The sequence below is a fragment of the Haemorhous mexicanus genome, chromosome 5 (assembly GCF_027477595.1).
Source record: "Haemorhous mexicanus isolate bHaeMex1 chromosome 5, bHaeMex1.pri, whole genome shotgun sequence".
NCBI lineage: Eukaryota > Metazoa > Chordata > Aves > Passeriformes > Fringillidae > Haemorhous > Haemorhous mexicanus.
In genome coordinates this window covers 27,834,558-28,239,515 of record NC_082345.1, presented here as the reverse complement: position 1 = coordinate 28,239,515, position 404,958 = coordinate 27,834,558, and the positions used below count along the sequence as shown (strand labels likewise).

The 404,958-nt window shown below is 40.4% G+C and overlaps 13 protein-coding genes, 1 long non-coding RNA gene and 2 other non-coding genes across 39 annotated transcripts; 9 read left to right on the top strand and 7 right to left on the bottom strand.

Annotated features, from left to right (window-relative positions):
- Window positions 1-12,447: 12,447 nt before the first annotated feature.
- On the top strand, window positions 12,448-91,648 carry ATF7IP (activating transcription factor 7 interacting protein). Of its 13 annotated transcripts, none has more exons than XM_059846610.1 (15): window positions 12,807-12,944; window positions 49,076-50,118; window positions 54,460-54,543; window positions 56,575-56,720; window positions 57,878-58,015; window positions 59,127-59,192; window positions 59,711-59,784; window positions 60,291-60,379; window positions 61,685-62,323; window positions 63,862-63,929; window positions 79,734-79,812; window positions 85,442-85,618; window positions 86,501-86,686; window positions 88,882-88,994; window positions 90,392-91,648. In XM_059846610.1, the coding sequence occupies exons 2-15, from the start codon at window positions 49,083-49,085 to the stop codon at window positions 90,806-90,808; spliced, it is 3,312 nt and encodes a 1,103-aa protein (XP_059702593.1). In that variant the 5' UTR covers window positions 12,807-12,944; window positions 49,076-49,082; the 3' UTR covers window positions 90,809-91,648. The 13 variants fall into 13 exon arrangements, with proteins under 13 accessions (XP_059702586.1, XP_059702585.1, XP_059702590.1 ...); XM_059846609.1 differs by having other exon boundaries at window positions 12,808-12,944; window positions 54,457-54,543; XM_059846608.1 differs by having other exon boundaries at window positions 12,808-12,944; window positions 54,457-54,543; window positions 85,439-85,618.
- Window positions 91,649-98,490: 6,842 nt separating this feature from the next.
- PLBD1 (phospholipase B domain containing 1) lies at window positions 98,491-136,427 on the bottom strand. The gene is made up of 11 exons (XM_059846612.1): window positions 136,274-136,427; window positions 129,545-129,764; window positions 123,077-123,160; window positions 121,057-121,195; window positions 114,472-114,636; window positions 113,162-113,306; window positions 106,229-106,429; window positions 105,972-106,112; window positions 102,021-102,206; window positions 100,236-100,342; window positions 98,491-98,742 (listed from the first exon to the last, which is right to left on the bottom strand). Exons 1-11 carry the CDS (start codon window positions 136,353-136,355, stop codon window positions 98,575-98,577), a joined length of 1,638 nt encoding a protein of 545 aa, XP_059702595.1. The 5' UTR covers window positions 136,356-136,427; the 3' UTR covers window positions 98,491-98,574.
- Window positions 136,428-138,885: 2,458 nt separating this feature from the next.
- On the bottom strand, window positions 138,886-188,992 carry GUCY2C (guanylate cyclase 2C). The gene is made up of 28 exons (XM_059846596.1): window positions 188,751-188,992; window positions 181,993-182,295; window positions 180,953-181,065; window positions 179,694-179,761; window positions 178,291-178,506; window positions 175,812-175,933; window positions 174,851-174,947; window positions 171,962-172,091; window positions 170,603-170,738; window positions 168,787-168,872; window positions 168,253-168,364; window positions 164,845-164,926; window positions 162,459-162,564; window positions 161,867-161,929; window positions 161,237-161,308; window positions 160,196-160,300; window positions 159,235-159,321; window positions 155,003-155,135; window positions 153,025-153,162; window positions 148,734-148,822; window positions 147,917-148,008; window positions 145,995-146,153; window positions 144,421-144,613; window positions 143,848-144,022; window positions 142,826-142,924; window positions 141,959-142,053; window positions 141,265-141,341; window positions 138,886-139,467 (listed from the first exon to the last, which is right to left on the bottom strand). Exons 2-28 carry the CDS (start codon window positions 182,204-182,206, stop codon window positions 139,293-139,295), a joined length of 3,234 nt encoding a protein of 1,077 aa, XP_059702579.1. The 5' UTR covers window positions 182,207-182,295; window positions 188,751-188,992; the 3' UTR covers window positions 138,886-139,292.
- A 2,747-nt stretch (window positions 188,993-191,739) lies between these two features.
- On the top strand, window positions 191,740-239,051 carry IFT56 (intraflagellar transport 56). Of its 6 annotated transcripts, XM_059846590.1 has the most exons (18): window positions 191,795-192,174; window positions 192,554-192,691; window positions 193,028-193,120; window positions 198,993-199,107; window positions 207,858-207,907; window positions 209,514-209,659; window positions 210,888-211,059; window positions 211,460-211,534; window positions 212,557-212,659; window positions 215,701-215,756; window positions 217,535-217,588; window positions 218,012-218,075; window positions 225,073-225,161; window positions 228,982-229,065; window positions 231,267-231,336; window positions 233,717-233,823; window positions 236,001-236,134; window positions 237,505-239,051. In XM_059846590.1, exons 1-18 carry the CDS (start codon window positions 191,920-191,922, stop codon window positions 237,614-237,616), a joined length of 1,917 nt encoding a protein of 638 aa, XP_059702573.1. In that variant the 5' UTR covers window positions 191,795-191,919; the 3' UTR covers window positions 237,617-239,051. The 6 variants fall into 6 exon arrangements, 5 of the variants coding, with proteins under 5 accessions (XP_059702576.1, XP_059702573.1, XP_059702577.1 ...); XM_059846594.1 differs by lacking the exons at window positions 191,795-192,174; window positions 192,554-192,691 and adding an exon at window positions 192,707-192,936; XM_059846595.1 differs by lacking the exons at window positions 191,795-192,174; window positions 192,554-192,691; window positions 193,028-193,120 and having other exon boundaries at window positions 199,059-199,107; window positions 209,519-209,659.
- Window positions 236,217-251,957, bottom strand: LOC132327411 (uncharacterized). The gene is made up of 2 exons (XR_009486528.1): window positions 242,920-251,957; window positions 236,217-237,764 (listed from the first exon to the last, which is right to left on the bottom strand). It is a non-coding gene; the product is annotated as an uncharacterized LOC132327411 (long non-coding RNA).
- A 339-nt stretch (window positions 251,958-252,296) lies between these two features.
- On the top strand, window positions 252,297-304,120 carry UBN2 (ubinuclein 2). 2 transcript variants are annotated; one of them, XM_059846589.1, is made up of 17 exons: window positions 252,297-252,731; window positions 256,833-256,922; window positions 262,647-262,748; window positions 271,478-271,615; window positions 272,727-272,839; window positions 273,811-274,309; window positions 277,532-277,602; window positions 278,288-278,417; window positions 279,749-279,867; window positions 280,507-280,620; window positions 281,797-281,940; window positions 285,238-285,288; window positions 286,646-286,688; window positions 287,370-288,902; window positions 292,829-293,075; window positions 293,810-293,899; window positions 294,854-304,120. In XM_059846589.1, exons 1-17 carry the CDS (start codon window positions 252,312-252,314, stop codon window positions 294,901-294,903), a joined length of 3,954 nt encoding a protein of 1,317 aa, XP_059702572.1. In that variant the 5' UTR covers window positions 252,297-252,311; the 3' UTR covers window positions 294,904-304,120. The 2 variants fall into 2 exon arrangements, with proteins under 2 accessions (XP_059702572.1, XP_059702571.1); XM_059846588.1 differs by having other exon boundaries at window positions 256,830-256,922.
- Window positions 304,121-304,532: 412 nt separating this feature from the next.
- On the top strand, window positions 304,533-304,605 carry TRNAR-CCU (transfer RNA arginine (anticodon CCU)). The gene has a single exon. It is a non-coding gene; the product is annotated as a tRNA-Arg (tRNA).
- A 424-nt stretch (window positions 304,606-305,029) lies between these two features.
- FMC1 (formation of mitochondrial complex V assembly factor 1 homolog) lies at window positions 305,030-305,543 on the top strand. The gene is made up of 2 exons (XM_059846587.1): window positions 305,030-305,196; window positions 305,288-305,543. The coding sequence occupies exons 1-2, from the start codon at window positions 305,068-305,070 to the stop codon at window positions 305,480-305,482; spliced, it is 324 nt and encodes a 107-aa protein (XP_059702570.1). The 5' UTR covers window positions 305,030-305,067; the 3' UTR covers window positions 305,483-305,543.
- A 2,312-nt stretch (window positions 305,544-307,855) lies between these two features.
- On the top strand, window positions 307,856-338,049 carry LUC7L2 (LUC7 like 2, pre-mRNA splicing factor). Of its 3 annotated transcripts, XM_059846582.1 has the most exons (11): window positions 308,144-308,216; window positions 316,958-317,028; window positions 318,700-318,794; window positions 327,787-327,885; window positions 328,731-328,841; window positions 329,517-329,660; window positions 330,704-330,880; window positions 332,910-333,001; window positions 333,867-333,896; window positions 334,827-335,021; window positions 336,997-338,049. In XM_059846582.1, exons 4-11 carry the CDS (start codon window positions 327,790-327,792, stop codon window positions 337,187-337,189), a joined length of 1,038 nt encoding a protein of 345 aa, XP_059702565.1. In that variant the 5' UTR covers window positions 308,144-308,216; window positions 316,958-317,028; window positions 318,700-318,794; window positions 327,787-327,789; the 3' UTR covers window positions 337,190-338,049. The 3 variants fall into 3 exon arrangements, with proteins under 3 accessions (XP_059702563.1, XP_059702564.1, XP_059702565.1); XM_059846580.1 differs by lacking the exon at window positions 316,958-317,028 and having other exon boundaries at window positions 307,856-308,216; XM_059846581.1 differs by lacking the exons at window positions 316,958-317,028; window positions 333,867-333,896 and having other exon boundaries at window positions 307,858-308,216.
- A 4,846-nt stretch (window positions 338,050-342,895) lies between these two features.
- On the bottom strand, window positions 342,896-351,376 carry LOC132327406 (cytoglobin-1-like). Of its 2 annotated transcripts, XM_059846586.1 has the most exons (4): window positions 347,346-351,376; window positions 345,194-345,425; window positions 343,943-344,014; window positions 342,896-343,653 (listed from the first exon to the last, which is right to left on the bottom strand). In XM_059846586.1, the coding sequence occupies exons 1-4, from the start codon at window positions 347,438-347,440 to the stop codon at window positions 343,603-343,605; spliced, it is 450 nt and encodes a 149-aa protein (XP_059702569.1). In that variant the 5' UTR covers window positions 347,441-351,376; the 3' UTR covers window positions 342,896-343,602. The 2 variants fall into 2 exon arrangements, with proteins under 2 accessions (XP_059702569.1, XP_059702568.1); XM_059846585.1 differs by having other exon boundaries at window positions 342,896-344,014.
- A 122-nt stretch (window positions 351,377-351,498) lies between these two features.
- LOC132327403 (heat shock 70 kDa protein 12A-like) lies at window positions 351,499-357,024 on the bottom strand. The gene is made up of 4 exons (XM_059846579.1): window positions 356,659-357,024; window positions 355,248-355,472; window positions 354,718-354,889; window positions 351,499-353,826 (listed from the first exon to the last, which is right to left on the bottom strand). Exons 1-4 carry the CDS (start codon window positions 356,938-356,940, stop codon window positions 352,766-352,768), a joined length of 1,740 nt encoding a protein of 579 aa, XP_059702562.1. The 5' UTR covers window positions 356,941-357,024; the 3' UTR covers window positions 351,499-352,765.
- A 145-nt stretch (window positions 357,025-357,169) lies between these two features.
- Window positions 357,170-363,480, top strand: LOC132327405 (uncharacterized). Its single transcript, XM_059846584.1, has 8 exons — window positions 357,170-357,658; window positions 358,914-359,060; window positions 359,515-359,568; window positions 359,860-359,949; window positions 360,427-360,607; window positions 361,236-361,319; window positions 361,876-361,953; window positions 362,986-363,480. The coding sequence occupies exons 1-8, from the start codon at window positions 357,393-357,395 to the stop codon at window positions 363,265-363,267; spliced, it is 1,182 nt and encodes a 393-aa protein (XP_059702567.1). The 5' UTR covers window positions 357,170-357,392; the 3' UTR covers window positions 363,268-363,480.
- A 4,503-nt stretch (window positions 363,481-367,983) lies between these two features.
- Window positions 367,984-368,132, bottom strand: LOC132328263 (U12 minor spliceosomal RNA). Its single transcript, XR_009486725.1, has one exon. It is a non-coding gene; the product is annotated as a U12 minor spliceosomal RNA (small nuclear RNA).
- Window positions 368,133-368,397: 265 nt separating this feature from the next.
- Window positions 368,398-382,121, top strand: POLDIP3 (DNA polymerase delta interacting protein 3). 3 transcript variants are annotated; one of them, XM_059846575.1, is made up of 9 exons: window positions 368,398-368,544; window positions 371,807-372,194; window positions 374,534-374,608; window positions 376,454-376,549; window positions 378,316-378,498; window positions 379,346-379,423; window positions 379,996-380,125; window positions 381,220-381,286; window positions 381,632-382,121. In XM_059846575.1, the coding sequence occupies exons 1-9, from the start codon at window positions 368,486-368,488 to the stop codon at window positions 381,804-381,806; spliced, it is 1,251 nt and encodes a 416-aa protein (XP_059702558.1). In that variant the 5' UTR covers window positions 368,398-368,485; the 3' UTR covers window positions 381,807-382,121. The 3 variants fall into 3 exon arrangements, with proteins under 3 accessions (XP_059702558.1, XP_059702556.1, XP_059702559.1); XM_059846573.1 differs by having other exon boundaries at window positions 374,531-374,608; XM_059846576.1 differs by lacking the exon at window positions 368,398-368,544 and adding an exon at window positions 368,810-369,269 and having other exon boundaries at window positions 374,531-374,608.
- Window positions 382,122-385,057: 2,936 nt separating this feature from the next.
- Window positions 385,058-388,560, top strand: RRP7A (ribosomal RNA processing 7 homolog A). Its single transcript, XM_059846578.1, has 7 exons — window positions 385,058-385,217; window positions 385,451-385,593; window positions 385,782-385,907; window positions 386,188-386,311; window positions 386,918-387,015; window positions 387,426-387,624; window positions 388,088-388,560. Exons 1-7 carry the CDS (start codon window positions 385,166-385,168, stop codon window positions 388,171-388,173), a joined length of 828 nt encoding a protein of 275 aa, XP_059702561.1. The 5' UTR covers window positions 385,058-385,165; the 3' UTR covers window positions 388,174-388,560.
- Window positions 388,561-389,097: 537 nt separating this feature from the next.
- SERHL2 (serine hydrolase like 2) lies at window positions 389,098-398,461 on the bottom strand. The gene is made up of 12 exons (XM_059846577.1): window positions 398,391-398,461; window positions 396,761-396,985; window positions 396,576-396,689; window positions 395,574-395,615; window positions 394,826-394,845; window positions 394,560-394,634; window positions 393,685-393,794; window positions 393,330-393,409; window positions 392,965-392,999; window positions 392,135-392,211; window positions 390,583-390,676; window positions 389,098-390,242 (listed from the first exon to the last, which is right to left on the bottom strand). Exons 2-12 carry the CDS (start codon window positions 396,906-396,908, stop codon window positions 390,126-390,128), a joined length of 912 nt encoding a protein of 303 aa, XP_059702560.1. The 5' UTR covers window positions 396,909-396,985; window positions 398,391-398,461; the 3' UTR covers window positions 389,098-390,125.
- Between the last annotated feature and the right edge of the window lie 6,497 nt (window positions 398,462-404,958).

The following is a 404,958-nucleotide window of genomic DNA, read 5'->3' as shown; positions in this document are numbered from 1 at the left end:
CTGTGCTTCCTTCCTTCCTTTCTTCCTTCCTTCCGCCACTTCCACCACTTCGGCCACTTCATCCACTTCCTTCCTTCCGCCACTTCCTTCCTTCCGTCCCTTCTTTCCTTCCGCCCCTTTCTTCCGCCACTTCCTTCCTTCCGCCACTTCCACCACTTCCGCCACTTCCTTCCCTCCGCCACTCCCTTCCTTCCACCTATTCCTTCCGCCACTTCCTTCCGCCACTTCCTTCCTTCCGCCACTTCCTTCCTTCCACCCCTTTCTTCCTTCCTTCCGCCACTTCAGCCCATTTCCGCCACTTTCTTCCGCCACTTCCTTCCGCCACTTTTGCCACTTCCACCACTTCCTTCCTTCACTTCCTTCCACCCACCACTTCCTTCCATCTTTCTGCCACATCCTTCCTTCCTTCTGCCACTTCCTTGCGACACTTCATTCCGCCACTTCCTTCAGACACTTTATTCCTTCCACCACTTCTTTCTTTCCTTCCTTCCTTCCTTCCTTCCTTCCTTCCTTCCTTCCTTCCTTCCTTCCTTCCTTCCTTCCTTCCTTCCTTCCTTCCTTCCTTCCTTCCTTCCTTCCTTCCTTCCTTCCTTCCTTCCTTCCTTCCTTCCTTCCTTCCTTCCTTCCTTCCGCCACTTCCTTCAGCCACTTCCTTCCGCCACTTCCTTCCGCCACTTCCTTCCTTCCTTCCTTCCTTCCTTCCTTTCCTTCCTTCCTTCCTTCTGCCACTTTCTTCCGCCTCTTCCTTCTGCCACTTCCTTCCTTCTACCCCTTCCTTCTGCCACTTCCTTCCTTCCGCCACTTCCTTCAGCCACTTCCTTCCTCTCTTCCTTCCTTTCCTCCTTCCTTCCTTCCTTCTTTCCTTCCTTCCATCCTTCCTTTCTTCCTTCCTTCCTTCCATCCATCCGCCACTTCTGCCATTTCCGCCACTTCCGCCACTTCCTTCCTTCACTTCCTTCCACCACTTCCTTCCTTCCACCACTTCCTTCCTCCCTTCCTTCCTTTCTTCCTTCCACCACTTCCTTCCGCCACTTCATTCCCCCACTTCCTTCCGCCACTTCCTTCTGCCACTTCCATCCATCTGCCACATCCTTCCTTCCGCCACTTCCTTCCGCCACTTCCTTCCGCCACTTCCTTCCTTCCTTCCTTCCTTCCTTCCTTTCCTTCCTTCCTTCCTTCTGCCACTTCCTTCCGCCTCTTCCTTCTGCCACTTCCTTCCTTCTACCCCTTCCTTCTGCCACTTCCTTCCTTCCGCCACTTCCTTCAGCCACTTCCTTCCTCTCTTCCTTCCTTTCCTCCTTCCTTCCTTCCTTCTTTCCTTCCTTCCATCCTTCCTTTCTTCCTTCCATCCATCCGCCACTTCTGCCATTTCCGCCACTTCCGCCACTTCCTTCCTTCACTTCCTTCCGCCACTTCCTTCCTTCCACCACTTCCTTCCTTCCTTCCTTCCTTCCTTCCTTCCTTCCTTCCTTCCTTCCTTCCTTCCTTCCTTCCTTCCTTCCTTCCTTCCTTCCTTCCTTCCTTCCTTCCTTCCTTCCTTCCTTCCTTCCTTCCTTCCTTCCTTCCTTCCTTCCTTCCTTCTTTCCACCCCTTCCTTCCTTCCTTCCTTCCTTACTTCCGCCCCTTCCTTCCTCCCTTCCTTCCGCCACTCCCTTCCTTCCTTCCGCCACTTCCTTCCTTCTACCACTTTCTTCTTTCCTTCCGCCACTTCAGCACCTTTCCGCCACTTTCTTCCGCCTCTTCCTTCCGCCACTTTTGCCACTTCCTTCCTTCCTTCCTTCTGTGCTTCCTTCCTTCCTTTCTTCCTTCCTTCCGCCACTTCCACCACTTCGGCCACTTCATCCACTTCCTTCCTTCCGCCACTTCCTTCCTTCCGCCACTTCCACCACTTCCGCCACTTCCTTCCCTCCGCCACTCCCTTCCTTCCACCTATTCCTTCCGCCACTTCCTTCTGCCACTTCCTTCCTTCCGCCACTTCCTACCTTCCACCCCTTTCTTCGTTCCTTCCGCCACTTCAGCCCATTTCCGCCACTTTCTTCCGCCACTTCCTTCCGCCACTTCCTTCCGCCACTTTTGCCACTTCCACCACTTCCTTCCTTCACTTCCTTCCACCCACCACTTCCTTCCATCTTTCTGCCACATCCTTCCTTCCTTCTGCCACTTCCTTGCGACACTTCATTCCGCCACTTCCTTCAGACACTTCATTCCTTCCACCACTTCTTTCCTTCCTTCCTTCCTTCCTTCCTTCCTTCCTTCCTTCCTTCCTTCCTTCCTTCCTTCCTTCCTTCCTTCCTTCCTTCCTTCCTTCCTTCCTTCCTTCTGCTACTTCCTTCTTTCTGCCACTTCCTTCCTTCCTTCCTTCCTTCCTTCCTTCCTTCCTTCCTTCCTTCCTTCCTTCCTTCCTTCCTTCCTTCCTTCCTTCCTTCCTTCCTTCCTTCCTTCCTTCCTTCCTTCCTTCCTTCCTTCCTTCCGCCACTTCCTTCCTTCCTTCCTTCCTTCCTTCCTTCCTTCCTTTCCTTCCTTCCTTCCTTCTGCCACTTCCTTCCGCCTCTTCCTTCTGCCACTTCCTTCCTTCTACCCCTTCCTTCTGCCACTTCCTTCCTTCCGCCACTTCCTTCAGCCACTTCCTTCCTCTCTTCCTTCCTTTCCTCCTTCCTTCCTTCCTTCTTTCCTTCCTTCCATCCTTCCTTTCTTCCTTCCTTCCTTCCATCCATCCGCCACTTCTGCCATTTCCGCCACTTCCGCCACTTCCTTCCTTCACTTCCTTCCACCACTTCCTTCCTTCCACCACTTCCTTCCTCCCTTCCTTCCTTTCTTCCTTCCACCACTTCCTTCCGCCACTTCATTCCCCCACTTCCTTCCGCCACTTCCTTCTGCCACTTCCATCCATCTGCCACATCCTTCCTTCCGCCACTTCCTTCCGCCACTTCCTTCCGCCACTTCCTTCCGCCTCTTCCTTCCGTCCGCCACTTCCTTCCTTCCACCACTTCCTTCCTTCTGCCACTTCCTTCCTTCTGCCACTTCCTTCCTTCCGCAAATTCGTTCCTTCCAATACTTCCCGTCTTCAGCAACTTCCTTCCTTCCTTCCTTCCTTCCTTCCTTCCTTCCTTCCTTCCTTCCTTCCTTCCTTCCTTCCTTCCTTCCTTCCTTCCTTCCTTCCTTCCTTCCTTCCTTCCTTCCTTCCTTCCTTCCTTCCTCCCTTCCTCCCTTCCTCCCTTCCTCCCTTCCTCCCTTCCTTCCTTCCTTCCTTCCTCCCCTTCCTTCCTTCCTTCCTTCCTTCCTTCTTTCCACCCCTTCCTTCCTTCCTTCCTTCCTTACTTTCGCCCCTTCCTTCCTCCCTTCCTTCCGCCACTCCCTTCCTTCCTTCCGCCACTTCCTTCCGCCACTTCCTTCCGCCACTTCCTTCCTTCTACCACTTTCTTCTTTCCTTCCGCCACTTCAGCACCTTTCCGCCACTTTCTTCCGCCTCTTCCTTCCGCCACTTTTGCCACTTCCTTCCTTCCTTCCTTCCTTCTGTGCTTCCTTCCTTCCTTTCTTCCTTCCTTCCGCCACTTCCTTCCTTCCGTCCCTTCTTTCCTTCCGCCCCTTTCTTCCGCCACTTCCTTCCTTCCGCCACTTCCACCACTTCCGCCACTTCCTTCCCTCCGCCACTCCCTTCCTTCCACCTATTCCTTCCGCCACTTCCTTCCGCCACTTCCTTCCTTCCGCCACTTCCTTCCTTCCACCCCTTTCTTCCTTCCTTCCGCCACTTCAGCCCATTTCCGCCACTTTCTTCCGCCACTTCCTTCCGCCACTTTTGCCACTTCCACCACTTCCTTCCTTCACTTCCTTCCACCCACCACTTCCTTCCATCTTTCTGCCACATCCTTCCTTCCTTCTGCCACTTCCTTGCGACACTTCATTCCGCCACTTCCTTCAGACACTTCATTCCTTCCACCACTTCTTTCCTTCCTTCCTTCCTTCCTTCCTTCCTTCCTTCCTTCCTTCCTTCCTTCCTTCCTTCCTTCCTTCCTTCCTTCCTTCCTTCCTTCCTTCCTTCCTTCCTTCCTTCCTTCCGCCACTTCCTTCAGCCACTTCCTTCCGCCACTTCCTTCCGCCACTTCCTTCCTTCCTTCCTTCCTTCCTTCCTTTCCTTCCTTCCTTCCTTCTGCCACTTTCTTCCGCCTCTTCCTTCTGCCACTTCCTTCCTTCTACCCCTTCCTTCTGCCACTTCCTTCCTTCCGCCACTTCCTTCAGCCACTTCCTTCCTCTCTTCCTTCCTTTCCTCCTTCCTTCCTTCCTTCTTTCCTTCCTTCCATCCTTCCTTTCTTCCTTCCTTCCTTCCATCCATCCGCCACTTCTGCCATTTCCGCCACTTCCGCCACTTCCTTCCTTCACTTCCTTCCACCACTTCCTTCCTTCCACCACTTCCTTCCTCCCTTCCTTCCTTTCTTCCTTCCACCACTTCCTTCCGCCACTTCATTCCCCCACTTCCTTCCGCCACTTCCTTCTGCCACTTCCATCCATCTGCCACATCCTTCCTTCCGCCACTTCCTTCCGCCACTTCCTTCCGCCACTTCCTTCCTTCCTTCCTTCCTTCCTTCCTTTCCTTCCTTCCTTCCTTCTGCCACTTTCTTCCGCCTCTTCCTTCTGCCACTTCCTTCCTTCTACCCCTTCCTTCTGCCACTTCCTTCCTTCCGCCACTTCCTTCCTTCCTTCCTTCCTTCCTTCCTTCCTTCCTTCCTTCCTTCCTTCCTTCCTTCCTTCCTTCCTTCCTTCCTTCCTTCCTTCCTTCCGCCACTTCCTTCCTTCCGCCACTTCCTTCCTTCCGCCACTTCCTTCCTTCCGCCACTTCCTTCCTTCCGCCACTTCCTTCCTTCCTTCCTTCCTTCCTTCCTTCCTTCCTTCCTTCCTTCCTTCCTTCCTTCCTTCCTTCCTTCCTTCCTTCCTTCCTTCCTTCCTTCCTTCCTTCCTTCCTTCCTTCCTTCCTTCCTTCATCCTTCCCTCCTTCCTTCCCTCCCTCCCTCCCTTCCCTCCCTCCCTCCCTCCTTCCTTCCTTCCTTCCTTCCTTCCTTCCTTCCTTCCTTCCTTCCTTCCTTCCGCCACTTCCTTCCTTCCTTCCGCCACTTCCTTCCTTCCTTCCTTCCTTCCTTCCTTTCCTTCCTTCCTTCCTTCCTTCCTTCCTTCCTTCCTTCCTTCCTTCCTTCCTTCCTTCCTTCCTTCCTTCCTTCCTTCCTTCCTTCCTTCCGCCACTTCCTTCCGCCACTTCCTTCCTTCCTTCCTTCCTTCCGCCACTTCCTTCAGCCACTTCCTTCAGCCACTTCCTTCCGCCACTTCCTTCCTCCACTTCCTTCCGCCACTTCCTTCCTTCCACCACTTCCTTCCTTACACCACTTTCTTCCTTCCTTCCGCCACTTCCCCCACTTATGCATCTTTCTGCCACTTTCTTCCGCCTCTTCTTTCCGCCACTTCTGCCACTTCTGCCCTTTCCTTCCTTTACTTCCTTCCTTCCTTCCACCACTTCCTTCCTTCTTTCTGCAACTTCCTTCCTTCCTTCCGCCACTTTCTTCCGACACTTCCTTCCTTCCTTCCTTCCTTCCTTCCTTCCTTCCTTCCTTCCTTCCTTCCTTCCTTCCTTCCTTCCTTCCTTCCTTCCTTCTGACACTTCCTTCCTTCCGCCCCTTCCTTCCTTCCTTCCTTACTTCAGTCCCTTCCTTCCTCCCTTCCTTCCTTCCTCCCTTCCTTCCTTCCGCCACTTCCTTCCGCCACTTCCTTCCGCCACTTCCTTCCTTCCGCCACTTCCTTCCTTCTACCACTTTCTTCCTTCCTTCCGCCACTTCCTTCTGCCACTTCCTTCCGCCACTTCCTTCCTTCCAATTCCTTCCTTCCTTCTGCCACTTCCTTCCTTCTGCCACTTCCCCACTTCCGCCCCTTCCGCCACTTTCTTCAGCCACTTCCTTCTGCCACTTCCTTCTGCCACTTCCGCCATTTCTGCCACTTCCTTCCGTTACTTCCTTCCTTCCACCACTTTCTTCCTTCTTTCCGCCATTTCCTTCCTTCCTTCCGCCACTTCCTTCCTTCTGCCACTTCCTTCCACCACTTCCTTCCGCCACCTTCTTCCACCGCTTCCTTTCTTTCTCACTTCCCCAGGTACACCAATGTTCTGGAGAAATCATCTAAACTTATTCTACTAAGTCATGGAAATTAAATGCACGGTTTAGTAACAGCATGGTAATTTCCAATAGGCAGTACTGACTCCTCCATTTGTTGATGACTTTTTTCAGTACCAGTGAGTATCATGTGTTTTGGTTAATTGCATGCCTCAGTATTGGAAGAACGGTTGGATATTATCTAAGCTATATTTATACAATAAATATTCATCTTTGTTTACCGCATAACAAAACTCTACAGGAGGAAGCAATGACAAAGTACTCAGAATATGGCCAAAAAATACCAGATGACAACTTTAATTAGGAAAAGGCTTTAAAGAAAGACAATGACTTCTAGCAAAAACAATGGCCAACTTAATACAGACAAAACTCAAAACTTGATGGGTTTTTTTTAGAAATATGATTGCTGTTTTAGGTTTGTACAAATACAGCAACTTTTTAGTTATCCTTCATTTCTACTTTAGCCATCATGGAGAAAATTCAATGCAAGCTGGAAATACAGAAGTAACAAGACTTATAATTATAATTAAATAAATCTAAACAAGCTCTTTCTTACATTCCACCCTTCATATGATAGCCAATTTTTTATTTAAAAAGTCTCTAGCAAGTCTATAGAAGGTTGATCATACTGAGATTGAAGAAAAAAACAAAGACCTTTTAAAATACAATTGAGATCATCAGATACCCTAAGTCCCAGTTATTATGTAATCAACATCATCTTGAAAAGTTCACTGCTGCTAAGCCCAAGTATTTTACCTTTCAAAGCTGTTAGTAAATCACTCTGCATCTGATTCTTCACTGGCAATTTCCTCCAGATACACATCATTTTTTGAGACATACCGCTGTAATTAATTAACCCATGAGTCTTCCACTTTCTAGAAGGATCTAAAGCAGGTATGACATTGAAAAAAGCCTAAGGCTTTTTTCTGAGCTGAGAATAAGAAAACTGAGAGAAGAATGATTCACCCTGAGGGTAAGCCTTTTTACCAGTATATTTCTGTTGCTCAACATTCAAGGTCAGTGTTTTTTCATTTATTTTTCATTTATTTAGACTAAGTTAGGATAGACAAAAATCAGCCCACACATTTCAGATGATTTGCAGATGAGATGATCAGTTTATTTACTGAAAACATCCAGTATGCATCCAGTATGTCTGAACATTCCAGACATGTTCAGACAGATTCCTTCTAACAGGTGAAAACGTATTCCCAAGAAGGAATCATATAAAATATTCTTTACATTTCTTTACCCAATTTTAAAAATACTGATATTGGACAAAACTTAATGAGACACATATTCAGAAAACTGTGTAGTTTAACAATAAAGCATCCTGTATCTAAGAAGTGTAATGGGAGCTAAAACTGAGTACTAATTTCACAACTTCTACTGCAATAATAATGTTCCTTTACCCACTACTTTTTATTACTTAGCATTTTTAGAGGGAGAAAGACATCTTCCAAAGCAAGCTACTCCTAGAGCACTTTTCCTGAAGTCATGGAAAGAGAACTGTGTTCAGGAGCTAAGTTTCAGTCAACACAATGGCAACCAGCTTATTTCATGGCCAAATGAATACTTTTAGTGATTATATCCTGTATATTAGGTACCGGTCTTACAACCGGGTTTCCCAAGTTTCTCATATCAAATGAGACAATATGAGACAAGCGATTCCTTCCAAAAAACATTCCTGATTGGTGCTCAGAATTGACTTTATTTTTAGATTCTATTGGAAAGGATGTTCATTTAATAGATTCCAGTTGTCAATCACATCACATTTTGTAAAAATCACTTTTTCTTTCAAAGTCTGGTAGACTTTTTACTAGATGTTAAGCACAAAAATTGACAGATACTTGCCTGCATCTCAAAATACCGATAATTTAGTAGAACAAATTTTAAAAGCTGTAAAAACATGGTTTTGTCACTAATTGGACTTTGCACTTACCACTGAACTATACAAATATCATTGCTACAGAATAAAATTTTCTTCTTGAAACCAGAAATTAAGTTAGATATAATTTGTTAAGGTGGAGGCAGAAGGTAGCAAAGTGAGAGAGAACAATTCCGTTGGAAAAATGACTGGTAGGTGTTTAAACTAAATATGTCTGCTTAGCAAATAAATTAGTTAGTTACTACACCAAAGTCACAATAAAGTAAGTTTGATCAAAAACAGCTGAGCAAGAGAACATTTATTTCATAATTAGTAATATATATTTTTAAAAACTAACATAAAATCAGAGAGGAATAGAGAAGACTTAGGAATTTCCCCCAAATCCTCTTATTAGCCTTAAAGAGAATAGATAATAACAGCATATTTTACAAAATTCACATTACAGGAAGGTATTTAATCTACTGTGAAAAGTAACCTAAGTGCATATGCCTTAACTAGCTTTAATTCATTACAGGAAAATTTCTTAAATTATTTTGGTTATATTCTCCATGTTCCTGCTTTTTGTTCTTATACTGTAAAGTTAATATATTTAAAAGATTTATAAAATGTCTTAACATAAATTCATAGATGTACTTAAAGTTTTGTATTAAAAAAAAAGTGCCCTTTTATGAAAAAGGAATTTTAAAAGCTTTCTGGTTTTCTTCACCAGAAAGTTAACATGCAATTACTTTATCAGTGACATTTTAAGCCACCACAGTGAAATTCTTGAAGACTGAAATGAGAGAAATGTTAATGTTGGAAAAGACCTCTATGATCAGCAAGTTGAACCATTAACGTAACAGTGCCAAATCACAGATCGGGTTGTCTGATAAGGATTTATGTTTTCTTACCAAAAATGTATCTGTTAGTGAAATTATTTTCTGGTATTATGGTGTTTGTTTTGACCTGTGTAGGAATTGTTTATAATCAGGTAAGTTTTAATCATTCCGTCCTATAAGGCAATTAATATGTAAGAAATACTGCTTTACCAAAAACCAAATAATGTAAATCTTACTGGCTCAAAAGTGTCATCCATTTAGCAAAGTGAGGTCTTTAAATACACGTTCTCCAGTAATTATTTAAAATTATTGGAAATAAAATTACTTTTTCTCTCTTGCTAAGTATTTCTTACTATCATATTTTGTTTTTATTAAAAGTCAGCAGTTATCTTTATATAAAAACTATATTTTCATATTGAGAATTGTACCTTTTTTCACGCATCACTTTCCTTTCTTCCTTTTAGCATTCCCACTGTGACCCTGCAATGTCTCCATTAGCAATTACTAAATCATATGGGGAGAATTAATATTTTGAAAATATTCATGGTGTTAATATCACACTTCTACTACAATCTGACATACAGAGAGAAGGATTGTGCAATCAGATTTCTCGTGATATTTGTATTTTGGAAGCTGTCCTATAACACTACCTGGAAATAAGAAAATTAAATAGTGTATGCAGATTTTAAGCCTCAAGTTCATTGGAGAATTGGAAATAAAGAAGAAATTCTCTGTTGCACATAAGATGCCCAATTTTTAACTTTTTTTTTTTTAAGTCCATTGGGATTTATTTTTTCTCTGTTTATCATTACAATGCTTGAACACATTGACAGAATAATCAGACAGGAAACTAGATGGATATCTACTTTCTCATGATGTTAAAATTTTGTATCTTGTAATTTAATTCCAGTGCACTGTTTGCTTTGTACATTCCTTTTACAGCAAAACCTTCACATCTTGCAAATAGAGACAAGTTGATGAAGCTGTGGTTTTCTAAAAGTTTTATTTTAACCTTCTTGCAAAGATGCCAAGCAGTATAAACTGATACTATTGCTTTTCAAATTTATGACCAGTCATATGAAGAGTGATTGACAAAAATCCGGACTTTGATTTCCCCAAATTCCTAATCTTGTAATTCAAATATTATCTTTACTTCAAATTTAAGGATACAGTCCTACTACCACTGCTGGTACCTGAAATGCCATAGCAGGATATTAACTTGCTATAACTCTACATTAATACAACTCCCCTGACTCCTCTTCATGCCATTCCCTGTGGTCCTGTCACTGGTTGTCAGAGAGAAGAGATTGGTCCCAGCTCTTGTTCTTAACTCTCTCTTTACTACTGAATTGTACTGCATTGAACAAAACTACATTGCTGTAATGGCTTCTGCACTAAATTCAGTTTGGAATAACACGAGTCATTATTCAAAGAGATTATAGAGATTGAAGAGATTCACAGCCTTCTGGAAACTCACCTTTTAGCCAGAAAGCATTCAATCCTGATTGACTCCCAAAGGATTTATATGCAAGGACCCTGCAAAAGTGCTCACCAGAAGTGAATTTACAAGTTAAACAATAGGCATGGCTAGGAATTGCCCACTTCTGAGTAGTTCTGGCATCTTCTTTCTGAAAAACCTTGTTCTCTGACTGTACACAAAAGCTCAAAAGACTCAACTTCAAATTCATGTATCCCTTTTTCAAGACAAAACATTTCACCATGGCACTGTAGCTCAACAATGAAAGTTTAAGACATTATGATACAGGTTTCTGTCACACTTCATCTTAGAAACTGTTGTAAAGAGAGCAGAGGAAGATGCATGTTCCCATTTCAGCAGTTCAAGTTCCAGGCTAGTACTCCTTCTTAAAGCCCTGTTGCACATGTGTTTGCAAATTTACCTGCACGTGTACATTTCCTTGTTTCATCTTGGCTGTGTAATGGAAACATGTAGCATGGAGATCAGGCAAATCACTGGGAACAGAGGAACCCTAAACTACTGCCCCTCAATCTGTTGAGGAATATTTTCAGCACAGGTAGCTCAGTGTGTAGCTGCAGTGCAGCTGCAGATTGAGCTCTGGGGGACAGGAGCCCCAGAGGAGCAAAAGGCTGTGAACTGGTGGCAACCCTTTGTACAACAATGGAAGCAAAAGGCCTGTGGCATTGGCCATGTGATCGAGACACTCAGAGACATGGCAGGAGCCAAGGACTCAGCTAGAATACCTCAGACTATAGCACACATAGAATGGGAGGGTATAAAAGCCCAGGGCTTCCTTTGTCCAGGATCCCTCCACCAAGGCACCAGCTCCAGCTCTGATTCTGTTGTTGCACTGTGAAACCTGGTCTGACTGTGAGAGTGTGGGGAGGGTAGGGAGTCAAGGGGAGCACCCATTGGTTGCTGGAGCCACGAGTGCGAGGCAGCTTCAGTCCCAGCTTTGGTGGTGCAAGTGTGACCGCCAGAGTGGTTCCTGGACAGTCACACAGAAAAGTTTCTTTAGCCCATCCACCAAGCACACCTGACAGGACTCTTACAAGGGCTGTGTCATAGATACTGTTTCACAACATACGTGCACAGAGAAACCTATTGGCCAGCCTGGTCCATATATGACAGACAGAAATTTTATCCATATTTAGCTTAATTTTCAAGAAAAAAAATAAAAATGCTGTTTTTCACACCTTCAGTTCAAGAAGAATGTGACCTTTCTTTGCCTTAACAGAGAGAGAACAGGATTTGCTACTACCACTGTAGCAGGTGACTGGTACTTCTGCCGAGAAGTCTACACATGCCCTTCCATGGGCACAGGCATGGGTTTCTCTCCTAGACCTGACCCATGCCTCATGGCACAGACCACCTGTGCTCAGTTCTGCCTTTGGCTGTGATACAAAGAACACCAAGTTCTAGCTCATGTCAAAGCAGGCCGTGTGTCTTTCTCCCCCGTGCCTCAGGCAGAAATGGAGGGTGGATGGGGAATGGCCACTTGTGGTTTTGACCTGAAGCTCACCCAAGATAACCCATGTGCTTCAGGTTTGCCTAAAAGCAGAGCCAACAGGCACCCTTTGGTTTCTTGGCACTCTTGAACCTCAATGCGCGTTATCAAATGACTCCAAACCTCTGGGCTTTGGTCAGGCACAGCCCTAGCTCAGAAACGGGACACAAGGTGTGATAAGGGACGAGCAGTGAGCATTGCAGGGCACTGATAAAGCAGGCTGGCGGATTGCAGGCGGGCTTTCGAAGGTGTCAGAGAGGCTGCAGGGCCACGTAGCCTGCAGCTCCTGAGGCGGGAAGCTGCGAGAGGGAAGGGAGGGAAGGAGGAAGGAAGGGAGGGAGGTTGGGCCGGCTGCTCCCGGCACCGCCCTTCGGTGCGCCACAGCGCCCCCTAGCGGCAGCGGCTGCAGCGCGCCCCGGCGCTTAATGCGCCTACGTTTGCCTACAGCTGCCCGCCAAGGGGCGGGGCCACTGCTCATTTAAATATCACGGAGGCCTATTTGCATGCCACCAAGCTGGCCGGCCCTGCGATTGGCCGGTTCCGGAGCAGCCCCCCACTGCCGGCCCCTGTGCCCACGGAGGAGGAGGGGCCAACTGAGAGAGGGGAGGAGACACGGGGTTCATTTGCATAGCGGCCCGGCGTGTGTGACGGGGGGAGGCGGTGTTGGCGCCCGGAGCGCGTTGCGAGTTTGAATCGGCGGCGGCGGCGGCGGCGGCGGCAGTGCCGGCGGCTGCTCGGGCGGGAGCTGCCGAGGGACGCGAGGGTGCAGGTACCGCGGGGCGCGCTCGGGGCGCGGGGGCCGGGCGGGCAGGGCACGGCACAGCGGCGGCTGTGCTCGCTGCTCCGCGCGGCGGCGGCGGCTGCAGCGGCTGCATCAACAGTGCGCGTGCGCCGGGAAGCTGCAGCGCTGTACACGCGCATGCATGGGAGCACGTGACCCGGCTCCAGTGCAGCGGCGGTGGCGCGCGTGCGCGTCCCCGTTGCTTTCGCGCGTTGGCGGCGGCTGTGGCGGCGCGGGCACAGGTGGGTCTGACGGGGGCGCGCAGCGGGAGCAGCGGGCACCCGCCTGGCGCGACTCGACTCATGCGGCCTGGGCGAGGCGAGCGAGGTGAGGCGCGTGTTTGGGTGGGACAGGGGCGCGTCCGGCGCCTCGAGAGCGTTTCCTCGCTCCGTGCCGGAAGTGGGGTGGCGTGACCTGGCCTGGGTGGTGCTGGGCGCCGCTGGGAAGGGCCGCACCGGCACGGCGGGCGTGGGACGTCGCAGCGCCTGGACTGTGGCTGCAACGAGGGGAAAGTGGTGGTGTTCCTACACTGGCAGGAACCAGGGCACCATATTTGTACTCTACGGATATGCTTGTTTCTTGGAAGCCAAACAGTTTCTCTATGGGAACCGTGAAGGCCGAGTTGTGCTTACTCGTGCGATGCCACCAGTAAACAAGGCCCCAGTGGCTCCTCGAGGTGTCATGGCCGCCCCCATCAGGCAACATGGCGAAAGAATCTAAGCCATGTGCTAAGTTAAAGAAGCTACGTTCTAATCTCTTCCATAAGCTGAAATATTTTAAATAGCAACACTTGCCACAGTTAAGTGCTTTTTTTCTTTAATTCTGAGCCCTGGTGTAGCTCTGCCCTTGAGTAGTTTGTTTTTCTAGCAAATCCGTCTTTCTGGATTTTGCAGTCGCTGGCAGATATTCAGTAGAAGTGCTGATAGTAGGATACTTTGTTGCTTAACAGTAATCTTGAAATCATTCTAACTAGTGTCACATGACTGCAAGCCTTACCATAGATAGACTTACTGGAAAAGTTGGGAGGAAATGTTAATGGAAAATTACCTGTTTAAAATAAGGGGGTGAGCAGCTCTGCTATTCTAGGAAGCAGTCAGTGAGCTTAAAAATGCAAGCTTCAGCCACAGAAAAACGTCACTTAACGCATCTAGATATTTGCGATGCTAACCAGTGGAAGTAAGAGCATGTTAATAAGTATGTTTGTTTACTATCCCAAACTATACAAGGAAATGCAACATTATTATGCATAGGTTTATTAGAACTTAATTATGCAAGATGAGAATATTTTACAAGCATGCTCTTTGTCTCTCTTTTGCAAGTTAAAATATAGGCTTGCGTTTGTTACAGTTCATAATGCTTACGTTCATATTTTCATAAGCAGAAGAGTGAAGAATGTTCTTAATCTCTGCTTAAATGTGAAATGAATAAGTTAAATATGAAATCTCTACACACTCATCAGCTATCAATGTAAAAAATAAGTGGCTTTCTAATTAGGTGAAGAATTTCTTGGAGGGGAAGACACCAAACACAAAAACCAGTGCTGTTTGATACATGATCTTGGGTAGGTAATTTCTCAGTTTCAAATGTATGAGATGGAGCTAATGATTGTTATCAGGCCAGTTGTAAAATAAATTTGCTGATAACTGCATGAGGATTTATGCAATCCTCATGAATCGTGGTAACTGCACCCACTATTTATTCTTGACGTATGGCAATTACTATTTTATATGCTTGAGAAGTACCAAGTTAAATTTCTATGTATATATAACCTAGGGAGCATTATATTAATATTTTTGGATTCTTGTTATGATTTTAGTTTAGAGAACTTAGTATGTTGCTTGGAGTAAACGTTTTTATCAGCTGCAACCTTTCTACCAACTGTAGCAGTGCTGAGCTGGTGCTTTCTGTGATTATATGGAACAGTGTTGTATTTCTTTGTATGAAATAATTTAGCAAAAGTGTCTTAAAACTTACCACGGCACCATTCATTAAATGATACAACAATAATTATATGCATCAATTGTTATTTTGCTGACTTTTTTTGTGAGACCATTTATCTTCTACTCCATTGGAAGTCTGTTTCCAAGAAGATGCTGATTCTAATAGATACGTAGATAAGTTTTGCCACATTTCCTGTACCTTTATAAGCTGTAGCCTGTATTATTATGCTCATTTCACAAACTTACATAATCAACATTTACTATAGTACATGAATTTCTCTATAAAAGCTCCTTTAGTAATGCTTTCCTTGGGGACATAAAACACATAAGCATATGCTTTCCTACCATCATGGAAGGTGATTTTGCCAGCCAAGAAAGAGCCTGAACAACTCAATAAAAGTCACTAGTTAATAATTAAATACTGATTTTACAGAATTAAGTGCAAATAGAAATGTTGTACATGTTCAGTGAATTCTAAAATAGTGATTTGTCATTAGTAACTCCATTTTCATTTTCCTTGTATTTGCGTGTGTTTCCTGTTACAAACTAGAAATATTTTTGCCATGAAAAGGAGCTGACTAAGCCAAATACTGTATTTTGTTTTCAAAATAAGGGGAAAAAATCTCTTTTCTCTGTATGTAGATGTTTTAATGGTGTAACTATTTATTAGTTTATCTCAACTTAATTGTCCAAAACTATACATATGGCGAAAATGTCAAGTTCATTCATGGAATGTAAGCAGTAAGGCCAAAAGATCTTTTAAAACAGTTTGTTCTTTTTACTTAATAGTTTGCACATTAATGTTTTGGGGTTTTTTTTCTGTTCTACTCTGAATGGTTTTTTCTGTATTATGGGTTAGTTCTGTCTTTACATTATGATTTTATTTTGGGAGTTACAGCAATGACACGTGTTCATTACAATTTTCATAAGGGGTAATAAATGAAGAAAGTAAGTTGCAAGTTACAAAACTGTTATGTGAATATGGGAAGTTGGGATTTTTTTTCCCCTCCCTGATGTGTTTTTATTTAATATTTCTCTTAAATACAATGAAATGTAATATTATTTTTGAGAAACATCTCATTGGTGTCCTTGGTTTTCTCTAGTACATGACATTCCTCTGAGAGATTGGCCTATTCACATAAAATAAGTGGGAGTTAGTAAACTGGTCAACAAAAACACTGCTCTCATGATGTGTATTTGTAGTCCTGGTGTTTCAGTTCTATTCACTGCCCTGTGTGTACTGCCTGAAAAAGTTCTGCTAGTTCCACTGTACTGTAAGAAGCTGTTTATCAAGCAGCACTGACTTATCCAAATACAGGATGGGGTGTAAGATAGGGCTGTTGTGTGTGGCAAGTTTTTTTTGTTTTTTTTTTTTTTTTGACAGTTCATTAAAGGCAGAAACTTAGGTTGTTTCCTGAAGTTATATTTTTCTTGTCAAGTCAGATAGCTGTAGAATATCTTGATCTCTGAATATGGTTTAGATATGAGTTGTGTAATACCTAACATTCAATATTTCTCTACTTTGGCTTTGGTTTAGATACTAAGGCCTACTGGATGATGCCAAAGGAAGTAACTTAAAATATTTTTAATTCTTGGTTAGGGGGATCTTGTGTCAACTTTTGAGTTCTGGTTATCCTCTTAAGAGAATAATTTTACATGGTATTGTGGGAATCTTAGTTTTTATTTGTCTGAAAACAATTTGTGTATTGTTAGTAGCATTTTTAGATTTTTTCATTTTTTGTTCAGGTTTTTCTAATTTTTTTCTCCATTTTGTATTTTTATAGTAATGGCAGTCAAATTCTTCATTTTGTATGTATAATGTGTAAGTCTGAAAACTTTTAACTGCAGTACAGTCTCAGTCTACAAATTAGACTGTAAAAGTTGGCATCATCTGTTGTAGATATAAAGTACTGATATTCATTATCTAAAAACTGGATCTTCAGAACGCATTAATATTTTACTGTGGTGAACAATGGAAGTGTGAAAGAAGAGTCTGCTTTGTTATTTTGGATGGGGTTTTTTTTAATCTTAAAATGCATATTTTGGTTTTAATGAATGCTCTAGTTCTTAGTGCTGTTCTTCCTTGACTGTTTGTCTGGAGATATGTATCGGCCAAAAAGCGTTCCAAAGTTGAAAGTCAATTGCTCAGTTGCATGTGACTTCTACGTAGCTTTGTATTTCATGCTCTCATCTGGTGTTTTATTAGATAGTGTTAAAAAAGCCAGAATATTTTAAGTGAAAAATAAGTCATAATCGTAGAATGGTTTGGGTTGGAAGGGACCTTAAAATTCATCTATTCCCAGCTGCCCTGCAATGTGCACGGAAACCTTCCACTAGACCTGGTTGCTCAGAGCCCCATCCAACCTGACCTTGAAAACTTAACATGGGTGAAGCATTCCCAGTTTAACCATCTCACAGTACAGTGCCTCACCACTCTCACACAAAGGGATTTTTTTCCTAATATCTAATGTAAACCTACTGGTTTTCAGCTTGGATCCGTTACTTTTGTTCTATAACTACCTGACCTTGTAAAAAGTTTCTTTCCAGCTCTTTTGTAGATTCCTTTTATAAGCACTGGAAGGTCCCTTAAGGTATCTACAGAGACTCTTCCAGACTGAACAACCCCTGTTCTCTCAGCATTTTTTCTGGGGAGAGGTGATCCATCTCTCTAATCATCTTGGTTGCCCAACTTTGGACTCACTGGTTCTGTCCTTTTCATGCTGAGGACTCCAGAGCCATGCAGGTGGGGTCTCAGCAGAGCAGAGGGGCAGAATCCCTTTCCTTACTGTGCTGCCCATGCTGCTCTGGGTGCAGCCCAGGATACAATTGGCTTTCTGGGCTGCAAGCGCACATTGCTGGGTCATATCCAGCCCCGATCCACCTGCACCCCCCCAAGACCTTCTCAGCAGGGCTGTTCACCATCTGTTTATCCCCCAGCCTGTACCAATACCAGGGATTGTGTTTACATGCAACTTTAGCATTACATGGAGGCATAAGTTTCAGGCTTGCATAAAACTTTTACGAGCAGATAAGGTTATTAAAGTGACGCAAATTCTGCTAGGAGGATAAATGAGTCTAACAAGTTTATTTTTCTAGTTAAGCAGAAAAATTGCAATGCAGATATGTGGCAAAAATTTCAAATTGTACCACAGTCCTAAAAAATTTTAAAAAACCCTGCTCATTTCTAGTGCAGTAGTCCAGTTTTATGTGAACATGGATTGCCAGTTGTTCGTAGTAGTTATTGGAAGACTTGTTGGTTTTCAATAAACCTAAAGCATAGTAAACATCAAATATGATTATTAATAATCACTAGTTATTAGTAATTAATACCTGCAATGTTTGTGAAAACAGCTGGAGTGAAGAGAGGCTGCCAGTGTTGGCAGTGATGGAGCTTTGAAATTATGTGGTGTTTTGGGGGAGTAACTTGCTGTCAGTCAGTACATAGACCAGTGTCCAGTGTTCACTTGCTTGGTGGTAAGGCACCAGTGATAACCTGAATAAAAAGTAATACGACAGTGTTTACATTACATTTCTATAGGAAATGTAGATTCGCTAGTTCATTGCTCACTCCTTGTTTAGTACTGCTGTTGTATATTTTTTTAATTGCCTGTATATTTCACAGCAGGTCTGCCCTCCCATTTCCATTCCTCCCCCCAAGGGGGTTTTTGAAAGTAAAAACTCCCTTGTAGGTGTAGCTGACAGCATGGTACTAGCTATATGGTATTAAATAATTGCTTGATTTTCAGTTGTATGTCAGTTTCCATCCCATCATAGTGGAAGAATTCGCAACATTGTGTAAGTGTATGTGTGTTGTATAAATACCTTTCATGTTTCTCTGGGAAAGTTTTTGTTTGGGATACAAACGTAAACTATGCCTTTTGTTATATTTTGAGCTGTGCTTGTTACAAATGATTAAAAACTGTACATAGGAATTAATAGCACTTCTTTCATTAACAAATGTCAAATCATTTGAGAACTTAAGGAATTAGGTGGCTGGGTGCAAAGTACTTTTTTTGGATGTATTTTAAGTATTTATCTCAACTAATAGAGGTACTTTGCTATGGGTAACATGAATTTTTGCAATACAGGAAAAATGTTTTCTTCTTGATGTGGTTTCTGAAAATGCTTTCAAGTAAACTCCCATAGTCAATGCACAGATTTTATTAATTATATGGCTGTGGATATGGGAAAATAAATACACAGATTATTTTAACAACTGTCATTTTGTGCTGTCTCAAGCATTATCTTTCATTTCACAGTTGTGTAAAGAAATGTTATGGTAAAAAAACCCCAAACAATTTCCCAAACAAAAACACATCCCTCTTGTCTCCTCCCCCAGAAGAAAAACAATTGAAACAATCCAAAAGCTCCATGTTACTTCTAGCTTTACTTCCAACATGCTGCAGTTTCCGTAAGATCATTTTTAAAAGAAGCTGCATTCAAATTTTTTGTTTTCTTTCAGAAATGTGTTTAAACACATTAATATAAATGCTTGCTGACTTCAGTCAATGCACTGAAAATTTCCCTCTTTGGTCCTACCATCAAGCAGCTTGGAATAATGAAGTGTCCTTAAATATTGTGCAGACCTTTGTTTTTCTTAATTTTAGTACTCCTTGTCGCATGATTATGAGCTCTTTTCTTTCCCCCAGCAGTTTAGGTAGTGTTTATTTGTGAAGTCCTAATGAGAGCCAAGACATTTCTTGAAGTCAGTCTACTGGTCTGTGTAAAAGTAGGAATAAAAAATGGTTTCAGTGGATTGTGTTTAGAGACTTAAGTTGAAATGCATACAAATGGTAGTTTCTCCTGAATTTTGTCAATAAAAATAAGAGTTGTTGTGTCTACTTAAAGTTAACTAACATATAAAACCCCACACCACAAAACAAAAAAGATCAATAAGGGAAGAGGGTAAATGAGAAAAGTGGATAGGATGTGGTTTGGACACAAGGATTTGTGGATGATATGTCGCTAACTGGTTTCTAAGCATCTAATTTGAGCAAAAGAAAGTATTCATGCTTTGGCTGTTCTCTCCTGCCCTTGTTATGTTTAAATGCACAAAATCTTGTCTGAATGGGCAGAAATTTCTGCCTATCCTTGAATCTTAAGGGAAGGAGCCCTGGTATGAACTGTGGCTCTCTGTAATGGTATTTAAGAGGTGTGTGCAAAGGTGATGTTACTTACACAGGACAATACCTAGAGAAACAACAGGGTGCTGTTCTCCTGCGGTTCTTGTTTGATGTTCATGAGAAATTGGGAAAATGGAAGCCCTGTTTTAATTTATGGCTACAGTAATTGAACTTACTGAGATGTCATTGGAGTGTTTTGGCATAATATCAAAAGAGGGCAGGATTAAAGGTTGTTTGAAGTTCTTATCATAACTTCCATTGTCTAGTCTTATAAAAATGCTTTATTTTCTTGGGATTTGGACTTGAGAATCTTTATGAATGCCGAATCTGTATGAATGCCGTGCTAGATAGCAATGAAAAAACTGTAATCCTGTACTAGTATAGAATTACACATTCGTGTAGGTTCAGTCTAACATTTCCTGGGCCAAAGTAGTCTCAGAGGACTTTCTCCACTCATAAATCTGTGTTTACTTAAACATCAGGTTCTATTTTAAAATTAGTTTGATTAATAACTTTTTACACACTTTTTAACATGCTTTTGTGTGGTAACGGAGGTATATTGAACTGGACATTGAAGCTAATGCATGTGATTTCTTTCTATTCAGTAAGATTTTTTGCATCCATGTGTCTGTGTTAATGTATTAGTGCTTCTGCATGTTCCTGAAGCTTTCTGACAAGGCAAGATGTTTGTAGCAACAGGACTGTCATGGACTCTGTTTTCTCTGGCTCAGGGAGAGTGTTCTGTGAATTTTTTTTGTGAACTTGTTTCGCTTGTTCAAACCTACTCAAGTCATTGTCATCCATACGTCAAACTCCAAGACTCAGTGTTACATAAAACACAGTGTTGTACAAATGCAACTTTTGGATTCTGGGTTAGAATATCCCTATGTTTTTGCTGATATTCTTGAAATTGTGAGACCTGGAGTCAGAATTCACCTTTTGATGTACAAATTTTGTAGATATACTCAACACAGAATTTTATTTAAAACATTGTTACTGGGGAAATCAAAGTACAAGTATATTCATTATACAAATGGAGTATTTAAGTTTGAATTTTGGAGTCTTACAAGTTACTTTAAATTTCCACAAGCTAATGGTGTGGTATATATGGTGTTCAGATTAAGCAACGTGGGGTATATAATCAGATAATATAAAATTTTTGTTCTGAATTGGTTGTAGACTTGATTTTTACTTGAATACTCAGTGTTGGTGAAAAAAAGCTTCTTTGTAATGGATAGTTTTAGATTATCTGTAATGACTTTGTTCTTCTGTGTTCACGCGTTTGTTTTTTGAGAACTACGTCTTTTGAACTTCAAGTATATTTTAATTTAGTTTTCTAAATCTGTACTGTACTATCAGAGACAATCAGTGGAGCTCTCTTCCATGTGGCATGTGCCCTTTCTTGTACTGCAGGTCATGGTAATACAAGGACAAAAGGAAAAGCCAGATGGTGTATTTCACCATTTTTAAAGTTAGAAATACTGACTGTAGTGCTGATGAGTGCATCAGACAACTACTGCTGGCATGATTAATCAATCCTGAAATAACTAGCTACAGCTGGCAACAGACATGCACAGTTACATGAGTCTAGACCTTTTCATAATTGGAGTGGGTGGGGGGGGGGGGCATGTTCTTCTACTTTTTGGGGAGGTGACTTACTATGTTGGGCTAATTTTGGATCACAAAGACTATTTTTTGTTAGAAGGTTAGGTATAATTCCACAGTAATTTTCTTTAGAATTGCCCCATGGACTCTTGCAAGTATTTTGTTTTAAAATAGACAAATTTTGTTGATATAGAAGAGAAGTGAGGCAGGTATAGAGAAGCTCCTTCCAGAACTGACCCAGCATTGCATCTATGAGAGTGTGTGATTGGTTATTATTTGTGATATTATTATAATTAATATTGTTATTATTACTATTATATTACCAAAACCAGATAGTAGAGTGGAACCTGTATTGGATTTAATTTTGTGTTAAGCTTGTGTCTTTGGTTAAAAACCCCATTCCCCCCACCACAGGTTCTCAAACCAGTTCTTCAGGAACTGCTGTGTTACAAGATTCCGTCAAAATTCCTTAAGTTATTCCAAATACAGCTCTTCCTTGAAAAACTTAGCCAACAAGCTACATTGCAATCATAAAGAGTTAGATACTTGATTTCTGCAAGCGCTGAAGTTCTGGAATGTTCTTGGGATTTTTGCTAGCTTTCTTTTAAAGTGAACATCCTTTTTTCCTCCCAAGTAAAATTTCTATTGGGCAATTAATGCTACAGACTATTTCAAAGTGGATGCAGCAGTATAAAGCTACAGATTAATTTCTTAAGTGGGTTGTTTTGGGTTTGTTTTTTTTTTTTAGAAGCATTGAAGTGAGCCTGCTGTTGAAAAGCATTCCCTAATGTTTGTCAGCTCTGTGCGTGATCCGGCTCTGTATCCGTGTCTGTTAATATGTGACATGAATTCATGAGTTCTGGACTGCCTTGCAGTTGTGAGAGATTTGAAGCATGTGATACAAATCCTGGATCACAGGCCTAGAAGGGCTGCCTCTTGCTCCTTTTTGGTTTATTTTGATTTCCTCTTTAACAATGGTGCTAGGAAGCTGCAGTGCTGCAGCTGTGCATTAACCACTTCCTGCCTGTCAAAGAAACCACTCTGCTGGTCACATGTACCCAGCCCTTCCACCTCTGCAGTTTGTTGCAGTGTAGTAAAGCCAGAGGTGCTTTGCTGTGTAAATGTTTTACTTCCTGCTGAGTCGTCACTGATTGGCTTGAGTGAACACTGCAGCCATCTTACTCTTATTTTCAGTACAGCTGAGACAGAAGAGTTTCAGAATGGCTGAGAAAGTGCTCCTCAGTGTAGCAGTTCAGCTTGGCTGTGTGCAAATGAACAGAGCTGTTATCATCACGTGCTCCAGACCTTAGAGGTGAGCACCAGCTCTACTCTGCTGCGAAGCAATTTAAAACCTTGGTTAGGTGCAGTTAAAACGAATTCTAAGCTATATAAAATATGTTGAAATGCTGTTGGGGTTTTTTTTGGTCAGCGGTAGTGGGTTTTTGGTTTTTGTTGTTTTTTTGTTAGTGGTTTCGTTTGATTTTTGGAGTTCAGTTTTTGGCGGGTTTTTTTGTTTGTTTGTTGGTATTTGGGATTTTTTTTCTTTGTGCTTTTTGTTTTCTCTTTGCTTTCACACTGAATTAATTCACAGACCTCTATCTTGTCTCAGTTACAGGATAGATTAGATGGGACAGGTCAAATATCATATCTGTCTTGCTAAGACAATTACTTTGTTTTGCCTTACCTTCTTAGCAGGCCAGAAGAGCACTCTTTCTGTGCTGTCCCTTTCTCAAATGCTTTCCTCATACTTTAACTGAAAAATGAAATAAACTCTTTACAAACTTCATTAAACTTTTGAAACCAAGCAATTAGATTTATCATGTTTTCAATGTGTAACTTCTCCAATGGTAGATAATTACAAAGCCTGTATGAATACATTAGAAAAACAGTGATTATATAAATGTTAACTGTTCTGCAGGTAGCACTTGTTTGCTACTCAAGAATAAGACTTACAGATTTTATGGAATTACTGCAAATGAGAAGATGGAATTTTGAGGTTTATTGTTATTTCTTTTGTATAACTTAACTGAACTCTGAGTTTCAAAGTGTTAGGGGTTTCACATGGCCTCGTATTCTGCTGTGTGGTACTGGTTGGTGACCTAGCTGTCATCCTTAAATCTCTTCAGAAGGTACTGTTTGTGTCCAGGGAGATGAAGAAAAGTAATGCTCAGCTTTTTTTCACTGGGGAGTTGGACAACAGAAGAGAAGAAAGAAGGCATTTTTGTTCATGACTCTCTGTATTGTTTTGTGTCTTATACCTAGTTCAGGTCTTCATGGGTTCTCTAAGCTGCACATAAGTTAAACCAAGAGTAAGTAAACAGGAAGCTTCTTGAAGTTCTCCAGAAATATCAGGAGCAGCAGATGAGCTGGGTAACTCATCAGTGGGTAGGTCTGTATTTTTAGTATTTAGTATTTTAGTATGTATAATAGTATTTTCCTGGCTGAAGCTGAATTAAGTGCTAGGGCTGTGAAAGCTAGTCTAAATGCTGACACGTTTAGTCCTTCCTCAGAATTTCTGCATGTTAATTTGGTGCTTTCAGTATTATCCATAACAAAGCACTTAGTGGTTAAATTAGTACTAAACATCTCTTCTGATATATTATCTTACACAGTTAATGGCAACACAGTATTTATAAAGACACTGAGTATTCTGTGCAAACATTGCATGTCAGATTCTCAGGAGACAGTATTTCTTCATGTTTATTTTGTTCATTTGATAAAAAGAAATAAAGTCAATAAAATCCAGAATTTTTAAGGCAAGATGGTTTGGTGACTTCAGTTAACAGTAATTTTCTAAGTAATTAGTCAAAGAATTTTGCTGCTTTAGGATAAGAGATAAGAGTATGTGCAAGTATGTGGTTAGAGAAGGTGATGAAAAGCAGCTAGTTTTATTTTTTTTTATTGCTAGTGGAAATTTGTTCAGTGACTTTGATTTACAGCATATTTTAGTTCATAGTGGCTTCTTTTGATTGGGTAAGATCCTGGGAACATTTGGGTCCTTTAAAATGTCTGAAAATTCAAACCACAAATTCCAATTAAACACATTTATCTTGATAAAATTTGACATTTTGCCATAGATTTACCTCATCTAATGAATGTAGATTAATAATAATTTAACAAAATAATAAATTAACAATAATTTTTCTGGTTTTCTGCAAGATACTGAGTTATCCTTACCCCAGTCTTACAAATGATTACTGACGTTTGTGTCTGTGTGTTTTTTAGTCAGTTATTGTTTATTAGTTCCAGATGTTAGTGACTTGTATTGTTCAAAGGAAGCAGAAACATTTCATTCTTTGAGATCACCAAACTCCTACTTTATAATCTCTGAAGGGGATGAAATTTTATGTCTAAAACATGCTTTACCATACACATCCTGAGGTGGTTTGTTGGTTTTTTGGGAGTTGGGTTTTTGATTGGTTGGGGTTTTTTTAAAGAAAACAGCAGGCATATAAATATTGCCAGGTGCTCTTTGTTTTGTTGATTTAAGATTTCTCTGGTAAACTCTTGCTTTAATGGAAGTGTGAAAAGTAGAGTATTTTGGACAATCACTAAAAGGAGTGGTTTTTTATATGTATTACATTTGAATAAAATACTGTATTTTCAGACCAGGTCTTTTATATAGTCCTTCTAGTTGACTTTTTGTTGGCCATGGGTTTTTTCTGTGAGCTTAGAAAGCTTACTCCCATTTTGCAGAAAATGAGTGGAGCAATTGCCAGAGCTCAGAGAAAAGCTCTTGACTGTGTGTCCTGTTCCCTTTGGTTTTGGTTTCCTTTGCTTTTTAACAGGCCATTTTGAACATGGATACATTTTTGGAAGTGCTGTACAAAATATGAGCAGGGAGCTGTAGTGTTTTGTTCCATGAACTGCATGGGTGGTGTGGTTTGGTTTGGGATTTTGTTGGTTGGTTTTCATTCTTCTTTCCTAAAGTAGGTGGTGGAATGCTAAAAGTATGGCAGGTTTTGCATATGGAGTACCATTTTCAGAAATCCGAGTACATTCTAATGCTTTTTTAATGATTGTACTAGTAGCTGAAAGCATAATCTCTTCCCTCTTCACTCCCATGGTGCTAATAGTTTGGGTCTTACTAATTAAAAAGAAAATGAAAACCAGCAATTTATGTGCGAAGGAACAGGGTACTCGAGTGGATGCTAAAACACCCCCGTCCCCCCACTGCCTTTATTAAATACCTAAATTAGATGTTCATGCTTTGAATTAGAAATAGATGCGTGCAATGAAGCAATGACTTCAGCCGCATTGATTGCTATACAGTTTTAATGCAAGATGCGTTGTCAGACTGCAGTCAGTATTGTTGTGTCTGTGTACTCCAAAAAAAATAGCTTTGTACTGCTGGCAGGTAAACTTGAAGGATAGACTATCAGGAGTTAGATAAATTTCTAACAGGGTAGTAGTCTTAAATCTACTTGATTTTTCCAAGGGAAATAAAATTTCCAAAAGAAAACCAGTAGTTAACTCTGAAAAAAATTATAGACTCCGTTTTTTTCCCCTTGCAAATCCTGTACTTTAAAAGAATTTTCCTGTAATGACTTTATTTTTTCATTTATGCACTAACTTATTTGGATAGTTTTTCATGACTAATTCATAGCTGCTTAGAACCATTGTAACATGGCTTGATTACTTTATGTTCCTCTTAAAGTTCTGAATTGTCTGGATTTGTACAGCTGCATCTTCTATTTTGATAGAAATTTGGTAGCAAACAATTTCAGGCAGCATTTGCAATGGACTGGAACAGACTGCTGAATGAATTCAATGCTGTTTAATATATGGAAATCAATTTAAAACAGCTGACTTCTTTGGTTCTTTAGGTGGAAGTAAATGGTTACCAAGTTCTTAGAACTGTCTGGAATCTTAAATTCTTAATCATGTTATGACTGTTATTGAGCAGTTGAATTAGACCTTTATTTTTTAGTTTTAAAATTTAGTAGATTTTTTAAGCATGTACTGTTTTTGAAGGAATTATGAGTAAGCCGAATTATTTACTGTCTTCCATCATCTTGATTTTCAGATTGAGATCAGTCAGCTGTTTAGTAAATAACAAAATTCTGCATGTAAATTTAAGTGAGCAAAATGTGGGAGTTTTGAAGTTGATGAGAATACTCATACTGAGGGTTTTCCATTTCTAGAAGAAAGGGAGTGCAACATATTAGACTATTACAGCCTGGAATTTACCCAGTTTAGACACTTTGTTATCCCTTTTCTACAACAGAAAAGCGGATAGAATTATTTTCAGTCCTCCCTCCCCCATTTCCTGCCCTTCCTGTTCTTTCTGCTGATATAGGCTTCTGCTGTAGAATATCTTCAGATAAAACACAGCAACTAAGATAATGATTTGATAGATGGTTTTCTGCTTCAGAAATGTACATCATTTTCTGTGTCTTTCAAACACTAATGTGAGAAAATTTTGGGAATTACTAAACTTTTAGTTGATTCTTAAGTGAAAAGTAATTTGATCTCTTTTGGTTTGGGGAAGAAAAGTCAGGGAAGGGAATAAGACAGTCTTGGACTAGTGTCAGAATTTCATTTTCATTTGCTCTGTGGTGGGTGTTTGTTTAAGGTTTGTTGTTTTGGTTTGGTTTGGGTTTTTTAGGTCAAGGTACTAGTGATAGATTTCATAATGGTTGGATTTATGGGGTTTTTTTCCTTTATTTTAAACAAACTTTGTCAATTAAATGCTTCAATATTTAAAATTCTCTGGATTGGGGAAATCATTTTGCGTGACTTTTTCTCTACCTATTTGAGAGAAGTGAGCTGGTAATTTAAGATGTTGTCTTTGGTTAGTACCTAGTGAATCCATACAGTTAATAGTAGTTATTTTGAAGGTCTTACTACTTTTGACTGCAACATCTGCTCTTTAAGGTCACTTCTCATGGGGGAGTAGGAAGTGGTTTGCATGTTGGAGGAAGAGAACTGGCTCTGAGAATGTAAAAGCCTTTAGGCGTTTCCACCGACAAGGGCAAAACGTGCAAAAGGCAGGCAGACATTTTGGCTTTTTCTGTAGCGGCAGTCACCGGAGAATTATCATTGAGTACATTATGATTTTATGGTTTGTTGTTTCAGAGTCTCCTATTAAAAACAAACAAAACAAACTACAAAACAAACCATGCTCCCCTCCCCCCCCCCCCAAAGGGTGGAGGGGGGGGAAGCCCAAGCTGGAAAGAAAAGAATCCCGCCCAGATCCAGTACTTGGGAGGCTGCTGAAGGGTCCCTGTACTTAATTTGGGGTCGGGTGCGAGCCCTGTGCGCGGCAGACAGAGGCTGCCGCTGGTCAGGGGCTCAGCCCCTCTGCCCTGCGCGACCGAGTTCGTGCGTTTCTGACTCCCAGATCAATGGCTCCTCCTCTCCGTGAAAACGTTTTCTGTTTGAAACTGAGCTTTGTCATAGCCAGTGGTGTGAGAGGGAGGAAGGCGCAGCCGGGGGGTGCGGGTGACTCTGCCCGAACGTTCTGGAAGCGGGGTGGTGCTTCCCGCAGACTGCAGATGCAGCGCTCGCCCGCGGGGGCTGCCGGCAAGTTCGGGCGTGGACTTCCCATAGCGGACTGGAGCCTGGAACAGAAAATGCTCCAAGGCTCTTACAGTATGTGTTTTAATGTATTAAGAACCATGGTGTTATTCAGGTATTTGTGCATAACGCAGTAGAGCTGTGGGAAGGGCAGGAACATGGCCATATGTGGGAAATCTAAGGGGTTTAGTTGTTTGGGTTTTTCTTAAAGCAGCACTGGTGCCCTTTTTTTTTAGGCTCAGAAGCTGTTAATCCGATGATTCATTCTGCAAATGACAGCAGAATCACTGAAAGATGTATTCTGCATGCACTTAGATGTGCTAGCATACATATATCAGTCTGAAAGTAAGGCAAATCAAAAGATATAGGTAACATAAAAGGGATGTTAGTGATTGTCACTTTAATGTGATAGGCATTCTGGGAAATTAATTAGCTTCCCTTACAAACCACTCTGGTGTTTTGGATGCAAAAGGTGAGGATAAATTATAACAACAAGTTAGGGGTACTTCACATTGCTAAATATTTTCAGATACAAAAATAATACCTTTTTGACATTACAGATGAGCATATTGTGTTATGCTCAAATAACCTAGAACCAGCCATAATGAATAAATTATGCTTGCAGCAGAAAATGGGACATACGATTTGACTGTATATAGCCTTGACACTGTTGGCATTCTAAAGAGGAACAATGCAGGGAACTAGAAGAGGCCAGGGGTGTAAAGCAGACTCTTTTGGTCCTGAGATGCTCTGCTGTGTTCAGATTAATAAGCATCCCTGTCTCCATTACTTCGCTTTTTCACTAAATGGTGCCAGGCTACAGCTACATATTGCTAAATGTGTAGCTAGCCAAACTTGATTTTATTTAAGGTTTCACAAATTTGTGTTTATAGCTAGTATAATAATGTACCTATTTGCATTGTTCTTTCATACCCTAAGAGTTCTTGCAAGGTGGCAGGTGAGGAGGGATGAGGTATTGGCGAATTAATCCTTTACACACACACTCACTCTTCCTGGCTTCTCCAAAAAGAAGTACAGTGACTTTTAGAACACACATTTGTCAAATGTAACCTATTCATTTACATAATTGGACTTTGACTGGAAGAAAAAAGATAAGAATTTTTAAATTAGGTATTAAAAGTCAAAGTGAGGCTGAAACCCAAGCTTCTGCTGCTACTTGTCACTCTGCCTTAGAGGTACTTGAAAAAATAATGATGGTTGAGAGATTTTTTTTCTTTCCCTCCTACACCTAACTAATTAACAAAAGTTAAATGTGAAGTAGAGACAACATATTAAATGGCCAGACATGTTACTTGTCAGTATTAGGTTAAAAATAAATTTGTCTTACTTGGAACTAGTATTTATTTCTTATTGGAAATCTGCAAAATAGTAGGTTAAGAATACGTGGTTGCTGAGCGTAGTGTAATTTTTCTGGTGTTATTTCTATTACTACACAATGATTGTGAACAGTGTGTAGCATCCTCCTTGAAACAGGCTGCAAGGTGAAATTTATTTTGCAGTCACTATAGTCAATTTTTATTTATGCGAACGAGAGCAGCACTTGACTTCTGACACGGATCTGGATTATTAGTAAGCAAATACCTAGAAAGGTATATTCTAGAACCCGTGGGAGGGGCAAGGCTTTGCTCAGCAATATCCTGCTGCAATTTAGTCTTGAAATCAGGCCCCTTTATGTAAATTTTACTGGCGCCAGCTAGCTGTCACTGCAGTCTGGCTCCCTGTCGGCAGCAGCGAACATGTGTCATGGACTTCTCCTTCACACGGGCTGCAGGAGCACTCTGGCTTCCGGACAGAAAAAGCAGCACTGATGAATGTGAAAAGATGTACAAAGGAATCTAGGTGTAATTAGATCACTATTAAGTGAAAATACTGAGAGAATTTCAGCTTTCTTGGTTTTTTTTCAGTGTGCTGTCTTGCGCTGTGCTGTAATAAATCTTTGCCTGTTGGTACTACCGTGTGGTGTGTGGGAGGTACTTCACTGCACATAGTTGCTGCAGCACTAATAGTTGGCAGCACAGAAGGCAGTACAAAGAGTACAACTGGAGGCACTTGCAGTTGCAACAGTTTCCTTAGAGGCTGTGGCATGCTCAGTGAGCTGCCGGGGCACTCTGACGCAGTCAGCTACTATGTGGAGAAGTAGGAATTCCAGCAGGCTTTAACAAACAGATGTAGGCTACTAGCTGAGAGGTGTAACAGCATAGCTCAGGCTGGCTGGAAACCAGTACTTATGCTGCTGTGTAAACAAAACAAGATCTTACGATCAAGATGGCCGACCTGGAAGTCTACTTGTAGCTCATAATACTTATGCAAATGAGCTGCATGTCAGTGGCTTACTCAGAGGAGGAAGCTCATTTTGCACGTGCCATCTTCTCATCAGGTAAGAGAATCAACTCATTTTCTGCATTCATGTTTTAGAGGACTTTGAAGTTAATGTTTCATATAGGTCCCACCCCCTCTCTTTGGCACAATGCCAGGAATTAAATTTCAATGTAAGTGGCATTTTCTGGGAAACTCAAAAGTCATTTGTTCTGGTTGTAATCATATTTTGGCTGCTGTTTTTAGGGGGAATGTTACCTAGAAATTATTGTAGACTATTCACTTTAGTAAAACTAAGTAGTTAAAAAATATTCAAAATTTCAGTATGTAGTTTTTGTTGGTAATGCTATTGCTTTTGTTTGATTCAAATCTCTACTGTTTTGCTAGTGTGTTATTTTTGTCTCTATAGTGACACTGGTTGATGCACATGGAGGCTTAGCAATAGTGAGAGCTTACCCTGGAGGGGGTGCAGGGTTGACAAAGTTGAATCCACCAATTGTGTTTTGGCTTCATGGTGTTATGAAAGATCTTTGTTATCCTGGTTGTAGTTTGAATATTCTTCTTGTTGAGATTACAAAGCTATTAAAGCAATTAGATACTGAACTGTTGACCATGAATCTTTTAGTATATATACCTTCTTAAATGCTTATATGTACATTTAAAAAAGCTGGTTTTGTAAGAAGGGAACTAGATCAGAATAGGGTGTTTTGTGATCCCTCCCCCTGAGAAGACAATAACCTTGCCTTAAAGCGGGAAATTTTAACAGAATTGAAGTATTGCTAATTACATAATATGCTCTATTGTGGTTATGCATGTAGTGCATGAAATGGCTGCATGGGGCAGATGTGCTGGTTCTGCACAAATACATTTGTGTTCTTTCTATTTTACAAGTCGAAGTAATGACAGCATGGAAGACTGGAAAGGAAAGATGATAGGAGAAAATTATTTGAAAGGATGGTCACTGACCTAGAGAAAAGAGATAATTGGAGATTCATTAACAAGCCAACAAAACATGGCCACTTAAAGGCAGACATCAGCTCAAGATACACATGTGGAACTGGAAGTAGACAGGCCTGTTCTGGTTGAAGGAAAAATAAGATTAGTTGAAGAGAATGACACTAAAGAGGTGGAAGGACAAAGTAAACAGAGAAATTATTACAGCTTAAAATGGCAGTGATAGATACTGAAAGTATTGGAGGCATTTTGAAATGGCCTGGGAATTAAGCCTGATAGAGTAAATGTACTAGGAAGGAGAACCATAACTGGTTGATATTGTGGAAGAGAGAATTTAGTGGTAATAGAGAAAGGTAAACTTTCACATTCATATGGCAGAGAAAAATGCTGCATGCCTACAATATGGGCCAAATGAGTTGCAGTTTGTAGATAGCTCATACTCTTTGAAACCTTCGATAACTTTTTAGTGCTAAATTAAGATTTTATATGGACAGAATTTTGCTTGTCTGCTTATATGCGTGTGCAGACTACAAAAAGTAGAAAAACAGTTATGTGTGTGTGAGAGTACAAACACAGGTGTATGGTAGATTTCCCCACATAAATTACACTAGAAACATTTAACGCCTATCAAGTCTTCCATAAATGCCAAATTCCATTAGAACCAGTCTTGCTTTCATTGCTATATGAAGGAAGTTTAGGGCCCCTCCCTCTTTTCTGTGAAGTGTGAGTGTTAGTATGGTAGAGGAGAAATGGCATTGAGTGGGGCATGAAAAATGTAGAAAACTGATTAAAATAAAATGTTCCTGAGAGGAAAACCTTGACTGGTAAAGCAAACAATAACAAATGTGATATTTGTTAAGAACTGAGGGTTCTAACAGTAATGTAGGTGATGATAACAAAATCATAGTGAAAGAAAAAAGATATATCACAGATATATCTGTAAGATACATCTAAGAGATACATATATCTATAAGATGTATAAGATATATCTAAGATATATTTATATCTAAGATGTATTTAATATATAAATATTTTGTCATTATTTTAGATGAAAGTGAGATTATATTATGAGGTCATGTAGACAATGTAAGTTTTTGAAGCGTTGAAGTTACAAGGAAGATACTAAAGATTCCATGATAGATATTTCTTAGCAAAAGTTATAAGGAGGTCTTTGTAATCTGCATCCAGGAGTTTTAAAAGAATTGGCTGAGAATTCTGAGATATCCCTCCCAGTAACTCAGTATAAAGTTGGAATTGTGGAAAACCCTGAAGACTTTTTGAAAAGGTCTGGAGAAAAATCATGGAGGATTAACAGTTCGTCAGTAAATGTGAAAGAATATTATTTCAGTCAATGTGGAGGTGATTTAATTGCTGAAACACTATTATAAAAAGAATATACTAATTAATTTGTTTTAGAAGAAAATTATTCGGTGCAAATACCGAGTATCTGTAATGCACTTACTCCTTGATACTCCTTAAATAACAACTTCCCCTCCCCAAATCCTGCATCAATAAAACATTAAATCGATTTTTAAAGCTTTTGAAGGGGAGAGGGTAGCAGTCATGCTCCAAGTAGTTTATGGTTAGTATTGTAAAATAGTTACTTTTTGTTAACTTAGAGAGTCATCAGAATAATTTGCTTAGTGAGACCCAAACACCATTTATTAGATTTATTAAATTGTATGTGTTACCCTTGCACACCAAAATCTGATTTATACATCTATAGACAATCCAGCATAAAACATATTTGCTTGACAGGACACTCTGCCCTGGAAATAAGTGGGGATCACACAGACAAAATAGATAGGTAAAGCCCAAAATAGACAGGTAATGCAGAGGGACTGAGATTCTATAGCATACAGAGAAAGAGTAAGGAAGTCGTATTCTTTATGAGATTTTGTTTCTGAATGATACTAAATACTGATGATGTGAATTGTGCCCCAATACAGCTTGCAGTCCTGTTGTCTGTATTGGTATTTTATTATGCTGAAAAATTAGGAGGGGTCCTGGCAAAAAGCACAAGAATGATTATGACCTGGTCATATTCACCTTGGAGTTTTATAAATAAAATAGTTTTATGGTTGCAAATGCAAGCCTGGGAGAGGTGGTCATGCATACAAATTCATCAGGAGAATCAGTAGTTAGTCTGGAAAATTACCAGGAAATAGTTCAGCAATGCTATGTGCCAGCACATGAAGAAAGGATGTATAATGATTCTTCACTCATTCAAAGAAAAATCTAGCTTTTGATTTTTTTGGGTGAGGTGAAACTGCAGCCTGTCTTTTCCAGGAAGTAAGCAACCATGTTGGCTTGCTGGGTCACCAGGCAAGAGGCAGACTGTGGACAAGTGTTCCTTTTGATGTTAAAGGTTTCTGGGCAGAACCTTTCTGGAGGTTGACTTACAGCAAACCTTAAATGGTCAAAATTAAAGATGCTTTCCTTTGTGTCTTTTATAAATTTTATCAATTGAGGCATTTTTAAATATAATTCTTACTGTCTGCTTCTGGCATCTAACTCTGGGTCGTATTTGGGAAACTTCCAGGCAAGAAAAATGAAGTTTCTTGTAAATTGTCACCCTGAGTGACTGTGCAGATGCGTTTTTCTCCATATGATTTTTTATGAAATTTGGGAAGGCAAGCAGTCTAAAATAGCTGTATAAATTTCTTATGTACTTCTGTGTCTCTGAAATGGTATTACTGGATTGCTGCTTCATCAGCTGCTTTTCTGCCACATAAAACAGTAAAATAAAGAATTTATTTTTTAATATAACTGCATTGAGCTCTTCATTGAAGAAGTCTTTTGCACAGCAAGTAGTACCAACTCATGAATGCATTGGACAGTATCACTGCAGCCTGGCCACTGTTTTTTGGGACCAGGCTCAAAAAATTTTACATACTGTTCTGGCAAAATCATTGCCAAATAATGTATCAGTAGACGTAAACTTGCAGCTCCTTTTTTTGGTAATATATTATACTGTGAATCCTAGTTTGGTGTTCTGTGCAGACTATCAATGCTTCATGAATTTGTAATATTTTTTTCTTTATTTTTGAGAATTTCCATTAGCAAGCAAAACAATGACCTCGTTACTGGAAAAAGCGTGTTCTGCTTTTGATCACTTCCATCCTTTCCACTTAGGAATGCAACACTGGAGTTGGAGGCGGCTCTAGGCCTGGTTTTTCTGGTGTCCTAAACAGATCATATATCTAGGTGCATTTCATTAGTTCGCTGAGTTAGTGTCTATGATGTCACCAGTCAGCATGAACAAAATGTTGCTGGCTGACTTCAGTCCACACATCTGCTGCCAGCAGCCATGCAGAGGTGATGGTATTGAGTAACTGCAAACTGGGGCTTATGGTGGCTTTGAAAAGAATTTATCAGGAAAAAGAAATAAACCCTGTCATCCTAGATGTGAAGTTTAAGCCCGCAAAGCCTTCCAGAATTACTTGTGCGTTTTGCTTAATAGCAGGTCTCATTGAGGTCATTAATAAACAGGCATAAGAAATACTTTGGGAAGTGTAAGTTGATCTCATTTGAGGCCTGTAGGTTCTTAATCTAAAAGACAAAGGTCTTTTATTGACTAGATGGATCATATCTTCAATCTTCCTTTTTATTTTGCTTTTGTGTCCTCTAAGAAGCAAAGCATGAGAACTTGCTGACCGCTGTGGACAAAGAACTCTTAGTGTTCTTTTTCCTGCTTTCTTCTTCAGCGATCTTAGACTGAGAAACCAAGGAAACACAAAGATTAATTCTTCCATTGTTATGGAAAAGAAATGCCTTCAGACTACAGATTTTAATTTCAGTTTCTTATGTTTAGAAGTCCATATTCCTCTGTAATATTAACAACAAGCTGAAATTCACAGAAAATACTTCACACTCCTTCTACTAGGATTTTGCTACAGATATGGCTGACATTTGTTCATCTCATAGCACAAAAAATAAATAGTACTTAGCAGCTAAAGTGATACAGCACTTGCTAATTGACTCCCTTTTATTAAGATTCATACTGCAAGATGAGAAAGTCCAATAGCTGAGTTGCTTTTAGTTAATTGGTTTTTTACTCTACATCTTTGAGACTTCTGTGTAACATTAGGTTTGTCATCTCCTATTTCAAATGGGTAATTAAGCGCTTGCTTTTTCCCCTGATCATTTTAAGGTAATGATTTGAAGAACTGCTGCCTGAAGTACATGCATGATTCCACTTAGTATTTCATAAAAACATAGCTATTTGCAGTTCTTATCACAAGAGTCTACACCTAATTATTAGCATTTCATCCTCTCCCCTTTCTTCCTCAATCATTACTTAATCTAAAGGGAGATGTCACAGTATTTAGTTAATGTAACAGAACCCTTTTAAGAAGACACTGAAGAGTACTTCTTAATGCTTAAGTGCTAGGTAATAAAGACCGGAGAGAATGGGACCCTGTGTATGGATATTGACTGAACTATTTAAGATGGTACTGCATAGCAGTGGTGGTGCTTATTCTGCTAGAGTTCTGAAAAGCTTGTTGCCTCTTTTGAATATTATTACTGAATGCAAAGTGTGCAGAGTAGCTGTCCAGGACATAGGATGCTGTCTTGTTGCATAGGAAACCCCTCTGGATTAGATGACAGTCAGTGTGGGCAGTCTCTCAAGGAGCAGTAACCTCATAGCAATATTATCTACAGAAATGTTGACTGCATGGATTTTTGCCATCTTTTTTCATTTCCTGCCACTGTGAAATCTACTTGATGTCTGTGTATTGGTAGAGTCACTCAAAGTCATTTATATTGGCTCTTTTTTTGTAAGGTAGAAAGAGAACATGCATGGGCTCATGTCACATTCTTTAACTGAGGAGGCTCAATCTCATGTATCAGAGTAGTATTTTACTCCATTGTAGAATAAATCTAGATAATATGCTAATTGCTATGTGGCATGATATTTTTTTTAATATTCCTGTTGGTATGAAATTCTCTACTTCCTGATCTTGCTTAACTTAGGTGAAGAAACCAGAAATCGGAAAAGGTAAGATGATTGCTGAATGTCTGTGGGGTTTCTGTAGCAATTCTTGTCACATGCAGATATTCTAAGATATTTTATCTACACATAGATACTTAGAAAAGTATAGGAAAAAGGAAGCTTCCCCCGCACCCCCTTTTCCCCTCTGAAAAATCTATTTTATTGCCTTTCATAAAACAGTTCTGAAAGGAGTGGAATGAAATGAGGTTATTTAAAGAATAAGTAGGTTTCCAGTGCATATGCCAAAATGGCAAATATCAAAATTGAGATGAAACTAAGATGTTGCTTAGCAACTGTGATAGTCTCTGGTAGCCACAGATGAATACACTGCTGCTGTAAAGTGAGTCTGTCTGAAGCAGGATTTCTAAAGAAATTACTTCATGAAATTTTATCCCGATTTATTCCTCATTTTGGTAAAACTTTTAAGTGCCTTTGTCAGGGTTGGGAAACAAAACCCTGGCAATAAAACTTATTTTGCAAATTTATGTTTTTCTAGAGATAAGCAAGTCTTTCTACCATATATTTTGGTTTTACGTTTTATATTATCTTAGCAATAAACTCCTGCTTTCCTGTTCCTTGACTTGTCTTCACAATTGATGTGGGATTATACTGGATTAGTCATGCACGGGCTGCAGTTGCAGAACGGGGAGAAAAAAGTATTTCATTATATCTGCATAATACAAATTGCTTTCAATATTTTTCCTCATTGCACCATATTTTGAAATCTAACTTCTTAGTTGTTTTGAGCTGTTTGAAACATTCTTCTGAAATGAAATTTTGCAGGTGGAAGATGGGTTATAATGGTTGAAACCTATGTATGAAAACAGTTTAAATTTGTGGGAATTTTAAGAGTGCTCATTTTAACCAAGTTTTGTAAGTATGAGGAGCTTATAGGAAAAATGTGTTATATTGCATTGCACTTCAAATTTATCCTGTTTTTTTTTTTTCCATGAGAATTCTTAGAATTAAAGAACCCACCAAAAAAGGCGTTATGTTTTTGACAGGCACTTAAAGAATTTGTCCATTGCTTGGTGTTCCCTAGTCTGGACTTCCAAAAAAACCTTTCCCATGTAAAATCAGATTCTTGGGCCTTGCAGTATACCTTGCCCTAAAAACAAAGACATTCATAGCAGTTTTTATGTGACATCCTGTTTGTCTACGTTGTTATTATGTATATTCATTAAAAAAAATTGAAAATAACTTTGTATGAGCCTGGTGAACTTGATACTCTTTGCAGTGTCTTTAAATCTACTTCTCTGTATTTTTAGCAGCAGTATTTACTCAGTGAATAGTTTATATTGCGACGTCGGAAGACTAAGGAGTCAAAAAAAATGAGTTGAAGAAAAAGATGCAAAATGAGCCACTCATTCGATTGGTTGACCAAAGAACAGGAAGTGAAGTGCTTGGAGTTCATATCTCAGGTGTGATAAAAGTCAATGTCTTATGAGTTAGAAATTAAGTTTCAGAAACAATCTTACTCTAGCTGTACAAAATTTTTTTCATATCTGACCAGAGACAGGAAACAAGATGAATTTGTTTTTCTGGGAGAAAATTGCATTAAGGATAAGGTCACTTATGCTTATTTCAGCCTGATGGTCTATTGTTTCCATATATTTTTTAGCTTCCATATACAAGAATTACATTTAAAACCCTATACAAATAAAAGTAGATCCTGAAGTTCACAACCTAATTACCATTTTAGGCTTCTCTTACTGTAAACTGGATCATGTTTTCCTCAACCATATGTATCTATATAAATACAAAATGCATGAAGTATATAAAATGTCTATGCACATAATATATTCAAAGAAGAGGGGTGTTGTTTTTTTTTTAATGACTTAGCTTATTAGTAGAAGATGGCCTGTCTTGAAAGGTACCTTCTCAGTTGTGCAATTACTGCTCTCTTGCTGAAGATGTAACAGTCCTTCAGAAGACTGGTGGACTAGTCATCTGACCACCTTTAAAAGTCCCATTTTAGAGGGGTTTTAATATCTGACAGTTAATACGGATCTTCTGGTGATTAAATCAGTTGTACAGCTTAGTTCATAGAATATCTTAGATTGGAAACAACCTTAAAAGACCATGTGATCTGGTCTTTCTTGGGAAAGAGAGCCTAGATGACATTATCGGGCATCCTCTCCAATTTCATCTTGAAAACTTCCAGTGATGGGGATTTTGCCACATCCTTGGGGAGGTTGTTTCAGTAAATCATGTTCTCCTTGTTAAAAAAAAAAGAAAAAAAGAAAAAAGCATCTGTCTTACATTGACACGCAAGTCTTGTGTTTTCCCGATTCTTTACCTACCAACTGATTTCAGCCAAACTTTAGCCCCACCCAGGTAAACAAAAAGGATTTTCCCATCAACTGTGTAACAACTTTCAGGACACTACTCTCATCTTCCTTTGTTTTTGTTTATATAGCTTTGTTTTTCAGAGTGTGAGTTGACAAGAATTGTTAGCATTAGGTGTAAGCATTTCAGAAATGAACATACTGTGCTTCGTTGCTTAAGGTGCTGCTGATATAGGTCAATACAACTGTGCCATTTAAAACTAGAGTGGCATCATTTCTAAACTTATTCCTACTGATATTGAATTTAAAAGTCTGGCCACAAGATGATAATGAGAAAAGAGTGTCTCTTATATGGTAACAATTAAATCTAGAATATTGCATTTGGTCTCCTAATGAGCCAGGTAAATGGTATACAGTGAGATCATATGTCTGCTGTCTATGCAGTAAGTATGGTGAGTAGGTGGGTGTGTCACAGGTTCTAGACAGGAAGAATACAGTAAGAACTGGTACCCTTTCAGGCTACTTTTTTCATTAAAGCCCCTTTCAAAGCTAGTTTTGTTTTTCTTATTTATTTCTAATTGGAGCTACATTAAGAAATCATAGGTTTGTTTACTTACCGCTTCCTGTTCCTTGGGCAGCTTAGCAAAGAATTATATCTGGCAATCTGTGACTCTAGAGCTTGTTCCAGACATGCTGAAGTTAAAGAATCATCCATGCAATGGTTGTTAACATATTAGCTTATTAAACATTTAAAGGACCTTTTGGGTGACATCTCAGGTAATTCTTGTTGCAAGTCTTTACAAATGTGAGATGTGACAAATCTTTGCCCAAGAGCAAATACAGAAAAATAATTGTCCACCCTCTGACTCAAGATAATTTAATCTGCCATTATAGACTTTTACTAGAATAAGTAAGTCTTACTCTGGTTGCATGCTTTGTACTGTGAAAAATTGACTGCCATAGAACTTTATTAGCTGGGGTCCTTAGCATATTAATACAATGTGTTACCAGTACTAAAAATGTGCCTTTTTTTTCTTCTTCTGTATCTAGTAATGAATAGAATATTAGGTTGACATTTTCTTCCCTAGTTACCATCATTTCACAACATTAGTTTCCTTTGGAAAACATTTAGCCTCTGCTAATTGAAAAAAATGTCTTCTGGTAGGAGACAGTTTCTAGTAAAATGCCTTAGGACTAGCTAAGTAACATCTATGCAGTAAGCTACCTTTCCCTGAAGAATGCTTGTGACAAACAGTCCTAACACTAGGTACAGGTAATAAAGTTTGGGTAAACTGCAGTTTTCACAAGAAAAGGTGTGTGTTTTGGTATGTTTGGTGGTGGTGATGGTGGGAATTTCCCCCTGATTTTATTTTCAGGCTTTTTTATATGCAAATTTTTGTCTAATTTCATTTACTTTGTGTTGGTATTTGTTTAATTTTTATGATTCTGTTTTGTTGAGTTATTCAGAAGATACCGTTTTCAGTGATCTCTGTAACCAACCACCTGCTTTGGCCACTTTTTTCCTGGTCTCCTTATTGAATTGCGAGAGAAAATACCGTGTTTTTGTTCTAGCAGTGCTTGTGAGTACCCCGTGTATCAGGTGGCACATTTCAGGCTGCCCAAGAGCTAAGTTAACTGTACATGTCCTGTGTGCACTGGCTGCTTCGTTCACCTTACAGTGTTGGCTTTCACCTGCCTTTACCCGTTCCATGAAACAGAAACCTGGGGCAGATGTGTTGAATAGAAAGGTATGGGAACCTCTTTACTTTCTTCTGCTGCAGTCAGAAGAGTTTATGCTATCAGTTTCAGTGAAAATGAAACTTCTGTAGATGATTCCTGTTTTGTAGGTTGAAGTCATAAAATTATGTACATGTAGATTATTGCTGGAGTTACTATCATAGAACATGTACGTACATAGTATTTTTAAGATATCATATTTTACAGGCTTCATTTTGTATCTGAATTTTATTCTTAAAATGCCTTCTCTGTTTACAGAGTTTTTTTTTTTCTTAGTTCATCCTGCTTGCCCTTCCAAATCCCACACAGTGTTTAGTTTCAGGTGGAGGAATGGTACAAGTGTTTTTGGTGAGGTGTGATTAACAAGGGGTAACTCTGGAGCCAAGAACTTTGTGTGGGAGTCCCCATCTAGTGAGGATTAGGTGGCATTTGTTGCAGATGTTGTGGATTACTCCATTGCCATCTCACCAAACCGACATGGGGTATTACAGTCAGAAAGATGGTTTCTGTTCCAGCTTGCCTGGAAACGAAAGTGAGAAAGAAGATAGTACACAGATTATAACAGTTTGTTTTGATTTGAAAAGAGAATTACTTCAGAATTTATTGTTGTCACTCAGAAAGCCCCACCGAAACCCTGAGGGAGTTGAGCGCGCCGTGCCCGCCCGTACCGTCACGGTAGGGTGGCGGCGCGTGCCTTGGCCCCTCGCGTTGGCCGCGCCGCGGTCCCGCCCCGCTGCGCTGCCCCTCCCAGCAGCAGCGCGGGCTATTTTTAGCCTGTTGCCAGGCAGATTTAGTTTATGCAAAGCAGCTCTGCGGCAGCCAATCCCGAGCGGGTATGCAAATCTCCCGTAGTCGCCGCCATCGGGTAGGGAGCCGACGAGAGGACAAGATGGCTGCCGAAGTGCTGCCTTGGCCTGCCTCAGACACTCCCTGAAAGAAAACTCATCCTTTCATGTGGGAAACGGGGAATAGCCTCCCTGCCCCGAACAGCTCAGAGTCCCCACCAGGCTTCAGTTTCTGGAAGAGCTGGTTTCCTCGCGCCCTGGCAGCGTGCTCCTTCCATCCTGCGTGCTGCACCAGTGCGGGGCAGGCCTGGTGCGGGCCAGGCAGGGTGTCTTCCCCGGGGGAAACCCTCCCAACACCCAGCTTGCCAACTGCTGGTTCAGTTCCACATTTAACTTGCTTTTTAAACGTAATCTTTGCAAAAAAAAAACCTCATAAAAGGCGCTTATGTGTGTGGCAAACGCTTACTAATTTTCAATGCAGCATCGCCTCTTTTGTTGAAAGTTTTCCCTTCTGCTGCTGCTGGCATTCGAGAAGTGACTCTTGGGATCACTGTTAGCATCAGGTAGCTCACCTCTGAATTCTGATGTCACTGAGCAGCCAGTTGGAAATCTGAGGTTACATTGCTACAGCTATAGTTGTGTATGTGATACGGGAACTAATCTAGACAATAGAACGTTCTGGGTAAATATGTCTGGTATTTCATTATAATAGTTATTCTATATTTTATGTAACAGAATACAAGGGATGAAAATGTGCATATTTTAGTGATACCGTGTCAAAGTTGTAGCCTGTTGAATTACTGAAAGTTACACATTTAAAATTTATAAAGAATTTCCTTATGAAAGAAAAAATAATGTATTTTTATAATGCCTAGAAAAGCTTAAGCATGATCTGAACATCTTGCCTTTTTTTTGAGATTGTTCTTTTTCCACAGAATGTCCCATATTTTTTGATCTCCCTGTGCATGAACAATTAATTTAGATTGTTCAGGTTTAAAGTTTGGAATATCAGAAGTTGAGTAAGTTTTTTGTTGTAGATGTGTTTTGGCAGTTGCTGACCATATCTATGGAATTATTAGTTCCTACTCATATTCAAGGATAAGGGAAAGGAAATTCAAGCTGTTTATCCTATGCCAGAGATCAAAATGTAATCTAACATTGAGACTGTGTATAATAATATTCATCAAATGTATCTTTAAATGCACAAATTCAACTTCATACTCCATAAATCCTTTTTTTTAATTAAAAAAAAACCCCAACTTCTTTAGTGTTTGAGCTTGTGCTAAAAAAATCTTTCTATAAGAAAGTGGAATTTTGCTGTTACCACTGTTTAAAACAGCAGGATTTGTTTAGTGTTTGGAGATGTCACAGCTGAATTGAAAGCTGATGTTTTGAGTTGTTGATAAAAGCTGGAATCTCTAACACTTGTGGGAAGTAAGAAAACACATTATCACAGCCTTGTTGCTCTGGCTGAGTTCCAGTCATGCAGTTTTACTAGTTTAATAATCTTAAGTAGTTATTAAAATTCAGTATACAGAAAAATAAGAAGTTTTTCTTGAAGAATCAGCCTAAGCTCCATGTGCTAAATAGTGGGTGTTTCTAAGGGAGTTAGTTGCTTGTAAAAGTTACGTAGGAAAGACTCTTCACTTGTTTTCCATTTTTCCATGTTCCAAAGAATGCAGTTATCTAGGCATAAAGTGATGAACATGTAAGAAAAACTCTGCAAAACCACCAGCAGATGAAATGTCTTAGCCAGGTAAATAGACCTGTCAGTCATTTTTGTCCCATGAGGAATTAATTTTTCCCACAAGGCATCAAAGCATCATGGAGGAAAAAACCTCACAAGTTTAGCACGAGAAATAGATTAATAAGCCAGTGTCAGAGGAGGTATTATCCTCTTGAGGTAGAGGAGACACAAGAGAAGTGCTTAACTTACTGTGATGTCAACCTGATGAGAGCATAGTTCGAGTTAGTACATAACGCTATCACATATACAATAAACAAGACCAACCTCTTTGAAATTGTACTGTGAGTTTACTCTGGTTTAAGAAGGCTTTAACCATATAGGTGCCTGGTATTTTTAGGCAGAGGTACATATGTGGCCTTAATATTTTGCTGAATTTGAGAAGGCAGTTTTTTGCAACAGCAGGGGAGATTGGCTTTTCCTTTCAAGGCAGGAGTCACCGCAGTCATGACAAAACATCAGTTTTGTGTTGGAATACTAAAAAAGCAGTGGTACTGCATAGGATCTGAAGAAAGGAAGGTTTTCCAGATGCCATACTTAAACCCAGGTTGGATCTCAAGAGGTTTTTCTGATTCAGCATTCAACATCGCAGGAATTCAAGGATCGCCTAACAAGGCTCACTCGCATTAAACACCCGTTTCATATCGCCCCTGTACACCCGCACTCGTGGGTCAGCGCTGTTGTGCAAGTCCAGGACTCACATGGAAACCCCTTTGGAAAATCCCGCTCCTTTAACGCGCGCCCCCGCGCTCGTGCCCGCGCCCGACGTCTGCCGCGTGGGGCTTGTTGTTGCTGGGTGGAATTTAAGGCACTCCCGTCTGATTGGCTGTCGCGCGGCCGCTCCGTTCAGCCAATGGGAAGCGGGCCTGCCAGTCCATCCCGTCGCCGCGCGGGCTGCGGCCGGCGGGGCCCTGCGGGCGCCCTCTGGGGATCGCCCGCGCCACTGTAGGTCTCCGCCGCAGGGGAACGTGCCTCTCGCTGCGAGCCGCAGCGCTTCGGGATGTGGCGGGAGCAAATGAGCCGAAGGGGGGTTTAATTACAGTTCACCTTGTTCTGCTGTGTGTGCACTAGGTGAAATAGGGCAGGATGGTGACGTGATTTTTTTTTTTTCCTTAGAAAATGGTATATTTTTCTCCCTACTCTTAGCTAACACAAACATAATTTCAGCCTAAAAGGGACAAAAACTAAAATCTTTTGTGGTGTGCTGTGCTAGAAGAGCTATTATTTGCACATACAATAATAATGTGATTCTATTTTGTTTATTACATTTAAAAACAAAGGCACAGTTGTATGTGGAGCTCAGTAAGCTGGTGGTCTGTATTCCATTCAGCCAGATCAGTGGACTTGTATTGGTAGAAAACCAAATTATTGGTGTATTATTTAATTACGTCTTTTATAAGAATAGGTCTCAAACAAGATTTTTTTTCTTCTCTGAAAATAGTTCATAAATTTCTGAACACTTGTACCAAAATTGCGATGGAGGATTTCAACTGACAACTGCTTTTTATGAACCACTACTTAAAAGGTAGGTTTTATTCACCACTTTCATTCTCTGGAAGTCTCTAGAACACAATACTCATGACCATTTGCTGCTTCACTTTCTTTGATTTGGCTATGCTACATTTTAAGTAGGCTTGCACATTTGAATGCTGATGTTCATTATCAGTGAATTTTACTTCTTCCCTGTAGTTCTCGTGCTTTGACAAATGTTTTATGGTTGTGGCACATTTGGCTGGTGCTGCATGCCCTCGAGGAGCCCTTTGCTGGTGCTGTTCTAGACCCGTGATGTTATGCAAACCCCATTACACACTATTGTTCAGATTGCAGCTTCTCCCTCTCCCCCCCCTCATTTTTCCATGACCTTCCCTTTGTCTGCTGCCTGTCACTAGGCAGGATTCAGGCAGCTCCATGCTGATTGGCTTCTCTTTTTGAGCAGCTCATGGGCTGCTTACTTGAGCACATGATCATAGGCTGATGTATACCAGCTAATACAATCATTTCTTGCTTTAGAACTGTGGTCTCTTTATAGAGTAAGAATAATAAAAAAATAAGGAAATAGAGGGGAAATGGCTCAGAAGAGAGACCATCCCACATTCCTAGCTGCACGGGCATGTTTTGTGCCATGTAGCACACATTTCATCATGAGAAGAATTTCTAAATTTTGGAGGGAGGTGCCTGTTGATGTGCTCATGTCTCACATGACTAATTATGTATGACTTTAAAGCTTAAAATGAAAAAGGGAGTTTTTGTATCTAAACAAATGAACTCAGAGTGTATGTTGGCCTGTCAAAATTGTTGACTTTATAAAACAAAAAAAAATCAGCCCAAAGCCTACATCCTTATTTACGGCATTTAATCCTTACACAGGGTGGCTGTACATGCCAGAGTCATTTGGTGCTAATGCATACAAAAGCCATTCTTTGAAATAAAAGGTGCTACTCGGTAGGATTGGTGCCTAGGCCGTTGGTTTCCTCCTTGTGGCTTGGTCACAGGATGAGTAAAAAAGGAAAACACCCAAGCATCAGATAAGGGAGGTGCTTAACAAACATAGCTGAACTTCATGTTGTTAACTATAAAGGGAGACTACCAAAATGCATTTATTTAGAATAGTAGTAGCTTGATAAGTTTTATTTGAAGATAAAATGACTGAATCCATGTAATTTGCTCTGTTGCTCCCTGAAGGGGTGCACCTTGCCCCTTTGAAAGACTGGCAACCAGTATTTATCAAATGGTGGCTGACTGGCTTACACTGGTGTGACCAAGTCTGTCTGGACTGGCTACCAGTTGATTTATTTCTTTACACTCAGCTGTCACATGAGTCTGTTCTTTGGCTGCACTGTGCTCCCTTGTGGGTATGGCTGGAAATGCTTAAAGACTGGTCTGCCCTTAGAAGATATTTTAAAACATCATTTTCAAAGATAAACCCAAAGCACTGGTTCATCTCATCTATGCTTATAATTTTGTCACAGTAGTTTTTATGGAGTATTTTTTGGTAGCTTTAATAAAATACTCTTTATTGCAAAAGACTGTGGAATTGAGCAGGAAAATATGTGTGAGTTACTCTCATAACCATTTAACCATGGAATTTTGAGAAGCCTGTATTTCCTACAGGTTCTTTCTAGAACTGTGTTCGTGCTTTGTTTTTATCCAGATTTTGGATAATATCTGAAGATAAAGGGTGAACACAATTTAAAAATATATAAGCAACTCAAGTTTGTTTATCCATTTTTTTTTCAATAAAAAGTAAGGATGCATCAATATAAAGGGATTCTGATGTCTGAATTTTTTTAAGACTGTTCTTCTTGGCAGATGTAAAAAGAAGTGTCCTTTATTTTCTTTGTATTTACTCTGTATTAAAAATGTTAATGAAAACTGCTTGGATGACTTAAGGAAATTAGAACAGCAAATATTAGTTTAAATTATGGTTATTCGAGTGATGCACTTACAGATTTGATTTTAAGACATCTGTAAATGTTATATTAACCTGTTAGTGTATTTTCTGGTCATAGGAAAAGTAAGACTGTGAATTTTGTAATATATTTTGCAAATTCTGGGTAATGCCTATAAAAGAGCACACTGTAGTCTGGGAGATCGAACTATCCTGTTGTAACTTTGATGCATAGGCCCTGTTCTTGTACTCTGCTACCAGGGGGTTCTCACTAGTGGCTCAGCTACTAGGAGTTCTGGGACTTGTTCAATGTTAGCCAAGCCTGATTTCTTTCTCCAAATTGCCTTTACAAGCTAAAAATCTGTAACAGCATGTGTGTTGGTTGTAGGGGTTTATATGAATGAAGGGATTTATATGATGTGAATATGTCTGCCTTCTATTCTGAGTTTTTGGGAAGACAGAAGGGATGTGCTTCCCAAAACTGTACTTGAACTTCCAGAATACTACAGATCTTTACATGCTTTTTGTACTCTCAGGTCTAAAGGTCTTGCTTTAAATGTATTCTCTTCTGAAGGAATATGAAGAAGTTGTATTTAGTATGTAGACAGCTCTGGAAAGGCATTAACAGCTCACCTGGAGTTCATAAGTCATCTGACTGAAAATGGTTGTGATGAGAACCTTTTTTCAACTCATGTAAACTGGTGTTTCAGATCAGTGTTTCTGTAGGTGTTCTATTTTGCTCCCACTAGTGGCAATGCACTAGTAGACAGTCCAGTTCAGAAAATTTAGGTCAGAATGGCAAAAAAATCATCGTAATGGTATTATTGCGAGTTCATAAATAGACCTGATACAACTTTTTGTCAAAATTTGTTCATCTGTTCTTGAGGTGTGAGTCAAACTGTTAAGTACTACCAGTAACACAAATCTGAGGATTCTAGATTGTTTTGTGGAAAAGAACTCAAAAAAAGGGTAAGGGAAGGTCAGTGCTAATTTACAAGGAAATAGAAAAAATTGCTTTGTGCTTTGTCCCTGTTTTTGTCAGGTCGTGTTAAAAAAAGCCTTAGAATTGTGTGGGGTTTACAGTAGCGTTCATATTGTACTTTAGAATGTATATTCTTACCTTACAATATAGAATATTGTAGTTAGGGATAAATGTTAAATCAATTTCTTCACAAAAAGTTATTCCACATAAAGTAGGAAAGATCCAGCAAACCAAAATGTTTGGAGCTAAAGCATGTGACCCATGATGAGGTACTGAGGGAGCTCAACAGTTTCAGTCTGCTGAAGAGAAGGCTGTAGGGCAATCTTAGCATTGCCTAGATGAAACTTGTAGATGAGGTCGGCTACAAAATGGAGTGGAGCCATTGTTATTTAGAGGCTGTGGCATCTGTGTTCTGAATTTTGCAGCTAGGTTTGTAGAATTGTCAAATATCCTGAGTTGTAAGGGAGCCACAGGGATTGAGTCCAGCTCCCTGCCTGGCACAGGACACCCCCAAGAATCATTCCACCTGCTCAAGAGGGTTGTTAAAACACTCTTGAATTTGTGGTTACATAAAACTGTCATTGATCTGAGCTGGTGTTGGCAGTAGTCCTGCTTTCATTTACCAAAAAAATACAAAATAATTTATATCCCACCTGAATAGACAAAATGCAATCTATTTATTAATTTCTTAGCTCTGTAAATGAAAATTAATTGGGAGCTGACACAAAATGAATCATACTAAGTATTTAAAGTGCATCCTTTCCCTAATAATTCTCTTGTGTCAGTGTTATAAACATTTGTCTCTCTGGTTCTTGTGGCCAAAAAAGTCACATTGAGATAACTGTCTGATGATTTTTTTCTTTTAATTACTGTTAATACAGTTTTTGCATGTTTTTGAAAAACTTAATAAAGCTGTATTCTTGATGGGAGTAACTTTATGGTGGTTTGTAGCTTCACCAGACCTAAATTGGTTAGCATCAACTGATTCAAGATCTTAGTTGTTGAGTTACACTTAAGATATAGGAGCTTTCTTAGCTGCCTTCTGCTTCTGAACATTATCTTATGTAATCCTTTAAAACTGGACCATTAAGCAAGACCATGTGGGGAATAAATATATTTTTAAAATCCCTATGGAATTGTTTTGTTTAATGGAAACAAATGAAATCAGATTTTTGTGTATTTCAACAAAATCATTATAGCTTCCTCGGTAATGCTGGATTGAACTCCATGTTTTGATTTGGTAAAATATTTTTTCTAACATTTTTCTTATACTTTTTATAAATATTTGTATTTTTCTTAATACTTGTGTGGGTGGATGGAATGAATATATCTGTTGATGGCAAACCCACCACTTTTCCTTGGAAGAGGGAGTTTTTCCACAAGGTGTTCCAATAGCTGTAGTTTTTAAATCTGCAAACAGTCTTAGTAAAATGTTACTGCAAACTGAATGAAAGTGGTCTAAAAAACCCAAGTTCATTTAACCATTGTATAGATGTGGAGGATGAAAGTCTATTGTATTTATGGAAAAAAAGTATCTTACTGATATATTAAGAAATTCTTTGTATATAATGAAGTTTTCTTAAAAGTGATTTGATATAAAAATACTGTCATTTACCCCAGTTATTAATTCTGTTTGTAACTTCTGAAATTAACTATATTTGGAAGGATGGAAATATTCTTGATCCATCAGTTTCCATTTATTTTTACCTTTTGATTAGAAGAGAGGCTGCTGGCTCTTACCTTAGTATAACATCTATTTTTAATAGAATACTATGAGACAAGTGGTCTAAAATGTGTAGTTAGAATATTACTGCTTGATGTCTTAGTGTGACCTCTGTGACCTTTGCATAAATGTGTTTGTGCAGCATATTGAGAAACTTGGATTCACTTTTTGGGAAGTCACATAAAATTTAAGTGTTGACAGGTGTTTCTTGTTTTTGTCAGCACCATTTCAAATGGTTTACTTTAAAATGTGCTAGATGTTATTGTCTTTCTTAGTAGCAGTGTAATATGACAGTGATAAATCTTTATCCTCACAGTTCTTTCTGAATTTTTTTAAGGGCTAAGATGGATAGCACAGAGGAACCTCAGAAAAAAGTCTTTAAAGCACGAAAAACAATGAGAGTAAGTGATCGGCAACAACTTGAAGCTGTCTATAAGGTTAAAGAGGAGCTGCTGAAGACAACTGAAGTGAAACTGTTAAATGGAAAACACGAGAATGGAGACTCTGATATAAATCCCCTTTTAAGCAATACAGATTGTATGGAAGTCAAGAAAGAAATTAATGGCGTGGTTGACTTGTGTGTTAATTCTGAAGAGGGAAGAACAGCTTGTGATGAAATTAGTGAGACTAAAAGACCTGAAAGTAGGGCAGGAAACATAGTCAATGACATAGAATCTAAACCTCCAGTGCTGTCTTCAGAAAATGTTACTCCCGAACAAGCTAAAGATACTGACATTGCAGTAAAATGTGAGGCTGAAAATGGAGTTGGTAGCAGTAAAGATAACTTCCATGAAGAAAATGACAGAAAAGATCATTTGGACCAAAGAAAGAATGATATCCCATTGGATGGTGAAAGTAAACCAGTCTGTGGTATTAGTGACTCTTCTGAAGAAAAGGGAGAAACAAATTTACCTGTTAATTCCAGTTCATCTGGTGAGGAAAAGAGGACTGAAGTAACTGTTGAAGAGGTTGTTGGAGAAGCAGCCATCTCTAGCAGTATGGAAGCTGACCAGGAAAAACAAGAAGGCAGTGCAGGACCTGCAGAAATCACTGTTTCGAAGGCAATAGATGAGCCAAGTGAAAGTATCTTGGACAATACGGACTGTATGGAAACAGATGACATTATTCCAATTCTGGAAAAACTAGCCCCTGCTGAAGATGATCTGAGCTGTTTTTCTAAAAGTTCTCTTCTTCCAGTGGATGACACAGTCCCAGATTTAGAAGAGAAAATAGACAATTGTTTGGGTTCACCATCTAAGCAGGAAAGCAATGAAAGTCTGCCAAAAGAGGCTTTCTTAGTACTGTCCGATGAAGACGATCCCTGTGATGAGAAGGAGGAACTCGTTGAAGGGATATTGCCAAACAAGTCAAGTCTTCCAGGTAAGAATTTTCTAAGTCATTAATTTCCATTCAAGTTTGGGATTTTGTTCATTTCTTAGAATGACACACTTGTGTCAGATTTCAAGACCAAAGAGGTAGTCTTACCCATCAGTATTGTTATGGAGTCTCAGTTTTCAAAGGTGGTATTTGAGGCACAGGAAAAAACCTTTGCACTGAAAAATGGTCATCTTCCAGATTTGGGTTGTTTTGATTTTTTTTAATTTGTTTTGGACTTAGGTTTTAGTGTTTGTTTGTTGTTTTCTTGTTGGTTTGCTTTGGGTTTTTTTCATACTCTATAAATTTGGGTGCCAGCTTGGGTGAGGTAGTGGGTAGAAAAAGAGGAAAGATGAGTAATTGTCAGAGAAGGAACAGAATGTTCTGGGGGAAGAGGAACTGCATTCATTTACAGCTTTCACAGGGAAGAAAGTATTTCAGCTTTCTTTAGCTTGCAAATAAATGATAAGGAAAACACATATAATCCAGGTGTGCCTCATCTTCTCTTTTAGCTGTCTTTTTTCCCACTGAAAGACAGTATTGGAAAAGTTTAATGAAAAATGCATGTCATGTATTGTTTTTAAATCATACAGCTTTTATTCATTTAACTCAGTGGTTTTTATCTAAGTTTTCTTTGGTGACTATGGCAACTGATTGATACTTTTAAATGTTAAGTGTGGAATCTGTTCATGTAGTTAGCAGAACATTTTTCTAAGCTAAACTCAATGTATGTCCTTTGTAGTGTACTGTTTAATAGAGTTTTGTAAGCTTTTTTTCTTTTCGACAATGGACAGTCATTGTTATACTATCGCACTTCTGAAAATTAAGCAGATTAATAATTTACAAATAAGTTGACAATGTTCTTTTATCTGTAATTAAGAACAATGTTTCAGATTATCTTAGGGATGGAATTATTTTGTTGGGTTTTTTTCATCCCCCTCTTCTCCCTACCCCACCCCCCCTGTATAGCTTTTATTAAATTATACCCATATTAACCCAAGTGTGTTTAAATGTGGCTGACTGTAGAAATTTCATAGCTTAAATAAGATTCAGGTTTTAGTCTCTGGGAGGTTAGTGATTGTAGTTTCTTGAATCTTGTTTTACTAATACCAGACTGTGGCATTCTGAGTCTTCAGTCTCTAAGACAACTAGAGAAACAGAGATAAGAACATCTCTTCAGTCCTGTTTTAGACTCCTCCTTTTCTAGTATTTACCTTTAATAATGCTAGTTAAATGGAGATAAGGTAGGTTCCATAGTTTCTGCTAAGGATCTTATTTAGGCATTAGCTGTTGTCAGCAAGATTGAAAAAGTGATACCATTGTTCTGCACTGAAAATCTTCCAGAAACTATTGGAGGTGGGGGAAGCAGGGGGAAAGAAGGTTGTTTGTAGTTGTGTCAAAATTGTAGTGTTACGAGTTCCTTTTATGAAATAAACAGTACAAATAAATTGGTTATCTTTGTTCTTACTGCAGTTTAAGAGTTCTCTCATTGAAGCCATTAAGTTTACTTTTTTCATCTTACCAATGAGAAAACACTCTGAGATCACAGAGGAATTTGCTATGGAGCAAAAAGATTGAAGTGAATATTAAATACTGAACTACAGTTTGCAGAAGCTTAAAATTAATGTATCCAGCAATAGATTTTTAAGATTCTAAATTTTGGTGACCAGACAAATTCTTTTGACTAGTTGTTTTATTTATTGGCTAATAACAGTTTATGATTCCAACAGTCGTGTGGCTGTAAACTGACGCTGTTCATGAAATGAAAATTGGTCACTGTGATGTTCTGCCTTAACCAGCAACAAAGATAGTAGCAGACAGGGTGCATAGGCAGGAAACAGTTGTATGAGAAAACAGGTAGAGTTACCTTATAAAGAGTAACTTTTGGAGAGGGTCTGGGAAAATTAAAACTGTGGAGACCATATGTAGATCATTTCAAGATGCTATATTGGAGATACACTAGCAAACTGCTCAGTTAAGAAGCAAGATTTCAACAAGTCCAGATAAAAACCAACATGGCTAAACAACAGTGAAAAAATGGTACTAGAAGACTTAATTCAGATGGATAGATTAATAGAATGTCTTTCCCAAGTGGAATTAGTAACTATAATAGTTGTGTTGTCACAGATTTTTGTAATGAAAGATCATACATCAGAAAGCCTTGGAGCTTTTTGTGTAAGCAAACAAGCATGTGACAAGGAAGTCCTGATGTGAATTCTCTTGGATATCCAAACAGAAGTGATTTCTTAGCAAGAAATTTTGGAAATGAAACAGTAAAATGGAAAGTCCTCGTGGAGGAAATAATCAGCTGAAGAATAAAAAATAAATTCAGAGTTCCAGAGACTGTGCTCTATGACAGAATTAATAAATTGCCTAAAACGAATGGTAACTAGTGATGTCACAGTTTGCTGATACGAAGAACTGAGGAAGAATTTTACAATGCTGATTGACTGAGAAACAAACATGGCAGGTGAAATTCATAGTGGTGATCTACAAAGCGGTGCACATGAGTACAAAACTCATAACTGGGTCAGAAGGTAGAACTGACCACTCAAAAATATTTCAGAATTATAGTAGGTGGTTTTGAGGAAACCTTGATAAAATGGCAGCTAAAGAAATCAAGTGAAAAATGATTGGAATAAATTAGGAAACAGGAAAACTTTACTATGACACACCAAGCTCATGGGGGGCAGACAAGGTTGCATTCATTGCTTCTGCTTGTCTAGCATCAAGATAATGAGATCACAGCTTAGCAGTGGAAACTGAGCTGATAGCCAGTTGCAAAATCTTCTCCTTAACTGGAGAGTTCAGCTGTGCATCATGCTGAAACCACTTTTAGTTAAATGACTTAGATTTGTTCATAGTAATGGAAGTTAGTAAGGAAGAGGTCTTCTCATCCCTGAAATTACTTGTCCTATATATAAAGGTTTTTTTGGGGGAAAAAAAAAGAAATATTTTTTAAAAAAACTTTATATATATATATATAAAAGACCTTAGCTTTGAAGCTTGTAACATGTTTTAAATACATTCTAGGTATGTGTATCTTTCCATGGAATATTTGTGTCTTTCAGCTGAATATTAAAATCTCTGAATTGTGGGAAAAGTTGTCTTAAACTTAGCGATTCTCCTTTAGATTTATCGGTAAATGAGTCCTATTTTATTCATAGCAATTAAATACATGAAGCTTATCTATAAGTCTTAAAAAGCAGGTGGCATAGGCATTATGCTAATTTATTACCTTAAAAGTAAATCATATTTGGATTGAAGATTTTGTATTATGAATATTATTTTTACATTTATAAGAAAAATGAAAATTTCATAGAGCCAGGTTATTGGGTTTTGACTCCTTCCTTTTTCTGATGTATTAGGTATCTTGTTCTAAGGAATTTTAAATGTTCTTCATAATAGAAGGGAGACTTAATGTTAAGAGAGCATGAAGAATACCTTTGCAACCGGAACTTTCCTTAGAAAAGCTAGTAGACTCTGCTGTAATAACAAAATGAATACAGGCAAATGAAGATGTGTACAGATCAAGATGTGCATAACAGTGCTTACTTGCTCTCTCATATTCTGGATAGAATTTGCTGTAAGCTTAAAAGAAATAGTTATGTGTTGTATCTAGCAAGCACAGAAACACTTAATGGAAGCTTGTTTCATTCGCATATGTTCAAAACACATAATGGAAGCTCATGGAATATATAATAAAATTTTTCAGGAAGTGCTACCATTTTTATCTTTGTGTATTTGGTGGCTTCAGAATTTTCTTCTTTTATGCCTTTCCTAAACTGAATATTTTTAAATGGCTAGTCCTAAATTGTGATACTTTGTATTAGCAAGAAACTTCAAATTAAAATTCATATTTGTTAACCTAAATCTAGGCCTTTCCCACCATTAAGATTATGGTTGAAGCTGCCAATTGTAAATAGAGAAACATATTAGTATTTTAGTATTTTGTTACTGAAATTTTTATGCTTTGTCCCTAAGTGGAAAAGTAAGCTAAAATAAATTGTTGAGAGCTTCAGCTGCATTAAAAATATATCATTTTGTTTCAGAAGTAACTGAAAAACTTGTTTCCCTTATAATTGCAGTTCAGTAATTCTGGTTAAAAAGTTAAGCAAACTCAAAATTGAGTCTTAATGTGTTGCATGATAGTTCAAATTTTTTTGAGGGTATTCCCTTATTTTTTTCATATCTGCATTCCCTCTTTGACATACTTACTTCTCTTGCCTTCCCTCACGTGGTTTTTTTTTCATATGTTTTTTAAATTCATTAGTCAAAATAGGACTGTTACAAAACTTGTAGATCTGAGAAAGTGTCACATGGATTTTTTTCTTCTGTTTATAGAAGAGGTGGAGGGGGAGAAAAAAAAGGAGTGTGAAGATAAAGAAGTAGAAGAGACCCACAAAGAAGAAGAGAAACAAATAGAGAAAAGTATGTAATGTTAAAACCATTGTGTTTCACTGTGTTGTACGTGTTAGAAGCCCAGAATCATTAGGTTTGGAAGGGACCTTTGATGATTATCTAGTCCAATGCCCCTGTTAAAAACCAGGGCAACTAGAAAGCAGTTTGCCCAGAACTATATCCTGACAGGTTTTGAGTACTTCCACAGGCTAAGATTCCACAAATTTCCCGTGTTCTGATCCCAGTGTTTGACCCTCACAGTAAAAAAAGTTTTAAAATGTTTGAGTGGAAATTCCTGTATTTCAATTTACATCCATTTCTCTTGTCCTGTCACTTCTACTCACTAAGAATCTGTTAATTCTCCACCTGTCAGGTAATTCACACAACATGATAAAATCTCCCCTAATGGCCTTCTCCAGTTGAACAATTCCAGCTCTTGATGAATGCTTCTATCTCTAAAACATCTTGGTGACTCTACACTGCCCTCTGAGTATGCTCACATATTTTTTTGTATTTAGGAACCCAGGACTGGACAAAAGACTCAAGGTCAGGCTCACATTTCCTGGTTAGAGGGGAATAAATACCTACTTCAACCTGCTGTCAGTACTCATTCTCAGGCAGCCAAGAATGTTGTTGGCCTTCTTTGCCAGCAGGGCACATTGCTGGCCCATGTTCAACTTCATGTATGTGGAGACCACCAGGGCCTTTTCTGAAAAGGGGTTTTCCAACCAGTGAATTCCCAACCTGTACTAATGCATGATTTTATTGCTATCCAAGTGTGCCCAAGCACTTGGGCATCTCCTTTTCTTAAACTTCATGAGGTTCTTGTTTGCCCATTTCTCCAGTTTATCAGTGTTACTCCAAATGGCAGCGTAACCACTTAGGAGTATACAAATCACTTATTCCAGTTTTCTATCACCTGCAAGTTGCTGCAGATATCTTGTTGCCCCATTATCTAGGTCATGAATGAAGGTGGTAGTGTTGGTACCAGTAGCATCTGCTGGTGTACATTACTGAGCTCCAGCTGGACTAGGTACCAATAATCACAGCTCCTGGAGCCCAGCAATTGAGCCAGTGCAATTATCTAGGCCATACATCAAGAATTTGAGTATGGTTTGGGTGTCAGAAGCATTATTAAAGATCCTCTCCTCTCATCCACCAAGCCTGGGATCTCACTGTAGAAGGCTGTCAGGCTGATGGTTCCTGATTTCCCCTTGATAAATCCATTCTATTCCCCATCACTGCCTTCTTGATAGGTGTTGAGATGATTTCTATCTTGATTTGCTTGCTCCATCATGTTCCCAGGGATTGAGGTAAAGCTGATAATCCTGTAGTTCCCTGGGTCCTTATTGTGTAATCTGAAGATTATTTAAAAGCAGATGTCCCTCTTGTCCTCAAGAACATTCTGGACACACTGCGGAGCTGGAGGAGTGAATGAGGTCTCTTTGGTTCTTTTGTGCTTCATCACTGTTATTAAAAAGGCTTTTTATAATCTAGTTCTGTTTTGAGCCTGTTCTTTTGTTAGATTTTTACTTTCCATTTTAACCAAAAAGTGGAAAAAAGTTTGAATGGTTTTTCAGTCAGGTGTTGGAGGTACAAGTTAAAACTTCATGGCAGGTAAATACAGTTAATTGCTGGCATATTTAAATGAGATGTAGTTTTATTTGGCTGGAATTCTGAGAAGGGGATTCCTTTTTCAGAAGGAGGTTTTCATTTGCTTCTCAGAAGCCATTTTTCATTACGGGATGGTGCTCATAGGAGTAGGAAGAAGGGGAGGAAGGTTCTGGAGAGAGGACTGGTGGTAGTAGTAGAGCCATTTTGCATTTGGGGCAGCGACTGGGTGAAACACAAAGGAAAGTTCACTGACAGGGCAGTAATGTACAGATACCAGAAGGACTGGTTTTGTACTTTGATGTCATCAAGCATGTTTTTCCAAAGGCATTCCTACTGGTTTAGCATGAAAAAGCTTAAACTGAGAACAACTTTATGGTAATTATGGCATTCTGAAGATACCTGTTTTTTCAGGAGTTCCTCATGAGGAATTGTATCTAATTGTTCCAGGTGAAGCATCAAAGAGAAAGCGTTCCAAATCTGAGGACATGGACAATGTTCATTCTAAACATCGTCGGTACATGGGAGAAGATTATGAAGCAGAGCTCCAAGTCAAAATTACAGCCAGAAAGGATGTTGACCTAAAATTACAAAAGGTAAAACAGAGGTGCACAGCAAAGAACATACATACACATCTGTCACTTGTGTTACCATCTTTGAATTAGCAGTCCTTCTGCACACCCTCTTTGTCTCCAAACATTTTATCTTTTTTGTGGTTGAACATTGGATGTAATTCAAATAACAAAGTGCTTAATTCATGTAAAGTTCTACATAGCCCTCCTTTTAAGAAGAGACCAAATACCATTTGAAAACTATGCTGCAGGAGTTACATTAGAAACGTATAAAATACTTGAAGTCTCATGTGACTCTGGATGGAAAATATTAGTGAAGGATGTATTTCACCATGATGGTTTATATGTGATGCACTTTATTCTGTGCCTAGCTTTTCAAAAAAGGCGGTCTCCAAAGAAGAGTGTAATCCACCTGGCATTTTGCAGATTTTTGTAGAGCTGTTAATAGCCTGATTGTACCATTGCTGTATAAGGAACCTGTGGTCTTGAAGAAAAGAAAATTGTGCTGTTCTTCTGTTAGTTTGTTAGCTAGCATGTGTTGTAATTTCATTAATTTAAGATGGCAAAAACTGAACCACATTAGCAGCTTATTTATTTTTATTTCCTGTGAAAACTATTTACAGTGCAGTAGATATAGATGGGAGAAAAACATTAAATAATAACTTCTGTCAAGTAAACTTTGTGAAAAGCAGTCTTCTTATTTTTTTAGCTTCTACAAGAAAGGCAACACTGAATTTTTGCTAGGAGAAAATTTATCTCAGAAAAAAGTTTTTGTTGAATGTCTTAAATTTCTGTTCTTTGAATGCCAATGTCCCTCTCAAAAATAGAAAAGTAAGAAGAACAATTAACTTGTGTATGCCCTGCACTTTAAAAGAATACCTTCTGTTGTTAAGGTTCTTTTTATATATAGTAAGATTTTATACCCTTATTATACTGCAAAGAAATTAATTTGTTGAATTAATGGCAAACCATTTCTATTTTGACATCTAAAATGATGTCAAAACTTAGCTATGCAACCTCATGCTTATTGCTGACTCTAGATTTATTTGATTGACAAGGTACAACAGTTGTCATTGTTCTGTTTATAGCAAGATATTTATTAAGAGTTGCGAATATTCTTATTGGTGGTCCCCCAGATTTTGGGATTGAATTGTTGTATTTTTTATATAACAATTTTGCAGATTATCCAGAGACTGTTAGAAGAAAAGCTTACCACTTTACAGTGTGCGGTATTTGACAAGACTCTGGCAGACTTGAAAAACCGAATGGAGAAAGTAGATTGCAACAAGAGGCATAAAACTGTGCTTACTGAAATGCAGGTGGGTGTTTGTGTGCTCAGCTCCATACTAGGGTCAAATTCAAAAATAACTTCCTCAATGTTTAGTAGTAAGGTTCCCACAGTTGCCAGTAGGGAAACCGTTTTGACACTGCAAGGGGAGGAGGTGGGGGGAGCAGCAAATACTATTGTTCCTTTTGAGTTGTAAAACTATTTTCCTACTTAGAAGGAGGGAAGCAACCATTTAATCATACAGAAACCCCAAAGTGGATCTTCCATCTGGCAAACTGATTCATTAGCTGTTAGTAGACTGCTTTTCCACTCTTCTGTTCCATTTAGGCATTTTCCAAAAAAAAATCCAAGTATGAAAATATCTAAGGTCTTTATGAAGCTGGAAATTTGCTTACAAATGGGAACATGCAGAAGGGAGAGGACAGTTGCGCTGGACTTTGAACATCCTACATCACATGTTTCCCCAGAGTGTAAATAGTTGATGTTCTAGCAAGGAGGCAAATAGATAGGGTTGAATGCAGCATGCTTTCCTGCATTTTTTATAGAAAATATGTACATAGCGGTGACATGAAGAACATCACAAAAAATAATTTTGAACTGACAAGACAATTAAAGAGCTTATCTCATAACAAATCGAACCAGAAGGCCATTTTACTTTTTTCATTAAAAGAAATATGGACTTTGCCAGATCAGTTCCACTATACAACTCTTTCCTCTTGTTGCCACAGACATTTTATGTTGACTTTTTAAGTGCTTTCTAAAATGCTTTCAATATACTTGTTTACCAGTGTCTTTAGCTATCAGCCAGAGTGTCAAAGTAATAACATCATAAAAGGGTTTCATTTATATAGTTTTGTGTGAACGTGTCAGATGGATTCAGTTTGTGCAGTTGTGAATAGAAAGGAAAATAATTTAACTTGTCTGTCAGATGCCTTGACTGTGATGCATACGTTTGTCTTTCTGCTATAATATAGCTAAAAAAAACATAGTTGTACTGGATTTCAAGGAAGTATAATTTCTCTAATATGAAAATAGCCTTTGACTTAACAATGTCTTAGTTATATATCTTTTAGTTTATAACATTTCTTTGATGGTTCTTGGGGATTTATGGTTTTGTTTGTTTTCATCTTCTTCCTGTTTAGGCTAAAATTGCAAGATTGACAAAGCGGGTTGGAGCAGCCAAGGAGGACTTAAAGAAGAGACAGGAAGTAAGAACTAGATTTGTTTGGGGTCTGGGGGTTTTTTCTGAGTTAGTCTAAACCATGTGTTGGAAAACAAAGAAAATTTATATGCAGAAAGATGTGACTTGTTTATTCAATTGCATTGACAAATCGGGTTTTTCTGGTTTGGTTAAAGAAGTCTTAACATCTGTTAGGTAATTCTGAAGCTTCTTTAGCTGTTTTTAATGTGAAAACACCTTAAACTGTATATAAGTGAATCTAATTTATTTCAGTATGAAGAGTGCCATGTAAATAAAAGTGCATCCCACTACTGTGATTCTGAGGGATGAGAGGGGGAAAAGGAAAGAGAGGATATAGGAGAGGGAGGCAGTAGGACCAAGGAGATTTTGTGTAGTTGTAAAATATGTCCAATTCTCCTGCAATGTTGACTTCAGAAAATGAATCTCTCACACAGCAGTGAATGAATATGAAATAGAAAGAAAGCATAAGTTTGCAAGCTGATTAAGAGTTGTTCTGTTATGGCCTCTCTCTCTCATTCTGTATAGAATGTGGCAAATGCACCTGTATCTCCAGGGAAAGCAGCACCCGACACTGCAAATGTAAACAATGCCACGTATCGGTAAGCAAAGCACATCACTGGGACCGTGTTAAAATGTACAACAGGACACTTCAGATAATCTCTGTACTTCCTTTTTTTAAATTAAAGTGTTTTCCTTTTCCTTCATTGCTCTTCACTTGTAAAATTTGATTTGCTTTTACAGAAGTCATAAATTGACAGAATTGAACCCATTCTTGGTTAAATCTAGATGGTATTCAGCATCAGTTTCAGTGTTTAAAAAAATTATAGATAATAGTGGAAGTTTAATTTCAAGAACATGAAAATTCTCATGGTGCAAGACAATCTTGGTGCAAGGGCTTGAAAATTTATAAATAATTCCATACTTCTTTTTATTTGGGAAATAGCCAAATTTAATTTGCCTGAGAAACAAAAGTGGGTTTTGAAAAAATAAATCTTAAAGAAAAGAAGAGCTGTAAAATTAGGGATTTTTTTCACCATTGCACTGTTCATAAATACATCTTATGTGGCTTTTTGAGAAAAATGCCAACTCAGACTTTGTTCCTTAGAAATGCTGGCACAGTAAGGCAGATGCTGGAGTCAAAGAGGAATGTAGGAGAGAGCACACCAGCAACTTTTCAAGCCCCTGTGAATCCAGGTAAGAAACTCCCTATGTACTATAAACACATTTCTTAAAAGTTCTATTGCTTTCCATTAAAGAAGTAATAACCAAACAGAGAAAAACTGATTTTACTCCTTTTTTTCTGACCTAAAAAATCATTATTTTTAGTTCTCTAGTGCATTCCCTCTTTATATTTGTGTAGTATGCTTACCAGGTATGGGAAAAAATGTGTTGATTTGGCTAAGCTGAACTTGTGGTAAATTAGATGTTTCAGTAGACTGCATGCTGGGTATGGCAGCAAAACTGGCTGTCAAGAACTGAGACATGTCTCAGGCTTCTAATTGTACTTGGTCATAATAGGATGCTGATGATAGCCTTCTCTCTACCTAATGGCTATAGAAATCGAGTGGAAAACTAAGCAGCAATTATAAACCACATTTCTTAGAGGAGTCATGTTGAAAAATGGAATTTCTAGATTAAAATTTTATAGGGAATATAGACTCAAACTCACCATTAATTTATTCATTATAGTCTTCCTGTCCTTGGTTATAAAAATAGTTTAATATCAAATGCTGAATCTTTCACACAGGATTATCTTACAGTTTGTATGTACTGGCTTTCAGTAGTGTATTTTGCTCCCGATCTTTAGAATTACTCCTGAAATTTTGTTGCAGGATAAAAGTCAATATCTTCTCTGACATATTAATACTTGGTTTCGGTAGAACCTTCTGGATACAATGTCCTACCTATGCAAGACAAGTTAGTCATAACTGAAATAGTTTTTCTTTTCTTGTGTTTTGTGAAGCACCAGTTGCTTTGCCATTTCTATAATGGGTGCTTAAAATGCTGTATTTTATGTTTTCAGCAGTTAAATCTTGGAGCTTTCTTCAAGCCTGTGTCATAATTCTTTATATATCTTTTTTCCTGACATTTCTTACAAACAGAAATGCAGTGTTGATTGTATCTTTAACCAGACCATTGAACATGAGAGTGTACAACAGAAAAATAGTACCTATCGCCTTTATTTGCAAAAAGAAGTAATTATACACTACTTTTTTTCATAAAATCGTAGAAGTATTTGGGTTGGAAGGGACCTTTAAAGATGATCTAGGCCAACCTTCCCACCATGGGCCAGGCCATCTTATACAAGATCAAGTTGCTCAAAGCCCTGTCCAGCCTGACACCGAACACTTAAAATGATAGGGCGTTCACAGTCACTATGGACAACCAGTTCCAGTGACTCACTGCCCTCATCATAAATGGTTTCCATTAGTTTTCGTTGCAGTGAAACTTCCCACTTGATTCAAATGCTTAATTTTTTTATTTATTTTTTGTGTGTAGTGCCTGCTTCCAGTCTTGCTGCTTCTCCAGCAGTTGTCAGTGGACATCCTAAGCTTCAGACTCCAGTGTCCTCCACCAGCTCTTTGACAACAGCAGTGCTTCCCACAGCTAACACGGCTACAGTTGTAGGCACTAACCCAGTGCCCACTGGCAGCACTCAGTCAGTGTCTGTCTCATTGCAGTCTTTGCCTGTAATCCTGCATGTACCTGTGGCAGTGTCGTCCCAGACTCAGCTTCTGCAAGGCCACACAGGGACTTTGGTCTCTAACCAGCCGTCAGGCAACGTTGAATTTATATCTGTACAAAACTCCTCTACAGTTGGTAGCCTTACCAAAACGACAGTGTCTTTGGCATCAACTAACACAACTAAACCAAATAACATCCCACTTGTGCCCAGTCCTGGTATTCTAAGGAACTCTACAGCCAGTGCTGGGTCAATAGGCACAACGTTGGCAGTACAGGCTGTTCCTGCTACACATCCTGTTGCCCAGACCACAAGGACTTCTTTGCCTGCAGTGGGTACTCCAGGACTTTATAATGCGACTGCCAGTCGAGCGCCCCTACAGATGAAGCTTCCTCTCCCTGCATTTAGTAGTACAGCTCCTACTGAACCACCCACCAGTGCACCACCCAAGATTGGTAAGTTATGCTTGAATGTTGGCACTGGCAGAGGAAGATAGTGGTCACAGGGAAACATAAAATTGCACTCTATGGAAAGTTGTTTCTTAGTGTTTTACAGAGATGGTTCTTCTAGGTTGCATTTCTATTGAAATTTTCAAGATCAAAATAATCTCTATGACAGATCTGTTTCAGACATTGTTGAAAATAAACTCCCCTTGGAGTCAGCAGGGTGGCTTTGTAAGCTTTGTTTTATTTAGAGTTTGATTCATATAATTCCTAGCGTGAAGTAAGAAACTCCTGTCATTAAGGACTTGGTATTTAATTTTAACACAGCCTCTCAGAATAATATGAACTACCTTTTTAAGCAAAGGCATACTGAAAGGAAAGTATAACTGTAACTTAATTTTCACAACACCTAAAAGTAAACAAATTGGTAGGAAAAAACAACTGAATATTAACCTAGTTCCAAAAGAGTACACTTACAGTATGTAAAAAATGTCTCTAAATACAAAAAATGCTCAAATAACAATAATTAGATTAATTATTTTAAATACTTTTTCTCAGTCTTTGGTCCTGCCCTGATGGTTGTCTGCACTTCGGATTTTACGTACCTTAAATTTGTTTTATAATAGGTGGGATTTAGGATTTTTTATACTAGGTGGGATTTTGGGATTTATAAGTGTTGGAGTTATAGTGAGTGCCTCATTGGCACAATATAAGCTAGAAGGATCTCAGGCAGAACTTGACATCAGAACTAGTTTCATTTCATATTTTTTGTATCTAAGTTACCTATGCTAAAATACGTCCTCTGTAGAGTTAGACATTTATGTTTTATATTGGCTCTTAGCTCTAAAGCAAAAAGAATTGATTTAAGACAACATAAAATGGGTTGTAGCTGATGAGATACAGTGAAAAAAGGGAGGACCTATGTGTCCAAAGAATGTCTCATTTTATGCAGTTTCCATGGATTTACTTTATACCCTAGCAGTTTTCTCACCAGAACTGAAACGCTGATTTGGGCCAGCACTGTTGCTGATGAGCTCTCGTTAAAATGAAAAGGAATGAGAACCGAATTTGAATTTATCTATTTGCATGAAATATTAAAGCAGCTTCTTAAATTGCTAGTTTAATGTTGGATGAGCTACTAAAGATACTTAGTCTCCCTGCCTCAGTTATAAATTTTGCAGTCTGTTTAAGCATCCTTTTTTCAGTCAGGTCTTTTTTTGTATGGAAATATTTAACAATTGTATTAATTTTTAGTTGAATAGCTTATCAATATGCATACAGGGGGAGGAGAGGTTGGAGTTATACTTTGTGCTCAGGCAAGGAAATTGCTCATAAAATGCTTTTTAATATACTGTCAAACTTACAAGGAAAGGAACACGTTAATCAAATTTGAATACTTATAATTGAAAACTGGGGCTAAATATAAAATATGTCACATATTGAATGTTTAGTGTCAAACGGTTTTGAATATTGCCTTCAAATATGGCTAGTGGGTAGCAGTAATTAGTACTGAGTAGATACTGCAAATGAACAATTTTTTGACCCCTCAGAAAACCAGACAAGCAGGCCACCAACAGATACTTCGGCAAACAAGCGACCTGCTGAGGGAAAAACACAGGTAGGCTGTTGATTGTTTCTGTGTAAAATTCTATATAAAGTTACAATCCACAGGAGATTATCTTTATTGATTATAATTGAACAATTTTAGTTTCTTTTGTGCCATCCTTTCTAGTTTCTCTTGTTTATATTATTATTCTTTTGATTCACTGTTACTTACAGCATGAGCTTCTGATAATTTTTTCAGAAGTGTTCTGATGGGATTTTTGTAGGTAGACGAGTTGGTAAATTAGGAGCAGACTAAAAGTTGTCTGCTAAAACAGAGCTAGCATACAAAGAAAAGACTGCCCAATCTTTGTCTAAATGGCTTGAACTTAATTAGCTACAAATATTTGATAAATTATCGCAGTGCTCTCATTCCTACACTAATCCAGAAGTTAAAATTGGAATTCTAATGTTTGATTGCCATATATCATGGGAGAAAACAACCTTCTTCAGGAGTAGCTACTTCATTATATGGGATAGCTTGCAATACTTCTGGATTTCTTGTCTAAAATTTGTTGAACTTGCTTTGAAATGTAAAGTTTGAACTTAAGCTATTTAAAATTCTTCATAAATAATTTTCTTTTTGTCTATAGATGTTTCAAAAAGCACCTCATACTTAACTCTTCCTATTAACTACAAGTCCTGTTATTAAGAGGAATAAAATTTCTTCTAGACAACATTTCCAAATTCATTACTGTTTCAAGGTACAGTTAATCTAAATTGTATTTAAAAGCAAGAAGAAAATATACTGGACAGTATACTTGTTTTCACCTGCTGAAAGTAGTCTGGCAAAGGTAGTCAGTATTTTAGAGTATTAACTATGCCTCACTCTGTCTTTCAATTAAGATAAAGAAAGGTTGTTTGGAACTTCATTTTTCAAAGATACCTGTGGATTATAGCTATTCAAAACCCTTGTCAGTACTTGATACATAGTAAATCCAGTACCATAATGGATGACAGTAGTACAGTTTTACAGTTTAATTTTCAGTATAAGATGCATATTTTGGAATTTTTCTTCAGTTAGAGCCTGAAACCTGGAAAAAAAATTTGAAAAACAGATTGTGTATGATAATGGTATTTAGCAGTGGAAGATGAGCTAGAAGGAGGGAAATAAGACGTAGGATGTTTTGTGGTTTTCAGTCTTCTGTTGTGTAGTGTATGTTCTAGGTTTGCTTTCTGTGAAATCAGTTAAAGCATGTGTAATGCCATGGTTAAAAAAGAAGAACCTGATGCATTTTAATTGGCTAGTGAGGTATGGAATTGATGTGCCGTTCATTTGAAAACCCAGTTAATGCCACCTGCTTTTTGTTACGTAAAATCCAAAATATTATGTATTACTCCGCACTTCACAGCTCTCAGATCATAAAGTAGTTCACTGTGTGCCGTATACCTGTGGCATATTTGATGGTACAACTTTGATCAATTGTTTCGAAAAGCAGTTGAAACAGGAAGAGACTCCATCAGAAAATAAAGAAGCAGTAGAAGCAGCACAGACGAATTTTAACTTCCCTGAGGATGTCCTCTTTGGCTTGGAGGAAGAGGAAGAGGATGCTAAGAGCATCAAAAACACCCACAAACAGACTGGCTGGGCAGCTAACCTATTAAAACAGTGGCTGGCCAAAAATGGCAAGGATCCTAGCTTTGAATTGGTCCCAGTAAGTGAACTCAATGATATCTTAAGAGAGTTTTATTACACAATACGAAATCACGATGGAAATACCTACAGTGTGGCAAGCTACAAGTCGATGCGCGCTGGTTTAAACCGGCATCTCAAAATGCCGCCTTATAATCGTCAGATTTGCTTAATGAAGGACAAAGAGTTTGCCAGTGCAAACATGGTGTTTGTGAGCGTGCTGAAGATGCTGCGCATGCAGGGGAAGGATGAGACTCACCACCATCCTCCTATTGCTGCCGAGGACTTGCGTAAGATTAAGCAATCTGGTGTGCTGGGTTTGCACAGTCCCCTGGCACTCGTCAACAAGGTGTGGTTTGATTTGCAGTTGCATTTTGCCAAGCGAGGGAGGGAAATTCTAAGAGATCTGGCTCCAGATGCATTTGTGGTTGAGAAGGACAAGAACGGGCGTCGATATGCTATGTTTAGATATCCTGGCAAAGGCAAAAATGGCGAAGATCCTCATAAAATGGGTAAAATGTATGATATGCCTGGGGACCCAAACTGTCCTGTATTTTCCTTGGAACTTTATTTGTCCAAGTTGCCTCCAGAGCCCCCTGCCTTTTACCTGCACCCTCTAAAGCTAACATCAGAGCAAATGCAAGAACAGCCTGTCTGGTACAAAAGAGAACCAATGGGTGTGAACTACCTGGGTACCATGATGCCCAGGATAAGTGTGGCAGCCAGGCTCTCTCAGCGGTACACCAATCATTCTCTCCGAACTACCACCATCCAGCTACTCAGTGAAGCAGGACTGGGGCCTAGGGAAATAATGGCAGTGACAGGCCATCGCTCCGAGTCTGCTATTAGGCACTACTGGGGATCTGCAGAGGTTCGCTACAGGGCCTGGTCAGATATAATGGAAAACAATGGCCCCAGTTATCGATATAGCAAGATCCCAAATGAAGTGATAAAAGAGTCAGTATCTGGTGCATCCACCTCCTCTGTAAAACGTACTGTTCTAGAACAAAACAAAATTTTATTCCCTACAAAATCTGTGGTGCCACCTGGCACTAAGTCTGTGGCTTTAGTCCCTGTGGGACATCCAGCTCTGAATTACAAAAGCCCAGTCCTGTTGAAGCGCAGTTCATCCAAGGTGTTTCTCCCCAAGAGCATGACCAGTGGGAACCTAACTGCCGGTCCCCTTCAAGGCTCTTGTAGCAAACCTGTCTTTATAAAGCGTGTGATAAAACAAGAACCTATGACTTGATACTTCTGTAATAGAACTGACTTGAGATGAATTGCTAAAATGGAAAAATTATCAGATTTGTTTTTTTATTTGGTCTATGAAGGAAATTCCTTATGGTCTAATTCAGCAAGAAGTATCCTGTTTGCACTCAAGATGTCAGCTATGGAGCAGAAATTTAAACTGAGGAAGGCTTGGAGTTTCTATGACTTTTTGTGGCAGCTGGGACTCTTCCAAGTGGCTGAGCAGAGTTATTTAAAAAACATTAAAGGGAGATACTGATTTCCACTTAGCTGAAGATATGCTTTCTTCACTAAGAATGTGGCTTTTTTATTTTGTGAAGAGTGTTATTTATCATACCATTTTGTGAGTGCTGGCACTAATGTAGCATCTTACAAATCAAATACTTGATTACTGAAGAGCACCAAGAAAGTAGAAGCTGAATGAAATAGACACAGATGCACTACAAATATATACATACGCATGAAAACACCTGGAATTGCTTAACCACTGTCACCCTCTGTTCAAATTCTTATCAGACCTACCAGAGGACTGTGCCTTTGTTTCCTTTTTTTTTTTTTAACCTTCTTCTAAATTGATTTTCTCTGTGAGCTGCAGATTTGCATTGGAGGTCTTTCCTATTTAATATTTTTGGCTTTAGATTCCAGTCATTCTGTTCTCTGAGGGCACTATTGATACGTGTGGTATTAAAATTGGGTTCTCTTTGGCTGTGCATGAAATGGGGAAAACATTCCCAAAAGAGCTGAAAACAATTTCTTGCTTAAATGCCAGGTAATTAGTGTTTGTGTTGTCTCTGTGCCTAACTTGTGAGAGGGTTGTTTTTTTTTTAATTTCCTCTCACCAACCCCCTTCATTACGTGTCACATCATCTTTGCACTCTAGTCTTTATAATAGTATATACAGTATATATAATTCAATAAGAAGTACATCTTGTTCTTCCCCACTGAACCCTGTCCAAATATTTTTGGTTTTAACTTCTTCAGGTCAGTAAACTGGTCCTGTCATTATCTTTTCCCTAGATTTTTACAGATTAGAAATTCTCAGCATAGTGGATGCGAATAATTCTCATCATGGATTCTGACAAGAGATCTTCCAGTAAATAAAAATAGAAAACTGGTTATAGAATGACAGGTTATGGTTGCTCCACTTTGGAAGAAGAAGCACTGTAGCATTTAAAACTGTTTTCCATATATTAACAATGAAATAGAAATTGCTTTGTCCTTTTCAAATGTCTGTACACAGATGCACTTCACATAGTTTATCATACTAAGGACTTCACTTGAAGTGTTGATGTTGCTCAGCAGTGGACAAAATAGGGAAAAGTCCCAACTGAAATGACAAAGTTACCATGCTAAACTCTTAATTCTGCAGAGAACTTCCTTGCTGGGGTAAGCTTTCAAATTTTGAATGAGATTTATCACTCTGCTATAGTGAGTATACTCAATATAGACACTGCTATAGCCTGTACAGAGGACTTGATGCCTGAATGTTGGAGTTTTTATCTTGGCTGATAATATTTACCTTTGTGACCTTGTGTCAGTTATTCATACTTACTGCATCAATTTTCCAAAGTGTAAGACCAGTGCAGTGCTCTGTTTTCTAATGGATCGTGATAACGGTTAAAAGGTTTTAAAAGTTCTTTAGTGATCTTATACTCATCTGTGGTTGAGATAGTTGATCAGATGTAATTGTTAATATAGAAATTATTTCTACACAGTCCTGCTTCCTTAGTAGGAGCATTAATTCATGACATAAATGACTAGAGGAAAGAAAGCATGGGTCATTTTGTCAAGCCTAAAGTAAATCAATTAGAGATGGTCAAGAAAGTGATCCTTTCTAATGGCAAGGAAAAAAAAAAGGGAAAAAACAAAGGGCAAACAGTTCTCAAAATATAGGAAAAATGTGCAGTAATTTATTCCAGGATATTTTAGGGTAACATAGATTGCAAAATTTTAGGGATTAATAGAATTAATAACTCAGCAAAACTGGCAAAATGAATCTCTAATCTAAACTTCCACCAGGATGGGTATGTATTACTGTCCCCCCCCAGAAAAAGTTCCCATCTTTGTCTCAGGTATTTGCTTCTTCCAGTATATTGGCACTGAACATTTCTCCTCCAGGAACAAGAAAAGTGTGTTGCCAGATGAGTCTGTGTTCCCTCTTGTTGCATACTCTGGTCATACTGACCACACACCCTGCTCTGGTTCTAACTGCATCTGGGTGAATTGGGGCAACAGCAAATTGCTGATGGCTTCATTCTTCAACACAAATCTAGTTGGTGATTAAAATAGAAAAAAGGACTCTCTAGGCCACTCTTGGCATGTCTCTCATTCTTTTTGATTATCATTTGGCTTCTAACTTGACTTCCATTTTGTTGGCTTATAATTGGGTATTTTTGGATTCTCATTTGTTAAATTCGAATCCTGTTGGCACCAATTATATAGTGTCCTCTTACTACCTTCAGTTTGAACCTGATACTTCAAAGCTATTGACTGCAATATTACTACCTTCCGGATTTTTGTATGGGAAAATTTTTTTATTTTTTGTTTTTTAATAAGAAAGTATTCCTCATTTGGGCTGAAAGTATTGTTGCTTCATGAGACCTGACATCATTATTTACTAAGTTTACTGGTAAACTTTGATTTCTAATTAGTAGAATATCTTTCTAACTTTCCAGAACTGAAAAAATCTTTCTACTGTTTCCCCTCCCACCTAAAGTGTTAAATAACTCTTTCCTACGTGTATTTTATTTCTAGAAGAAATGAACCAAATGCATATTTTGCAGCTTTTGTAAAGTCAATTTTGGGTTTGAGTACAGTGATACAGGAAGCAGAGAGTCAAGTTTCAAGTCAGTGCTGTTCATGGCAGTACAGGTTATGTATGCTGTGTTGAACATAATGAATTCTGTCAAAATGGACATGAATTGTACTCCTCAGTTGCAGTATCAGCAGAGAACCTCAAAATAGCAAGATAACAGTTTTTGGGTCTTTTCCCATTATTTTTTTGCTATAAGTGAACCTGTTTGGTGAACCCACAGGTTAAATATTGTTTGTTGTCTAAATTTAGATTTAGACAAATCTAAATTTAGAAAACAAATTTAAATGCAAATGTAATGCAAAATGACCAATAATCACTTAAAATTCATTTTAAAACTCTGAATATAAGAAGTATTCTTTGAAAGAAGTTTATCTCCTATGATTCTTGAGTTTTCTAATTAGATCTTCTCTGAAAATAAGACTGTTTCAGGTTTTTTTGCAACTGTTTCATTTCAGTTGCAAAAAAAATCCCTAAAAAGCAAAACCAACCAACCAACCAAAAACCCCTAACAAAAAAAAAAACAAAAAAACAAAAAACAAAAAAAAAAAAAACAAGAAAAACCCAAACAACAACAACAACAAAAACCCCCAGCACTTAGTCTAAGTCAACTAGATTAATAGTGACTGTTATGGTATTGATTACATTCCATTTTCTTTGATGGAGATGACCCTGAAAACAGTGGAGAATAATTGGTTCCTTATAAAATGCTTCCATAAATTTATTTTGCATCTCATTGTCATGATTCAGCTTTGGTACTAGTGTTATGAATATAGGACTTGTTTTCCCTGTGCTTTCCTGTTAAGTTTGGAAATCTCAGCTGTTACTTTAAGGGGTAATCTAATTACTTCTTGTTTATATGAAACTGGCATGGTATCTTAAAGTATGTTACATTTTCTTTGCTTCTATGCACCTTCTCTGTACCCTGTGAAGTGCTCCACTGTGCAGTGTTGAATACCTGAAGGCATTGGAAGGATGCTTTGAAATGGAATTTGTTCTTGGGTTTGTTGTGGTTTTAGTCTAGTACCTCTGGTTATCCTGAACTTCTCAGTAGTTGATAAAGTTGTCCATATGCAGCTCGGATGTATGATTTTGCTGTATGACTCTTTTCTTCTTTTCAGCCTTTCTCTCTGCTTCTTGCTCCAAAAGGAGTGGCTGCAGGGGTGTGGAAGGGGACATCTTACTACTTGTATTAGTCTTTCATCTTCAGCTTTTTCCTGTGTACACAGAAATTTAAGGGTTGCTGTTTGGTCCCAGTCAGTTTATCCATGGCCATTCCAGTGCCTCAGGCCCTTGAGCTGCATTGCTGAAGACATGGCAAACACTTTCACTGCATTGGGGCAAATGTTATTGTTACAGAGGCAGAGGCATTTTTAATTATATAGCAGATCTTTAGAATGGTTTGAAAGTATTTTAGTACAAATCCCGGTTATAGATACAGGATTTATATATATTATATATAATATATAAATATAGCTATGGTATACTGAGAGAATCTATGAAAGCAGTTTTATTACACTGTAACATAAAGTAACAGTGAACAAATCTTAACAGGGTTTGATGTGTTGAAAATGTCTGGCATAAGTCAATCTTCAAGAATTGTTTGCATTATATTTATTAAATTACCAGGTCAGGTGAATAGTCTTTTTTTTCCTGTTCCTACTTTGTGTGCAGTTTATCTTCTTGAGGAGTAAATCTGGTTTTTAGTCTAAATTTCATCTGTGCATTTCACTTTACAGCTACTATTAGTTTATTAAATAAAAGTCCACCGGTGTCCTACCCATTTCCAATTGTTTCTGACAGACCTTGATTTCTTTGGTTGAACTACAGTATAATTTAATCTGTTTTGCTGACTATTGGAAATTGATCTCGTAAAACATTAATAAAGTATATTTATAACTCCTATCAAATTTCTCTGCAATGTGCAACAAACTTTGTGAATGTCTCCTAGGAAATAATGTGAGCAAAGTGGATATGTCAGCATACAATTTATAAGCACCTATTAATTCTATGTTGTTGAAGCATTATTGATGGATATGTTTCCTTGCATTTCATGGTTTTATCACTCAAAATAAACGTATATAGTTATGTATGTAAAATGGGCTGCTTGACTTTTGTCTCTGACCATGGGGTTATGTTTGGGCTGTTTAAAATGTCACTGGCTCTCATCTGTGAGGTGGAACCTTTGCCTGAGACTAATTAGAAAACTAAATTGTCAAGTTGTTAGCAGGACATCATGTGGCTGAATTGGATGGCTGTTTTAAGGAACACTGTTAGAGTGAATCCTTTCTCATGTGACTTTTAAAGTGATTGTCTTTCCCTGCGACTGTGTCTGTGTTACTTAAACTACCCCAACTACTGAGAGCAGTTTTTAATGAGTAAATATACTTGTATATTGTAGGCTCAGATTTGTCATTTGAGGCCAAAGAATTTTGGGGAGATTGTTTTAATATCTCACTGATTATGCCATTGCTCCAGGCTTGGATAATAGCTTTTAAAAGCTGCAGCAAACTAATCTGAAAAGTATTATAAATATATTTACTGTTCAGTAAGATGGCCAATATCTGCTCTTTGCCCAAAGAAATGAGAGGGTCTGTAATACATAGGGGTTACTATAACTGATTATTCATGTTTTCCATGCTTGCATGGTTCTTGTTTGGTAGGAAGTGTAGCACAGTACCTGTTAAGGGTAAGGGGGATGGAGCAATTGTGTGAATGCAATACATAAAGTGTCTGTTAAAAGTATTTTTGAGTATTACACAAATATGCAACCACACACTATCAAAACATGTATTGCAGCACTGTGAAATTTTGTTTGTGTGAACTTTGATCTTGGTAAACTGCTTCCTTTAATACATTATCCTTTTCCTTTTATCTTGGTAAGAGATGACAAATATGTTTGGTACCTGGTTGAGTAGATTATCATGACATCTTTGGAAGGCTGGAATAATTACTTCAGTTTTGTGGGAGTTACTGTATTGGAAAAAAATAACAGTTGAGGAGTGATAAATCTGACACTGAAACAGTCTGTGGCTGAAATATGCTCAAAAATGTATAAAAAAGTAATTTTCACAACTGCTTAAACTGTGCTTGAAGTCTGTAATTTTGTATACAGATGACTCAAAATGAAATATTGACCTTATAATTATGCATACAAACTCAGTATTGCCACCCTCTCTACATGCATTCCATTCCCAAGACATATTTTTAACATCACTCCCCATAATTTAAGATTGATTTTGCTATTATATAACGCCTTGGTGCGTCATGTATTATTGTGGTGGTGTGATGCTTCATTAATTGTCTGGTTTACAACTTCCAGATTTTTTTCTAGTTTGTTATAGTAGAAACTATTAATAAAATTGTCTGCATTGTGTCAATGTGCCACACATAATCTTCAGAATTTCAATCTTTACTACCCTGAAACTAATTTTTTACTTTGCAATGTATTTTTTGTTGTTGCGTTTTTTTCCCCTTAATTTTTCACTCTTACATACTGAAATGTTCCTTTATGAAAAGCAGGTGGCATTACAATCAATAACCTTGTGATGAACTGAACTGTGGCGTTATATAATACCAAAACTTTTAGAATCATTTATATCATATGGGAATAGAGAAATGCATATTCAGAACTTTCTTCAAAATACCAAGTTGTAACTTTTGGTTTTTCATTTGGTACAATACCATGTGCATGTTGTTGAGCTGTTCCATTTGCACTTTAGAAGTTTCTTTCCCAGTTTTCTACAGTAGTTTGCCATTGGCCTATATGTGCTTTGGTGTTGTAACTTTTTCTGTGGTAAATTTCCCAACTGCAGTTATAGTGGGAGATAACGTCTTTTCTCAATATCATGTCTACCAATATGTGCTTTGGTCCTTAAATTGTCTCCTTCCTTACCTGTGTTTTCCTTGTGATATCAGAATAGAAAAAAATCGTGGGGATGGGTGTCTGTAAAAAAGCTTTCTCTTTCTTTTCAAAATTGCAAATAAATCAACCTAACTTGCAGCAGTAATGATCTGAAAAAGTTGTTGGATAGCAAAGCTAAGGTAATATTCTTTCCCCTACTCCATTGTATTTTACAACACTGTAAAATGCTCTCTGCAAGTAGAAAAACACATATAATGCTACTAGGCTGTCTGAATGTCCCTGCTTTTCTAGAGGCAGATGAGGAAACTGCTTCAGAACCACTTGAATGCCAGAGACAGCCCTTCATTTATTGCAAGGCTGATGCCCTTCTGATTTCCCTTTGTTAATATCTTGTTTTCTTGTGTGTGGATTAATTATTTGATATTGCAGTCAATGACATGTGGGATATTATGACAGTCTTCCAATAGCAGGGAGAAAGTTCCTAATTATAAAACATTTACATTGGTTTTATTGCAAATCTTAATTGGAACATCAAGTTCAGGTGACCCTGTATTTATCCATTTTTGACAAGTTCCATGATTTTTATTACCTCTAAGAACCCCTATCTGTTATACTTACTGTTTAAATTTCTTTAATATCCATATGATATCCACTGGTTTTAGAAAGTCAATGTATAATCACTTTCTTTTTCAAGGAAACTGTATCATTGCTGCTTTTTTCTAGCAATTATCCCCACAAGTTTAGCTTACTTGTCAGTCCATTTATTTCTCAGTACTTTCTTCCATTCTTAAAAAGACTTAAGTGGCTGGGATTGGAAGAAAGCAATTATGTTGTCTATGCATACACAGTAGAAAATGCATGAAATTGTGAGCATAGGTAATTTTTACTGATTCTTTTTAGAAAACCCTGAAGTGTAATTACTAAAATATGAATAGAGATTTTGTGTAATTAAATAAAGTTTTGTTCCTAGTAGTTTTCATGGTCAAGAAAATATGAAAATGTTAGTTTTAAGTGAAAGTTTTGCAATTAGTAGAACACTTGAAGTACCAATTTTTAATATGAAGTAGGAAAAAATGTACAAATTTGAGTAGCTGCATTCATTTTATGCATACTTTCCATTGTTTTCACTTCCATATGCACTATAAAGCAGTTTCCATGTAACTGATAAAGAGAAATTTAGAAGAGGTTATGATGTCTATTTCAGGACTTGACAGGTTTCACTCAGATACTTCAAAGAGAAGAGTGTTTACACTTGCAGTTCTGCCCTTTCTTCTAAGGTCTTTCAGCTGCTGCTTTCACAAGTTCTGTGCTTGCCATTAAAATACTTTTCTTTCACACTTGCCAAGTTGATGCTGCCTGGGGCATCTGACACAAACAGATCATTTCATGTTGGTAATTGCAATAGGTGTGGACATGACTTTGCAGACTAAAGCAGCTGGGGCAGAGGGCCTGCAATTTGACAAGCTTTTCTTTAAAGAACACACTTTTCAAAACAGATCAAGACTGTAAATGCCAAGGGCCTTCTCCTCAGTGGGCTGTTTCAGGGAAGATACACAACGCTGGGATAGCGAAGTTACTTTGCAGTACACTTGCCCCATCTTCCGATGTTTGTGGTAGTGCAGGCTCAGTTGCTGCCTGGCTCGTTATTTTCTTTTCCCCTACCACCTTTCTTCTTCCTCCTGCTTCGTTTTTTCACCTTTGTTTCTGCTCTTAGCTGTATCTTGCAGTCCTCTCCCCCCTACTTCACCTTGTGTTTTGCCTTTCATCTCCAAGTTGTTATGTGTGTTGTCTTGGGCTGGAGCTACATGAGATTTCAGTATGAAATGTTCAATTACAGGACGCATTGTTTTTATGCAAAACATTTTAATTGCAATTTGAAGTGCACCTACCAGCTGAAGACTAAACATGTGGCCATATTAAAACTGGGAAGTCAGGAAAAGATGAAGTCTTGTATTTTTCTTGCTTTCGTCCTAATTTTTTTTTTTTACATATGCGTTTAAAACTCTGGCATTTCAGAGTGGGATTTGTTATGTTGAATTTTTAATTCCATTTTTAATTCACTTTTCTCATTCCACTGTTGTGTGTTAAGACTGTTACACTGCTGACAGCCATATGAAAGAAGAGATTCTTAAACTAAGGCAGCTCAGATACAGTTGTGATTAACTGGATGGTTCAGTCCGTGATGTTGCAACTTCCAGGCTATACAAGCTTTGCTCACCTGCTGAGATAACACAGGTCCAAATTGGCAGTGTAAATGACAGTATTTTGGAGGATTTCTACTTACTTGGAATTTAAAGGCACATACATTAAGATACATGAGCTGTAAAGTATGGAAAAGGGGGTTTGGTAGTTTACATCTCTTTTAAATCTCAGTGTAAACTTTTTTTTACTAGATTTCTAGAAATGACCCAGATGCTGTGTTAAACAATCAGTTTTAAGCGCAGCTTCTCTTTGGTCTGCAGACAGGTGCACCGGTTCTGACAAAGGATGACAGGTTGGCTTGTGGGGTTGTGATTTTGTTCGCTTTGCTTGGGCTTGTTTGGCTTTGTGTTTGTTATTTGTAACTGTGACATTTTAAATATATGTAGATCACTTTATGATGCCATGGTTGTTTTGTTTCTGTTTCAGCTTATTTGTATTCTAAGGTGTGTGAATCCTTTGTTACTAAGACTTGCTGGGCAGTATATAAACCAAACCATCAGGCAAGCAAATGTTTGAGGTCCTCCTTAATGGTTTTCATTATTTCAATGATATGGCTGCACTGATGGAAAGGTGTTAAAATGGCATCATGTGTTCTTCTGCAGAGATCAGCTGAAGCAGTTTCATGTTGTTGGCTTCCTGTGTGTGGAAGCAGAGAGCAGACCAGAATGCTTTGACTAGACTTTTCTGCTTTACCAGTTTCTACCTAAATGCTTGCTGAAATCTAATATTAGGAGCTGAAAGACTTATTCTCTTGTTTCAGTTTTTGACACAAATGGAAGTGTTGTTCATATATGACTGAAAGTCCAGTGCCAGGCTTCTTCTTGACTTCCTCAGGGCTGCAAGCATTCTGAAGTTGTCTTCTAATTTTGATCAGAGCAGCACATCTGAATCTCCATTTCTTACGTATAACATGGCAGTCTTGTCCAAAGAATGCAATTCCCTCCTTTTCATGGAAGAAAAGAGCAGTTGTTTCTCTGTAGTTTTTCCTCAGACATAGTTCTGTTGTAAACTGGAGTTTTCACAAGTCCTTGTACTACAAAAAGTTTCCCTGAGAGAATTTCTGGGTGAAATAGTCATGATGCTAAAAAAGGATGGTTTTATTTTGTTGTTTGGTTGGGCACAGGGTTTTCTGAAAACTCTTTATTTCTTGCATTACAGAGAGATGATGGTTAAATTTGTAGGTCTTAACCATTGGAGTCAGTATTCCAGAAACATCTGGATAAGGTGATAAAGTTGCTCTCTCAGATCATGGTGATGCTTAATTTCACCATGGGGAAGTAGTGTGGACCAGTCCTCTTACACCAGATTGCCAGTTCTTCCTGGATTTTCTTTTCGTTCTCAAATGAAATCTTGAATTTGAGAAATCTACAAGTATCTGAAAACTATGTGTGCCAGCACAACGGGATATGGAAATGGATACTCCTCCTCCTCCTTAGGAGTGTAGGTGGATGCTGCAAATAGTCAAAATCCTGACCTTTATGACAGGCATAATGAGCAGTCTGTTCTGTTTGGGGATGCCCTGCCTACACCATGCTCTTCTAGGTAGGAAACACGATGTTCAGCCTTTTTGGTTTTTCAAGTTTCCTTAAGATTTTCCTGTACCCCTAAATTTCATTTGAGGGAAATGCATGGTTGGTGAAGTAGGGGGGAATCTGGCTGGGGACTTCATGGTGTGCTGTGTATTGAGTACAGCATCTGCTGGGGGTAGCTGGAATGTGTCTTGGAACCAGGACTGGTGGTGTTCCTCAGAGCTCTGCTCAAAGGCTGTCCTGCAGATCTGCAGCTTCTGGGGATCTGGGGTGGGCTGCAGAAAGAGCCTAACTGCTTCTGGATAGCTCCTGTTGAGGAGATTGCTGTCCAGGGTCATTTAATAAAAAACATGGAATAGTGTGGCTGGCCAAGAGAAGGTCTTTCTTCCTGAGAATTGTATGTATGAGACCTTGTTGGCTGAGTTGATTTAATAAGCCTGTTTAACTAAGGCTTATTCAGGATTTTGGCCTTCCAGACGTATCAAAATAAAGAAGTGCATGCTGTGACATTTGCTGACTTGGAAATTCAAAGAACTTTCTCAACTGGCACAGTCAAGCAGGGCTTCAGAACAGTTAGCTGTCATACAGAGTATTTTTCTAAGGATTTTGATTTCCTTGCAGAGGAAGAATTGAAAGGAAATTACTTCAGACTAATGTATTTTTTAGTGGGAAGAAATTAATAGCTTGATATTCAGTTTTCTTCCTTCTGTAGTTCCTTTTAAATCTCCCTCTCCATTTATCATCTGCTTTCTCCTGGCAGAGAGAGCCATGGTTCAAAATACACCTTGTTGGCTGGGAAGATCATCCAGTTGGAATGAAATTCCTCTTGACTTTATGCTAATCAATTTATCATTGATTATTTTAATGTGCCTTTTTCTTAAGCTTCACATAGTTAAATCAGCTTATCATAATAAGAAACCTGAAGCTAGAAATTCTTTTAAATAGAAACCACTCAACAGAAGAATTCTGTGGTTAATAATTCTGAAATATGTTTCTCTGTGTATTGGAAAGATGAATCCCTATAGAGATCTCTTCTCTCACCTGTGAATATAAGTAGTTAGATATTTTGTACTTAAATTTGGTATTGTATTTTATTAGCAGAATTTCATCAGTGGCAGCATCAGTAAGGCAAAGGCAAAAAGAAATCAGGTTGTAATAATGACTAATGAAGAGAACTGTCATGTCAGGCACTCCAAATTCAGTGACTGATAATTCAAGCAGCTTCTACTTGCATTTAGTAATCATAAGATGCCTCTTTTTGCCTCTCCTCAGAGCCTTGCCTGTGTGAGGATTGCCTTTAGGCCTTCCTTAAAGGCTTAGTTTTTCCCAAATGAAAGATCATAGAGCAGATAATCTCTGCTTAGGCTTTGTGCATCTGTCACCATCTGCACAAAAAAATCTCTAATATTCCTAGGGTGTATCATGTCAGCATTTGTACAGACCATGTGGGTCTGATAACTTACACTTTTTCCCATGTTAATTGCTCAGAGATATTTGATAATTATGGTGTTTTTGTTACTCTTTGTCTGTCTTAAGGAAACTTGTTGACTCTAATCCATAAATCTGTAGCAGTGCAGTCCAACAATCAGTGATAATCTCTCCCCAAAACAACAACAAAAAGAAGAAACCTCAACTACTTTTTGTAGCAAGTTTAAGGAAGTAGAAACTCCTATAATCATGATTGTTTTCTAGAAAGTGTCTTTAAAATCATGGAAATATATAAGACCTCCCCCATATTTTTCTCATCACCTAAGGGAAAATGTTATGATCTCTGCAGTCTGACCAACCATGGGACAGCAGTTGATCTAGAAGATAAATCTTGTTTGGTGGTCTTCTAGGGTTTTTTGTTAAAACATATAGCCTGGGCGATAGCTTGAAAGATCCCTTTATGCTCTCTAAGGGAAAGGTTAAAAATAAGTTTGTATGTAGAATAATCAATGCTAAAATTTGTCATTATGGATGAGAATACAGTAATGAAATCACTGAATACAGTTGGAGTTTTCTGATGGTTTTTGATGTATTTTGTAAGCATACAAGTTCCAGTGTAGCTTTTCCTTTTTCTTAATGTCAAGTCAGTGTCTTCATAAGTACAGAGGCAAAAGCAAAGCTGTCTCAAAATAAGTAATGCATTGTCTGATGACTGCTCTGTCAGAAAGTAATGCCACTACAGAGGAAAGGACAGATTAAAACCAGATTAAAATGTTAGGAGTCATAGTTGAAATATACTTTATACCAGCAAATTGTTATGCATTTACCTGAGAAACAGCAATGTGCTGCTATTCATCAGGGGTTTTTACTCCTTACAAAGCTGAAAATACTTTAATACTTGTTTTCTGCAATACAGTCGTTTGGTTATGGCCCATTTTTCAAGTCCTGGGATATTCATCTGAAATTACCTTCTCTTGATCATTTCATCAGTTCCTTTCTAATAAGTGTCAATTCTGAGACCTCTCCTGAATGTTCAATGTGTCCCTTTTCCACCTGTGTTCCCTGGATCTGCTTTTGCAAAACAAAGGAGTTTTGTCTTTCAGAGCGGGAAGTTCACAGGAAGTGAATCGGGAGGTGTCATTGATCTTACACTGGATGAAGAGGATGACAGCTGCTCTCAAGGTAGGTGAAAATACTTTCCTAGCTGCAGGGAGAGTTGAGCTACTAGTGTTATTTCATCCTGTGAATGCCAGAAAGGAATAAACTTCTGTTTCTGCTTAGTGTATTTTTTTCCTTTGGTGTTTCAGTTAGGTAGGACTCTTGTTAAAAAAATTATGTTAGGTATTAAAGAAAAGGAATTTTGCTTACAGTCTTAAAGATTTTTACTATTACTTTACTTTAAGCATTAGTGCTATCTGTGCATAAATACTTCAGGCTTGGGGAGTAATTTGAGATGTTTGAGTTCTTGATGATCTTTTCAAAAGCTCTTCTGGATGTATTTATTTTTTCTGTTTACTGATTATAATTAAAGGCCTTTTAATTCTACTGTTGATATTTAGGCATTAGAGTATTACAGCTTCTAATCTTTTGTTTAACTAACACTTCGTGTGCAAGAGTTTAAAGACTGAATGCAAACTTGTTTGCTTTAGGACTGTATGCCAAGAGCAGAGTAAATATAGTCGTGCTCTTATGTACTTTGGCAGTTTGGATGCACTTCATCATTTAAAAGAACACATTTCTTTTTATATAAATCTTGTGTAAATGTAGGCCAGTCTAATTATAGTTAGCATTGGATTAGTGAAGAATGGTGGTACTTCACAGAAGTAATGAGTCTCTACTTAAGGCCATGTATTGTGCTGTCATTTCCATTGGAAAAAAATTGTGTTTCTACTACTGGAGGTAAAATTTTCATTCTGTTTGGTCTCTAAATGCATGTCCCTGTGCTACATTCTGAAGTCCAGCCACCAAGAAGTTTGATTAGTCTGGACAACCTTGGTAGTTATTTCTCTAGCTTGTGCATTCAAGTTCTACATAAACATTCCTAATAGCTTGACTTGCTTTGCATTTGTATGACACAAATATAGAAAATCATTTTGGCATGTGGTAGCATTTCTTCAGTGAGAAAGAAATCGCAGAGTTTATAGAATGGTTCAGGTTGGAAATGATCTTTAAGGTGATCTCATTCCAGCCTCCCACTAAACCATGTTGCTCAAAGCCCCATCCAGCTGGTCCTTGAACAGTTCTATGTGATGTTATCACCAAAAGGGAGTGTGTGAGGTACACAAGTGTTAGGGAAGCATGATGCAATTCAGATAGCTGATTGTCTGCTTTTCTTATCAGTAGAGGATATGGGGTGAACTGAGTATGAGCCAACAGTGTGTTCTCATTTCAATTTAAGTATTCCCCCAAACTGACACTGGTGGAACCACAGCTGAAATAGGGTGTCCAGTTCTGGCTCCCTTTTCTTCAAGCTCGGAAGAGCTGTGGTAGCCCTGGAGAGGCCCCACTGATGGTGTCAGGATGGTGAAGGCCTGGAGTGCCTGACCTCTCAGAAGAGATCAGACCAGGGCATGTTTGGCAAGGAGCTAAACAAGAGACAGTGTAAGGGCAGCCTACAGCTCCTTGGAGGATAGTTACAAAAATGACAGAGCACAACTCTCTTCATCAGTGCCAAGTGATGCATTAAGGGGCTGTGGCCATGAACTACAAGTTCAGGAATGAGGAGGAAAGAAATCGGCATACTGCTGCACAGAGGGATGGTAGAAGCTGTCCTCTTGAATGTTTTTGAGATTTAGTAGGGCAAAACCACAGATAATCTGAATAAGTTGCTATTGACAGTCCAGCTTCAACAAGAAATTGGACTAACAGCCACCAGAGGTCCTTTTCAGCCAGAATTTTGACTTGACAAGCTGAGTGGCAGAATAGCTGAGGCAAACAAGGTTTTATCACTGTCATCTTTTCTCAGGGTTAGTTCTCAAAAAGATAAAAAGGTGGTTGCCTTGAGACTGTGCTAGCCTGTCAGACAAGGTTAACCTCCCCAGTCCTATTTAATATTTTGTAAAAGACACCCAGCAGATAGAAAAATATTAGCTGAAATATATTACAATACTGTGACATGGTACTTTAAAATATACCTAGAACTTTAAAATATACCACAAATCCATTTTAATCTATCTTAAAAGTTTCTGAAAATAACATTTTCCAGAGAGCTTTTTTCCTTCCTAATTGCATTAAGTAGATGCTCACTTCACAATTGCCATAAAAGATCAATACCACAGTTGCACATAGAATTGTAAGACTGCTTTTGTAGGTAGGAGTGTGTGAGTTGTAGCTCCATTGCAGCTTAATTCTTCCTCAGTTTCTTTGTTGGGGCTTGAGCCAGTATCTTAAAAATTTATGCAGTGGGATAGTCTGAGATTCTTTTCCCTTAGTTGTCAGGTCTTAGAATACTGTTCTTCCATTAGGAGGAAGGTTAGTGGAGTACTTTTGTGTTGGGTTAGCTCCCGTGTGTCTCTTCCCTGCAAAGCAGAAGCTGATAGTCTGAAGCCAATGCAGATTAGTTCATGTTTAGAATTTGTGTGAGAAGTCAGTGGTTTTTTATATATGCTGTGGAAACATAGGAAACCCTAATAAAAGCTTGACTTTCACCCTGCAGTGAGAACACAGCACTAGGATTTTGGAGCAAGGTTCTCAGGAACGTGTTCTGATAAAAACTTCAAGGTTAAACAGAGGAAGAGAACACTTGTAACAGCTTTTGCATGATTATAAGCATCTATATACCTTTGGCCAAGTGTTTTTTCCACTGAAGTTTGTGTACAGCAAATGTGGAGCAGGTTTTATTTTCTCCCAGTTTTACACAACCTCAGGATAGAAAGTACTTTCAGCATTATGGTGTTTCCTGCAGAAATATTAGCTCAATACTAATTCAAATTGAAGATCAACACTTATATAGTGTTGTTGGGAACACTCAGTTCCTGATTATGTTTTTTACAGCATTGTCACCCACATAAAAAGTAAGCCTTATTCTGCTACTTGTAAAAGGTATGTAAATAGATCTTAATATCTGCTAATATCTAATAACATCTTCTGATTTGTGTAAAAATTATGAATGAAAAGGGTGTGTAATTTTTGAGAAGCCATGTTAAGAGTAATCTAGATACTTTCTTGTCTGCAAGTATATTGCAATACTTGCACTTTGGACCTTGCTGGCCTTTTATAAAAGGATCATCAAATTATTTTGTATTAATATTGAAACAATTAATAGATTTAGTCTAAAGTGGGCCTGTAGTCTAAGAAAGATATTTAAATGTACTCTTAAATTAAAACAGCTATGTTCTGCTTTTTTATTATTTTGTAAGAAAAATTATTAAATACATAATCAGGTTTTTTATTTTATAAGGTGTTTTATCTGGTTAACAAATCTGTAGATCTCTGGATTATTTCTTTCTTATTCTTGAACATGCCTGTGGCATGCTTGGTGTTCTGTAATCCACCTATACCAGTTATGAACTAGAACACTGTTCAAAACTCCTTTGTGCTGTAACTCCAGTGTTGTAGACTGTTTCTGGCATGGGAATTAGTCCCCCTTTTGTTTTGTGGATCAGAGTAGGAGTTTTGCTTACACTTCCAGTAGTAACAATTTCCATTTTATGCTTATTTCCACAAATCATACTCTTCTGTCTCCTTTAGGTCCACATTGTTGTGAATATGATACTGTTGTCAGTTAGTTTTGGAAACTGTTCCTTAATGACCTCTAACCTTAGTCCTGGGCTTACTATGTACCCAGTCTTCCTCACTTTTTTTTTTTTTTTTTTTTTTGCTTAAATAGCCTTTGCCTCTTATTTCCATTTATTTAATGAAGTCTAGTTATTTATCTGTCATCATTTCCTGTGGGTGGTGCAATGCTGACCTAGTTTCCAGTCACTGGAATGTCAGCTGGGCTCTTCTTGATTTGTCAAGGGTCAATGACCTTGCTCTGTGTGAAATCAAAAACAAAAGCAAAACTGGAAAAGCCCTGTTGTTTGTTCAGACTGTCATCTTTCCTTGAACCACATTTACAGCAGTAGGCTGTGAAGGTTTTTACTTGTTGGATTGTAAGTGCCTCTCCTAAGTCATGACCAAGAAGGCACTCACGTCACTGAAATTATTCAGTGGTAGTTGAGATGTACATCAGTCTAAATATTTGAAGTAAACAGATGTGTATACATGTCTGCAGGAATCTCTTTGGAGTCAAGTAGTTTATTGAACACTGGGAAATCTCTCATAATTGTGGACAATAAAAGAAGCTTGAACCAATCACAAGGCCCATTAGTTGATCAAAGAGCAGGAAGGATCTCACCTTTTGTTTTCAAAATAAGCATCCCTTCACTGCTCCTTTTATAGACTTTGGAAAAAACAAACAAACAAACAAACACAGTATATTTTCATCCAGTGGCTTCAGTGAAGTAGCTTGGCTGTTGGGTCTACAGAAAGACAATATGGGCTGCAATTCATACTATGTTTTATTCTTGAGGTCTTGAATTTGGGGGTATGGTCTGGGGGTTATTATGCTGGTGCTGGGTTGATGGTTGGACTAGATGATCTTTAAGGCCTCTTCCAACCTTGGTGATTCTGTGATTCTGTTATCGTGTCTCATAGAATCATACAGCAGTTTGTGAAGGGTACTGCTACTTCCAGCTGTTGGCAGCTAGTGTCAAACACAGCTCAGTGAGACCATCAAAATAGTCTCAAACTGCCAGAAACCCCAACACTTTGAGCTGTGCTGGCTTTAACCCTGTTCTTAATGCTTTGAAATCTAGTTGGTATACTTAATTGAACATTTTAAATGTGGTCTTCCCTATATTGTTTTATTTTCTCAAGAGTAAAATGAGTATTTACATATTGTCATCTTTATATTCTATGCTCTTTTACTAAATTTGTGGCTGATGTATGTACAGTTTTATTAGGGGAGAATCCTTCTGAGTGTCAGTCCTTAAAATCTACTCCTTTATCTTGTGGTGTTTAGTTCTTCAGGGGTGCCTCCTCTGCCCATTACTGCTTTAATGTCCAGATGAAAGCTTCTCAATTTTCCTTTATTCAACTTGTACAAAGTCTTGATTAGATACAGACTTGCACTCGAATGAATATTTTATGTAGCCACAAATAAACTTAAGCAGGAAAAAGTATTGCAGTAGTAAGCTACAGATACAGGCAATATTTGTCAGTATCACAAGTCAGTAAGTCATGCTGAGGAGGGTGTCAATGTGATAAAACAAATTTTCTTTTTAAAATGTTCTATAAATAATAAAGCAGTTTTCCCCTTTTTAAGTAAATACTGTGAAAATTCAAAATAGCAGCAAGAAGACTAACAGATTGAACAAAGGAAAGAGCAAATAAAAAGATGTAAACATCAAAGGTAGACAAGACTTATTTAGGGAACAAAATTTGAGTATTGCAGTGCTCAGGCCTTTAAAGGTTTCAGGATTTCTTTTTAATAACAACTTTTAAAGACTTTGGCACAGTGTTCCCTTGAATTCAGATTTCCAAATTGCTCTGAAATATGCAGACTTCATGATAATAGAATAAAACACTGTGGAGTGTGTCTGGGTCAGGGAAATTGCAGTGATGAAAGTGAGGAGAATTAAATGAGTTTTCTGCAGATTTGTTTGCGTAAGCAAAAAAGATGTGAGAAATGTCATGCTTTGAATATCCTCACCAGTCTGTAAATGGGAGAGGGAGGAAAGGACTGTAAAACTGTGATGCTTGGAACTGTGATTCAGAAATTAAAATTTCTGTTTGCTATTGCCTATATCTTTTGTTTCTTTTAAAGCAGATGGCAAGAAGCAGAAGCAGAACCAGAGCCAGGCACCTGTGACAGGACTGAGCATACCCACCCAGCCCTTGACTCGACCCCTGCAGCCTTTGCCACCTTTGCAGCCAAGCCCTGTGCAGCAGCCAGGTGTGCCAACAAGTGGCCCTTCCCAGACCACCATCCATGTATTACCAACAGGTAACTTCACTTGACATCACTGTGTGAGTGCAGTGGCTGCTTTTTTCCTTGAATTAGACTGCTGTGTGCTCTACATTTTGCTAATCTTTCAAAGTGAATATGCAGAATGTTTGAGTCACTTCATAATCTTTCATTCTAGTCAGTTTCCCATAACATTTTTTCTTTTAAACTGATAAAGCGGAAGGGTAATACTATTAATTTGAAAATAATTCAGGATCAATTTTATTTATGGAGAGGAAGAAATCCTGCTAAGGATAGTCATGGAAGTTATTAAATATACTATTGTTGATAAAAGTGAAGGAGAAGAAACCTGTACCTTTTTTAAGTAATGGGGGAAAAACATTATCAGCATCACTGCTGTGTCCCTTGGCAGTTAATTCTTTTGGCAGAGGGAATGGGAAGGCTGACAATAAAGTTCTAGCCCTAGTTAAATATTACTTTGCAGTGTGATTGTTTTCCCCTTTCTAAAGAAACGTAGATCCTCTTTTTTTCTTTCTATTCTTTTTCTGTATGTGATTGCTGAAGATTAGTTGGCATTGGAATTCCCTTATGATTACTGTGTTCTGAAGACTCCTTGGTAGATTTTATATTCTTCCACTGTCCTTACATGCAAGACCTTCCACTGTCCTTTCATGCAAGGGAGTGGGTGAGATATTATATTTATCTTTTCTGTTAGGAAGCTGTATATATATTGACTTTAATATTTCAGTAAAATACCATTTAGGCTGTTTTCACTTTTCTTGAAGTACCCAAAGCAGACAGAGACAGTTTTTATTTTACATGGCTCAGATGAGTCAGTCCTTTCCAAAGGAGATGTGTACTCTGGAATAGGCATATGAGTCAGGGAGTTCAGGTTTAGGGTGTGCTCTGTCTTTTTTTCAGCTTCGACAGCAGTGAATGTAACTCATCGGCCCATGGCTCCAGCTAATCCCAAGCTTCCTATTCCAAGAACCCCTGCTAACCATCAGGTGGTCTATACCACTATTCCTGCACCACCAGCTCAGAATCCTGTAAGAGGAGCTGTCATGACCAGCCCAGGCTTAAGGCCAGTCACCCCACAGACTGGAGGTAAGGGATGGTTCCTTCCATGTGCTTCTTACCGTGACACAGCTTGGCACGTCCTGCCTCATGGATGTGGCATTTAGGTTTTTTATTTAGGTGTGATGTTTGGTCTTTTTACAGTACTGGTACTAGTTAGAGAGTTTAGGGTTTTTTTCCCAGTTTATAGAATTTAGAAAATTCTTAGGCTACTAAGAAATTCTACTTGGAGCTATGTGCATGAGGAGAAATTGGAGTTAAGTCATCCCAGGCACTAGCTCTGCCAATTAAGCATCCGTGGTTGACATGCCCCATACTTTACAAGGCAGTGGCAGGTAATATGACAAGCATCACCACAGAAAATCATGTTTGATTTCCTGTCTAAATGTTATATTTCTATCAGGCATCCTAGTGTAATTCCTTAGCAATCTCTGATGTCCTGTGCTCAGCAAATTTCTTTCCTTTCTCAAGGCCTCAAGAGATGAAATTTCTTACCGGATGTATCAGAAATTGATACATGCTTGAGTTTCCTTGAGATATTGGCACGTTCCCCTTGACTTGGCAAATGCATAACTGATACCTTCTCCTAGCAATAAACTCATTTTCAATGAGTAATAGATGTCAAAAATAAAGAACTTAAATGATATTTTGTTACAAGGTGGTGGATTTTAACTGGTGGTGGGGTTTTTTTGGTGGTTTTTTTTTTTTTGCTCCCCACAATTTCTACACTATGGTTCTTTTAACACCTTTATGTTTAACATAAATTTCCCTGTTTTATGAGTATGTGCCTACTTTTGTGATGTCCTGGTAGTAATGCTGCTACTGATGTATATTGATTTATGTTATCATTGCAACAGCCTTTAGTGCCAGTAGCTGATGCTTCTTGAGTAAGAGTGCTGCTGCACTTTGTCTTTGAAAAATTGATTGTGAGAACCCATCCAAAGTGTTTTGCAAATTGCAGTTTTGTACTTCTGCCTCAAGTGAGTAGTATCCCTACCTAGAAGTGATGCTGTGTTTGTATCTTATATCTTATTAAGGCATTTCTGACCATCTTCAAATGGTTGTAGTTTCCTGAGACAGAACTACAGTCATATAAACCAGTGTATCTTACCAGGTTCTCATAGAGGAAAAATAGCCAGCTCAGGTGACAGTTTAAACCACAGGAGTTCACACAGCTTCATCAGCTTCTTAGAGAGACTCCAATAAGAAAAAAAGATATAAAGCACCTGCCCTGTGTTTAGCTTTATAATTAAAGCATTGAGATTTAGCACTCTGAGCTCCCTGCCTTGCACTCACAGATTACACAGACTTCTGACCCTCATTCCCTATGGATTGTAGCTTGATGTGTGTTTATCAAGAAAAGAAATTTCCATACAATAACTGTAGTTTCCTGATAATGTGTTGCTTTGTGAGCTTGTCTTCTGGAGTATAAGAATGCTTCAGTCTTACACAAGTGTAGAACTAGGGTATTGTAGAGATTGCCTCAAATCCTGTATTTCCAGACAGAAATGGAGGGATAACCTAGGCAATCCATAACAATGAGCAAAGGCTTTGAGTTCACAGAACATAAATGTTCAAACAGTGAATAGATGAAGTGTTACTTAAGATAATGAGATGTGGTATAAAATGAATGAAAACTTGGTAGCTTGCAAGAGTTTTGCCTATTATTTACAAGGCTGTAAAACTGTCTAGTTATTCCTGCCAGGCAGGTCAGTTTGCTTGGGAATGACTGAAATGGTGATGCCTGTGAGTAGTGTCCATCATGGAGTCTGTTCTGGGAGAGAGGACAGGCTTTTTGGTCAGTGACTTAGCTTTTTTGCTGTCAGTGTCATCCACAGCACAGCCTTCTGAGTGGTTAACATTGTGCTGCAGCAGCATTTCTCTTTTCCTTTCTGAATCCCAAAATTATGTAATTGTTCTTTTCATACTTAAGCTCCCTGTATCTCCCACGCTTTTCCTCCTCACCCCTTTCTTTCATGTTACAGAGTGCTAAAACAACATTCTGTCCCCTCTGCAAACACAAGCGCTCGCTCTCTCGCTTTTACTGCTTCAGGGGATGGGAGGTGATTTTGTTGTTACACAGAGCTTCATCAGTCTGCTGGCAGCTGGAGGAGTCTGTCTGAAATTTGGCTTCTTGCAGCTGAACCAAGGAGTTGGTCTTCCAATGTTCTGTTTAGCTGCCCGTGAGTATTGAATACTCAGAGTGTTCGTTGTGCTCCTGGCAGGTGTGACCGTGCGGATGCCTCAGACAACCTACGTGGTGAACAACGGGCTGGCCCTGGGCTCGGGAGCGCCTCAGCTCACGGTGCACCATCGACCGCCGCCGCAAGTGCACACTGTGAGTGGGGCTTCCCAACCACCTCATCCAATGTGCAGCCTTGTCTCTGCCCTGGGACTCAGGCTGCTGTTAGTGTGAGCTGCAGAGCAGTCAAATGCCTTGTTGACACTTCACAGTCAGTTCTGCGCATGGCACCACCCAGTCACCTACAGCAGCTCCTGCCCAGAATGGTAAAAGCTGTGCAATCTGTTAGCACACCACCTGGCCTTCTCCAAATTACCAGGACAACATACTGAAAATTAGTGTATGAGTTGTCTGCAGGTGACTCGTGGAGTCAAGCATACAGAAAAGCTGCCAGTAAAATGTTTTGTCATGGTTTGGCTATGAATTGGGTGGCCACTTTTTAGTACAGCTCTTTGCAAAACTGAGGTAGGGGAACAAGGTACAGACCAAATCTCCAAGGTTGCCAACTCCCAAACTCCAGAGGTTTTTAGTCAGTGTTGAGAGTGATCACTTCCGCATCACCTAAAACCCCTTTTGGTGAGAATTTGAGAATTTTCTCTGACACATTTAATTTCATTTCAGCTATGTTGCCTGTACACTCACTGTTGGGCAGTCATATTACTTACAGTGTCCTGAAATGGTAAATATATTGTCAGGAAGGTGGCTTACCATCCTTTCAGTCTAGACATAATCAACTCAATGCACTCTTCCATGATAAATAATGAGAATAAATGAAGCAAATATCACACAGAACACTTAAGATGCCAAAAACTACCCCAAATTCCAACCTGAAAGATCTCAGGCTTGAGGCATGGTAACCACATTCCTAAATTCATCTTAACTAATACAAATGAGAGACCTAGGACTGTTTTTGCAGTATAAAAAAGAAGTATCACTGGAAAGACACATTGTGCCCCCATTTCAAAATTTTACGGAAAGTGAGGCTGAGCTTTTGTGATCAATTTAAAGTGATAGAATCTATGTGGCATCATTACCCTGTCTTCCTTTTGTGACTGAATACCTGTCTGTAGAAGGGATGATGAGTTGTCAGCTTAATGCCCTGTCTGGAGTGTCAGGTAACGTGGGAACAGCAGCTCAAACATAGATTGGTTCAAAGTCATTGTGAACCTGCTTGCCCAGTCCTAGTAAAGTTCACAGTGTTGAGTTCATCCCCTCCTGGCTGGGAAGCAAAGAAGATACAGGGAAATTACTGTGGCAGTGATCATTTGCACAACTAGGGATGTAAAAATGACGTAAGAATTTATGGCATTCTTGCTCCCACCCCTTCTCATCATTTGCAGCTGCTGCCTTGCCTGTGCACACAGGACTGAGAGTTCTGACGGCTGGGTGATTGCAGGCTCATCTGCTTCCACTTACCCGGGGAATGATGAATTAAAGCCTCCTTCCATTGCTGTAGATTCTGACCTCTCCCTTATTGCTCTTGTGCTGCTTAGGAGGCACCACGCCCCATACATCCCGCTCCACTTCCAGAGGCACCACAGCCACCACGTCTGCCCCCCGAAGCTGCCAACACTTCCCCACCTCAAAAGCCACAGCTGAAGCTGGCCCGGGTACAGAGCCAGAATGGGATTGTGCTGTCGTGGAGCGTGATGGAGGTGGACCGGAGCTGTGCCACTGTGGACAGTTACCACCTGTATGCCTACCACGAGGACCCCAGTGCCACCATGGCCTCGCAGTGGAAGAAGATCGGGGAGGTGAAGGCGCTGCCGCTGCCCATGGCGTGCACTCTGACACAGTTCGTGTCTGGCAGCAAATACTACTTTGCAGTCCGGGCTAAGGATGTCTACGGACGCTTTGGACCCTTCTGTGACCCCCAGTCCACAGACGTGATCTCTTCCCAGAGCAGTTAAACTAGAGATCTTTGGACCCTTTAAACCTGTCCTGCTAGCAAGAATTACCCCAGATTTGGGAGGAGTTGATCCGATGCATGTAATTCACCTTGAAATCCACTCTGCAGGATTATTTTAGACAGTTGTGTGATACACTACATACACTCAGAACCAAAAGAAAAATAAAGTCTGACCTGCAGCAAGAGAGCCTGTTTTTTCTAAATAGTTCATGCCATTGGCCATTTGAAAATTTTGTTTTTCCTTCCGTGACAGGTGTTCCACCTAGATACCTACTATCCTTTATCCAAGAGCATCCTGAATGCCTGGGGTTCTGCTTCAGAGTGAAAACAGAATAGTAAATTGCAGTTTGCCTGAAGTAAAACATACACATCTGTAATGTCTATTGAGACACCAACACAAGGGCAAAAACAATCTGCCTCTTGCCCCCCCAGCATTCTGTGAGCAGACATGCCATGAAGGGTGATCCAAGGTCTCACTTATTGTAGTGGAGGCTTGAGTGGTCTGGTCTTACCTTACAAACTCTAGTAAGCTCTCTGAGGGGAGGGAAGGGAACTTGAGTCTGGCCAGGAACCCATGTAAATTTGGAGGTGGTGGAGAAAAAAAAAATAATCACCCCATAACCTCCTACCTCTTCTAAGTAAGAATGCTCCTCTATTTTCACTATCCTGCCCTACTCACCCTGGGAGCATTTCCAGATTCTGAAACTGGATTGTAAAGTCTCCATTCACACCTTGATAGTTCCAGCAATTTCTCTGTCCCTCCCCTCATACATCCAGCCCTATTTTTTAGATTTATTTTGTGCCTTAAAGAATAATTTCAGAAATAAAATGTAGCCAGATACCTTGTGGTGTTCTTTTATTTGCTTGGAGTTATTTTTCCTTTTACCCTTCTGGTCTTTTATCAGTGCTTCTCATTTCCAGGCCTGCAGTAGCTGCTATTTATGTAAAGCCAAGAAAGTGTAACATCTGCTGATTTTGAATTTGTTCTTATCTGCAATATCACTCAACCCTTTCCTTACTGTAAGTCCTGAATAGTTTTTGTCCTGTCAAGAATATGAACTAGACAGACATTATTTTCCACCAGAGTTTTTCCTGGTTCTTTTGGGAAAGCTGTGATTCAGCCAAAGAAGAAACCCCTGTGGTGCGGTGCCATGAAAGCTTCTGCCTGTTTGCACTCATTTGGATGCTCAGTGAGTACGAAAGGAGGAGCTGCTTCCCAGTGCGCTACTCTCTCCCATCACCTGCCTGCCTCTGCAGAAATCAGACGTAGCCAAGGGAGTTTTAGAAATTGTTTTAGACACTGGCTTAAACCTTGTGAGCGACTGCAAATGTTAATAGATGCTTTCATGATGCTTCTGAGCTGAGAAATTGGTGCATCTCCCCCAGCGTCATTGACATGTTAAACTTGCTTTTTGCAGAACAAAATTGTAACGCACCTGGACAAGGAAGTAGATGCAAGGGTTGAATTTTGGCAATTTTCAGTTGCATTCCTACCCAGTAGAACCAAACAGTGGGTTTAGAGGGGAAAGATTTTTTTTAATCCACTTCACCATATAGCAAAGCTGCAGACTGTGACATTTTTTCATTTCAGTGCTCTCTTTCTCAAAACCAACATGCTGAAGTGTGAAGCAAGATTGAAGTATCAGAAAAGTTAAATCCCCAAACCGGGCTGATGAAATATGCTAAGAGATTATGGGTTCTGTAGCTGTTGTTCCTTTGTTTAGAACCTTTACAATTAAAGAAATGACACTGTAGACCACTGTCTGATTTACTGCACTACTTCATGTAACTGGGAGTGTCACTTCTCTCAGGTGAGTTATACAAGGCTCTGTATGGCAACTTGCATTTAAAAGTTGACTTTGGCAAGCAAAAGTTCTGGCTAAATCCAAGCATCCTCACAGAAGGTTCACACTGTGGATGAACAATGTGTAACCTTTCCTTTGAACTGCAGTTGTCCCTGTATTTCTGGTGCTATTATCAAAAATTCCTTGAATTTTTCTGTGTTTAAGTAAATGTTCTGTTTGCTTATTTTAAGGAATAATTAATAATGCATTTAGTTTGTTTGTGGAAATAGACTAAATTATGATTCTTATAAAGACAGTTCTGTAATAGAGATTAGAACAGTTATTTCCAGTTGATGGCTGTCAAGTCCTTGGGCAATTTTTTGTTAATGTGTCTTTGAGGTGGTACCAAAGAGCCTTTGGCTATATCAGCAGTATGAAATTTTACAGTTTGAAAGTTGAAATAAACATGAGAATACAACCTAGAACTTCATTTATTTAGTTGTGATTCCAGCCCAAACTATAAGTGAGCTTTGTTATAGTTAGAGCTTCCATTTAGATATCCCTTGTTAGGTTTGCCTCATTTGGGATAGGCAGGGGGTGCAAGTCCTGCATTAGAGTATTTTCTTTCCTCCAGTGGAGGTATTAATAGGGATGGTGCATCATTCCATTTGGAGGTTTTGTGGGCTGCATCATTAGAGAAAGAAGACTCATACTTACTTACTAAAGATTCAGTTCTTCACTGAACTGACAGTAAAAACTGGCTTCTGTCTTACCAGATCCATTTCTGGTCTGTATGGCAGCAGCTGAGTTTTTGGCAGGATTTTGTGAGACACCTCTGTTGACCAAAGACATCACAGTTCTGGGGTAAATGATCACTTCCCTGTTGTTTCATCCCAGCAGGGCTGTTAAAGGTTGGATTTCAGTATCTTGAGCAAGTACTGGTGGAGAGGTGTGTGATAAAGCATGGCGTGACTTTGAGATGTCTGGTGTGGAGACCTCCAAGGGAGCTGGTCCTAAATCACTGATGCCCAAAGAGAAAACTATGCCAGTTTTGTGCAGTCACTGTCACTGTGGAGCAGATCTCTGCAGTGAGTTTGCTAACAAACACAAGTAGTGCTTAACTCCTTACCTCATGGCAGTTTTTCCCATGTAGTTGAATGGGTGATGGTTTTATTATCCTTTACCTCCCAGAATGATTAAAACTATTGAGAAGCTTTCTGCTAGCAACAATCAACCAGAAACAATTTGTTTCTTTATAGACTTTATTTGAAAGTATTACCAAAATATTTGGCAACGTTCAGTACAGGTCTGTTAATACTCTACTTCTAGACTTCTTTAATGAAAAGTATCAATCGCTGAAGCCTTCCAATAATCCACTTTTAAATACGTTAAAAATTTCTATATGGTTTTTAAGTGGAAGTGTTGAGTTTGGTTTCTTCTCTGCACTTAATGCAAAATTTTCCATCTTTCAATAGCTTGGTATAATGGTGTTCCTGACTCTGTGTCTGAATTTTGTGATTCTGTGTTTTGCTGCTGCCTCTGGGCACGTGACATTTCAGCAGCACTGCCTTGGACTGAGTTGCACGTATTTTAGCAAACACTGTAGCACTGACTACAGCTGTGTTTTCCATTCTCATTTACTTTCCGGTGTGTTTTAGGTTTGAATTGTTTTCTCTGTGTGTGATACAAGGGCATCTGGATGTCCAGGTTGAAAGTAATTTGAGTTAGTTCATCTACTTGGAGAGGAGCCCTGCTGTGGAGTGTTGATGGCAAAATGGCATTCTGCATTTCTCCTAGTCACAGCTTCTCTGGCCTGTTTTATTGCAGTATGGCTAAAAACTATTGGATACAAAAACATAAATGCTAGGAGGGGACAGACTGCAGCTGTGGCATCAGTACTGTCTCTGGTGACAGCTTCAGAAAACAAAAGGATGCAGATGTCTCAGCCTGTAATTATTTCCAGCTTCCCTATGCATTGATCTGACGTTGCTCCTCGGAATTGCCTGTGCTGCCCTTGGCCATCTTAGATCACTGAGCACAAGCACTGTGACACCCATTCCCAAGGTTTTAGCACAAGGCTGGAAACACTCATGGTGTTCTCCCTGTAAAATTAAGGGGTCTTACCCTGCTTCCTTTGAAAACAAAGGCAAAACCCCTCAGTCTTCACTGGGAAAACAACTCAGCTCAGTAGTAGGATCTGAACATCATTTTGTACTGTAACAAAAATAACCACTTCAGCTGTTCCTTGATGCTGTTAGTCTTAAATGTACAGTAAATAAAACCAATATTATATAAAGGGATGGGTCACATCTGTTCTGCTCCCAAGACAGCCATTCCCCAGGATGAGTATTGCATACACTGTACAAAATCAAGCTGTGATTCTGCCTTCTTACACACCCTCTGAGTATTCTCCTTTTGTCAAAAATATCTATGCAGATATTTTAAATAGAAGCTTGATATATTAAATATATATTTTTTAATTTGTTGATTTGGGTAGGGGTGGGCATTGTATGAAAACACTGGAGGGAGAAGAGATTAAATGACACTACGGCAGCCCTGCCATGCAAATCTATTCCCTTCCAAACACCTCTGAGAGGAGAAGGAAAAAATTAAGGATAGCTAGGAGAAAACAAATCAATGAATTTTCCTTTTCATCCTTTTTAAGTTAAAAAGGCATCTTTCTTTCTCATAGTCATGATGCAGGCTGAGCATTCTTTTCTTCTTTTATATACATATGCCTATATATATATGTATAGATATGTGTATATATACATATATATACACACACATATATATTTGTACTGCTGTCTTAAACTAATAGGGTGTAGCTGTAAATAAGATAGCTGAGTAGTAGTTGTTCAGGGATTCCTGTTCAGCTTTAATAATTTATTGGTTATCAGAAATCAAATGTGCAAAATTCTTTGTTGGAAAATTTCAAATCTGATTTCTTGTTTTGTTTTGCAGTTGGAATTGTAAATACAAAAGAAAAAAATGTAGGACTGATTTAATGTCCACTTTAAACTGGGCAGTTGCCAGCTTTCCCCATTTTTGTATGTACTGTAGATTAGTGTGTGTCTGTGTTAACTGTTAGTGGGGTCTGACAAGCCTGGAATTTATACTTTGAAATAAAACTACTGAGTTTTTAACATTTTGAGTCATCTGTGCTTAGTTCATGACACTGCAGGAGGCAACTCTCAAAAAAGAGCCCAAAGCCTGCTCCTCCTCTCCAGAGGTGTTGCCACCTTGCTCAACCAACACTGAGCAGCAATGCTTGGGCTCTTGGTCATTCCTAGGAAGTCAACTGCACGGTGCTGCCCTCACAGAAGCAAAAAACCAAAGCAATGCTGTAACCTCTGGGAAGTTGCCTTCCATGCATTTCTGCAAGGCATGGACAGAGAGACGAAATTGACCTGCACCCCAAAGTTGCCCCAGATGAATTCAGGAATGGAAATCCAGTTGCTGGTGCTGCTCTCCTTGCCCTCCAAGATGCCAGGTTTGACCTCCAAAGCAATGGTCATTCTTTCATCAAGAGGCTTTGGACAAAGTACTGGAGTTTTTCAGAGCACCCTTCAAGCATGAAGGCCCACTCACCTGGCCAGGAAGCAGCTGCTGTGCACAGCACAAAGTGCATCACTCAGGGATAATTAAACCAGGATTAATAAATAATAAATAAATAATTAATAAAAACATGTTTCAGTGCAGGCACCATGAAGGGCTCTGCCCCCCCACCCACCTGCTTCAGGGGTAGAAGCCAGGAACAGCACCATGACAGATGTTGTGCAACTCATTTGGGATCAATAAACAGCTGGACTAGAAGGCAGTCTGGGAAAATCTGCCTCTTGGACCCAACTCTGCTGGCAAATTGTAGAGAACTCAGAGTACTTAGAACACGGAGTTACCGACGTGCCGACCCTGCGTTAGTGCTGAGCCTGTATTTTGAGGGCATATAATTAATTTGTGATGCTAATAATTAGTTTCCATGCACTTACTAAAATTTGCTTCAAGTCACTGACCAGAAGATGATGGACTCCTGTGAAGTAATGCCTCAGCACAATCAGACTTGAAAGTCCTGAGTTTCTCAAACTGCCTATTTAAACTACAAGTATATGTACTGCACATGGTGCAGAACCTATGTTTTATCATCAAATACAGCATAACTACTCTGCTCAACCACTGCTTTAATTGTAGTTCCTGCTGAAGTAGAGCAAAGTGGGAGTGTGAGCGTGCAGAACACTCAATGTTTGCTGCAGAGTAGCTCTGGCACACACTCCATGATAGGTCTGGAAAGTGCTACAGCCCCAGAGCAAAGTCCATTTCTGCACACGAAACTGAAAAAACCCCAGCAGTCAGCTGAGAAGCAAATCTGAGCCAGCAGCACAGCACCAGGACACTGCCAAAGGAGTGCTGCTGGTTTCTCCCTGAAGTGCTGTGCAGCCTGACCTGGGCAGGCACTGGTAAGACCTTGCCCAGGTGTCTCCTGCCGTGACAGGCTGTGGCCCCTGTTAGAGCTGAGGCTGTGCAGGGTATGACCACTAGAACCAGAAGGGGCGAGTTTGCTACTGAACTTCAGAAAAGGGGGATGGTAAAGCATATGAAAGCTGGTGTTCAAGGTGACAATTTTGATGGTCCTGTTGAGAGGAGTAATTTCCTCTAGGCAGTGACTGAAGAGTATTTTTTCATTATGGCAAGAGAGATTAATCACTACCACCTCCCAGTTCCATCTCCCCACCAACTAAGTCCCTCTTCAGCCAGACCTGGAAACCTGAAGTTAAAAGAGTCAGAAGCCACAGGACTTGGAAAAACCTGAAAGCAGGGTATGGAAAAGGTGGCAACTTCTGCCACACATCCTCTGCTTAGAGCATACCTTCCTTTTTTTTATTCCAAGTGTCATCTGCAGGAGGAAATAAGATACTCAAAGAGACCTTTAAACTTCCTTTAGCTATCTGTCAGTTCTTTTGCATCTGCCTACAGGGCCATGCAATGCTATCAAAGCCTCCTCTGGTCACTGATGCAGCTATGCAGGGAAGAGGAGCTGGACCCAGCTGCTGTGGTCAGGACTGGCAGATCAGCCCTGGCTGGCCTGGCAACAAAGAAAGCACAAAGGACAGCACAGCAAGAGGAATGCAGTGGCCTTTAGCAGCACAACCAAAGGCAAAAAGTAGCCACAGTCACACGAATTGGAGTCCTAAGGCTCACAAGCTCCCATTGGTGTAAATACTTACTTACAGAAAGGCACTCTCAAAAGAAGAGCTCTGATTTCCCAAACTCTGGGTTGGAGCACAAAACAGGTCATACCTCAGGGTAGAAGGCTCAAGGTTGAGAGAAAGGCAGAGCTGCCATCTCCAGGCATATTGTAAGAGATCCATTGCATCACATTTCTGTCCCTGCAGCCTGGGGCAGAGGCATTTCCAAAGGATCAGGCCACTTCCCTTCACCATCTTTCCAAGCCTGACATTGCCAGCTGCTCTGGCCACACAAAGGAAGTCTTGACAGTGCCACTTGAAGTCACATCCTGTACATAACAGACTGATCTGCCACGGAGAACACACACTTGATGGGAAGCAACTTGCAACACACGACTCAGACAAAAGGCAGACATCAAGCCAGCATTGAGGTAAGGCCATCACGGCCCAAAGCAGCCACCTAGTTTGGCCCAGCTACTACCCAGAAACAGATCACTCTCACTGGTGGCATTGCTCCTCACTCCTGCTCTGGGAACAGCTGTGATGATGGCTCAGATCAACACAAAGCTTTGCCACCTCATCAATCCTAGTCAGAGAAAGGGCCACCCAAACAGCTCAGAAGAAAGGAACATGCTTTGGGCTGCAGAGAAGCAGCCAATATCAGTACCAAGTCCTTAGCAGGCAGGACGTGGGAAGGCAGGTATAAGGCACAGGGATGTGGACATCCAGGTCGATTTATTACACAAGAAATAAAATTTCCATTAAAAAAAAAAATCCGCTTGTGGATACTGTCGCTGGTTTTACAAGATGGGCCTCATGGTGACAAAACCGAAGTTGTATGACTCGGGCAGGCCCTGGTGCCGCGTGCGGTTGAAGCGTCTCCAGCTGAAGACCGGGAGACCGCCCTGCACCGGAGGGCCATTGATGGCGGAGGCTGTGAACGCTGCAGCCAGGCGGAAATCCGACACCTGGAACAAAGGACAGGAACCCGGGGCAAAAGGGCAGCGTGAGGCTTGACACATCCCCACCCCAGACAGCAGGAACAGCTCCGGGAGATTTGATTATAAGGTGAGGGAAGAGAGCAGAGGGAAATACGCACAGGCAGCAATTCCTCCCCTGCGCAGAGGCATCTCCAGTCACGCAGCAGCCAGTGCTGAAGGGCACCAGGAAACCACAATCCCACGCTTGCCCTTGCCAGGCTGAAAGAGCCAGAGCATCTGCCCTCAGGACAACCCTCCCTGATTTTATGGGGCTGCAGCAGGTGGATGAGGGGGTCTGCCCTAAGCTCTGCTGCATGTTGAGCACTTGGTCCATCCCCTGGGGCATGTCAGGGTAATTCGGGAATGGAGAAAGGCAGCAGAGTCAATATTGCTACCCAGGCTCTGCCCTGCTCCTTCACTGTCTCCAAAGAGGTCCCAAGCCTGCTCCATCTTTCCAAACTCAGACACTAAATGTGTCAAGTAGGGTTTATAACTAGAACAGGCTTGGCCTGTGCTCTGGGTTATTTCTTTCAATGCCCCTTTTAGGCCCCCCATTCCACCTCCAGCCCAGCTCATTCCCCTTGCCTAACTGTGCTGAGGCACTGTAGCATGCATTGACCACTCCCTTACCAGACCCCTCTACAAAGCCATTTTCTGCATTCCTCTTGTATTAACCAGCACTGGGAGTCTCCCACTACTGTCCACTGCAACACACAGCTGACTTGACACAGTACTGGGGACACCAAAATAGCCTCCCCAGTTGCATCTTAGCAACCAAACTCAATCCAGAAATGCAGCAGGCTGGACCCCACAGGATAAAACACTGTGCAACTTTTCAGCACAGCTGCGTACTTGGGCATTGCTCTTCAGGGTGAAAATATCATATAACCTGCCTAAAAGAAATGCTGTATTTTCCAGGACAGTGAGTCTAAGGATTTTCCCACACAGCCCTAAAATGCAAAGTGATCTTCACCAAACTTTTCAAAAAGCAGTTTTGCAGAGAGGTGGAGCCCCAGAGCAGGGTGGCTTACTAGTGAGCCAGGCTTTTGTAAATGTAAACCTAAAGTGAGACTGCAACCCCTTTCCTGTGGGCTCTGGGAGGCACCCACAGAGTCCTAATGAACAGCAGGCTGAAGTTGTACAACAGTCTCCTTCCCTGAGTGAGCTGAAGACTCATTTCCTGCGGTAAGGCTTTGGGGTTTAACCCCTGAACACCACAAGCTCCCATGGATGTAGCTGTTTCATACACCTCCCCCTGTATCCTGTAACACTATGTCAGGACTGTTGTCAGGGACAGGAAATGAGGCTCTGCAGAGAATTCCCATCGGAGGAGGTGCCCAAGCACTGGGACAGCATGAAAAGAGGGAACAGACATGCCTGGCCATGCTTGGCCTGGTACAGGGAAGCAGGCTACAGGTCTGACAGGAGCACAAACAGGCTGCAGCCAACATTCAGCAGATACTGAAATTGAGGTAATTTACCTTGGAGTCATAGCAGCCTGCAGGCACTGGTAAAGAAGGATTCAGGTCTTCCCGGCAGCAAATGGTGTTGCAAGGATTGTGTTCAGCATAAGGATCATGCTGATAGTCTGGGGTGAAATGTGGTGGGAAGAGCAGAAGAAAAGAAAAAAAGTTAGCCCCCTCAAAAAAAGCTGATGCCAAGTACTGGAGCCACTAAAAACTGGGTAACTGCACTCTGTCACATTGTTTTTGTGCTTCTCCCTAGGTACCAGCTACAGGTCAGCACTCAACACAGGACATTAAGTAGACAAGCTCCTAATGCAAGACCATACAGCTACTTCTGCATCCCAGGGGCACCACTGCCAACCTCTAACCACAAATATCTGCAATTCCACCTGATGAAATTCCACATGACAGAAGGTTGTAGAAACTTTGTCAGGAGAGAAAAGCAGAAGAGAAAGGGAAGTGGCAGGTTTGGGGGGGGGGGAGGGGGCAGGAGAGGGGGAAATGCAGCAATGAGAACCTTTGTTTTCCTGTTCTGGATTAAAATAAGTGTAAAGAAGCAAAACCTTTGAACACCCACTGCAGTAACTGCAAGCCAGGAGGGGAAGGTGGTGAGCTCAGCGTCTACAAGCATGCTGCTACTCACAGCCCAGACAGGAATGACACCCCACCCTGGGAGAGGCCTCCCAAACCTCAAGTCCAGTAATCAGCAAGCTCCCTATAATTGGGAATAAAAATAAAGCATCTAAAGCTATCAGTACTTTGAGATGGGCTTAGCCAGAAGTTAATTAAACTGGATTTAATCCAGTTAAGGAGAGCCCTGTCAGGAAAAAACAGAGCATTACCTACTGTCCTGGTTCAACCCCTGCTGCCAACTAAGTACCACACAACCACTCACCCACATGCCCCCAAGCCCCACCCCTCATGGGATGGAGAGAAGAATTGGAAAAAGGTAAAAACCATAGCTTGAGATAACAACAATTTCAATAACTGAATTGTTAATAATAAAAATTAAAAAGGAGAGGGGAGGGCAAGAGGAAAAACCCTTAAAGAAACAAGTGATTAACAATACAATTGCCCACCACCTGCTGACCAATGCAATGCCCATCCCTGAGCACGGATCAGCCCCTTCCAGCCAATTCCCACAGTTTACACAATAAGCATGAGGTTCAAGGATATGGAATATCCTTTTGGCCACTTCAGGTCAGATGTCTTGGCCTTGCTCTGCCAGCTTCTTGTGCACCTGCTTGATGGCAGAGCATGGGACACTGAAAAGTCCTTGATTGATCAGCAACTAAAACACCTGAGTTTAAGTAATATTTAAACAATCAACATTATTCTCATACTAAATCCAAAACACAGTACTGTATTAACCACTATGAAAATTAACTCTATCCCACCTGCAAAAGACCATTTGCCTGAACATGGAAAAAGACCTTAAGTTTTACACTAAATTCTCTTGTCTGATCACATCTAACTGTTGCTTAGGGTTTAAGGCTTTCAAGACTGACAGGCTGTAGATGTATTAGGTGATAGCAGTCCATGAGGTCTCTTGGAGTCAGAAGCTTTCTGGAAAAGTCAAATAACAAGCCCAAGGGGCCTTGCTCTTGTTAGAGCAACTTTATCCCAGTTTCCTACCTCCAAAGTAAGCTTGTGTTACCTTTTTGCCTTGTGTGTATTCTGCATTTAGGACAATATAACTGATCTGTATGTGAGGCTCGCTGCAGCTTCCCACTATAATCCAAGAAATAAAAGTAATTCTGCTTATTAAGATCAGCTCCACAGCACTCAAACATGTCTTACTGTTGTATCTCATGATGTACTTCATGCTTTCCAAGTTGGTCACCTTGCCCTGGTCTCGACGGAAGATTTTGGCTCTTGGAGCAAGCTCATAAGAGAAATCCATGCCGTACTTGACAACGTATGATGCATACCCACTGAGATTGTAAATCTTTTCATGGAAAGGGATATTGTATGAAGGCCAGTAACCTGCCAGAGACAAACCCCAATCTGTTAATCATTTGGAAAAGCTGGATGTTCTTGCTTGTCTCAGAAAAGAAAAGAAGTAATTTTCCATGTTGCGTTGCCTCAGCAGCCTGTCGAGGAACAACACAGAAAACTGGTTTGAACACAATAAGGCAACAGCCACTGGCATGACCAGGGCTGACTCCCAGTGTAACACCACTGGAGACTGCGTACCCAGGCAACCCGCCCCCAGACTTCCAGCCTCAGGACTCATCCTGCAAAACAGCTGACATCAGACTTGCAGGAGCCTGAACATGCAGCATGGCCACAGCCCTCTGGCAGAGGTTTCCCTGCTGAACCTTAAATGACTGCAAAATCATTTACCTCCACCCAACTTCACAGTGAATGGCCTGAAGTCATTCTGGTTTTGCCCCCTTCCCATCTCACCAAAGCAGAACAACACACCATGCTGAGATTGTCCAGTCAGGGAGGGACTGACACACACAAACACAAGGAGACCACAGGGCTACTTGGAGCAAACAGAAGGCAGGCCAGCACACACACACTTTGTGCAGTGGGGGTTGCACACAGCCATAAAGAAAGATGGGGATTGCTGCACATTTTGCCAATAGCTGCCTTTGAAGGTTAAGAAGTGATCAGCAGAGCAGAGCCTTGATCTAACTTTTCCAAAAGCAATCCTGCACAAAACTGCCTGAAAGAAGACCACTGTGCAAAGCTCTTGTAAAGAACCAGGAGACCTTCCAGGTCAGAATCTGGGTACAGGAAGTCCAAGAATATATAAGAATACATAACCATACCTTAACATTTAATTTTTTCTATTTTTAAGCAACAAGTATATAACATGAGCTAGGCCCAAGAGTAGCACACTTTCAAGTTGTCTCCAAAGCACTAACATTCCCTGTTCATTCTCAAATCACACACATCAGGATTTGGCTTAAAGATTTACCATCTAGGCACTGGTAAATGCAGGCCTCCACATATTAAGATCAGCTCAGCACAGTGTGAGGAGTCTGGTGTAAGATGCTCAAGAAAATCAACTGGAATTCACTGGGAGCAATACACACAAATACAAAACAAACTTCCTGAGGGATATGCAGACGGCATAAGCAGTGGAGCACTGTCTGAGTGGAGGCTCACCAGCTTGGGTCCTGCCTAGGATAGGGAAGACAGGGTATTCCTGTCTGCTGGCATTTGCTTACGTGACCTAGAGCCTACCTGAAGGAAAGCTGTGTACAGGCTGTGTTGTAATACAGGTGTCCTGCAGAAATGAGCAACTTGCCAGCCTGTAACGACGCAGGCCGGAGGACACGGATACATCAGCTTCCAAACCAGTAAGGTTTAGCTGTGATTCAAAAAGGTGCTGTTGTCTCACATGAGCGCAGTGTGTACAGATGACCCCTTTCTCCCAGCTGGAAAAACTAGTTAAAATTGCTAAAACAGAGGAAGCTATTAAAGTTTTCCTCCAGCAAGAGCTCTTCTGTGTCTCAGGCTCAGCAAGACTGCAAATCCCATGCAAAGAGTGCAGCAGTCAACCTAAGCCAGGCTTTACCCAAGGGCTGCTATAGTCAGTGAAACCTGGCAGGGTGCACAGTGACAAAAAACAAGTCAAGAGAGACTGTGAAGTTGAAAGGAAGGGATGACATGAAGGCAGCAAAAAATCCCTGAATCAAAATGCTTTCCTCCTCTGCACTTAGAGAGCAAAAGGTATCAGCAATATGGAGACACAGAGCAATAAGAATATTGCACATATGGTGGAAGACTCTCAGATCCCAGGCTTTGCTCTGATGTGTTGCTTTTGATATATTACTCATTTGTCGTCAAGAAACATGAACTGCAGCCTATTTGGGTGACCTATTCCTTCACCTGAGACAGTGCTGCCCTCCCTCACCTCCTCTAAAGGATTTCTGAGCTTTCTTTGTCAATATACAGAAAGCACCCAGACATCTTAGCCTGGAAAGGGCAATGTAAGAGATTCCTGGTATTGAGAACTCATCTGCACTGCCCTACAAAAACTACAGAAGCCATAAAGAAAAAAACCCTTCCATTTTCAAGCCTGCATAAGGAAATGCTTCATTTTTCCTCAGTATAAGGTTTACTACAGCAATACCTGCTTTTGTTCACCTGAGATTACAATTCTCATTCTCTGCTGTGTCTAGGTTTATACTTCAAAGAGACTTAAAAAGCAGATGCTGGTGGCAAACTCACTCTCACCAAACTAGCATGCCCAAAGTGCATTATCTTGGGACACCTGCTACATGGCAATGATGGAGCTTGCCAGGGTCAGCTATTCTACAAAGATTTTAAGCCAGCATTGCTCTTGAGAAAGATAAACCTCCTTCACCTGAGCTGCTCCAACCACCTAGGAACAGGGCAGGGGCCTTGATGGGACTTGTCTGGTGTCCTGCATGGCATGGAGGAGTTCAGATCTGCTGCTTACATCAGCTGAGGTCTCAAACACTGCACTTTGGAGGGCTTAGCTCACCCTGTGTGTTGAAGGCTGTCCTCCTAATGTTTAAACTCCCAGAGACTGACTACTCTGTTATCCAGTATGCACAAGATACACTTAGATATCTGGGAAAAGACATACTGTAGGTATGAAGTAATGTGTAACCTCTAAAACATGCTGCCACCTTTGAGAATAGAGCAGCTACATCTCAGAGGGAAGAAGTGGTCACTGTGTGCCCAAGCCCAGGAGCTGGGCTCAGTCCTACAGAGAATGCCCCACAGCTGCTCCAAAATCATTGCTGAAAAGGAACTCAAGGTACCTGCCAAGCCTGGCCTCTCTGCACAGGTATAGCACTGCCATGCTGGGGCTGCAATGCTTCCAGTGCCAGAGCTAGAGGGTCTCTATCAGCTTCTTTGTCTGCATCCCACGCACAACACAGCATTGAGAAGCCCAAGGCAAAGGAAGCCAAAAGAGACTGACAATGTGGCAATGCCTGGAATAAGCCAGAACTTTCCAAGAAGCTAGACACAAGGAAAAATTTCAAAGACAACCAACCCCAGCTGCTAACATAAACAAGTTTCCCATCATTTTGATATGAGCAATTCATCAATTTATCCCCTCAGCATGTGATCAGGGGAAGGAGCACAAAGCACCAGACACACTTAAGGCTCAGGCTTTTTTGTTGATGATCTAAGTGTCTAGCAAACACTTGCGAATTAAACCTGACAGTGAGCGTTCTGCTTGACCAAGATATTTGTTTGTTTTCCATCAAGTTCTTGCTAGTCTTGCTAGGGAATTAAAGAACCTTTTAAAAAGCAAATATTTATCATAAAACAGAGATCCAGAGAAGTTCAGGACATGAATTTAACCTAGAACTTCTTTGGTATTCAAAATTTCATCTTCTTGCAGGGTGAACCACTCAACAATCACTTCGAGTAGCCCACAGCATCACAGTTATTTAGTACTGCCCCAAACAGATCTCACGTTTTCCCTCATTGGTCTCTACAACAGGGCAAAATAGTACCAGAAAAAAGACAAGGATGCAGATAAGCAAAGAGACAAAGTCTATTTTCCCTCCTCTGCTTCTAGGAGACACAGATGGTCACTGCATTGCTGCCACAGCATTCCAGATAAATGAACACATTGCAATTGACCCAGATACAGAGGGATGCTCACACAAAGCTGAGGGTTGCTCACACAAGGCTTCCTTACTTTAAACTCGGGACTAGTGTTCAACAAACCCTCCTCTGTACAAAACACAATTCTCAGCTGACATAAAGAGATGCTTTTCCTAAGCCAGTAACTACTGTAGGAGCTATTACCTTTCCGGAGAACATTTGTTTGATCAGAATACTCCACAAGGGTTGGGATCTGCTCAACAATGTACAATGCACCATCGTCAAGGCTCCTCTGCAGCTTGACCTTCTTCAGGTCTAGAACCATGTACTGATTGTTGTAGGTTCCTGGGTATGAGAAGAGAGAGAGTTACATGTCCTGCCAAGGGAAGGAAACAAGCACAAGAGGTAGAGGGAACACATCTTTTTTCCTAAGATACATATGAAGGTGCATATGTACTTACCAGAGTTGCACTTCGAGAAGGTCTCTGCCCAAGTTTCGCCATCATTTGCCATCATGTTGGCAATGCGGACCCTCTGCCAAGCTAGCAAGGATTCAGGCACCACTTGCTTAATGAGGGTTTCATTGAAAACACTGTTGGTAGTCTGCAACATTACCAAGCCACTGCCCAGTATGTAAAAGTCATCCAGGGACACCAAAAAGCCTGAAACAGCAATAACACAAAACTGGTTATCTTTGTGAACCTTTGATATACTGATAAAACAAAACAGAGATAAGTCATGAGGATATGGATGAGTCCATGCATGTGTGTGGGTGAACTCACACTGTACAAAGATTAAAGATGAGGTAGTAACTTCTGCAAGGACTTTGGGCCCACCTGTCAGCACAGTTTGAAATGAGAAGCTGTCACGCTTTCAAGACACCTAATTCTTTGTCTAAAGCATTTGCTGTGTTCCTATGCCGAGCCTGGAAGCTTCTCCATAAGTCAACCTATGTCTTATGCTAAGGATTACATACCCTAAATGCCTGTCAAGTGTTTGTTTCTAACAAAGAAGTGAACTAAAAAAATATAAAAATTCAACAATGAAAACCAAAGCAAAGTACAAACTCCACAAAAACACTTTCATCAACTAGTATCAGTTTTAGATTTTTACTCTATAAAGACAACATAATTTAATTAATCTGAATTAATCCCCTTAATTAACTCCTTCTGTATTAAATCAAGCAGAAAAATCTTCCTTCTAGTTTAATCTTTTCCTGTCTAAAGTATCTTAAAAGCATCTCCAAGACACAAGCATCTCTTAAATCATAAACCACATCCTGTATATGAGAAGTTCTACCTATTCCTCTTCCTGACATGTTGTCATAGGGGTTTTTTATGCCTGCCAGCTCTGCAAAGTCAATACAGTGATGGATCTGAGGGCAGGATTCCCTTCCAGGTTACATGCCAACAGAAGTGCTAGGTCCAGTTGCAAACCCTTTGCCAGGAGGTGGCATACAGAGCTGCAAAGGTCAGCCATATGCCTTGGATAGTATGGGGACTACTTGTACAGCAGAAATAACTTGGCCCTTAAATAACTTTACTCAGGAGATACGTGGCTGCCAGGCTGGGGAAGAAAGGTTGTTAACCGAGCTGGTCATGGGGAAGTCATACAGAACCTAAACTCTTGTTAAGAAGTTTTTGATAGTATCAGTCTTCAAAGAGTACAAAATCTAAAATGCTGTGTTACACCTTAATAGTTGAGCTCCTCTATGAAATCTCCCACAGCAAATTTTATTAACACAATCTGCAAAGGTCACCAACCTACAACAGCAAGAAAGACAACCCAGCTCTACCTCCTATTCCTGGGCTTTTATCAAAAGGCAGACCACCTTCAAGCAAAAGTAATATTTAAGGGCTCTAGTTCAGCAAAATTTCTTTAAAGAAGTAAGTTCTCAAATTAGAACAGATCCAGGAAAATACACTGTGTGGACATCCATTCTCTAAAAAAATATCAGTATAGAATAGACTGAGCACCCTGGCATCTGGTTTTACTCATGGGGAGAGAGGCAATACATTATATACATTATCAGCAGAGATCTCCCTCAAATAAGTAAGGACAAGAGAAACATCCTAAACTTGGCTCTGCCAGTCTATTTTACACAAGGACTTGGGATACTCTAGCAATAATCTGCTGCATAACAAGTCAAGTGGTGCTTGCCCAAACACAGGCAATAATTGAAATTGTTGAAACAATTGTGATGTGAATTGAGCATCAATTCCTGTGGGTGACAATGCCAAGTGTCCTACTTCAAAACAAACCAAGTAATTTCTCTCTTCAATTTCAATCAACAGCTGAGATAGAACAGAAAACCTTGACTCAAAACAAGTGCTAACACAAGGAATGATGCTGAATTAACTGAAGGTTGGACTTTGTAATTCAAATAAACTGCAAAGCTCAGCTAAGTTGAAAAGAAGGGGATTTCCTTCTGGGCCTTAGTATTTACCAAGTTTTATCCTGCAATGTTTTATAACACAACATGCCCTCCATGATACACCATTACTAATTTAATAATTCCAAGATGGCATTTTGATTTAAGGCATAGGCAACTCTGAAACAAATGGAAGCTAAAACACAAGCAACAAGTTATCCATGGTAAAGACATCCAGAAAAATAAAACCTAGTAGAGAAGTCTAGAGATAACACCAGATGTTTGATGTCCCCTTGAGCCATTCTTCTAAGTGTGTATGAGAATCTGTTGTAATAGAAGGTGTTATCTCACTGTACACTTCTTCTATGTTTTTCCTGTAAAACCATCTCTGCAAACCCACCTCCCATTTTTGTTAGGAACACTCAGTCAAATTTGTTTTGTTTTATTGGTTTTTTGGGGTTTTTTAAATCCCTCTCTCCAGTGAACCTGACAACTCTACAGAGAAACAAGCAGAAGTACTTCTGATTGCGTTTTCTGGATCTGATCCATTTAGATTCAATTTCCAAACGCCACTGGAAAACGGAAGTTTCCAGAACATGGGGTTTCACTCACCATGACATTAATCAGCCAAGCAAAGTAAAGCATTTTTTGCAATCTGAGCCACAGTGTTTTCCAGAAAGTCAGCACATCAAAGAGCATGTGGGTGGCAGCACATTCTGGGGTACTATTGTTCTGAAAGAGGTAGACTGCTGCTTTCTGAACCAGACAGCATCAGCTTTTTTGGTGCTTTAAAAGGTCACTGTGCTCTTTCAAGTGCAGCAAGGGTCAGCTTTACAGGTTGGAAGTCAAAGCTATGAGGTCTAGCCCACCTCTCAGGGATGGGAGTAGCTCCTGGCTGAGATGCCCAATGTGTATAAACACATTTGAATATTGGAAAATAAAGGTATTCTAAGGATTAGCAGAGAATCAGCAGCTGCTTCTCATGTCAAAACTGAACCCATCAGCTGCCTCCCTTGCACATCTCTCCTAGGCACTAAGAAATAGCACATACCACACTCTGGTCTAATCTCCAACGTTCACGAGACACTTTCCTTTGCTTCCCTCCAAGTTTTAAAGAGATGCTGGAGGAAGCAGGGAAGCAGGAAACGGTCTGGCAATACCTCATGAGCAAGGTATTCCTGAGAACAATGGCTAGACCTTTTCCATGGTTTGTTCCTCCCAGCTCTTCCTCAAACTGTGGGGAAGGATTATGCTGCATTAACACCAGATTACTTCAAAGCAAGGGACACAAACTACCTCTCTCTCCTGCTTTAGCAGGGATGGATGGATGGATGGATGGATGGATGGATGGATGGATGGATGGATGGATGGATGGATGGATGGATGGATGGATGGATGTGTATATGACATGTGTAGTCACCCATCAATACAACCTATGGCATCTTACTCCCACATCACCACCTAGCTCAACCCAGAAGGATCCCAATAACAGACCAGAGGAGAAAAGGTGGAAGTCTTCAACTGTTCTTCTTCAGCTGTTTTGTTTAAGCTGCTAAAATCAAACTAACATACTTTAAAAGACCGTGGCTCAGCACAGAGAAGGTAGTTCACTATCCAAACCAGAGTGTTAGTCAAAATGGTACATTCCTGTTCTTAAATGGAGTTCAAAAGAGCTCCATCCAAATGGATGGAAATCCTGGAAGCTGCAACCCCTCTGCTATTCAAAGAAAATCCTAAATTTTACCAGTTAGTTTGGCTCATTTCTCTGAATGCCTCAGTGGGCAGTGTAGAGAATTGATTGGAGGTGGGGAGGGAAAGGGGCACAGAGAGAGGAGAGATGCAGGTTTCATCTGATCCACCGCTAGGTATGTGGCACAAAACATAGAACCTATCTTGTCTCTATCATCACTTCCTTACTCCCTCAAATGAGCACAGCTTCATTCAGCATTTGTGAGGAACAGTAACATTCTCTGCATAATTCCAGTTCTCTCTGCTATGCATTGATTCACAAGCCACAGGAAGTACTCATGTCCAGAGCTTGAAGAAGACAATAAAGCTCAAGCTTTCTGTTCAGAGACATTCCTCCTTTCCAAAGGTTCACAGAACTGTCCTACATGCAGCCCTGCAGACAAAGACTATGAGCAGAATTCAAGTGAGAATTAAGGTGAGTTAGTGTGGAAATGAGCAGCAAGTAAAGAAATCATTCTGCAAAAACAGAGATTACAACTCCCAATAATTCCCACTTGACTGTGCCTCTGCAGTACTACTGCTGCTCTGAAGGGGAGAAAGCAGCAGAGAAGATATGCTGTTAACAATGGACATTTGAACTTGGTGGCAGAACACTGATAACTGCTGGGGAAGCTGGGATGGTCTCTAACTCCTGCCTGTCCTCCTACCTGCTCACTCACAACATGAGCAAAGAAGTGCAAGGCCCTCCAGCCCTCCACAATGCACACTCTAACACAAATCATGGGTAGTCAATAGCCTCAGAACTTCTAAACTGAGTCACAGCAAATACTAATTTTTGCAATCTAGTAGCCTGTCTTTTGAAATTCAGTAAATAAAGAAATAATATGGATAATTTTACTCTGTGACCCCAGGAGAAATCACGGATTTGGCATATCCCTTCTCAGAAGACAAATGACCCCTTAACATTTTCTGACACACCTTTTGGACAGCAGCATAGTTTTATTTTATATCCTATCTTACTGGATGACAACAGTCTTTGAATAACTCAGTTAAGTGTCACTGAAGACCTAGAAGGGCACCTGCCTTTTAGTGCTCTCTGTTTCCTCCAGAAGTTAATAGTTCTATGTCCATAGGATTATGTTACTGTTCAGGAGAGATTACTAGGTTGGCCTTTCTTACTGGTTCTTATGTCTATCAGAACAGAGACTAAAAGCAGGAACATTTATGCAAGGAGACATTACAATTGTCAGGTTGAACCATGGCCAGGAACTGCAGATTCCAGAGTCAGATGCTCTGAAAATATCTCCCATCATAACATGGAGCAGAGGAATTTGGCAGTTGCCTCCTTCCTACGTGATGTCCCTGGAGCATTACTAGGCCAGTGCTTACTCATGCCATGGAAAACTGCAAGTCTGTGAACTACACCCATAGCTAATGCAATTTGCTGCAGTCAATGGCCCATGCTTGTCTAGTGCTTGTGATAGCACCCTGTAATCAGTGAGCACCCTCTGCACACCACAGACCTCTCAAACTTCACTGTAGCCATGGGAACCATGCTTTGCAACAGTTCTCACTCATTTTGTTGGTAAAAGTACACCTTCCCACGTCACTATGTCAGAGCTCACATGGCAATAGGAGGCTTTAAAATAAGCCACATCTGCAGACATCAGCATTCTCAGGGAAGCACACTGGGATTTTGTATACCAATGAACAGACACAAATAATTTCAGCAAAGCAGTAGCTGATTTTCAGGTATCCTGCCACACACTATGCTTTACCAGTCTCATAAAACCATAATATTTTTATTTCCTTATACAAAGAATCCACAAAAGAGGACAACTGAAAGGCATCACCACAGACATCCACTAAAAATAAAATAATAAATGCTCTGTGTGGCTGATCATGATCCCCAGTTTTGAGTCTGTAGCACAATGCAGCATACAACAGTTGCTAAACAGAGCCACATTCTTGTCAAGGGTAGTGCTATCATCAGTATTTCAGCTGAGAGATATGAGAGCAAGAATAACCTCATGAACATTCACATGATGAACAGAGCTCAGAGACCTTTGCTTTGGACCAAATTATACAGGCCTGGCAAAATTCCTTGCAACAAGCAAGTGAAATTCCTCCAAGGCAATCATAAATAACCCAAGCTTTTGAAAGGCTGTACACTCAAGAGACATTCAGACTACCTCTACCCCCTTCCTCAAATTAAAAATCTCAGTTGTCAGAAAATGCTGCATTCCTGAGGAGGGTCAGACCCCCACAGAAAAAGGCTTGTTTTCAATGTGAAATGAATGCAACTGCTTTTCAAAACATTCTCCCAGTCAAGTCTCAGGAGCCCCTGCCATGAAGAACCCTTGCCCTTACTGGTAAGGCTTTATGGTAAGACATCATAACTCAACAAAGCACATTTTGAAATCAACAACTAACAAAATTTCATGAGAATGAGATAGTCTCCTATGGTACTTACTTCATTTAAAATGTTTTATGAAGATTCTTGACTGTTTAGGTATTTTTGAACTTGAAATTTCACCTCTAAAAACGTATGCAATGTCAGCTCTAAGAGGGAGTTACAGATTTCCTTTGGTTTTTCACGTTCCCATTTCTTGGTGCTATTCTGTACCAAGAGCACATATTTTGCTACTCAAACATTACTTGCCAAAAATTTCTAACATTTGGCCTAATATTCCCAAAAGAATATTTTTCTAAATATTTTGGCTGACTATATTACTAACACACCAAATAAGCATTAAAACATACTTTCCTCTGCAACAGCTTATAGAGAAGCTGGAAAAGGAAGATGTAGGGGGAAAGAAAATAAAACCCAAAAAACAACAAAACAACTGAAGGCTCCTGAACCCAACATCAAAGAAGCCGATACACTTTCAAACACAGCAAGTGTTTGATACTCAGTAATAATCCCATTACAGCACCAGTCACGTCACAGCGGTAAACAGAAGCGCTCAAAATTGCTGTTACCAAACACATGAATGCTACAGGCATGGTGAGGAGTTCAGCACTTGAGATGACTGCAGACTACACAAGCAGAATTCAAAGCAGCATGCTTGTTCCAGAGGTAAAATATTTAACCAGTACTATTCAAAGCACTGAAGGTGATTAATCAACAACAAAAGACAACAACAACAATATCATGTTCAAGACAGAAAATTCAAGCTGGCATTTTATCTTCTTGGTGGCTAAAAGTTCTAAGGTAGATTGAAGCCAGTGCTTGTTGAGTTACCATCCTTTTCACAGCCAGGACAGCTACAAGACAGTAAGGTGGTCCATGCCAAATTGAATATCTACATAGTTTTGGTTTTCTTGAGTTTACCTGGGTAACTACTGAATGAGACACGGCCGGTGCTGGTGTATGGATCAACTATATTGAAGTTCCAATGCTTATATATTCTCAGTGTGGCTGCATAAGTAAACCAGCTGGAATGGGCAAAATATATATTCTCATATCCAGGTAGAACCTGGAAAACAGAAGCAGAAAGATTAATAATTTCAAACCCCATGATATTCTGCATGTTTTCTCCTTGATAGAAACTGGGAGAACTACTTGTTATAAGTAGTTTGATTAATTGCCTTATTGAAGAAAGAGCAGATTCTTGTGCTTTTAGCTGTGTACTAAATGAATTTCTGAAACCTCTAGAAACAATTCTTGCCCGTGTTTTAAAATAAAAGATCGTGGGGTTATTTGGGATACCTACATCACATGGTATAGGTTTTCCCCCAGTTTCATTTGGAATTTTGCTGTTCACACATTCAAATCAGATCTTTTCAAACATATCCAATATCAATTTAAAACATGCTGTTTCTGTGAGAATTGCTCTGGTTCATTTTGAAGTGAAGCACAGAAGCAAATGCAAGTAAATTTAATTTGAAAAGGTAAATATATATATTGATGGTACATCTCTTCAAAGTATTTCCCTGGTTCTACAATTAGTTGTTAGCTCAGAAACCTCTTACTGTAGGCAAATGGTTCAGTTAATGTTTCTCAAATTAAGGTGAATATTGTTGCTCTGCGATACATTGAGTCTCTGGATGCTGATTAAATCTTCCTTAATAATTTTAACTGAAAAATGTAATTGCCAACATTATGCATCAGTCACTTCTCTTAAAACTGTGTTTTTTTCTGTCATCACTCCAACTGAAAAGCCATTCAAAGGTATCACTATTAACAGAAAACATCAGCCACTTGCATCCATTTGTTTTTATGTTAGCACTGTCCTTTATTTTAAATACTCCTTTTCCTTTTTTCCCCTGCCTATTTACCCAATGTATTTGTAGTCACTCACAACACCCCTTTTCAGACTTCACTTCTCTGGGTGAATGAGTTATTCTCATCCAGTCTCCTCTCCCTGGTAGTTCCTCATTCCCTAGAAGTTCTAGCAGCTTTTCAACACCCATCTCTGTGGTTTTGGTTTGGCTTGGTCTTTTCCCTCCTCTTGAACACAAGTGAGAAAAACTGGACTCAAAAATCCTATAGAGGCACAAATTACAACTGCACACATGCATCTTGATCGTTGGCAGAAGTCTCTTTATGCACACACAACATAAACAGGGAAGACTCCAGAAATGTAGACTCAAGACGCTGCAAATTAACAGAGTCACTGGAGATTAAGTTCTGGTGCTCACCTTGATCAGTGCAGAGCAGTGTCCCATGTCCCACTGGTATCTCCCATGGCCTCCTGAATCCACATTGCATTGGCCACCCCGTGCAGAATAATCAAATAATGCAGGAATAAGGTCCAACAGGTCTCCAACTGCATTCAGAAACTGGATATCAAAGTTGCTCAGTGGCTGAATAAAGGAGAAGATGACAAAAAACACTTTGAGACAGAAAAATATCAAGACAGCCTCAGTGGTTAGAATTTTTCTTTTGCTCCAGAAGGAAGCTCTTGCATGGTCTATGAAATGCCTGCTGACAAGGCCCAGATACTCACACTCGGTATGGCACCAGACACTGAGGAAACTTTCAGGATCTGGCCCTTGTAGTGGTATTACCAATGCTACAATTTCTGAGGCAAAAAGGAAGATGTAACTGTAACTCAAGAAACCTTAGTGTGCGTTTGCAAGCAGCATGCCAATCAGTCTGTTGTTAGGGATTAACTGAGATACAATTTAATTTTTTTGTTTTTCTAGATGTCTTTGGAGCATCTTCCACTAATGCTCTTGGGAGGTCTCAGATTTTTATAAACACTGCAATTAAAGACATCCTCAGAACTGAGGAGGAAGAAACAACTGAGGAAAAAAATGATAATAAATACCAATCAAATAGCTGAATAAGGAAAGTCAGTCAAAAGGCACTCTGCTATGTGCTTTAGAAAACTCCTTATGGTTGGAGGCAGCCAGGGTTAACTACACACAGCTGGTTGTGCAACATCCTCTTTAGAACCTTCTCTTACTTTGCCTCTTCAAAAATAAGAGTTTAATAGTGGTTTAACCTCAACCTTCAAATACCGTGTTCTAAATCTTTCCTGTTCTTGCTTTCACCATGCCTTTTGTTAAGGCAAGGCTTAAGAAAAAAGTCAGAACACACATCACTGTGGTGCTGTGAACAGTAATTTTATAATGCCACAAAATCATTTAGCAAAGAAACACATTACTTGCAATATAAATCACTGTTACTAAACCATACAGCTGACCTCTCTACAAACCCCAGTAAAGAGGGACAAGGAAAAAGGAAACAGTGTCAAATCCATTTACTTTTTATTCAGAGCAAAAGTAATTCTGAATGTTTTTTATATTGAATATATTAAATATAAAAATATTGAATTCTGAATTCTGCGTTATCCATCTGCTGCTTTGGGTGAAAGAATAATCAACAGAAAAACCAGAAACCATGTAAACTCCAGTCCATGTATCCCATAGGAAGGAATTAGACCTTCCCACAACGTTTACAGAAAAGAGAAATAAGCCATTCTGACAATTAAAACCATTCATGGCAGAAGGCCCCAAGAGCAGCTATAGTTTAAGGGAGAAATCCAAAACAAACTTTCATGTGTTACATTGTTTTAGTTCACCATGTTTTTGCTGTAAGGATCCAAACAGTGAGCAACATCAAGACACGTGTCTTTGGACAGTTTTAAGCAACTTAGAGGTATGAATCAGTTACAAAAGAGTCATAACTTCTATTTCATTGGAATCCATGCAGAGAGATTGGCACCATTTAAGCACCATTTTCCCCTATCCAGCTGCACTAAAAACCTACCACATAATAAGAAAAGTCCATTTTCCAATGTCTGATTCACACAGGCATCACTGTACAGTCCACCTGGAAGGGAGCAAACTGGCTTGCAAGAGATTGCTCCAGCAATCAAGATATTTTAATTGTACTTGACATCCATTTGCTACCACTCCATATTCTGCTTCATAAAACCTGCTTTCACTGTAATATCTACAGGTAGCTACATTGATACTGCTACAGCAATGGCCAGAATTGCCCATGTATTTTGAAAAAGTTTCACATTTCTGTGCTTTCTTATCGGTACTCCAAATCAAAACTTCTGTAACTATTCGTAAGTCCATTCAAATTAGAACAAAAGTGCCAAGCAATGAAGCTTTCAGAACAATAGGCACAGAAAAGTGCCCAGAGAGCAGGAGGAAAGACCCACTCAAAGCACAGGTTATGCAAATTCCTAAGGCACTGGGTGACATTAGGCTGCCAGATTTCAAAGCCAGCCAAAATATCAGAGATGCAAAAGATGGACTAAGTTGTTAAGCACCCCCTAGAGTTCTGATTTCATCCCCTTTTTGAGGGCCAAGCAAATTTTTTTCCAGTTTATTTCCAAAAATTCATTACTCTCCAGGTTTATTACCTGGTTTTGTGTTTAAGACTGTCTGATGTGACATCGCATAAGCACTGTGCTCCTCTGGAGTCTCAGTAAAACAATGCATTCAAACAGAAGACATAGGAATCTGCACCGCAGGCCCAATCTGGGAATTTCAGGAGTGGTCTGAAGCATCTGCCACAACACAGCTGAGAGCCCCAGTTATGGAAAAACTACAGCTGATTTCCAGGATATATGGGGAAATCTTCTCTATGAGGAGTTAATTCTTGTCCACTAGTAAGAATTAGACCCAAAAAACTGTATCATAACAATGTATGATATAGGGCATATTACAATTTTTTGTAATCACCTTTTCCCCATCTCACACAGCAACATCAGAAAAATTCCTTATATAAGTCATTTAGATCCTGAAGAATGAATGAACTAAACTGACAAGCAGAGAGGTGGTAAAGCCACATCTAAAGCCCTTTTGCTAGAATGTGTGCCGCCTTTAGGGTGCTGTCCTGAACAGCAAAACAAAAAAATCAATTTGAGTTTGAGTTACATCGAAGGAAGGGAGAAATAAACTTACAAAGGGCAGCAGAAAGGAGAGAACCAGCCCTAAAGGCTTGCCTACATGGGACATTAAAATAGGCAAGTTATTCTATAACAATTATTTTCTAGTAACTTCTGCAAGCCTGAGCACTCTGAGTACAAAATAAGGAAGTACAAATAGAGAACTATCCTGGAGTCATTCTAGTATTTAAAACTCTGACACCTCCTTATTCAAGAGTAATATCCCTGTGTAGACAAGCCCAAGATTAATCACAGTGTTGGAAGAGCATTAGGCAAATGAAAAGGCTTTATGTTCTTTGAGTGCCCCTCCCTCAGAAATTGTCTTGACAAAAGGGTTGGGTTTGTTTACTGGATATAAAATGTTGCTAAACCTGATGGAATGATGTCACATTTTAACACAAAAATTTATTCAAATTTTGACATCACTCTTAATGATACCTGTAAATATCAAATTCAAAATACGGAAGTTTACAATGTACATTGCCTTCATGCAGATCTTAATGGAAGAATCTACCTAAAACAGTCCTCAGGGCGACAGACTCCATGCAATAAAAACCCAAATACAAAGCATGTCCTTCAGAAAGAATAAAAACTACATATACTAGTGCTACTATCAAACCATTCAAAGCCCAAATTTCCTTTCTGCAGTAAGGCTCAGTTACTTGTGGTAGACACAATGGTTCTACAGTATTCAAGTAAAGCAATCTGAATTTTAGGAGAGAGCAGAAAAACAGAACATTTCAGAGTTACGTGCGTGCACATAACCCAGGCTCTCACTTAAGAAGTACCTGGCTCTGGTTTCAACTACCATGCTTAGTACTGGAAAATAGAATTAAAAACTTAAAAGCAGATTAGCGATGAAACAGCTTGTTTTTCATTCTCCTGAAAAGGAAATAGCTCTATACAACTTTGTCAGTTTCTCACTGTTACAATTCACAGACTTCGTAAACACAGTTACTTTTCTTCATCCGCTTTATCTCTCTTAGCGTATCCATGTCAACCAAACACCTTCTCAGGGTTCAGGAGAGCATCTTGTCTATGCATGATCATTCATGCTGCAGGCAAACATAAAAACCTTGAGACTCATCTCCTCTTCCCCTTCTCTTTCTCATGTCTCTGGTATTTTGGGAGTTAAGGGGAAAACCTTCCTAGCCTTTCTTCTACAGCATTTGCTCTTATTTTAAACTTAAGACAGTGGGAACAATTCTCTTCTACATATACAGAATAATATGTTGAATTTAGAAGTACACATAGCTTTCCCAACAGCAAGTAGAACATCAGGCAACAAAATACAGACTGTCACATGTTGAGTTTTGGCTTGGTTTTGTTTAGGGTTTTCTTTTGTTTTGTTTGAGCACAGGCAAAAAAAAAAAGGAAAATAAAAATGCCCCAACTCATACAAGAGGTATTTTTAATATTTCTGATGTTCATTACCACCACAAATTCAAACTATTGAACTACTAGAGATCAAAAGATAGACTTGTTCCTGAGGATGATAATCCAAAGACAATAAAAACATGGAAAGGATTCTTTTATTAATGAAACAAAATAGTATCTACTAAAGGAAAGAGGTAAGAAGAGACTTTCAAAGCACTGAGGAAAACGTGCAATAGAAATGATATTTGCTTTCAAAGCATACAGAATTTGTTACAGACACTTTCAGTATGAAATTTCTTTGATTGTTTTATTATGCAAATTGACTAACAGAAAAGTATTTGTTACTGGAGTTGCTGTCCAAAAAAAAAAAAAAAAAATCAGAACAATTCTGTTAATAGAACCAAAGTACAATACTTAAAAATAAGAAAAAAGTCATCTACTAGGTAAATTTATTTGCATTTTGGATGGTAGATTTCTTTAATCACAAGGAATAAGGAAGATACTGGTGGTGGTTTTGCTCATTTGGTTGGTTTGTGAGTTTAGTTGGGGCTTTTAAGTGCCAACAGTGTACAGAAGCAGAGTTGATTCTCAGATAAATGGATGTGTCAAAGCTAGAATACTAGCCAGAAGCTTTGCAGCTGCACCTGTTTTTATTGCCCATGTAAGCTCACAGCAACAGCCTTCAAGCTCTATTTCCTGAAGGAGATCCTAACAGCAATAAATATGCACGCACAGTGGTAGCCTAATCTCTCAAAAGTTACTTGAAAAGTATAATGGTATCCAACAAAATGAACTCCCTGTACTTTTACAGAACATTTTACAGAATGCCAGGTATCATTCTGATGCCAAGAAAAACTAAGGACCTAGCTGCAAGAGCAGCTGTCCAAAATGTACTCAAAGATAAGGACTGATGTTAACTTAGTGGCTGTGGCAAAGAGAGGAAACAGCCACACCATTTCCAGTAAGAAATACAAACACAGTGAACATTTTTGCTTTGAATAAAAGTATATGCATCTCAACATAGGAGATACTGTCCAAAGCTAAAATTGTGCCTGGCATGGAAAAGAGTCAAAATAAATCCCACCAACTGCTGTACGTACGTCCAGGAAAAGAAAAAAAATATTTCATGCATATAATTCAAGAACGGAGGACACATACATTTTAGCCTGAACCACACATCTGAACTTTCACCAAATGCACCGTTCTTATATAGACATACTAGTGAGATCCCTAAAGAGAGGATAAAAATTATTCAAATACTTCAGAGGTCAGTGCTTTTTATTATCAAATGCATAGTTAAATAAGCAAGCATCAGGGAACACACTTTGCAGGCAGGACATGCCTGTTACAAAGAACTAACTCAGACACAAACCACCACTTTTCCCTACATGAATCTAAAAGATTCTGAAGCAGCAAAAAAACCAAAAACCTGATGAGCTTGACAGGGCTCTTCAGATACGGGAGTTACAAAAGGATATTAGTGTGTTCTTTTCCTAGAAAGTCAAGGTTTCTAGTGTTTTCCCTTACAAACTTAGGTCCCTCAGGATGGATTATTATTACAAACAGTTGGGTTTTTTTCCAGTTTGATGGCTTCCCATTCATGAGAGCCCCAGAGTGACTTCCATGCAAGAAAGATGTACATTTTACTAAAATGCTACTGTTTACAATTCAGAACTCCCAACTTCTCAAAATTCTTGGTATGATTAACCTAGGTAAGAAGGTCAATGACAATTACTCAAGTCCTTCTTCTCACACTGAAAAAACTATTATATATTAGACTTTAGGACAGCATTGTAACTGCCATATCTCTACCAGAGTTAAAGGAGTTCTGCTATTACATACAAGCTGATCATCTGGAATACAATTCTAATTGAAATTAAAGAAAAACAAATGATGAAAAAACACAAAATAAAAAAAGCAACTAAACCATCCCCCAACAAAACCCCAAAGTCTATCCCATCTGACCTGACACAACATAGACCACATCTTTTGTAACCATATATTTTTGGGACTTAAAAAACAGAAAAGGAGAAGTAATTTAATAAAGTAAAACATACTCTAGGATAGAAGGGCTTTTAGGATTTGAAATCTAATGCTTGGAAAAAAGAATGAAAGCTTTAATTCATCCTGTTGCAGGTACTCTTTATTTCTAAAGGGTCATTTCCTTAATAACAATTGCAAAGTGACAGCAACAAGCACTTTAGAAGTGTCTGTCCTTCCAACATGGACACAAAAGCCACTCCCAACTTAATCACACATGAGTGCCCAGGGTTCCAAGCCCCTTGTGAAGAATCTCTGGTTACATGGGCCAAGCGCTCAGTCACATTATCTACACTGAACAGCCACTAAAGATTTTGCAGAATGGCATGGAGAATGCATACTTGCCACTAAGTATCCTATTTCTGGTTTTGATTTTTAAAAAGTGGATCCCCTTCTCTCATGTTTGTCCACTGACATCCCAGCCCCAGCTACTAAAGAAGAGGTGCAGTAGTCTTACTGATAGTTTGTGTAGTTTAGCCCACTCGAGGGCTCCCATGTACAGACCATCCAACTGTGCAATAATATAGCCAGCATGCCTCCAAAATGGGTCATCCTTATTATTTCTGATTTGTTGTCTTGTCCATTGATCTTGCTTCCTGCAGAAGAACAAACAAGTTGGGGTTTTCTTGGGTTTTCTTAAGAGTATAACTGATAATGCAGGGAAGGGACAAATACACTATGACCCAGATGGTCCAGTCTTACTAAAGATTTGAGGCAAATCACTTTGGAAAATCTTTGGAAATCCTGCAGATATAAGCATTATGTCCTCCAAGTGTAAATGTTCAGACTTAAGCAAAATACCCTACAATCATGTGCCTCTACCAGATTTTAGTGTCAAAGAAGGAACTGGACTTCATGTTTGGGGAGGATTTTGCTATAGCAGATTTAGTCAGTAAAGGGAAACAAGTATTTGACAGGTCGGATGAAACATTCCCTTTTAAATGTCTAAGAATAAAAACAGACTGACATTTGAAGAGCCTCCTTCTCTCCCCCAGGTTCAAGTGCAATGAATGCTTTTTGCTGGTGGTGCTCAAACATTGCCTGAGAACCACATCTTTGTTCCTCTGAGTAACAGGTGGGAGGCCAAACAACTGTATCCTGTGCCAGATCCAGTCAAGTGCCAAACTGCCCAGGTTTAGGGCATGAGGCAACACAAGTTAAACAGACCTTAGGGAAAGGGCCACCAACATTGTAAGGATCTCTCAGAATTCTCTCTTTTACTGTGCACAAAGAGCCACAAAAGAACCACAGGAAATGAGAATTGGATGCTGGCCTCTTCCATCCTCCTGTATCTATCCATCCAGCACTATGTAAAGTAGCAAAATAGAGAGGACAAACCTGTGAAGGAAGCAAACTCTTCCAGCAGCATATGGGTAAGAAAACCAACCAGAGTTAGCTTTCTAGAAACAACAAAATGCAAGAAGCATGTCCAAGGAAATAGGGATATGGTTGGAGCATTTAGGGCTAAGGACTTCCAAGACAACACAGCAATCCATATTGCCAAACTGCTATAAATTAAAGCAGTGATGCAGGAGTTGAGGATAGAGGCAATAGAAAAGCAACACAAGGCCACCTAGTATTGCCCCTCTTCATCCAGCAATGCATCTTGGGGAATACATCTGCTATGCCATGTCATTCTAGGAAAAAAAACATTGATACGGCAGCTATCCCATTTTTCTCATAAGGAGGAGCATAGCAATACTGAAAAATTATAGCAAGGGAGCACTACAATTCTTTGTTCTATGTTTTGGATAAAACCAATTAACTTTATATATGCACACCAGTAACAGTCAGATATTCAACCCCTTATGGAAAGGGCAAGATAAGGCAAAGATGGAAAAAAATAGTCCCCAATTTCACTTGAGTATTTGTAATGGAATAAAAACACAAGCCAAGGAGATTAAAATAATTGGTAATCACAGCTGAGTTTCCCACTACCTGGACTGGTTCTTCTCCTATTATAGTTTCCCCACCAGTGTAGCTGCATTATTCAAGCAGCTACACTTTTTTTTACTTTTGATTTTTACAGCTCAAGTGAAAAGTGAATCACAACATTTGTGATTAGAATCGAATTTACATTGGTGGTAGAATAAAATACTAACCTAACAGAAGAAGAAAAGGATACACAATGCTAACAAGATTAAGGTGCCAGGAGACCACTGTCCAGTGAAACATTGAAAATATCAACTTTTCAAAAAAGAATTTTATTACAATGACCTTCAGAATTCATTGCCATTTTCCCCACCCTTTGGCAGCAGTGGTTTTAAACATTTCTTGGAAAGAATCAGAATTAGGGAAGGGTATATGCACTTCTTCATGTATATTTAGAATTTCTTTTAATAATAATGCCATTCAATCAGAGGGAAAGGAAGCATGTTTCCCTCAGCCCACAAGGAAGAGAATAAAAAAGGCTGAAAATTCTGTCATCCTCCAACTCCAAGTCTTGATTGATTTATTTTTAGCAAATAAATACATACGCCATAAAATTCTGAACTCCTCTTCGAATGGTAGGAGTCTTAATTAGCTGTGGATACATATTTGCAGCATGGTCATACATTTGCCTGCAAGAACAAGAGTAACAGGAGTTATTCTTTTGCATCTTCTGTTTACCAACAAGTTAATTAACATGCCTTGACAGACAAGCAACACAGTCCACAAATAAGTTTTTCCTACTCACAGAAAACACTCCAATGCATGACAAATAGCAAAAGTAACACAAAAAGATTGCTAAAATGTGATTTAAAATAAATTACTTTGCCAATGTCTGCTCAAATTGCTGCACAATGGAAAAAAGATAAGCAAGAATGAGATTGAACTACATCATATAAACAACTGCATATTCAGGGAATATTCAAAGGCCAGAAGCATCTTGAAAGCATTATCACATTAATTTAAGCACAACAAAAATAGTTTTCTGGAGACCTATGCTATTTGGAATCAAAAGAACCACAGAGGCAAAGGTAAAATAATTTGCTGATTCAGTTCATTTCATTCTTCAGAGAGAGAATTTCAGCATGATATCTAGCATGTTTTACTTGCCAGTAACCATGTTCCTTTCTGTTTAAGCTAAGTATCTCCATTTTTAAGTGTGTATAAGATGATCCTACATGTTACCACAGAAACTCCCACTCATGGCAGCCCTAAATAGATTCAGCTTCATAGAGACCAAAATTCTTCTGGTTTTTTCTGTTGTTGAATTCAGTTGGCTGTTTTATACACATTAAGTATTAAAAACAAAAGTTGAAAGAGCTTTGTTGCTTGTTGGTTAGGGCTTTTTTGTTTGTTTTCTTGAAGTACTTCAAGATGAAATCAACCATTTAAAAAAATGCTCAGGAACCCAGAATGAAAGTCTCCCTTCCTTTTTAGCTGAAATGTAATTGTCTGATCCAAGCCAAAATAAAATTTCAACATTTCTCTTAATGTGAGTCAAACTTAACCAACATTTTTTTCAGTCACTGATTAAATTGGGGGAAAAAAAAGGGACATCAGCAGAGAATAATTTCACTGAAGTCTGGAGTTGATAGAGATAGAATTACATCCATCATCAGTACATTTATCTCCTACCAAGTGCTGAGAGAAAGAAAACAGCACCGAGAAACAGATACCAGCCTCAAGGAAAGCACATGCCAGCAGGGTAAAATTCCTGTAATAAAACTCATGAGAGCAGCTTTCTCTGGGAGGGATGCAAACAGGAGCTCTTCCCAGTTTCCCTCAGGGCATAATTAAAGAATACAGACAGAGATATTAAAATGGTTTGCTGATGACTAAAGAATCATCTATTGACCTTCTCCCCTCTTTCTGTCCCTTGCCCCATTCCCAGACAATTGAATGAACTTGATAGCATGATCCTGCTGCCTCTTATCTCAGCTCTGGTACCATTCTGACAATCAAATCTAATTGTCTCACACGTTCAGGCAAAACAGTAATCCAGCAAAAACGTGATTTGTTTTTATTTGTAGTTTGAATTAGGTTGTGGAAGGGAGATACTGGGACAAGAGGGGAGCGTTCAACAGCTTTGCACTATTACGTTTCTCACAAAACTGAAGCTCCAGAGACAATTTTAGTTCTAGAGTTTTCTGTCTCCCATGTACATAAAATATCATAATCTACTTCCAGAAGACTGCAAGAAAATTGGAGAAACAGATCAATATTCTCCACCCCTGCATATTGACAGAGAATTTGGCAGATAAAAATCCCAAGTAATTTTAGGAAGGGAACTAAAAACATACTCTATACTAGAAATCAGAGCTCTCATGTCACTAAAGAGGAGCAAATAGCACAGGTTGGTCCATCTGGCAGATGATAATTTAGGGATTAGAGCCAGATGAGGAAGATAAAATCCAGCTAGGATACTGGCCTAAAAACTGCCTAAGCCGGGACAAATGATCAGGCTTCCAACTCAACCATCAGCTCTACTCTCTGTTTTGCACTCAGGGGTTATGCAGATTCTACAGCAGTAGTATCTTTAAGCTGTCATGACTGATGTGGAGACTAGGTTAGGTTAGAAATGTGACTGAAAACACCTTCTTTAATGGTTTCACTCTTATTTGCTAACAGAGGACAAACAATTCCTGGAACTGATGGTTTTTTTAATGACCAAATTTATCAAGAATTTTTCCCCAAGTTGCTCTCTTCAGTTTTTTTTTTTTTTTTGCTTTAGCAAAACTTCTACATGCATGGCTTGTGTGTTTTGCAAGGCCATTATTCTCTGAATTAAACTGGATCACTACAGTAAGGCTTTGCAACTACATCTAAGGCCAAACACAAGGCAATTGTAAATCTGGGACAAGAATTCCAAAGCTAAAACCAGAAAAGCACAGTCCTCCTTCTTTAAATTAGCAAGGAAGATGACAGGACTCCGGTCAGCTGAGGCTATATGAGGAAAGAGTAAAATTAATGTTGCTTCAAATTTAAATACTGTTTTTAGGCACCTGGCATGTCCTATCTGGAACTGATTTAAAATAATGTCACAGATTCAGATGTGTTCTACTACTAAGTAAAGTCAGGCCTCTTTAACACTTCTCAGTTAGAAATGGGGAAAGGAAATTCATACCTAAGAAGGCCAGAGCAAGTACCTTGGCTAGATGATATGACTGGACTTTGCAGAAAGGTGAGAGATTTGGGATTAAAACAAGGGCTTGGATCCCCAGACACTACAGACACTAGGATTCAACTTATACAATGTCTAACTAGGCATTTTAAAAACACAAGGATACTCTCACACTCTGAATCAGGTGTCAACACTAGGAAGATGAAGCATGCTCTAGAGAAGACTTCCATTTCTGCCATCACTGGAAAACTGGTCTAACTATTGCTTTTTCTACCACTGACCTATACAGTTAGAGCTGAAATTAATTATGCCCCAGTAATCCAAGGTAAAACAGTTCCAGCATGTTTCATATTTTGATTTTTTAAAAAAATCTCATTATTTTGCAGACTGTTTACGTTCCTACTATAGGCAAGACATATACTTTTAAGAGAGATACTTTGTCACTCTTTTGCTTACATGTTAAAGGCCTAGCTGGGTCTGGAAACTCTCCTTTATGCCCCAAGAGTAATGTGAGGTCTGAGCTAGCTGAGAATTCCTGAAGGTCTCCAAGTTGCAGGTCAAGTTGGACCTCCTGCTCACCCAACAACTTCTGCAGGAAGCTGTACTTCAACATGGGTTCAGGCACCAACATTTCCATCCTATCAATGCACCACATCAGAGCTCTTCCTAGTAGGACTTCTAGGATTTCTGCAAAGAGCCACCCTGGGTCTGCTTCATGGAGTCTCTACCACATATGGATACAAGACAGCTGGAGACCATGGAGTTGTTCAGACTACAGGCAATCACGTACTAAAAAGCTCTTCAATTACCAAGCACACCCAATGTTTTCACATTGGAAGGCTGTGCCTGAACCATCTGAGGTGCTTGTACATATAAGTCACGTAAGGGTCTTCACTCCAGCAGCTAAGTGGCTGACAATGCAAATAAAGCCTTCCTCAAAGCTAAAAACACACCTACACTCTCCCTTCTTCTTACCAAGAACTTAAAGGGGAAGCGGAGCTGTGGACACCAACGTGCGCAAAAGTAGAACAAGAGCGTTTAGAGACACCTTAAAGTTGTGATGGTGCTAGAGTTTCCCTAAAACACGCTAAATGGGCCAAGCAGTCTGATGGGAATAGAGGAACTGACTGAGAAAGGCTGTTTCCCAGTTTTACTTCAAAAAACTTGTTTAACTGTCCCACAGATAGAACATCTGCCTGCCTGTTAATTAGGATTCTCTAAATTTCTAGGCAAGATGAAGGAGAAATGGAGTCCTGAGTGCAATCTTTACATCTGCAGACTTAGGCAGTTCTCATTTCTCCTGAAATTTAGGAAACTGCAAACACAGTCTATAAAAGGATTCATTAGTTGCAGTTTGGCAAATGAAAACCCACCAAGGTCATGCAGCTAAAACCTGAAGTAGTAGGTTCTCTGTCTTATCAAGGGTCAAGAGAGTATACCACTACTTAATCTCTATTCCTTACCTGAAACATTTTCAAAAGGTATTAGCTTCTGGAGAAGCATTCTTTATCCAAAATAGCTTCATCCAAACTGACAGAAAAAACTTGTTCGTAACACCCAGTGAGAAATACACTTGTACTGCAGGTACACATGGACAATGGGGCAAAGAAATGGCCAAAAAAATTAAATTCAGACAGTATGTATAATATTTGATACTTATTTTATTGATAGCAAGCATTTTCAGGTTTTGCACTTGCCAGGAGATTTCTTGGTGGATTTTCTCAAAAAGTATCCCCAGAAAAGGCAGACTTTGGCTACTTCTGGTTTTGGATCTTAAACCTACTCTTGCACTTAAACTCCTTTCAAACAGCTAAATTTCCCTTGTTGCTTAAAAGCCTAAGTCTCAAACCATACTTTTCCATATTAATACAAACCCTCAGCTTCACTTCTGTTCATTACTAGTTTGCTATATCCACTTCTTTACAAAGGGGCACTCAGTGCTGGAGCTGTTAGCCCTAGAGTAACAGCAGCCAGGGCTAGGAACCAACCTCAGTAAGCACATGACCTGCAGAAGGCAAAAGCCTTGAGCAGAACAACTTGGATAATTAATTTCTGTGAATCTTCACTTAGCATATATGGGGAAAAAAAAAAAAAGGGAGAAAACCTCCTTCCTCTAAAACTTAGCCTAGAATAAGACAGCAGATAAATCCCTGCAGTGCAGACACTGTTTCACCTTCAAACCACCTAAAAAGGAACAGACACACACTTAAGTTTCTTTCAAACCCAGGAAGACACATAAATCTACTGTGGAGGCAGAAGAGGAAAGGCTGTGAGTTGTTCCTACTACAGCACTACTTGCCATCTAATTGAGCTTAGCATGGACTGGGCTGCCTGTAGTATGACAAAAGTTTAATCACCTATTGATTAACACACCTAGGTAAAGCCTTAGGAAAAAAACCTGCTAGCATTCCCCAGATTCAGGGATAGTTTACATAAACTGGCCAAATAGTGCAAGGCAGTAATCTCTCATGCCAAATAATCCAACAACAGATGTCTCATGAGCTTAATTTCCTTTTCTGTCTGGAGTACAGGTTGTGTACGATGAACTTTAGGACTCCTTCACTCTCTCAGAAGTGTTTTGTTACTGACAAATATTACTTTATTGCATTTCCTTTATACACTTCCAGAGACCTAGGTGCCCCACCAGTAAAACCTACTAGAGAATCACATTATCATATGCCCAGAGAACTATCCATAAATATTAACTGATCTTAAAATATCTTACTAATTAAATGAATATAATCTTGTCCAGCAGCTATATCTGACAAATGTTCAGCAGACAACCTTCCCTTGCTGGCTTGTGCAACACAGCCTATGGATATTTATTTCAGTGTTCTGAAAGCAAAGCTGGTGAAGCCAAAATGTCAAGTCACAGCAGCCACCGCAAACTTCTCCCAGCATCAGAATTTTGGAATTTTTCTTTTCCTATGACTATGTTGATACAGCAAAAGATGGAGCTTGTTCAACAACAACCCACATGTCATGTTCTTAGCTGTATCACTAGCTATAGAGAATCATGGAATCTCTTAGAAGATTGGAAAAGATCCTTAAGATCATCAAGTCCAACCTAGCACCGTCATCTGATACGAGGGAGTACTTCATAGTATCATTCTGCCTTCCAATTTAGCCATGCAAAGAACAAAGTTTGGTTAATTTTTTTGGTTGGCTATTTTTTGGGGTTATAGATTTTTCTATTTGCTTTATTTTAGGAAAAAAACCCCTGCACTAGATTTGTAACAAGTACAAAATTCTCTCACTTTTCATAAAACTGTGCACTGTGGGGAAGGCTCAGTCCCTCGGGGCTTTCAGGAGAACATTAACCCTTCTAAACACACCCCAGTCTGCCTTCAGACCTATAGCGTAGATTTTATTTTTTTTTAAGTTGGCCAAAACAACTCCACATGCTGTGAAGTTTCAGTATCTGCTCTCCAGCAGTTTCAGTTTCTTGACAATATTTGCTAAAAACATCCTTAAGGAAGCCCAGCAGACCTTGCTAGCTACATTTCTCCCTGCCTGAGCTGCTCTCAGCTGCCTGATCAGCCACCAAACTACAAGCTGGGGAAATAACCACACCTTTTGCTACTCCTTATGCAGTTCCTTACACTTAGATTATTGTGTGATTACATTACTTAAGCAGTAATACAGATACAAACCCATCTATCCTACCAAGGTGTTGGGAGATCCTGCAGGATGAGACAGGGAGGGCACATCCTGATCCCATAATGAAGAAGCTGTACTTCATACCTGCTACTAATTAAAAGAATAGCACACAGATGGAAAATTTATCCTTAGTTTAAATGGAAAGGAATTAGGACAATGAAAGCAAACAAAAACCTCAGAAGTACAGAAATCCACTGGAAGTGCCATGAATTGAGCTGCTTCTTGAGGTACTTACGGAGCTGTGAGATAGCCTTCCAAGAAGCCAGCAACATACATAATATCTTCATTGCTTAAGGTCTGAGAGCCATAGCCTGCTCTGATCTCCAGGACTCCCCAGCCTGTTGTCTGTAGACTGTTGTTGTAGAAGCCATAAGCATCTCCACTCCTGTCCAGTGTATTCCTGACCTGAAGTATTTTTTCAGCTTTATTCCAGTACACAGTTGCATAGCGGAGTTCTGTGGTGGAGAAGAAAGGAGACAAGGGAAACAAATATCAGTAGGTGTTTCCTATGCAATACTGAAATGTCAAGACAGTATTTTGGCAATTTAATAAAGTTAATATCATAGCTTTCCATCGGGTTTAGTTCTACAGAGATCAACACTAATGCTAATGTACTAAAAGGGGGCATGAGGACTAACAAGAGTTTTACAAAACCTCACATCTAAACATTCTCATGTTATTCTTCTGGAAGTTATCTACAACTCTCTCAGTGTACAGCTCCAGCATAGCAGTTTGTCGACATAAAACTCGGAGAAGTATTTCCTTACTTGGCTCAAGAGACAATCTACACAAATCTTACTGAAAGCAGCTTTAGAAGACAGCAGGCCTTAACAACTGCAAAGGATTATAAACTACTGTTGACTTAATTTTCCACCTAAAGATTCAAAAACTTCCAAGAGCTTTCTACACAGACCATCTGGGAAACCAATCCCTAAGACGGCATAACAGAAGCACTAGGACTCAGTGGATCACAAACTTAAAGACAAAAGCACAGCAGGTATGCAATCCTTTACAAGGTACACAGCATCTGTCATTCATCTGAAATAGAATTGATCCCAAGCATGATACAAACAGGAGGGAAGGGCAAAAGACTTCTCAGAGTTTCATCTGGACTGCTGTTTTAGAAAACATTCTTGATTACTTGTGTTTTAATCCTGCAAAGCTGAAGAACAAAGAGGAAGGTAAACTGCTTTCTAAAAAAAAAAAAAAAAACAAAAACAAAAACACCAAACTACCAAACAAACAACATCAAAAAAATCCCACGCCCTACAATTCTAATTGACTCCTCTCTAAGAGGGGCTGTGATTACATCAGCTCTCTATGCATGACTGATCAAATCACTACTACATCACTGTGAAAAGAGTTAAAAAATTTTGTCAGAGGTCCAATAATCATTTGAAAAGTATAAAGGGATAAATTCATAAACAGCCTTTCTGAATGACTGCACAGCCCTCTGGAATATTATCAGCAAACCTGCTGAGGGAACACTGCCCCATCACCGAGGCCATCAAGGAAGATGCTGACCAATATCAACCCCGGGCATAGACCACTTGTTACCAGCCTCCAGCTAGGCTTTGTAGCACTGTGCACTAGGTCAGCCTTCATGACGTACTAGAGACACTTCTCATGGGAACAGCAAATGCATTGGCAGAACCAGAATTTTAGTAGTGAAAGAACTTTGCTTTTTCCACATTCTATGAAAAGAAGTTGTTACATGAGTCTATTCTGAGATGAAGTAATTCGGACTTGGAACACAGTGTTTAAAAACATGTTTTTCATCTGCCAGGTACTGAGACTATTTCAAGGACAGACATGACAGACTTTCAGTAACTCTTTGAGCAGCTATGAGCTTAGTCTTCTGTTGTCTCCTTAACTATCTTCTAGTAATAGAAGCAGTAATTTCTGCTTTAGATTAAAAGTAAACATGGGAATCACTCAGATGGAAAAATCTGTACACAGAAGAGCAGGCTGATAAGGGTCATCACTGATGAAAGCCAAAGACCACTTACAAAGCTAAAGCTTACATATCAAAAAAGTCAGGGAAAAGGAAGTTCTGTGAGGAGGTGATGCAAGGGGTCAGAGCAGAACACAACTTGCCTGTCCAGCAGCAAATGGAGGGCTGATTCCAACCAAGAAACCCATTGCAGGGCAGAGGAGAGACTGCTTGCACAGTAAAAAAAGATGTTGAGGAACAGATAAAAAGAGAAAGAACGAAGTAAGGCAAAACCATGACCATCTTTCCATCTCTTCAGGAGGCTGTGGAGAGGTGGCTGGAATTCAACAGGAATCAGGGCAGCTGGGTATTGCTATTAGTGCCTGCCAACTAAATAGTGATGTCAGAATACCTATTACACTTATACAGAAGCTGTGTCTGCCTAAAGCAAAAGAGCTGTTGGTTTCCTTTGGAAAAGAAAGTTGATGCCAAAGCCAGACAGACCCATCTGACACAGGTGCTCTTACACACCAGGCTGGGTTCCTTTGTTTTATACTCTGCCAGAGCATGAACATGCAGAGCTATTTTCAAAAGACCAATCAAACTTTTGAATTACTAATGGATTCTGCCCTGTCCCAGCTTCCCTACGTGACAAATTTAACCTGAAGAAAACCAGGACTCAAAGAAGATGGGAGGGAAGGGGAAACATCAAATTACAGGATAGTTTGCAACAAACCTTGAGAGGCCTTTAAAGGAATAGCATCAAGGTAGCTGTTATGGTTTAACAACAATGCTGGAAACCACTATTTCCCATTACAGCTTTTTCTTTTGATTGACTCATCATCTCATTTCACCTCGCAGCTGGAGTTAAAACTACAAGCTTAAAAACCTGTCTACACTACAATGTAATCAAAGCATTTAGTACCACCTAATCTGTTACAATTTTATTCTGTATTCATCTGAACAAGCAGGACTGCCTTTACTAAGAAAACCATCCAGAAGGATAATACAGACTATAGATATACAAAAAGAATGTGCACATTTTCAAACAGTCCTGTTTGAGTTCTGAAGAAAACAGAAGCCTTCCTATTGAATAACATTTATATTTTAATATTACATTTATTTTTGGAGGGTGAGACAGAAGCCCTAGCACCTCTTATCCCAGCAGTCATATTGGTCAATTTTTGCATATAAAGCAATTGCAATGTCTCCATGAACCTACAAATTCTTTCATCATCAGAGTTAAGACCTCCAAGTGTTCAGCCTGCTATAACTCCGACGAATCAGAGACTGTAATTCCACAACAGTGTTGCTTAGAATAACCTCGAAAACACACCAAAGCACACACTATCTACTGCAATGAACAAGTCAAAATCCTGGGGGAAAGGGTGGGCCAGTGGAATCACCCTTCCTGTCCATGAGCCAGCCAGGAGAACAGCACAGCATCAGCAAAGCAGAGTTTCATCACACACACCAGTGGGGTGGGAGAGAGACATGCAGAAGGGCAATGACAGAACAAAACTGGAAAAAAAAGAGTTTCTTCTCCTTTCTGGGACTGGGTGGAACTCTCCTTCAAGCTGCCTGCTTTTAATGATACGTAACCCTTCTCCCAAAGATAGATCCAGAAACAGGGACAATAGCTGGGACAGTGCTGGAATTTCTACAGCAAGTGAGAAATATCTGCTTTCTGTCAAAATTATTCCCTAAATAATGGGAAAAAGATATTCAGCCAGGAATATAGGAGGTGGTAGTGGTCCCTTTGGGTTTTAAGCTGAAACACCAAATCTGTTCTCTGCCTTTTGGGCTCAGTACAGGCATTTTGAAAGTTATGTTAAAACTGGACCTTGTCTTTTACTTGGTGGCAGCTGGAGAGTAGAAATACATACATGTGCATTAGAATATGAAACAAGCAATTAAAGGAAATACTAAGATAGAGGACTGACATGAGATGAAGCACAAGGAAAGCAGATGGTGAAGAAGACATGAAGGAATGGCAGCAATTTGCAATAAAAGAACAGAATTAACAGAGAAGATGAAAAATGAAAGAAAAGCAGTATGGATATGGCCCAAGATAACCTAAGCACACTATTACTAATATTTATTAAATAAATTAGAGCTACAAAAATAACAACTGGCATGCATTAAGAACACCAGTAAGATTTATTTGGCAATATGCAACAGCTGCTTTTCCTTAGGCTTTCCCAGCTATAAGTTGTTTTTAAAACCTATGTATATCAAGTTAGGTTACTGGACTTTATAATTAGAGAAATGAGTAGAGCTCTTTTCCTTGCAGATGAAAGAACTACAAGGTCTGGGGGTGAGAAATAATATTCATATTTTTCCTTAGTCTGCCAAGCAAGCCAACTCACAAGCAATGGAACACTGGTTAGTTCACACGTAAGAAGCTAAATTAACAATTGTGAGCCTCTCCTACTAATATGAAAACTACTGGTTTCCTTAACTACTAATTTTTATCTGTGGCTTTCCAAATGTGAAGCTATTTTGTTGTAGAGGTGTTTCTTCACAGATTCTGACCATAAACTTTCTACTAAATAGGGAAGATATCACTCTCCTGTTTCACCAAAAACTAGTTTTGCATCACTTCAAAATACAAAAATCAAAATATATTTGATTTCAGTATACCCTCCCCTACAACTAATGTTCAGTAGTAAAGATTATATTATCACAGTATAACATTTAAATATTTCAGGTCAACCATAATAAGGGTGCTTCTATTCAATGTTTTAATTTGAAAGAGCTTGACCTATTTTTCCATTAAAAATTTTATAGAATTATAGAATGTTAAGGTTTGGATGTGACCTTAAAAATCATCCAGTTCCAACCTCCCTGCCACAGGCCTGGTCACCTTTCACTAGTCCAGGTTGCTCAGGGCCCTATCCAACCTGCCCTTGAACATTTCCAGGGATGAGGCATCAACAACTTACTTGGACAACCTGTGCCAGTGCCTCACCACCCTCACAGAAAAGAATTTCCTCCTGTATCTAATCTCAATCTGCCCTCCTTCAGTCTAAAACCACTACCCCTTGTTCTGTCACTACCTGCTCATATAAAAAGTCCATCTTTCTCCTTTCTATAATCCCCCTCTGGGTACTGGAAGGCTGCAGTCGGGTCTCTCCAGGCTGAACAACCCCAGTTCCCTCAGTCTGCAGGAGGGGTGCTCCATCCCTCTGACCATCTTTGTGGCACTACTCTGATCCTGCCTATCCACGTGTTTATTTTTTTTAGAAACATCCTTTTAACTATTTTTAAAAGGTCATGTAACTCTAAGGAACAAGGGAGATTTCAATATATGGTTATGATTGGAATCTATTACAAAACAAAAGTGTTTCAGGGCTTCTTTAGAGATTAGCTTAAACCGCACAAGAAATTAACTCAAAGCCCAGTAATTTTCAAATAAAGGAGTAAATGCTTTCTTGATCTGCCTGAATATAAGCTATTTGTGTTTTCTGTTCTACTGGCCTTAATTAATCCTACTTCCTCATGCATTTCAGGTCTAAGTAATTTTTCAATTTGCTTCCAACAGGCCTGTCAATGGAAGCCTAATGGCCTGATATGAGCTTACATCAGTGAAAAGTAATATTCAAATGTGACTTATCAATTAAGAGTTTCAGTTTTGTATGGTTTTCATGGTCACAAGGATACTTACTAGAAAAGCTTAGCAAATGAGGCAAATTTGCCAAAACAGTTACAGGTACCTAGTATACGTCACCCAGAGGAAACAAAAATAGCCATTCAGCAAGTAGCTTCACTAATCTCAGAACACCTCAATTTAAGTCATATTAAAGAACATTCTCTAGAAACATTTTCCAAAGTGTATGATGAATAATCTTCAAGGCACTCAAAGCGCTAAAGAACAATGAACCAATTTAAAAAAACCTCAAACAACGGAATTTAGACAATTCACAATGCTGAAAGCCATTTACGCTATTAAATAGCCTAAAGGCATTTCTATTTGCTCCATTGTAGCTTTCCTAGTAACTCAATTATGATGTTAGAAATCAGTTGCGCAGTTGGTGAAACTACTTCTTCCTTTCATTTCCTCTAGATAATTTACAGCTGACCCTTCCTTCCCTCCTCCTAACTGAAGATTTTGCCAAGCCAGGTAAAGTTTTGAAAGTGTCTCCAAGATGAGATAGGACTGCCCACAAAATGATACACTTATAACATTTTGCAGACGTTAAAACAACCGTTCCATTAATTTCTCCTTGGTTTGTGGCACTTCATACATTAACTGGGAAATTCCTGGAAGCACCGAATCCAGCCTTTAAAACCTTCAGAACGTATTGAAAGCAGCACATGAGCGAGATACTGTGTCCCTCCCTGCCCGAGGCAGCGTGGTTGGAACAAGATGATCCTTAAGGTCCCTTCCAACTCGAACCATTCTGGGATTCCGTATGAGCTCTGAAGCGCAGACCGTGACCTATACCCCACAAGGCAGCACTAAAACTCTGCTAGTCACAAGTTGCAGCACGCTGTAGGCCACAGCACCACAACGAAGTCCTCATCCTGAACGATTCCCGTGCCTGCATATGACATTAAAAACCAGCTTGACTGGGAGCACAAGGCAATTTCCCACCTGCTGGGTCCTCAGTTTAAATCCCCACGCCCCTTCTGGGAACGGGGAGGATGTTTAGAAAGCGCTGGCACCGAACACCCACGAGGCAGCACGGCCGCGCCGGCCCGGCCGCCGGGCACGAGGTGCTCGCGGAGCAGCCCCTGAGGGGCCGGAGCCGGCCCGGCCTGCGGGTCCCGCCGTGGGGAGCGGGGCCCGGCGGCCTCGCACCCGCGTCCCAGGCAGCACGGGGCGGAGGCGCGGCTGCCACGGGCGGGGCGCGGAGCCCGGCGGTACCCCAGGAGAGCTGCAGCCTCCGCCGCAGCCGAGCCTGGGCCGGGCTACCCCTCCCGACCGCCTGACAACACTCGCGGGACAGCCCCTGTGACTCCTGTCGTCCCCCCAACCACGGCGAGGGGGCTTCGGCCGGCCATCCCCCGCGCCCCCGCTCGCCTCACCTGCGCGGCCGCCCGCCGCCGCCCACAGGAGAACGAGCGCCCAGCAGCAGCAGCGGCACACACCGCCGCCCGCCCGGACCATGCCGCCGCTCCCCCGCGACTCCTCGGAGCGCCAGGAGGCGGCGGGACTTTAAGAAGTTCCCTCGCTCAGGGCAGGTCTCGCCGCTGCCCCCGCCTCCTCCGGCGCCCGCCCCGGCCGCGGCGGCCCGTGCGGGAGGTGGCCCTGCCGGGGACGGTTGTTCCCCGCGCCAGCCGCCGGGATGTGCCCCGGGAGCGGCGGCATCTTTCCTGCCCCGATACGGGTTTGGGGACTCCAAGGCCTGGCCGAGGTGTGGGAATCACTCCTGGCCGAGGTCCGGCCTCGCAGGGTAGTGAAGGCGGGTCCCCAGGCAGGTGCCTGTGGCGCCCCTGGACTTCCCGAGGGTGATTAACCTTGAAGGGACGAAAGTTTACCAAGAACGGCTGCGAAAAGACACGAGAGGAGTTGGGCGATGCCTTATCAAAATATGCGTTTTTCATCACAGTGTGAAAAACGACAGCGAAGGGCAGCTTTCAGCCCTGTTAGAACAGTAACTGCTGTGTGTGTCCCAGCAGAAGAAATGAGGGACAGAACTTTGCCTAGGGTTTACAGATGATAGAGACAACTTTCCTTGGGGTTTTCCTTTGCACCCGTGATTCAGACAATTTTGAGGCACTGCGTTTTTTCTCACCCAGTGTTGGATATTCTGCCATTATCTGAAAAGGGCCATTATTTGGACGTTCTGTTTCAGTAATTGTTTAAGACAGTTTGAATTTGATACTGGTGCCTGTTATAGCCTCATATAACAAGATCACATGCCAACCAGTTCAGGCCAAGTAGCAAGCCTTGGCCCAAAGCCCTGGGTAAGAGCACTGTGTCTCCAGGCTATCCTTCCATACCTATCACAGCTTTGTTCTGGGCTACTTTTCACTTAGGGAGAAGGAAAAAACATTCAAACCAGAAACCAGAATTTTTTAAAAGAGTAGTCAACGTTGATTTTATTGTGGTGTGTAGGTAACAGATACTGCAGGGACAGAACCATGTGAAAAAGAAATCTTCCAGAAGATGGGTCCATCAACTCATTGCTAAGGTATTTCTCTTCACAAAATTATACAAAATTTATTATCTGAAGAACACTGGAAAGAGTAGGGCTGCTGAAAACTAAGCACTTTTTTTAAAGTGATTTTCTCAATCAGTGTCAGCAGAGGTGCTCTAAAATAATTTGTATCTCAGGGGTGTCAAGGAACCTATAAAACTCTTCTTTAAAAAGAGTTAGGTCACTTGTATCACTTCAAAGATCAGAACCGTGCTGCTTGGGGTTATCATAGGGGTCATCTTCGGGCTTGACAAGTCCAGCACTTGTCACTACATTACAGCTACACTTGCTGAGTGTTTCAGCCACAGCAACCAGAACAGCCCAGCAGTGCCCAGGAGCCCAGCAGTCACACCCAAAAACACAGACATAGAGGCAAAGCTTGTGGATTGGCACCATGAAGTAGGAAATAGCAGACTTTATATTTTTATTGTACTCATACTCTTTTTAATACATACCAGTTTTAGCACATCAGGGTTTGTTTTTTGGTCTCTTATCCTCATCCCAATGAGTGTTTCCATTAGGACACAGAGGATGGTATGGTATTAATGCCAGTTTGAGTTTCAGATTGGTTATATATCATGTGAAAGCTGTGGCTGTTGGGTACACACTTTCTGCTATTTGTCTGTATGGTGTTCCTGAGTGTAGGAATATACATTTATTAGATAAAAGTATAAGCCCTACAGAACCTCATTATTGAATTTTTCCAGTAATCTTTGCACTTCAGATCTATTTACATCTACATTGTTCTTTTAATATGTGTGTGTGTTCTTAAGAGGCAGCTTCTCTTAAAAAGAAAAACGAGAGGCAACTGGATTGATCTCTTTTAATTCTTTTTATGTTGTTTAGTTGAGCAAAAATGCTGTTCAAAACAAAATAATGATTTTGTACCAGTTTTATTGTTGAATACTGAAAAATATTTGACAATGGTGGAAGTAGTTCTGCTTTGAAAGCCAACAATGCACAAAAGGCCCTTGCAAAAGCAGATGTTCTTCACTCACTAGATGTTATTTTTTCATGTGAATGCTGATTTTCTTTTACATGTGACCCCTGTGCTTTTGTTGCTTTTAAAGCTGTTTATTAATACCAGTGCCATGGTGTCAGTTGAAGAATGAGTCATCTGAGTAAAACCTGCTTGACTGTAAAACTTCTTCCAAAAGTTGAATTGAAAAGGTCTGAGGTGAAGAAATCCAGATAATTTTATTTCCTTAATTTCTATTTCACTTCTGGTTTGGGGCAGAAGCAGAAGTGGTGAAAAGATATGAAAGTGTCTTGTTTTGCATGAATGAGTTTCATTTTTCAGGCCCAGGAGATTCAGCTAAACTTTACAAACCTTACTTCTGGAATAATCTCCCAATGTAAATAACAGAAGTGTTGTCTCTTGAACAAAGTCAGCTTGATTCAAGAAACCATTTGAAATACAGAAGAAAACAGCAGAAGAAACAAAATAGCAACATATCCAGGTTTTACATATGATATATTTAATTATATTTTCAAATATATTACAACAAATCTTTCTTCACATAAAAATTACAAATTAAATACAACATCTAAAGATCATTGCAAATTAAGGTTTTGCTGTGAATATTTTCAGAAGTAGATTAATGAACAGGCTATCACAGTTAAAAAAAACTAACTAAAACAAAAACCCCCACTATTCTCCAGACTCAAGTGCAAACATTTTCATTTACCTCAAATCATGCTGCTTGTGTCCTAACAAAGTCATCCAACAATTTCAATGTTACAGGGAAGAGAGGTTTGATTTACTGATAGCAGGTTGGATGGTAAAAAGGACGCTTGAAAAGGTCTTTTCTTTTTCCTCTAATTGCGTCTACAAGCCTCCAGCCTCCACATGAAGTTGTCCAGAGAGTTGATGCAGCTTTTTGAGTCATGCTAGACATCCAGTTTTAAACATAAGTGGTAAAATTCTCTGTGCTGACCAGTTGCAGGTATTCCAGGGTACCTGATCGGTGGCTACCTACTCGCGAAAGCTCCTGTGCCTTGGATCCTTCATTTTCCCTTTTCTGAAGACTATTGGTTATCATCTCTGCTAAGTCATCGTGTAATCGCTGCTGATTCTCCCTAAAATCAACAGGATGGGGAAAAAATTCAGTGATTCACATGTTTCTGGTGATCCTCAGGTCCCCAGAGATTTTTAAACATTTCTATTCCCACGTTTATCTTAGTGACATTCACACACTACTGATAAAAATTGGGGCCAGGACCAAATTTGGGTTCTGAATTTAGGAACAGAAGAAGATTTTCATGTGAGTTTTCCAGATAGTATGGATCAGTGTCTTTGCACAAGAGGTCTATAGCTGTGTCATTATTGACCTTAAAAAGTCACAATCACTTGCACGAAAAGGAAGACAGATTCAATCCTAATCAAAATAGTTTGTAGCTCTCAATATCATTACTTTATGGCACCAGGACTTCAACTATTCAACTTCAGGTGGCCTTCAGTAATAGAGTTGCCATTGTTTCAGAAACTTCTTCAGTGTATTTGGCTTTTGCTGGAGTACCCCACATATGACAATTTTTAAGGGGCAATCATATATGAAGAAGTGAAAACAAAAGCATCACTGTAATCCAGCTCAAGAGGTACTTTCAATTGTTGAATTCCAGAAGATTGCCAGTTCAATAATTCTGATAGTCTCAACAGATCATATTAATCTTTAAAAAGGAGTTCTGAGTTTAGAAAAGAGATGTATCAAGGTAGCCTTGACAGTATTTCCTGCTCAGCCCAAACTCTTTTACTTTCCATAAAAAAAAATAACAAAGCTCATGAGATTCTGTAGCAGATTAAAAATTTGATTATTTCTGTTTTGCAAATGCCCTGAGAAAACCTTCATATTCCACTTAATCTTCTCTTTTCTCTTAAGGAATAAATGGACAGAGAATTTTATTTGTGCAAAGGACACACTGTAAGACTCAAAATTTATAGTAGAAGCAAGCTGTAACATTTACTTATGCATTTCAGGACAAAGGATCCCCATGTATCTGGCAAACACCAATTTGCAATTGCATCAATTTGTAATGAAACGCTGTCATTTCAAAGCAGATGGCAACAAATTCCCACTTAGTGAAGAGCAACTGTACCCAGGTGTTTAGAGCAGAAAGTGAGGAACTTCCACATTTAGTGAGTTTGCAGGAAATAAAGAGGTACTTATATGCAAAATACACACTAAAAAAATGCAACAAGTTTTCCTGACTTCAATTTTGCATAGTTGCTCAAAAACATCACTTCCACTATTGCTATATTTTATTCAATTTTAATGCAAAATGATGGCTCATCTCCAGAACATCAACCTCATTTGTTTTTTAACTGATAACTTCTCTAAATGTTAGCAAGTAAGCTCTTGTTTAATTTTTAAAGGCTTCATTCCTGTGCAGTACTACAGTAACTTTGTCCACCTCTTGTAGCAGAAAAGCGCTTGAAATCCTGCAAGTTTCATCCCTCTTACAAATTCCTCCACAAGAGTTCACAGGCACAACAGAGCTGTACACTCAATTGTGGTTATCCTCTTCCTGTAGTGTGACACACAGGTGCCACTAGGACTAAACTTGTGGGAATATAAATGTTTTTCGTTTTCCTGTCCATCTCTTGCTCTTATCACATCAGCAACTTGTCCTGTAAGTCTTACAATCTTTCCTAGGCAAAGAACCTGCTAAACATTTATATAGACAACCTTCAGCACACACACAGTCCCATGTAATTAATATTTACATGTTTATATGCATATACACTATCAAGCCTCTAACAACTGAAGGCAAATTCAATGGTATAAAAAATCCACAAGTGCCAAGGAGGAACAATAAAGGCTAAAGTGCAAAGAATGGGAATTTCTCCTCCCTTTTCACATAAAAAAACCATCTTACACAGAAGGAGGTGTTGGGAGATTGTATTTCTTGTCCTCAGTACCCGTCAACCAGTAGGTAATTTCTGTTCCTCTGCCCTAAAAAAGAGAAAGCACAATTTTGGGACTAGAATGCAATTTCCTGTAGTTAATTTACTTAAACTATAATCTCTTGCACATTGCCATGTTTGCCTTTGCTTATTTTCTGTAACTGATGCTGATAGCAAAGGATTACAAATTAGATGTGAGAAGAAGGAGAATGAGGCAGATGCGGCTGCTCACTCACTTCCTTGTTCCATGACCTGAGACACAAGTCGTGGGAGAGGTGAGGAGCTGTGCTGCCTGCCATCAACTCCTAAGGACAGACAAGTAGAATAGATTGAAATAAATGGATTGGTAGATATTGGAGATTAACAAATTAACACTAGATTCATCTTCCCTTTCAGCAGATGACTTCACTCTACAATCTTCTTCCGCATGGTATGTTTCATTTATTCTCCACATCTTTATGTTGCTTTAATGTATGAGTTAGGGAGCTCTTCATTGCCTGCATTGTTTTTATAGAAGTGTCTTCAACCACTAGAGACTGTGATACCAATTTTGATCAGTAATCCTTGTTCCCCAGCTGTTAATTAAGTTCCGGGGTACTCTCAGCTATACAATGCTTTTTACAATTCCTCTTCTCTGTGTTCATGGTTGCACATGGTAAAGGTTACCTTTAAATATGTTTCTCCTCTCTCTTCGTACTGGAATTGGCAGTCTGTTCTTTTCAGGATGTTAATTGTGGAACCGCTTACATGAATCCTTAAAGCTAAAAAAAAAAAAAAAGAGACAATGAAAGCTCAGGCTGGAAGCATCTCACATACATTAAGCATATGTGAAAACTGGTGCTATAACAGAAGCTCCTTCAATTGTTATCGTCATAAATTCTGAGAGCCAAATTAAATGAGAAGCAATTACGCTGCTGTATGAAAACTCTGTCTGCACTACAGAGCATATCCAGACAGGAATAGCTGGTACAGCCCTTGATCTGAAATACAGGTGACAATGGTATCTGTAGTAGTTAGATGTCAAAAGGGAAAATAGTAATTGTGAGTGACCTATATAGAGAATGCTCATGTGAAGACACTGGGCAGAAAGAGGAAAAACTGGCTTTTGCCACTAGTTCCCTAATGGTGAAGCTGATGACATAATTGCTTCAACTTAAAATACAGAGTCAATATATTTACACAACAAAGCCATAATACAATTCTAGGTCAAACTAAAATCTGTGGTTCATAGAGTAAAATTAAATTCCAGACACATAAGTGTCATATCTTCCAGAGGAACTCAGGCAGCGAACCAGCCTACAAACTCCCTGTTACCAGCACCGAAGCATGAACAGGGAACAACTCTTCATTGCCCAGTGAAGTGCCCACTGTCACTTTGGACAATTAAATAATTGGTAGTCAAAACAAATATGGCTTTTTTATCTTTAAAACTCCTGCAAGCTGACAATATATTGCTGAAAACAGACACTCCAGTCACAAACTAACCAATAGCCTTTGCTCCTGTTACACTGACAGCTAAAATTAAATGCTTACGCAAGCCTGTGGATTCCATCCGTGAAGCTGTGTTTACTGTATCTCCAAACAAACAGTAACGAGGCATTTTTATTCCAACCACACCAGCCGCACATGGACCTGCAAATGGGATGCAGAGAGGTAAAAAGGGTGAATCAAGAGACTTGATTTATTTGGCAGGTGTCTCATTGCTGCAAAGCAGTGCAGTGCCTGGGGGAACTCTGCATTCCTTACCAATGGCAATACTTTCTACCTCATTTCCCACAGTATCTTGTGGTCTCCCACTAAAAACCAAGCCTAGCTCTGTTATTCTTGCATAATGCAATAATATAATAAAAAGGACACAGCTGCACAGTATTAATTGTATTTAAGTGGAATTTCTGTGCAGAAAAAAAGAAGTACATTTATTAACTGTCACGTTTTGAAGCAAGAGAAAAATAGAATAAGCTTGATTATGCAAGGGTGAGTAGTAGTGCTTCAAGAGGCTTCCTAGTGCCTCAGTCACTTTCTCTGATGTGCTCCTCCCCTGGCAGTTGGTGTTGAAGTGGTTGAGGAACTTCCCAAAGTCGTTGCACTATCTGGAGTTCCCCTTTGACAAAAAGTATTTTTATAGATAAATTAAAACATTAAATCCCACACAGACTCAAAGAAAGTTTTGCTTCCAAAAGTACAAAATACAGGCTTGCATTTTTTGCCTAGATAAACATAGCTGGCCATGGCTGATCTCTACTTCCATCAGAGAGAAACAATCCGTGAAGGCTTATTTGATAAAACTGGTTTAATCACACCAGGAACAGTGGCTGTTGCTCATGCTAGCTACTGACTTAGGCTGTCAGTTAATGGGTATGGGCTATTTCACTGCAGCAGAGGCAAAACAGTGACTTATTTACTTCTGTTACTCTTCCTCTATGAACATTTTTTTCAACCTGATCTTCATGAGGAGTGCTGTTGTATATGGTGTATTACCAGATCTTGTATGGGTGTTAATTCTATGCAAAACCAGGCAACAACATTGTCACTGTTGATCTAGCATTACTGTGTACCAGAGTGAATTCCAATGCGAATCCAAACAGGCAGCCCTGGTAGATGTCTCAGTTCAAAAGATCCCATGAAGCTGAGGATGTCCAGAGCCATCATGGAGATGTCCACTGCATGCCGGTTGCCATTCCTCTTTGGTAAACCACTCACCACCATGTATGCATCACCAATGGTCTCCACCTGTGGAAATAAAATCAGAACTCACTATTTCTAGACATGGAAAAGTACATGTTTAGTTAAAAGCAGAAGGATTTTATCAGATCCTCTTGTTCATGACTAAACATGTCTTCCCCTGAGAACAGGATTTTTTTAGTTTAAGGTGGCTGACATCATTTGGGTATATGAGTGTTTATAACTATAGCCAGCATTCCAATTAATGAATGTCTGACCACCTGCTGTAGGAAATTTGGTATAAGTAGGCCCACTGCAAGCGTATTTAAATGAAGTAATCATTTAAATATGACCTGTTTTTCTCTCTTTTGCTTTGCTTAGAAGGCATATTCCCAAATCCACCACATCATGCAATTTGATTTGTGTGTCCACTGGATGTAAATGAGCAGAAGTACAGAGCTAATCACCTTGTAAACATCATGATGGTCAAGAATGTGGTCAAAGTTCTTGTAGATATCGTTGAGCATATCTACCACCTCCATAGGGGTGCTGTATTTGCAGAGCGTGGTGAAGCCAACAATGTCACTGAAGTAGATAGTGACTTCTTCAAACAGCTCTGGCTCTACCCGGCCAGTCTCCTTCAAAGACTTTACTACTGGCCTGTGGAAATAGAGAAGGTAGGAACACAGAGGACTAGGGTTTACTATTAAAGGTATTTTTTCATGCAACCCAATTGCAGTATTGCTTTCGGTGTAGGAAACATTAAATAGTTTGCTGAAAACTGCCATTGTAATCACATTTTAGATGCCCAGGACGCCTTTCAGCGAGGGACCTCAAAGCACTTACTAATGGTAATTAATGCACAGACTTTCAAAATCCAAGTGTGTGAATAGCCATGAGGAAACTGACACACAGGCAACTGAGCTTCTTGGTTAAGGTCAGAAACAGGGATATTGAGTCAAATTTAAAAGTGAAATTCTGAACTTCCTGATATGTAGACCTACATTCTACCCATACAATAAGTAAGAACAGACATATTTTTCTGTTTTCCCAGCACAGAAGTAATTTCATTATAATAATTACATCAACTCATCCTGATTTCAGATGAGGTATCTTAGTCTGGTAATTTATGGAAGAAAAATTAAATACCATGATAGTCAATGTCTATTCAAGAAGGACCTTCTTTTTCTTGCAATTCTAAATCCAGGGAAATATCTGTTCCTAGTGGTGGTACTAGAAGAGAAGAACTGAAACTGACCCAGAAAATTATAGGCTTTGCACAATGCTGTGTTCCATATACAATTCAATGGTAACAGACTGGTAGGAACAACAAAAGGTGGAAGAAGACATGAATTCCTTGTTGCACTATGTATACAGCCAGATCATTCCTGACTTCCCCCAAAACTGTATTCAACGCACTTTTTTTTTACTTTTTTTTTTTTTGGCTGATGAGTCATAAAATCAATAACTGAAATACCCTTTAAACAAGTACTGACATACCAGGATAGTTTTACAATTCCAAATGTGTGCAATACAAAAAATTATTGGTATTGCCAATATTAGAATATCAGTAATACTTATCCTATGGCATACTCTGAAGAATCCATCTAACCCAGTAAAGCCCAGGCAACCTCAGCCTCTCTCTTGCATTGCTAAACCCCAGCCTAAAGTTGGACTCCACTCCTGCTTTTCAGCTGAAGACATTCCTAACCAGCAAGGTGCTAGAGCAGAGCAGAACTCTGTGATGTAGGATCACTGCAGATCTGTGTTCCCTAGAAGGTAGTGAAAAAGAGGCTTGTGCTGGAAAGGGGGATCCTGTGCATGAAGAATCGTTGAGAAAGATAATAGGTCCCAATACAATCTTGGCATGAAGCTCTACCATAGGGTGGAGAGCTCAGGGACAGCTGTTTCTTCTTTCTTTTCTCGCAGGATTAGATTAGATGGGAAGAAAATAGAACATAAACATTAATTCTGTCCCCTACTCTGCAATAATCAGGTGTGTATAAATAAAATGCCAGCAAAATTCCTCCTGTCCAGTTACCTTGGAAGTAACATGAAATTAAGCCTGTCTGCTCTGTCTCTCTCTGCTTTGTACAGCTCTGTCCTCTCCTCCACCAGGTGTTCCAGGTTCCGGGAGTACAGCTGTAGACGCCGGATCAGGGTATCCATGTAGCTTTCATTGGTCTGGCCATGGAAATTACTGCAAGTAACAGAATTACACAGGAGTCAAGAAGAAAGCACTTGTTAGTCAGAGCTGGCAATTCTTAAAGCACCCTTCAATCACCTAACCCTGCTAATATTGTGTATTCCAGATTACCTTAGGTAACCCAGGAACATTCATTTATAAGAAGTAACTGAGAAGCTCAGATTCTAAGAGGAAGCTAAAAATAGTAGGTAGAAAATTGCACATAATGTTTAGATGGGGACTTCAGCAGAAGAATTAAGACAACTTGGGGCTGTCTGTTTAGAAGACCAAAGAATACAGTGGAACAATGAACAGCCCCAGGGCTAATTTTACTCACAAAATCTTCCAGACTCAAGCCTACTAACCCCTGGAAGCAGAAGTGTGGTAACATGAGCTACTCAAACCTCTCTTTGTCTGGGCAGCCTGCACCAAAGCAGTCTGAAAGTAATTGGAACCAGGCTGACTGGAAGAGTCAGATTAGTATTGTATCCAACAGGACTTCAAAATCACTCTTACTTTAAACAAATTTTGTATCAGGGATTCATCATCTTAGACCCACCCATATTGCATGTGACAGGAGGCAACCTCTTTGCTTTTGTAGGATGGATGTCACCAACATGTTCTATGAAAAATCCTTTCCTTAGGATTTTTCCCTCCTGAGAAGCTGAGAGGCCTCAAGAACAAAATGCAATTATTATCTGCTGCTGTGGAATGCAACAGGTGGATCTGTGATTGGTCTTATCTGGTTGTTTCTAATTAATGGCCAATCACGGTCCAGCTGTCCAGACTGTCTTGGTCAGAGACAAGCCTTTGTTATTCATTCCTTTTCTATTCTTAGCTAAGCCTTCTGATGAAATCTTTTCTTCTATTCTTTTAGTATAGTTTTTAACATAATATATATCATAAAATAATAAACCAAGCCTTCTGAACATGGAGTCAACTTTCTCATCTCTTCCCTTATCCTAAGACCCCTGCAAACAATGCATCAGATGGAGGCTTAGGAGCTGAACCAAGAGGCCTTTATATTCAGCTGCAGAAAGTTTATTCAGCTGATACACTGTTGTGCATAGTGCAGCTGTCCTGCCCATGTAAAATGGTGCTGTTGGGGTTTGTTGATTGGGAGAGGCTTAAAAACTGGGAGAGCAATGTCCCAGGAGAAGTGATTAAAAGCTCACGGTTTGGTCATTGGAATAATTAATTCAGACCAAATTCTGCAGGAACAATGCAGCATTGTCCAGGTGAAAGGCCTGTGTAACCCCACAGGGTTTATCCAGCTATGACCCTTATTATTTCCCCACAACTTTGTACCACCAAAGCCCTGTAATTAATACTTGTGAGTTAAAACTCAACATTTCTAGTCAGCTTAATTTGGGACCATCCAGACTTTCAAATCATCATTCAAACATCTATGTGCATTCATTTACCAAAACTTAAATGACATGAGTCACTATCCAACACTTGACTAGAGACAGGGAGGGAATTACTTGATTGGTAAAAATCCCTAATTATCTAACTTGCTCCTTTCATAATGTACCAATCTGAAGTATGGTGATCATCTCACCCTCACTCAGGTGGGAAATTGTACATAGGTGTATGTATACGTAACATATGCACATGCTTATCTACTTTTCTACCAAAGAATAAAAGAGGACCTAAGTGAAGACACTAAGGTTTTCCACTGACTGAATCATAATCATATCAATTTACACACTTAAAAATATGAGCTTTCTAATAGAGGAGGAGTTTGGAGCATCTTACAAAAAGCGCCTGCTACTCACCTGAATATTTTAGCCAGAGTATTCTCAATTTTCTTAAAGTCAGGCCTTTTCTCTGGATCTTCCTCCCAGCAATTCTTCACTAGTGTATATACCTTCAAACAAAAATGTAAGGAAAAGTCTGCCTGAGTAATGGATATTGACAGAGAGTAGTGCTAAACAGCACTAGTTCATTAGGGAATTTCTGGTTATTCTTGACTAGCAACATATTAAATTGTGTGACTAACTGTCTTGAACCTATGGTTAGGACATTCATTGCAGGCATCTCAACTCTGTGATGACTGATCATGTGTGACATGATCTTAACTTGAATTTGCAATATACAAATGAAAGGCAAGTAATTGGATCCAGTCTTGCAGACTGGTGTCAGACACAGTTACTGACATGGTGGTAAAAGCTGTGGTAATTTCCAATATCCCATGTTTGGGGTTTTTCTGAAACTGGTGATTCAGCCAAAGAGAATGGGGTTGATTGCTGAGTATGTGAATATCTACAATACAGACACTTTCACCCACGCAAGAAGCCATAGGGGCTATGCCAGTGAAGAGAGGTATACTTGAGGAATAATTCAACCCATCCCAAGGATACTTAAAATAGGTCAGAAGAGTGGCACCATAAATGTTTATTTCTTTCCAGTTAAATAAATTCCATGACTCGTATTCCACATTGCTGCTAACAACTATAGAATGCAATTTCTTCCCACAAGTTAGGGCATTTGGCATAAAATGCATAGCTTTCACCTTCCCATGCTCATAGGCTTTAGTTTAGCCAGGACTTCCACTCTTCACCCAGAAAATGGCTTCATTAATTATTAGCTTACTTCCACCTGTCTTTCTCCCACTGTTTCCAAGGTCAGGTCTGGTCGGAAAGGCTTTACTCCTTTGCCATTCTCCACTCTGTAAAGTTTCTCTAGTACACGAAAAAGATCAAAGTTTTAACAAAAAAGTGTAAGAAGGACATTCCATGTCTATAGCAGTCTATGATGTACTGTACAAACAGAACTCTTGACCACAGTTCCCTCATTTTGATGTAAATTTCAACTTTGGAGCTTTTCTAAATATATGGCACAAGACCAAAAAAGGTTGGCTTGAAGGTCCCTGAAAGCAAAACAAATAGAACTGAACATGAGTATTTACTGGTCACAGTAGACACCGTGGTTATAGCATCTTCCCAAATGAATGTTGGGCATTTATTAGTGTGCCTCTCAGCATGAAGTAGAATTATAGTAAAAAACAATGTGAAAAGCCCATTGCAACTTGATTAAAAGTGTGGAGACATATGCTGCTCATTAGAGCAGTTCAAATCATCCTGCAGATGCTTAACTTCCTTAAAACTAAGCTATTAATACAAATGGGTTAAAAGCATTGCATTTGTTAACTCATTTGTACTCCTAGTCATTAAACCCATTCTGTGAAAGTTATTTGGACTCTGAAGACATCAAAATCAGGCAGCATTTGCACAACTCAATTTAAGTAAGATAAGAGAGAGCTAAAGCAAAAACATCTTCCTTTGTCTTTTTCCTGCAGACTTCAAGAATTCCAGGGAAAGGGAGGTGTTTAAAAAAGAGAAGTAATTTTTTACCTCTGAAGTAAAGGGAAATTGAAAGGGATTTGTGAATAAGAAAGATTATTTGTATTAATAATGTCTGATTATATTTTGGATAGAATTTTACTGAAGGAAGCATATAATGACATGAGGAAGATCTATAATCGCACTGGTCTAGGGCAGCTACAGGTGCCCAAACATGCCATTGTGCATGATCACCCTAAAATGATACAGCAACTTCCAACTTTTTGGTACAGAAATTACAGACTAGAGAAGGAGCAGGAAACTTGAGTCTCCCAAATGCTACAGAGTGGAGAAACTGCTGAGAAGTCTTCTGTGGGCTAAGAGACAAGAAAGTCTGTGTGGGGCTCCTGAATGCAGGAGGAATGTGCTTTCCATGCTTGGACACACACCTGAGAGAGGAAGTAACAGCACCTATTAGCAATACTGCAATTAGTCAGTGACAGAAAGCAGTGGAACAAGAAGGCAGCTTGAATTGAGCATTGGTATGTGGCAAGATTTCACAGTCTTGAGCAGTGAATGAGGTGTTTCTGCAGAAGAGTGGAGTAACCAGATGGGGAACAGCTTCTTGCAGAGATGTTAGTGAAGAGGACTATGACCTACTTCTACACATTAGAAATCCAGTTCTGTATACCTGTCATGGGACTTCTTCTCTCTCATTAGCAGCAATATTATTGTACATTAAGTTGATTGATACATATTTTCATGTTGAGAAAATTGGCTCACAGAGTAACTGAAAGTAGAGTTTAATTTTGCTAAGTTGGTGGATGGAACTCAGGTATGGGGTTTTTTAAAATAAGTCTTTTAAAGTCTGAACACAGTCTTTGCTACTGTCATTTAAGCCTGGAGAAGCAGTTATATCAGTTATCCTGAAATATCAATATCATGTCTTCTAATTTGCAGAGACTAACTTCTGAAGCCTAGCCACTGAATGAGTTTCTCTCCTGACTTAAAAACCAAATGAATCTAACATACAACAGGGACATTTCTTTGTCCACTACCACTGACTCTAATTTGGTACTTTTCCCCCTCTTTTTATCTTGGACATTTGTAAATTAATGGTCACCCCAAGTTTAAGCTACTGTCTTCCAAAGTTAGATGATGCTACAAGCAAAATGCAGAAGTGTTTGAATAAGTGTGGTTCACTGTCTTGCTCATCTTGGCTAATGAATGAATCAGGCATTTAAATGAGGAGCCACTTCAGGAATATGTAATAAAACTACTGTTACATGAAATTTGATGAACTGATGAACACATTTTACTCAACTTGCATAAACAAAAGTCAAGAATAACACCAGAAGCCATTAGACCAACAATCTTAGACATCTAATAATGCTTTTATGGAAAAAAGATTTTGTGGAGATAACAATCTCCTTGGTGAATGGAAAATGTAAAATTTGATCTGAAATTTACAAAGCAGATAATTTTTTAAGTTACAGTGGACCCAGGCTTAGCAAAGAGATTTCAGGCCTAGTAAATTTATTGTTGTCTTACCTCACATGTTAATATGTAACCATCCCCAGCAACATCACTTAGGTGCTGTTAGGTACCTAGCTTAAGTGCTACAAAATCTTTAAATTCCATGGATTGCCCTCTTGCTCTTTGAAAAGGACAGTCTTTCCAAAAAGACATAATACAGCAACAGGTCAAAGATAAAACAAGGAACCAGGTTCTGGCTGTGACAGCCAGGGTCAAAGACAGAGCAGTGAGGATGACACCACATCTCAGAAAAGCAAAGAAACACTATGTCTGAGGCTAATACCATAACACAACACAGAAAGCCTGAAAATGCTTAACAAGCCATTAAAAGAATGTTGTTTGCTATGGATTTGCTTTACAAGTCAAAATGAGCAAGGTAGGGCATTGCACTTTCCTTTCTCCATGTTGGCAATATTTGTAAAATTCTTGCATTCATAAGGATTGTGCCTGCCTCTTCCCAAGAAACAGGAATAGAAAGGCTTTATTTTCTCAACCTTTTATTAAGCATGGAATCCTGAACAGTTTGGTTTAAGGAGAACAGCCATTTCTCATCTCCATTAGATCTACAATTATATTATAGAGTTGGTGATGTCAAAAACTGTGTTTCCCCAAATATGAACACAGATTTGTGATAATATAGGATGATGAACATGCCCAGAAATTACTCTCAAATGTGACTCAGTATAAGGGCTATTAGGCTGTCGAGCTGCTGCTCTAGATGTTTTAACAAATGTGAGGCGGATCTAACAGAATGACTCAGAGGTAAAGGCTATGTCTAAATTTGTTGTTAGTAACTGTTGTTAGTCACTAGGAAAATCCCAAACCCACACATGTTTCTCTGTCAATTTTAGTACATAATAATGCCTGGATTCTGGGAATTGGGATTGACTGGGCTGGATTGGGGTGGATATTGTCCCAGTTTTAGCTAGGCCAGTTAATTTCTTCTCAGAAACTGTTAGCAGGTTGTGTTTTGATTTTGGAATAAGAATGGTAAACACACTGATGTTTTGGTATTTTGCTAAGCTGTATTTATCCTAAATCAAGGACTTTTTTTTTTTAACTTGTTTCAGGTCCCCTGCCAGTGAGGGGGTACACTAAAGAAACTAGGGGACAGCATAGCTGGGACAGGTGACCCAGAATAACCAAAGGGATATTCCACACCAAAGAACATCATGCCTGGCATATAAACTGGGGGAAGTTACCTGGATGGGAGGATTATCTGTGTTCAGGAAAGGGAGTCTGGTATCAGTCAGCAGGTACTGAGCAATTTCATTGTTCATTACTTGTTTTTCCCTTTTTATTATCATTAGTACTATAATTTATCATTAATATTGTATTTTACTTTATTTTCAATTATTTAACTGTTCTTATCTCAACGTATAAGTTTTACTTTGATTCTCCTCCTCATTCCACCAGGGGAAAGGATGGGGGGGGGGGGCTTGGACAAGTGGCTGCATGATGCTTAGTTTCCAGCTGGGCTTAAAACCACAACAGCTACTCAAAAACAATGTCACAAAATGCACAATACAGGGTTTAATAGATGCACTACAGGAGGAGATGATTTTTCTGACAGAAGTTAAATTGCTAAAGTTAATTATAACCAGCTTGAATGAAGCCTGAATAGCCAGTTTTTAAATGCCAACTGTTCTTGTGTCATGCAGCTGAGTTTTTGTTTTTCTGTGTTGACAATGCTGATTTATGCGGCCTAAAATAAATGGTATATTACATGTTGTTTCCAAGTCAAAATAGAAAAATCTTTGAGGCCTTTAAAGGTTACGGTAAGTCTGGACAGTGTTGTATAATGTTAACTTCCGTATGCTGTGCTCCAGGTGAGAAGGGAAGGGAAAGGGCAAGAAAACTCAATGCAAACTTTATTTACAGAAGAAATTGGGACACTTGTCCCCAAAGTGAGATCCTTCAAACAGGTTCTTCATTTACCACAGAGAAAGGAGCAGCTGTTCAAGCAGTTATCAGAGACAGTGCCTTTCAGAAAACATGGAGAATGGGCCAGTTACAGCTACAACCATCGCAGAAGGCTGCAAGAGAGGAGAGATGGGTGGAATTACCTCTGTTGTCCCAGCAGTGTTCGGTGTAGAACGTCTCTCTGCGCAGGATGATTTCCTGGGCAATGATCCCATAGCTGTATACATCACCCTTCTGAGATACATCAGCATGCCGGAGATGCTCAGGAGCTGTCCACAGGTCTGAAGATACAGATGGCAATGCAGAATGATGTAAAGGGGAAAGGAGAGAAGTAATTGCAAAAAAGGGTGATCCTTCTCAGACCATCCACTGGCTATAATGATATTTCCTTTTACTCTTTTCATATCCAATCCAGAACACTACTATTGTGTATTTCCTACTTTAGCATTTTTCTTGAGAAGCTGACATCAATATAGGTTAGATAAACCTCCGATGTAGTTTTCAATTTTTTGGGATTTGCTGACCCTGCTACTTTCCACTGTAGCTGCAGACTCTTATACTTTCAGAAAAGTTATGTTTATTGGCAATGAACTTGCTTTTCTTAGCTATGTTTCAAAGGTTTCTTAGAAATAGTCTATGTATCTGGATAAGACCAAGGAGTGCCAGTACTATAATAAAAATACCATGAGCCACAAATTATTGAGCTAGGAGATGCAAGGAGTTTTTATACACAGTGTCTGATAAAAAGACTGCAATATTTCCCAATGACCTTGATACCATGAAGCTATTGAAATAATTTTCAAGTGATTTTGAGTCTGACATATTACCTGCTCATAACTACTTGCCTTCTACAGAAATTATTAATCTGTATTTCTAGTGCAATGAGCACTGTTGTACCTCAAAACCAGAATGCTGCCATGGTACAACAGTGACATGCTGGTGACATATCATAACAGAGACGTGAACACAGTGACCCTCAAGACAGTGTTATGATATTAGGCTGTAACATCCAGCCACAATGAATCTGTAGAGCTCTTGTGAAACATCGAGTTTTCATCAAGGACATAGACTAAGTAGCCAGAAATTTTGAGTCTGCTCACAAGCAATAAAAGAAGATAAATATATTGCAATGTAGTAAAAGTAGTAGTAGTAGTAGTTGTTGTAGTAATAATAATAATAATAATAATAATAATAATAATAATAATAATAATAATAAATTTTTAAAATGTAAAATGAAGAATTAATACAATATTTATGTTCAGTGAACTTTTCTTAGTCCTCTTTAATGTTCTTATTGCTACTCTATGTATGTTTGTGTCTTAATGTAAAAATTTTCTCCAAACTTGTTGCAACCAGTTTCATTTCAGGTCATATGCTTCAGTTACAGCACAGTGCTGTGCTTATTATACCTCAAGCTCTACTCTACATATTCATATGACATAATTTCAGATGGGCTCATCTTTTCACTCCAGATCAAGTAAGAAGGAAAAGATGAGTAGAAAGGAGTGCTCTATTTTACAGAAATATTCTATGAATGTGAGGTGAATAGAAAATGTAGAGAAAAGCTATTAATATTATTTCAACCCGGTTGAGCATGTATTACAAGATTCCTAACTAAGGAATAAGAAACAGTTATCATTGCATATCAATACAGATTTTTTCAAGGATTACCAGAGTCATGTCTGTTACTGTTTAAATGATATCACAGAGCACTGTGGTACTACGTATCTAATCAATTACAAGATTTATGGTAAATTAACTCTTTTTTTTCTTCACACAGTTTCAGTACTACTGCTGAAAACAAAGTCTTTGCAAACATACTGTTTGCATGAAAGACTTGGATACTGAAAATGTTTCTTACATCTCAATCACAGGGGAAATTTCTGTTTTCTAAACTAAAAGCTGAATATTCATCTTTCCTTCGTTCTCACACTGTCTGCTAGTAATTCTTCCATTGTGCTATTTCAGTTAAAAGGATATAATGGCTGCTACAATATGAATCAAAGTTGCATTGTTTTCTACTGTGTACAAGATGTAATTAGACCCTACTGGTCTATGAAGATAAGAAAATTCCACTGGGTTGGAAACCGTGAAGGAGAGTCCAGTTGGGCATTTTTTTACCTTTCCTTGGAGGCAGAATTGAATTACAGCCAAAATCAGTGATCTTCACTACCATGCGATTGTCTACTACACAGTTTGTGGATTTGAGTCGACCATGGACTTCAGTTTTGCTTGAGTGCAGGTAAGACATCCCCTGTGGTTGAGAATAAAAAAGAAAGAAAGCACAACTACATGTGAGACACTCAGATGTTACCAGACTCAACAAGAATGTGAATATTAGCATAATATCTGTGCAAGTAATTAAATGGACTTCATCTGCAATGGATATGCATTAATCACAATTCTTTTTCATATTATTGTTTTACAAAGGAGACTTTCCAAGGTTGTAGGAGCAGTCAATATTGAGAAATGAGGAAGTGGGTCATGTCATGGGAGGCCATTCTTACTCTTAGTTAACAGCAATCTGACATAGCATCTTGGTTTTGTCAACATTAGAGCACAAGTAATTAAGGAAATGTATTTCCTCCCACAAAAGTTTTAATTTCACTTTCAATAAATGTTTTTTGGTGAATTTAATATAAATTTCTTGGAATATCACACAAAAAATGCTTCCAACTACACGTTCATCCAACAGACACAAGAAGTGTGAGAGGAATTGCTCCTTATGTCTGTATTGTCTTTGAAGATCACCATACACCACAAATGTTTTCTGAAACATTGCAGCAGATCCTCTAACTGCAAAGCAGAGGGCTCCAGAGCAGTCAATGCAGAGAGTGTCAGATGATGCACTAGGGCTTAGATCAGACAGAGGATCAGACTAGACAGACATAAAGGTCTCTGCTGACCTGACTGTTTATGGTTTTCTCTGTACAAGGCAATACACAGCAGCTATCCATGAGCTAAACCTGAAGCAAGCATGAGGCCTGGCCAATACAGTTTCATCTTTATCTCCTGAGATTCAGACTCCTGACTCACAACTCACAGAGGCATACAGAGATGTGTAGCTGCCCCTTTTTATTCACTGCCTCTAAATTATCTGATCTAGTCTAAGACACTCAAATACGGTGCAATACATGAGAAGGGGCTAGCACTGAGGCACAGCAGGAAAAGAACATTATTAAGTGGGTGTCAACTGAAGAAGGGAATAGATATGCTAATTTGTACCCTCCTGCTATTATTTATTCTGTTTCATCTCACTCTTCTGTACTACTTAAATTCACACCTACTTATAACCTACTGCTGGTTGTTCTTCTTCCTATAGTCCTCTTTTCTTCGTGCTCAGTATATGAAGTGCAATCTCTATCCTGTGGAAGCTAGAACAGGTATGTCTTATCTGTTCAGTTTCTTCTCTGAATGATCTTCCACTTAGGCTCCTACATGCATAGCTCATCCTTTTCTATAACTGGTAGATAGAATCTCATGAGGGTTACATGGCTCATGTGGTCATGATACACTGTATGACATGCTGGGTTTTCTTTTCAAATATTGGGTTGCTCATAATTGGGAATGGATCAGCAAATGCTACAAGAGATCACTGAGATAGGAGCTGAATTTTGGGCAGAGCAGATGTATGTCTGAGACACAAGCAGCCTGCAAAAGATGCAATCTCTGGAGAATGTTGTTGGACTGGTTATCCTGGACCTATCTAAACCATGCCAAATTTACAGAGATTGTGTGCACACTATACCCAAGGAACACATTTCTTGATTAAGCAGCTTTTAGCATGCAGCCCTGATGACACTACCCAGGATGTTTTGCCTGCTTTAGGCCCTTTTTCCTCCAGCAACGCCTTCTTCCAGCTCCTGCTTTCATTAGCCACAAAATATTCCCATGACTGCAGCAAAATTCCCAATTTGTATCAGCATCAAGTGACAGGCAAAGGCAATTTAGATTTCCTTACCCCAAGGCTTTGTTGTTAACAGCTTCTGGAGGCAAAGGTCTTGTAAATGTACCTGATAAAATTTTCCTCTTTCCTCCCCACTATCCTATGCACCTACCTGAAAACACAGAACCTATTAAAAACCCACAATGTGATTTTCAAAATTTATAATGACTTTCAGTACAATAGTTCCAAATATTTGAGCATTCTTGTAACCTTTGCTCTGGAGCTCTGAAGCTTTAGTTCTGACTGACAAACCTTTTCCTGGCACAATGCAAGAATATTACAACCCCTTGCACAATATCCTGCAGCAGCCACTTATTTAATAAACAGCATTGCAACGACAGTGTATACACTAATAACTACAAGGCTTGATTACTGCAATTCCTTCTCAGCAGACCTTTCATCAGAGCTCTTTGGTCACATGGCCAAATCCATGTAGTTACAAGGTGGTCCCATTAATCCAAGAGGCAGCTATGATAGCAAAAGAGAGAGAAAAGAGAGGGGGGGGGAAGTAAACAGAGTAGTTTAAGGGCTTCCTCTTTGGCCACCCCACCTTTTCTATTGAACTAGAGACTGCTCCAAGAATAGTCATCACTTGGCTGTTTGCTCCAGGGAATACAAGAGACCCAACCTTTGTTCAGAAACAGAGGCAGCAGGTTGTCATGCAAGCATAGTATGAGGACTGTTTGGGCCATGGTAAAAGCAGAGTGTATGAAAGTGGTGGTGTGGAGAGGGAAAAGCATCTCAAAAGGAAGGCAAAGGAACTGCTACACCAGGTCATAAGTATTCTAATAGCCTGGAGAGCTGCAACTAGACCTGAAAAGGACAGATACTGAGATGAGAGGAACTGGAGTTGAGAGGCCATGAAATTACTTCTTTAAAAAGAGAACCCATTCAAGTAAATTTAGACAGGATGCTTGGAGGTTTAGAAGATTTGGTTTGGAAAAAGCAATACTAGAATTTCATGGAAATGTGTAGATCCCAGAAGCTTCACCACACTATGAAGTTAAGGAATAGGAGAGGTTGGCAGATCATCCAAACAACAGTAATTTTCCTGATATTCCTAGGTACATACAAGTTTTCATGAAGAGTTTGTGAACCATCTCTCCTAATATAGCTAATAATGCTCAGGAGCCATTCCACATAACAGATGCTATGTGCCAATCCATCCTCAGGTGCCATGTCCCCTTTACCAATGGTGCAGCAAGTGGCTGTGCAGTCTCAGTATGAATGCAGTCATTGGGCATTTGGTCACTTCCTTCAGAGGGACTGGGATTTCTCTTTCCTCATAAACGGCAATAGTACTAATCATTATTTTCTAAGGAAACATCTGAAGGTGATCTGAAGGTGCAAAGGGTTAAAAAATACCCTGGGTTTTGAGGAGGAAGGGAAACTCCTCTGCTGCTACTTAAAATGAAACTTTAACTGAACGTTAACTGAACTTGAAAGTCATTAACAAGGCCAACAAACTGTGACAATTTGGATTAAGTGGGCTTTAATAAAGCACAAGATTTTCAATATCTCTTTAGAACAGACACAGTGGAGTCATTCATCGTGGAGACCAAATCTGAACTGGTGCATGTAGGGAAACAGGGGGACTGTCCAACTGAAACCAGCAATATGAAGAGGAGAGCAGCTGAGCCCTAGCAAAAAGACTCAGATTGTAGAGAGGATTCTCTACATTATCTGTAGAGGTATAATGAATTATTACACCAGTGAATCACAAAGGGTCCTTACCTACTAGCCAAACAGTTACAAGTATCTAATGTAGAACAGAATTTCCTTTACTGTGCATATTGATTTTTCCTACCACAAGGACCTAAAAAGCAAAGATCTGTTGAAAGCTACTGAAAACCAGCCTTGGTTTCTGTACATGATTAATTTTTTCCCTCTCCAACTGCCTGAAATGGATAGCTGTAGTGAGAAACTAGAGTGTCTCACTCTAGTGAGAAAATCAGGATGGTACATAAACAGTTTGTTTAGAAAAAGTTGATCCCGTCTCTGGATAGATATTAGAATAAATCTGTGATTTGAAAAAATACAGTTTTGCTCTGTATGCTTTACCTGAGGCCACAAAACAGTGTGTTTTGCAGAGCTTGTGACTGCATAAGCCCTACTTATCAGAGCCACTGGTCAGCAGACTAACCCTCTGATCTCTGGGCCACATTTCTTTGGGGTATACTTCATTTGCTAATTTATAAATAGCCCCAGGTCAGTTCTGGGCCCTATTTCTTCCTTCAGTCTGAAAGCCACTGGCTTCTCCTGCCTCGGATACCTGTCCCCAGAGGAGAACAGTCTGGAAGGGCATACAGCTCTAGGAAAGAAGACTTTGAGAGCTACACTCCTCAGAGGATCAGTTCTGCAAGACAGGGCAGGTTGATTTACATTGCACTGTCAGCAGTCCACTTACCTTGGCAATATCATACATGACAGAGATTTTAAATTCCCAGTCCATGAATGTGCCATCAGGATAGGATATTTTATCATTTAAAACATCCTGTCAAGAGAAGTTTTTCAGGGAAAAATCAGAAGATGAGATATGGGTATACAAATTGCATGCCTTTCAACAAACAACTTTGTTTTATATAGAGAGTACATGCACTAGAACAGAAGTTGACTCAAAAAATAGGGAATATTAAATACATATAAAGGTAAATTTCCATGAGTATGCCAGTTTACCGAAAATAACTTAGAGAACAATTATTTTGCTGCCTTGAGTTTGTTCCAGAGACCACTGCTACTGATGACAGTCTTTGTATGATCACAGAAGCAGAGACAATATATACCCTCAGAAGAGCTGATGATTATCACTTCATGATTAGCACTGAAATAATATTGGTAGTAATAAGCCATAAGTCTTTCCATACTTTTGCCAGCATCAATTTACCATTTCTTTTTATAAATAAAAATTAAGGGTTGCTTTCCCTTATAATGCAGAACTTGCCATTTTTCTCCCTTACTAATATTGAATATATTCTTTTTTCTGTTCTTGCGTACTCTGTGGTACACAAGCACATCAGCAGAGACAACAGCTACAGATTGGAAAATGAAGAACAAGTTATATCCTATATGCTTCCAACAGGGAACACAGTACATATACTGGCTGTTCCTGTGGCCTGGGCCTGTACTTTTCCTTCGCCCCCCCTCACCTCATCCTGTTGCTGCTGAGAACCATCAAAGGGACACAGAAGAACCTGGGGAGGGATGGAGAGGGCCAAGCAAGGGAGAGGAAACTTAGAATGAGAAACCTGCCACCTCTTGCTCAGTCCATGGTTGCTGCATGAGGGTCAAAGACACAGAGATGGGGATTTCTTTTCTTACTTTGAAATTTGATAATTTGGGGGTAGAAGGAGACCCTTAAAATTCTTTACCCGCAGAGAACCTCTTTCGCAGTATTCAATCACCCCAAAGATCATGGTGTCTATCTTCACCGTGCCATAGAACTTGGTCAGGTTGTAATAATCAATCTGTAGGAGCTGGAGCAGAGACATTTAATCTGTTTTTAAAAGCAATCATTTTTAGTACAGAAACATAGGACATGGGTATTTGTGTGACATGGCTTTTTCTCTGAGGCCCTGATAAGATGTATGAGTTTCCCTTAAACCAGAGTGTACTAAGGTACTGAGTGAAGTACTTGAAGACATTTGTCATTCCAGAATCTGCTGGATTAGGGAGATAAGAGTGGCTGCTGTTGGATACTCCAAGTTAATTCCAGAGCCCACTGTAGTATCTATTATTGCCTCTCTATCAAACCTCCCAGCTGACCAGAATAGCCATTATGAGTGACAGAATGGTGTGAATCAGTCAGTAAATGAGCAAGTAATAAAAATTTAATGATGCTGCATGATATTATGGAGTTTGTCCATTTAAACAGACAACTGTAGTTTACTTTGAGGCATTTTTAGAGTTTATTGAATTCACAATATGTGTAATACGAAAACCATTCAAAAAAATATGCAGTACTGCAGCCAAATTAATCTCTCACATTGAAAGAGTCTGTATGCAGAAGTCAGCAGAGAGTAACTTATATTTAAAGAGCTGCACTTGGCATTCAGTAATAAGATTTAACTACAACATTCCACTATTGATGAACTAGTATGATATGAGCCAAAAGAGTGCAGTGCCTTTTAGCATCAGCTATAAAAACTGATTAAGTAAGGCCATATGACAGCACATTAATTACTTCATTCATCCTCAGCTTGACTGGCACACAATTCAGACTCTAAAGTGGTGATGAGATCACATAACAAAGATAAAGTTCATCAAGCAATATCCTTTGAGGAACTCATTACCTGTCCACCTCACAAACATGCACAAGCATATGGCTGTTGGAGTTGACAGTGGAAAGCAATGACTTCAATCATAGACTCTATCCCACCCTGCTGTGTCCAGTCCCTATGTGCAACAGTTACCTTGTTCAGTTCTATTTTTTGCTTCTCTGAGAAATTACCATCACTGTTTTTGAGATCTTTTAGGATCACCACCTGAAGGAAAAATACCGGGGGTGGGGTGGGAAATCATAGGTTTAGTACAACAGCAATTCATCTTTCTTTTCCAAGAAATGTCCATACAAAGAAATACTTCAGAAACACCTGCCTACTGCTTCACTGTCAGAGTTTCAGTTAATCAGCTAATAAGTACTGGAGCTATATTTTCTTCAAAAGATTTAGATCTATCAGTTGTGCAGATTTTAACTCAACAAGAATATACCCCAATAAGGCAGATAGCTCTACTGAATGCACAAGAATTGCCATGTAAATGGCCTGTCCTCCACTAACCTATTCACCTCTTCAGTACCAAAATGTATCAGATTTCTGGTCCCTGTTTTTATGCTTCTGTACTCCTGGGCTATGGGTTCATGGAGTCTAATATTTAGCCTTCTGTCAGTAAACAAAATACATAGCAGAAGATAGGGAACAAATGGCTTACTCCCTCCATGAGAACTAATCATTCTGCAAGGTCAGGGGAGGTGGAATGACCTCCTCCCAAAAAGTGCCCTCCTAAAGGTGAGGAAGGGAGCATGGACTCTGCAGTCAGGTTACCTTCTTGTCATACTTGCCCTGGCGCAGTCTCTGGGTGGTGTCACGTCTCTTATCTTCATCAATCTGAGAACAAAGAAGAATAATTAACTTGCAATTATCACCTACTCCTCACTTGACAGGTCCAGAGGGATTAGTAATGTCGGTGTGTGCCACACAGAGAAGCATAAGCCTCTCTCTCTCTAGGGAGGGTCACTAAATGCCGCAGAAATTGTGGGACATCCATGCCACTCCCAGGCCCTCCACCTGCTGTTTTCATGCTCTTTGGCATTACAGAGGCATAACAATGTCAGGAAATCATTTGTAACAGAGACTGGAGGTCCATACCCAGCCCATCCCCCCATCATAAAATGAGCTTTACTGTTGGGAACAGGTATATTCTATTAGGGAGCAATAGATGGGGAATAATCTCTATTTCTTCAAAACAACAAGTGTGGGTTATTAAAAAAAAAAAAAAAAAAAAAAAAAAAGTGAACAGATCTTAGTCCTACCAGAGCCATAGGGTGCTGTAGTCAGAACATGTCAAAACCCCAACACTGATTGTCTTTAGGAGACAGAATCCAAGATCCAGCTTTGGACACTGTGCTTTGCTTACCTTTAAACTAACATAACTTGTCTCACTGGTCTCTAGAGGCAGGATTTCCTCAGGTGGTATATGGGACCATTTCTTCCACCGGCGCTCATTATCTCTCCTGTACTTCCTGAAGAACAAGAGAAACCTTCTGGGACATCCTCCCAGGGAACCAAAACCCACAACAGGAGATTAGGACAGGGAAGCATCTAGTGTCAGGATGACACAAGGATGGTGTGACAGGTTGATGAGACTTCAGCAGAAGCCCTGTGGCTCTCATCCAGTTTTCCAGTTTGAGGAAACTCTTTAATTCTCCCAGCTTTGGGAAAGCCTAAATGCTCATTCATTCTGTAGCAGAACAGAACAGATTTAGCAGAACAACTGCTAGGCAATTGCCAGAGTCTTGGGGGTGGTCAGAAGAATTTAAAGCATAAAGGCCCATCTGTATTTTATATCATTTTCTCCTCCATGTTACTAAAAGTACTTGGAAGAGAGGTCCCACAAACAAATGCAAGCCAAAGGAAGTCCTGCCATCCACAGTGGATAGTAAGAACTGCTGTGAATACAATGCCAGGAGAGGAGGTGCTGAGTGATGAAGTGCCTTTTTGTGGGTGTCCCTTGTATTCTGCACATTTTGTAAAATTGAGGGAAGAGTCCTTGGAAATGGGAGATAGAAACTGCTGTCTCCCCTGCAGAAATTCAGAGCAAGCCCTGTCTTAGAGAAAAGCTACAAGACAGCTAGTGATCATCAAATTATCTCCTTACTTGTTGCAAGTCCTTCCTCTACTAAAAAACTCCACAGGACTGACTGGAGAGTTTGCAGGAGAATCCTAACACACTGATAACTGCTGGCAAATGCTCCAAATGGCAGAACCCAAACTACTGACTAATAACACATATATTCCCCTGTTCACTACATTTTTTTAGTATATATTTGCTTAAGAAAATGAAGACCAACAATTGCAGTAAGAACTGCTTTTCTCTGCTTTACCTTGTAGGGTATGTCTGCATGTCATTAGGATGCACTACAGTTCAAACTGGTATCAGCTGGTGATTAAGAACATATCAAACTGAATTAAAATCTACTAGGTCTAATATTTAGATACAAGTTTTTCAGGACTTGGACTTTTTACTTTGCAGTCAGAACTTCACAGGTAGCTGTGGAATAGTTCAAGTGCCTAGAAACTTAGGTGATAAAGAACAAATAATGAGGCATTTTGTTGATTTTCGTAGGAATTTCTCTTCTTTGCTTGTTAGGGGACAATCTCTGGTAGCAATTATATTTGAGAAGTTTCCAATTGTTTTGACACTAAAAGTGCAAGTTTTATTCTAAAAATTCTCAGAAATCTCCCCTATATTTGATGCTTGGGAATATCACAATGATATGTATACAATAATCTAATCATCTAAACAAAATATTTAGATTTATGCATCTGCAAATATGGAGAAGTATAGAATATTTTAAAAGTCCATGCTTTTGTTTATTAATTTTGATAGGCATTGCAAACTTTATTGCCTGTTTGTCAGTGCTTAGATGTGACAATGATTAGCTCCTACGTATCCTGAGTACAACTGGATGTATAAGAGTTGTGTATCTTTATCTTTGATTTTTCCCTTGTTTTAGTTAGCAAGGCAGACTGGTCTACTCAAAATAAGAGAGCCTGAATAGCATCTGTTTCTAATAAACTTTTCTTAAGATCTGATTTTCTTGCTTTTTCTGAAGTTCTCTGATATATAACAAAGATATAGACTGAAAATGGAGGCAGGTAAGACAATTTTTTTAAAGATTAAAGAAAATCCTATACTTTGGAACTGTGGTGGGATTTCTTCCATCAAAAGGAGTCATCAATGATTTCTATTTCTGCTTTTTGCATAATGATAAAGCTGGACTTGAAATGCTGCATGAAATTCCAAGCTGTTAGAAAATTTTTTATGTAGGGTGTTGGACTAAGTTAAGGGAATGGATCCATGCAATGAAAACACAAAACCTCATGATGTTTTGACTCCTACAGTGTCTCAGGAGAAATACCATCTTCTAGAATGAGCTTTTATGTCACCAATACATTAAAGAAATATAAGTGAATCCCAAGAAAGCCAAAGTTGGGTAATAAAGTGGAAAAATTCTGAAGATTGGTGTGAGGCATATTTCTGTATATGTATAGGAATCAGAGCTTTTTAACAGATGTAAGAACACTGAGCCTTGCTGCATCTTCTCCCTTGATTATTAACCTGTCATAACAACACCATGGATGCAAACACTACTTGGCAGATACCAGAGTTCACTCTAGGGACAACCACACAGTTCTGTAAGGTAAGCTAATGAATGGCTCTTCAAGGAGGGATCAAAGACATTGTCCTGGTGGGAAAACTGTTCAAGGACAAACAAACAGAAAGCCAAAGGGGTTGGTACCTTAGAATCAGCAAAGAGATGATCAGAACTAGAATCACAATTCCTGTGAGCGTAAAGACAGCAATAGTCAAGACCTGTGGGCCTGCAGAAAAGAAAAAATGAAAGATAAACAACTTCATGGACGATGCTGAAAAACAACATTGTGTTTAAGAAATTACCCTCACACACATGTGGAAATCACAGTAGCTGACCAAGGATACTTTTTTGGTCACATCCAAATTGAGAGGCTTTGGTAAAGTCTGGCACTGCCTTGGGATGACACTTGCCTCTTTCAAAGTGGGATGAAGCATGACCCAGAGCAGTGTAGTCTTACATCCCCACCTGAGGCATGGACAATCTCTGGGGACACCCAGGCAATGGTGCTACTGTGTGGCCTGTACTCTTCAGTAAGAAATTAATATCCTATAGAGGAAATTAATCTGGTGGCAGCACAAAGCCAGTAAAGTGTCCTTGGAAGCAGCCAGAAGCCAAACAGTTTGGAAATCATGTTGTTCAGGCATCTGAGGATTTAGACCCAAAACCTACAGGGCACACAAAGGTTCTAATCCTGACCAGGTAGACAGGATGAACAAGGCTGGGAGCTGACTAAGGTTTTCATGTTGATTGTCTTACTGTGGAAAAGCAAACTGAAGCCTCTCTTGTGTCTGTTCTTGGAGCTTGGGGGTACTGGGAAGGAAAGTTGGCAGCCACCACCTTCCTTTGAAGAATAACAAGCCATTATCACAAAGCTTCAGCTGGTGGTCACATGTCTAGAGTGAACCTACTTTACTGAGCAAGTGTCTCAGGCAAAGAAGGCAGAGGAGAATCCAGTTTGCAGATTGCCATGTTGATTAAGTACAGTAAAAGAGCTGAATTATTCAACCTTACTGAGGCTAATATGCTTCTGTCTGTGCTCAGGAACAGAAATGAAGGGACACAGAAAAAAGATCAAAATTAGTAAATAAATAAAACCCAAATGTACACACACTAGCTGCCTTCAGAATCAAGCAGCAATTGAGGAAGGATTTTCAACACACCAATTTTTGTGCCTGTATCTGACATAGGATTCAGTTTATTAACTCCTCTGGATTTTGGAGCCAGACTTCTGCTTTGATTTTTCTTGTTCTGGGTATCACATCTCCCCATCTTCTTTCAGTATGTTCATCAGGGCCTCTTTCAATATGTCTAAGGGACTCACAGTAATTTAGTATTAGTCTGATGCTCTCTGATGAAAACAATCTGTACTATCATTCTCCTCCACAATTTAAGTCACCACTATAAAATGAGAGATAAAAGAGAATGGGCAAAAACATTTTGCATGAAAATTGTCTGAAACTTCAGGTTTGTGAATTGTGGCACGCAGCTTCAATTAACAGATTACATACAGGGTCCCATGGAAGTGCTGTGGGACCGTAATTTCCCTTTCCTGAGGTTCTGCTGCCACCTTCTGGCTCTAAGTTTTACAACAGGCAGAGGGAGACATTACCTGGTCCTCTGGAACCAGAAACGTTCGTCTACTGAAGAATGATCTTATCCATGTTTAGAATGGGGGTTAAAACTTTCTGAATAAGGGGAACATATGGATGAGCCCCCGTTTTTTTCACAGACTACTAGGAGGAAGGTAGGCAGCAGAACTGGGTCAGCTGTTCTCAGCTACAGCTAGGAAGAAGCAGGGCCCTCTGGTTGTCTGTGCTGTTCACCTACCTGGAGAAAAAGATATTCCAGGATGGAAAGTTTTGACTGGCTTTAGCAAGACACAGTGATTACTTAAACTTTGACCATTCTCCTTTTTGCGGGGGAGGGGATATATTTATTTAGAATCACAGTGAAGGAAGGTTTATTTTTTTAAATGTGCAAACAAAATAATCAAGTGCCTTTGGGTGGCAGTTTCACTGTAGTTTAGTATGGCTTGGCCACAGTGTCAGGCTTCAGTTAAGCACTAGATGTTAAGCTACTGACATTTGTAGACATTGGCTTTCTGCAATTCTCTTTTTCCCTTGTGCAGCAGCTTCGAACAAGGACTTACTGAAGGGAATATTTGAAGGGTATTTCAGATCCACTCACAATACAGCATGGTATGGGGCCTGAGGGATGGAAGAGAATGGGACTAGAGCAACATCAAGACAGGAGCCAGAAAGCACAAAGCTCATGGAGCTGGTACAGGGAGACCTTGTGGCTGATGTGTGCAGTGCTGCTGTCTCTGCACAGATGGCACTCGTGGTCAAACCAAGGGAGACCAGAGATTTGACCAGAGATGAAAAATGAAAGCTCCACTGAAATCCCTCTGCTCTTCCCAGACCTAACTTGAGTCTTATCAAAGCTGCTGCCTCCCTCCTCCTGGTAACTCCCATGGGTCCCTGGCAATAAACCACTCCTCCTGCCTCTCTTATGAGGGATAAAGCCTAATTTTAGGGCATCTGATTTACTTTACTGAGGAATAAAAATGTTTGAATTTTACCACCTTACTGTGACTGGACTCTTAGTTAGAAGAAGATGTTTATCTCTCTAGTTATGCTTTGCCTATTCCCTAATGGAGGCAAGCAATACAGCAAATTAATGGGACAACTTTAGCAGAGACTTTTAACAGCAGCATCCCTGGATTCTCACTGATGGAATGACTCAGGTGAACAATAACCCACTGTGCACTAACCCTTGCAATTACTGCCACTGCAACAACCCTGAAGCATATGCCCTTCCATTGCCAATCATGCTGTGGCAGCAGTCTTAAAGGGGGAAACAATCTCAGTCTGATCAGACTGCCAAGGCTGTACTCTGCTATGCTGAATAACAAGGGACTTCATCCATTCTATCCAGAAGTCACCAGAAACTCAAAAGGAAAGAAGGTGGTGATATTTGAGATTTCAAATTTAAAGTTTGGGTGTAAATAGAGCCATAACCTAGTTTCCCATGGTCTTTCTTCAAAGAGTCAGCTCTTCTCAGAGCCCCCTGAATCTGCACAGTGCTGCGTTCTCTCCCCAGTTCCCTACAACAAGGATAAAGCAGCAAGCAGAAGACACTATGCTCCATCAGATACAGAAATGCAGAGTCAGATAACTCATCATAACCTTAATTCTGCTGCCTTTCCTGAACAGTCTTTCAAGTCTTTCAATCTAGTGAAGATTATTCATTTGGGGATGACTTCTTCTGAAATACCCCGTGGTATTCTCCATAATCACTGGTACAGTATTGAGTTTTCAAGAGACTTAGTATCAGCACCAAAACAGAAATAAAGGTTTTGAACTAGACTGGAGACAGAGAACATGGTGGGGATGAGGCAGGAGAAGGAAAGATGCTGTTCTGCACCCAGCTCCTAGCATCACTGGCTGGGGGCAGTGTGAAGGTAGCATGCTGGATCACACAGCAGGTGGATCTCAGGACTGTGTGACTTGTCTTCAAAGAGGTAGGTGGTATGTTTAATGGGTATCTCACCAGTGCCTGGAGTATCACTGGGCAGCTTGTGGTTCTTCCAAATAAAATCCGGACTGTTAGTCGCCTTGCATGTGTCATTGCTTTGAGTGTTGAAATACAGGAGAGGTTTGAACTATGGATGGGAGGAGGGAAGAAATGCAGTCAGCAGCTGTGTTCTCCCTCTTTTGTCCCTTGCTCCAGACTACCCTTAATGAATGTATTGCCCAAACTCAATCTTCGTGCTGCAGTGGTGCATTTCTCAGTGTAGCCATATGTTTGGCTGCCATATTCTTTCTCACTCCTCCCCTCTTTCTGAAAATAAATTTACCAATCCCACAAAATACCAGCTGCACTTCACTTACTGAATCACCAGATTACATCAATCCTGTCAGTCTCCAGCACACCTCACATGACCCCCTTCTGGCACACACAGAATGCCTTGGCACTCCACCACGCTTGCTGCAGTTATTTTAATCATTCTTATGCAACAGTACAGGGCATTCTGTTTCTCCTTTCATATATAAAGCTGAACAGTTGCACCCTGCACATACGTACATAATTTGCAGTCTGTGATGTGTACAGCACGGTCAGATTGGTATCGATGTCTCCAAATTCATCTAGAGTCACAGGACCCACTACACCTGCAGACACAAGGAATTAGTTAAAGGGCTTGCATTTTCAGAAACACAAATATGGGGCAAGAAGGATGGGATAAATAAAAGGATTTCTGATACTTAGGGTATGTTTCTTCTTCAGGTACATGCTAGATATGTGGTGCTCAGCATGGTGCTTTTAACTTTTCTTTCCTTTTAATACCACACCACACTTTCTCTACAAAATCCAATAAAAAGTGTTGAGCTGACAGCACTGAAGAGGAAAGTCTCCCTCTAGCTACAACAAAATATATTTGTCAGATTTCTTCAGCATACCAAGAATGTCAGAGTCGCCTCCCTTGAAGAGACCATTTTGGAAGTGACAAGCAAAACAGTCTGTTTCCATCTGCAGTTTGAACCTATCAGCAGTAAAGGAAATACAAGGACACTTTCATACCCTTTATTCTTTTGAAAGCTCTAATAATAATGTTTTTACCACGTTCTTTTTGCCTTTAGCCTCCTCCCTCTGTACGTCAGCAAAGGTGCACATTGAGAAATTGCCTGTGTAGCACATTACAAGGATTTTAAGGTGGAACTTCCCAAATCCCTCAGCACAGCTTGACTTTGCTTCCATGAAGTCAGTTGCCTCAACATGAGCACAAGCTTAGCCAATATGCACTACTCCTGAAAAGTCTCACCTTCGTTTTCCCCTTTTTTTATAAGAGGATTTTTTTATCAGCTTCAGATTGTCCTTTTGCTGCTGTTGATGATGACTTGTTTTATTTCTCCTATGTTCAGTATCAGCATTATTTTAGTTCAGCAATTACCTTCTCCCTTTTCACCTCAAAAACTGATGCTAACTTTTTCATGGTCTACCTTCTTAATATCAAAATAATTATTGTATGAAATCCCTACTGTACCAGATTCCATCACAAGAAAGAATGAAGGTGGTTCAACACCTATGACTTTCAGAATTTTTTTTAAACTAAACCTATAAATTATGATGAGCATTACAGTGCTGTATTTGGGATGGGTAAAAACCTTTGTGCAACTTAACTTTCAAACTTAAACAGAAGAGATGAGTTTACTGACATTCAGAAAGGGATGCTGTCTCCAGAAGGAATTAGTAAACTATATTTTACTAGGTATTAGAAACCATGGTTAAAGCAAAGATAAGCCTGCAACTTTTCCTAACTTACAAAAATCTGGGAAACTTCTACACACATATTTGCTGAATGTAGGTGGGGCATATACACAAAACTTTGAGTCATCATTTTGGTACAGATCTCTGATATGAAACAACTGGGACTATACTCCCAGAGAGGTAATGTTTTACTTCTTCACGTAAGTTTTGCCTCTGTCTTTTCCTAATGATTGAATTCTGATATTTTAAGCCCATGGCCTACAAAACAAATGCCCACCAATGCTAGACAACCTGTGAGAGGAACAAGAAAGTTGACTAAGAAGAGCCAACCCACTGTCAGCTGGCCTACACCCACACTGCAGGCACCCAGGCCTACATGGCTTTGTAAACTGGAAAAGGTTGAAGCTACTTCATTAAAGCTCAGCCAAGTGACTTCAGAGTCATTTTGAACAGCAAATACTGAAAATAACATCCTTGTAAAAATTTATAAAAAGAAAAAAGTCTGTGAATAAAACTCATTAAAAGGCTTGGACTTGTTTAGGGTAGAAGTGATTTGTCCTACGAGAGTTTAAAATGAAATTTTTTCCCCTCATCAATTTAGTGAACCCTGCAAAGGGCAGTACTTTTTTTTTACCTTCAAAAGTGGTATTTCGGAATTCATGGATTAAATTGAAAGGTGACATTGGGCTCTGTGAGATGACAAATTTCTTGACACCATGTCCAAACAGCAACACTGCATTAAAATAGCCAGCAAGAAAGTCATCTTCCATCTAGAACAAAAGAAAATAAAAATGACTCTTTGAGAGTTCCTGTTTCTGCCATAAAGCTGTAATAACCTTGATTGGCTCCATTTGGCAGAAGCTCCAGCATAGAAGACCAGAATCTGCTGAACACTGAGTGAGTAGATGGCCAATGCCACATGAGTGTTCTCATTCCAAAAAAGAAAGGCAAACAAAATATATTATTGATGTATGAAGACAGGAAGGTGCTGAAAACTTAAAAAAGGCCAATGTAAAGGTCTGGCATGCTGATCCTGGTGCAAAGGATTCAAGAAATCCTCCACCATAGGTTCTTGGCAGTTTTGCTTTGCTAAGCGTGTCCCAAAGACCCTGGCTTTGGATTACAGTTTCTGTGCAGATAATTCAGTGTGGTGTCAACAAGTTTGGGCTTCCCAGTGGTCACAGCTCAGGGGCAAGGAGCTGTGTCAGAATTTCCAGCAGCCTGCCATAGAGCTGGCACCCAAAAAGCATTGAGCCCAAGATGGGGGATCTAGAAGCTCTACAAATCCAGCCAGAAGCTTCAGGCTGCCTGCTGGAGAGCTGGAGCTCAACGCCACAAATCCTGGGAGAAACTCCACATGAAGGACCTGGTTCCTAGGCAGATGGCAGGAGTATCAGTTTCACTAAACAAATACAGCATTTTCATAGGTTCTGCTTTTCTGGAAATTAAAAAAAACCACCTTATTTCCTATGGGGGAAAAAAAAAAAAGGTTCCTGCTTTTGAAGCTTATCTGGAAAGCCACTGGAAAGAAACTGCAACAGTTGTCATCTCTTAGCCATATCTGCACAAATTAGTCAACAATTATTAGTTCTGAACTTTCCATGCTCACATCTCAATTACATGTATAGATCTTTCTTGAGTGATGCCTTGCAGCTACGTGTCTGTCCGATTGTCAGTCACTCAGATGTGGAGTGGTAAAAGCATGTGCCTGTAAGTATCCCTCATGCCCCGTGAACAGGACACTTTCAGAACAAATTAGAAGTTTGAGTTGAACTTCACAAAGCAGGAATATGACATCCTGCAGATTTGCCTTATGATACTATATTTTGACATCATTACATCAGGACAAAATACCATCCTGCAATAATAGAAAGAAGTATCAGCTTAGAAGCATGACAGGGGATGATTACAGCTGCATTTTTAGTTTTCATTTCCTCATATATGAACAGGATTGAACCAAATGCAATAATCAGATATAAAATAGTGTTCTTACCAGGACGTTGTCCTCCATCTCTATGTAGTCTCTAATTACAGTATTGTAGCTGTAATTAGCTGGTGGTAGAGTCAGAACAAGTACATTGTTCATGTAATCAGCTGAGATGTTCTTCTTGAAGTACACATTACTGCAAAGCAAAGAACAAGAACCCCATGAACACTGAACAATAGGGTCAGTAGTACCCATGATAACCAGTCACCTGTTCCCAACAGCTCTGTTATTTAACAGGTTAAAACAGGAGTTCCAAAAATAAAATTTCATCATGCACACAACTCTTTATATCATTCATTCCCTGATGCTAGCTTTTGTGCCTAAATATATCAAAAGGTAATATCACGGCGATCTGCCAATCTGACACTCAAAGGTTGTGAACTATGGTTATTATTGTAACTGTTTGCTTTCTATCCTGTTTATTTCCTCTTTTTTTTTTTCAAGTGGAGTTTATATTTATTAAAACTCAGTTTCTTTTTGGAATCCACGATACTGCAATCATAGTTTCTTCATGTTATTGTGCCTGTCTCTGAGCTCTTCTGCACTTGTTCCTCTAATTTTGAGATTTCCTGCTAGAATTGAGCACAGCAGGAGTTGCACTAAAAGGATTTAACAGGAGGGAATGAAACAATCACAGAGGTGCAGAAAGAAGATTATTGATTCATTTGTTTAATTCAGTGAGATGGGAAAATCAGAGGAAATTCTGTCAACTTGAAAATTCTGCTAAAACAAGCAGAAGTTGTAGCTTTCAGGTATCTTTGGTTTCATCACCCTGACAGGCCATCTGGAAGTGCTTCACAGACTGGCCACCACCAGATTCACATGTTAAAGAAGAATTTAGGAATAGATATTAGTGTCAACTGGCAGCATCTGTCATTGCTATGGCTAGACTGAGAGAAATAAAATAATTGTGTGAGGCTTCTCTCATTATTCATGTTTCATCATCCTTTTATTTTGTCAGTCATTACTGATTGGCCATCTGATTGGATTCTTACACCAGAGCCCTGTACCTGCCTTTCCCTGAACCTTCTGACTTTCATAATGCACTTTTCACCCTAAGGAATTTCAAAATGTTTTTCATCCAGGCTTGGACTGAACTAGCCAGTTGAAAAGGAAACCTCATTAATCCCCACCAGTCTGGATAATCCTCCAGCATCCCACCTCTCTTGAGGGAGACTTAAAGACTGTGTTTGTGTCCTGCTTGCCAGACAGCTCAGAGCTGAAGAAAATTTAAATCTATCACTTTTTCAGAGGCACTTCATTCCTGGAGAAGCATGGGACTTTGCCTATTCTCCCTCCTACAGCTTCAGTTTTCATCTAATACATCAGTCTGTATTTTGTTGGGTTTTATTAAAGAAGAATAATGTGATTTGAGATACTCAGCAAAATAAGGGGTCTGTAGGAAGTTTAAGAAGGGCAGCATATTAAAAAGCCTGAGGCAGCTGGGTATATCAGAAGGATGCATAAATTGGATGCATAAATCACAGCAAAGGATCCCCTAATCAACTTCACCTATTGTAATGCAACATTTATACCTACAACACCAGTGTTAGAGGACTCACATACACTGTTCCCATTGTGCATTTGCAAAGAAAAAGAGTTGAGGCCAGTTGCCTCGGGAAGAGCAAATGGGAATTCCTAATGCCTGGATAAAATTGTGGAATGCAAAAGCTCTTAAAGGCACTTCTGAAAAATAGACACGGTGAACCTGAAAGTATGTATACAAGATAGAGAAGACCCTGTTAAAACCTGAACAGGATCCACTTAGGAACCAAAGGTTAAATCTCTGAAATCATTAACCCAGAGTGTCTCAGAACTGACCTGTTATGGTCACCTTTAGACACAAGAGCTGGGAAGTCCCACTGGCCCTAGAAGTTCATGGAATCTTTTTGCTACACCGAAAGTGAAGTAACATCAAGGCATGAGCACACACATTTACCTTGCAATCATCCATCCATCCATCCATCCATCCATCCATCCATCCATCCATCCATCCATCCCAACAGCACTGCCCCAGGCAAGTAACTTTCTCCCAGACTGTGACTTGCTATGGCAACTGGGAAATACCCAAAAACCACCTGGTTTAGGTATCTACAATTAGTTGTACTGATGTAATCTCTGCTGTGTCACTTAGGTTTAGGGCCAGAGATCAGCTCTCAGTCCTCGTATATAGCCAAGGCTTTTGAGGATACCATTGGTAAAGCCAATTTATGTCAGATCTATTTATCTATTTATCCTCTTTTGAGGATACCATTGGTAAAGCCAATTTATGTCTTCTATAAAGAGTTTTGTAATTAGCAATGTTAAGAGAAAATTAAGCAATAGAAAACCTAGGTTGTATGCTAAGAAGCTTCTCTGAGAAGTTATGTTTCTGTGGTTATAAAGATGTTGAAGAGATGGTTATGAAGTGCGAGAGTCGAGAGTTATAAACTGGGAGAACAGTTATATCAGTTATTTATTATCATAAATAATTTTAAAATTGAAAAAATGGAGTCTAGAAAAATATACTGTAATCCTATTTACATAACTGTCTGGTTGAGCAGAGTGTATGAAAAATGGATCTCAAATGGACCATATCTCATGGCCATTCTGACTCTGGACTCTGTGCTTTCATGGTTTCCTGCACTGAGAAGCCCACAGGAAGGCATTAAACCTACCTGCTCTGTCGCTGCCTTAGAAAAATATTATATGAACCAAAAGGGAATTTGTAGAGGATATGCCATGAATTAAACACTACACGTTATATAAATGGCAAGACATGAGGAAAGATGGCAATGGAAAACATTTTGTGAAGGAGCATTTTTTCAACAAAACAGTTCCACTCAGACTATTTCCATGACCTATATCCATCAGCAAATTGCAGAGAAAAGAAGAAAAACAAAGGTGATACTTTACTTGAAGAGATCTATCAGGATGATAACGATGTCATTATCCACCTTCTCTGTCCCTAGGTCTGAGCTGACGTCCGCTGGAGAGCCACACATGATGATCACTACAGAATGGGCAAAAATGGAAAGAGATTGGTGAGATTTACAGACAAGAAGAGGATGTTTGCCTGCTCCCCCAAGTCTGAGTATCAGGCAGTAGAGCAACTCTGGGCTAAGGCACATTATCTGTGCTGTACTGGGGCCCAGGCACAGAGCTCCAGCATTTCTGCAGTAAAACCACAGTATCTGAGGGGAAGTGGTAAAAGGTGCTTCAACACCTGCATCATTTTCTGTCTGATTGCACCAGAGCACCACTATTATCCCACTCAAATAAGCATTAGGAGTTGTGGTGCCATAACAGCTACTCAGTATGAACATTTCTAGGTTAAATGGCCTTCAAGTAATGATTCCATCAGCTTGCTTACTCTCACAGTCACTTGGCCTGCTGATGCCAGGTGCTTAGTCTTAGGAGAAGATGAGGTATTTATTCATTCATTTTTCTAGTTTAGATTAGTCATTTCCAGAAGTGCCCCTTGATAGCAAAATTAGGTCTATAAATGTACCAGGGCTGCAAACACGAGTGATAGAGAGCTTGCAGTATCTATATTCTTGTAGTATTTAAAACCCTTCTTAGAGAAATTGTGATCCCTGGATTTCTGAATCTCTCACAAAAAAGAGCTTGTGCTTAGATGGGATAATTTACCCCAAAAGCTCTCTGAAACCAGGATATTGCCCCATATTTTATGAGGATGAAAAGAGGAATCTAGGAACTTTGTGCCATTTTATATTTACATCCATGTAGAATGGTATATCTTTGTTTCCACCATTGCTGGTGAAAGGCTTTCCCTATAACCTAACTAAGGGGTGGGTTTGAGTTCCTTGGAAAAGGAACTCACTTGCTGGGACAGTGCAGCCTCAACCCCCCTTACCATTGCTCTTCCGGTTTGGATTTTTCACAGTTTTTCTAAGCAGCTCTGGAGTTCTCAAAATATCCTTGAATTTGAGTTTTTCAGAGAACTCTGTGATTCCAGCATCTAAAGCATTCATGTACCTGGCACAAGGGAGCAAAGATATCATCAGGAAATTGCTAACCCCTCACATTTTCCTGAATCAACCATAGTGCAAGATAGGCTGTTCAGAGCACACGAAAGTGTTTATAAGCTGGTATGAAAGCTTTTCTGCAGCAACAAAAGTGAAAGAATCAATGCATGGCATGAAAGATGCAGAAATCCTTGGAAAGTCAACCAGAGATATTTGAGCATGGTTATAGAAAGGGCGAATTTGGAAAATGCAATAATCTAGTAAGACATTAACAATTAAGAAAAAATCAATCAGGGATATGAGGAAACTGCAGGAGGTGAGACTAACAGGGAGGCAGAGCCAGGACACTCTGCTATTTAAGACATCAGTGGTAATGTAAGAAGGCACATGTGAAGGTCCAAAGGACTAAACAGGAACTACAGAAAGAATTGAGATAAAAACCACACATGTACCCTGACTGTGAGAGAAGCAAAAGAAGAAAAGCAGCAACAAAAAACCTATACAGAACCACTTAAAACTTGAAGGGAAAAATGAGCTTAGCAAAAGAAGCAGGCAAGTAAAGTTTGCTAAAAGATTAAGGAAAAACAGTCAGCTCCTGAATTTTACTCTTGCTTCAATATGTTATTTCTGAGAAGAGTTATTCTATCTGAAATAAAGTTAATGCAGAGGGGAAAACAAAAGAACTCTCTTTGTTTTTAAACTACATAACCTTTGATATACCAGCACTTAGATCTCAGTCCTATAAGCTACTAAATAACTTTTGCTTCCTTTTTTTCTTCAGGAACAGAATCATTAACTGCTAACATATGCATAGTTGAAACCTGATTTTGCTATCACTGTGGGTGTTCATTTATTTTTATATGTATATGGGGAAAAAACAATTAGCTCATACAGTAATACTTGTGCTTTAGAGAAAATGGATCTTTTTAAATTAGACTTCAAAAACCTTCACATTGACAGTTTCTATTAAGGCAGGATGAGATGCATGGTTACAACTAAATTAGGATGAAAAGTGGGCAGAGATACAAAATTAATTTTTTTGTTGTTAATTCAGCAATAAACGGACTTGAACAATTCTGAAGTCATAAAGAAGGTCCTGGTCAGAAGCATTAAGAAAAGTGAAATAAGAAATGCTTGGAAAGGTCAGAAATAACTTCCAGGCAATTATTTCACTGAAAGGTATGAAACCTGCAGAATTAAAGGGATTTAGCTAAAGTGTGTGTGGTGCATTGGCAATTACAGCTGCAAATGTGGAAGAGTACGGACTGTAGTAAGAGGTGAATGAAGTGCACTGATATTTCAAAGCATCAAAGAGAGCTAATCATAGCAGTTATATCATATGATCAAGTTGCTATCTATACTAAGAAAGAAGAAGGAAAAAATAAAAGTCCATAAATACCTACAGAAGAGTTAAATGGAGATAGGGTTTTAGGTCTCCTAATTCAGGAAAAACTCTTTTAATTCTGTATCCAAAATATTCCATAAGTATATGCTTCTATCAATCTGAAGCAAACACAGTCATAAATTTTGCTTAGAATTCTGCAAGTCTCTCAGGTTCTTAATTAGAAATACATATAATAGTTATTTCCATGAACTCTTTGCTACCTCTCAGCTACATTTATAAAATTAGTAGGAGAAATGAGTTTTTTTTTTAATTAATCAGCTTTTTATATTCCAAAATTGAAAAAAAAAATCAAAGTAGCATAGACTCACTCACATGAGCTGAAAGCTAAATCAGACTCAATAACAGAAAAGTAATTATAAATACTGGTATATTAAAGAGTCTATTTGTCTAAACGCAGCCTTTGTTTTCAGGCAAGGAGAAAACCCAGCATTTCTGAGAACCAAGCACAGCCTGATGTTTCAGGTCACAAAATGAGAGCTGTCTCCTTTGCTCTGAATATAGCTTAAACTCTGCAATCACTGGGGTAATTTTGCTTGAAGAAATGTAAAGTTTGAATTTTGGAAATAGCGTCTATGGATTGAAGCTATTAATGTGGAGAAATATTTTAAGAGCTTAGTAAGACTCCTGACCTAAAAAGGCACCTATGGGGAGCCTGTGGAGGAGCCTCTCATGTCACACTATTTATATTAGGAAGCTGTGAACAAGTATTTTCATCACAGACAACATGTGGGTTATGTTGTCCAAAGGAAAAGCAAAGGCTTGCAAATATTTAAAATAGACTGAGAGAAACATTCAGGTAAGTGCTACAGCTAAAAGCTACAATCCATCTTTTCTTTCTCTCACTTGGTACTAGTAAGGCACCTTCCAAAGTGTAGGACTAAGAGAACACTTTGCAGAAACCATGTCTGAGGGTGGAGACAGCATTTATCAACAGCTGGGTCAGAGGTGGATCCAGATCTTACCAGAGGCATGCCTCTGAGGTTTCAGTTCTCTTGTAAATGTAGACAGATTCCCAGGTCGTGGTTTTGAATGGCAGTTTAGAATGTCTCCAAAAATGAAAGAAGAATTGGTTCAGTTTCCTGGCTGGGGTCAGAAGGCGGGTTAGGTTTTCTTTGTAGTCACAGGACAGTCCAAAACTCCCTACAGAGATCAGAGGCAGCCTCAGTATTGTTTCAAGTCTGAAGGAAGAGATAAAAGGACAAGTCTGAACAGATTGCTGTTGCACCAAGGAAGCTACCGATTTCCATCCTCACCTCCCCCTCCTCTTGTGCCCTGAGTTAGTTTAACACAATTTAAACCTAAACCAGAAGGTTTTTGGTTTTGTTTTTTTTTTTCTGTCAGACTTAGAATAGAAGAGAATAGATTATTTCAGTTAAAAGGGACCTACAAAAATCATACAGTCGTGATTATTTCAGGACTGACCAAAAGGTACAGCATGTTATTCATAGAAACACAGAATGGTTTGGGTTGGAAGAGTCCTTAAAGATCTTCTAGTTCCAAACGCCCTGCCATGGACAGGGACACCTTCCACTAGAGCACTTACTAACTGCATTGTCCAAATGCCTTTTAAACTTGACAAGCTTAAGGTATGATCCATCTCTCTAGGAAGCCTGTTCCAGTGTTCAGCCATGCTCCTGCTACAAACATGCTTCCTAATGTCCAACCTATACACACAGCTTTGAATCATTCCCACTTGTCCTGTTGCTGAATCCTAGGAAGAAGAGATCAGTACCTCCCTCTGTACTTGTCCTTCTCAGGAAGCTGTAGAAAGCAACAGGGTCTTCCCTCAGCCTCCTTTTCTCCAAACCAGACAAACCCAGTGCCCTCAGCTCTTCACAGGATATGCCTTCCAGCCCTTTCACCAGTTTTGTAAGCATTCAAAGACCTTCACATCTTTCTGAATTTTTGTGGGGCCCAGAACTAAACACAATGCTCAAGATGAGGCCACACCACTGCTGAGTACAGCTGGATAATCACCTCTCCTGACCAGATGGTGATGCTGTGTCTGATGCACCCCAGGGTAGGCTTTGCCCTCTGTGCTGTCTGGTCTGACTCTGGGGGTGTCAGCCAGCACCCCCAGATCCCTTTCTGCAGGGCTGCTCTCCAGCTGCTCCTCAATCAATCACTCAACTTCCTGACAGGAATTAGCAGTTTCCCTACTAAAGTTGGGCTTTGGAACTGGATTTTTTTCCACCTACCAAATAAAATGGCTATGCATAAAAGTCTTACTGCCTTGACTGTAGACTTCAAGGTGTCTGATGTACTCTAAACACCAATGTCTCTGCAGGTTTGTTGCTCACAAAACAACTTTGTTGCAGCTGACATCTTTAACATCACAATATAAGGGGGAAGAATTGGTACTTACGAGACCATTTGGAAGGTGGCATAAGTGCAAGCGGGTCCTATGACAGCACAGCCAAGTGTGCCAGAATCCTGCAAGAAATCAAAAAGGGTCATTTGGGATAAAGCAAAGGACTGGCAGAGAGAGGAAGATAGGAGAATGAAGAAATTTGTAGGATATGAGGGGTCAAAGAATTTACCTAGCAAAAGCATGAGAAGAGAGGAGCTACAGAAATTTAAAAGAACAAACATAAAGAGGAGGAGCAAAGAAATCACTGAAAGCCAAAAAAAGAGTATGACATTTGTTAAGACACAGACAGCAAGTAAGGATTAAAATATTGTTATAGGTGCACATTTGAAATTAAACACCCCAGAAGAGTTTGCATTTGCACCACCTGAAGACAGGGTGGTTGGTATTACAAGGTCCTGTGTATCAGAAAAATTATTACATAAGTGTATATGAAACTAGTATTTTAAAAAATCCTTCCATGACCATCAAATGAGGCCTGACCTGTATCTTTGTGTGTCATGAGGGACAATTTCTTACAAAGACTAGAGTATGGTCATAGATCAGTAGACTTAAAAATTCTCATTGGATTGACCTAGTTTCACTCAGAGGTGTGAAAATCTTCAGAAACTCAGCTTCTTGTAATGCACCAATTTTAACTGAAGCTTTTCCTCATATTAAAGTATTCACATAGTTTCTCTCACGTGACTTCTGTGATTTCTAATGAGAAGCAAGCACTTCATCTTTGCCCTTTGGGCATAGTTCCATAACCACTTCATTGGTAACAGTGCCAGCCTAAGGATTTCTCTGCCCACGTCCCCATCCTCACCACAGCTCTCTTGTGTATTGTATAAACTGATGGTGAACCAGATCAGGATCTGATCCAGTTAGAAACTGACCTTTTTGCTCTGCTTGGGCTGTTTTGAGTGTTTGAGTTGCTGGTTTGATTTTTTTAGTTAATTGTTATTTGGGGTTTTTTTTTAATGGATTGCTTTGGCTGTCTGGCCACACAAAGAGTTGTGTAGATATAAAAAGGAGGTAACTTAAGCACAGGAAAAGGAGCCAAAAGCTGAAGGCAGTCTCTGGAAAGTATTCATAGAATCTCTCTTCACTATTTGCCAACTTATTTTCACAAAATATACAGGAACATCTTCTCTTTAAAAACTTCACTTCCCTGTCAAATTTCTTTGGAACTGAATAGCAGGATCAAAAGTTAAGAAGGAAAGACAGAGACACACACGCATACTCAGGCAGAAGGAAAGAAGTCTGCTACTCACATAAATGGTTTTGATGAGCTCCACACCTTCACAGGTGCTAGTACGGCAGGCTTGGGAGACATAGAATGATGAAGTAAAAGGGTGGAAGATGGCATCCACTGTAACATTTTCTCCTGTAACACAAATGGAAAAGCAAACAGCATCATGAACTGCAGGCAACCACTAATACACTATTATCCCTCTCCTTCTGACACAGGTCTGAGCAGACTTATACTCTGAGGTCTCCCTGCTTCTGCAAAGTCTACCTACAATCTAACCCCCTCTACTATGGATGTGACTGTGAAGTCTGCTCCAAGGTGGACTCCTGACTTCTGTTGAGTGTTAGTACTTTTAGTAAAAAGTACTGCTAGTGTTGACCTTTACTAGACAAATTTTTAAGGTTCTGTTAGAAGTAAGTGAGACACCACTTTCCAATAAAATTGGACAAAATCTCTTAAACTAGAGGGCAGGTAGGGAATAGATACTATTTTTTTTATTATTTCCTTGGAATCTCTTTTTCCCATGATATTCTAGAGAGTGACAGTAGATTGGTGATGTTGAAAGGAGAGGTAAAATAACAAAATAAATAAAAGTAATATGATTCTAAATGAAGGAAAATATGGACTGCAGATTCTTCATACTTCAGGTTGTGATGTGATCAACAGATAGGGTCAAGAGGAAAATTATTTTCAGAAAGCAGAGGCTAATCCAGTCAGGAGAGGAAGCAAGGGCAACCCAATTACTGCACAAGATGGATCACTGGTCTTGTCTGATCCAGTTTAATAATTTCCACATTACCAAACCCAGCTGAACATCTGCAGAGAAGCATGCAGGAAGAGTCTGCCCAAACACCATGAAAATATATATGGTTCTGCCCATTTGTAGAGCACTTCAATTTATACAAAGAGAGGTCATTATTTCCATAAGATCTACATAAGATGGGCAAGCAAGGAGTCTGTCTGAGAAGCACCTTGCTGAAGGTCAGATGAGTAGGAAACTGTGACACAAAGTGTGACAAGAAATCACAGGAACAGAGGGGTAACCAACACCCATTGGCTTACCTGTCATCTGGAATTCCTTTTGTACCCTTTCCAAGGCTTGTTTCACAGCTAACTTCACACTATCAGTACTTGATGGGAAATCCGAGTAATTCATGAGCATCACATTGAGCACATAACTGTTGTTGCTACACCGATTTGAACCCACTTGCTTCAGCAGCTGCAATGAGGAAAACAAAGGCCAAATGGCCAGCACCAATACCAGTTTCTTCATCATTGCTCAGTTTAGACCCATTGTGTGTGCTCTCCCACTTCTTTTTGTCTTCTAACTCTCTTTCTTTCAGATACTCTACATTGATTTTGTTCCTGGATAGAAAGAAAGAAAGAGATTTCCACTCTGTAGATTCAAAGACAGGCTCTGCGATCCTTCTCTCCTGCACTTCCCTATCCCCTTCCCTGCCTTCACCTCTGCCCGTCCCTCCAGTGTACTAGGTGGCACTTCAAGGTGAAAAAGTAGCAGCAGCAAAACTCAGGAAAAGAGAGAGGCTAAAGGTTGCTGAGAATGTTTGCTCATGGAAAGGCTGAGGCTATAAACTGAAACATTACCAGAAACCTTGCATGATAAGTGCACTAACTCTTCATCACATGCATAAGCTGAGAGAAGAAAGAGGAGGGGAAAAATGAACCATAAAGACAACTCTTCAAAATGGAAATAAAATATAAAGTCTGTTAAAGCCTAGAGGAAAACAGATGGTTACTTCATGTTTGCATTGCCCTACATCTCTTGATTACATTGCCACACCATCTCTGCTGATTGAGCTCATAAATTGAGGGTATATTTTCTTCTGAGATACGTCACCAATTTCATTCCTTTAGTTTATATCAGTGAAGTACTTTTTGCGTTGGCAAAAATGTCTCACTTGCAGACCTTCAGACCAAAGCCTTTCTTTCTTTTTACAGACTCAGTACAAGGCTTGTCCACTCATACTCACCCAGCACTGTGCACCAAAGTGCCTGGGTCTGCCCCAGACACGTCTGCTCTCATCACCCTTTCCCACCCCCTCAAATGGGGGCCCCAGATATTCATACTTTATGGGATGAACCTCTTGCATAAGGTAAGGATTAGCAAAGCTGAAGGTCTCTCAGACCTGCAGGACCAAAGCTAAATTTTAAATGACATCACTAAAAAAAACCCACAAAACAATAACAAACAACAAAAAACCCCACCAACCCACAAGCCTTACGGAAAATTCTAGGCATTCTAAGCACAAAGGAGACAAATTTAAATAAAGTATAGAGTTTGCTTTTGCTGAATATGGGGTATTTATGCACACATACAACAGGTTCTGTTTTTCTACTGAAAGCTACACTGAGGCTGTCAGATAACAAATCAGTTAACTTTTATTGTCTTCCTGAAATAATTTTAAGACAAATACTGAAAATAATCAGAAACAATGTAAGTAACAGGGCATGTGGTATAAAACAAGACTGCAATTTCATGGCTTCTTTTGAAGCTTATATTTAGAAGGTGTTGAATACACCTCAGATATATTTGCAGAGACCTTTAAATGTGCTTCTATTTTAATACTAAATTACTATTGCTTGAATCTAATACCCAGAGAAGACCACGACCCAGCATTTAAAAGTAGTTCATAAACATCTCTGCATATTTAATCTAGCATTTGTAATTAATAATACAGTAGTTCTAAATTAACAGTCTGTCATATAAACGTGGACTAGTATGGTTGGCTAGAGCCATAGATTGGGAATGGAACAAGGCATTTCATGTGGAGATCATCTGCTCATCACTGGCTCATTTTATAGGTATTTTCAATGTCCTTGAAACTTATCCCATATAAGTCAATAAGAGATTTATCATTAACTTCAGCAGAGCAGGATTTGCATTTTTATACTCTTCTTAGCCTATCTGGGAGAAACAGACAGCATGAATAATGCAACTAGAACTGAGTATTTTGCACAGCTGGACACACAGGGAGTATGCAATGGCACCGAAGTCTCCCTGGCTTTGTATCTATTAATGTATTTATTTGGTTTTTTAGCAGGTTGAAACTGTCCTTTAAAAACAAAAGTAAAATCAACGATAGCCTTATCACAGCATTTGTTTTCACTCCCTCCCTAGTCCTACACCATCACAATGCCACAGACCCAGCCAAAATATGACATAAATTTAACTGTTGACTTATCAACTTTTTAATTGCCTCGCGTGCGTGTAGTCTCTCAATGAATTCCCATGACAGAAGAATCTGGTGACATGGAGCAGCAGGGAGTGTGGCAGGAGGCAGCAGCTAGGATGAAACAGGCTCTCCATGAAACCTGCCAAACAGCACACTTTCCTTTGTACCTTGGGGGTTTGGACATCAAACACAGTTGCCTGGCAGAGTGATCAGCAACATCTGCCTCATGGCATAAGAGAGACAAAGAAAAGCTGTGTCATTGCACTGTAAACATGACAGTTACTGATACTATAGATGTTCAGGAGGGTGGAGAGAAGAAAGAGTAAATAAATGAGTCAGATGTGTAAAGCACAAAATGTGATAGGCTTGCCACGAGGAAAAAAAAGCTTCTGTAAGTTTGTCCTTGTTGCTGCCTCTGCTTAAGGCATTGTTAGCCCTGAGGAACAGAAGAGATGAGACACAAATGCCAGTCCATTCATAGTACCCTGGCTGCAGAACACAGTTAAGCTCCCAAGGAGCCAAACTCATCTAATTCCTTCATGATGTCCAATCTAGCAGTTTATAAACCCAAGAAGTTAACAGTGATACAAATCAGACAGCTACTCAAAGAAACCTTCTATATCTCTCTAGAGCACTCTCTCCACCATCTCAGTAACCTTTCTCCAACCATGAGCCAGCTCTCACACTTCCAAGATTAGTCAGGGAAGGATAAGTTCAGAAGCTCAGAAGACAAATAATGTGTTGGAGGCAAAAAGAAAGCTTTTTGACTCCTGAAAGTGACTGCAGCTTTAACTAGAAATACTGACTTACAAGAGAACTAGAGGTAATGGGAGCACCCTGAAAGCACATGCAAATAACTCTGCCTTCCTCTGAAAGAGTCTCTCTCATGGGTGGAGAAACAGAGCAAGAAATTCAAACACCAGCAGTATCCTGCCTAAGGTAACCTCTCCTGACAATCCACAAAACATTTTTAAAGCACATCTTCTAGAACTATTTATTCTCCCTTAAAAATTCTGAGATTAAATCACTGTCTAAGGAATAAGGTGCTAAAAACCAGCATCTGACATCCCCTGTGCAATTCTTTTTAGCTGTTACTTCTAGGCATCAGCTACTGCTATAATCTTGGCAGAAAGGTAAAAAAGATCCTCAATGTTACATATCTTCACTATGTGTAAGTGTCTATCCAAGAAGTCAGTTCTTAGGTGAACATCAGCTTAAGACCCTCATCTTTGTAATCAGCATGATTAACAGCTCATGGAGGTCTCCCCTTGAATCACTGTAGTTTATAATTTATTTTGGCTTCAGCAGCACAGTGATCATTCAGATTCAGATAGGCAGGCCCTGTATTTATTTGTCTGAAGAAAAAAATTCAGTTCCTCACCAACATTATCTTCTCATATATTGTACAGCTACAAAACAGCATAATAGTTCTCTTTAGGTAATCTTCTAGTCAGTGTTAGATTAGAAATACCACCTCAAATTAACTCACCAGAGAACTGTATCATTGGTTTTAGTGAAAAGTGACTTTCAGCGCCTGGTTCTACAGCACTCAAGCACTCTATTTCTTCTGCCCTAGGATTTACTGAATAATGAACAACTAGATATTACAGGGTGTATTTGCAACTGATAATCAGCACTGACTTCCTAATCTAAAACTACTCTGAGAAGTTCTGTCTTCTGGAAAATTAAAGGACAGTCAGAGAAAAAGAAGAGCTAAAAATTCCAAAGACTTGTTCCTCTTTCAGCCAATGAAAGACTATGGTCTAGAGAACATTTCCCACTCCTTTTTTAATGCTGCAATTCATGGGGTTTTCCTCATTTCAGTGGCTTCTCTTTTTTTGTGCAGAGTCTGAAAGTCCTGAATGAATGGCCAGCCTGGGCACCACAGAGTCCCTTTGCCTATCAGCTCATAATGTATTGCAACTGAATGATGCACTGTCTATCTCCAACACCTTTACCACATTCATTTTTAGGATCTTATTCTGGCACTCAGCCTAATTTATTTTTTACTTGGTTAAAAATCATTACTTTCCACTTGACCACTCATAGAGGATAAAACAGAGAAAATACATGGAATGAAAATTCCAGAAATCTCAGAAGAGCCAAAGACTTATGTGAAGGTATCGAGTACCTGCAGTCAAACTGCTACTTGTGGTACTTAGTAACAATAGTCCTAATAAGTCTGAAAATAACACAAACATATTGTCAGCTTGTCTTCAATTTCTCTGGTACCAAAGACAACCAAAGTAGCATTTTTCAAGCCACTAGTTTGTAAAGAAGCATGCATTGTGATACAATCATCTTATTTTGCAGAATAACATATTTGGATAGTGTCCTTTAGAATGGACTTTTTCCCTGAATATTTCCTACAACTATTTCTCAATGTCATTTAATGACAATTGTTGCGATCAGCTTATGTTTTTCACAGTTGCATGTTATTTTTTATTTTCTCCAGAGCCAGGAACTTTGACAGTACACAAGAATATGAGGTTCCATTAAAATAAAAGAGATGCTTCAAGTCTCCAGCATTGTAGAACTGAGAAATGTGAAAAAGGGAGAGACAAAAAAAATCTGAAAAGATTATAAATAAAAATAACAGTAGATGCACTTATGTTCTTAATTCTCACTAACTCTGAAAACAAATTTCCTTGATTTCAGTGGCATGAAATCTATCATGTCTATGTTTTTGAATAAGCAAGGCTGTCAACATTGTTTGTATAAAATACAGAATTTTTAATAATAAATATGCATGAGACATTATATGTTGTATAGTTGATCATATTTAGCCAACAGGATAAATGCTGAAAAACATCAGTGTTGTTTTCAAGTTCTACCCACTATTACTAAGTCTGATCACAAATTATATTGATTGTCTGGGACTTTAACAGCTTCTACCCTGTCTCCAAAAAGATTTCAAAAATCAGATTGAAGAAAAATAAAATAGAAATGTTTCAGTTTCCCTTTTCTCAGTTTTGTTAGAAGCTGGAATCACAAATAGGGTTACCAACAGAAAAAAAAAAAAAAAATACAGCACTGTAACATCTGGGTTTATTTAATGTCAGTAACTTACTGGTGTCAACTGGAGAATATAAACTTTCAATTTTAGAGAGGAGACCAGGGATATGAAATAATGTTTTCCCATATTTTAAATTATTTTTACAATACTATCTAGGCTTAGAGGACAATAATGTAAATTATTATGAATTTAGCTGTATAGTATACATATACAGCAGCTGTATACCTACAGTATACATATACATATACATGTATAGCATAGCAGCTATATTGACTTTTCAGAACTGATATTTTTTTCTTTTTCATTTACTACAAAAGAACATAAAGAAAGATTTTGCAAACACTATCCTTTGGAACCAGCAACTGATTAGCAACAAGCCTGTAAACCAACATAAAAACATTTGGGTCATGTGATACATGATCCTGATAGTACAGCATGATAATATAGCTATTCCCATGGGTTATTGAGAGTTCAGGTTCCTGCCATAACTTAGCTGCTGACACAGATTAGAATGAAATTACACTGCAAAGCACTGACTATTACCAACAGCTTGGGTGGTGGCCCCATCCTCCTATTGATCTCTTATGTTGCCACTACCAGAAGAAGCAGCTAAATATGTGATGTGTTATTAAACATCTAGCTCAATTAAGAAAGTCTTCTTCCTGTTAACTCTTTCCCAACACAGATACATTTTGATGTGAATATTATTTATCCACCTTACTTGTATACTACAAAAATAAATAGTAGGAAGTCTTTCCTCTTAACTACTGTTTTCTTTCTCTAAAGGACTTTGCTTCCAGAGTGACAGGACACATTGACCTTTTCAGCATACCAGTTTGCCTCTTTTATACACTCAGCAGGATACATCTCTGTCAAGAGACAAATGTAAGCTATCCTTAATGGGCAAACATCTGTTCTGTTTATCTTTACAAAGGTAAATGGTTTAAATGTGTAATAATTTACGTCCTGAACATATATTTCAGTTTCCTTAACCTCTTTCTATTAAACATTACACATGTTTATACTATGTGCTGGGATGGAGTTATGAGATATTCAAGCTAGTGCACACTTGATCCTGTAAATCCAGATGGCAGTGGAACACTGCAAATATATCAGCATATCTCCTGAGCCAGAACAACTGCATTCTTTGGGAAATAGCACCTGCAGTGATGTGGCTTTCTGGCTTGGATAAGTTTGTGCAGACACAGCTCACCATGCATTCCATTTTCAGTTCTATCACTGACTCCTACTGGACCAGTGGATTGTCTTGCCCCCCCTCCTTTGGTTCTACATATATAAACTTCTAAAAACTTACCTAAAATCAAATACAAGAATGGCTTTTTTTATTAGCTCGACTGAATCTTGATGACAAGTACATGCTGGAAATATCTGAAAAATTCTGAAGGTGCATTTCCCACAGACCCATAAAAATAACAGACATAAACATGAGTGAAAACTAGAGTTTCCCCTTTCCAAATAAAGATTAAAATGATTAATTTTCCTGTCACCATTTGGAGGTCTTTAACTGACAGGACTGCTGTTTGCCTTCCTGAGCTGGGTAATAGAGACAGAAGAAAAACATAAAGGGTACACATGATCCATCAACTTACGTGTATCAGCTTCTCTCATCATGGGTAGTCTATCCAGGGTAGATCAAGACTCAGAAGTTGCTGACACCATAAAAAAAAAAGACGCAAGTATTGTTCAAGTTCCTTGCTTTTAAAGGGATCATTTCCATTTTCTCATCAAAGGGATTGCCTTTGTAGCAGGGGAGCATTCCATTGCTCTCACTTTTGTGCATCATTTATCTTGAGATGTCAGATGCTGTCAGGTGCATTTTCAAAGGTATGAGACACAGAACATGGTGAACCATCATTACTGAAAGAACATGATCTTACCCAGATATTGTGGAAATTGAAACACATGATTGTTGCTGATGCAAAGGTCATGTCCTAACCTCTTGCTTTAGTTTATACTACAGTGAGGTTTTTTCCACTTCTTGCTTTTGCTTTCTTTCTTTTTTTAAAATTTCCTTCTGCTCCTTCCTCTCTCTTTTTTAGACCTCACTTTCCAGTCTCTGATTTTTTATTTACATATTCATTGCACTCTCTTATTGTTATCTTGGTGTTTGGTTACGGGTGCATGATTTCCCTTTTGCTGCCATTAATGTAAGTAAATTCCCATTCTCCCAACAATTCTGTGTGGAAATAAACATGATCATTAATAATTTTACAGCTTGCAGACTCAGGATAATGGCACTGGTGAAAAGAATAGTGGAGGTAAGAACTGCAGCAGTTTTCTAGTATTACTCCAGAGTAGACAAACTTATTGACTTGTCTTTAATTTATGAATCGTCATCTTAGTGTTTCATATGAGGAAAAAATTATAACATCCCCACCTACTTTGTATTGCATCTTAGTAAAAATTTCTACACCAGACATGCTAAAAATATTTCAGTCAATTTGAGGCTGCTATCACTTTTTATCATAGTTGACACTGTCATTCTTGTGCCCACAGCTAACCCACTGGCACTGTGCATCTGCTAGCTCTTGTGCATTCCCCAGCTTTGGATCCACCACATACAAATTCAGGAGCCACTTGGAAATGGGAGAAACCAGGGGAGCAGCTGAGAGCTTGCTTTCATTTGAGTCAATATTTTAGCTGTATTTATCTTGATCCTTAGAACAACGGGGTCTTCTGAAAGAATCTGTTAAAAAACAGAAGAAAGCAATTTAGTAAAATTGAATTTTCAGTTACTTTTACTTAAAAAAACCCAAAAGAATCCTACCTATTTTACTATCTGCTTGACCACATGAAATCAAATCTCTGAAAGGGCAAATAATTTCAGAATTATTTATGGAAATTAATTTTCTCCTGACAGGAATAATACCTTACATAATAGAGAAGAGCTATAAAAGCAGACTAAATCACTAGCAAATATTCTTTATCACTTTGACCAAGTAATTAAAAATTAATTTCTTGCAGAGAAATCCTTTGTGGGAGAGTGGATTATCTGCCTTCCTTCTTTGTGGCCTGTGGTGTGGAAGCCCATTCATCAACAAGGGACACTATCACAGCGCTGTTGTGCTCCAGTGGTTTCTGGTTGCAGAGCAATCTCTCAGAGCTCCAAGCTGGGTGTGTCATTCCTAGGTCAAGCCATCTTGAAGTGATTGGGACACAGCGAATATGGAACCCATACTCTGAAGGGGCAGCACACAGTTCTTTACTGCTGTTCTACATCACAGACGATTGGAATATGACAGGATATATTTATTCATATCAACAAAACAAAAAAAAAAGGTTTTTTTCCCTGATAAAGGTAGAAATACAGCTACTTCATTATTCCTGTCCATGAATATGTGTTTTTTGGTTAGTTGAGTTGTCAGCAGTAGTGTAATGTTTTAGTCCTCTGCACTGACATTTCTAATCATAGAAGGCTGGAAAGATCTTTATGGTCATTGAGTCCAGGTATCAACCTAACACTGCAGGTCTGTCAGCTCCCCATGTCCCTAAGTGCCACATCTCCTTGTCTTCTGAACACTCCAGGGATGGTGATTCCACCACTTCCCTGGGGAACCTGTTCCAATGCTTGACCATCCTTTCAGCGAAGAATTTTTTCCTAATGCCAAATCAAAACTTCCAACAACATAACTTGAGGCTGTTTCCCTTGTCACTTGGGAGAAGAGACCAACCCTCACCTTGCTAAAACCCCCATTCAGGTGACTGTAAAAAGCAGTAAGATCTCACCTGAGCCTCCTTTTCTCCAGGCTAAACAACTCCAGCTCCTTCAGCCACTCATCATTATGTTATTAACCTCAAGAAAATACATTCTTTGATTTTTATCTTTCAAGACTAATCAAAAAGAGATTTAATCAGTGAAACAGGGAGCAGCTAACAAGCAAGCTCTAAGTGATGTCCAGGTGTTAGAAAGACAAATTAGTTGTTGGTAGAACTGCCTTGTTAAGGTTTAGGGCTTGACATGTTTCAATGATCTCAGACCCACATGGAGGTGAACAAAGCTTGGGAATAAGGATGTACCACTGATAGTGGACACAAGGAACGTAGAGTTTACAGGCCACAAGGACATTTGGCATAACCCCCAACACAAGGAAGAAACTAATAAAGACAGCTCAGAGACCATGCTGAATCAGCCCCAGCTGGGTAAAAGGTAATTGGCAGTGGGTAAATGGTGACCACTGACCCAAAAGATTGAGTATGTGGACTGATCAGCATGAAAAGTGAGAGAATCGTTAACCAATAGTAGACAGAACACTGATTATTAAGGGAACTATGTAATTTGCAGGTAACGGACCTTAATGCCTTTGTTTGCTAAAATGGATAAACAATGAAAAGTTTTGGTAGTTGTCACGCTGGCTTCGTGCGTTTGCCACCCAGCACCCCCTTCTGTGCAGAACTGTAAATGCAACAAAGACCTTGACTCTGTGTGGATTGGCCTCTTGAACACCGGGTGAAAAAAAAACTACTTTGGGACAATTAGACTTTTGTTCCAGACGGCTCAGCAGCTTCGCTGCCCTCCTTTGGACAAGCTCCAGCCCGTCAAAGTCCTTCTTGTCGTTTGGGGCTCAAAACTGGACACAGGGTTCGAGGTGTGGCCACACGAGTGTACAGGGGCTGGCCACGTTTTATCTGACACGATGCCATGGGCCTTCTTGGCCACCGGGACACGTTCAACCGCTGTCAAACAGCACCCCTGGGTCCTTTTCGACCGGCCGCTTTCCAGCCACTCTGTCCCAACTCCGTGGCGTAGCGGCGACCCAAATGCGGGACCCGGATGTTCAGGCCAGGGAGCAAAGGCGAGGAGAGGAAGAGTCACGCGGTTTGGGGGAGGAACCAGCGCGCTTCTCACTGAGGCGGCCGCCGCGGAGACCGCCGTCCGCCGCAGGGGAGGCGGAACCCTGGGGACGGCGCCGGTCGTCAGCCGGCGCCCTTTCGCCGAGGCCTTCCGCCGTCCCGCCGTTACCCCGGCAACGGCGCCGCCGGCGTAACGCGAAGCCCGGGCCCGGCCGCAGGATGGTGAGGAGCGGCGGGGTAGTGAGGGATGGCAGGATGGTGAGGGGCGGCGGGGCGGTGAGGGATGGTAGGATGGTGAGGGGCGGCGGGGCTGCCAGGGATGGTAGGATGGTGAGGGGCGGCGGGGCTGCCAGGGATGGTAGGATGGTGAGGGGCGGCGGGGCTGTGAGGGATCGCAGGATGGTGAGGGCCGGCGGGGCTGCCAGGGATGGTAGGATGGTGAGGGGCGGCGGGGCTGTGAGGGATCGCAGGATGGTGAGGGCCGGCGGGGCGGTCAGGGATCGCAGGATGGTGAGGGGCGGCAGGGCAGTCACGGGCGGCGGGGGAGGCACCGCCGAGGGAGGGCCCGCTCTGACCCGGTTCGCCTTTGCTCTCTGCCCAGATGCTCTCGAGGGCCAAGCCGGCCGTGGGGGGTACCCCGCCGCCGGGAGACAGGCGGAGGAAGAAAGGGAAGGAGGTGCCACAGTTGGAAGAACTCTTGGCTCACAGGGACTTCACCGGCGCGATCGCCTTGCTGGAGGTGACGGGCTCCCCTCGGGAGAGCGGTATCGTCGCTGCCAGCCCTGTGCCCCCGGGGCTGCGGGGCGAGAGCACCCCTTCCCCTGCCTTGTGACCCTCTCGCCCCCTTGGGGCCCTGCAGCGGCATCTGTTGCTCCCGGCTTCACAGAGCCGGCTTTGGCCTGTGAGGGCTGCCTGCTGCTGCCCTTGGAAATGTGAAAGCAGCTCCACCCCAGCAGCATCCACAGCTGTCAAACCATCCGCAATGTATGATAGCCTAGTATTGCTTTGGTTATCTGTGGGGCTTTAGAAACTGTGGCAGCTGACAAAATTCTTACATTCTTTATTCTCTGCAAAGTTTAAACAGCACGTGGGTGAGGAGGAGGAGGATGGCAACCTTTGGATCGGATACTGTGCGTTTCATTTGGGTGACTACAAGAGAGCTCTGGAGGTAAGGTGGGAAAATCCTGCTTCCCGAGGTTGGAAATTGGGATGTTGTGATAAAAGGAGGAAGATGATCAGTAATAGAGAGCAGCTCTGCTAGCCAGTTAAGGTACAAATGTACCATAAGGCAGATGCTCTGGGAAGCAGTTTGGATTGGGGGAAAAATGGTATTTTGCCTATGAAAATAGAACTTGTTAAATGTTATGTACTGACTTATTTCATACTAGGCTCAGTAGCTTAATTTGTTCTGTTGAATGTCATTGTTCACGTCCTAAATCCATCATTCTCTTTTTGCAGCTCGGTTTCCACAGGTTCATTTTTCAGGTTTAATAATATTTCTGTCTTCATTGTGTAGCTTATCTGTGATAGGTATGAAAAAATTCTTTCTTTAGAGGTTGATGCCCCTGACTATTTAATGTACTTTATTGGTCTTCTTTGCATTTTCTTGTATTAGGTAATTCAATTAAATGAGGTGGTCTTCTTTTCTAAAAGCTTTAAGTCACTAAAATATATATGGTAATTGTTCAAATATGTACATTTTTATGTTTGCCTCTTACAGTTCTGTTGTGTCGCTTCACTGTGAAGTGTAACTGAAGTATAGCTGGTTTTGCAGTCTTTGAACTTGCTTTCCCCAGAATCAATATTAAAATCAGACATTAGTTTAAAGTATTAACAAAAGATAATAAAAAGAAAATAAATATTCTAGAACAATGATGATATTTTCTCTCTTAGATAAATGGTCACATGTACAAGATGCATACATGAGGTGAAAACTCTAAAGCTTCTAAGTAAGAGAGGCACAAGGCACTCTGCCCTTTAAAAAAATTGAAGAGAAAAACATCTATTGGAGATACTAGAAATGCTCAGTGAATCAAATGCATTGCAAACACAGTATAGAAGTAATACAGGACATCACAGTAAATTAATATTCATGTTTAGACTTGTGGAATTTAGATATTAGGAATACAACAATCAGTTGCGGTTTTTAATTTACATCTAGGTATTAGGTGTTAATAGGGAGTGAAAGTTAAAAAAAAGAAAAATGTTTCTATTCAAATTAAAAACAATTTGCAATTTCTTTGAAATAAGAAATAATATGAAAACAAATTTGAAATAAATTCTGGTTTTTGAAGTACCCAGTAGATGCTTTTATAGCCAGAGGAGATTTTACATGTTTCCTTCAACGAAAAGGCAATGGCTTTTAAAAAATTTTCCTAATTAGTTTTTGCATGTGGTGTTTGATTCACCACTAGGTGATGCTCTTGATTCAGGCTTTTAAACACTGCAACATAGCCTTCTTTTTCCTGGTTATCTGCCCAAGAGGGAAAATAAAAGGTTTGTATGAGCGATTTGTAGTTTGATTGATTGTGTATGTTTTAAGTGAGAGATTACAGGGCTTGTCTTCCCGGATTTAATACTGGTTTTTTTTGCGCAGTGATAAGTCCTGATAGCTTTGTCATTTTGTGGTGACGTGGGAAATGAGCCTGTGCATCTCAACCTAGTTTCTTTGGGGACAGAACACTCTAGTTTTAATTTCTAAGACTGTAGGTCTCATTCCACCGTGGAGGCTGAACTGCCTTTTAGTTGTCAAATTCCATGTTGAAGTGTAAAATGCTGTTATCTGCTATGTTACAAAGGTGTTGTTGCTGTATTCTCAAGGACAAATTCCTTGATAAACCATACCCTTGAGATCTTGTAGCATTCTTTGGGGAATGCCAAAAGCACTGTAAAAAAAATACTCTGGGTCAAAGATTCTGCTGAATTATCCAGAATGACATTGCACGTAACCTAAATGATTCACACTGTTATATGTTCCTGCCAGTGACAACACATAGTCTGTGTCACTGTATTAACAGTGCATGGTCCATGTTCCTGATGAGGGTCTGCAGAAATCACACTGTTCCATGCTTTTATTAATGATGATACAGTCGTAGTGAGCCAGGCGTGTTGGTTGCGTAGCAATTTTGGAGAAGCTTGCGAATTGTGGTGAGGTAGCCATCGTGCACCACCAGGAGAAACAGGGAAGAAGTGAAAAACACACAGATGTCCATTCCAGCTCCAGGAATATCTTCAGAGAGAATGACAGCAAAATCTCTGTCACATTCATGTGAGAGAATTCACATTCTCTTATCACAGGCACACCAATAACAGTTACGTGTCTTCTAGGTAGAGCACTAACCTCAGCCTCACTGTGGTCATGCTTTCCCCTTCTTAACAGCAGATGCCTTTCTCAAAGGCTTTGTCACTGCCACTGCTCTGGTGGGATCATCCCTACTGCTGTACCCCAGTTTACAAATGCTATTGCAATGGGCTTGACTCTTCCAGCAGTGATGGTGCAGTTCTTCCTGGGGGACTGACTAGCTTCCTTCATGGATAAACTTATTTTAACTGAGTAGCTCATGCCTTCCTGGCATCATGTGGCAACCAGAGCTTCCCTAGTATATGGTGACATCTAATTAGTTTTCTGGAATCTTCCACATCTAGTGTCCATAATGGTAAAAAACCCATCTGTCTTTCTGTAGCAGCTGCCACATGTTCATGGCTCTAATCTTATATATTCTGAAAAATTTCCCAGTGTCACCCAAGTACCAGAACTAGAGCATCAGGGCAATTATTCTGTTTCTGAGCTGCCTGGTCTTATAAATTGAATCAGCTGGCGCCTCACGAAAGTGATGATTTATTATATTTTTTAATATCTGTATCTACATCTATATCCATACGTATATTTTTAAAAACATATGAGACAAATTGGCATGGGCAGGTGCACTTCTTGGTTGGATTCAAGAACAAGTTTCACACTTGCAGTCTGTACCCTCTGCTTCCAGGCATACATGGTGCAGCTGCTGGACATGCTAATGTGATTTTGGCTCATCAACTGCACACGTGAGAAGAAAGAATAATCCCTGGGCCAGAGCTTTCAATGCATTGTTTCTGTCAAAATCCTACAACCAGCCAGCAACAGTCTCTACAACCTGCCACCTCCCTCCTGGCAGAGAAGTAGGAGCCATTCCACCATTTCACTGACCAGGACCTCCTGCCTTCTTGGCTCAGGATAATTTTAGTTGAATCATAAGTCATGGAAGGAGCAGGGCTGTACTAGGGTAATTGTTCATCCATGGGCAGTATCTGGTCTTGCTTGAGTAATTCTGTGAGAAGTGTGAGAATACAGGTACACTCCAGTTCCTGATAGCTGAAGACAGAAAGTCAAATGTGGATTTTTTAGCTCTGGGAGTTCTCTTGGCCTCTCTATGATGTCCATAGCCAGGTTACAATAAGTATCTCATTTGAGCACATGTCGAGCAGCCATATTTGTTGGCTTGTTTATTGGCTCTTCGCATCTGTGTTTATGGGCTTGGAGAATCCAGACATGTAATAAGGGCATTGTCCTGGGCCTCCACATGGTCAGTACACGTGCATACTTGTGGGCAATTGACTTGGCAGACTGCTTTTGAGGAAAACTGCATGTGTCTAGTGATAGAGGCATGAGGAGGAGGACAGTAAAATAACAAGGAGTTGTTAATGCTGCTGGATGGAAAAAGCATGACACAGGTTGACTCTTAGGACAGGTTTGAGAGTATTTCATTTGTTTGGGTTTGTTGGTTTATTTAGAAAGGAGAGGGGAAAGTTCTTGTGAAGTAGTCTTTGAGAGACTGATGTTGAATGGCTTTCAGTGAGGAAAAGGGCAACAGCACATAGTCCAGACACATGGCCCAGAACTACAGGATAAGGAGCACTAATAGTCCTAATTTTTATTTAATGTTTCCATAGATTCACATTGGTACTGCTAGAACACTCTTTATATATTGCTTACTTTGAATGGCCAGGCCAGAACATAACCTGTGTTTATGCACTTTGTCTTTTCTAATTAATCTGCCTGAAGCCCTAGTCAAGAGAGACCTTTGGGTGCATTTAATCTGAATGAATTTTGAAAGATTCCAGATGGTCCCAATAAACAGCAGTGGCCTATATCTCAGAGCTCCCTGACAGGCCTACGTCAAGATTAAACTGGCCTCAGTATGAAAGGTTGGCCACTATGTAAATGTTTTATTTTTTAAATTATTAATCATTATTATTATGATATTTATTTATTTATTGTAAATACTGTTGGACAGCTAGTCCCTGAAATACTAGCAAAACTGAGCTGGCTTTTAAGGTGCTCCTTAAGAGTATCTTCTCAGTTTGAGAGTGCAGTTTACTTTTATTTGGCAACAAAAAAAAATTTCTTTATGCTTGCAAACTCTAACTTTATTGTTGTCAGCATATTTGTGTTCCTGGGATTTGCTGTCCTTTCGGTATGGCTTATTTTATCTCATTCTGTGTGTATATATCTATATCTATATCTATCTGCCCTTCTCCCCAGTGGTAAGAAGTCTCCCACCCACAGAGGCTCAATCTGATAAACTGTCCCTAGGTAGAGGGGACTTCCAATTCATGTTTGAGTACAAGTACAGAGTCAAGGGGTTGTTTTGCAGGGAGGGATGAGAGGCCTGCAGTGATCTGGAGTACATGGATGACATTCCTTCAGCAGATCTTGTTTGTGAGAACCTTGCATTACCCTGCCTGCCTTGCGTTATGCTTCCTGCCTCCATGGCTGGATGAAGAGCAGGAGAACCAGCAGCAGGCACTTCCATTGGGATGGTCCTTCTGAGGAATCTATCAGAACTGTGACACAGGAAAAAAATGGCATTTAGAGATCTCCATGGCCCTGTTTTTAGTACCTGTTGTTACTCTGAGAAAAGATGCTTATCTTCAGGAATATAATTGTTTAGTGGCTGCAAAGTTTTTTTGTTTGAAAGAAGTATATTGAAAGATTGATCTGTTAAGTTTTTGCTGTTTCACAAATAACAAGAAATTAAGCAGTTTGTGTGGCAGAATTAAAGGATGTGTAGTCAATGTGGATGTGTAAGAAATATCAGAATACGCTATCTAGAGCCTTTCTATAGCTGTTGGCTGTAAATCTTAAAATGGGAAATGGTAAAGTTAGGAACAGGTTATTAATATTTACTACAAATTACTAATCTTCATCTACAAGGAGATCTTGAATTTGCCCAATACCAATTTATAGGTTTGCATTTTAATGCAGTGGTCTGCAGACAATTTTGCTGTACCCCTATTAGTAAAAAAATTTTGAGTACATGCCCCCAATGTATATACACACATCTATACATTTATAAATTATGTGCATGTACCACTGTACTAAGATGAAATTATAAAACATATACAAAAATATGAACTAAAAAAAGGATTTGATAAAATGAAACACAATTTTAAAATACTTATTTTACTTATTAGTAATACAAAAAGCATTTTCTTCCTGCACTTAATGTTATTATATTGCATAACCTCAGACTTAGCACGCACTTCCACAGGTTTAGTATACACTAAAACACTACCTACAGGTTTACAAAAACACATTTAACACTTGCTCCGGTACGTATTCACAACAAGATTTCCCTGGTGATTACGACTCCCAGGCTTTGACTGGAGGAGAACTTAGGAAAGCCACAGAAGTTGGATATATTGATGCTTTTACAGCTTATGTATATTGGGGCTTATATATGTAAATAATACTTTTGTAATAATGTATTTACAAGATAAATATGTTTTATATCTCTGTAACTTCAATATTGAGTCTTGCTTATGTGTGATGATTTATGGCACTGCTTGTCCCTGTGGTCTGTTATATTGTTGTAAACAAAAAAGTAGGGACATAGCTTAAAATAACAGCTATGTTGTAAAGACTGCAGTGAACTTCAGAATAAATTGTTTGATCTCAGTAATTCACTGATACATTGTAAAGTCATGGAAGAAAGAAATATATTCAATACAAGTATGTGCTATTACGCATTTTTTTAAATCAATCCTCTCTTCTCTTACAGGAATATGAGGCTTTAACCAAGCAAGCAACTTGCAAACCAGATGTTTGGGTGAACCTTGCCTGTACCTACTTCTTTCTGGGGATGTACACGCAAGCAGAACAAGCAGCTTTGAAAGGTGAGATGTATGGCTCTGTTGGAAAAGACTGCTTATTGATTTGAGCACTTAAAGTAATTTCCAGACAAAGTATGCAATCAAAGATACTTTAGAGTGAAGTTTTTGGGGTTTGGGGTTTTGTTTGGGGGTTAGTTAATTTTAACTTTCATTTAACGGCAGAATTATGATGCAGTTTCCTTCCTAAAAATACCTTGGGCATGTGGAGCAGCTGGAACTAAAAAAAGCATCTGGAAAATTATTTCTCTTATTAATTTCTAAATACAAAACCCAGCATATGCCACCCAGCAACAAAAGGTTACTTTTCTTTTGACTGATTCTGTGTCCCTGAGCCAGCGCAGATGAAGCAAATTAAGACAGTGAAATTATAAAAAACGAAGCATCTGAGAGAACTAAGCATTCTCCCCGGTGAAGACAAGAGCTCTGTTTATGTAGTTTGAGTGACTTAGTAGGTGGTCTCGTTGCCTTATAAGTCTGATGTTAGGAATCTGATTCTTCAAGGCATGGAGTTCAATAGTCACCTTATTACAGTTCTACTTAAATCTGAACATGCATGGGTTCATTTAAAGAGGAGGAATGAAATTTCCAGGGCAATTTTTACTGGTTAAAAATGTTTCTGTAGTTTAATTTTGTTGCCCATCACTTTTTATGTATCTTAGTGATTTATATTGTTTTCTATAACCATAGTCTCTCAGTGCTTTTTAAGTAGAATTAATAGCAGCAATATCCCACTCAACTTCTGACTCTTGCCTTCCTAGGATAACACTCTTATTGAAGGATGTATTTTCTTCTTTCTTTCATTAATTTTCTTGTCTTGGGCTGCAAAATAGCGTAGGAAGAAAATAATGGTGTACTTTCTTCTGCTGTGTAAGAGTGCCTTCCAAAAGGACAGCTTTGTAGCATTTAAAAAAAAAAACTAGGTTCTCATATCCCTTTAAAATCCTCTGAAAGATCATGTTGAGCTTGAATTCCACAACTAGAAATGTTTTTTTAAATTTTCTATTGTAAAAAAATCTCTTGCAGAGCTTTGTGATTTGTATTGTTCAAGAGATGTGTAAATTTCTAATATTCACAAATAATTTAATCTTTAATGTGCCAAAAATTTGAGCTTTGGAGAATGCAACCTAGAACTTGAAGTGAATCTAAAAGTAAATGGGCAATAGAGCTTTGAAGTGTCACAGTGACCTAAAGCACGGACAAAGCAAGCAGCTGCATCCTGTACCAGTTGGAGCCATTGTCATCAGCTTCACATCTTGTGAGTTACAGTATTCCATTCTAGAGATGATATATACACAGCTGGCATGCACATTTATTAACTGTGAGCTGGAGGGGAGGGAAGGTTGGTGTTTTTCATGCCTCTTCAGATTAGTTAGTAATAATATGGTGAGTGGCAGAGCAAGGGGTGCAGTTAGTGGTACTTGGGTACTGGACGCAAGGATGGGAATATTAAGAAAGCAAGAGCAGGAAGGAGTGTGGCTGTGGGAGGGAACAGAAAGTTATGGCGTGGTCACATTAGTTCAGTTCCTGATCAGTTCTTGATTTTACATAACTGTTTAAGAACGACAGCATGCCAGTTCTTATAATGAGGTGCTAAACCTTTGTTGGGAGTACTGTAATCCTGGTGACTGCTGGCTACTTAAGCTTGGTGGGGAGGCAGTCACAGCTGAGGATTTGTAATGCTTGTCCTTTCTCCACTGAAAGCTTGCAATTGTGGTATATTCCCCTTTTAGTCTTTCTTATATTGAGTTTAAACCTTTTTATTTTTACTTAAGTCAGATCCTCTTTTAGGTTTTTTTAAACAATTTGGGATTTTATCAATGGTGGCTATTTGCAATAAAGTGTTGACAGCTGAGACCATATCATCTTGTGCTCTCTTCTATGGTTTTGCAAAGACCTTGAAGAAAAATAAGAATACAAAATACTTCCTTTGAAGAGGAAAAGTCTTTAGAAGAACACCATTTATCTAATACTGCTTTGAATACCAGTGAAAAAATGATAGGTAGTGTTAATATTAGGCTCTTTACCATTGCTATTTTGGGATTATTTTGCCTGAATTCTTGTATAGTGCATGCTGTTTATTGCTGCAGTTGTGCTAAACCCCTGAAAGTGGCATACTGCTAAAACAAATTAAGGAGAACTAATTTAGTTTCAGCTATAGTTCTAAATTTCTACAGTGACAGAATCTCTGTGTGAAAGGGAGTGCTAGCTTTCTGGAATAGGTTTTCCACATAAACATGTAAATATCTTGAAATCAAATTGAGGTCTTTCTTGCCATATACTGTTGTTGCTTGAGGAAATTGTTGTTAACCATTATTCCATTACAGAGGAAAAATTTGAAGGATACTTAAAATTTAGGGAACTATCATTAAAAGCCATGAAGTAATTAATGTATTAATACAGATACATAATCTACAATCTCTTGTGGAGCAAGGTTTTATCTTTATTTTATAATAGACGTGAATTGATCTCTTAGCTTGTTGTTTAATTCAAACTTCACGGAATAGAGGGGATGGGGAGGTCATTAAGGACTGCCAGCACAGCTTCACCAAGGGCAAGTTCTGCCTGACCAACTTAGTGTCTTATCTGTGATGGAGTGACTCCATCAGTGGGCAAGGGAAGGGCTATTGATGTCATTTATCTGGACTTCTGTAAAGCTTTTGACACAGTTCTTCACAACATTCTTCTCTCACAATTGTATAGATATGGATTTGATGGGTAGACTGTTAGGTGGATTAGAAACTGGTCAGACAGCAGATCCAGAGGGTAGTGATCAACAGCTCAGAGTCCCAGTGGGCATCAGTGACCAGTGGTGTCCCTCAGGGGTCTGTATGGGGACCAGAGTTATTTAATGTCTTCATTAATGACACAGGTAAAGGGATCAAGTGACCCTCAGAAAGCTTGCAGATAACACCAAACTGATTGGTGCTCTTCACTCACCTGAAGGATGGGATGCCAGCCATAGGGATCTGAACAGGCTTGAGAAGGTCATTCTGTGAGAATGTCAAGAAGTTCAGCACGACTGAGTGCAAGGTGCTGCACCTGGGCTGGGGCAACCCCTGGTATCAACACCAGCTTGGGGATGAAGGGATCAAGGGCAGCCTTGCCAAGAAGGACTTGGGAGTGCAGGTGGACAAGAGGCTGGACACAACCCAGCAATGTGCACTCAGCCCAGAAAGCCAATTGTATCCTGGGCTGCATCCAAGGAGCGTGGGCAGTAAGGATGAAGGAGGTGATTCTGCTCCTTTGCTCTGCTCTGGTGAGACTCCACCTGCAGTGCTGCATCCAGCTCTGGGGTCCCCAGCATAGGAAGGACCTTCCTGCGAGTCCAGAGTAGGCCACCAAAATGATGAGAGAGATGGAGAACCTTTCCTACAAGGAAAGGCAAAGAGAATTGGATTTTTCAGCTTGGAGTGCAAGAGGGTTCTGGGAGACCTCATTGAGGCTTTCCAGTACCTAGACAGGACTTAAAAGAGAGCTGAACAAGGACCATTAACACAAGCATGTTGTGATAGGAGAAGGAGGAATGGAGGAATTTTATGAAATGAATGAAAGAGTGTAAATTTAGATTAGATACAAGGAAGAAATTCTTTACTGTGAAGGTGGTGAGGGGTTGCCCAGAGAACTTCTGTCCCTGGAAATGTTTAAAGCCAGGCTGAGCAGGGCCTTGAGCAACCTGGTCTACTGGAAGGTGTTCATGGCTACAGCAGGGGAGTTGGAATTAGATATCTTTAAGGTCCCTTCTCAATCTAAGCCATTCTATGATCCTCTCAGGAAAAAATAAGACTGAATATCAAAAGTCATATAAAAAAGAATTACTGCAAATATAACCTAAGCAGAGCAAAAAGGCAATAAAGAAAAATCCCTCCTTTAAGGTTTTTCATTACAATTGTATTTTACCTCCTCCAGGCTTTCTTCCAAAATCCTTTCAGGTATTTCTGGCTTCTACTTTTTCCCCTGTTGTCTGCTCACATTGCAGTTACTAATGTTCCTGGTTCTGAGGTGAAGGTAGAGTTACTTCCAAGTCAGCTACTGTTGTTTTGTAGTCATCCCATAGTGAAGCTGTCAAGTGATGCTTTGCTGACTCCTTTTGCATCTGTGTTCTCGTGCATTGGCTGAACATATGTTTTCTGTGCTGTGAGTAGCCAGTCTTGTCTTGAGAGAATGAGACTTAAACTATTGATCTTTGTTAAGTATATAATAATAACAACAAATCATTATTTTTTTATTATTAAAACAATACTCTTATGTTGCATTTACAGTTCTTTGCTTTGCAAAGGCCCAAGAACAGAAACTCAGCCTGGCACACTTGGACTGTCATCCTGACAACTGATCCAAGTGTTTAGAAGCCAGCATAGTGCTTTCAGAAACTATTGGCTTGTGCTAAGAGAGAAACTAAGAACTAAAGCATAAGAACTAAAATTGTTCTTTTAAACCACAAAATGTGCACATAAGTGGGGCTACAGTTAAGTCTGTTATGAAAAACAGTCTTTTCAGGATAAATGGAATCTTAGAATAATTTTAAGATTCATGCATAGACAGGGTTGTATTGCTGAACCATTCATTAAAGTTGGGGGTTTGTTTCATCCCTTCCAATTTTTGATGGGAAAAAGCTTTGTAATTTTTGATGGGAAAAGCTTTGTAATTACTTTGCTTCTTCACATCTATGTCTGTGTCAGATGTGAACGTGGTTTAACTGAACAGAGAACTCATTTTACAGCCTATATTGAAACGAGCAATATTGTACAAAAGCAGAACAGAGATGGGTTAGTAAGAGCAATGACCTTTTCCAACCAGTTTTTCTTATTTGTGAAATAATGTTTTTCAGGTGTGAAATAGTTGTCACCAGTGAAAATGTTGAGTTACAAGCAGGCACAGAACAGTTACTGGGTTTTTCTTTTCTTATGATTGCATGTTCAGCTACATGATTTTTATCTGATTTGTTGCTTGTACTCTGTCTTGAGAACAGTAGTTATTTTTGGTGCATTTTAGCTGAGGTTTTGAACCAGCTGTTACATATATGGAACTTTCAAAGTGCACAAGTGAAAATATCACATGTTTAGACTCTAAAAGCTACTAACCTTATTTTCTTGTTTTGTTTTTTTTAAGTATAGTGGAAGCTACAGCCCAGGAGTAATTAATTTGATGATCTTTAATTTACTTTGTACTTAGTATGACTGAAATGAAATGTGTGTGTATTGCAAGTAACTGAACATAACTAAACTGCCATTTAAGTTTTGTAGGAATGGGAAAATTTCAGTGAATATCCTCTGTAAATTTTATTCAGGAAAATTCTGAACAGTTGAGCTGTTCACATGGGTGTAAGTGTAAACCTTACTGCTGGCCCATGGGTTTTTTGAACATTTTTCCCATTCCCTTTCATTTTCCCCTCCACCAGTGAAACTTTGGTTTTGAGACAGAGAGGGCTTCATTCAGCTACTGTGTTCAGATGAGCAGAGTGTTGTTTCACAGGGACAAGGAGAATAAGGTTTCCTCTGGTTGTATTTTCTGCTGTCAGGATGGAGCCTTCTAAGCCCTGCTTCCTTTCTACCAGCTCCTGCTCGGCGTGTTTAACATGTGTTCTATGCCTGTCGATGTGTGAAAGGCTGCTCTAGAATATGCATTGTGTGCTAGATGGGATTTGTTAATGCTGGATGCATGACCAGCAGTGCCTTGCACTCTTATGAGAGGGCACAAATTCCAGATTGTCTGTGACTCTATTTCATCATCTTTTTACTGCCTGAGACAGCAATATGGAACCCATCTGAGCTGCCATTTCTAGTGAGTTTGACATTTTGTTTAATAACTAGTGAAGACGTCTTCAACAATGTCTTCATTCTTACTGTAATTGCTTATTATATTTTAACAAATACTTCAGTAGGTGCGTGTCAGTGTCAGCACATAAAAATATACAGAACACTTTTCAGTTCTATGACAGCTGTGATGCAAGTGCCTGGAAAAACAGCACTGATCATGACAAAAATTCTGAAAAAGGAATATCAATGCTTTTCCTAGGTGGAAAGAGATAAATCTCATCCAGCTACTGTGCTTGAGTGCAAGACCAATACTAGACCTGAAGTGGGGTCCAGTTTGTTGCCATGCAGCATTATCATCATGTATGTTATGATCCTAAGATTTCTTAGTGCTGATTTTAAAAAAATAAAAAAGAGCCATTGTCTTGAAAAAGTAGAACAGGAAAAGGAGATTGTGCTTCCTTGTAGTATTAACAGATCATTAACAATGAGATTCAGTAGCAGCAGAGAATAATAAATAAAGAAACTAATGTCCTTTAAATGTCCCTTAAAAATCATTGTCTCTGATGAGGCAGTTGTATCACTTCCTGTTCCAGTGATTGACAGCGTCTTTATCCAATATTCATGACCCCATTCTTTCTGAAAACTAATCTGACCTTGTTCAAATGTTGCCTTGTCTTCCTTAAAGAATGCATTTGACGCTGAGAGAAAAGAAACTGCTGATGTTGAATGTTTCCATATTTCTGCTTACTGTATTGACAGGGCTATATTTGCATGGGGTTTTAAGCAACTTATTTTCAAGACTATCAGATAGCTAGTATCATATAATATCTTATGAAGCAGGACACTTTTCCACCCTCCATATATCCATGCACACCATCAAAACTAGGATTTCATCTTTCGCCTGTTTTTAAGTGTTAAATAATGTGGGCTAACGTTCCAGCTCTTGCCAAGAAGTAAATAACAATTTTCATGTTAGATCAGATGCCAGGTTTGCAAGGGTAGCCTGTACTCACTGGTTGACCAGTGAAACAAAAATTCCTTGGTTTAGATTCTTGACAGTATTGCTTGCAAGTCACAATTTGCACAGTGAAATTAATGCTAAAACACACTCAAAAGGGGGGAAAAAAAGGAAAACCTACTCTAAAGAGGAACATTGGTGTCTTTACCCATGGTGCTGTGATTATACAATATGTTATTTTCAGTATAAATCCCACAATCTGTCCTGCTTGTATTTTTGGAGTCTTTGATGACCAAATGTTTTGAATTGTGAAGGATGGTTGTGGTTGAAGTTTCTCACAAAAGCACATGTAGGGTCCATGTGCAACCCTTCTAAACTTTGATATTAAAACCTATCAATTAATGCTGGGGAACATGTAGAGTGAAGAGCATGCATTTAAATCAAGGTACTCTCACTTTCTAACTCACTGGGTGAAATACACATACTGTCGTGGCAGTTATACTACTACAGCTGACTATGCAGTATTTGTTGTAAATCAGAAACTTTCTGTAATTTAATAAATAGCCTAATTCCCACATATATCCTAGGCTGAAGACAATTAGCTTCTTCAAGCAACAACTTGATGCTCTGTTAGAACTGTTACAAGATGTTGTGAGAGTGCTTTCATGCCACCTTTGTATTTTGGTCTTCTATTCTAGTAGTTTGTTAAAGATACAATTAACTGTCCTAATTTTTCTAGAAACGTGGTTGAATAACATAGCTTGCTAAGGAAAAAAGGGGAGAAATAATTGCTGTACTTATAGAAGTAGGTGGGCAGCCTTGTGCTGCCAATCTTATCAGAATGGCCCGGGCTTTGGCACTGTCCACTGTGTTACAAAGTTTACTTACTATGTGGAGAAAGAATAAGAAACCTGGAAATCTGTCCCTAAATTGCTTAAAAAAATAAATTCCATCTTCGGGGGTGGTGGGGAAGAGGGATTGGTGGTTTGATCCCTCTTTTATGGTTTAAGATGTCAGAAGAATTACAGCCTTGTGTTACAGGCTATTGCTGTGCTAACTCTGCAGTTTTGTGGCCTTATAAACACAGTAAGTAATTCTGCTTTTTGTAAAGATTCCATGTACACCCCTTCTGTGGAACATGCTTTGCCAGCTGGTTGGTCTGAGCAAGAATGAGAGTGCTCATTAGGCTAGGAAAAGTACAGGAAACAAGGGAAGGCTTTTTGGAAGATTGCTTGCAAAACAAATGAATAGCTCTGTTTGACCAGGACATGTGTCACTCTTGGTGAAGCAAAAGTGACTTAAAACTCTGCAGTTTACAATTTGTGTCATATGGAGGGAAATCAATGGAATTCCTAATCCTGCTGGAGCAAGAAATTTCATTTACTTTACTGGCTCTAGTAAGAAAATATCCCTCTTCAATCTCTTGCCATATCTTAGTTTGAATCTTATCTGCTCTGTCCCTAGAATTCTTTTGTGTGCCTTTCATTCCTAATTACAGAAGAAATATTAGTGGTATAATGTAATGTGCATACCTAACAAAGTGGTAGCAGCCCTGGATTTTCAATACACTAGAAGTTATTGAGATTCCTGGAATTATAAATCAAAACTTACTTCGAACATGACACATATAGAAGGAGCCTTGAGTTTATCTGTTGCTGCTTTTTATTTTGAAACAGTGCTATACTTATGTGTCACAAAAAAAACCTCAGAGAATTATTGAGAAATCGCTGTAGGGAAATGATAATGCAATTCATAGAAGTTTTAAGGCTCATTGAAGGTAGAGGCCAATGAAAAATTATTTTCAACAGGGATTTAAAAAGAAATAGTCAGGAAGTTTAGAAAGGAATGAGGAAGACCTCTAAAATTGGTAGAACCTCCCCCAAGGCATGACCTGCAAAGGGCTCTCAGTGAAGATCTGTACTTGGGCTAGTTATTGAAAGAGTAGGGGTGCATTCATGTCTATTGAGAAAGAAAGTTAAAAATAGAAAGAGATACACTGTGATTAGTTCATTATAATAATACTTACTGAATTTCCCTTTCAGCACCTAAGAGTGGTCTCCAGAACCGTTTACTCTTTCACCTGGCACATAAGGTATGATTCCTTCACTCCTGCTTTGTTTGTTTTCTTTTCAATTTACTAATGTGTAATTTATGCTGGCAACCTGGCAGAATAATTAAAATGCCTGTGGTGGGAGAAGAGCAAGCATTTTTCATAACCACCCTACTGTATTAAAATGTAGAGGAGAAAGCAAGTAAGAAAACGTGATCTCAGAATAGATGCTCTCAGCATGTTTTTAAGGAAAGTATTACCAATACACTTCACATAATGGTATTTTTGATCATGAGGAGCCTGAAACCATAATAGAATCAGAAATATAGAAGCCACTATTTTGCTTTTTTTTCTAAATGTACCAAGTTTTCCTAATGTGCAGCTCTCTTACATGTAGCAATTTGACCAAAATGGTGTATATGCTGTTACTGGTCCTCTTAAGTAGTTCAGTATCCAGGAAATCATATTGTTAATAGCATGAAATTTAATTTAATTTCAACAACAATTAAATGCTTATTTCACTTATTACACATAGCTGTCTTCCCTTAAATTAGGTTTTGTACCATCCTGTACCAGAATATGTGAGAAGCATTCTGCTACTAATGATACTGACTTAAAAGGAAGTATAAATCTTGAATGTTAGCTTCGATGGTAGATTCTCTTTACTTAGATATCTGTTAGTTTTAAGAGAGAAATCTTAAAGCCTTTTTTCAGTGGCACTGCCACTTGCATATGTCTATGATGAACTAGGAATTATGCAACTTCTCTTTATCTAGTTAGTCGCTGGAAAGAAACGGTTTTACCAAAACGACGAAGCCCATTGCCTTTAGTTCTGTTAAGCAACTTATCTTGCCTTTCAACTTTGTGAATGGCTCAAAGAGGGAGGAGAAGGATTTGAAGTAAATTAGCAGATAGGTGGAAAAACAAATGTATAATATTACAATTTGTGACAAAGAAAAATTCATACTTACTATTGAATCAACAAAACCAGCAAAGGGAAGCAGTGGAATAAGTGATTTGAGCAGCCCGATTGGTAAATAGCCTCAACTTCACTATTGTAATACAAATATAATGGGTATGTTTAGCTCTGTTCTTTGTTTTTAGCCTTCTGTGTGTGTGTTATATGTGCAATTCAGCAATGCTTTTAAAAATAATCATTTACTTAAAGAAACTAGAAATGAGAGGCTGGTGAAAGTGAACTTGTTAGTGCTGTTAAGACTAGTAAAATTAGGGCTTGTGTGTTTGCAAGTCTTGTGTTTTTCTGCTATGCATGAGACATTAGATTGGGATCTACAAACAGCAAAATTTTTGCTGGCTTGAATAATTACAATGAAATTTTGTGTTGCGAAATTCTGTTTGTGGAATAATTAATCCAGCTCTTTCCCTCTTATCCATCAAAGCACATGACATGTAATTATATCTAAATCACACCTTAAAGGAAAATATGTGCTTAGTTTTAGCCTAACATGTATTCAGTTTGAATTCATCTGCCTCTTTTTTTGTCTTTCTCCACTGGTCAAATTAACTTTAAAGTAACAGCAGTTTTCCAGATATTTAATGGTGTTTACCAGCAAGGACAAAACTAACCTGTTTAATTTAAAAGCTTGTTTTGTTGAACTCTTCTGAGGAGGTGTCCCACTCTTTTTAGTTCAGTGATGAAAAGAAACTGATGAGCTCTCACCAGAACTTGCAAGATGTTACAGAAGATCAGCTTAGCCTGGCGTCTATCCACTACATGCGGTCCCACTACCAAGAAGCTATTGATATCTACAAGCGCATTCTGCTGGACAATCGGTGCGCATCTCTAAACCCTATTGCAGCATCTGTGTTACTGGTGGTTTTTAAATTACACATGGTTGCTTGGTTTCTGAAAGTAGACATTTTCCGCAACTGCTATATCCCTTTCTCATCACAGAATGTGCACCAGTTGCAGCTCCTTAATTTTGTTCATTCAAAGTATCATTGAAAACCCCACATTTAAAAATAAGCCTGCTCTCTCTTGTTTTTCTTTTTGTGAAATTGTTGGTTAATTCATTCTGATATCTTTTTTATTTTGTTACTTTTTTCTTCTGAAATGATATATGGTTATGTACCTGCTTTGTCTTTTTATTTTTTCTCCTCTGATGGCGAGTCTTGGGACTTTCCTTGAATTATTGACTTCTCCTTCACATCTTAGCCTTCCTTAGAAGGGTTCAGTTCTTGGATTTATGGAGAGTTCCTTGCATTCCTTTAAGTCTGTAATTCTTTCTTTCTCTGTTTATCTTCTGTGATACTTGTTGAAGGGCTTTTCTGTCATTTTCTGCAAATTTTTAGTTCAGACTTTAACGAGGAACAAATTGAATTCCTAAGTGGCTGGAAGTATTTTTAAGACAATAGAAACTGCTGTCCCAGAATACTGCTATCTTTTGATCTATCTCCTCTTGAATGCTTCAGAGAAATCCATCATAATGCATGTATCATGTAAAGCTTGGGAAAGAGATTTTAACCTCCAAGTCCTGCAGAAATAATCGCTCAAAGATAATGAGTAACCTTCATAACAATTATCCTTTTACTTAGAGTTTTCACAAGTGCTTGTCTTTTTTCTGTCCAGTTCTTCTGGCTTGACTGCTTGTAATGACAAGGATTTTTTTAAATAATTGTACTTGGTACAAACTTATATGTGCACATTAAATATCTTTGAGTTTATTGCTTAGAAAATCACGTTCTGCCAGGCCAGTTATGATGCTCATGTTTTGCACGTTTCCTTGGTGTGAAGTTGCCACAATTTCTTTTGCAAAACAAAAGTTTTGTTGGTAATTTTTAAAAGCTGTAGTAGCTGCTGTGAAAAAAAATACTGTGAATGTGTCCTAGCTGACAAACTAGAGAAGCCCTAAGCATTTCTCAGAAGCCCCAGTTTTGATTTGTAAAAAACGAATATGTGTGAGAACTTTCTTTTTATTTACTGATTTTAATGCACTGTAGTGAGGAAATGTTAAACTATCTAGTGGGATTTAAAGGTTCTCTTTAATCCTCTTTTCTGCAGGGAATACCTGGCTCTGAATGTATATGTGGCCCTGTGCTATTACAAACTGGATTACTATGATGTATCCCAGGAAGTGCTAGCTGTTTATCTTCAGCAAGTTCCTGACAGCACCATTGCTCTTAACCTTAAGGCTTGTAACCATTTCCGACTTTACAACGGAAAGGCTGCAGAGGTATCTATTGGACAGTCCTTCAACTCACCTTTATTTTAGTTTAAGATTCCATACGTGTTTCTTTTCCTTTGTCTTAATCAGTAATGTGGATAATGGCCTTTACCTTGTCACTATGTTCTTATAGGAATGTCACCTATTTCAGTTTCCCTGGCATTAACCCATCATGTCCACATATGTGCACAGTGGTCTTACCATTTTCCCAGTATCCTTTTAGTCTTGTGTTTGTATGTATTACCCAATTGCTAAAATAATTAGATAGAAGTGGAAAGGCAAAATCTTCTAGTCATCCAACACCAATGGAGATGTTTTGGTGTCAGCTTTGAAGCTCATTTGAAGTTCCACTTAGGCTTCTGCGCTTTTTTGGTTTTATGTTAAAATTTTGGAATGTATGTAATTCCAGGCAGAGCTCAAAAACTTGACAGACAGTGCCTCATCATCTTTTGAGTTTGGCAAGGAGCTCATTAAGCACAATCTGGTAAGTAATGCATTTCTGGGATTTAATATGAACTGCACTCACTTGTGGAGCTTTTCATGATGATTCATAAAATGGAGTATTTTGAAAAATTGCAGACTTAATTGAGTCTCTGCTGCCATATAAGTCCCATTCCAGGAATCCTACCAGTATAATGAATGTGCTTTCAAGTGTATTTGCTTTTTTTCCTGGAATTTTTCCCTGACATTTTGAGACTGTGTCAAGAAAATAATAATGCTGTTGCTTTTAGTCTTGAAGGCATATTAAAATAATATCTGTTGTGTAAGAGTACCTATGCAAGATACTTTGTGGACCCTGCTCAATAAAGATACTGTAGAAAAAAGTCAGGATGACCCTGAACTCTATTTAGTACCAGAACAATTGACTGGAATAAAGGTAGCTCATGAAAATGGCCTTCATCCCAAAAGTGCTAAAGAGGGAGTTCTAGGAAAAAAGATGCTTGTAAAACCAAAATACTTTTGTGTTCTGCAGTAAAAGAGTCACTAAGAGTAACTAATGGTTAATTTTCCATTCAGTGTTATTATTATTTTGCTGAACAACTGGTAACAGTAGATTGCTCATGTTTAATGACAGGCAGTTACTTGCCTTGCGACTGCTCCTGATTATTTTAGGATCCTGTGTCATTCTAAATAAATGTGGAGTTGTTAGCCTAATTTTTTTTCATATGAAAACTTCATAAGCAGTTTATAGTTTTGTATGTGTTCTCTTCACTGAGACTGTATTATTCTTTTAAATCTTTGATATATAATATATCACTCTTTTGAGCTGCTAAAAGCTGAAATAAGTTAATCTTTATGTATGGATTAAATACTTATATTCTTCAGAGTAAAGATTGTCACACTGTATAATTCTACAGCTATATTAAAGCAGGAATTAAACTAGTGCCACAGCCACTGACCTTTTCATACTGTTTACACAGGAATTTAAGGATTAATTTCCTTGAATTAATTTATCATAGAAAAGATTCTGATACATGATTATCAATATGCTGCTTTTCTCTGCAGGTGGTTTTCCGAGGAGGAGAAGGGGCTTTGCAAGTCCTGCCTCCTCTGGTTGATGTTATTCCTGAGGCAAGACTGAATCTTGTGATTTACTATCTCCAGCAAGGTAAATACACCTTCCTCTGGCTCATTCATAGCTTCAGGCATGACATTAATTCATCTTATCTCAACTTATTAAATGTTTTTTTTTTTCTTTGCAGTAAAATGTAATTTATTTCACTTTCTGTTCCTCTGTAAAATAGCGAGGTAAAAGTTCCCATGGTTTGCAGAGAAGGACTTTAATACTGTGCACTCAAAAAAAGCCTACTTCATCAGAGTTTTGGAGTTTTTGGGTTGCAGGAGATGGCTTTGGGAATGGTAGTGTTTATTTGTTTCTAATGAGAGGACCTCTCCTCTGCCTGAATATGTGAGAATGGTAGCCATATGTTCTGTAAAGGCAAGGACAACCATTTCTGTATATGCAGCACAAACAAAATATGAACCAAAGTGACTGTGAACGAGATATTTCATTAAAGTCTACTCTAAATTCTTAAAGAATGCAGGTAGGTAGCCAGAATCAGTTGGTAAGGATTTTCTACTTGTATCACTCCTGTGTTTGCTGGTTCTTTGAATTATATCTCAGATTTTCAGAGCTATTCCTATTTTCCCATTGTGTTCTTTTATTCAACAGTGGGTTGACTGGCTGTGTGATTCAAGGCAGGTCCAATTAGAACAGGTTGCTTAAAGCCTTTTAGAGACAACGATCCAGTTAGAACTTTCTCTGCTCTACCTTGAGTCCACTGCCTTTCTCTCACTCTGTGGAACCTGTTTCCATCTACTCTATACCCTCCTATCAATTAATTGTACACAGTGGTAACATCTCCCCTGAGATCCTTTGTTCCAAAGGCTAAGCAAACTCAGTTCTCTTGGTTTCTCCTCAGCCCTCTTCCTGCCATGGGAGCCCTCAGGTGGGCTCACTCCAGTGTTTCAATGTCTGTCTGGATCGTCAGATCCCAAACCTGGACACAGTACTCCTGTGTAACCTCACAAGTGCCAAATAAAGAATTCCTTCCCTTGCCGTTGTGGCTTCATTCATGCTAATATGATCCAGTGTGCCTCCTTTGCTGCAAGGCTGCACTGTCTGCCAGATTGTCTTTTAGCTGGTTCACTTGCTCAGGCATGTTTCAAACCAAGCAAGATGCAAGACTTGCATTTTTCCTCCACTGAACTTCATCAGATTTCTTTCAGCCCATTTTTTCAGCCTACTGAGCTGCTTCTCCATATCTGGGAGCATTCTTCACAATGTTTCATCATTTTCAGACTTTCTCAGAGTAGTCTATGCTATCTGGATCATTAATAAAAATAAGTTATTCAACAGTATCAGTCAGTGGGGCATTTGACTAGTGATGAGCCACCTGTTGGGTTTTGTACAACTGGTCACTGTCCTTAGGTAGTCCAGCCAGTTTTCCGTTCCTTATAGTTTTACTTAGCCAGTCCTCTCTTTCAAGTTTGTATGAGAGATCATTTCAAAGACATTGCTAAAGGCAAGGTATACAGCATCAGTGTTTATCTCCTTATTCACACAACCGGTCACACCTTGAGTACATTTTGGCATTGGTAAATCCATGTCTGCTGTCCCCAGCCACCTTTCTGTCCAGTATTATTGTTGCCAGTATCACTATAGGCAGTATTGGTACAATTACCAATTATCTTGCACAACAGTATTGTTGATAATAACATATGTGTCAAATTAAGTTCTACTTACATGGAAACGAAGTGCATCTCATGCATCAGTCTTGTTTACTCATATGCTGTTTACCTTGCAGTAATTTTCATTAGTTAGGTTCTTCTCTTTACTGTGATATACAAATTATGTGTACTGACAAAGAGCAAGGGGAATTTGGACTAAAACCTCTTTTCTGGTTTGGCTAAGTTTCCATTTTTAAGTCTTGCTAGGGTAGCAACATTGGTTAGGAAAGTGAGAAATTCTTACTTCTAATGACTACAGATGTCTCTCCAAAACTGAAAAGGTCTCTGATAAACGTAGCGTTGTGCTGATATATGCTCTAGACTGGAGTGACTGAAGCACAAACATGCATTCTGTTTTTCCAACTCTTTAGCATAGTGACTTCTAAAAGGGTTTGAGGTCAGCTGGTATCCTGCTGTAATCTGCTGCCGTGAGATTTGCTAGTCACTTCTGTTGGAGCCTGAAGAGCATAGTTCTGTGTTGATGGTCTACACTGTGTGATAAAAAAAAGGGTTACAGTCTTTTTTTTGTCTTTTTTTTTTTTTTTTGTGGTGATGTGCTAGCCAAAAAATATTTAAAAAAAAAAAGGAAAAAAGAAAAGCAAAGGTAATGCTGCCTTACTATGTGACTAGTCAAGGGAGTAGGTAAGAAAGCAGAGGTTATGCATGGGAGCCTGGCAGCTCCAGTGCATATTGCCTTAAGTGGCTGCCTGGGATTGTATGGTCTAGTGAAAAAAATTTTTGTTTGATAAGGCTTATTTGTGTGGGCAGTTGGTGTAATGCTGTATTAACAAAATTTTGCCAGTAGCAGAGGATCTTCACTAGGTTGATTTACAAAGCCAACCATAGTGCCAACATATTTTTTAATTCAGGGAAAGTTTATGATCTATTCAGTTTATATAATTCTTGTGTGGAAATGAAGTAATTTATAGATTTCAAACTTCACATTTGAACTTCAATACTAGTAGTGCTTTTTCCTTTTTAATTAGGATCTGCTGGACAGATGCTGAAATATTGCTAAGGAAAAGATGAAGTTTTCCTACAGCATCATGTTACCCTGTTCTCTTTGTGGGCTAAATAAATATGAGAAAACAAAATATAGGAAGATGATGGATTTATTATTTTGACCTTGTGCTGATGAGAAGGCAGCCACTGGATTATGAGCAAAGGGGCCAAACCATCTCTGCTAGGAAAACTATAGTAATAAAGGAGCTATTACTCACTCTGTGTTTGTTATTTGAGTTCTAGAAAACTATCACCATTGTGATAGAAATTCACAATGATTTACAGTTACCTTTCTCCTCCTGTCTAAATGGTTTACTTCTTAGTCTATGACTATTGGGGAATGTTGTAGAGGGTGAGTGACTTGTTCTAATACGGTGTCCTATGAGTTGTCATACATTCTAATGTCTGGCATTTCAGATGATGTGCAGGAGGCTTATAACCTGATTAAGGACCTGGAACCTACAGCTCCACAGGTAATTGGAAAATGATGTCATGACACATAGAGGTTATAAACTGATACAAAATCTGCCACATACAAAACTGGTATCCTGAGGACAGCTTGCCCCATTTCCACTCTTAAAACTCTTGTGTTTTCAGCCCTTCATCAACAACAAATTTAATGTGCATGCATAAAGTATTATATATGTGCCAATATGAGTACTTTTGCCTGTTTATTACTGTACCACCTGGGTTCAGCTAGGAATACAGCTCTGTTGAGTGCAACCTTGATTTTGGGAAATGGACCATTACTGCATAGGTAAAAGCCCCCTTACAACTATAGCTGGTTGTCTGCCTGGTGTGGCTTTCATCCCTCAGATTTGCTAGCTCAGATGCTTATACAGTCTGTCCTGAAGCTGTTTCAATTAAAATGAGCTAGATTAGATTAAACAGTCTTAATAAATGGTATGTTCTAATCCCATCACACTTCGGCTGCCATGAGTGAAAACTACAGTGTCCCTTGGCTGCTACTGTAATTTTCTTCTGTGGCTGTTCCAGCATCTTTAGTCTCTGATTTATTCATCTTTGCTGTTTATTTTCCAAAGGTCACACAGCTGGGCATAAAAGGGACCTTTCATGAATCTATATAAGGAATTAGATGGAGAGAGGGAGGGAAGGAGGGAGGGAGGGAAAAGGAAAACCTCAAAAACACAGATCTGGTGATTCTGTGCTGAGGAGTGAGGAGTGTCTTCTGATGTCGCTTTACACTTTTCAGTACAGCAAAACTTACTTGAATGGTTTTCTGCAGCTATTGTTCCTATTGTAGGATATTGTCCCGATATACTTGGCTTATAATTCTTGATCACATTTTGAAATGAGAATCTTTGTGCTTTTTTTTTTTCCATTTCTCACTCACACTTTTAAAGAACTCCCTGCTAATACTTGCAAAACTACTCATAAAACCTACTTGAGTATTTCTCAAATTTCTTCTTTATCACAATGCCTGGAGGATAATAATTTGGCATCTCTAAGACAGTTGGTGTGCTAAAATAATTACTTACTATCATGGCTAATACTCTCAGGATATTTCTTTACATTCTGTCATTGGTCCCTTGGTCTCTTGAAAGATGGCTCTCTTCTTCTGTGTTTACCTCTGTAGCAAGGCCATCCTGGTTTATCAGGAGTATCTACTAAAACAGGTTTATAGATCTAACTCTTAATTATAAGGTTTGGGTAAGACAAAAGAGTCTGTTACACTCTGAGAAAAATTTGTTCAGAGAAGAATTAAACTATCATTGTCTCTCCTACTAGAGGTTACAGCGTATTCAACTTCTGTTGCTAATTTCACTGGAGTAACATGGTCACAGAGCACAAACCTCTCAGCATATTTGTCCTGATAAGAAACACTATGAATTTTGCAGCAAGGATGTCAGTGGCTATGGTTAACCAATGTGCATATTTGAAAGGGGATCTGTGCTTTAGTATAACAATTGTGCACTTCTTGGTGATATGATGGTGAAGAGGGCATGAAAGGATGTTACCTGGTGCATTGTCTTTGACCATAAAACTTACCAGAAAACACAGTACCCCTTTGCATCTAACATATTAGTAGAGGGGACTACCTAGCAAGTAGAATGTATTTTGGGGGACTAAATTAGTACAGTGCTTAAGCACTACCACACTAACCAGCTGCCTACTAAACTGAGTTGTGATAGAGTTGAATTAATGAAGAATAATGCACACGTAGGCTTTTATGTGTCTTCTGAAATCTTCACCATGTCTTCTCTGATCCCTTTTAACTTTTTTTTTCCAGGAGTACATCCTCAAAGGGGTGGTAAATGCAGCACTTGGACAAGAAATGGGCTCGGTGAGTAAAGCCCATGAGATTCTCCAGCTTCTCCAGCAACGCAGTGTGAACAGATCTGTAGAAACTGGAATGGAGTGAAAGAGGCAGTCATTTCTTATTTAGATTGCAGGATCTCTGAGTGTCATAACCTCCTGTACAATAATCAGTCCAGAATGAGTGAAATGCAAATTTCTGTTCCTGGTCTTGATAGTAAATCAAGACGAATTTGATTTCTCTATCCTGTTTCCAAAATCCCCGTTTGCTTTGTATGGTGTTCTTCTTTATCTAGACACATAGAATGTCACATTTACCTTTTCTGTTTTTGCTTCAGCCCTGGTTTATTTGTTACTTGCCCCCTAAGTGTTCCTAAGAGCATATTTTCACTGTATATTATAGCTTCAACCCTGTAACTCATCTTGGATTTCTTTTTTATTCTTCTTCCAGAGAGATCATCTGAAAATTGCTCAACAGTTCTTCCAGTTGGTGGGGGAATCAGCCAGTGAATGTGGTATGTTTGAAATGTTCTTTTTCCATTAAGTAAGCAATCTTAAAATATCCAAGTATATATCATCATATCTGTGTCTAACTGCTGACTGTTAGCAGGAATAATGCTAGGCTTCTGCTTCTATCAGATGAGTTTCGAAAGGTCTAAAACAAATTTGAAAGTTTAAATTAGAAATCTTGATTCCAAATCTTACTGTATGGCTTCCTCTGGAGAAGAGGCTGTACTGCAAACTGCAAGTCTTTGTGAGACTGTGGCAGCTTGCCTTTGCCTAATAATCCCATTAGAGAAACAGAAGACTTCAGCCTAATTAATTAGATGAAGTGAGCAGCTGAAACCTCACAGGCAGAGATATACAGGTACAAATCTAAGATCACTAATGAAAGCCTGTCGAGTACATAGAGTCCTAGCATGCAGTGTGCTCTGAAACTGAGGGTCATAAAAATGTAAAGAGGACTTTGGCTACGGGGATAAATGGAAGCTCTGGGACTTAACTTCTTGCTTAAAAAAGAGAGAAAAAAAAGGCTTTATAACCCACCCACCACCATGCCCCAAAATCAGTATAGGTTTCAATATTTAGTTTTACTTACTCAATAATAGACCAAACCAAGTTCTTCTTTTCACTTCTCTTTGCCAAAACCAAAATTCCCAAAAGAAGTCAGTAGTTGTAACATAAAAATTCAGACTAAATGGGGCTTGCCAGTTTTCTCTGTAGGCATTGTCACTTTGTATTGTTTCTTTAGGTGGGTAACTTGTGCATGTTTATGGTGCAGACAGCTCATGGTCCTCAGAGAGTGAATGCTGTCTCCAGTGTCCATGGTGACTAAAGAGAAGGAGCTCCAGAGACAGAGTGGCATCACTGATGAAAGAAACACTTAGAAATACTGTTGAGCCATTCTATTCTGTTCCCCTTGCAGCCCTGGTTCTATTGAGGTTATGCATCAGAGAATTTCATGTTGGAAGGCTGGAAGTGGTTCCATAGATGAGATTTCCCTAACTCATTCCTTTTGCATAGAAGCTATCTCTTTAGAGTTGGGATCCCAGAAAACAGAAGAAACAATATGAACTATAGCAGTGGAGGACTTGGTTAGTGGGAACATCTTAATGCCTGTAACAGTCGTGCAGTGTGATGAGTGACCAGAGCACAAATGGATAAAAATGAAACAGAGACATTCAGGGAAAAGATAGTCAGGAAAGGATTTCTTGTGAAAATGTAGCCCAAAATTGAAATTGCTAGGAAGCCAAAAGTCTGAATTTTACGGGAAATGTTTTAAAACTCATATGCAAAATAAAAATAGAGAGGCTGAGACTTCAACCTTGCAATGGCAGGGGGAACGGCAGTAGAAATGTAGTGCACTTAGGGAGGTGGATTACTTGAAAAAAAACAAACCCATGAGAAGGATTGGTTCCAGTCAGAGGTAAAAGGAAGCATCAGTACTGCGAGCATCTTACCCTCGTGGTACTTGCATGTAAGAACTGTTTTTGCATCTTCTTAAAAGTTTGTGGGAGGAAACTGCCATAGAGAAAAGCACACAGTTCATGGCAGTTCCTTTAAAGGTAAAATGGTGTGAGGGGTTTTGTTTAACCTCAGATGAATAACAGATGGAGGTCATCAAACTGTACATAGGAAATAGAAGAGGCAAACAGTTCTGTTTAGGTAGGACATAACAAAAAAACCAAGCACATGAAGCCCTAGTATGTAAGTGTTTTTATACAAATATTATATGTTTTTAAAGAAGTTGGATAAAGTAGAATGCCTGATTTTAGAAGAGGAAGCTAAAAACTAAAATAATTTTTTTATGTGATAGGAGGAAGGTAACATGTAGGATATTAATGTATTTAACATCTATGGGATGGGATTTAATGTACAATAGGGATTGTACATTAAATAAACATCGTTTGTACATAAATAAACAAACATAAATGTAGATAAATAGGTTGTGCTAATGGAAAAATTGTTCTAAATATTATAGAAAACTTCTCTCAAAATGAATAAATTTTCTTTATCTGTGAGTAATATAATATTATTTTCAATTATATGTTTAGATAGGCTACTTATCATATTGAAGCCAAATTATTCACCAGCCATCCTTGATAGGAACAGTGAGTGGCATATTAAACAGATTACAGATTTTATGTGGAAAGATTAATAATTGGAGACTTTTGTTCTGCCCATATTGACCTAATAAATGCAATTACATTGCATAATAAACAGCATGAAATTTTTGTTTCTATCTTTCTTAGAGAAAGCACAAGTGAACAGGTAACTCTGGACCAATATTGAATTACATAGTACCTCAGCTGAAATTTTATTATGAAATTACAACTGTACTACAGTCATTTGAGTATAATCAAATTCAAAATCTGCATGTTAGCAAATACCTCAAAAAATGTCCACAGTACTAATCCTAAGAAGAGAAGCTACATAATAACCTTTCTCATTTCTAGCAGAAAATTAGAAAATTTATAGGGAAGTAGCAGTGAAAAGGATAAAATGCACCTGATTTGAGCACTTGAAAGAACCTTTTGTTTCTCTAAAGAAAGGGCTTGTATTCATAATTAATGAGCTATAGGAGACAAATAATGACATGACTAGGTTTGCCAATGGTACAAAATTACCCATAGTAGTACAAATAAAAGCTTCCACAATGATGAAAGATGTGAAAGACTATATAAGACTGGGTAATAATATGCAAATTAAATTTAGCAAAATTATTGGAAAAGTTGAAGAGGATCTTAAGAATCGATGAGGAAAGAGAAAACAAAAATAATTACTGCCATTGTAGACAGATGTGATTCTTTTCCTCAAATACTTTCTACAGTTCTGGTTCTTACATTTCTTTTAAAAAATGGTAGATAAAGTATACAATAAATACAGCAAGGATGATCAAAGAAAGGGTATGGATTCTTGAAGTAGGAGAAAAGGAGAGATTAAGTAAAGCAGAATACATGGGCTGAAAAATGATGTACATTTGATGATGTACATTATAAATGACAAGGAAAATCGGAATAGAGGAATATTATTTACTGTACAATACAAAAATCAAAGAGCATTGACATAAATTGTCACTTAAGACAATTAAAATAAACAGCATTAATTGCTTTTTCACATAACACAACTTATTTGATAGAGAAACTTGTGAGAACCAGAGTGTATAAAAAAAGTTGTAGATGAAAAGGCCATTGGCTCTTTAACACAAATTTTTCAGCAGTGATTAAGAAGTCCTCAGTGTAGATTGTTGGAAGCTGGGATAAACTTCAGCAGAAGTGCCATTACATACCAGTGTGTATTATATTAGAAATAGAAGGAAATTAGAGTATCTTCTTTCTATAGCTGCATATTCTCACTCAGCAAACTCTGAAGTAGACAAACCTTGGATCCAATATAATAGGTTTTATGTTTTTAGGTAGCTTAGCATATGAGCCACTATGTTGAATACTTGTGGTCATTTGTCTTGCTGGATTTAGAGCAGAGAACAGAATTCTCACTGTTTTTATTCTTGGGCTTTTCCTAAGCAGCCAGTCATGCTGTTCAAGTGTGTACATCATGCTTCAGCACTTCCCATCCAGCTAGTCCTTCCAAGGACCTTTAAGGTCTTTACCAAGTTGCTTAGCTGCTTTGCAGATTTATAATACAGAAGCAGGTTGTTTTTAGCTAGAGTGAGGAAATCCTTTGCTGTGTCTTTGCTTACAACTGGGCCTATGTTCCAGTTAAACCTGGGACAGAGTTAAATTTCTTCTTAGAGAATGGTACAGGGCTGCATTTTGAATGGAGCATGTGAATAATGTTAATAACACAGTGAGGTTTTAGTTGTTGCCAAGTCAAGGACTTTCCAGTTTCCCATGCTCTGCCAGAGAGGAGCTGCATGAGAAGTTGGGAGGGAGCATGGCCAGGATATCTGATCTGAATGAGCAGAAGGGTTATTTCATACCATAGAACACCATGGCCAGTACATGAACCAGGGGGAGTTGACTGGGAGGCCCTTACTGTGCTCTGGGGAGGGCCTGGGTTGGTGGTGAGCAATTGTATTGTGGGTTATTTGTTTCTCCTGAGTTTTATTCCTCTCTCTCTCTCTCTCTGTCCCCTTTTAATTACTATTATTACTATTATTATTAATAATAATATTTTATTTCAATTATCAAACCATTCTTGTCTCTACCCACAAGCTTTAATTTTTTTTAGTGGGGGGAGGATGGAGTGAACAAGCAGCTGAGTGGTACTTAGTGTTGCCAGCTGGGGTTAAACTGCAACAGTCTACAAGGCTTCTTCTTTTAATGTGGGTTATCAAGAAATAATGGATTAAAATGAAGATGTGGAATATTTTTTCTGACTTGCATTTGTTAACTGTAGAAATCCCAATGACTGCATTAAGAAAAGCAGCAACAGGAGTTTAGGAAGAACACAGTGCCATTTATTTATAAAGTCATTTGTAGTCATCAATTAAGCCCTTTGCTTTTTTAAATTAGATCTCTGCCTTGGAGGTTCAAGGAACATGGAGTAAACTGAGTTAACGTGCAAGTCATTTCCATTAAATGTACACGTTTTATCTCATGTTGGATGTTGTGCACTTTAATAGGGGACAGACAAAACAAAAACTAAAAAGCATCCAAGCAGCACTTAGAGTGTAGGAGTCAATATTCATTCTCTACCAGCAGATATAACACCCAAACAGCAGCTTGGGGTCTTTTTAAGCTTGATAAAAATTCTTAATTCTAATTACGTGAAATGACATTATGAAGGAGGATATAAGTAGATTTTTATAGCTAGTTCTCATTCTCTTCTACTAGGGTCTCAACTGGATGAGAAATTAAACAGATCCAGTTTTTTTTTAAGGAGGAAATGGGGCAAGAGGAACATCAGTGAAAACAAATTAACATTCCCAATAAATGCAGTGTTTCTGGTGCTTAGCATAAGTCTTACAAACTATCCAAAACCACTGCAAGTATAATGAAAAAGAGCACCCCATTTTTTTTCAGTGGTCTTCTTTTAGGACCAACTCAGGCATATTTGATGTTGGGTGAGAGGAATGAAACATTTCTTCTGAACTTCATGCAGTTTTTTCTTTAAGGTTCTCTTAGGTCACCCGAAGTAATTTTTTCAAGGGACAAATTTTTCCTCTTTCTGCATGAGCCACATGGTGTGAATTAGAAAATTCTAGTTTTTCTGTCACTAGGTAGTATTCATTGCTGAGTTATATGAGATACACAGATGTTTTACTTGTTTGATTTTTTTTAATGGAATCTTTCAGTAAAATATATGGGGGATGATGTGCTGGGATAATAAAACTTTCTGCCAAAATGTGGACGTAAGAATAATTACTAAAATTTAGAAACACTTGAATCATTTATTGGAATATTGTTTCTAATATTTTATTACTGTGACTGATTTTTACTAAAAATGCATCCTCAGTTTAAAGTCTTCTTTGCATGTTTTGCATTTTCAAAATTTTGATCAAAATAAATTGTGATTTTATGAATTTCAGAAATCAAATTTCAGAGAAAAGGGGCATTTTTGACTTATCTCTAGTCTTGTTAATCAATGTTTCTTGGCTCTTTTTTATAAAACTGTTTCTGTTATTGTCCAGAAAAGACATATATTTGTCATGAAAACTATACCTGCATGTAAAAAAGGACAAATAAATATTCAGGCCAGTTTCTGCTCCCAAGTGAACACTTCATAAATAACCAAATAATCTTCCGAGGCTGGAGAACTGAATGATATGGTTCAGACATAGATAAGGATTGATTGTCTCTATATGGAAATGACAGGACATCCAAGCTCAGTATATCCTAATGCTAAAAGATAAAAAATGAGAATATTTTGCTTTTCTTTGAAATGTATTTTGACATCTTATATAGTGCTTTCCAGGAATAATTACTACGTTCCATGTTTAAGGGAGAATATACAGTTTTCCAGTTGAATGCTCAATTTTGTGTGGTGGTATGCAATCAAAATATTAGTCTTTTGATACATGAAATTTCTTTATGCAGAGAAGGTATTTTAGTTTTTTGATGTCGATGGATTGATGGTAACCCACAGTCAGGAGCAGATTACCTCAGGGATGTTGGTAGCCTTAGGATCTTATCTCTTGTCACCTTTCCAAGCTGCACAGAGCAGCATTCTCTCTAACGATCGTTTGATGTAGTGGAATAGTAGTGATTTGACATCTCTTCCATTTAGGCCTTCCCAGCTGCTACCTGAGGTCATCCATGTCTGCTAGCTGGGTCTTATAAAAATTAGTCTGAGTAAGCTTACTTCAGAATCTTTAAAAAAGCTTTGAGATAGTTTTCAGGGACACAGCTTGCAATGTCAGAGTAGGTGACAGCATCATATGGTTGCAGCAGAATTTATGATGACATAGATAGCAGCAAAGTTGAGTGACGCTTGTTCCAGCTGACATATCTAACTTATTTATGGCTTTACCTCTTGTGAGCAGTGTGGTAATCCACATGCATGGACATTTATTTCCATACTGTCTGATATCACTTAGTATTTTACCTGTTCCTGTATTAATTATTTTTTATAACAATATTTTCAGTATAGCAAGTTTACTCTCTAACTCAAACTCAAATTAAAATATGTAGAGTTTCTTTGTCCAGAATAACCAAAAAGCATAATTTTAAAGAAAGAAGGCTAATGGTGTAAGAATAACAAACTCAGGCTTTGTATAAAGGGTAATTTCCTACAGGTAAAAATAATTCATGGTAAAATTATACTATGTAAATTGTATCACAAAAAAGGCCTGTTAGGTAAAGTTGTTACTTGTCTCTGTAGAGTTTGCTGTTTAACAGTCTTGCAAAAGTTATTGGATGCTGTAGAGAGAGTTGACAAGATGAACAAATGTTTTTTTCTTAACCTCCAGTATGGTCCTTTGCCTGAAAAGGCAAGCTACACTATTTATAGAAACTAGCTGCTTTCAGAGGTGCCAGCAATCTTGGCAGTGATTTCCATTACCATGTGTTTTTAAATTCTACAAATTTGCATTTCTCTTTTGAATTTTAGATACCATTCCAGGGAGACAATGCATGTCCTCCTGCTTCTTTCTTCTTAGACAATTTCCTAATGTCCTAATTTACCTCAACTCAATCAAGGTTAGTATTATGATTTAGTATTGATAGTACTGTAATGTATGGAATCACTACTTTTAGACTGTACTATGTGAGAAACAATGGAAACATAAAAAGATACAGAAACAAATCAGTAAAAATAAAACACAGGGGTGATAGTGGGACATAAGTGGTCAGTACAGTAAATGGATTAAAATGTAAAGAAGCAATTTAGAAAATATACCACGCAGCATGGTGGGCATGATGGACTCATCACACTTGTAATCTAATCATTATCAGGCTTTCTGGGGGCATCACAGAAGGTAAGAAATATAATTAAAGGAAGATAATGGGAAAAAAAGTGTATATTTATAGGGTAGGCAGCATGGAGGAAAAAACCCCAAATATTTTCTTAAGACTTATCAAGTGAGTGATGGAGATTATTGTCATTGGTTAATAACTGGGGACAACATTTTAGTGAACAAGAGTGTGTAAGGAAGATAAGACGTGAAGGACTCTGAAAGGAATAACATTTACATTTTACAGAGAAATCAGTCACTGAAGGGCTAAAATAGAGCAGTATTACCAAAGCAGTAAGTTAGGAATGTTATTTTTGTGGAAGTTATCTGAGTACCCTGCAGGCAATATTGCATTTTTCAAAATAAGAGAAGCTTGAAGTCAACATGCAGTATTAACAGATCAGTGAATAGAATGGGAATAACTTACAGATACACAGTTAAAGTCAGATGTGAGGAAAGAGGGAGGCTGAAGTGTGATTATGGATTAAATGATTGCAGTCTTGTTCCAGTGGTTTGAAAGCAGACTTGAAACAACTCTGTGTTTGGTAGGAAGACGAATGAGTATCTTAAAAGAAAATATTAAAATAATTGAGAGATACAAAAGATGAACATAACTACAATGTTATAAGGAATATGAGATCTAAAGAAAAACATGTGGTTGTAATGGTGCCCAAAAGCAGCTGGTGAGTGAAAAATGGTGAATGTGTAGTGTTCTTAAACTTCAAAAGGAGACTTTTGAAGAAATCCCAGTGGCTTCAGCCACTGGAATGGCTCCATTGTAGTGGAATGAAGAGATACATGACCACCACTCCAAACTGGAGTATGTGTGTAATTGAAGAAAAGGAAATTAACAGTAAGAATTGCTTTGCCTTACTTGAGCCATCTAAAAGTTGGATTTCTAGTTAGAGCCAGTCATCTGGTCTCAGTTTATTGCCAATGGGTATAGAGGGTAATTTCCAGAGAATTAATTCTGTGTATTTCTTACATTTATAATGCAGTTAACTGTTCCACAGATAAATTCAGCTCTTTCCATTTCCTTGAAAAGGTTCTTAAACAACTAGTATTAAACTGAAAAGGTCAAAGTTTAATGTGATTACGAACCACCTCCAAGGTATATGGGACAAAAATTTACTGCCTACTACAACTTTTCTTTCTTGTTTCTTTTGAAGTAATTGATCATTCTCATAATTTTGCAGCTGCAACTAGCCATGCTGAGATTAACTTAAGTCATTTCCCTTCTCTATAGGTCACAGGAATGCAAAAATTATTATTTCTGTACCATGGTATAGGCAAGGTGTACATGGATTTACTTTTGTGTTTCATTCACAGGAATAAACTTCAGTTGAATCTCTGCAGCTCTTAAAATAGCGCTGCCCTCTATGAAGATTATTTGCTTGGTATTCTCTCAAGAAACACCACTTTCATCCATGATCAATTAAAACTGCTTTAGGCATAAGAAAGCCTCAGAGGACATAAATATATTGCCAGCTGCCCCAAGGGTGACATTATAACACTGTCAGGGATTAACTGAGTAAAAAACAACCTGATTCAGGCTCTCCTGAGTTGTGGCCACAATGGGAATTCTTCATTTTTAAGCTGGGTATCTGAGTATGTTATTGAAATGGATGTCACTCAGAGGACAGTTGGTTTTATGAAAACATTGAAGATCTCTAAAAAGACCACAAAAGGGTAAAGTCCAGTATATACAATATGGTTAAAAAAAAGAAAAGAAAAAAGAAATTAGCTGCTGTGAATGTGTTGTATTATCAGCAGCACTTGTTAATTTCTCCTGGTTTTGGTTTTGCAGTAGATCTGGTCTCTAACACTTATATGGCCAGGACAGAATGACACATTTTTTGAGTTTGGTTGTTGACAAAGGTTCTTCTCCATTTTAATTAAAAAATACAATGGGGTCTACTTGACCAGAAGAAATCATTCATGCAGTAAAACTAGCATCTGGCTCACCAGCTTTGCTTAACCTGGGACTTGCGCTGATTCACATGAAACTACTGTTGAGAAAGGATGCAGTAAAATGTCATAATCCTCATATGTGAAACCCACAGTTAGTTCACCATAAGGGCACTGAAATATTTTTACAAACTGAGCTTAAGGTTCTCCCCAGTGGTTCATCCTCATGCTGTCACACAGCTTGCTGTATTTGCTGGCTTGTGCATGCTGCCATAGACTGTTTGGGTGAAACCTGGACATCTGGCAAATAGTGGCAATCCCTCACCTTTCCTTTCAAGGCACTAGTTTGATGTGTGTGGTGAACTAAATCAGTACCCTTTGCAGACTCCCTGTGGCAGTGAAAGGGAGATGTTCCTCTGTGTCCCTGCATCGTGAAAGAAGATATTACTGGGAAAGGGATTGGTGCCTTGCTTTATTTACCTTTTATACAGTCTCAACTATGCTTTTTTCCTCCTCCTCACTCTAAAGAGGGGAAAAAAACAACATTTAATCTTCCTAAACAAGTTCCTTTATAAATATTGTAGAAGGAAAAACATTTCCCTACATCTTGCTGTTATGCACACAGAGATGCTTTCTTGCAGTAACTATATTGGATAAACCACCTATTTCTCCATGCTCTCTCATAAGCACTGCACTGCTGCTGGGCAGGGATCCTCAATCCCATTCATGCTTGCATCTGGTATTGCGTTCTATCTTACCTCTGCCAGCTTTACTGGTCCAGCAGTGTGGGACAGTGCTGAATGTAGAACGCAGCTGAGTTTTGATCATCTGAGTTATACTTCAGACTGACTGTGATCAGGTCAACCCCAAATACCAGCCTTACCTGTACCTTGAGTTACATTTCTTGCTTTGACCCATGTAGCTTTTCAGAGAAGATAAAGCTAGTTGAATCTGATGTGTCCTAAACCAGATGTTTCATATCTAGTGTTATGGGAGGGCAAAACTCAGTGTTGCTCTTCACCTAGAGAGAAGGATACCTTTAAGCAAGGTTTGCCTAAAGAAGTGCTATTACCTGGTGTGCTGCCTGCTACAGCCCAGTACTGTGGCTTCACCTGCATCATGAGACCCATTTTGTCAGATTAGCATCCATCACATAACCAGATGCACAGGATCTCTTGATAAACCTTAACAAGTCTTGGAAGAACAAACTGTTTTGTTTGTCTTAAACTGCCTTTAAGACTCAAGGAAGCCAACTGCCTATTTACCCACCCTAGTGGTGAAAAAAGTGCTTGGGAAGTGAAAGAGGCCATAGCAGCATAGCATGTCTTCACATGCCCCAAGTGAAAATTATACCCACAAAAGCTGCCACTGCAATTTTAAGCTTGGAACATTTTCCAGATCTCTCATAGTTAATATTGTGGAATGTTTCAGCAGTGTTTGTAGTCATGAATGTAGGATGGAAAAGCTAGTCCATAATTTTTCTGCCCGCTGTTTATAAATACCGTATGTTCCTAATGTGGGATTTTCTTTTCCTTCCCATTGTCTCCTTTATATGGTCTGACTCAGACTGAAGCGGGGGGGATGTATTTTTAATGTTGTTTTATCATGGGAGGAGGTGTTTTTGTTGTATTTATTTGGGGTTTGTCCATATTTTTCAGAGTTACTTCTACAACAATGACACTTTTAACTTCAATTATGCCCAAGCTAAAGCTGCAATGGGCAATTTTAGTGAAGCTGAAGAGGTATGTATTTATTTTCTTTGAAAAAAAAAGCAATGGAAACATTTCCCCGATATTCCCCTCTTTCCTTCCTTTTCTTCACCCAGATCTTCATGTCAGTTGAAAATAAGCAGGTTCTGTGGAACATCTTCTTCCCCTTCTTAGTGGAACTGAAACTCTCAGTGAGCACCATTCAGAAAAGATTATCTTGCTAATCTTGTAATGTGAGGTATACAGGGAGTCATGCTGCTGGTGGTGCATCACAAGAGCGCTTGCAGCTACCTCTAATTGATCAAAGAATGGCCTCTTAATCAGATTTTCTATGCTTTGTCTGGGATCCCAGGCACTCTTTTTGTTCAGTCTGAGTAGGGCATGCTAAGTAAAAGACACTGAATAGTTAAGAGCTTCTAAGTGTCCCTAGAAATTTGTGTTTTAAAAAAAAAAATCTTCCTCTGGGATATGTGGGAGGAAAAGAGGAAGTGCTCACTATCTTATTCAGCAGCATTCATATGCAGCTGGAAGAGATTAACTTCTACACGCAGTACTTTTTTTATGTCTGTGTGCAGCAGAAACTTAATTACAACTAAAATATGCAAAAGCAAATAGCTATTATGAAGGTGGAAGCAACATTTTCCACAAGACTAGAAAAGAAGACAAGCCACAAAAAAAAATCCCACACCACATAGTCTAAAGTGAATCATATAGGTTTGGTTGGTTTGGGGTTTACATTTTGTTTTGTTTTTCCAGTCTATCTAACTTTTTAACTATCCAGGTTTGTCAGTAATAGATCCCCCCTGGCTTTACAAGTTGTCTCTCCCCCCCATCCCTACCCTTCCATCCAGCACCCTCACTCCTTCATTTCTGTGACCCAGAATTGCATCTCTCTTTAAGAAAAGCATCCAAGACTCTAATGAAGATGGATATGTATTTCAATTCAACAAGCTTTCAATTCACTTAGCCTCATGAAAATCTTTCAGAACTATGCTAGCAGGCTATGCCGATTCCTGAAACTCCATAAAAATGATAATGCTATAAGTAAGTTTTAGCAGCAGCTGGGCAACAAAGAAACACAAAGTTGTAAACTCCTGTTAATCTACATTTTTCCTCTTATGTTTTTTAGAAGCTGTTTTATAGAAACTTGTGTTATATAGGTGATGCATTTAAATACCAGAATTATATAATGCATTTAAATACCAGAATTATATAATTACATTGATTCATATGGCCTCATGTCTGATCTTGGGTCTGGATGACAGTTCCATATAAAGCTCAGCCTTCCCCAGTGTCTCATAAACTTGTAAAACATCTACATATAGCACTTACTAAGTTATTTATAAGCATGCCTCCCTGGACATAATAAAATAAAACATGTAATATAATAAAGTGCTACTTACAGTGATAATGCTGCTTTCTTTTTATTTCTTCCCTATTACTCCTTCTCCTCCCCCTCTAAATTAGGGGATCAGCAGTGTTTAAGCAATACAAATGTCAGTAATTTGTATAACTCACTGTTCCAGTACATGCATCTATTCCTATAAAGGTATTTTGATTTTTGCCAGTAGCATCTAGTATAGTTACAAATATACTTGAGAGAGGCATAAATAGCTTTCTTTTTCCTTTGAGCAAAGCCAGAGTATGTTTTAAAATGTATAACTTCCCCCATACATCCCTTTTTATGCAGAATGTAACAAACCTATATTTGTTCAGTAAGGTATAAAAGATGAATGCTTTGCCTGCGAATCTTACTGAAACCAAAATGGTTAGAAACAGCTTACTGCAGACCTGGAATGGTCTGACATGTATGGAAAGAAAGTCTCATCTACATGTGAAACTTGTAATATTTCAAGAAGATGCTAATACAATTGCTTGCATTGCTTTCTAAACAAACACATTCTGAATAGCTTTTCCCACAGGCCCAGTGTTCCTTTGTGCTGTTTGTGTTGCATGGCCGCCCACTGGCGCTAGTTCAGGGCAGGCCGCACCCTCTGCACAGCTTGGTGTTCTGAAGCTACACAAGCCCTTGACAAACAGGGCACTGTGTGAATCCTCCACCTACTCCACACAGAGGGATGCCCCCTACACTGCAATTGCATACCCAAACTCTTCTCATCAGCGGTTGTTTGTGTGACTTAAACCTTATCTGTGTGTTGAAATGAGGAAGGTTTGCCATCTGTTTGTTTAAAAGTATATGCATGTATAATCTTTCATTTTCCTTCTTCCTGCAGGTGTTCCTTTTGATCCAGAGTGAGAAGATAAAAAGCGATTTTGTTTACCTTAGCTGGCTGGCTCGCTGCTGTGAGTCACTTCACTTTCAGCATTGCAGAATACAGATCCTCCTCTATTGCGTCAGTCCTGGCAATCCACTCTCCTAATTGAATTTAATGTTGTAGGAGGATTCAGGACTATGAAAGTGAAAAGCTGATTGCATTAGTTATAGTGTGGGTGGTTATTGCACCTTTCATACCTCTGGCTTTTATAAGCAATTACTGCTTCAGTGCAGTGGTGTTATACTGTCAGTGCAGCTTTGTCCTGACCAGTGACCCTTTTTCTTCTCAATTGTCTACTCAATTGCTTGAGTGAAGACTTTCTGTCTTTAAAGACTGAGTTACAGCTCTAAAATGTTGAATAAAACACAAAATAGAAGCATTCATACTGGGTCAGGCTCAAGGATCTGTCTGCCTTCAAGGTTAGCCACTGTCAGATGCCTAGGGAAGAGAAGAATCAGGCAAGCATACACGGTATTTTTCTTCCTACCATGTTACTCTACATGTTGTCCAAACTCCTGTGCCTGAGGGATATCCTCATAATCTCCAGCATGTGTTTTTCTTCCAAAAACTCTTAGAAGAGTTCTTTCCTTGAATTTCCTTGAATTCAGGAAACTTTTGCTGTGTTTAATATTCTATAGCAAATCTTATTTACTTTTATTTACCAGTTTTTAAAACACTGCAGAGTACAGCTCAGTACAGAGACTGTGGCTGCAGTGCCACATACAAAATAGTATAGAAGTGGGCTTTTCTAAGGACTCAAGTCTGAGACTCCCTGGGCTAATTCGTTTTCCTTACAGGGCCTCAATACAAAAATGTTTTCTTATCAAACCATTTTCAGCAGTTATATCTGGAATGTAAATATGTATGTTTTGGGATGTTATACCATATTGCAGATGTAGTAAACATCTCCTAACATGATCTTTCCAGGCATGCACATCACACATAGGGATGCCTATCTATGACTCAGTTTTAGGATTGCCAGTTTATTTCCTTTTTAATTAAGCTGCAGTACCAGATTGTGTTTGAGTGTTCTATATATGAATGTTTTGTTTGAATTTTTTATGGGAATTATGAATATAGTTATATTTTTGTGTCAAGTATGTAAATTACTAACAGATCACATTATAATACATTAATGTCAGAGTATGATTAGGGATTGAGTAGTAAACAATTCAATGCTGAAATATTTCCAAGGAGCAAAAAGTACCAGAGATGCATCCTTTTGCATGACAGAATGTAATATTTGTTTAGTATGATAGTACTTTTTATACCTGATTCTTCTTGAAGAGAAGGTTAAAAACATTGGATTAGTGCAGAACTGCATTGCTCTAGGTAGATTGATGGTGGAAATTGAGAATTGGCTTTATCACTGTATATGGTATTTGAAGCTGATGAGAGATAAATCCAATCTGATGTCTTGCTGCCTCCTAAATGAGAAGAATCAGTAAATTCTGTGATTTGGTGTTATATGTTTATCGTTGATTACCACCCATTCTACCTCCAATATAAGGATAGACACAGTGGAGATAGACAGACAAGCACAAGAGTGATCCTTATGTGAAAAGCCAGGTACTCTCAGAGCAGCTGTTAAGCCTGAAAAATCAAGGAAAACTTACTTTAATTTTCTTTTCTCCCAGTGTTTGAATGAACCTGGAATTATGAATACCAACCATAGATTCAAGAGAATGGCTTCTTATCACCAAGAAATAGAACCTTTGTGTTTAAACACCCTAGTAGAATTTCTGTTCATCGAGATAGAAGATTCAGATTAATTTATTTCTAACTGTGATGTTTAAAGACCAATGGAAAATTCTAGTCATATACACAAATTTAAAACCAGCATGGGATCTCAGGAATTTAGAAACATTTTTTTCTAGTAATGACAAGTTTTGTTATGCTTGGAGGGGCTTCAATCTCTGCCCTTTCCTTTTGATTTGTTATAAATCATGAGATTTGAATGTTTAGACTGACATGGGCACCAAGTATTAAAGACCTCAGTTTGGTGCCAATTAAATTTTTTTTGTGTGTAAGGACACACAATTCTAAATCTTACCGTATAAATGGATTGCCATAGTTCATTGTCCTGCATAAAAAACTTCTCTGATGCTTTCCGTTCTGTTCCTTAATCACATCTGAAATCATGAGAGTTGTTCTTGGTGCTTATCTGTGAAATATAAATTAAGATGTAAACACTATAATTGTTCCTTTTGACACTGGTGTTCTCTGCTGAATTGGCTATTATCACTAGTAAGGCAGAAGATAAGGACAAGTTCCCCTTCCTAGCCTCATGCTTATGGCTGAGGCATTTACATTAAACAAAGAAATACAGGAATATCTGTTCCACCTGCCACTGTATAATGTGCATAGCATATTCTTTTCACAATTCCAGCTTTTTCTTGCTATTGCAGATATTATGAATAAGAAACCACAGCTAGCCTGGAAGCTCTATCTGAAGATGGAAACATCAGGGGACTCCTTTAACCTATTGCAGCTCATTGCAAATGATTGTTACAAAGTGAGTTTTCTCTTTAGAGCTTGGTGTATGACGTGTTAATTCAGTGATTGTACCAGCAGTCATTTTTTGATAGGTTTTATCATTGTCCTCACTAGTGAATTTTCTGTTATAACCGCAGGATGTCTAATAATGTGGATGAGTTGGCACGGATTAGTCAGTATTTTAACCTACAGGCCTTCTTGGTAGAGAACCCATTGATTAAACTGTTGGTAAATTACTGCATGCTTGAGCTATAAATAATGCTTCTCCTACTAGGAATTCATTGTGGGTAGAAAGGACAAAAAACTTTAAAGGAAAAAAATCTAGGATAGATTCAGTAAGTGCCTCATGCTTTTTTTTTTTGGTTTTTTTTTGGTTTTGTTTTTTGTCGGGACAGTATTGTGTTTTCCTTAAAGTTTGTAAAGGGAGATACTCCTTGTGATTTCAAAAGCAATATTCTAAACCTGAAAGAATTTTCCCCTGTACATCTTTCAAGTACTCAGTTACCATCTCATCCTAAAAGTCTAGATGCTCAAGCAAGTGACTCTGCCTCTGGTGTTTCCCAAAAATGCAATTTGTGAAAGCAGGTTGACAGTCAGACCTCATGTAAAATCTCTCTCTAGATCATTTAAAGTCTCACTTAAATCAGTTGATTGCTTTGTCTAAATTCTTTTCAAAACCTTCTTGTCTTGAAGAGGAGAAGTAACTCCACATTTTGGACTTATCTAGAGGTCTTAAAAGCTGCATGTAAAGAGCTAAATTTTTCAGCCTAGTTATATGTCTACATATGGCCATAAATGACTGCTCCAAAAGTGTTACTTTAGTAATGTAATTTGTCTTTCTACACTAGCAGCCACTGTACCTCTTGAACTAAATGGCAAGGTCCATGTTGTTTGATTTTATGTGTCATTTTTCAGTTGTTTCTGAAAAATTTCATTATATTGGAGATCCACAGACAGCACCAGAGATGTAACGTGAGAAGGAAGTTGCATTAGGCTTTGCTCAGTGGAAAATATGAATGAGCATGAATGGAACACTCAGCAATGTCCTGAGAGGTGGTGTAGCTGGATGCCTCATTGCTGTGCTGATAGAAGTTGTTCAGTGAGGAAGCTGGCATGCAGGATTTCATGCTAATTTCTTGATGCTTTTTATGCAATAGCCCATCTTGTCCATATGGGGAACAGCACATGACTTGGGGTGAAGCATTTCCTAGATTTATGTCAGATAGAAGGAGAACATTAAACCTGTACCTGCTTAGTGGAACTAGATCAGATACTAATTTGGATAGATCAGTATTCTAATTTTTCTTTTTAGCTGACACATCTGATAGTGTTCATACTCACTATCTTTAATCCCATACATTTAAGTGTTTGCCAGTCACCAGTGGTTAAAATCAACATTTATGTGAAGAAAAGAGAATTATTACTCATCCTGTAGTACCAGTGTTTCTCTGACTAAGGTTTCCAAATGTAGCTCCCACAGCCTGCACTTTTTTCTCTGCAGGCTTCCAACTACGAAAGGACAGGAAGTTGTGCTCAGTCTACCTTCTGTGATCTCTCATGGGAAGATGCTAGTCACAAACAACATTTCCCTTCAGGCTTGCTCAAGTGGAGAGCACTCATACAGCCCACATGAGATGTGCTATGCTGACTTCAAAAGCCACAGTTAATCTGGTCACTCCTTTTGCATTGACTGTTGCCAAGCAACTTGCTCCTGGTTCCCAATTACAAGTAGAGAACCTAAGGCAGAAAAGATAGGGTACACATAGGGATTTTCCTATGCTAAGGAAAATTTTGGATTTTAGAGTCACCGAATCATCTTTTGTACTGTATTGTGACAGCAAAGAAAAAAGATGAAGTTAGACCCAGAAAATAAACAAATATGTGGCCATGTCTACATGAGGAAATGTGGTTTCATTTTCAAATGTCTGCACTAGTTGGAGGTTGATATTCTGTCAAGGGTTTTGGTATAGTTGGTACGACACTAGATAAGGGCACCTCAGAAAAAGATGTTGTAATACCACCTCTTTCCCATTTCTTTAACTGCAGTGTCCCTGTTCTGTGTCACTTGCTGCCTGCAGAAAAACAGGAAAATGCACATTGCTTCTACAGCTTACTGCTGATTTCTGAAAACTGGGTTCAGTGTTTTTAATCCCCTTCTGAAAGATGATCAGGAATAATGTTTCACTTTCTGTGCAGATGCGTCAGTTTTACTATTCAGCCAAAGCCTTTGATATTCTGGAGAGACTGGACAATAATCCTGAATACTGGGAAGGCAAGAGAGGTGCTTGTGTGGGTGTATTTCAAATGATCTTAGCTGGCCGAGAAGCAAAGTGAGTATTCTGTGTTGTATCTGAATTTATTTTGCTCTTTTCCTCTTTTCAGCTAGCTGTAAGCCAGAATCATAATCTCAGCTTTAGGACTACATATCATCTTCCAATCTTTTATTGAGCTTTCAGAGAACAGACACTCCATCCAGAGGCTCCATATGCAGTCTTCAGCTGGAAGTCTATCTTCCACACCAACAGTTACAGAATATATGGTAGAGAATAATTTATGAGCAATTGCTGTGCACTACAAAATACCGAAATAGTTTAGTCATCATCATTAGGAAAAGTTAGGTTGTAATGTAGTAGTATGTTCATGAACTGGGGAAAACAACATCATGTTGATGGTGTAAGAATGGAAAACTATCACATGACGTTTTTAAAGGCATAGAACAGAGCTAAGGAAACATTTACTCAACACTGTAGGAAGGACATGATTTCTCTAAACAAAGAGTAGATGAGACTGTTCTTTCGTTAAAATTTGCCTTCTGAAGACACTGACCATGTCACACAAATATGATGAAAGCTTAAAGGAAATCATCTGTGTTACTGATAATTTTGGTTTTGGCCCATTTCACTGGATGGGGAATGAGAGAGAGTAGTGAAGCTGTATTTAAGAACTGCTCCCTTGTGAATATTCTGCTGTGATGCCAGATGGCCATTGTCTTCTGGCCAAAGTTGCTGTTTCCTACATGACTGGTAGGTGTGTATCTTGGCTTCTAGACCTTCCTTCTATTCACTTCTCTGCTGGAATAATCTCATTAACTACTATACCTTTCAAGTGTCCTTTTAACAATCACTGCAGCACGTGCAGTAAAATACACATAACTTGCCTGTTTTTCAAAGTATGCAATTAAGTTCTCATTGTCAACTAACTGGGAAACTGCAGCAGGATCTATATAGGTTTAATAGTAATAGGTTTATTCTATTAGGAATGTTGATTTCCATGTTATTTGTGTTTATGTGTATTGTGTTATGTGTAAAGTGCTTTGGCAGCATTAAGCTAGATGTTGCCATACTAAAGACTAGCAAATAACATTAAAGATTTTTTTTAAGTTTGGTTTGTTCTGGGGAACAATTTTGCAAGAGTGAGGGTATGTATACAAATATACACATATGCAGACATTAACTACATTTTGGTTATTTTATTTTTTAACTTATCATTTCTTTACAATTGTATACAAGACTTTTTCATTGGTCACTTTTTTGGTCTCTGGGATCGCATCTAGTGTGCATTTTAACCTATTCCAGCACTGCAGATGAATGGACCTTTCTGTCTCAGAGAACCTATGTTTTGTGAAATAGTTTGATGTGAGCAGTTCATTGTATCAGTTGGGTCTAACCCTCACTTAAATCTTTGCTTTTCACCTTTGTAGAGAAACTCTGCGGGAAGTTCTGCACCTTCTGAAGAGCACTGGTAATTCTCAAGTAGAGTACATTGTTCGTGTCATGAAAAAGTGGGCCAAGGAGAACAGAGTCCCTGTTTGAGTCAGTGTCACAAAATGAACCAGGTCAGTTGCTCCTGTATGCCTGGCTGCAAGACAAGGGTCTTGGTTTCTCCTGTGCATTCTGGGTATCTCCTTCCTTGCAGGACTTGAGGCATTCTAGCAGGTTCACCCAGCTGAGGAAGAATGTCCTGCAGTGAGATTCAAAACATACAGCAAATTGGTTTGGGTTTTGTTTTTTTTTTAGTTTCTATTATAAATTAAAACTTGATTGGCATTTTTTCTGATGCACCACTCTATTCCTCAAATATTTTTTTAATAGTAGTTCCAGCTGTCTGCGGTAATCCGTGTCTACAAAATCAAGGTGCTCCTCAAATGTTCCCCAGACTCCTCCACAAAGTTACTGAACTGCATGGTGGGCTTTTTCCCCAACAAGCCTTTTGGCCTCTGGAGAAGAACCATTTGTTACATGACTCAGACAAACCTACTTCAGCAAGTGACAGAATGCGGCAAATAGAGATGGTGACAGTGATACCATCAGGCACTGCTAGGGTATCAGATTGTGCAAAAGGCTTAACATAGAATCATATGATCATAAAATGGCTTGGGTTGGAAGGGACATTAAAGATCACCTAGTTCCAACCTGCCATGGGCAGGTACAGCTTTCAGTTTTTTTTTTTTTACTCAGAGCTGCTCAGGTTCCTCAATGCTTTATCCGCCCTGGCCTTGAACAGTTCAAGGGGTGGGCCATCTACAACTGCTCTGGGTAACTTGTTCCAGTGCCTCACCACCCTTATAGTAAAGAATTTCTTCCTGATACCTAAGGTAAACATAATCTCAGTTTGAAACCATTCCCTCTTGTCCTGTCACTACACGCCCTTTTGAAAAGTCTCTCTTCTTTAGGACTTTATATTATAGATTACCTGTCTGGGTATTCTGAGGAGTATCCTTTTCTGGATGAATTTCAATTACCAATACCTTAATTTGGGGGGGTTTGTCTGTAAGGATTGTTTTCTCTCTTATCATCTTTTTCAGAGCATGGAGACTTGTTTGACTGACAGTATTGTTCAATCTCACTTTGAAATTTAACACTCAGAACATTTATTCATGTTAATATAGCTCACACAAGAACTTTAGAATCTGATGGATAAAAAGATCTTTTGAATTATTTTGTTCAGCATTTACCACCATCATGAACAATATATTCATTGTACTTTTGGATTTATTATACCGTCCTGTTTTTTCAAGGAGAACAGTTCAGGAAATACATAATTCTAAGAGAAGGCAACAGTTGTAACATAAAAATGTCTTATACATTTGATAGTAAAAAACATTTGTATATTATTTGTAGAAGAAAACTTTACATTTTATAAATCTGTAAAATACTTAAGAAGTATTTTTTTATCTTTTGAGGGGAGTTGAGAATACCATATTCTCTACTGTCTGTGCATTGATTAAAGCTCTTATTTGAATCTACAGTTGAATGTCTGATTGGTCTGTGTTGCTTCATATTGCAGAAGTTGAAATAGTGTATTCATTTTGCTGTGGAAGAGGGCAGGTTTGTGGCTGATTGCTAAGTGTATGTTCATTAATCAGTTAAAGGCAAGCCAATGGCCTTGGTCCTCATTTTATAGTAGTTTGATGAAACTAAGGCAGCTGGGTGTATGTGGAACATGCACAATTTTCTGCCATATAATGTGTCTGGTTTTACTGCTTTAAGCAAATAATATGGGTATCATTGTTCAGGTGTCTAGAAGTACATTGATAGTTGTGGTTACTTGCACTTAAATCTAGAAACTGATCCATCACACTAGCAACAATGAGCCTTTCAGCAGGGGCAGTGTTACACTCATTCAAAGGAGGTGTGAAAGGAGCAGTATTTTCACTGAAAGTAGTTACAAAACACTTCACTCATGAACAGCATTTTTCTTTTCCATCTCAGTTTAATTAACTTGGAAACAGATTGGGAATACAATTATGAATCTTGGTACAAAGCTTCAAAAAATCATGTTGGTGGCTTTGTAGCAGATGTTAAATGCATCTAATTACTCCCTTTATTGAAGCTTAACCTGCAGGAGAGCTGAAGAGCATCCAAATCTGTTACAGACCATTTTACATGTTGGTTGAATCTTCTGAAATAAGTGTGATAGCTTTGCAGCATAAGGGCTTGGGGGCCAATTTTAACTTCTCTTGTCTGTGACAAGAAGTTTTAATGCAGAAGGGAAGAAGTTTTTTATTTAAACTCCCCTTTATTTACTGTAGCCATAATGTCATATTTGATATGCTAAATAACATGGGGTTTAGCACAGTGCCTTTTATTGACTGTCAATAAAGCTTTTATCATTTAAGATAAAACAGGGGACTGCAGGGCTTTGCCTTGAGCACTGATGAAATAAGGTATTTTACATACTGTCTTAGCATTTTTAGGTCTTGGTAATAGAACAGATATGTAGGTACTATTAAAATGCAGAACAAGAAAAGTACTAAAATACTGGTGTTTATTTTACCTTAGAAATACATCTAGATTGTGTCTTCCATTGTTTAATCTGAGGTCGTATTCAAAGAACAGAGATGAGAAGTTGCCTTAGCTGATACAGAAATGAAAGGTAGTAAAGAATAGAAAAATTTATCCCTGTCCATTTGCGTATTTCCCTAAACTGTGGAAATTTAAGGAGTCGAGGTACTCTAAATAGGATGGCTAGGAGTGAAGGCAGATGACCTATTGAGCAAGCAGACAGTGAAGAATGCATGTGCAGAGTCAGGGAAATGGGTAAATTTTTTGGGTCAGGAGTAAGTGAATATAAAATTGAAACAGTGGCATTTCAGATAATGTGATGAAAGGAAGACTAAAGCAGAAAGAAATTGCTGCATCATTATAATTTCAGGGAAGAATATGGAAATTAGAGTTATCCTCTGAATAAGCATCTGATTCTGGAAAAATAAGCTACAGAGAATGCACAGAAGCTGCTCTGCTAGCAATCATACCATTAATAGTCACTAGCAGAGAAAGCCAAATCCCAAACAGCATGTAACTGCTTTTAGTTGAGTGCTGACCCATTCCTGATGGATAAGAAAGTCGACCTTGAATTAAACTTGTTAATACCTGAACAACAGCTATGACAGTAACACCTAAGTGAATTAAACTGGAGGCCAGAGTTCACTGTGAAAGAAAAGTCATGTCACGTTATAGCTCTGGACTGTAGCAGGCATTTAGGTTTATGTGGTTCCCTCAGCTGCAAGCTGGCTCATTGATCTTCATAAGAAAGCTGTCTGAGTGTGAATGAGGAACTTGGCTAGTAGGTAGTCAAGCACAAAGTAAACAATTACCTAAATGGCTGTGGCTACCTGTAGCTTCACTATATGGGAGCTATACATACATTGAAGAAAACATCAAGATTTTGCCCACTGCTTTACTCTTTGACCATTTTTCCTCTGTATTATCTTCAGAAGTAACTTCCACTCCCTCTTTTTGAAGTTTCATTTCCAAATTTCCCTCCTCAGTCTCTGACAAGATGATTGAATAAGCAGACAATTGCATGAAAGTCTTACCAGTGACATTAAAATCAAGTCATTAATCAACTGATAGATAAGCTGGCCTGACAGTATGTAGTGCAAGATGGTAGATTTCACCAGTGTTAAATCCAATAACTAACTCGACTTACCATAAAATATTTGCCAGAAAAACTTAAGAGTGTTAATTTGAAGATGGATAATGAAAAATCCATTTTATTTTGAAATTTATCCAAATGGTTAAATAATATTTGCTTTTTTAGAAATTGTACCTAATTCTAAATTCAGCTTGTTTAGCCTTGTTTTCCAATATTCAGTTCTTCCAATGTTCTTCATCATTGCTGTTAACCATTAAAGCCCAGCATTCTTTGGTTTGGTTTGGTTTTTTTGTGGTTTTCTTTGGAGTTTTTTTTTTTTTTTTTTTTTTGTCTTTTAAAGTGGAGCCAGTCAATTCTTGTTTGTATGAAAGATAGATTCCCCTATAAAGGTGTTTTGCTGGCAGTCGGTTTGCCAACAGATTTTTTTTGAAAACATGGCTGCTTAGCCACTGGGCAAAATTTATCTCTGTATGTAACACTGGAATATGCTTCTCCATAGTGCTGCTTGCTATTCTTCTGCACGAGTACTCAAAGACTGCATTCACCCTTTTGGCCATATTATCACAGGGGAGCCTCGCACTAAAGTGGTTCTTGGCTGGGATGTGATAGCTAGGATGTTTCCAGAATTGGTATTTTCCAGAATACAGTCTATCCTTTGGAAGAGACAACCTAACTTTTGTTCTACAAAAATACAGTTTGTTCAAATTGGCTCCGTTTTCCAGCTTATGCAGATCACTATGCATGACTGCTTATCCCCACTAGGTACTAATTTGTTTCTCTGGAGCTATTTATTAGCACAGTTTTACAGCTATTTCTGAGTCATCAAGGGGTATGTTGGATCCTCCATACTTCCAGGATCCCCAAGGCATTGTCATTGATGGCTGATGGCTGCTTTTCATCATTTATCATTCTCAACTTATTTAACATGTACCTTTCACATATGGTATTATGCTATTCTTTAAAATTAGGTTATATGACATCAGAAATGTATGCATTGCTCTTGCAGGAACTGCAGCACTGTTATATTCAGCTAAACTTGTAAAAGATCCATGTCATAGGAGATACTTCCCATTCATTCTTTATTAAAGGAGCCTTTCAGCATCCCAGAGAGACTGAGAGAGTTGAGTGGCTCAAGTCCTTTTGCATAATTTGAAATAACTCTTTTTTTTTTGGCCCTGCAATCACATTTAGCCACACACTAAAAGGTTACCTGTGACTTTGTAGAGTTTAAGCTTTCATTTGGAACAAATAAAGCAGGCATTTCACATCTCTGGGCAAGGGACAGCTCCTAAATTCCTTGTAGGTCTTGCTTAATTGATTAATTACACTAGCATCTATTTATAGATTTAAAAATAAAAGTAATGTCTATATTTAGTAAGAGCTGTGACTTTTGAGAAGACACAGTGACACAGTGTATTCTTCAAATAAAAAGAGAACTTCTGTTTCAATTCATGCTTACATGCTTGAATTGTGCTTAGTTGTTTCACATTGTATTATTCTTAGTAATTCTTTAGAAGAATTTAAAATAATGCAGTAAAATAAATAATGGTCTTTAATATGTTTTTACAATAGACCTTCAAGACCATGGGTCTCCAGTTATTTGAACAGGAAATACGCTGTCCCATAGTTTGTAGTGATTCTCAGATACAGCTGAATCAAACTAAAAAGTGGGATACTATGTATGCTGTTCCATGAACCTAGGAATTGCATTGAGTTTTTTGCAGCCCTTAAACCATACCTTGAGCTGGTCCTTAACTGGAGATGAGTAATGAGCCTTAGACTCCGCCTTGATCACTGTAAACAAGTTCCATGTGGTCAGTTCTGTGGAAAAAACCACACACAACAGTGCAGAATTATAAAAGGTAACATTTTAAGAACATATGTAATAATGTTGACATGTTTACATCATGTAGTAAAGAACAATGCTCCAGTTCCAACAGCTGCATTGCTCATTGTAACAGCTACAATTTTCTTGGATGATTTTGTCCTTCTTAAGCATGATGGGATCATTATGCACGTCTCCTCTAAAGCTACTTGTACTCTTCTTCTTGCCTTACGTTAATGGGTGAGGCCATTATTTGGGGAGCCATTATGTAACAAAAACTCAGTATCCTATTTTGCAGAGCTGGTGAATTAACTCAGATCACATGATGTCATTGTGTCTCATGAATCCATGTGTGAAAGCTGTCTCTAAGAAAATGTTACAAAAATTAAATTACAAAACCTGATAAACCAAGTCATAAACTGCCCATACTGATGATTAAAACATATTCCCATACTGATGATTATCCTAATGTTTTCATTCTGCCAGTTTAGTCTTTTGTCTGACTTATTCATGATGTCACATGTGCTGAACTTAGTATTTACTGAACAAACTGAGAAGCTGTCTATATGAAATTGTGGTGGTTTTCCCCACTGTTTAAAGGCAGAAGAGCTATTTTCTGGTCACAGCAAAGTAATTTCTGAGGCAAGCTTTACAAGACTCCTGACTCAGTTTAGCCAGTTCTCATGCAGGTTTTATCACTTTTCATTCTGCACGTCCTCGTTCCCTACTGAGCGTTTTCCCTTCCCGTCTCCCCATTAATGTGATGGGCCTTACAGGACTACCAGATTACTGCTAAAGTACTGCTGTTTTCCACTTCTCCCTTCCTCCCCTTGCACCACCTCTGAGCATGACTTGCCTCACTCCCACTTCACAGGCATTCGAGGCAAGATATTTTCAGATTTGTAAAACGCTAAGACCTGTTGTTAAACGAGAGCAGGCTCCCGGTACTAAAGTGATTTCAGCATTTATTAGAAGAAAAAGAAAGGCCTAAAGCAAGGGGGCCCGCGGGCCGAGCAGGAGCGTTCCCGTCGAGGATGCGGCGATGCCGGCGCTGGGTCTTCTTGAGCAGCGACGTCCCCGATGTCCCAGATGGAGCGGCACGCATTCGGTGGGTCAGAAGCCCCTTTTTATCCTGTTTTTGTTTTTTTTTTTTTTTTTTTGTCCCTTTGGATTGGTTTCTTTTTGGATCCTTCATTTGCATGAAGGTTTAAGGCGCTTGATTGGCCCATTACAGTTCTGTCCAGGCTGGCTCGTTTCGCTTTGGGGTGGTGCACTTTACTTAGGTGTATTATGGTACGTTGAGTACCGTATTTCTTATAACTACCCTTTTAACCCCTTCTACCATAACCAAACTAACACTACATGCTTAACGATCTATCAACTATTTTACAACAGTTTCTAACCTGTTTTTAACACTGTGGAAGACTAAAAGTCAACATGATACTAAGAATAACTCAGTCTCTTAAAACAGTGAGGTGGTGTTCAGATAAGAGTAGACTGTACTATTACTTACCAGTGTCAGGGGTAATTCTTTTAAGGTCAGAAAAATGACATCTGAAATAGGAATGTTATACAGAAAATGTAGTTTATTTTCACAAGCATTTTGGGTATGTAGCATCCACTCTATCCTTAAAATCATCACTTCTATTGCTGCTATTCTACACTTTTTTTAATACGCTCAAAAAATTTCACAACATGTCTTCTGAAAATCCAACTTGAGGTGGAAAAAAATTAGTTTTAAAGAATTTCATTTGTCTGTTTAAATTATTCATATATGAAAAATAGTTTTTCATATGTAATTTTTCAGATGCTATTTTTAATGCTGTGGCAAATCAAAAGAAGCTTTGTGTTGAATCTGCAAGTTCGGTATATCGTTAATTCTTGGTGATAAATATGTGCTTTGCTTTTTTGAAGGCAGTTTGGCTTGGAAATAAAATCATGGAAGTATGAAAATGCTGAACTGCACATGCAAAGTATGCTTCTGACTATTCTGATCATAAGCTTGTATGAATGTTAAAAATGTGGTAATTTGTTTATGCAATCACTCTCAGCTGTCTGTGATAATGTGCACTTACCTAGGTGTGGAACTTATGTCAGTAAAAGCAGTTCCACAGTGCTGAGAGGCATTACAAAAACTTGGTTAGGAAATTGGAGTTTTGGTAAAACCAGTCTGAAAGTGAAAGGAGGAACAAAAAAGGAAAATATTTCTTCAAGGTCACAGCAAATATTATGTTGCATGTCTTAATAACTTTTAAAAGGTTGCTTTGCCATCTACATATATGTATTACATTAAATTCTCCTTTTTGGGAGTATGATCAGTGTGTGACAGGTGTTGCCTGAACAGTAACTATAATAATCTAAAATCTATTGCAGTATTTCATAAAAATAATTTTCCTATAATTATCACAATATTTATATTTCACTAAAAACTAGGAAATATCACCGTGACAAGTGACCAAGGCTCCTCTAGCCAGCAGTCTGCCTGAGTCCACTCTCAAGGACACCAAGAGTGTTTGTCTTCTCTTAGGTCAGCACCCACAAGAGGGACCTGAGAGGGCGAATCTGTGGCACATTACCTTTTGTAGTTCTGAGAATTACTTCCAGACCCTTTTACCTCATTAAACAGCATTACTACTGCTTTTAGTGTAGAAATTGCAATTCACACTGAGAACTCCTTACCTGGCTAGTCTTTCTTTCTTGTTTTACAGGTGGGTGGCAGAGCTACAGGAAATCATGACTCATATTCTTGTGTGGCTTTCATTGCTATTGGGAGAATAAAACTGGCAGACAACAATGCACAGATAAGACAAAAACCTGACTCCAAAGTTTCAGACAGCCTGGTAATCTTCGGCTGCCTCCAGGGGTGCTGGCCTGATGGAACAGGCTTTTCATCAGAGATAAGCATCCCATGCCACGAGTATCTTTAAAGAAATAGTGCAAAGGAGGAAAAAGTGGGGGACAACTTCCCAGAGCACATAATCCCTCTCAATCTCTGTAAACATCTAGGTGTTTTTACACTTTCAAATGAGCAGGTGTGAATCATAAAAGAGCTACCATTAAGGAAGTCTATTCTTTTCAAAAACAGCTCCTCTTCAGTTTTAAATTCTCCTTACAGTACAGTTTAAGTGATTGTCACAACCAACATGTAACAGGCAGATGCTCCTCAGTTTAAGTTTCTTTGTCGGTTCATTGAAGTCTGCTCCCTTTCTTGTCTTTTTGCTTGTATTTTTAAGGAAGAAAGTGTGTGTGTGTGTGTATGGCCATGCACATTACTGGTTATTCCTCTACAAAATCCAGGATTTCAACTAAAAGGTTATTTTAAAGAACTATTGAATCGTGCAGGTTGAAAAATACAACTTTAAGTTCATTGAATCCAACCATTTCCTCAGCAGTACCCTAGCCACCACTAAGCCATGTCCCTAAATGTCACATCTACATAGCCCTTAAATACCCCCAGGGAGTGTGAGTCAGCCATTTCCCTGGGTGGCCTGTTCCATTGTTTGACAACCCTTTTGATTAAGAAATTTTTCCTAATATCCAATTGAAACCCCCTTTGGTGCAATTTGAGGTCAACTTCATCTTGTCCTGTTGCTTGTTATTTTGGTAATTCAGTGGCTTTAATTTTCTTGTGATCACATAGAAGGTAACTAATTTTTTTCCCCTGTTTTTTCTTCCTTCTTAGAAAAGTAAAGATTAAACCTGCAAAGAGAAATTTCCTAGGGATTTACTGCTTGGCAGAGAAAACATCTCAAGGGCTGTCATCCCCAGATTAATGTCATTTAAGACAGAATCCACACACCACCTGGAGTCATTACTACTATAGAAGTTTACAGCTTATTTGTCAAACTCTACTGAGTTCACCCTTAGCAATAGGACAAAAGTTGTATGCTTGCTCCAGCAAGAAACCTTGACATCAGAAGCAGAAACAATTATTAACAATTAGGTAAAAAATAAGATGTAACTAGAAAAGTGTTCTTGTTAGTTACAATTGATTTTGCTACTGTTACCCAAAGGAACGACTGACCCATATTCTGCTTGGTAAATGCACCTACTTAAGAGATGATGCTTAATGTCTTAATTTTTCATCTTCTCTCCAGGCTCAAAAGTTGTTCCTACAACGACTTCTCCAAGCAGCTTGCTCTTCCTTGGCAAGGATGAAATTCTTCTTTCCTTTTTCTCTCTCTGCTTTTTCTTCCTAACTTGCAACTCCATCTAAATGGAGCTCTTGAGGCTTTGAATTTTCTCTGAAGTTCCTCTAAGTCAACAGTCTTATCCTATGTATTAGCTTAAAGAATGTTACAATGTTCTGTAGGCCATAAAAATCACCAGTCATTCAGAGCTTGTGTCAGCTTTAAATTTCTCATTGAGAAAATTCTTCTGAACAGCGGGGATGATAACACCCTCACCTTTGATTGAGGAACTCACACTACCATGACACATCCCTTCCTGTAAATCCCTTGACTTCTTTCACATGATGACGTGCCCTGATTTCTAGCTTACATGAGATAAAAGCCAACATTTTGTTTCCATCAGCTACCCCTGAGATACACAGTCATGCCATTTATGTTGTTCTGACACAAAATATGGTGTTGGAAGACCTCTCCTCATCTCAGCAAGTGAGCAAAAGATGCACCTGAATCCAGTTCTAGGGGTAAAAAGCACTTCTGGTTACAGGAGCAGTAATTACTTTTTGAATAAAAATTGTTACCATTTAAAAACTTCCTACTGCCATTGAAACCTTGCACTTTTGGCCAGCTTTGTTCAAAGCATTTCTTAAAGCTCTGGAGAGGAGTTCAGTGTCTCCTGGGCTCAAATTCTCCAGTAAGTGAGGCTTGAGCAATTCACAGGGAGCAAATAAAAACTTATGGGATGAAGTTCATTATCACAGTTCCTCTGCCTTGAAATTGTGAAAATGAATATTACTGTCCCATCAAAGGAGATCCTAATTACCTGAGCTAATGCACACAGCCTTCCTAAAATGAATTTGGTATTTCTCTACCTGCCTACAGTCCTTCCAAACAGTTAATTTCACTGAAAAGTGTACTTCAGACTTCTCAAGGCTATGGCAGAGCTGCTGATAACAGCTCCTAAATACATGTGCCTGAGGAAAGAAAGCTAGAGGTATATTCTTCAGGAAACAGTATTTTTCCTTAAAAGAACAATAGTAAAAATATGAGGGGGTGGGATCCTGCAGATAAATCAGTTTTCTAAATGGTATGAAAGGTGTTGGTGTTTCATTTTGGAAAAAAAGCAGGTGGTTTATTTCTTGATTCTGGGTCTACCAGAGAGCAGCTTAGTAAAGCTAAAAGAGAAAAGAGAAATTAAAAAAAAAAAAAAAAGTAGCACACTCGAATTCAGAAATCCTCATTAAATAGAAAACCAGCAATGCTAGCCATACTGTTGGTGCAGTGGATTCTTGTGATGCAGCAGCAGTTCTAGTAAAAGCTACATAGACACCAACCTACCTGCAGCTGTATCATCTCCTGACACAGAAATGGAAGCTGCAGCTGCTGTAGCAGCAGTTCCAGTGAAAGGACCACAAGGATCAACAAGATTTGTGGTTGGACCATAAGAAACCAAGGATATAGTGAGGAAGTAGCTGATAGTAAATGAGGATTTTCTCTCTCTGTCTTGGAGACTTTTGAGCAGCAGAGATGTGACTGCCACTGCTATGAGCTGGCTGCCACTACAGCTGTTACCTGTAATGTAGATCCCAGTGCTCACCTTAAGGAAAGGAGAGAACAAACTGCCATCCCATGCCACCTAAGCTTACTATGTAGTAATAGCCTTTGAAGCTGAAAACAAGATCCTTGGAGACAGATATAATTGATGATAAAGACATCTCTGCTTTCTGGTGGGACCCTGAGCCTGCTGCTGTGGGGTGTCCAGCCCAGAGGAAGCCAGACAATGGCTTCCATGAGGTCCAGGAGAGCAGTGACCTCTGGTCTGTAATGAAACAGGGTATAGCTCTGTACAGCTCTACCACAACCAACACAGCCCAAAAGCATGAGAGTGCTGCAGACATAGAAGCCAGTCCAAAGCAGAGCAGGAGGATCCTACCTGCACCAAAGCAGAGGCCTCTGCAGTTTGCTGGTCTGTCTCTGTTGTTTTCTGTATTTGAAACTAAGTCAGGTCAACAAGCTGCTGCTCACTGATGTGGCTGTAGCATCTGTAGTTCCAAGCATCCACTTTGTCTGATCTATTCATACTAGTTTTCACCAGTGAAATAAGAAGCTCTTACAGTATCACCTCTCTTTGTGTAGTTAAATTTTTTTAAACTCCTAATGTGCCTCTCTGTGTCCTTCATATAGCATACAAAGGGAAGGAATCTGTATTCAATGTTGGACTATTTTAACATGTCCATATCCTGAGAGAAAGCAAAGTAACTGGCAGCACATCTCTAATTACTTTTTAAAAACTATACTTGTTAAATTTGGTGTTGTATTGACAAGCGCAGCACATTACTCTATGTACAGACAGTACCTGAGATGGAGCTTAATGACAAAGAACAAAACAGGGAGGAAAACAGAATAAAAGGTATGGATAAATTACAAATCTAACTCCTACTGAATGTGTTTGAAATGGTACAAGCCTGGAACTCTTATGGTGTATTCAAAACCAAACTCCTTGTGAGGTTATGATCTAGTGAATTTGGTTGTTTTCTTTTCCAAATGGTTCTAGTATCTTAGACAAAATGTAACATTAACATATTCGAGTAACTACTATGCTTGAATCTGCTCCCAAGGTTCTTTTTGATTTAGTTCGGATACACAGAGCAGAATGTCTTTAGTGACTTCACTTTAAATGCAAAGATACAGAACTACTGTTTGTCTAGTTGCATAAACAAATACTAAGCCTTATAAAAATGGTATGTGCACTCTAAGATGCTTAGAGATTAGATAATACAGAAATACAAGGGTTTACTTGTCTAATTAAATTCCTAGGAGAAAGGAAAAGGGGGCATATGAATTACTATTTCATAGTAACCTTAGATATGAAAGACTGCATCTAATATCAAGGTCTACAATCTCAGAACAAATGGCCACCTGAAACTATTTCCAAGAACTACTTCTGGTTTTCTCTGTAACCCTACCATGGGTTGAATGATGATGGTCCCTTTCCAGCTTTTTTTTTTTCCTGCTTTAAAAGCATGTTAAAAATCTGACCAAGATGTGGTTCCAGGTGTATCTACACTACAAGACAATATGAAGCACTGGATTCAGGTACTCGTAAAACTGATTTTATTCTGGCATGCCCTACATTGATTACTTTTGAATATAGTCCCCTATATCTTAGGAGACTGAAAGACTGAATGGAGTTTTACATTAGATACTTAAAATACATAGTTTATCACTTTCCATGGATATATCCAAGTATTATCTGTCAAGAAACTACCTGTTGTATTCTTCTTGTATTTTTTTCAAGGTCTAGTCTCCCATCTGGTAATTGAAAACAGGGTTCAGCAGAGCTGCAGAAGAGCCTGTGACTTCCTCATAAGATTTCTGTTTGATATGCAATAAACTGCTCTTTTTCTGAGGAAAGGCCCCTTTTTACAATCACAGGATTTAATGGCATAGATGACACAGAAACTTTGATGAGAATCAGAATCTTACTGGCAGGATCCAAAGGTCTGGAGCTTAGGGCTGCTCACTCAGTTTGAATCCAGAAATACATTTCCTATTTTGTGCATCAGCTGAGAGCTGTATGAAATTCTCAACAGAGAACAAGTGCAGCTACCAAATTATGTTATTATGATGCTGAAAGCCAAAACATATTTGAGGAATAAATCCACCTCTACTAATCTTGTTAGTCGCACCACAACATGCAAGGCTTTAAGATAAAACAAGTCCCTTCGACTATAAAGCTCATCAAAGGTTCAAGGCTCAAAAGGAAAGTTTACATTTCTCAGATCGGGCCAGTCATTCCAGTGACCTGCTGCTGCAAGCAGTATTCTGGAATGCCCTCCATTCCCTGTCAGTGATGTTATAACTTTCAGTAACATTGTTCTAGCGTCACGGATCTTCTCTGGAGTCTACATAAAATTAAAAAGTCAAGTCAAAAGGCTTCCCATGCAATGATAGGAAAACATCAAGCACAGCGATGGATGTAGTTTGAAAAGTGGAGTAATGTGATGCCCAGAATAGTCTGTTATCATTATGCAAAATAACAGACAGATGTAAATTGCCTGCTTTGCATGAGTACATTTTTTAAAAAGAGAATAAACCCACTCCTACCTAGTATTTCTGAGACTAAAAAATGCCCCCAAAATTGTAACGTCTTTTTCTCTGCTCCAATGAAGCTAGAGGATACAATACTCATGATGTTCATAAGCTTCCCTGAAACTTCACATTGCCTTGGTGGCATACCTCCATCTGGAAATACCAGCCATCAGTCTGTCAAAGTAGGTGGTGACAGACTGAAACACTTGCAGTATTTGCAGGCAGCTCCTGCTCATGAGAGAAGTCTCGCTGCTGCTCAAACCCTGCCTTCCTCGCGTCGTCCCCTCTCTCTCTCTCTCTCGCAGCTCTTCCCAACAAGCCACAACTGCTCCCTGCAGCCACAGCTGGTGCCCTACAGACCAGGCATGGCCGCTGAACAAGCTCCGTGCCTCCGAGAGCAGACCGGCACCCCGGGCAGCGGCTGCTCTTCTGTAGGAACAAGCTGTGATCAACCCCGCCATACGGCACGGCACGGTTTTGTAAAACCCCGATGTCCTCTGCTGTTCCACTCAGCGTGGGCTGATGCTACCGAGACACGATGCGTCCGCGCCGTTCTGGCCGGGAACGGCCGCTCTCCTCGAACGGGTGGCTTTTCTCTGGTGACTGACCCGCAGCCGCAGACTTCTAGGGACCTCCCCGGACCTTTCCCTCAGCAGGCCCGCGGCCCCCGCAGCCTGCCCGCGCTGCCCCAGGAGGACGAGCGCTGCGGAGCCCCCGCGGCTGCAGGCGGCGGCGGCGGCGAGCCCGGCGTGCGCATCGCCCCGGCAACCGGGGGCGGGCCCGGCGCCCGCGGCGTGTGGGCGGCGGCGGCCGCGCTGACGTCCGGGGGAAGCTGAGCAATAACAGCAGCGACGCGGGCCCGGCTGCGCCTGCGCGGGCTGCGGGGCTGCTCTATTTATGTGGGGGGGCGCCAAGATGGCGGGGGCGGCGAGGAGAACGTAGGGGTAGCTCCGACCGGGCGGCGGAGCGGGGAGGAGGGAGAGGGAGGAGCCGGGGCCGGTGGGAGGGAGCGCGGAGAGCGGTGTCACCGAACGTGTGAGGCGGGGGCCGGCGGACGGCGGGCGGGGGGGGCGCCGGCGGCGGAGGATGGCGGAGCCGCGCCGGGTGCCGTTCATTAGCCTGTCACCCGTGCGGCGCCGCGAGGGCGAGAGCCCGGCGCTGGAGCGAGAGCCGGCGGGCCGCGACCCGGAGCCACCTCCGGCGGGCCGTGAGGCACCACCGCCGGAGCCGCCGCCGCACGAGCCGCCCAGCGACAGCGCTGCCCGCCCGGAGCCGCCCCGCGACCCCGGCCGGCCCGAGCAGCCGCCGCAGCGGGAGCCCCCACGGCCCGAGCCACCGCCGCTGCCGCCACCGCCGCGCCAGAGCGGGCGGCAGGAGCCACCGCCGCCGCGGGAGGCGCTCCCACTCCGCCAGACGGTCCGCCTGGAGGTGGTGCTGAAGGACCCCACCGAGGAGGGCTGCGTGGAATTCAGCTACCCGGAGCTGCTGCTGTGCGGGGACTCGCGGGTACGGGACCTCCCCTTCCCCTTCTTCCCTCCCCTCCCGCCGGCACGGGCCCCGCCGCGCTTCCTCCTCCTCCTCTCGGCTGCCGGCGGCCCCGGCCTTGCCGCTAGTGTTACCGGTTACCCCTTGCTGCTCGGGGGTGGTCCCGGTACGGCGGGAGGGGCGGCGTCCTGGAGGGAAGTCCGGCTGCCTTGCCGTCGCTGCGGGCTCCTCCTGGTGCTGAGGCTGCGCCTGTGCCCGTGGGGGGAAGGGGAGGCTTCCCTCTTGTCCCTGAGCTGGCCAAGGGCTCCTGGCTTCTGCTGCGGGCTGAGGCAGAGGAGCGCCACTGTCTTGTGTCCCGCTTACCCCGGCTCACCTCCCTGCCGCTCCCCTTCCCTGCCCCGAGAGGTGTTGCATCCTCCCTTCCTGGGAGCCCTTTACCGGCAGCTGAAAGAAACTCTGATCGCGCCAGTCTGTATTTCGGGTTGTACATAGGGTGTGTGCAGGTAAATAAAGAAAGCTCGGCTCTGCTATAAGCCTCGAGAAGCAGGGAAGTGGTCATTAGCAGACTTGGAGAGGAGTTTTTGTAGTCTTGGAGGAGACAGGGATAAATGAGAGTTAATATTGAACCGGTAACCACACTTTAAGTGTTGGGAACTTAATTCAAGGAAAAAAACCAAAGTGTTCTTTCTTTGCTTGTTCCTCCCAAGCAGAAAGTGTTTGATACTTGAACTACTTTGTTTTTTTAAGGATAAAGCTTCTGCAGACAACTTCAGGAAGCAAGCAGTGTTAGCCAATCAACAGGGTTCCAAGTAGGAAGGAGAGACGCATGTCCTTAAGCTGGTTACACTGAGCTGCTCATTCTTAGTTGAGTGAAGTTGAACTTGATTTAAATAGTTCTGGCTTCCATTTTATCCAGTGCGCAGTTTTAGAGAAAGCTTGTCTCTTACTGGAAAAGGCAGAGGGCGAGTAAGTAACTACTACTTAGAAGGTTGTGGTAGATCTGGTGATAAAAGCAAGTATCAAATACCAGTACAGATACTGCCATGGGATTTTTACATCCAGCACAAACTTGAATATGGTTAAGGTTTTCTTCTGAACCAAAGTGTTTCTAGGAGATGATGGTACTGTAGCTATACTTAGCGAGCTGCTCACTTTTTCTTCTGTAGGAGGGATATACACACTGGCTTGTGTTCAAATGTGGAAGGCAGAAAAATCAGTGACTGATTTTAATCCCTCAGATCTTGTCATGCAAGTTAAAAGGTTCCTTCTGTTCATCCTGTCCTACAGCTGTTGTGGGCAAACAGTGCCAGTTATGACTCCTCAGAATTAGTGCAGCATAATCACGCTGCTCTCTGAAGTGCAATATTTCTGAGCAGTTCCGTGAAGGTGAAAATTGTGTTAGTGTTTAGAAGTGGTTCAGTACTTGAAGGCTGACTTTTCCCTTTGGCAGTTCCCAGTTCCATAACTGCCTTTTATTCTGAAGGTTGCCAGTATCTTAATCACATACTCGGGGAAAACGGGCTCTTTCTGATGTAGTTCTGATGCAAATTCCATGTCTTCTGGGGGTGGGAGAGCATTGATTTAGGGGATTTTGGTACAGGTGGGATCAGAAACAGCTTTTACAGCAGAGACAGTGATAGTAATGCTTTATAAGAAACTTTGTATATTTTTCAGCTCTGCAGAGTCCAAATTAAAATGAATGGATCATAATGGCACTTCTATTACTGGGTTGGAGAATAATCAGCTGATTTACTATGTAAAACAGTGTCATGAATTAGGATCCTTTTCAAGTGATTCTGGACTTTTACTCATGTTTAAAACCTGATGTATACTTGGCCTGTCAGTTTAATTTCTTGCTTGTTATATGGTAGAACCTGGAAAAGCTACTCTAATATTAGGGAAGATTTAAAATTTTGACTTTTACTTTTTCAAAGTAGGTCGTAATGAATTGGTAGTTAATTTTGTGGTTTTAAATAGAGTTTTAGATTTCAAAATTCATTGTTATAATAATGTTTCAATTTAAAATTAACAGTTCAGATACTTTACTATGCAAATTTTTTTGTAGGAGTAAAGATTGATTTGGTTTTCTGGAAACTATTGTTGACTCCTCCCTTATAAGAAGTTGTTCAACTTTTTAATAACATTTCCCATTAAAATTTAACATTACAAAGTCAAGAGCTTGTCTTTCTATCTTGTAGTATTCTTGGAAATGTAACAACCAAGAAAAGCTCTCCGAAGAAAGGCAAGCACTGGTGCTCAGGCATAACTTCAAATATGGCTTTAATGGGCCATGATAATAGTAGTTATATAATAATGAAGTGATAGAGAATCCCAAAACTGATTTGGCAGTGCAACTTCTGTCTCTTTTTTAATTCCAAATTTAGGTTCCTATGCTGAATCAGAAGCTAGTGGAAATGTTTAGTTTAAAAACTTGTGCTGTCTTTGTCCTTTTTTGCCTTGATGAAGAGAACATTCTTTGATTGGGTTGTTTTGTAGAGTTCATCTTCTGGGAGGATTTATGTAAAGTTTTGAATGTGAGTAATAAGTTTGTGTGGTTAAAGGGTTTATTTGCCTCTTAAATGCTGGCAGAAGTGAAAGTGCGCTCCCATTTCTTTTGGGGTGACTGAGGCTTGGTGCATAAAACCCAAGTCTAAGTGGATGAGCCAGAAGCTCAAGTTGCCTTCTGTTGAACAGGCTCCAAAGGTGCTGAAGTAGTAATGTCTTAGTTCAGGAGCCATCCATCCCTTAGAAACAGCCAAAACTAAAATTTGCTTGGATTTGAGTTTTCAGTACTGCTTAACTAAACAAATAGATAGTCAGCTTTGAGTGTTTGATGGAGAGAGGCAAGTTAACACTTAAGTACTAAGTTTTATTGATCTTTAGGCTCAAACTTGTCTCCTTTCACAGTTAGAAAAAAGCCACAAATGCCTAGCAGAAGATGAGGAATACCTTTTCCCAGCTAAAAGTAGAGAAAATGATGTTTCATGAATTGAGCAGTATTTTATATTTAATTATGCCTGCAGGAAATAAGTAAGTGGCTTTAATTTATGTTTTAGGAGTAACTATAGCCTCTATTAATTTTTTTCTCCAAATACTCAGTCTGGAAAATGTATTGTAATTATGTGGTGTTTGCAGTTTTGCTTAGCTTACCTTCCTCATTACATTGGTCTTGATGCTAATGAGCTGGTTTGGTCACCATTTAGTCAATATTCTGGCTTCTTAAACTATGGAGGAAAGATCTTGCTTTTCTGAACTTAGTTTTTTTTATTCTTCATAAATCTTCATTTATTCATTGGTGAGTAGTCCATGTGCAGTAAAATCAGTTGCCATTGATAAAGTTCTGCAAAATGGAATTCCATTTCACCATATTTTAGCATCCTGGTACCTTCCCCCTTCTGGCAATTACTGTATTTATGTAAACTCCAGTTTGAAGGAGGGCAGCCCTGTTTTTCTGCCATCACCTATTAAAAAAACCAAAAGCACTATGTATACCCTATTCATTGACTTTCTCAGTGAAAACCTCTTTTCTAAAAAACACCAAAAAAGTAAGGGGCTACTCCCTCGTTGTATGTATAGCTGGATTATTAATTCACTTTTTTGGCTAACATGGCTATGATTACTGAAATTAACTCTTGCACTGTAATTTTTTTTCTTTCGATAAAAGACTTAGATTAATTAGGGTTATGATTTACTGAGCTTTTTAGAGTCTTCTGGCTGCTTCCTTCCTGGTTAACACACCATGTACATCCTGTCTGTTGTGTCTAGAAGAATCATAACAGCTCTTAGAGGGGTCAGTGAGTGGAAGCAGAGATAAAAAGGAGTTGTGATTAGAGAGAGTTTTTTCTAAAAAAAATAATCTCTCTTACACTTAGACTTTTAGTTGAGGTTGTTGTGGAATGCTTGGGAAAATACAAATCTGAGTATTTATCTTAATTCTGGTTTTGTTGTCATCAGAAGAAAAGTAGCTAGATGGTAATTCAATGATCAAAATAATTTTTAGATATTAAGTATAAATTCTGACTACTTAGTCATCAGAGTATTGTTTTTTGACATTGAATAGGTTTTGAGATGCACTCTGTGTTTCTTATGGAATGAATGTGTAACTTTTGCATTTTTCAGAAGAAATCGGTTCATTTAGAGGATCCATATAATGATGAACAACGTGAGCGACATGAAGTAGAAATGCTTGCCAAGAAGTTTGAGGCAAAATACGTGAGTTAATGCACTTTGTTAAAAAATACAAATATTTAAAAATTATAACAGATAATGTTGGTGGTTTTTTCCCTGAATAAGGTTGCTGATGTAGTGTCAAATGACTTCTGTACATTTTGGCGGTAACTGTCTGACAGTATTTCATTTAAGTACCTTGAAGCTGCCACAAGCTTATCAGACAAGTCTGCTAAATAGATTTGTCTATAGATGTTATAGCTTGTGAAGCTATTCTTGGAAGAGAATAATCTTGGTAATCTTGGTAATAGATGCGGGTCAATATTCATGCTCTAACACTGTGCTGGAGGAAAAAATTTTTATGTAATGCTGTTGTGCATTATTGAACAGGTCTTCTCTTTGGCTAAATACTGATGAATCTTGATGTCCTGACTAGTTTGGAATGTTTCCATAGGAAGTTATTTGTTAAAAAGTAAATCATTGCTCGATGAATGTCTGGTAGCTGCCAACGCCTAAAGATACTCTACTGGCTCGGGAAAGTGTAGTGTGAGTGACTTGAACAACGCTAACTAACAACATAAAGAGCCTTTCACTACTAAATGGAGGTAGAAATCAGAAAATGTTGACAAAAACCACACCCAAACAGGTCTTTAAGAATTCGTATGGGTAGGGTTGGGTGATTAAGTCTGAGCTGGCAATCAGTGCTCATCATCATGCCGAGGCATGTTGATATTCTGGATTATGAATAGAACACCTCAATAATAAAGAAGGGAAACAAGAGCAGTCATTTGTATCTTTTGCTATTAATATACATATTAAAATCTTTTTTGTCTGACTTGGATTTTTTTTTTTCCTGGCTGAGGCAGATTTTTCTAAGTGCTCAGTCTATATAGTCTGTAGAGGTAATTACTACTTCAAGGCATTTTAGCTGTGATACATAAAATCAGCTCTTAAACTGAAAAGAATCAGTCTCATCTTTTGGAGAGCTTGAGAGAATCCAGTACTAAATGAGAAGGCTGTTCCAAAATGCTGTTTGCTTTTAATTTGAATTATAAATAATTTTTTGAATGTGACAGTAAAATGTTTCATTCACACTTTTTTAGAAAACTCATTTCTGCCATTAAGGTGTTAAGGATTTTATAATGTCTGAAACAAGTTGCTTAACTACAGTTGATGAAAGTCAATGGAAGTATGTAAAGCAATATAGGTAGGAGGGAGTGGTAGTGGAAGTAATCTAATTTTACATATATGTTTATGCATCCATCAAAGCTGAACCTGTACATTTATGGACAAAACATGTTATTAGACTTAAGAAAACCACAGTTCAGTGTTCAGTAGTCACAGAAAGGGGCGAATAGATGCTTGTAACAAAAAATTACAATTTTCAACAGTTTAAATTTGTGGTGCACTTGAATCTTCATTACTACTTGCACTTCCAATTCCATGCCTTTCATTCTCTGACTTGCCTTTTGTCCCTTCCAACCCCATGAAAGGGAATGTCCTCTATATAAAGAACCACTTACTAGGTTAGAGCCACTAAGCATGAAGGATGATGAGGGATTAAGATTCCTTGTGTTAGAAATTCCCTCTCCTTTCTCTTCCAATGTAAGAGCCATCAGTCTCTACTTGCCATCCATGCTCAGAGGAATTGCATCTCTGAATGCTGATCCAGTACAATTGCTCATGTTCTGACAGCATCCAGCCATCTTCTGCTTCTTGTGGTGAGACATTCACTGCATAGCTTCAAGTGGAGCAGGGATCCCATGTAGTAGATGGCCATTCTCCTCAAGGGAATGACCAGCTGCAGAATATTCTTCCTAGCTGGAGTTACACTGTAACACTCCTTAACAGTGCTTTAGTGTAAATCTAATCAGTGATGTATGAGAAAAAAATAAAAGGTTTTTTTCAGGTTTGCAGGAAGTGCTGTACCTAATAATTAGGTATTACTTATCAAATATAGCTGTTTAAAATGGAGTCAAACATTGGTTTTAATCATAACATGTGACAGTACTTCTGGAAAATTTGATGCATGAAGAGCAGTCTGCTTTGAAGACTTTTCACTTCTTTTCAGATAAATTGCTGTACTCATAACCAAATCAGTACAGTTTGATATATTTTGCACATACTAAGAAAAGCCTATGAAAAACTGTATTTTTGTAAAACAAAATGCATAAAGTACCATTTGTTTACCTGATTATTCAGAACTCTCCTGTAATTGCTGCACATACTAAACATCAGCATGAAAAGCCTGCTGTGAAGGATTCTCATTTTCATTGTTTTGATTGCTGTTACTCTTTAGAAAAAATCAAATGCTGTTGTGAACACATGATACTGAACCTTGGACAGTACTGTACATATATCAGAGCTTTTCTTGGATCAAAATGAAGATCCATCTCATGGGTGGTAGCCTAGTCTCTGACACTAGTAGAATCTCATACTTGAAAGTATAATAGAGCAAGTGTTGATTGATATTACTTCACTGTGTCTGTCTGGCAGTCTGTGTTGTATCTTAATTTTTCTCAAAGCTAAAGGTCACATGTTTAATCTTTATAAAGCTTTCTGCCAGAAATCTACCAGACTGTGACCTTATTTGTGTGTTCCACAGCACTGGAGCATCATGGTGACTGTCATATAAAAACACACTGTGTTTAAACCTGATGAGTTCTTGTAGTGTTCCATAGTTTCTGTATTGTAAGAAACAGAGAAACACTTCCAGTTCTTCTGCACATTGCATGTGATTTTGATGTTGTCATCTAAATCCAGCCCTTTAGTTCTCCAGCTGTAGTGTCTTAACATTATTATATGGAAGTGGTGTTTTTTATCTTTAAGCATCCTTGTTGGCTTCCTGTTGTCTTTTTTGTTCTAATTGCCTTTTTTAAATTAAAGGATATTAATGGTATAATGGTATGGTGCCCTGATATTTCAGTGTTACAATGATGACTTCTAGTTTAGTTCTCTGTTCCTTTTTTTATTCTATAAGTCCCAACTCATTTTTTTGACCATTCTTGCTTAATCAAGAATGGTCAAAAAAATGAGTTGGGACCTACAGAATTCTTGACCATTCTTGATTAAGCAAATGTCTGAACTGTGCCTTACAACTCCAGTGGTTCCTGAGCAGCATAACAAATTTGCAGCATGCTATGTATTTTTTTTTTCCCCTTAGGTTGTACTTACTTTATGTGGATTACCTTGCTCTATTGATGCTGAATTTAACTGCCTATTTATCATATTAAATTTAGAGCAACTGTAAGGTCTTTATTGATTCTTCAGTTGTTTTTTTTTCCTTTACTTTCCTCAGTAAATTGTCATTGTAGACCCCTGTCCTTCTCCAAATCTTTACCTGCTGTGTTGCTTCTAAAGGTGAATGAATGCATAATCCATAATAATTTTGCTGATCACTCTTTGCCAAAATGAGATACCTATTCTTACCTTTTCTTTCTTAGCTGTAGATCAGACATCAGTTTAAGTGGACCTTCCTTATCTCATGACAATTTCTTGTTTTTAAAGATGTTTGGCACATTTTTAAAGCATTTGAAATACTTTCTTCTACCAACATTTGTTCCTGCTCTGTATGTTCTTATGTCTGCTGGTTCTGTTGTTTATAGCTTTTATTAACTTATCCACCACAAAGACCAGATTTACTGTTTTATAGATTCTTCTCTTCAAGATTCTTCAAGTATTGGCATTTTATTTGCCACCTACCTTCTAGTCCTGTTGGGCAAAGGTTGTTTAAATGCAAGGTTTAATGTAACAGTTAATATCTTCAAGTCATCTTTGGCTTTTCTGAATACTTGCATGAGTAGTATTTGCAGCTTCAGGAACCTGACACCTTAATTTGCTCTATTATTGTGACTACTTATGTTCTGGGACAAAAAGGTTGGAGGAAAGCTGCAGTTATAACAAGTTCCCTGAAGTGCTGCATGGTGGACACTGACACAGATAATCCCTTCATTCTTCTGCTGCAGTCTTGCATCCTTAACGTCTTGATCATATGAAATCTCAACACAGTTCCTTAAACAGAACTGGGTAGAGCCAGGCCTGAAGGAAAATCTCTTAATTATATACACAGTGGTTCAGATATTTTTATATGTCTGAATACAGGTAGTATTTTAGGACTGCTTTTGTTCATTCAGCTATTTTAAGACTTCTTTTTTTGTTGCTACTTTTGTTCTATATCTGGTTTTATGACTATCAGACAGTCAGAATGTATTGGAAATTTAAATTTTTTTGTACTGCCCTTTTATTATACTGAAATCATAGAATAACCATTGCTGCAAAAAGATTTTAGACTTTCAGACAAGGATATTGATGGTTACTAGCAAGATATATGTAGTACAGCGATGGATCGCATTACACATTAGTGAGTTCAGTACAGGTGAGGTATGGTTTATGAAGGATTCTTAGCCTGCTGGCATCTGAGTCAGAATCATGAATTATATAAGCTTTTGCACTGGAGTTTAATAAGAATTATTAAGTGCTGCCTTTTTCTAACTTACTTTTTCTTCTCTCATCCATCTCATACAAACTTTCTTTTTTTTAAAAATACTGCATGTTTTGGAACTGTGCAGTCATTCAGAGGTTTTTCCAGATGAGTGATTGTAGGAGATGATGGGAGTACTTAGCTTGGAATGTAGCTTGGAAATGTGAATTAAAAGCTGAATTTACTTTTCAGGTTTTTCTCCTAGGACTGTTGCATTTGTTTAAGTGAATGAGAGAGATTCCTGTTAGCTTGCAAGAGCACATGGTTTACTTTGTTGCAAACTTGCATGCTCTCAAAATGTTGTTAAAAAGGAGGTGTTGAGATGCTTACACCACTCATAAGGTGCAGGGGTGAAACCACTTTTGGACAGTGGCTACATTCTCATAGCAACCAATGGACTGTGATATTTGGATGTCGCAGCTAGAAAGAACTGACTTGCTCTAAGAATGCTTAGAGCTGTAGGGTGCAGGCAGAGAAGTTTCAGGAGCAAGTCTTAAATTAATGGAAGTTACCATTTTAATGAAGGCAGTGCTTTTTTGAGAATTTTATCTTTTAAGACTTTTATCGATGATTTTGACAATATATATGAGCTAGAAAACTATTCCTTATATCCTAAGATGTTTTTTGGGTAACCTTAAGTTTAGATTTCCTGAATATTGGAGCTAGCTGTGAGTCTTTACTTGACTTAACAATTAAATTTTCACATGAAAAGAATAATTGCAGATTAAAATTAATTTTACTGTCATCCTGGAGATAAGTTAATCCATCAATAGTTTGTGATGCAGCTTCTTGTTTTAATACTCAAGTAACATTTTATGTTTTAAAGCTCAACTCTTTATGTGCTGTAGAGAATTAATCCATCTTGTGTAGGGAAACACTTAATGGCTATCATCACTTTCCCTTGTAATGACACTGTAATATGACACTGAAAAAACTTGACACTTTCTAAATTATCCCAAGCCTTCTGTCATTAGCAGTCCAGTCACTATATACAATACACATAGGACAGGAAAACATCTCTAAATAGGAAATGTAAGGGAGATCTTGGTCTTGCAGAAGAAGGTAGCTAGTGACTGCCTTTCAGGGGTGATTCTGGTGAGGCCCGTTTGCCAGAAGGCATCTCTGTGTGGAGGTTTTCATTAGTCATCTAGACCATCTTCAGGGAAGCATTCAAGAAAGCAAAACTGCTAATTCCTTGAATGACTGTTTCACCAACGCCTTATGCTTTGTAGGCTTTAGAACGTTGCTGTCATGTTTCCTAAGTGATGTAACATTTGCTTTGTCTTCAGGGTGGCAAGCCCCACAAGCATCGGAAAGATCGCCTGCAGGATCTGATCGACATCGGTTACGGCTACGACGAGACGGACCCTTTCATTGATAACTCTGAAGCGGTAAGTAACCTTCACCACTGCAGCAAGAAAGCACGAGGCAGTGCTTTATCTTTGCAATACAGAACAAAGGTAAGGGAAACTACTTTGTACCTGTCTGTAACTGATGTGAATCCAAAGGGCATGCTGCTTTGGGAGACCAATGAATTACTGTATTTGTAGTCTTACTCAAGATATTATGCACCAAAAATTAAGAAAGATATTCCTAGCTAAAATAATTTTCCAGCTTTAGAAATAAAAATATTTTTATTTGTGTGCTTTATTTACTGTTGACTGAAATGACACTGGCTCTGTTTAGTTTCTTGTACTAGCTCTCTGGATTATTAGTGGGTTACTGGCATAACCCACTGCTTTAGATCAGGAAGCTATTCTCCTCTTAAAAACCAGTAAAAATAGGATGGTTATTCTAAACATTGAATATGTCTGAAAAAATTGAGACAAAACAGGTTAAACAGCAGGATATTGCTGCTTACTTTGTCTGAATATTTTTTAGAAATGAAAACACATCTTGAGGTAAAAGAAAAAGGTATTACTTTGGTGCAGGCAATATCAGGGATATCAGAAGCTTTGTGAGAGAGCATTTGAAGATATCTTGGAGGTGATATATGAAATTACAAAAATGAGAAAAAAGCCTGGAAAAAAAAGTGGCTTATCTTAAAGCTCAGAAGCCTCCTATAATTCTTCCTTATTAAATGTCAGAAAGAAGTATGTGTACACTTTAGTCAAGTAAAAAAAAAAAAACAAATGTAAGAGCTGTCACTTGCCAGTCTTCAATCTCCTCCAGTGCTGAGTGACACTGGACAAAACAGCAGTGATCTGCTGTGAGAAGGAGTGGGCTAGAATTGAGTGGGAGAGGAAAGATTATGAAAAGGAGTTGAGAGAAAAGAATAAGAAAAGCACATAAGTGCATTGCTTAGCATACATTATGTCAAGCCTTCATTTAAATTCTAAAACTGTACAGGAAAGAGCTGTAAACTGAGCTGTGAAGTTTCTAGTACATAGATGTTGGAATGAGTGATCCTATGACCTGTGTGAGGGACACAGAAAGCCTCTGCAGAGTTGATACCTTTTTCAGCAGAAGTTGAGCAGTAAACCACAGTGCATGGCAGGCTGAGCTTATCTGTGTGCATTGGTAGTTTTTGAAGCAGGTCTGAAGTTGTGTGGAGAGAGAGCTTGCTGTCAGATGCTTATTGTAACTTGTTAGTTTGTCATTTTTCATTGTCTAGAAACTTGAACCTGCTACTATTAAACTATTCTATCATTTTTCCAAAACTTCTGGTTGTGCTGCTGGAGCAATATTGGGATCTAAGCCTTCATATGTCTTTTCCAAAGGTCAGATTTAGCTCTCCAGCTTGGAAGGAACAGATGTGCTTCATTTCTGCTGAGAAACCACTTGAGCCTATCGGTTTGTCTGGTTTCTCACTGTTGCTTAAGTTCATCTTTGCATTTTAAAATTTAATGGTACCCAACCCAAGTTCTAGCTAGGTTTGCCTGGATTTACTGTGGCCTATCACAGATCTGATAGGAGATTTGGAACACTGGCAGTAATCATAGCACAGGTCTCTGTCAAAGTACAAGTCTGGTGTATTAGCATACTGTGCCTCCCTCCAGCACTGGTGGTGATACCAGCAGCAGATCTGGTAGATTTTCAGGAGCATTTACTTCTGTCTCTTGCCAGAGTCCTTGCAAAATGTACACAAGGCAGTTGTTGGAGGATCAGATGGTTGCATCATGTGCTAGCTGTGGAAGCTATTGGGGAGAAATGTTGGATTCTCTAAAGATTGCTCTCCTTAACAAATCATGATGCCTCATATCTGCATTACAAATACAGACTAGTGAGAAAAATCTTTTTTTTTGCTTTAATCCCCATTTTTATATAGAAAAGAAGAAAAAAAAATATAGTGGGCCACCTGCAGTCCATGTTGCTGTTGCAGAGCTTAAGGGTTCTGTAATGTAGGAGTTGAAGTTCAACAAAACCTCTAATTCCATCATTCTGCCTTGCATACAAGAGAAGTGTTCAGAAAGAAAATCTACATGTCTGGCTTGCTCATCTTCTGTATGGCCAGCTATGAAATTGCCGTGTACCCTGAGATGTGTTAGAGCCAGGCCCTGGACTACTTCTTAGAAGACTCACTTTCTTACACATAAAAAGCTATAATATCCTGGGCACAAACACTTGAAAAGTGAATATGAGTGCTTCTTTAGTTGCTCCAGGATTAGCTTGTCTCTATCCCAGAAAAAAAATTTGAAAGCTTCCTCAGAGTTTTAGTCTTTTTTCTTGTTATAGTTGTGAAAGAAATACTGAGCTCTTTGGCACTGAAACAGATTTATTCCATAGCTTTAGAGATACTTTCCTTTTAAAAACAGTTTTTGAGGTAAATGCATTTGCAGGCAAGCAGGAAATCTATACGAGCAGCTATTCTTGAGTTGAACATTTTGACTGTAGTCAGTGGATTGTGGTAATTCCAGTAAAGAAAGAAAATCACAACTGGCTTACTATTGTTTCTAACTGCTCTATAGGGGTTAGCCTGATGGCAAGTCCTAATCTTTGCTTATCTCTTAATGGACCTATATAAAATGTCCATAACCTGCGAAGAAAGCTGCCCCTCCTTAGTGTTTCCACTGCTTTGATGTTGAAAATAGGTTTTGCTGTAGTGTAAGCTGCCCAGAACTACATTCTTTGTGAAGTGGAATTCCTGTGGAATTTTTCACCTACTCTATTTTTCCTGCACACACATACATGTCCAGCCAGATCAGGCTGATTACTTGCTCTTGTGATGACCTCTGATTATTTGGTCGGTTGAATACTCTCCTGGCAATGTAAGCTTTATATAGGTAGAGACTGCAAGGGAACTCTGAGCTTTCTGTTATGCAATACAGAAGAGGGAATTTAAAGCAATACATGGTGTTAATGAAAATCTATGCTGTTTTCTCTTACTTGATGATAACAAGGCTTGGATATCCAAACCAAAGACTTGCCCCAAAGACATTTCAAGTAGATAAATATAGAAAAAGAACTGTTGACCTACAAATCTATAGCAGTGTCTCTTGAAGCAGTGATACTAGATAGCCATACTGGCAGGAATTGAACCTAAATGTGGATGCCAAGAGCAGTGGGAAGCAGGCAGTTTAGTTCTTCAGACACCCAGGCCCCTGTGTAAATATTTGATCTAGTCTGCTATATTCATAGTTCCATAGTAGCCTTCTAAACACTGCTGTAAAAAGTCCTGTGCTGGTCACTAGAGAAAACCAGTGTATCAATGGTTTCTCGTACATGGAAAGTTTCTCCAAAAAGGTACTTCACCTAAAAGGAAGATCTGACTTTTTCTTTAGCTACATCTTGCCTCAAGAGCTCAGATCATCTTTAAAGAAAACCTTTCGAAGATTTTGTGTTGGTTTTAATAATTCTGGACACACTGTTAAAAGCATTGCTCTCTTTCTATCTGGGTTCCCTAGAATACTTTCCATAATTTGAGGGCTTGGTCTCTGCAAAAATTCTGTGTCATGAAACACAGTTTTCACATGTTTCCAGGATAAATTTGTCCTCATCTTGTATTCTCCAAACTGAAAAGGTATGATAGCTTTAATATTCTCTTCTCTCCTACCTTGGCTTGCCCCTAAAACCTGAAGCTGATGGGTTATCTTGGACAAAACTCTTGAATATCTGAGAAACTTTTTCCCAGCAAGACTAGCATCTCTTCAGGGAATGGCAGCTCAGTGTGTTAATGGAAATTTTTACCATTTTTGAGAGGTTCTGGGCCAGATGTAGTTTCAGACCAACTTGGTACTGTTCTCTCATTCTTCCTACCCTAAGGAGTTTGTTTTATGCTAACTATGGAAAGAAGTGTTGTTGTTTTAAAAAGATCACTGTCTCTTGAAAAATCCTAACAAAACAAGCAAGCTATCAACCTGCAAATGTTAGAGGCATTTACAGAAAAACGCTCCATAGGTTCCACTATTAAAAATACTTTCATGGCGTATTGAGAGAAGTTGAGCACTGTGGCATTTTTCATCTGGACAAGGCTGCCTTTGTAGACCTCAGTCGCAAACCAAACCTCATCCACACTGAATACATGAGGGTGCATGAAAGCCTCTGTTTTTAAGAGGTTCACTTACCGAGTGTTTCATTGGCTCTGGATTGGTGTGTTTATATTAGTACTGTCTTCCTTGTTCATTGTCACTTTGCCCAGGTTTGGAAGTTGTGTGTTTGGGGAGTAGCGCTTGCTTTGCCGAGTGCGCGGTGTCACCTTTAATAACGCGCCGTGCACGCTTCCTGCGTGTCTTCAGGGGACGCCTGCCGGCTGGCCCCTGACGTATCCTCTGCATTCAAGTGAGTACAAGGACATGTTTCAATTTGGAGATTCTTTGCTTTTTATCCTCCTCACCCCGAAATACATCTTGGTATGAAGTGGAGTATCAAACCAGTAGATGCAGATGCAAGAACTAAGCAGGTACAAGAGCCAAAATGGCTAGAGGAACAAAGGTAGTTGAATTTGCAGAACATGTCTCATGTTTGTTAAAGCAATAGTAATGTTTTTGTGCTCCTTCTGCAAAAAGTCATGCCCTTCTTTAGGAAAGAATAAGAATAAACTGAATAAATTGAAAATTCAGCACCTGCATAGGTTCTTGAAAACACCTGAGACTTGTATCTGGCCTGTGTAGTACCACTCTTTAAATCTGTAGGAGAAGGAAATAATAATGGTTGTAGCAGCATCTGGTATTTTGCTAGATTTAATTTTTCAAAGAGCACAAAATCACTTTTCAAAGTAATCTGAGCTACTAGAGGGGTAGATCATGGCCGGGGATCGGCTATTCTTTGAGTAGATAAATTTGTTTAAGCAGTACAATGAACCTATGTGTTTCCTAAAAAATGCACAAACAATATGATTACTAATGTAATACAAAGGGAGGTTTATAGCATGCCAGAATAACATATCTTTGATAAGAGCATTTGTCTTAAGTGTCATATATGGGAAATCTGCTCTTCATGTTAAATGAGGGGGAAAGTTTAACTTCTTTTCTGCAGAATCTTCCAGTAGTTCTGTAACATTCAACCTGGAGAGATTAAGTAATATGTTACATAATTATTTAACACTGAACTAGATTTTCATTGTGGGTCAGGTCAGAGCTCAGCCTCTGAAAGAATTGAGTTGTACAGATAAAAGTGGTCACATGGCTGGTCATACATTTTGTAACTTTGGCTGAAATGTTTTCAAGGTGAGAAGAATGTAATCTCTGTGAAGTGAAGGTCACTTAAGCTAATAGCATAGCTCTGGTGGCTGGTGGAAAGATACAAAAGGTGTTGGTCAAGATGGGAACAAAACAGGAGGGTAGATGTGTATTGATACTTCTCTCGAGGTGGTCAGGTAGGCTGATGGATTATGATATCTTGACTACTAAACTGTGATTCTCCTATGAGACTACCCTGGGCTAGGTATTATATATTTTATAATCTCTTATGCTTTTTTCTACTGTGCTCTGTCAGCTGTTGTTTTCCCTAGGGTTAAAAGAAAAACAAACCAGCCTGCCAACTTACCTGTGCATTTTGGAAGAGAAACCATCTTTATCACAGGGAAGCTCTTTGTGCTTGCTTTTTGATGTCTCCTTGGATTAGCAAAGCAATGCATTGCTTCCCTTTAACCTTGTTCAAGATTTCCTCGTAGGTTCTGTTATACTGTAGTTTTTGGAAAGAGTTACGTAGTGTTTTGAATACTTAGCCTTAAAGGATGGAAAAGCAAAAGAGTGCATTTCAGCTCTGTGCATCTTGAAGCATAGAGATCAATCAATTCTCTATGTTTTAAGTATCTGAAGTGTGTAGTTTCAGGCCAGCTTGGATATTTAGTCCATTTCACTGAAGGAACTGTATTTGACATGATTTCAGTAGCTTGGCCTTTATTCAGTGGGCTGCTGATGATCAGTATCAGTGAAACAGTTCCTTCTACCCCAAGCTGGTTAGACCTACCTCAAAAATAAACTAAGCAAGGTACAAAAATTATCCTTGCTAATCTTTTTGCTAAGTATTATATGTTATACAACAAATAATAACAAGCTACATTTGTTAAACCATTTGGACATGTTTGCACCAAATCTCATTTCCAAGACTTAGTACAGAAGTATTTAAAAACTTTTTCACTTCCAAACACTTTTTTGGAAGTTATTGTCTGGAAGGGAGATGAATGAGGAGAAGGATCACAGTAGAGTATCTGAGGATTGTGGTCAAAATACCTGGACTCATATATTAATATAAGATACTGCTGTGGGTCTGGATTTCAGGACTAAATTGGTATAATCCATAAAAATTCACTGTTCTTGGTATAGTGATGAAGTTCAAGCCAGTTAACTTATTTTGTAAAAAACTAAATTATTTTTCATAGCAAAACATTTCATTAGTTAAATAGCACTAAAAGCATAGTAATGTAGCTCAAGGATAATAGTTTAAAAATAACTTACATATGAACCTGCTTTTAGATGGTCAGACACTCTGTCAGTTTTGTTTTATCTGCAGGATGATTCCATAATCAGTTGTAGAACAAACCTGTGTTCACAGGAGTCAGTCAAGTCCTGTCTCTTTGTAGGACTGAGATTTTTTGATTCTTGCCCTTGAAATGTGTAAGGAAGAGCAAAACACTGTAAAGGGCTTTAAACTTATTTTTGTGCATAAGATAAATTGTGTGATTTCATACACAGAAAAACTAGTTTAAAGCAAAGGTCTTGAAAACAATAAGATTGAGAATTTGCAAGAGCCATGTTCCTTTTAACTGAGAGCTCTGGCACCACTTCAAAATGAAGCCTAATCTCTGTTACTAATACCTTATACAAACATAGTCATTTTCTGTTTAGTTAGGGCTCTAGAAAATAGTAAGCTTAGCTCAAAGGGGGGTGTACACTAGCTACACTGTGGTCTGCAGGCCCCTATGTCTAAAATACAACATGGAGTTAAAAGTTATACCTTGTTCAATAGGTTCAGGGTAAAAACAGATTTTGGTTAAAGAAAAATAGTCTTACTCAAGGGTTAAGAGGAACTGAATGTCAGAAAGGTCTGACAAAATTCATGGTCCTCAACAGAAGCTTTTGAAACCTCCTCTGCTTAGTTATACATCCACATCTTGCTGATCTTGCTTGCCTGTTGACTATTATGGAATACATTCACTCTGTATATTAAATGAATTCTGCCTTTCTTACTGCCTTGTTCCAGTGGATCTGTGCCACACAGCATGTTGATCATTCAGATAATTTGCTGTGATTCATGTGATTCATGATTCCTCGTTTGTGGACTGTCTTTAATCCTTACTTGTGAGTTACCCAGGCCTTCCTGTATTGCTCTGCATCTCAGTCTTTACTGTGTTGGCTTTTGCTTCCTCTGATAATGGTCCCAGCTTTGACCATGTGCTTTTTCCTTCTAACCTGTCAACCACTGTATTCTTCAGTTTTGGTCTTTTTCTGCCCCACCCTTGCCAATTCAGTTCACACCCTGTCAGCTCAAATGGGAAATGTCTGCTGAGTCTGTTAAGCACTGTGGATAATAATTGCTTTTCTCTAGTTCTATTTTCCTTGCACCTAATGAAGCTGCTTCTGAGAGCTGTGGAAAAAGCATGAGTTTTCTCTGAAATTCCTGCACAACCTCCACTCTGAAGTTTTCTCTGCATGGTCTTCCTGGTCTTTTAAGATTAATGACAAGTCCACTCTTAAGTCACTTCACTTTCATTTTGTTCCATTGATAGATTCTCTCACTTTCCTGTGCTAGCTTTTCAAATCATCTTAGGGTACTTTGTAAATGCTGTCACCACTTTTCCCATTTTGTCTTTCTGTACTGCTTGTTAAGTTCTGTGTTCCAGGAAGATAACAAGTGATGAGTCAGGGAAGTTTCTAACTACTTATTCAGATTAAATCCCTGGGTAGGGCTCCAGTTCAGGCTCTTTTTCCAGCTTCCTTGAAGTACATATTTGCTGGTTTACTTTCCTGGATAACTCTTCTTCCTTTCTAAAAGTCTTTAGTAGCCTAGACTTTTCAGGTCTTAAACCATTTGATCTTCAGTATATTTTACATGGCATGGAGGTTGTTGGTTGCGTGTAATAATAGAATTAATATTGTCATCCACTATACTGATTGTTGACAACTTTTTTTATGTCTTTGGATTTCAATATTTTTGAGATTCAGCTTTATAATTCTAACTTGGAAATTTCTTCATAAATACTAAGTACTTTTCAAAATAAACTATTGATAGTTTGAAACATTTTGTGGTTTTAAAATTGTCTGAACGAAGTGGGAATGTTTGCCTTCAAATGAAAAAAGTCCTGGAATTGTGGTATTTGTTTAAGAGGTAATGTTGTATTAAACATCTAAGATTGGAAATAAGGTAACAGATGCTGTGGTGAAGCTTGTTATGTCTTGGATAGCGTTTTTAACAAAAGAAAATTTCAGAGGACTTCTTTTAAAAGAAGTAGGGTTTTGAGCAGGGGACTGTGGTGAGTTGCCTTGAGAAAGCAGTAGTTTGAATGCTGTAATGCTGCCTTTTTGTTAAAAAAAGAGCATTGTGTTGAAAGGATACTCTGTGTTATTAATGTTTTCTGCTTCAACCAGTTAATTTTCTCTAAAATTGCTCTCCTGTTTCTATTCTAGCAAGCTGTGCTGTGAATTGGTATATATATTTTTGTGTGTAGGGACTGGTGAATGAAATACATGTTTCGTTTATTAAGAAATGCTGATAAGTTCACCTTCCTTTTCCTGCCCAGTATGATGAATTGGTTCCTGCATCCCTGACAACCAAATATGGAGGGTTTTATATCAACACTGGTACACTGCAGTTTCGTCAGGCGTCTGAATCAGAGGATGAAGACTTTGCAGAAGACAAAAAGCATAGGCCACCTAAAGTGAGTGATTTTAATTAAGGCTTTTTTACAGAAATAGAAGCTAGGTGGACATTGGAAATATTTTATACATTTAGAATGGCTCAGATGAAGAGTCCAAAAGCAGAATGATGCATGGTGATGTTTTATTGCATTTTCTGTTTTGTGGCTCATGTACTGGCATTCAATAACTAACTCAGGATGTCCACAGGCTGTCCAGTCTTGTAAAACAAAGCATCTGTTTAGGCAACCTGACAAGTTGTGTCCACCCACCTTGAAGTGACAGATGATTCTGTAAATTTGTAAGAATTTTATTATACAAGATGAGACCTTAAATTCATCAATACTGTTCGTAATTATTTTGCACAAAGTTTGCATGATACAAAATTGTTCCTAATATTGAGAATTTTAAACCAAATTTAACCATATTTAACCATTAAACCATATTTTAAATGGAAACACCTGTTAAAATAAACTCAGTTAATAAGAATAGCTATATTGAAATTATATACACAATCTTTCCAAACAGCATGCTGTTCTATAAACTTTGACAAGTTACAGTCAATGCAAACATAATTGCAATATAACATTTACAAATTGCATGCTATTTCTGAGAACTCAGTGCTTCCTGGTGTCCTTTCCTGCTCTATAACACTTAAAATTAAGGTTCTAGGTTCTTGTACTGACTCTCACTGTGATGCAGATGTTCTTTCTAGCAGCCTGTATGATGCTATGGTTTTGATTTGTGACTAAAATGGTGTTGATGACTGCACCAGAATTATGCCTGTTGCTGGCTATGCTTGCACAGTCTGAAGGCTTTCTGTTTCCCTGCCCTGCACCCTCAGATAATCTAAGGATCATTGGCCATACTGGCTGGGTAGCAGTCTGCATTTACCTTAGAGTATTTCTCTTACTAAAAACTCTAAATTTCATAAGTGTTTAAAATTTATTAATGTTTAACACTTGTCAGTAACTGCACTTGCTGCTAGGATTCCATTGTAGCGTTTGCCTTTACACGCATTGAGGTGTTTTTCCTGGCTCTGAATTCGCAAGTGTAAAGAAAACTGAATGTTTCTTGCTGTAGAAGTCCTTTAGGGTGGAAGAATCACTGTCCTTTATTTGATCTCTTTTCTAGATAGCAAAGTTGAAGGAAAGTGAAGATCGTGGAATGAAGAAACGCAAGCGAAAAGATGAAGGGACAGAAAAGGAGAAGAAGCCTCGGAAAATGAAAGTTCCTAAGCAGTTGGGGTGGGTTTCTTTTTCTTTATAAGAACACTTCACTTCCTTTTGAGGTTTGGCTTCAGGACTGTTGCCATACCAAGATTATTACAGCTCTTTTGAATTTTGTGCTTTTAAACTGTAATTAATAGCTTTTAGATTTTGTTTCAGAATTTGTGTGGGGTTTTTATATTACTCAGTCCTATGGGCTAAATTTTTGTCCCCTGAAACTTTGCACCAGGAATAATAAGGAAAGACAAATCACAGAAAATAAATTTTGAGTATTATGAATAGCATAAAGCATCATTGTCCTACCCACATCTAAGCTAGCACTAGGAATTGCATCTTCTGTTGAAAAATAATTTTCTTCCTGTCTCTTTGTTTCTTATCTGTAAAGCTGTAAATACAGTTTAATTATTATTACGATGTCTTTCTTACTGACTTTGTGCTTTCCTCAGTTCTGAGGCTAGCATAGAAAGATTAAGGTGGTGGGGCTAGATTAGGTGGCTGCTAGAAAACTATTGCTGAGTGGATGGAGGCTGTACTGTGAATATTCACATTGAATATTGAAAATTTATTGACCTAATTTTTCATCAAGGTGTCAAACTGGTGGAATGTTCTCAGTTTAAATAAAATATAGATTTTGGGCCTAAAAATATAAATATTTAGCAATTAAAAGAATTTTTTTAACATATATGCTGTACAGGCAACCTGCCACTGTTCAGCAGTATTGAGAGGCAAATTTAAGTATTTTAGTATTGTAAATCTGCTCTGATTTTTAACACTTGGGCCAACTTCTCCATAATTAAATTGAGAAATCAAAATGAAATAACCTTTGGCTTAATGTGTATAAAATGTAATTGATAAAATGGTCTGAAGATGGAAGCAGGAAGCTTCTTCCCCCTGATAAATTTTAATTGTACTAAACTTTGAGTTGTGCTGTTAAAGGTTACTAAGGTCTCAAAAGTCACACGCTAATAGAAGATTTCTTTCCTCTACAGAGTAATGGCCTTAAATTCACACAAGTCTGAGAAGAAGAAAAAGAAATTGTATAAAGACTCGCTCTCTCTGGCTGCCATGATCCGTAAATTTCAAAAGGAGAAGGAAGCCATGAGGAAGAAGGAGCCTAGTCCAAAACCTCCAGTGACTGTTGCAACCTCTACCCCTAGTAAAATTCCTTCCTCCTCTCTCAGTGCAGGAAATGATATCTGTGACTTGAATCTTAGGATCAATGATCCTGTCCTCTCCATTTTTGGTAGCACAAATGAACCTGAGCTCCTGCAAGAAACTGAAAGTGCCCTGGAGATGCTGGGGGACATTGACTTTGACAAGTTGCTTGACGGCACTTCTGATGGCAGCCCGGTCTCTGAGCTGTCAGGAGAGAATGGAAATGTCACTCAGGCAACCTACACCTCTCAGGTCATGACACCCAAGCAGGTGCCTGCCCTCCCTGAAGGTCTGCCTGTGCTACTTGAAAAGCGCATTGGAGACCTTCGAACAGTAAGTATGAATTCGCTGGTAGTGGATTGCATCCAAGAATCTGAGAGAACAAGGAAGAACAATTAGGACCTTAAGTGGCATCCTTGAATTGCTGGCTGAAACCTTAGAAATGAAGAACTGATGTTAATGGCAATCTTAAAGGCTGTGTTTATACTCACGTGAAAACAGGCAGAGATGATGCAGGTCAATTGTTTTAGCAGTATTTGTTTCACATTGCAAACAGGGTTTTCTAAATCTTTTGTGTACAAAATTTGTAATTTTCATTTATTTATGGGTTTTTCTCCATAATGGAAATACCAGTGTTATTTTAACTTGAATTATTATTTGATAAAATGGAATGGGTGTTTTCTTACTTTGGAGGAGGTTACCTGAAATATGACTGCAGCTTACAAATCCATGTATTTTGGATCCAGGTTTTTTGGCTTTAACTTGCCAGTTTAAAAAAAAGAAAAAAACACCAAAAAAAACCCCCAGAAACCACCACCCAACTACAAAAAACAAACCAACAAGCCACAAAACTGAACTTTTTCTTCTGGAAGGTTAGAATGGAATCTGAACTTCTCAAAAATGGGATGAAAGATGTTAAATTAACAAGTTATGAATATTCCAGTAAGTTATTGAAAGGGATCAGAGCTATTAAGGTATTACATACTCCTTGTTTCAGTTATGGTTGTTATCCTAAGTTGAGAATAAATCTGTTGCTTGTTCAGATTATTATATTAAAGCTTTTCCTTACTTAGAATAAAGTGCAGCTTTTCCTTATTTAGTATAAAGTGCAGCTTTTCTTTACTCATAGTTAACTGCTTTTTCAAAACTTACTTCCTTTTTTGGACAAAAAATAATGTAAACAATTCCAGAGTTTGTTTTGCTCTTACCTGTATAGAAATGTCTTCTAGTTTTCTTATTTATTTTTAAACATTCCAAGCTAAATACAGCCAAGGAATTAATATTTGCTGAAGTGAAGGAACTTCTATCTACCTTTCAGTATGCAGGCTAATTTTGCTATGAATCGACAATAAGCTTCTAGCAAAAGTGCAGAAGAGGATTAGGCCAAAATTCAGGAAGTTAGTGACCTACCCCAAGTTAATTTATATTGCTTCTCTGTATAACAATCTCAAACCAGATGGGAGGCATCTTTAATTCAGTGGCTCTTAAACATGACTCCTCATAGAATGGTTTGGGTTGGAAGGCCCTTTAAGATCATCCATTCCAATCCCCCTGCTGTGAGCAGGGACACCTTCCTCTAGACCAGCTGGAAACTCTTCCATTTTTGACAGTGTCTTCTGAAAGCTTCCTGGCTAAGCAGAGGAAGTTTAAGTTTATACTTGGGGAACAACTAGACTGTATGTTGACTTAAAGATTGCAACTTCCATACCTCCTATAAATTGCAAACTGACATCTTCAAAAAAGCACTAAAAATGAAAAGTCTTGTCAAATATTTACCCAACTCTTGCAGTTTTAGATCTCTTTAGCACAAAGAAAAGTTTATAAAGCTGTAGGAAGAAGCCTATGCTCTGTGGGTGGGGTATAATATATCAAGATTAAAAAAATAATAAGATCTGCAAGTCAATGACTAAAGGCAATAAAAACTTCCTGACTTCCTTTGGTAGATCCATGTGTTATAGTTCCCTGAGTGGATTATTCTGTACTACCATGACAGATGGCAACATTGTATACAAGCAGGAAAGTAAATAAAAGTGGTTTTTTTTATTTTGAAGGTCACTGTCAAGATAATCACTCTGGAAATAAAACCCAACCATAGTTTTAGTAATAGTGGTGAAGTTTTTGAATCTGCTAGTGTTGCTCTCTTTAAAAGCCAGCAGTGCTGTCCGGCATAATAGTATAATGCTGGAATTGCCTTTCAAGGTCTACCTGGGACTAAAATGTCAAAGCTTTTTCCTTCTGCTTTATATAAAACAGATGAAACTCTAATCCTTGTGTTAATTAGGCATAAAGGTAGTGGATTTAAGACTTTCTGACTTGTCTACCCTATCACTTGCAGGCATCTATAACTTTTCTAATTTTTTTAGCAGGACAAAGGCTTCAGTGTTCTTACACAGATAGTACCTTCCCCTGAGCGGCTGTATTTATGGTAGAAAGCAGTGAGTGGAATGCAGTCCTTGCAGGAACTTAAACTCCAGTATCAGTGTTCATGACTGAAGTGATAAAGCATTCAGACAATGGGCTACCTTACAGCTTTGAGTGTCACACTCTTTTCCTGTGCAGTTCACACAGGAGGAGAGGTAGAGTTCACAATTTTTAGAAAACATTTATCTTTCAAATTTAAGTGAGTCAGTTGCAAAGAGCAAGAACAGTAAGTATTTAATAGTAATAAATTAATTTAATCATGTTAACACTTGGACTTAATTGTAGTTTTTAGTTATGTTGTTGCAAGTCACTATTCTATGGGGTTTTTTAAGGGCTCTTTTTTCTCAGCTTCTGAATTTCTGCAGAGTAGATGTACACTAGAGAAAGATTCTTACTGATTTTTGTAAAATGGTGCAGGGAATTGGCTTTGTCCTATAAGCTGTCATTCCTTGTGAAGAAAAGAAAAATGTATCTAGGTGATAAGAACAAAGATAAAGGGATTCTGCATGGGAATTGCTGGGAGATCAGTAAAAACTTCTGATAAAAAGAACAAAAATGCCAGACAAAAATACTAAAGATGGCAAGAATGCTGGACGGCAGCAGAAAAGAGGGATGAGGTATTCCTCTAGCATGTATAATCCTGTTGTAGAAATTGCAGTGAAGGTTTGAGAGAGCTCTTAGAAAACTGGAGAGATGCAAGTGGATGAGGCACATTACCGGCAGAAAAAGATGGAGTAAAAATGTGTTAGTTAATGCTCTTGCCTTCTTGACCTGTCAAACAATGCTTCTCTTTTTAAAACAGAGATAGTAGAGTGGTGGTGGTGATGGTGATAAAACATTTACAATTTTCTTAATGGTTATTCAAAAGATGAATGTGTTAACATCAGTGATCCAGGCAGATCCTAAACAGAATGATTGTCTGCCCTAGAGCAAGGTGTGTATGTTTGGGTATAACAGCAACAATCCTCAGTTTTTTTCTAAACAGCTGAGAATATCTTGGTTTTCGTTATTCTTTTCCAAGTAATGTTTTCTGGGAAATAAGAATATGATGTGGCTATAAAAGTAAAGATACAAAGATTGTTGGTTCAAAATACTCTGTGAACTTGAATGCTTTTTTTTAAATTGTATTTTTAGGCTGCCAAGATGTTTGATGAAGAAGGCAGGAAGAAGTTTTTCACACAAGACATGAATAATATTCTTCTGGAGTAAGTGCTTATCTGTAGAACCTTCCCTTTTTGGAAAGGGGGTGAAAGGAAAAGTACAGAAGAGGAAGTATTATTGAGGTTGTTCCAACAAATCCCTTTAAAGTCAATGAAGGTAGATCAGTCTAAGCGAGTTATTAGCTTAAAGAGACTTATATATGCATACAATTCCTGTCATGCCTGTCTGTCTTAATCCAGTGTAAAATGTTTTGTAGTGCCCTGGTCCTTGACTTCGTGTGTAAAATTCAACAACATTGCCTTTATTTACTCCTGTTTCTCACTTCTGTTACTCAAAGGACCTTCAGCTTTCATGAGGGCAAAAACCAGATTTTTTTTTCTCTGTAATCTTCAATTAAGGGTTTAATATAAAAAGTTCTGTGTTCATAATCTATGAAACAAAAGTCATCTCTAGAAGACTATCCCGAAGTGTATCAATTTTGATTCAGTGGTGGGTGTAAACTAAATTTGAATGAGTGTTCAACATTGCTGGACGACTACATACACAAATGGTTTCTTGCCATTGATTAGGACTTTTTCCTTTTATAAAAAAGCTTACCTGAAAATATCCCAAGCTGCTCTTTTTAGTATGCATATCTAGAATGTTATGCTTCCAAAGCTTCCTTAGGTTTTTGTTCAGATGTAATCTTTACCTTGGAGTGTGTCTGATTGTCTCCTGTTGGTTTGTCAGTATCGAGCTGCAGTTGCAGGAGGTGAGTCCTGCCATCCGCAATGGAGTGTACTCACACCTGGAGGCTTTCGTGCCGTGCAATAAGGACACGCTGATAAAGCGCCTGAAGAAGTTACACCTCAATGTCCAGGTAAGGATGGGGAGAGCAGCAGTTACATGGCAGCAAGGAGGATGGACTGCAGCAGAGTAGAGCAGCAGCCACACAGCTTCAAATCAAGAAAAATGTTTTAGATCAGTTGCTAGATAAGTTAAAAAGCTTCTTTCCTTATAGGTGATATTGTCACTACGTTAGGAACAAATATTTTAAGTATTTCAGAGTCTTTAGTTGAGAATGAAGTGCTTTCATCTTGAAAGCTGGCTACCGGCTATTAAGGAGTGTTTCTGCTGTCATCACTAAGTATTACTGTAGTCTTAGGGTACATATCAAAGCAGCAGAATTAGAAAGCCACAGTAATAATGCTTATGATAGGCTAAAAATACATACTTTTGTTTTCACTTTTGTGTCAAGAAAAAAAGAAAGGTCATGTGGATAATAGATGACCCTGCTTGGATTATTAGTTCAAATTTCCTTTTGTGGCTAGGTCTTGCAAATAATTTGTATGCCATTTTCAGTTACTTTTTTCTTTTGAAAATTGTTTTCCTGTTGAATTAAAAAGTTATCTGTGATCTGAAGTACCCTGACCAGATTCTTTAGGTAAAATCCAGGATTAAATCTTGCAGAGGACCTGAAGATGAATGCAGAGATCTTGGTGCTTGCTAATAATGCCAACAGATTCAAATGCTATTTCTAAGCAGATAAACATAAAAGAATATTCTAGTTCTTTTCAATAAGCAATTAAAATTAATAATGTAAAGTCAGAAGATGTAGAAATTGAATTTAAAACATGTAGCGAAGTGTATAGTATATTACCTTAATGTTTGAAATTGGTAATATTTGGACATAATTCTAAATACATAGTCCTTACCTTTCAGGTACATAAATTGAATGTAATAACAATCTACTACTTGGATAATATAATACATATTCATATTTTATTCATTACCTAGGATGTTTTTATACCACGGTTTTTGGAGACCTGATTAATAGGCTGTTTATTTGCAAATGTTGAGATATTCATTGGTCAGTTTATTTCACTTTTTCCCCCCTAAAGTTTTTTTCCCCTTCCCTATTTTAATTTAAAAGCATTATTTAAAGAGATCATGCCATAATGTTTTGGGATGTTCACGACACATTTATTTGTGAATATCTTTTGTTGTTTCTCATCTCAAGACTTACATGCATTTATATAATGCTGTTGCACCTAACAGGATTCAAGTGCCATGTAGAAGTATGTCTGTCACAGTCCATAAATAGTACTGGGAATGTTACCTTGGGAGTCATCCAGAAATTTTCATGAGACTCTCCGAAATGCTCTTTATTCTACATCTAATAGGATTATTTTGGTACTCCTCTTTTCACAGGATGACCGCTTGAGAGAGCCATTGCAGAAGCTGAAACTGGCTGTCAGTAATGTCATGCCTGAACAGTTATGCAAGTATCAAGAGGACTGTCAGGCCCGCAATCAAGCCAAGAATGCCAAGTAGGTTATTCTGGAGGCTGTGAGAGCCTATTTAGAGCCCAGCTGGAAGTTTGTATCCATGTTGTTTACTTCCTTAGCTCAGAAAATCACTCAGCTCCAGTTTAAGGGTGTCTTTTTTTTAATTGTACGAAATACTTAATTTTGTGTAAGTGTTACTGTCTGACATCGGAGAGAAATTCCATTAACTGAGATAGGTCTTGATAGAAAAAATAATCTGAAGGATTACTGGCTGATTCCTATAATGGTGGATTAATGGAGGAGGGTGGTATTGAGGTTATTGATATATTTTGTCCTTATTCATTGTAATTGTTTTGATCATAGTTATGTAATTTTAGACTTGGAGAGGTATTAATAGTTTGATAAGTTCCCTGCCAGTTCCCAGTAGACATTGTTTGAAGCATATAGGGACGTCAGTGAAAGCATCTGTACAGTGTGTCCTTTTCACTTGTCTGAGAACCAGAAAACAGTGGGGAGAGAGAGATTAAACTATTTATCCTATAAAGAAGTATAGTAAAATGTGAAAATAGGCCCTCTATGGGTTATTTTTTCCCCCCCAACACCTAGAATGACACTCCTTTTTCAATGAAATATTTTGTCTGTGTAGTATAGTTCTAAAGAAAGTAATTGTTCCAACTGTAGGTTGCAAGCAGAAGATGAACGAGAGAAAAATGGATCAGAGGAAGATGATGATGAGAAACCTGGAAAGAGGGTTGTTGGACCCAGGAAGAAGTTTCACTGGGATGACACGGTGAGGTAAGACAAAACTACATTTTCCACCAAGAATTTTCACTGACTTTATAAAGGGATCTCCAAGAGGATGTTATTACATGGTACTGTTGAATAAACAATTTTTCCCGGAATTACACCTTGGAGAAGTTTTGGAGACTGTAGGTGTAAAATAGGCAAACTGGAATTCTGTAATGGTGAAACATCTTCATCTTTAATGCGAAAGGAAAATCATCCTGTGTCCAACCCTTTCAAGTTTCACTGCTTGTTTTTCTGCTTTATCCAAATACATGACAATAATTGGAACAATTATTTTCTGACTCCAGGACTTTGAGCTTCTTTAGGCAAAGAACAGGTGTGTAAGCAGTGTTATAACAGCTTCTCACCTTTCTAGGAATACAATACAAAACACCAGTGAGGACTAGAGATTTCTGCCACAGGAGAACAGGCCATCAAGATTGGTGATATTGATTTGGCAAGCCTCCCAGTCCAACAACAACTAGAATAATGCATTAATCTTAACTCCTTCTGTTCCCTCTGAACACAAATTGTTTATCTCTCAAGAATAGCACAGATTCTTATCTGAAATGATCAGATACTAGAGTTTGGTTTCCTAGAACAGATTTTTCTGAAAACTGAGATGACTACTATTAAATAATCTAGATTTTTAAGCAAGCACATCTTTCTAAATTAGTAATTTCTCATGCAAGACCTAAGATAATTTTAGTACAAGTGTGTGTGTGTGTGTGTATTACTAAAAGGGACTGATGGACTTCTCTCAATGAGTCTTTTTAGTATGTGAAGACAACAGGGAAGAAAGCTTCATGAAATATGTACAAGCAATATAGCTTGGACTGACCTGGAGGGGAGAGATAATTAAATCTGTTGCTTTTTTCATTCAAGAGGCTCTAAAAGGATGATGTTACTTAACTGTGTGCACTTTTATATTTTTAAGCACAAAAGACAAAATCCCTGTCAGAAACAATTCTCTGAAGTACTCACTGTAGAATGGATTTCAATGGTAGAGCATACGAGTTTGTAGTAGCAATACTTTGTGTAGAGAAAACTTCCAAAAAACACAGTTGGAACTGAACACTTCGGAAAAACTAGCAGTAGACAGCAGCTTGAATTTCTTAGCCTTTTTCTGCTGAGCTTTTGAAAGGACTGTGTCTTTCAATATACTTATTTTGTTTCATTTTGCAGGTCTCTGTTGTGTAATCTTGTCAAGATCAAGCTGGGATGTTATGAGCTAGAGCCAAATAGAAGTCAGTCTGCTGAAGATTACCTCAAAACCTTTATGGAAACAGAAGTGAAACCACTTTGGCCTAAAGGCTGGATGCAGGCAAGGTAAGATAACTGCTTTAGGTCTCTACTCATTTTGGTGTTAATGATTTCTTCAGTTCCTATTTATTGTCTTACATTGACTCAGCCATCTACTATTGATATTGGTTGGAACTTAGGAGTATGTCTGTGAAGTAGAATAGTTTAAAAGAACAAATATTTTTCTGAAATGAATTTTTTGTCTTGTTTGTGAGCCTAAGCTGTCCTGTTTTCCTTGGACAGCTTTTTGCTTTTATCATCTCCTAGAGACTGAATTTGCTGCTGCTTCTAACACAGCATGAAGCTTCATTTGAGGAGAAGTATGAGGCGGGAGGGTAACAGTTTGGAAAGTTCTTTGTGATATGGGAAGTGATTGATAATGATCTGGAAATCAGTTTTGCCTGTATGTTGGAACACTGCATTATCAGACTGCTCACAGGCTTTAAAATTATAAGCTAGAATTTCGATAGCAGTGTTCACAACAGACTTAAGGTTCTTGCTCTCCATTTCTTGTTTGCAGTTGGGATGCTCTGTTTTACAGCAGTTAAAAATACACCACTTTCTATACTTGCTTCTTAGAGATGTAAGAAGAAACAACCACACAAAAGAGGGAGAAATAAAATGGGAACAGTAGTAAACTATTGTGAAACACAGTTTGGCAGAGATTTCTAATGGTTTGGAGTGAAAGAGGAGCAAGTATGGTTTGGCCTGAGTTCTTTCTTTCTGTAGCACCCACTGCAAAAGATAATTTAATCAAACCTCAACCTGATTGTAAAAGCTTAATGATACAACTACTTAACTTGCTCATTAATACCTTGATTTTAGTTTAGTCAAATCTGTATCAATCTGTAAAAATAACTGTACTGAGATTTCTAAGATCAGTCAGTGTAGAAATAGGTGGTTAAGTACAACAAAAAGTACAAATTAAGTCTTACACTTCCTGGCATACAGCTGACTGAGTTTTATTCAATTATTTAGTTTTTTGTGCAAGTAGGCTAATGACTTTGATGTTATCTGTTATGAAGATTTTATTGAATTAGATGAGACAGAGAATCCCAGTTTAGTTTAAGAATGGAAGATAGGACAGAAAGATCACTGATGATAGTGGAGAAATAGTCAAGAGATAGTGTGAGGTGATTCAAGAATACATAGAAGTGAAGCATGCTAAAAATTGAATTGGAAAGCTATAAAACATGCAGTTCTCTCCTTTCCATTGGATAAGTCTGCTGAAAATCTCCATGAGCTTTTAAACTGTCCATACAAAATTCAACAACAAAAGACAAAAACTAAAAAAAAAACAGAATGCCCCCAAAATAAACCAAAACCACCAACAGACCAAACAAACCCCAAGAGGTGACAGATTATACCTTCCTGTTGACTAGCAAGACTTCATTTACTAACTGGGTGGTTTTAGTCCCATAATGAATTACAAATTGTCCTGTATCTACTGGGTGGCACTTTCCTGCTTTCTGTTAAGGAAGTGATGTATTGTAATTTGTAGGCAAACAGGTTTGCATGGAAAGAGGAAAAGAAAGTATTTCCTGAAGTCTGGTCGTGGTAATTCCTAATACAGCACATAATTTGTGTTCTGAATGTTCATTTTGTTGGGATGTTATTTTAAGGATTATGCTGAAGGCTTATAATGTTTTCATTTTTATGTGGCCTCAAGTGAGAAGGAGCTATATAAACTTGAAAAAAGAATTAGGTATTTATTGCCAGAACTGATCTATTGACCATGTGTTTTTAAGGAATTCTTACTGATCAGGATAGGTCTACGGTCCCAGAACTTTGTGGGTTCAGCTTAGGAGAAAATTTCTTGCACTTTCAAAGTTAACTGTATTTAATGTTTCTTATAGCTATATTAGGAAGGAAGAGGTAAGGTATTGATCATAACTGGAAATTACAGAATCAAAGGATTGTTGAAGAGTGGAAGGGACCTCATATATGGCTCTGTCCTTTCTTTGTACCATGTCTGATTTCTGTCCTTTTGTAGTACTTAAAATTTTGCCTTTAACCTTGAAGGATGATGCTACAAATTATGGGGGCCTGTGATTCATTTTGAATTTTCATTTCCAAATTGAAAAGATTAAGGAATGGCTAAAGCACCAAGAAGGAGGTGGGAGGGGAAATATTCTGAAGAAGCTGTATAGGTCAGGAGGTGGCACATTAAACGTGTAACGAGGAATGTTGGTTTTGCTCTGTGATGTTCTTCATAGGTTTTCAGTAGTCTCTGATGGAACAATGCAGTACAAATTTGGAGGTTAGTGTGGTGAAGAAAATGTGAAAATAGAGCTGGAAGTAGAATCTGAGAAGTAAGGCACTGAACTATAGTGAGAGGATCAGTGTTTTCTTACCAGATGACATGAGATTTTTGGATACTCAGATTTTTTGTAATTATTGCAGCTCTGCAGGTTGTATTATCAGTAGTGAAAAGCTCTTGTTTAGACAGCTGTTCATGATGTGGTCAGTGTCAATGTGATGGCCGTGCTGTAAGAAAATGTTGTCTCTCTTAGTTTGCCTATCTGGAAACAAGGAAGGAGACCAAGTTTTCATTGTCTATTCATAGCTGCATTTGAATAGTAAGCTGTAGGATAGATACAGGTCAGCAATTATTTTCACTTTCCACTTGGCAACTAAGGAGCTGAAAACATTGAAAAAAAGCACAGCAAGTATTGAGATTTGTCATACTGGCTCTTGCCATTCCTTGGCTCTGTAGTAATATGTATGTGTCAGTCCAGTGTAACTGAAGTCAAAGAAATTATACACAATAACCTCAAGTTTTTCTTTTACTAAACTTTAAAAACTTTAGAAGTTTTTTTTCAGTACTAAAAGTACTGAAGAAAGCTAGAAACAAGCTTGGCTACTGTGTTCTAACTTTTATTTTCTGTGCTTTAAAAAAACCCCTCAAGAGATTAATAACCACAAACCCAAGCCTGTGGATCAGTGTGTTGGACTGTAGTGTGAAGAGTTTACAATAATCTTTTACTTTATATTTGAACTATTTCATTAGTCTTTGAGGAGAGAGCATTCAAAGTGTATTTCTTCTGTCCAGTTGAAGAAAGTAATATTCTCTTATGTTGATTTTTGCTTGGCCGTTTACTGAGGTATTTTGAGCATAAATGCAAATTATAATTTTTTTTTAGATTTTCTTAATGGATGCCAAGACCTGTACCACGACAGCTCTGCAAAGTAATCATTAGTTCCCTTGGGGACAGATAATTAAAGGCTGGTTCTGAAAACCAAAGGATATTTGGGTATTTGGTGCTCATAGGCTGTCTGTCACTGTAGAATCATTTCATGTTTCTTTTCTCACCTCTCTTTTAGGATGCTTTTTAAGGAAAGCCGAAGTGTTCACAATCACCTCACTTCTGCTCCGTGAGTATAACAGGGACAACTTGCTTTACAAGGTCTTTAGGTTGTGCAGAGCATCTTTTCTCATCTTCCTGCTACCTGTTTTAGACAGCGGGAAGGAAAGGGAGATACTTTGGGATTTGTTTGAAGATACTTACAGTGATGCTTATAATTGTTTTTATGCTTTAATTTAGGCATATAGATGTAACATTCTTGTGGCATTATATTTTAACTCACTTGTGAAGTGGCTAGATAACTGCAGGGGTATGAATTCTTGAATTAATACCTTTTACTCAAAGCATTGGACACTGCCTAAATTTTGACATCCAGCCTATTAAACTGAACTCAGACTGCAGTACTTCCTGCTTTTTTCTTTTCCTCAAAAATCTCTTAATCACAGACGTGATTAGCGGGATTTTATCTTCTTCATTTTCAGACAACACTGTGTGCCTCTGGAGCTGTCCACATTCAGTCAAAATTCAAATAAATTGTATGACTTTAAATAACACCCCAATTGCAACTTCTGTGATAAATATGATTAACATAGGATATTTTTCTACATAGCATCAAAACTGAGTCATGGTCCACCTACAGTAAATCTTTTTTTAACCAGGTGTATTTCTAGTTGCTTAGGAAAGGATCAGAAATTGCCTACAGATGTAAATCTGTTGATTGCCCTTGAAGAAATAAAGCATAAAATGCTGAACCTCTAAGTTCAAGCCGATAAGTAATAATCCTTAATGCTGTCCTTGCTTGCATAACTGCAGTTTGTGTACATTGCGGAAGAAAATCTGACAGTTTGCTAAATTACTTCTTGGTACAAACTAATTATATACAACTGTTTTAATAGTTTATAAGCAACAAACCACTTTTGTGGGGGGAAGAAACAACTGTTTTTATCCGGTTTGAAATAAATGAGAAGAGGAAGCATCCTCCTCAGGGACAAAAATGCCGATGTAAAAAGTGAAATTATATTGCTATTCTAGAAGACTTCAGTGTAGACAAAGCTCTGATATGTAGGCAAACTAATAATATTAAGTGGCTGAAATTAATTGATATTTTAAAGTTCCTCTAAATCAGAAAAATAAAACCAGCTCTCTGGATTTACCCTGATCTCTGTGTCAGGTTATATCATCAATTCAGTTGATTTTGCAACTAATTTACATAGAGGTACGTGACCAGAAAAATGAATTGATAGTGTGCTATTTTTCTTTCCCCCTATATTTTAAACCATTTTTCATTTCAAGGATGTTTTATTATTAAAGCTGGACTCCTGTAGCCATCATTCTGGTTTATTGGGGTATAATCGGGGTAACACTTAAAATGAAAATTACTTGCTTTTTTTTGGTCTTCTGATGTACATTTATCCCTTCTGTTTTAGGGCAAAGAAGAAGGTGATTCTGGCCCCTAAACCCAAAGTGAAGGTAAAAGCCTATTAAGATATCTGAATACCCATTTAATAGTCCAGTGTGACCATTTGATACAACCCATTTCTGCCTCTGATGCTGAAAAATTCTTGCAGAAGGTTTGTCAGGCAGTGCTTCCATTGGCTTGGTGGTGCATTACTTCAAAGAATGTAGTACAAAATACCTCTGTATAACTTTGTCACTTTAGGCTGTATAACTTTGTCACTTTAGGCTTTATAGTTTTTTTGAAAATTGGCTATGAAGAGGTGCTAGTTGCAGTGATGTTTCACATTTTTGAATATGTGCTTTGTGTGTTTTCAGTTTGTGTTCAACCTAGCAACACTGAAAACAGTGTGGTTGGAAGGATACCTTAATATCGAGGTCCTCATTTGACATGACCAGGTGTTGTCTTAATTCAGTAGCAGTTTTACTAAGTGATCAGATTAGCTTATCCTATTCTTCACTGTATGGGACACTTTTAGTTATGTGGAACAACAATGCTGGATTTTTAAATCCAAATATGGAATTAGCACACAGGGCTCCAGCACTTAGATATCATAAGTATCTTTATATGAAAAATTCAATAGTAGATCTTTTGTTTGTCTGAATTTACTGAATAAAAGTATTCCACTAAAGATTACCTTAAATCAATTTCAGAAAGACTATTAAACCTGATGTTTCTTATACCTTCATTTTCAGGACTCCAGTCCAAAAAAAGAACAGAAAACCTGTATATCTTCAGTCAATTCAAGCTGTGCTCCTGTACTGAGTTCCAGTGCAGCTGTGTGCACCCCAGCCAGCTCTAGCTGCACAGCAGCTCCAGAGACCATCTGCTTGGATGACTCACTGGATGAAGACCTCTCTTTCCACCCACCCTCACTGGACTCTGTTTCTGATGCTCTGGCAGTTATCAATAATGGTGCCAAGGGATCACCTCTTGGGTCCACCATAGACACACCAACATCCAGACCTCGCCCTGGGCTGAGGGAAGAGAAACTAGCAAGCATTATGAGTAAGTTGCCTCTGGCAGCTTCAAAGAAAGTAGAGCCCGCTCAGACATCCCATTCATCAAGTCTTATTGCTGGTCATACAGGGCCAGTACCAAAGAAACCCCAGGACTTAGTTCACACTGGTATCTCTTCAGGCCTTATTGCTGGATCTTCAATTCAAAATCCCAAGGTTTCCTTAGAGCCTTTGCCAGCCAAACTACTTCAACAAGGACTACAGAGGTCAAGTCAGATCCAAGCTGCTTCCTCATCTTCTCAGACTCACGTTTCTTCCTCTAAGACTCAAGCAGCTATTTCCACCTCCTCTCAAAGAACCAAGGATATCTTGGTATCATCTGCTGAGGCTCAAGGTGGTACTTCTTCAGCATCGCAAGTGACAAAGGTGCACCAGCATTCAGCTGTACAACAGAAATACGTATCTCCCTTACAAGCAACTATTAGTAAATCACAGACCAATCCTGTGGTGAAATTGAGTAGTAATCCCAAACTCTCTTGCTCATCACCAGTCATCAAGGCTCAAGAGAAGTCTGTAGTGTATCGCCTGCCTTTGTCTAATCCCTCATCCGGAAGTGGCTCTCAAGTGTCTCACCCACTGGTTTCTCGGACAACATCCAGCACCTCTACCTCTAGTAACTATTTAGCCAAGGCTATGGTGTCACAGGTTTCTTCCCAGGGTTTCAAGCCTCCCTTCTCCATGGCTGCCTCTCCCAAACCTGCTGCCTCTCCCAAGCCCACTTCATCTAAGCCTTCTGTGACACCCAAGCCCAATGCATCACCCAAGTTTTCATCCAAGTCCACCTCATCCCCCAGGCCTGCAACAACACCCAGTTCTTCCAGTTCAAGTGCACTAGTTTCCCAGAGTAGTCACTCCAGCAACACCCCCCTTCATAAACAGACCAGTGGTGTAAATATCAGCAGGCAGTCTCCCACAGTGAATTTGCTGTCCTCTAATCGCACCTCAGGCCTTCAGCCTGCAAAAAACCCTCAGGCTTCTTCAAAATTGCCCAACTCTTCTCCTTCTGGAACTGTTGGTAAAAATAATCTGGGTGGAGTTGGAATGAATGTACCTGCCAGCAGAGGCAGTAACCTTAACTCAAGTGGAGCTAGTAGGACTAGTCTGTCTGGGGGAGCAGGAAGTGGAACACAGGGTGCTACTAAACAATTGTCAACTCCACACAGACCATCTTCTGCCTCAGGGTCTCCAGTTGTAGCAGCCAGCGTGCAGGTATGCATCAAACAAGTTTACATTTGAGCCTTACATTAATGCTTATCAGTTTATTTTGTAAACATTCTTAGGATGTTTTATCTTGATTTGTAAGTGTCATAAGTTTAATTTTTTTACTTTTCTAAGCATAATGCCAATACTGATGAAACTATTTCACACTAAAGAATATGTATTTCCAACTGATGTGAAATGCAAGGAATCAGTGTAGAACAAATCCTCACTGTAAACTGTCGGTCTATACTGTGGAAAAGAATTCACTTTTTTTTTCTTTTAACATCACTAGAAAAGGTAAGCTTTGTGTGACCATATTTTCAGGGGATGTGGTATGTACTTGCATTATTTGATTTGTGTATTCTCTCATATTTACATATTTGGAATGATGGTGGTCATGTAAAAGGTGTCTTCGTACATTTGTTATCAGGCTTCATGATTACCCTCAAAACTAGAGTTCAGTTGTCTGTGGTTGAGTGTAATTCAAGACTTGTAATTAACACTTGCAAGAGCTTTACTTTTGTATTGTGACTGTATTTTATTTTGTAGGATCTAGTCAAACTGAATGAGACACCCCATTATTATATAAATACCATAGAAACTGAAAGCTTATACTATCACTAGAGATAAGACAAATCAAACAAAACAAATAATTTGAAAATACTGTTGTTCTAAAACATAAACCTATTATTTACCCAGAAGACAACCTGCCCAGGTTGTGTTCTTCTTACTGAGAATGCTTAATTACTGAGATGATTTGATGTTTTCCTCTCTCTCATGCTCTCAATGCTGAAGTCATCAATACTTTAAAAAAGTAGTATTGCTTTAAATTATATTTTTGGTGTACAGAAAATGAAAAACTTAGTATTATTCTAAATAGTGAAACATTTTGAAGCATTGCTGTTGCATGGGAGGGATGTATACTTGACTTCTGGCAATATTTTATAATCTTTTAGTTTGCCATCAAATTCTTCTTAATGCAGCTGAATAACAGGAGGAAGATGATTTTTACAAGACACTTGTATGGTCTTTCATCCTACTGTACTGAAACAGTCAGCAGTACAAGTCTGGCAGGCTCTGACACAGCGTTCATGTACTCTGGCTGCTTTGAATGGCAAAAAGATCCACAACCTGTATGCTGTGTACAGGCCACTGAGGTACCACATAGGGTCTGCAGAAGAGCTGAACCAGTTGAGTACTCTTGAAGGTGCCTGGAGGAGACAAAAAGGGCTACAGTGAATGGACTGGGAAGACAGTTGTTTCTTCCTGGTGCAGTCAGCAGAATTCAGTAGATGCAATTGCTGTGATGTAGAACAAAATATAAAATGGGTGTGGTAGTGTTTAAAGATGATGGAGAAGGGAAGTGAGCCGTGTTGTGCTGGATGATGAGATAATTCTGGCAAACCCTCCTGTAGTTGAAGGCAAGTATTTTTTTTGTTAGAAACACTGATCACCCGAGTAATGAAATGCATTTTGGCCACAGTCCTACTGAGGAGCACTGAATTGTGGGGGTGTGTGGTAAATAATAAGTAATGTGAGTCCATTCTATAATACAGCAAAATAAGGTGTGTTGGTATATAGAAAGGGGTAAGTCAGCTAAAGGTACTGAGCAGCATACGGTACCACTAAAATAATTATTGAGACCTTTCATGTGGGCTTTCTGACACTTCAGAAATTACTTTCATAACCTAAAAATGATTCAATCAAAGAAGATAAATTGTGGAATAAGGCTGTTGCTGCTGTGCACTGTGAAGCTTAGTGGAGTACATTCAAGGAAAGATTAGAATTAAATTACCTCCCAGTTCAAGTATACTAAAGGGGAAGAGATCTTTGATAACAGAGATTTTTATTTAGCTATAACGGTCTAATGGCTGGCTGCTGAACCCACATCACTTCCAGATTAGTTTTTAGGAACAATGTACTAAGGGCTTAGTTACTCCTCTTAAAACTTCACATAAGACTGAAAGTGAATCTCCTTTCTCTTAAGGCCATAGGGATTTAATTCCTGTTTGAGATGCTGTTAGAAGATGAGAATGGTACCTGCATTGCTCATTATAATATTCTGGTCTGCTTACATTAAAGATGAAATTAGATTATTTCATGTGATAATAAAGGTGTACTTAACTAGGAAGCTTCCAAGAAGTGTTTCCCTCCTTTCCACTTATGATTGACACCATTATTTACCAGAATGGAAGTTTATACCTGCTGAAGCCTCACAGAAAATTACATCTTAAGGACACAAAGCCACAGAGTACATATGTGATTTCCTTAAAAAGCTCTACCTACCATTAGTACTCTTGAGCAGAATCTAGCTTAGACTTCTAAGGATCTTAATGACTCAGATCTACATGACCAGGATTAACCCTTTTAAGAACTATTGTACATGAGTTAAATAGAAACATCTGAACTACAGTTCCTTCAGGGTGTGCTCTGTAGCTCTTCACTGTATTTCTCTCTCCTTTTTGAGTGAGTAAGCAAGATGTTGGCAGAACACTTTACAAAGTTTGTTTTGAGCCATTTTTTCAACAAATTCACAGTTGCAAAACATTACTGTATTGCTTTTATTTTGGTGCCCTTTACTTGATTACGTAGACAATGAACAGTTTTCAATTTTTTGTACATAAGCTTATTGTGAAATTAGTACTTTTAAAGGCAAAAGAGAATAATAGTGTGTTGATACTTTTCATTCTTTTTTTTTCTACTTGTGGGCTAGAGTATGTTGTGGAAGTTGGTAACTTTAAGATGACCACATAAACACTTGCTAGGAACATCACTTGTAGGTAAATGCCCTTTAGAGGGCCACTGTTTTAAAATACTGTCTTTTCTCATAAGAAGAAACTGTCCTTTCTTTAGCTGCTTTCATTGGAAAATCTTAATACCAAAACTGGCAATAAAAATTTCTGCTAGGAGATTTCATCACTTTGCTTTTTCTGTAAGTTATTACAGAACTTGGTGAAATGTTTTCATTTTAAGCTCATGTGTTTATTTAAAGGATTCTAAATTTTGGGTTTAGTTGAGGCTTACTTGTAAAAATGCACAGATTTGAAATTCTATTCCATCTGAGTCTTTTTAATTCAAATAACTACAATATCTGAATTGGAGTCTGATTCAAAGTTCTTTCTATACTAACTGTTTTCTAGTAGATAATTAGAGAACTGAACATCAGCATATGAAATTACTGTATATGCAGTGAAGGCAAGATTGTTAAACAAGAATGAGTTGATCTAATATTAGAGGAATTAAAGCGATTTGGGAGCTGTTGTAGCTAAAATGTTCTGGCTAATCTTGCATTTTTATTTTAAAGCTGCGGTGAATTTAACTTCATTTTGACATTTAGAGTGGAGAGATTATTTGCCTTTGCCTTTTCCTCTGACATGTGCATACACACCTCTACATACATATGTATGTATGCATTTTGCTAACCTGACTTCTTAAGTTTGGAGATTCTTACATATGAATCTTAATTTTCAGAATTCATTGTTTCTCTGCAACCTCTTTAGAAATAATGTTCTCTTAGGACCCAGATTTGGAAAGGGGAGAGGTGTAGCACTGTACTTCTGAAGAACTTCAGATCTGCCTTGGATAATTTCATATTATTAATCTAATAGAAGATATTGCATTACATTGTGACTGTAGGCCCAGTGCTTAACAAGAAAGGAGATCAAGGAAATTAGCTGTAAGGCTGAGAAAAACATGATAGATGAACCATACTTTTATGTCTGAATCTGCAGTATAATTATGCTTGGTTAGCAAATGAGCACTGGGAAGACTTCCTGGGTGGATAAGTGGATATTCATTAATAGTTTAATATACTTCTCAACAGAGCAACACTTAACAGGGAATAGTTGATTTTTATACCCTTAAAGAATACAATTCAGATCTTTAAAAATCTTGAAGTACTGCCTTTTTTTTTTTTTTTTTTTTTTTTTGCACAGTCAACAGCAGGAGCATCGTTACTGGCTAATGCCTCACCTCTGACTCTCATGGCATCACCGCTGTCTGTGACCAGTCAGAACGTGACGTCTGCACCATTAACTCCTTTTGGGATGCTGGGTGGCCTTGTTCCTGTGACTGTGCCCTTCCAGTTTCCCTTGGAGCTGCTTGGCTTTGGGACGGACACAGCTGGAGTGACAACCACCTCGGGATCTACCTCAGCGGCTTTCCACCACAGCCTAACTCAGAGTGAGTGCAATTATGACACTGTGCTATGAGGAAAGATGCATCCTTAAAATGGAAATTGAGTAGGGAAGCAATAAAGTCCTGAGACACTCAGAATTGGTTCATAAAAATCCCTACGGGAGAGTAAATGGGATTCCTTCACTGGTAAAAACTTTCTTTACATAATAACTATGTGTTATAAATCACCTTTGATAAGCTTAACTTCATTGTTATATTCATGGTATATGTTTAGTTTTGAATGAACTTTTTTTGGATTAACTTCTAATACTTTATTTTTAGAAAGGAGTATAGTTTAAAAGTCTTCAAATGTCACAATTCAAATAAGAGAATTAATATGGTGATTCTTCAATGTAGCCTTAACTCAATATGAGCTATCAAACAGCTCTCTTATGAAGAACTATCAACCACAATGGTATTTACTTTTTCTGATTGCTTATAAAGAAGCTCTTTATGTTCTTAAGCCATATAAAATGTTGGTCTTTCTGCCAAACCAAATTATATGAAGAGTTGCATCACAGTAGCAAGGCATGGTCCTTGCTCTGACTTTTGACTAACTATATTTGAATAGGTTTGTCTTTGTTGACTTATTCCGGCCATCAGAATGCTATCAGGTTTTTATTCTTTGTTGTTGGATAAGCTGCTACAGCTAAACTATAAAAACAAAAACTTACTTGACAGAGACTGCCCCTCTCCTCAAGATTTATTTTTTCTCTTTGCTCTCCCATTTTTCCCCCCAGACTTACTGAAGGGTTTACAGCCAGGTGCTCAGCATGCAGCAACGCTGTCTCACTCACCTCTGCCTGCTCACTTGCAGCAAGCTTACACAGGTAAAGACATTATATATTTCTTATTTTTAACTTATTTTAACTTAAAAGTCAGATTTCTGCCTTAGACTGAAATATAATGTACACCAGTATTTAGTTTAGAGAAGACACAACACTTTGGGAGCAGCTGGCAGAACGTACTCTATTGTAGCAGTATTCTTGGAACCTGAATGATTTTTTCCCTACTTCTCTTCAATGTCAGGAACAAAAAAAAAATTCAAAAATTCCAGTACCTTACTGCAACAATTATAGAAACTGAAGTGTACAAATTCAGCTACTAGGGAAAAAAGAAATAGTACTTACTGGACAGTAACATGATTGTTTATAGGCTGCATAAAGTTTTTTTCCACTAAAAATTTTCATTTCCCCTTTGAAGGAGAAACTGACCTTCCAGCTAAAAGCTTTTTTTGTTTTTTATAAGACTATATTCATGTGTGAATGGTGGGATGGTTTCTTAATGGAATGTCTGCTTTCCTTAGGAATTTTATGCTTGATAGGAGATAATTTAATTGAGAAGAGAAACTTGAAGCAGAACATTTTCTTTTTCTGTTTGTAAGGCTTAAAGCAGGAAAATTTTCAGAAGGCTTTAGAAGGTGCTATTAGAGTGTACACCTTCCTTTGTCACCTTTGTATGTGTTTTCTGGGGGCCAGGAGAAGGAATGGGAAGAGTGACAGCAGCTTGGTGGGCATTCCTCATTCTTTGAGAGTTCTCAGTACCAAAAAAAAAAAATTGGTTAGTGTTTTGGTAAGAAGCTTGATAAATCAGGTTTCAAAAATGCTATTTCTAATAAATGGACTACAGAAAAGATGCTAAATCTTTCTCAGTAAAGACCATGTACTTTTTGGTGATGCTAAAGCTGAACCTGCCAAATTCCTGTGTCTCCTACTGCAAGTTACAAAAACAAAAGTTCGCTCATGCTTTTATTCTTCTCTTTTGTTTCTGTCTCTCAACTACAGATGGAGGCCAAAGTAAAGGGGACACTAAGTTACAGCGGAAAAACCAGTGACTTCTGGACAAGCAAGGGAGCTGAAGCAGTTCTGGTTGGCTGACAGAATCTGCCCAGTTGGGAAAGTGCTTATTGTCACAGGGCTGCTGTTTCTGTCAATGTTTACATATTCTGATCCTAAGCACTGTGGTGAGAGGAAGAAGAAAAATAAAACAATACTTGATCAAAGAGAGAAGGAAAAGGAGGACTGGTCCTCCTGGTCATGCAGACTGGTCATAGTTTGATATTGCCTAAAGAAACAACCTTTTTTTAACTGCTCTGATTGGCTCTTAAAAGAAATTGATCGTCAAACCCACAGCAGCACCAATATTTTGTTTCTAGGTGAAGTCCAATGAAAATTGGAAGTGGTGAAAGGTGCTAGAATAGGTTTCTCCATTCATAGCATGAGGTGGTATCATCCACTTCCTTAGTGCCCAAAGTGCCCAGTATAAGATTATGTGTAGGTCCTGAGTGTACTATATGGTTGTGGACCAAAGGCTATGTAGAATAGAGATGGTGCTGGGATACTTTGCATTATAATTAAACCTTTAGACAAAAGCAGTTTCTGATAATGGGCATTTATCCAGCTTTAGAAGGCTGTTTGGCTTTAGGGAGCCTACAGATGTATGCAGTCTCAATAGAGAATTGTCTTCAAAAACAGATCTCCTGGTACATCAATATGTGAGGCACAGGCTATTTGATTTATTTTCAGGAGTTTTTTTAGTACAAAAGTTCTTATTTAAGGGAGGAAGGGGATGGAAATTCATTTACATGAAAAGAAACCCACATTTTATTGGTCAGACTAGCATTTCTTTCCCCCATTTTTTTTTTAAATCACACTAATGTTTCAGTATTTCCATTTGTTAAACTTTCTTTTACCTTGTGCTTATTTGCTACTGGAAAGATACTCTATTCATGTCTTTCATGAACCACAACCAGTTCTTTTCTCATTCTCAGGCTTCATCTTTTATCTAACTCCTCCCAGAAGCCATGCATTATATTGATTTGCTAGTTAAAGAAAGCTGATTGTGACCTATTCCAGAGTCAGATTAATACTGCTTCAGGCATTAGCCAAAGAGGAGTCGTTCAAAAGCGACCAGAGGTGCCTTCTCTTCTGGGGGCTGAATGGGTTGTCTCCAGCATTTCCAGCCCCTGCTGGCCTGGGGAGTTTGACCTGAACTCTTTCTTACATGGTAGCACAAGACTGCAGAGCTGGCTTTGTTGTTTGGTTGGTTTGGTTTTTTTCCCCTTTGACAGCAATACATCAACCAGTTCACATGTAAGATTAGGAAGCATCCAGCACGTGTTGCACTTTTGATACTAGGACAGAACTTTGCTGTTGAGTCCCTTGAGCTGTCAGATAAAAGGTGAGAATGGCAGAAACTAAAATAAGTCATAGGGAAAAGGAGCAAATAAATCAGTATGATGCCCTTCTCCTTCAACCCTGAAACATTCCTTTGACCAGAGACGCTGAAATTCTTAGTAGATAGTTTTTCTGGTAGTTTGACTCAGAGACTGCACCAGACTCTACTGGTTATCTCACACCTTTAGAGAGACTTTGACCCCTGAATAATGACTCTTCAATGTATTTTGCTAGATTACTTAGAGCTTGCAGGTTTCTTTTACATGTGATTTATTTTTCTTAGATCAGACAACAATTTCTTTTCTATTTAGAGCTCATTTTAATTTTATATAAATATATATACATAAATTTAAAATAATATATATTGTGTATTTAGTATAAAAATGTTGGGTTGAGCTCAGCAATAAATGTTTTTGCACAACACTTCTGTGAAAGACAGATTGAATTAAGATGCATTAGTTCATTAGTTTCACTCCACAGCATCTGCCAATTAAATGCTTTTGAGCTGGCATTAATGTTTTGTATGTGGTGTGTTGATCAGACAAGCTTGCATCTCCATCAAGGTTTAGAGTTGAAACACAAACACTATGTAGACCCTGGCATTAATACTGCACCAATTCTGTCAAAATACCATAAACTATTTAGAGTGCAAGCTTCATCTGATATTTTTTTTTATTTTCTCCAGGAAGGGTTGAAGGAAGCCAACTTTGTTTTTTGAGGCCCAACAGTTCTGACAGGATGTTAATTCTCTGAACTGTGTCAAACCTGAGAACTTTAACAATGCATGTAGCTAAGGGAGTTGTGGCAGTGAGCCATTGGGCAGCAATATATTTAAAGGACCCTGTCCTAAGAGAGTTCTACCTCTTCTGTGTTTTCCTCATCAAGGCATCCCATTCAAATTGTCATCTTTTGTCTTCATACTGAAATTTTAGATTGGGAGACTTGGAGCCCTTTATAACTACAGCACAAATTCCCTTTCAACATTCCTTTTTTCCTGGAAGTATGCTTCATCTTCAGTTGAAAAATATCCTCTCTAAATCTTGAGGGTAGGAGTAGTCCTACCTCTGTGTCCTATTGAGCTTCTCAGTCTTGGGAAACAAGTAAGCTAATACTTATTGTGGAAATAGATACTAGGATGATGAAAATAAAGATGCCCATACATTGTTTGTGACATCAGTTGAAACAACCCCCCCAGCAGGTAACTCATTTCAGTCATTACACTCCTGTTAGTCATTATGCTCCTGAGTGTCTTTTGAATGAACACTGGGGATGGGGATCCTTTACTTGCTGTGTTCAATTCTCTTTGGTTAAACCTAGCAAAGCCAAATCAAAGGAAATAATAGGGTGGTTCCCAGAGACCTTTGCAGGTAGCATAGACAGAATGGGAAAGATTACTGCAATGTTCGAATGCAAAATTAGGTTAATGGTTTACTCTTTTCTGCACAGCAGCTCTTCTGAAGACTTCCCCCCCCTCACCCCCCCCAGGTTTTTACTACTTTTTAAGGGCCTTTGTTAATAAATAAGCTGTAGTTGTACATACTAAATAAACCCTCAGTATTCACAAGCAATAAGAAAGCCAAGTAGAGCTGTCTTTTCAGGCAGCAGGGCTGAACTTGGTTTGGGGATTGTATATGAGCTAACGTGTCAAGCTCTCTGAAAGCCCCGAACAAATGCAAGCAATAACTTCAAACATAGGTTTTAGATGCTGAAACTGTCTGGGTAGTATTCCCTGCTACATGATCCAAAGTCCCAAAAACCATGGTAGCTATGTGAAATCATTAGAGACTCTTGCAAAGAAAGAAGGTAGGCTAGATGAAAAACAGGCTGCAGAGTTTCCTGATACCTTGGACTATAACTGCAGTGTTCTCCCATTCCAAGACACAAATGGCCAAAGTCATTTTGTCTGGCCTTCTCTGTTGATTTGAGAAACATGTCTAAATACTGATCAACTGAGTCACAAGTGCAGATGCTGTGGGTTTCACATCTGTTTTCTGCTAATCAGAAGAAACTTTTAATTACTTGGGTTCTGCTTTGTGTTTGAATCTGATCAAAGTTGTCTGATGCATGGATTTAGGGGTGGGACAGGTGCTAAAAGCCTGTCCCTTCCTGCAGTCCCATCACCTGACCCTTCCTCCACACTCCTTCTCCACTTGGTGCAAGACCCTTGAGGACGTGAAAACAGAGAAATCTGCAACTCTCCCAAGCTGCCATCAGTTGTGCGAACCAGTAACCCTCTGGGAGTCACCTGGGACTCCAACTAACTTTATCACATTTGCTGCTACATTCGTAAAATGAACTTTTGGCTGTATTTATTAGCAAATTTTAATCTAGTTTACAGGGGGGTTTTGTTTTCTTTTGATTAGTTTTTGCCCACAGTTGGATTAGAAGCGTTTGGGTGTTTGGGTTGATGGGGTTTTTGTTTCGGTTTTTTTGTTTGTTTTTGAGTGAATTGGTGAAAGCACAGTGGTCCCTCTTCTGCTTTTGTTCTGGATTTTTTTGAAGATGGCATTGCAGGGAAAACCTACAGCCAAGCCAAACTGTGGAAGGCCTTCTCCCACACCTAATTTTCATCTTTTGCTGAACTGGGGGGAAAAAATCATTAAAGGGACACTTGGTTTTTTTGGGGGGCTTGTTAGTTGTTTTGTTTTTGTTTTGGTTTTTTTTTTTTTTTTTCATAAAATGAACTAGAAGGTTAAAGCAGTAGGCAAACAACTGATTCATTAACACTTTATGCAATTTTAATTTTATAGAAATTTTTAAAAAGGTTGGTAGACTTTGATTGGTCCAAGCTCTGGTGAAATGGCTGTTACCCTTCATGACTTACTTGATTCAGGCCTTTGTCCTTTGTTTAAGTGCCTTTTTTTGTTGTTTGTTTTTTTTTTTTTTAATTTTATTTCCCTACCTTCTTTAAACTTTTCTCAGCGATCCTGAAGTGCTGGAAAGCATTTTGGAGGAAAATCTTAAGCTTGCCAAGATGGCTTTATGCTGTTAAACTGGGGTTTATTTCCCTTCTGTAAAGAAAAAAACAAAACCAAGTGTGTAATGTGTGTAACTTCATAGCTGCTGTACTGTGGCATTGGTTCTGTGTGCTTGTGCATTCTCTCTCACACGTGCACACACACACACAACAAGCAATATTCCTGAAACCTGTTCATCTTTCTCCATTCTCCTGGCTCTGTTAAATGCTACTTCAAGGTTGAACATTTGTGCAAAGATAACAGTACAATAAAAGAGTGTGTGCATGAGTGTGTGTAAATGTGCATGAGAGAAAGGAAGTGGCCAACAGGAATGAAACTTATTGCATTTTTCTCTGAAGGTTTTGAATTTGTTTCTTAATTAGATCATGAGTAAAACATGGGCCCTGTTTGGCAAGCTTATTAATGACTGGACTGCTTCACACAGTCACTGAGTCTGAGGCAGAGATGTGTGGCTGACAGCCCCAAGGAGCTGGGGGGTAAATAAAGTTAAAATAGCAGCTTGCAGCATATTTGAATTGAGATTAACTGCAAGAATCTTGTGTGCAGCTGGTCATATCTGCTTGATACCTGTTACTGCAAGGATTCTCATATTTACCAAAGTTGTCACTTTCCACCATGCATCCTAAGTAAGAAAGAATTCAGTAAAACCTGCCAGAGTGCAGCTGCTAGTTGAGTTTAAAGCTAGCTATGCTTCACATGCTGCCTAAGTCACTCATCATGACGTACTTTCCAAGCTGTACTTCTCAGTTTGTTGAGATTTCATTAGTGGTTTCTTCTCTTACTGTAATGAACAGTAAGTTCATGTGATCTTAGCTGCAGATAAACCCACATAATAGTATCTGTGCTTGTTTCCTTCTTCTCAGACAAAATTAGCTATCTGCAATAGATGATCTAGTAATTTTAACAGCTTTGTGCTGAGGATCTGTCTAACTTATGATTATTATAAACATGAATACCTGAAATTAGCACTTCATTTGTGGATGAAGTGCTAAACTTAAGGTAACATGCGTGTGCATCACTAGACTATACTAGTTCTGTCATGTGCTTCCCCTAGGGAAGATCTAATTTTGAGTTGCAATATGAAAAGGAAGCATTTATTTTACAGAGTTGAAATGGAATGATGAGTCCTTCATGGGTGGAGAACCAGTGTGGAAGACAGAAAATATGGTACCAAATACGTTCCTGTGGCAGAGAATAGCCTAACTCAGTTCTTGGCTTGTCTTCACATGTTTAAGTTAACCCGTTAGGCAAACTATGCCGTAAGTGGATTTCTCCTACCAATCTAATGGTGCCAGTCAAAGATAGGACTCACTGCTGGTAGCTCAGCCAGTTGGAGTGGTAGTTGAGGGTGCTTCTTAATCTGTCTTAGCTGCATCAGTGAAGTTACTTCAGTGAAGTCTACCACATTCACCAATTATGTTGTTTAATTCCTTTTGAACACACATGCTCTTCATCCTGGGCTGATCTGTGGGATGAGGAATCTACAGCTGGTGATGATGGCTGACTGTTGCAGTCTTTAACAAATGTAGCTGTTGTAAAAATCTGTGTGTCTACTGCTTAAGAAATCACTGCCAAAATAAGCAGCCAGAAGTATGCTTACTGGGCCACTGGAAAAATAACATTGTGTAGGGGAATGCTTTGTTTGTGGAAACTTCTGGTGAGGCTTCATCATCCTTTTTCTATGATGCAGTGATCCCTTACTGCTGTAATAGCCTTTTGGGGCTCTAGAAAGCCCTGGTGCTGCTGTGAGTTATGGTGAGAGATCAACGTGGCCTAGAACTGGCCCAAAGCAGGGGAAGTACAAAGATTCCCTGCAGCTGTTTTTGCACACTCATAAGTAAAACTACTAATCTTGTCGGAAGTCAAAGATATAGTCCTGTCTTTTGTAGCCATTTTTGACAGCTGTAGTTCTACCCCAACCACCACCATGTTTTGTATCTAGAAGTGTGTGTCAGTCTCTTCCATTGCTGTCATCTGCTGCTTGAACAATAACCATTAGCTACTACGTTTTTCTTTATGGTGAAGTAATCCCAACCAAGCAGTGTACGCTATATTTGGCTCCTATCATGCGCAACACTAAAAGGGTTTTTTGTTTCTTCCTAGCAATGTGTGCAGATGCATTTTATCAATAAATAGTCCTATTTGCTATTGTCTAGTACCAAGAGAAAAAGAGTGGGAGAGAATCAACCAAAACCAGTCAGATGATGCCACTATCATAGGCCAAACTGAGCAGTTACTGAAGTAGACAGAGCTTCATTGAGACCCAGCAGATTTCACCAGAGTGGGGGAAGAAACTTCTTTGTGTTCTCAGCTTTTTCCAGCTAAGGCCTTAGTTTGATTAGTAGTCACTAATATCAACTATGCAGATAAGTATTTACGTGTTTCAGTGTTACATGCATTCCTTTCCCCAGCTATCCCTCTTAACACATATTGAAATTTTACCCAAAGAAAATGGAGTATTTTTGAATGTCTGTAATGCAGAACTTTTTGCTAACATGAAAAAAAAAAAAAAAGTATTTTAAAAAAGAAGCCCTTTCACTGGTGCAACATGTAGTGTCAAGTGTCATGAAGTTGCTTGAGAGGGAAGCTAAAATCACTTCTTGTGACAGGTTTTAGTCTGAGAGTTTTGTAGAATATTCAGCTCTCACAATTGGATTAAGAAGCCGAGGAAATGTTTTTTAATGTACAGATTGGAATTGGGAAGAAACTCATGAGACACCCCAGGTTTCTTTCCAGCATCAGAAGTGAATTAAATTAATTTCTCACTGAAATGAAGTTGCTTCTAAACAAGGGGAGTTACCAGCTAAATAAAAACTAAATCCCAGTCCCCAGCTATTTCTCACTGGTCTTTTAGTCTTGTTGTATGTAACTACGAATAACAATTTAGCTCAGAGGTGAGAATTGTAGTATGTGTTTTATTGCCGGTGATTCCATCATGTAGCAATTAGTACCATGTTCTTGCATAGTTATCAAGATCTGTACTGGAAATAGATGGAAAAATTTTATTTTTGGACTACTGTTAAAAAAAAAATTAACTACTACTTTTTACCCCTTAAAAGTCTACTGAGGAGCACTATATTTTAGCAGTTAAACTAGTATCCTTGTTAATGTGATTTGTCTCTTGTAGTCTTTTACTGAGAGTTAGAAGCATTTAATGAGTAATCCTTAAAAATTGCCATTCTCTAGCTTAAGGTCAGTTGCTAATAATAAAAAGGGCATCTGTGATGATTATTTCTGATGATACAAAATCTCTATGTTCAGAACACTTCATTGGGGAAGAAGAACCAGGTGAGGGTACAAGTCCTTTTAGGCCTGCCTGTTAAAAGAGGGTCAGTGAAGAAGAGTTCCCTGCACAGCTAATTGCAGTGGGGAACATCCCCTCAACAGCAGTTTGGCCTCCATATCCTTTGTTTGGTGTAACTTTTTAAAATACATAATATATATAAAATATATATATATATATATATATATTTTAGCAGGTTTGGATATGGTTTAATTCTACCTGACTTGCTTTGATTGCCCAGACAATGAAGGGCTGAGAAACTATTTTGCTGCCTTTCAGTGGGGAGCTCAGAACAAAAAGCTAGAGCAAATTTTTTTTTGTTATTAACAAGTGTTAAGTCACAGCTAGAATTCTTTGCATTCCTCAGCTTCAAACAAAGGAGTGCGCATTTACTACGAGATGGCAAACCTGTTTGAGTTGGTGATTCCTGTGATGCTTTCCTCAGTCCAGCACGAATTTGTACAAGGTCACCTTCCTCCTTGTAACACTCATGCGTTCCGGATCATAGGGCTTAGCAATGGAGAGAGGATCCCAACAGCCTTGTGCTTACCTGATGAGCTCTCCAGGGAAACTGCCCTGTGAAATGCTCCCCTGCTTGTGACTACAAGCCTGAACAACCAAATGCAGCTACATTTGGGTGGTAAGCACCACTTTAATTAGGATTTTTTAGGGAGGTGTGTTCCAATAACTTCAAGGGATACTGTGTTTTAAATGTGCGGTTTCTTTCCTCTCTCCTTGTAAAACTGGACCTGAAGACAAGTTTTGAGTTGTTGGGGTTTGTTTTTGTTTTGGGTTTGGTTGTTTGGTTTTTTTTTTTTGTAATAATCTCAGGACCTGAAAGATTGTAGCATTTAGTGTGTCTTAAAAATGATGTACTGTACCAGCCATGGATTTTGTAAATACACCTGTCTCCCTTTTTTGTATTTTAATTTTTTAAAAGTGTGTAAGGCTCTTTGCCAGAGGAACTGGTGCCTGCTTTATCTCCATCCTGAACTGAAGCAGGAAAAGGAAGAAACTGCTGCCTCAAAAGCCTGTGTCAGTTCCCATGCATAAATTGTTCTGGTCAGTTTAATGGCTGTTAGTCTTTTGTTAGTTGGGAAGCTGGTTAGTTCCCTGCACATTCCCGTTGTGGCTAGCAGAGCCCTGTCAGGGAGGCTAATTTTAACTCTCTTCTGTGTGACTACTTGACGTTTTCACTCCTTCCAGGTACTCAGGTTTCCTATCCCTGAGCAGTCCAATGTTTTCAGAGGTCAGGACTATTGGCCCTCTGTGAGAATAACTGGAGAGCATTTCATTTTATTAGTGCTCTGATCCAAACACGGTCATGGGGTTCGTATCCTGCAAACCTTGCGGGGAGCGCTGCCTTCCCCTGTTCCGGAAGGGACTTGTCCATTTCTGCTTTCCTGAAAGGAGCGTGAGCTTTTTTGGGCAGCGGACTTTGCTCTGGGATCCACCCTTGCCGGCAGACCCCTGTTCTGCAGTAGGAGCCTTACTCAATTTGGCGTAGCTATTCCCTGTCCCTGACTGCGACAGGCTTTTTCATGAGTGTACTTTTCTGTTTTTCTATGTGTCACGTGTCTGTGCTGTATTAAATAAAGAGGAATGTACATATTAGCCCTGCGTCTGTGATTTCTCATAAAAAATAAAAATGGGAAAAGGTTTCACTTGAAGGGTTGGCCCTCTTGGGGCTTTTTGTCGGGGGTTTCTGTTTGGGGGTGGAGGCCTCCTTCGGTTAAGGCAACCATCCGAGCAAGGGTGACACTGTGTGCAAAGACCAGCGCTTGCAAACCACCAAAGGGTCGGTATGGAAGGGAGCGCTTCCCTGTGGGAACACAGCGTTTTGCCAAGGCGCAGCCTCGCAACGCCATTGAGAGACCTCGGCCCCGCCTGGCCCCGGCTCCCAGGGGGCCGCGCGTGGCCGCGCCGGGCGCTGCCGCCCAATCACGGGCCTCCAATGCATGCCAAAAAAGGAAAGGGGGCGGGGACAGGAGATAAGTAAGTACACAGACACCATCCTCCTGCGGCAGCCCCAGTGGCCTAATGGATAAGGCATTGGCCTCCTAAGCCAGGGATTGTGGGTTCGAGTCCCATCTGGGGTGGGTGCTTTTTTTTCTTTTTTTCTTTTGGGGCACTCGAACCGCGCCGCTTATCCTGCCGTCTGTGGGCCGCTGGCTGTCTCAGGTCTGCGGCTCCTGGGCTTCTTCCTGGGCGTCCCCTTCTGGCTCCAACCGGACCCGAAGCGCCTTTTAAACGGAGATCCCAGAAACTGGCGGGGACGCGCCCGCAGCCCAAGCCGGTTTCCTGCCGTATGATGCGCCTCTCGGACGGCTCCCGGTGCTCCCGCTCCGTTACCAAAGGTTGGCTACGAGGCGTAGAGCCCAGGCCTCGGCGCTCGATCCCCGGCACTTGACCACCGCCGACGGCAATGGTGGAGGAGGGCGGCAGAGAGTAGGAGGAGGCGATCGTTCTCTCGGCGCTCGACTGCCCGCACTGCCGGGGCGCGAGGGCGAGGCCCGGCGGCGGCGCTCGATTGGCCGGCACGCCGGCGCGCGGCTCGGAAGATGGCGGCCCTGGGAGCCCCGCTGCGGACCTTGCGCGCGCTCCTGCGCGAGCTGCGCCACGCCGCCGGCCGCTCCTATCGCGACAGCCCCGCCTATCGGCACGTGCTCGCGGCCTTCCGCGCGCACCGGGTACGCGCGGCCTTCCCCTCCCCGCCCTTGCCCCGGCAGCCCCCGGGGCTCGGCGAGGCCCCGGGGCCGCCCTGACCGCCGCTCCCCGCAGGTGACCAGCGAGAAGCTGTGCCGGGCGCAGCAGGAGCTGCACTTCCAGGCCGCCACCTACCTGTGCCTGCTCCGCAGCGTCCGGGAGCATGAGGCCCTGCACCGCGAGTACCACGGCAGGGGGGAGCGCTCCCCCCAGGAGGTCGCCGGACTGGTGGGCTTCAGACTGCCTCAGCAGCCGGGAGGGAAGGGCTGAGACAGGCCTGCTGTGCTCAATGTTTATTTCTCAATAAATAAATGTCCTAGAGCTACCGGAATGGGCTGGGGTCTCTAGCAGGTGCGTTTTGTCAGTTTTAGGTTATGGTGTGAAAGGCGCAACTGGGGACAGCCACCCTCCTCTGCCTTTATCAGGCTTCCCAGACGCCCACCCCGACCTTGTGAATGTGTGTTATGACGGGCACCCTTCCAGGTGTTGGCGGAGAGGTTGTTTGTAGTGGGAAAACATGTCAGCCTTCACTGATAAACTGCTTGTCTAAGGGGTGGCAGGGGTTCGTGGTTCCCCCACGTGATTCAAAAGCGGTAGGTGAGAGAATTTGTCCGGTGTTTACTGAAGCGCTTCCCAGCCATGTTCTGTGTATGTGGAATTCCCTACTCTCCCAAGAACAAAGGTCTCTTCTGTGGAGCGTCTCTGGGTTCTGGTGAGCACTGCAGTAGCACAAACCTCTTCCACCTTAAAGATCTTTTTGGTTTTTACCGTGGCCGTGAGTGAGCAGCAGTGATTCAGAGAGAGGAATCCTTAACGAGTTCCATGTTTCTCCCCGTCCCTGAGAAGTTGACTGTGCGACTGCCGGCTTCCTGTGCTTCCCTCTCCCTCTGAATCTCGGAGAAGCTGAGGGGAACTGGCTGTAGCCAGTCACAGGAGGCACACAAACGGGATTGCGTTTTCTCGCTCACCTCACAAATCCAGAGCAGTGACTTTCTTTTCATAAAAGGCCTTGAGTTGTTGCTGTTCACAGGAGAGTGTTGAATTGTGTGCAACATATGTAAGAAATCTATAACAAGAATGACTTTGAATGGCTAAAAATGTGAGGTTTATCTGGGGAGAAGCCTGAAGCAATTCTAAGAAAATTAGAGTGTGTTTGTTGGGGTTTTTTTACTGCCAGGGAAAACGGTGTTCTGTCAGAAGAGCATTGCAAAGAGAATCAGTTCATCTAAGTCTACCAATTCCTTCCCCTGAATTTAAAACTTGGGGATGGTTTAATCCCCACAGTATAGTGGATAGGCACAGCAGATCCTTAAAACGGGAAATTTGGGCTGCTTAGGGAAGGCAAGGAGATGTGAACTACAAGTTTTAGGGTTCTGTTGACCAGAATTCCAGTTTGCAAGTCTCACAGTGTCTCAGTATCTCAGTAGTTAAATGGTGGGGTTTTTTTTCAAAAGCCTTGATATAAGGGGTGGAAAAGTATTAACCTATTTTCAGCGCAGTAGATCAGAGTTGTGGTACGTCACCACACACTGAGAATGGCTGTGACACACTGCTTGTTCAGCATTATTTAAGGAAAACTGCTGCATTCTCTACTATATTGCTTGAGAATAGAAATTAAAAAAAAAATTAAAAAATAAGAAAAAAGCGATCATTTGGCCAGACAGATACTCTTTAAAGAGTAGAAGGAAATAAAGTGTGGATGGTGTTGGTGTAAATAGTCACTAAAATTTCTCAACTTCCCCTAAGCATACCGAGGTACTAAACAGACACTTCTAACAAGCACTGGTGTCTCTTCCATTTACTTCCCCTTCAATCCAACTAACAAAGTAAATTTAGTAAATTTTGATTACTAACAAAGTAAATTTAAAGAAAAAGCAAAGCCAGGACATATTCTTATTAGCTGAAGAGCACTGAATCTTTTCCTGAATGTGTTCCAAAAGAGCATCTTCTCTACAAGTCCTTCTGAAATACAGATAATTGGGGTGAGGGGGGTCATTGTTAGGGGAGGATGCGTGTGGCCCTTTTTCACTCGTATGGAGCTAACCTTGAACACGACAACGCTTGTGGACGATTGCAACTGATCTTTGTGACGGTTTTTGGGCACTAGATGGCAACACGACGGTTGACAAAGGAAGAGTCATAAAATGCAGGGGTTAGAATGGGTGATTTTTTTTTTTTTAAATGGATCTTGGTACTCTGTAAGTTGAATTATCAGCCACACGTGCCGATAGCCTCAGTTTTAAGGGAGGTTCTCCAGTTAGCTTGGTATTACAGTAACTTCTCTCACCACGACTGTCCCCGGCACTTGAGGGAAGCAGGAGCCGTGGCAGTGGTGCTGCATGTCAGTCCAAGAGGGAATTGTCCCCAAACGGCAGCCGTCCCCACGCCGCGCTCCCGGGGCCGCCCGGGATCCCAGCCCCGCCCGGCGCCACCGCTGACCCGGAGACCGTGACGTCACACCGGCCACGCGGGCCTTCCTGACCAATCAGCGCGCCCCAAGGGCCCATCCCGGCGGCCCAATCAGGAGCTTCGCCGCGCAGTGCGTCACTGGCCGAGCGGCGCTGGCCGTGACCAATGGGCGAGCGCCGAGACCCGTCCGTGCTGACGTCGCGGAGCGGACGAAGGGGCGCAAGACGCGTGCGCGTGGGTTTCCGTTCCCGCCGGCGCGCGAGCGTGGCGGGCGCGGGAGGGAGCGGGAGTAGGGGAGCGTGTGGGGGCGCGAGGCGGCGGCACCGGCTCCGGCACGAAGCGAGTTTCCCGCTCCGCTTCCACCGGGAAAGCCGAGAGGGGGCAGCGCCCGCTCTCTCCCTCCCCCCGCGGCGGCGGGGGAGCGGCCCCGCCCGTGACGCGAGGGGCAGGGCCGAGCACCCGCCGCGCCTCGGGCCTTGTAGGCCGCTGTCGGCGTGACTCGGCCGGGCCGCGCCGGCCCCCCCGGCGCTCAAGATGTCGGCGCAGGCTCAGATGCGCGCCATGCTGGACCAGCTCATGGGCACGTCCCGGGACGGTAAGTGCCTCCCCGGCCGTGGTGGGGCGGGGAGGAGGGGGGTGGAGCCGCCGCAGCCCCGGAGGTCACGGCGGTACCGGGAGGGCCGGGCGGTGTTCGCCGTGATTGGCAGGCCCGAGGCCCGTTGCCCGCACCCCCCGCGGGGCGGGGCTGCCGGGACCGTCAGCGGCGGGGTGGGGGGAGCCGTGCACCGCCTCCCCCGCGGAGCTGCCGGCCCTGCTGCTGTCCGGGCGGCCGCGCTGGCGGTGCTGCTGCTATTGGAGATCCGCTCCTGGCGGTGTCCGCGGCGCGCAGCCTTTCCGCCCGGTCACCGTACAGGGGCACGCTTGCGAGATTCTGATCATCGAAGGGAGGACATAGCGAATCAAAAAAATCCCCCCAGACCAACAGCCCCTTCGGTAGAGCAGGGTGGGGTTTTGTGTCGTTAAAGATTTGTCTCAGTTCTGGCCCGAACTATCGTGTTAGCCAGCAGGCGGGTATGGCTGTCGCTTTCTTAAAGGCAGTGTGAGATTGACCCAAGTGGACAAACTCTTTTAAAAACAAGCGCCCTAAACAGCAAAGTAAGCGCTTAACGTCTGGAGGAAGTCATACCCAGAGGGAGACAGGAGATGTACGGTCAGGTTTCAGATCGCTCTGCGATCCCGCAGTGGAGAGTATTGCTGCGTAAAGCTTTCTGCAGTTTTTGTCGGGGTGCATGGCGACCAGCTTGAAAGTGTGAACTGGCACTCGCCCATAAATCCAGGTAGTTGCGGGGGCTGCTAGACAAGAGCAGTTCTGCTTAGGCTGTGCAGTTCTTAACTTGCAAACAAGAGAATTCTGCACCCGAGGGTAGGCAGCAATTAGAGATAATTTACATGTTCTGCATGTGGTACTCATACTCAGTCTGTACTCACTCTTGCAGACGTGTTATGTTTGTGGAAGCTTCCTGTTGAATTAACGGTTACCCGTTTCTCCGTGCAGCGAGTAGAATTTGGGAAGTGGGACATACCTTGTATGTCCTGATCATCTCTCGGTACCGGGCTAATGTGAAATGACAGCTTCTTTTAGCATAATCTAGAATTTCAAAAAATGTAATTCGTTTACGCGTACTCCTTGTATTGTGAATGCTTTCTGCTGCGTTCTGAAGCACTGTTGTGCAAAAATTGTCTTCCAGAGTAAGGCTGTTTAGTGAGTTGTCATCATACAGGATCTAATTTGGGGTGGTTTTGTCTTGCTCCAGAAGATTTTCCAATACTTCCTGTTGTGGCTGCATGTGTCTGAGAGCTTGGCAAAGTAACATTGTGCTTATGGAACTCAAGTCTTCCCAGTGTTGGCTCCGAGATCGATGTCTCAGTGCTACCCTAACACTACACAGAAGGTTTAAGGGGGGGTGGAGGAGCTGTTTCAGTTTCTGAAGGTATTTTCTGTTGGATGGTGGGAGAAGAGTGTCATTTACTTGAGACAGCTATCCAAAAATGTTAAGTGACTAAAATCTAAACCAAGAATAGCCATTTCAGGCTATATTTTCTCTGGCTTTGTAAGAAGGCAGTTTTTGTATTGATAATTGTATTCCTCCCCTCCTGCTCACCCTGTAATTCCTAAACCACATGTGCTGGACTGTTCAGAAACTAACTGGCTAGAAAGGAAGCATTTAAACAAAATGGGCAGGATGGGGAAGGATAAGGAGAAAAGACAATTTGTAAAGCTGGCTTCCATGGTTGAATTGAGGATCTCTGTGTAACACCATTCTAGTTAAAAAAAAAAAGTCAGTGGAGCTGGAGCATCCGCATCATTAATACTGAATTGTACACAGGGATTGAAAATGGACCTTTTTTGGCAGAGCTGGTACGTAGTAAATCCAAGGCCAGGCTCAAGGTCATTGAAATATTGCTAACCTTGAGAATAGTGGGGTTTGGGGTTGTTAGGTTTTTTTATATTCTTGTTACCTTTGAAAATTAGTCTGTTTCTGTTAAAATCCAAATTTTAGCTTTTCATTAGAATGTGTCAATTTTTTAATTTCTTAGTAGATCAGAACTTTAATTTCACCACTTGTCCCCATTGCCTTTGATTTTGCTCTCCTTGGCAACACATTAGAGTTTAAAATGCAATAGAGTTTCTAAAAAAATAATCTTTCTTGGGCAATGTTTTTTTTTTATGCTGTTCAATATTATCAAAGTGTTTTTTAGTTTTATGCTTTACAAAGTCTGGCAGGTCTTTTTGTCTTGTTCAGGGTTTTTTTGAGAAGCCTAGAATGTAAATGTTTAAAAATCTTTCCTGTTTTAGAAAAGGTAGATCAAACATTTGATCTCGTCAGTGGGAATAGAAAAAACTCAGAGGTAAATTTAAAACCAGCGGCCGTGCCTGAATACATGTAGGGCTTTTTTTTGTTTGGGGCTTTTTTTCCCTTTGGGGTTATAGTATCATTTGTAGAAAATATGAACGTGCTCTGAAAATGATTTTGAAAATTCCACAATCAGATGCTCAAACATGGTTTTAGGAGATGAGCTGTAGGCTGTAATTTGTGGGACAGTGTGCGCACTCATTATGACTGGCGTCCCTAGGGTCAGAAAGGAAAAGCCTGGAAGGTGTACTGATTGTTTTTATAGATTTGCTGTTAAGCTCTGAGTACACCTAGAAAGCACAGTTCTGTATTGATCACAGTGATTCAGAAAATACCCACTAAGCTGTAAGAATATTAATGAAAAATCATCTGTGCTAGAGAGGAGATTTCTCTTGTCAAAAGGGGCTGCCCAGCATGCGGCCACTCAGAAGCAGGTGTGCTGCTCCAGGCCTGTCCCTGGCTGTACCCTTTCCCAGAGGGCCCTATGCTTGTGGGCAGGGACAGCTGAGAGCTTCCCCACTTCCTTGGCAGCCTGCTGCCTCCCTTGGCTGAGTTTGGGCAGCAGGATGGCTGCGCTTGCAGTCACTGGGCATAGCTGGCTGGCTGGTACCTGCCAGGATGTGGGGCTCGGCAGCCTCTTGGCAGCTGCCAGGCCCAGTGCTCCCTGCCTGCCTTTGCTCATGTGACAGACACCTGACAGAGAGTGGAACTGAGGGGACTTGGCTGGTGCTTCTCAGGACTTGCCAGTGAGTTGCTGTTCTTAGAATACAGCTGGGTTAACTGAAAAGCAGTTGTGTTGGTGATGTCAATACAAAGAAATGTCTGAATGGCAGGAGTGGTTCTTTTACACACCTGGGAAAAACATTTATTAATTATTATTTAAAAGCACGTGGGTTTTTTTAAATACATTGCATATTACCTAGGTTAACCTTCTCTTGCACACTTCTCTGACAAGTGGAAAGCTGAATTGGATGTGGACTGTGCCAAAATTAAAAAAAAAAAAAAAAAAAGTATCTTTGATTTCAATGCTGGTAAAAAGCTGGGCTTTTTTAATATAGTCAGCTTTAAATATAAATTACTGAATATATAATGTGGATTTTCCAAATATTAAGAAATAAGTAGTGCTGAAAACCAGGTGCTGATCTTACATGCTTATATATTAATAATGGTTTTGGTTTGATTTTTTTGTTTTCTTTTTTTTCTTTTTCTTTTTTTTTCTTTTTTTTTTTTTTTTTTTTTTTTTTACTGCTAACACTTGAACTAAAAGAGTTTTTATTCCATATTTCGATAGTTAAAAGGTTAGTTCAAGTTGAATTTTTTGTTGTTGACCAGAGCTGTAGAAACTTGTCATTTAGGACTACATAGCACATAAAGTATTACTTTTATTTTTTTAAAATACTGGTTTTGAACTGTAAAGTTGAGTAAGCTTTTTTTAATAGTACACTTAGGTAAACCCTGCTTTTGCCGTCCCTGTTCTCCAGAAAACAGGAGTGAACCTTACAGATAGGATCATAATTATAAATTGAGTCATTTATAAATTAACTGAAATGTTAAGAATTGATATTAGTATCCCCAGGATTGGGTCTTTTTCCATAATATAGTTTAAATGGGCAAAGATTGAAAACTTTTCTGAAAAAGGCCTGATGGGGAGGATCCCATTTAATCTTGAATCAGTTTATCTTGCCCAAGTGTTTCATTTGACAGGTCAGGTCAGTCATGTGCTTGCCTTGCTGCCGGAGTGAATGCTGGAGTCAGCCTGAGGAACTGGTCGGAAGCAGAGGGTGAAGCAGGATCATTACTTGTGACAGTAGTGCAGACACAGCAGATCCCAATGGCCCTGGTGCCACACAACATCTTGAAGCTGCTAAGACTTGACTGTTGCAAAGAAATTTGATGGTGGTTTGTGTTTTTAAAGTAATTGCCACCACTTGAAAATTAGACCACAGTCTAGAAATATGAAAATCTAGCGAAGTTAATTAGATTCTTGTCTTGGTTTGGAAAGACAGGAGCCTGCTAAGGAAGGCAGGAGCCTCCCCTGAAATGGAAAATGTAACCCCCCCCCCTCCAAATTGCTATAAATTTTAAATTAAGTGGCTCTCAGGCAAAAAAAAAAAAAATGTGGGAGCAGGAAATAACAGTTCTTTAATAGGGAAGAAAATAAAATTATAAAATAAACAATGCAGTAAACTAAAACAACACTGACAGAGTCAGAACACAACCTTACGCCCTGATGGTCAGGGTGTTGGTAGCACTCCAGTTGGAACTGTGGCTGCAGTCCTCCTGGAGTGTCAGGTGTGGTTCCGTTGGAGCAGGGATCCTGTAGTAAAGGGTGTAGTCTTCCTCTGAAGATCCAGTGGAAGAAGAGGCAGATGCTGTTCCTCTGGGAAATCCAGTGGAGAGGGCGTGCTGGTATTCCAGAATCTCCAGATTATATCTTGGTAGGAATGCTTGGCTCCTCCTCTGGGCGGAGCATCTCACAATGTGATGTTACAGTTCTTATCAGCCATGCTGTGACATTCAATAGCCTGTTATCAGCAGATGTCCCCTGACAAGGGAGGAGTGGTTGTGGAAGAGATAAGGAAAACTGCCCGCTTAACAGAAGACAACTGCCATACAGATGGCAAACAGAATACATCTTGCCTTGCAACCTGGGACAGTTCTCTTAAGAAACAGGTGAATTTGTGCATGCTTCTGAGACTGTGGTCTTGAAAAGGTTCTCCCAAGCATCTTAACAAATACTGTCCTATGTGACTAGCAGAAAAATCTCCAGAGCCTTCAGACAGAAGTATGTATGAAGTGCCAGTCAGCCCCTCCATTTGCTTCATCTGTTAGCTTTTTGAGCTGAGCTGCTGTGTTTGAAGTCTTCAGCTCAGTTCTTCAGCTGTTACTAGCAAACATACTTTTCTTGTTGTAGATCATCATCTTCTACCTTTGAAGCTTATAATACCCTTTTTGCATCTGTTCACATCCTGACTGGCTTTTCTGGGTTATGCTTCAGTTATCCTTAGCAGTGGTTAGTAATGTGTGACTTTTCTGTCCTTGTTTCAAAGGAATTGAAGTGACACTCCTGTGCTTGTTTTACTCATCCTGTGTTTGGTGGCACACTTTATATGCCAACAGAGGTGAAATCTAGAACTTGTAACCTATTTTTAATTTCTTTGTTTTAGTATGGGATTATTGAAGAATTTAGTATGGAATTGTTGTGTACTTAACAATGGGTGGAGGGTTTATGTTGCTATTTGCAGGGTTAGGTAGATTTTGGTTTCCACTTTGCTTCATGCTTGGAGGTAGAAGGTGGTATGTGTTTAAACTTTGATAGATCACTGTTGAGGATTTTGTAGCCATTTTGGGTAGCTCCAGGCTGAGAGCCAGGCTAGGGAGCCAAGAGCCTCTTCCAAGAGCTCTGCTGTCAAATACAGAGCAGCAGCAAAGGCAGAGAAAAATATCTCATATACAGGAATTTCTGTAAAACCTCCCCAAAATGTTGAACTAAAATTGGCTCAGAAATCTGAAAGTAGTCATAACACTTGAACTTTACGAAAAGGTGCTTTATTTGTGTCCAGGACAATTTGTCAATCAGGGTTGATCAGGTTTTAAGAGCAATGACTGTGTTTAGTGAATTGTCTGTATTTTCTGGCTTTGTTATAAAGTTCTGATAATTTAGACCTTAAAAATGATGGGAACAGTGAAGAATTTGAGGAATTATTCTCTACTTGGGATGCTGTCTAAAATGTCATTTATGAAGAAGCAAATGGGCATATTCATACCTCAAGGAAAACCATTCCTGTATTTGTTCAACTTACAATGCGTTAGCTAGAGGATGGTCTCATTATAGTCTGCATTCATTAGTGTTGCTTCAGTCATAGTGTAAAACAGAAGCAGTCCTGGTTAGCAATATGTATTATTCTAAAAGTGTTAGGATCAGGACATGTCCAGTGTTAGTGAGAAGAGGACCAGAATTAGCTGCCCATTCACTGTGCAGCCGGAACAGGATCTTCTGTGCCTGCATAAGCCTCAGTTAAATAATGGTGTTGAATACTGGTTAGACAGGGCTTGCTTTGCGGGTGGAATTTGATACACAGTTTTTAACACATACTCCACCCTGTTGAATAAAGCTTTCAGAGTCCCTTGCCAACATGTTGGGACTCATGCTTCAAAAATTTGAGTGGAAAGTTAACCATTTTTTGTTGCTGAATCTTAGTTCAGGAAGTCAACAGCATGAAAATGAAAATTCGCTTTATTTCCTTTGCATGGATTGCACCACTGGTTTACAATTAGAGGTTACAGTTGGATTATAAAGGGTAATTCTCACTAGTGCTCTGGGATTGTTGACAGTAGTGTATTAGGGTACATCAGACTAGAAGAGATGCTGGATGAAAGAAGTCATTGTTATGAGTGTGTTACTATGCTAAGTATTGTTGATGCATTAGTGCTCGTTCTGTTGGTTTGTGATTAAAATATACTGAACAGGAATGACATTGTGGTGGCCTGCTAATAGATTAGACTTGGGAGTTCAGAGAGAATTGTGTAGTACAAGTGCCCATTGTAAGCTTAATTTCTGGATGTTCCGTAATCTGGAGTATGCACTGGTCTTAAATATTGATGTTAATTTTGTAGTCAGTACGTTTTATACGAAATAGAAAATTTCCTTTAGAAAGTTTACATTACTGCCATAATCTCTTGAATATTTGTATATCTAGTGTGCAGTTTCCTTATCCTTGTAAAGGATATGAAATGTGCAAGTATAGAAGTTTCCTTGGTGTTTTGCTTTTTTTCTTTTTAGTTCTGTTTCAAAGTTCTCTGTTTACTGGAAAAGTAATCTCTTAGTGAAATGTGGTTTGGGACAGGTACTTTCAGTAAAATTAAAGCTGATGCTTCTTGGGAAAAATTTAATTTATCTTTTCTCCATATAAATTTTATCAACATATGAGTTTTCTTTTAGTGGAAGAAATCAAATTGGAAACACAGGGATGGCTTACAGTAATAGATGTTGACTCCTGTAATGCCCTGGTAAATTACTTTCATTTCTGTAATGAGCATAAGTCTTAAAGATCAAGTAGTTGAATATTGTGCTAGTCTTCAGAGGCAGAGTTAAATAAACTGCTATTCTGAGCTGATTTAATTATTTACCTATTAAAATAGAATTTGTAATAAGGTCTGAAATATCAGTGATCATGTCCTCTTTATAGATGTTCAAGAATACTACTAAAACTTAGGTGGCTGCAGCTACTTGGTGCCTGGGTATATTACTTTCTTATTACAGAATATATAAAGCTTTTTTTTTTTTTTAATATACTTATTATTTAGATATTTAGTATTGGCTTGTTTGTTTGACCATACGAAGAAGGTATCAACTTCCCTACAGTTTGACAAGCAGAAGTAGTGTCTTGGTTACCTGCTGTACTGCAGAAGTCCTTGTCTTAAGAACACATCTGTTTGTGTTGTTTTAGTTCTTAGAAGGCATCTGCATAAATCTAATTTGCTGTTGTAGGCAGTGTCAGGTGCAGAGTGGATCCACAGATTTTATTCTTCCCTCCCCCCCTTTAGCAACCTGTGTAGATTCCGGGCCATCACCCTCTCAGGATGATTTGTCTGTAGGTCAGCAGCAGAATAAATCTTCTGTCTTTGCGAAGAGGTGTGCACTGTTTAGGAATATTGGAGCTCACAAAATTCATGAAGAAATAAAAGCATTTTCTTTTGAGGCTGTCAGACTTGTAAATGAGCTGCCAGAGGGACACAACAGTCGGTCACTGTTAGAATGTGATATTTGGCACCTTTTTTTTTAATAAACTTTTCCTTCTGAAACAGCACATATTAAAAAGAAATGCAAATGTATAAAATTGCTTATTGTAGGGAAAAAAATGTAGATACCCCAATGATATTTGTAAGGGAACCTTTCTAAAAGTTTTTAAAACGCTTAAATAAAGGCACAGTGCAGAAAGAATAAAAGTTTAAAATACAAATACAAATGTGTAAAGTATTCTTGAGGCTGTTGTTGATCAGTTTCTTCCACTTTTTTTTTTTCCCCTTTGCTGTCTTCCTCAGGTTGGTAATTGTGATTATCATTCTAGCCACTTTGATGAAAAAGAACTGTATTTCAGCTGTAGTATCAGTACCTAGTTGTGATAGAGGTGTGAAAAAAGGTATTTGGAGGTAATGTCTGTGAAAATACTATTTGCCAACTTTACTTAAGGAACATGAGTCTTTGAGCAATTTTCTGGTCTTGGTAACTCCTTGACTCCTATGGCTATTAGGCCATCAGCTTTGGGGTTTTTTTAAAATACTTTATTTTGTTGATGTGTCTTTATATAGAAGAATCTTTACAGTCAACATGTATTTCTAGATGCTGTGTTAAAATTGCTGGCAGAGTCTATTTTTCTATACAAACTGAACAATCTGGCCCCTTGTTTTATTTATAAAGGTTCAATGTATCTTTGCCTGCCTACATCAATCTGCAAGGGAGTGTCAGAAAGGCCCCGCATTCGCCGAGCCGTGAGTTATCAATAACTTTTCAGATGTGTTAATGAATGTGGAACAAACGCAGTTATGTGTTTAAAAAAATAAAGATCCACCTCCTAAAAAGGAAAAAAAAAAAAAAAAAGGAAGAGCAAAACTCTTTACTGCAGTAGTAGGCATGATTATAAAGGGATTACTCTGAATTTTTAGTACTGTAAGTATAACCAAGCAGTAAGGTTGCCCTCTAGAAAACCTATTGTTGAACTGCTTTGAAGCTTTTTGGTGTGTGGGTTACAGGTATCTTGTATCCTGCAGGCAAATTAAGCATGTGTTGTTTATGAAAGCTTTTGTTTATTTAATAATTTGAAACATGGCCCATCTGAAAATGTTATATATTAGCATCCTGTACATAGAACGAATATTTTTAAATCTGATTACATAGTAATAAGAAAGGTTTGACTAAAATGATACGGGTTTTTTATTTCTCTCTGTTGTAGTTAACCTTAGTAGTGAATATGGCTTCTTGAATTGTTTAAGAGATTCAGATCTAGAAGTTTAGAGTTTCAAATCATGAAGCCATTAAAAAAAATCTGAATAACTGCAAAATGTATCTACGCTCTAAAATATTTGATGAAATGGAAGCGGCTGCTCTCTGAGCTCACTGTATGTAATTTTTTCTCCCAGCAGCTCTTTCTGCTTGAGTAATTCACCAGTAGGTTTTCAGTTATAAGAGATGATCTCGAATTATGTTTAAAAAAAAAAAAAAAGGCTGCATCCTTAGAGAGATTGAGGTGTTTTATCATGCCTGTATCTTAACAAGAAGAGAGCCATTGCAGTGATCTCTCTTCTGAATTTCAAACAGTGACAATTATTTTACTCAAAGGGAGACGTGTTCAGCCCTCATCCCCAGAATACCAGCTGGTTACTTTGTTCTGAAGACTTCAGGTCTTGCTCCGGGAAGGGATTATTTAATCTTGCAATTGGACTTCAGTGTCTGGGCAGGTTGATGCTTCTGCTGATGCAGGAGCTCCAACCTGCCACAATGAAGATATAATTAAGATGTTCCAGCCCAACAAACAGCACATAGAAGAAAAAAGAAAAAGGTTTATCATATGGAGATATGCAAACACGTCTAAAATATTTTGCATATAGGCTATGCCTGTATGTTTGATTTTTTTTTTTTTCAGGTTTGTAAGCATTTAAAATCATTCTTCTGCCAACTCTCAGATGTTAAAGGGTGCATTGCATCCAAGAGCAAAATCATAAAATGAGTATCAGGTGGGATTTGGTGAAGACTCTGTGTGTTTCATTTTGTGTTTATGAGGCTGCTTTGATATGCTAATTCTTGCATAGAAATATGTCACTATTTCATGCAAAGTCTGAACAGAGCATTATATAGCTCGTTTAACAAATGCTATTGTATCAAAGTGGTTTTAAGCTAATACTGACTTTCTGGTTTCAAGCACTTTTCCTGCTGCATTTTTGAAGGGGAAGTGTGAAAGGATTTTAAAATAGCATTATAGAGCATTAAAACACACATTTGTGGTTTTGGTGTTGTTTGACAAAGAAGCATAGAGTGTTTTGAGTTCTAGTTTCCATAGAACTTCAGTATGTGACAGGGCGCTGTAACGCTTTGCATGTAACCTGCAGGACACATCTGACTGCCACGGATTTCTGACCTGGAATGTGCTGATTTCTATATTGCAGGTGACACCACCCGTCAGCGAATCAAATTCAGTGATGACCGAGTGTGCAAGAGCCACCTTCTCAACTGCTGCCCTCATGATGTGCTCTCTGGAACTGTACGTAGCTACATTTCATGTTTTATTTAGATAAGTGGAGAAATTGAGTTATATTTGTTCTTTGTAGTATTTCCTTAAATTTCATGGGTTTCAGCGACTCTCTAGCACTCTCTGGTAGTTCAGAGGAACTTTCACAAATAATTAATTTAATGGTTTTGAAGTTAATTTTTAGAATTCTTCTGTTCTGTATGCTAATTATTACCTAAATTTTGTTTACATGAAAAGCCACATAACTGACGTGAGTCGTGCTATAGCAGTGGCCTTACAGTGGTCCAGTTGCAAGTCATAGAAAGAAATAAACTATATTGTATGTGTTAGTTATGAAGTTACTTTCTTAAAAATGTATGTTATAGTGGGAAAGTATTCCACAGATGTATTTTTATAGAGAAGTACAGAGATTTTTCTCTCTTCAGAAATATTTTAATGAAAATAATTGAGAGTTCAAATCATTAAATTTCTAAAAGTTTAGATATGTTTAATATGATAGTGACACTTACTATACAATATACAGTTACTGTGCCATTGTCATAAATTCTAAAGCAATTTTAAAATCTCAATTTATGGCCTTTTAGTAACTTGTTTGACTTGGACATTTGTGCACTCTGTAGTAGAAGTTCCACTATGTGGGGATAGGAAACAAGGGGCTCTGACACAGGCCAGTAGCTTTGCTTTGTCAGTAAGCTTGTGCTTTACCTTGTGATCCATGTTTAAGGTAGCTTACTATTTTGTGAAAGGGAGGTGAGTAATATTTCATTGATTATTTGATCAAATGTTTTATGATTAGAATCATTAATAGTAGAGAGATACAGTATGATGATACAGAGTCCCACGTGCCTACTGTTCTTAATGCTGCTAGGGTAGCTTTTTTCACTTGTGTTGGCACATTTTGTTATCCTTTGGCACCAGGGGAAGTAAGTACTGAAAAATCTGTCTAAAGGGCTTATTTGAAGTAGTATTGCGTATCAATGTATATATAGTTTTATTTTGAACTGTTTTGTCCATTACTGTCCAGACAAAATGGGGGGAAAGGGAGAACAATGTATTTCTTTTCACCCATCTGTTAGGTTGGATGGTGCTTTGGTTATGTGGTGAGCCAAATAACTTCTGCTTGGGACATACTGGTATGCTATCAAAACTTACAAAAGCATTGGTTAGAATCCACAGGAAGAAACTTGTTAAAGATTCGTTTGACAGCTATTCATTGCGGTCCAATTTCTGTAAACAAAGATTTCTGTAGCAGCTGTAAGTAAATAAGTGTTTATTTTCAGAACTATAAAAGTCATGGGTATCATGCAGTAGCATCTCTTACACTGTAGGTCAGTCATGTAGGCTGGGGCAGCTGACACAGTTTAAGTCCTCAATGGAAGTTTTCTTCAGCTTCATACCAGATTTTTCTGCAGCTCTTGGAATACTAAATAAAACTGCTTCTTTAGAGAATATCAGTCTTTTCCTTCCTCATGGAATTAGTCATCATACTAGAAAATGTGTTCCACAGTGTAAATCTGGATGCAGAAAAGCAGTGACTAGTTTAATCCTTTTAGTGGGAGTAGTAGAAAGGGGACTCAAAAGAGACAGACTTTACCTGGGCTGTGTGATGGTCTGCTGTTTACCTGGTCATAGATCTTCAGGAATGGACTTTCTCTCTTAACAGCAGTTGTTAAAAGGGCAGGAAGCATGGAGTCTTACTGAACAGTTTGTCACTGATTTAGAAAATGACTGTGAAGTTTTCTCCAGAGTTCTGTTAGGAAGATCTTGATGCATCTTCCCATTCAAGACCAATAGTAGAAAAAGTTGAGTGACTTTTTTTTAGTTCAAGTCACTGAATGTTCCTGAAAGAGTAAGTTCTCTGGGGACATTTGATGAGGTTTTGTCTCTATATTGACTAGATAATCAGTAAAATACTGGATATGAATTGCCTTTTTTGTGTGTGTCACAAGATGATCCACAGTTCCTAGGTACTGTTTGTTACTGTTCCTGTCTGCAGAATGCAGACTTCTATGCATCTCTAGGCCACCCACTCTTTCAAACCACTCAAGAAGGACATTCACAGATAACACAAGACAAATAAAGTGACTCATATGAGTAGGCCCTGTTATTTTGGTGTGTTCTTTCCCTTAATGCCCAAATTCCCAAAATTCTGCATAGGCTTTGATATCCCTTGGCAATAAAAACCCATGTCCCTCAGGTTGCAGTATGTGTTGGTAAAGGTGTAGTGTGTTTATACATATATTTTTTAGGGATTTTATTTATGGATATGTTTTTGTGCTAAGTCTTGGAAATTTCAAGTCAAGCAGTGAAGCTGTTTTTGTGTTAATGATCACTCGGACACCAGTTATATATAAGTCAGTGGTTTAAGAGCTTGCTCATTCACTTTGAGCTGAAAATTTTACAATAAGAAATTAGTAAGACTTTGTAAGCCCTGGCTGATGAGACAGTGAAAAATTTTCCTACTTACAGCTAGCAATTTTTTTTTTTCTTAACAGGGTTAACACTCTTACTTTTACCCTGAATGATTGTGGTCTTTTTGTTGTTTTGGTTTGAGGTGGGTTTTTGTTTGTGGGTGTTTGGGTTTTTTCTTTACAAAAAAGTTTGTTAATCCATATTCTGACATTGGGGACTGAAGCTGCATGTGTAGGAGTCAGATGACTCCCTCATAATGGTATGAACCTGTTAAACGGTGTTCTCTGGATGTAAAGAATAAGATGTCTGTGTTTCTCTGTCTTTGTATGTTTCTGAATGATAGCAGAGTACTAATGAAAATGACAAGGTGGTAAGATTTAAAACTAATACCTTTAGTAAGGCTATTATTAAGTAGCAATGTCCTGAATAGTTGTAACCCAGTAGCTGGCCTTGAAAATCCCAACACTTCTGCATTAATCTGGCTTTCTTACCAACTTGATGGTGCTTCCCTGATGAAAAAAGTTTCATAAATACTATACATGATCTTGCAAACAATGGTTCAGAAACTCTTACCTGCTCAATGAATTAACTTTGTGTTTATGTGTATTTATTGAGGGAAAAAAATTACTTTTTGCATTTTATTTATTACAGACCTGAAAATAGGCTCTGTTGGCTCATCCTGCAGTTGAGCATATCTTTATTTGCTCCTAAATTTATTGCATGGAGCTCTTCAGGGCTCTTCCTGACTAAACACCACATTAATCAAGACCCTGGTATAGCAATATACCTGAATGCATTGCTAACTTTAATCTTACTAGCAGTGGAATTCAGCTCCAGATTAAGACATCTAAATTTAGATTTCAGCTGAGGAGCTGGGTGTTGAAACTTGCACTGAAGTCAGAAGTTTTCTAGGCAGTGGAGCCTAGAAAAAGCCAGAGTTCACCTGCCCGTGGATATCCCTTTCACGGTGGGCTGAATCCATTTAGGCTTACTGAATGTACTGTCTGTATCTCCTTTTACTGTATAAGAGAATTTTGGATAGTTCACCCATGTGCAGATAGATGTTAGTAAGGAGTTTTAATCTGTAGCTGTTTTATTTGCCAGTAGTCCCACTGGCTCTGGAGCTATTTGTATGCTTAAAACTTGTGGTTTGGGGTGTGACTGTGATTTTATGCTGTACTTCTAGAAAAAGCATTGGAAGCTGTTAGAAGGCATTGTGTCTGAGGGTATCATCTTTTCAGTTCAGGACTGATTTGATCATGTGAACTGCTTCAGCTTAGCAAATCAAATTAAATTAGGCTTGCATAAGCTACCTCATTTGAAGCCTTCAACCCAGTGGTGATGAATTGTGAAGTGCACTGCTGTCCTTCAAAGTGATCATGTCAGTCTCCTGAAATGTATTCTTAGTTTCCTTGGCCAGCACCAGGAAGGTGAACTGATTGTACCACATTCCATTTTAAAGGGTTGAATTTATTGAGGTGCAGGGGGGGTTGTTACTTTCTGCATGGTTATCAACCTCAGTGTTAATATATTTTATAGTCAGGCTAGAAGAACAAATACGATGTAAGCAGTGAAGTAGCTCATTCAATAATAAGAAAGACTGCTGCTAGTTTTGGTAGTGATGATTTATTTTAAGTTGAAGTCTTTAGAAATGAGAGTATGGTTACATGGAGAAATGTCTTTTAAAAAGTATTACACTTCAGAAGATACCTGGAATTCAGTGATTACTAAGGACTTCAACTTACTAATTTCTGTGTCTTTTTTTACTCAGCATTTCTTTCCTGCTAGTGAAGTCCTACAAAAGTTAAAACTGTTAGTAGAGTGAGAAAACTTAAATCCCCTTCTAATATGTGTTACTTACAAGAACGGATGGGTTTTATCACAAGTCTAGAAATCTGTTAAAAATAAAATTGGTAGTGCAGCTGAAGAATGAGTTCCATAATAAGGAAGATTTCAGCAAAGAGTCTGTCTTCAGCTTCTTTTTATCAGTAGTAAGTGTTCTCTTACAGACCCTGGTAGTACCATGACAGTTTGATAAAGGAAGAGATCTGGTTCCTCCAATATAAATTTTTCAGTAATGTCAGCTCTTTCTAAGCAAACAAACAAAAAATTCTTCTCTTGCTGAATGTGAACTGCTTTGGTATCTTTATATCTAAAAAGAAATATCTACATAAACACTGCCCAGAGTAGTTTCTTTGAAAAACCTGTCACAGATACCTGCTGGTTTTAAAAGTATTTGATAGTTTGTGCTCCTTTGTCATTTGGCTCAAAATCAACCCTTTGTGTTTTAAGCTTTTCTGTGCTCTTTCTGCAGTCTGTATAGAGTATATTCAGGAATCAAATTTCTGCTGCCAAAGGAACTTGAAGCAATTGTAAAAGTGCCAAAATGAGAATTTTGCTGTATGTAGGTAGCTCAAGAGCTGAAAAGGGGCGGAAAGACCCCACCTTAATTTCATGTTCCTGAAACAGCATCACATCAGAGTTTTGTTTCCTATTCAGTTATTTGTCTGCTACACAGAATGCACATTTATTTTGCAAATAAACTCTACAGATGCTCTACTGCTAGATTTTTGACCAGCTCTTCCTTGTTAACTTGTAATTAATTCCTGTGTTAATTTTTTTAACCGAATTTGATTGAAACAGCACTATGCAAATAAAATGTAATCCATATTTCTTTATTATACCAAAGAGTTTCTGTCTATTTGGTGGATGGGATGACAAAAATTATTCCTAAATCATTTCAGTACAAAGTTGGGGTTTTTTTTATGAAAGACCATTTTTTAAAATCTCAGCTCTGGGAAATCAATCAGCTTTAATGGCCCATCTAACAGTAAGAAATAAAAAAAAAATATTTTAGAAAGTGGTCAGCATGTACTAGAATGCACTAGTTTCTTAAGTAGAACTCAGCAATAGCAAAAGGATTCCTGATATCCTGCTTTATATGTGGTTACCTAGACTAATCTTCAGCAAAAACCTTCATTTGCAATAAAGAGTCTGCAAATATATAGGCTTCTCTTCAGGTTTTAATTTCAGTAAAAATGTAGAAACTGCAGAAAGACCCAAAGCATGGCTTAGCTCACTCAATGAACTTCAGTTATGTCTAGCCTGGGGACTAGGATGATTTCACCTTTCTTTTCTTGTGTTGCTCATCTGAACTGCTCTGTAAATCACTTTTAGGTAGTGTAATTCTGTCTGAAAGTCAGTGTATTGACAGTGAAAAACAGTGTGTGTTCTTTTTAAGCCTTCCATTAACTCAGTGTCTGAGCATGAGTCTCCCTCTTAGCCATCTTCTGTTTCAAATGTGATTGATCTTTAAATGACAGACTACCGATGCTTATTCTTTGCCTCTGGGGGGAGAGCATGTCTTGGCAGCCAATTGCAAGGTGAACTTGTGGAAAAGGAAAATAATGTGTCTTACTGCATCTTCTGTCCATTTTCATCTGCTGTCCATCTACTTTGCAGCTACCCATATCAGCCCGATTATACTGCAGGCTGCTCTGTGCTTGTTAAGGTTCTTGGCAGTCATGATCCACCATAGACTTTTGACAGAAATTAATCATCCCCATGATGAGTTTTCTTTGCCTGATGTTGCATAACTTACACCAGCAGAAGTGCTTTTTAACCTGTTTTTACATTTAATGTGCAAACTTATTTAAGAGTTTTAAATGTGATGGGGTTTTTAGATCTCTTTACATTGGAGTTTGCTAATGGAACTTTTTTGAAGGACAGTTTGTGGTAGTATTTCTGTGAAGACTTTCAAAGGATTACCCAAGACTAGTATAGGCTGTGTTGAGGAGCAGTTCCAGCAATTATGTATTTTTCAGCAGCAAAACTATTGGTAAATAATCCTTTTCTCTTGTACCTGCTTGTTCTTGCTCCCTGTTAGGCCACCTGAGTATTTATCAGGCGACCCTGTTGGGTCAAAAGGGGGAAGGGAAGCCAAAATTTCTTCTGTTGTGATTGAGGCATCTAACAAAAAGCAATCATAACATACTCCTTGCCCCCCAAAATTTCCACTAACATTACTGAAGTTTTTCAACAGCTTTTGAATTAGCCATCTTAATACTGTAAGAGACCCCAGCTTCTTAAGTTCACTACTGTGTTGTCCCCTACATACTCTCAGCACATTGTTTGTGTGGCTGCCCAACAAGTTGGACAAAGGTATGCTGCTGAAAAATTTGCCTCTCTGTTTGGTTTCCTAAGATATTTTTTACTCAGTCACTGCCCAGATTGTGTTCAACAGTACAGGCACGTGTGCCAGCATGGAGTGGCACAGCACAGGGATAAGGGGAGGACAGAATGTTTCTCAGTAGTAATGCTGGCTCAGACTAATTAGCATCCTTTCAGGATTTGGATTTACAATTCCCAGTAAGAGGTGAAGAAATCAGAAAATGTAGTGTTTTGTGGAGGTTGAATCCAACCCAAATAGAGAGAAAGAAGCATAAAATCCATGTAAAGTGAACAGCCTGTCATGATAGTGTTACATGAATTCTGGGGGTTTTTTAGTGTGTGATGGAATTGTATTTCATGCATTTATTCAAAGCGTATGCAGATTGCATGTTAGAATAGCAGGGGGTTTTGTGTGTGGTGGATGTGTTTCAGGGTTTTTGTCACTGTATTCAGACCTATTGAAGTGTGTCACTAACCTTATGTATGCATTTGTAATTTCAGTGCCTCACTTCAAAGAGAATTGTCCTTGAGTTTTACAGTTTTAGCCTTAGAGACCTTATTCAATACAAGAGATGAATCAGCATAAAGTCACTCTTTTCACAATTTTAGGATAGTTTTCAAGTGTTTAATTTTCACATGATTTTTTTAAAGTTCTTTCACATTGCTTTCCTAGTATTGAAGTACTTTCCTGAAAAAATGCTTCTGTTTAAATAATGTCAGCATGGCTTGGAAAGAGACCTCTATAATGCATTGCTCAGCTTCAAGGTCTTCGTGGATTTGCATCAGTTAACAAAATTGCTGAGGTCCTGTATAGTTGCAAAAGGAAAAGCTAATCTTTTCCTTTATCGTTGCAGTCAGATGTTCCCTGTTGCAATCAGATGTTTTCCGGAAAACAGATTTGTGGTAGCTGAAGGGGATTTAAATAACTGCAGTTTATAAAAAACCTTTTCAACTTCAAAATTCTTTATTTTACCAATGTGGGTTTTTTCCTCTATCTGAAACTTCTGTATGAAATAAACCAACAGCTTCCATAAAAATTACTTTAATGGTTTCATTGGAAGTCTAAGTAACAGTTTGAGAAGACTAAAATAATTGGGGTTTGTTTATTTTACTGCACTTATGAGGCTTTGATTGTTTACTTAAATCCAAGTATTTTATTAAAAATGAGTAAACAAAAACCCAACAAGACCCTCACTCATTTGGCTTGCAGCATATTCTGAGTTAACATTCATCTTCTGTTTACAAAACTCACAGTGCAAGTTATTAATTATTATAGGTTTGGATTTAAAATTGTTATTTAACTACAACAGTAACAACTTTTTCCATCAGAGTTCAATTTTCATCATGTGCTTTCAATGTTGAAAAAGGATTAATTGTTCTAAAGTGAGGGCTGCCTTAAGAGCAGACTTAACTGAAACTGCTGGTTTTAGGTGCTGTAAATACCAGTTGCTTCCAGTGATTCTTCATCAGCCTGTGCTGTTGCAGAGAGGCTGCTTTGGGTTCATTCAGTGTTGTTTCCATTACAGATTGGTTGGGGGTGGTGGTTTGGGGTTTTTTGGTGGTTGTTTGTGGGTGGAGTTTTTCAGTTTATTTTCTGTCAAGTGCGCATTGCTCTGTCACCAGACCTGCTGTGATCAGACTGAATTAGAATTTCTTATGCTGTCTCTTATGCAAAATTCAATTTAAAAACAATAGTTGTTACCCAATAAGATTCTGGGCACTCTCCTCGGTGGCATTGTATGCAAGATAAATGATGCAGCCTACTTACTTTTTACATCCGTGCTTCCTTCCTGCCCCTTCTAGAACAGTTTTAGATTACAAGTGAAATATCTGTACTTTTTCTTCCCTGGTTCTTGAACATAGTCCAACATTCAGCTCATCTTCCCTCAAAAAATGTTTTGCAGGGATTTGATTTTTGGTTGTGTTACTTGAAATGCTTCAAGATTGTGTGTTAAGCAGCACTTACAATGCTGCTGTGGTTATAGCTCTTTCATGTGATGAGTATAATGGAAACACATTGTCATGGAATGTGTGGACAGGTTCAGGTCAAGAATTTGACCATTTAATTGCCAGTTATTTTCATGGAACTTGACTCTGCTAAACTGTTTAAGTTCAGTACATGATGTTCCACTTCAGTCACTTTTTGAACTTCTAGTAAAACAGCATTTTTGCAGGACATCAATGATACTTAGTAATGCAAACAGCCATCTTGATAAGAGAAGCTGTTCATTCGCTCTGTTATTATTTCTTGATTCATACATGTCTATCAGAGACCTGGTATAATCTTATAGCTTTGTTAAACTCTCATTACCACAGGGGAGATGACTTGCTTCAGAATATTTGACAGTCAAAGAAAATCATGCTATCCTTATTCCTTGTAACACATCTGAAAAGTTAAATCACATTGCCTTTGTCTTTTCAGAGAATGGACCTTGGAGAATGCCTGAAAGTGCATGACCTGGCATTAAGGGCGGACTATGAAATAGCATCCAAAGATCAAGATTTCTTCTTTGAACTTGATGTATGTGTTTTGTCTTAATGGTGGAGAAGAAAGCATTAGTTTGTGTACTTTGGATAAATGGAGCAACAGATGTTGTGTTACAGACTGAAGGAAGACTTTTGAAAAGCAATTTTATAAAGAGGCAGAGAAATTCTTGTCACAGTTACATGAAAGATACTTGCCTCTTCATGATTATATGCTAATTTGTGTTGGTAGTCATCTCTAGGTAGAACTGTTAACAGCCTCTCAGAGTATGATAAACCTGAGTGCTGTCTTAAAATAGCAAGCAAATACTAAAGCTGTGTATGCATGCTTTGAAGAGAGTTTTAAATTCTACACTTAACAAAGAAATTTGATATTGGAGATAATAAATCATATATTGTGTCTCCATACACTATAGTTTGTTTTGAACTCCTAGCTAGGAAGTTAGTCTTTGCTAGGACAAAAGGGTTTGGGGTTTTTAAATGTTATTTGGAGGGATGGTTAATATACGTACGTAAACCCTAGTGAAAAAAGTTTCGGTGTTGCATGTCATGGCTGGATGAAGTGATCCTGAATAGCCTTCCAAGAATTTTAATGCCACTAGAAATACTCACTACTACTTCTTCTTCTTCTTCTTCTGTCTTAAGACAGATTCACTCCCAAATTTCTGCAAATACTTAGAAACTATGGCAATGTGTAGACTGTAATTTTTTTAACCATTTGTATGAATACATGTGATTAGTCAGCATAAACCGGTAGATTATAGTTTCACTAATCACTAATAAAAACTTGTGAAAGTGAAGCCTTAATAAACTGAAGAAGCCTTACACCTAATTTATTTATATTCTTGATAGCATTGATCCTTGTTCTTACTGATGTTTTAGGCAATGGACCACCTGCAGTCATTTATTGCAGACTGCGACCGGCGGACAGAAGTGGCTAAGAAAAGACTAGCAGAAACCCAGGAAGAGATCAGCGCTGAAGTTGCAGCCAAAGTAAGCATGGCAGACAAGTTACTGCTGTCTTTTTGGAGGCCAGTTTTTCTAAGGAGCCAGTTTCAAGTTTTGAAAATGTATGAAATCTGAGAATTCCTACTGAAGAGGGGGAAAAAGTAATAATAAATTTTCTCTGTCCTTCCTAAAATTGCCTTTAAGGCACAGAAGAGAACAGAGGGGAGAGACCTCTCTGATATTTTTGACCTCAGGAATCTTGACTCTGAATCCAGGCTGTAGAAATATTAGTAATTCTTACACTTTTTGATCCAACCTTCATCTATAAAGTAAACAAAATCAATTCTCTATATCTTTTTTGAATGAAAAACATACAATGTTTCTGCACATATATGCAAATGCTAGGAGAAATGGTTGTAGAAATATTAATTTTTCAAGACTGCTATGGATAAGTGTGAATTATTTGCAGTTTGCTGAACAAAATCCTTTTTCTGGAATTTTACATAGACTTGGTAACTTGGCCTTTTTCTGTGTTCTTTGCAGAGAGGCAGTTCTAACTGGATAAGTTCTCTCTGTATGTTTCTTTTAATTCTGTCCTTCTAATTTTGCATATCATAACTCAGTAGTAGTTCAGATTGTTCTCCATAATTAAAAGTATTTCTCCATAATTAAAAGTATTTCCTGTAGTTTCCTGTGTTAAGCCTTTCCTTGTCTTTCAAGGCTGAAAGAGTTCATGAATTGAATGAAGAAATTGGGAAACTGTTGGCCAAAGTAGAGCAGCTCGGAGCTGATGGGAATGTGGAAGAATCTCAAAAAGTAATGGATGAAGTGGAGAAGGCTCGGGTAAAGAAGAGAGAAGCAGAAGTAAGTTGATTGTGTAAGGATTGGGGGATGGCGAGGGCAGGGTCAAATATTAAATTGCTTGGCCTCTGTGTAGTGCAAGACATCTTACGTCTGTCAATTCCTTAGCTAATTGCTACATATAAAACTAAAATTGCTTTGTGGCATCCAGTTAAAGTTTCTACCCTTCCTTACACTCCTATACCATTAAAAATATATATTCTTTCCACAAATTATGCATTTATCTTAGTTGAGCTGTTGTTGGTCAGTTATATCTGTGGATATTACCTTTGTGGCTGTGATGGGTGCACTGACTTAGCTGGTTTGGTCTCATGGCTCTTGCAGTGGCATCCCCCTTGTAATCTCCTGCTGGAAAACTTCAGGGAAGTCATCCATTGTCCTCACTAAAACAGAGTTCCTGTCTTGTGTATCAGGAAAGTCAGAATGATCCTTGTAATGTTCGGGTGACAGAACTCACCAAGAGCTTTTCCATACTGTATTACACAAAGATACTGAAATTTCTAGAAACCAGTATCTGCAATTGTTTCAGTTGTACCAGAAGGATTGCTGGCAGTCTTGCTGGTCTGTCATCTGAATGTCTTTAGGTAAATTTTGCTCAGATAATGTGTTTAATTAGTGTCTAAAAAGCAGGTAAATTTCTCAGGAAACTAATGCTGACTTAAATGGGGTTTAGAATTAAAACTGGCATTATATTTTCATAATATGTCAACATAGTAATTGTAGTGTTTATGTGTTTTCATTGTTGTACATGAAAAAAGTACGTTATCCTTCTATGTAATATAATCTTAAGGTACTAATTACCTGACTTTTTTTTTTTATATTTGCAGAAACAGTTGCTGATGTCTTGCTTTTAAATATGTTCAGTTTTCAAAATGAGGAAACATGCCCTGTATCTTAGTGAAACAGTTGAAATATGAATAGTGTGAATTAACTAAAGGGTGTTCTGGTGTACATTGAATTTGGTTATTTGTAGTGTATCTTCAGTAAAGTATCATCCTTGTGTTTGTGTGTATTTTGAAGTAACAGCAAATGTTTTTCTTTTCTAGGAAGTATACAGGAATTCTATGCCTGCCTCTAGCTTTCAGCAGCAGAAGCTACGGGTTTGTGAAGTGTGCTCAGCTTATCTTGGTCTTCATGATAATGACCGACGACTTGCTGATCACTTTGGAGGAAAACTACATTTGGGATTTATTGAAATAAGAGAGAAACTTGAGGAACTCAGGGTAAAGCATTATTACATTTTGTGTGCTCCTACTTAATTATATGCTGGGCAGCCTTAATGGAATATTTCTTTTGCTGTGTGTGATTTTTTTTTTCATATCGCTTTGAACTTTGGGAGTTCATTAGCCTAAAACACTAAACATTCTAATTTAGCATCAATTATCTCGATAGATTTGTGAGATGACCTCTTTTGCACTGAGGTGGCTTGAAACACACATTCAAAGTAATGCATCTTGGGAGCTAAGAACTTGAATCTCCTTTTAAAATGGAGAACTGTATTTTGAATGAACAACAGCAATGTTGAAACAAGTTACTATATATTTACAAGTTCTATATTTAGCAGTTATAGGAGATAGCCAAGTGAACTTTGCTTTTAGCCAGATGATTGACTAAAAGTAATAAGGAGACTCTTGACAAGAGCATGTAGTAAGGAGGATGTTAACACTTGGAAAAGTTTTCCAAAAAATGTAAAGAAATGCTTGGAACTCAAACAACCTGCTATGTGGTGAATGACTAAAACTCAATTTGTTTATTTTACCTGGACGAAGATTAGGAAATGATTTTGAATAGAATCCACAACTCAAGGCTGTAGCTATCCAAAATGGGAATACCAAATTATGTCTATCTTGAAGTGAGAAATAATTGCTATGGGGAGGTTGCATGTTCTCTGTAGCTTGAACATTTGAAATCCAGTTGGAATATTATAACCTATCTTGACCAGAAATCCTATGCCAGAAGAAAGACTTACTGGAATGATATTCTGGACCTCTGGTTTTCAAGAGGATGGATTTGAACACTAATGCCATTTATGACCTTAATTTTTGACAAGTTATGGAGTTCACAGTTCAATTAAGCATTTTAACTGTAGAAATCACTAAAGACGGTAGCTAAATTGATTGAATTCCTAAGAGCAGAAATTGCTGCTACTGGATTTGAATAAATTGACTGGTTTATGTTCTGTAATATTCCAGCTGTTTTGCATGGATACTGTGACTTGCCCTTCGGAGAGCCAACTCTTCCTGTTGATGTTGCCAATGTAGGATCCTAACTATAGCTTAAATCTTAGATGCCTAGAACAGGTCATGTGTCCTTCCTCTCATCCCTCCATGAAATTATGCAAAGAGTCACTTGAACAAGAAACTTTGCTTGTAGTTAAATTGCTGATGTTGTACAAAGAAATATAGATATAATTTGACCAAAGGGTTGAAATAACTAATTATTTACATCAATTGGAACAAAATATGCATGGATAATTATTTCACATTCCCAAAGCATCAATAAATTAATCTTTCAAAGTGCTTTGCTGATAAAGAAAGAAAACAATAACTATCCCCTCCTTCCTCAGAGCTCTCCTCAGAGATCTAATCAAGATGCTGCTGGGGCAATTCCACCTCTCAGAAGAAGGTCTTTACAAAGAGTTGAATTTCTTGCATCATGTCCAGAAGGTGGCAAGACTTGGGTTTGGCCAGATCTCCAGTTGTGAGTTCCACATCTGAGGGCCCTCTACTGAGCGTGCCTTGTCCCCAGTAGTAGTGAGTTCACCCTGGGGGCTATCAGCTGAAGCATCTGCTCTAACTTTATCCCACAGTCATAATACAGAAACAAGTAGCCTCAGAACTTAGGTGTTGGCCCAACCAAGTCCTTTAAGAAACAATTAACTCTCCCGGTTCTGATTCCTTTCTGCCTTTCCCCAGTGTCCAAAATATGATAGGATTGGCATGGAAACTCTCACATTAAAGGCATGACTTACTGTTCTGAATTCCCCTTTATTAAAAACTTAATATTTAACTCTGCATATTTCAGGTCTTCGTGTAACACCCACGTGCAGCTCTTCTGCAATAACTTCTGTTTCTTCAAGAAAAAAAATAAAATATATGTATATATACTGAGGAAGAGAGTGGGAATAATATACACAAGGGAAAGGGGATATGCCTGAGGGAAAGAACTGAATGTTAACTGTCTAGATTATTTTTATAGCACCTTCATGTAAGAAATTTTTTAATGTAACTTAACATATTCTTCTGTTTTCAGAGGATTGTGGCTGATAAACAGGAGAAACGAAATCAGGAACGTCTGAAACGTAGAGAGGAGAGGGAAAGAGAAGAAAGGGAGAAACTAAGGAGGTAGGGATCTGTTTTAAGTGCATGTGCATTATGACCTATTTATGTTTCATAAGAAAACTGATGCAGTTCATACACATTTCTAAATATGCAGAATTACAATAGTTTGCATTCCTTGGAAACTTAGAGGGGTTGAAATGAAGTTTCATTCTAAATCTTAAAACATGGAATTGTTCTCATAAAAAGCATTTTTAAAAACTGCTGATAGTATTGTCTCTAGATATTTGAACAAAGGGCCTTGAGGGTAATTTTCAGGCGTGTACCTTGTTTTGAGACCTGGTAGATGTGAGCTTACAGGCATACGAGCTCTTTGCATCTCTTAGCAATTTTCTTCAGAGATGTTAGAAACTTTTCTTGCTGGAAGCAGTTCAGTGTATGATTAAGGAAAGCAGTTCCCTGTTCTTCTATGGAAGAGTAGCTCCCAGGCCTGGTGAGGCTGGAGTGGAATGGAACCTGAGTTGCAGTTCTCTTGACATGTTAAGTTTCAGAGGTTAACTGTGTGAATTTCTAAAATCTGTTGCAGTTTGGTACTATTTACCTATCAGGAAATCAGGGAATACTGACTTCCCCAGAAGCTTTTTCTGTGGGAGGGATATAAGATAAAAAGCTGGTTAGATAATCTTCTGGGCTTCTAGTGGAGTAGTCTCAAAAATAAATTTAAAAAAACCCAACCAACATGAAACAGGGATGTGTTTCCTGATACATGTGTTACAAAGATGTTGACATCAAATAAAAGGCCTTTAAGTACTTGCTGCTAAAGCAAGAAGTACAATAACAGGTCAGCTAGTCTGGTTTATTATTACTAAATTGCACTTTATTTGATAGTGAGATTCTCTTAAGAAAAATTACTATTTTCCATTTATTTCAGGTCCAGATCCCACAGCAAGCATGCCAAAAGGTATATAAATCTGCAGACAAGGAATGCCAGCGGTGAAGTTAGCCTTTCACAAGCTGGAACATTTTAAGACTGTCTAGCACTGTTAGTTTAAGATGTCCATCTTTGCAAACAAAGCTTTCTGTTACATAGTCATCTCTCTGTGTGTTTGTACACTATTTATCACCATGCTACTCAGTTTATACATCTACATCTATTTTGTGGCTCTTACAATGCAGCTTCATGTCCCAAATAACACTTAAAACACAGAGAATTGCTTTTTCTTTACAAAAGCTTCTGGCTAATATCTTTAAATGAAAGCCCATGTTTTCAAAATCCCTAAGCACCAGGTTAACTCATCAGATCACCTATTAATAGTATGAGTGTAGTTTTTCAAATCTGCACAGTTAAAGGTCACCAGTGAGGTATGATTGCAAAGTGATTTGGGGGTGGGGGGGAATAAGAAAATGCCAGATTTGTGTAGTGTTTAGAACCTGCCAGATGAGTTTTGTTGTTGTAGCTATGGGGAACAATATAGTCCAGTTTTTAAAGAACATCATAACACACAGATTCTGGCAGATGATCCCTGCCACTGCATCATTAAGTTCTTCTTTCCCTGATACAGATACTAGTTTAAAATGTAAAAAGTAGATTTTTTTTTTTTCATATTTTTATTTACTTTCAGGAGCCTGAATTTGCTATGCTGTAGCCATACAGTTATGAATTAACTATAAAATTGTCTGCATTAGACAAAAAGGAGTTTTTGTAGGCTTTCTAATGTTGCTTTCCCCTGTCTGTTTGCCTGTGAATCAGACACTGCAATGGCTCTGAACACTGCAGGCCATTCATTCTCTGTACAGATGTGCTCACATACAGAGGGTGTAATGTTCACAGCACTCTGGTGAGAGTGGCTGGGTGAGAGCAGTGTGTGCTGTAAGCCCTCCCTGTTCCTAGGTCTAGGTCCCGGGACCGCCGCAGACACCGCTCTCGCTCAGCCTCGCGGGAACGGAAGAGACGGACTCGATCCAAATCCCGGGAGAAACGGCACCGCCACAGGTCCCGCTCCGCCAGCCGCAGCCGGAGCCGCAGCCACCATAGAAGCAGGCACAGCTCCAGGGAGAGGAGCCGAGAGCGCAGCTCCAAAAAGAGGTGAATGTTGCCCTAGAAATAAATGGCTTTTCCCAACACACAGTGAGAATTTTCACACTGAATTAAGTTTATGCTTACCACTTGGTAATGTCGACACATTTTGAGTCTGTCTCAGATTTCAGTTACAACTTCAGCATATTTATGATTTGACATACCGGAGTGCTTTATTCTCTACTTTTTTAATATATCAGTAACAGGATTATATATTATTTCTGTTTTGGATGAATGCTACAGAGTATTGGTGTCAAGTTGATACCAGTTTCATGCAGCATAGAAAGTGAAACAGATGACATTCATTTGAACCCAGGGATATCATCTTACTGTCAATACCTTCAGGTTTTCCCTTGGGCTCTTGTTCCCAACACCCATCTGTTGTGAACTGCACCAGATAAAAGTAGGTTTAGGTATGCCTGAAAGTAAACTTCTTGTACTGCATCTGAAGATTGTGCTTTGCAAGGATCTCTCACGGAAAGATTACTGCAGGGGGCAGGCTGGGGCTGTTGCTTTTGAATGATTCAGTTGCTGACTTGTTTACATGAATGAGGAGAGCATAACTTAAAAGGGTTGGGGTTGTACAATGAGGCATTTGGTAGGGAGGTCTGCTCATAAACAGGATTCTCTTGCATAGGTTACCCACTGTGGCATACTTCGAGAGCAGTACAGTGGAAGAGTGCCCAGTCTTAAAACCCTGAGACTGTTGACCTACGAAAAGATAAAAGGTCAGGTTTTGAAGTGGCTACACATGCAGAGCTTATAGTTCAAATTATTTCAGGAGTTAAATCATAGTTACTTCTGCAGGGGACTTGGGCACAAGGTACTTGACAAACCGTTGTACGAACTCCAGGATGAAGCTCTTATTTGGCATGTAGTTTCTCTTCTTCTGTGACATGTAGTCTGTGGAATAGGCTAGTGCCTGTGGATCCCAGTGTTTTTTGCAAGTACTAAGGTCTTGCAAAACACTGCATTGTAGGGAAAGTGATCTTTTCAGATGAGCAACTAACGTGAAAGGTCGCTTCTTTGTAAGCTTACAAAAGGAAATTAGTAGAGGAGCATTTTGCAGACCTTAGTTTTGAAGCTTGGAGGTTAAGTGACAGTAACTTTCTGTAAATGGAAAGAGTACAAGCTCACAGTCCAGAGTACCAAGTTTTTCAACAAGGAAATTACTGGCTAGCTGTTAAAATTTTTCTGTAAAAATCTGTATTAGAACATTTTGTGATTGCAGCACATGGTAAAATACAGATGGAATGTTTTTCAAAAAGAGACCTAAGTGCATTTGTAAGGGAATATAGAGGAGGATGTCTAATCCATTTTTCTCCCATACAGGTAGCTAATTTAGTTTAAAACTACCTAGTTTGTTTAACAAAACAGATTTTTTCTGTCTCCATCATAAAGGTTTTCAAAATGCCTATTTATCAGAATAAAATATCTAAAAAGAGCACTACCCTAACCTTTTAAAGTCACATGAGGGTTAGTTCTTATAACAAAATACGGTTGTAGAACAGATTCTGGATTTGGTTTGTATTTGTCACATAGAGCCTCCCTTCCAGAACTATGCAAGTTAATTTCCCACTACTTTTAAGCAAATTCCGGTTTTTAAATGTGTTTTTAAGTTTGTAATTTATAGTCTGAGAAAGGCTAGACACTGCTCTTAAACTAGAGACTGCAGATGAGAAATTTCCACTCAACTCCAGTTAATGTAAACTGGGAGGTGGAGGCTGAAAGCAAGAGATGTAGTGAAACACATTGAACTTAATCTGGGCTCTGTAATAAATGTAAATTAAATCCTACCTCAAAGTACGTGTCTTTGAAGTAGGAAAGAGAAAAGAGTAGAATGATTTGGTGTCTTCTCATACACTTCTGTTTATATAAATCTAAAGCTGAGCTGGAAAAAGAAGAAAAATACAAAACTGAAGTGCTGTTTGATAGCTACCAGTTCACGTCTAACCTGAGTTCTCAAATGCACTGCATTTTTCAGATCCTCTAAAGAAAGATCTTCCAGAGACAAAGAGCGTTCAAGAGATCGCGATCGAACATCCCGTGACAAAGACAGAAGCTCGAGGGAGAGGTCGCCGCGGGATTTCAAAGACAAGAAACGTTCGTACGAAAGCTCTAACGGCCGATCGGAGGAGCCGAGGAGCTCAGAGGAGCGTGAAGCAGGGGAGATATAACTGGCTGTATATTCACCTGATCTCTAGCTTCCTATGGAGTTGCATACTTTGGTTTAGTTTACAGTTGTTCAAAGGGACACCAGTGAGCAGTTCCAACACTGATACAACTAGGGTAGATGTACAGTATATAAAAGTGGTTATAACAAAGTCAGAATTAAACCCCATGAAGTCATGGTGCCTAAAGCTGGGTCCTGGACTTCCACCAAGTTGTAAAACTTTTCTGAAAGATTTCTCTTTATTCAGGACAACAGTTTTATGTACCAAGATGCAGATCTCAATGTTTTTAATCTCCTTTCCAATACAAGTTAGTGAACAAATTATATTGTACTACTTGCCTTGGGTGCTTTTGAACCTTTATAAATTCTCCAATTCTGCTCCAGTCAAAACAGCAGCATTGAAAGGTTGTATTTGGGGGGATTTTTTTTTTGTTTGCTTTTTTGTAAGAGGGTGGGTGGATGGATATTAACTTTTACTCTTAAGATTATGTTCCCAGTGTTGGGTTTTATTTTTGTTTGGGATCCTAGGAGTTGATTACAGTGGGAGCATTTAGACAGGAATGTGTGCTGGAGAAAGCGGAAATGTCTTTTTACAGTGCCTACTTAGACTTGGAAATTGAACAGCTGTTGCATTACATCTTTTTTATTTCTACTTAAATTTTGAAATCAAAGCCAGTCCCATATGTACCATTTGATTGGTATGTGTTCAATATATTTGTTTTTTTTCCAGAAGGACTCTTTCTGCTTTTTCTTGTGGAGTACATCTTTAATTGTATTAAAACAAACAAAAAAACCAGCAACAACAAACAAAAATGAAGAACAAAAGAAATAAAAAAAATAAAAAGAAACCATATTGTCCAATAACTTAACAAGGATATACTGGTCTGTTAAGGTGGTTAAGTAGCAGTTCAGTTTTTGTAAAGATATCTGATTATTAGAGGTTTTAACCTACAGATGTGCACTAGGAGAAGCAGTCATTCCACTTACAATCCTGATTATTCTAAAATCTTCAAAAGCAGAAACACGTGGAGTCAGAATCATAAAATCATGGAACAGTTTGGGTTTGAAGAGACCTTAAAGATCATCCAGTTCCAGCCCCCCTGCTGTGGTCAGAGACACCTTTCTCTAGTCCAGGTTGCTCAGAGCCCCATCCAGCCTGGCTTTGAACGGTTCCAAGGGTGGGGCATCCACAAGTTCTGTGGACAACCCCTCACCACCCTTACTGCAAAGAATTGATTCCTAATATCCAGTTTAAATCTACCCTTTTTGAATTTAAAGCCATTCCCCCTTGTCCTGACACTGCATGCCCTTGTAAAAAGTCCCCCTCCATTTGTAGGCTCCCTTAAGGTACTAAAACACGCTGTAAGATCTCTCCAGAGCCTTTTCTTCAGGCTCAACAGCCTGAACTGTGAGCCTTTGCTCATAGGAGAGGTGCTTAACCCCTCTGATCATCTCTGTGGCCTCCTGTGGGCCCACTCCAATAGGTCCATGTCCTTCCTGTGCTGAGGATCCCAGAGCTGGATGCAGCATTGCAGGTGGGGTCGGTGGGGGTCCCACCAGAGCAGAGCAGAAGGGCAGAATCCCTTCTCTCACCCTGTTGCCCGCACTGCTTCGGGTGCAGTCCAGGACATGTTTGGCTTTCTGGGCTGTGAGTGCACATTGCTGGGTCATGTCCATCCCCGCATTCACCCCAAGTCCTCCTCAGCAGGGCTGTTCTCCATCTGTTCATCCTTCAGCCTGGATTTGCTTGGATTGCCCTGGCCCAGGTGTATCACCTTGCACTTGGCGTTGTTGAACTTGAACTTTGCACACACCCACCCCTCAAGCCTGTTGAGGTCCCTTTGGATGGTATCCTTTCTTCCAGTGCGTTGACTGCGCCAACTTGCTGAGGGTGTCCTTGATCTGAAGGGGTTGCTATCCATTCTGTTGGATTGAAAGTGTTTTGGGGTATTTAAACTACTCCCACACAAAAGAATTTAGATGTTGGTACGTTTTCCTCCTTGTGATCACACCAAGTTACCTAGTAGTAATGCTTAAGGGCAGTGTTTGTAATGATCTATTGGCATTTCCAGCAGGTTCTGCAGCCTGTCTCTCCCTAGTGCAAGTGCCTGCGAAGGGCTGCTAGCATCGTTGTGTAATACCATTCACTCTGTGCATTCATCCTCAGTGTTGTTTCTGTAGCATCTTCGGTATGGTCAGAGCACATGGATGATAATTCTGACACTGAAGATCATTTAGCAGTGTATTGGCTGGCAGTGAAAGCTTGAACAGGACCTTTACACCTTTGCAAGGACTTGGATCCAGCATTGCACTTTCCACTTTGAATTCACATAATTTTAAGCTGCCAAAGTGATGATGACAACTAACTGCTTAACCATTTATTTATTTATCCATTTGAATTCTGAGCATGAGTTTCCTTCCTGGGACTGTTTCTTGATTTCCTGGATGGCCCAGGTGGTTGATGAATGGAAGTTACCGGTGTTTGTCCATCTGCTATAGCCAGAGTGTAAGTGCTTGAAAACATCTGTTATCACGTAGTTGTTAATGGCATTCTAGTGGTGTGACAAAAGGTGACTGGTCATTTCTAGATATATCTTACATAGCACAAGTGCCAGTGATTACTTTGGAATTCCTTTTTGGAATGATATTCCAGAAATACTTAGGGCTTGTCTCCCCCTGCAGCCAGCAACTAGAAATTTTGTATTGTAAAAAGGGGGAGGAAGGGAGGGTGGGTGAAACTTGCATACTGTGACAAAACAGTGCCTAGACTCCACACTAGCAAATTCTGGATAATATGCCATCCATTTTACAGATGGTTTTTAAATTTTAAATTTAATTTTAAACAAAAGGAGGATTGGATTTGGGCCTTCCCTTATGTAGAGGAAATACCACACTAAATGTTAAGCAAGAAGGTATCTCTGATTCCCTCATAAAATAATCTAAATTATTTGTGGAAATACAGGACTGAAGTGCAGTTGGGAAGAAAAAATTAAGATAACTAATGAAACACACTTAGGATGCAAAAGATTTGGAGCATCTATCAGAAGAGGAGAGTTGTGCCTAAATACGGATCTTCCACTCATCAGAACCCAATGACCTTAATTTCCAGGAGTGCAAACCTTAGGTATTCATCACCTGTAAATTTCATGCTGGACAGCTGAAATGTGGTATGGACTGACCTTGGTTTTCATGGTTAAACAGATTGTGAAATGGAGCTCTTGAGGGAACCTAGGGGTGCTGTAGCTGAGCATCAACTTTTGAGATCTTGGAAATTTTGCTAATGCAGTTGTAGCTCCATAGCAGTTTTTCTCAAGCTGAAGATGTACAAAATGAGCAGAAAAAGTAAGCTACTTAACTGATTTAAAGTGTTTGAACTGCAGTGAACCTGCAAGCATCATTCCCATATCTCATAATCAGTCCAGATTAGTCAGGGGAGTGCAAAACAAAAAGGTTAAGATGCTAAGGAGCTGGAGAATTGCGCATTACCTGAAATGAGATCCTCTCCTGAACATGGAATGGTAGAATTGGTTACCTTGAAAAAGCCCATCAAGAACTTCGGACCCACCCATTAACCCAGCACTGCCCAGCCCACCACTAAACCATGTCCCCAAGTGCCACATCTTCCTGCCTTCTGAGTACCCCCATGGATGGCAACTCAGCCATCTCCCTGGGCAGTCTGGCTCAGTGCCACTGCAGCCTGTGTTGCTTTTCCCACTGCAGCAGGAGAAACCACACAGTAAAATGGTGACATTTCCAAGCAGAAGTGCTTGGCCTAGTGCCACTGTATCCCCTTACCCAACAAAAGACTTGCCAGTGGAGCTGCCACAGGAGGCTGTTCCTCTGTCCCTTTGCCTTCCATCAGCTGTTGAATCTGGGAGTTACCATCCTGTCACTTCAATGACAGCCCTTCCCTGGAGCCCCTCTCTCTGTCCAGCCTGTCTTGCACCACCCATCCCCAGGGGCAATGGGAGAAAATAGGTAAACCAGATCTCTAAGCCAGTGCAAAGTGATGATTGAGCAAATGTTAAATAGCCTTGAAGCAGGGATTATCTATGTAGCTGAAGAGAGAATGGTAGCAAGACTTCAGGCCCCAGGGGGCAGTGCACGGCAGCCAAGGAGCTACATCCAAGCAGATTGGTCTAGCTGTAGGGACACAGAAGATGGGGGTTGCAGTCGGCATTAAACTAAATATGAATGCAGACTGAGCCACGCTTCAGAGGCAATGGCAGTGGGCAGAGTGTTGTGTAGGGGCGTGCAGCACCTGATAACCCCTCCAGTTTACTGCTCTCTGTCCCACATTTCACATGCCACCTTTCTCAGTATCATTTTCCTTTATTCCAAGGCAGTAGAGATTAGTTTCTTCTGATGTAGGGGCTTATAAAAAACATTAATGCACTCTTCGTCCAGTCCTGCATGATGGTTCTTGATCTTTGGTTTTTTGCTTTGATCACTTTTTTCCACTTGCTTAATAAATTCTTGCCCTGTTACGTAATTTTTAATTCTTTTCAGTAAGACCTGAAATCTGTCTTTCCCTGCAGTTTGCAAAACTGGGAAGCAGCAGACTACTGGGCAGGAGTTGTATCAGCAGCTGGAAATAAAAGGAAAGAGGAAGAAATGTTTGCTTCTAGCCCTGGCTTTCTCTGCTTTCCCCTCTGTGGGCATGTAATGGAGTCGGTGGGCAATTAGAAAGTTCTCTCAGGACCCACCTCTCCTGGCTCTAGCTTTTCAGTTCCTGTTGCTGGGGAAATTGCAATACCAAATCCCTTCCCCTAGGCTCAGTGGTGCTGCCAGAGCACTGCAGGTAAGCAGAGTTCTAGGAGATGCACCATCAGAAAAGCAGGATTAATTAGCAGCAAAAGAGGGCTGGACACCAGCAAGGTCACAAAGGGCCTGAGGGCAGCAGGAGCTGCCTTAGCTGTACAGCCCTTTCCCAGGCTGAAACTATCTGACAAATGCTGACTGTGGTAAAGTATTGATGGTGATGTTCAGTTAAGTGCACAAGAGTTAGAAACTGCTCCAGGTGCTGGCTCAGAGAGGCTGCAAAGAAGGCACTTTTACAGCACTGGCCCTCAGGCACCTTCAGGCTGGCTGGAGCCTCTGTCTCCATCTCTGGAAGGTGGTACGTGGGTGGGGACTTTGCATTGGAACCACTGTAACTTTTCTAATGGCTTGCCTTCGAATCTTCTGAAGCTCAAACTGGTTTGCAGCAGAGCAATGGGAGTAAAGAACTGCCACCACCTCTTTTCTGAGCTTTAACTACTTGTACTCCTTCAGAGGGATTTGAGATTATAAATAGTTTTTTAAACATCTTGCTCTTGGTTTACAGTCCTTGCCAATGCTGTGCAATATGCTTCCCTTTCTCCCCGAGCTGAACAGAAGACTGAAGCAAATAAACAGCCTGCCCCATCTTCCCTTCTGGCTAGATCTCCCCTTCTGGACTTTGGGATGTAGCATCCTTTGCCAAATGCAGCAGGTGATAAAAGCTACATGTTAAATGAAGGAAACCTCTGCATTTTTACTTGTTTACAAAACTTGCATCATGGTTAAGTGAAACCCATGAGAAGCCTGACTGCCACAAGTGTGATGAGTGCCTGGGTGGGAGCTTGAGCTGGTTTTGGAAATCCCCCCAGTACCACCAGTAAATGTGCACTGAAACCAGCTGCCACTGCAGCATATCACCTTTTCTGTGAAGCAAATGAGAGGGTACATCTGCTTTCTCTGTGTTTATTGCATTACCCTGAAGCAAACCAGCATATGGTTATTTGCAGTTATTAGCTGATTATTTCACCAAGTCTAAGGAGTACAAAGAAAAGCAATTGAATGGTTCAGGACCCAGTTAGCACTGAAGGGAGGCTCAGGCTGTGTGACTGGACAGAACGAGTCCTGTGCCAGGCTGAGGCTCCTGTGCTGCCCACACAGCAAGGCAGCAGTCTCCATCAGCTGGGTGCATTCTGAGTGCACAAGAGTCAGTGAGCTCTACTCTTGCTTCGTGTGGGAACTCAGCCCAAGTAATTTCCTGGGAGTAACATGGTGAAATCCACACCTGGAGACATTCATCCCTGCCCAGAGGGATCCAGTGGTGACCACACTCAGTGTTGTCATCCCTTGTGCTGAAAGCTGCTCTGAGAAACCAAGGCTGGGTGAATCTCCTGGCTCATGTAAGATGGGACTTTCCTCATGTCTCACCCAGATGCTGGTCATTCCCGTACACCACTTCCCCCTTGTTTAAGTTCAAATACAAAACAAAACTCAGACCTCTTAAATAATGACCTCTACCAAGATTCTGGAGATGCTTCAGAATGGTGTCCTTCCTGTCATTCATGAGGATAGAGAGGTGGTAGGTGAGCCAAAGAGCTGCTGGTGCTGCTGGCAGGAGCAAGTCTTTCTTTTAGGAATAGAAAGCTTAAAGTCACCATCTTAAAATGCAGTCTTCAAGGACCGTGGCCAGAGGAACCCACCTGAAACAAACTGCAAAGGATATCAAGATTTGTTGGTTGACTTTGATGTATCTGCGGGTTTTGTTTAGCTGTGGAAACTCAGTTTGCTAAGGAAATTATTGACATTGATATTCTATATTGTATAAGCCATTTTTCTTGCTTTTTTTTATTTTTAAATTTTAATTTTTCCAGCTGTGGCTGGGGGCCCAAAAGCAGCAAATCAGTGCTGGCAAGTTGTTTGAAGAGCCTGGAGGTGCACATCCTCACCAACCCTCCTCTTTGTAGATATTGTTCAGGTGGGTACAGATTTCATTGGTCACCTTTTCAAAGGAAGCTTTGCAGTCTCCGCCAAATTTCTCCTCCATCAATTGTAAGATAATGTCACAGATAATCTAAACAAGGAGAAGGGAAGAAACAGCCAGTGTGAACTTTCTCCATATTAGAGGCATAAGAACTTACATATCTTTAGCTGGGATTCTTGGAGGGCAGAAAGGGGTACAAGAACAATTCAGAGCACATGACCTGCAGAGCTTGTAACAGGGCATGGAAAATAAGCTGCATTAGAGAACTCACAAAAAAACTGCTGCTGGTGTTTTTAACTACCCTAGTTAATGTGGACTGCACCTATCACTTAAAGGTGGCTGTATAGGACTGATGTGCTTCGTCCATCCACTGCAATCCTTCTCTGGGCAAAGGACTGTCCCAAATATTTCGAGGCCATGATGAGCCCTTTGTTGGACACCTATGGAAAACATGGCTTGGGGGCTAAGTTTTTCCCTGACCTTTCTTGCTCGTTAGCTATCCAGCACTCTGTAGCAGAGTTCTTGCAGTAAGTCAGGTGGTATATTTTGCAATGCCAACTCCTTTCCTGTACAGCATTTTTGTTTTGTGTGCATTTTTACCCTGAAAAAGTATTTTCAGACAGAAATCATCCCTTATTTTCCCACTCGTTGAAAATTGGGCCCACTGCTTTTGAAATCACCTTCATTTGGAAATAATCTTTGCCAGAAAGTGCTTTTTTTTGCTGTGTAAGGCAGACAAAAGAGTTATAAATGCACTCTGCTAGTGACCTTAGGTGGATCTGGGCAAGTAATTTGATCCTGTATTTATTATTTGAGTTTGTTTAATTATGACACTGCTGTTGTCATTGTTGCTCAATAACAGCTGGTTTGGTTGTCCTGGAAAAGCTCAGCTCCTGTTACAAGATAAAAAATACATCAGGGACTGAAGTCCAGTGTTAAAGTGCTTTTCTGTATCTTGTTATTAAATGGCAGGTGTGGGAATGGTATTGCTCTGAGAAAACCCTCTACAGCTCATGGGCAGCTGTGCAGCTCCCACCACAACACCTGCCTGCACCACATCTGCTGTCCAGCCATCTTCCCCACCAGTGTCAGATCTCTCACTCCTGCCATCTTCCACCACCAACCTCCTCACCTTCCGCCACCTCCATTCTCTGAGGCATATATATGTATTCCAACATACAAAGTCTATGTTCCACAGTTCTACCCCTCAAAGGAGAAAACATGCCCTCCTCACAGTTACACCCTTTGGGAAGAGGGCTGCTCACTCACCCTAAAGTTTTTGGGGTCAATCTTCAGCTGCGTGGCATGTTTCTTGCCAAGTGGGGTCACTATCCCAAGAAAAGCCTCAGAGTTGTCCAGGTGTTGCACCATGTCGTTGATGGCACTGAAAACCTTCTTGCCATGGCCCCTGACTTGATCTGACTGTTTCATCTCTTCGGCAGAGTCCATGCCTTTGAAATGTGTGAAGTAGGACTTGGTGTCTGGGTGCTCAGTAAACATCCTGTTGAGGAATGAGAGACATCCTGACTTGTGGACTGAGTATTAATGCAGACATAGCCACTCATTCCAGGCCTTGCCTTCCACATTTATGTCCCTTTTCCCCTTGTCTTTATTAGAACAGCCACTTCTGCATTCCTTGTTTCTCCTTCGTCTTTTGCACCTGTGCATAACCCTCATGCACATAGCAGCCAGTCCTCTCTCCCTTGCCTCTCCATAGGGCATTTCCTTTGCTCATTCCACCTTAAAACCTATAATGAACTTACTCCACTCCTTCTAAAGATAATAGTAGGAGTGGAATAAGTTCTCTGTGTTACTTTCACAAAGAAGTGGGAGCACGTTCACATGGGGTGACTGTGACAGTTTAATATTCCCAAAGATGTTCTGGACAGCAGATATGACCACTGTGATACTGATGAGTGTTTTCACAGAGAAGCCCTACTATGAGTTTTGTTAATTAATCCCTTCCTACAGTCCACTGCAAAGCTTTCTTACTGCTTGTGATGGATTGTTGAGTATGAGGTACTGCTCATTCCATTTATTCACAAGTAACACAATTCAGTGTGTATGAAATTACCTTTGATCAATTACAATCATCTTGGTCAAACTCTTTTTAAAAAAGCAGTTTACTCTTCTGGGTAAACTGGTTATCCACCTGAAATATCCATAGCAAATTCCACATTGCATTTCACAGAGTCACAAAATGGTTGGGCTTGAAGGAACCTCTGGAGGTCATCTGGGTCACTACCACTGGTCAAGCCAGTTGCCCAGGACCATGGTCAGATGGCTTTTGAGTATCTCCATGAAGGGAGACTCAACAACTTCTTTGGGTAATTTGTGCCAGTGCTCAGTTGCACTCAGAAGTAAAAAAAAAAAATAAAAGTTTCCTGATGTTCAAGGGAACCTCCTGTGTTTCATTTTGGACCCCTTGACACTGGTCCTGTCTCGTGGCTCCACTGAGACGAGCCTGGCTCTGCCTTCTTTGGCTCTGCCTTCTTTTCTCCCTTCAGGTTTTTATGTACACATTGACAAGATTCCCCTGAGCTTTCTCTTCTCCAGGCTGAGCAGTCACAGCTTTCTCTGCCTTTCTTTATTGGAGAGATACTACAGTCCCCTAATCATCTTCCTGGCCCTTTGTTGGACTCTTTCCATTATGGCCACATCTCTCTTGTCATGGGAAGACCTGACCTTCTCTATAGGCAGGCCTGGGGCTGTAGGACACTAAAGCAAAACCTTCAAGAGTAAATTAGCCCAGGGAGGCAAGCTACTGGATGCTACTAACATTTTCTGGCTGCATTTCTGACCCTAACTGTGCTCAGACTGTGTCACCTGCAGAAGGAAAGAGCAGCATGTAAGGCTTTGTGAGGGTAACCAGGCACTAGGTGTGATATACAAGAAAGCTGGAGGGAGGGGTAAATGTCTGATAGCTAGAAATAGTATTTGAACTGATCCATGCTTATGGAGGTGATGTAAGTCCCAGATGAGAGTGGAATATGTGAAAGGTGAACAGAAGAGAGGGAAACAGGATGGAAACAAAGGGAGGAAAGTCCACAGAAAGGCTATAATCCAGTGGAACAGATGGACTGAGGCTGAAGGAGAATCAGAAATAAAATACTGAGTTTTTAAAAAGCATTAAAGGAGTTTAGAGGTAAAGAGGAAGAGGGAAATAATGCCCATGTTTTGTTCCCATTCTCTTTCATACCACACTTTCTTTCCTTTACCTTACATGGGTGAAGATATTGTTCTTGTCTCTTCTTTTCCCACCCCCCTACCCCTTTCTTTTTACTTTTTCTTGTGTGGATTGCTCCTCTTCCCAGCAAGGGCTGCATGAAAAACATGATGACATGCTCCTAGGCAGTAACTCCATCCTTGCTGTTCCTCCTTCACCCCTCCAGGGCAGCAGTTGGATGGGCTCTTTCCTTACCTGACCAGCACAGCTGTCCCATTGTCCTCAGCATCCACATACATCTTCTCCCAGGCACCACGAGCACTTTGCACCTCTGCTTCAGAAAGTGACATGGTGGAGGAAATGTTGGCAACAGAGGGTGCAGCAGGAGGGAGAAGGACAGGGAGGTCCTGCAGGGTCCTTCTGCTCCAGTTCTCTCCTCGGGGCTCTCTAAATACTACCCTGGGGATTTAAGAGATCTTGAAGGGTCTCTTTGTCTCTGTTACCCTCAGTAACATTTCTGCAGGTTTTAGAGCTACCTAATCACTTTTAATCAGGAAAGAAACCAACCACATGAGGAGGAGGACTAGCCCTGTAGTCATAGGTCAGGTGCCAAAGCAAAGGTCTCACTGTCTGAGGAGAGAAGGGAAAAAAGGCAGTTTTCAGTGTGGAAAAAAAAAGATTAATTCTCTTCCCCTCTCACCCCTGCCAAAGCCAGTGCTTGGCTCCTTTTCCTGAAGGTGATCCTTGACTGAGCACTAATTTTCCTGGTTTTCTCCCAAGAGTGCTGCTGTGCTGAGGGCACTGTGGTGCCCTGCCATCCCCTCTCCCTGGCACTCTTTGGTCTTTCCGTCAAAGATCCTGTTTCTAGTCCAGCAACTCTCTCCAGTCCTGCCTTCATGCCACGGTCTCTGCTTTCCCCACAGCTCTCGGATCTTATAGGGGCTCACCCCACAGCTGCTCCCAGCCTTGGTCCCATGAGGGTGGGAGGCTTCACCAGCCCAAAATGCCAGCATTGCAGGGATGGTGATGGCAGCGTGGCACAGCATCCATGGCCATAGTGCCCTGCAAAGCCACCTCATTTTAGCGCTGGAGGTAAAGGATGCAGCACAGCCAGGCCAGGAGCAGAGGCATTTCACTTTCCTAACCCTCTTGGCTTGCAGCTGGGATCTCTGTCCTGTCTCGGGGCTCTGACTGCCTGGGAGAGAGATAAGGGGTGGAAGAAGGGCCAGAGCGGAGCTGCAGACAGCATCTCTGGACTTGCTACAGTCACAGTCACTTGGAACTGGAGGCAAAAAGTTTTCACGGATTATCCATGCAATGCCTGGGCTTAACCTCTGGCAGGAATGTTCTGGTTAAGTCCAGGGCACACACGCAAAATAAGGGGCTAAGGGGCTTGGGAAACTGCTGCTGGATGCTGAGGGCAGACAAAACCTCATATTGTCTGGGATGGTTTAGAGGACAGAAGGAACAGGTGTGAGGGGAAAATATGCAGCATGTCAAGAAAAACCAGCCTGATACCCCAGGGCAGAACAAAAGTGATGGATGAAAACTCACAGAGGCTGACTGGTCTTGTTGAAGTTGTGTCCCACTGCTGCTGAGGGAGGCCTCAAATGACCTCACTGAAATCTGTCTCCTCTCCCTTTTTACCACAGCAAACAAAGAGCAGTCTGGGAGAAAGCTGCAAAGCAGTTGTGGGTGCCCCGTCCCTGGAAGAGTTCAAGGCCAGGCTAGGTGGGGCTTTGAGCTACTTGGTCTAGTGGAAGGTGTCCCTGCCCATGGCAGAGGGGTTGGAACTAGATGATCTTTAAAGTCCCTCCAATCCAAAACATTCTGTGATTCCCTGGCAGACGTCTCCTCTGCTCTCCCCCATTCTCCTCCAGGACACTGCAGTATGAACACACTCCATCCCTTGATATATAGTCAGACATCCTGTCATGGGCCAAAATATACCTATTTTGAGTTGAGAAACTTCAATCCAATTACTTTATTGCCAAGTAACAAACCAGCCAACCAACACTTGGATGCCTCACTTCCCCCCATCCTGTTTGCCCACCCCATGCTGCAGGTTACAGCCAGACCTTTTGGTGAGACCATGGGTGGTGCAGGAGCTGGGGCTGGTGTGTGGGAGTCCCTTGCTCTTGCTGTTCCTTGTGTCCTACTCAACTGTTCCAGCATGGTGTCTTCCACTGGTCATCATCCTGTTGGATACTGTACCTGCCCTGAACTTGTCTCTCCCTTTTCAGTGTTCCCTGCCCTTTGTTAAACACATTTCCATGGAAGGACACTAATCCTATTTGGTGGGCCCAGTTCTGGGGCCCAGTGTGACAGTTTTGTCTGTGACCAAGCCAGGTGTCAGCAGCACAGGACAATCCCTGACCAGACAAATCAATGACATCTTCCCTCAAGCACGTCACCATGCTCTCTCTGTGACATGCTTTTCTGTTCTTCCATCCTCTGGTGTTACTTTTACTGTTTTGGAAAATTACCTTCTATTTCCCCCTTGCATGATTTGCCAAGTCCTTGTAGGATGAACACTATAATCCCTCATAAAGTTTTGACATCTCTAACAGGGCTATATACATTTATGCTACATCTCAGCAATCTCTAGCAATTGGAAAAAAAAAAAAAAAACCTCCAGAAAACCATTTATTTTGGTCTGGAAATGGAAAAGCTATGAAAAATGTGCTGTTTAATCATGAAGTCATAGCTGATACCTCCCCTCCTCTTGCACATGAGAGCAAGAGGATGAGTGCTTGGTTTATTTCTTTTTCCTCTCCTGTGGTTTGTTTTGTTTAGTAGGCCAAAGGAAGTGAATCTTCTCAAGTATAATTTCTATTGCATGAAGAGACATATTTTCTAACGGGGGTGAAGCTCCTCTGGATGTTATCCCTAGAGAAAGGAATCCTTGTGTGCAAGAGCAAATCAACACATTGAGTCAAGACATGATTACAAATCTGAAGAATAGGGTGCCAGGCCAGGCCAGGCCTTTTCCAACCTTTTGGAAAACAAACAGAGTCCTTTTTACAAAAAGGTAACCAAAAATGAATCATACAGAAACAGGAGATTGGTCACTCATGCTTGTGTAACAAAATTGTTGATGTGCATGTGCTGATCTCAGTCCAGTTCATTATCCTATCATTTCCACATACAAATTCCCCTGGGGATGTGTTCTTTAACATTATAATTATCTAAGGTAACTTGAGGTTTTCTTTACATCCTATCACCTGTTGCTAAGTTATTGTTTAATTTTGTTAAACCTCTGTTGCAGTTTCTGCTTGAATCTGTTTGAACCATCACTTGTCAAGGACATAAGGATTTATAGCATTCTGTTCCTAGGGTCTCTTCATGGTTCCATTGCTCCAGCACCCCACTGTCATGGTCTCAAGGCTAACTTATAGTTACTGGGAACTTTTTGTGCATCTTTAATTTCCTCTGACATCAAGCAAGCTGGGTGAGCCAGATGGCGCTGGGAAATCTGGAGCAGAAAGCACAGCCATGGTGTTTGGGCTGTGACAAAGCTGCTCCTCTCTCTACCCCCAGCTGGGGGAGAAGAGGTTGTGCCTCTCACTTCGCTGCCAGGAAGTGGTGTCAGTACTGCAGAGTGGGGGTTGCTTTCTCTCAGTTTCCAGGAAATCACATGCTTTAGGCAGAAGGCAGCTGGCAAGATCCAGCCACAGAAATGGATGTCGCCTTCTACTCACCCAGATATTTAGGATCCAGCAGCCATCACACCTCCAGAGGTCATTGATGTCCTGGTTACAGGCACTGCAAACCTCAGTGTCTTTTCTTATCCTTGAAACGTGGGCATCTGTGATTCTGTGATTTTTAGCATCAACACCCTATTTGTTGTTGTTCAGCGGGGTTGATCCCCAGCTCAGCAGACACACCTGTTTCAGAGGATGGCTGCCATGGGCTCAGCAGCTGTAACTCTTACTTTCCCAAAACCCATGGGGGTGTCAGGCTGAGGGTAGAGCCCCCCCATATTGCCAGGTTTCAGGGATGCTTTCAGGGACCCTGACACTCAGTGCTGCTTTCACAGAAAGGACAAACACCTGCATCTACTCGTGCTCAGTGTCTGAGGCTATCAACATAATCAGCTCATCAAAACAAGCAAAACTGGGAGCTGCAGTCACGACTGTTGGTGTCAATGTCTGAATCCCAAAGCCCACTAGCACATGGGTGGGAAAGGCTTTCCCCGCTGCCACTGTCCCAGACTGTACTTCTCTTCCCATTCCAGGGCCTTGGTGAGCTCGGGTGGAGCTGTGTTGGGCTTTCCACTGGTGAAAATACCAAATGCAAAGAAGAAAAAAGCAGGATTACTCAGCTTCTTGGGACCTAGCCCCCAGAACAGCCCTTATGAAAGTGTTCAGAGTGGTATCACCTGACCTGGTAAAAATGCACACAGGTGTCTGTTGTGAATATTTTTATTGCATGGATAAACATTTTAAATTTAACATTTAAAATTTAAAAATAATTTTACTTTTATATATCATAGGGCATAGCACATATGCAGGTTAGTCCTCTGCTGCTCTCATGATTAACAACAGTCAGTACATGGCCAGCAGTGACTCTAACGTGATCATTCAACTAATAAGGATGACAGTGCTGAGTTTTCTTGCACTGTATCCAGCTAACCAAAAACTGGCATTGGTGGAGGCTGATGTTCAGCAGAGAAACTTTACATCCTTAGTAAAGGGGAAGAAAGCCAACTCCACAAACCCCAGCCCACCCTGAACCATCAGTGTGCTATCAGCATCATTCTGGACCCAAACCACACACCAACAAAAGGGCTGCTATGAAGAAAGTTAACTCCACCTCAGCCAGACCCAGCACACTGCAGGAATGTATCCTTTTCATGGACAAATTTAGGCTCATGAAACCTTCACACTGCTCAACTTTTGCACAGGTGCTGCAGGCAGGAGGAGAGAGATCAACTTTTGGAGATATAGAAAATATCATGCCCAAATAAGAGATGCAGAGTACCAGGGCTGGACAGAGGCATCAGGCAGCAGCATATGCACTATTCATATCTGTAATGTTACAATCTGGCATTTACAGATGAGATAGAGCCACCCAATCATTTAATGGAAGCAGGACTACCACAGTTTTTGAACACAAGCCCCTAGACTGGTTCACTCAACTCCCTTGTCTGGGACACTGGAGCTTTAATTACATAGAGTTTATATAAATTATATTTTGAAGAAAACAGAAATCCACTGAATATCACCCCCAGCAGAATTAAACCTGGACTCCAGATAAAGTGACCTGATGTCAGAGGAAGAGAAGATGTAGCTGCAAGAAGACATCAGGCTAAAATAATCAGCTATGGGCTGCTTTATGTGGAAGTTAAGACACCAATCCAGAGGCTTTCCATCACACAGAGGTAGGTCACAGATGATTGTGTTGGTGGTATGAACTATCGTGTTCAGAGATGCAAGCTAAAAGGGCATGAGATAAAGCAGCAGGAAAACCTGCTGTCAGATACAAGAGAAAATGAGGTGTTGGACTGAAAGGGTGGTTAGTGAGGAATGGAAGGAACCAGAGAATCAGACTAATAGTTTTCCTGTGTAAATGGAAAGTTGAATGATGGACTTATTGGTCCAGTTGTCTCCTCCGTTGTAGAAGTCATAGAATTGTTAGAATCATAATGGTTGGAAAAGGCATCGAAGATCTGTTCAATATGATGAGTAATTATAAGATAAAAAATCCATTATAAGTGTCCGACTTTCTTGGGAAGTAACATCAGTACATGTGGCTTTAAATTCAGTGAGCCCAAACTGAATCTTCACCTTCAGCCTGCGATTTAACCCCAGCCGTGTGTCTGGCGATGGCACTACACAGAAGCCGAGCGCTTCCATCCCTTCCTCATCCACATACTGAGCATTCTGGTTTTTTGTACAATAGAAAGCAAATTTTACCTCTGTTTGATCTGGTTCTATTGGAAAGAAATCATAGTGGGCAGCTTCGTGTATGTTCACTGACTCCCCAATTTCCACCAGTTTCCGGAAGAGATCTGTGCAATAAATGCGGTCACCAGCTTTTGAGACCTTCCGTTTACGGGCGTCATGGACGGCATCATCGAATTTCTCACATACTCCTACGCCATATGTCCTACAGCTGATTCTTGAGGTAATGATGTGTGGATTAACTCCAAATAAAACAGCCCCTTTTGCAATGGCTGCCTGGGCCTCCATGGGACAGAGGATGTGATACTTGCTGCTAAAGGCCTCCCTGACTGCATCTCGCAGGATGATGCTGCATGCAAAGCCTCCCACAAGTAAAATGTACTGGACTTTGTCCATCTCAGGTTTGCAAAGAATTTCCCTCAAAGCAAAAATGATATTGTTGATACTGTATTCAAACCAGCTCTTCATTTTCTCATATGTAATCTTGATCGTCCCATCACACCACACAGCTCCTACTGCATTTTCAAAGAACTGGGAGATGTCCTTCTTGGACTCTGCCACTCTGGTCAGGTTGTAGTAGCAATGTATGTAGACTGCCTCCCTGCTAGCAGAGCATTTCTGTAGGCTGAAGTTGTACATCATATTTTGTAATTCAGTAGGGTACTTCTTCACATATTCATCCCATACGCCATCATTGAATATTTCCTTGAGAAAATTGCTGAAGTTTTCATCCACTCTGTTGCCTCCCCATCCACCTCCACTTGCCTTATGTAGCTCCTTTAGATAATGGTTTTCTTGGATCTCATGTACTGTGATGTCTATGGTGCCACCTACTCATGCAAACACACACACACCGAGACAGAGACTCAAATTAATTGTGCTGTTTGCTTTAAAGTACACGAGTTTCCACAGAATTCAATCTTATCTTCTGAATTCCTGAGTCACAGATGTGCTTTTCTGCTGCTTTCTTTCCTCATCCTCACTCTTCTGCTATTGCCTATACTTCTCTAGATTTCTTAAATTTCTGCACTTTTGTTTAAAACCCTGGTCTCACGAGGCTCCTACAGTTATTTCTGATAAGAGCTGGATGCTCCAGCTTGCTCACTGAACAAGCCAATCTCCTGTCTGATCACAAAGCGAGCCTGGCTCCTCACATAGGTGGTTGACTCCTGAGCAGTGGTGAGAAGACTCTCAGGAACTTGTGGTCCTCTTGATGCCTTTTTGGTATTTGTTTGCAACCACCGGACTGCTCCTGGCAGAAAATTCACATCACACCAAAAAACCTCAGGAATCTAGAGAAATTACTGCAAAGTGCTTCATCAAATATTCTTAATGATTTACTCTCCAGTGCCTGCTAGCTCTTCTCTTTGGTCACTTCACTGGGCACTAACTACAGCTGCTTCTGGAGAGGAGGCTGTGAGCTCAGGCTGCACAAAAGCGGGTGGCTGATGCTGGGACACCGTGCCAGCTGATGTGGTGCGAGGGCAGGGCCTCGTGTTGTGACTCTCTGGCCTGAAGAGCACTGCAGTGTGAGATACAACCCTGTTCTTCCCTCCTATTTTTGTGCCTGCTCACAAGATCTCATTAGGTGAGAAATAACATTTAAAAAAACCATGATAGGCACAGCAGTGGAGTCCAAGCTCTGGGACCTTCACCTATTGTGAAATAGCCATGCACCATGCCCAGCAAAAATGGTACCTATTGAACAGGGAAAATTTTACCTCCACAGTCAACGACAATATACTGGATCCCAGGGGAGTCTTCAAACTTCTTCTTGTCACTGCTGTCTGCCATAAACCCTTCATGTGGAAGCTGCTTGCACCACAGCGATGCAGCTTCTGGCTCCAAGGCAATGATCAGGTTCCTAGAGAGCATGTCAGAGATAATTCCTGCCTAAAATCACAAAAGAGAGGAGTCAGGTCAAGGAAGGGGGGTGAGATTACTGCTGCATGAACTCCACCTGCTAGGGAGACTGTTCTCACCCTAGCAGCTCATGCAGGGGTGGTGGTTCTTGCACTGCTGATCTCTGTGGGGCTCATTTCTAGCCAGCAGTGGGGAGAGAGGGCAGAGCTGTTGTACTTCCACTTGGGGACTTCCTCTCCCTCACCACCCTCAATGTGGAAGATTTCTCTGCCCAATGGAGTGATATTTGAAATACAGGTCGTTTACATATTGAGGAGTTCCTGTGGCTCAGTTGGGCGAGGAAAGCTCCAAAGGTATTTTGAGGAAATGGGGCAACCCCTGCTTTTACCTCTTTTGCTGCCAGACGCATGAACTGCTTGGCAGCAGCGCTCCATATGGCCGGGACAGTAATGACCCAGGTGATCTCCTCCTGGTCGTAGACGGTTTGGAAAGAGGCCTCCTTGATGGTGTTCAAAGCATGTTCCTTCATGAAGCGCAGGCTTTCGGAAAAGACTGTCAAGGCAGGAAGGAACTTTCCATTGGTGGCTTCCAGCTTCATGCCAGCTGTGACATTCTACCAAAAAAACCAAAAAGCCCAGGATCACATGGTGCAGTGTTGGTACGAGACCTGTCCCCTTCACGCCAAGCACTGCGCTGCATAAGGCACCCAGACACCCCTGTCTCCAAACCAAACTCCCAGCACTGGCTTCACTCCCGCGGCTGAGTCTAAGTGGCACAGGTCAGCTACCAAACTGCTTACCCACCACACCTGTGATTCAGTAGGCAAAATGTCAGTGTGGTTGATAATTCAGCTGTTTCTCCCAGGCCAAATTTTGTAAAGACCCTTTAGATCCTACAGATTCCTGAAGAGCCAGCAGGGAGTGATTCTGTAGTGAATTTTTTCTTCACCATTTGCTCCTCAGATGCAGAGAAATAGTTCTGAACCTCTCCAGCCCCTGCTGAAAGTGAATGAGAACCAACTGCTCCAGAGGTGACACTGTGACAGACCACACCATTCCCAGCTGTCCTGGGGAGGAAAATCTTCAAGGAGGCCTCCCATCCACCAAAGAGAGGACCTGAGGCTTTTCCTGGGACTGGCCTCTGGCTTATTCTATGCTTGAGAGGCCCTGTGGGACCCTGGGGCACAGACAGGAAGGCCCTAAGGTAGCCTGGTGTTTGGCTGAACAAGCAAACACAGATGAAGCTGTGAACTATTCTAAACCAACACAGAGCCTTCAGAGAGAAATTTGATAAAGCCACTGCCGGCTTCAAGGGCAGCTGGACATCCTTAGGTTAGCTTCAGCATAACATTTCAAGGGAGGGAGAGACAAGCTAGGGGGAGCTGTGGAACACGGGATGAGATTTTAGGTAATCCCGAGACTGCCCATCTCCTATGAATTACAGGAAATTTCACTGGATCCGTGTTTCTTGCTGAGGACTAAGGTAGGGAGTCCCAGAGGGAGACCAGTTCCTCTGTCAAGCTCCAGGGCAGCTTTTTATTAGGAACAGGTATTTGCCTTCACCCATGTATGCAGTCATGTTTTATTGTCTTTAGACAAAAAAAAACATCATAAAGGAAGGGCCTGGGAAGCTTTTGGCAATTAAAAAACCCAAACTTCTTCTTTTGTTCATCAAAATACTCTCTGACTTGCGTTCATTCATTCCCAGATTTACTCAGCCCTCTTCATGGATTCGCTAACCCCCACCCCTCAAATAAATGAACAGCCCCGACCCCCATTGGTAGTAACTCTTCCACCTACCGTGTTGTACAGCTGCATCTTGAAGTTCTGGAAGAAGTACCAGCTGTCAGCTTCACTGGGATTCATGCTCTTGTACTTCATCACAGCATCATAACCAAAATATTTGAACTCCTGCTTCTGGTTGAACAAGATGCTCGTAGGAGTCTTTGGGGTCTTTAACCCGTGCTCTGCTCCCCAGTAAACCTGGCGGATCTGGTCTGTACCTGAAGCAAGAGAAAAACTGTACCCGCTGTAGGAGGTGCCAAAATCTATAGCAACGACGAAGACCGACTGGCTGGCCATGGCCACTGCAGGGCAGAGGCGTGCAGCTCTGGGAGCAGAGGGGCGCTAACGGGGACTGGGCTGAAACGAAACTGAAAGGTCGGATCTTGCAGAGGGAAGGGCAATGTCCCCTGATTTTATTGGCTGGAGATAGATGTAACTCTAGACATCCTGTAAATGGTACATTTTCCTGTAAGGACGCAGGGCTTTTTTTAGCAGGAAAAAAAAAAAGGGCAATCCCCCCTGATTTTATTGGCTGGAGACAGATGTAACTCTAGACACCCTGTAAATGGTACGTTTTCCTGTAGAGACTCAGGGCTTTTTTTAGCAGCCTTTGTTAGGGAATCGTCTTAACAGGAGCCTTCTGCACTCCCAGCACCATCAGCAGTCCTCGGTGCTGCCCACACATTTGATCAAACATTTTTTGCTGCTGCGTGAACAGACGAAAGGTTTCTGGCTCCAGCAAAACAAAAATGCAGGGTATGACCAACATTTTAGGTCACAGAAACGCAGAAGTGCTGGATACACCTGATATTCCTCGCTCCAGCAAAGGAGATGTGTGGGGTGCACCCAGTGGTTCTGGCTCCAGCAGAGAAGTGTGGTGTACACCCAACATTTCTGGCTCCAGAGGAACTGAATCATGGCAAACATACCAAGTCTCTGGCAACAGAGGAAGAGAGGTATTGGAAAGACAGTGTGAGGATACTGATCCCAGAAAGACAACTGCAGAAGGCAGCAGGTAGGTTACACAAGGGGATATCTCTGGATAATCTTATTTAATCTTCCTAGGTCTGAATGTTTCTACAAAGTTTCTTGGAGGGTTGCATGAGTGCTGAATTGCAAACATTTTCTGACTGTGAAATATTCAGTAAGAGCTCTGTTTTCTTCTTCCTAACTTTTCTAGCCATCACAGAGACAGTTACTGTCCCCAAATTCTCCTCAAGTTCAACTCCAAAGTGGGAGGCAGATCTTAAATTGGTGCAAGAGGAAGAGAAACTAGAAATATCAGTATAAAGAGTGTGACAGGTTCTGGGATTTCATGGCTCTGACTCTGAGCTCATCAGTTATGCAGGGAAAGGTGGACTAAAATGTAAAATTTTTACTGGATTGTTTAGCTTAAAGAGAAAGGTTGTGTCTTCAGTGAAAGACTGAAAGTGAAATGATTTAACTGGAAAGGAATCAATCCAAGTAAACAAAACCAAAATGTGCTTCAGTGGGAAGGAATAATGCTGAGAGGGGCAGCAGTTTTTTTGGCATAAACCAAAGGTAAAGCCTCATGCTAAGGCTTGCTCTGGCATCTGGTTGTGGGGATGAGCTTGCGCTCTGTTCTGCCTGGATCCAGGCTGCAGGAGCACCTTAATCTGGGACTGTTTCTCTAATAATAGTTGATATTTAGGATCCTCATGAGGAAACAGAACACAGCAGCTGTAGAAATAAAAAATTACCTTGAGAACACAGAGCTTTGTACTCCTCTGTTAAAAAAAAAAACAAAACATACATTGCAAAGTTGGTTTTAGCAGAACAGCCACCTGCATTTGCTGTTCCCCCACTCCCTGCAGGTCTGGGTTGAGTTTGTTTTTCAGAAGCTGTCCTTGTTCCTTGCCCACTTTATCCAGACCTAATGATTAGTCAAACCCTCCTGGTTGAAACAGTAAAAGTAAGAAGCTTTCTAGAAAGCTTTAAAAGCAGGCCTTAGAAATAGGAAGTACAGAAAACTTAGAGCTAGCTGCAGCTGCAAAGTCTGAAAGTAGAAAAAGTTACAATAGTTTTAGATAGATAACCTGTGGAGTCCTCTGAGGTGTATCAGGATAGTGCTAACTCACTTGTGCCACGTCTGCACCCATGTGCCCTTTGTCCTGTCTCTGATCCTTCTGCTGGCATGGATGTAGCCATGAAGCCTCTGCTCACAGGACTGGCAATTATAAAGTACTTTTTTCGGGGATGTGTTCTTACCTCACTTCATTATAAGAATTCCCTTTTCTTTTTTTCCTCAGGCATATATCTGACACCTCACAGCAGCCATCAGCCTATGGAGACCAGACTTGTAACATGAAGGAAACGATTGAAATTATAAAAGAGATGCTTGATCAAAACACAAAGAAAATATTTGAAAGGATGGACAGGATGGACAGCACAATAAAGTGAGAGTCCAGCGACCAAAAATGACCCTGTTTAGTGTGGCCTCTGAAAATGAACTGTAGCGGGTGCACACTAGGGCGGGTGGGACAGAAAATGAGCCAGACACAGGGAGGGCTCTGTATTAGCAACAAGTTTTGCTCAGGCTGTACTGGGAACCCAGAGCCAATTTACAGAAGCTGTTGGATTTGCACCATGTAATGTGCAGATCTTACACTTTGGGTATTTTATCTGCACTGCTGGTATTGACTCCCAGAATCACATACCACGCACCTGGCAAAGAACAGCCTTGACTAGTTTTGGTCTCTAAATTTCTTTTCCCTATGTGCTGATCAGAAATTGGAGGGAGGAAGTTTAGCTTGTGGATTTTTTAAGACTGTATTGCATACTTGCCCACTGATTGCAGTGTGGTTTATTGTTTCTTTCTTTCCCTTATGGATGGATGGACAATGAGAACAGAACTGTGTGTGACAATGTTGCTACTCAATATCACCTTCTGAATAGTCACAACAGGTAATGTGATTCTTTACATTAATAATCAGTATAAGAGGGGAAAATCATTGTGATCCTCACAACCACATCTCTATTTCTTCTGATGTAAATAGCTTCCCACTTGATTTGAGCAAAAATTCTGGGTGGGAGCTTTTAGAGGAGGTGTTCAGTTCCCCTGGAGTTTTCCTGGATGCTCTTGCACTTTCCCACCTCAGAGCTTTTTTCCTTGAACTCAGATTATTCAATAGGGGCATTTCCACTGTTGTGCCAGAGTCCAAGTACAAATTAAGAGATGTCCCAAACCTGTTTCAGAGCACTTCCTGAAAGCGTAATCCAAATGCCGCATAAGGAGAAAGAGGAAAATGAGATGCTGAAAGAGAAGATCAAAAAGCTAGAGCAAAGGTAAGGCATTTATTCATATTTCGGACACAGTGCGTGTTTCTGCACTGGAAAGCCACATACTTCTTGCTTCCTCCAGTCTTTGGGGACTCTATTTCTGACCAGATGTCCCAGACACCTTCTCTCCAGGCTTTCAACCTGCAGCATCTCTTTGTAGCTGACTTCTGGAAGATGGCTTGGGTTGTTCTGCAAAGGGAAGAAGACATTCTCGGGGTAACCAGTTAAATAAAGAGTAAAAGAAACCAGTCTACAACGACATCATCAAGATGCCCCTCTGATCAGATTCTACTATGATCATGCAGAACTGAGCTGAGAAAGCACTATTTTCCACAAAAAAGCTGCTTGCGAGCTATATAATATAAATGAGAAGTGCACTGTAGAAAACAGGGATTGATTAAACAGTGTCATAAGTAAAATATTTACATTTGCTCATTATTTCGTCTTGACTTAGATATGTTTTTCATATCCTCCTTGACCTAGAAACCAAGAGCTGTTGGCTAAAGCGATGGCCATGCACCAGCACTCTGAGGACATCAATGACCCCTCACGTTTGTCTGCTGTGCTGGAGAGATACGAGATGCTCCGGCTGAAGGAATGGGAGAAAGTCAGGAGCTCCATGCCCCACCGCTGGACCTATGAAGAAGGCAGTCACGCCATCAGGGTTTGTTCAAGTCCATTTTCTCCATCTGATTCTTATCACATCAATTATGGTGTAGCCATATAGCAGCGTTTGAGTATTTGTATTTCTATACCAGACAGGGTTGGGGCCTATGTTTGGGTCTCTGATTTTGCAGCCCAGCAGGGCGTGTGGAATGTTACAGAGATCAAACTGACAGTGACCTTCTTCCTCCTGCCTTTCAGAAGGGCACAATCAAATACTAGTCCCATCTCTCACACCTGTTAAGCACAAGTGGGAAAACAATCCACTTTCCTTATGTTAGTGCTTGAACTCATAGCTGGGAGACCTCATTTTGATGTCTGACTCACTACTGTGATGCTGGAGAGATCTAAAGGAAAATACTGAAGTGGAATTACCTTAAAGGAGACGACTGAGATGAGGCCATTATTAGCATTGACTGCGATGATAAGGCCCCACAGATGCTGAAGAATGGGCTCCAATATGCAAGCAGTTTGATGAAACAGTTTGTTTCACAGCTATTGGAGATTTGTTTCAATCAATTAGCAGTCCTACAATTTACTCTAATGCAGATGTTTTCTCAGCTTTGCACCCTACACCTGTGGTTTCACTGTGATTGATGCTGTAATCAGCTGTTGTTTTTCCACTGCAGAAGGTGTTTGATGCCTGTGAAAAAGATGAACAATGGAGAAGAGAGAGCATACTTCATGTTCTTAACATTCCACCTTCAAATAAGGTAAAAATACCTTTGACCAAGCTGTTTTATGTTTTCGTAAAAGGCCTGTAAAAGGGCCTTTTATGGCCTGGAAAAGGACCACTGGCACCTGTTATTTCATTTAGAAGTGTATTTCTGCTACGGACACTGCTCAAAATATGTCAGCAGTGACCCTGGGGATAGCTTCTGAGCTGGGAGGTCTGGGGCCAAGCTCTAGCAATCCTAGGTATGAGAGCACCACTGGATAAAAAATAGGCCTTTCTCTCTAAGAGTTAAGCTATTCCATGGAGAAGCAGGGAGCTGGACTTGAGGATCCTTGTGGGAGCCTTCCAAAATTAAATTATTCTGTATCCCGTGATAAACAGCCATTCACTGCATATCTGAATTGTCCAGCTGGATGAAACACATGTATGAGTGCAGAAAGCATTTTCCAGCCCTGCGTCGCTTTTATGGGACCTTCCTCCAAAGCCTGAAATGAGTGACTTCCCCATTACTGACCCAATATGAGAAACAAAAATTCCCAGAGTTTGCCTTACCACATGGTAACAGCCTGCTTTGTGCTATGATTGTTCTGTAGGTGATGATGCAAGACGTAATGAAGCTGTTGAGGCAACACTATCACCAAAACCCCATGGTTTACGACCAGATTGTTCAGGTGAGTAAAGATACAGCCCAGGAACCGGGGCAATGGTTCAATTGTCTGTGCAGCTTGTGATTTAAACATGAGAGGTCTCCCTTCTGCATGAGGTTGTTCTCCACTTGAGGCCAGGTTCTTCCAGCCCATATACTCCCAAAATATTCCCAAGCACAGGTAACCTTGTAAGGGGAGTACAGCAGGACAGGCAGGGTCATTACCTTACCAACAAAGGCACAGCCCTACTGGACCCAAGCAAGGAGCCAGTGGTGGTGATCAGGGTCAGCCACAAACCAGTGACCACTGGGCAAGCTCACAGTGACCAGCCAGGTCAAGCCCAGCTGTGAAGTTGGTCCGTGGGTCAGGACCAGCAAGACTGGGCACAGGCATCCCAACACCACAGCTCAGTCAAGCACCCAGCCACCACTCAGCTCCTGGATCAATTGGTGGCCAGTCTGTGGGTGAAGATGAGGCTTCTCCTAACTCCTTCTCACACCACCCTTTCTGCCAGCTTGGCTGTTATTGCAGGAGCTGAATACAAGGTCATATGGTTGTGCTAAATCTGAGCTGACCTTGAACACAAGCAGCCACACCCCTGGGAAGGCAGTGGAAAGTGTGCAGAGGCTGTTAATGTGCACGGAGCCCTGACACCTGCTATCCACATGGACAAGTCTCTAGTGGGCTTTTTTTTGTGGAAGATATGACATATATATCACAGATATATGGAACTTCCAAAGAGGAGCTTCCTTCTTTTGCAACTTGCTGGGTTTTTCCAAGAGCCTTGGTCTTACCAAACTCCTTGCAGATCTCTCTATGAGAAAATAGAGACAGGGGCTGGACACTGGCACAATCCAGAAGTCAGGAGTTGGTAAATAAAAGAATTTTTAAAATGACCCTGGGACTTCTCCATGTCCCACTCAAACAGTACCAGCAGCTTTGACAAGTGAAGTTATTGAGTGCTTAGTTCCTGTGGAATGAGAGTGGGGAGGCAACATAACAATACATCAGCATAATATTACAAAGCTTTACAAACTGTTCTCATTTGATTTTCAGGACGCTGGCATTCACATAAGAACTGAAAGTGAACCACTGCAGTTCCTGCGGCAGTGCTGCCAAATTTATTGTTTGCTGCTTCTTCAGGACCCACCAGTTAAAGCTGAGTGGAGGATGAACAGGAGGCATTTAGAGCACGTGGACAAGAAAGATGTAGCACACTGGAAAAGTGCATCACTTCTGTGGCCCATAATGAAACGTGGGGAAGAAATTATTGTGAAAGGTGTAGTCTGGGATTATGTGGTAGATAGGGACAGGCAAACGGAAGATCACGCGATGTGACGGAAAGCGGCAGGATTTCCTTTTCCCTTAGTCCCCTGAGATAAGAGATCACACTAGAAATGTAACCAGGAAATGTAGCCCCCCTAACGCTAGTAACTTTCCACTCCTTACTAACCATAGATAGTACTGCAGACCTCCCTCTGACGTAGTGAAGCTCCCTAGACTATAAAACCCCACGAGATAAGATAATAAACGCCTTTTGACCGTCCACCACATTGGTGTCTGCGTCCGTCATTGGCCCGAGCAACCCTGATGAGTTTGGGTCGCCTTGCCTTATAGCAGAAGGCAACAGGATTAAAAGAAAACAACTTGAGAGTCAGGCTAATTACTTTCTTAGCCATAAGAATATGAAACAGCTGCTATGTAATACTCTGCTTTTCTTTCTCCCATAAATTGCCTACTTCTCAGAGCTAGTAAGTCAGACACCCCCCACTTGGGACACCTAGGATAAATCATCATTAACAAACCTGTATACAAAACTGAAGCTATTCCAATTGTCTCCTCACAAAGGCCACCTGTCTGTTAGCACTCCTCTGCTTCCCCACATCTGTACAATTCACCTCCCCCAAAGTCCTTCAGCTACACGTGCCACAGCTCTAGACCAAAGAACTCTAAAAGTTGTATTCTGTGGCATAATGCAAGGAGGTAAATGCATGTTTATTTGATTTGGTGTGACACAGTATTCTGTGAGCAACTTGAGAATTGTCAAAAAAAAAAAAGACTTTAAATTCTGCTGTGTGCCTGCTGTTAGAATGCATGGAATAGAAGCCTCTCTGAGTCCCTCAGAGAGAGGAAGGAATGCGGGGATTGAATTGGAACCTTTAGAGAAACTGAAATATATTAAACCACACAGACATGAAGTAGGACTGTAAGTTTTAGTTTTAAGTAAGTAGAAATACATCTTAAATGCCTTAAGAAACTGTAATAGCTAGTAAAAACTCTAAAATCTAGATTAAAGTTCAGTAGTGTTACCTTTCACAAAACTAACTTGGCTCCAGACGTAACAAAAACATAGCAGAACATTGCTTACATTCCTACATAGAACCTACAGAACTATTTGCATGAACAGATAGAACTGTATGGGTAAATTTTGTGCAAAAATGAACACTACTTTCACACATTAACATTAAGCTTGGATAAGCATAGAAAGAATACTTTAGAATCGTGGTTTTAGCTGATTAGATTATTTATGAATAAATTTCCCCTATATTGGGATACAAAAAAGGTGCTAATTGCTTTTACTAACTACTACTACTGCTTCTACTCAGAACATCAAGACTCTATACCAGAAAGCTTTTAGCACAAACTTTAATACTGTAAACTCTTCACCGTCAATACCGATGCATTCATACAATAAACAACTTTACAACAACCAACAACTACTCCTATCTCTTTGAAGACCCAAGACCCACACATGACTCAACATCTGCCAAGTCCTTTTCTCCAGTTTTTCTTTCTAATCCACCAGTTTCCTTGGCTGCACAAACTCCCTGGGTTTTTCTTCAATGGGCCTCCAGAAAGAAAGGCAAATTTCTGTGCAGCTCTCTGCAAGCAAATTGCTCTGCTTCTCTCAGGAATTTAGTATTCCCTAAGCATATTGCAGGTCACTGACAACATGAGCTGGGATCCAAGTGTGTTCCTTTATTGGAAATACCTATTATGGAATAGAACAGGTGAAGTAAAATTACATATGTACCATATTTCCTACAATTTTCACAAAAAGAAAGAACTACCATAGTTGGTTTTTCATGCCTTTTAAAATGTTGCAGACTCAGATGAGCAGTGCAATAACATTTCATTTTTCCAGGCCTTGGAAGGTAAATGAGAGGGAGGTTGTCCAGTACAGGCAAGTAGAAGTTTCAGCACGACCCTGAGCCAAATGCCATGTGATTTTACAGGTATAATACTACCTATATGGCAAGCTGCCATGTTCTCTTTGTTATCTGCTTAGGAAATTTTTAGCCTATTTTTTTTAGTAGCTCCCTGAGTCTGTCTGGATCCTATGCTGTGCATCAGTTTTATCTCTGAAGCTCATCACTTCTGCATCTCCTCAGGTGTGTCCTCTCCTTTGATTTTTCTCTCCTTAACATAATTTTTGCTAGGCTAAAACACTCATCTTGCAAGGCCTTATATTCCAAAGACTGATTTAAAAGTCTTCAGAAGGCTAAAAGGCCTAGGGTTCAGTAGTCCTGAAAAAGAGAACAGACTGCTCAAATCTGAGGATTTTTAACCTCTCACTACCAACCAGGTACTTCCTCCACTATCAACAGAAATCCACTGATTGCTACTGTGCAGTGTCTCTGTGCATGAAATTCCTTTACTGCCAGACTCTCACATCTCCTGGTGCAAAGGACAACATCCAGCCCATGATCCAACACAATTCTTTTCCCAGTTCTTGATGTTTGAGGCAATATTTTAAATCAGATGCTGTACCACATACCATTCCAAGGCCAATATGAGGTCCCTGATGTCCTTTGCATAATTTCCAACGTAATATTTTTTTAGCCACATTTCTCTTCACAGAGAAAAGCAATGCACAACTTCCCAAGGATATTCTGGGATTCACACTCCCTGAACCTCAGAGAAAGGAAAGACAGTTCTTATCTCATTTGCTGTTTGTGGCAAAGTAGAATGCAATATGAAGATTGTTTACCCGGAGTGATGGTGTTTGGTTTCCTTGGCCTATCAGGGCCAAGCGTGTGTGTGTGTCAGTCACGAGATGCTGTGCAGTTGAGTGCTTGGCAGATTCAGCTTAGATGCAATGTAATAGAGTATAGAATAATATAGTGTAACAAAGTCATTATTTAGCTTTCTGATACCCGTGGAGTCCTCCTCATCATTCCTTCCTTTGTCAGGGCTGCCCTGCTTTTCTGATAATATTTTAACAGGAAATTGGTGTGAGATGGTCTCCTCTGGTCTGACTTCCATGTTGTGGGGATCCCAGCAGATTAAGGAGACACACGTAGGGAATCTGCCTCTGGAAAACAAGGGCAGGCCTGAAAGTTTTCCAGCACACTGGGACAAGGAGCCCTTTGTAGAGACCCCTACACTCAGGGAGATCTCTTTGCTGCTGCTCACACATTTACCCCTTTCCCAGCCACAGGGAGGGATGCAGGGGCCCAGGCCCTTCCTGGAACAAATAATTGACTTCTCATCCACAGCTCAGAGAAGAAACCATGAAGAACCTGTGAAAACTGAGCTACACCCTGTGTCTAACAGGAAGAGCAAAACAGTCAGAAAGAGGAAGAGGAAGATCCTGACCTTTCAACCCTTCCTTTCCTGCAACACCATGACTCATGCCCCCTAATCAGCCTCCCACAGACTTAACATGGGAAGGTGGAAGCCTGCAGAGGGAAGGGAGCTTCACTGTAGGAATGTCTGAGCAGGCCTGGAATTCTTCGCCTGGACAAAAGAGGACTTCAGGGATCACAGGTGGAAGAGAGGGCGGGTGGCAGCTACACATGCACTCTTCAGCTTCAGTTGCAAGAGCCAGGCTGATGGAAGCAAAACAAACAGGAGGATGCAGAAGAAGCAGAGAGGGGAGGTACTGCCTGAAGGAATCGTGGCTGCACAAGCAGCACCACGGTTGGTGGGGTGTCTGGAAGCCACCTCCCCAGGGGTACTTGCAGGCTGGAAGCAGGATACTGGCTAGGTGGCCCTCTAGTCCAGAACCACTTGGGCTGCTCTTAAAGTCAAATGAATTTGCTTAAATAAACATTGCCTGTTGGTTTTGCAACAGCAAAACAAAATCACACATTACCCACCCCATCACCTCAGTTTGGTCAGTACCTCAACAGCTGCAGAAAGGCAGCACAAAAAGGGCTGTATTTTGTGTACCTTCCTTTGTAGCACTGCAGCCGTGTGCCACCCTGGAGCTGGATCAAGCACCAGTGCACAACCAAGCAGGGGCCTGGCATCACCCCTGGTATGGCTTTAGGCTCACAAAGGCTTCCTGAGAGTGCTGTGGGAGCCTCTGCCTGTGTGGCTGTGAGCAGCTGAATCAGCTGCAAAGGTCTCCTCTGCGTTTGACCCCAGCCCTCCCTGGCAGCTCCCGCACTGTTGAAGTCCAGGAGCTTCCCCGTGGATCTCCTGGAATGCGCTTGGGCCGCCAGCTCCACAGCAACGCGATGGGCGCTGCAGCACGCACGGCAAAGCCCCAGGGCTGCTGCGGCTCAGGAGACCGTGCTGGGGAAAGGGCGAAGGGGAACAGCGGGCAGGCGAAGGGGTCACAACCGAGCTGCGGGCGGGAGCAAAGCTGCGCTCTGGAGAAGCTGTGGCTGTGACGGGCTGCAAAAGGGCGATCTGAGGGGGGCCCGGCAGCACCGGGGCCCGCAGCGAGACCCAGAGCGGCACTCGTGCCGGTCATGACAGGGCAGGTCCCGGGAGCTCAGCGCTGCCCGAGCTGATTTTAAACGGTGTAATTGCTCCCTCGGAAGAGCAGAAAAGGAACTGCTTCCTGCAGACACATGAAGTATTTATTACTCAGGGTTGGTGATTTATTTTTAAACCTCGTGAAGACCCATAGGGCACCTCAGCGAACAGAGCGACAAGAGAAAAGAACAGGTTCGGGCACCCCTGTTGTTCAAGCCGGTTGAAATTTCTGTTTCCGGGGCGCCCCCGTGAGGCCCTGCCGCTGTCCCGCCTCGCGGGCCGCCGGAGGAGCGCGGGAAGCCCGGGAGCCGGCAGTTCTGTTCTTGGCACGAGCGCCACGGAGGTCGGGCAGATCACGGCACCCGGGCATCCCGCGAAGTAAGCGGGGCACCCAGGGGCGACCTGTACCCGCGCAAAAATTCCTCTCACATTCGGAGTGAGGACCCGGGCGTCACCCCGGGTCGTTATTTTCCTTACTCATAAGTTTAAGGCATAACCCACTAAGCCCCGCGCCGCTGTGACACTGCTCTACACTAACTCCACAGGTCAGGGCGAGCAGCGCACTACGCAGCGTCTAGTTAGCCTACAGTGTCCTCAACATTGCGTTCGGCCCCTGTCCCCTTTCGCGCCGCGGAACCGCTGCCGCGGGCCGAACCGCGCCGGGACGTGCCGCGCCGTATGCAAATGAGAGGCCCGGCGGCCGCGGGGAATTGTGGGGTGGCCCGTCGCAGAGGGCGGAGCCCGGGCGTGGCCCGCCGTACTTCTGGGGGCGGGGCGACGAGCGGAAGTCCTACGGTGTCATCTCCGGGACTCGCTCGCTGCGTCTCATCGTTGGGGCCGCGGCAAGATGGCGGACCTGTCTCTGGACGAGCTCATACGGAAACGCGGTGTGACGGTGAAGGGGAGGTGAGCGGTTGGGACGGCGACGCAGCGCCTTGGGCCGGCGGCCCCCGGCCGCTCTTCGAGTGTCCCCTTCGGGTGGCTCCGCACCCGGGGCTGCGGGCCGCAGCTGTCTCGGCGCGGCCCGGCCCTGCTCCCGCCCTCAGGTTCCCATTGGCTGAGCCGCGGGCCTGCGGGACCGGGCTGCCATGCGATTGGCGGCGGCGGCCGTCACTCAGGGCCGGGGCGGGGGTCGGGCCCCCATCTCGGCCCCTGTGCCTGCCGCTGCCCCGGTGGGGCAGGAGCGCTCAGCGGCCCATCCCCTCTCGGTATTTTCGGGATGCCTGGCGCCGTCCCTTGTCTCACTGAACCCTCCGACTTGCCCTGTCCCCGCTGCCTCCTGCTTGTCCCCGCCGACTAACCCAGCGCTGCTCCCTGGAACGGGGTGGGCGCCCCTGAAGCCCGTCGGTTCCCGGGCCGTAGGTGTTATCCAGGCAATGCCCCGCGGTGCCCGGTGCTCCCGGGCGCGGCTCGGTGCATTGTGGGAGAGCCGTGGGAGGGCTGCTGGTGCTCGGGGAGCCGTAACCGACTGGGGCCGCCGGGCACCCGCGCGGGCGAGGCTGCCGGGGCTTGGGCCGCAGCGCTGCCCGGCCTCGGAAGGTGCCGGCCCTCTGGCCTAGTTGGTGGTGCTCCGGCTGGTTGTTTGAAGTGGCTGAGAGGACGTGGAGCATGTTGCAGATCGGAGCTGCAAGGTCAGGTTATTTCTTTGCATGGCAGATGTCTCCAGTGTAGGCTGGGCCATGTACTGCCACGGTTGGCAGTTCTTACCTGGGTTCTCCTTCGGTAGATTTTCATTTTCGCTTTTGCCGTAGTCTCTTACTGCTTCTGAAGAACTTGTCCCCCATCTCTGTTCGCTCAGTGTGCTCTTGCTTTGTTGGTTTTTTCCCTTCTGTTTTATTTTTAAATCTGTTAGTCTTCTTTTTTGACCCTGAATGTGTATACACTTACATGTCTAGAGTAATATTCTGAGGTTACCTGCTAACATATACTACCAAAACATTCAAATATATTTAAATCCTAGTCTAGACAAAGCCTTGGCTTTGCACTTTCATTCATGTTATCCTGCATATTTGGAAGAGTCTTAGGCTGCTTACTATGCCCCAAGTACCTCCTTTATCCCTTTTCAAATCCCTCCTTAACTCTCATTTCTTTCAGGAATTCTTCCTGCCTTTTTTTTTTTTTTTTTGCTGAGCAATAATCCTTCTGCAGCACTGTAAGAATTGTTGTGCCCCACACTCTTCTTGTATGTTGTGTTTAGCTCACTTTATAAATTCCTGACATAGCAAATGTGGCTTTTTGAAGCCTGGATAAACTGAATAAACTTAAATCATTATGTTCATGCTACTTAGCAGTCTAGATGAAATAAAAGAAAAATTTTCACTAATAAAATGTACTGGTCCATAACATATTCAAGCCAGAGCTTGGAATCCTGGAAAGTGAATTAGATGTCTGAGATCCGCTTTTATTTCAGGTGCTGTGGCACAAATACCTGAGCAGTTAATGCTCTTGTAGGCTAAGCAATTATCTGGGAAAGAGAGTTGCTTATTAGGGTAAAGACACCAGAAATGGTGTAATCTTCAGTACAGTTTCTTAATCTATCTCGTTGGGTTTTGTTATCAACAGTCTTAAGTAATTCTAGTTTAAATGTTGATACATACATATCTGGTTTTATTTTGACCTCTCTCATGAACCTCTCATCCAGCCCTTTGCAGCACTCCAGCTGCATGCTTCCAACATGGCTAAATAAATGCTTTTTAAAATTGCAAGGAAAGTCTTGCTCTGTGTCTGTTGCCTAATGGTACCGTTAGTCTCCTGTGTTCTGGGTTTATTTTCATAGATGGTCTTCATAATCCTCCTGGCTCTTCTAGCTGGTTTGCTTTGGCTGTATGAGAGAGCTGCCATAGGACGCTTAGGTAATAAAATGGGACTCCAGTCCCAGCTTTCCAGACATCTAGACACAAGAATGAAAGAGGCAGAAGCAGAGGTTAAGTCTTTCATCTCTTGGTTGGTTGGGATTTTTTTTTGAAAGACCTCTCCATTGAAAATACATGACTGTAAATAATGTGAAGGTTGTGGAGTTAGATCAGGCAATACTAACATAACATGAAGAATTGGAATAGCATCATAATTTGATTTTGTGATACTAACTTTTTGATTATTACAACAAATTCCAGGTAACTACTTTTAGGCTTTATAATACTGGATGACACATTTCTTAAAGTGGATGAACTTTGTAGCCCTGTATTTTGACTTTTAAAAAGTCAACAGCAAGAATATTTTTTTCTCTCTCTTTCTACTTTGTCTTTTTTTTTTTTAATACGAAGGAACCCAGTGAAAAAGAAAAAAAACTTTAAAAATACTCATCAGAGGCACTCCATTAAGAAATCAGATAAACTGTTTTTGTTCTTTGGGCAAATTTTGAAAAAGTGTGTCAGACCTGTAACAAGAAGGTAGTTCTAGCTTTCACCCTGCATTGTGCTGCTTTTTTTGGAATACTTGTCTACAAGTAGAAATGCTGTAGTTTTTGTGGGCTGTTGTCTTTCTGTGCTCAATATTGTAATAATGATGTGCTTAAAAAGTAAAGGCCATCAAGTGCAGTAGTTCTTTTATTAGATTAAAGAAGAAGCAGTCATGTTAAAAAGTAATTTGACCAATGACTATTCTTGCTAGAAGCTAGTCAGCCTTGAATCTGGCTTTAAACTGAGATTGTTACTGGTTCTTGTACATACTAAAATTCAAGTTGCTGTGCTCCCACAAATCTGAGCTTGCTGCCCAGAATTCTTGAAATCATGTGTAGTTGCATGTTTCCTTCATATCAGGATGTGTTATTGTATTACAGAAGATGCTTTAACAGACCTGTTCACTCGTAAAGCTAGAAAGTCTGTTCCTGTTCCTCTTTGTCTTCAAAAGTTGCCTCAAAGTACCTGAGTTGCTGAATTTTGTGTAAATGTAGTATGTACTTAGCACAGCTGAAGTCAGACCCTTTAGTTTGTAAATGTGAGCTTAAGGATGGATTTTAGAAATCAGTTCCTTAGCTGATTACGTAGAAAAAAAAAATCCAGCATAAAAGAGCTTAAGAGTTCTACTGTTGTCCAGCTGGAGTGGATTTCTGTGCAGTAATAATGAACTTTTGTTTGCAGCAACACAAATACTTTTATTGACACTGTATTGACACATCTTATAATGCCTGAAACTTTCTCTTTTTTTGTTTGTTTTTTTTCCCCCTCAGACTTAACACAAGGCCAGTGTTTGGGGGTGTAAGATCTCGCATTGGGATCCAGCAAAATCTTCTGAATAGATCATCACCAGCTGTGAACTTCCAGCAGACTTTTGATGCCCGACAGAAGATAGGACTCACTGATGCCCGGCACAAACTAGGGGTGAAAGATGCCCGAGAAAAACTGGTTCAAAAGGACGCTCGCTTCAAAATCAAAGGGAAGGTGCAGGATGCTCGGGAGATGTTGAATTCCCGTAAGCAGCAAAGTGTTGCTGCTGAAAAGGTGACCAAAGTGGTGGATGCCAGAGAGAAGATTAGCTTAAAAAGGAGCACTCCAGCTGCTATCAGCCCAGCTATGGGGACAGTAAATCCAGCCGTGAAAATCACCAAAACTATCCAAGTAGGTGAATGAGTCACCTCTGAGCCCCTCAGTTACTCCAGGGCAGCGCAGTAGATGTGATAAGACTTTAGTATGTTCATATGGTTACAATAGAAGCAAGGATGATACAGTTCATTCCAGCCTGTGGGGTGGGATTCTGATCCTTTTGTGTGTCCTTGCAGCTCCTTGGGACTTTTTGTAGAATCACACTTTTCATTTAAATTTTCATTTTAATTATGGGCCCAAAAAGACTAAGGCAGAGCTCCTGTCAGCATTAAAGGAGATGACTTGAATGGTTAGGTATTCTCTTTCCTACCTGAATGCAAACAAAATTATGCAGATTTTTTGTCATTCTTATACTGCCCCTCTTTGCAAGTCTGATGTGGTGGATTGTCCTGTATAGATAACTGGTTTATCCTAGTGGTGGAATAACAGTTTAGAATATGCAGCTGTGTTTGTATCTAAGAAAATTTAAAATTCAATGAGCCATTCTACAATTTTCTCTTTTTATACTTGTCTGATTTCCAGGGATTTGTCTGATCACATGAAACATTCCTGCTGAGGCTCAAGATTTGTTTCAGTTGTATTATAATCAGTTGATCACCCTGACCTGCTGATTTCCTGGGCCACTTTTCTGCTTTCACTTTGCTGTGTGCATAGCAACTTTATTCTTAGCCAGCTTCTCTGAGAAACAACTGCTATTGAGCTGTATCTATTAGATACAATGTGTAGAGTGAGAAGAGAAATTTCCAGGCTGTTGGGATTGTTGTTTGAGTGGTTGCTCCTTACCTCTACAAGCATGTAACTGAAGTTCCTAGTCTACCTCTTCCATTTTCAACCTCCCAAAAATCAGCAGTGTGCTCACTCATATCCAGGAATCTATTGTCATCAGTTTGACAGCCTAGATGAGTCTGCTTTCTGTTCAGCTGTGGGTTTTGCTGAAGAGAAACATCAAACATGTTTCTTCTGCAAATTGGCCTAGGAAGTTTCCCACTAGTCTGCAGGTTTCCTGCCAGGCTGATGTAAGAAGGAGAAAGGGCTCTTGAGGCAGTAAGAAGGGCTAATGGCAGAGCAGTAGAGCAGTCTGTTCAGCAGTTGTTATTTAGGAGGGTGATCAGTACTCTTGCTGTCCTTCTGAGGCAAATCACCAGCATCAGCCATGAGGAATTGAACATCTTCTACAAAGCTTCTAGGAGTTAAAGTAGTTTCCAGAGACTTGGTGCAGTAGCTGTTTGTTCTGACCTGGTGTTTTGGGGTTTTTTTGTTTGACTTGTTTTGACCAAGAGTGTTTTCTGTTTGCTAGACAGCATAGTGCAAGGGAACATACATATTTATACATAGGGTATCATGGTGATTCAGACTGTGGACAGAACCTTGCACATATGCAATTATCTAAAAGTTTTTTGAAATATTTGTACTGAAATTCCAAATTGCCCCGACCCTCCTACGTTCCCAAGCATTGGAGTGGAATCAAACTAGTGAATCTTGATCCATGGTACAGCACCCAGCTCTAAATGTGCTGTCCTGAGGTCTTGTTTGTCATAAAGCAAGGAAAAAGCTTTGAAACAAAAAAATGACAGTAGGTCTGCTGCTGTTTCTGTAGGATGGGTGTCCTTGTTTCTTTGATTAGCAGATTCAAACATGAGGTCCTGTGGTATAAGTTGCAGTCTAGAGAAAATTAAAATCTGAAGATTTTATTATCTGTGTAGGCTATTTTTGTAAGAATATCTATTCTTTAATGGACAGACTTCAGCTTTTTCAAAAAACAGAAGGGCATTTCTGTGGGTGTTGTGGCATGATTTCAGTTATCGATTAGTACAGCTACATTCCCTACCTCCTTCTGTTGTGGTTTCCCTGTTTCATGGTCTGATGGGCTGCCCACTACCCTGTGCAGCATTTTATTCCACTACAGCTTCTTCCAGCTCTAGTGCTAAGGGGCAGTGTATACTTCTCCTTTTGCTTGATGGAGGTATGCATGTTTATTTACCTGTAGCATGAAAGAAGACACACTTACTTTCTGGCTTACCCCATTCATGGTTTTGTATTGCCAGAAATGTAGATCTAGTCAGTCCTGTCAGGACTGAAGTTAACTTCCCTTCCCAGTAATCTTGGACTAAACCCTAAGTAATTTGAATTTGTTTCTTCATGTGGTCTTAGATTTTAATTTAAGTGAAGCTGTCTCATACTGAACATATCACAGGAAGTACAGGTGTTACCTAAGAGCATATTGTGGTAATATATTTCAAAGCAGGGAAGGTAAGTTTCATATAAGTGATCTCTGTATTCACCTAAAGCTTTGATCTTCTGAACTTAACCTGATGGACTTAATGCTTAATGCTTTGGTTCTTTAACTGCAGCAGAAGGCTCCAGTTCCTGGGCACTCTCATCCAGCAGGAATGAGGATCAATGTGGTGAACAACCATACACATAAACAGGTCTGTACCTGCTCTGTACTCTTTGCTACCTTTAACAGGGAAGAAAATGTCTCCATAAACATTGGCAGGTGCAAAGAAAACTCTTAAATAGGAGACAAAAACATTTGAAAGTTCTCCATCAGCTTAGCTTCCGTGTCTTGGATGGTTAAAATAGTTTCATGGTGATTGAGGTTTTCATTTAGTATAATTTATCTTGATTCCTTGTGTATTATCTGAATGAGATAGAGGAATGAGAAGTAGATATTCCCAGTTTTATCTGTGTGCTAATGGTATATTTTTTCCCTAGAGGCTGACCTCTAGCTCTGATATTTTTGTATACATTTCTTATGACATCACATCAGATCAAGTTGTTGGCTGTTTTGATTCACCATGCTGCCAGCCTCTTCAGAGAGTGGATGTGACTGTGCATGGTCAGATGGGCTGCAGTGAGGTGGGAGAGGCTCCAACCTTCCTGTGGAATCCCAGCTGTGAGCCACTGCTGGAATCCTGATAGGGCATGATGTCACTTAGTATTCTGATGTACTTCCAGAGTTCCCACAGCCCTTATCAAGCAGATTTTGAGAAAGACCTGAGAGTATTGTCTTTCTGGAATCACTTTTAATGGATTTTGTCACAGCTCCCAGCCATTCAGCCGCCTAACTACCTTGGGTGCTTTCAGAGAGGAATTGGATATTTTTATATACTTAAGTTATTTTGTGTGAATACACAAAGTATTGCCTGAAATACTGGAAAACTGACAATTCACAGTGTCATGTCAGGTGACTTTTTTGCCATGACTGTAGTAATTTTAGCTACTTTTGTATGTTACCTTTATGCTGGCCTGCTACCCTCACCTATCCCAGATGCTGTTGTTCAAGGATGTGTCTTCAGTATTCTGACCTCATCACTGCAAACGTGGAATCCATTTCATTTTGTCTCAAGCTCAAGTCCATTGTCCTGATATCTAGTGTTTTTCCCAGCTCTTTTATTTTCTGCACAATTCTCCTCTGTTCTCTGTCCATTTTTGGGTTTTTTTTCCTTCATAGCATTTCTGTCATTGGAACAACTTCCCTGTTTCTAAACCAGAATCTTGCTGATTATGGACAACCCACTGATTTTGCAAGCTCTCATTGCTAATCCCTCCAGTTTTCTTTAGTGAATTAATGGGAAGCTGTTTGCAGTTTTGATTTCTTAAGTTTTGGGCGCTGCTGTATATGTCTAGGCTTTTTCTTAACAATATTTAGAGTCAATGAAAAAAATGCTTGTGTAGGAGCTCACCTCAGTATTTTAAGGCAAGGCTATGAGTGTTAAGCTGAACTGGAAAATTAATTATTCATTCAGTAAAGCTCTTAGTGCAGTGTTTTCTAGGGCCAGATGGATATGTCCTGTGCTAAGGGAAGCAGGCTATTCAAAAGGAATGTTCTGTTTAGGTGCATTCAGCAGGCACTTGTTTAGTTAAAAAAAAAAAACCAACTATGAAAAACCCCAAACAAACAAAAAGAAACCCTGCCACACACCCCCAAACTAATTTAAAAATCACATGCACAGGTGTCAGCTGTAAAGGTAGGAGGGTGCTAACATGTAAGGTACTGAGGCTTTATTCCAATACTGTAGCTTCAACAGTCCTAATGAGGTCCAGGAGAAGAGGAATCTGTATGTGATTTCAGTATATCTGGGGAAACAGTTTTACTGTTTTTGGAAAGACAGTCCAAAAAGTTTTTATGCTGATGTTTTGACATGGACTTATATACCTGAAACTAAAATGTTCATTAGCTGGAGATGGTTGAAGGCAGGAGAAAACTACCTCTTTTTGAAAAGTCTCAATGAAATCTGCCTGCATGTAAACTATTGCCTTCTTCACTTCAGGGTCTGTATGACACAGAAGATGATGAGGAAAGCGTCTCTCCCCTTCCTAGCAAACAGATGAAAATCACCACCACAAACAGTTTCCTGCACAACTCGGTAAGGGGTCATCTGAACAGTCCCCACCATGCCATGCTCACATTGCATGGACACAGAGGCTGTGTCTTTACAGGACTTAGCTATCAGACAGTTCTTTTAAAGTCTGTACATGAAGTTTTCTCCTCAGATATTTGCTTTTCACCCCACTCTTCCTTTGTGCCAGTGCTTCTAGTGTTATTTTTGGAACAGAGTTCTTTTAGGGTAACTGGTTTTATGGGCTCTCAGCAGCCAGAATGTGTGCTTTCTGCCCTGCTGGCAGGTTGCTGTATCCTGGCTCTTTCTTGTTGAGGAAGTGCATTGAACCTGTTTTGTTACTGTTTGAGTAAACCAGCAAGGGAAGCTTTCTGCTGCTTCTGGAGACTGGGCATCAAAGCAGGAAATCTCTTGCTGTGCAAAAATCATAGTAGGCATCTTGTTGGGGAGGACTGTTGCTCTGGAGAAAATGGAATTTCAGTACAGACAAATGTAAGGTCCTGCTTTTGGCATGGAATGGCCCTCTGCAGCTTAAACTGAGAACTGACTGGCTAGAAAGCAGCAGCAGTTTTGTAGGAAGGAGCCTAGGGGTCCTCTTGAGTCATCTGCTTAGAATGAGTGAGTAGTGCATCCTTCCAGCAACAAAGGCCCCCTTCAGATAATTAATCAAGAAAGATAATTATTCCTGTTTGACATTTTGAGAATGCATCCAGAATTCTGGATGCAATCTTGGGGCTCTGCAATACAAGAAAGACATGACTGGAACCAGCTAACAGGGTGGGCAGAGGGCTGCACCATGTTATGCATGAGGAGAGGGTGAGTCCACTCTCACTGCCTGGAAAAGGCAAAACCCAGGTTCTTTTCAGGAGTGACCATGGAGAAGACAAACCAATAAATATCCTGCAGCAAAAGAAATTCTAGTTGGTGAAAGTCTCACAGTATTGATCAGCATCTGGCACAGGGACCAAGAGAGGTTGTGCAGTCCTCATTCTTGAATATTCGGTGCTTAGCTGCATAAGACCCTTGCCAGCCTAATGTGTGTATGAAGTTAGCCCTGCTTCAGATGTGGGAGTTGGGCACAGGTTTGGGCTAAGTTATTCTCTTTTCTTGGAAAAGCAAATTCATGTGGTTTTACCATCATGCAGGCACTGTAGTACAGTGATTACCCCAGGAATTTATTTCCTCATGTGGGTATTCAGAATAGAGCTTCTGGCTATTTGTGATTCTCAAATAATCTTATGAGGGTTTTTTGAGGTTTTTTTCCCAGAAGTAAATTTGTTCTTTCCAGTGTTCACAGCAGGTTTCAAGCACAAGTTTTAGTCTGGCTTTAAACTCGGGTGTTTCAGCCCAAGTTCCATGTGTTTGTATGCCCTAGCTTGGTGATTCTGAGGAATTACTGCTTTTTGTTCTGTGGATTCTCAGTCTTACTGTTAATGAGCAATCTTTGTGAATTCTTTGTAAAGTACTTGAAAGTCTGTGGATGAAAGGAGCTTTTCAAATTCAGATCACATTGTTAAAATTCATTTATGAAAAGTATGAAACCAAAAAGTGCTTATGAGGGAAGTGCTCTTTCTGGATAAGCATACCTTTTTATGTTTATTCCCAGAAACCTGCACTGATTTTTTTTTTTTTTTCTCTGAGCCTTTTGAAAGTCTCCAGCACTGTTATGGTTTTGACACTGGGAAGGACATGCAATGCATACTAGTAATACTCTGGTGGTGGTGCTTGAAGAAAAGTGATGACTTTTGTTGGCTGTAGCTCTTAGATTCTTTCTTTCTTTTTTCTTCCTGTAGACTGGTTTGAGCAGCAATAAATTCTCTCTGTCCAAGACTGTTCCCCTGACCAAAGTGGTCCAGAACGATACATACACAGCTCCACCTGCAACTCCCCCTCCTATGCGGACAAAGGCCTTGGCAAACATGTCCCGGACCTTAGTGACAAAGGAAGTGCCTCCAAAAGAGCCAGCGCCTGTTGAGGTGAGCTCAGAGAAGGGGACAATGCTCTTTATAGAAGTCTCTGAAACATCTGAAACTTGTTCTTTGGACATGTGAGCAGCTCATTTGTGCCTGCCTTTCATCATTAGTTCTGGGACGTCATCAGGGTTATTCTGATAACTGCAGTCCATGTCCCAAGAATTTGAAACCTGTCTAAACATCCTTTCCCTGCACGTGATCCTGGAGGAATACATATTATAGGGAGGTGGCAGTTATTTGGACCCTCCTTGGTGGCTTTCATGACCCTAGGAATAGTGTTTTAACACTGTTTGATACATTGTATGTTGTATGTCCGCTCCAGCTAGCAAGGAGAAAAAAAGAGTTCTTCCAAATGGACACGTTTTCATGTACACGTGAGACCTCCCAGGCAGTTTGTAGACAGCCTGCCTGGAATTGCTTTGCCAAACGGCCTGATGTCTGGTACAAATAACCCACCCGGTATTCCTAGGTGTGCTGAGTTCAGCATGCTCTTGAGAGGCTGAAGGTGTATTTTGGGGTTTGCTGGCTGGTGTAGAGTACAACAGAGACAGGCTATTAAAAGTGGGGACATGACCAGAGTACTGTGTATGCAGATTAACTTAATGTTATTCCTGGGAATAAGAGTGAAAAGTTACTTCAGAGAAAAACTAGCATGGAAAAGAAGCTCCTTTTTGCTGTCAGATGAGCTGGGCTTTAGTAAACATTGATATTTCCCATTACTAGCTGTAGCTTTCTCCTTTGTGTGTATGTACAGACGTTCCCAGACATATCCTTAGTGACTTTTTATTGCTTTCTCTGCTGTGCTGTATTGTGTGCCATATTTCTGTGATGCATTTGTTTGTGTTGGCAGCTGGCATTCAGTCCTTTGGAAGGCACAAAGATGACCGTAAATAATCTGCACCCTCGAGTCACAGAAGAAGATATTGTTGTGAGTGTTGCTTACTGCCACACTGTGCATGAGTGACACTTCCTTTCCATGTCCTGCCTCTTCTGATAAATCACTTGAGCTATGCTGAATGGAGTGAAGAGGGTGTGTGATGTGGGTTTACTGTCAGTGCAAAAACTTTGAGGGTTCCTGATTGTTTGGGGTTTGTTTACACTTTTTTTAAAAAGCATGTGCTTAAGAACATGGGACAAAATCCCACAGAGTATTTTGAGATACCTGACATCACTTAGAAGAAGCGTTCATACCAAATGATTCTTCTACCCAAACTTATGTCCCCATCCAAATTATCTAGGGGCTTCCGTTCTCGCCAGGCTGAGAATGAATGTGGTCTTCCTGTGGGAAAAACATCACTGGGTTCTGGCCCTGAACTTCCCTGCTTGTGTGCTCTCTGTTACTAGTGCCAAGTACTTATACCATAACAAACACAGTAAGACAAGTGTCCAGATCCTGTCAGGTATTTAATAAGCAGGATGGGTGGTGTGATGAAGCAAGTAAACCCTTCTGATGCAGTGCCTTTGATGTGACCATGGTCATGACTGACTCTCTGCCCTCAGGAGTTATTCTGTGTGTGTGGCGCCCTGAAGCGAGCCCGGCTGGTGCACCCTGGTGTGGCTGAGGTAGTATTTGTGAAGAAAGAAGATGCTATCACAGCATATAAGAAATACAACAACAGGTGTTTAGATGGTAAGTTTGATGCCAGTGTTGCAAGTAGGATAAATAAATCAAGAATGACTTTTCCACCTGACTAGAAGGTTTAAAAGTATCTTAGATGTTAATATGCTAGCAAGAGAGAAATACCAGAAAATCAGTTCAAGAGCTAGATGAGACAATAATTGCTCACCCACATTTTCCTAGAAAAAGAAAGTTCAGAGCTGGAGGCAGGGTCCTGATGAGTCTCCTGCTCTAACTTTCAGATGAAATTGCTTGTGTTTCTAATTTGGTACCAAGAGCTGGAAAGTTGTCGCAGTTGAGATGGAGATAATTCAAAGAAACACACTCCATTTTCAGAAGGCTTCAAGCTGTTTTTTATTATAGCCTGCATGCTTTTTACACCTTTTTACAAAACTCCTAAGTTTACACTTTTCTCATTGGAATAGGCAGTTGCAGGTTTCTCTTATTTATCCTTCTTTCTTTCTTGTTTTCTTTGTCAATGACCTTGGTAGAAAATTCTTTCAGGGGTAAACATGGATCCTCTTATCAAACATCTCTCTGGCTCACAGAAGTCACTGTAAAACCTCTTCCACAGGAAGTCCTTAGGAAGGCTTTACCTGCTTACAGAGCTGCTTGTAAAGTACAAGTAAAACTAGTATTTGCAATAGTTTCAGGGTGTACTCAGAAACATTTGGAATTGGACTTGTAAAATAGTTAGTATCAGATTTTCCATAAACTTTGAATAACGCAGTTTTATTTTTTAACCGTGTTAAACTGAAATTATTGTTGAGCTAGCTGGAATAGGTGCTTCTTCTTTCTTTAGTTGAGTGACGTGTTACGGATGTCAGATGAGGAGCAGACAGCTAAGAATGGGAGATCCACTTGTGTCCCTGATAAGGGCTTCATACTACTGTGTAACTTGTTAATTAGTATGATCCTTCATATGGTACTGAGTGTTACAGTGGCTCTTCTGTTGCTCTGATTCTGCCACAAAAGATTATCAGCTGTTTTTTCTCATGTTTCCCCAGCATGTTGAACTCTGTTGCTTGCACTGTTGTATGATGTTTCAAGGATCTTGCCTTACCCCACTTCTGATAGAATGAATTTTGTGGTTTGTTTTTATTTAGGTCAACCAATGAAATGCAATCTTCATATGAATGGGAATGTCATCACCTCAGACCAGCCTATATTGCTGTAAGTGTCCTTCAGTGGGGAAAAGGTCCAAATGCTTTTGCAGGTTCTAGTTTGAGAATTGTTGTCCCTTGAATTTTCTTTCTCTCTCCTTCTGTGGCACAATATGTTGAGTGGAGTGCAATGTAGCTTGACTACATAGTGTTCTCAGCCTTGAGGCTCAAAAATAATCTGAGATGAGGATATTTAGGATGCTTTCTTGTGAGAAAAGCGTATTTCAAGCCTTTATCTCTGATATTGGTAAGGGGAAACACTGATAACAGTAAATGCAGATACTGTGTTAAAATTTATTTCTCATAAAAAGAGGTTAAATACTGCCTTTTTAAAAATTTTTTTTTAATCCTCCAGCCGATTGAGTGATACCCCTTCAGTGAAGAAGGAAGGGGAACCACGCCGGTCAAGTGCAAGCGCCTCCTCAAATCCCCCAGCTGAAGTGGACCCTGAAACTATCTTGAAGGCACTCTTCAAATCCTCAGGGGTCTCTGCCTCTGTGCAGCCCACAGAATTCAAAATTAAACTCTGAGAGGGGGGAGCAAGCAGTGGACTGGAAAACTCATATAAGCTGGGGGATGAGGAAAGTGCAGGAGTGCAGATGTTATTTGCATTTGCCTGTCCTGAATTTTTTTGTTTTCTATGATCGCTACCTTACTGTACAATAGTGTTTCCTCTTGTGTGTGTACTTTCTGTTTTCATAGTTGGAGTTTTCTTCCATGATTTTTTTTTCCCAAGAGAATAACCTTCCCCTTCTGCCAGTAATGTATTACCAAGCATATACCATGTAACTCCATCCTTTACTCCAAAGCCCCCAGTGGCCATTAAAAGTGCACATAGACTTTGAGGGAAGGAGTGGTGATCTCCTTCTGTTTTCTTCTGACTGACCTTTAACTAAAGCGTGCATCCCCTCGATTGTCCACAGGCAAGAGCACCATGTTGTTTCTGAAGTTGCTGCACTGGGTTCAAAGGCAGTTTGGGCTCCTTCCAGAGAGGGCTTGTGTGCATTTGGTGGCATAACTCTTCCTTCTGGCTGTTGGACACTTTTCCTGCTCAGCAGCTGGGATGTTGAGAAGGAGCGGGAGAAGCTGAGCTGCTCGTGGTGTGCCAGCAGAGACGTCAGGCAGGAGGGATGTGTGCATGAGTGCAGGGGCCATTGTGCTGTGGGCAGGGCTGTTTTAGCTCTGGTACTGCTGGAGGGTTGTTCTGGCATTCGTACAAGGAATATATTTGCTCTGGAGGGTCAGGCTCAGTTGCTGTCCTCTTCCTGGACCGAAAAATTAAGAACCAGTCATGTTCAGAGCTAGAAGAAACCCAGTTGTTTGATTCCCAGTAGATTATATTGCGTCCTCCTGCTGTTGCACGGATATGAGTTTCTTTCTTGCCTTCTAACACAGCCAGTCTCCTATAGAAAGGAGGGACCTGAGACCCTTTTCAGATCCTAATACACACAAAGTCATGTGTGTGTGATCTCGTTTCTTTGAGAGATGCTATTTGGGCATTGTTTGGCTGCTGTCCTGTTACGCTGCTGGCATGCCTGGATTTGGAGGATGATGGCTGCAGTGTGTGATTTTAGGGAGAGGTTTAGCAGCAGCGGGCAGTTAACGCTGTGTAAGGGACACCGGAGAGGAGTGGCAAGTCCCGTGCAGGGCGGCGAGGACATGGCGTGGGCCAGCGAGCTTGTGTGACAGGCCACTAGGTGGCACTTCAGTTCGTCCCACTGTTCGTACCGCCTTGGCGCCTTGGATGTTAAAAGTCCCTGTAGCTCCACTCGTTTGTGTTTGTTCAGACTGTATTGGTAGAGAGGAAAGCTGAGAGCAACTTCCCAGAACCGGGCTGGGGTTTGAACTTGATCCTGCTAGCTGGGAGACTAACCTAATCCATTCTGTTCAGCTCTGCTGTGTAGCTCATGTAAGTAAGTCCAGATTCTGTTTCTTGAAGAAACCCCATGTTTCTTTTGCTTTCTTGTTCTGTATGAACTATTTCTTCTATCTAGCTTGTGCAGACCATTCCTTAATCTCACTGTATCCCTTTTAGCCATGGAAATAATAAGGACTTGGCAGGACTTGTTTTTTCTGGAGTACCCTCTTTGGTTTGAAGGCCAGTGACACCATGATTGGTGGGGTGCTTCATGTGAACAGCAGATGTTTGTAGGGGAGGGGACCTAAGACAGCTATTGTTCTCCTTTTTTAGATTGCCCACCAAATACGTGTGTTTTAATAAAAAAAAAAAAAAGGGAGGGAGGGGGAGGAAACATTAGGGATTGGAGAAGATAATGTATTACCTGTTTCTGAATAAACGTTTGTTATACAGAGAGTGGATTCTAAGCCTTTTTAGATGCTGTGAAGCAGCTAAAGATAAGTGGTGGTGGTCCAATATTGAGTCGATTGCACTTCCTAAGTGAATATGGAAATTTCAAAACTTGTAACATGATGAAGAGCAAGAGGAGCTTATAGGTGAGAGAACTGGTACTCATTCTCCTTTTAGTCCGCATCATACAAATTAGCAGCTGACTCCTGCTACTAAATTGGAGCCATTTGTGTCCATGTAATTCCAATTCTCTTTTTACAGAAAAAAAAAAAGTAGCCTTTGTTACTGACAGCCTAGTCATTTAAAAAGTAATTTTATAGCAAAAACAGCTCTGAGATCAGGGTACCTGTTCTAGGTGAAGTGGGATGCTTTCATTACCAGCTAGACAGAAAGCTGTGTAAATGTTAAACATATATTGGGAGTGCATCTCTTGCCTCTTCTGAAAGAATGGGGAGACTCAAGGATTTTTTAGATTAATAGATTTGTGTCCTTTTGAGAAGCCAAGTAGCAAGATGCATTTTAACTTACTGTTAAACTGCCTTATGTTTAGGTTATCTGAGAGTTTATGATGGCATTGACATAACTTCCTTGGAAGAAGTACTGTCTGCTCTGCTCCATAGCTCTGTGATCTATGGCAGCATATTCTTATTTTTTTACAAATTGGTGAATTTAGTGGGTGTCCAAACACAATGTCATGGTATACATTGATGTCCTGGTCTTGGTCAGCTCTTTAATGCACCATTGCATGGCTGCTTCTCTTGGGCACTGAACCAAGAGTAACTGTTTATTCCCTGTTCTTGCCAGGTTATTCCCAGTCCTTTTCAGGTAGTTCACCTTGGCTCTCCAATTTCTCCTGGACATCCTGCAATTGTCATCCTAATCATAATTTCGAACCTACCACCTTCTGTCTACATTTATCATCATGCAGCATGGTTATATTTTTGTGTTGTTTTGGGCTTTTTTTTTTTCCTTCTGGGCTGGTAGAAATTATGAAGTTGCATTCGAAAGACTAATTGCTTGCACTCTGAATCAATGTGCGTTAATTTAGACATTAAATTAAATGGCTGGCCAGGACAAGTGGTAGGTAATTTGTAATGGTGTTTCTTTGGTTTGGTTTTGGTTTCTTTTATTTCAAAAATGTGAGGACTTCTGAAGTGATGCCACATTGTGCAAGTTTGGTATATTTTCATGGCTTTTGCATGTACCATCCGATAATGTTCATTAATTGATATTTGGTTGGATCAATTCTCCATATCATGTCATATTTTGTCACCTCCTACATTAGCCTTGCTTCAGTATTTTTAAAATGGTTCTGTCTTCCATTACAAGTTCGTCTGTAAAGTTTGAGTTTTTTAATTAACAAATCTTTAAAAGCAATTGCCTTTGAATGTTTCTACATCTCTTTAAGATTTACTTGCCTCTCTCAGATTACGGACAGTGTGTGAGTTTTACACTGTTCTTACAAAAACATAAACTCAATCCCTGGGCTGCGGCGAGTCCAGCCGCCGCCATTATCAGGGCCGCGCCTCGCCCGGGGAACTACAGCTCCCGGCGGCCCCCGCGCGGCCGCGCGCAGAGAAGATGGCGGCCGCCACGGAGCGTGCGGCGGGAACGGTGCCGGCGGGATACACGGGTGAGGGGCAGCGCGGGGCACCGGGAGCGGGGCCTGTGCGATACAGGGGTGAGGGGCAGCGCGGGGCACCGGGAGCGGAGCCTGTGCGATACAGGGGTGAGGGGCAGCGCGGGGCACCGGGAGCGGGGCCTGTGGGATACAGGGGTGAGGGGCAGCGCGGGGCACCGGGAGCGGGGCCGGCGGGATACAGGGGTGAGGGGCAGCGGCGTCTCAGAGCGGTGCGTCCCTCGCAGCTCTGGCGGTGAAGTTCGCGGAGCGGCAGCGCTCGCACCACTGCCTGTTGGTGAAGGAGCACCAGGTGCGGGAAGGGGCCGACACCGCGCACCCGCCTCGCCGCACCCTCTTCGTCCTCAACGTGCCCCCGTACTGCGGCCCGGTGAGTGGGGGCGGCTGGGGCCGAGGGCAGGGCATGGGGGCCCGGGAGCCAGCGTGTGTCTCGGAGCTGCTGCGGGCGGAGGGCCGCGCTGGGGCCGGGGAGCTGCCCGGAGAGCTGTGCCGGCTGTTCGAGGGGCATCGCTCCTGCTTTACTGTACCGCGTGTTTTCTCTTAACTCTCCCTGTTAAGGATTCTTTGTCTAGGCTGTTCTCTCGCTGCGGGCATGTGCAGTCTGTGGACATCTGTGACAAGCCAGGGCCAGGAGAGAAAAAAAATAAACTGGCGTCGAAATTCTTTGACCACAAAACTCTAAAGGTAAAGCTTGGGCAGGGAAGAGGGATGCTTTAGTGGGAAAAGATGGCAAATACGGAATGGTTCTCTTCAGAACACAAGGCACAGGAAACCATGTGGGGCATTGGGTGACATGATTACTTACTTATGTTTACACTGTCTTTTTTTTTTTTTTTTTGCTATCCTACTGCACTTTGTCTTTTGATTTTTATTTTATTTTTAAAATTATTTGTACTGCAGTTCCTTGCTCCATTACCAGTTTCTCTTATATATCTGACTCACCTGGGTGGTTTTTTTCTTTTAGGGATTTCAAGTAGCATACGTGGTGTTCAAGAAACCAGCAGCTGTCCAGGCAGCCAAGGCTCTATCACAGGAAGGTCCCTTGCTAATATCAACAGAGAGGCACCCTGTGAAAACCGGCATTAGCAGTATGTCAGCTCTGGCTATCTTTCTGCAGGCAGGAACTATACTAATTGTTTGCTGAATTCTACCCTGCATGTCCCATTTTGTTTTAAGCTGGGGGATGTTCAGTGTTTTGTGTTCTTTCATTATTCACTGGGTAGCAGTCTTATTGAGCTAGATGTTGAAGTCTGGTCCACTGACTCTGTGGGAGACTGGGGACACTTGGAAGGGTCCTTTTTCCCTGACATTTTTTCAGTATTGCATAGATTCAGAGATACTGTCTGCATCTTGTCCTCAAAATGGAGACCAGATTGATGCAACAGGCCCCAGGTGTCTTTCAAGTTGACAGCACTTCACATGTAATTGCTTCTCAGAAGCATAGCCCTGAATGTTGTGCTCCTTAGGCTTAAGGCTAGCCCACTTCTGCCTGGGCAAGTTGAAAGCTCTTCCCATGGCATATTGATTGTGCTCGCAGCCAAGTCACTTTGAGCTGTGGCAGGGGGGAAGCTGAGCACAAATGGGAACAGTATGTCCTTCCCCCGTGCTAGAGTTCCCTCTAGAGCTGCCCAAAAGCACCACACTAGCCTGCTTCTAACAGCAGCTACTGCTGACTTGTGCCCTCTCTGTATCAGAGTGGATCGCCAGCTATGAGGCCTCCATCGTGGATCCGAAGGAGCTGAAGGCTGAGGTGGATGCCTACATGCAAGACTATGATAAAAGAGTGGAAGAGGTGAGGCCAGGCTAGGGAAGGAACCCAGCTAAGCAGATTTCTTGGGGCAGAGGGAAAGAAGAGAGATTTCTCCATGCTCCAGCCATAGTGGAAAGGGCTGAGGGTCTCTCTGTTTGGCAGAGATTTTCTTATTCCCAGTTGCTGGTGGGCAATCAGACCCAGGCTTGGTGTGCAACACCTGGCCCTTCCCCTAGGGCTTACAACAGACACCCACAAATTAATTGGTTTGTGGCTGACGTGCAATGTTGTGACTGCGAGTTGAATGCTTGCAGCCCTGATCCCATGCCTTCCTTTTAATCGTGAGTAGAAGCGGGAGCTGTAACTTTGCCTGTGTTTAAGGGAGGGCTGTGGGGAGTTGTGCATTAGGCTGTGCATCTGCACTGGGCTACCTCACCCTCCTGTCCTTACAGGAAGAAGCCAAAGCAGCCAAGGAGGAGGGTGTTCCGGATGAGGAGGGCTGGGTGAAGGTGACACGGAAGGGCCGGAAGCCCGGCCTGCCCCGGACAGAGGCTGCCAACCTCCGCGTGCTGGAGAGGGAGAAACGGAAAAGGGCCCGCAAAGAACTGCTCAACTTCTATGCCTGGCAGCATCGCGAGACCAAGAGAGAGCGTGAGTGTGCAAGTTTCCTCCTACCCCTGCCTGGGTCTTGTCTCTCACACTGTGGCCCAAAGAGCATCCTTCTGCCTTCAGGGGAGGCAACACCCAGCTGCCACTAAGCAACTGGCTGGCTGGATCCGAATGGCCCCTTGCCACCACCTGTCCTAGGAAGGGCTGCTGGAATATTTTGTGGGAGGGTGTGGTTTTCCAAGAGGTGCTTACTCAGTCTGTACAAAGGCAGCGATTGAAGGGGGAAACTAGCCAATTCCTCCCCAAGAGGGAGCTGCAGCACTACCGGAGATGAACAGCTGGAGCCCCAGCTTGACACTCAGCTGAAGTGTAAAAGGACCTGATCTGGGAAGTGTGTGTTTGGGGCTGTTGGGATTGAGCCACTGGTGTGTGGAATTGAAGCTCCCAGGAGAAGGAGATGTGGTACTCTCGTGTGACCCGTTCTTTCTCTTTTTCTGTGTTTTAGACATTGCCCAGTTGAGGAAGAAATTTGAGGAGGACAAGCAGAGGATCGCACTGATGCGAGCCCAGCGCAAGTTTCGGCCATACTAGGTTGTGCTGAGCTGTTCTTCAGGTGCCTGTGCTGGAGAGGGTAGGAGAGATGCCTACTTGACTCCATTTGTCAAAGGATTTTGAGGAATTAAGGCAGCTTTGGGTTGCCTCTACCTTTGGATCTGAAACGGGAGATCCCAGCAACTGCTGCTGGAAGAGAGTTCCCTTTACTTGCACCAGTATCCTCCTGCTCTTCTGTCATTCAGCCCCATGGCACCACTTCTCAGGGTGCTCCAAGGGGCTGAGGCACATCCTTGTGACAACCCTGCCACCCAAAACCACACCTTGTTAAAGCTTGGTGAGAACTGGGATTGACCTAGTACAGCCTCTGCAGGGGCAGGGAATGGCTAAAGAACTGTAAATAAACTGCTGCTATTGTTTTCAGAACATGAGAATGCTTCTCTCTCCCCTCTGGTCTCCTGTGGGAAACAGATTCCTGTGTGCTGGGGTGGTGGTGAAAATCCTGGCTTGTAACCTGGTGCTCCTTTGCACATTTTATTGAAGGAATGAGGAGGGAAGTGACTTTAGGAAAAACCTAACTGCAACTTGTTGTCACAAGGTAAGATCAGTGGTTTGGTACAGAGGCCTACCCCTTCTCTTGGTGATTTCCTCCCCAGCCAAGTGTTGCAGTGCCCAGTCATCCAGCTGCGCATGGAGCTCTGCAGCCATGTCTAGGCCATGGGAATTTCCTGATACCCAGCACTGTTGCAAGAAGAAATGCCACTTTTAGCAGCCTGGTTTGGAAAGAGAAAGCAGACTCTCCACGCCCTGTTTCCACTTAACATGTCCCCAGCCCACAGAAGGCAGGTAAGGATGGCAGCAGGCCTGTGTAGGTGTGGGGCAATGGTTTTATGCTGCTCCTATAGCATTTGTGCAGCTCTGCAATAGTGGGAGGTCTGTCATCAAAGTAACCACCCAACCCCAGGCTTTTACACATTTATTTTACAATCTTCAGACTCGCTAGAGATGTGATCATGAATGTAAGGTGGAAATGGTGGTAAATTCCAGAGAGCTGAGATAAAATGGATTTATCTTCTCCTAAAAAACCAACTGCAAATACAGTTTGCATTGCTTGCAGAGATTACAGGCCTGCCTGCTTCAGTGGGCTTTTTGCATCAATTTAACTCGGAGGCAGATTCTTAATAAGGCCTATCTAAGGCAGACAGTGTGTAAAAATTGCTGCCTCCCAAGATGCATTTTAGCTGCTTGGGTGAGTGGCCTGAAAGAGAAAGGAGGTTTGTTCCCCCATAGAGTCTAGAAGATGGACTTAACATTAGAACATGAATCTTGATTTAGGACAGAAATTGTCTCTGCCAACTTTTCCATAATTTGTAGTTCTCACAGCTGCTTCAGCTAGAAGTTTAAGGATTCTCCAGCATTCATTAAAATGGCTTTCTCTGCACAGGTGAGCTCTTATTTAACCTGATTCTTAAATAGTAGTTCTCACAATAGAACAGAGACACTGAGGCCCTCTGCGCTCAGGCATCTACGGAAGTAAGCAGAGAAGCAGAACACTTTCCTTGTTTTTCAGCAGGTTAAATCCTGGGAGCAGCCTACTCACCATCCTCAGGGAGGAGGCAAGATGAGCCACCTCTATTGCAGTGCCAAAGCTGGGGAGCTGCTGCTGTCACAGAGGGTGCCTCTGCCTTGTGTTCTGCTGTTTTAGGGTGCAAGTTTGGAGTAAGCCAAGGGGAAGGCCACTCTGGGCCTCTATCCCTGTACTCACAGAGCTGGAAGTAGAGCAAGGATTCCTTCTCCCTTTGGCAAATGGGATACTTTGCTCAGCTCTCCTTCAGAGTACCCCTGGCAGACCTGCTTCCACCCTGCAGTGAGCTAAGCACAGGAAATATTATCATGATCTAATGCTGGATGTGAGGTAGGAATGGTGACAAATCTGGAGCTTGCTTGTTAAGCTCCCAGTTCTCTGGGACTGCTGCAGCTGTGAGGGCTTCCTAGAGCCTGGCCCTGGTGTTCTCTGCTGTCAGGAAGTTGCTGATGATCCCAGATACCACCTCGGGCTCGTTCAGGTGCACAAAATGACTCCCAGGCACTTCTGCTAGCTGGATGTGCTGGAGGGAAAGAACACAAGAAGTTGTGAAGATGTGGACCAGGAAAGTGTTCCGTGAAGCACACACTACTGTGTGACATTCGTGGGAAAAGGACAGGGCAAGTGAGGCAGGACAGAGATGGGAGGACCAGGGAAGAGCTGGGTCCAGAGGGCAGTACTAACTTGGGACTTTGGCAGCAGGGACAAAGTTGACTTCCTGACTACCCCCCCTTCCCCATGTGAGGACTGTGCTGCTCAGGACAAATCACCTAGTGGAAGGTGTCCACCAAGGTCAGCTGCTTCCCAGCTGCTGCTCCCAGGTTGGTGGCCAATGAAGATGCAAGGATGACGTTTTCTCTCACCTCTTTGAAGTTAGACTCGAATGCCTCTTGCAGGGCTTTCACAAAGTGATTTCTGCTCGGTAGGTTGTGCGGTACCAAGAGTCCATCTTGTGATCTGAAAACAACAGTGAGGCTCAGTACAGCACTCAGTGTCTGTCCATTTGTCTTTGTGGCTGTCCTGAGCAGAATCAGTGTCCCCAAGACAGTAGGGTGACAATCCCAGCTGTTCTTCCCAGGCTGCTCGTAAGCAGCAGGTGACAGGGTCATACATGGTAGTCAGAGTGCACTGCACAGCTTGACTAAGCAGCTATTTTCTATCAAACTAAAAGGTGCAAAACCTTGGGTGACTGCCTAGTGGTATCAGAGTGGGGACTGGCTAAATATTATCCTCTCAGGGCTGGCTCTGTAATTGGTCTGAAAACATCATTCCCTGCCCCTGCTCTGCCTTCTGCTCTTAACTTCTTCCTTCCTTAGAATCTCCACATCTCCCCTCAGTCCCTTCTGCCTTTCTTTGCTGCTTTTTTAACCAAGTTATGCCCTGCTCAGAGAAGGAGGTACCAGGGCAGTTGCCCTGGAGAAGTCAGCATTAGATCTCCTGCAGAGCTAAGATCATGCTGTCTCCTACTACTGTGCTGGTCATGGGACAAGGGGACATCTCAGGCTCAATGGCATTTCTATGGCACAGAAGGCTTGACCTCAGCACAATATTACATTTCTGGACAAGCAGGAATAACCTGAAGCAGTTATGATACTAAAACAGATCGGGGAAGCCAAAACTGCACCTCTTTTCTCAACTGCTAGCACTTCCTGCTTTCTAGACAATCTTTTAATAGCACCCCACCAGCCAAGGTAGCCAGAGCCCTGCACACCTTGCCCTCGAGTGAGATGGGAAAAGGCAGAAAGACGACTTGCAGAACAAGCTGTGCACCCAGACAGCTTAACACCTTGGCAAGCCACTGGCCCTGACCCCAGAGCTGCTTGCCCCAGGTGCCACAGGAGACAGCTTGCAGGAGCTCAGTCAGACCAGGGGCTTTAGGAGCAGCTGGAGGAGATGGACACTGCTGTAGTTTCACCTGTTTGCTCAGGCAAGAGGTTTTGGGGCCTGGAGAAGGGGGCAGGCTGGGTTGCTGACTGGGGTAGAGTCAGGTCAGGAGGACAGCAAGTAGGTGTGGTGCTGTGGAGGGTCACGTATTTGCCAGGATGGCCCCTTGCTGCAGTGCCAAGGAATGGAAAGTTGTGAGGTGGGATTGTGAAGCCAAGAGCATGGGGAAGATGGGGCAGGACCAACGTTTCCTCAGTCAGCCTTGCACCAGGGAGTCCCAGCCTGAAAGCAGAGTGCCAGGCTGGGAGGATGTTCCAGTTGGTGTCTGCCTTCTCCAGGAGCCCACCCAACCCAGGGCAGTGGTGGGGAACTGGGAAATACTTCTCACATGTGAAACTGTACTGTTACACCAGCTGGCCAAAAGTCTGGATGACTAGTGTTGATGAAGGGGTAGTGGAGGACTCCTCCCTAGCCTTCATTCCCTCCACTGAAGGAGACAGCAAGGGTTGGTGTGGTTTGTGCCTCACTCACACAATGATGAGAACACGGTCCTGGATCTTCTGCAGGAGCTTCACACACTGCTCCACCGTGAAGAACTCTCGACTCTGCTGCAGGTGCAAAGAGAGGGAAAGTGTCAAAGATCAGGAACAGCAGCTGGGGGCAGAGGATGTCCCCAAGCCCTCCTGCACAAGTAGCTCTGAAGGCAGAAGTAACTGTGGCCCTGAAGCTTTCATGCCGGGACATGACACGTGTCCAGGCTGCAGACAGGAGTAAATGGCTCTGCAAAGGCTCCTTCTGTCCAGCTGTGTTTTAGGGCTGCCAGCAGCATTGCCTGCTGGGCTGCAGCACACATGGGAATGATCTCATAGAGAAAAGCTTTAAAAATCCTTTTACTAAAAAGGAGAAAGTACATTACCCTGGCTTCCATATCTTGATAGTAGCACAGATAAAGGAGGCCCTAATTGCTCAAAAGTGGCACAAAACTATCAAAATACCAAACCCTAAGGACTTTGTTCCACTCCCCTTCTTATTCAGGTCACCTGACAAGCTGACAAAGCATCCATCCATCTGCTGCCTTAAGACTTATAACAGTAGGAAAATGTGGCCAGGAGGCCCTGGGGCAGAGGAACGTCTAAAAAAACAAACAGTAACATTTTCCAGTGACTCTAAGCTGAATCAATGATCAAGTGCAGGCTCTTTGAAAAGCAGCATTTAAAGGACATGTGGGAATTCAGGAAGCAGAAAGTAAGCAGCTGGGTGGAGGCAGGGCCTAGCTCAGTGAGCAGGCATCCTCTGTGTGAGTGTTCTGTAAGCTGAGGGCTCTGAAGTAGCAGGGGGCATGTCAGAAGAGCAGTGCTCACCGTACGGGCTCTCATGTCTCTGTTATACACCAGCCCTGGAAAGAAAAAAACAGAAGGTTTTCTTAGGAGCAGGAGCTGTTCTGTTTTAACACACTTTTGGGATCTGCCTGAGACTTTCTGAGATGGGAAGAACAGGATTAATTAAAAATTCTCCTTTTTTAAAATTCATTTTCTTTAGCTGTTCTAGGATTTGAGCACCAAACCCTGTTGCTGGGAATGGAGAACTCTGCCTCCAGACTTAATTGATCCCATTCAGGCTGTGTAAATCTGTAGCTAGGGCACCCTGTACCCTGCAGAAGACAATGGCTGTTGGCACCAGTCCCTTCCCACACCCAGCAGTGGCCCAGCACCACACAGCCCCTTACCAGCGGGTGTCTCAGTTGCTCCTCGCTGCAGCAGGATTGCCCCACCCTCTGCTGTCAGATGGCTGTTTGCTTCTAAAAGCCTGAGGGAGACATGGCAGAGAGATTGTGATGCTGGAAAAAGGGAGGATGTGAAGCAAAAATGCCATGACAAGGTGACAGTGAGCTCTCAGGCTGCTTCAGAAAGGAGCAGGAAGAGGCAGCAGCTTCTGGCAGCAGAAGCAAAAGGTCTTACTGAGATTCCAGAAAAGGACTTGAAAGGTGAAATGCAAGGATGGTTTTCCTTTCTCATTTGTGCAGCTGTAACTCTGTCAAGGTGAGGGCAGGCAGTAAATGAAGAGGATGGATGGGAACCCACCTCTGCAATGCTGCTTCGGGGCTCCGTGCTTTGGGAGTTTGCTGCTTTGCCTCCAGACTCAGCAGTCTGTCGATCACCCTCCGTTTTGATTTCAGCCATGCCTCAGTGTCCTGAAACACAGAGAGGTAGGGAAGAGGAGTAACCCCTTTCTTCTGAATGATTTTACCCCTTACTGGAGAGTGGAAGAGGGAATTTCACTCTTCAACCTCCCTCAGTACTGTTATCAGTTAGGGGTATCTTATTAAAAATGCCCCTTTCTGGGAGAAAGGGCATTTTTGATAAATACAGTGATACTGCTGTAATGAACTTAACTTTTTATTCTTGGCATCTTTTCTAACCCTTCCTACCTCACTTCTGAGTTGAGGACAACTCTCCAAAGTTTGGTATTTTTTGTCTCTCTGAACTAGGGTTTCTGTCCCACTACTGCCAGTAAAAGCTCCAGCATCTGGTAGCAACGATAGCATGTTCGGAATGTAGCTTTATGAACTGCCAGGAACAGAAAAAATCTACCAATCTTGTACCCAGGTCACCCAACATGCTGTTGGCAAAAAGATAACCTCAGCTGGCAGCTGCCTGGACAGAGGTTCCAGTTTCCTTTGTACAAGGGCTTGGCACAGACAAGAAAATTTCAGTGCTAAGGGACTGCAGGATGTGGAGCTCTACCAAATGTGCCCCAAGGGCCACCCCCTAAGGACCAACTTCAGTCTGTGCAACAAGGAGCAGATCAGTACCTGCCAAAAGGAAGAGCCCTAGGACTTGTGTGACCTGCCAGGAAGTGGTCACATCAGTGCTTTCTCTGAACAAGTGAGGGAAAGAAAAAAATCATATAGTTTTGTATTTTAAAAAAGTGAAAGGAAGGACACATGAGCTCTAACCTCTGGAGCTAGAAGAAAGCCAAGACTTTCCAGCAGGATCAACTTGTCCACCATCTCAGGATAAAGGAAACAGAACTGAGGAGAGATGAAACAATAAGGAAATGAAAAGCTGAGCACTGAGTGATGTCTTTATCCTGCTGCACGGGAGAGGGGTCAGGGAAGGGCCTCTCCTCCCCTGAGATCCAGGTCTGTCCCTTCATTCCTCTCCTATTTGTTGTTGCAGCTGCAGAAATCACAACCCCATGAAGAAATGATGCTTTACTCACCATTCCTGCCACAGCCCCACCTGCAAAAAAGAAAAGGGTGCTCAGTAATGCACAGAACAGCCCCTGATAACAGAAATTCACCTTCCCCACAGCAGGAGCCACCTGAGAAATAAAAATGTGCATTGTACCATGGGACAAAACCCCACTACAGAGGAGAGCTCTCCCAGCCACAACACACAGGCAGAGACCAAGGCTGCTGACCTGCTGTGCTGCCCACCTTGTACCATTCCCACCTCCCGCAGACAGCAAAGGCCAAGGAGGAGTTACTGTTTAAAATGTCTTGGTGTGCAGGTCCTGTTAGCTGTGACCAGAGCGGCCCTGGGAAGCAAACTCCAAATTGTGGCAAAATCAAATCATATTCCAAGCTCAAAGGGATGGATCCTGGAGTCCAGTTCTCCTCAGGCAGCTTTACAGCCCACCAAATGGGCTGTCTGCTCCCAGACTTCGTGGGGACCAGGCAGGAAGGCCTGCTGTGAATTCTGCATAGACCACCCCTCTTTGCCTTGCACTGTTCTGTCCTGTGAGTGGGGGAAATGCTCACAGCAAGAATTACCACTGTCTGTACTGCAGGGTCTTGAAAACAGGCATTTCAAACACAGGCAGAGATTTTTGAATCACTCAAGCAGGAACCTCGTACTTGGCATAATATAATAAATATTCCAGCCCAGCTCCTAGCAGCATGTCTTGGAAGTTAATTATCTGCTGCTTTCTATTAATCTCACAGTTTACAAGGACCAGAGCCACTTACCCATACTGTGACCCATCAGGGTGAACCGTCTCCACTGCAAGGCTAAATGGCAACAGAGAAAAACAGACAGTGCTACATTAGAAACCAGAGCTGCAACATCTTGCTGCTTCTCTATTGACATGGGCCCTTTCTCCCAGGAGGGCTTTTGCACTACCACATTTGCTTCTTAATCCAGAAACTAAGCAGCTAAGTGGGCCGATTTTGAAGAAATGGAGCATTTACCACCTCATTTCCATGGTAGTTAAGTCATACAGCTCTCAAGTTCTCCCTGTATGTCAAACAAACTCCAGCAAAGTCCCATTTACTGCCAGATGAGACTGGCAAGAAGCAGAGGAGCCTGACTGGGTAGCATCTGGTGGAAGAGAGAAACCCTTACAGAGCATCCTGCTGCAGGGCATTCTGCAAGACATGTGAGGACACAGAGCCAGGTCTGCTGCATTGAGGGAAGTATGATTCCAAGTGAAAGCTTTCTGCACCATTTAGCACATCAGGCTCTTTAGTCCATTTTTAGGGCACTCTGGGAGGCTTATAGGAAAATACAGCTTTATCAGTGCTGCCCATCTGAAATATACCTCACTGAAAGATGGGATTTATCCTCTGGATACATCTCAGAGCTTCTAGAGGCTCTTTTGTGTACTGAATGGGGAATGTAAAATCACACATGCCAAATATACAGATGGGCAGTTACATCAGGAGTTATTAGGAGTACAAGACACTTTGACTTTCAGATTTCTTTGCATGATACTAAAGCAAGTTGTAAACTGCCATCAGGGAGAACCAGAAGTTTCCAACTTACACCTAAGACTGGTTAGGGGTCACTGACTGCTTAAAAAAAGCCAGTCTGGCAAAACCATTTAGTTGCTTCCACCACTTCACCACTACAGCTTTTTTAGTATAGAAACACTAGCAGCAGGGGGAGAAGGAGGGGGAACTGAAAATGCTGCTTGCTTGTTAGAGCAGGACCAATACAGCACCCCCTCGAGGGTTCCTTCAAGTACCCACCTGCTGCCACCCGGCGCACATCGGTCACATAATCTAGGAAATGGTAGAGGCAGCCTGCAGGTCGGTGGGAGGACAAACCATGGCCAGAAAAATCCATTGCCACATAATAACAACCTGAAAGGGAAAGAGGATCAGATGTGCAGCCCGGCCACGCAACAGAAGCCATTCTGATGAGCCAGACCTACCTCTGGGGAGCAGTGGAATGAGCTTGTCAAAGGTGTTGGCATTGTCCAACCAGCCATGCAAACACAGCACAGGGTGTCCCTCCGAGGGTCCCCAGGCCTTGGCTGCCACATGTCCCCAGGGCACAGGGAACTTCAACTCTGAGAACATGCCCAAAACAGGGTGATGTCCTTGGAGAGTCACGTACTTGGAGAAGGTCCCAGGGGTCTCGTTAATGGTCTGGAGCTCTGAAAAGAGTAATACAGGTCTTTAGTAACTCACCAGTCTCCTGTGGTCTTAATTAGCAGCTTGATGATTTATAGCTCCCCATTCAACATCCCAAGCTGCCGTTCCTGACTGCCTGTTTGGGGAATCCTCCTCCCAGCACGTACTAGCTATGCTCCTAGGAAGAAATAAGCTTTCCCTATGCAGGAGGAGAAAGCTTTCTGTGTGTCTCTGCAGCAGCTGCAACCTGACCAGAAGGCACAGGAGATCCAGCAAGAGGGAACCATGCAGAATTCCCCCAGCTAGCTGCAGTCAGCCAGGCACCTCTCCTGGGCCAAAAAGACAGTTTGGGGAATAAGGATGCTGCCTCCAACATTAGACTGTTACCACCTTGCCCTCTTTAACCTTGGTGCTTCTCTTTCACACCACTGGTTGGCACATTTGCTAGAGCAGCTGGCTCCATGCTGCACAGCAGGTCATTGCTGCCATCCGCCTGTGCACCCTCAGGGCCAGGGACTTTTGCATGGGATATGGGTCCACAACCTGCCAGGCACTTGCTCAACCTCAAACCATCTCATTTACCTGGCAATCACTGACCCTTGCTCAAGCGCCAGCTCCTGAGTGAAGCCAGCCTCTGGCGACCTTCCAATGGTGGTTTAAACATTTCCCTTTCACCCCACCAAGCCACAGGCAACCTGACTATCTCCAAGTCTCTCACGTCATATCCCCTTCCAAGTGACTTGTCTTGCGTATCTGCTCCCTTAATTAGCCCTCTGAGACGGCACAGCAATTAAATCACTCCACAGCAAGTCCCTCTGGAGCCCATATGTCTCTAAGGAGTGAGGACAGAGGGGGTGGGCTGCTGTCAAGGCCCTGATGGTCCCAATCAGCCAAGCCTGGGGCTCCCCATGAGTGTGTTTGAGCTCGGCCCAGGACCAGCCGCAGCAGTGCTGCAGGAGTGCCGGTCTCCATCAGCAACGCCCTCGCCCCAGGAGCCGTGGCCCAGCCTGCTGATCACGGGGCTGTGTCTGATCCCAGCTGCCCTCGCCGGGCCAGATCCTGACAAACAACCGTGGGCTGACTTCCCACAGTGTGACCATGGACCTGCCCTGTCCCGAGGGCCTGGGCTCCTGGCAGAGGCTGATGGCCATCCCAGGCAGTCCCGCCTGGGCCCAGGGGGGCTCCGGCCCTGGGATCCCCCCGGCCCCGGGCTGAGGCCTCCCTGGGCGGGCAGGAGGCGCCGCTACACCCGGGCCTTCGCCTCGGGGCGCCCTGGAGCGCCCGCTCCCGGTCCTGCTCCCGGCCCCGGCGAAGGGCTGCCCGGGGACCGACCTCCGGCCGGCGCCGAGAACAGCCCCCGGAACGCCACGGCCGACCCGGCCCCCTCTCCCCTCACCGCCCTCCCGCGGCGCCCCGGCCCCCTCCTACCGCTCCGTGCGGCCGGGCCGGCTGAGCAGAGGCGGCGGCGGGGCCGGGCCGGGCAGGGCGGGCCGGCTGCACCGCCCCGCTGCCCGCCTCCCCGGGGCGCCCCGGCCCCCGCCTCTGACTGCGTCGGGCTCGGTAAGAGGAACGGGAACGTAGCCATGGCTGTGGGGTCTGGAGCTGCGAACAGCCTCCTGGGCGTGATAGGAATCTCTGAGGAGTCGAAATCAAGGAGGTATGGCTGCATCCTTGACTGCCTCCAGAAGACACATTACTGACGATGGAAACTGCCTGTACTGTGGTGACACAGTGTGAGATGTTTTAACTGTGACCAAGGAGCTTCATATTGACATCAAACGGGCCCAGTGCTTGACACTGACACTGAACTTCTGTCACTGTCTGATAGAGAGACTCTTCTGACCTCCTTAAGCTTGCTGGAATTGTGTTGCTTCAGGGACAAGTCGCCCTCCCATACTGTGACCCATCTCAAAGAACTGACTCTACTACAGGGCCAAGCTGCCACAGATGCACAGCAGACAGCACTTCCTCAGCCACTCCACTCCTCTTCTGCAAAAACAGACCCCTCTCAGATGGAGAGGTTTCTATACAGTTTGCCTCATTGATTGCCCAAAAAGATGATGTCTGCATAGACCAAGTTTCAAGGAAGCCAATACCCACTTGCTGGTGGCTCTCATTCCATCCAGCAGGCAGTCTGCTAAGCCTAATGCGGACTACAACCATTCCTCTTCAGCCAAGGACTCTGCGGTCAGAGAAAGCAAAGTCCAATCACACTGTGAGCAGTGAGACCCCTTGCTGGAACAGTCAAAGGAAGCAGAATGAATATATGTTCTTAGGGAATCATTTTTATATTGGTAACTGGAAGCCCTATATTCAGTTCAGAACATCAGTCTCCTAAATTACACAATATATTTTCAGAACAGCCTAAAAAGCTTGAAAGAAACCAGTGTAGAAGCTTAGAGCCCTATTTCTCCTGCCTAGCTCTAACTCATCCTGCCAAAATGGGCTCTGCACCACAGCAGTTGAAACATAACCTTGGGGATCCATCACTGAGAAGAAACAAGAGCACTGTGTAGCTCACAGCCTCCTCTCCATGTGAGCCATTAGAAAGGAAATCAGAACATGAATTTTTACAGGTTTGTAAAGTGTCCAGTGCCTTGCTTTTTCTTAAGCCTCCATACTGCAAGAGCAAGGAAAGCAGACTACAAGGGCTGGGGAGCCTTGCAGAAGGAGAGAGGCCACAGTGACTTCTACACCTTCTCTCCTACAACTTTCAGAGGTGGGTAGCTGATTACAAAAGTTGAAAAGCAAAAGACAGCTTGGCAGAACAGGTTTGTAAAATGCACTCAATGATAATGAACAATAATCAAATAGTGGCTGCGGCTAATAGAGGGCAGGGCCCTCCTGTGAATTCCTGGAATTGCTCCTAAAGAAGCCACCAGACGGCAGTGTAATTGTTAGGCAGTGTAATTGTTAGGCAGTGGCTGCTGCTAGGCTTGTGGTTCTGCAGTCTATGGCATGACCTGTGAGGAAGAGGACCCTGTGCCATGAGAAGTTATGTGGACTGTTGGGACACACTCCAGTGGTTGGTGGGACAACGGGTCATGCCCAGGAAAACCCATTGCCACTCATGAGCCAGACTCACTTCTGGGGAGCAGTGAAATGAGCCCACTGAAGGTGATGGCATTGTCCAGCCAGCCATGCCAGCACAGCACAGATTGTCCCAGGCCTGGGCTACCACCTGTGCTTGGGGCATGGGGAACTTCACCTCCAAGAACTTGTACCCACAAGGAACATCCCCTGAGAGCTACATGCTGGAGCTCTACCTGACCTCTACCTAATACCAGCTTTTGGGCTCAATCCTTGTTTGGGAGAATCCTGGGATTCTGCTGTAAATGCTTGCCCTGGCAGAATATGCATCACCACCCACAGGTCTTGGACCACCACACTGGGCTCTCTCCCCCTTTCCAGCAGCCAGTAGGATCTGGACTCTCATTGCTTTGGGTCACAGAGATTATTCTGGGACTCAGGTGGGAATAATGCATTCTCTAGTGATGTTGGGCTCCTGTGACCTGCATCCTTAATCACTTCTGGTAGGCGGCTCCATCAGCAGCCACCTGATGGAAAGGAAGAATTCCTCACAGAAATGATTGGGAGCAGGTGATTTCAGATAGAGCTCCTAGTGGAGGAGGTTGCACTGGATTAGTGGTAAGAAAGGCTGGTTTTGAGTAAAGAATTGTGAGTTAGTGTGAGATATCCCATGTGCTTAGCAAAGGGTATTTCAACCTCTGTGTCCTTGTAAAGGAGCAGGGTCCCTGCAAGGGTGAACACTGGGACATGCAAAGCTGTTATGCTCCACTGACTTGGAACAGCATTGATCAGTTTGTGCTAGCTGCAGATCTGGTGAGGAAACTTTAAGTACAGCAGATTGATTGCTACCAGGGGACAAATTCCCCATAGCTGGTTGGATTCAAGCATTGAAGTACTGACATATTGATCTATTTATGTTGATTTATTAGTCATAGTCCTGTACCCCAATTTCTCTTGTGTGGTTATACAAATAAAAAAAAAAAAAGCATGCTATTGCTAGCTTAACTGATTTCTTTCAGAGGATATATAGAGGACACACCTCTATATAAAGCCCCACATTGTGAGCATATGCTGCAATCTATAGTAGACAAGAAAATAAAAATGATCACAGGCAAGCATGTTATCATGCAAGCAGCTCCAACATGCTGGCTCACAGGCTTTAGTTTGAGCTCCATCTACAAATCTTGCTTGCCTTGGAGATGGTCCCAGGAAGTCTCAGGAGTTTAAATGAGCTCCCCAGGTGAGAAGAGTTGGGGTAGGATATTATCCCATGATCTCTGGGCTCTGCTCAACAGCAACAGACTCATCTAGGTACCTCGTGTGGTGTACTTTTCCTTTGGTTTTTCCCTAATTTCTTGTTGAATTTCATTTATGTGAATTTCTGATTGAAAAAGTTGCTTACATATTAAGTGCAAAACAAGTGCTGTGATGGCTTAGATTGGTTTCTCCCCCTTGCTCCAGATCTGTTGTGTTCCTTTTTTATTGGCATCATGCTGTAGCCAACTGAGCTAAACTCAGTTTTTCCAGAGCTCTCCAGCTGTGCAGAAGGTGGAAGAGACAAAGAGCTGCTGGCTCTTTACCCACCACAGTCTGAGGCCAATATGATAATTTAAATGGAAATCTTTGTTTTAAGCCAAGCAATGAGTGGTTGAAAAAGTGAAGTGCATCTACTTCAGGGATTCACCTGCAGCATAATTTGGGTAGTGGGGCTGCTGGGGTGTTAAATCATTCCCACATGAACCACCACCATTCAGCTGGAAGCAGCCCCAGGCACACACCATGCATCAGGTCCAACTGGTGCACATTTATATCACTTTATTTGCAGCTAATGAAATGGCTAGAAACATTTATAGCATATAAATTATATATGAGCACCCATCATAAAAATAAACCCTTTCCAGTCTCAGCTTTCCACTTCCTCTTTAATCAGAAAGTCTATTATATTTGGGACAGATTCAGGAGTCTCATCCCCTGGGCCTGTTTAGATTAACTTGTGAGGTGAGCTACTCTCCAGATTGCTACAAAACCCTTACCCACCTTTAGAGCATGCACCTATTTTAATGTATGAAGTGGCAGGGGAAAAAGAGAAGGTTCTCTCCAGCTCTTGTCTAGATTTAACCATCTTTCACTTGGAAATCTGGCAGATTCCCTGTCGGTTGAGATTAAATAATAGTGAAAACCATCAGTAATCTGACACTTGTAATTACAGGCCTACCAGCCCCTTCTTGACCTCAGACAAAATAAGGAAATAGCACGTACTAGGATCATTTTAAAACAAGGGGAAAGTTCTAGTTAACACTAAGTCTCATGTGTTTATGGAAAGTAATCTGTAAAACTGCTTGGGAACTTTTGGAGATGTAGATTTGGGTTATGGATTTGGCTGACAAAAGTAAAAACTGTTGAAGCAATAGCTCTCCAGCAAGGAAACGGATACAGTCTTACACTGTGTTTTGATTTTTAAAACACTGGAATGATACCAAATTAACACATTTTGTAGTAATCGGACTGAGACTTGACTAGGCAGCAAGTGTCAAAATATTAAAGTTGATACAAGCATGTAAGGGGGGTTTTTGAAACAGTCCAGTGGTGAGTTATTCCACCCGAGCCACACTTTTGATCTGGCCATGCTGTTTGTGGAAGAAGTGACTCTGGTGAAGGACTGACTCAGAGCAGAGCAGCAGCTGAGTGTGAGCTCCCAGTGCAGTCTGAAAGGCTCGTTCCACTCCCCGATGTATAAGCAGAGAATGTGGAACAGGTGTAATGAGATTATATTGCTGGAGATTATATTGTGTCTGCTAATTCCATGGAGGTGATTACTGGTGTGAAAGAATTCCCAGTTTTAACAGCTATGATTCAATGAGAAAGGGAACAAGTTGGAGAGGCTTCCTGGCAGCCTGTTAAGGAGTTGGAAGACACTTTATGAGAGAGAATCATTTAGGACCAACATGATCAAAGCCTTGGTGTACCTATGTAGCATTGCATTTTTGCTCCTCCGATTGTCACGCTGCCTAACAATGGCACAAGAAAAAACAGTCTAGAGACAAGGTATACATTCGATAATGGAGAAAGGAGTTAAAGACTTCAGGGCTTTACTTAGGGTGCTGGCAACTTTCCAACCATTGGCAGTTTTTTAATGAAGACGGGATGTTTAGCAAAACAACAATGATTAATGTGACAGAGTTCTTTGTCCTGTGATCATCTGGAAAGCGGAGTGGTCTGGAAATTAGTCTACTGCAATAGACACTGCTGTCAGATGGTACCAACCAGCAATGCTTTTGCTACAACCACTCCCAAAATTATAGTCCATAGCTATACTCCTTGCATTTCACATTGTTTTACTTTGTTTAGAGGCTTGGTTTCCTCAGCTGAGGAAGCCCCCGTTTCTAGGTCCAGCAATGACTCAGGACCTTTCTGCTATGGGGTCTCTGTCTCGGATTGCTCCCTGCAAACAGCCTCTCCCGGCTGTTTTTGTCTGCTTTGGAGAAAAGCCTGAAGTGAGTGAACTCGGTGCCCGTGTCCTGTGAGTGGGGTTCAGCATCACCACACGCCTCAGTGCGGCGGGACAAATCTGGGAAAGCATGGGCAGGACTGAGGCCCAACTGAAGGATTCTGAGCAAAGGGATTTGGGCAAGATCCACCCATTTCAGCCTCCAGCAACACACCTGGAAAATGTGAGACAACAAAGAGAGGCAATAGACCTCAAGGATACAATGAAATCCTTAACTGAGCTTCACACCTCCACGTCTGTTGGGCAGCAATGTTGGGAGAAGTCACCTGGGCTGGTCATGGATTTACGTGGCCACAGAGCCTCAAGGAGCTCACACCTGAGCGCGGTGGTGCGGAAGGCTGGTACCTCGTTACCCCCCATCCCACATTGTCCTGTACTGCTCCAGGGTGTTTGACATGTAGGCAAGATTCAGAGGTGAGGGAGTGGTTTGCTGTACAGTTATAAAAGACTGCAGCTGCTTAAATCTGACCTAAATACCTTCCAGATTATGCAGCCTCATGCTTTGTTTGAAAACGCAGAAGGTCGCTGTCTGCTGGGTCTTCCTCCCTCAAGCGACCCAGGGCCATGGACTGGCAGCGAGTGAGAACTCGTGTTCTGCGGCGGCCGTGGGGGAAAGCCGCGACAGCAGAGGGTGTTGCAGACTGGCATGAAGGCGCATCGGCCGCGGTGCTCGGCGTGCCCCCTGCGCGGCTGGCTCCGGCTGCCCTGGCTCCATCCATGCGCCGGCACACGGGGCACCGCCGGGCACGGCAGCGCAGCCGCTCCGGGCCGGGGCTGGCAGCCCGCAAGCCGCGGCACCCGGCTCCTGAAGCCGCGCTGGGTCACCGCGCTCTGGGCAGCCCCTGTACCTTCGCTTTCCTGGAAAGCAATTTCTCTTCGTTACTGAGAAGAGCCCTGCTCTGGTAGAGGAAGGAGGGGCCTTGCAGCCGCTTCATGCAAAGGGGCCACTACTTGTGCTAATTTTTCTTGTAAGAGTGGAACAAAAACAGCCTCTGCTCGCTCTAAACCACTGAAGGTTTTGGTTTTTTTTTTTTTTTTTTGGTTGGTTGGTTTTTTGGGTTGTTTGTTTTTTTGTTTTTCCCTGCGGGAGCAGAGGAACAGGGCTGGGGGATTTTTGTGTGTTGGTTTAGTCCTCCTGGCGTTCTCTTTTTGTGGTATTGCGGTTTTTTCCCTTCTTCTTAATGCTTTGCTGTTAGCACCTCTTAAAAGGAGCTTTTAGCAAGTTAAGAGAGAGAGACCATCTCAAAAGGGGAGGAAAGGCAAAAAGGGAAAAACTACCTAAGACTGAATGCAATCAAAGGTTGTACATTTTGTATTCTTTGCAGGTTGGACTTGCAGCACATCAGGAGATGGTGGCAGTCATTTCCTACCCACCCCACAAGCATCCTTCCATCCTCCTATCTGTACAAAATCTCAGGCACTGCCTGCATCACCTCTCAACCCAGGGTACCCAGGCCT

What these genes read in the sequence shown, in the direction of transcription:
- UBN2 (XM_059846588.1), top strand. Translation starts at nt 252,312, where the DNA reads ATGGCGGAGCCGCGCCGGGTGCCGTTCATTAGCCTGTCACCCGTGCGG. An exon ending in TCATTGATAACTCTGAAGCG is followed by an intron (nt 262,749 to 271,477) that starts GTAAGTAACCTT and finishes TTTCCTGCCCAG; the next exon opens with TATGATGAATTGGTTCCTGC. An exon ending in AATCACCTCACTTCTGCTCC is followed by an intron (nt 285,289 to 286,645) that starts GTGAGTATAACA and finishes CTTCTGTTTTAG; the next exon opens with GGCAAAGAAGAAGGTGATTC.
- LOC132327403 (XM_059846579.1), bottom strand. Translation starts at nt 356,940, where the DNA reads ATGGCCAGCCAGTCGGTCTTCGTCGTTGCTATAGATTTTGGCACCTCC. An exon ending in TGCGTCTGGCAGCAAAAGAG is followed by an intron (nt 354,890 to 355,247) that starts GTAAAAGCAGGG and finishes TTGTGATTTTAG; the next exon opens with GCAGGAATTATCTCTGACAT. An exon ending in TATTGTCGTTGACTGTGGAG is followed by an intron (nt 353,827 to 354,717) that starts GTAAAATTTTCC and finishes TTGCATGAGTAG; the next exon opens with GTGGCACCATAGACATCACA.
- FMC1 (XM_059846587.1), top strand. Translation starts at nt 305,068, where the DNA reads ATGGCGGCCCTGGGAGCCCCGCTGCGGACCTTGCGCGCGCTCCTGCGC. An exon ending in CGGCCTTCCGCGCGCACCGG is followed by an intron (nt 305,197 to 305,287) that starts GTACGCGCGGCC and finishes CGCTCCCCGCAG; the next exon opens with GTGACCAGCGAGAAGCTGTG.
- LUC7L2 (XM_059846580.1), top strand. Translation starts at nt 308,156, where the DNA reads ATGTCGGCGCAGGCTCAGATGCGCGCCATGCTGGACCAGCTCATGGGC. An exon ending in ATGATGTGCTCTCTGGAACT is followed by an intron (nt 318,795 to 327,786) that starts GTACGTAGCTAC and finishes TTGTCTTTTCAG; the next exon opens with AGAATGGACCTTGGAGAATG. An exon ending in AGAAACTTGAGGAACTCAGG is followed by an intron (nt 330,881 to 332,909) that starts GTAAAGCATTAT and finishes TTCTGTTTTCAG; the next exon opens with AGGATTGTGGCTGATAAACA.
- GUCY2C (XM_059846596.1), bottom strand. Translation starts at nt 182,206, where the DNA reads ATGATGAAGAAACTGGTATTGGTGCTGGCCATTTGGCCTTTGTTTTCC. An exon ending in CATCACAGACTGCAAATTAT is followed by an intron (nt 168,365 to 168,786) that starts GTACGTATGTGC and finishes TCCCATCCATAG; the next exon opens with TTCAAACCTCTCCTGTATTT. An exon ending in GCGAAAGAGGTTCTCTGCGG is followed by an intron (nt 159,322 to 160,195) that starts GTAAAGAATTTT and finishes TTCTCTTGACAG; the next exon opens with GATGTTTTAAATGATAAAAT.
- LOC132327406 (XM_059846585.1), bottom strand. Translation starts at nt 347,440, where the DNA reads ATGTCACTTTCTGAAGCAGAGGTGCAAAGTGCTCGTGGTGCCTGGGAG. An exon ending in GGGACAGCTGTGCTGGTCAG is followed by an intron (nt 345,426 to 347,345) that starts GTAAGGAAAGAG and finishes ATTCCTCAACAG; the next exon opens with GATGTTTACTGAGCACCCAG. An exon ending in TTGACCCCAAAAACTTTAGG is followed by an intron (nt 344,015 to 345,193) that starts GTGAGTGAGCAG and finishes CTCCTTGTTTAG; the next exon opens with ATTATCTGTGACATTATCTT.
- POLDIP3 (XM_059846573.1), top strand. Translation starts at nt 368,486, where the DNA reads ATGGCGGACCTGTCTCTGGACGAGCTCATACGGAAACGCGGTGTGACG. An exon ending in GGTGTGACGGTGAAGGGGAG is followed by an intron (nt 368,545 to 371,806) that starts GTGAGCGGTTGG and finishes TTTCCCCCTCAG; the next exon opens with ACTTAACACAAGGCCAGTGT. An exon ending in AAGAGCCAGCGCCTGTTGAG is followed by an intron (nt 378,499 to 379,345) that starts GTGAGCTCAGAG and finishes TTGTGTTGGCAG; the next exon opens with CTGGCATTCAGTCCTTTGGA.
- RRP7A (XM_059846578.1), top strand. Translation starts at nt 385,166, where the DNA reads ATGGCGGCCGCCACGGAGCGTGCGGCGGGAACGGTGCCGGCGGGATAC. An exon ending in TGTGAAAACCGGCATTAGCA is followed by an intron (nt 386,312 to 386,917) that starts GTATGTCAGCTC and finishes TCTCTGTATCAG; the next exon opens with AGTGGATCGCCAGCTATGAG. An exon ending in TCGCGAGACCAAGAGAGAGC is followed by an intron (nt 387,625 to 388,087) that starts GTGAGTGTGCAA and finishes TCTGTGTTTTAG; the next exon opens with ACATTGCCCAGTTGAGGAAG.
- SERHL2 (XM_059846577.1), bottom strand. Translation starts at nt 396,908, where the DNA reads ATGTTCTCAGAGTTGAAGTTCCCTGTGCCCTGGGGACATGTGGCAGCC. An exon ending in TGTGCGCCGGGTGGCAGCAG is followed by an intron (nt 395,616 to 396,575) that starts GTGGGTACTTGA and finishes GTTGCCATTTAG; the next exon opens with CCTTGCAGTGGAGACGGTTC. An exon ending in CCCGAAGCAGCATTGCAGAG is followed by an intron (nt 393,410 to 393,684) that starts GTGGGTTCCCAT and finishes TGTCTCCCTCAG; the next exon opens with GCTTTTAGAAGCAAACAGCC.
- LOC132327405 (XM_059846584.1), top strand. Translation starts at nt 357,393, where the DNA reads ATGCAGGGTATGACCAACATTTTAGGTCACAGAAACGCAGAAGTGCTG. An exon ending in CTTCTGAATAGTCACAACAG is followed by an intron (nt 359,569 to 359,859) that starts GTAATGTGATTC and finishes AACCTGTTTCAG; the next exon opens with AGCACTTCCTGAAAGCGTAA. An exon ending in AAGGCAGTCACGCCATCAGG is followed by an intron (nt 360,608 to 361,235) that starts GTTTGTTCAAGT and finishes TTTCCACTGCAG; the next exon opens with AAGGTGTTTGATGCCTGTGA.
- IFT56 (XM_059846590.1), top strand. Translation starts at nt 191,920, where the DNA reads ATGCGGGACCCGGATGTTCAGGCCAGGGAGCAAAGGCGAGGAGAGGAA. An exon ending in CCGGGCCCGGCCGCAGGATG is followed by an intron (nt 192,175 to 192,553) that starts GTGAGGAGCGGC and finishes CTCTCTGCCCAG; the next exon opens with ATGCTCTCGAGGGCCAAGCC. An exon ending in GGAATCAGCCAGTGAATGTG is followed by an intron (nt 218,076 to 225,072) that starts GTATGTTTGAAA and finishes TTTGAATTTTAG; the next exon opens with ATACCATTCCAGGGAGACAA.
- ATF7IP (XM_059846603.1), top strand. Translation starts at nt 49,083, where the DNA reads ATGGATAGCACAGAGGAACCTCAGAAAAAAGTCTTTAAAGCACGAAAA. An exon ending in ACTTAAAGAAGAGACAGGAA is followed by an intron (nt 59,193 to 59,710) that starts GTAAGAACTAGA and finishes CATTCTGTATAG; the next exon opens with AATGTGGCAAATGCACCTGT. An exon ending in CAGTGCACCACCCAAGATTG is followed by an intron (nt 62,324 to 63,861) that starts GTAAGTTATGCT and finishes TTGACCCCTCAG; the next exon opens with AAAACCAGACAAGCAGGCCA.
- PLBD1 (XM_059846612.1), bottom strand. Translation starts at nt 136,355, where the DNA reads ATGGTCCGGGCGGGCGGCGGTGTGTGCCGCTGCTGCTGCTGGGCGCTC. An exon ending in GAAGGCTATCTCACAGCTCC is followed by an intron (nt 123,161 to 129,544) that starts GTAAGTACCTCA and finishes TTGTTCTTGCAG; the next exon opens with GCAAATGTATGACCATGCTG. An exon ending in CTAAACTACACAAACTATCA is followed by an intron (nt 114,637 to 121,056) that starts GTAAGACTACTG and finishes TCCTTTATTCAG; the next exon opens with CCACTGAGCAACTTTGATAT.